Source organism: Panthera onca, chromosome B4 (assembly GCF_046562875.1).
Source record: "Panthera onca isolate mPanOnc1 chromosome B4, mPanOnc1 haplotype 2, whole genome shotgun sequence".
Classification (NCBI taxonomy): Eukaryota; Metazoa; Chordata; class Mammalia; order Carnivora; family Felidae; genus Panthera; species Panthera onca.
Genome location: NC_138345.1, coordinates 96,161,711 through 96,738,426, shown reverse-complemented (window position 1 = coordinate 96,738,426; position 576,716 = coordinate 96,161,711). Strand labels below are relative to the sequence as shown.

The 576,716-nt window shown below is 36.3% G+C and overlaps 2 protein-coding genes across 2 annotated transcripts; one reads left to right on the top strand and one right to left on the bottom strand.

Moving 5' to 3' along the window:
- Nucleotides 1–95,519: 95,519 nt before the first annotated feature.
- Nucleotides 95,520–480,110, bottom strand: TRHDE (thyrotropin releasing hormone degrading enzyme). The gene is made up of 19 exons (XM_078449668.2): nucleotides 479,088–480,110; nucleotides 465,456–465,729; nucleotides 367,245–367,371; nucleotides 278,318–278,472; nucleotides 275,443–275,556; nucleotides 254,171–254,308; nucleotides 210,463–210,528; nucleotides 190,357–190,422; nucleotides 189,526–189,713; nucleotides 184,293–184,381; nucleotides 177,836–177,966; nucleotides 177,671–177,726; nucleotides 133,083–133,230; nucleotides 130,831–130,928; nucleotides 130,253–130,360; nucleotides 109,020–109,187; nucleotides 108,360–108,500; nucleotides 105,670–105,751; nucleotides 95,520–100,171 (listed from the first exon to the last, which is right to left on the bottom strand). Exons 1-19 carry the CDS (start codon nucleotides 479,999–480,001, stop codon nucleotides 100,028–100,030), a joined length of 3,207 nt encoding a protein of 1,068 aa, XP_078305794.1. The 5' UTR covers nucleotides 480,002–480,110; the 3' UTR covers nucleotides 95,520–100,027.
- Nucleotides 480,111–480,135: 25 nt separating this feature from the next.
- On the top strand, nucleotides 480,136–574,049 carry LOC144616889 (uncharacterized). The gene is made up of 2 exons (XM_078449669.2): nucleotides 480,136–480,834; nucleotides 573,374–574,049. Exon 1 carries the CDS (start codon nucleotides 480,332–480,334, stop codon nucleotides 480,707–480,709), a length of 378 nt encoding a protein of 125 aa, XP_078305795.1. The 5' UTR covers nucleotides 480,136–480,331; the 3' UTR covers nucleotides 480,710–480,834; nucleotides 573,374–574,049.
- Nucleotides 574,050–576,716: the final 2,667 nt, after the last annotated feature.

Below are 576,716 nucleotides of genomic sequence, written 5' to 3'. Positions count from 1 at the left end.
CAATATCCAATCATATATTGTTCCAAAGGCTTTTCTGTAGCATCCCTCTGACTTTCAGTTTCTTCACCAAAGAGCAGCATGGCTCCTAGTACATCAATCTCCACTTCCTGCACCATTAGCCATGAGGAACAGGCAGTAGGGGCTCTATTAAGAGTGACATTTTAATCTGATGGGCATCTAGATGCCCTCTGTAGATAAAGTATCTCAGAAAATTCTCTAAGGCCCAGGTGTCAGATACCCCTTAACAATACAGGTTCTTCCCCAAACCAGCTCTGCTTTAAAATACAGCTAGTTTTTAGTTTCTAGAGAATATCTGATCACATCACACATATTGAGATTTTTTTTTTTTTTAGCTCTACTCAAGTTTTGTGGGGACATGTCATTTATCTTAATTTTATCCCTCAGCCCCATTCACTAAACCTCTTCCGTAAACGAAATCTTACCCACACGTGGAGGCTGCACAGGCAGTGTGCTACATACAGCTGGAATTCAGGGAAGTCGTTTAAACTGTAGATAAACATTTGTAGCTTTGAGAGTTTACAGAGTAGAGAAGATTTTGAAGCCTGAGCTCTGGGGCATTCAAGATTTTAAAATTTAGGGAGTTAAGGAGGAACTAACAAAAGCAAAAAGGAATGAGCAGTCACTGAGAAGAAACTGGAAGCATGAAAAAGCCAAGGAAAGAAAATGATTAAACGATGCCATGCCAAATAATGCTGATAGGCGAAATGGAGTGAAGAATGAGAATTAACCTTTGTATTTGACAATAGGGTGGTATGTCCCTGGGTATCCTGACAAGAACAACTCCAGTGGAGAGGAGCAAGGCCTGGTTGAGGTAAGTTCAAGATAAATGAGAGAAGAGAAGCTGGAGACACAAAGAGAAGCAGAGATAGACGTCAACAGAATAAGTAGGATCAATATAATTTTTTAATTGAGAAAAAATAACATACTTTGTAGGCTTATGGGGAGAAAATAAACAGATTTAGGAAATAGGGGGGAGGTTTTCTAGAAGGATGAATTTCAGAAGGTAAGAGAGCATGGGTGAGTGCACCAGTGAAAAAGTTGACCTTTGCTAAGAGCAGAGGTAGCATTCACAGTAATAAGAAAAAGGGCCCAGTGTATGGACTCTGAGGACCATATGAGTAGATTTGGTGATGGGCTGCAGTGGTAATTCTCTTCTGATAGCTTCTTTATTGTCACTAAAATGGGAAGAAAAATCATGAGCTGAGAGTGACTAGGGAGTAGGAAGTTGGACTTTTAGGAAGAAAAATAAATAGGTGTGAAATAATTATCTAAGAAAGTAGAAAGATCAATGAACTGGGAATATGGACTGAAGCCAGGCAGCATTAAAAGCTCACTTGAGATTAGTAATCAAGAATTTAAATTGAGATGGAGCTATGGGATAAAAGTATGGAGTCATCCAGCTTTGTTTAGTTGTATAAAGTCAGGCATGTATTAAGGGGAGAATTTGATTTAATTAGGATCATATTTTGACCCCCCCCCCAAAAAAAAGTTGTAACAAAGTGAGAAAGGAACCAAAAAATTTAAACCTGTTTGCAATAAACTGACAATAATGATCGATGAGGAAATGTAAGCAGACTAAAGTGAGAAGTGAATACATGAGGCAGATAAGAGAAAATGTAACGAGGTAGAATCAGTGAATTGGAGGCTCTGTAAGTATTATGGTTTCTGGATTTGGGATTGCAAAAAAATAAGTCAGACCCAGAAAAGTGTCAATTGTGATGAGAGAGAGAGAGAGAGAGAAAGATGCTTGAAATTGAGATTAAGAACAGGATATGGTTTTCAATAATGAAAAGTTCTAAATGATAACTTAAAGATGGGCAAGAGAGTGTACAACAAGGTCATTGATGGAAAGAAGATCAAGGAACAAAGAAGCCATATAATTGTAGGTCTGCATAGGTCTTGAAATTTTCAAGAATTATGAATCATGTAGGCAAGAAAGTATGTGCTAGGAGCAAAGTGCTTCTGGGCATCAGAGGAAATGACTTAAACATTTACAGGAAAGCTATTCTTTCTGACATTTGCTAAAAAAAATGGATGATTTTTTTCCCTCCATATCAGTTTATATAACAAAAAACGGCAATAAATAAACTCATTCAGAGCAGGATGAGTTGAATATTGTTATTATTGGCTGCCCAACCAGCATTCATTTATCCCTTCCTCCTTCCTATGTAAACCCTGATTTTATTGTGGTATCCACACATTCATACTGAAATCATATGTCAAAGGACTGGTGATATTATCTCCCATCTTCAGATGGTGCTTGATTTTATTAAGGATAATAGTATAACTCTTGCCAATGATCGGTTAAGGAATAACATGTGACCTGACTTGTGCCAATAACATACCAGAAAGATTTTACCAGTGCTTCTAAGTTCCTCTTGGAATTTCTCTCCTTTCCCTGACCCCACCAAAGGACTTTCAGAAATGACAATACTTGTCAACTTGCAGTTGTTATCATGTATGGATATGAAGCTTGTGACCCCCTTGCTATCAACCTGTATTGTGTAAAGCAATACAAGAAAAAGGAAGTCAAGTAACCACAGGTTATACATGTATATACCCTGAACAAGTCTTACCTCAGGATTTCCATTTATATTAGTCTATATAAATTTTCTTATTGTTTAAGGATAAACCCTTGGATGAAGTTTTCTCTCACTTGGTAAAAAGAGGAAACTCAATTTATGCAGGGAATTTCAAAATATTATTTTTTTTGTTTCAAATGCATGGAAATATAAATGGAAACATTGAGGAATCTCATCTTTATGGAGGAAGTCAGATTTTTCATGGATATACTAAGTTACTGGTGATCAGAATTCTTCAGAATACCGACAGGTGTTATATGTACCTTATTTTAGGGAAGTAGAGTCTTTTATTTTTATAAATTAAATTAAGAACATTTTATTGCCTAACATATGAAACAACAACAACAACAACAGCAACAACATCCTGGACTGTAATGGTAATGAATTGATTGGAAGCATGGGAAATTAATGGGAAGCATGGAAGCTGGAGATCAAAAACTTGTCACAAAATGAAACAGTTTCAAGCATACACAATAATCTCATACAAAAGAACAAAGTTCCAATAATAATAAAAACTATCCCTATGATATTTTAATGACTACAACTTGTTCCCTTAAAAATAAGAAATCAGTTAAAAATAGAGTTTTAGCCGTGAAGTTCTCAAAGTTTCAAGAAAAAAACTGAAGATACAGCATTCTAACATAATACTATTATGGTCATGAGTTTGCCATTACACCTAAGTGACCATTAAAATAAGGTAGAAAAACAGCCATACTGAGGAGGAAGCCAAACATGATAGCTTTAATATTAAAGTATACACACTCAACTAAGATGTATGGAAAGGGGAAAATAAGTCTTGGAAATAAAACAGATTTTTTTGTGTGGAGTTAAGGAACACATTGATTATTAGATTACTCATATCAGTTATTCCTTGAAAGTGCAGCAAGACTAATCATCGTTTGCCATATGTCCATACAGATGTCAGATATGTCAATGAAGTTTATTGCAGAAGTTTTAGGAATCATTGTTAGCTTTGGCATCTTTTCCCTTTTGCTCTGTCACAAGAGCAGTAAATCCCCCAAAGGGGCTTATTCTTCAGTCTAGATCTTAGAATGAATATGACATGTGGAATAAAGTCAGAGATAACCCACAACAGACACGTAAATGAGAAATAAGCCTTTTTTTGCTGTAAGCCAAAGAGCTTTGTGGTTGTTTGTTACTACAGCATGACCTTGTACACACTAATACACAGCATTCAAACAACATGTATACATATGGATTTAGACAAGAGATTTTAACTAATTGAAGGAAAATCCAAGTGAGGGTCAAAAGAAGAGACACACATATAAAAGAGCTGGTATTGTGTATATTATCGTAGATTACAGCACATTGGAGAGAAAATTACATTCATATTAATCATCAAAAATAAAAATGTATTTTCTTCTGCCCCCAGCTGCTCTTTATACTCTTGATCTTCATGCACAGATTCTTTCCAGACATTTCCAGAGATACCTTTGGGATATATCAAGGGGGATGCAAGGTTAGTCTTGTTGGTTATCCTGCAGCAACTACCAGTCCCCTCCTTTCTGGCTCAGCTTGCTGCACAGATGTCTTCTGTGTCTGCCAACATAAGGAAGATTATTTCCATAGCTAGTGCACACCAGAGGCCCTGGCATTGCTGTCGATACCTCCTGTAGTTTGTGCTGAGGCCTCTGATGTCAGAGAGCCAGGGAGCTGACGTCTGCAAAACAGCATGGCCTATGTCTCCGCTAAAAGTGTCAATTGTTAACTAAAAGTCTATCACCAATTTTGTTGAGTCCTTATGCTATCAGGTGCCCCAGAAATTTTAGTAAATAGCTCATTTTCTTTATTGCCCCTCCCCCCGTCCCCCACTAATCTTTCTTTCTTTCTATTTCCCTCTTTTGCTTTGGTTTGTGACACTGGGCCAGATGACATTTTCACTAACTTTACTCTGCATTCAAAGTGGTCCCTTCTCTCCCCTGCTAGCCTATTGACTTTAAGCCCATTATCTTTAATTCATACTAGGGTAAGTTCTCTCCCACGTAGGTCCCCAGGACCTCATATTCCTGGATCCCTGCCCCAACAACCCTCCAGTGGAACATGCCTGGAAATTCATTCAACTGATGTGTGTTGAAGGCCCACTCCATATCAGGCATGATGTTAGGTACTGGAGATGGAATGATGAATGAGAACACAGTCTTGGCCCTTCAGAAGATTAAATCTGTGTAATAAACTGAAAAGTAAACAGAAAATTGTTATAAGAGTGACTCTAGAGTGCTACAGGAAACCAATGAGGGGAAATAGACTCATATTTGTGGTTAGGGAAGAATTTCCTGGAGCAAAACATGTCTAATATCAAACCCAAGGCATGAGAGGAATTACACCATCAAGTAGCAGGAAGAAAAGCAGGGAGGCAGAGACAGCAGTATTTGCAAAGGCCTAGAACTGAAAGAGTGTGATCAGTTTGGAGAACTGGAAGTCAGACAACCTAGATGTCTCCATAAAGAGCGTAAGTGCTGTGAGGGCAGGAGAGTGTTGCTACATCCCCTCATGCCTGGTAGTTGCCTGATATACAGTAATTACTCAGTAAGAATGAATGATCTCAGATTGTGAGGATCAGAAAAACTGATGACATATACTCTAGAAAGGTAAGTGGGAACAAGATCATGAGGTGTATGTAAGGCAGCTTAAGTATTGTGGCTCAGAAAGCAATCTATAACTATTGAAAGATTTTAACTATAGTGAAGGACATGATTAACTCTGCACCTCATTGCAGTGTTAGAATGGTTTAGACAAATGACTAAGGGTCAGGAAAGAGGTTCTACTTAGGAGGTCATTGCAGTCATCAGCTAATTCTGGGAATAACTAATATTGATCTTATGTCTATTATGAGCCTAACCCTAATCTAAATGTTTTACTTGCATTATCTCACTTAATCTTGTGAAAAACCTAGTGATATAGGTAACATTATTTCACATCTTTTATGGAGGGGGATCATGAATCACAGAAAGGTTAAGCAACCTGCTGAAGGTCACATGACTAGTAAGGAGGTAACAAACAAAACCAAGATTCAAAACCACTTAGTCCCTTTCTGAACCTATACTCTCAATCTCTTTCTTATATTCTATATCACATGAAAAATGATAGTGATTTATTTAAAAAAGGGAGGGAGGAGTATTGTATTGGAGAAAAGTGTTATAGAAAGAGAGAGGTTAAGGAGGAGAAATTGACAAGATTGGGAACAGGATTAGATGTGTGCTGTGTGGATAAGGAATATAGAATCAAAGTTGACTTCCAAGTGTCGACTTCTAAGTGAGGAAGTACATAAGGAGTTTGAAAATGGGGATAAATTGGTATAAGACATGTTACACTGTAAACGTTTATGAGATCTCAAGTGGAGAGTTTGAATAAGTAGTTGTAACTATTGGTGTGGATGGCAGTGTAGAGTGGAGATTTAGATTTAAGTCTTCAATTTAGGATGATCATTAAAGCCGGGTTGGGCACACTCATTCAAAGACTATGTAGTGAGAAAAGAGAAGAAAAGATGGAAACTTAATGTATGTGAAAATTAAAGGACATCAAAATGGAGAATGTCTCATTAAAAAATAATAATAATAATAAGAGTTGGGATGCCTGGGTGGCTCAGTCAGTTGGGCGTCCGACTTCAGCTCAGGTCATGATCTCATGGTTCATGAGTTCGAGCCCCGCGTCCGGCTCTGTGCTGACAGCTCGGAGCCTGGAGCCTGTTTCAGATTCTGTGTCTCCCTCTCTCTCTACCTCTCCCCTGCTCCCACTCTGTGTCTTTCTGTCTCAAAAAGAAATAATAAAACATTTTTAAAAATTAAAAAAATAAAGAGTTAATCCAGGAGAATGTGATGTCATAGAAACCAGAGGAATCAAGTGTTTTAAGAATGAGGAAGCAGAGATTCAGAAACAAAGACCCGATTGCCCCAAACAGAAGTTGTAGGAAGTCACAAAATGATAGGAATACTAAATGGCAATTTTGATGAATTGCCAGAAACACAAATGGACAAAAATGAGACTGAAAAGTTTGGAGCAAAAGACTTTGGAGAGCCTCAAACTTTTGAGAGCTTTCTCTCAAGGAACCCCACCATGTTCTCATAGTGGGAGTCCAAAAAATATCCCCTTGAGGCTCTGGCAAGGGGAAGGGAAGAGTAACGATATGAAACATCTCAGTTTTTCTCCATAACAAAGAAGGCTCTTGCCAGACTTGCTCAAGGATCTGGGAGCCATCCTTTTAAAATGTAATCATCATAGGGGTGCTGGGGTGGCTCAGTCTGTTAAGCATCTGACTTTGGCTCAGGTCATGATCTCATGGTCTGTGAGTTTGAGCCCCATGTCGGGCTCTGTGCTGACAGCTCTGAGCCTGGAGCCTGCTTTGGATTCTGTGTGCCCCCCCTCCTTGACTCTGCTCTGGCTCTGTCTCTCAAAAATAAATAAAAGTTAAAAAAAATTTTTTAATGTAATCATCAGAGAAAATAATGCCCTTATCTTCCAGTTTCTGTGGGAAGTTAGGAGCCTAACTTTGGTGCTCCAACTTGTACAAGCACCTCCTGTCATGGAGACAGGACAAAGTTTACTTTTCATTTGGATAAGCCAATTGGAAATCAGATTGCTTAAGATCCACTCACCCCAGGTCTTTTAAAAAATTTTTTTAATGTTTTATTATTTATTTTAGAGAGACAGAGCATGAGCAGGGGAGGGGCAGAGAGAGGGGGAGACACAGAATCCAAAGTTGTCAGCACAGAACCTAGTGTGGGGCTTGAACCCACAAACCATGAGATCACGACCTGAGCTGAACTCAGACACTTAACTGACTGAGCCACCCAAGCATCCACACACACACCAGCTCTTTAGGTGTTCTCTTACTTTTTGTCAGAGTGGAGCTGAGTGTCCATAGTTGGTCTGTGCTTTCTCCCGTATCATTGGCAATAGTATCAGAATAAAATCAGTTTCCATCTTTAAATGGACAAACAAATAAAAGAATGCCAGAGCAGTGAACAGTGTCAAATCCTGCAGAAATATCAATTAAAATAGTCTGAATCTATCCAGTAGACTTTAACAGCAAGGTAACTTAGGACTGTGAAAAGAAACTTTTTGGATAGAATGTTCCTGACAATGAGAAAATTCAACCTATCCTGGATGCTCCAAGAAATTCTGACTTAAAAAAAAAATGCAAAGAAATAATAAGAAAAGTCCAGTGTAAAAACAGAGAAGTTGAACTTAAATAACTTTTCTGTTTCAAGCACAGGCAATCAACATTAGCTAACTGAAAAACAAAATGGAAATTCTTAAAAGACTGAAGTGTCTCAGTGTTATCCAGGACAGAAATGTTGCAATACCTCTAAAGGATGGAGTAGGCAAGTGGGTCCCCATGATCCCTGCCTCCCAGTATTCATGTTCTTTTTAATCCTAACCCCTTGAGTGTAGGCTAGACCTAGTGACTCACTTCTAATGAATAAAATATGACAAAAGTGACAGAATGTCATTCCTAATATTAGGTTACAAAAATGCTATGACTTCTGTCTTGATCACTCTCTCTCACCCTCTCTTTCCCTCTCTCCCAGCTATTGCTCAGGGGGATATAAGTAGCTCTAAGTTTGGTATGTGGAGGTAGATGACTTGTTTCTTTCGTTTCACAGATCTATGGATAAAAGGGACTGTATCCAAGGAGTTATACTTACGGAACTATCTGAGGATCCTCATTTGCTCCTGAACTTGATTTATATAAAGTGCTTCCAGGCTTTGAGCTGATGTAATAAGATGAGACTTTTGGAGACCTTAAGAGAGATAGAGTATCTTCTGAATATGTTAGAGATATGGATCATTGGGGTCTGGAGGGTAACTTATAGTGGATACCATTAAAATAAGCTTCATTGATCTTTACCTCCTGGTGTTCATAGCCTTTGGTAATCACCTCTTCATAAATGTGGGCTTGTCCCCTTTTTTTAATGACTGAAATACAGCAAAAGTGATAGGATATAAATTTCAAGATTAAGTAACAAAAAAATTGTGACTTATGCCTGGTTCCCTGCATTTCTTACTCTCCTTCCAAGCCCTAGCACTGGGAAATCAGCTTTAAAGAAAGCGAGTAGCCCTATAGAGAGGTCCATGTGGTGAGGTTGGACCTCAGGCCACAGCCAGAAAGGACCTTGGGCCTGTGGATGGCCCCATGAGCGACCTGGGAGTGGATCTTCTGCCAGTCAAATCTTGAGATGACTATATCCACAGCCCGCACCTCGATAGCCATTTTGTGAGAGAGCCTCAGAGGCAACCAGGTAAGTCCTATTTGGATTCCAAATACACAAAAACCATAAGATGACATATGTCCATTCCATAAAATTGCTGTGTTTGGGAGTAATTCATTACCTTATTATAGATAATTAATATAAAGAAACAACAACCTGGGAGTATAACTCTATCTGAACATCCTCCTCATCTCTATTATCTGCTTCTTTATACCCCGCTCTCTGTGTACATCATGGTAAAAAATACAGATGCCCTTTGGGCCCAAATTCTTGGGGAGCTAACCAGCCACTTTTCAGTCAGTTGTCTCCTCCAATAATATGAAATATGCTCAAAGGGGCAGGATGCCACTGTGCACGTCCATACTCAGCTACCATTGCTTATGGACGGGGAGGCAGGTAAGTAAGGTCCTGAAAACCTAAGCACACACAGCCTGAGCATAGATACTAAAAGAGATTTCATTTCAAGTTTCTTGAAGGCATGTTTTTACAATCAGCATGACAAACATGTCCAAATATACATTATGTTGAAATTTCAATATTTCCCCAACCTAACAACTTCTATCATGAATTTTAAGTCATGTTGGATCATTCAACTATGTGGGTTTTTAATTGCTTTTCACATGCCTGAGGAAACTCTTTTTTGAAGTCAGAAATTATTGTCACTTTTGAAAATATTTAATACAAAGAAATACCAATCATTCCTGATCTGTATTTCAGAGTCAAATACTCCTTAAGGTAGCTTAGGTGGAAGTAATAGTAAAATTAAGGAGGGAATATGGCCTTCTCCACACCACAGGTAACAGATTTGAACTTATTACTTTGAATACCTCAAGATAATAATTGAGAAGCTATCATACTTATTAAAATATTCATTTATAATTATTTGTAATAACATGTAAGAACAGTGAAAAGTTGCTAGATAACTAAATCAAAATGCTCATAAGTTTAAAAGGATAAAATTGTATGATAGCCTAATTTTAAACTTGATCCTGGTAAAGTATTATAAAGTACAGGATACTAAATATAACAAAAATAATTGATAACATAAAAATATGGGTGGAGGCAAGAAAAGGGAAAGATTTGATTGAGGTATAAATTTCTTTCTTCTAAATCATTTGTGATGTGGTACAATAAAAACACAGGTACAATAACATTTAAAATGTGTGGTTAAAAGAAAGAAAATGAAAGGAGATTTAAAAGACCAAGGGGACAATAACAAACATCAAAATGTTAATAAATGATTTTTAAACTTTGAAATCTTTTATTCATTCATGTGTTGTACATTCACTCATTTATTCATCAGGTACACATTCATTAAGACCTATTTTATGCCAAGCCTTTTTGATAAATTCTGAACAAGACAGATGCTGTACTTGCCCTCTCAGAGTATTTTGAAATTTTTTTCTTAAAATAAATGTCTATATTCTGAAAATATGCAAGCCCCAAGTGAAAGAAGGAAAATGAAATTCTGGGCGATATATTTTGTAAATGTTGAAACATGTCTGGAAGTCAGGAGTACTTTTTTTCCTATTGCTATATCATTGATGGCAAGATTTCCAGCACACAGTAGATTAGGGAGTGTGAACGCCGTGACTATTATTGAGTTATTTTTAGGAATTAAGTATGCAGGAAATGCTGCAGCTTATATTTAGACACCTTAGGGATGCTCTTGTGTTGGTAACCTAATTGAGCTGAGTTCTGTTTAAAGAGAGCAGACAAAGCGTAATATGCAACTTCACATTCACAAACAAATTTTAACCCAATCTCTACTTAAAAGATTTCCTATTTGTTTTTAACATAGAAGTGTCCTGACTTTTTAAACATAGCATGTGCTTGCATGCACACACACACACACAGGAAAGAAAAATGAAATCGAATGTTGTTAGCTATTTGTGTGTGATATTATGCCACTCTGTTTCCTTTCTACACAAGGATCACATTTTAATACTTTCAAAGATCAGTGAGAGCAGAAGAGTACATTTTCTGGTGTGAGTTAAGCAAGCAACTGGAAGGCAAACGTGTAAGCCATAAGTGAGACATTCCAGTCATCAACACTAAATCTAAATGTAGGTTATTCGTCTCAAGTGCTTGTGCCACTCATTTATTCATTTATATGTTCCATGAATAGTTATTGGTCACTTAGTATACATCAGACATTAAAGGTAAGGGAATATGGTCATGCCAAGACCAAGCCCTTGCACTCATAGAGTGTATAATCTAATGGAACAGACAGATGCATGCATGCCTGTGTGTGCACACGCACACATGCACAAACTAATGTATGGTTCAGTTAGTGCTAACCACTCTGAAAACAAACAAAACAAGGTGAGGAGATAAATAGTGGTGGGGTGCGGCCATAGCTATTTTAGAGAGGTTATAATGGAAGACTTCTTTGAGGAGATAGTCTTCGAAGATCATCTGCATAAAATGAATGGAAAATCATACAAAAATTGGGGGAAAGAAAATTCTAGTGCACAAACTGTAATAAAAAAATAGGCTTGACATAGTCCTAGAATTGCAGGAAAAATGAAGGTGTATAGGACAGGGAGAAAGGAGGTCAGAGAACGAACTTATAACACAATATACACAGATATAATCCAATTAATACAAGATTTTGTAGGCTACTGAGACAGTTTTAGATTTTACTGTCAATGCGATGAAAAGCCATTGAGCATGACATGGTCATCTTCATTATTATCTTGTGGCAACATTTCAAATTCAGCTTTCCTGAAACTGAGCTCATGATTTTTCCCATCCCTCCCCTCCAAAGCTTTTATACCTCCTAATCTTTCTGTGTCATTTAAAAATCACGATTCTGTCCTTCATGCATATATGAAATATCATGACCACTGTTGATTCCTTCTTCTTCCTCACCTCCCTGACGCTGTGTAAAGAAAGCTAAAATAGACATCCGAGTACCTGAATTCTTGTCCTTACTCTGTAACCTACTTGCTGAATGGCATTTAGCAGGTCACTCAACCTTTCTAAGTCTGTTTTCTCAGCTTAAGACAAAAATAAATAGACGGTTGTTGTCAGGATTATTATTTATGATGCGCCATGTTTCTCACAATCAATTTACAGATAAAGAAACGGAGAAACAGGTTGGCAAATGAATTTGCCTTAAATTAGGCATCTAGTAAGAGGCGGATTGGGGATTCGAAGGCAATTTTCTCACTGCAGAGGTGAGGCATTTAATACATATGCTATCCTTCAAAATGAAGTTGTGTACGAGAGTATGCTTTGAAATAAAAATCAAAGTATTGTCTTCCTCATCCATTACTTGACATTCTTGATAGCTCGTACTTCCTTCAGTTCTTATTCTAACATTCTGATTCATGTCTGTCCTGGGGATGAAGATACGGAAGATCCCAATCTTGCCCTCAACTAGTGTTAAACTTTAAATGAATCTTTACAGTGTTTTGCGAGAGACTTATTTCGATAGGGATGGAGGAGAGCATGAAGGTTGCATATATAAATAGGCATGTAAGTTTTAAGGATAGTGATTTTTATGCTGAAGTTTGCACTTGGTCTTAACATTTCCCTGACCATGGCAATAGTGCAAGTCCTCAATGCCATGAGGAACATGAAAGCTGGAGGGAACCTTAGGAGTCAACAATTTCTGGGCAGTCAGTATCTACTTGCTGGAACCGCACTGCATGTGCTCACTGTTTATGCCATCCCCTTTTATATTTTCTTTTTTTTTTTTAAGTTTATTCATTTATTTTGAAGGAAAGAGAGAATGCTGAAGGAAGAGAGAGAATCCCAAACAGGCTCCGTGCCATCAACATGGAGCACAATGCGGGGCTCAAACCCATGAACCATGAGATTATGACCTGAGCCGGAATCAAGAGTTGGACATTTAACCAACTGAGCCATGCAGGAGCCCCATTTGGGCCTATTTCTTAAACCTCTCCCCTACCTTCCTTATTCAGTTGTTTGTAATACTGAGTAGCTTCCTATGTCTAATTGTATTTTAAATAATATAATGTCATATTTTATTTGACCTTTTAGGTTTTCCCTTAATACTCTTAAGTCTTTTTTGCTGTTTTTCCTTTACCCTAACTTCCATTTCTTCTTTCACTCCATCCATTGAGAGTGTGAGCCACTCCTTCTCTACCTTGACTGTGCCATCTAAAATTATACCCTGTCACTCTCTTTCTTCTTATTCTGTTTTATTTTTCTCCTCAGCACTTATCTCTGCCAAACCTACTCTATTCTTATTTATCATCTAACTCTCTTATTCAAATTTAGTAGGATTCTTTGTCTGTTTTTGTTCACTGCTCTCATACCAAACACTGCTGTGTGCCTGTTACAAATAAGGTGCTCAGTACATTTTTACTGAATTGAATGAATCTAACTTTTAAAAAATTTCCAGAGGTACATGCTCTACTAATGTGAGCACCATGTTTTTCTTTTGCAGGCTATGTTGCTTTCCTTCTCTGTTACAATAGTTTGTTTAATAGATTTTATCTTCAGGTGAATTTATCTTCATTTAAATATCTCTGAATGTGGGCAAAGTCTTAAGTAAATGTGCTATTTACTCTAAATAGAGTCGATATATTCCACTTCCATAGCCTGTTCTACCTCAATATCACTTGTCCCTTCCGCTTCAACTTTTAGTCGGAGGCCTGGCTCTTACGTTTTCGCCTATTCAGTAAACTGAAGGAGGAGTGGCGGAAGCTAAGACCACCAGCAGCCACAGCTGTGGTATTATATATCTGCATTTTTTTTTTGCCCTCTATATTTCTTATAATTCTGCCTGAGTCTTGCTTTGCCTATTGAGTTGCGAACATATGTTATCCATTTAAAGTACCTTATAAAAGTGATTTCCGTCTTGGGACAAACTGATCACTTCAGTGATAAGTTCATTTTGAAAGATGTGGATTCTTTTAATTTGGTATGGATATGCCTTTTGTCCTGGCAGTTTGTCCTGGTCTTTAGCTTTTAAAATAACTTTAGAAAGTTCTTTTTCATTCTCCTGCTTTGTGCCCTTGTAGAGGACCAAATGGTGGCCCAAAAATGAAGAGTTCATGAACCTATGAATGTTATTTTATTTGGAGAGAGAGGATCTTTGCATACATAACTAAGAATCTTGAGACAAAACCATCCTTGAGATGAAATTATCTGGGTGAAGCCTAAATCCAATGACAACTGTCTTTATAAGAGACATAGAGAGAGGGAGGAAAAATGCCATGTGAAGAAGGAGGCAAAGATTGGCTTTTAGGCAACTACAACAGAACACTTGGAGCCACCAGTAGCTAGTAGAGGCAAGGAAGGATTCTACCCTAGAACCTTCAGAGGGAGCATAGCGCTACCTGCCAATACCTTGTTTTCAGATTGCTGGCCTCCCAAACTGTGACAGAATTAAGTTTCTGTTTGTCTTTAGCCATCCGATTTGTGGATATTTGTTGTGGCAGTCCTTGATGCTAAATATCGCCCTTCCATGTAAGGGGGCAATTCTCTCTTTGATTTGAAAGAATGATGTCATTATTAGTGAGTGAAGGCAGAAAGAAATCCAATGGAAAACTCTGGTCACATGTATTCTTTTGAAGTCCTTGCACTGAAATGTCAGCATGGCATGAATATGCCCTCAGGAAAGCAGCTTCCAAACTGAGTATTCCCTACTTTGCTTTGTCTGCCATGCCCCACACCCAATTAATCCTTCATTTGCTGAAACAGCACAGGGCTCTTCTATGCATTCTATGTGTTTTCTGTGTAGGCAGTGGTGTTTGCGGAAAGGTCCCTAATATGTCCTCGATTCTGCCTTCATTTTGTTTCAAATTATAGCATATTTAGCAAGTTGTCCAAGCAATGTAAGTGGAAGAAAAAAAAACAGCTTTCTTTAATTTTGAGGTTGAGGATTTTTTTTACCCCATTTTAAAATCTTCAGTTATGTTTTAGGAAGGAAAAGAGGTATAAACCTGCACTTACAGTTATGTCTTTTTTTGCAGTACTTTATTTTGCTCTTGAAGTCTAAGAAGATAGTTGATATGTTGGTTAATTGCTCTCCCCATTGTCAATGTTGTTCAGCATTTATATGTGTGTATGTGTTATTAGACATAAACATAAGTACCATAAACATAAATTCTTCATTTTATAAAATACCTGTGCAGCTAACATAGCGATTCTAACAGCATACACTTTAGCACTGATAGTTCACTGCTTATTAGGCATGCTTATAACCAGAGCTCCTTCCTGCCTCCCACAGGTTCATGGTAAATATCTCAGACTATTCTATGTTGCATGGAATTGATGTTTTGTAGAATGTTGGGGGTGATATCACTGGCTGCATATTCTATCTACTCTACATGACAACTCGTTGTTTTCTTGCAAAGTATAGATTCCACTGAACCATAGATTACAATTCCTATCAGAGGAGAGATACCTAAAAAATACAACATGACTAAAAACATGTGATCTTATCAAAATATTTCTTTAACATCTCAAGTGCCATATTCCAAATTACATTCCATACTGGATATCGTGGATTTCTCTAAGGCAATGCAAATGAATGGAAACGCTATGGGGGACCTTTTTCCAAAAGGTCTCCCTGAAACTTGAGATGAAGCCTAATCTGATATGATTTAACCTCTTCATTAATGACCTGGAAAATGATGGGAGCCAACAGCCCATTAATTAAATTCACAGCTGTTTCTTAATTGAAAGTTGTAGCACATGCCAGCTGAGGACAGAGACTCTGAGGTTAGAAACAGGAGTATAGAAAATATATGTACCCAGTCTGGAAAATAATCTAAAAGCCAAATCCAATAGTTTGAAGCTACTTGAGATGATGTTCATAGTTCAGTGATTCTCAGGTTGAAGATTGGGAGTACAGGATATGATAATACTACAATCCATCGTAAATGACAAGCACTCCAGCATAGGAGAGAGAGGCACATAGGAGGACACCACACAGCACACAGAGATACAAGTAGTGCTTTAAAAGATACACAAATCTCAAGTTACTCTAAATATAGAGGGTCACATTTTAAAAGTAACAAGAAGAGATGGCTGAAAAAAACAGTGACTTGTAAAAATAAGAACATATGCGTAGCCTCGTAATTAAGTCAAATTTGGAAGAGTGAGATCACATGAACTTTAAAAATGCTCTCAATTTATAGGTGAACAATACAACACCAAGAAAACTCAGGGTCCTAAAGCAAAAATTTGACAGAACCTAAGCTAACATTTAAGTCTCCTGATTACTAATTTCTGTACTGGATCCCTGCACCCACCATTACCAGGTCCAATTTGAACATCAGCATCAGGAGTGTGGAAATAACCTGATCCTAATATAGGGGATTCCTGGTAAGGAAGCTTTGGTAGAAAGTTAGAATTCCCCATTGCTTGGAGAAATAAAGGAAGCAGAGGGAGGATCAACGTAGGATGAATTCAAGAATGGTTGGCTGTGGTATCATTTCTTCTCTGCAGACCATTCAGTGATAGGTTCCAAACTGACTGGGGAAAAGTGGCAAGAGCGTTATACTAGGAATCAGAAGATTTTGTTTGGAAATTTGAACATTTATTTTAATACTGTGATTTTCAGTTTCAAATTTTGCAGTTAAGGTTGATACCTGGCATTAACCACTTAACAAGGTCATGGTTAGGATCAAATTAAAATATTGTAAGAAGGATTCTGTAAGAGAGAAAACTCATGTAAGTTAAGATATAATTTGCCTGAATCCTAACTTAATGACATGTTCTAACCTTCCAAGCAGGGTCTGTTCAATTAAGGTCATGAAACTTCAGTAGCTTGTTTAGAAAGCCCATCCAGTGAAGGAACAGTTAGTCAAGGGAAGTAAACTAAAACAAGGTAAGGGACGGCTTCCCCGGAGTGAAAAGTTCCTGCATCTAACATCACTCAGAAGATAATAGGTTGATATTCTGTATGTATATTCTGTAAGAATACTAAAGATTTCTAAGTATACTGATTAATAAAATGCTCCAGAAAAAAATCAGCCCAGACTCAATGTCGAGGATCTAGCAAGATGTAGAGGGAATGGCAAAATTTTAGAATCAGAACAATCTGTGTTTGCACCCTCACTTCACTGTTCAAGGGCAATGTGACTTGGGAAAGTCATCAAGTTCTAGTTGTTTCACTTATAAAAGGAATGACAATATTATTAATGTCAAAAAGTTGTTCTAGAGATGCGAAGAACGTATGCACATTCTTCAATATTGAGCTGTACCTGTGTCATAATTATTTCTATACCTTACAAAGCAGCTATGGGAAATTTCCTTTCTGATATGGAAACACTCTTAAGGATTACATGCAGGTCAACTTCTAAATTTATTTAAAACCCCAAGATTGAACCGAGCTGTCAACATTAATGAAAATAAAGACAATGGGCGCTGAATGTACCTAGTTATAATTCCACAAATGATACATGATCTTACTGTGAGAAAATCTTGCCCTCACAAAATGACAATATGTTGAGCGATTTCATAAGTCCTTTTTCACTTCTAATTTCTCTCGCTGTGATTTTTCTAAGTAAGTTAGTTAAAGGAACAATTCAAACCAATGTTGAGGTAGCTAGGGAAAAGACTTCAACTAACCTTTTGCTGTGCTATTAGTTCCATTAAAACCAACTTATTAAATATAGGCAGGTCAGGTCCAGGGAACAATGAAAATTAGAAATAATGTGTCAGATCTTTTGAGCCACGAAATAATCACAGCCATGATTTTCCCAAAGCTAACCATTCGTTTGCACCCTAGCACTTATGAATCATTATGTTATTGTTTTTCTCTTAATGTCTGCTATGCATCAATGGTCATAATGGATGGAGATTGATGGGGAATTGAGACTTAGCAGCAACTTAGCAATTAAAATGCTCAACTGGTCTTTGTTCTAGTGTTCCCTGGTGGATATGGCCCTGTTCATTAGTCTGCATGTTGATTATAGCCGGTGTGTGCTATCGATCTGTGTTTCCCAGCCCTGTGATTGTAGGAGTATTAAGCTGCCATAGGCATCTATAACAACTCATACCTCTGAATTTAATGCTGCTGACAATTATGCAATGAAAAAATTATAGTCAGCTTTTTTGCTGACTTAAATATCTACAAAAAATTTCAAAACCTGCCTACTTCAAATTAGTTTAGTAGTATAAATTGAAAGCCTATTTCACATCATATCATTGATGTCATTCTCAAATTGTCCAGATACTAAAAACAAATTTTCTCATTGGCTTACTTTATAAATTTCAGGTGAGGTTTGTTTTTATATTCAATTATTAGTGACTCCATTATATTAGTTCTAAATTTCTTTCTTCTGTTCCCAACCTTTTCCTCTCTGTCAAGTAGTTAATGATGTGTAAACCAGCACTTAAGTGTGCTGAGAGAGCATGTTACTTCAAGGAACGTGATCATGAATCTTTTTATGAAATAGCTTTTTAAAATGTGGACAATTATCCTGAAATATATATATATATATATATATATATATATATATATATATATAAGCTTTCTTAAAGCAAATATATCAAAATAATTGTGATATGAAGAATGAGGATGTTTTAAACTGCCACAAAATGAAGACTTAGTTTAGATCACAGTGATTGAGCATGATTTTGTAAGACTTTTATTTAGTAGACTTTAGTTAACATCACAGGTGTTAAACATGAGTATTTGAAACACTGTTAAACTCATCAGCAGGACCTATAAATACTTTCACTTAGATGTTTGCTTTAATCACTGAGGCATTTTAATAATGTAGTTAATTTCTTGGGGTCCTGTTTTAACACCAGTAGTAACACCTACAACTCTCAAGCAGTTACCTTTCCTGGGGATGTAACATGGCCTTCGAACACGTAACTCTTTTAGAAGGAAGAGAGAGATGAGACAGTACTTAATTATTTTTTCAAAGTAAGGATAATTTTAGATTGAAGTAAAAATTAAGAATCCATATTAATGTGAATCTTATGCCTATATAAATAAGTATACTGAAATGTTGTTCTTCACTAGAATTTTGGAATTGTCAATTTTCACTATCTTGCTTGCCTCTACAAAAGTGAAAATGAATGATACATTAAACTGTTTTTAAAATACTGAAAACAGAGGCTAGAGGAAACAATAAACTACCATTCAAGAAGCAGCAACATTTTCTGAATATCGCATGTGAACTACTGTTAACACAATAGCTTATCCTAATACTTTTAAAAGTCACTCTGTCAAAGTCCAACCCCTAAATCAAACTGCTCTGTTAGATGGAAGGTCACTTCATAAAGTTAAGGTGGCACAAGTCATATTTCACATTATTTAATATTTAGGTTTAGAAAAGAAGTCTTAACTGGTCTAATTCATCCTGTTGAGTCATTTTATATGTTTCTAAAATATGCTGTATATTCCCTAGTTAGTCTTGAATATGCTCTTTGGAGTTATTTTTTATTGGGTTTTAAAAGACATCATAATTATATACTAAATTCAAGATTATCATTTAGTCCTGACATTATCAGGAGTCCACAGACCTCTGTTGTACATCTGAGATAAATTCACACAGAGACATTGTGGAGGCAGTGCCGATCTGGTAGCAGGGCAGCAACTGCTCCAATGAGGTCTAAAATGAGAGACATCTCAAGACCTCACTTTTCAACAACAGCAAAAAATCACTGAGTTGCATGACATTGCTTGAAACCCTCCTTTCCCATCACCAATCTTGCCTTTTTTTTGAGCTACTAAATTCTCTCATTTGAAGACCCTGGCTAAAATTGCAATGTATTCCCTGGGCAGAGAAATAGATGAACTCTTTCCCACCCATTAGGCTAAGAAGGGAAAAGGGAATATGCACAGGTCAAGAATATCCTGCTGCAGGGGAGCCTGAGTGGCTCAGGCTGGTTAGGCATCCAACTGTTGATTTCGGCTCAGGTCATGAGCTCACGGTTTGAGATCGAGCCCCACGTAGGACTCGTGCTGACGGCATGGAACCTGGTTGGGATTTTCTCTGTGTCTCTCTCTTTCTCTCTGACTCTCCCCCTCTCAAAATAAACTTTTTTTTTCAAAAGAATATTCTACTATAGACGAGAAAGAAGTAGGGGAGACTGGAAAGATTCAGGGGCTCCAAGGATCCAGGTATGAAGAAGTGAGTAAGAAGGAGAACGAAGATATAAACAGCTTTGAGGTCAAAAGGAACAAGAACTAGAAAATATAAATTGATGTCCTACCAGAAGCATTTTCATTATTTGTAATTTTTTAGGTCCTCTCAAAGTTGTGCCACTCCTTATTTTCAATTTTTCATGAAGCAATCAAGATGCAGAAGCCCTAATTATCACTTAGAGCACAAAATCTTTATTCCTAATTTTGTTTACTCAGTTTTAGATTACTGTGATGACATTGGCTTCATCTTTTCACTGCTAGTGATAATGTTAAATCTCAGCTCCTCCACTTCAGAGTTATTTTAGTGTGAGAGTTTGAGCAAACACACAATGATTTAAAACATAATGAAAGCCTTCTTTTTGCTTACAAGCCAATACTGATTTTAATAATACTCTCAACTCCGATATCAACAAAAATAATATCTTTATTATTTCCTATCATTTACCCTCTACCTAGAATTTGACCTAAGTTCCTTTTATGAAATAATGATTAAGTTTATTTGCATAAATTTTATTTTAATTAATTTTTTTCATGGAATTTTAACTTACCATTCCTATGTACCGGTAAGCATCAGGTGAGTAGAAGTCACAGATATTGTTCAACTATACTGCTCTCTCAAAATAAATTAACTTTATGTATAATAATTTAATACACAAAAAATGTAAATTTCAAGAGCAATTCCTATCTGAGAATCATGAAGTCCAGTCCAGCAATCATCTACTTCCTTTTACTCTCACCCCTCACCCACTCCCTAGAGTGCAATGAACGCCAGACTTGCAAGATATTTGTTGAGATTCTCATCAGCTTAAAAGAATCAGAACCTCTGTTAGTCATGATCTCTGTAGGGATCTTTCATCCAAAATCCCTACAGTACCTTCCATCATAATGTCCTGGTAATCAGAAGCAAGAGTTATCTCCTCCTCAGCCTTTGAGACCCAAAACTCATGGATATAATTCCTCCTATTGAAGAGATGTTATAATAATTATTCCTAGGATCTCCTTGGAAACTGGAGCCACTCTAATTGTCCCCAGAATCTTTTTTCTTTTCAATATTCTTCTCTAAGTCCCTATACATTTTTAAGCATCCAAACTGTCCTCTTGGGTGTCTAATCTCTTAGCATAGCATTACATGAAGAATTATCTAATTATCCTGTCTCATTTTTCTGGATACTATTAAGATAATAGCTTATGAGTCCTTGGCATTTTTTGGTGTGTGCTGGCTAATAATATGGCTCTTACTGCATCTAATGTTTCCTTCAACAGGGGGAAAATATGAACAAAGTTTAATAGGGAATGACAACATGGACCATTATGCCCCACATACGTTTTTCTACTTTATATTGTATATTATCAATTCCCCAGAGCTCTTTAACACTTATGAACCTGACTCTGCATGTACAAGTTGTAGCTGAGTAACATAGCTTTTTTTGTTTCAGTGATTGATCATGAGCCTTAAAGCAGAGTCATGAAATGTATGGGGAAGTAGAATCCGAGTTATGTAGCTGCAAGTAAGTACTCAGCTAATGCAATTCATACAAAATTCACAAGAGAACTAATATAGCTAAAAGATACAAATCAGATCTCAGGCATTCTGTATAGGATAAATATTTTCATTGAAGACACATTTTTCAAAAAGCATTAGAAAAAGATCTGGTCTCCTAGCAGGCAGATCCAGAGAGAAAGGAATAATGTGTGTTGAAAACATAGGGGAAGGGATCTGGGAAAGGGAAAGACAGAATAGACTTATGATATTACTTACCATGATATCAGCAATGGAAAATAAATAGAAATAAGATGTGAAGTATACAAGACATAAGGCAAGAATTTGAACACATTTTAAAGGCTTAGCAAAGCACAAGTGGCCAAGAGAGGAAGGTGATGATCGTCTTTACAACAGAAAAGAGAGGGATTAAAATCAAAGAGGCAAAACATTCTATTTGCCAGGATGAGAAATTTTATTCTACTGTTGAACAAATGGTTTTAACTGTAGGATAAAAAGTAGAAATAGTTAACAGGATTCTACAATGATTTTTACGAAAACAGAAGGTGATATCAACCCAAAAGTTGTATTCTGAAGTGATAAAAAAAAATAATAAGATTTTAGGAGTAGAAAACATTTGTCAAGATAATATCATAAGGCCTATAGGTAACAATACTGCATTAAACATGTAAAAACTGACTATCAGAGTAGATCTTGTGTTAAGTGCTCTTATCATTAATACTACTAATAATAAAGAGAGCAGGAGAAAATTTTGGACATCACGGTATTTTTATGGCATAGATTGTGATGATAGTTTCACCAATGTGAAACTCCAAACTCATTTATCTCCAAACTCAACAAGCTGAATACATTAAATATGTACAGCTTGTTGCATGTCAATCGTACCTAAATAAAGTGGTTTTTAAAAAAAGACAATATCATTAGTATACAAAAGTTAAATAAAAGATATTTTTAAATGGAACATATACCCTTCAATTAGATAACTCTCAGCACCAGTATGAATTTGACAAGGTATATCAGTTAGCTATTCTGGCATAGCAAACCACTGCAAAATTTAGTAGTTAAAAACAAAAAGTATTCAGGTGCATAGGTGGCTCAATTCGTTAAGTTACTGATTCTTGATTTTGCCTCAGGTGGTGATCTCAGGGCTGTGAGATTGAGCTGCATGTTGGGCTCTGTGCTGGGTGTTGAGCCTGCTTAAGACTGTCTCTTCCCTGCTCGTGCTCTGTCTCTATTTCTCTCTCTCTCTCTCTCAAAAAAAAAAAAAAAAGTATTTGTGTAGTTCAAAACTATCTGATCATTTCTATTGATCTTGGCCAAAATCAGCTGATTAAGGCCCACATGCAGTTGATAACTCAGCTGACCGCCCCAGGAGGGCCTCAATTGAGATTATGTCTGTGTTCTATGTGGCTTCTCATCCTTCCAGCAGGCTAGGCTGAGTTTATTCACAAGTGTTAGCAGTGGTCCAAAAGAAAGCTGAAGCATGCAAGATGTTTCATGGCCTAAGTATAGAAGACAAACCATTACTTCTGTCACATTCCATTGGATAAAGCAAGACACAGTCTATTTTAGATTTAAGGGGAGAGAAAATAAACTCCACCCCTATATGTGATGGGCTGCAAAAATCACATTGGAAGGGGAAAGGGCAGGGAGATATGTGTTAAGTCACGCCAACCTGAAAGAAAGTGACATTCAATGACTGTAACTTAGTCTCTACTGGAATGGCTTAAAGAGTGGGCTGAGTGGGGGAGAGAGAGGAGACTAAAGTGGAATCATTATATCCTATAAGAAACCTAGAATCTCAAGAAAACAGCAGCAGGGGCAAGGCTGAAAATGGAAATGCAAACATATTTATAGGAAGCTATTAAAATAGTTAAGTGAGAGAAAATAGAGAGTAGCAATTAGATTGAAGAGGTATTCAGAAGTAAATGTTTGATATACTGGAGTTTGGCATATATGGATGAAGGCCAGTGAGGGAGGAAGAACTAAAGAATATGGAGGGTGTAAGCATAGACAACTGGGCTGATGTAGCACTACTCACTGAAGAACACTGCAGGATAATTGGTTGCCCTTTTTTTGTGTGTTTGAGGAATCAGAGAGGAGCTGTTGATAATCAGTAAAGTTTTGGAAATAAGTTTTCATGCCTCTGATAATGCTGCATTTCAATGACATAGGAGAAATAGAAGTCAAACTATAAATTGAGTCAAGAATGGGAAATTAAGCAGAGACATCTTGTGCAAATAACTCTTTTATGATGCTTCTCTGAAAACAGATGAAAGTTGCAGGATGGAACCAGAGGAGAATGAAGGACTGAAAAAATGTTTGCTATTTTAGTGTTTTCTTGTTTTTGTCTTTAGGATGAGAAAGGCTTCAGAGTTTTTATAGGTTTGAGGGAAAAGGAGAAACTAAATACACAGGTGGCCAAAAGGTTGGGATAGGATTGGCTTTTGAAAAAGAAGAAAAAACAATTAAAAAAAAATGTACATTAGATACTTTTTTTATGTGACAAGATCAGAAGTTGGGAGTTAAATGCCTTATAAGCTCTTTTCTCTACTCAAATGGTTTGGTTAGCAGAATAGAAGATTTAGGAAAATGAACAAGATATAGAATAGCTCCCTTGGAACATTTGGAGATAAAGCAGACTGGAGACACATAGAAGGACTATGAAAGAAGGCTGAGGGTACTCCTAAAAAGAGGAAGCTTATTTGTGTTGCCAAGAACTACCTTTGGCCTCTCCATAGACGTTACTACACTGAAATCTCTTCCTGGGGCAGGAAATCCCATTCTATACATGGAGAAGTGAAGGTTTCTGGAAGATGCATTAACTGATCACCCTAACACAGAAGGGTTGAAGGAATGAGGATTTCAATCCAGGTCTGTTTGGATCCAAAGCAGATCTTCTTCTTTTAAAATTTTTAATGTTTATTTATTTTTGACAGAGAGAGAAACAGAGCATGAGCGGGGGGGGGGGGGGGAGGGGGTGTCAGAGAGAGAGAGGGAGATACAGAATCTGAAGCAGGCTCCAGGCTCTGAGCTGTCAGCACAGAGCCTGATATGCAGGGCTCAAACTCACAGACTGCGAGATCATGACCTGAGCCGACCGCTCAACCGACTGAGCCACCCAGGCGCCCCCAAAGCAGATCTTCTTACATCACATTTCCCCTAAGTTTCAATTTTCTGTGGTTTTCTCCTGGTACTTGCCCACAATTTATGACTACCCAGCTCCCATCATTGAAGAGAAAGACCTTCTTCTTTTATCACAAGTAGAAGTCAAGGGTTGGTCCCCCATGAGGAACCATTTATAATGAGAGGAGGTTGCTGCCAGGACAGACACTGCTGTCCCAATCATCGTCCACCCATGGTGGGTGCCCACTCAGGCAGCAGACTTGTTGATCTGCTCTCTCTGACAATTTATTAGGAGAAATAAGAATTATAAGAATGCAATATGGGACAGTGGTGAGGTGCCATGCACCCCAGATATAGGGTATTTCCTTTGGGTAAAGGAGTATCTATGGAAGGTAGCAGGGCTTATTCCCCCATTCTAGTAAATGCCCAAGAAATCTTTCATGCAAGATGATCCTAGGGGAAAAAAAAAAAAATGAGCAGATGATGGAGAGTGTCAGAACAGGTTATCCCCGAGTACTCCTAAATCTGGTGTCTGTGCAGCAGAAACACTTCATTCAGGGGGTTCCTAGGGATCCACCCACTCATGTACTCCATGAGACAATAAGCATGGGGCACCCCACAACAGGTAACAACTAAAAAAAAAGATGACAACACCCTCTAGAGTTAGTACAAAAAGAAAAAAGAAACTTTAAAATAAGTTTGAAATCAAAATTGTAGCCTGGACTAAATTGGACTGTGCTTTTCAGAACCCAACAGAGCAAAAGAGCTGGAAGATCCATAGAAAATGATTAATGGCAGGAGCAGGAGGGACAGCAAATTATGATTAAACAAAGTGATTGGAGAAACAACCCAAACCACTTCTTATTTATACCCCAACTAAAAATAGGTTCTTTGACAAACAAGTAACATGGAATCCATAAAAACTTGAATAAATAGGACCTCCAAGATTTAACAGTTGACATAATTTGGAAATAGCTTCAGCGTGAAAGTCAAGACTGAGGACTCATATGCCTAGAGATGGTATATGGCATGCAAAGGACAGAAATCATGATAACATTCATAAATGATATTTTTATTTGTTGCTTATTGCATAAGTTAAAGATGTGTTTTTACCCTCACTATTGTGTCCACTCAAAGATACAGTTCCTGCGTCTCGTTTACTTCTCATATTCTTGGTCGTTCATCTCCATGCCGGGTACAACTCCAATTTCTACTTCATTTAAAAGTAAATCTTCTCCATTTTATTGAAATCTTCTGGGTTTCTTTCATCAAGAAAATATAGCTAATTATTTATGCTCCATTTGAAAAACAAAAACAAAAACAAAAAAAACTTCCTATTCTGGTATTTCTTTTCTGGTCCTAAGTAGTCAGTCGAGGTTGAGAGATTTAAATGCGCTGAAAGAGTCCTCCAGTGGCCTCAAGAACACCCAGGAACAGGCTTAGAGCCACTCTGCCTCTTATGTGATTCTAATTTCTTCCCATCTAGATTAATTCTAAAATGTAAGTGCTTCATAATTCAGTCTTTTTATAATTAAATAAATAAATCCTAACTGAAAATCTGAAGATTATAAGGAGCGTAGTTCTTAACACAGATTGAGTGTCAGGTCCTTTATTGTGTGCAGTGAGATCTATAGCTAGATATCTGGCTTTAGAATGATAAAGAATTCCTCATAGAAAATCCTGGGGCTATAAAAAAGATGGTAAATACTGTAGTACCATGGAAACCAATAGATAGATCTGGGTTCAAATCTATGCCCTGGCACCTTCACTTCCTCAATTATAACACTGAGGCAATAATTCTTACTTCCAGAAAAATAAAGTGACCAATAAGGTATCAAATTTAACGTAAAACCTAGAACTTAATCGGGGCACCTGGTTAGCTCAGTTGGTAAAGTGTGTGACTCCTGATCTCAGGGTTGTGAGTTCAAGTTCTATGTTGGATGTAGAGATTACTTAAAATCTTTAAAAATAAATAAATGAAGGAACTTAATAAGTGTTCACTTTTTTCTAAACATTCATATATGAGGAGTTGTTACATTTATTCCTGTACTATTGTGATATGTTAGGAATATATTTATAAATGTGGAGTGCAATTTTACAAGTGAAATAACTTTACTCTGTGTTTTTGACCAGAACAAGGACAGAAGTCTGGGAAATCTCTTAAATTTATTTTCATCATTTAAATCTCCTTGGGATGCTTTTCTCCATCTGAGTTTCATGCCTTCCCCTGCCTTTGGATGTTGAGATAGATCCTATTTTCCAATCTCCTCCACCTTCTACATGTCTGTACTAATATTTTATACACCTATGAAAACAGCTATACCAATCGATTATCTCTCCTATCCATTTAGATTATAAGCTTTTTTTTTTCATTATCTCTATTTTGGTGCAGGAGTACATATTATATAGCAACTTCCTGTTAAATAAATGTTTAAATAAAAAAAGTACTAGGTGGAGGAATAAATTACCTAAACTTCATGAGTGTTTACTGTGTGTCCAATCTGTGCTAAGTACTTTACATAGATTATCTCATTAAACAAAGCCCATGAGGTCAGAAAAATTATTATTGCTGTTTTACATGTAAGACAACTAAAGCAGAAAAATTAAGCAACATAACGTTACCACAATGGTGTGATGAGGTAAATGTGAAATTCATACACAGGCAGTCCGTCTTTGATATTATTGTATTAATTGCTATTATATTTTCTTTCTCTTTCCTACCCTCACTTCAAATCCTATGAGGGGACACTTAAAGAGAACAATTTATAGAACTAGGTAGACTGGCAGAGGCAAAATCTATGTTAGAGTTTAATACATCATAGAACACATACATGGACTGTTTTAATTGTTTATTATTACCAAAAAGAATTACCCCAGACTTAGAGACTTAAAACAACATGAATTTATGGAGGTAATACATTTGAAATCTGTTTTATTGGGCTGAAATCAAGGTGTCAACATGGCTGTATTCCTTCTGAAGGCTCTAGGGGGAGAATCCATCTCCTTGCATTTTCCAGCTTCTAGAGGCCACCCATATTCCTTGGGTAGGGCCCCTTCCTCTACCTTTAAAGCCAGCAGTGCAACATCTTCTCTGCTGTCTGGCATCTGCTTCTGTTCCTTTGAATAGACTTTTGGTAGATGCTGCAGGTGAGACCTTAGAAGAAAGAGAGATAGTAGAGAAAGCCTCTATTTTCTCAGAGAATAAATCCATAATTGTAAAAACAAAGTTGGTATAATCATAAATGTTAAAGACACTGCTGGTGAGTGCTCAGAAGGAAATGAAGAACAGATTATTGGAAGTTGAAGGAAAAGAAATCCTTGTTATATAATGGCTGAAAACTTAGCTGAATTGTGGCTTTCAGTTGTTTGGAAGGCAGAACTAGAAAACAAGGAACTTGGATATTTAGCTGAGATTTCCAGAATGTTGAAGGTGAGATACGTTTTCTTTTTGCTGCTTACTCCAAAATACTACAAGGAAAAAAAAAAAGGAGAGAGAGAGAGAGACAGAGAAAGAGAGACAGAAAGAGAGAATGAAGACTTGATGATGTAGGAAATTCTCAGCTTATCCAGATTGCAAAAGAAGCTAACATTAGGAAATTCTCTGTCAGGAAAACGTGCTCTGGAGTAAAAACCAAGTGTAGCTGGACAACCTTTTGCTAGCACCTTGGAAATGTCAAGAACTCAGAGTATTAAGTCAAACAGAAGGTTCTTTGAAGTAATTAGTCTTGTGACTCATAGATCCCCTTCACCTCAGCAGAAGCCAAAATAAGAGATGTGATTTTCCAGGAGGCGCCTCTTGTCTAAGAGTGAATTCCTGTGACATAAAGTCGAGACTCATGAGTTTCTGAGAACGTTATACAGCAGAAACACTGACCATTTGGACTGAAAAGGATGGAGGGAGGACAAGATGAAAGCCTACTGAACTCAAAAAAACCTATAGGCAGAAAAGAGGATCATAAAACTACTCACCTATAAACATGTGTTACTCTTCATGCAAAAAGAAGGATCACTCAGGAGATGAACTGTGACCCCAGAGGGTGGAGTCACAAGCCCCAGAAGATCATTCCCAATTCTTGGAACCTAATGGAGTCCATCTGCTGGGATTTCAAAATGGCTTGGAACTAATAACTCTTTTTTTTTTTTTTTTTTAAGATGATTATTGGGGCACCTGAGTGGCTCAGTAGGGTAAGCATCTGACTTCGGCTCAGGTCAAGATCTACTGGCTCATGAATCCGAGTCCCATATTGGGTTCTGCACTAACAGTGTGGAGGCTGCCTGGGATTATTTCTCTACCCCCTTCTCTCTGCCACTTTATCTCTCTCTCAAAATAAATAAACTTAAAAAAAATTAAGATGATGATGATGATGATTAAATCAGGTTTAGTTTTACCTGCTCTAAATGAAAGTACAGATATTTTCTTTTCTTTTCTTTTCTTTCTCCCTCCTTCCTGCCTTCTTTTTTCCTTCTTTCTTTCTTTCCTTCTTTCTTGAATGGGAATGTCTATAACTGTAATCCTATCCTATTCCACCATTGTATCTTGGAAACAGACAACTTGTTTTCTAGTTTCACAGGTCTAAAGATGGAGATGAATTGTGCCCCAGGATGGATTACTCCCAGAATCTCACACATACCTAATTTAGATGATGAGATTTGGAACTTTTGAGCTGATGAGGCTTAGATGAGATTTTTGGACTTGAGTTGATGCTGAATGGGTTGAGACTTCTGAGACCTTGGGATGAGGTGAACATACTTTCATGTGGGATGGATACAAACCTTTGGGGCCCAAAGACCCCAAAAGTGTGAACTGTAGTAGGTTGAAAATAGTTTTTTCAGGATGTCCCCATATTAATCCCTGGGTACTGTGAAAATGATACCTTACATGATAGAAGTGTCTTTGGAGATTTAAGTTAGGATCTTGATATAGAAGGATTACCTGGATTATCTGGGTGGACCCAACATAATCATAAGAGTCTGCTAGAGAGAGGAAAGAGGATCAGAGTCCTTAATAGGAGGTGTAAGGACAGAAGCAAATGTCAGAGAGAAGAAAAGGTGCTATACTGCTGACTTTGAAGTTGAAGGAAGGGGACATGAGCTAAAGAATGCAGACAGCCCCTAGAAAGAAGCTGGAAAAGGCAAGGAAACAAATACTCCCCTAAAGATCTCAGAAAAAATACAGACTTTCCAATGTCTTCATTTTAATTTAGAGAAACTGACTTTGGACTTCTGACCTTTAGAACTATGGGATGAGAAATTTACCTTGTTTTAAGCCACTAAATTTGTGTAACTTATTACAGTAGCAATAGGAAACCAAAACATGGTTAGCGAATTATCAGTTTTATTTGTTGTTTAGCAATATAAACATTTTTTTCCCTGAAGGCTGAAATTAAATCAAAGATAAAAATGAATGTCCATCCCACATGAGCAATAGAGATCTACCATACCAAGTTAAGTATCTTCCCTGCAGTCATGATATCTCTTGTAATTACATGCCACAGCATTAGAACACGGTAGACATGATGAGAAAATACTGGGTGTACAAGTACTTATTCTACTTGTTAAGTACTTTGAGAGATACACTCCCATTAATATATAATAATCTGTAGAAATCAGTTGTTTTTAAAAAATATTTACTTTGCTTCCTAGAAATCTGATAAAAATCACTTTTAAGTTCTAGTAGTTTCTTCATAGATTCCTTAATGATATCCTCTGTGAATAAGGACAGTTTTATTTTGTCCTTTGCATTACATGCATTTATCTTAATTTAATTTAATTTAATTTAATTTAATTTAATTTAATAATTTAATTTAATTTAATGTAAATTGCATTATATTACTGCCTAAGACCTCTAGAAAAAAATGAAAAAGAAATACTGAACTCAGACAGCCATGCTTCATTCTCAATCTTAGAAAAAAATTCATTTCATCTTTTGCCATTAAATATTAAATTACCTTTTCATTGAATGCCTTTTATTAAGGTGAGTGATCTCCCTTCTAAACAGATGTTGAATTTGGCTGTATGCTTTTTGTTTACTGAATTCATCCTATGATTTATTTTTTTTTCTTTTAGTCTGTTAATATGATGAATTGCATGATTGCTTTTCAGTGATAAACCAACTTTGCATTCCTTGATAAACTACATGCGGTCATGATACCTTACTATTTTATATATTGGCAGGATCATATTGCTAATATTTTGTTATATTTTGTCAAGAGTTTTTGTGTCTATGCTCATAAAATATATAGATATGAAGGTTTTCTTTGGTTTGGCATAATAGGATGAATAGGAAAGTGATTACTTATAATCTATTTTCTAGAACATTTTCTGTAGAATTGGTACTATTTATTAAATGTTTAATAAAATTCACCAGTAAAGCCATATGGGCCTGGAATTTTCCTTATGAGAGGAGTCTTATCTGCAACTTCAAGTCCTTTGGTAGAAGTGGAGCTATTTCTTCCTGAACTTTAGCATTATTTTCCCCCCTAGGAAAATTGTTCATTTCATATAATTTTTAAGTTTATAGGCATAAAATTGTTAATAAAGTCTTTTTATTATACTTTTAATGTCATAGTATCTGTAATGGTATCACTTATTTCATGCCTGATATTGATAATTTTTATAATCTCCTTTTCTTGATCAGTTTAGCTAGAGTTTTATCAATTTTATTCTTTTTAAAAACCTGGCTTTTGACTTTATTAGTTTTCTTTATGTTTTTCCATTTCTATTCTTCTGCTTACTTTGGCTTTAATTTCCACTTTATTTTCTAGTTTGTTAAGCTGAAAATTTATATCATTGATTTGCAACCTTTCTTCTTTTCTTATATAAGCATAAAAGGCTATAAATTTTTCTCTAAGCACTGCTTACACTTCAGATTTTTTAAAATTTTTATTTGGTCACAGAGGGATTTTTTTTTACCTATAATTTCTTTTTCTTTTTCTTTTTTTTTTATCCATGGTTATTAAGAAGTCTGTTTGTGAATTTCCAAATTTTTGTTTTTGTTTTTTGTGGTTTTTTTTTTTTACCCAAGTATCTTCCTGTTACCAATTCTAGTTCAATTCTAATGTGGTCAAAAAACATGCTTTATATGATTTCAATTATTTTAAATCTGTTGATACTTGTTTTATGGCCCAGAATATGTTATATTTTGGTGAATGTCCCTTGTACATTTGAAAGAAATACTTTCTACTATAGTTAGATAGAACATTCTATTAATGCTAAGTATGTCAGTTTACTTGATAATGTTGTTTGTCTTCTATAACCTCACTGATATTTTACATCTACTTGTTCTGTCAATTATTATACATACATACTATTGTCATTATGGGTTTTTCCTTATAATCTGGTCAGTGATTGCTTCATGTATTTCAAAGCTGTTATTGGGTGCATTTATGTTGAAGATTGTTTTTGTTTTTTTAATTCAATCAAGGTTCAGATAAAAGAAGCAGAAAATGATGAGACAGAAATGGGACTTTTTTAGCAGAATATTTTTTTTAAGATTTCCTTAAGACAATTTGTAGTTCAATACTCCACCAAACCATACAGACAGAAATGTATTTTAATTGTCAGGATGCACTTCATTTTACAAATAAGCTCCCACTGAGTTATGAATGGTACAGAACAGGGTGCAGAGGGAGCAGCAGTGAAGTTTTTAAAGACATCTTTAGATGATTTCCTTGTTAGGCATTCTTCATTCAGGAAGTCTCCATCCATAAACTGGCTTTAATGTTCACAACCATATACCTGGCTTGGAGGAGATGGCTAGAAACAACACTTGCATAGGGAAAAATTGTAATTATCTTCTCAGATCTGAGACACTAGAAGGCATTGAAGAAGGGAATTGATGAGTAAATTCTGAGTTAATATTACCAACCTTTACAAATAATCTCTCTTATTTTACAGCATATATAGAGATCACTCTCTGCCAAACAGTATTTTATTTATTGTTTGAAAAGCTTCAAAGTCAACCTGGCCAATTTTATTCCCAGGAGGTTGGTTCACCATCTGCTCCAGCAGTAAAACTTCATAGCACTTGGTAAATATCAGTCGCAGGCTATGTCTACAGAGCAGCAAAAAGAAGCAAAGATTTCATAATGCTCTAATTATTTTTGGTTACCAGATAAGAGAATTTGACTTGGAATATGTTCTAATTCACATTTGTTAATTGATAATAATCCTAGTGATTAGACATTAACCAAATTTTGACTTTTAATGATGTTATGTGACAAAAGTAGATTTATAAGAGACCTTGCCCTGAATAAAGTTTATGCAGATAGAATAATCCCATTGTATATTTATATTTATTCATCTAACAAATATGTACTGAACACTCATTATGTATCAGGCACAATTCTGGAAACTGGGATAGAAAATTAAATAAAATTAAATTAAATAATTAAATTAAATTAAATGTGGCTTATTTTACATTCTAATGTAAATATAGTCAATAAGCACATGAAAATGTGTCAGTAATAAGTACTAAAGGGTTAAAGACGACAAAGATATACTTTTGAAAGATGATAAGGAAAAGTTCCTCTGAGGAGGTGACACTTTAATGGAGATATGAATAAAGTAAGGGAGTGAACAGGCAGTTATCTGAGGGGGGAAAATCATCCTAGGCAAATAGAATAGCTGGTACCGAATCCTTGAGGCAAGAGCCAGGCAAGGAGGCCGGTGTGCCTCATGAAAAGAAAGTAAATAAGAGGAGAGCACTAGGAGATGAACTCCAAAGTACCTGGGGGTGAATGGGAGGGTGAGATCACTAGGCGCCTTTCTTGTTCTGTTCCAAGTGTGATGGAGGATCATCGGAGAGCTTGAGCAGGGGAGTTATTTGATCAGGCAATTGTTTGATGTTTTGAAAGGATCCCTTGGGCTGCTGAGTGGAAAAGAAAACAGACTATATGGATATAGGCGCAAAAGTGGAAGCAGAAAGACCAGCTAGGAAGACATGGCATAGAGCCAAGTGAGGGAGGGTGGTGGCTTAGAATAGGCTGTAAGTAAAATAATTGAGAATTAGTAGGATTTGGGATCTTTTTTGAAGAGCTGTTGCTACTAGGTCAGATGTGTGAGAGAAGGAAGGGTCCATGTCTCCAGGGTTACCAGGTCACTGCTGGCTGGGTGAATGGTTAGGCCAATTACTGAAATCAATATATCAAAAATGCTATGCTTACCTAAAAGAGATGTTGATCAGACAATTTGTAGAATTCTGGAATTCCAGAGTAGACTCCAAAGATATTAAAACAAAATTGGGAGTCACCAGCATATAAACAGCATTTAAAACCATGAGGATGGGTAGAAAAGAGCTGAGGTTGGAGTCTTAGATTAGTCCATTTTTGGTACCCTGGAGTACTCTATCAGAGAGATGAAAGAGTGTCTACTGAGGCAGAGTGAAAACAAGAACATGTGATCTCCTGGAAGCCTAAGAACAAATGTGTTTCAGAAGAGAGAAGAAGTGATTAGCTCTGTGCATTTGCTGCCTAATGCTTTTTCTCATTTTATCTCAATACAAATCAATATGAGTAGAAACTAATGATTACATTTTATCGGTGGAAAAGCTAGAAAATTAAGGTAAAGTAAAAGCAGAAAATTCATAAAAAATATAGGGTTATACATCTTATTTCCTTATCATAACACCTGGAATCCACAAAAAAACAAACAAACAAAACCCCACCCAGATTCTTAACTATAAAATCAACAGAGCTTATAAAATAATAGTACCTCAGACGAGCAGCACACGTGTATATATATCTGCATTTTAGTTGCTGTGTTCAATGACAACAACAGAATCATTCTCCTTTATTTTTCCATTTCCAGATTATCAGTTATGTGGGTAATCTAATATATTTAGAAATGAATCATTCTCACTAAGAAGCTACAATAACTGGTTGGACTCCTTTCCAAATGCTCTATTCTTAGCTGATTAAAGGGGAAAAAAAATTTGAACTTTTATCATTACTTATGATTTTGAACACTATCTTCAAGATAAAACTACTCTGTGACAGTAAATTTATAGTGCCTTAGTCTACATAGAGCATAGAAGATATTATATTTCATTTTCTCTGATGTTAAAAGAGCCAAAACTAGTATATTCCCCTGATAAACACACTATCTATCCCCACAGAAGCCAGTCTGTGCAAGTTAATTGCTTGGGCCTGACAGTGCAGAGAACAGCATTAATAAATGGGGTGTACTGGATTGTAGAAAGAACAGATGTGAGTTTTCTGCTCCACTGTACGGTGAATTAATTCTCTATCTCTCCATTTATATACTGCGGTCACCATTGAAGACCTGTGTTTAAAGACTCTATGGTAAAGCACTCTTCATATGGTTTCCACTATTTCAAAAGTCTCCAGTGGCACTTAAAATTTCTCCTTTAAGGTATAGTCCTTTGTTACAGTGTTAGGAAGGGGGAGACTTTAACTTGAAATGCCACTAAATATGGTTTTTGTTTCTAGTTGCTCTAAAAAACTCTTGCTTACAGACCTACTGCCTAGAGAAAGTAGAATGGTGTAATTACCTACAACTTTGTACTAGTGGAAAATGTAGTTGAAATACATTTTGTAATAAATTTTGCCATTTTACTTTTTATCTGACACAAAGGATGCACGTCTTTAAGCTCCTAGGAATATAGCATTAGCTAAGCGTTCAGAAGACTGATCCATGAAAAGAATGCCCATATTTAAATATCACACTAAAGTAAAAGTGGTTTTTTTGGTCATAGATTTCATTATTTGAAGCCAAATGTCATGCAAACCTCATGTGTATTTATTGCTTCTCTGGGCACACACGAAATGCTTGTGAATAAAAAACATTCTGAGAATCTATTAAAAGACAGAGTTAGGGATATGGGAATATGTTGCCAGCTCCTGCTATAGTCCAAGTGTCGTGCTAGGTATTGGTGCTACTCTAGCTCGCTCAATCATTACAACAGTTTAGTGTAATGATAAGCAGCTCTGTTTCTGGAAGGTTGCTTCTCTGATTAAGATTAAGTTTCCTTATTTATACACAACAGAGAACAATTGTACATGACTCCTAAGATTAAGGAAATTATGTCTCTAAATTGCTTGGCATAGTCCTTACGTAGAAAGCTGTCTCTCTCTCTCTCTCTGTTAGGTACATACAACCTATGAATTAACTAGTAACAAATGAAGAAAAAAGTCTCTTCCTGTGTAACATGGCCCAGGTTACATAGACCATAAGAGGAAGATCTAGAATTTAAACCCAAGGCGGTCTGCCTCCAAATACTTATAATCCTCATGTGTATTGACTGCTTAACTGTATGCAAAGCTAGGGATTTACACGCACTATCTTAATTAAAATACAAATACTTGTGGCAAAGGTAGCATCATTCCTACTTTACAGATGAGGACCCTTTACAGATGAGTACAAATCAAATGTACTAAGTAATATTTCTAAAGTTGCCAAAGTTCATAGAAATAAGAATCAAAACCACATCAATTACAATGTAAACTCTTTAGAGGTGGGACCCATGAGCAGATTCTGTAACTAGCACATAAAGAGCATACATTAAATGATTGTGGAATGAATGGACCTGACTCAAAATGTGAAGCTTTTTACTGTTTCATCCCTCCACCATGCTCCAAGAAGATCTTTTCTAAAAGTCATGCTTCACTGAGTATTTCTATATATAGGACTGCAAACCAGTAACCTAGCTGCCAAGCCAAAATGAGATTTCAAGACTGCCACCAGTCCTGCAAGGGTGCAAGACAGATCCTCAATTTCACATTGTATTGTTTATGAAATAACTTGTTTTTAGAAAGAGAAAAGCCACCTGAGCAGAGTCAGAGACACAAATATGTACAGACTCCTAGTTTCCTCATCATGCCACTGAAAGGGCTGGGGCATCTCGAGGACATAACATGGATTCTGATTCAGTAGCACCAAGTAGAGTAGTTTTGAACTATCACCAATTTATAGAAATTGTCTAGAAATGCCAGCTGCCAATTACCTGGAGACTTTGAGACCTGATAAGTATCGTGGCCTTTTTTATCAGCAGAGGAAAGTACTCAAAATGTGTAAAGCTACACTTGCATATAGCTGAACATGAGTCTTCTTGTACAATATCAGCTTGACTAATCATGGAAAATTGACTCCAATCCTAATAACCGTTGAACTTCCACATGATATAATTGGCTTCAATGAATTTAATGTACTACACTTTGCTCACTTATATTTTAGTGATCAACAAATTTAAACATGATGTCAACATAGTGTGAATAAAAATGTACATTTAAACATAATTTTACATATCATCCCATAAGAATTGGAAATTTTAATAAATACAGTATTTAATTTTGTTTATTTTCCTTCTATATGTCATTAGATCCCTCTCCCACCAAGAAAAAAAAATCTTCAGAGAGTTATTTTTAATGTTTTTGAATCCAGACGTAAATAAAATGGTCTCTAGAGTCAGATGTAACTGTAGTTTAGGAAGATTCCCCACACAGTTGCACCAAAATACCCCAGCTCTTTTATTATTCAACTCAGACTCTCACTGATATTTGCCAAATAATACTGAAGCAGAAACAAAGTTAAAATAAGAGAAAATAACAGCACTGTAGAGATAAAATTAGCTTTCCCACACTTACAGGTAGCCAGGAAAAGGCCTGATATTCTTAAGATTCAAATTGTTTAATTCCAAGACACCGGATGGATGAACTAATGCCTCAGTACAATGTACATTGGTCAAGATATGGGCTTTCTGTTTAAAGGTTGACATTTAATATAAAAAGGAAGCTGAAAGCAACAAATTCATTGGCAAGCTCGACCTAAGGAAAATACGAAAACACATCTGCTGAGAAAACATCTCATGTGGAAAATACAGAAGCATTATGAATGCTAAAGAAACACACTTAAAGTTTCAGAGCATTTATACTTTTAATAATACAAGAACATACCTTGCATTTGCATATATCTTGTATTTTATTTCCAATTCACATTTAAGTATGTTTTCATAAAAACTCCATTTTTGCATATGGATACCATCACTGTCATACAAACATATCATGTTCATGCTATTCCCATAACCTCTCTTACTCCATGTCATGTGAAAACCTTGGGCTTGCTAAGCCAGCCCCAGAATAAGAGAGGCAACAGGAGAGGCAGGAGAGGCAGTCATGGGATGGTGACATTGTCAAGACAGAGGCTAGGCTGTAAAATAGACTTGGAGTTGAGAATCAGCTTTATCTTCTGCTGGCAGTGTGTCGTTGAGTAACGGGTTTAATTTCCCTAAACTTTTCCCTCATCAGTAAAATGGAGATAATAATTTCCATCTCAGGGAGATGTGGTGAGTTTTAAATGGGATCACAAATATAAGGAGTTATGCATACAGCCTCATGCATAAAGCCACTTAATAATTTTAGCCAAAAATATGATTGTGGCTGTTATAAATTATCAGGTAGTTCTTAGTAGTCAGCTCTGTGCTAACTACTTTACACATACAAGAAGATGCTGTAAAATATTTTAATTTTAATTAAATCTCCCTTCAACCTGTACTTAATATTAACCCAAGACTTGCCTCAATTTGGGGGTAAGACATGAGACTACTCTTGCTCCAAATGGAGGTTATCAATAGAAGATGTAGAGAACTAATGGTAAGTTATTGCCTTTTAGGCTTTGTAAACTCCCAATCTAGGTAAATGTTGGTAAAAACAAAACAAACAAAAAAGCCACCTTTTTATGTTTTTGTAGCACTTACCCCACACTCAAAACTCCAGTTCTGTCTCTAGTTGGGAAGAAAAAAAAAAAAAAAAGAATTGTGGAAGGGGAGTGGGAGGAAGGTGGTCAGAAGTACAAATTTCCAGTTATAAGATGTTATACAGCATAGTGATGCTAGCCAACACTGCTGTATGGTAGGCAAGTTGTTAAGGGAGTAAAACCCTAAAAATCCTCATTACAAGGATAGGTTTCCTCTTTTCTCTTCTCTTCTTTCTTTTCTACTAATAGTACCTATATGAGAAGATGGATATTAGCTGAACTTACTGTGGTAAACATTTCACCATATATATATCAAACCATCATGTTTGCACAGTGATGTATATCAATTATTTCTCAAACTGGGGGGAAGAGAATAAAAAACTGTAAAGAAATATAGAGCTTGGCTGCCTGGATCTTGATGCACCTCTAAATTTGGCAAAACAAAACCAGAGGATACTTGAGGCCCACTTTCCAGCTGAACTCTAATAGGCCTACAAATGTGCCCCCAGGTCACATGGGTGTAGTTGAATGACAATGACTGCTTGGGATTTCAATGGCAGAGAAGATGAGAACTTTGTTTCCCTTAGTCTCTGCAAGGTTCAGAAAATAATCAAATCTTAGCTGAAGCTAGTAGAATGACATAAAATTAACCAATCTTTAACTCAATGGTGATACACTTTCACAAATAGTAGCTTGTACCAAGTGGCAAGAGGCCATTGAAACAAAGGCCAGTGGAAATAGAAGCCAAACAATTGTGTGTTTCCTTGGATGCCAGCACAGGACAGATCAAGACCAAGAAGTGGAGTCTTTTCTTTACCAATAACACACATTTTTCTTTTTATAAGCCCTGAATCTTAGAAGCAACTCCAGGGATGAAGAGAGTAAGGAGAAACGATTCTATATTTGATTTCTAGCTCAAAATGATTGCAAAATGTCTAAGTTTTGCTAGAATGTATTGCTTGCAGATGTCGATCCTGGATAAAACTGGGAATCAAGATAGAAATTAAGTTCAGTTATGAGAAAATAAAGTTACTTTTTTACACACTTGTCTCTTTTAGCCTGTGAAAATATTGTGTGGTCTACATATGGAGCTCTCACAGACTGTGCAGGTTAGGTTTGACTACCATACAGCAAAATAATAAACCATGTGCTAGAGAAAGTGTGTGTTATTAGTCTAACACACACCCAGACACTGTGACCACAGTTACAGTAACTGTTACAAGGGTCATAGTGGGTCCTAGTTATTTCTACAGTAGTGATGTGGTTCTCAAACATGAAGGTACAAAAGGGGTTTATAAAAACTGCCCTGTACCTCTGAATTTCCAATCCTGTGGATCTTTGGTCGAGTGCACGAATTTGAAGCTGTTACATGTCTAGGTTATTTTGATACTGGTTAAGTCATCTTAGCAAAGCTGGTTCCAAGTAAAAAGGAAAGAGAGACAGACAGACAGACTAAAGTATATGACCAAGCATTGAAAGGATTACATATATACAAAATAGTTATTAGGTAGTAGTATTACAGTTATTCTTTAAGGAAATATATACTCATTGCAATTTTTAGAGAATATAAATCGCTAAGTTTAAACAATTGGATTGCCCTCTAAATATTTCTATTGCTGTCTAGGCAACTACAACCATAAATCACGAAAGTAATACAAAATTTATTAGGACAATTGTAGAAGGCAGGCATTACTTCAACATATAAATCCATTGTAATAGTAATTATTTTACAAGTAAAACACAATAGGAAATATGAGTTGACTAAATGAATGCAGAACAGCTGTTTTAAAACAAATATAAGAACGTAAACTAGCACTTTGGTCGACAAAATAAGGCATTTTACTGACTGAATAAAGCACGGACTGCTGCCTCTAAAAAGTCCATAGAAATTAGCTATTGTGGCATTGACCAGAAAATGGGTAATTCAAGCGTTTATAAATACGAAACAAATTAACTGTGGCCAGACCCAGCCATTCTGTCCCCCTTATCATGTCTTCTCTAATCTCCCACCTCTTGTAGGAAGAGAAGGGATTTTTTAAGCTAAGGAAAGCCACAGAGACTTTTTCAGCATATTAATACAATAATATTATTCTCACAGTTGCTCAATATTTGCAGACTGGGCAGTATGTGTGTGTGTGTGTGCATGTGCGTGCATGCATATTGAGGGGGTGCGTGTGTGGAAAAACTGCCTCCGTTTACCCAGGACTGTCAGTTTTAGCACTGCAAGTCTCACATCTCAGGAAAACTGAGTCTCAAGCAAACCAGAATAGTTGGCCACCCTATTTGTGGGAGTGGGAGCCAACAATACAAAGATAGTTTGTATTGTAAAATATTCTCCTCAGAATAACATGAAGACATTTGTAATAGGAAAGGTATTTTGAATAGTATTCATAAGTTGTCTTTCTTGCCTTTCTGAATGGAAGATTTTCAGTGGTTTACCCGAAGCATTCCTCTACCTGGGATGGAGCAGATGAACAGTTCTTTAAGGGAGAAGGAAAAAGTTTGAGATTTGCAGATGTGATTCTGGGTGAAGAAGCAGTATAATGTTTGACTTCAAATATGTAACTCAGGACTATTGGGACGATAGTTTTGCCACCGTCAATATTATGCCTTGAATTGATTGGTTTTCCAATCAGCCTGTATTCTTGAGAGAGGAACTGCAAGATTGCTTTGTTCCTGTTATACTTCATTGAAATAGAGACTGAAAGATGTGGAATACGGGGTTCGCCTCTAGCATAGAAATGATCTTCCACCAACCTTAAAGAGCCATGTTACTTTTGTGATATAAAGATTGTATGATACTGAGGAAGTGAAAAAATTTCTCCTCTTGCCCTGGGATATTGGCAAGAAAAGTGGGATATAGAAGAGAGACAAAGGTGAATATGTCCTGTCTCTAGGTACCTCTGAAATTGTGTCCCACAGGGTTAATGAGGTGTAATTAGCAGAAAATTTGAAGCTTGTTTTTCAGAGAACTGTTTCTCCCTAATCAGCTATTGTTTCTTTTCAGACTTTACCAACAAATACACTAGCCCTCTGTATAGAAGCCTGTTCCAGCCTATAAACCAGCAAGGTCCTGCATTCCTCAGCCTGAATGGTCTTAGAAGCCAGCCTATACCAGCCTGAGCTCAGCCACTACATCAATGTCTATGCAGATGAGCCAAGAAATGTCTGACAGTTACCTGTACTTCACTATAATGTTAAAGTCTGCACCTTCAGAGGAGCACAAGCTTCATTAACACAACATACAAATGAACAGACATGTTTTCTAAGTACACCTGTATGACCATAAGCCCACCTTTACATGCAATGACAAGTCTTCTCTTTCCAAATATTTATCCTAAACCCTACATATAAAGAACCTGCTTGCTTACCCCTGTTCCAGGAGTCACTGCTTTGGATATTATTCTTTGTGATTTCCTTATTTGCTGCAAAGAAAGATTACTTTGTGTGACGACTCCACCTAGTACAGTCTCTGTTGGTAACTCATCAAAGAGCCTCTTCATGTTAGTCCAGTTACACCACCAAGGAAGAGGGCAGAGTGTCCCCAATCTCTGATTAGAGTTCAAGAAGGAGACTATCTCACCAAATGTCTGTAGCCATCCCAAGTGTTGACAGATCAAGGTAATTGGTGGCACAGAGGGCCCTAGGTTGCAACATTCCCAAACCACCCTTGATTCCCATGTCTCATGGATGTGTTGAGAGTCAATGGATCTGCAAAGATATGTATTATGGACAAGAAAAGTGCCTACTTCCCTGGCCAGAGTCTGAGAGGATCTCCAGGCTGGCATGACAGATAGAGAATCTGGCAGATGCCCAATGTTCTACAATTAGCAGAAATCAAGGTGACAGAGTACCACACGGCATTTTCAGGCTCAAAATAATTATAATAATGAGATCACCAGTTACAGACTTAAGCATCACAGGGTATCAGGGCTCTGATTACCTGACTACACATGAGTTTGCTTCAGCAGTCAGACAACACCAGACTTTGTGTAAAAAGGAACTTGAGCCTCTTCTTCTAACTCAAGTCCACTTAAGCCCCGCTTGCCTCCACTCATACACTAGACCTTGCCTGAAGGGGAGAAGGAGAAGAGGAAGTCTCCAAATCTGAGACACTGAAAAATGTCCAAGAAAGACTAAACTCTACTATAAGGGTCTATTTAAATAATTTGATATGGCCAAGCTCCAAACCAAATTAGATATTTACTTACTTACTTTCTACTCTCCAGAGGGTGGGTGTTCAGAAAGAAGTTCAATCATTCACTCAAAACAGTAGCTACTTTTCTTTTGTTGGTCTTGAACGTTCTTGTTGTAGTATAAGCGAATGAGTCCATGCACTGACCCTTTTTCTTAAATATAGAATCAGTACTCTGGTATGGGAGAGGCTGTTAAATGTTTACCCAACTCTCTTTTCTCTTTTCCCTAGGCAAGCAGCTGAACTATGTTTATAAGGCTACTTTGCAGGTCATGTCAGTAAATTCTAGCTAAATGAATGTGCATGAACTAAGAAATGACATTACCTAGTTGGATGATAATTAAACCTCCTCTACATACATCTTTCTTATTTCCTTTCCATTAGCTAGACACAGAAAACTCTGAATCAGGTGATATAGCCATGGGCTGGCAGCATCCAAGCTTCCTGAATCACAATGTGGAGGAAAGCCACCCAGGTGGCTTTTTTTATTAACCACTTGGAATGGCTGAAACATGAACTTCTCCCAATCTTCTGTGAGCTCAAGAAATTGTTCCACTCACAGCATCTGGTATTTTTTCCCTCATCATATCAAGTTCTCCTAAATATGTGCACAAATCAATCCTTAGCCAAAGACACAAGGGAACCCCAATGCGGATTTCTAAAGATCTTTATATATGTGGCTCCCTTCTCTCTAGTCTCCTGCCCTACAAAATTTAACTATCTTTGCCTCCTTGAGCTCCTATCTCTGATTCCTCAGCTTAATGAGACAGGGCTCTGTATGGATCTCACCTTTCTCCATTGTTGTCTGGAAACCATCTCTTGGAGATAGCCAGAGACATAGTAGGATTCACATTAGTTGTTTCTTTTCTCTTAAAGATCACCAGCTTCCTCTGCTTATTGTCTAGTAAATTAAAATAGCTGTTTCAAGTGTCTTCCCCCACCCCCTACTTTTTGGTTGTTAACAGTAGGAGGCTAAATACCATCTTCTTTCTTTGATAGAAAGAAGTGGGAGTCTTAAAATGTTACATAATTTGAAATGTCTATTTTATCATGGACATCATAGGTTTTGTGCCCAAAAACAATTCATTAGAATTTTGCTAACCTTTTGTGTTTATGTAAAGTGTGCTTTCGTTTCCATTTGAAAAAATGTAAGTTTTCTACATTAGTGCATAAATACATAACTGGTCAATAGTTTGAAGTAACTTAATGTCAAATGCAGCTTTTTACAAATATTTTCATACAATTCTAACAAAGACATGCTATATATTTTAGGGTTATGTTTAGGCTTGTAGTATATAAAAATCCTTTATGAATGTTCATTTGCATTTTTAGTTGTTCTTCACTTCTGGAAGGAAGGAAGGAAGGAAGGAAGAAAGAAAGAAGAAAAAAGAAAGAAAGAAAGAAAGAAAGAAAGAAAGAAAGAAAGAAAAAAGGGAGAAAGAAAGAAAGAAAGAAGAAAAAAAGAAAGAAAGAAAGGGACAAAGAAAGAAAGAAAGAAAGAAAGAAAAGGAAGGGAGGGAGGAAGAAAGCTAACTAAATGGCTATAAAGTTTCACAGAGAAGCTATTAAGACTGTAAATGCATTATCAAAAAGCATTTTCCATTTTATTACATTTATTTTTCTTGACCTCAGAGCCAAGATTGTTGTCTCTTTCGCTGCTAGATTCCTTAGCTCAAAGAGAGCAACTAAGAAATTTCAACATGTCTCTAAGTTACATATGAAAGCCAAAATAATTTTATTAAATGATGGGGCTCATAATAGGCTAGTTCTTACTGGTAAAGCTATTGTGGTAGGCAGAGTTCCAAGATGGCCTCCAAGACTCATACCCTTGGTGTACACGGCCAGTACTGTCCCCTTGAGTATGGATGCGGTTTGTGAATATGGATGATTAATTTACATTATATGCAATGGTGAAGGAGTTTTGCAAATGTAATTAAGTCACTAATCAGTTTGATTTTGAGTTAGGCTAAAGAGATGTTATCCCAGATGGGCCTGACCTAATCAGGTGAGCTCTTTAGAGGCAGGTTTAGGCTTTTCCTGAGATAAGAAAAATTGTCTTATTGTCCTAGAAGTAAACTGCTATGTTGTGGGAAGGCTTATAAAGGACTCACATTATAAGGAACTATGAGAGTCTTCAAGTTGCTGAAGGTGGTGGTTGAAGAAAGAAAATAGGAACCTCAGTCGACACCCAAAAGGAGTGCACATTAGCACAATGATACATTAGCTCCAGAGCAGAATGCAGTCTCACCAAAACCTTTGATTAGATTTAAATTTGCTTTGTGAGACTCTTAGCAGAGGATCCAGTTATGCCAGGCCTAGATGTCTGGCATATGCAATAAGTTTTGGTATTTTGTTATACAGCAATTGATAACTAATATACCTCTATTGGCTAGTAAAATATGAAATACTTCTACCAGTTTGAACTGGTAGAAGTCCTCAAACTCCTAAGAACTCCATCACCACCACTCAGTCATCCAGGCTATCACTGTTCTTAGACCTATGGAGACATTCCCACAATTCAGCAACTCCAGGACCTTGCTTCCTCAATATGGCAGTTTCCCTTCTGATTGGGCAGTGATCAGGCTTACTGACGGTTAAATATTTTTAAAATATCACTTAATACATTATATGGTATTTAATTAAACACTATATCTTGGATATATATTACCACTTTATATATTTAAAAGGTACTTCAAAGAGTTGTAGAAATTGTAGGGTTTAGAACAAAAGAAGTACCTACTTCATGGAGATTGCCTGTGAGCTAGGGAAGATATAGAAAAAAAGAAAATCAAGTTAGCAAATAAGATTTTTGACAATGATAAATACTAGAGGAAATTAGTAGGGTCTATATGACACAAATACCTGTTTCATGCCCACTTTGCCAACTTAGTTTCCTGAACTGCCGTATTTTGTCACCACTGCCTTTTGGGCCTCTTTTCTGATTTGATGATGATAATGACGATGTACTTATATAATTAAATATAATATAATTATATAATTAAAATATAACATAGCGTTATAATATAATAATAATAACCATCACAAGTGTGCACCTAGCATTTTCTCTGTGCCAGGCATGGTGATACATTGTCTTATTGAATCCATCCAACACCTCTGTGACTTAAGTACCCTGTGAAGCGCTTTTCTAATATATATAATACAGCAAGTGTGATATTCAAAATATTTAACAACCAGTATGACATAGTTCTGGCCAAAGTGATGAAGAGTGATTGGCAGGCAGAGAACTTCTCAAAAAGGTAGAATCTGAGCTAAGACCCGAAGATTGAAAATGAGCCAGCCATGAAACAATCTATATAAGATGAGGTCATTGGGGCAGCTGAGTGGCTCTGTCGGTCAAGCGTCCGACCTCAGCGCAGGTCATGATCTCCAAGTCCCCGAGTTCCAGCCCCGTGTGGGTTTCTGTGCTGACAGCTCAGAGACTGGAGCCTGCTTCGGATCCTATGTCTCCCTCTCTCTCTCTGCCCCTCCTCCACTCATGCTCTGTCTCTGTCTCTCAAAAATAAAAAATAAAAATGTTAAAAAAATAAATTAAAATAAATTAAAAATTAAAAAAAAAGATGAGGTCAGAAAGGTAAACCTTGTGAATTTAAGACCATTCAAACCATTGTAAGGATAGAATTTTATTTTTAAGTGAAAGAGGAAGTCTTTGAAGGCTTTGGAGCAGAAAAGTGACATAATTTAATTCACTCTGTTCCCTGTGGCTTTGGTCCATAGCATCTAATAGCCAGCCATGACATATTTCCAGGAGCTGTACCTAGGAAACTCCTTTACCACTCTTTTCTCTGTCTTCCCTACCAATGGTGTGCCCTTATGGCCTCTCAAGTGAACAAAATTTAGTTAACCTGTTGCTACTTATCTTACTCTTGACACCTTACTTTTTAGGAAAGTTTTAGATCAACCCATACAGCTTCAGTACTTGCTACATTTCTGAGCATATTGATGAGGGATCTTCTTAACTCCTCACACCCCTACTTCTTGGGGAAGCTGGACAAGCTGTTTTAGTAAAATAGCAATACAAGAATGTATGTTGGCCACATAGAAACAAAATTAACCACTGCTCTCTCCCCATCATTCTTTCCTCAGATTTCCAATTTAACGCAGTACTTTGATGTCATATTTTGGGCTAGTATCTAAATCACACAAGATTTTCAGACAGAGGTGGTCAGCACATGACCCAAAGGGGTTCATATGTAATGATAGGTTTTAGCCGGCTAGTATGGATGACAATTTTGGACTATGTGTGTTCCCCCAGTACACTTTTAGCCTGGAGCAGTACTTTACAGAAATGTCCTGCTCTGGCAGCTCATGCTGAGGTCTGCATGGCACATGGAAAGACCCACTTCATGCCCAGAGCTTACGAACTTAGTTTCCCAAACTGCACTAATTTATCGCTGCTACACAAATTACCATTCCTCACAAATTCTTTGCTTCTTGGCTTCTCATTCTATAATTATGATGATGATGATGATGAAGTTTACAATGATGATATAATAACCACCACAAGTATGCATCCACTGTGCCAGGCATGGTAAAAGTTGCTTAACACATATTATCTCATGTAATCCATTCAACAACTCTGTGACTTGAATACAATTTTAAGCCCATTTTACTGGAAGAAAACTAAGGCTTACAGCCTAGAATATCTCATAGTTTGTGAGAAGCGAACCCAAGACTTGCACCCAGAATGTTCTGACATTAAAGCCCATAGCCTTGCCCACTCTGGACTGCTGAGTATTCTTGTCCCTCCAAGCCACCAGTGCTTTGACTTAACTTGTGCTTTTAGGCTCTCTTTGGTAATAATGCTTTCAGCTTCTACCTAGTCTTGGGAAAATACTTTCAGTATACTGCCTCTGAGTAACAAAGGCAGATCTCGGGTTTTGTTCTTGTGACTTACCCATAATGCTTCTTACCATTCTTTCTTACTGGAAGCTACCTACAGTGGCTCATAGATCAAATGGAAACAATGATAATGAAAACTTTATAATGTATACAAACTGAGTTATTATTAAATTACTTTGTAAAGGCCAAAAGAATTTTTATAAAAGGCAAGAAGTGTATTGCTTAGTACCCACATTGTTCCCAGAAAAGGATTTAAGGCCATTAGAAATGTAATTTCAACTCAACCTGCTGTTCTTTAACCCCGCCTTAAAAATAGTCAGAGAAAATTAATTGAAAAGAAATTTATGTTATTAAGTAATACTGTTTGGATTTTCACTTGGTCAAAAGTGAATTATATTTAGATTGCATAGCCAAAAAACACTTAATAGTTTTGTAAAAATCTGGTTTTTCTCTAACCATAATGTTGGGAATGGTAAAAAAAAAAAAAAAGTTTTCTTCTTGTACTATCTTCTGGATTCCCCTAGTATTTGTATTTGAATATGAAAAAGTCTTCTCCTCTTCTAAGCTATGGTAAAAAGAATACTCACATTCACTTTCCACAGATGTTTTGAATTTCCTTTATGTTATGTACTCATTTAATCTGCTTTTCATAATTGGTTTATTTTGCCTTTTTTTTTTTTATCTGTCACAGAATAGCATTCAAGGCAATTTATGCTTCTTAACAGCAGGTAGTATGTACTTTGTGGCTAACCTTCTAATGGATGCAGACTTCAATGAACAAGATAGAAATATTTTAAAAAGTACAAATATTCAGATATCTTCTATCTCCTGGCTGACCACAACACCCCAACTGAGCAATTATATTATTCCAAATGGAGATAATTCTTTAAATGATATTGCAGCATCACACAGTAAATGGCCCAATGATATTCAAGACTAACATTTCTTGTTCTTAAGCACATTATCTCTTCATCTTTATATATGCATATACCTAGATAAAGATAGACCTGACATTCTTGTCCTCAGAAATTCCTTTGTGAATTAATAGATGGAACTCTTTTCAGTGGTAAGCCCTAGATTTACAAATAAATTTAAAATAAATTAACAAGCAAAAAATGAAAGTAATTTTAAAGATAATTTTTTCCATTTTAATAGCAATAGTATATTTTGAATGCATTTTTGATAAATCTATTTGAAGTGTTTTCCTTATATTCTCTAAGCTGAATTTATTTTCTGACTGATTTGACCCATCATTTTATATTCTAAGGCGTAAGAATTGCTATAGGGGTGCCTGGGTGGCTCAGTTGGTTAAGCTTCCGACTCTTGATTTCAGCTCATGCTGGAGTCCAGCTCCAGCAGATCCAGGGGTTCCCGAAGGATGGATGGCATCGGCGAAAAAGTGAAAATAAAACAACTCTAAAATAAAACAACTAAAATAAAAAATTGAAATAAAAATGGACACAGACAACAGCAGTGTGTTGAACTGGCCAATTTATTGTAGCAAACGTGCCATTATATTTGCTAGTGATTTCCTTATAGCATACATCGTCTATGTTTTTCTAACATTACCTAATTTTAAAAATGTTCCTATGTGTAATCAACCTTTAAGAAATAACATGGCGATTTTCTCATAATGTTCCCACATACCCTTTGATTATTGATTAATTTCTTACATCATTCCATTATGCATCTGTTTATCTATAATTATCTATAGTCTATGAAGCATTTACTTTGCTGTTCGCATGAAAGGCCCTCCATTTCTCAACACCTCAAGTGGAACAGTTACAGGGACATGAGCTCCTAACCACATGAGGCCAGAAGAACAATGTGTTTGCCTCCATCCGAGGTGCCAGGAAGGGGCCGAAAAAGCCTTAGAAACCCATGCCTCATACATTCTCAGAGATACAATGCACCTAGGAACCAATGAACCATTCTGTACCCTAACTGACTAGGTTCAGTCATCAACTGGAATGCCTCCGAGGGGCCAGGTGGGTCTAGGGGTTGAAGTCACCTGTGCCCAGAGATACACTCCTTAGTTGCCAGAGTAAGGCTTTCAAATCCATATGTCTCTTCTTTACAGGCCCTCTATGCTGGCAAAGGTATGAGGCTATCCTTCCTGTAAGTAGAGGAGTCTCCATAGGGGATGGCAAGGGCTAAACGTAAGGCTGCACAATTTCTTGCGGAACCTTATTTTCTTCCCTAATGGTTCTTTTCCCAGGGGGCTTGCCGAGGGCAATTCCCCAACAGACAACACCCCAGGTAGTTTTAAGGCCCAATTACCTAAAAGCGGGAGTACAAGAAGCTTCACTGTCAGTGGGCCACCTTGCAGTCACCAATCCGTCCACAGCCTGGGCCCTGACACTCAGGCTGGGATAGCTCGGCTTCCAGCAAGCTCAGGTGATGATCTCACCATTCATGAGATTGAGCTCCGCATCAGACTCCCTCCGTGCTGACAGTGTGGAGCCTGCTTGGAATTCTCTCTCTCTCTCTCTCTCTCTCTCTCTCTCTCTCTCTTTCTTCTTCTTCTTCTTCTTCTTCTTCTTCTTCTTCTTCCCTGCTCACACTCTCTCTGCCTCTCTCAAAATAAGTAAATGCACATTTAAAAAAAAGAATTGTTATACGCAAAGAATATTTATTACAAATATATGTTCCCTTCTATTTTCTTTTGGGTATGCATATCCAAGCAATTTTTTAAAGACTTGTTATGGCTTAAAACACATTAGAATAATGGTGACAGTTTATTTATTTATTTTTTAATTGAGGGCATCTTGAAAATACTTGTTAAAGTACAGGACAGGAAGTATAGGTGGCAGTGAGAGGTATAAAAATTTTCTTATTCATATGCATTTATATTGTACTAATCATGTTATCTATTCATGGAATTTATATAAAGCCCAAAAAATGGTCTTTTAGTTTATTCTAAGTGTGCAATTCAACTACAGCTTAATTTTAATTGCATAGACAGGAACATAAAATTTACATGACTTTTCTCCAGAGTGATATAGACTCTTGGATATACAGTGACTTGGATAAGCTTACTTTGCTATTTGTTTCTGTACATACGTGAAAAGGTAGGTTTTACTTTTTTTATTAAAGCGCATTGTATTGGCATTTTCTCATATAACCTTTCAATTCTCCAATAAAGCTGATACACATAAAAAAATAAGTAGGAAAGTATCCCATGATCCCCTTTTAAGAAGATGTTTAAAAAATCCGGTTAAGCAAATTTACAGCTAAAATTAAAAGAAATAATTGTGTGTATTTCCAATTATTTTACGATCTCTTTCTTCTATAATCTTCATAGTTAGAGTGCCAAGATGTTTTGTATCAGTTTTCTTAGTTTTTACTCACTTTATTCTATTTATTTCTATTGAAGTCTCAAATGTTACTATTCATCAAGTTGTTTCCAATTATCTAATTACTCCTCATTTTTACAAGCCAAATTGATAAGGTTATCTACCTTATGTTCTATTGGAAATCTGTCAGATCTTAGTTATTAGTGTTGGTAGCAAAGCCTTCCCTATGGACAGTAGAATATGGTTTAAGGATGATTGGAGTGGCTTCGGGGGACAGGAAACCATTTCTTTGTGGCTCTTGCTGCCATGAATTCATGTTCTTAAATAAAATCAAACTAAAATAAATTCCACGGAGACCTGTGAAGGTAACTCAAATTATTAGAAATGTAGTGGGTGGATTCAGATAGCTGGGTAGAAGTTGGGAGTATCTGTGAATATTCAACATACTTAATGAAATCATGGGCTCCAGACTCAAACTTTCTGGACTTGCGTTCCAGCTCCACCACTTACAAACTGAGCAATGCCCTCAACTTCTTTGAGCCTAATTAGTAAATGAGGGTGATATTATGTACCATGGACCGTTGCTGGTGCTGGAGAATATATCAGTAAAAAAGCGTAATTTATGAGTTCGTAGAACTCACATGGGGGAGAGGATAATAAACAAAGATAAGATTAGGCAAGGTGTGATTAAAAACAGAAATGATATAGGATAAAAGAAGAAAGTAAAAGTACAGGAGTGTGGGGACGCTGTCAATGTTTTAGAAAAGATGGTCAAGGAAGATCTCATTAAGAAGATGGGATCTAAAGGAAGTCTGAGAACAAGCCATGTAGATACTCTGGAAAAAAAAAAAAAGTCATTCTAGGGAAAGATTAGGAAAAGGAAAGACCTAAGCCAAGAACATGTGTGGTGTGTACACATAGTAGCAGGGGAGCCAATGAGCATTCAGCAAAGTGAAACAGAGGGAAATTAACAGAAAGTGAATTTTAAGAGGTAGAAGACAGTGAATGGGATGGTAACAAATTACACAGGGCTTTGAGTCAAGGTTAAGATTTTGATTATTACCTTAAGTGAGATGAGAAGCCACTGGCAGATGTCCTAAAGAGCAGTACAAACTTGTTTGTTTTATAGAACAGCCATGGCTTAAGTGTTGCAAAAGACTATATGAGAGAAAGAGTAGAAACATAAGGGAGACTAAGAAGTGAAATAATTGTAGCTCCAACTAGTTCAGTAGCCCAGTGCACATGCTGAGAAATGATCAGATTCTTGATATAATTGGAAAGTAGATCTAAATGAATTTACTAACATATTGGCTATGGGGTGGGAGAGAAAGAGGAGGGATTTTGTCTTAGCATCTGGAGAGGAGAAATTGCCATCTACTGAAATGGTGACAATTAGAACAAGAGCACTGTTGGTGGAGAAGTTAAGGGACATGATATATTACAGAGGTTAAAGACATGATATTTTAAAGGTGCCCACGGGTAGGTATTTTCTTACAGAAGACTGAAGTTTGTCAGACAGGAATGTAAATCTGGAATCGATCAGTGTATAGCTATATTATCTGAGGTCATGACACCAAATAACATTGTCTGCGTAGTTGTGTTGATAGATAATGGTTCTAAGAACTGAGCTCTAAGGCATTCCAACATCTGAAGTTACAGAAGATCATAGACACCAGCAACTGAGCAATGCCCTTAACTTCTTTGAGCCTAATTAGTCAATGAGGGTGATATTAGGTACCATGGACTGTTGGAGGAGAACTTAAGAGAACTCCAGAGGATTAGGGAATAAGATATTTCAAATGCTATCAGTAGATGAGCAATGGGAAGTGACCACTGAATTTGGTAACAAGGAAATGACTCTTGACCTGTGCAAGAGAAATTGTGGTAAAGTGGTGAGGACAAAAGCCCTATTAGAGTGAGTTCCAGAGAAAGCGGAAAAGGAGGAACAAGAGATGGTAGCTCTTAGCTAACTTTTTCAAGAAATTTTGCTACAAAGGAAACAAGAAAAAAGTAGGTAGAGGAGGATGTGTAGGAGAGTAGGTAGAGGAGGATGTGTGATCAAAAAATATTAAAAAAATTTTTTTAACGTTTGTTTATTTTTGAGAGACAGAGTATGAGCAGGGGAGAGGCAGAGAGAGAGGGAGACACAGAATCCAAAGCAGGCTCCAGGCTCTGAGCTGTCAGCACAGAGCCGGACATGGGGCTCAAACTCATGAACTGCGAGATCATGACCTGAGCAGAAGTCTGACGCTTAATTGACTGAGACACCCAGGCACCCCAAGAAATAATTTTTAATTCAGAGATAGTTGCGAATATTAAATGAAATAATACATGTAAGGAAATAGAATAGAATAGAGCCTGGCATGTGCAAGCTCAGTAAATATTAGCTATTATTATTATTGTTGTTATTAATTATTCACTAAAATTCTTTTCATAATAACAGTATAAAGTTAACTCTGTCCTTTTCCTTTTCAATCTCTGAATAACTAAGCAGTTCCAGAGTCATGGAAATCTTCAGAAGACAGAGAAATTGCCTTGACTTGTCATGACCAAAGTCAGCTGAATCAGGGACAAGGAAATAGAGATAATTCAAAACCATGAGTTATCAGATAATCCAAACTCTATACTTTTGCTATAGATTTCAAACTTTGCTGCATTTGACACTGTTAACCGCCTCCTCCTTCATGAAGCTCTCAGCTCTCTTGATTCTATGACAACTTGTGACTGGTTTTTCTGCCTTACTGAACATTTCTCTAAATTGTCTTCTCCCTCTCTAAGTGTAGATTTTTCTTCAACATTCTGTTTTCACTCCTGGTCATTTCTCTCTCTCCTTCAATGATCTCAACATCCAGAGAGGCTTCATTCTGACTATGTTCAACATGAATGCATTTTCTTAACCCTACATTGGTTCTTCCTTCTTTTTGCATTGTTACAGTTGAAAACATTATCATCTTATCTGGTGGCTACAAAAGATTTTTAATCATTTTTAATATCTTTCCCTTTCACTCACCTTTCAAATCCAGTTATTTGTCTGGCCCTATGGTTGTCATCCTCTTGTCTATTTGTTTAAGCGCCTTCGACTGCTGTTGATTCCCAAATATGTTTCAAGCCTGATCCTCTCACTAGACTGCTAGATTCATGACATCTCCAATTGAATGCCTAATCATCACCTCAAATTGAACATCCCCCAACTTGCCATTCCTCAAGTGTCCCTGTCACAGTAAAAGCACCTCTTTCCATTCATTACACCAGTCTCGAACGTTGTAGTCATCCTTGACTATTCTATTTCTCTAACATCCACCTCCAACTAATCAGCATATCTTTCAATTATACTATCAGAATGCATCCAAAAACATCTCAAATCTAAACATTTCCTGCCACTTCCACTGCCACTATCATTATCTTTCTTCTAGATTACTGAAATACCCTCTGTGGAGAACATGTGTTAACCAATATCTTATTCTGTCCTACTGCGGGTACAAAGAAGTTGTGCTTTCCTCTACCTGCTGTGATTTGCCTTGGAAAGAGAACTATAGGCAGATTATGATTTGTTTCATTTTCAGGTGAAGTCACTTAATTGTAACTGTTGACTCTCTACATCTTGTTTTCCTTTCTTTTTCAATTGTAGAAATACTTGTTGAAGTGGAGGTGTCATAAAATTGAAGGAACCTTTGATACTACATGGAGAGTGTCTTCAAACCACAGCACACCTTGCATGTGTCATCATCTGGCCTGACTAATGCAACTGCCAAATTGGTCTCCTTGATAAGTTCTTGCTTTCATATCCCTATAGACTATTTTTTAACAAAGCTGCCAATTGCTCTCTTAACACATAAAATACCATATCAGTCTTCTATTCCAAACCTTCTAATGGCTTCTCATCATACTTTGAATAAAATCCAAAGCCATTACCAACACCCTCTTGGCCCTGAGTACATAATTTGGTGCCTGCTTATCTTAAGTCTTTCTGTGCTTCTGCTCATTCATTCTTTACTCCATCTATTCTGGCCTTCTTTAATTCTTCAAATATCACTAGTATGTTCCTGCGTGGGCCCAAAACAAAATGTCATCTCTCTTATTTCTGCCATCTACTCTCTGGTCTGTTGCATCCATTGGCAAAACTTAATGAAAGCTCAGCTGTTGAGGAAGTCTGGAAAATGTCGTTTGCAGACTCCTAGTTTTGGTAGTACAGGGAAGAGAATAAATGAACAAATGTGAAGCTAAGAACCAATAAACAACTCTCTAGTGCCCTTGGCATAACATAAATTGCACAATAAATATTTATTGAGAAGGCAAAATGAGTATGTCCTCCTCAAAGTTTCTCCTATTAATCAGCACCTGCTCAGAAGGTTCTGAATAATACAAAGAGGCACAAATAATGGTGATGGAGGTGGTGATCTGAGAATTGTGTACTAAGTAGGTACAATATTCCTGAAAACTCATAAGGAGCAAGCCAACACAATAAAACTCTATTCTTGCCAGTGAAAAGTTGCATTACACAACCTTACTGACTAATACTCATATTCAAACTCCCTTCCTGAAAAAGTGAGCTATGGCACTGGCCTAAAGCTGGAGTCCTAAGATCTAAATCTGGAAGTGATGATGGAGCTGACATGAGAGTCACAGGGCATAAACTGTGGCAGCTCTAAATGTGGCAACCAAGGACAGAGCAGGAGTTAAACCAAACTGGTAATAAAATTCAAGCATCAATGTCATGAAATTAGGTAGTGAGACCGAAAACAAGAGCCAGGGATCAGGACAAAAACTAGTCACCAGGGTTATAGAGAAAAGTCTCAGAATAAAGGACAGGAGGCAGAGTTTCAAAAAATTCCTGTGGATCTGGAGAGTAACTCACAATTGTGTTCTGAAGAGAAGCTGTGTTTCTATATTCTATATGGGGAAGAGCATACATGCTATAAAATTGGGAAAACACATGGCAGATGAAATTTAATTAATTTATTGTGATTCTATTAAGTTCTAGACACTATGATAAGCAGTTTATATGAATGCATTATCTAATTTTCAGTTCACAAAATCCCCCAAAGTTATTCACGATCTCAATTTTACAACTGGGAATAATGATACCCAGAGAGGTTAAGTCACTTTTCCCAAGACACACAATTTAGTAAGGGATACAGACAAAAACAAATAATGATTTAATTTAACAGCTCATAATCTTTCCCAGTAGCTATATCTCCTGCTAAAAGCTACTAACATCAAATATATTACACATATAGGACACACACATACACACACACAGAAGAAAAAAACGTTTTATCAATAATGCAAAATATACTTACAACTGCCTTTGGAACATATATAGTGAACTGATTTATCTTGCTAATTAAGTCTCTTATATTAATATTATAATGTACTTGTTTGCCCAGCAGCACATTCCAAGCAATGAAGGAAGGCAGGAACACAATGATGTTGGCTAGTGGGAACGCATATTTGTGATAATAACTCACAATGTACACAGGGCTAATTAAGAAAAGATTCCATTTTTCTACGTCTGTTTTATCAAAGCAGTATTCAATTTGCGTTAAAGGTATATTGATGTTAAAGTGCCCATTGGAATTTTCTTCATGCTCTTAATCACTCTTATGAGATTTAAAAAAAAACACAAAACATAAATTTGAACTTTTGAATTCTATTGTGAAGATACTACAATCAGGTGCTATCAAACCAGTCTTTGGAAAATTTTTTTTAAAAAAGCTGTAGAAAAACACATCAGTTTACATTCCACCTTTTCACTCCTTTTCACAATGTGTAATGGATTAAAAACAATGGGCTATCTCTGAAAGAAACTGTAAATGTAGCATTTAAATCAGCAACGTCTATTTCCAAGCACATTTTTCTGGCAAAGCCCCAGAGGAAATACAATCAAAAGGCCGAATTTTACACACAATTTAAAGATGTAAATAAAAAAAAAAGGTGACTTAAAGAAATAAGGTATTTTTCTCTTAGATCTTGACAGCAGGTAACATTTTACATGAAAATTGTTTTGTTATAAAAAGCTAATGTATGTAGCAAAGATTTGCAATTGCTTCTGCTCAATTTTCATCTCCTTTGTTGACTCCCACATGGTTTAATGGGCCTACTATCCTTTACTCTTCCTGGAGTGTTGTAACATTTTAAGGGCACTTCCTCACCTCCATTCAACCCACTACAATTTGAATCTGTCAACTGGCACTGTTCTACCAGAATTTCTAGGTGCTACATATTTAAGGAGTGCTTGACAGTTCTTACCTAATTCAACCTCTGAAAAGCATTTGATACTATTGACCATTAACTTGCCTTTGAAAGTTTCCTCCTTTCAGTTCTGTTTTAACATTCATCTCTGGTTTTCTTCCTTTCCCTCTGATTGCTCCTTCACAAAATCTCTTGAAGCTTCCCCTTCTTTCTTTGTCAATGCTCTAAGTGTTGGTGTTCAATGAGATCTACTTCTCAATTCTCCTTTATAATTCTTTTTTGTGATCTTATCCACTCTAAATTACATTTCAAAAATCATATTTCCAATCTTGACTTATCTGGTAAACTCTGGACCTTTTAATCATACTGCACATTCGATAATTCCAGTTTAACCTCCATATAAACAAAACAAGAAGCAGACCTATCATATTGCCGAACAATCTGCTCTCTCCCCTGTGTTCTGTATCTTATCCAATGTCATGACTATTCATGTAGTTTTCTTAGTCCAAAATTTGGCAGTTGTCCTTAACTCTACCCTCACTTCCAACACCCACCATGCTCAAAAAAGAATTTATATAAATCCTGTCATTTTAATATGTGAAAAAGTTTCAATTCCCTCTCTTTACCACCTCTCTTACCTACTTTCACTAGAATTACTTTAATAGCCTCTTTTCTTTTTTCCCCTGATTCTGGTCTTGCTTACCTCCAGTATAGTCTCTGCCCTTTATTAATGAGAATTCTCATCCAGTAGGTTGCCTTTTTGTTTAGTTTCCTTCATTGTGCAAGACTTTTTAGTTTGTTGTAATTCCATTTGTTTATTTTAGCTTTTGTTGCTTGTAATAACTTTGTAAGGTGATGGATGATAACTAGGCTTATCATGGGGATCATCTTGTGATGCATAACTATTGTGAATCACTATGACATACACCTTTAATAGGATGTTGTATGTTAATTATACATCAAAAAATGAAAAGAAAGGGGGGTGGAAATCTTCTCATCATGTCACTGTCCAGCTCTTTAAATATTCTACCAGGACCTTGGGTCTTCTGCCAAACTCTCAGGCATTCAATACAAGGTCTTTCATAATCTGACTCCAGCTAACCTCTGTCAGTATCAACTTCCATCACAATACGCGATCCTAGTATTTTAATAGTAAAAAACCCATCAAAGTACATAGTTTTTTGGGTGCACCATTGTATTCTTTCTTATTTGCTTGACATATGCTGCTTACAAAGAATACTATTTCCAGTATGTCTTCTTATTTGGTTCACTTACCCTACCCTTACTTCTTTTACTCAAGTGTGAAGTTTCCATGATTCACCCTTCCTAACAAGCACACACACGCGTGCATGCACACACACATACACAAACACACAATTTGGGCCAAGTGCTCTATCTCTAGACCAGAATTTTTTGACTTCAGAACTGTTGATATTTTGACAAAGATAATTCTTTGTTAGGAGGCTGTTTTGTACAGTGTAAGATGTTTAGCGACATCCTCAACCCTACACACTTGATTCCAATAGCGCCCTTGGACTCCAGTTGTGACAACCAAAAATTTCTAGAGACATTGGCAAACATTCCTTGGGAAGGGGGTGGCAATTGCGTCTTGTAGAGAACCACTAATCTAGATTTTCACAGCTCCCTGTTCTTACCGTCAACAATGAGTATTTGGTCTCTCCTATTTTGTATGTTTTCTAAAAGCATAAAGAAAACAAATTTCTCATGCAAAATCAGAGTAACCTAAAAATGATAGTATACAGAAGTAAAAATGTACTTTTGTACATGGATGCAAAATGTTTAATAACAAATTGAATTTAGCAATGAATTAAACAAAAATATACCATTATTAAATCAAATTAACTTTATAACTACAAAAATCCTTCAACAAATATCAAGAGATCAAATTAAAAATTCACTGTATTTGCTGGTCAAAGGAAAAAATATGATTATTCCAGTAGATACTGAAAATTTATTCAATTTTTTTCATTTCTCTACTAGTACAGTACCTTGTTTCAAACTAACATTTTCCCCACTCCCAGCCAAGAACAACTGTTAAATTATTCTGAAAGTAAAGCAAAAACTATAACATTGAATAAGAACTCTATGAATGTTTATTTTAGTTGCTTATCAGACATGGTAGAAGAGAGAATTCATGAAATGGAAACGAGATCTGGGAAAAAATATGTATGCATAAGCAAATAAAAAAGGATAGAAAATATGGAAAATTATATGATAGACTCATGGAAATGGTGAAAAAGATTAACAGAAGGAGATGAAAGAGAAAATGAGGAAAAATCAACATTTGGTAAAATAATGGCTACAGGTATCAAGCCAGGTATTCAAAAGTTTTACAATACTAAATATGATATCTTTTAAAAATACACAATACAATGCCTAGGCAAATTGTATTTAAAATTTTAATATTCAGTAAAATAAAACAAGAATATGGAGCAAAAATATATGAATAATGATCATAAGAACAACAATGAGAGTGATAACAAAAACAATGGAAGGCAGAGAATATTGGAAAATATTCAAATTGCTAAAAGACAATGACTGCTGACATTGTATTCTAAATATACACAGACACTCATGACTGGAAAATTAAGACAAAATAAAAGTACTTTTAAGAACAAACACTACAAGAATTCTTTTCCATAGATGTACACCAAAGAAATACCAAAGGGAGATCTTTAGGAAAGGAAACAATCTCGGACAGAAGCATGGAGACGTAGGAAGGAAAGAGCAGTAGAAAAGGTGAATATGAAGATACCTATTAAATATTGACCATATAAAATTATAATGATAATGTTTTATGGGAACTAAAATATAGGCAGAATTAAAATGCATGAAAATAGTAGCATAAAATGTGAGAGAGAAATAATGTAGTTAATGAGTTCTATGATCATCACCTTATCTGGGAAGTCTTCACAGTAATAATTTATATCTTAATAGATAAAGAATTCATGACGTTATCTTCAGGTTACTCACTATAAGAATAGTAAAAGAGTATATAACAATCAAATACAGCTAGAATGTAGAACATTTAAAAAATATTTAACACAGAAAAGCAAGAGACTAGATAGGACAAAAAACAAACAAATTGTATGTTGATAGATTTGGTTACAAATACATCAGCCAATAGTTTCAGTGAATTTGACTAAATAATTAAAAGACAAAGATCCTTAGACTTGATTTTTAAAAACATGCAAACAATATGCCTGTAAGAGTTAAAATTCAAATATAAAAATATATAAAGGTTCAAAGTAAAATGATGGGAAAATTAAGAGAATGAAATCATTACCAGAAGGAAATGAGGGTAACAATATCAGTATCATACAAAGTAGACATAAAGACAAGAAGTATTGATAAATGAAAAGGGGGATTTTTCATAACATTAAAAGGCAATTCATCAGGAAGATATAACAATTTGCAACTAGTAATCTAGTCTGGAAAGTATAGAACAAAAATGGGAAGAAAAAGAGAAAAATTAATAATCAGACTGGAAAATTTTAATAAACCTCTCAGGGGCACCTGTATGGTTCAGTCAATTGAGTGGCCAACTTTGGATCAGGTCATGATCTCACAGTTTTGGAGTTTGAGGCCTGAGTCAGGCTCTGTGCTGACAGCTCAGAGCTTGCAGCCTGCTTCTGATTCTGTGTCTCCCCCTCCTTCTGTCCCTCCCCTTCTTGTGTTCTGTCTCTCTCTGTCACTCAAAAAATAAAATGTTAAAAAAAAAAACCACCTTTCTCAGAAGAGAATAAGCTAATCAACAAAACAAAGCAAAACAAACACAAAAATAAAAATACAATTTAAAAAAAAGTTGAGATATAGATCATTTGAAAAATGCAATTCATAAATTATTTAAGTGTCATATTTGGGTCACTATACCTGCAACTCCACAACTGAAGAAAACACTTTATTTTCTTTCTTTCTTGTTCTTTTTTAATGTTTGTTTATTTTTCAGACAGAGAGAGAAAGAGAGAGTGCATGAGTGGGGAAGGGCAGAGAGAGAGGGAGAGAAGAATTGGAAACAGGCTCCAGACTCTGACCTGTCAGCACAGAGCCCATGGGGCTCTAACTCACAGACCACGAGATCACGACCTGAGCGGAAGTTGGATGCTTAATAGACTGAGCCACCCAGGCGCCATGAAAACACTTTATTTTCAATTGCACATTTACCAAAACTAACTATAAGTTGGACTATATAATGCAAGAATTAAAAGAATTGAAATTATGCAGATTTTGTGGCCAGTACCTAACAAAATTGTTAAAATTCAATTTTAAAAAGATAGCTAGAAGCCAAATATGTAAACATAAAGCAATATACTATACTTCTAAATAAGAATCCATTGGTCAAGGAGGACATCACTAGAGAAATTTTAATCATTTTGAAATGAATGATAATGAAAATATAACATCGAAACTTACAGAAAATAGATAAAATCATGCTCAAAAAATGTTTGCCTTATGGGGCTCCTGGATGGCTCAGTCAGTTGAGTGTCTGACTCTTGGTTGAGTCCAATTCTTGATCTCAACTCAGGTCATGATACCAGGGTCATGATTTCTAGCCCTGTCAAGCCCCATGTAGAGATCCACTCTGAGCATGGAGACTGTTTAAGATTCTCTCTCTCTCTCTCTCTCTCTCTCTCTCTCTCAAAATAATAAAAAAAAATTTTTTTGTCTTAAATTTATATATGAAAAAGAAGGGCTCAAAGGAGTGATTGAGGTATTTTTCTCAAAAAGTTAGAAAAAGGGTAATAGCAAAAATTAATGCAACTAAAGGAGTTGCCTTTAAAAAATGAATATTTACTATGTGAATGGAACTGGAGGGTAGTATGCTAAGTGAAATTAATCAGAGAAAGACAGAAATCACATGACTTCACTCATATGAGGACTTTAAGAGACAAAACAGATGAACATAAGGGAAGGGAAACAAATATAATATAAAAACAGGGAGGGGGACAAAACAGAAGAGACTCATAAATATGGAGAACAAACAGGATTACTGTTGGGTTTGTGGGAGGGCGGATGGGCTAAATGGGTAACGACCACTAAGGAATCTACTCCTGAAATCTTTGTGCATTATATGCCAACTAATTTGGATGTAAATTTTTTAAAAAATAAATAAAAAATCAATTAAAAAATGGACATTCAAAACTTTTATAAAAACTTGTAATATCAATTAAAAATAACTAAAAAATAACAAAATCATGAATTTATAACTGTATCATGACAGACAACACAAATATTAAAAAGATATTATAAAATCATATTACCCAAAATTTGAAAGGTTAGAGAAGATTGACATAATCTTGTAAGATATAATTAATTGCATATAAAGAAATAGAATTTGTAATTAAAAATCACACACACACACACACACACACACACACACACAAAATCTAGGCCAGAGATTTTCTGTAGATATTTAAAGAATAAATAAAACAAATCTTACCCAAAACTTACCGAGTGTAAGAAGAAGGAGTGGGGGAGGAGGAAGGAAGAGTTTATACTTTACAATTGGTTTGATAAGGACAGAATAACTTTGTTAACAGAATCTGATAAAGATATTACAATAGAGGAATGTTACAGGACAATGTCTTTTTCAAAAGCAAGAAATTTTTCTAAACACAGTATTAGCAAATCAAATGTCATTATATGCTAATGGAATACTATATCAAAACCATTTTTTAATTTTTTCCAAAAATATTAGGTTTGCTTAAAGTTCAAAAAGCAAATGAAGGTAATTTACTACATTAACATAATAAAGAAAAAATAATAATAGATGCAAAAAAACCTGATAAAATTGAGTACTCATTAATAATAAAAATATTTAGCAATCTAAGAATAGAAGGGAACTTCTTTAAATGAAAAAGGGCACCTACAAAAAACCATGTCTCAAGCATGGTAAAGTATTAAAACTTTTTGCTAGAAATTCAGACTGAAGTAAGGTTGCCTTTACAAGCTATCCTTACTTCTATTCATCATTCTAGAGGTCCTAGATAATACAATAAGACAGAAAAAGGAAATAAAAGGAATAAGAAATGAAAATAAATAAAATTGACCTTGTTCTCAGATGACATGATCATATGCTTATGAAAATATATACACACATACATACATACATATGTTGGATAGCTAGATGATAGATAGGTAGATAGATAACAAAAAGATAATAGAGATAGATAGATGATAGCATTTGTATACATATAAATGTTAAAAGCATAGAATTAGCAACTTGTGGGGTTCTGGCATCTGAATGTTAATGTGAAGTAAATAAATATGCATACCATTTTAAGTAAATTGATCCAAAGTGAGAAAAGAAAGTAATTCAACTTCCAGCTTTTTCTTTCAGCAGCTTATCACTGGACATGTGGAGAAGAAAATATCATCCATGTAGTTGTGTAGCAAACAATATATAACTAGTCATAATAATGTGAACTCTTTTTAGTGCTCTTCAGCTTAAAAGTCAATCTAAAGACAAAGCCTTTAAGACTGATTATAATGACAAAACAGAATGTAAACTATACAGCAGGAACAAAGGGTTGTGTTTTGTTGGATTTCCCTAGAATGAGAACCCGAGGATATGGATTTGAGTGCAATTCCTTTACTAGGGAAAGAATCCCAGGAAATACCAACAAGAGAATGAGGAAATGAGACGGAAGGAAAGGAAACCAATAGAAGGAACATTATTGATCACATTACTTTCATGGACATCTGAGCCTCAACCCCGGAAAACTCTAAGAGACAGTGTAAAACCAGCCTCAGAGTTATTTTCTACTGAGGGACAGGAACCTGGGGCATTTTTGCTCCAAATTCCGCCTCTATTTGCTAAGGCCTAATACTAATGACCTGCCCTGTGGGAAGCCCAGGTGTTTACAGGAGACACCATCAAGTATGAGGACAGGAGTGCTCACGGGCTATGAGAGTGGTATCAACAGCTTCTGCTAAAGTCCCCACCTTCCATCACTCAGATCCACCCACACCCCAAGATAAGATCCCTATGTGCCACCTCTTCTTCAAGTTAATGGCCAGTCAAAATTTCTTTAGGAAAGAAGACTTCTAAGTTAAAAGGGTTTCTGGGACAAGCTGCTATCCTAGGTGTTCATCTTTTCCCTCCTCTAGCATTCATCCTAGATTCCCCTCCCCTTTGGACAGCTTTCTGCTCTAGGTTTGTTGCTTGGTGGATCTCCCACACCTTCATTAGGAGCTGTCTGAGTCTCTGGTCACCTTGCCCTTGCCAGGTCCTGGTCACTGAAATTGCTCATTCATAATTATTAGTGCCCATAGAAACAGTGAAAGGCAACTTGCTGAATGCCCTGAGTCCTGAAATACTCCTCACTGCCTCAGTGTCTACATAATAATAAGGCCAATTACTCCTGCTAATGTAGTAACTCCTTTATTTGGCTGCTGAACTCCTGGCATGAGGAGCCCAAAATGACTGCGTAGCAGCTTTAGTTTAAAATTTAGTTGAACATTTACTGTGTCCTTCGCTGTAGCTTTCACCCTACTTCACACCCTACTCAGGCACCAAGATATTTAGTCCCTTAAGAACCTAAGTGCAGGTACAGAAAGCACAAATTCTCTGGATAAATAGGAGTAATGAGGAGTTGAAGACTTTCTACTTCCACTGTTTGTTTCGTAGACCCATGTATTTTGGCTATTTATAGTACTGCATCTTGAAGGACAATGTTCTAATATTGTAGAGTGTCTTCCCCAAGCTGACTCCTTATGTGCACTTTTGAGAGGCCCTTCCAACATTCCATAAGATTAGCATTTCCTGGGGCGCCTGGGCAGCTCAGTTGGTTGAGCATCTGACTTTGGCTCAGGTCATGATCTCACGATTTGTGAATTCCAGCCCTGCATCGGGCTTACTGCTGTCAGAGCAGAACCTGCTTCGATCCTCTCTCTCTCTTTCTCTCTCTCTTTCTCTCTCTGCCCCTCTTCCACTTGTGCATGCTCTCTCTCTCTCTCTCTCTCTCAAAAATAAACATTAAAAAAGAAAAGATCAGCAAATCATGACCTGTCAATCCCATGGTCAAATGTCCCTTGTGAAACCTCCTTAATCTCAGAGTGAATCCTTAGTCCTAGGTGATGGTATGTGGGTATCCCTTGACAATAAATCAGACATTCTGTGAGCCCTTGGACAATTCTGCTAGCTATTCTGAGACACTATTGGTAGTGATACATATCAATCTCAGTAAAGATGAACTGCTGTCAATATAATCAACTAGTCAACAAGTGACTGGTTGCATTCCTAAAAACATGATGCCACATGGAGGGTTTAATGTTAAGTTCTGTGGCTGACTGGCCAGATATTCAGTGGTAGATCGCCCTTGCTGAAAGAGAATTCATGCTATTAGGCTCATAGAGAGCCATTATCCCAGCCAACATACCTTCTCTGTTCATGAGCTAGTCATGCAGTACTAACATGGAAAAACAGAGGGTGGCTAACATATACTAGACAAATAATTCTGCCCATGTGGTTTGAGTGCTTCTCTGAAATTGATACTCTGTAGTAAGAATTGTCATAAAACAAAAAAGACCCACAAACATTTGTACCACTCCCACATGTGTCCATCAGCATGCCTCTTCCCCATAGCCTCTGGTCTCCAGCATTCTGCTCTTACACTTTCTGTTCAGGGATAGAACAACCTGCAAAGCTATTCACTTCCAGGAGTTTTTGTGTCTTGACACACTTCCTTCTTCACGTAAAGCTGATGACAAGGGATATTGAATGAAGTTCTGTTCACTAGGACAGTTTTTCCATCACTAATATCTTTCAGGACCACCCCAAGTTATAGTAGTATGGCAGATTTCCTTTCTTCATTTGCACCAACATATCAAGCAATCCATCCATGATTCAGGCCCAATGGTTTTGCAGCTCCAAATGGTTTTATAGCTCCATTTGCTGGCCTTAAGCAGTTCTCAAAGAGGATGTACTCATAAGTTTAGAAAGAGTTCCTGTGGGGTACCTTGGTGACTCAGTTGGTTGAGCATCTGACTCTTGATTTTGGCTCAGGTCATGATGTCACAGTTGTGAGATCAAGCCCTGAGTTGGGCTCTGAACTGGGTGTGGAGTCTACTTAAGTTTCTCTCTCTCCCTCTTCTTCTGCCCCCACCCTGCTCATTCATGATCTCTCTGAAGGAAGAAAAGAAAGAAAGAAGAAAGAAGGAAAGAAAGAAAGAAAGAAAGAAAGAAAGAAAGAAGAGTTACTGCTACAATGGTAGGTGACAGAATCATTGGTCAAGAAACAAATGTGAGGTCCAGGGACCAGAGAAATAACTACACTGCACGTCTGTAAAGTGGACATGGACTGACTTCACTTATAACGTGGTCTCTATATATCCCCTTCTATAAGGTGGCCAGTTGAGGTTTAGGTCTTCTGGTTTGAGTGTCAGCTCAGAACCTGTATCTAAGTGCTCTCCAAAGATCTGAGTATTTCTCCTTTCCCCCATGTATGTCATTCTATTAAAAGGAAAGGAATCAGAGAAAGGCTATTGAATGTGCCTTCTATGTATATTCCTTCTTCCATCTCTTCAGTCAATAACCCAGAGCCTGGAAACTGTCTAGGGTCCAGAAACAAGAATTGTGGTTTTCCATCACTAAGGCTGCCATCAATCTCCTTCTCACTTGCTCGTTCTTGACCTTCTTTGATTATGTAGGTCAGGGTCAGCAAACTTTTTCTGTAAAGTGCTGTGTAGTAAATATTTTAAGGCTTTGCAGACCATGCAGTCTCTATTGCACCTACTTGACTTTGCCACTATAGCACAAAGTAGCCATAAACAATAAGTAAACAAATGGATGCGGTTATGTTCCATAGGCAAATGACTGTCTTTGACCTACAGGTTGCAGTTTGCTGACCATGAGACAGGGTCATTAGTAGCCAACCATCTATCTTATTCATAACAGATCTATGGTCTATAAGCTAATGTACATCTCCCAAAGTAGTCCTCTACATGCCATTCTGACCTTGATGCCCATCATAATTATATCTACTCTTCTGCTGATGGTTAAGTGCTGCCACCATATATCAAATATGCCATAATTTTATTATCTATATTGGCCCCAGAGAGATGAGTTCTATACAAGCATTTTCTATCAACAGAAACCTACATAGACAATCACCATTATATTCCTCATCCACGCTGGTGCCCTTCTTAATAGTGAATTCCTTACCACCTTGGTAAAAAAAAAAATGTGTTCTCTGAGCCCTTCCAGAAAACATAGTCAGATGGTAATTTTTTCAAGACTTACAAAATAAATTCATTCTAACATGTTTGGTTTTCTGAATCTTTTACCACTTGTGCAATAACTTTGCTAAGGCAGTTCTAGCAAGTTTGCTTTGTTTACTCTAATCTATCATTCCAAGCTTCAAAGAGTCATGCCAACAAAATGATAGGACCAGCTCATAACCCTATTTCCATACTGTTAAATCCTGAGTTATGAGAGACTACCTCCATTATCATTGTGTATACTACCCTGTCTTATGTTCCACCTTCTGACCTATACTCCTGGTACAGCATTTTAAGACTCATCCTGAGCCATGTTATCCCATTATCTGGTAGTATAATTTAACCAGATCCTACTGCTCTTTTGGTAAATCACCCCTTTCCTCTCATCAGTTACAGTACAGATGGTCCCAGACTTATGATGGTTCAGCTCACAATTTTTTGACTCTACAATGGTGCAAAAGTAACACACATTCAGTAGAAACTGTATTTCACATTTTGAATTTCAATCTTTTCCCAGGTAAGGATATGCCATAGGATTCTCTCCCAGAGGCAGTGAGCCTCAGCTCCCAGTCAGCTATGCAATCATGCTGGTAAACAACTGATACCGTTACAACACTTCTGTACCATACAACCATTCTGTTTTTCAGTACAATATTAAATCACATGATATGTTCAACATTTTATTATAAAATATGCTTTGTGTTAAATGTTTTGCCCAACTGTAGGCTAATGTAAGTGTTCTGAGCACATTTAAGGTAGGTTAGGCTAAGCTATGATGTTCATCAGTACGTTAGGTGTGTTGAATGTATTTTCAACTTACAGTATCTTCAACTTATAATGGGTTTATTGGGACATAAACACATTGAGGAAGATATATTCTTCACTACTTCAACCAAGCTGAGACAGGTCTATTGATTGGTCTAAAGGGAAGCAGGGAAAGATCCTGAGGAATGTATGCGTGCAAGCAAAGAGAGGCTTTCTCCTTTTGCTAAGAAGGTGTAGAACTACTGCTGACCTAGAGCAACCGTGGAAATATGGGAAATCAAGCATCTCAACTTTGTTTACCCAAATATATTCATCCAGCTCTAAGGGTCCCACTCCTTCCCTCTCAGGTCTTGACTTTGATGTAAGAAGGTGAAATAACAGTGCCACTCTGAAAATCAGGTTTTGGACCTGATTTTTAGCAGATTCTATCCCTTTAGCTTTAAGATTTGAGATTATCTTTATTATAACCCCGGAGACCCTCTGGCATTTGTACAATCCCTTTCTTATATGGTAGCTGACCTGAGCCTTTCATATTCTTCCTTCAGGATTTCTATGGAAGCTAGCCATAGCAAATCAACACCAGGATTCATATAATGATTATTTTCCTCATGTCTCACAAGGGCTAGAGCTATGACATAAGCCAATGCATCCCCTTCCACTTGTGTCTCATCACAATTTGTCACAGGTAAGAGCTTTAGTAATTGTGATGTTAGGCACATTGAGGTATGCATCCATCCACTATCAAGCTATAAAGCAATTCTCAGGAGTTTTCTTACCCCAGGTCACTTTCTTCCCTCCATAAGGTTTATGACAAGGTGGACTGAATGAAGTTCTTCCCATTAGGAGGGTTTTCTCTCACGGCTGTCTTGCAGAGCTACCTCTCAGTGGTAGTAGTGTAGCAACAGTTCTTTTCCCGCTTATGCCAACATATTAAGCACACCATCCCTGACCCAGGCCCAGGTGTTTGCTCCTCCATTAACTAGCCCTAAGAAGCCATCACTGTGAGTTTATGGAGAGTTGGTGATGGCGTTCTTCTGACTAACTGATTAGCTCTTCAATTCCAGAATCTCACATGAAGAGGTAAACTTCTGGTACTACTTCTCAACAAACGTACCCTACGTACCCTAAGGAAAGAATCTGAGGGCAAGCAGCTTATTTGAGAGTTATTCCCAAAAAGCACTGGCAGTGGAAAAAGGAGGTAAGACAAATGAGGAAAGGAAGCCAAATAAAGAGTGTGTTATCGAGTCACTTGGGTGGCTCAGTTGGTTGAACATCTGACTCTTGATTTCAGCTCAGGTCATGATCTCAGGGTTGTGAGATCAAGTTCCGCATTGGGCTCCATGCTGAGCATGGAGCTTGCTTAAGATTCTCTCTCTCTTTCTGCCTCTCGCTCTACCTCTGACCCCCCTCCCCTGCTCTCTCTGTCTCTCTAAAATAATGAGTATGTTATTGATATGGGAATTAAAATGCAATCTTGCTAGAGAACTCTTGGAGACAATGTAAAACATGTCTCTAAATTACTCTTCCCAAAGGGGAGGAAAACTGAAGTATTTATCTTCAAACTTCATTCCATCCTTGGCCAAGGATTGCTCCTGGAGTGGTACCTCCCCCGGTATTTCCAGAAGCCCTGAATGTAAATGGAGAATCCCTGAGACTTACAGTGGCAGGAACCTGAAGTCGGACACTGTGGCATGTACCAGCATGGTGAGTGATAAGGGGATATGGGCATGGCGTTAATTCTATATGCTGCATACAGTATAGCTGATGGGAAGTGAGGAAGTTATGGGCACAGGAGAAATTTTATCTCTTAGAATAAAAAGCTAAGATATTATTACCTAGACACTCCTAAATGCCATGGCTTAAAAGAGATAGCTTGTTTTCCTCTCATGTCACAAAGTTCCTAGTCAATAAATGGTTCTTCTCCATGCAGTCATTCAGAAGCCAAGGATATGACAGTTCTGCAATATTAAATATATAGCATCAAAGGCCATACTGAAAATCACCTTCTCAGCCAGGGAAAGGGGAAGAGAAGAGAAAGCAGAGATTTTCTCATAAGCAACTGTAGCTAACATAAGCAACCTGAAGCTAACAGACATCATTTCCACTTATGTGATATGAGCAAAATCTTTGTCACATGGTAGCACTTAGCAGCAAATCTGTCTGGCAATTGTTCATAGCTGGGAAACCACAAAATCTTTTTTACCATGAAAGAAAAGGAGAATAGATTTTACGGCCGTTTCTCTCTCAGAAGGTAAGAGTACTTGAGGAGATTCTAAATACTGATTGAAGTTCATGAAAATTAGAAAGCGTTATAAATATATAATTCAAAATTACAAAATAATCAATATGACTATCAAAAATGAGGGGAAAAGGAAAATTGTATGTTAGTTCTATTTTTAATTTTTTGAGTAAACTCCATAATGTTTTCCATAGTGGCTGCACCAACTTACATTCCCACCAACAGTGCAGGAAGGATTCCTTTTCTCCATGGCCTCACCAACCCTTGTTTTCTCGTGTCTTTTTGACAAGAGCCATTCTGACATGTCAGGTAATACCTCATTATGATTTTGATTTGCATTTCCCTGATGATTAGTAATGTTGAGCACCTTTTCTTGTCCCAGTTGGCTATTTGTATGTCTTCTCTGAAAAAATTCATTTTCAGTTCCTTTGCCTATTTTTAAATCAGATTATATTTTGTTATTGAGTTATACGAGTTTTTTTTAAATATATTTTGGATATTAACCACTTCTCAGATACATGATTTGCAAATATTTTCTCCCATCCAGAAGTTGTTTTTTCATTTTGTTGATTGTTTTTATTTTCTCCTTCTCCTCCTCCTCCTCCTCCACTTCCTCCTCCTCCTCCTTTTCTTCTTCTTCTTCTTCTTCTTCTTCTTCTTCTTCTTCTTCTTCACAGTCCCACTTCTGGATGTATATCCAAGAAAAATGAAAATAGGATGTCAAAAAGATATCTGCACTCCCATGTTCATAGCGGTGTTATTCATAATAGCCAAGATATGGCAACATCTGTCAACTGATGAATAGATAAAGAAGGTGTGGCGTCTACATACAATGGAATATAACTCAGCCATGAGAAAGAAGGAAATCTTACTGATTGAGGCAACATGGATGAACCTTGAAGGCATCATGCTGAGTGTGATAATTCAGAAAGAAAAATACAAGATGAACAAGATGTATAAGTTCTGGGGATCTAACACACAAAATTGTGATTATAGTTAACAATACCGTATTGTATACTTGAAAATTGCTGAAAGTACATCTTAAATGATATCATCACAAAAAAGAATGGCAATTATGTGATGTGATGGAGTTAACTAACATCATGATAGCAATCATATTGCACTATATATGTTTCAGATCAATATTTTGTACACTTTAAACTTACACAGTGTTATATGTCAATTATATCTCCATAAAGTTAAAAAGATATAAAGTACTTTTCCTGTTGACAGTTAAAAAAAAAAAGAGGAGAAGAAAGAGAATCAGTATAAATAAGCCAAATACTCATGTTTCGTGAAAGGGAGTTGATAGTGATTGCCCAAAGATAATAATAGAAGTTCACTCATATAATTTAGTGGCTTGAAGGAACCACCAAGGGAATTTTTAACAAACAAAAACGTTTTTAAAATAGATGCTTTTAGATAGGAGTATAGGAAAGGGAGGGTAAAATTTAATTTTTACCACTGCTTTAAATACAATTAAAATGCATTTTGAAAATATAGACAATGTAGTAGGTCTTGACTGACTGATCTAAAATAATTTCTAAAATATGTTATTAACTGGTAAAAGCAAAGTACATAATAATTTATTTAATGCAATCCCATTAGTGTAAATAAGAGAGAATTTATACAAACACACACACACATCCAAAATAAACAGAATAGGCTTGCTTAGGCTTACAAATAATTTTAGAAAGCTACATAAAAGATTTTCATAATGGTTATCATCAACAAGTGAAATTGCTGGCCAGAAGTTTGGATTCAAAAAGGAAATATTTCAACTTTTATGATTTTTTTAAAACCACTTCAATTCATTACTTTTGTTTATATAAATTTTAAAAATACTCTTACAGGAAAAAGAAGCCCATGAGGCCAAAGAGTCAAGCACTCTTAACCACATTTTCTAGCCATGTAACTTAAGCTGTGAACTATTTTAAATTCTGTCTCCCATCAGCTGGAATCACTGAGTTATAACACTACAGACTTGCATTAATATGGGCAGAGAAGAGTACTCACCTACCTCACATTTCCCATCAGTGCTGAGTGACTTCTATCCACTGAGAACAAGACAGTTCTAAGTTAACATGCATTCATTCATCCATTTATCAATTCATCCATCTCCTTAAAATTTCAAGTCAGAAGCAGCAACAAAATCATTAGAAGCAGCTGATGAAAACATCACGATGGTGATGGATGGTGGAAAGAGAATTTCTGTAGACAGTAATGTTTCTGCACAGGTATTTGCATTATTTAGGGAGACTCTGCCAGCTCTGGCCAGAGTTGGAAGAGGGTCTTAGTCTTTGTCCAAAAGGTTTGCTCTTTTTTATCACAATACCTTTAGAAATAATAGCGCTCTGGGGATAAATATTACAGAGAAGAGTTTTTATTAATAATAATTCCTTCTCTAAAGCACTTTAATGAATGTGATTATTTAAGTATGGCAGATGTCCTGATGCATCTGCTCACATGTACCCACTTTGCACATACAAAGAGCAATAATGACCACTTTTGGTGTAATATGCATTCATGAGTTATGTTTTGAACATAAGGTAAAATTTCCATTCCCACATAATGAAACTTTTTATGATGTAATTATTTTTACTTTTCAGCTGGCTCGATTCACTTTTTTTCTTCAAAAGTGATCAAATGTGCCATATAGTTGATGCACTTAGGTCCCTGTGGCCATTTAAAACATCACTCGGATTCTACCTTTGCCTGATGCTTCTGATCACGCGGATGCATTTCAGGTTGCTCTTTGAGATATTTATTTAAGTCTTTTAAAAGCCTGGCACTGGCTGAATTCCCACTCTATCCCTAGAGTGATAGGATAGGCTTGCTGCTGAGTAGGGTTGTGCATTCTGTTAAAACAAGACCACAGTTGCAGAGTTCCACTCTTAACTATCAGGGTGATGGAGGACAAAGGAGAACACAGGGGAAAACAAAACAAAACAAAACAAAACACAAAAAAAACAGCAAACGTGCCTAAAATTAAAATGGCAGGAGGTGATTCAGAGGGCCATCCAATCTGAGGCTATCAGAGGCAGACATCAGAGTAGAAGTATGGAGAAAGAAGAGTCTAGAGCTAGCTAAGTACAAGAAAAAGAAAATTGGACAAAAAGGCCAAAAGCGGTCTTAAGCAATTGTCTAAAATAGGTGTCAGTCTGCTATCTGTGACAATATCTACCCAGGTAGAATCACTGTGTGCAGCTCTTCAGCTTGTACAGTGCATGAAAATAGCAGAGGATGCAAGTGGGGACTACCCCTTCAGGTCTCATTTGTGCAAAGGCTCTGTATAGGCTAGTGGGGTTGGGCTCAGGTTAAGCAGCCAAGCATTCACTTAGGTGCATTATGGCTTTTAGACACATCCCCTTCTCTAACCTCTAACAACCTGTCCTCAGTCAAACAGCAAGTGCATAAAAATACACAACACCTTAGACAAACAAGAGCAACATTGAAAGAAATGAGGCAAAAGGTGGAAGACAAATCTAAGGTTGCAGAACAAAGAGTGGATACCACCTTGAATATGACTCAGGATTTTTGGTGGCTACTTTCCCACACAATAAAAAAACATGACCAGGTGCGTAATATTAGAGTCAGAACCCATGCCAATGAAACAATACAACATTTATTCCTGTTTTTTTAATGATGCGATTGCATCATTTAACCTCTACAAATATGTATTGAGTTCCTACTGTATATGTTCCAGGGAGTATTCCAGAAGATGCTATGGCTTTTGCTCTCATGGAGTTTATTATCCAGTAGGCAAAAATTCAGTAATCCCACTGAGATAGGCTTTCCAGTCAAAAAAAAAATTAAAAAGAATGTCTTGGAAACATTTAACAGTGGAAGCCGGCTGGGAAGAAGGGGTGTGCTGGTATAGGCCGCCCAGCTTCTTTGCAGGAGTAGGTGACATTTCATGGAGGGGCATAAAGACATTTCATTATATATAAGATTAGTGCATAGCTCTTAAATTTTAGACAATTTAATAAGATAACCAATGCCCCATGGAAATTTGAAAAGTGTTTGGATACTCCAAATTTCAATTGACGGTAAGAAATCTAATTACAGCCACTAGGGAGGGATCACTTTCTCATGAAAATAGAAAAATGGTTTCATAGAAGGACAAGGAGATACCACACCTGAGCTGAGAGGCAATTCTGCTTCATTACAACTTTCCAATATTTTGTAATAAAGAAGCCCATCTTCTTCCCACCATGTCTGGATTCCAGAAGATGTGGATTTGAATCCCATCACTTTACTGGTTACTGGACTCTTCCTGCAAGAGTCATCATCTGTGAAAAATGGGAACAAATAATACTCATCAACAGTGAAGAATTAGATGAGAAAATAAAAAAAAAATGTGTAGCTCAAAATGCACTATGTGCTCTTAAAAATAAAATGAATTATATCCTTGGTCAGGAGTATTTCTTTTGATATAATTTAGAGGAAAAACTGGCCATAGCCATCACCAGTGCAGAGACAAGAAAACTTGAGGTTCCCTATTGTCTGAGACTTCTACCTAGCCACAGGACCAGTGCTTCCCACTTCTCCCTTTGCCCTGTGGGGCCAGGAGAAATTAATTAATTCTGTTAATGTATAGTTCAAGTCTGAGCTGTCAATTTGTAAGACAAAAGGGAGAGTGGAAATATGACCTGCAGGTTAATATTATATTGCTGCCACAACAAATTACCAAAAGTTTGGCTCTTTCAAACAACACCCATTTGTTATCTAAATTGTCTGTGGGGCAGAAATCCAAGCACAGCGTGGTTCTGGGGGTTCTCTGCTTAGCTTCACAAGGAGGAAATCAAGGTGCTGGGGAGGAGTTTCCATAAGCTCACCCAGGTAATTAGACTATTTTCTTGTGGAAAATATAATTATTTGGTTATTTCCTTGCAGTTGTAAGCATGAGGTATCTGTTTCCTTGCTGACTGCCACCCCAGAGCCTCTCTCAGTTACCTGAGACCATGTGCGTTCCTCCTCACATCATCCTTTCCATCTCCACACCAGCAATGGGGTATTGATTTCTTTTTACCTTTGAAGAGCTCTGACTTCCCCTTCTGCTTCCAGCTGGAGGTAGTTCTGTGCTCCTAAAGCTGATGTGATCAGACTGAGTCCACCTAGATAACCTGTTTAAGGACCCTAAACTTAATTCATCAGGAAAGTAAATAATATAGTCACAGTTTCTGAAGGATTAGGGTATGGACATCTTCGGGAGGCCATTATTCTGTCCAAGTCAGTTTGGTTTCACTATGGGAGCCAAAGAAAATGGTTTAGCTATGAAAGAAGGGGAAGAGGAGACACGTGATTAAAAATGACTGACTCGGGACGCCTGGGTGGCTCCGTCGGTTAAGCGGCCGACTTCGGCTCAGGTCATGATCTCACGGTCCGTGAGTTCGAGCCCCACGTCGGGCTCTGTGCTGACAGCTCAGAGCCTGGAACCTGTTTCAGATTCTGTGTCTCCCTCTCTCTGACCCTCCCCTGTTCATGCCCTGTCTCAAAAATAAATAAACGTTAAAAAAAAATTTAAAAAAAAATGACTGACAGGTCATCTGGGTGGCTCGGTTGGTTGAGCGTCTCTTTATTTTGGCTCAGGTGATCCCAGGGTTGTGGGATCAAGCCCCACATCAGGCTCCATCCTGAGCATGGAGCCTGTCTGCTTAAGATTCTCTCTCTCTCTCTCTCTCTCTCTCTTTCTCTCCAACAGCCCCTCTCCCTGCTTGTGCACTCTCTCTTTCTCTTTCTCTAAAAGAAAAAGAAAGAAAGAAAGAAAGAAAGAAAGAAAGAAAGAAAGAAAGAAATGACTGACAGTGATTGACTGGATATAAAGAAGCAAATCTGTTGGGTTTTTTTTCTGTTTAGCAGGGTGTTTGCAGTTTGTTTTGTTTTTAGCTTGAATTTGAATATCTTTAAGGACATCACACATATACTTATGAGTTCTGTATTTTCCAGCATTCTTCATGGTCTGACTCTGCCCTGCTGCACACGATTATCTTACATCCCTTGCCTCTGAAAGCATCTGTGCCTGTAAAGTCTGAGTAGAGGTCCTGCAGGTGAGGTCCACAGGAGACAAATGAAGAGCATAGAAGCAGGGCATATGGGGGTCAAGCATGTATTTGGTTAGGGGAAGATAGAGCATCATAATTCCAGCCATCCCATCCCATGAGGATCTGAAGGGTGCTAGCAGACTATCCTGTATAGAGTATTCTCCAAAACAGCCAACCAAAAGATGGCCCCTATCTTCAGTGATTCTATCATCAATTCCCCTGATACTGTTCTCCTCTAGAAAGGAATTAGGAGAATACCTAATATATATACCTAGTATATAGCAGAGGCTCAGGAAATGGTGGTTAGCTCCACTAACCTGTCTCTCTTTCCATAAACACCTTCCTTAGTTTCAGTAAAATGTCTACAGAGGAAGATCTGTGTGCTTGGCATCTGTCACACTGACAAATTCATAACATGAATAATTTCACAAGAAGCAGTACAGTGACCCACAGTTAGGGGCACAGGTTCTGGAACCAAGCTGCCGAGATCCACACCTTAGCCCTACCATTTATCAACTGCATCCAACTTGGGGAATTATGTAACTTCTCTGTGTTTCGCTTTCCTCACCCACTAGTGTAATGGAACCCACCAGTGTAATGGGAAAACAAAGGTTTTTATGAGAATCAAATAAGGAGATTATCAGATATATGGTAGTTATTCAATATATACTGAATATTATTACTATTAAAGCATCTTAATAGTTTTTTATATCTGTGATTTTTTTAAAGCCTGGGTAATGTATTTGTGAAACATAAAAATGTTCTAGAATTCTGTGTTTTAGATTGTAAAAATGTACTGGCTTCTCACTAGGGGCTCAGTATTCCTGGCGGATATACAAGTAAACTGATCTTTCAGGAAGTAGTCTCAGTGGGGAGGAGGGAACAGGGGTAGGACAATAGATCTGAATGTGTGTGGAGAGGTGGGGATATATTTGACAGAGATAATACAACTTTGTGGCATTTGTACCTTAGCCAGAGGTAGATTTTCATGAAGCTAATGAAGCTTAAACTCTGGGAAAGTTCACAATACAGTTCTTTCCCAAATGTTGGGAGGGAACTCAGCAATGTGTGAATCCGTTTTGTGCTGGCAATTTTGTAATTATTTTCTTTCTTTTTTCCTCCCAGCTTTACTGAGGTATAACTGACAAAAATGTGAGGTATTTGAAGTGTGCAAACTGATGGTTTGTTATATGTATACATTATGGAAGGACTCCCCCCATCGAGTATTTACCCTTTCTGTGTGTGAGAGAGAACACGTAAGTTCTATTCTCTCAGTAAAATTCGTTGTACAGTAACTCCTTCATAATCATTGCCGCATTATCTTCAAGGGCAGGGACCATTTATTTTCTTTATTGTAACTTCTAAACATACCACATTTCTAGCATATTGTATGTTTCAATAAATTTTTAGTGTAGAAATGATTCACGGAATGAAATAAATGAAGAGAGATTAAAACACCATTGCATAGAGGTTACTCCTTATGCGTAAGCCTTGCCCTCCCAAGAAATATTTCAGTAAGTGTGTCACTGACAAGTGTCATGTCTTTTCTTGCTGTATTAGTCTCTTGAGTACTTATCACAGTACAGAGCACATTGTAAATACCTCTTAATTGATTAAATATTGTCAACAAGGGCAATCTAAAACACACTCCATTTAACTTCTCTGATAGAAAAGCTAGAGAGTGCCACAGAGAAGAAAATAGGGACAAATAAAAACCAGCATCTACCCAGAAGGTAGAGGATTGGCCTCCTTCCTTAATATCTTTAAAAAAAAAAACACTGATTGCCCAGGTTAGGGAAGAGTATGTCTGTGATAAGAAGCCCACAGCTGTTTTTATCTTGTAGCAAAAGCCAGTTGGAGTCATTAGATCCTTTCATAGATTAATCTAATTCAGGATTTTATCTTCCCGTGCCTTGGAAATACATAATTGTTTGCATTTATATTGATTTCAAAGTATATAGTTCTGGGTTCTGCACACAATATATGTTGGTATAACTTATATATTCTAATTGCAGAAAATTGTAAGTAAAACTTTAAGAATAATTTTTAGAATATTAATTTAGAATATTTCTAAGCCCAATGTAAGTTTCAAAAAGTGAGAGTTGGTGTTCTTTATAGCTCTTCTAATACACTCATAATCGATGTTTTTTTCAAAAACTAAAATGCTTTCTCTTAAACACCCATATATTACCACTGAAAGAGCATGGAAGAAAAAGATCAAGCTGAGAAAAATACGATCAGCGTTTATAGAGGTACATGCCAAATATAATCATTGGAAGTATTTAAGTATGTTTCTGTGTAAACATATTCTGAAAGAAATGCATTTTGTCATTTACTTCTCTAAAGCCTGGCACTTAATGAAATCTAAGATTACAAGCATAAAATTAGCATAGCATTATTGTAAATTAGGATAGCAAAGATATGGGCAGCATCACATTATGAGATGCCATTAGAGAAAAATGGGTTTCCACCTCTAGGAAATATTGAGCATTCTCTCTCTTACATTGAAATGAGAAGTAATCATTATCAATATATATTTTTTGGAACCACAAGTATATTATTTGCCAAACTTCCTTTCCTCCAAATGAAGACGGGGCAAATCACCGCAGTGAAAATCACCTTGAACTGATGAGAGATTACATGCCCTCTGTCTGCGGTAGTAATAATCACGGCTACCATTTACCGACTGTTAATTCTATGCCAGTAACTTTGTATACATTATTTTAAAATCCACACTATAGCTCTAACACCCAGGCATTATTATTCCCCTTTCTCCAGTTGATTTAACAGAGGCTAAGAAAGTTTACGTTGTTCAGAGATACAGGGTTGGCTAGGAAGGTTCAGAGTCAGGAATCAATCTGAAGTTCCAGCCTAGCTTCCATCCACTGGGTCATATTTACTCTGGGGAGAAATCTCGAATCCCCTAGGCTTCTATCAACTCTGTCGTCAGGAAGATTTCTTTCCTCATAACTTTCCATTTCCTCTGTAAGTCTATTTCTTCCAATTCTGCCCCCTGAGGAGAACAGCTGGTCAGTGCCCTTCTAATAACATTAACTGATTCACTGAGTAATTGAGTAATTTTTCTTATGAGAGATTTTTAAGCCCTAGAGAACCAAGTATTTACTCACAGAAGGAAAAATACCTACATTGAACTAATCCAAGAAGAATGTTCCTTAGCATCAAGTTTCTCCTATATTTTCAGCATGTGGGGGTTGAAAAAAAAAAGTAGACAATATAAAAAAGCAAAGATATTTTCTTCACTTTTTCCCTCTTAACTATGATCTAGAACTTGCTGACTACAGACAGAAAAGTTGATGGAAACTCAAAAAATATTAAGAAAATACCCACGCAAACATTTTTAGTGTTTACATCCCAAACCAAATTGTCAAAAATTGCTTAAAGTATTATAAAAAATATTCACTATAATATTATCTGGTTTTAGATGAGGCTCCTCTCCTCAAATTTATCATCCAATAATCACTTTGCAATTATTCTTATTTCATGAATATTTTTGCTGGTTCTTTCCGTGAGCTCTCTCATCAGACTCATTTAATGCCTCACTATGGTTTTACTCATTAATCTCTGCCTCTCCTTTGAAAAATAATCTGTGTTTAATGGCCACCTTATGTAATATGCAACAAGGCAGGACTCTCCCATACATTTCAAAAAGGGCAGCACAGAAATGTGTCAAGAGACTTACCTTTGCATCAAAATCCCATTTATTCAATTACCAATCTGGGGGATTTTAGAACCTTATTGTAACTTTTTTTTCTCATAGTGACTCCAGGGATTAGAATTCTGAATCATTCTGCTATTTCTCAAGGTATTACCAACATCAGCAGAAAGATAAATGGCATTATAAATTAAAATAAAATATAAATTTTAAAATACATTTAAATCACTAAATGCATAGAGCAGGACAGTTCTTTGGTTCTCTCAAGGTATTAAGACATGACTGCAGCTTCTAACATTTACCAGACGTGGTAATGAATTCAGAAGGTAAGATTTTTTTTTTTTTTGTATAAGCATCCTTCTGAGTTCTACCTGAACCAGAGTGGCTAGACTGAATAATTCATGATAAATTATCTATAAAATAAAAGTAACCAAAAATTAATATGTTAGAGAGGAGATAAAGAAGAAATTAATCTCTTTGGTGAATGAGTGAATGAATGAATAAATGACTATTGAAGTAATTGGTTTAGTTAGTTATTATTCCAATCTGTACTTTCCTCCCTTGTCCCTTCCCTGAAATTTCCAGAAAATAGTAAGACCACAAATACATAAAGGATAATCCTTCAGAAGTTAATGCACTTTCCTTACTTCTGTTTTTCAGTTCAGTGTATTGATCTTCTATGTATATTGAACTAATGTGAAAATTGGTGCTGATGTCAGGAAAATCTGAGTGTCAACCTTTCTTTTAATATTTCTTGAGTGTACACAAAACATCTATGAATGAAAGTTTCCTACTAGGAAAAAGAGGATAATAGTACTTACTATTCAGGAGTCTTGGGAGGATTAAATGATACAATGTATAGTAAAAGCTTAGTACATAGAATTAATTCAATTATGGATAATGTCCATTACAATGGGCCCCTCTAGGCTTGGTCTCCACTGTAAATTTAGAGTAAAATAATATCCTAGGTATCTGTCATCATAGTTCAGAAATATGACTACCAACCTTTCTTGAGTTCAATTCTTAAGAGTAATAAGATGCATTTGTTCTTGAATTACTCCTCATTCTTCTTTATCAAACCACACATGCATCAGCAAATCCTGCTCATTTAACCTTTTTGAAGTATCCTGGATCCAATACCTCCTTATTGAGACAGGGAAACCAAAGGGACTCAATGAGGGGGAAAGTTATTGCAGTTGTTTTTTCCTTTCCTTCTTATTTGGCTTCTATTCTCAGTAGGACCTGCACCCAGCCCCGCTCTACACATGCCTCAGAATGAAAATAGTGTATGTCCTCCGTGTAAGGGTCACAGTTAATGATTTCTCTAGAATAGATAGTATCTAAAGAAAGACCAGATGACAATGACCAAATGAAGCTATCATACACATATTCCAGACCACCAACACTAGAAATATCAATGCCAAGACCCCTAGCTTTAGGAAATAAGGGACTTGTGATGAACACCTGGACCTTGTCCTTGTTCTGACCAGTTCCTGGATGCCTGAGAGGACATGTGCACGAGACCACATTGTCAATAAAAACTCCAGACCCCAAACAAAAATGAGACGTACTCCTTTCCTTTCTGAGTCTCCTGGAGACTCAGTCTACCTGTATCTGCTCTGTCTTCAATAAATTCTTTCATCTCCTGCAGACTCACATTTGATTTCCATACTGTGTGAATCAATGGACCCTCTTGGCTGGTCCTACAAGACCCCCTCTGGGTCCTTGGACCCAGCCTGCCAGCATCATCATGACCACCACTAATACCAATCTGGCTGTCACCATCATCTCTCACATGAATTGCCATGACCTCCTGTATTCATTTCTTAGGGCTTCCGTAAAAGATAGTGCCACAAGCTGAGTGGTTGAAAACAGCAGAAACTTATTCTCTCATGTTATAGAGGTTTAAATTCCTAAATTAAGGTGCCATCAGGGCCATACTCCATCTTTAGGAGAGGATCTAGATTCTTGCCTCTTCCTACCTTCTGGTGGTTGCTGGTATTCCTTGAATCATGCAACATAAGTCCGATATCTATCTCTGTCATCTTATGGCCTCCTCCCTATGTATGTCCAAATTAGCTTCTTCTTATAAAGACACCAGGCATTATATTAAACCATTCTAATCCAGTATGACTTCATTCTAACTTGATTAAATCTGCAAAGACTCTTTCCAAATTATATCATATTCATAGGTATCAGGGGTAGGGGGTAAGGACTTCAACATATCTTTTGTGGGGACACAATTCAACCCATAAGACTTCCTGCATTGTCTCTTTGCTTTACCTTTGACACCTTTAAACTATTTACCTCATCACAGCCAGGATGTTTCTCATGTCAGATAGAAAGGCAAGTTGCTTTTTTTGGAAATATGGTTGATTTTGACCAGTTTGACATTTTTCATCTAAGAAATTCATATCAGCATTGCTGATGACCTTATATATTTTTAGTTCTTTGAATTCCTTTGAATATCTTATAACATCTTACTAGTTCCCTCATTATTATCTTTTAACAATATCCACATTGATAAGTTTTCTGGAAAGGAATGGGGATGTGAACTGAGTTTGACAGTGTAGATATGTACTGGAAGAGAACGGGGCACAAGACATGTGGGGACTTACAAGTGAAGAAAGCAACATTTATGTGTAGTAATCCCTGTTAACTCATAATTTTCAAAAAGGTAAAATCATGACTCTCATAAAAATCTAAAATGAACAAATCAATAATTTTATTTAGCTCATTAATGAATGTGGAAACTAGCAAAATGAAAAACAAAAACAAAAACAAAACGCGAGTCTTAATTTTCATAAGCCCAACTCTCTGCTGCCACCAAGACTGTTTGCATTGCTATGGACAGGAAATACCATTGATGCATAATTTGAGTTGCATTGTCATCTGCCCTCTAAATGTCCATCTTTATCTCCGTAAAAGTGCAAAATACACCAGCCAAAAACAATCAAAGATATACAATCCATAAAAAAAAAATTCCTGAAGAGTACCCTAGATAACATCCAGCATTCTTTTGAAAGGGCATCTAGTGATCCTTTCAAAAAATCTTTCAGGATTTTTCTAAAATGAGCAAGCAGGTTATGTTAAGTACAGAGGCTCACACGTTTCTGAGAGAGATGAAGATTTGTTTAGTGAAATGAAGGGGTAGTCCGGCTGGTGAAAGATGTTATTACAAGACAAGTTGGGATTTTATGTAACAACTTATGAAAAATTACTCTAAATGAGCAGAGGAGTGACTTGAAAACACTTCGAAAAGAATCATTTTAGCAGAGGTGTGTAGGAGGTGGAGGGGAGGCAGGGAGAAGAAAGGAAGCAAGGAGGTACACTTAGAAATGTTCTGTGGGAATTCATCCCCCACTTAGGCCTGGGCCATGCAAAACAACCCAGGTAAGATTGAAAGATCTCTGGGTTTGGGGATGGAGAAAATAACCAGTTGAATTGTTTAGGGGAGAGAAAGTTTCCTTGGAATTCTTTGGAAGATACATGATTGTGGAAGTCTTTATATTTTTATTTTATTACTATTTTTAATGTTTATTTTTGAGAGAGAGACATAGCTTGAGCGGACAAGGGACAGAGAAAGAGGGAGACAGAATCCAAAGCAGGCTCCAAACTCTGAGCTGTCAGCACAGAGCCCTATGCAGGGCTTGAATTCTCAGATCCTGATTTACTGACCTGAGCTGAAGTTGGACACTTAACCAACTGAGCCACCCAAGGCACACTGATATTTAAAAAATGTGCACATGTTAACATTTGACAGTTGATTTTTCTGCATGTCTATTACTCTCTGACAACATGCTAATAAGTTGACTTTTCTTTTGTATTCAAAATATTGCATTCACCTTTTATTTGAGCCTTGGACTTTGTGGTTTTCTTACCTAACACATTTTCTCCCTAAAATGTTTTCCTTCCCGATCATGTGAGAAAGGCATACATCTATAAAATATTCAAGTGTATCTACTCCACTTCTGTAAAAGTATTTGTGATATCCTTTCCATGATGGATGCAATTTAGATGTCAACTCTAGTGCAATTTATTAATATAATTTCACTAATACTTATTTAATACCTTATTTAAATACAGTATTGAATGATAATTAAAACTCCTACAATATTTACAACAAGCTTAGAGAACTCTATTCTCTTTCTGCAAGATTTTTCCCCCAGCTTTACTGAAATGTAATTGATATACAACATTGTGTAAGTTTAAGGTATACAAAATGATGATTTGATATGTGGATATATTGCAAAATGATTACAATAAGTCTATTTATGTGAGTTTTTTAATCAGTACTTCAATTATATTTTGTGTTTATGTGTTTTACTGGATTTTATCTGGTTTGCAAAAGAGAAGGAAAAGCATCATGTTTTTTCAATATTAGAAAACAAAACAAATCATTTGGGTCATTTAATCTACAGCAACACATGTTTAAAGTAGTTAGGTTACATCCTGACTTAAGGAAAACCAGATACCAGGGAACACCCATCATAACTGCAGGTGAACAACTGAAGTTCAAGCCATGCCTCTGATCTCCAACTTGAGAATGCTTCTTTGTCCACTTGGATTTTATAGAAATTAAACAGTGGTATTTTAAGAAAATGCCCTTTTTGTAGCTTGACATATTCTAAACAAACATACACACTCTAAAAATGCACATCCAAAGTTAACCTTTTGAAAATTCAAACTGTACTGAGGACATCATAAATGATTCACCAGTGACAGACATATAGGTAATTTTTATGACCTGAGCCATGAATCGTTCTTTAGTTCTTGATTCAAGTGACTACTTTTCACTATATTGAGCCATGAGCTTCAAAAATAAACCTTCTGCTGATAAGGAGATTTACAGAGAACAAAAAAGCCTGAGTCAACTATTTATCTGGGACCAAATTCTGTGAACTAAGCTTAGTTCAAGCAAGAGGTTTTCTAAGCAGTTCATTTATTTTAATATGGTACAAGCACTTTGGACTTATACTGTAGCTTATGTTCACAGTGCACTGACAGAAGAGGAGGGGAAAGGCCTGGAGGTAACATTTCATGCATTCTTAGAGATAAGAATTGAGCACCTGCTTGAAGCAAAGCTCCATGCCAGATGCTCCAGAGATACACAGGTCTAGTCTGCAAGAAGCTTATCCCTATTATAGAGGGAATAAAACAAGTGCACAGATCATTATGTTATGACAAATTATAATATAAGACAGAATATTATAAATATTGTAGGAAGGATACAAATGTAAACTTTTTTAGAAATTACAAAGACAGATAAAGTACACCGGTTTTCTAGGGGAATGAAAAAGACTTCATGGTATTTGAATAGAATGGTGTTTCTCAAACACTTGCATGCATGAAGGATGCCTGTGGAGCTTGTTGAAATCTAGATTTCTGGACCATCCCTCGAGTTTCCGATTTATGCAGTTGGTCTGCATTTCTAACCAGCACCCTGGGGGACTGTGATAGAAATGGGCCAAGTAGTGGTTGTAGTAACACATGGTTAGAGCCTTAAAAGATAAATAGCATTGAGAAGGCCATGATGAAAGGAGAAAGTATTCACATTAAAGGAATGATAGAATAAATAAGGAGATAGAAAGGTTTGATGTACTATCTGATCTCTGTGGGGGATCAGAATGCTTTCTCCCACTCCAATTAACCTATTAAAATAACAATGGTTTTTGATGAGCAGTTCTAGAAAATAGAGAGACTTGGAGTTCAGCACTAAAATGGATTTACTATCACCATCCCAAAAGCAACCCTAAATTGCCCAAAAGTTGATGAAGAGTATGCAAAGTATCAGTAAGAGGTCTCCACATGGTTAGGTGAGCTCATTTAAACAGCTACAGAACTCTTAAAGGAAAGGTATTACAAAGCATTCACGAGGGAGGTCAGCAAAGTTATGAACTCTTTTTGGAACAGCAAGCGGATACTGGTTTTCCTTTGGGTGTACTCTGAGTAACTGCTCTATTTTGCTGGTGCCAGGCTGGCTCAACTTGTCCCTACAATCAATGGCCAGTATTCATAAACATGTGCCAACGATTGTCATAGTAGCACAACTGTGCTATTCCCATGGCCAACGGCCAGTGATCGGGAGTTTCCTATGTCCCGTGACTTTGAAGTCTTTTTGTTTGTTTTAGTGTTTATTTATTTTTGAGAGAGAAAGAGAGAAGAGTGTGAGCAGGGGAGGGGCAGAGAAAGGGAGACATAAAATCCAAAGCAGGCTCCAGGCTCTGAGCTGTCAGCAGGGAGCCTGACGTGGGGCTCGAACTCACAAACCAGGAGATCGTGACGTGAGCCAAAGTCAGACGCTTAACCTACCAAGCCGCCCAGACACCCCTATGTCCTGTGTCTTTGGACATAAGCTCAGATTCCTTTATTCACATTTTACTCTCACATTCCTAATTTACATATTGTCTGCCCTCACACAACATTCTGCTGGAGAAAATGTTCACAAAGTGGGGAGTTCCCCAGGTGAAATCTGTAACTGCTCCCCCCACCCCATAGAGGGCAAGGGGAGACTGGAGGAAAAGGCAGGTCACTCCGGAATTAGCTAGGGAACTTACTTCCATGGCTTGTCTTGGGCAACTGGAAGACAAGGAGATTTCCACACCAGCCAGCCAAAATCCTCAAAGTTTATAGAGACCTTCACCAGGTTCAGTACCGTATTCAGTCCAGATGGTCTCAAAAGGCTGCATCCTTGAAACAGCTCCTAGTGTGAGAATGCGACGGGGGCATGCATTCCAAGGACAGAAGAGAAGGTGGGAAGCTTCTGATTGCCTGGGTTCAACTTGCAGGTCAACCAGCAGTCCCGTCCTCTCCATGACCTCCTCCAAAAGAAAAGCAATCTAGTATTCCTTATCTGTATTGGCATATGGCTAAAGCAGTAGAGGTGGGAGCTAGGACTGGAGGAAAAACATTGTATGACTGTTTTTCCTCAAGCTCCAGCCCCACCCTCCACTAGGGTTCCTTTTTTTCAGTGCAATCATGATCTTGCAAGGAATTCCAAAGTTATAAATGGCATCATCTTCTTGGGTAGATTTATGTTTTGTGGTAATAAGGTAATACTGTGAATGTTTTCTATATGAAGATAATTTTAGAAGGCAGCATGCATGCAAAGTCAAGTGTACGTCAAGTTGAGGGAATATTAAATGGAAAATGCTCTTTTTTACCACGGAATCTTCATTAACGGTGGGAACTTCTCTTTACGGAAACAATATGGACACTTCAAAAAAAATTGTACTTCTTGGTTAGTTCAGTTCCTCAACTAAAATTTCTTTTTCCCTTGTGCATTTTGCAACCTTTTGGCAGCTTTATTGTTGAAAATCCAAGGTACATTCATAATTGCACCACAGTAACAGGCATTTATCATTGGCAAAGGTTCCCTACTGTAAATGAATTACTGTAATAGATGTGTCATGAAATAGCATCTTATTATCCCCCTCTTCTTCTACTTTCTCCACCAAGCAGGTCAAAGTCGATAACAAGTGTTACTCTAAAGTGATATTTTTGAGCAAATTAAAGGAATGGAGTGAGCTTTAAAGCTTTAGCTTTGCAATATTTTAAAATGATCAACACTTTTTATTCTAGTTCTGCTTCTAAATCCCCCAAAGCATTTCTTGCTCTGTGCTGTTTTTGCTCATACTGGAAAGCCATTGGTTTCTATACTGGCACTTAGGTTGTTCTCAATCAAGAAAATGTGATTGAAAATTTATTATATTTGAAGTTGCTGTCAAGAAATGGAAAAAGATATTATCTCTACCTTTGCAGAATGTATAATCTAGTTGGGAAATAAAACATATTGATATAAACTATCAAAGAAGTGTGAAATGGATGGTATAATCAGTAAGGACTATACGCACTAAAAAAAGAGAATCTATTCAGAGTAGAGAGATTTCAAATTGACCCCCCCCCAAATTTAACTGTGAATAAATCAATGTCTAATGTAAATTATAAGATTTCTAATTAGTTTTACTTAAGTTAGTTAGAAGACATTGAGAAAGAATAAAATCCACCCTATTTCTCTTCAAAAAACTTTTGTAAGATATGAGAGTAAAAACACTTCTTGGCTATGCAGTATGTTGATAGCTGCCATTTCGATGTATCTAAAGTAAGAAAAGTGAGCCTGGGTGGCTCAGTTGGTTAAGTGTCCAACTTCGGCTCAGGTCATGATCTCACGGTGCATGGGTTCGAGCTCGCGACAGGCTCTGTGCTGACAGCTCAGAGCCTTTAGCCTGCTTGGGATTCTGTGTCTCCCTCTCTCTCTCTGCCCCTCCCCAGCTCACACTCTGTCTCTGTCTCTGTCTCTCTCTCAAAAATAAACATTAAAAAATAAAGTAGGAAAAATGAAGTTATCAGTAACATGGTAACATGATACTTTGTCATCTTTCATGAACCCCTAGAGGAGGTAGTGCATAGTCTATTAGCAGAGAAGTTCTGCCCAAATAAGTCTTACAAAAATATAGACTAACCACTCGATCTACACATCTAATCAAGTGAGATACTGTTAAGTATCAGATCTGCTGGCCCAATGATTTCTGGTGAAAAAAAATTCCCATCTCATGATTTAAAAAGGGATAAAGTTGACATGCTCCTCATATATAGAGAGAAGTTATCCATTGTATTGACAAGGTCAGAATCCCCAATTCTCACACGACAAAGTTTAAGAATAAAAATATTATATTTACATGAGATTTGGCTTACCAGTATTCATACTTTGGGCCATTAATTAACCAAGAGCAATGTAGATCCAGTTATCTTTTCAAGGAAACTGCAAATTCAGGCATGACTAGAAGTATCATACTTGATACATGGCACATGATATTCTGCTTGATACTTGCAATTTGGCCAATCTGTACAAGGTCTATATTACCAAATCAAACTCTCAGGTGATGATCAGTATTACAGTAAGATAAACATCTATAGTCAAAGCAAATGAAATGTTTACACACAAAATACAGACAAAAGCATTTGCCATCACTCAAATTATTCAAGTAACAAGAATGACTAGAAACTTGACACACAGGGACCCTTATTTTATTTTTTTTATATATTTTAAAGTTTATTTATTTATTTTTGAGAAATACAGAGATAGAAACAGAGAGAGAGAGGGAGAGAGATAATCCCAAGTAGGCTCCATACTGTCAGCTCAGAGCTCAACATGGGGCTCAAACTTATGAAACCGTGAGAACATGACCTGAACCAAAACCAAGAGTCAGACACTGAACAGACTGAGCCACCCAGATGCCCCTTCAGAGACTCTTATCTTAAAATGAATTTGTAACAAACACACAGATGCTCATCTATACCTTTAACATTAGAGTTCTTATATTTTGTTACTAACCAGAAAAGTAAATGTGATTTTTTTTTCTGGTTCCATTTATCCAAAGTTAGGTTTCGGTATTTCTTTTTGCCCTCAAGAGAATACCAGTTTCTATGTATCCAGAATCTTATTTGACAGTTCTAGAAACTCATGTCACTTTCTATTGAACCAAAAGTAATAATATCCCATTTCAGTCTAAATCTGTCTTCTAAATCACCAGGTACTTTTTCATATGCAACAAGATGAGAATTTTTAAACTAGCAAATTGAATAAATTGAGTCTAAAAGATTGGAAAATGATTTTAATATGTAATGTGGGACTGTAATTTCAATTTTTTTTTCTATGTGGAAATAAGCTTGGTTAAAGTTTTCTTCCTCTGCTCTTAACTCTCCTCACCTTCCCTCTCCATCTACAACACACACACACACACACACGCACACATACACACACACTTAAAACATCTAAACTGTGGGATGCCTGAGTGGCTCAGTGGTTACATGCCTGACTTCAGCTCAGGTCATGATCTCCTGGTTTGTGAGTTCAAGACCCCCATCAGCCTCCCTGCTGTCAGCATGGAGCCTGCTTTGAATACTGTGTCTCGTTCTCCTTCTGTCCCTTCCCATCTCTCTCTCTTTCTCAAAAAGAAACATCAAAACATCTATACTTGTGTTTCTTACATGAAATATTCCATTTATCTCAATTATTTTCACTCAAATATCAGTGGAAAATGCTGAGGTCATCCAAGCACTGGAACACCATGCTTGTATAATATGTTGGTGCTGCACTTAAACTGCCTGTGGGTCCCTGGATGCTTGCTACATCTTTGTAATACCTCTGTCTCCTGAAGCCCACCACCATCTTAAAGGTAGCAAGACTGCTTTCCAGTCCCTTTTTGTGCTGAATTTTGTGTGTGTCTACCTAGTAATGTTGAATAGAAGCCATTCCTATTAAAATTTTAGCTTTAGGATTTCTACACAGATCTATGCTCATTAACAGTTCCCTCTATTACTTTACTTGGCAGACAGTTGGAATTCTTGGGTAGACCTGAATTTGTCAAAAACTGTCTCAGTGAAGTTAGTCATCATACAAGTTTTGATGACTTAATAAAAAGCTACTAATTTAGAAGGACTTACTCAACACCAAAATTTTCTTTCTGCATGTAAATTGGCTCAATATTAAATCACATTAGGACAATTACATACAGGGTAAACGATGGAGAAGAAAAAAATAACAAAAGTGGAGACACAGGGGATTAGGGTGCTTTTTTGTCAGATATGACTCAAGAGTTCTCCAATTAATTCGGCCTCTACTAGCTTGCTAAAATGTTCCAGAGGTGGCAATGTTTCCAGTTCCCTTTTCAGTGAAAAAATGAATTCTCTAATTAGCCAGAGATTTTAAGAAAGGAAAGCAAAATTTAACAACCCAAGGGAGGCCAAGAACTAAAGAACTGACGAATGAGCACAGAGTCAGGAGCACAACCAAGCAGTTTCAATGTGCCCAGATGCCCTTTGGGCCTTGTTTGACAATCCCAAGAACACATGTCACCTTCTATTATGCACACAGATATGGTAACAGCTCAAAACTTTTACTATTCTTTTTGCAATGTCAAGTGAAAATATAGCGTCTATTTCTGAAGAAGGCTCAGTGCTCAGCTGGCAGGTTGCAAAAAGAGAGAGAAAGAAGGGGGGAGTAAAAGAAACTGGAGAAGAACTAGTAAAGAGAATATTTCAGATGATAACCATTTATAATAATAGTTTATGGTAAGTTTATTTCCCTGATGTAACAATTTTAACCTGGGTGTCAAGCCTTCACTCCAATTTCAGGCACTTACAAAATGAGCAGCAGGAAACAATTGTTCTATTCAGAAGGGCAAAGATACAGTCATTTTATGGAAAGTCCTGCCAATGGGCCCTTTCTTCACTTTAAAGCAAAATAAAAGTTGAGAAATTGTTATTGTAATAGTAGATGTGGGTATAGTCATACTCATTAGGACTATAGAGAAAAGGATGTAAGACAAAGTGGGTGACAGGAGAATGTCAATGTCAGAACACAGGGAAAAAGAGACATCTACGTGGATGGCATGGAACCACTCAGCTTACTGCACCGTGGCAGTGACACCTTATGGCAGTAAAATCAGTTGTTCAGACTTACTATTTGCTTCTGTTAAGCTAATTGAGAACACATCTTTTGACTTAGTATTTGGTGAAGAATGCCAAACAATAAGAAGAACCGCTTAGATTTCTAAAAATAGGTACTTTGGGTAACATCCTATAATTAGTGCTTAAGCAACTTAATGTTGCATTTGGTATCTATCTGCCGCCCAGAGGTTCTTAACCATGACTATGTATTAGAATCATCTGGAGACTTTTAAAAATGCTGACGCAGATACCCCATGCTAGAGATTCTTTTTAATTGGGTTGAAGTATGGCCCAGGCATCAGTATGTTTTAAAAGCTATCCGGGTGACTTTATTATAAAGTCAGGTAGAGAACCACTGTGCCAAGCCAGAGTTTCTTAAGCCATGATCTAGATGAATTGCATCCACTGGAATCACCTACAATCTTTACTCAAAATGTGGATGACTACATTGCACCCAGCACCTACTAAGATAGAATCTCTAAGGTTGGAAGTCCAGGAAGAATAGCTGTTTTCTGGTTTTGGGGGGTGTGTGTTTGTTTTTGTCTACAGTCATACCACCCTGAATGCTTTTGATCTCATCAGAATTCCTTCTTCAGTTTCCTAATGATTCTTAGAGAAAATTCCTGAAGAGTCTGTAGAACTTGATCCATTTGACAGGCTCTTCAGATAAAGATGGCACCCATCTACTACTTCCCCAGTTGATATTTTACAATAACCATTTTCTGATTTATATGATTGTTCTGCAGTACAGTTTTCATTGGGGTAGAGAAATGCACTATATGTGATATGTATGTATGTATGTATGATACAGACATGGAGAGATATCATATATCTCTATCTGTGTGATGCAGGTATATGCATCTATAGACCTCCAGTACAAGTGTATATATATACATGTAGACACTGGCTATAATACAAATAGGAATAGTCTTGATTATGCCTTTAAGGGCCTTCCATTTCTTATTCTCATTCCCATGGCAGAGGAGGATTTCCTATGGCTGTATAAAGTATTATGGATAAGGCTCAAATGGGTGGCTACGCAGAGTCAAATTTCACACTCTCTGCACAACCCATAGAAACAGAAAAACCCAGAGACATTGGAAAAATATTTTTTGAGTACTTCATATGAGCCCTGATTATATATATTTTATAGTCCTGTTGTTATTAAAAACAATTCTTGAAATTCAAGGATCCTGACAGGCTTTCCAATGTGGAAAACCTATTAAAAAGCAATTTGAAATGCATTGCAGGTGAAATCACTTTTACCAAAGTGCAGATCATTTAATTTATTCTAAAGGCATATAATTGGAAAAAAAGACCAAATAGGTATTTTTTTCTTTTTACAATATTGTATAAATACATACTTCTTTATTCTAGCTTGAGTATGTGCATAGTTTTGGAAAAGTCCATGTCAGAAAAGAAAGTGACTTTTTTCTTTTTTCATGGACCTCTACAATATGTATAGTCTGAATTTTAAAAATGGGTTCTTAAGTGAAAACAGAAGAATAAAAAAGCAGAAGGTATTATTTATCTTGGCCTTGCCTACACATGTCAGAAAATTAAGACAGTGATGAATTACACATTACTGTACAAAATTTTATTGTCAGAGGCAAAATTCAAATTTGTTCTGTTTAAAATACAGAAGACAAATTTTCTCATTTAGAAAAATCCATTTTGTTAGTGCTTGGTTGTATCGGAATAAAAACTTCATGTTGAATACATACTGATTCAATTTTTAATGAATAATTTTAAAGTCATACCATATAAAATATTTATCTGCTAAACTAACACAAATTTACTTATTTGGTAAATGCTCTAGTAACTTGTATTTACTAAAGGAACAGTTACTGTTTCATTTCTAAATCATAAAATATTAGAAAGAAAGAAAGAGTTTCCTTTTGGCGTATTTTATATAAGTTTGTCCATTTGGGCAATGGCTTTATGAAAACGAACTTTGTTGCTGAATTAATTCAAGTTTATTAGAAATAGCCCACATACTATTTTTAAAAGATTATCTGGTGAATTCAGTTGTATCCAGTAGCCACTTATGAAAGCTCAAAGGCAGAATGTCTCGTCTTGCTCCAAGTAACTGAACAGTGTGTTTCATAAGCTTCATAGAACTAATGTGTTTCATTTTATAGTCTGAATTTGTTTTCAATGACTATCAAAATGTAAAGGGACTAAAATATAGCAAATGAAAATGGCAAGTATATTCATACGTGACAATGTGCAGGTAGCATTTAAAAAGGTAATTTGAGATTACTATTAAACCATAGTTTAGAAGGTAGAATACATTTGAGGAGGAATTCATTTGAAAAATATTTCGTACTTGAGAAGTGACAGATAATAAACTTATTTTAAATAAAAATGAATAAAGAAAAATTAATAATGAATGTTCTCACCCAGTAGGTCTTAGGTTATGTGAAGGTGGGAACAGAACAGTGTCCAAGAACAAACGTAATATTGTGAACCTAGTAGGGGTTAAAAGGACAGCAACCGAATGATTAAGTTGGAAGACAAATGCACTGCACATTCAAGGCAGATGTTCTTTACCGTAATATCTGCTATAAAACATTTCACTCTCTCATTTACTTACATGACACAATAAAAATGTGTGCGATTAGAAGTAAGTTGACCTGTGCAGAGCTAGGTCAAAGCAGTTATCTTAAAGTGTATCCACGCACAGCAGGCCAATGGAAAAGGTAACTTGAAGTAAATTCAGCAGCTGCAGTCCATCTACACGGTACCAGGCAGAAAGAGAGAAATAGTTCCCTGATCACTAAGCAAAGACTTCTGGCTAGACTAATAGGTCACCTCTACAAGCAGGACAGAGGTTTAACCTTATCTTTGGGTCCACTGGTAAAGAGCTTTTCAATCCATCCTCCCTTTGTACTTATTTTTCAAGGCTCGTTGTTTGCATTATCTAATTATCTGTTATAGCTTAAAACCCTGGGCGCCTCGGTGGGTCATTCGGTTAAGCGTCTGACTCTTGGTTCCAGCTTGGGTCATGATCTCATGGTTCCTGAGATTGAATCCAGGGTCACGTTCTGTACTGACAGCATAAAGCCTGCTTGGGATTTTCTCTCTCTCTGTCTCTGCCCCTACCCAACTCATTCCCCCACCCCTCTCAAAATAAATTTTAAAAAAACTCACTATGCAACACACTAATGTAAAGTGTTTTGATGAAAACTTTTATAGGCCATATGAAGTAACTTTGTTAAGAAACGAGGGTCAACCCAGAATGCATTAACATTTTTTCTCAATTTAGTCAGTGACAATGAAAAAGTAAGCAGTATTCAAATTGTCTATAGAGACTGGTCTGTATGGATAATCATTATGTTTCCATGCATGTAGGAGGCAGATTAATGACTGATTTGAGCCATGTAAGGCTTGGTTTGCAGGGTTTTGAATCCCACCTAATACCTATCACCAGTTATATAAACTGATCCCAACCCTTAACCGTCTCCCCATTGATAAGTTGGAACTAATGATATTTCAGTTTAGATGAGATGATGTCTATAAAGTGCCTGGCATTTCATAGACACTCAAATTTTTGTTTTTTTCCTATATTTTACCTTATTTAACATTAATAACATTAATATAGCACACAAAAAAATTCAGAAAAAATAAAAGATTGGATTTTCCTTTTTTCTTAGTGCATTAGTACATGAACTGGGAATGTGCAAAAGGTAGGCATCTTCAATGTCCTATCCTTAAATTACTAAATATTCAAAATAAAATCCCTTAATGTACTATGTTTCCAAAATCTGAATAAAATCATACTGCCTGCTAATAGGGCCATTTGTGAAAAACTTATCTTAAAAATAAAATGCAGGGGCGCTTGAGTGGCTCAGCCAGTTGAGCATCTGAATCTTGTTTCGGGTCAGGTTGTGGTCCCATGGTTGTGGAATCAAGCCCCGTTTGGGCTCTGTCCTGAGCGTGAAGCCTGCTTGAGATTCTCTCTCTCCCTATGTTCCTCTCCCCTTCCCTTCTATAAATAAATAAATAAATAAATAAATAAATAAATAAAACAAAATGCATATATTTATACATATGCAGTATACTTAAAATTAGAACATATTTTCACCAACTGCTTATTCTTAAGACTTATATAAGACTGCTTATACTTAAGACTCTTTAAAAATTTTTTAAACTTTGAAATAAAATTTTATAAAATCAAATTGAAAATAAAAGCCTCTGGAGTTCCCTTTTGTTAGTATTTTCCTGAATAAAAACTACAATAAATGAAATATTTTAATAAAAATTCCTTATTACTTCAAAGCAATAGAACTAAAGGTTACTCTTATTAAACTAAAATTTAAAATTCTAGAATATTTTATAAGAACATTTCTGTACTCAAAAGTTCCCACATACTAATTTGAACAAATACATTATTGCCTCTGATAAGAATTGTTGAACCTGCTTTCAAGAATATATGATTAACTTAAAATTAACACATTGTGAATATACCAATAGTATGCTAAAAGCATTTTTAAAAACTTGAACTACTTTTCTAGGGTAAACATTCTTCCTGTAACCTACTGATATTATTAAATTGCTCAAATAACTTTTCTTAAAGATAAATTCTATCCCAATTGATATCCTAATTATAAAGTTTAAACCATGTAGTTTTATTATATTTTCTAAACATTACACATTTTCTGTAAAACACAACTAAGTGCTGTAAACCAAACATTGAGAAGTACCCTAAAAGTTTTGAAAACTAGTGTACAAAAATACTTGCATTATCTATATCTAAAAATAATTTAGTTTTTCTTCGATAGAATGTAATTATATTTCATGTTTGCTCTTATTCTGATTGGTTCATGATTTATGTTTGTTTCATTTATTGTAATGTGAATTCTGCTCTTCCCTCCCTTCCCTTCACAAAGTGCTTTGTGAAATAAAATGTGTTCAATAAATATTTAATTAAATTGAATTTTGTCCTATATAATTAGCAGTGTCAAATGATAACAACCTGGCCATGACTTCAAGTAAAAGAAGAAAACAAAACAGGTGTAGGAATCTTAATTTCTCATTCTATAAACTTTTACTACTCCTTTCACATGTATATGTGGTTACCTCATGGTCATCCTGAGAATAATGGAGGTATTTTAGGTCTTCAATTTCTTAGGAAAAAAATCCTTAAAATTCTAATAGCCAGTAGATTTTAATTAAATATATCATTGTAAACTTCTTTAGGAATTCCTTTTCTGCATCTAATCCAGGACTGCAGTGGCACAAACACTATTTTTTCACAATTCAGTCTGCATAGATTTATAAACATTTTACCGAATATTATTTTCACTGATTTAGATGGAAACCATTTTATCTGTGGTCTGACCATCTGTTACTACAGATAGAGCCTTTCAGAGAAATATGTGTAAAAATAAAGCAAATTATCACCATTTTAAAGTCATATTTAAACAGTAGTCACTGAAAGATAATAAAAGGAAACTATAATCAATGAACCATATTTTTGTAACAATATTGGGCTGCTTGTATGGACTAAAGTGAATTGCTGATGAATATATCACCCAGTTGTTTGAATCATGCAAATTAGAAACACAGACTTTGAAAAATAATATAATTATTGTAGACATATTTCGTCACATATTTTAATGCTGCTTCTGGTATTAGGAAAATCTCCAGCTAATGCAACGGATAGAAGTATTTCAAAAATGCCTTTCTAGTTTAGTGGTAGGAAGGTTTCACTGAAAGCCCAAGGTTACTGTGCCTGTTCCCCAAATAACAACTGTATCATTTTAAATGATTCACATTTCTACTCTGAACCTCAGTTTTCTCATCAGACTATCAGGGCTAACATAAGTTATTATGTTTTTGAAAGGAGCCAAATTAAACAGCATGTGTAAAGCTCTTTGAAAATGAAATTCAATTTATAAATACATTCTAATCTGAATAAGCTTGTAAGATATTAAAGTTATATTTGTAAACAGTACTGCCACAAAAAGCCCAGTCCTATAATATAAATTATCTTAGAGATAATATAAACCAAAGTCAGTTTAAACTGCAGTTAAAATCTGGTTATTGAAACTCAGGAATAAGCCTACAATTGTAGATAGTAACCTTAGAGGTTGTGCTTCTCTACTTTTTTTTTTTCATCTTAAAGATTTTAAGAAAATCTTAAGGAAAAATGTGTAAAAATGGGGAAAAGTTTTTATTTACAAGTTAGTTAGTGATATTTAATATTCAGTATGGTAAATAATTTAGTCCTGTCTAATTGGAACCAAATTTTGCTGTGGTACATATATTGGCACAGTAATATGGTAAGCCTAAGTACTGAACACTTTCAACAGTTTGTTATTTCATGCATATATAGGATTTGTAAAGCATACAAAGAAGAGAAAAAAGATAAAAACTCTATGTAGAAAATAGAATTTTATAACTACATTTTACAGAATATTCCAAGAGATATCATTGGTCATTTTATTATTTTGAAAATATTACTTATTTAAACAACTAAAAAACGTTAAAGCCTGATATAATCTTCAACATTGGAAAGGACAAATTATTGAAAAATATGTAGAACAGAAATCCCATCTCAATGCCATTGATACTATTATACCGTTTAACAAACATTCTATGAGGTATTGAACATTGCACATAATTTACACATTTAGGATTTGACATTGTAGCTAAATCAGTTGTTCAAGGCCACTAAAATACTGAAAGAGGATTGAGATTATTAACAGTGGGGAGGAAAAAGAACTATAAAAGCCTTTCTAACTCAAATCTGGAAATATGATTTCGCTCAAAAGAATGTCACAACTAAGAATTTTCAATAATTCATGACACAAAATAAGACATCCACCTCTAATTTTTTATCTATTTATCTCTATTACATGAATCCAATGCTCATACAGTACATGTTTTGGACCCTTACGGCAGTGTGATATTTATTGTTGTCATGTCTCAGAACTTGTCCCTTATGGAGTTTACATATGTGTAAGTACTAGTTAAATTACATGACTTCTGATAGGTGGGACGACTTTTAGATTTAATGCTAAGTATTACTATGTCTCACTAAATCCACATAGTGTATTTAAAATTCACGTGTTTTAATTGAATGAAGTGCTGAAAAATTTAGGTATGAGTAATAGATATTAATTGCTAAAAAGCTAAAATTCAATTTTAGGTGATACTTGCTCAATGGATTAGGAAATTGCTACTTTTTATTAAACTCAAAATAAATCTATGACTCTGGTTTTAAAACACCTATTTTTTTTTTCCCAGTGTTCAGTGACGATTAGAATAGCTCTTTCTCAATAATTTGCAAGGAGACGTGGAAGAGTGGAGAACCTCAGGAAAATAGAAAGCGGTCCACAAACTTTTAGCTTAGGTCCAGTAGTTGTGCTGGTATTTTATAACGGCCAACTTAAAATATGTTCATTTTGGAGCATCTAAGCAACGTTTGGAGAGCTGGCCTACTGGGTGAGAATGCCATGTAAAATAAGCACTTGTGTTACATAACACACAGCCATGAGAAGGGCTACTTAAAATTCCCTGGCGGAAGACAGCTGTCAATGCCAAAGGAAGAGCTTTGCTCAAGGAAAGTGACTTTCATCGGAACGGACGGCACAACTGGCATCAAAAGTCATTAAATGGTATCAGACGTACTTGAGGTGCGGTCACTTAACGGAGGATTAGATCGACACAGACACAAAGACCAACACACACGAGAGAATTTTCAACCCTCTGGACCACCCAACATGAGATGGAAAAACAAACAAGATGGAAAAGAAACACCTTCTCAGCGCTGAGAATTCTTAAGTGTGCACAATTGTTTGATGCAATGGGAAGTTTGACCAAAATGATGACAGAATCCATATTTAGGATACGAGGCTGCCACTTTAAAGAATTAGAAGAGTGTTTATACATAAATTTTGTTTGAATTCATTTTCACGTAGTAGAATAGACCACTGTTCAGGAAGTAGATGAAAAAATCTATAACAGTTGAGAAATTTAGTCAGGAAATTGTCATGAAGAATAGCGTTGAGATAAATTCTTTTAAGCTTTTTCAAAGTTTGCATAAGTTTATAAAAAGAGATAAAGTTTCTTTGAAGAGATCCTTTGCACAAGTGCAGTGTGCAACATACTATATACATACAGGGTTTCCCTATGTACATATACATATGCATACACTATCTATATGCCTTTTTAAACGTACACACAGCTTTAACTCGAAGAAAATGAGTTAGTAACACAGGAATCATTGCAAGACAATCCAAGTGCTGAAATAAGTGACACTGATCACTTCAAGGGCTGTTTTACCTCTCACATCGCCCAGGACTAAGAATATAATTCCTTTTTAGTTTTTCTTTCATCGCAACACTGATTGTCATAGATAATCTTTGTGCTTTTGTATAATGCCCATCCTGGATGTAACAGATATTCACGTACAACATTGGACATTTTAAATAAGCATGCTGAACACAGGCAGGACCACACAACCATGCACAAAATATTCTGAATATGTTTTTCCAAACTGACTGTAACATCAACATGCACCACTATCATATTTGGTCCTGTACAGCAAGGAATGTACAGCTGAAGCAATCATGGCTAGTTTCACTTGCAAGAGTTTCTTTAGAGAAGAACACCCAGTAGAGAAACAAAACAGAATGAATGAAACAAACAAAAAATCCCCCAAAACCAAAAATTAAAAAAAAAAAAAGTCCTCCCACACGTTAACACTGAAAATCTGGCCATTTTCCACATAGCATATTTTCCTCATTCCATATAAAGCAGTTTTCTCCCAAAATTCTGAGTTGAATTGTTATAATAGAGCTATTAGTGTCTCAGAGCTTTTCCCAACCACTGGAAGAGCTCATCCTGATAGAGCATTTTCCAGCGCACATTGGCTTCAACGGTCTCCACAGCTCTCAAGAAAGAGGCAGCAGCTACTCCATCGTAATTCTTCATGAAGTTCTTCAGCTGAAAAGAAACATTTTAGAGTAGTAAACATACATGTCTCAGAGAAACTCATGGCCAACATATATAAACAAGATTGTATGTGGAACAAAGTGCCACCACCCCTACAGAAGGCCTACCTAATACGTGAAGCAATCTTACTAACAAAATGAAATATAAGAAATAGCATCCATTAGGTGTGAGGTAGTTTCTTTTGGAACTGGAAGGAAAAAAGAGTGGACATTACAGTTCAAAGAGCTCTGAATTCGGCTTCTTGTTTCATAGACAAATATTAAAAGAGATGTGTTTATATTTTCATATATGTTGAGGGGATTGTGGCAAAGGCTAGTTTTAATTATGAATCATATCCAAGGTACAAAATAGCCTTAAAAACTGAATATGAGGGTTAAAGTTCACTCTTTGTTGGTAGAGATAAAACTATTCCTTATTTTCCCCCAAATAAACAGTGTAAGGGCTTGACATTATCTTTGGTGGCAAGGGATTACCAGTTATCAGCTAGTGGAAAAAACTAATGATGCTATATGAAAACTGGACGGTTAATGACATTGCAATCACCTGAGTAACTCAACTTAGAAGGAATGAAGCAAGAATGTGGACTCATTTAGCTAGAGACGTTGAGCATTTAATTAAAATGTTATAATTTTAAAATGCATTGTTCTTCTTTTCATGGAAAGATTTTCTCTAGAGAGTTCACATATTCTGGGGATGTTTAGGGATTTTATTTCAAGATTAAATACTAGCAGTTTTTCTTTCTGTTTTATATATCTTAAAAAACTGGCAACCAACCAACAATCGCAATGCTAATAGGCGAATGTGAAAAATCAACTTGCAGCACAGAAACATTATGTGGTGTAATTAGTGTGGGGTGTGATTCATCACATGGTGGGTGCCACATGGAAGATATGCCAGGAGGGAAATGTAGTGCATCAAGATTGACTCAGGGACAGGGAGATATGGGGTGGGGAGGATGCAATTAAAATGGACTTTTTAATATCTTTCTGCGTTAATCTAGAAAGTGGTTCGCTGGTAGTTTGGTTTGTTTATGACAGCATTACTTTGATTACCTGATACGATGGGTTTTCTCAAAGTTTATCCTCTACTTTCCTACAAAGCCTTGTGCCCCTGCAGCATTAGCAGTAGGTAGCCATATCTCAGAGCTATGTCCTTTATAAGACTTCACAATCACTATGCTTTTATAACCAACATGTAAAATATCCAACATATAACAAAGATTTGTTGATGCTACCCTTAAAACTGATTTGACATTTTACCAAATTTACACATACTAAGCAGAAGAAGGGAAGACATTGGAATTCATTGAATATCTTCTATATATATATATATATATATATATATGCCTGTAACATGCTCACACATATCTTCAAAGGAAGTTGAATATAAACATTTGAATCATATTTTTAAACTTTAACTGATTAATCCAATAATTCATTTGTATTGATGTGTTTGGACTCATTCAGTCAATATTTCTAAAGCAACAAATAATACATCATGGTCTGTTTTGAATTATATTTTATTATAAAAATATGTATATTGCCATGCATATTACATATGTATATTACAGTGGTATTATTTACGTAGTATATGTCAATCAGGAAAAAAATTATCTACTCCTCTTGAAATATATTCTGTGCTATTACATACTTTCCTAGGCAGTACTAAATATGCCAGATAATGGTAAATGACCCTTTGGCAACCTTGATTCTGTGGAACATGCTCTTGGCCCCTTGATGAAATAGACGGCAAGACAGCCTGAACACATGAAGTAAAACTCTTAAGTCCTCCTCAAAGACAAACTATGGGTTTGAATATGAATGAGTTATTGACACAAAGAGTAGGTCAGATTACCCTGCAAAAGAACTATCAATAAAAAAATGTTAAGTGGTGGGTCCCCAGGGATTCATTTCCTAAATCACTATTTAAGTGCATTAAATAACTTCCTTCACGAGCTCAGAGAGCCTGAGGTAACTCATCTGAATCTTAGGAGTAGCTTATTCATCAGAACACATAAGGCCCAACTCTCCATAGCTGGCATAAATTGATCTCATACCCATATTCTTCCACAGCCTTTCTGACAAACGCATGGTGAGAACAGCCATCTAACCGGACCTGGGGTGTGATGATAGCACCTTCCAGACTCCTGCCTGACTTTATAGGGCCTGGGGTAGATGGAAGGCACTTGGCATTCCAGTTTGCTTCTTTCTGCAGCTCTTTGGTAGATTTTCTGCTGTTATTAGCTTTTATTGTTGTGTTTCCTAAATATTTATGCCATCTTGTGCTTTTATTTGAAAATGTTGCAAGTTTAGACATTTTTATAAAATAGCATTTAGTAACATGTCAGCATTGTTTGTGCTTCCCGTTCTTAGCCTAAAATTTCTAGACAGGTTTGTTAATTTCTCTATTAGAAAACATTTTAATATTAAAAAACCTCTTATTTTAGGGTAACCTAGACCCTAAGCATCACGAAATAAATTATTTGGAGAGTAAATTACACAACATAATATACTCTCAGTGACTATATAAATGAATTGAAGTAGCTATTGCCCTATTATGAGGTTCATATTTTCAACATTAAAACTGTAAGTGGGGTGTCTGTGATGCACAGGATCTATGTTCTTCCCCAGCCGTGTTGTAGATTAGGTTCAAAAAGGCAGAAAAACGAGTGCTGGAGAGAATTGCTTAACAGACATTAGTATGAAAAACTGTCAAGGGCCTCCGTGGCTCCCTCAGGTTGTACTTCCATTAGTTTAAAATTAAGGAAATAACACACTGTTTCATGGAGAAATATTGTTCAAATTGCTGGAGCCATGTAATTAGAAGGAAATTGCCAGTGTCAGGTACGAGAATGCAGTTTTGGGGAAGGGAGTTCGGGACAATACACATTTCTTTACTGAATGCCCCTAAGGCTGATGGGGATCATTAAAATCTCAACTGAGTTTTCAGAATTCATAAAGATGCTGATTCCCTTTTGATCTAGATACTCTTGAAAATAAGAATATACCCTATCCAAAGGGAGCATATTGGGTTTTCTGTTTCTGAGGCTCATTGGTTATGAGAGGATGAGTCTGGAATTTCCTAACCCCTTTTATTTTAATGAAAGGGGGTTATTAACAATACAAAGTAAACCCCCATACCACTCAACAACAGTGGTCCCCAATCTTAAACACAATGATTAGATAATGAAACTCTGGAAAAGCCTCAGGCAGCAGTTGTCCAACTAGAAAGTCAGCACGAGTAGCTAGATGGTGAAGGGATTCGTTGCTTATGCCATGGACAGTATTGTGAAGTTAGCTGCTTGCTGGATAATGGAATAAAAGCCACAATTTAGTTTCAGTTTTGAAACTGCACCTTTCATTATAGGGGTATCTTGGGACATTTCAAATAGCAATTAAATCAAATGGAAAAATATGAAATCCATGTGTGAAATAAATAAAACAAAGTGGTCGGCATATGATAACATCAAATTAATATCCATTTATTTTTTATTAAATTTTTTAATGTTTTTTATTTTTGAGAGAGAGAGAGAGAGAGAGAGTGAGCACATGAGTGGGGGAGGGTCAGAGAGAGAGGGAGACACAGAATCTGAAGCAGGTTCCAGGCTCTGAGCTGTCAGCACAGAGCCTGATGCGGGGCTCATAATCCCAAACCATGAGATCATGACCTGAGCCAAAGTCAGATGCCCAACCAACTGAGCCACCCAGGAGCCCCAAATTAATATCCATTTAAAAGATGTTTTCTCAGAGTACGTGGGTGGCTCAGTGGGTTAAGTGACTGACCCTTGATTTTTGGCTCAGGTCATGATCTTATGGTTTGTGGGTTCAAGCTTTGTGTCAGGCTCTGTGCTAACAGCATGGAGCCTGCTTGGGATTCTTTCTCTCTCTCTCTCTCTCTCTCTCTCTCTGCCCTTATCCTGCTCTCTCTCTCACTCTCTCTCTCAAAATAAATAAATAAGCTTAAAAAAAAGATATTTTTTCATGGCCTGGGTATTACTGAAGCAAGGGAATTATGAAAGATAGTTTGAGGAAGAAGTGGGAGAGGGAACAGGTGAAAGGCTGCAAGAAAGGGGCAAAGGCAAAGACAGGAGAGAAGACAGGAGAAGGAAGGGAGCAAAAACAGAGAAGGACTAGGGGAAGGAAAGGGTGGAAGAGATTTTTCACTTCTGTGTTTGACTTCTCAGGTTGTGAGTAAATGAATCTTTCACTCACCAATTATTGAATATAAAATCAAGGAATTAAAAGTACTTCCTTTGAATACAGAGAAAATTGGAAGCAATCATTCATTCAATCGTTCTTTCTTTCTGTTTCATATGGGTATGAAAGAAGTCCTTCCCATTTAGCTTCCTTTATTAAAAAAAAATATAGTAAAACATGTGCTACGGCTTTCAAAACCAAATCCTTTAGGGTTGGGAACACATAGCAAGGATAAAAATTGAATTTCAAATCATTACAATCAGAGACTTAGCTTAGCTCCTAGTGTTGCAGGGATCCAAGTGAGTGAATAGGGGACAATCATACAACATTGGGCAATATTAGAAGATGTTACGGATGGTGCCAGGGTTGATGCTTCTGGGGAAATGCTGCTCAATATGATTATCTCTGGGTCATAGCCTCAGGCGTTCTGTCAGTGAGAGCTGAGGAAGCTATGATTCTCAATGCCAAATCTCAGCTATATTTTACAACGGAGTTGCGCAATGGGCGAAAAAGTGAAAAATGGTCGAAGCCCAGCTCATCTGAATAATTTCAAAGTATCTATATTTTTTGCTCCCTCCTACATATTTATTCCTCCCCACTTTCCACCCCTCTGTGTTACAAATGTGAGTTAATGGTCAAAAAAAAAAAAAAATAGCTGATTTAAATTTCCATAGAAATAAACCAGATAAAAAAGGAAGGAAACATTAGATACACTCCAAACTGGACACTAATCCTTTAAAAAATTGTTTATTTTCATCAGTGAAATTCATGTGTAATCATATCAAGCAGAATTTTAAGCTATTAATCTCAAGATATATTGTCAGACACATTCTCTGTCACACATATGAATTCATTTTATTGAACAGACTAGATAGCATGAAGCATTATTATCACATCCAGTTATCTACTTCCTGTATAGGCCTGTCCACAAAGCAGTGAGACCCAAGTTCTGTACCTTAACACCAGCCTTGATCCTTTGTATCTAAATACTGAGTCATTGTGACAGGATAGTTTTGTTATTTCTAAACTGGGTTGTTCCTCAACTGATTGGATCAAAGATTTCTGGAGTAGAGTCCCCCAGTTTGGGAAACATTACATTTAAACATTTCTCGAAGGCATTTAATGTTTAATATAATAGAATTACGTTTGCAAATAATGAATTGAGTAAAGTCTTTAGCATGTATGTGTGTGTGTGTGTTTTAAAGAAATGGATATGAATCTGTTGAAAAAATAAATGTATGCCTTCATATGTTTATAAAAGAAAAGCATTAGAACTCATATTAAAATATTTACCTCTTTGAGTTCACTTTCAGTATTAAGAAATTCTGTAACTCCACTAATGAGTTTAGAATTCATAAATAATGCCTCCCCATACCTGGAAAGATGAAAAAAAAAAGGCTTTATGTTAATATAGGCAGTAATTTAAGAAATATTACTCTAAAGATTTTTTTAGAATACTTTTCAAAGGCTCCATTTGACTAATGTTATCTTATTGCCATTAAGATCTCTAAACATTTCAAAGTCATTTCTCTGGGTAGCAAGGGAGGTGAATAGAGATATGGCTGTGGGGCACCATCAGATGCTCAATCAGATGCTCATCTGATTTGGCTCAAAGTATTTTAGAGAGGTCCAAATTGTAGTAAACAAAAACAAAAACAAAACAAAAAAAAGAACTTAAAATTAGATTTAGTAATTATTATTATATTTTCAATCTAAGGACTAAGGAAGAAATTTTTTAAAACTTTCAACTTAAAGTAACCTAGTTTACTATAAGAAAACAAAAATCCCAAAAAAGGAAACGGGACTGTAAGATAAACTTGGGCATTATTAGTATGTCACACAGATCCTTTGGTCTGGTCAGTTACAACTGACATTGACATTCTCCTTTTTCATGCTTAAAAACTGAGCCAAATTTCTTTGAAATGCTCCCAAAATATTAGCATTTTTTTCATGTAGGCATTAAATTAAAATTTTGAGTTGTTTATTTGGATTGCATAATCCTTGTACCACAGATATAAATTCCTGACTCTTGACCTATAGAAAGGAACAATTTGTGTCAGTGTGTTGGAAGGGTTTCTCATTTTACTGATCTCTATTGTGCTAAGGATACCTATCACAGGTTATCTTTTAGGACTTGTTAAATTGACAATATCTTAAGCCTAATTGTTACAGATGGCAAGGAAAAGTGGGGAGTATATGTAGTTTTCCAAGTGTCTGGCTTGATTAATTGGTGGATTATTTACTGAGGAAATGAAGACAGGAGGAAAATGATGGGTTTAGCTTTGCAGGTACACCTCAGCAGCAGGTCCAAACAGACAACTCTCTTATCATAGGGTGAAGCTTAGGTGAAATGTCTCAGTAAGAGATATAGATTTGGGAGTGACTGAAACCATTAGAGTAGATGGCAACAAAAGCCAGGGAGAATCTTTAGCACAGGAAATAAGGAGCATCTTGGACAGTGCCTCCATGAATTCCAGTGTTCTAGGATCGATAGAAGAGTAGGGATGAAGAAAATCCTATTTTTCAACACTTCCATATCTGTAGGTATGTTGAAATCTCAAAGTTTCTATCTTTAAGTTAGAGATCAGGGACTCTCAGTGAGACAAAATAAACATATCAAGAACCAAATGTTTTTTCGTAGGGACTAAACTATACATCTACCATGCTGAACTCTGATATACAAAACCACTCCCTAAAGAAATTGTGTATTGGCAGATATTTGATACTCCTTAAAGTGAACTGCTTGTATATACTAATTTCGCTTTCTGTCTGATTATTCACTACATTATATGCATGACAGCAAAGCAAGTTCTAATCTTCCAATCATTCCAATTTCTGAGCTGCAAATACAAAAAAGTCAGTGTGTCTTCTAGGAATATTAGTGCTTTCTGACAATGAAATATCTGTAGATAAAAATGTGTTTTAATAGGATACATTCATTCAAATTGAACTATTTATACAAGGGCAACTGATAAAGTTGTTTGTTAAAAACAAAGTTTACACACCAATTTTTAAGAGATAGAAAACAATAGGTCTGCTTACTGTATGAGGACATTTAAGTTTGAAAACATGTGGCATCTACATGCCCTTTAATAAATTAAATTTCAAAATGCCATACAGATTGTCAGAGTAATAAATCAACATTCATTACAATATATTTAAGTACATAATGAAATATTTTCTTAAATTGAGGCTGAAGAATTCTCACCATGAAACAAGATGTCTCAGGAATGAATTCTACTGCACCTAGAACTATACAATGATTCAAATCATGGTTTCATTTCAGGTGTTGATGGTATTTATATTTAAAGGAAACTCAAACAGGGGCGGCTGTCAATTAAGCTTCTTACTCTTGAATTAGGCTCAGGTCATGATCTCTCGGTTGGTGAGATTGAGCCCCACATCAGACTCTGTGCTAACAGTGTGGAGCCTCCTTGGGATTCTCTCTCTCTCTCTCTCTCTCTCTCTCTCTCTCTCTCCCTCTCTCTCTACCCCTTCCCCACTTGTGCACACCTTCGCTTGCTCTCTCTCAAAACAAATAAACAATTAAAAAAAACTTTAAAAAAATAAAGGAAACTTAAAACAATTCTACAGCAGTAAAGTTTTCTTGTTATATAAATAATAATTGTATCTGATTTATAAATCATTTTTTCCATAACACATTCAGAATATAGAAGTTTTATGATATTTCTTCAACCTTAGACAGTTTAACAGAGTTTCCACAAAAACTGTACTGCTAAACCTTTTTAGTCCCACATTTCTATATATAATCGCAGTTTTTAATCTTCAAAACATGAATAATGCTATAGAATTGTTAAAATAATTCTGAGTTTCCCAGAAGTGGCAACACCCATATTAGTTGACTATTTTAAAATCTAATTCTATTATCTAAGCCTTGGTTTTAACACAAAAAGTCGGGTCTTTATGTCTCATATATCACCTCTAATTTACTCACTCAAGTACCAATGAACTCTTATTTCTACCTGGTATTTAATATCTTCCATTTGTCTCTAAAAAACTTCCAGGCAAGGTCTCGGCCATGTGGATTTCGAGCGACATGGATTATCACATCAATTGCATCTTGATCCAACACCACCTCAGAATTTAGTGATAGATTCAGAAGCCTTTAAAGATAGAATTGTAGGAAAACTCTTAGCCCAATAACTTAAGCATTTTTATAAAACTTCAAAAAATTATATGCATTAATTTGTCATATATTTCAAAAGAATAGACCAGTTTAGACTTTACCAACACAATTTATCAATAGAACAACTTTCTGTTTATAGAAGGGGGAAAAGCAAGTTCATAATATTTTAATTAACTTGTTAATTAAATTCTGAAAAAATCTTGCAGGTGGAAAATTACAATTCTCTTTTAATGACCTAAACTTAGTTTTAAAAATCTTTATAGTAAACATTTCCTTTTATAATGAAACACTGTCTTACTGTTTAGGTAGAAACAGAGGTATATCTTTCAATTCAACTAGCTTTAGTCAAGTCAACATGGCCGTTTTCCTTAGCTGTAGAAAGTATATTTTAGAGTAACTACAATATACTCAAGGAAACACAATCAAATTCACAATAGGTTGGTTAATAGAGAGTACTTTTATTACACAAATAGATTTAGAAAATCAATTGACCCACCTGTTTAATAAGTTCCTATCATCACTGCAAGTTAAGGCTTCCAATAATATTTTCTTCTCAGAAACTGCTGTGGTAGAGTGGAATTTCATCCAGATGAATTCCCAGACATCCTCATCTAATAGTGAGACTCCTGTACAGTAGACGATGTCTCTAACATTTAGTGGTATTCTAAAGAAGCAACCCATGGTGGTTTTCTGTTAATGAAAAGCTTCATAGCATTTAAACTAAAGACAGATGTTGCTTTACTACAGTCAATTTTTAAAAAGATGATTTTGCTAATTAGTTTCTACCTGAAAGAGAATGATATTATATAGTAACAGTATTCAAAAATATTGGCAAGTGAGTGAATAAAATAACGTACTTTATGTAATGGTAGTTTTAAATGCAATTTTTGTTTCCACTCTTGATACTCTATTTAAACAAAAACCAGAACACAAATGCTTAAAAAAACAGTGCAAAGAGGATGCTTTGTATTTCCACAAACAGTAATATACTTATCAACCAATGATCGTGCTGTCATAATTGGTAGACCCAAGAATGACAAGAAAGCCCAGGTTGAAGGGACTAATTTGATTAAAACAAACACTTTGTCCTAAATTCTTAGACAAGTCTCTCTAAAATTATTTTTCTCAAAGAGCTCTTCAAGTTTTGGAATCCAGAAGATTATCAATACAGGTAGTAAACAGATATAAGTAGTAAATTTTAAGAAAGTAGAAATTTCTTTTTCCTTACATTTATAAAAGTAACTATAAAAGTAGACTAAATTTTGACTTTGACTTCAAAATAAATATTGCAGTGGGAAACTGAGTGGATTTAATTAGTCTTGGCCATTTATAAACTGTAAATGTTCATGTTTACTTTACCATAGCTATTTTTTACTAAATATTGTTCTTTCAAGTCTCAGAGTATACCTCACATTTTAAAAACCGAATTCTCTGATAGATCACTCCAATATTTACAAAAAGTTAAAAATGCATTTCTGCTTTGTGTCACATTCAGTGATCTATTATTTACATTTCTCACTTATAATTTGAATGTGGCTAATAAGAAGTGTTTTCTCTGGATAGCAAGATAAAACAATCTCTTCTAAAGATTTAGGACCTTTGGTTGCCTGGGTGGCTCAGTCGGTTAAGCATCCAACTTTGGCTCAGGTCATGACCTCACAGTTTGTGAGTTCAGGCCCCATGTCAGGCTCTGTGCTGACAGCTCAGAGCCTAGAGCCTGCTTTGGTATCTGTGTCTCCCTCCCTCTCTGTTCTTTCCCTGCTCATGCTCTGCTTCTGTCCTCTTCAAAAATAAATAAACACACACAAAAAAAATTTTAAATAAATAAATATTTAGGACCTTGATGGTTAAAACACAGCTATGGTTGAAGGAGTATTTGGAAAACAGGAGGAAGTGCCTGAATGACTACCAGTAAGATAAGCTTAATCTTATTCTGTTAAGCAGCTAAGTAGGGCTCCAATCAGAATATTGAAGATTGTGTATCAGGACACCATATGTTTAGATTTGCTAGAAGTATCATACAAAATTAATTGTTCCCAGATAGCTAAAACTATATCATTCTGTCTCTTTCAACACGTAATTTGGAGTGTTTGGAGAAAAGTTATTTTAACCTTGCTGTCTGGAGATTTTTTTCTTTGTGGCATTAGAAGGCAAGCACTTTGTTTGGTTGTTTTGTTTTTAAAGAACCAAAAGGAACACAAACATCAGAAGAAACCAGCAAAGAGCTTCAGAACTCACTGCCACCGCATGTAATCATGATAGATACATTATACCCATCTTTACTAACTATAATAAGAACGTTAAGAAACCTAGTCTTTCTCTAAATCAACCAATAATTCTCTCGGCGCTGAACTAGCCACACTGTCACCTCTAACCTCTTTTTTAATTAATTTTTAAAACACAGTTTGATCAGTCATCTTTGAGAAATACGTTGGCAAGAGTGGATTTCCAACTGTAAGTATCCATTCTGTTAGCCAGCACTGAAGTGATACTTGTTAAAATGCAGCCTCTGGGTGACTATAAAGGCATAGGCTAGTGGGGTACTTAAGGAGCTGCTGTATGGCAATCTGGTCATACACAGAGCAAGGAGGAAAAAAAATCTTAAAAGGGCACTCAGCAATAAAGCGTTGAATATAACGACAGACAGATCACCCTGAAGGAATCTAATGAAAGTTGTCTGTCGCAAAGGAGGTCTTTAAAAGCAAAGCTGCCCAGAATAGGGGCAGGTTCTGTATCTGAAGCTGCAGACGCAAACCAAGAGAAAGACCCCATAATTTGGGTTTGTTCTGCCAGAAGCTGCAGGTCAACTTTCAGGCTTGCCAGCAGCTGTCCTTCCATGCACAGCAGATGTATCAAATTTGATTACTATGAAAATGAGACACACATATGTTTACATATATAATCTAAACCCTGTTGATGGTCCATTGAAAAACAGTGCTCAGTTTCAGCTGCAAATCCCCAACCTCTCAGGAAAAAAAAATGGCTCTATTAGCAGCTGCTAGGCATATGCATTGCTTAAGGTTCACAAGGCTCCTTCCAAGAGGAAGGACAGAGCTGATTAACCACAGAATACCGCTCTGGTTTTTCCAGCATCTCTCCCCACAGCATCGGCTCCCTATCTTCCTTACCCACCCACCAGATAAGGAGTCAAGGTATAGTTCACAAGATTATTGTACTCATCACTGAAGATAAAAACAAGACTGGTGAGACTTGAATTTACTAAGGGCCTTGGTTCCCAATGATTTCCATTGTTAATGAAGCCCCCTTTGTTGCTAAATTTGTAAAGATGTTCTAATAGCATTTTAGCAAAATGATTGCTCTGGGGACAGTTTAAGATCTCTTTGTATAAACCAAAGTCATTAGGAACAAATGGAGAAGCTCATTTGTTTGGAAAGCATAGGCTGAAAACCCCACAGAACCCATAGTTATGAGCAGTACAAATGAGTTTTGTGAGATCCTTCATACCAGGCTTGCAGGGAGACAGGGATCCTTTTCGTGATCATGGAAATTGTCTGTCAGCATGTGAATATCCCACAGTCATTTATTTTTAACTGCTTCCTCAGAAGCAAATATTTTAATGGAATTTTATTATCTGAGAAGGAAAGCTGTGCTTGTTTTTCTGTATGTGTGGTATACATAGAGAGGAGCAGGCCTAGTCTCTCTAGCTGCCTTTGTAAGAGATGAACAGAGTAAGCCTTAGCCAAAAGTGTCTTTATCTTTTCTAGGATATAACATTGCAGAAATTATTACCTAATTAGTATAACTTACACCATATTTTTTTTCTATTCTCATTTTAAACAGGATCATGACGGAGTTCATTTGTACAGTACAAGTTTTGAAAGCATAAAAATTCTAAAAGCCTAAAAAGTATCACCTTGAAATAATCTATTTTGTATTTTGGTGATATGTTTAACCTTTTTTACTTTGCCAAAAGCAAATGCACAGAAACAAAATGCTTTGGGGTAGGAGTTAAAACAATTAAGTAGGTGGAAAAATAGAGGCATGCAACTTTTATAAGATTTTTTTTTTTTTACTGAGTTAAATAATGATGGTGGAATGAGACTGGTATTTTAAATCTTAGTAAATTGGAATTTTAATTATTAAATGGAAAATTGTGAAGTAGGTTGATAAAGTAAGATAAATAATTAGAAAAATTTCCAAAGATTTTGCTCTAAAAGTTTTCTCTGCTACATTGTTTTTTTAAGGTAAGAAATCAGGGGCACCTGGGTGGCTCAGTAGGTTAAGCATCTACGCTTGATTTGGCTCAGGTCATGGTCTCAAGGTTCCTGGGATTGAGACCCACATGTGGCTCTGCGCTGACAGTGCAAAGCCTGCTTGAGATTCTCTCTCTCCCTCTCTCTCTCTGCCACTCCCCAGTTTGCACTCCCGTGTGCTCTCTCTCTCTCTCTCAAATAAATGACTAAACTTAAAAAAAATTAAACATCAGGACATACCTAAAATAACAATAAGGGACTGGTTTAAATTAAGATATAAATAGTTACTAAGAATAATATATTATAGAGTAATATTTAATAATATGGTAAAATACATTATTTAATATAATGAAATATATTATTAAGGATGAGTATAATACATATATAATACCACAACTTTAATTAAAAAAAAATAATGTGTACATTAGATTAAAAAAACTAAAAGAAAATGGGGCGCCTGGGTGGCTCAGTCGGTTGAGCGTCCAATTTCGGCTCAGGTCATGATCTCATGGCTTGTGAATTCGAGCCCCACGTCGGGCTCTGTGCTGACAGCTCAGAGCCTGGAGTCTGCTTCAGATTCTGTGTCTCCCTCTCCTGCTGTGCCCCTCCCTCATTCATGCTCTGTCTCTCTTTCTCTCAAGAATAAATAAAATATTAAAAAAAAAAAAACTAAAAGAAAAATAAAGAGACTATTAATATTTGCTTTTGGGTTGGGGAATTATAGATAACTAGTCTTTCTTTTCTTAATTCATATATTTCAAATTTAACCATTTAAGAAATATTACAATTACTTTGAAAATATGATAAATAAATGTGTAATTACACTTGTAAAGACACAAGTCTGTTACTATTAGAGTAAAACATATTCCAATACTGAAAAATGTTGTTAAATAATATGCAAAAACAATTCTGATAGTACAGTTAAAGATCTCCCAGAGGAAATTATATTTGCCAAAGGGAAAAAAACATATTATTTTAAAATATAATTTTGATGCTTAATCATGATATGGGTCTATTTCTAAGCAGGTTCTCAGTAGACCTAATTGGACCAATAACCGCCTCTAGGACTGGGCAAGTCAAGGTCATTGCTTTGGGCTTCATCTTTCACCCTAATTTGATAAGGCTAGAGTACAAGAGTTCTAAAGTCCCTTCCTGCTCTGTTAGTACAAGATTCTTTTCATTACCGATGTGGATTTATTTTCAAAAACAATGAAAAAAATTTCTGAAATCACTCTAAGAGCCCCTGTTTATTTCAGTGGCACCAAACATGAATATAGAGTGTGGCCTACCATTTAATTTATTTTAATTAATTTGCATTTAATTAATTCATTTGAAAAATCGCTTGCCTAATCTAAAAGTTAAAAGATAGCTGTGGTTGAGGCTTCCTCACCAACATTCTGAATCTTGTTTGACCTTTTAAGTACTAGCACTTTTACTTCTTCCTGAGTAATCCCTGACTTTAAAATATCAGACTGAAAAATAACCTGCGTTTACAAAGGTCTATCCTGTTCACAATAGTCCCTGTTGCTTCTCTCATTCCATCTCCATTCCTTTGTCCCTTGGCTGGTCCTGAGAAAACTATCTTGAATAAAACTTAAAGCTGTTTAGAAAGAATATGTGACTTTTTTGCACCTAAGCATCAGTTTCCTCATTTGGAAAATGGGAAAAATAATTCTTTACAAGGTTATTACAATAATTAAATGCGATAATGTTTATCCAGTGCAGCACAGTGCCTGGTACCTATCAGGGGCTCAGTATGAGTGTTATCTAAATGCTGTGCATAGCCAAGTGCAAGGTACATAGAAAATTGTCTCAATATGTGGTAATGACATCCCCCTCGCCAGTTTTATTACTGTAAGTAGTAGTACGAAGTGGCAACAAATATCTCTCTCCATCTTTCCCGAAAGAGTACAGGACTAAAATGAAAGCAGATATAAAGTTTTTAGACAACCTCTCTACAAGTGAATGAGTAATTATAAAAACATGACTGACAATACATGAAGTTTAAGGCATTACAATAAAATACACTTTTAGAATCCCACCTAACTTGACCGGTATACTTGTCAATCAAACGTGCCACTGAATCCATATAAACACCCTGGCAACCAGAAGCAGTATTGTTTCATAGCATCTCTTCTCTACTAGAATCCTAGCAAAGGGAGAGCAGAACCCAGGTGAAGTATGAGACCATGACGGGTGGGAAGAACACTAGGCAGCAACGCGGTTGGCCAGCACCCTTCCCACAGCAGCGAGGGTTGCTGTTTTAGGGGCTCTGCCCACTTGTGTCTGCACGGTGCAAGTTCATTCCTATTGCAACTTAGGCATAACAAGAGAAATGCTAAACCAGTATTCATGACCTTTTAGTCCTCAAAAGATAGAGTGGATAAACCTGGTGGATAATAGGCCAACCAACGATATTTAAAATTCCTGGGTTCTGAAATGTTCAATACCTATTTATATTTTAATTTTGCATATTTGCAAAGAGGTATATGCTGTTCTTTCCTGAAGAAAGGAAGAATGATTGCTGAAGGGGGCTCATTTTAACTGTTAATATCCTGAATGTATCAAAAGATTATATTTTAAGATAACAGCACTCCTTTAAAATGACTTTTATAACTAAAATAAATGTACTTTAAAAGTGACATTCACTTTACTTAAACTGAAAAAATATATATGAAATTACACTTAAAATTTTTAAGTCCCATATATAAAGTAGCTCTTATTTCTACAGGGTAGGAAGGAAGAGGTTTGGTGAGGGTAAATATTTAGGCTATAAAACCACTTTTTAAAATATAATTGTTAAAGCACAAAACGTAAGAAACTAGGTGGCTCAGACAATATTACAATGAGGATAAAAAGAAGGAGACATCAAAGAAAAGGTAGAAAGAAAAGACACAAGTGAGAAATGTACAGAGAGGCCAGAAAATTCAGCACAATGATGACAAAGACAGGCAGTGACAAAGACCTACAGAAAAGTCAATGGGAAAAAAGCAAATAATTAGAGAATTTGCGACCTGATTTGATTAAACTGTTTCTTTGGCCTGGATTTTAAACACTCTACTGAAAAGCCTAGAACACTGCTATTTAACATTTCATAACTCAGAACCTCATGACATCCAGAATCAATTATACCCATGAGAGCTCAAAAAAAATCAAACTGCTTCCTAACAAAAGTAAAAAAAAATAAGATACCTCTGATGACTCACTCTGAAACAGTGAGCCTGCTAATATAAATAGCTCTAAGAGCATAACATCATTTAAAACTTTAGAGGTATACAATTGTAGTAGAAGTTGTGAAATGGCTGATTAATTGCCCTATTTATAGACGCTTGTGTTAAAGATGAAATAATTGGGGGCGTGTGGGTGGCTCAGTCAGCTAAATGTGAATCTTGATTTCAGCTCAGGTCATGATCCCAGGGTTGTGAGATTGAGCCAGAGTAGGGCTCCCTGCTGGGTGTGGAGCCTGCTTAAGATTCTCCTTCTCTCGCTCTCTTTCTCTCTCTCCAGCTCTCTCTCTGTCTCTCTCTCTCTCTTAAAAAAAAAAAAAAAAAAAAAGGCAAGATTAATGGTTTCCTGATTATCAGGTGCCCATTATCCATGGCTTCTCAAAGAATCTGCTCTGTCTTGAGCTGTGCTCTTTAAGTTTCTTTCATTCAACTATGGTCATAGCACTGTAAACCTGCTGTGATAAGAAGTCTAAATTTACATGTGTAAAATGGTGTTGTCTGAATCATGATGATTAAGAATCAGTACATTAACTAGGAAGACAGGAGATAATGATGGGAATGACACATTAGTAACATCAGCAATCCATAAGCACTGTTCTCATTCAAATCATGACCCATGCCTGAGTGTTTATAAAAACCCCACTGGATGACACTGGGCTCCACCTTGACAAATAACTCCTATTGCCCAGGAATAATTTATAGCAACATTCATTGTCTTTTGTATTCTTCATAGAAAGGTTGGAAATTACATAGATTTATTGTATCCATCAAAATACTACATCTATAAATGTGAGGGCTTGTGCAAATGTGGTTTACTTTCATTTCTAATGCACTATCAAGGTCACTGAAGTTAACAAGGCTGATTCTCCAGCCCGGGGAAGAATCAACTATGACAATTTAGTTAATTTTTTTAGTCATAAGCACTAAGCTGTCATGGGTAGGGAATAAGTAACGTATTTTTCTCACTAGCAACATCCCCAACTAAAAGTAGATTTTTTACTTCGGTCAAAGGTAAAATTTACTATTTGTGTGTGTGTGTGTGTGTGTGTGTGTGTGTGTGTACACTAACCAACATGTAATTCTGTAGGTTTTCAGAGGCTTAACTGGTAGACTCACTAACAACAACAAAAAAATGCTGTACTTTTTAAAAATACAGAAGTATTCTTATTTGTATCAAATCCTAGGTACTCTAGATGTTCTTTAACTTCACTTTGACCTTTCTGTGAAAAGCAGTGAAATCCCTGGTAAACCTCATATATGTGTGTGTGTGTGTGTGCGTGTGTGTGTGTGTAAGTGTGCGTGCACATGCGTTAATGAATAAGGATAAATTTAATTAAATTTGATAATTAAAAATAGTTAAAAAGAATCTATTCCTGTTATATAAGGTAATAGAAAATTATTGGGAAAAAAAACAATAAGCTGGGTCCTGGAAGAAAGGGGAATGGCAAAAGTGAATGATAAAATTACAAAATAAGGCCAAAAGGCATATTTTGCACTGGCAGATGATAAATATAAGAAAAACATACTTTTGAAAAGACACAAACTGGGGCGCTTGGGCGGCTCAGTTGGTTGTGCGTTGGACTTCGGCTCAGGTCATGATCTCACGGTCTGTGAGTTCAAGCCCCGTGCCAGGCTCTGTGCTGACAGCTCAGAGCCTGGAGCCTGTTTCAGATTCTGTGTCTCCCTCACTCTCTGCCCCTCCTCCACTTGCACGCACTCTCTCTCTCTCTCTCTCAAGAAATGAATAACATTAAAAACAATTTTAAAAGACACAAATTTTTTGATTTTCTGAAATAACTGAAATGTATGTATTTACATGTACATGTAACCGGCAGGTACTCTGCATACACAAGGAAGCAGGGTGTATATTGGATGCCTGCCCTCTATATTGCAGAAAAAAATAAGTAACATTTATTTATATATGAAAATAAAATAGAAGTCACTCAATTTTTTTTATATTTGAAATTTCAATTATAAGAAGAATCTCAAGTCATGAAAAAGAAAAAAGAAGAGACTCTTTCAAAATATTTAGAAGGGATCCTAAGAAATGAAGATGGGTTTTTTGCAGTGAATTTTAGAGATATCGCTACATAATTATTCTATTTTCATACCACTGACCATTCCCATGTATTTTACACATTTGCAAAAAGAATTGGATGAAGACTGATGATAGTACTTTTGTCTGAATTTTGTGAGGAGTAAGAAGTGCCTTCTCAGTATCCCGTTCTTGATAAAAACCTGAAGGATGAAGTTAAGGAAAGTTAAAAGTTCAACTGTGTCTCTGTGCCATTCCTTGATTTTCCATCAAAGAAAGAATAACAATGCAAAATGTTGATTACAAACCAAGTTTCAAATATGAGAGGCTGAAGATGTGTGTATGCATTTACTAGAGCTTTCATAATCCCTAACAAATTACCACCAATTTAGTGGCTTAAAACAACAGAAATGTATTCTCTCACATTTCCTATAGCCAGAAGTCTAAGATCAACGTGTCAGCGGGATCGCTTTCTTCTGGAGGCTCCACAGAATCTGTTCTATGCCTTCTTCTAGCTTCCTGTGCCTCCAGCAATCCTAGCCATCCCCAAGCTTGTAAATGAATTACTTCAATTTCTACCTTAGGGCTTACCCTAAATCCATGTGATCTCATTGCAAAATCCTTAATTACATCTGCAAAGACCCTATTTCCAAATAAGGTCATATTGATAGATAGTGTTTAGCATTTAAACCTATCTTTTATTAAACTTTTAAAAATTTATTCTTGAGAGAGAGAGAGAGAGAGAGAGAGAGAGGGCAGGGAAGGGGCAGAGAGAGAGGGAGAGAGAGAATCCCAAGCAGGCTCCACACTGCCAGCACAGAGCCTGATGTGGGGCTCAAACTCATGAACTGTGAGATAGTGACCTTAGCCAAAATCAAGAGTCAGACGCTTAACTGGCTGAGCCATTCAGGTGCCCCTAGACACATCTTTTAGAGGCTACCCTTCAACCCATGACAGTGTGTGCATGTGCTTTTATTTTTCCTGTTATGGCCAAGAAATTACAAGTCATCAAAGTTCTTTCTCACTTTTAGATATTTTAAAATATATATCAAAGAACAATATTTAATGCGTATAAAGCATTTTTCGTCAGCATTATCACAATACTAAGCATTATCACACTATCATTAGAAAGACTAACATGAATTATTTTCATTTTCATTTTGAGATAGAATGAATCATATATATAGAATCTATCCTAAGTCTTAATCACAAGGGGAAAAAATAAAAAGGGAATATTGTTATTGCTGAAGTGTTTCTCAGTGTTTATATTATTTTTGGAAAATGTAGAGGAAATTTCTTCTTTATCGTGGTTGGTAGCAGTTGTAATAAACCCGAACCAGAATCCGTTAGTATAATCTACTCTCAGTGAGTAAGTAAAAATGTTTTGGAAGCTGCAAATATTTCTGTTTGTGCTCCAGCTCTGGCTTAGTAAATAATAATGATCACTACTGTGAGTTAATCAACTTTGCTCCCTGTGTTGTCCATGTAAATCCATACTCACTTAGCACTTGTACTGTGACAAACAGGCAGGTGGTTAAAATAGAGCCATTCTATAAGTGATCAATAAGCATATCTTTTGATAGATGGCACAAAAGTTCAATAGCGTTATGCCCGAAATTGGTATAATATCAGGCAAACAATATGAGCATGATAGGAAGATTACTATTGGCAGAAATGGGGGCGAATACCAATCATACTGGAAAGAAAAACAGTTAAATTAAATCAAGTCACGTTCAAAAGCATGCTTTTGTAAAAATTAAAATACCTTAAAAAATATTATTGACTACTTGCCTCTACGCATGGCTGTAATATATATATATATATATATATATATATGTATATATATATATATACATATATATATATATTTTTTAAATTTAAATGTTAGGAAAAAGTCAAAAGCGTCAGGAAAAAGAAAAGAAGCATAAGATTGTTTCTGAATTTTATATTAGAATATAAAATCGTTAATGTATTTAGATTAGAAACTAAATATGATGATAAGAAAATGAATAGAAATACGCACTTAATGAAGTTATATTAGCTCTTGAGGCAATTAAAGTCCCTGCTACACCAAAAAGTAAATTAAAAAAATACATCTAGATTAGTTAGTCCCTCAAGTAGGTAGGTCATTTAGTCGAATATTTTTCCCATGATGGACTGAACTCAACTAGCATGTACTGAATTCTCCAAATGGCCAGGAGAGGTGGTACTTTCAGTGTGATTCCAGAGAAACTTAGGAAAAGATAGATAATAAGGCCCTTGTTTCTATATAGGTGTAGCCACTACTTAAGTAATATATGACCTCTATTTATACAAATGACAAATCAGATAGGATTGCTGGTTATGAAGAAGATTTCTAGTTTGACAAAGGAATTCACACTTGTATTAATTCAGATAGCAGGCACACTTCCTACATTTCATATATGAGTTTTCTTCTATGTAGCTTTTCCAGAACACTTTTGTTTGGTAACACACTCCAATTTTAGAAGAGAGAATTCCTAAAGTTTTGATGAAGGTGCATAATCAATTAACTGGGATTTTTGCTCTCCTCAGCAAATATAAACACAACAAACATGATTAACTGAAAAAAAATTGCAAGATTTCTAAGGGTGTCCTTGGGTCAGTACATACTCTGCCTAAACAGCTAAACTTTTGGAAAGTACCAAGACTTTAGTCTTGAGAAACAATGTTGAAGAAGGCCATTCTCGTACACTATGTCTTTTGTTTAACATCTCTTTTCTCCCTTTGCCTGAGGAATGTGTGTTTTTCCTGTAGGCGTCAGGTCAGCTGTCACTGCCAGAACGTCAGTCTCACTGACAGGTCAAATTGTCCTTTTCTTATAAATCTCCCTTCCAGCTTCTCAATACAGTTAAAATCTTATAGTGTTTCTTATGACATCCGATTAGTCACACTCTACTCCACTGGGCTATAAGCTCCAGGAAGGCAGAAACCGTTTCCTTTGGTTCATCATTGGATCTCTGGGGTCTTTCAGAATGATGCCTGAGATGCTCAAGATATAAGTGGTACTTGAGTCAAGTACTGTAAGAGTCTGAATTAATACTGATTAAGAATACGTATGACTATGGAAGAACTATGCTATACTACTTTATTTTAGAAATAAAGCTGAAAGTTAAAAACCAAGTCTGCTATCAACCAGATACACCGTTATCCAAATGTGGACCCAGGAACCTGGTCCTGTACCACTGCACCCATCATGATGAGTGACGTAGCATGTTAAATATGTTGTGAAGGATGGTGATGATTTTTATGGTAATTGTGAATTATTCCAGAGATTATGACCTGAGCCGAAGTCGGACGCTTAACTGACTGAGCCACCCAGGTGCCCCTGCTTTGAGTTAAATTTTAAATACACATGAGAAAATCATAAAATCTATTTTGAACTAAACTTATTTTATAAGGCAAAATAGAGTGCAAATAGTTGTATTTTTCAAGGAGAAATGAGTGAAAGTAAAATTAAGAATTATACAGGTTTCTGGGGACATTTATAAGAATAAATTCTACACATATTTTAGACTACCATTTTTACATATTTATATCTACAGATAGATCTCCATCTTTAAATAGATTGTATTTATAGTGAAAAAGATTAATAATAAATTTAAAAATATGAAAATTGGTAGAGGAAATAAAACAATTTTAGAATACACTGGAAATGTTAAGCTTCAAGGGCTATAACTCATGTCTGGATTTTACCCAGCTGGTGTTCAATATTGTGATTTCTCAATTCTTCACCTTGAACTCTTTCCCTACGTTATATTCTCTCCCTAGACAAATTAATATATCTCTCATTCTTGCCATTTCTACCCACATCCTAGTCCCATGGCCTTTAAAATGAGGTGTTCCTGTCTCTGCAGGTAAGACTTCTTAAAGAATATCTTTATTCATTATCCCTTTAAGGCTATAGGTAGTGTTACAGCAATTAAGTTCCACATTCTAAACTTTTCATATAGATACTTCTCTTTTCATAAAAACCCTTCTTCCACTTTCCCTCATTTTCCAGGAGAAAGGCATATTTCTCATTCACTCATCTTGTATCTTCTGAGGATATATTGTACTGCAATATCAAGTAAAAAGTCAAAATACTGATGTTGATATCTAGAAAATGACTTTTCAATTTTTGTTTTAATTCTTTGTTTCCACAAAATCTGAAGAAATGCCCAAGCAAATTGTCAGGTGATAATTTAAAAATTTTGGTGATCAATTCCTATGTAATTTTTGGCACAACACTCGGAAAGACAAAAGAAGTGTTACATTGCTATAATATAACACCTTCCATTCCTATCTATTTAGTTTTCTGTATAAAGTTTCTCGGTAATGGGGTGCCTAGGTGGCTCAGTTGGTTAAGGGTCCGACTTCGGCTCAGATCATGATCTCACAGTTCATGGGTTTGAGCCCCATGTTGGGCTCTGTGCTGACACCCCAGAGCCTGGAGCCTGTTTCAGATTCTGTCTCCCTCTCTCCCTGCCCCTCCCCCACTTGTGTGTGCGCTCTCTCTCTCTCTCTCTGTCTCAAAATAAATAAAACATATAAAAAAAAGTTCTTAAGTTTCTACTTTAACATAAAACATGGTGAAACTTTTCTTATTCTAGCAGTGAGTAATATTTGTCTGTGAATATATAAACTGGGAAATAAAAAGGCCAATCTCAAATTTTACATCTCTAACAATTTTTATTTTTATGTTTGGAGATTATTTATCAAAGTTTGCCATGTGTTTATGTTGATCAATTATATACAAGTAACATTATAATGAAAACTCAATTTAGAAAAAAAAATTAACACAGGATTTTATGACATGAAAAAACTATGTGTATGTGTGTGTCTGTATGTGTGATATGTGTTTCTTGTTGCAGAAAAGCATGATAGGGTGATCCAAAAGGATTTTATAGCAAAAATATCCTATATTAGAATACAATTTGGTGAGAAAAGAATAATATAAAATGTGTGGCTATTAAGTAAGAACATAAATCATATTTTTAAATGGCTAATGGTAGGTATAAAATAGCTAGGGTGTTTCAACTCCATTGGATACATTTAGAGTTTTGAAAGAATTTTGTTGAAAAAGGTCTATTTACACTATACCGAAAGGTAAATCCTTGCAATTACTTTCACATATGGTGGAGAGTTTTTGAGGTAGACTTAAAAATGTTATCTTTGGCAATTCATATGTGTAAACGTTTGAGCTCTATTGGATTATTCTGGTGAATTGTCATGAATGCCTTCCTTTTTCCCCCTTTATATCCAAGCAATCATTAACTCCTCTCAGTCTTCCTTCCTCAGTCAAATATATCCTTGTGGCTTCATTTCCACCACTAGCTCTCAGGGCTGCAAGGTTTCCCTGTCTCTCTGATCTAGTCAAATCCCCTATGACAGTCTCTCAGAACACCACATGTTTCTTGGTTGCGCTTCTCTGAGTTTCATTTTTAGTTTTGTATGATTACTCTGAACAATCCCTGTCTCCCTCCTACACTCTCTCCCTGCCCCCACCACAAACCTTTGGGGTATGTCACGGCATGAACCACATATTCCCAGTGCCAGGTAAGTAATGGGGCCGGCATTAGTTGAATGAAGGAACTTTGCCTTCCCAGTGTCTAGCATCTAGCACAGTTCCAACACAGAGTAGCTGCTCGATAGATACTTACCGAACACATGAATAACTGAAGACATACCCTTTAAGCTTTATAATAATCAAATAACTATATACCAATAATCAAAGGAGAACCAGAAGTTGACAAATCATAAGGAAGATGTATGATTTTATGTTCATGCACAGTAAGTATTAAATTTTGGACTGTTATATCTGATGTAAGCACTGATGATTTGGGGGCACTGCCCTTGCTTTAGAAACAAGGTTGAGACTTGTAGTAAACACTGACTCCTCTAAAGCCACAGCTGTCTAATGACAAACTAGGAGCAAACCTGATTCCTCACCCCTGCCCCCCACCCCCCTGCCCGAGGTTTGGGCAGCCCTGTCCTTTGCATTACTCCATACAGACTCCCTGCTGGGTTCACCTGTCTGCGAAATGCTTGTGCTGGTAACTGAGCACTAAAATGGCAGGTCTGGCTGGTATAACTTTGGCTTCTGAAAACTTATCACAGGACAGTTTATAGTAAGAAGAATACAAAAAGCATCATAAAGAACAAAGGGAATAGGACCATAATAACTTGGGAACATGGACAATAAGTTAGGATCTATATTTTTAGGGGAAGAAAACATGAAGTTTCTGAACCAGACACACAGACCGTAGCAAAAAGAGCCTTTTGTCTGTCCCCCTTTGTGTTCTCACATAAGAAAAGTGAACATTGATGGACAGAGGGAGACACAAAGGAAAGGACCTTAACTGGAGCTCTTTTCCTGTGAGATACAATGAGCTATGCCTGATGGAGGGACATGAGCAGCCAATTAAAGGGAGGGTGTACAAAGAAATATTTACCTAGAGGCCAAGCCAGGCAGTATTTCTTAAAGCAAGAGAAAAACGGCAAACGTACCCATTCTCTTAATTGAAGATCTCTATGGTAATATTTCGTTCCGTATTTTATGTTACAGGTCACATGCTTATAACCCCAAAACTTACAGAGAAGATCTGATATTGAAGCATTCTATACTGCTCTATTCTATACCTATTCCTACCTTCCCCATTGAAAACTAACACCACCAGGTTAGCCACTATGTGGCTCAGTCCGTAGTTAAGCAGCCAACTCAGCTCAGGTCATGATCTCATGGTTGGTGGGATCAAGCCCCATGTCAGGTTCCATGCTGAAGGTTCGGAGCCCGCTTGGGATTCTTTCTCCCTGCCTCTCCCCCACTTGTGCACATGTGCATGTTCTCTCTCTCTCCCTCTCTTTCTCTCTCAAAATAAATAAACTTAAAAAAATAAATAAAACTCATACCATCTATTACACAGGGTATGGTCAAAACAGAGGGCAACTTCAAAGATGATTCATGTTTTATGATTTCCTATAAAAGCTAATTAATAAGCAGACATTCTTTTATATAATTCTCATGACTTGTTTGGTTACTAATATTATTGCCATTTTTCAGATGATGAAACCAAGTGATTTTCCTCAGGTCGTTCCATGGCACAGCTGAAATTTGATCACTGGTGTCTTTGACTTTGAAGACAGTAGCCTTTCCCTATACCTGTAGTTCCCAAAGCATAGTCCCCAGGCCAGCTGATTCAGCATCAGCATCATACTGAAACTTGTTATGGATACAAACGGTTGGGCCCCATTCAACCTACTGAATCAGAACTCTGGGGGTGGGGCCCAGCAAACTGTTTCACAGCTCTTCCCAATGATCCTTATACATGACCAGATTTGAGAACCACAGGCTGATTCCTGAGCACTACCTACATAAAACTGTTGCTTATACTCATTGTAGAGAGTCCTTGCGTTCTGAGAGTCCTTTCTTTGTTTTTTAATCCTTTTTTGAACATATATTACTGATATATGGTAATTTGATATACCACGACAGAATCACATGCAGTCTGGGAGTGGAGACCCAGATCCACTACCTATTGTTATATAATCTTGGCAAGTCACACAGCCTGCGTGAGTTTTAGATTTGTTTTCTATAAATATGAAATAAAAAGGAGATCATGCACAAAAAACAGTTAGTCCAACACCTGAAATGTACTAACCACTCAATACACAACTATACTTTTCATTATAATCATCATCATTAAAGACAATAGTATCAGTAACATAATTAATTGCATGAGTAGTGAAGTTTATGTATGATGTATGTTGCAAAGCACCAGAGAAGTTCCTCTACTTTATAATTTTTATTATGGAATGGCCTTAACTTTTCCATTTCAAAATAAATGTCCAGTTCATTTCAATTCAATATGCATTTTTGATAGCCCATAATATATAAGGTATTCCACAGTTTCAGGATATTTTTAAATTTTTATTTATTTATTTTGAGAGAGAGAGAGACAGAGAGAGAGAGAATACAAGTGGAGCAGGGGCAGAGAGAGAGGAAGAGAGAGGATCCCAGGCAGGCTCCGCACCATTAGCACAGAGCCTGAAGCAGGGATCCATCTCATGAACCGTGAGAAATCAAGCTGAAATCAAGCTGAGTCAGACTTTTAACCCACTGAGTCACCTATGTACTCCCAAGATATTTTTTAAGTAAAGTGATGATACCAGTTATCAATTGAGATGTTAGGGAATGAATATCACTATTTATTGAATACTTTTTAAAATTCAATACTTGGGGCACCTGGGTGACTTAGTGGGTTGAGCGTCTGAGTCTTGATTTTGTCTCAGGTCCTGATCCCAGGATTGTGAGATCGAGCCCTATGTAAGACGCCGTGTTGAGCGTGGATCCTGCTTAGGATTCTCTCTCTCTCTCTCTCTCTCTCTCTCTCTCTCTCTCTCTGTCTCTCTCTTTCTCTCCCTCCCTCTGCCCCTGGCCCTCACCCTACCCCTGAAATGAAATGAAATACTTTAAATCTTTACTCTGTATTGGCTTAAAGCTTTAAATATTACTTTTTGACATTATTCGAAAAATAACACTTTATCACAAAATTAAGAGGCTGTGTTATTGTGGACACACATTTAATTTAAGGTTAAATTTTTTATTAAATAAAACCCCATATTACCATATTGTCATCTCTGTATGGTTAAACTGTACAATCCCAATAGTGTTTTACTACAGAAATTTTAAATAATAATTCACCTGCAGTAATAATATAATCCCTATATTTTACTCAGTGAAGCTTATGCCAACTATTTCTTGTTTATTTGTACCAATCAGTGAAAGAAACCAATTTCTGTCCTTTTTATTATGTTTTTTATACATAAAAAGGCTATCATCTTGTCTTTTTTTTTTTCAGAGTGCAATTTTCAGGTCTCACAACCTCCTCTTGCAGCTCGTGTTTTCAAGATCTTTTTATCATTTGTATTGTTCTCTACTGAATGGTTGGCAATTTGTCTCTTTTCTGAAATGTGGTGTTCTGCTGAACTCAGTGCCCAAATCACAGCCTAACAAGACCTGAATGTAGCTCATCCATTTTTATGCATGACATCACCATTACAATTCAACACACTGGAGCATTTGAATATATTAACAGGGACCAGAATGTCGACTCATTCAATTTATCATTCACTGTAATTCTTGAATTTTTCTCTCTCTCTCTGCTGCTACCATCCTCTAGCTTTTCAATGCACATTTTGGTTCCATTACCTTTCCCTGCACCAACTTTCAAATCCATTCTATTTTCTTAAATCCAATGTCACTGACTTGACCTACCTCCCCAGCATATCAAGATGAGGTCGTAAAGTAGCACAGCACCCCAGATTTGCAATCTCTGCTAATTCCATGACTCAGTGTCCTTTTGGCTTATTAGCATAAATATACAGCATCTCCCAGGGCTTTTTTTAAAGATGGTTTTTAATGTTCCCATTAAACACAAACAAGGAAACAGACAAAACTGCCTGGTGTATTACTTCAGGAACATTTAAAAAGAAACCTTGTCTTCTTCATTGATTCAATTTAAGAAAGTTAAATTCAGCATCAACTACAGGATTACACTATTGTTTTAATATTAAGCTGTCAGCAAAAAAAAATACAGATTAAATCTCTGATCTTCACACACAGGTGAGTACCAGCCAGCCTTACTGCAGGAGGTCACTTATGTATGTAGTGACATGTCATATGGTTGGCTGAGCAAATCTTAGTAAACGCAGAGTTAGTTCCACTTAGTATGTTTACTTACCCAGCTGTAGAAGAAAGCAAAGCAGAGAATATAAAAATGATGAAGGAAATAACAAAAGAACCATAAAGTATTAGACCCCAATTTAATTATTTTACCATAAATAAATGGCATAGTTATCAAAACTGAAATGAGCTGACAACTTCCATGTAAACTTTCATTTATAAGGGAATTTTGGGAGTGATGGATTGTTCAAATTCACAAGTCAAAACGTGCTGCACTCATTAAACTAGGCATCAGTCCATGTGCCTTCCTTCCGCTTGGGATCCCCGTCTACCCACCATAGGGACTCGGGCACTTGCCCCTGCCTCCAGCCTGCCCTTGTCCATCTATCAGGATCCTGCGCGCTCCTCAGGAGGGTGAATGTGATTCTTCCAAGGCAGCAATCCTCCTTTCTTGGTGTTCACACCCTGTCCTAGCTCTTGCTTCAAAGAACAATTATCTGTTTATAGAGCTGTACTTTCTCCTCATTTTAAGCTCTCCCTCTTCTCTTTGCTTTCTGCCACAAGCTGGTATTGAGAGTTGCTCAGTAAAATTTTGCTAAATACATGAACTATTAAAAAAAATAGCATTTTCTCAATAGCTGTAGTTTTAAATGTACTAAGTGGGGTGCCTGGGTGGCTCAGTTAGTTGGACATCCAACTTCAGCTCAGGTCATGATCTCATGGTCCGTGAGTTTGAGCCCCGCATTGGGCTCTGTGCTGTCAGCCTGGAGCCTGGAACTCACTTTGGATTCTGTGTCTCCCTCTCTCTCTGTGCCCCCCAACTTATGCTTGCTCTCTGTCTCTCAGAAATGAATAAATGTTAAAAAAATTGAAAGGTACTAAGTTATAGTAGGCTTAAATACTCTCTATAGAAATGACATTAATGCAATGGTGAATGTGTCATTTTAATAAAATGTTAAGAATACATTTTAACTTGGGTAAATTCATTAAAGGGTTAACAAACAAATATTGGGTCTGAGAAAAGGCATGTGTAGCAAAATGAAACAAATAAACAAATGAATAATCAAAAAATGGAAGAAAATAGAGACCACAATATTTAAACAATATCTTTCAACTTTTCTTCTCATATGTATTTATGATTATGTATCTTATTATGGATGTATTGATTTTGGATAAATTTTTGTGTTTATCATTCAACTATATGCGGTAGAATTAAAGAAGGTAGTAGAAAAAAAGGAAAAAAAGTTTCCACTTTACTATTTTCAAGTTTAATAGTTTTCAGAAGACTTCACAAAAAGGATAATCATTAGTAAAAGTTAATACATGAAAATGTTTTTGTTCTAGAGAAGACTGGTGACAGATTTAATCACTGTCAAGTACATGATAGATCAATTGAAAGATGATAGTGATAAAATATTTTCCTTCTTGGCTCAGGGTAAGACCAGAAACAGTTCACTTAAAGAGCAAAAAGGACCATGATAAAGAAGGTGAGATAGTAGGACAAATTATTCAGTATGCAGTGAAAGATTTCTTGCACAGATTTTTAAAGTAGGATTGCTATGCTCTGATCTGGAGTCAGGTAGATACTACATTTAAACCTAGGTCACTTTCGACAAGACAAAAACCAATTTGTTTCCTAAGCAGGTTATACTCTCTGTGGTTCTCTATGCTCACCTAGACCAAGTCCCTTTCTCTGTTCCCATGGAGTCATCCCAGACACTCAGATCAGGGACAAGCCCATCGTGGCTTGCAAAATAGAACCACCTGAATAAAACTCTCCCCTAGCTTCCACCCCTCTGAGCTCACTCTCCTTAACACAGGGGCCAAAGACTGGGAAAGAGCGATTATAAATTGCCCAAAGTGTAATAAGAAATGGAACATCAACGTCCTTGGAAATATAAAGACACATAAGAAGGGTTAAAAACTGTAGTGAAAAGATCATGATCCTCAATTTTTTTATGCTTAATATTCTTTTCATTAACATTAACAAGTGACATTTAGAATAATATTTTTTTGTATCAAAGGCAGTTCTATCAAACAATTTTAACATCGCATTATGTACTAAAATCCTATATTGTGAAATTCCAAGATAAGATACAGGTTTGAGGTCTCTGTCAAGGGTCACCAAAAGAGTAAAGATCTTTTTTATAACCTTTTTGGTTTTAGTTTTTAATATTAACGTTTGTTATGCTACTTCACTTACATCATATGCTCACAGTGTTTTATGAATAAATACCACAACCTTTGTAAAGAACCTTAGAATTTGGCCTAAATAAAATGATTTTGTTCTCACGGAATAGCAAAGCTATCCAAATTCAAAATAAGCTGACACCTTATCTATGAGAATAAGGGCCTACATTAAGAAAGTTAGTTTAAAACTCTACAAAATGTTCCAAAAATAAGTGTATTGTGGCTTTTGTGCTGTTACCTTGTAAGCTGTGAACCTGAAACACGGCTTTGCAGGGTTTTTCCTTGTCTTGTTTTTCTCCAGTTGATAAAAGCAATGTATCAACCGAGAATCTGAGAGCAGTATTAAATCATATCAGAAATATAGGATTTGGTTCAATTTACCTGTTCCTGTTGCTGGAAATCCAATCTGAAATAAGTGTTGATGCCTGCTGATGACAGTGCTTGTTGCCAAAACTGCACGCCAGCATTATAACTTCTCGACGTAGCTCTCTAGGTACCATCAAAAGGAAAAACAATTAAAATGCAGTGTTATTATCCGGAGAGAAAGGATAACTTATTACATAAACCATAGAGAAGTAAATAATCAGCACAAAAATAATTTTCAGATACAGAAATCCCATTTTGCTAAGGAAGAGATGGTTAGGCAGAGTAGAAGTTATGCGTACTAAAAAGTCTTCTCTGGAAACAATAATACAGTGAGGGGCACGGGTTCGAATCTCCCCTTTACTAATAAAGGATGATCTTATATTAAAACACGACAAAGACATGCTTTTGTTCTCAGTGCCAGGTAGTGGAAACTGTGCACTGATGAGTACATCAGCAGGCCTCCCAGTAAAGGGAAATGAAAGATGCAGAATGAGAGACAGATCATCTCATGCTGCTGAAGTCACCATGGTACTACAAGTATGCTATTGTACAGCTCTGGGGGAAAAGAAGCGAATAAGAAAATAAAACAGTACTCATGTTGGTAGGATGCTTGAACAAGAGATCCATTAAAATTGTTTTTTGGCCATCCAAGCTTGATGTATGTTGCTGCAACTTGCTTTAAAATATATTCCTAAATGGGGGTTAGAGGACATAAAGATAATGTCAGTCTCAAACGTCTCCATGCTGATAATTAAAATTATATAATAAGATTAAAATATTTTCTAAAGAAGCCTTCTTTAAAATATCAGTAAAATAATGGGCATGATAAATGCTCTACTTTTATTTAGCTTAGTATTTCAAATATAGAAAATAAGGATAAAATACAATCGCAATGGTGGAAGACTACTTCTTATTTCCTATTGAATGATTAAGTAATTTGCACTATTAAATATTTTAGATGACAATTTTTATAGCACAACAAGGAAACTGAGGAATATTGATAATGTCATCCATGCACGCACATGCACAAATGTGGGTAGATACAGCTTATGAAAATAAGCACCAAACTTTTATGCATTTCATGTCAACAGAGCACATCGAATGCAAAACAGTTAGGTAAGCACAGCCAATAGCCTGGCATTGTTGAACCTGACATACTCAGAACGCTCTGCAGTAAAAAATATGGCATTTCAAAGTCAACAATCCATTGAGCTAATGATATATTTAAATATTAGAGAGCAATGTAAAATATGCTCTCCTCACTTTAATGTGGTCCTTGAATTTTGTCAAAGGAATGAAAGCACTGAAATTACAGTAAAAGCAATTCTCAACTTTTACTGAAATTGAGGTGTCTGACATGAAATATTATTCCAAAGTACAAATATACACAAAAATGTATTTTACTTTTATAGAAGTTTAACATTGCAGTGTCTCTGTGTTGAGAGCAAAGAGAGGTGTAATAAGTCTTTCTCTAGCAGATAAAAGTTATACCATAGCTGTAAAGACACATTTTGTTTTGCATGTGTGTTGTAAGGGATTAGACAAAACTAATGACAATGAACAGGCAAGCCAGGATTATTTCAATTAAAAAAAATATTAAAACAGAGGCATTTTCATGCAGACTTAGAAGAAGAAAACAAGAAGCAACTCTGATAGCCATCAGACAATTTACAGAGTGCTAATAAATAGATTTCATGCCATGGCAATCTAGTCTCGAGTCATTCCAAACGTGTAGGCTAATCAGCAGAGCCAGTGTGTCATAAAAAATGGGATGATTTGGGGGCGCCTGGGTGGCGCAGTCGGTTAAGCGTCCGACTTCAGCCAGGTCACGATCTCGCGGTCCGTGAGTTCGAGCCCCGCGTCAGGCTCTGGGCTGATGGCTCGGAGCCTGGAGCCTGTTTCCGATTCTGTGTCTCCCTCTCTCTCTGCCCCTCCCCCGTTCATGCTCTGTCTCTCTCTGTCCCAAAAATAAATAAAAAACGTTGAAAAAAAAAATTAAAAAAAAAAAAAATGGGATGATTTTACAAAACACAGGGCAGGCTGCTAAAATAACGGAAGGGAACCAAAGGGTGCTCAAAGATGATAGGAGGCACAGAGACACAGTCTCATATGCAAAGCCTCGCTGTGATAAGAAATTTAGGAACCAAAAACTCATTAGCCATAGTTAATCCTAATCTTATTCAAAATGGTTATTAAATCAGATTAGGCGGTGTCTACAGTGCAGTTTGCGTTTATCAGGCTGCAGTTTAGGAAATCTGGTCAGGTAACATTTTGGAATGTTTGTCATGTCTTCATGTCTATTTGGATTATCTATTGTTTGCTCTCCTGTATCCCCTTGGACCCAATTATGAATGGGCTTTCGCCTCAATGTTGATCTTATCCTTGTTAATTAAGGAAGTGAATTGAATTCACTATGCCCTTTTGGATAAAAATAATGACTAAGAATCTTTACTGAAACTGTCTATATTCTGTTAAGATCTTTGGGATCCCTCTACCCAGGGTAAGTCCTTTGTGAACACAGAGCCCTTTAACTCTTGGAAAGTAAGTTAGAACTTTAAGGATTTGCCATGTATATTTGTTCTTTTTTTTTTTTTTTTTTAATATTTGTTCTTAAATTCTGAGTCATGTAAGCTTAATTGACACTTTTAGGCCAGAATAAAAAGTAGCTTGTATTAAATTTTTTCTTCAAGTAATTATCATCAGTGTTGCACGGAAAATCAGGACAAAAATGGTAACACAAATTCGAAGAAGGAACGCAAATGACTCAGGATCAGTTACATAAAGTAGATAATGAGACAACAGTTCATCATCTGAAAATAAGAAAGAAGAAAATATGTCTTTTTACATTGAAGACATTGTATTTCTCCATGCGGTCCAGTAATTTATCTAGAGGATAGAGAGCTCGGCTGGCAGCATGCCAAGGAAGAAAATCCTTCTCCTCAGACAGGTATCTGATAATCTCCAGGGGGATATGCTGAGGCAAAGAGCCAGCTCTGTACAGTGAAAAAGTTAAAGTTAATTATTTGCAGGAAATATACATGATGATGCAAAACTGAAGATTTCACTTATGCAAATAAAAGGCAGAAAGCAAGATTCATCACAGTATAAAGAAGCCATACCCAGGGCCATAAAAATAAAATTACTCACTTTTTAAATATAGTCCTACTTAGGATGCCATGTACCTTAATATATACAGAGTTAGAGAGTTAAAAATTTACATACACCAAAATATCAGAATGCATATTTTTTAAAAGGAAAGAATTCCGGAATTTAAATAAAATCAACTCTAGGTACTTTCCTTCACAGAAACTCTTCAGAGGCCATATGTAATTGAAAATAATTGATTACTGAAATGCAATTTCAGTTTCTCAATGCATTCTCTTTGCTCTTCATGTAGTTCTGTGTAATGATATTTAACACAGATTGTTTTCAAAAGAATAATCAAACTAAAGTGGCAACTTACAGTCTTGACTATCTCTGTCATATTATGATATGAGCATTTTTCAAAAGAAATGGTTTCCATAACACCTATGAAAACTTCAGTTAGATTTTAATAGAGTCCAAATTCCAAAAAAGTTAAAAGACTCAACTCTCCCATTTATTATTTTTCCTTCAAAATATATTCTTTGTCACCTTGGGGACCAATGTCAGATTCTTCGGAGAATATGAAACTGTAGCTTTTTAAGATGGTCTGAACACATGTTGCCTATATTTAAAGAGGGTATATCCAAAAAAAGGATCCCAAAAGAAGTGTATATCTCTACTCTCCAGGAGGTTGCATATAAAATCCTTGCAAATCAAAGCAATATAAATGACAATCCACAGTACATTAAAAGATGGGCTCTCTTACCCTTGATGTCCCTGATGCATACACATAGTTGCTGGATATTTTTTTTACATTAATAATCAATTGAATGCAAGGGTGCCTGGGTAGCTCAGTCAGTTAAGCCTCTGACTTTTGATGTTGCCTCAGGTCATGATCTCACGGTTTCCTGAGTTTGAGCCCCACATCAGGCTCTGTGCTGACAATGCAGAGCCTGCTTGGGATTCTCTCTCTCGCCCTCTCTCTGTCCCTCCCCCACTTGCGCCATCTCTGTTTCTCTCAAAATAATAAATAAACTTAAAAAAAATAATCAACTGAATGCAGACTTTTACCACATGGACCAGGTAAATATGAAAGCAACCAAAGCCTGGTTATCTCCTTTATCTACATTTCACACCATTGTTCTTTTGTAGAATCACAAAATTAGATGGACCTCTCAAAAATAAACAAACATTAAAAAAAAAAAGGTAAAAAAGAAAAACTAATTCTGAAGACCGTGCTTCAGTTTTCTTTGAATTTAAAAAAAAAAAAAAAGGATGTGTGTCACTCTAATGATTTGGGTTCACTCATGGTATAAGATCATCAACCACAGTTAATGTCTGATATAAACATGAATGGCAATAATAACAAATGCAACAATAACCTCAAATTTCCACATAATTTCAACATTTCCTGATGTTTGCATGATTTAGAGCACAGCTAGACTTGTGCCACTTTCTTTTACAGTTTCCATTTTATACATCCTTGAAGAAAGAGCATGAGATTAGGCTCTGGCAATGACAATTAAATAAGGAACTATCTTTTTTGCTAGGGTGGCGTCTCAATAACACCATTAAATTTTGCTTTTAAGAGTTTGTTACCCACCAAAAAGGCAATATATTTTTTAAAAAATAATGATTTGGCTTTCCTCCTTAAAGGAAACATACCTTCCAATATTTCAGATTTTGTCATTCATTTCCCCTGAACTTTTAATTTAAATATTTATTGGCATGGGGATAATAAATTTATAATCCAAATGTCACGAATTATATAATTTTAGATTTGCAGCAGATTTATCTAGAAGCCATTATTTTTTGTTGAAGAAATAAGAAAAATAATGTAGTAATAAAAAACACCCTTTACTAAGCAGTGAACTTATTATGGATCTTCAAGTGAATTTGGAAAATCTGGAAAGGTGTTGGATTTATTTTATTGCTGATTTAAACATATTAGCCTTATGTCAGTTATAATTTATTGTGTTTTACTTCATCCCTGTAAATGGATGGACATTATTCAATGACTTATGCTTTGTAGAAAATATGACTACAAAGTAAAAAGATGACAAATAATGTTATGGAAGAGATGGGTTTGAGAAAGAGCCAGGAACTGCAAATGCTTCCTGTAGAATTAGACAAACAAATTCATCTTGCCAAGTCTCATGTTCCTTACCTGTGCAATAAGGGTTGAACTAAGACATCTTTTTTTATCACCCAAAGCCTTTTATCCTAACCTACTTGTCTGCAATTTAAACTGCCAAAAAAACATTATAATAATATGGTCATACTTTATTTGTTTAAAATTTTGAAAAAAAATTTTGTGATTTTATATCCCCCCTTCTTCACTTGTCTAATATGTATAAGTCTAAGAGACAGGACTTGGATCTAAGTTTTAGAATATATCTGACATAGTATAAAGGAAATTAAAGCAAAGAAAGCCTGATAGAAGTTCCGAATAATGACAAGCCAAATAAAGTATTCATTATATAGAGAAATAGAGCAAATTCTGATTTGAGTCCTTATGGCAAAAATTGCCAACTTCTCACCATGCTTTCCTTTACTTCCTAGGGTAGATTATAATCCCACTTTCTTGATAGTTAGGTATGGTCATATGGTAACTAGCCAATAGAATATGACTATTCATCACTGCCAGGGTTAGCCCATAGACATCTCCCATTAGCTCCTCAATACTCTTTTCCCCTAAACTAAATCTTTCAGGGTGACCTTGGAACTCTTTGATTGAATGCGTCAGAAACCCACCTGGGTCTCTGGATGATTGCCTGCCCCGCTACCAGTTTTCACACCAGTTCTGCTATGTAAGCAGGAAAAACACTTCTATTGTGTTTGATCCAAATACATGCTTGGGTCTATTTTTTAAAGCAGTTAACCTTCTCTAATGCAGCCCTCAAATAGAATAAGAAACAGATTACATTCAAATTGCTCTCATTTGTGTTGTTACAAACATATGTAAGTAATTACCTGCTACATAATTCAATACACTTACATTTAGCCTACTAGATCAAAATATGTAGCTACACTCAATTGGATAAGATGATCAGCTTCATTACAAAATTAAGACTTGTAAGAGATAATGTTGGTGAATAAGTTACCTAGTTTAGATACGTGTTTGTGTAATTGGCTGGTAATGATATCTGTGATTACTACTACTGATAATGCAATCAATATGGGGGAAGTGTGTGGAATCCAATGAATGGAACACTACATTAGCTCCAAGTAATCAGCCTAGTAGGGAGCACATTTAGGGTCCTCATGCTGAAATGTAGTTGCCCTAGATTTGCATCATCACAGAGAAAGGCTGTTAACAAAATAAGGGGAAAATAGCAAACCTAAAGAATATTTCATGTACAATTAATTTTGTTTTACTAATATTTCAGGAAGAGGTTGTAGATGAAATCTATCTTCTGTACTAGTGGGGTAAAGGTTGGCATAAGAAATAATTTAGAAATCAAAGAAAAGATAATGGGGAAATGAAACAAATGAGGAAAGTTAGAGAAATAGATAAAAATTGTCCATATGCACCTATATAGTTCCTCCACCCATTCCCCCTCCCTAAACCCACACATACCCTCTTCTTCACTTTACTGGAGCTTGTAATGAAATATATCTTCAGGCATATAATAGAATACTTTTTATAAGAAGAAGATTAAAACCAGACTATATTACTAGATGTTGAAATGCACTGATCTTAGCTGGCTTTGTTTTCACCTAAGATCCAAAGCTACTTTTTTTTTTTTAATATTTTTTTTAATGTTTATTTATTTTTGAGAGAAAGACAGGGCACAAGCAGGGGAGGGCAAGCGAGGGGGAGACACAGAATCTGAGGCAAGCTCCACACTCTGGCTGTCAGCACAGAGCCCAATTCAGGGCTTGAACCCACAAACCACGAGATCATGACCTGAGGCAAAGTCAGATGTCCAACCAAGTGAGCCACCCAGGCGCCCTCCAAAACTACTTTTTAAAAACAGCTCTGAATTCTGTGAATGCTAACTCTTAAACCTACTGAGATGGGTGGCCTGTACACAAATAACCTATTTTGTGAGTTTTCTTGAAAAGCACTTGGCTTCTGGGTGCTTGAAACTTGGGAAAAAATTAAAAGCACAAGCAGACTCTAGAGCATCATAGTCCAGATTTCACTAATTGAATACTCCTTTAAAACCAATTAATTGCCTACTCTATATTTCACATTTTTTTTTTCAACGTTTTTTTTTTTTTTATTTATTTTTGGGACAGAGAGAGACAGAGCATGAACGGGGGAGGGGCAGAGAGAGAGGGAGACACAGAATCGGAAACAGGCTCCAGGCTCCGAGCCATCAGCCCAGAGCCTGACGCGGGGCTCGAACTCACGGACCGCGAGATCGTGACCTGGCTGAAGTCGGACGCTTAACCGACTGCGCCGCCCAGGCGCCCCTATATTTCACATTTTGTACAGAAGACACTCTATCTCGCTTTTAGGGCACAGATTTTTTTTTTAAGAGAGAGAGAGAGAACACGGGGTGGTGGGGGCAGGGAGGGGCAGAGGGAGAGACAGAATCCCAAGCAGGCTCCATGCTGACAGCATAGAGACCATGGGATCTTGGGACCCTGGGATCCCAGGACCCTGGGATTATGACCCAAGCTGAAATCAAGAGCCTGATGCCTAACAGACTGAGCCATCCATGCATCCCTAGGGCATAGATTTTTAAAGCAGTTGCTAAAATGCTTAATTAAAACATTTACCATTGTATCTATTATTTTTCATTATTCATTATTAAAGACTTTAATGTGTTCTTTGTGGGAAGATTCCATGATGGAGACTGGAAGCTCCAGCAGTTCTCAGAGTACCATAGAATGAAAAGAGAAATACACAGGGGAGGTATCTCCGTCAACCAACAGTCTATTTGGTCAGTTCACGGAGAAAATAAAGATATGATTCAGATACTGGTGAAATGTTATATGCAGAGATGGAAAGGAAGTTACCTTACGCAGCCCCATAAAATTAGAGCCTCAAAAAGTTGCACAATAGAGTTCTCTTAGCCCCTCCCCCTGTTTCTTCTCTTCCATGAAGCCTTCTTCCACAACTGACTTAGGCACTTATTTCCTGGACTCACATAACATCTCAGTAACACCTCTATTCATAATAATTATCATGATATTAATCATAATTTTATCATAATACTATCTTTCTCACTCACTGGACTTAGCTCTTTAAGGAAATGAAGCATGCTTTGCCTATCTTTGCATCACCAAAGATAGCCTAATGCAGAATTTAGTACAAAATAAGTACTCAATAAATGTTTTTATACTAAATTAAGTTATGGCAATAATGTCATTATTCTTAAAAATAGGATTATTTTACAAGTATATTAAAACTTAAACATGACCATAGATATTTATTAAATTAAGCATTTTCTAAAGTTAAAAGATACCAACATCATGGGAAAATTCTATTGGAGTGAAATTTATAGTATTTTTTGGTCATCTTGTTTATTAATGGCACATATGATAGAAGATAAGAAAGCCAATGCTATCTAGCTAAGTAGCTTTGAATAAGCTAGTCTATATCCAAGTAAAATAGCTTTTAGCCAGAGAGAAAGTGGAAGCATTATATAAACATCTCTGTCCTTTTTTTTTTTTTTTCTGATTAGCAAATTACTTTCCTATTCTCCTAGAAGCAACAGTATTATTTTATACTATGTTTTCAAATAAATTGATGGTGGGAGCTTGGGTTACTCAGTCGGTTAAGCATCCAGCTCAATTTTTGCTCAGGTTATGATCTCACGGTTTCTGAGTTCGAGCTCTGCATTGGGTTCTGCACTGATGGCATGGAGTCTGCTTAGGACTCTCTCTCTCCCTCTCTCTCTGCCCCTCCCCCACTCATGCTCGTTCACTCTCTCTCAAAATAAATAAATAAGCTTTAAAAAGAACTAAAATAAAAGTAAATTGCTGGTGGGTTTGGAAATCTCTTTCTCCTAGGTAGTAATTTGACAAGGATGAACTACGTGATCTCTAGGGTTCCTTCTTCAGTAAAGATATAATGATTAAATCCAGAAATAATTTTTTGCCACCTGCATAGTCCCACTACCACCACCAAACCAAGCTTTCCTATCTACACACACTTGTTTCTTTATTTCCAAGTATAATTTCTCAAGAAACGAGCCATCATCTAAATACAGGAATCCTCTGGACACTTAATAATGTTAGAAAGCAGAGCCAATGTTTAGTTATTAAATGGAAGGTAATGATGTTAGCTATTCACCTGAAAAGAAAAAAAAACCCTAGGTTTATGGCCACAGTTAACTATTTTTTTTTAAAGAAAACTATCAACTTATTTTAAGTCATTGTATATTGAGGATTTACTCTATGGGATGGTATTATGGAAAGATGGTCTAGGAATGTTCATTTCTTCAGATTGCCCAGTTTGTTGGCATGTAATTTTTCATAGTATTTGCTTATAATTGTTTGAATTTCTGTGGTGTTGGTTATGATCTCTCCTCTTTCATTCATGATTGTATCTCTTTGGATCCTTTCTCTTTCCTTTTGGTAAGTCTGGCTAGGGGTTTACCAATTTTGTTTATTCTTTCAAAGAAACAGCATTTAGTTTCATTGATTTGTTCTACTGTTTTTGTTTGTTTCTATGTCATTTGTTTCTGGTCTAATCTTTATTATTTGCCTTTTTCTGCTGGCTGTAGGCTTTATATGCTGCTTATTTTCTAGCCCCTTTATGTGTAAGGTTAGGTAGTATATTTTGGGACCTTTGTTTCCTGAGATAGGCCTGAATCGCAATGTACTCTACTCTTATGTCTGCCGTTGCTGCATTCCAAAGGGTTTGAACTGTCATGTTTTCACTTTCATTTGCTTCCATGTATTTTTTTATTTCTTCTTTAATTTCCTGGTTAACCCATTTAGTCTTCAGTAAGATGTTCCTTAACCTCCTTGTGTTTGAGGGCTTTCCAAATTTTTTCTTGTGGTTGATTTCAAGTTTCATAGAGTTGTGATCTGAAAATATGCATGGTATGATCTCAATCTTTTTGTACCTTTTGAGAGCTGATTTGTGACCCAGTATGTGAGCTATTCTGAAAAATGTTCCATGTTCATGTGAAAAGAACATATATTCTGCTGCTTTAAGATGAAATGTTCTGAATATATCTGTTAAGTCCATTTGGTCCACTGTGTCATTCAAAGCCAAATTCCTAGAAACTCACAAACTACCCAAACTGAAACAGGAAGAAATAGAAAATTTGAACAGTCCCTTATCCCATTCTAACAGATGTTTCCCAAGGGAATTCTAACAGATGTTTAAAGAAGAGTTAGTGTCTATTCTTCTCAAACTGCTCCAAAAAATGGAAATGGAAGGAAAACTTCCAGACTCATTTTATAAAGCCAGGATCACCTTGATTCCAAAAACCAGACAAAGACCCCACTAACAAGGAGAATTATAGGCCAATATTCCTGATGAACTTGGATGCAAAAATTCTCAACAAGATACTAGCAAATCAAATTCAACAGTACATTAAAAGAATTATTCACCGTGATCAAGTAGGATTCATTCCTGGGCTTCAGGGCTGGCTCAAAATTTGCAAGTCAATCAACGTGATACATCACATTAATAGAAGAAAGGATAAGAACCTGTCAATAGATGGAGAAAAAGCATATGACAAAATACAGCATCCTTTCTTAATAACAACCCTCAAGAAAGTTGGGATAGAAGGAACATACTTTCACATCATAAAAGCCATATATGAAATGCCTACACCTAATATCATGCTCAATGGGGAAAAATTGAGAGCTTTACCCCTGAGAACAGGAACATGACAGGGATGTCCACTTTCACCACTGTTATTCAACATAGTGTTGGAAGTCCTAGTCTCAGCAATCAGACAACACAAAGAAATAAAAGGCATGAAAATTGGCAAAGAAGTCAAACTCTCACTCTTCACCAATGACATGATACTCTACATGGAAAACCTGACAGACACCACCAAAAATTGCTAGAGCTGATACAGGAATTCAGCAAAGTCACAGGATATAAAATCAATGTACAGAAATCAGTTACATTTCTATACACCAATAATGAAGCAGCAGAAAGAGAAATAAAGGAATCAATCCCACTTACAATTACACCAAAAACCATAAGATAAATAAGCCTAACCAAAGAGGTAAAAGATCTGTTACCTGAAAAGTATAGAAACCTTATGAAAGAAACTGGAAAAGACACAAAGAAGTGGGAAATCATTCCATGCTCATGGAATGGAAGAACAATATTGTTAAAATGTCAATACTACCCAATGCAATCTACACATTCAATTCAATCCCTTCCAAAACAACACCAGCATTCTTCACAGAGATAGAACAAACAATCCTAAAATTTGCATGGAACCAGAAAAGACCCTGAATAGCCAAAGTAATGTTGATAAAGAAAACCAAAGCTGGAGGCATCACAGTTTCAGTCTTCAAGCTATATTACAAAGCTGCAATCGTCAAACCAGTATGGTACTGGCAGAAAACAGACACATAGATCAATGGAACAGAATAGAGAACTCAGAAATGGACCCACAAACATATGGCCAACTAAATTTCGGCAAAGCAGGAAAGAGAATCCAATGGAAAAAAGACAGTCTCTTCACCAAATGGTGCTGGTAAAACTGGACAGTGATGTGCAAAAGAATGAAACTGGACCACTTTATTACACCACACACAAAAATAAATTCAAAATGGTTGAAAGACCTAAATGTGAGAAAACAAGAGAATCCTACAGGATTCAAAATCCTACAGGAGAAAACAGGCATCAACCTCTTTGACCTCAGCCACAGCAACTTCTCACTAGACCTGTCTCTGGAGTCAAGGGAAACAAAAGCAAAAATGAACTATTGAGACCTCATCACAATAAAAAGCTTCTGCACAGTGAAGTAAAAAAATTAATAAAACTAAAAGCAACTGGGGCACCTCATGGCTCAGTTGGTTGAGTGTCTGACTTTGGCTCAGGTCATGATCTCACAGCTCTGAGTTCAAGCCCCACGTCGGACACTGTGCTTACAGCTCAGAGCCTGGATCCTGCTTCAGATTCTGTGTCTCCCTCTCTCTCTGCCTGTCCCCTGCTCATGCTCTGTCTCTCTCTGTCTCTCAAAAAGAAATAAACTTAAAAAAAAAAAAACTAAAACCAGTTGATGGAATGGGAGAAGATATTTGCAAAAGACATATCAGATAATGGATTAGTATCTAAAATCTAAAAAGAACTTATCAAACTCATCACCCCAAAAACAAGTAACCCAGTGAAGAAATGGGCAGAAGACAGAAATAGATACTTTTCCAAAGAAGACATCCAAACGGGTAACAGACACATGAATAGATAGATGTTCAACATGATTCATCATCAGGGAAATGCAAATCAAAACCACATCAAGATACCACCTCACACCTGTCAGAATGGCTAAAATTAACAACTCAGGAAACAACAGATATTGGTGAAGATGCAGAGAAAGGGGAACCCTCTTGCAATGTTGGTGGGAATGCAAACTAACGCAGCCACTCTGGAAAACAGTATGGAGGTGCCTCAAAAAATTAATACCAGCAATTACACTGTGAGGTATTTATCCAAAGGATACAAAAATGCTGATTTGAAGGGGCGTATACACCCAATGTTTAGAGCAGTGCTATCAATAATAGCCAAATTATGGAAAGAGCCAAAATGTCCACTGACTGATGAATGGGTAAAGAAGATGTATTTACATACAATGGAATATTACTTGGTGATCAAAAATAATGAAATCTTGCCATTTGCAACAACATGGTTGGAACTAGAATGTATTGTCTTAAGCAAAATAAGTCAGTCAGAGAAAGACTTCCAATCCTGAAATCGTATGATTTCACTCATCTGTGGAATTTATGAAACAAAATACATGCACATAGAAAGAGGGAAGGAAAAATAAGATAAAAACAGAGAGGGAGGCAAACCATAAGAGACTGTTAAATACAGAGAACAGACTGAGAGTTGTTGGAGGTGAGGTGGGTTAAATGGGTGATAGGCATTAAGAAGGGCTCATTGTGATGAACTCTGGGTATTATATGCAAGTGATGAGTCACTAAATTCTAATCCTGAAACCAATACCACACCATTTGTTAGCTAACTTGACTTTAAATAAATAAATTTTAAAAATTTTTTTAAAGAAAGATGGTCTAAGTTTATTTTAGTTTACTATCCTTAAAAGCTTCAGGATCAGTACTACTATGAACACCCCTGCCTTTTTTTTATATGAAGAAGCTACAGCTTACAGAAGATAAGCAATTTGCCAAGCTTATTTGGCAAATAAGTGACAGAGCTGGAACTGAAAACCAACACTGACAAGAAAGCTCTCACTGATTCTACCACATGAGACCGCCCCCCCAAATGCCACTCTGAACTATAGTTAAATGCTGTCTTTCTCCCTTCCTTTAACACCTGTTTACACATCACTATCATAGCACTCACCATTTTAAGTCTTGTACAAAAGTAAATAGATAACCCTAGCCCAGGTGCTCAGAAGGTGAAGTAAGTGATATTAGGAACAGGAGGATTATGGGGGAATGACTTTAAGGCATCAGTGAGGACACCTGCCTGTGTGACAGCAGAGAACACACTGAGCAAATCTGGCGGGAAAGGAATTTTGGCCTCCTGGGAAACAGCAAGGCCAAGAGTCTTAAAACAGGGACAAATTCAGGATGTTGGAAGAATAACAAGGAGGCTTTCGAGGCTGGAGTGGAGTGAGTTGGGGAAGAGCAGGCTATGACGAGGTTACAGAGGCTGGTATGCTAGATCATGAAGGCTCTTAAATAAGAAGGGCTTCAGACTGTTTTTCTATGGGTGATGGAAAGCCACTGCAAGTTTTTGACCTGGGAAATGACATGATCTGAATTTATGCTCTAAAAGGGTGACTCTGGCTGCTGTAGAGAGGAAACTCGAATATGTCATGTGGTCCTCCAAGATGAGAACAGAGTGAAATATGATTTCCTAGTTGACCCTCTCCCTCTCTCACTATACAGACTAATCTTATGAGAAAAACATATACCTAGTGAAAGAAGTCAATGACATGAGAACAGACATAATGATTTTTTTTAAGACATGAGATTTGTTTTAGAAAGAGTTTGTTATGCAGGTATCAGGTAAAAAAAATATTCCAAAGGCTGGCTTATCCAGGCATTTTTTACTGCTAATTGCTAACAAACACACACACACACACACACACACACACACACACACACACAAACACACACACACACACACCAAAAACAAAAAACAAAAAACAAAAAAAAAACAACAAAAATCAGATGATATGGGAAAGGTCACTGAGAAATAATTTAGGCAATGAACACATGTTAAAAGAATATATAGCTATATATATGAAGCTGCACATTCCACTTTGGGTTAATTAGCAGAATTATTCCAGAATTTAAATTCAGAAAAATAGCATGAAAGACCACCAAGAAAATAATCCACATAGCTTATGATTTCCATGGAAAATACAATGCTTAAATTTGATACGGAATTCTGCTTTACTGGGCAGTGAAATTGTCCAATGTTCTACACAGCCACTTGGGAGCAAAAAGAATTTAAAAAATCCAGCAGGATTTTGCAGAGTTTGAATTTACTGACATCAAGATATCAAATCATTAACCTAAAGTCCATAAATCAATGGAGCTTCTAACTTCCTATTTGGCTGCTTTTTAGCGAAATGTATGTGAATTATAGGAAAGAAGAAAAAAGAAAAACATGATTGAAACCAAACCAGTTAAAAATAACTGGGGGACGCCTGGCCGGCTCTGTTGGAAGAGCATATGACTCTTTTTTTTTTTTAAATTTTTTTTCAACGTTTTTTATTTATTTTGGGACAGAGAGAGACAGAGCATGAATGGGGGAGGGGCAGAGAGAGAGGGAGACACAGAATCGGAAACAGGCTCCAGGCTCCGAGCCATCAGCCCAGAGCCTGACGCGGGGCTCGAACTCACGGACCGCGAGATCGTGACCTGGCTGAAGTCGGACGCTCAGCCGACTGCGCCACCCAGGCGCCCCAGAGCATATGACTCTTGATCTCAGGGTAATGAGTTCGAGTCCCATGCTGGGTATAGAGATTACTTAAATAAATAAATAAATAAATAAATAAATAAATAAATAAAAGCTTTAAAAAAATCTTTAAAAAATAACCAGGTATATTTCCTCTTGTCTAATATTGTCAAAAGTTTCGCTTTTTGTATAGATTTTATTATACTATGCATAAAAGTTTACTCGTAATTTTACTTGTAATAATTTTCTTGTAATTTTCTTGTAATTGTAAAATTACTTGTAATTTTACTTGCAATAATTTTCCATACTATTAGGAATTCTTCATAATTACTTTTGGATTAGTTCTAGCAACACTCCATTGGAAAGATAAATGTAGTTCACTATTGTTGAGCATTTGGGGCATACATAAGTAACAGAGCTATGAACATCTTTGTGCACAATGCTTTTATATGTTCTGGATAATTTTCTTTGGATGGAACAGCCAAATCGGAATTATCATGCTAAAGTTATGAAATATTGTGGATCTTGGCAAATCTAAGTTCACATTTTCAGGCTTCACCAATCAGCAACTGGTGTATGAAAAAGGGAAAGAGGTAGACAGTCGCTGTAGTGACCAGCACTGATTTAGCATTCCCTGGTGTGTCAGTTCCTGTGCCAAGTGCTACATGTGTATTATGTTATGAAATCCTCATGTCAATCTTCCAAGCTCAGCAATATCACTATCCCCACTTTACAGATCAAAATTGAGGCTCAAAGTGTTACCTAACCTCTCCAGGATCATATTGCAAATTTGAACCTAGTTCTATTGCTGTTTGAACCTAGTCTTCCAGCACCAGTGTTCTTATCACCATTCCAAAAAGTCCTGGCAAGTAATTTTGTATTCCCTCTCCCATCTTCTAGTAAAAGGAAAGAGTGAGAAGAGGAATATAGGGGGCGTCTAGTGGCAGTAATCCTTGGAGGCCTTGTGAAGGAAACATAATATAATAGAACATATGGGGAAGGAGAGAGTAGTTTGGTCTATGGCTGTGACTTTGAAATGGGGGGTTTAGTGGGTTTATTGTTGATATAAGATTTTAGACTTTGGTCATTTGGGACCACTTCCACCAAAACCACTTTTTCACCACTGCCCCCAATTCCCTGGGATCCTTCAGGACCTTGTCTAATCTCGGTTAAACAAGTAACACCCTCAGACTGGACTCTGGCCTGGAAAGACTGACTCAGCATCAATATATCTACCATAAAGAGTATGCATTGCAACAACATTTTCCTTTCAGAAATATTGGTGATGCAGGCAAAACTAATAGAGTGCTAGGATGTGGTCTACAAAAGAAAGGAGGGTAATCATATAAAATTATGATCTTTAATTCAAATAAGAGGAAATATTTCAAACTACAGAAGATTTTCCATCTGCAAGTCTTACAGAAAAGGAATAATTATGGCTATGGGAAGTGTGTGGGTCCTAGACACAGACTGAGAACAAAAGAATGACGACTTGAATAATGGCATATGGAGCATGGGGGAAAATGCTCTCTGGACATAAATGTAGGGCAGACTCCTGGGGCCTAGATGGTGTGCCTCAATTAAAAACCTCAACAAGAACTCTAAAAACCAAGTCAACCCCTCTCCCAATTTTTTCATAGAGGTATGGTTACATAGATGGGCCATTATAATTCTGTACATAATTTTCTAAACATACAGCTAAGGTCTGAATTTTAGATTGACACCAAGGTGAATAATTAAGCAGGAAGATTCAGTCCAAAATGGATGCATTAAAACAAAAACAAAAACAAAAAAAACAAAAACAAAAACAAAAACAAAAACAAAAACAAAAACAAAACACTTTAGAGAGTGTAATCTAGCCATGAAGAAGAGAGAAATGACTCAGGTGCAAAGGGTTTAGAAGAGCCACCAAAAGTGATAAAAGGAACCTAACAAGTGCAAAGTGACAGAAACTCATTAAGTCTGGGCTCCCCAGCCAACTTGAAGAAGTTCCTGGCCAGAGTTAGAACATTCTGAGTATCAGTAAGAATAAAAACTGCAATGGAATTAAACATATCAAATATACTTAAATCCATAGGACAGAATGGTTCTTAACTAAAAACAAAACAAAATAATTGGTCACTATGGAGCATGCTAGAGAACTGGCTCATTATTTTTGAAACTGAAAAATACAGGGAAACATCAAGTATTTATCCTGCCTTTCCTTAAAAACAATATCACTGGGTCACCAAGTAGTAAATGAGAACAAGTTTCCCTTGAGAGAACTATTTTGTTTATGAATGAAAAAAGAATAAATGAATCCCCATTTTGCAACCTCGAGTAAATCAATAGATTTTGGTATTGAAAAGTAAGGTCTGCAAATGTCATAAAAAGACAACTATTTCTTTTATGTGTTCATAAAGAGTCAATTGTGAAGTAAACTGATAAAATGTAAAATTGATAAAAATGTGAACCTGTAATGGATCAAGGCCCTGGATTTGACTACCAATTTATAGGCAATAGAGAGGACAGAAGAACACATAAAGGTACACAGTGGGGATGCAGTCACTGACATGTAGACAAAATCTACACAGTGGGAATCGTGTAGGACAAACAAGCTCATTCCTCCCCAAATAACTTGGAAAGATTTTCACTTTTAAAGGTCGAGGGGAAAATCAATTATTTAAAAGAGATTGAAAAGATACATCAACCGATCATAGAGCAGTAATATCATTTGGCTTCTAATTCAAACAAACTGTAAATATATATACCTATGGCACTTATGAAACAATTGACCATTTAAATAATTAAATGGATTTTGATATTGTTGAGGAAATGTTAACTTTAGGTCACCATGTTTATTAATGTCATTTTTTAAGAGATACATAGTAAAAATTATTTTTATGAAATGATATAATGTCTGGAAGTCATTTCAAAATGGTATGAAAAGTTGGATGGAGATGTGGCTGAAATAAGACTGACCATGAATAATTGCTGATGCAGAGCAATGGATACACTCTTCTACTGGTTTTTGTATATGTGTGAAATTATTCATAATAAATAGTTAAGAAAAAAACAGATGAGGGACTAAGTCTTCTTTTTCTGTGTGCAGTGTGCATCATAAACCCATCACATTGTCTATGTTTAAAAATATTTGCCGAAGGGGTGTCTGGTTGGCTCAGTTGGTAGAGCATGCAACTGTCAATCTCATGGTTTTGAGTTCAAGTACCACATCGGGTATGAAGCCTACTTAAAAAAATAAATAAATATTTGCCAAATAACAAACTCAAGGACGGCAACATTTCTAGTCTTGCTTTTCTCCCTTACAAAATGAGAGAAATGGTATTTACCTCCCAGAGTCACTATGAAAGCTAAAAGACAAGAAATCAAAGAGTATTTTATAAACCAGAGTCACTATGAAAGCTAAAAGACAAGAAATCAAAGAGTATTTTATAAACTGTAAAGTGCCACAGAAACGTGGAGAGCCTTCAGGCTGAAGAACCAGAATGAGAATTCAGCAACCATGTATTCTGCATTTGTATTCTGACCTTGATTTGTTCCTCACACAGAGCTACTAAACTCATGGATAGATCCCAGCGCATTCATTTTCCCCTTAGGGACAAAGTACCAAATGGTAGTGTAATTGCCAAGGGAAAATTATCACTCTGTTCTGAATTATTTCCATCATAAATCCAAAACCAGTCAAACAGGCTCTGTCACAAAAACGACAGGGTTGCTGTACAGTGATGAGAATCCCACATACAAGTGCCCCATAAATCCGTGAGTATCACAACCCTCCAAAGTCATTCTGACTCATGTGTTTAAATCAGAAGTGAGAAGCCAGGCTGGCAGCACGTTGGTCAACACCGGGGAAACAATGAAAATGAGGTGATTTACTCAGCCATCAGTTAGAGAAATATCCCATCATCTGTCTTATGTAGATTGTACAAAATGTGACAAGCATTTTTGTTTGTTTTTCTTTCCACATTTTCTACTCAACCAAAGAAGAAAAAAGTCTTTTTCATTTAGTAATGATAACAATCATCCACATTTCCCTAAATTCAATCACAACTGCTCTTAGCATGTCAAAGAAATGAGTTCCAGCAACAGTAGTGCATGATAGAAAGGGAGAGAAAAGGACACAACTTCTCTGTGTGCCAGACATTGTCCCCTTCTCTCCTCTTAGTAAAATAGTCATCTTTACTTATGCTGAAATGAAATATCTAATCTAATTCTTTATGATTTAAAGTGATATTTTCCTGCCTCTCAGAATATTATACTACATTCCAAATTAGAGTTAAAAGCCACTCAGTGGCATTGTAGATGAAATGTGGAAGGTAAAAATACTTTTTATTACCGGTGAGATAGAGAAAGGACTTCAACTATATAATTCATTATATATATATATATATAAAGGATTCATATCTTGAAAAAGAAGAGAGCTGTACCCACTTGATATCACCTTTGGCGAGGCAGGCATGTTAAACGTTTGGTACTTTGTTCCTGTTCATAAGGGAGCTAAATGATCATCTAAAGAAAGGTGTTTGTTTATCAAGGATAAACAAATTTGCTGAGCCACAGGGGATAAAGTAAACAGTGGCACTGAAACAATATGATTAACTTATTTGACAATTTGTACCCACAAGGAGTTCTGGATTTATTTGAGGAAGTTTTCAATTTTTAGAATTAAAGTATATTAAATTCTTTTAGAAATCAGCTAAGAACTGTACATTATTATAATAGATAATTCTTCTCCTTTGGGACACTGACATGTAGACAAATTATAGAACCTCTGGGAACAGAGGTCAGGGCGATACGTAGCTTCCTCAAATAGCACATAGTTCTCAGTCTCTCCATTTTACCTTCAACTTCCAGGGTCACAAAATTCTGAAGATAATAGTATTTATATAAAAATATTTAATTAATCGTGGATCCTCAGCTCAGAAATACAGGACCTTAACCTTTCCTTGATTTTCTTTAATGCTGATGATGTTCAAATAAAACTTAGGAAAAAAAGTAATGATAATGATGTTCTAACTCCTTAATGATGATTAACAATTAGAGAACATTAACGGTATGGATTTACTGTGTTCTAACGATGACACTCATTAATTTTAATAACAGTCCTATAGTGAAGTCCTTGCTTACTGTCTGAAAATTTACCCATCATTACCACTTGGAGGAAGTAATTTTTTAAAGTTGAAGCATCAATGAAAATACAAAACAATAAAAAAGTGTCAGTTAATTTACATTATTAAAAAAATATGACTATAAAAATAAAATACTATCTCTTTTTAATAAGAATCACGTGTTTAAAATATTTTATATTTTGCTAAAATGATCACAGTTCAAAAATATTATTAAAATTGGTATAAAATTTTCAAAATTAGAAATTTGTCTCAAGTAAGAATACTAATTTCATGAGCAAAAATTCTGAATCTTAAATTAATAAAAGTCATTGTCATTATTATTTAATGTATAATTCTAGTACAACAATAATTTTCATAAGAATCACATATTTAACATTAAAGTGTAGGAATTTAAAAGAAAAATGACAAAGTGATGGGGTCTTTCAAAGAATTTGTAGTTTTAGGAAAATGACAGAAAACTGTCACTCCATGTGACTGAAACACTCTTTAAAACCCTACATCTGCTACTCTGTTTTTTCAAAAGGAACTTCATCTCAATTAAGCTCTCTTAAGATAATTTTTCTTATTGATTTATTCATGGTTAAATCTGCATCAACTATTTCCTGATAAGAAAGATGAGGAAATAATCAGACTTATACTTTCTACTAAACTCTGTGTCTCCTCTGGATTTTCTCTTGCTGAACCATTTCTAAATTTTCTCAGTTTAAAGATTTGCCTTCTACTTTGTAACCTTAATTCTCTTGTTTCTTTATCCTTGTTCCATGTGCAAGGGCACTCAAGCCTCATCACCATTCATTTGTAGGCAAAGGATAACTTGACTATAGAAAAGATTTGTATTCTATCCACTGGAATATTCTTGGCTTATAGAAATCTGAGTCAGTCTGAATTTTCCACTTGCTAGGGAACTTGTTCTGTTTAATTTTTAAAGTTCAGTGTATTTATCAAGATATGCCTCACTGTTAATCCCTCTGTGTTTTTTCTTAAAACACAGGGTACTCTTTCAATCTGCATGGTCAAGTCTTTATTGGAAGAAAGCTACTCTTTGTATGCCTTCAAATTCCTTTTACTTGTGTTCTTTTTAATGAATATTAAATGCATCCATATCCACATACACTAACACACACACACACATTAGATGTGTCTTATTTACATGATGATGGTTACTGTTTTTCCCATTTCATTTATCTCAACTATCTCAGGCTTGTTCTCCATGTCCCCCGACTGTTTTCCCCTGTATCTATGTAATTTTTACTGCTTCTCACATGGCTTTCTTTCCTGCAATGCCAGATCACTTTCATCCTCTTTGTTGCCTCATCTCTTTATGATTCTTCTTCATGTTTTCTTTAAAGTCTTATTTCAAAAAACAAATCCCGCAAAACCCCCACATTTCTTTGTTTTAATTCTTTGAAATCACATAGGTGTGTATATTTGAATTATTTACTTGATGCTCTTCTTCTGTTGTTACTATGATTCTTAACTATCATTCTTATGGTATCTTTCCATACTTCCATGGAGTTAAGTCTGGTTAATGTTCAAACAGCACTCATATTTGAAAAGGAAATTCCCATCCAGTAAAAAGCAGTTGCTGTTAAGTTGTGGCTGAAGAGCAATCATGGTGAATAGGTTGGAGCAGTAGCAGCTTACATTTAGGGTTGTTATTTCATACCTGGTTCTAATCAAATCAGTAGTTCCATCTGCTTAGGGGCATATTTCTGCTCCGTAGTCCCATTTCAGAATATGCCATACAGCTGTGTGATTCATAGTTCGACCTTGTATATTGCAGGTTCTCATTGTGGTGATTTAGCTTTTAATTGTTTCTCTCCAGCTGTCTCAATTAATGGTTGCCAAGCCAACTGCCATATATATTTCTTCCCCACCCCATTTCTGTCCCCTGCTTTCTGAAAAACTGGGGGTTTGCATGTCTGCTCTTTCAGGCCTAAATGTGTTGCTTGTTTCTTCATGTGGAGAAAGATCCAGCAATGTAAACTGTCATGGTTAAATAAAATAACAGATTTTGTTATTCTAAATAATACAGTCCCTCTAAGGAGTTGCCTTCCATTTTTATAGATTTCTGTGTCCCACAGAGGGTCTGCAAATATCTGTAAATACTGTCATCTATTTTCAGAATTATTCTGTATTTGGGCCCATAATTCATTGTATTTGTCAGTCATTTTTCTTCCCTTTGCTTTCCTTCCTTTCCCTTTATTTCTTTATTCTTTCTTTCTTTCTTTCTTTCTTTCTTTTTCTTTCTTTCTTTTTCTTTCTTTCTTTCTTTCTTCCTCTTTCTTTCTTTTCTTTCTTTTGTTTTGTTTTGTTTTCTTTTCTTTTCTTCCTTGTTGCTGGCAGTTGGTGTTGAAGCAGAAATTGATATATATTTCATTTCCTTCAATTATACATTCTTAAAAAACAATTCAGAATAAACAAATAAAAAATGGTCATGGGAATGACCAGGTCCTAGGAATGCTGTGTTGAAACAAGTACTATCATCTATTTCTGGTACCATATTCAATTGATACCTGTGGAGTACTCACCTTGCTCTTGACCAAATCCTTTCTTTTTTCATCCTGAGAACATGACTAGACTTCATTCATCTGATTCCTTAAAAATTAGGTATTACCATGCAATTGATTTCTACAAGGGGAAAGTAGGCAGAAGCGATGTGAGTCTTCCAGACAGGCAACTTAAAGCCCATTGTGTGTTTCTCCATTCCCTGTCCCTTCTGTCTTGCTAGCATGGAGACATCCCAAATTGACCTGGGGCTATTTGTTAAAGAGAACAACCCTGGGTTGGGTCATGAAGGAGTTTTACTTGATAGCAAATCAAGTAAAGATATAACTCAAGAGAAAAGCCAAAGGGGTGTGGTTCTCCTGTTGAAAAGCGATGAACTCAGGATAATCCCCAAGTTGAAATTGCCTGGAATAAAATAGAAAGCCCACTAACTTTTTAAGAGTTCTACCAAAGATGCTACAATCTTGGACTAAAAGATTGTGTAACTGTTTAAGATCTGAAACAATCCTTATGTACTCAAACTTCTATAGGCAGGAAGTGGGATATAAAGCTGCATGGCACCCAAGGAAGGTATATGACCAACACTCACCTCATATATGTCCAGAATGGAAAAGGAAAAGTTTCCCAAAGGGCAGATGCAGAGAATACTAAGAAAACTTGCCCAGGAAGCTGTGCTCAAAAGGCAAAATCAAATTTATTGAAGAAACTTTGCTCATCCAAGGAGTCTTTCACAACAATTCCAATGACTTCCATGTTACCCCATCTTGAATGGCAGGTTTTATTGTATCCTTGTACTATCACTGAGAATTGGTTGTGTGAAAGACACCACCTTATTAATTCATAGGTTTCCAGAGTTGATATAGAGATCTGTGCTTCAGTTGGAGATGCTGAATTTTGGACTTTGGTTTGTATTCAAAAGACAAAATTTCAGAAGGTATCATTTGGTTCCCTAGTTTGCTGATGAAGAATATAAAACAAACTTAAGGAAATTAGCATTTCATTTGTTAAAAAGAAAAAAAATAGATGGCAACCCCATTTACTCCTTGTATTTTATCAGGTGAAGGCAACATTTTCTTTAGGATTTTCTAATACAGAAAAACAGCGTAGGACTTTAGCTGGGCCATTTGGAAATCAAAAGTGCATAAAGACAATGTTGATTCCAAATAAATACAAAAATACAATCACTGATATTAAGCTCTGGTAATTACTAAGTATAAACCAGTGGATTTTTTTTTCCACCTGCTCTGTACATGACACAATCCATTTGTGGAGGACAGAGTTGGTTAAGTATATTTCATTTTGTTTGGGCAATTAAAAAAGTATTACTTAATTTTCTGCAGTAAATGGTGTTTATAAGAATACTGTATTGCAACAAAAAGAAGAGATTGTAACAGGATTTTTTTCTCCTTTTATCTCCTCAATTATGTCATGTAGATTAGGAAAAATAGCACACTAGCAGTTTTAAAGAAGCCAAATATATAATTTCTATTTTATATATATTATATATATAATATATATAATATACAAAACCCTCTGACTTTTCCTAATCAAAGTAGAAGTTGCTATTGACTCATAAATACAATATTAAAAATACCACAAAAATTATTATAGTTAAAAAGGAAATCCATGCACTATAATAATCTAAGCATGAATCCAACATAAGAAACTCCAAAAGATTTCCAGTTCAGTGAGGCTTAATAGAGAGAGGAATCTATATTTCCAGATCATCAGTAAATTGCCATATAGCAATGTAAAACTAGAGACACATTATACTCTCCAGAGTAACAGATTTGTACTTTCTTATAGAGCTCTCTCATTAGTGATTTAATTCAGCAAAATATGGTTTAAAACTGAATCACATAAAAAATGAAACTAGTTAGCCAAGGGAACATTTTAAATGATGTTTCTACTTTGGCAGGCCACTCTCAATAGGTAAAGCCAAAATTTGGACACCCTCTATGTATCCAGAGATTTGAAATCTGAGCATTCTTCTTAATCCAAAACTGGGAGCAGATTTTCATAATTGCAAGGAATTCCTTTTTTAAAACTTAAATTCCAAAAAGATATTATCATTTTAACTTTCTCATTCTGGTCTCTTCATGTCCACTTTCCTCTTCAAAAATGTGTTTGCTTCAGTCACTTTATTTTGAGGTCTCCTTGAAGATTATCCTGAAATACCATTGACTGCTAAAAAGCTTGAGGTCAAGAGCCAAGGAGGACCCTAAGCTCACCTAGTCCTGTGGATATATCTAGATATCACTCACATCAGTGTAAATAACCCAGAAAATGACCTGAAAGCTGGTAGAACAAACTCCACAACTAAAGTTAGAGAAGAGGCCACATCAAAGTGTGTAGGATAGGCAGAGACATGGTGGAGGAGTTAAATAGATCATGGGCTGTCCACAGGAGGGAGGAAGCTGCACACATGGAGAAGAGAAGCAGACTATTACACAGGGAAGTCTACATGGGGAAGAAGAATCCCAATAACATTTGGCTTTGAAAACCAAAGGGGCCAAATTTCATTGGTTCTTAAAACCAGCAGGATCTAAAGCCTGGAATTTTAAGAATCAGCAGGCTCATTTCTAGGAGACCCTAGAGGGCAATAGGAATCTGAGTCTCCACCCTTAAAGAGACTACAGAACAAACAGCCTGAGGAGATACAGCATAAAAGCAGCAGTTTAAAAAATGTCTGGGGCATACTAGAGCAAGAGCTATTTACTAATCACAGATCCTGTCCCAGAGGAGCAGGTTTCCCTGAGGAATTTCTCCCGGAACAAAGGAGCTCGCAGGTGCCATTTCCCTCCCCTACTCTCCAACATAAACACAGGGCCACCTGCAGGAATCAGCAGGGCATGGAAATTCACTATTAAACTTGCTTACACAAAGCCCTGCCCCCACCACTGCTCTTTGGTGGGTCTGCCCTTTCCAGTCATATTTGCCTTAGCCCTGGAGCCACAGGTCCCCTCCCTCAGTAGACCAGCACAAACTTTGCCAAAACCTTGCCTCTTGACTCACACACTTTGTGGAACTTTGGTCTTGGTGATGGTGGCAGCAGTGGGCCCTGTGCCACAAAAGACCAACATGCACCTTGTTAAAACTGGTCTACCAACACTACAGGGACTAAACACTGCCCATAAGAAGCAGAGAGTCACTGTAGATGACTGGACTGAAGGAAAAAGCGCCCAAGACCAGAGAGCAGGGCTCACATAACACACATAGGAGATACCCCTGAGGTGCTAGGTTCTGGTCAATAGGAGACACTGGATTGTGGGGCACTATAGGACCTCTTCTTCATAAGGCCATTACTTTCCAGAGCAGGAGACACAGCTCACCTTCCTAACATACAAAAACTGACAGAGAGAGTGAGACAAAATGAGAATACTGAGGAATATGTCCGAAATGAAAGGATAGGACAAAACGACAGCAAGAAACCTAAGTGAAATGGATATAATATGGTTGGTAGAGAATTTAAAGTAATGATCATAAAGATACTCACTGGGCTTGAGAAAAGAGTGGAGGACATCAGTCAGACCCTAAACAAAGAGATTAAAAAAAAAAAAAAAGAACCAATCTGAGATGAAGAACACAATAAATTAAATTTAAAATATAGTAGATGAAATCAAAAGACTAGAGGAAGAAGAAAAAAAAAAAAAAAAAAAAAAGATTTAGTGACCTGGAGGACAGAATAATGGAAAATAACCAAATTGAAAAGTTGAGAGAGAAATGAATTCTGCAAAGTGAGAATAGACTTGGGGATAGCAATTCCATCAAACATAGTAACATTTGCATTATAGGAATCCCAGAAGAGGAAGAGAGAGAAAGGGGGCAGAAAATTTATTTAAAGAAATAATAGTTGAAAACTTCCCCAATCTGGGAAGGAAATAGATATCCACATCCAGGAGGTAAACAGAACCCCACCCCCAACAAAATCAACCCAAGAAGGTCCACATCAAGACACATAGTAGTGAAAATAGCAAAAAACAGTGATAAAGACAAAATTTCAATGCAGCAAGAGTAGAGAAGACAGCTAAATACAATGGAAACCCCATAAGGCTATTAGCAGATTTTTTTTTTATTTTGGCAGAAACTTTGCATGACAAAAGGGAGGGGCATGATATAATCAAAGGAAAGGAAAAATCTGCAGCCAAGAATACTCTATCCAGCAAGGCTATAATTCAGAATAGAAGGAGTGATAAAGAGTTTCCCAGACAAAAACTAAAAGATCTCATGCCCACTAAACCAGCTCTATAAGAAATGTTAAAGGGGAACTCTGAGTAGAAAGAAAGACCACAAGTAAGAATAAGAAAAGTAGGAAGCACATAAGCAGTAAAAATGAGTATATCTGTAAAAATCAATCAAGGGACTCAAAATAAAAGCTTGTAAGGTATGACGGTACATGCCTAAAATGTAGGAAGGAGAGGAGTAAAAAGTGGGTTCAAACATAAGACTTCATATACATTGCTATATGTAGAATATGTTATTTATGAACCTAATGGTAACCACAAATCAAAAATCAGTAATAGATATGCAAAAAAAAATAAAGAGAAATGAATCCAAGTATATCACTAAAGAAAGCCAGCAAACTGTAAGAGATGAGAGCAAAAGAAAAAAGGATCAGAGAACTACAAAAACAACTACAAAACAAGTAACAAAATGGTGATAGATACATATCTATCAATAATTACTTTGTAGTAAATGGACTAAATGCTCCAATCAAAAGACATAGTGTGACAGAATGGATAAAAAAACACACAAGAGGGGCGCCTGGGTGGCGCAGTTGGTTAAAGCGTCCGACTTCAGCCAGGTCACGATCTCGCTGTCCGTGAGTTCGAGCCCCGCGTCGGGCTCTGGGCTGATGGCTCGGAGCCTGGAGCCTGTTTCCGATTCTGTGTCTCCCTCTCTCTCTGCCCCTCCCCCGTTCATGCTCTGTCTCTCTCTGTCCCAAAAATAAATAAAAAAAAAAAAAAAAAAAAAAAAAACAACACACAAGACCTACTTATATGCTGCCTATAGGATAATCATTTCAGACCTAAAGACACATGCAGATTGAAAGTGAGGGGATAGAGAAACATTTATCCTGCAAATGGATGTGAAAAGAAAGCAGAGTAAGCAATACTTATCAGATAATATATACTTTAAAACAAAGACTGTAACAAGAGACAAAGAAAGACCCTATACACAATCCAACAAGGTGTAATAGTTGTAAATATTTATGCACCCAGCATAGCAGCACCCAAATATATAAAATGGTTAATGACAAACATTAAGAAACTAATTAACAGTAATACAATATCAGTAGGGAACTTTAACACCCCACTCATATCAATGGGCATATCATCCAAATAGAAAATCAGTGAAGAAACAGTGGCTTTGAATGACATATTGGTTAATGCGAAAACATTCCATCCTAAAACAATAGAATACACACTCCTTTCAAGTACTCACAGAACATTCTTCAGAATAGATCACATATTAGGCCACAAAACAGGCCTCAACAATTTCAAAAAGATCAAAGTCATACCATGCATCTTTTCTGACCACAGTGCTATGAAACTTAAAATCAACCACAAGAAAAATCTAGAAACAGCACAAATACATGGAGATTACTGTATAACATGCTACTAAACAATGAATGGGTCAACCAGGAAATAAAAAAAAATAAATAAAAAAGCACATGGAAACAAGTGAAAATGAAAACACAAGTCTAAAACCTTTGAGATTCAGCAAAACCAATTGTAAGAGAGAAGTTAAGAGCAATAATGGCCTATCTAAGCAACCTAATTTTACATATAAAGGAACTAGAAAAAAAAAACAACAAACAAAACCCAACTTCAGAAGGAAATAAATAACAAATATTAGAGCAAAATTAAATGATATAGAAATGAAAAAAAAATCAATAGAATAGATCTATGATACCAGGAGCTGTTTTTTGAAAAGATCAACAAAATTGATAAACCTTTAGCCAGAATCATAAAAAGAAAGAAAGAAAGAAAGATGAAAGAAAGTTGAAAGAAAAGAAAAGAAAAAAGAGAACTCAAATAAACAAAAACAGAAATGAAAGAGGAAAAATAACTACCAAAATCACAGAAATATAAAGGATGGTAAGGAGTATTAAGAAAAATTACATGCCAAGAAATTGGACAACCTAGAAAAAATGGATAAATTCCTAGGAATAATATAACATCCCAAAACTGAAGCAGGAAGAAATAGAAAAATCTGAACAAACCTATTACCAGCAATGAAATTGAATCAGTAAGCAAAAAACTCCCAACAAACAGAAGTCCAGGACCAGACATTTTCACAGGAGAATTCTGCCAAACATTTAAAGAAGAGTTAATATCTATTCTTCTCAAACTTTACCAAAAAAAAGAAGAGGAAAGAAAACTTCCAAATTCATTCTCTGAGGCCAGTATTATCTTGGTACCAAAACCAGATAAAGACACCACCAAAAAAAAAAAAAAAAAAAAGAGAGAGAGAGAGAGAGAGAGAGAGAGAACTACAGGCCATTATCTCTGATGAATGTAGATACAAAAATACTCAACAAAATATTAGCAAACTAAATCGAACAATACAGTAAAAATATCATTAACTATGATCACGTGGGATTTATTCCTGGCATGCAAAGGTGGTTCAATATTCACAAATCGATCAATGTGATACACTGCATCAATAAGAGAAAGGATAAAAACCATATGATCATTTCAATAGATACAAAAATGCATTTGACAAAGTACAGCTCCATTCATGATAAATACCCTCAACAGAGTAGTTTACAGGCAACATACCTCAACATAATAAAGGCCATATATGAAAAACCCACAGCTAATATCATCTTCATAAGGGAAAAATTGACAGCTTTTCTTCTATGGTCAGTAAGAAGACAGGGATGTCCACTCCCACTACGGTTATTTAACATAGTACTAGAAGCGTTAGCCACAGCAATCAGACAACAAAAAGAAATAAATGACATCGAAATCAGTAAGGAAGAAGTAAAACTTTTACTACTTGCAGATGACATGATACTATATATAGAAAACCCTTAAGATTCCACCAAAAAACTACTAGAACTGATAAATGAATTCAGCAGGTTGCAGGATACAAAATCAACGCACAGAAATCTGCTGAATTTCTATACACTAATAATGAGGTAGCAGGAAGATAAATTAAGAACAATCTCATTTACAATTACACAAAAAATAAAATACCTAGGAATAAACTTAACCAAAGAGGTGAAAGACTTGTACTATAAAAATTTATGAAATAAATTAAAAACAACACAAATAAATGAAAAGACATTCCATGTTTATGGATTGGAAGAATAAATATTGTTACACTACCAAAGCAATCTACTCATTTAATACAATCCCTATCAAACTACCAACAGCATTTTTCACAGTACTAGAACAACAATCCTAAAATTTGTATGGAACCACAAAAACCCCAAACAGCCAAAGCAGTCTTGAAAATAAAAGAACAAAGCTAGAGGTACCACAGTTACAGGTTTCAAGTTATATTAAAAAGCTTTAGCAACCAAAACACTATGGTACTGGCACAAAAAGTTACATAGATCACTGGAACAGAATAGAAAGCCCAGAAACAAACCTACAAGTATATGGTCCATTAATCTTTGACAAAGAAGGAAAGGATATGCAATGGGAAAATGACAGCCTATTGAACAAATGGTGTTGGGAAAACTGGATGGCAACATGCACAAGAATGAAACTGGACAACTTTCCTACACCATACAGAAAAATAAACTCAAAATGGATAAAGACCTAAAATGTGAAAATTGAAACCATAAAAATCCTAGAAGAGAGTACAGGCAGTAATTTCTCTGACACTGGCTGTAACATCTTTCTAGACATGTCTCCTGAGGCAAAGGAAACAAAAGCAAAAATGAACTATTGAGACCACATCAAAATAAAAAGCTTCTGCACAGCAAAGGAAACAATCAACAAAACTGAAATGTGTACAATGGGAGAGGATATTTGCAAATGATATATTTGATAAAGGGTTAGTATCCAAAACATATAAAGAACTGATACAACTCAACACCAAAAACCCACAAATAATCCCATTAAAATGGGCAGAAGACATGAACAGACATTTCTTTAAAGAATACATGTAGATGGTCAAGAGACACATGAGAGATGCTCAACATCACTCATCATCAGGCAAATACAAATCAAAACCACAATTAGATATCACCTCCACTTGTCAGAATGGCTAAAAGAAAAAAACTCAAGAAATAATTAGTATTGGTGAGGATGTGGAGAAAAAGGAACTCTTGTGTACTGTTGGTGGTTAGGCAATCTGGTGCAGCTATTGTGGCAGAGAGTATGGAGGTTCTTCAAAAACTTAAAAATATAACTACCATTTGATCCAGTAACTGCACTACTGGATACCTACCCTAAGAATATGAAAACAGTAATTTGAAGGAATATATGCACCCCTATGTTTATTGCAGCATTATTTACAAAAGCCTAATTATGGAAGCAGCCCAAGTGTCTATCAATAGGTGGATGGACAAAGAAGAATATGTTTGTGTGTGTGTGTGTGTGTGTGTGTGTGTGTGTGTGTGTGTGTATAGAGACGCATGTATATAATGGAATATTATTCAGCCATAAAAAGATAATGAAATCTTGTCATTTGCAACAACATGGATGGATCTAGAGAGTATAATGCTAAGCAAAATAAACCAGTCAGAGAGAGACAAATATTATCTGATTTCACTCATGTGGAATTTAAGAAACAAAACAATGGGGAAAAAGAGCAAGACAAGCCAAAAACACAGACTCTTAAATATAGAGAGTGAACAGATGGTTACCAGAAGAAAGTAAGTAGGGTGAAATAGGTGATGGGGATGAGATCACTTATCTTGATGAGCACTGAGTAGTATATGGAATTGTTGAATCACTATACTGTACATCTGACTCATACAGTACTATATGTTAACTACACTGGAATTAAAATTTTTTAAATAAAAAAGTCTTTTTAAAAAAGGCATATATTATACTTTGTTAAAAAAAATGCTTGAGGGGCGCCTGGGTGGCTCAGTCGGTTAAGTGTCCGACTTCGGCTCAGGTCATGATCTCATGATCTGTGAGTTCGAGCCCCGCTTTGGGCTCTGTGCTGACAGCTCAGAGCCTGGAGCCCACTTCAGATTCTGTGTCTCCCTCTCTCTCTGCCCCTTCCCTGTTCATGCTCTGTCTCTCTCTGTCTCAAAAATAAATAAACGTTAAAAAAAAAAATTAAAAAAATGCTTGAGATCTATTACCAGATAACCCTAGATGTACGTGTCATGTCATTATTTGTGTAATGTTACTTGTTTCCTTCTTCCACATGTTTTTCAAAGATCACCCTAACTTCTCAGTTGCTACCTCTTCATGAAGGAGTAGGAGACTGCGAGCATTTCACATAGAAGTGATCACTCCCTCCTTTAAAACTACTTATATGTGCTCTTAAGACACCGAACATTTATATTAGAAAAACATTAACTACTTTAGATCAATGTATTACATTAGATAAAATCTTACATTAGATAATTGTGAGATCATAATCTCTCTAAATTCTAAGGCATTTGAGGATATTCTATTAAATTCTTCAGTTCATATGTTTAATACAATACACTGGTATAGTAGATTCCTCATAAACATTTACTTAATGAAGAAATGAAATATACACATTTCTAACTGAAAAAAAAACGTGTTTTGTATGTGAATGTTGTTTTTAAGAGCTCCTTGCTTTCAACATCATGTATCTGCCTTTATTCAGATGTATTTGCATCTCCTTTATGCATTTAATTATCAAAGTCACTAAATTTAATGTTAACATGAAATCTTCATACTTAAAACTGCATGGTATATATTGGAATGAGTATTCTGGATTACAATGATATTTGCTATCAAAAGAAAGCGAATGGGGCACCTGAGTGGCTCAGTTGTTTAAGCGTCCAACTTCGGCTCAGGTCATGGTCTCACGGTAGGTACATGGATTCGAGCCCCGTGTCGGGCTCTGTAATGATAGCTCAGAGCCTGGAGCCTGCTTCGGATTCTGTGTCTCCCTCTCTCTCTGCCCTCCCCCACTCATGTTCTGTCTCTGTCTCTTCAAAATGAATAAACGTTTAAAAAATTTAATTAACAAAATAAAGCTAAGGAAGATATGTTATAGAGAAAGATAAAGTAGGATGAAAACTGAGAGTCAAAACCTTCATCAGAATAGACTTGGATTAAACTTGGGTATACATTTTTTACTTGAGTATATGGATATACACTTCCAATAAAATCAATCCTGAATAATTTGAGGTAAGACTAGGGAAAAACAGGAATATGTTAGAGTAACTACTTTTCTAGCCCTAAAGTCTCCGTTCAATATTTTATGTCTCCTGAATGTCGTGGTAGATGCTGCTCTATAATGGACTGTCATACAGTAACAGAAAATATTCATTAAGCACTTACCATGTTTATTATATGATCTCATTTAACATTCAAAATAAAAGTGTTGAGGAGGGCACCTTTTGGGATGAGCACTGGGTGTTGTATGGAAACCAATTTGACAGTAAATTTCATATATTAAAAAATAAAAAAAATAAAAATAAAAAAAATAAAAATAAAAATAAAATAAAAAAAATAAAAAATAAAAGTGTGATATAGAAACCCTTTTATCCACACTTTGTAGTTAGGGAAACTAAGGACAGGAGTCAGTAACCTATTCAAGGTTACATTTTTGTTAGAGTTAGGACTAATATTCATATTAAATCTAGAGTCAATGATCTTAACCACTATAATTTCAGAAACTAAAAATTAGAGCAGCCAATTATTTTTATACAATAGTTATTCCTAAAGCTTATTTTGGCCTGAAGAATAGGATAATATGAAAAGTGAAATTTATAACATAAGTTTTAAGATTACCCAAGCTAGAAAACACCCGATTCTTCCTGAAAGAAATGTGCCCATCTTTAGTGGCAACTTGACCATGTGTTTCAGTGATATTAACCATGTTTACATCATGGACTCGATAATCAAACTTCCAAAAATATATCCTAGTAAACAACCAATAAATAATAAAGACTGCATGCACAAAAATTTTCTTTAGAATTATTCATAAGTAAAAGTTTGAAAACATCCTAAATTTCCAATAATATGTTTAAATTAATTATGCCATATACAGCCATACAATCATATAGTAGAGAACATTTCAAAATTATTTTATTAAGATAGGTAAATAAAATGCATAAATGTTGGAAAGGAAGAAGTAATACTATTGTTATTTCCAAAAGACATTACAGTGTTTGCAGAAAACCCTAAGGAAACTATTTAAAAACTGTAAGAAATAATAAGCAAGTTTAGCAAAGTTGCAGGCATAAGGTCAATAGAGAAAACTCAAGTATATTTCTAGGAATGAGGGGTTGACATTCCTTTTCTTAAAGGGCCAGATAATAAATATTTCAGGCTTGTGGTCCACACAGTCTCTGTTGCAAAATTTAATTCCACATTTGTAGCAAGAAAGGAACCATAGACAATATAAAAGTAAATGGGCCTGGCTATGTTCCAATGAAACTTCATTCACCAAAGCTAGTGGCTGGCCTGTGGGCTACAGTTCACGCATCCATGATGTGTGTATGTATATATACAATTACAATGAATTATATATATTTCAATGAAAATTAAAATATATATTCAATTACAATGAAAGGCCTTACATATGATATGTGTGTGTGTGTATATGTGTGTGTGTGTATATATATATATGCAACTAACAAGTCAAGTGCAAAATTTTACAAACAATTTTATTTACAATAACAAAAAGATAAAATATACAGGAATAAATTTATTAAGAGATGTGTAAGATTTGCACACTGAAAACTGTAAAGCACAACAAAAGAAAACTTTAAAAGACCTGAGCAAATGAAGAGCTATGTCACAGACATGGCTATTAAGATAGCAATTCTCTCCAAATTGATTTATATTTTTAAAGTAATCTCAACCAAAATCCTAAGACTTACCATAAAGCTAAAGTAATCAAGACAGTGTGGTGTTGGCATAGCGATGGACATATAAATCAATGGAACAGGCTACAGAATCCAAGAAATAGATTTCTAACTTACATAGTCAATCGATTTTTGACCAAACTGCCATAGACAAAGGAAAAAGAAGCCTTTTTACCAAATGGTTCTGAAACAACTGGATATCTGCATGAAAACAGTGAAACCTAACCCTTAACCTACACCAATCACAAAAATTAACTAAACATGGGTCATACACTTACATAAAAGAACTAAAATTATTAGTCTTCTGGCCAAAAACATAGAAAAAAAGTTTTGTACTATTGGATTTAGCAAAGATATCTAAACCAGGACATGAAAAGCACATATTATGAAAGAAAAAATTAATAAAATTGACCTCTTCAAGATTAATAACTTTCAATTTTGAGAGACAAGTCACAAAAATAAAAAGGCAAACCACAAACTTGGGGAAAATTTTGCAAAATATATATCTGAATAATAGGCTTGTCTCAGACTAAAGAATTTTTATACCTCCATAATAAGACAACCCAAATTTTTAAAAATGGACAAAAGTTCTGAATAGATGTTTCACAAAAGAAGATATACAGATGACAAATAAGTTCATGAAAAGCTTCTCAACATCATCGACCATCAGAAAAGTACAAATTAAATCAATTGCAATGAAAGGCCTCACATGATCAGTACTCTGTTACCTCCCTAAATTCATGCCATCCTGCTTTACCCCTTACTCATTCCATTACAGCCACATCCATCTGACTCTCTCTTGAACACACCAAGCACATTCTACCTTAGGGCCTTTGTACTTGCTGTTCCTCTGTCCAGAATATTCTACTCCTGGATAGCTCTCTTATTTACTTCTTTTAGGTCACTGCTCAAATGCCAACTGAAAAGTGAGAGCTTCCCTCACCACCATGCTTAAACTCCCTGTATGTGCTTCTTCTCCAAACACTCCCATTCTTTGTTTTACTATTTATTTACTGTAAAAATATCACCATCTAACATATATTTGTTTGCATGACAATCTGACCATAATCCCTCTATACTGTAATACAATATCTATGAAAACAGGGATTCTCTCTACATATATTTGTAACCTCCATGCACTTTCAAATGTAAAAAGCTGTTACTATATAACTGGAAGATACTGCTGACCAACTTTGTGTTCAGAGTTTTCCATTTGTGAATTATTATTCTTACTAATGCGCCTCAAAAACTAAGATAAAGAAAGTCACCCCAGTAAATGCATTTTGAAGTGCTTCTCATTCTCTTCATTAGTTTCATTTTGCCTGTTTGCAAAACATGCTCTCATATCACTTATCTATTAAGGATAAGGAGAACTCACAGTTCGTTTTAATATCATGGACATGCACTTTAGAAACTGATTAACTTACCTGCAATGAAAAACAGATAATCAATGCTAACAGCACATACAAATAGGTAAGTAATTATTGTAAGATGTTCCTACTAATTTCTTATGCATTTTTATGATGGAATACAGACTAACAAAGAACATATGTTTCTAACTTTAGAAACATATATTTCTAAATTTGGTGCATCTTTGAAGTATTTAGACATTTCTTCATGAAACATTTGTAACCTTCTATTGTTACAAGTGATAATTATTTCATGTAATCATGTATATAAAGTATTTATCTCAGTAATATCTTCCTTTCACTAAGAAAATCACTTGAATTTATTTGAACTAAACATCAGCTATGATTCTCAAATTTTAAAATTCTATATTACTTTTCTCAAATGAAAATAAGCATGATGAAATCATCTTTCTGAAGCCAAATACAGTGATTCCATCATAGCATGAAATAAGTATCACGGCTCTTTGTTCTCCACACCTTTCAATCCATGTATCTACCAATTATTGATTAGTCAACAAACTCATTAATGTTCATACTGCATATATAATTTATGAAATACCCTACACATTACTTTGGCTTTTATTGAAACACAACTTTTCATAAGCTCTTCATATACTCAGAGAAATAACTGATAGTCTATCAATGTCAAATTTAAGATAATGCAGTAACATTTAAAAAATCGAAAGGAAACATAAGAATCTCCACAAAGATGGAAATTTAAAAATATGGTAATCTTGGAGGCAAGGGGCTTAATTACTCTGCACAGCAACTATATTTATGTAATAATTTTAGTCTCTCTATTGGTAGAAAAGGAGAAGTAACCTTTCCCTCAATCTGGCCATGATCTGCCCCCAGGTTATGAAATTAACTTCCAATACATTTGCACACTGGGAATGCAAAACCAACTAATTTCCACCTGAAGTTCTTTCTATTTTGGCATTTCTGATAGCATTCCCAAGGACTCTTAACTAATTTAGAGTGTTTTTAAGTTAGCATCCACATAAAGCTCTCTGATAATCATTATTCTCTTCAGGGCCTATTAGTTTTACTTGAATTTGTCATATACAGACTGCTAGACTAACATTTTCTTATTACAAACTTTCTTTTCACTCCTATCAGTTAGCATAACCACCTGGTGACCTGGAGGGTTGATACTGAACTTCTGTTTAATCCTTATCCTAATTAGGTAAAGCAGCTAAGCAACCAGAAACCTCTGCCTACCTCCCGTTAGAGGCTTGAATCAACCACACTCCAGGCCATTCCTAGTTTAGGAAGGGAGAACCCAATCGGAGACTCAAATGTGGTCTGACTCCACAGGTCCCAGAACTGCTTTTTAGCTTCCAAGTTGGCCTGAGTTCACATCTTTAAATAACAAACATTAAAGAAGGCTCTGGCACAGCTGTAACAAGCCAGGTTTTCCTAATCTGATGTTTTCTTACATCCAAAATAGTGAAGGCCTCTTCACTGGTACTTCCTTCCACGTAAGGGCATTTGAAGCATCCCACACAGAATAGTTCAAATTGCATGCAATTAAAGGAGAACATCATGTATTTCAAATCATCTCCCAAAGGCTTTAAAGATTTGCCTCATAAGCAAGAGTATGTGTTCATCTGAATCACTCACCTACATTGCACAATATGTTAGAACTAAATTTCTTTTCCTTTCCCCTCTTCCCCAAATTATTGCCTCCTCAAATATAAAGATGGAATCTTCTATATTTTCATGGCAAGTAGGAACTACTGTGAAATACATATTTTCTATTACCTTCATCCTGGTTTCCTTACCAAGGGCACACTGCTATTTAGGTAAATAACTGTTGATCTCAAAAATAGACTGTTTGAGTTCTGGGAGAAACACAGAAGCAGCTCTTACTTTAGCAATCACTGATTAGCATGTTTGTTAAGAAAGATGATTATCAGGCCCCTTTGAATCTCTGTTCTCAGGTGAGAAAGTATCATGACAAGATAACTTTAAGCAGTAAGTAATTACTCTAAAATAAAACCACTATTAATACCTATATTCATACAGTCCTCATTTTAAAGACTTCTTTATAATTTATCATAATAAAAACGAAAGGAGGTTTTTGAGAGCCAGAGTATGCATCTTTGTTAAAATTAGGCCTTTATATTAACAAAACAAATGCCAGAAGGATTAATCTTTTGACAAACTGAGTCTACCTCAAAATTCTCATTTTCTTCTTTCTTATCACATACTCCTTGCTGAAGGAACCTATTTACTTTTCTTTTCTTTTCTTTCCTTCGTCTTTCTAGGTACCCGATTCCCTCAAAGAACATCACAGAATAACCACAAAACCTAAACATACCCTTTTCTCTCAGTTAACGCTTGTTGTAGGTAGCTCTATTGTTCTTGTTTACCGTCACTATCAACAGATTTGCAGATTATTCCCGGTCTAGATGCCGGATTAGTATGCAAGAAAATTCTGCCATGCCTTTCACCAGGGAAAACTACTGAATACATTAGAGCTCAATATGCATATGCATGACTGATATGTGCCAGTAAGCTCATGTGAACATAAAGGTATCTCCTAATTATATGAGAACCCTCCAGTACTTTTCCACGCTTGGAAAAACTTCTGAGATACCCAGATTATGAGTGACATCCAAATTATGAGTTGTGTTTACAGCTGTCAGACGGAATATCTGAAATAGTAACATATTTAATAGTAAGAATAAAAAAGGATTTTTGAATACTTATAACTAATTCTCCGATGCCCTGGTTGTTGAATGGTCATCTCAGGACTCTAGAATCCGAACAAAACCATGCTGCCTGCTGTTAAGGATGCCTACTCTGAGACTTCTTGGCCTCAAAGAAGCAACTGCCTGTCTAACCTGATGCCATAAGTACCCTCTGGGACTCAAAAGCAGTGGTTTTCACATTGTTGTATGTGTTGGAATTACAGGCAGTGCTTCATAGAAATGTAGTTTTCTAGGCAGTCTGGGGAACATGCAATTTTTAATAAAACATTTCAGGTGATTCTGATGCAGGTGGCTTTTCAGAGCATGCTCAAAGGAGTGCTGTACTTGAATATGCAAAAGATTTGCAGCAAGCAGCAGAAGGGATAACTCAAACTCAAGAAAGGAGAAACACTAAGATAAAACTATCTCAGTTCAAGAATCCCAGATCAGAGGAATATTTAGGCCTTTATGTCAAAAGTATGCCTTACAAATAACTATTCAAGGGAAGTTGGTGACTCAAATGGACATTTTGGAGGGACCTCTGCCTAAGTAAATTATTTGTGACAAGGCAAGTATTTATAATTCTTAGGAAGGTCAGAAAGCCTACAGCAAATTCTTATGAAATCTCAGGCTTCGGTTTCAAAATTCTTAGAGAAATAGAAGAATCACAATTGGTGTTAAATATGACAATGCTACTAACTATGGTGAGAATTATAAAAATTATTTTTAATGTGTGAGATACTAAAGATCATAAGTATATACACCTATTCAAACAAATTCGTACTTGCATGTGGCAATTTAGACTCTTTATTCTTTAAAACAATGGAAATCCATATAAACTACAAATATCACCCATAGTTTTGTGACTCACGAGTACAGCCTGCTTGCCATGAAAATGGAGCAAACCTAAAGAATGATGTCAAAATTTCTCTTATGCTCTACTCAACAATCTCAGACATTAGGCACTAATATTAAAACATTTTTGCCTATGGAGGTGAAACGAAAATTTGGTGGTGAAAGGTTGCAAGTCTGCCTTTGATTTAACACAGTACAATTGAAAAGTTTCCAAGAAAGTTTGCCTCCTCAAGAGTCACAAGCTTGCCCTTTAATCTTCAGAAGGTTTATACTTCTCAGAAGTACCTCATATGATAGCTCCCCCTAAGTCCTTATCCTAAGGACAACATCTGTGACTCCACCTTCAACTGATTTCTAAATATAGCTCAACAGAATGTGTTACCTTACTTTTAACCTTGAGCAAACCAGGGTGTGCCTGTAAGAACAATCTACCTTGAAAATTCAGGAATATACTTCAGGCATTTACTGGGTTAGCATCAGAACAAAGCTGAAGATTCTGAGCTCATTATAGTAAAATGTTCTGAAAATGCTCTCAAAGTATTTTTAACATTTATCTGTGGCAAAGCATTGCATAAATGATGACTAATTTAGAGGTCTTCCGGATATGAATTTTAAAATAATTGCATGCAGAAAGGTGTAAAATGAGAAGGGTCCAAGGTGATTTTTTGTGTGTGTGTGTGTATCTCAAGAGGAGCATTAGCTGATGATGACAAATAGATAATTAGAATCCTCAGTCTCGGAGATGTGAAGGATTTTGTGATTTTGCAGGCATGGCCACGAAGCTCTTAAACAGACTCATTGTGAGTCACTACTCATAGTGTGGAAAGATCTGCACTGGTTAGAAAGGCTGAGAAGATAACTATAAGCTAATTTTAAACGCTTTTGGTCAATGGCAGAAGATTGGAAGCATAAAGCCAACAATAAATCTTATTTTGCAATAAACAATTTTATCACTTTCAGAATTTCATAAATATTTAATTGGAATCCTCTTGCACACACATTCTGGTGGCTTAACAGAAGATAAATAAGAATATAATCATACATGGATACTTCTCCCAAATGAGCCTAATACAAACAACTAAAGAATCATCCTTCTCTCCTTGCTCAGTGAGTATAATATAAAATACACTTTAATCAGTATTCTATTATTATTAATAACTCTCATGATTCCATGATAAAACACAAGAAAGAAAAATGTTTATGCTGAGATTTTACAGTACTTTAAAAAAGGGAAAGGGTAGGGATGGAATAAAGAATTCCAAAACTAAACATTCTTCATAAAATCAGAATTTATAAAGCAGAAGACAGTATTGGAAGGACCCAGGATCCTTAACCAGGTTTTGCACAGCAATGTTCAGCAGAAGCGAGGCCGTCCTGTTATCTAACACAGTGGGGAATCAGGACGAAAAGTCCAGCCTGCCACCTATTTCTCACAAAGGACGTCTAAGTCTTTCCTTCTCAATTTTATCTACGAAAGACCAGCATGTTATCTTTAAACAATCAAAGTGTGAAAAGCTGCTCTTCATCTAGTCCAATCAGGATGGAGTTGCTTTTCAGGCATATCATGCTACTATTTTCTGTGTTGAGTGAAGAAATGATCAATGGTGTTTTGCAAGAGTAACTTTAAACAAGGTAGAGGAGGGCCATCCAGAAGACATAGAAGAATTTCTAATAAGAGCCATGATGAAAGAAGTTCCATGAGGAGCAGATTACAACCATTCAGTTTGCAAACATTGCTTAGGTGATTTTAACAATGTTGTTACAAGTCCTGGAACTAGGGCTCAGAAATAAAAACAACATGTAAGAGTAGGTTTGGGATGTTCTCATAATTTGCTTCTTCATGAGCCATTATATTTTCACTGGCTCATGTACTGAATTTCCAGTTTTCCTAACATGTCTCAGATTTATAAATTCTGAAACAAGTGGATAGAAATGTATGCATTAATTTTTTTAACTTATATATGCATCAAACACATATTAAGCACTACACATGACTGCTCACCAATACTTAGAGCACTTCTAAGTGTGACATTCATCATCTCCAGATACAGGCCCTTATATTTGCTATTAATATAACACTAATACTTTAAAAGAAATGACTGCTATCTTATTCCTTAACAAGGTTTGCAAACTAAGTTGTAATAATGTGCCCTTGTTAAGGCTCTTTAAGTGATTGGATCCTTAATCAAATAGCCTATAGTAGAAAATTTTAAAATATGCTATGCAGCCCCCCAAAAAGTTGTAATATTAATAACGCAATAAACTGGCATGGGTTCTGCATGATTGAATTTCCCCAGGAAACTGGTCACTAAATAAATAAATCAGTGCAGTAACTGTCCAGGGCAAAGTTGATGATGATGATGATGATGATGATGATGATGATGGCAATTTATTTCTGGAACTCTTCTGAATATGAACAAATTTTCCAAGCAATTTCCATGTATTTTGAATAGTTTCAAACAAAATACCACGTAAGTCCATAATCCAGTGGTACACCCTTTTAATTTAAAATTGTACTGAGAGCGTATTAACAGCTTTAAATATTCAAATCCAGTGGTCATTATACTTCGCGTTGCAAATCTTCTAAATTTTCAGTTTCTATCACATATTACACTAATAAATGTCTTCAGTAAGAGTTCTACCTTATCTGGCTGCCAATTCCATTCTGCCTTTATCTCTGCTTTACTCAGGCTGCAGCACAAGTCATGACTGTTGTAACAGTTCTTCTGCAGAAATCCGCCCTCCAGTCCACATTCTTCCTGCTCTCATTTCCTACTTTTAAACCTTTCATGGATTTTCATAGTAAACTCAGTCTTCTAATGTTATTTCCCATATGATGTCCTCCATAATCTTCCTCGGCCTCATTAATTCTTTACCTCCCAACGCTTTCATAATATTTTATTCATAGCACTTATGTACTGAATATGATTAATTATCTACTGTGTATCATCACTGCTAGACTGTGAATTCACTGAAAATGAGAAATGCATGTTGTTCATTTTGTGTCACCCAATCTAACAATGCTTTATCAAAACCAAAACCAAAAACAAACAAAAATCTAGACATTTTAGTCACTAATTTCAAAGTTCAAGCTATAACACAATGACATTTGCGAGGCAATTCATTGATTCCTTATACACAAGCAATAAAAATCAGAATACGTATGTGCAGAAGCAGCACCATTTTCTATAGAAGCGCATGCCATAAAAAAAAATTAAAAAACAACAAACAAACAAACAAACAAACAAACAAAAAACAAGGAAATCAGAGCACCCGGGTGGCTGAGGCAGTTAAGAAACCAGCTCTTGGTTTTGACTGAGTTCATGATCTCATGATTTTTTAGTTCAAGCCCTGCCTCGGGCTCTGGGCTGACAGTGCAGAGCCTGCTTGGGATTCTCTCTGTCCCTCTCTTTCTGCCCCTCCCCTGCTCTCTTTCTGTCTCTCTCTCAAAAATAAATAAATAAAAACTTTAAAAAATTTTAAAACAACAACAAAAATGAGGAAATAATATGACATTACCAGAATTTATGTACATGAAATCATAAAGCTTGACTTAGGGACCTGAATAAATGGGGAGAAGTAACATGTCTTGATACTGAAAACTTACATTTGGAATGATGTTAATTCTTTAGAAATTAATTTGTAAATCCCATGCATATCAAGTCATAACTACAGCAGGATTTTTAAATGGGCTTTGTCGGACTGATTCCAAAATTTATACTGAAGAGAAAATATGTAAAATTTTGAACAAGAATGAGAGAAAACTTTTTCAAGCACAACATACTATAAAGGTAAGTAAACTGTTTAGAACAATATGGTATGAGCTCATAAAGGAACAAAAAACCAATTAAACAGAACCGAATTAATTCCCTAAAATATGACCATTTGCATTAAGATAAAACATATCAGCTCAAATGTATGAATAAGGGAGCCTTTTAAAATAATATGGAAATAATTGGTTAAAAATGTTTTAAAGTAAAGAAAATTAGACCTCTACTCCATTCTATACCCAAAAATTAACTAGATGAGGAAGGGTTGAGTAGTTAGATGTAAAAAAAAAAAAAAATAGTGTTTAAAAAGTACAATATTTTCATAATATTCAGAGAAGTCCTTCTAAGTGAGACAGGACCAGAGAACTAGGAACTTATAAAAGGAATGACAAGACATACAAATTAAAAGTCTTTGAATGATGAAATATATCACAAAGTAAAAAAGAAAATTGACATAGTATTAAGAGAAAATACTATAAAAATGTACACTACAAAAAGGATTAATATCCTAATACATCTAAAATAAATAGGAAAACATAGAAGGAATTCACAGAAGAAAAAAAAAATACAAGTACCAAATGTGTATGAAAAGGTGGACAAGTTAATTTAACTAGTACTGTAGCAACTCAATTTGCTACCAGCTTGTCAAAAATTTTACAGATGTTTATTATTCATTATGGAAAATTTGAGGGGACGGGATCCTCTCATACATGGTGGATGGAGGGTTAAAATGGTAAAGCTTTTGGAATACATTTTGTAGTATTTATCAAAGCTTTTAAATTTTTTGAACCAAAAATTTCACTTGTAGGTATCTATCCTATAAAAATGCACATATACACACAACAGAAGACTGTTCAAGGATACTCATGGCAGTCTTGATTTTAATACTGGAAAAAATGGAAACAACGCAATAAAGCTCCCAGACTAATTCCTATAAATGAGTCAGAGAATGGAATGCATTTCTTTCTGTTCACATAAAAAAAAAAAAATCAAACTGTATGAAAATGCAAAGAAAAAATGGCTGGGTTGATACACACCAAATATTAATAATTTTATCTGTGAGGAGGGTAAACATAATGGGAAGGTATGAAACAGAGTAAAAGAAAATTTTCACATTGCATCACTCTTTTGTTTTAATCTTGTGCAGTTACAATGCACTCATGTGGTTTTTATAGATTTAAAAAACAACTATAAAAAGAGTACCTAAGAATATGTTTACCTAATTGCACAAAATAATAGTAGGCATAAAAGCTGACAGTTTGAATAATTAATAATTAATTACCAATTCATGCAACAAATATATACCAGCATAGTCTTGTACTAAAGACAAAGTTGAGCAGTAGGAATATAAGGATAAGACAAAGCCCTATCTTCAAAGTTATGCCATAATCATCAGGGGCCCAGAAAGGGCTTGAACCACAATGTGACAATTTCTACAATACAGGTCCGCAGGATGTCACTTTCCCTTTTTTTTTTTTTTTTTTAGTTAATAGTAATACTCCCAACAGATAATAGGGCACGAGAGTGGGAAGGAATTTCACATAATGGGCAGTCACTCTGACATGAGATCATGGGCTCTGCTGTGCCAGTGTTTGCTATTGATTCTCACCTCCACCCCTCACTTAAAAGCTGTGCAACCTTTAGCTAAGTGACTTAACTCCTCTTCACCTCTACATCTCAGCTATAACATGGCTATAATAACCTACATCCATTCCAAGGGTTTACTGAGAAGATTGAACAACGCCATTCATAAAAGCCTCCATATAGTACCTGGAACATATGTTTAGTAAATATTTGTTACTCTTCTGTTTGTTATCTTTAAAGAAGCCAAAGACAGCATGCTATGCTTAGAAAACTGAAAGAAGGTTGATACAGATTGGTAGCAAAACTATGAAAGTTTACTAGAAAACAGTGAAATAAGATAACCTTTAACTCCAAGTAAGTGCTGGGCATTTGCCTGTAGAAATCTGATTTTATATTTATTCACTTGCATATCAACAGGGAAATTATCTCATTATCAATAAAACAAATTTTAATATATATTCAATGGGAATTGAATATTTTCCTGGTGAATGTGTATAAATGATAATGAAATTATTTACTTCAAACATTTAAGACTTCCAAAATTGGAATTGAAAGCAATGTTCTATCTTAGTCAACAAGGAATTTAATTTTTGAAAAAAAAAATAATTCATCCACCCAAATCAAATAAAGAATTTCATTAAAAAATAATTTAATGCAGCTAAGTCAAAGATCCCTTCCTTTACATTTTCATCTGCCCTCCATCTTAAGGACATCATTACATATTTGCTTCCTCACCATCATTTCAAACCTGTAAGAATTCACATGAACTACCATTTCACACGCCATCAGTCTTTCTATATTGCTTGGATTTTTCATTATAATAAATACTATTACTGCTGATATTATGTATATATATGCATGCATGCATTGGGCTCCGCAGCCAGACTACACAGACAAAACCCTGGTCCTGTCAATTACTAGCTGTGTGACTTTAGGCAAGTTACTTAACCTCGCTAAGCCTCAGTTTCCGTACCTATAAAATGAGACTAATAATAATTAATAATTAATAATAATAATACATATCTACATATCTCACAAGGTTGTTGTGAGAATTAAACAAATTGCTGTATGTAGAACAGTGTCTGGAACCTTTTAAGTGTTTAATTAGCTTAAAACACTTAAAAATTAAGTGCTTAATTAAGTGTTAATTAGGTGGGATTAGTTCTCTTCTTGTTCCCAAACCCTTCCTTGTGGTGTTCTTAACATAATTCTGTTTCCTGCTTCTCTCTCAATGCAAGGTTACATTAAGTACTCTCTCTTATTGTTTTTCTGCCCTTTTTAAACTTTATGTTGGGGCACCTGGGTGGCTCAGTTGGCTAAGCATCCAACTCTTGATTTCAGCTCATGACATCAAGCCCCATGTCAGGCTCTGAGCTGACAGCGTGGAGCTTGCTTGGGATTCTCTCTCCCCCTCTCTCTCTCTCTCCCCCTATCCAATTCAGGTGTGTGTGCTCAAACTCTCTCTCTCTCAAAATGAGTAAATAAATGTCAAGAAAGAAAATATTTAAACTTCTATGTCAAAATAATCTTTATGTCATACTCAATACTTTATTTGAAGTCTTAATATCTTACTGTAGAGTAAAAGCTACATCTCAATCCCTATCTCCACTCATTGCTATCTTGGTGGGCCTTCTTCTAGCACTATTATTTCTCATTTTTTGCCCAATAATGTCAGATTATTAAAATTAAAACTGTACTTGGATGTGAAACAATTCAAATATTAAAAGGACTGAGTTTATTTTCCTATTTAATTTCAACATTGAGTATAGCTTGGGTTTATAATCAACATTATTTTAAGTAAATAAGTATTTAATGACTATTTGAAGGAATAACTCATTTTAACATTATAAATCTAATTATGACACTAATGTAAATATTACTATAACTAGTACAACTAAAGGCTTCTGCTATAAGATTGATATACATTTTGTCCAGAACAGCTTTACTCTGTGGAATATTTATTTCTGTCTTATAGCACAAGCTTTCATAATGAATCACATTCAAAAAACATTAAAAAAAGATATATGAGTATATGTTAGGAAAAAAATTGCTGATGCTTGAAGGTATTTTCCATCAAAAATTAAATATGGCACAATGGTCATTTTGTAGAGTTCATTAATGAAATTGGGAAGGGATTATTAATCTCTAGTGTTAAATTGAACTTACAGTGAAAATTGATCAAGCTTCTCCTGACTCAGAAATACCCTATGGCTACTATTGATCAAAAGTTTGGGACCCTGAATATAATTCATATCCAAATACAAAAATGGGAGATAGAAATTGTTCTTAAAAGGTTTCTTATCAAAACCTATCGCATTTAGCTTACTAGAGGAAGTCTTATGAGCATTAACTTTATTGTGAAGATCCACTGGAAAACATACCTGGCTAGGCTGAAGGCATCGTCAATCAAACCTGCTCTGTTACTGACAGAGAGAACCTAGGAGGTCAACCAGAAAAGGAAAAAAAAAAAAAAGGGAATCACTTAGAATTAAAACAGCAGGTGTTCACATATCAAAACAGATCTTTGATGAATAAATCCAGTTTACCTCATGGTTCCTGATTAATTGATCAATTAATAATCTCCAATTCCTTAAATCATAGTTGACTCTAAAATAGCCAGTTTGATTGATGTTCCCCAGCAACCAGCTTCCTTTGTCCAAAGTTATTCTGTGGTGCTCTGAAAACAGCATTTTGGGGGGTAAAAGAGATTTTAAAATTATGGGTTAAAATGATATGAAGCATATTTTCTAAATAGCAGATACTACATTACCAATAATTAAAAGAGAACACCATCATAAATACTTAATTGAAATCTACTCTTTAATCAATTAATCACTATATCTAGAATTTACTAGAAAACCTTTAGTTGGTTACTCATTATTACCTCAATTAATTGTTTTCTTATAATTATCATTTTTGTTCTTGATAAAACCCCATTACCTATACACAGTGTTCTTCTCAAGATAAATGTAACCAAGAAATCTGCCAATGTACTCATGTGGCTTCTAGGTAGATTGTATATAAATATGTGACTAGAATAAAAGAAAACACTTTAGGTGCATATTCCACTTATTTTATTCAGTAAGAAAGTGATTAAAACAACAGGGCTCATTTATTTTAAAGTCACTATTGTTCCTTGCCTTTTTTCTTGGGCTTTCTTGGAGGTACCAATAAATAAATAACAGACTTTCCAGTATCATCAATAATGTTGGGAAAAGGAACCTCGTTTGTTTAAGAATCTAATATTTCTATACATAATTAGAACAAAGATAATAAATTCTGTTTATTGGAATCACTTTGGAAAATGGTAACTTGTTCATATTCCCCAGCTAATTCAATTAAGGGAAGCCCATGAAAACAATCTTATAACTTAAATATTTAACTCCTTCAAATATGGTACAGATAGTGAACTCTGTTCACTTTGATGTCAGCTTCTATTGACTTCACAGAAGCATAGTTTACAATTCTAATCATTTTGTCAATGTCCTCAGGACTCATGTTTCATAGAAGTTACATAATGTATTAAGTTTACTTAAAATTTGTAATTTGTACGTACACACACACACACACACACACACACACCCCACACACATAATGGTCTATCTAATTTCCACAGTGACTCCAAACCAGAAAATGCATCCCAGAAACCATTTGTGTCTGTTCTGAGTAAGATGCATAATTTCTGATTTTCACTTTGTTATCAAGGTTTTTACACGTCAGCCTACAAAACAGGTTTTCTTTTTCTTTCTTTTTTTTTTTAAACACTGAATTTATATTCTCTCTCAACTAGAATCCACAAAGGAAGAGGTTGTGACCCCAAAATTATTGGCTGAACGTTAATGATTATTAATTGCTCAGGTCTAGAATGGGGTGGGCTCATTAATCTAAAGCATGCTACGTTCTGCCAATTTTTATAAATGTAAAGTAAAACCAAAAATGTATATTGAATAGAAAAATCTAATATTTAATGTTTCAAATAGCACTTCAGCTTTCCTGCCACTTTTATAAATAGCATCTGTTGGAACAGATAAAGAAATGAGTCTCAGACAGGTTAATCGAATTGTCCAAGAAAACCGGAAATGCTCCATCTCAGGTCTTCTGACTTTGGTGTCCTTTTTACTACATCATATTCTATGGATACAAGATGGTATAACACTTTTACTGTAATATGATATATACTTTTCACATTCTTATATTGATTTTAAAAGTAGGGACATAGCATTGGAAACAAGAATTAGAACAGGAGCAAGACAGTTAGATTTTTGTTCCAGTTCTCCTAGACATAAATGTTTGAGCTCAGGCCACTGAAAATAACCTAAGAGCTAAGTAATAGAATTTAAGGTCTCTTCCAATTCTGTGGCTCAATGCAAAAAGGAACTATTTTCCTTAATTTGAAATTTTACCCAGCTTAATCTATGCTATTTTTAAAAAAATTAATCTATCAGCTATTTCTCTAAAATATTAATAGTTCCCCAACCATCTGATACTTTGTTTTTGCATTTTTTCAAAACTTTAATATGCTTATCCACACAATTCCTATGAAGCTTCAGAATGTCACCCCACTTTACAGATATAAAAATAAAAACAAATAATTAACAAAAGATATGGCCTAACCTTATGAAGAGAGATTTCAATTAATCATGTCAGAATTCAGTGAAAAAAATTAAGATTGAAATACTGAGGATATTGTTTCTCTTAAGTAATCATAACTCTGTCTTCAAGAATACTAGGATTGTATAACAACACATATTTAAATTGTGATTAAATTCATGGGTTAAGAGCAAATTTGATCATTAACATCTAAAAAGTCATTACTTTTTGAAGAAATTACAATATTAAAGAAACAAGTTTAAAAAATAATCAAATTTAATACATGAATACATAATTCAGGTTTTGACAATTCTGAATCAATTATGGATTCCTATGATATGAAATCTGTTTTATAAAGTTATCTCTTGTTCACATTTTGGATCGGAATTTAATCTCATGTGATACGCTTGGCTCTAAATGGGTAATGGGTATTAGGAGGGTACATGTTTTGATAAGCACTGGGTATTGTATATAACTCATGAATCACTAAATTCTACTCCTGAAACTAATATTACACTATATGTTAACTAATTGGAATTTAAATAAAAACTTGAAACTACAAAAAATTAAAAATTTTTAAAAATAAACGTATTGAATAAGTTATAAGTAAATAAGCTTATTGAATAAACAACTTACAGGGAGAAGAGAGACAAATTAAAATAGGAAAACAATCCCTACACCTTTTATGTCATCTGATGAGAATAAAAAAGGCAGCATCTATTGTTTTTACGTATGCTATTATTAAATTGATAACTAAAACCTGAAGGTTATTACTGTTCATGAATATTTTTATGCCTTTCTTATAAATGAAATCTTTGGAGAAATGATTCCCTGAAAGATTTTGTAATAGATTTTTAAATGTCTTTTTCATTCTAGTTAATTATATCTTTAAAATGTTCTTCAAATTAACTAATGGCAAGCAATGAATTTTAAAGAGATCTTTCCCAATGGCCTAATGAGGTGTGTATGGTATGTGATGAGTACCAAAATAAAAAGTATGGAAATTATATTTGAATGTTAGTAATAACAATCTAGAATTATATTTAGAATGTATCCAAAATGGCACAAAATTTAGATTATATCAAGGCACAGAGTAGTTGAAATGTTATAGTATTCTGTTTTTATATTCTATACGTTCAGAATAAAAAGAGGAAGATTAAGCTTTTCTACTCAGTTTTGGCTGGTTACAGAAAAATCAGAATTTAAATCTAAGAAAAAGTCAGCCAAAGTAACAAGGGTATTAGTGTAAAACAAACTCAGGTATAGCAAAACATACTGTCTTTTTCACTGGACTTGTGTGAGAATCGAATTAGAAAATACTCTGTAGAACCTATAAAGAACCATGTGTGTGAACACAAAGGCAATGTGTTGAGGATTTGGCACATCAGTTAAGCAATCTATGTGTTTTAAAATCCTGTGTGTGTGTGTGTGTATGTGTGTGTAGTTTAGAGGCAATAATTTAGAAAAGAAAACGAAGGTCCTAAGACAATTTGGGCAAATTATTTCTCAAGCCTTAACTTCCTCTATAAAATGGGGATAAAAATAACTCATTCTAAAGGCTTGCGAATCTTATATAAACCAATGATTAAGGCAAACACTACATCATTATACTATTTTTAATATTTACTTGTAATTTCAGAATCAATTTCCCTTTTATTTTGAATCTTTTCTAACATTTGGCATTAAATTTATTTCCTTCCATTACATATTAATTGTCAATCCATATCCAAGGTGCTACATTTATAAATGTCTATATTCTCAGTATTTCAACATTAAAATCAAAAGACATAAATCCTTTACCTGCTTTCAATTATTTAAAAAATTGGTTTTAAAACTATTCTTAGGCTAAAATGAACTATGCCTTAACTTGGAATCAATTAGGTAATCATCTAAAGGGTTTAAAAAATTGAGGTGTCAAGAATATATATGTTTCAAATCAAATTTATACGTTAATTATTTACCAATGACTGTGCCTTAGTACCTCCTGAGATCAAATCTATGTTACTGACAATGAAAAATATTAAAACATTGATCTTATTGTTATAATTAAAAGGTGGACTTTTAAGATGCATTTTGATAAGAATTGACCAAAATAGTTTTTTAATGTTTTTATGGAAAAACATTATTATTGATACTAGTTGACTATATTTTGAAAAACAAGAGAGAGAAGTCATAACATATAAAAGGACACAAGAGTTAACAATCTGCCCCCCCCCCAATTTGTACATTGTGTCAGTTTTTATTTGTCATCAGAATAAAGGACTTTAAGACAAAACCAAATATAGTCAGAATGAGACTCAACAGGGAAAACAGAATGGTTGTTTTTCTTTTAGGTCCTGCTTGGAAGCTTCTTCCAGATTTATGGATTTATAAAGTTTTCAAGGAACATTTACTTGGGATGGGCATTCCCCACAAAGGCGTGAGCATTTCAATTGGGACAATGTTTCATCAACCTGAAGATTCTGCTGTGATTTAATGAAAACTGACACATTATACTCTGTAGATTGCATACTGTACAACTTTGGGGAGAGGAAGTGTGCCATCAGTATGAGAGTCAATGTAAATATCATCTCCCAGAGTTATGCACTGCGCATACTATATAGTGTGTGTAACAGCCATGTGGATTAATATAGGTGACATTTTAGGCAAATGTACACTTTGAAACATCATGTTATTATTATTCCTGATTAATAATGAAAGACTATAAGTGGAAACAACTTCTCAAATACACCTGTGGTTATTAGTCAAGAAAAGCTGTGACCCTATTCTGGGTACTCTGTACGAAACCAGAGGTTATCATGAATGACGGCATGCAAATAACTGGGGAGTTAGGGGAAATGGACCTTTGAGGAAGTATCCAAGAAGAATCAGACTTGCCCTGAATCCCAACACTGCCTAAAAGTTTTGGTCTGATCCTGACATTTGATCAGTATCTCTGCACTCTTCCAATTGTCCCATTTCCATTGGACCTTCCAATGAGAAATGTTTTACTTGGTTTCTGAAAACTGTTCTATTTCATGTCCCTAGCAATCCTATGTAGGGATGACTTTATTCTAACAGTTAAATTGTTAGGTTAATGACTCACTGTTTTCACTCATCATTTCATCACAAATTATGTAGATAGATAAAACAATCACATGAAAGTAAAAAAGAAGTAAAATGATAAATAATATAGTGTGAATTCAAAATCATGGTATGAATGCTAAGTCTAAGAAATGAGAATAGAATAGAATAAGCAATTTAAAAGTAGAAACACCAAATTTTAAAGTAAGCATTTCAATTCATCACTATATTACTTATGAATCTTTTATACATGATATATATAAATAAAAACACATTATTATAATATGTGATTATGTGTTAAAATATAATAGCACGAAAATTTGAATAAAAATTCAACTGGAAATACAAGGATTTACATTTCTGGTAAGTAGATTAGATTTTTCTGTAAGAACTTTTTCTTGTATATATGGATTTTGAGCACTCACATCTCCCTTATAATAGCAAGACTTAGGGGGCAGAAACAATGTTTACTTTTTATTTATTTATGTATTTGTTTATACCTCACTTATTGCAAAAAAAAAAAAAAAAAGATTTGTGGCTCCTTATACAGTGGTTATGAAATCAATTAGCAGAACACAAAGAAATAAGAAAAACAAAGTGTGGACATACTTGACCATTTAAATCTAAATGAAATGTTGCATAAAAGATAATAATTGCCTTTTTTATTCAATTCAATAGAAAACAGAAATTAAAGAGACCTGTTTCACATCTAGCATGAAAGATTTAGATTGGATTCAAGAAATAGCTTTTTGGCAGTGAATTGAAATAGGTTACTATCTTATTTGAAGATATTTAGAAACAGAATAGAATCTCATCTTTCTCTGCTCCTTGAGAGTTAACCCTAGTTTAGGGGACACTTTGATGACCTATCAAGACCCCTCCTCTCTGTCCCTATAATTATCTGATTTTACGGAGTATATCACCTTGCCCATTCTTTAAAGAGCCAGTAAAGACAAGATAGCAGAAAAATGGAATTTAAAATGTGTCCTGTGTTCCATTATTTGGTATACTGTTCTATTGGGAGTTATGATTCTAATGTAATTACATTTGGGATTATAAAATAATACAGTTTAAGACAGCCAAAATTAGTACTACAAATGCTTGGTTTAAAATTTTCTCTTTACTTTGAATGACATAAATAAATTTAATAATTATATAGGCAGATTAAAATTAGACTATGTACAAACTATACTATATTATACTTAATTTTATAGAGGTAATTATCATTCTTCTATATTTTCTTTTTAATTTGTCTTTATTCACATTTTTACAACAGCTGAAACCAGAGGTTAAGTTGTTAAACAATTATCTGAAACCAAATAGTTCCTGAGGAGAAAAAATATATTTTACCTGTTTTGTTAGACACCCAAATAATTGCTTCTGAAGACACATGGCTTCTATTTCCTACCACAATAGTTAATGGAATCTGCCATAAGTAACTGCAAAATAAAATAGAAACTTTAAGAATAAAAAAAGGTTATAACAAATAAACAAACAACATTTGCTATGCACCTTCTGCATGATTTTTATTACTCTCTAGGGGCACTAAAAAAAATTCCCCAGTCACAAAACTAAGGAAGATGAATTCACTTCTTCAAAGCCATTACACAGACTTAGCCTGTAAGTGTTTGAATTTCAATACAGAAGGGGGACTTTCAACAAAACAATTTATCTTGCAAACAAAACAAAACAAAACAAAACAAAACAAAATGATTTGCATTTTGCATTAGGAATAAAAAGTAGCTAAATCAATAAATCAGAGCCATAACAAATTGATTAAAATCTCAAAACAACTCTTTTCCTTTCATTTCTATATTAAATTAGTACACATTTCAGTGGCTTCATGCATTTACATTTCAACATTATCTTTATTTATTCAGATAACTATCCTAAAAAGTACTATTATTACATTTTACAGAAAGGTTAATTAATACAGCACACTTAAAGTTGCTCAGCAAAGTAGGAATGAAAAAAGAAACTAATCAGATGTCCCTAAAATCTAGATCAATACAAAGAACACATAGGACACACTTAATGTTCTGTTTTGTGAAATGAAATTTCCAAATTGATGTATAAAATCATCAACCAATGTGCAGGGTTCAGTCATGAGTCTCAGCGATTAAGGGAAGAATTTTCTAGGATTTGATGTTTTATGGGATAAAAATTGAAGCCTATTTTTGTACATGAAGTAGTATCAATTTAATCTCAAGTGACTAGCCAGAGATAAGCTGGATGGTCTTAAAATAAGTTCAGTGTTGACCTACCATTGCACCATTAAGAACAGGGGTAGCCAATAATATCTAGTATGTGAAAAATATTTGTGATTTTATGGAAAAGACTATATGAGCTCTGTAATTTAGAGAGTGGACAGAGAATTGAGAATTTTCAGGAACCATATCCAGGGTTATATAATTTAAAAATATAATGAATATGTTTTGGGGGGGATGGGAAAAGAGGACATCTCCTCTCATTCTGTCGTATGGAATTTAATTATGTTATAATTTCATGTTTCCCACTTACAATAAGCAGAATTCAGTAATACTAAAAAAATATAAATGGAAGATTGGCAGAAATTCACAATTTTATACGAATTGCCATCTATAATATGAAAAGTTAAAATAATATGTTTAAAATTCTAAATTTTAAAAGTATATGCTGTATGTAGCCAGAGAAACATTTTTGAATGCCAACTATATGGAGACACTATGTTGTACTACAATGGAATCTACACAGTTGGTCAGGAAATAAACACACCTATAGTAGCCAAAAGTATTGTTTTCAAAGTACAAGTAAATGAACACAACCCATGTAAGCTCTTTATCAAATACCTCCAAGTTCGTAATATAATACTAAGAATATGACAAATATTTAATAACGGTATTACTGTGAGAAAGACAAAGAGAGTTGATATTTATTTATTTAACAGCAGATCTTTAAAAATAATAACTCTTTTGTGATTAATCAAAAGCATTAGTTAAGAGAGAATAGTGCTTGATTGTGCATCTGATTCTCAAAGTAAACTATGAGCCCATATTTGTGTACCAAAGATTTTTAAAAAGCCTAGAAATGGAAGGCATTCCATAAATTGCTGTTGAATTGGATCACATGGGATTAGACCAAAGTAAAATAAAAGGGGCCAAATCATTCTATGGGCAAGACAGAGATTAACTTTATGAACTTGACTTTTTGGTATGCGTCTTCCACATGGAGTTGGGTCAACTAAATTGTGAAGCCAAATAAGTATCAGTTAAAGGGCAAGAAATATGTAAAACTGAAGATGTTTAAAAATCCTTAAGGATAAATATATCTTTTTTAATCATGATCATGGAATGTGAATGAAACACTATTTTCCCTTATATAAAAAAATATAATTCTGCATCTAGTTAGACTCTATTCTTCTAAATAGTGAAGCTAGAAATTATAATAAAATTTCTATGGCATGCTTCAATATTTGAATTTCAGCAAGAGTCTCTAAAGTACAGAAAAAGAGATTCATGCCAATACCCACATGTTGTTTACAGTCAATGGCACATACATATAGGAAACTTCCTAAACGGCACATAGCTGTTCAGATGCAAAAGAGTTAACTATAAGGTACTGGGATACAAACATTCGGGCATTTTGTAAAACTTTTGAAACAGTCTTCTATATTTTTTCTAAGAATGCTTTTGCCTTCTGTGTGTCTGCATGTATGTACGATTGTGCATGCACACAGTGAAAATCTACATATTGTCACAGAAACAAAGTAAGTAAAAATTACAAAATACCAAGCATATCTAAAATTTGTATTCATTTCTGAACTGCTATCCGATGAATCCTATGTGTTATTTTTCATAACTTTCCAAACAACACATATTTGATCTTTTCACAAATTTCATTTCAAAAATCAAAGAAAGCGTGGCAATTAGGTTGCTTTACGGTTATAACTTAAAAGGGTGGAAGACACTAAACACTGTTGAGTGAAGTGTGGTGTGGTATAAAGGAAATCTCACCCTACAGTAGGTTATGTTTGAAAAAAGACTAGAAAAAAGAATTTGTGAAATTAGATTGTGTCCCAGCCACCTAAGTTTTCATTTTAGCCATCTCGTTTTAAGCAGAAAAATAACAAAAACAAAAACATACACAAAATGCATTTCAATAGACCTCAAAGATATTTTTTCTTTAATATTCCCTGGGACTACCTCTCTTCATAGTTCACATTTTTTTAATGAAACAATATTTATCCTAATAACCACATTAAGGTAGACAATAATAGGTACTTATTTTAGTGTGAGAAATCTTTTTTAAAAATGGTACCAATATTAGGAAAGCATTAATGTAGACACCATACACCCTTGAGAGAGTGCTGTCATTGGGTCAATAGCAAAAGAAAATACAAGTGTGGAGGTAAATATAATTCTCTGTAGCACGGGACTCTGAGAAGCTCCATAAGTATATGAGGAGATATTACTTAAGGTTGCAATATATTAACTTCATAAAGAAAAAAATAAACTACACAAATTCAGAACTCCCAAAGTACATAAATTCTAGCAAATATTTAATTCACTTTTATATGCCATCAAACTTTATGCAATTATTAGTGATGTAAAGATCTTTCTGTGCTACAAATATAATTATTATTACACTAAAAATGTTTGGGAATGTTGTAGTGATGTTCTAGTATGCTTTAAAAAATTCAAGACAAACAATTGAGTATACTGGCTCAGAAAATGTCCACAATTTATGGGGTTTCTTGTATCATGGGCACTGTATTTTACTGGATCAACAGCTTGCATTGTTTAATAAAGATGTAGATAGGCTATATACAAAAGACAGATAGAATTGGTTTTGAAGCTCTGACCACAGGTTAGAGTGAATAAAATGATCAATAATATACAATTGAATACTAAATTTTTAACTGCAAGCTCTGTTATTTCAAAATAGATAGAAAATAATTTTCAAGATTAAAGGGACTCCATGCATTATCTTACTCTTAATATTTTACATGCCAAGTTCTCAGGGTTCAAAATTATCCATATGATTTTATAACTCTAGCAAAAGCAAGGCTCTATAGAACTGATGTACTTACACAGCCTGGGAGAAATTCTTCCTTTAAAGAGTCAGACCCATAGCTGATACATCTGATGCATGTTATAGGCTGACAGAGTATTTTTGTTCAAAATTTGTTCTGTCATTTGCGGGTCCTTTATGTTTTTCTGCATCAGTGATGTTTGTGTCAGACTGATCATTCTCAAAGGCATGGCCTAAATCTCTCTAACTTTGCCACAGTCAAGTAGTTTTTATGTACTTCCTGGCAAGGCCAGGGTTGATGCCTAAGCAGGTTTAGCCCAGGGCCAGAGAGGATGGAGGACCGACCAAAAGCAGCATTTGGCAGCTGGGCGGGATCCGGCTGAGTAAAGAGGCGTTGACAGAGTCAGGCCCTGACAGTGTGGCAGGGTACTACTGTACTGAAACAGTTGGGCTGCAAGGGCAGTTTGGTGAAGGCCAAAATATATGCCGACCAGGACATTTAAGACCATGCTTTCCTGAGTGACATTCCACATTTAGTCACCAGAAAACATTCATGAATTTCTTTATCACTCCTACGTATAGCCCATCTTGGAACTAACCTGCCTGGGAATGATTTCTATTCCTTTTGGAAATTAAAACAAAAACAAAAACAAAAAATAATTCATGCCTCACACCTCTTAGGTATTGGTGGATGGTAAAGTCAGGGTTCTAATATCCCAGGGTAATGGGAGTCAGAATGGCCAACCTCATCCAAGCACTTCACTTCATTTATTAATTTTAAACCCCATCCCTTCTGTCTCCCCCCCCTTCAATCTTGTCTCAGGGCACCTTTTAAAAAATGAAATGAACTGATTTAAGTTCTATTATCTTTCCTTGGCTTAGCTTTTAATAAGACACAAAACAATACGAAAATACAAAGTAGAAGAGGAAGAAGCACTGTGTGCTGTTTTCAGTAATTAAATAAGCATTTGAAAAGAAAGTTTAACAACAAATAAAAATTCTATGTATGTTGTGTGTTCAGTGGTTTCAAACACTGAAAATGAGGGAAGAGAACATATTTAGATGCTAAGTAGCATTGATACTTAGACCACTTAAAAATGGATCTAGTTTGAGTTCCTTTGGCTCAGACACTAGTTAGTCTGGTTGTGGTTTTTAGTTTGTTTTAATTAGTCTTTCTGGATAGTTTCTATTCTCATCTATTTTATAAATCTCAGTTTGCTCCATTCCATTTAATTGACTTCGATGCATCTTAACTTTCTTGAATTTAATTCAACAAACATTTACAGGGAAAAGTAAGAAATCACATATCTTTCTAAATCACCATGATAATTTAAACTCTGTCTTCTTAAACAAAATAATTTTGGTATGCTGTCATTTTGATGGTTAAAATATCTGGAAATGAGAGTAAAAGAGGAATCAAAATGAAAACCCCACATGTAAATAAAGAAATGAAAACTATATTTCACTTACATTTTATAATTGTGGTAAGCATTTCTTTTTAAAATGTTAAAAAACCCACAGCGAAACATACTAATAAAAGCAATTGTTTTTTTCATGTAAAGGAGTGTTGTACCTGGTATTCTGAAGTTCAAGTGCTTTAGTTTTAGCACGGATGTCATAAATAAAATGTTGTTGGGTAATTATTATTCTATTTTCTGCTGTTGTATTTCCCAAGATGGTGATAACAGGATAACCCATCTGGAGTGTCCACTGATCCATTACTTCTTGTATATTTACATATTTTCCATTCCTTTTTAAAGCCTTTATAACCAAAATTGCATAAATTAGTTTTATAAACATGAATTATAAACATAATTAACAGTGAGCCATTTTTATTTTTACCTTTATGATTTACTTAAGTTTGAAAACATGTAAAATCAGTGAAGCTAATATAATGTGTTAGTAAAGTTAATCTTCTTGCCTTGAGTTAAGCTTTATACATACAGATAAATGAAAGCTTTATTAACATTAAAGTTTTTACTTAATGGAAAACAAAACATAGTTTATTGTTAAAACAAGTACTTGCAGCATCATTAAGTATCCCAAATATGTCTAGCATCAAACTTAAATATTTGTTATTCACCTATAGAAAAAAAACTACTTTAACATCAATATTTCTCTCAAACATAAGGGCCTGACACCATATTAATGTTGTATTTCAGAAGTACTGTCTTGCTGGAAAGTAGGCAAGGTACTTTTTACTACCATTTATGGTTTAAGTAATTTTAAATCCCATTATTTTTATAATATAATGTATCAAAATTAAAATGATAAAGCAATATGGGGAAAATGGAAATATAAAAAGTAAAACAACTGTCAGTGCCAATAAAAATTATGAATGGTTTATAAACTCAATTCAAATATTCAAGAAGAGGTTTTGGTATTTGAGCTTCCTATACTTTACCTCTGATAGTGTATTCCAGAGATCATTTCTGGCTGCATTGCCATACTTATGAATGGTTAAATAATCCTACAAAGAATATAAAATTGTAATTACAATTCGAAGGCTGAGCAATTTCCCGTAAACACGCTTATTTCTCAATTCAATTAACCATTTCTATTTGTTAGAATTGCATTAGTACAAAGGCAAAGAGAAAGGCATGGGAAATGATGAAGAATCCCATTTTAAAATATCCCAAAGAGATTTAACTATAACATATCTCTGGATCAAGTCACCAAACAATACTGCCATCTTAAAAATTATCTTCATAGCCATAATCACTTCTTATGGATTCCCAGGGTCAAAGGCCTTTCTCTAATCTACCAAATAAACCTCGGGCAATTTTAAAGAAACTATCTCTGCACTGAAATATTTAGAAGACACTTCCCCATCAGGACTTCCTGTTGAAATGTTGGGGGAAAAAAAAAAGAACTGTCTTATGGAAAAGAAAAAATAACAGCAGAAGCCTGACTGATATACGCTGATGTGAAGACAAGTTGCTTTGCTGAAAGAGTGAGTGATGACCGTCTCCAAAACACGTCCAGCTCCCTAGTCTCTCTGCAAAGGGCAGGCTGTCTCATACAAAAAATGATACACACTTATTTCCATGAGTTTGAAACATATATTAATATTTAATAAGAAATAGTCAATCCCACACTTAATATTTTTGAGCGTAGGACTTCTCATTTCCCAGTTTCCATCATTAGTAGTTAAATCTACACATTTTCTATCTACTTCATGCCTGTTCCCTTCTACGAAGCATGGTTTATGTCACTCTGAATACGTTATTTAGTTATGACTAACTGGCGTTATTCTTTTCCTGAATCCAAAGCAGCAAAAATGAATAGAAAATAGTATTTTATATTATAAAACAGAGGGGCCCTGCCATTAGAAATTCCATCATCTCTACAACATGTAGGTAGCAGACAAAATCCTAATTTACATCACAGTACTGAAAATGAGAAAAAAGAACTTGCTGACTCTTTTCAGTACTTTACATAGAGTGGAATACTTCGGGGATAATTAAACTTGGGGAAGAAATTTTTCTGAAATACAAATCGTAGCACCTGTGACAGATTCAGCTTTGTTGGCAACTCACAGCACAGCAAATGGCAACTCCCACTTAATCAGACTAAAGATGCAGTGCCCAACGCGAACTTAGCAACCACAAATCCATCACCGTCATCAGGTGTTATGAATAACTTTATTGAAAAAAATGCAACCCTGAATAACCAATCTGAATTCCACTTTGGCTTTGAATATGCCATATGAGTCATTTTCCATTAGAACTCAGGGACCAGGATTTAAATAAATTATTTGAGATTTAACTGTCACAATTATCTTTTATGCTTTTTTAGTACTTAAATGAATAAATTTTGGAACAATGGGAATTATGAAACATAAATTTGAGTTTTATTTTAGTGATGCAATAATAAAATGTATCAAAATAGAACTATTTATTTCTTGGATTTGGCTTATGGATAGTGTTGTTAGGATAATCCCAAAGAGGAAACAAAGGAATACTCCATGGATCTCGAAAGGTCTAATACATAACTACAAGAATCTCTTCACAGACAGACCAACTGTTCATATTATGAGTTGACCTTGACCCAATAGTGATCCTCAACTCAAGTTCTTGGTTCCTCCCCAATTCAGAATAAAGCTCAAATTTACATTTCAAGCAGGCTAAAATGGCAATTATCCAGGCTTAGGAAGCATCTCTGACTTGCTTGCCTCAGAATTCAGGGCAGAAAGCGTCTTCTTGGATTCTCGGCAGTTCCAATCTTCAGGTGTTACTGGAATGCTACATATGTCAACTCTTTTTTCCAAAAAAATAGAAAACCCCAAGTGTTTTCCTTAGTTGTTTTAACCTTCCTCTTGCATGAAAATAGTCATATTTTAAATTAAGGAAATTTTGTTTTGTCCTTGTCAAATTACAAAGAAAATTACAGAATCGTAAATGTGGTTGTTGTTTTTGTTTTGTTCTTGTTTTTTTTTTTTTTGATGATCAATCATTTCTTTATCAATTCATTCCACAAAACATAAGGTGTACTTCTCAAATGCTGGTAGCTTTCATGTGCTGGGGAAACAGTGGTGGAGAAAAGGTTACTGAATACAATGGCAGATACTCAGATGTGATTTGGGGAAGACAGTTTCTGTGACTGAAACTGTAGGAGTCTTGGTACAAAAACTACCTGACAAGATGAATTCAAACATTTGGTATGCAATTAAATAAGAAGATTTTAAGTTCCTTTCAAATCTACAAGTTGATGAATATGAAGATGGCTGGAGTTACAAATATGAAATGGAAATTGATGTTTATAGGTATGTGTATGAAAGTCAATCTGCAATAGGCTTGACATTATGATACAAAGTAGGAAAGGGTTTTAATATTAACTGTGAAAGGAACTGAGGGTTCTCAGAAATAGTAGAGTTGTTGAAAAGAACAAAGATAACTGCTAGAATATGCTTAGGGGACAAAACTGATTAAAAGGTAAAAGCCCATTTAGCAAAAGTATATTCTGATACATAAAGTGCAAGAATGGAAGTCTGACTATCTTTGTTCAAGTCCACACCCCAACACTCCCTAGCTACATGATTTGGCAAGTTGCTTAACCTCTCGGTGCCTATCTTCACACCTATAAAATGGGGATAATAGAAGCCCTTGTTTCATAGGGTTATTCTAGGAATAAATGTTTTAATATCTGTACAGAATTAGAAAAGAGTGTCTAGAATACAGTTAAGTACTCAGTAGAAATAAGCTGCCATAATCTTTGTAATCATTTCAGCCTACTGGCTGGAAACAGAGTAACTGAAGGAAAAGCATCACTGACGGTAATAACCAAAGAACAGAGCAATGAAAACAATAATATTTGCCTCCTTTTTATAGTGCTGTGTGAATTGCTTTATATTTTATCTCATTCAATCCCATGACATTTATGGGGTAAATATCATCTTCATCATCTAATAAATCAGAACAGTGGAACTCAGAGACTCCAGCCCACGTCCAAACCCCATACCTGTGCACACAACTGCTGACCCAACCCAATATCTGCTAGATGCTCCACAGATGACTAAGAGCTTCTCAAAGCTGAACTCACTGTCCTCCCCTATATCAGCTCCTTTTGGCAGCCCTTCTCCAGTGACGACCCTTCTATCCACCTCAACCAAGTAATCTTCTTGGATGCCTCTCTCTCCCTTTCCACCACATTCAAGTGATGATCCACGTCCCCACTATTCCCTCAAGGTTCCCCCTTCCTTCCTCCTATTTGACAGTCTCTCTGGATGACTAGCACTGCCACCGTTCCTGCTCTGTTCCCTTCATATCACATCTCTGCCATGCAGCCAGAATAGCTTTCACCAAATGCATACATGGAACCCTGCTACATTCAGAATATAGTCCAAACACCCTAATGGGACTTAAAAATATCCCTCGTGGACTGGTCTCTCTGTACTTCTGAAATCCTACCTGTTACTTTGTTGCTCTCTGCCTCAACTTAGCTACTTCCTGCTTTCTGCAGATGCCTATTCATACTCTCTCCCTTTTCTAGGTCATTGCACAAGCCCTTCGCTATGTATGCTTTCTCTTTCGCCTACGTCAAGTCAGCTCAATCTCTGGGACTCAGGCTTGATCCATTTTTCTCAGGAATCCTTTCTTGCCCATTCCCACCCCTTCCTAATTCTGAGTTAAGTACCCCTCTTACATTCTCACCCATTGTACCATATAAGAACATCTATCACACTGTGTTCTAATTGCTTGTTCATTAGTTTGACTGCTCATGTACTCTGTAAACTCCATGAGAGTAAGGCCCCTGTTATTCCTGTCTACCACTGCTTAGCCAGCATCTATGTGCCCAGTTGGGGACCCAGCAAACGCTGACTATATTTGTGTGGTTCCTGACTTTCCTTATTCAATATGCCTCCCTGTGAACAACTGACAGTACTGTAAAGAGACATTTCTTATATTCATCAGGTTCCTCCAAAATGTCATATTTAAACACTAACATAGAACATAAGTTATTATTTCAGTGCATATTTGTCAGATATATAACTCGCATTGATAGATGGAATTGCATATGATGTCATCAAAAGACTGAACTATTGGGTATGAGACCATCTTTATTTTACTTTTTTTGCTAACAGGTGACATGATCCACAATCTGTCATGCACAAAAGCCAATGGGACTAATAAGTAAATAGGAAGAAAAGTAAAAGGTGAGCTGAGGAAGGAAATCACTATTATCTTTTAATATGTTTACATGGAATAATTGTGCACTCCTAGTAATGAGCCCTTTAGCACATGGAAACAGAGGACAAACTGCACAAAGGATTTATTCCTCAGGACACAGAAAGACAGTTTATTAAAAACCAAAGATATATGGACCGGTTTATGTATGTTTAGCTGCAAATTACAAAAAAAAAAAAAATCCACCCTAGAATGACCTTTTTAATGACAAGATTTATTCTTTCCTATTATAAGAGAAGGTACCACAGCTGCAGCTCTTTTCCTCCAGAAATTGGCCCCACCTTTACCTGTGTTTTGCCTTCATCCTCAATTTTGCGGTTAGATTGTACAAGTAATCCCAACCATCACATTCAGACATGACATTGCACAGAGGAAACAGAATTTCTTCCTGAGAATCTCTTTTTAAGAATCAGGAAAACTTCTTGGGGTGCCTGACTGGCTCAGTCGCTTAAGCATCTGACTTCATGTCAGCTCAGGTCCCGATCTCACGATTTGTGAGTTTGAGCCCCACGTCGAATCCCTGCTTGGTGTATTCTCCCTCTCTCTCTCTCTCTCTGTCTCTCTCTCTCTCCCTCCCCAGCTCTCTCTCTCTCTCTCAAAATAAACAAAACCTTAAAAAATAAAATAAATAAAAATAATAATGAAAGCTTCCTCTCCGTTCCTGCATCAAACTCTCTGTGATTCCCATTTGTCAGAATCACATCCTGTGCTCTAGTGGAAATGTGCTAATGAAGCTTTAGGGGATATTGCTCTGGGACTGCACAAGGCAGGACCCAGTCCTGTGTTTTCTCCAATGAGATAAGAGAGGCAAGTCTGGGCCTCAGTGACACTGGGAAGTAGGAGCCCTTGTACTTGGAAGACTAGTCTGGGAAATGCCAGGTAAATTCAGGCATTGATTTTTCTGACTATGTGACAAGAGGGTTGAAGCAAGAGTTTGAAATACTGTTCCTTTCTATTAAGAATAATTGTACCTCAAAAATTTGTAGTGGGCATTTGTCATTCTTTGGGCTTTCCAGCATTTAAACACTACGTTTATATAGGGGCAATAACTCACCATGGAATCCTGCAGGAAGGTGAAGTCTCCACCTCCTACTGGCAGTGGAAGGGACAAAATAGTAAATACTCCCTTCCCCATGCTCCCTGGCAGCTAAAGGATGCATGTGTGCCCTGGCCTCAGGCAAGTAGATACTTCATCCCAGGACTGTGAATCCTGCAGGACCAATGCAAAGAAGCAGGAACAGTTGAAAGATGATCCCCTGGGATGGTGACACTGAGGGTCCAGAGGCAGCCATGCTAATGGTAGCAGCTGAACCAGCCATTCCCCTGGCAGGACCTTGGCGAGGTTTCTTAATTTGAGTCCCCTTTAGTTCCTACCAAACATTTTGTAAGCCTGACGCTCCAGCCTTCCCAATGATTCCAAGGGCTACCCCACACCCTTCCAATAAATTCCTTTTTGCCTAACTTAGCCAGAGTTTGTCTCTGTGGCTTGAAACCCCAAACCCTGACGGATACAACACTAATGGGGGATATAATCAAAACAAATCCAAATATCTTAAATTTTCCTGGCAACCTCAGAAAGAAAAGTAGGAACTCTCTCATACAACTTAGGCAAAATGGAAAGCAAAGAACACCTGGTTTTATTGAATAAATCTTCTAGGCTTTCACTGTGTTATAAACAGTAGGTATGAAGGGAAGGAGGTAGATACTTAGGTTAAAAAAGAAAAAAAAGAGGCAGACGAAAAGATTGGAGAAAAAGTATACAAGTTCCACAGACAAAAGTTCACAAGGGAGTAACAACAAAAAATAAAACTAAGCTAAACCATTGACTTAAACAAAGCTTCTAGAGCAGGAGCTTTTAACCTGAGAACCTAAACCTCAAAAATTAAATATTTGTAAGTCTGTGCATTATTAGAGTAGGGTGATTTCAAAGGGAGCCATGGGCAATAAGAAAGCAGATTAGGGGTGCCTGGGTGGCTTAGTCGGTTAAGTGTCTGACTTCAGCTCTGGTCATGATCTCACAGCTCGTGAGTTCAAGCCCCGTGTCATTTTCTGTGCCGACAGCTCAGAGCCTGGAGCCTGCTTCAGATTCTGTATCTCCCTCTCTCTCTGCCCCTCCTCCAACTGTGGTCTGTCTCTCTGTCTCTGTCTCCATCTCTGTCTCTGTCTCTCTCTCAAAAATAAATAAACATTAGAAGAAAGAGAAAGAAAGAAAGAAAGAAAGAAAGAAAGAAAGAAAGAAAGGAAGGAAGGAGATTAAAAGCTGCCTGATCATAGCAATGTCATACAAGGATTGGATAAAACCCATTTGAAGCCTGGGCCATGCACTTCAGAGGATGTTTCTACATTCCCTGACCTTGAGAAACAGTAGCAAAGACACCAAACCAGGGACAGATGACCAACTAACACACAAGAAAGCTAGACTACAGATCAAAATATTATTTTGGTTCATAACTGAAAACTGGCTGGAGATTGTGATATTAAGTAAAAATGAGTAGCAAAGCACTGGAAAAGCATTATATGCAAAATAAAAGAATGTTTACATTTTATTCTAGTAGATAAGAACCAAGGATGAAAAGATATGCATAATTATTAAACCTTTATTATTAAATTATAACAAGTTTCTAAGAAGGAAACCCAGGAAAAAAGGAACCACCACAAACTTTTCAAGGTACAGGAATATCTGGCCACCAGACACAGTAGAGAACAAGAGGTATTTAGGAAAGAAAGTTATTTGAACAGGTAGAACAAAATGCCTGAAAATAACATATCACTGTTTACATGCCATTTTGATTTTGATTTGTTTAATGTGTGTTTCACCTAGATTTACTTTTTAGAAGTTACTTACTTAGATATAGGAGCATTCATATATTTTTCTAGGAACAAAAAGGCAATTTACATTATTTTAAAAATCCATATGATATAATATAATATAATATGTAATATATAATATAATATATAATATAATGTAATAATATAATATAATAATAATCCGTATAATTATGTAAAAGCAGTATACTTTTTTAAAGCATTGCAGAATGTACCAGAAAATCAGAAAATTTTAAATCAAAACAACTTGCTGGCACATAAAAGACTTGTTTGTTTGTTTCTCTTCAATTATAGACAATGGCATATTCTCACCTCAGTTTTCTTTTCACAGATCTCTTATTTAGTAATTACATATCATGCCATCAATGCCTCAACATGCAAGAGCATCACCAGAGGTGTAATATTGCCATTGCTGAATTTATACATTCCGGAACAAGCTGACAGGGTCCTACACCTGTTAGTGAAATAATGTGAATGTAAGTCTATAGGGGTGTGCTGGGGTACTGAAAAGTATCCCCACCTCTCACTTCTGCTGCTAGCTTGAAATATTATTGAGACACAAAATGAATCTATTGGTAAAACTGAAGTTTGTGAATTGCTTTTCCTGAATGCCCTGGTAAAGGACTTTGACCACAACAAGCTCACAAAATAGATAAACTATATTCTTACTGGTAAAAATACACTGCCTTTTGTAAATCAAGATGCTCACGGACTATAGGGTTCGTACATGGAGTTCCTCACTTCCACTCCTTTACTCATTCAGACCTAGTGCTGGTGACTAGTTGAGAAAAAAAAAATGCAACTCAATTGATAAAGAAGTGTGTGTGTATTTAGAAAACTAAATAGGAATTCACGCTGATCCTTATCAGTCATGTGATCTTGAGTAAGGTATCTATTTTCTCTAAACTTTAATTTCTTCGACTGGAAAGGGTAGATAATATAATACTTGAGAAGACTGTGCACAGAAAATGACATAAAACAAGTAAAGCTCTTAGAAAAAATGCCTGCCACATAAGAACCCAAGAAATGTTAGCTATTTTAAGACCAAGCTCAAGGGGTGGGGGTGGGGGACCTAGAGTCAACATCTTCAGCCTCACCTCCAGAAGTCAAAATGTCCTAGTGACTCAAGGGAGGGAAATTATATGGACAACCTGGAAGGAAGGTAGTGCTTAAAGGGATTATTTTTTAAGTTTATTTATTTATTTTGAGAAAGAGAAAGGGTTAGCAGGGGAGGGGCAGAGAGAGAGAGAGAGAGAGAGAGAGAGAGAGAGAGAATCCCAAGCAGGCTCCACACCACCAGTGCAGAGTCCGATGCGGGGCTCAAACCCACAAAACCATGAGGTCATGACCTGAGCCAAAATCAAATGTCAGATGTTTAACCAACTGAGCAATCCAGCTGCCCTAAGGGATTTTTTTTTTTAAAGTAAAAGTGCATGCTTGCTTCGGCAGCACATATACTAAAAAGTAAAAGTGCAAGAAAAAAATTAAGGCCACAGTTTTTTAGGTTTGAGGAAAGCTTAGAAACCTTTCTCCTCCCAGGTCTGGAAAAAGAAAGAGACCTGGAGGGCTCCTGAGTTGTGCAGTCTAGTGCCCTATTTTTCACTGAGCTCTGCTCAGGTGACAAGCCACTGGTTGCTTGTGACTTGGGGTGGCTCATGAAATAGAAGCACTCATTAGTGTCCCTCGGCACAAAATAGCCATACCTACGTTGGCACTAAAACAGCAAAAACACTAACATTTAGGTGACCACAAAGACAAAGCTTCGGCAAGATATATACCAAACATTCAAGCAACAAATGCTATCTCACTTCTTTCCCATTTACTGATCAACCCACTCCAGGAAACCAGTATGACAGTATATCAGTGTAGAGGAAAACAAAGGGCTCTTCATCATATGCTCTGGACTGAAAAAGTTCCCTGGGATATCCCCATATTAATGGGCATGGCATTAGGAGAATTCAACAAGGACAAATTACATTTCCCATATGCTCCGAAGCACGGGGATTTCTTTTATTCAGTGTTCAGATCATATATACTTGTTAAGACTCTTTATCAATGGCAGGTATTTGTCTATCAGATTCTCTTTTTGTTTCCCCAATTATCCAGCTTATATTTCATAGCTCATCTTAATCATTTTATAGCAAATAGCCTCGTCTCCTTTGCAGCTTTGTCCTTCAAGGACACTAGGTGGTGAAACCCCAATCCTGGATGAATCCAAGTATTTTCCTTCTCCAGGTCTGCATCATGCTGCTAAGCATCATGGGAGAAAATAAGGCAATCAGTTTAGTGTTATTATAAATTCATAATTCCCTAACTCAAATAGGCAATCAATACAACAGCCATGCTGTCCTTCCCTTCCCAATCCTTAATCTTCAAACCTCTCTCTGGCCCACTATTACCTCACTTTCAGCTACTGACCTTGCTGAAAAAACACGGAAAAAATCAAATTCATCAGAATTTCCAAATTCCCAAATTTACTGGAAGTATATCTCCTATCAGACATGAGTTCTTTTACCATCTTAGGGACTCATGTCCCAGTTATCTCTTACTTCTCTAACATTTATCATGCTCTTCTCATCCTGGCTCCTTCTCTACCAGCCCAACTAGTACAACAGTCCCCCATCTTTAAAACAAACAAAAACTTTCCTTAGCCTTATCCCCCTTTAACTACCTACCCTAATTTTCTGATCTCCTTCCTTGGCAAATTTCTTTAAATTTTATTCTACATACACATGTTTCTACTCGGACATTTCCCCTTCACTCTTTAATCCATGCCACGGATATCAATAAATCTGCAAGCTGCCAAAAGAAATACTTTCCAGTCTTTACTCCACCTCTCAGCTGCATTTAACCTCATTGATCATTTTCTGAACCTTGAAATAAGCTTTTTGCTTGACTTGGGGGACACCACACCCTTGGTATTCTGCCTGCCTCTCCGGCTGCTCCATATCAGTCTCTAGCCTGGGCCACTCGTCTTCTCTCAACCTCCAAGGGTTACAGCTCCACAGGGCTTTTTCCCAGGCCTTTAACCCACAAACATTAGGATAATACTTAGGTACCTCTTCTTCCTCACCTCTCATACACATCTTTCATCCAATCTATCCCTTGGTCCACTTATTCTACCTTCAAAAAAACACTTTGGGAGGTGCTTGGGTGGCTCAGTCAGTTAAGTGTCTGACTTTTGATTTCAGCTCAGGTCATGATCTCCTGGTTTGTGAGATTAAGCCCCTCATCAGGCTCTGCACTGACAGCATGGAGCCTGCTTGGTATTCTCTTTCCCCCTCCCTGCTGGCGCTCTCTCTCTCTCTCTCTCTCTCTCTCAAAATAATTAAATAAACATTTAAAAAAACATTTTGAATCCATCCATGTCTCTGTGTATCTACTGGCTATTTAAGTTGCCATTATCTCTCACCTGAATATTCAAATATCTTCCTAATTTTATTACCTGATTCCTCTCTTGGTATGCAGATTGCCCCAAGCCCAGTGTGTTATTACAAGTTTCCAGATAACTGCTTTAAACACAAATGGAATGCTCTGGTTTCTCTTCAAATCGCATAAATCTTTCTCCTTTTAAATACAAACGGAACCACATCACATTCCAGCTTAAAACTGATCCGATCCGTAGCATCCCGCTGCACTGAGAATAAAATCCAACCTCCTCAGCACAGTCTCCTTTGGCACTCTGTGATTAGTTCCTGCCCTCCTCTCCTACCTTCTCTCTCGTCCTTACTAACTCTGCTCGGACACACCAGTTTCTTTCTTTTCCTTGAACTTAGTTCTCTGCTCCAGCCCCTTGCAGGCCCTTCCATATTTCCAAAATGATCTCCTTCCTCCCCAGCCTTTTCTCACCTTCAGACCTCAGTAGACATTCCTTCTTCTGGAGAAAGAGTTCCTGAACACCAAATCTAAAATTGCCTGACCCATCTGCCCATATGTTCTCTCACAGTGTTCTATTTTTTCCTTCCCAGCATTTCTCACATTTAGTAAATATCTATGTATTTGCTTTTTTTTTCCTGCGTAGGGTCAATCTTACCCTGTTATATATGATTCATGAGATCAGGGCCATATCTGCTGTATACAGCATGCTCTGAATTCTTGGTATTTATCGTGGCATCTGACATAGAGTGGGTATATAATAAGTTGGTGTGGAATAAAAGGATAACTGGACACGCCTGATGGGGGAGCAACATGTACAGTGGATATAAAAACTAAGCACAGCTGGAGCAGGAAGTGAAATCACAATTTTGGTTTATTAGCACAAAGCATTAAGAAAAGATTTTAACACTATAATGAGCTATTTCCCTTAAGGGTAAAAAATGATCTGTAAAATAATCGCTGGGAGAGACCTTGAGCAGAAGAGAACAGGTGAATATAAGAGACTGATTGCAAAAGGAAATGAGATTCGGTATGACAAATGAATTCACCATTTCTTTGTGTGCTATATTAGCACACAGCCCTCTCTTCCACAGACAGAAACAAGAGGTAGATCAAATGTTTTTAATGCATTTGAACCTTTTATAACTCATTTTCCAAATATGTAACTTAGGGGAGACCTTTGGCACTCCTCCTAAGCCACTAATTTATAACATGTGCTTTTTCACAATAACATTAAAATATTTAGATATCATGGGGAAAATGAATGTGTAGTAAATATGTTATGGTTCATTATTTTTACTTTATAACCATTTATACAAAATTATGAAAATGAGAGTAAAACTTCAATCTTCAAATGGGTAAAACACATGGATGATTATGTCACCAAAGAATGAAATGCAAGAGAATATATGAAAAGTTTTCAACATCATTTGTGATAAAAATATATACACTGAAATAGCAATTGGGTAATTTTTTACTTAGTAAATTAGTAAGAAAATTATTTTGAAAATAGGATCCAATGCTGTTTGTTCAGTGTATTATAAAAGAGAACTTTCAAACTTTATGCCTACTCCTACATATTAGCTTAACATTTTAGAAGAAAAATTGATAACATGATTCCAGAAATTGATATGAAGAGACAACCAAAATATAATAGGAAGATCTATAATTTAAAGACCATTATGGTGCTGTTTAACAAAAACTGGAAAGTGATCTAGATGGTCCCAAACAAGGAAAAAGCTAAATTTATTAAAATATATTATGGTACACCTAGTATTAAACTATGTAATAGCATCACTAAGCATTTATAAAAATATGAGTAATAAGAAAAACCATCTTCCAAATTTAGGAGGGTTCTTTTCACAACAACATTGACTACATTGCCAAATATGTAGTTCTAGGCTATTACGTGAAGGTTCTGAAAAGGGCCCATAAAAGAAAAAGAAATGATTGAAGGAAAAGAAAGGAAACTGCTCATGCAAGAGTTAAATAGGTTAGAGGAAAAAAAATGCCTCTAAGGTAAGTTTATTGTATCCTGAACTAGCAATCTGATCAAATGTAGAGTCTTCAAGGACTGAGAGGCATTTTGCAGATAGATGTACCCACGGGTGTGTATATTAAAGACTGGTGTGCATTTACACACATAACAGCATATGAATATACATACTCATCAACAAAATGTGTCTAATAGTTTCACAGATACATTTTAAATAAAGTTATCTTAATTTTTTATGTTTATTTCTGAGAGAGAGAGAGAGAGAGAGAAAGCACAAGCAGGGAAGGGGCAGAGAGAGAAGGAGGCACAGAATACAAAGCAGGCTCTGGGATCTCAGCTGTCATCACAGAGCCTGACACAGGGCTCCAACTCCCAAACTGTAAGATCGTGACCTGAGCTGATGTTGATGTTTAGCCAGCTGGGCCACCCAGGTGTCCCATAAATAAAGTTATCTTAAATATCACTTTATAAAACCAACTCTTCTTAGCTAAAATATATCTTAAGCCCTTAAATAACAGGTAAGAGAAAACCAATGAATATAACTTTCTAAAACTTCCTGTTGAGCTTCGTAAATGCCTGCAGGATGACCAAACAGAGGTGTATGTCGTTAATAATAAAGGCTTTTTAGTTCATGCTAGATGGTTACAGTGGTCAGTTAACAACATTTAACTCAGAGGCAAAATGACAAGGATTCAATCAGTAGCTGTACATAAATTAATTGAAACAGATGAATAGAGATTATTTCGTACTGACTGAGAAATATGAATAACTATTGCTACTTAATGTTTAAACTATTTGTTTTTTATTGGAGATAGTATTCTTGATTTTCAAATCCATGGAATATTTCCTTATAATTAATTTTTTTCTATCTAACATTCTCATTAATTTTAGCTTTGTAGTTAGGTCTTTAATAAATTAAATGATAATTAGGTCAAATCCTATGATTAAAACCACCAGCAATGATAACATCATTATCGTATGGTATTGAGTGATCACAAAAAATTATCATGAAGTGTTAACCTTTCTATCTACAGTAATTCTAAAACTGCACAGTGATTTAAGTGAAACATAGAGAAATCTGAGCAAAAACTGTCTGTGGTTATTCATTTTACAATAAGCATGATTCAGCTACCATCTGGATGAAAACACAATACTGTCTCTTCAGAAAGGAAATTATCTTCGACACACTGTCTCTCTTCCTCTATTATTTTATGACTTTCCATTTTTCTGAAAAATCTACATGCAAGGGAGCAGACGCTCTCTCACAAACGCAAGCCGGAAGTTATCGAATAAAAATCCTGTGTACACATGTTAACATATAACTTCTCACTGGAACACAAGTTATTGAGTATGTTGTTGCTACTAACAATCCCTCTGGCTTTGTGCCTGTCATTACCTTCAGGCTGTCAGAGTTTTATGAGCACAAACCAATAATAATGATATTTCCCTTTTGCTTTTTATCCACACCTCATTGCCTTACATTGATTTGCATAAGCAATTTCTACCCTGATAATTGGAGCCAAACATCTTGTTCTGGGTTACCTTATGGAAAAGAGCAGTTAAATACTAATCAAGAGAAATCTTTCTTATTCAACCATATTTTAGATGATATTGAATTACCTTCATTGGTTGAGCAAGAAGGTAACGTATTTTCTGACATGGATTTCAGGGTTTGAGTTTATATCAAGCTTAATGATGTTTCTTCATAATTTGAGTTCCCTGGTGTTGACTCATAATAACATGAAGGATGGGATCGTGAGGTTTAAATCATTAAAACAATACTGCTTTTGTTTAAAAAGAAAAAGCAATAGTACTATGTGCTAATTATTTTTTAATAGCTACTGAGACAATCAATGTTATCTGAGGATTCCATAATTATAGCCTTATTATTTTATTTCCAGAAAAATCATAGAAAAAGAGAAAATTGTAACTAGGATATTAAAACAAGTAAAAATTATATAAGAAATGTCAACATCATGTAAAAAAATTCTATCTAAAAGAATCATTAGCTGAATTACTTCAGAAATAAGTCTATAATACTCATGTAGAATGGGGATGTGATCTATAGGAACTTAAGTTATAAAAAAATAAATAAAAGAAGTAATTCCTAATTTACTGATCATATGCATAAGCATTGCTACATGTGGGTGAAAATTCACAAATATGCACTCAAACAATAATATCCCCAGGAAATGAAAGATGTAAAAACTGACGAATGATTCAGCAATGCTTAAAAAGTATTAGGGGTTGAACATGGAATGAACTATGACTGCACTCAGGAGAATACAGTGTCACCAAAACCAGATGAAGAAAGTCTTTTAAAGCACTTTTGGATAAAGATGGTGGTTGAACAAACCCATCTAATTTTGCTCCTTCCAAAAACCTAATTAGAACTACTCTTAGTGTATGGGTATAAATTCTTTGTGATACCCAAATATCTTGATTTTCTGAAGTATAGCAGTGGGCTTTCCTGACCTTTAGTCCTCTAATCCTTCCAACAGTTTTGGAAAATTTGTATACCCTGTGCTAAATCCTATTCTGCTTGAAATACCTAGAATAGTTCGGTGTCGCTACTATATTAGGCATCAAGAGTGGTATATTCCAGGAAAAGACCCTCAGAGATGGGAAATTTCCATCTGTATTGGATGGTAATCTATGGTTTTCATGGTCAAATTTTCTTAAATAATTATATACAATTGTCTAAATTGAAGAACATACTTTGGGAAAACAGATATTGCTTCAATAAAACATTATCAGAGAATACAGAATTACAAAGTCTTTGGGATCAAAGTCTATTTCTGACTAGACAGGAGAGAATTGGAATGGGGACCTTGAAAGTCTAAATTCCACTGAACCTTCCTTGACATCAAAAGCAGCTCTTCTAGCCTCTGAAAAAGTTAGTTAGTTACCACTAGTTTGATTCCCTTATAATAACACTCATCAAGGGGGATGCCGATTCTCTTTAAGACAAACCTCCAATTCACTTCAGTGCCATCAGACCCACAGGTACAGTTGATTCCAGCCAATTTCAGGAATACAAGCAGAAATTCTGACTTTAGGGGCACCTGGGTGGCTCAGTCAGTTAAGCGCCCAACTCTTGATTTTGGCTCAGATCATGATCTCATGGTTTCTGAGTTCAAGCCCCACATCAGGCTCTGTGCTGACAGTGCAGGGACTGCTTGGGATTCTCTCTCTCTCTCTCTCTCTCTCTCTCTCCCCCCCCCTCTCTCCCCCCCCCCACCCCCACTCACACTTGGGTGTACTCGCTCTCTCTCTCTCAAAATAAATAAATTTTTTTTAAAATTCTGACTTTAGAAAAGATAGCATATACACTAAAAATCGCCAAGAAATTTCAAAAAGTCCTTAGAAAATGTCATCTGAGACAACTGTATGCACATGTAATGTATCCAGAGCAAAATATGAAAATGTAACATAATATGAAAAATAACAAAAAAGCAAGAGAAATATAAGCAGTTTCTTAGTAGTGGGCAAAAAGAAACATCACCAGCAAAAATTCTCTGTCATAGCAAATGCTGGTCTGATTTGACTATAGCTACAGTACTATGTACGTTGAGGGCCATATAGTCTTAATATTCAGATAATAACTAAAGACTCAAGAACAGGGAATCACTCACTTTTGTATATCTAGTTTACAAATTTTCCCATCAAATTAAAATAGATGTCCCAAATTAAAGTATCAAGCCCAAATTGTCTAACTAGTAAAATGCATTAAATAAATCTTACATTTGGACATTCTGAAAGACGAAAAAATCTCAGAGAGTATTTAGTACAACTCTTGCATTTTTACAAATCCAGGAAAGATTTAGTGACTTGTAGAAAGCCCCACCATTGATTAAAAACAGAAATGATAATCATTTCCATTGCCTCATGCTTCCAAAATACACCAGCTATTATTTTGGGAAATGGATTATGTAAAACAGTAGATATGTGGAGTCTGAAAAAACATAAACATTTCTATGTTTTAAAAATATATTATTTATGAGAGCATACATAATCCAACAAGGGTTCATGCTTGGTTTTCTCCACATTTCACTTTCAATTTAAACATCAAAACAGAAGCTGACATATTAATGGTAGCCAGAACTAATTTTTTATACTGTCTATTTACAAAAAGAAGTTTTGAGGCAATTTATTTTAAAATTGTACTAAACTGAACCATTTAAGCATCAAATAAAATTCAAGAAATAGGGGAATTAGACAAAAAAAATCAAGATGACCAAACCAAAGAAAGTCGTGATTATTCTGTATGAAACTATTTATTAGACTTCTTAATAGCTGATCAAATGAATTACATGATTGTTAGAAACAAAACTTTTCTCAAAAAGTCTCTAGAGTCCCTTTCTACTGAGGAATATATATGTGTACTGAAATTGAGAATATATTTCCCAGGGGTGCCTGGGTGGCTCAGTTGGTTGAGCACCCAATTCTTGGATTTTGGTTCAGGGCGTGATCTTGGAGTTGGTGAGATTGAGCCCCACATCGGGCTCCATGCTGACAGCACGGAGCCTGCTTGAGATTCTGTCTCCCTGTATCTCTGCCTCTGTCTCTCTCTCTCTTTCTCTCAAAATAAATAAACTCAAATTCTCAAACTTTTTAAACTAAAAAAAAAAATAAAATATAAGAACACAATATGAAAGGTAGATGAATATAGTTGAATTGATATTCAGATACTTTGCAAGTTAAATATGAACATCTGAACTGATCTAGAAACTTTCCAGAAACCTACTACCTTTCTATATTACTTTTATTATATTTAATCTATAAATATTATATTTATAAATTATGTTATATCTGTATTTGTTATATCTTAATTCATATTAGATTTAACATTTTATATTGTGTATATTATATAATATATACAGTTGACCCTCAAGGGTTTTCAAACCCAACATGGGTTTGAAGTGCACAAGTCCACTTATATGTGGATTCTTTATAGTACAGTATTATGAATATATTTTCTCATCCTTATGATCTTCTTAATAACATTTTTTATCTAGCTTACTTTATTGTAAGAATACAATAAATAATATACGTAACATACAAAAGTGTATCAATTTACCATTTATATTATCGGTAAGTCTTCAGTCAATAGTAAGCCACTAGTAGTTAAGTTTTTGAGAGTCAAAAGTTGTATGTGGATTTTGGACTCTGTGTGTGTCAAGGGGGGGTGGTGAGTGCTCCTAACCCCTGTATTGTTCAAGGGTCAGCTGTATTATATTTTATATATTTGCAGTTGTCTTAGTAAAAAACATTTTCCTTGTTCCCAAAAGCATTTAGGATGGGTCATAAGGATACAAAAATTGTAAGAGAACACAAATTTTAAAAGAAATCACCATTATAACATTGCTCCTATGTGGAACATGAAAGGCACAAACAAATAAATTGAAGGAAAAAAGGAGGAGGGGAAAGGAAAGAAAAAGAGGAGGAAGGAAAAAAAGAAATGAGGGAAAAATATATATGAAAAGCATCCTATTTGCAATTTGGGATTGACCACACCTGTAAATCTAACTCTGGGTCTGTCTGCAATGTAAACCTTCACTTGTCATCATAGAAAAGCCATGGTTAATGTAAAAACAATTAATAGATTTCCCAAGCAGAGGGAAGCATTGAAAGTCCAGATTAGCTCCTATAACATGTCAACCAAGACTCCCCAGAGCCTTGTGGATGGGAAATATATTAATATCAACTCTATGACCACTCAGCACCACGACATGAAGTGTCTGTTCAGGAGGTCATTTCCAAAATGTATCCCATAAATCTTCACGCACAAGAGATGATAATTTATCACCTAGACATAGGGATCTACTGTAAACTAATCCAAACTGCTGATGATACACTAAATCAGTTTGAGTGATGAGTATAAATAAAGCTGCAAGCGAAGTCCTGAAGGATACAGATCCATCTGATCAATGAGATGTCACAAGGTAAATGAAATGCAATGTTGACAAACATAGAGTCCCCTCAGTTGAAAATTAACCAAATCAAGTATCAGAGCATAAAGGCACACATTAATACAAGCTTCAAATAAAAGTTTAATATAATAGGAGTCAGAGGGTACCCTCTGTTTCTGAAAAAAACTAAATAGTCTGGGTCAGTAGAAAAGGGGTTATTAAAAATTGATGTCTTTTGTATACCATCAAAAATATGACAGGGTGAAGAAAAATTTTACAAAAAAATAATCCTTTCCAAATAATATAACTAGAGTTATTCAATCTGCTGAGCAAATCCATACACACAGACGAGGAAAAACAATAAAAATTTTATACAGAAAATGATTTCACATCAACTTGCTACCAGGAAATCAAATTCAATTTGTGTTGCCCTAATGAAAGCTTAGATATTTTCTGGAACTGTCACAGGCTACAACTTCAGTGGGAAAAAAAACATAGGATTGGGGATAAGAAGGACATTCCTCCAGACAGTTGATATTCATGGAGGGCACTCCTTGAGAAAAAAGACTTTCCCAACTATGTGATCAGAATGGAGACTCTATCACCCGGCAAATAGGTTCAATAGAATTCAGCTATTCTGAAGGTGTCCCTAATGGAAAAAGCTGATTAAAGTAAATTTCAACCCCTGCTGAAACAAATCTGTAAGAATATTTTCTAAAGGAAATCGTTCTTCAACAAATTTATATATTTTTTTCTATGTTGTGTTAAGTATATGTAGCTTTGTCGTAACATATTTAACTCTTGCTTTGCATTTTATCTTTTCGTTCATTTTGGGCAAAGATAGAATTATACTAAAATATGACCTAATCCCATATGTAGTTTATTTAAATTTCAAAATGAAAAGCTTTACAAAGAAGAGATAAGACTGATTGCTCTCTCTGTCTTAGCATAATTGTATTTCAGGTGAACATCAATTTACTTTAAAGGACACTTCTAAGTAGCAGAATGCATCATAAATAATTCATCAATCACAGCTGCTAGGAACATGATTTACTCCGACAGATTCAATGGAATAAAAGTTATATTTTTCTATATTTGTGTTTGCATTAAAGAGTTTAAGAATCCTCTTTTTTAAGAATCCACTCTTAGATTCCATACTTCATACTTTAAATGCAGTATGATAACACTGCTTCTTTTTTTTTTTTCCTTTATTTAAAGCATTGTACTTCTAATTTTAAAAACATTTAAACAGCTTTGGAACAAATAACATTTTATCATATCAACAGTAAAACAACAACATAAAAGGCAAATATCTGAAAAATTGCATTAAGATTTTCTCAAATATATGTAAAGCTCACATAATTTATTTTCACTTTAAATAAACTTTCAAATTTAAGGAAAGTGAAGTAGGCTTTTAGAAAATCTTATACCGACTATTTAGAATCTCATATATTTGAAAATTATTTCAACTTAAAAATGCATATTAAACAGATCTAAATTGCACAGTAGTTCAAAGTTTTCCCAGTTGATACAGTGAGAATCCTATCTACCACTTTCATTTGTCATATGGAAGGACATTGTTCACCTTACTCATCTTCAAGTTTTCCATCAAATTTGGCGATTTTGTATTGGCAATTTCCCAAACTGTGAAATATCTTTAAAATAAATATATTGACAAGGAAAATGTAAGACAAAATAGAAAGCATTTTACTCACTTGCAAACCCCTCTGAAATACAGAATGGCCCATAAAATTAGCCAGCATTCTAATTAGAGCAGCACCCTGTAGGAAAGAGTATTAAAAGGAGAGAGAGAGAAAGAAAAAAGAAGAGAAAAAATGTCAATCAAGTAAAATGACTCTAAAATTATCCTATATTAATCAAAAAGTCTATTTCATTCATGCTATTATACTCTTAGAAATAGAAAACAAACGAAAGAATCATGAATACAGTGCCCCACTTACAGATAATAATTAAATATTTTGTTTTGCAGATCTAAAAGTTCTGTGGTTATAAAACCAGTGACTTCTCTTGTACAGTCTTCTGGACAGAGTATCTCAAGGCAATAATAAGCTGTAATTCAGGAGTAATAAAAATTTTATTGAGCACTGTATATGACAAAGTTAATAAAACATAGTTCTTGTTCTTACAAGCTCATAATCTAGTAAGGGAGGGATACCCACATCAATAAATAATCGTATTAAAATATAGCTTTGCAGTAACATAGCTACGTATCTACCCCTGGCTCAACTAAAAGTTGAGCTGTAGAAGTGGAGAGTAGGGAGTACCAAGTATTCAGACTGCTTGGATTCAAATCCTGTCTCTGACTCTCACCACGTTTACTTAGGAAAATTTTTTGACCTCTCTGTTTCTCACTTTTCTCACTTGTAACGTGTAGGCAATAATAGCCCTTATTTAATGTAATTGTTCTGAAGCTTACGTGAATTGATATATGTAAGGCAAACTGAGTCTGAGGAACAGTAACTGTGATATGAGTGTCAGCTACCTGTATTATACCGGGGTAATTGTTTTTATTTCCTGAATGCTTTGTTTAGAGGCTGGATGTAGCCATATGTCCACATAAAACATGTGATCAATATAAATATTTAGAATAATAGAAGAAAATACTGGTTTAAGAGTCTATTTCACCTATAATGTTATCAGTGCAAAAGGGTAGACATATAACCAATATGAAACATTCCAAATGATGATCAAGCCTGGAGAAACACAAATTTGTATATGAAATATAAATAAGCCTTCAAGAAGATATTTCAAACTGCACCAAATTTTTTAACTATGGAGCAATGGATTATAAGCAGCAAAAGTATAAATATAAATAATAGGCTGGTTTTAGGGGGAAAAATCCCTTTATGACTACATATCCCACTTCATACCCATTAGAAATTCACACGCTCTGACAATTCATTTCTTTACTAGTTGCTTCTTTTTTACAAGAGAATCATAAGAATCACACATGGATTTTTATCTTGCCTGGAACTTAACTGTTGCAGCCAGTCCAGAGACATAAAAATGAATTTCTATTGTTTGTTAAAAGTTATTTCCTAGAGTCTGAAATTTTAATGCAATCTGATACTCAGGCTCCATGAATCACCATTAAAGAAATGTCTCAAAAAAAATTTCAGTCATCACCAAAATTGCTCTCAAAATTGGTATTTTATTCACAACTCAACAAATGATAAGCTGGACAAGCCATAGAGTTTTATGCCTCTTCTGATATATTTTCCTCCCACACCTTCTTCTCTTTGCTCTTTCTTCTGCTTTTTCCTCTTTATCTTCTGCACACTTGTGTAAGTCCATAAAATATAAGCATTTATGATTCAATCAGAGGACCAGGTTAGAATTCCCTCTAGAACTTATCAGCTCTGCTCCTTGAATTTCCTTGACAAGCTCCCCTCCTATACATTTCCCAATCTAATCTTCCCACCCAGAGGGTAGAAACTGTCAGTTCGGCAGCAAAACTAACCCTTGCCACCTGGGAAGTGAGAGTTAGAATCTCAAGCAGTCAACTCAAACTCTCCTTCAGAACAGAATAGCCATCCTCAGATGATTTAAGTGTTTCCCTCCAGGTAATGATGACTTGGTCTCTTGTCAGGCTATAAAAACTATCAATTTAGCATGGTCTAATGGCAAAAGAGTTCTTTCTAATCATAAAGAATGTACCCGTTTTCCTGCTGGGTTGAGTGCTAACAGGAGATAAAACCTAGAAATATAATCAATATTTAAAAGTTATATAATACCACCGAACTTCTTTTATTATTATACTGTGTAATTTAGTTAACTTTTAGAAAATGCTCTGTGTTGCCCACTTGAACATTTAAAATTCTCCAGAGTAGCATGCACTCTTCTATATTTAACTAGCCTTTTCTTTCCAAAGCTGAATTTTGAAAATCCCTAAATCATAGAAAACTGCATAGACAGATGGGATCTCCAACTGTTATCATTCAGCCAACATATACCGGGCACCTACTAGGTATGGATTATAACAAAGATCACACCTCTTAATGCAGGCATAACTCACCACAAACCTTTTCTAAAAAAAAGAAAACACCAAACCCCTTTTGGGGTGTCTGTAAACATTGTTTTCACCAAGTAAACACCATTTGAAATATTGTAACTTACATTCACCTGTGATTCAAAATTCTAGACCCAATCAAACAAAATGGATGTTAGACAGCCTAAGTAGCTTTATGGGGAGTAAATACACTATTTCTGCAAGATTTTTATAATTTTGAGACTTGCCTATGAAAACCCATTATTGTATTTGCTATACTAAGTTCCAGAGAGAGAAAAGGACAAAAGCAACTAATTTTTTAAGATTTTATAAAGAATTTTTTTTTTTAAAAAAAAAGCATGCTTATAAACCCATTCCTTAGGTAGTAATTTTTCTATATGGGGTACTTTTTTCATATGAGTTCTCAGCTAAAATTTGTTTCATTTCACATTGTAGTCATCTGTATGCACATCAGTCTAATAGACACTAAACATCTCCAAAGAAAGGACTGTGTCCTCATGATTTGGTATCCCTGTTCCCCGTGCTTGGCTCAGAGAAGGTGTTCTCTTAACATTTTAACTGGATGAGAGAGAAAGAGAAATTAGCAAAAGCATAGCAATTACTTTGTATTCAGCCAGGATACAAAATACTGGATTCAGTATTCAGGATACTGAATTACTTTGTATTCAGCCAGGATAAATAAAGTTTATTACTTTATCAGTGTACTTTAGTGATAAGTAATCGCCTTGGAAGAGAGGGAGATCTTCTCAACTAATGGATTCCTTTAACATATGCTTTATTAAGTAAGGTAGTGTACTCAGTATCCTGCAGAATATAAATAGGAATGCCACAAGTCTCTATGTTCAAGGACCTTAAAGCCTCCTAAGTGAGATGAGAAGATACAACATATTATACAATGAATGACAAAAGAAAATATTTTACTCTGTTTCAGAGGAGGGAAAAATTCTAATATCTAGAGAGATGAAGGACAAAGGGGATCTAAAAAGTGATGCTTGGGGGGTGCCCGGGTGGCTCAGTCGGTTGAATGTCCGACTTCGGCTCAAGTCATGATCTCATGGTCTGTGAGTTCGAGCCCTGCATCGGGCTCTATGCTGATGGCTCAGAGCCTGGGGCCTGCTTCGGATTCTGTGTCTTCCTCTCTCTCTGCCCCTCCTCCACTCATGTTCTGTCTCTCTCTCTGTCAAAAATAAAGAAACATTTAAAAAAATTTAAAAAGTGATGCTTGGGTTGGACCTTGAAGGATGGCTGGGATTCCAGGAGCAAGGTTAAACAGAGAGTATACTATGGTAAGAATGGTCACGTAGGTGTAAAAGTGAGAAGCACAAGTAGGGAAGACGCTACTGAGGAACAAAGGCATAAACCCAGGCAACAGAAGTTTTGATGGGTTATAACATTTAAGCAGTCATTAGAGAATATCAAATACCAAGGCTAAGGAATTGGATTTCTGTTAAAAGATAAGGAAGGATTTTGGAAAGGTGGTTTTAAAAGTTGACCCTTGAACAACATGGTCTTAAACTGTACAGATCTACTTACATGAAGATTGCTTTCAGTAAATACAGTACACTACTCTAAATGTATTTTATCTCCATTATGATTTTAATAACATATTATTCTGTCTAACTTTATTGTAAAAATACAGAATATAATACATACAACATACAAAATATGTACTAATCAACTGTTTATTTTACTGGTAAGGTTTCCAGTCAACAGTAGGCTATTAGTAGTTAAGTTGTGGGGTAGTCAAAGTTACAGGTGGGTTTTTGCATGGGGTGTCAGTGCCCCTAATTCCTACATTGTTCAAGTGTCAACTGACTTAGCTATGATATTCCAAAAAAGAAGTCAAATATCTAGAGGCAGAAGAAGCAAATAATGGTAGCAATGAAGATAAACCAGAGATAGGTTTAAGGACTAAAACAAAGATCATCTTATTTCTTTTTATTTTTTTAAATATTTTTTTATTTAATTTTGAGAGATGAGAGAGAGAAAGAGAGAGAGAGAGAGAGAGACCATGAGTGGGGGAGAGGCAGACAGGGAGAACACAGAATCTGAAGCAGGCTCCGAGTTGTCAGCACAGAGCCCGATGTGGGGCTCGAACTCAAGAACCACAAGATCATGACCTGAGCCAAAGTCAGACGGTTAACCAACTGAACCACCCAGGTTCCCCACAAAGATCACTTTAAACCTTAAAGCCTTAGTGACTATAAGATGTTATTAGCAGATATGTAGAATTTAAAAGAAAGCGTTAGGTGAATATCGTAACATCTGTTTAGAACATGGGGTGTTTGAGGAACAGGTAGGGAACCAGAAGAACAGAAGGCAAATGTGACCGTAGCAATGAAATTCAGTGGCAGATTATGATTGAGGACCTAAATTAGCATTTGTAGTGGGTGAGATTGCTCAGAGAAAAGTCTGAGGTGGTAGTGAAGGAAAGTGAAAACATAATCTTAGATTCTCTCTACAGAGTCCGAACGATCTGCACTTCAGTGCCTGTAACAGGCATCCCATAAATAACTGTTGAGAAAATCAGTAAAGAAATGGAATTAAGAGCAAAGGATGATACATTGTGATAAAAAACAGAAGGAGTATTAAGTATAAGTAGTGTCATGTTTTAAGACATGTTTTAAGAATAAGTGGTTCAGATTTCAAGGAAAAAAAATAGCTAAGAGAAGGCCATAGTATGTCATATTTAAGAGAGAGCTATTTAAGTAGACTTGGTGTGAAAGCCAGATTGAAAAACAATGGAAACAGAAGGAAGAAGGAAAAAGCAGTAAGCATGTTGACATGAGGTTTGCTTATGTTTTTTTTTTTAATTATTGAATATCTTATGCAAAGAAAAAGATTTTATCTCCCTTATCTCCCTTCTGTCTCTGGTAGAGACAGAGACTGGATAGGTCTGGAGACAGGTTGTCAATAAATACTGAATAATTGATGGCTTATCACTTCTCAGGAATGTAGGTGATGTGGTCCAAAGATTATGTGAATTGGAAAGAGTGAAACTAGGTTTGAAGTAACTCTAGTGAAAAGGTAATAGAGAATCAAAATGTGGAAATGTGAAGAAAATGCATAGTTCCAGCTGAAATTATTAATAATGTACTTTTCATTCATTAAACATCTTCTACATGCCATATTACAATACTGTAAGGAAAATATCACTATATTATTTGTCAGATCAGAAAATTGAGGCTTGAAAGGTTGTGTGACTTGTGCAAATTAACACAGGTAGTAAGTAATGGAGCTAGGATTAGAAATCCACTTATATCCAACTCCAAAATCAGTAACCTTAACCAATTTGGTTTACATTATTTTGACCCCAAATCAAAATAGTTACATGATACTCTTCAGAAGCACTAGATACAGCAGGAACTTAGAAAAAGAAAGATAATTCTTAGAGTTATTCATACATTGGAATCAGTTGATATTCCCAAAAGAGGATGAAGGGACATCTAATTCAATGAGACATAGTGAAATAGTTGACCAGTATGCCCAGGATTGGGGATAAATTAGAAGACATAAACTGACTAGCATAACAGAACATGTGGCTAGACTAAAAGTCACAAAGCTAGGTTAGGTTGAGTAAGAAGAAAACACTAGCAGAGTTAAATATAGTGATATCTTTTATCAAAGGCTATACATGGAGGTGGCAGCAGTGAAAATGTACTGCTCAGATTTCCTCCTATTGCTCCTGTGCATTTGCCATCATGAAAGTAGCACTTTCCTTAGTTTACTCCCAGCCAACGACTATGCACAACAGTGGAATTAAGGTGGGCTCATTCCATTGAGATAGGGTACTCCTCTAACAGGAAATTCTGGCTAAGTCCCCATTGGCCTGGATGGACAGGCCATAAAAGAAGGACATAAAAGGGAAAGAAAGTTAATTCAACATAAGAAAGCAGAATTAATACCCTGTTGCTCCAGACCCATGCTTGGAGGCTTTAAATCCTCTCTGATTTACTACTTCCTGAGGCCAATCCTCTATCACTGCACAGATGAATTATTCCACAGCCTCCCAGGACAACCTCAGAAAACTTCTTACTCTCTCAAGTCCATCCTATGGACCACATCAGACTAATTATTTTATTTTTATTTATTTATTTTTTAGAGATTGGGAGACAGAGTGCAAGCAGGGGACTGGCAGAGAGAGAGGGAGACACAGAATCCGAAGCAGGCTCCAGGCTCTCAGCTATCAGCACAGAGCCCGATGTGGGGCTCAAACCCATGGACCGCAAGATCATGACCTGAGCTGAAACTGGACACTTAATTGACTAAGCCAGCCAGGTGCCCCCAGACTAATTTTAATAATTACTCCTTAGGAATCATGTTTGCTAAACGTCCTAGTTCTGTCATCTACTAGATGGAAGAGGTTAGGCATGTTAGATAAGTTCTATCAGTACCTACATTAAAATATAACAATAACAATGACTACCACTACTGATGATGATGATGATGATGATGATGATGATGATGAAGAAGAAGATTACAGTCACCTCAAGATTTTTCTAAGTATTCATTTGAATCATTTATGGGAAGTATGTGAAACAGTGTTTGCCATATAATATGTTTCAACAAAAGTATATAGTTATTGTCCTCACCATTACCGTCATTTTTGTTAGCTCCTTGCCCTCAAACTCTTTTCTTTTTAACAAATTTCTGATAGCGGTGAATCAAGACCATACACAATGAAACTCACCATTACCTACCAACACTTTTTCCCCACATGACCAAATATCCAACTTCTACTCTAGTTAAGCTGATCTTTTCATTATCCTATGACCATATCTTATACCTTTATGTTTTAATCATACTATTTACCTCCATAGCAATAATATTCCTTTTCAATCTTATATTGTAAGCGCTATCCATTATTCAAAAACACAGGGAAAGTCCATACTGTCCTAGAATACTTTCCACAAATGTAAGCCCTCAACTCTTTTCTCTCCATGGCAGTCATAAGCCCTTTAAGCCTAACTACACAATTTATCAAATTATTTTACATCACTCACTGTTTCATATGACTATTTCTTCTTTCTACAACTGGAGGCAGGTCATGTCAGTGAAACTTATTACTGGCACACCTGTTAGCTGTCAATGTCATATCTTTTCCATTGTCAGGAAAGATATTCCTAGCTAAGAGTAGTATCCACCAGCTACTTGCTATTTTCAAATCAGTAATCCAAACCATGAGCTCGTAGCCGATACACAGGTCTCAGTCCTCCCTGTTATGAAATTCGGGATCTCCCCTACACTAAGAACTTTTAATGTTTTGTATTCTCAGGCAATGACATTCAAACAGTGCAATCTATATTTAAGTCAGTAGGAAACCAAAAATGAGGACCACAGATCCAGAGACCAAGAAAACAGGGAGCTTTCAATGGTGTCAGAAATAGCAATTCATTGAAAGCTTTCAATTAAATAAATTTGAAACATAGCAATACTGTAAATTCAAATGAATGTTCACGGAAGGATACAACATAAGAGCAGCAATTAACAAAATAGAAAATAAATAAATGGTTGAAAAGATGAAAAATAAAATGTATCAGATCTATAAAAATACTAATAGTTAAGTTCTGAAAAAATTGATCAGGGGGAAAAAGAAGAAAAAATATCAAATGAACAATATTAGGAAGAAAAATGGACACATAACTACTGAAAAAATTAAAAATTACAAATAGTGAGAGAATACTGTGGTAATTTATGCTAATAAATATGAGAACTTAGATAAAAAGAATTTTCTATGAAACTACAAAGTTGTCAAAAATGACTCAAGAAGTAAAAAATACTAATCACTGGAAAAAAAATAAAAATAAGGAAACTACACCCCCCCCCCCCACACACACACACAAATACATGCCAGGTAGTTTTATAAGCAACATAAATTTAAGGGAAATTTTCCAATATGTTACTCTTGTCTTATACAAATTACTATAAGAAAATAAAAAAGGGTAAAACCTTTGCATTTTTTTATGATGCTTGTGTAGCTGATATGTAAACTGGACAAAGTAAATGATAGTCTAATCTCATTTTTGATCATGTATGGATATATATATATATATACATATATATATATATATATATATATATATATATGTAAATTCTGGGATAAATCCCACTTACATATTACATACAATAATATATAAATGTAACTTATTAATATATATTATTCTATAATACAAAAATTATATATACATATAATGTATATTAAATGAATAAAAAGTTGAGTTTACCCCAGAAATTCAATAATAGTTTAATAACAAAAATTCTGTGAACGTAATTCATCACATTAATGGACTAAAAGAGATAAACTATACAATGATCTCAATATATGTGAGAAAAACATTTGCTATAACTTAGCATTCATTCAAAATAATATACTTTAGTAAACTAGGAAGAAAAGGGAATGCATTAACATGTTAAAAAGCATTTTTAAAAAAATGTACCATAGGCACCTGGGTGGCTCACTTGGTTAAACGTCTGACTCTTGATTTTGGCTCAGGTCATGATCTCACGGTTCCTGGGATTGAACCCCAGGTCCGGCTCTGTACTAACAGTGAGGAGCCTGCTTGGGATTCTCTTTCTCCTTCTCTTTCTGTCCCTCCCCTGGTCACACTTTCTCTCAAAATAAATAAATACACATTTAATAAATATATACTGAATGTTGAAACATTATATGCATTTCCCATAAGATGGCAGTGAGACAAAAATAGCCTCTAATAATAACTGTATGCAACAGTACAATAGAACAAGTAAATAAACAACAGAAATATGAACCAAAGATAGCAGTAAAGCAACAAATTAGTATTATTCAGAGTTGATGTGAAAATCCAAATAAATGCATTAGAATTATTCTATAAAATCAATAAAGAGTGCAGCAAGGTTGCCTGACACAGATCAGTACATAAGGGGAAAGTGGGTGCTGGGCATTGAGGAGGGCACCCGTTGGGATGAGCACTGGGTGTTGTATGGAAACCAATTTGACAATAAATTTTATATTAAAAAAATCAAGATAGTTGATACATATTAGTAAAAACTAATTTAAATAATTAATTATATAGATATTCTCAAAAGCAAAATAAGCAAACACAACAAAACCAAATATTATGTGAAGAAATTAAAACTTACTCAGTGTTTTCATGGGAACAATTATACAACTGACACAAAAAACTAACAATGAAGAACTATAGATCCCTTATAAAGTTAGAAAGAGTCATTATTATAAAAATGTCAAAATTAATCTATAAATTTTCAAAAGATTTTTTCCCCAGAAACTACCTTCATCTGAAAATTCATATGGATTGTCATAGTTAACAGTAGCAATCTTAAAAGAGCTTAAGACAGGGTGAATCATCATACCTGATAGCAAACCTAAAAAGCTCGAATAGTTAGACTGAAGGCAGAGGTGTTGAAGCAGGGATACATGTATAGATCAGGGACCAAATCAAAGGGCTGCAGAGGCACCAGTGTGTATACTGGCGATAGCAGACAGAGCTGGTATTACAGAAGAGTGGAACTAGCACAAGGAATTCATAAATAGCACTGAAAAAACTGATTATCTAAACAAAAATGCAATTACATTTACATCATGACACACAAAGGAAACAACAGAAAATATCCCTATCGATTAAAGAACTTCATGTAAAATGAAAAAAAAAATTTAAAAATTAGGAAAAAATATCAAAGCGTGTCTTCAGGGATTTACATTGAAGAAGGATACTTCAATAAATCAAAAAGCATGGAGCATAATAGAGAAAATGGACAAAGAGACTACAACGGAGTTAAAAACATCAGCATGACAAAAGACATCATACATTAAAAGATAAATTACAGTCTTACTACCAACAAAAAATTAGCATCCAGAATATTAAAAAAAGACTCTCATTAATCAATGATTAAATAAATAAGCAAACAAACTTAGGGGCGCCTGGGTGCCCAGTTGGTTAAGCATCTGACTTCGGTTCAGGTCATGATCTCACAGCTGGTGAGTTTGAGCCCCATGTTGGGCTCTGTGCTGACAGCTCAGAGCCTAGGGCCTGCTTTGGATTCTGTGTCTTCCTCTCTTTCTGCCTCTCCCCCACTCGTGCTCTATCTCTCTCTCTTAAAAATAAATAAACATTTAAAAAATACTTAAACAAACTTAAAAACAAAGACCTCATTGGAAAATGGGCAAAGGATGAACTCCCAACAGTTTATTTTTGCTTTTGTTTCCCTTGCCTCAGGAGACATATCTAGAAATTAGTTGTTATGACCAATGTCAAGGAGGTTACTGCCTGTGTTCTCCTCTAGGATTTTTATGGTTTCAGATCTCACATTTAGGTCCATTTTGAATTTATTTTTGTGTACGGTATAAGAAAGTGGTCCAGTTTTATTCTTTTGTATATTATTATCCACTTGTCCCAACACCATTTGCTATGATCCAGCAATTGCACTACAAAGTATTTACCCATACAAAAATAATAATTCAAAGGTATACATGCACCCTGATGTTTTTAGCAGCATTATTTACAGTAACCAAAGTATGGAAATAGCCAAAATGTCTATCAATTGATAAATGAAGAACATGTGGTGTGTATAAACACACACACACACACACACACACACACACACACACACACACACTGGAATATCACTCAGCCATAAAAAGAATGAAATCTTGCCATTTGCAATGATGTGTATGGAGCTAGAGAGTATTATACTTAGCAAAATAAGAGACTCAGAGAAAGACAAATACCATATGATTTCACTCATATGTAGAATTTAAGAAACAAAACAAGTGAACAAAGGGGAAAAGAGAGAGGGGAGGCAAACCAAGAAACAGACTCTTAACTATAGAGAAGAAACTAATGGTTACCAGAGGGGAGGTGGTTGGGGGGATAGGGGAAATAGGTGATAGGGATTAAGGAGTGCACTTGTAATGAGCACCAGGTAATATATGGAAGTGTGGAATCACTCTATTGTATACCCGAAACTAACATTACACTCTATGCTAAATAACTGGAATTTAAATAAAAACTTAAAAGAAGAAAGAAAGGGGTTGCCTGGGTGGCTCAGTGGGTTGAGCGACAGATTTCGGCTCAGGTCATGATCTCATGGTTTGTGAGTTCAAGCCCCGCGTTGGGCTCTGTGCTGAGAGCTCAAAGCCTGGAGCCTGCTTCGGATCCTGTGTCTCCCTCTCTCTCTGCCCCTCCCCCACTCATGCTCTGTCTCTCTCTGTCTCAGAAATAAACATTTAAAAATAAAGAAAAAGAGGAAGGAAAGAAAGAAAGAAAGAAAGAAAGAAAGAAAGAAAGAAAGAAAAAGAAATTATTAATCAAAGTTAGGAAGGGAGGAAGGAGGGAGAAAGGAAGAAAGGAGGAAGGGAAGGAGGAAGGAAAGGAAAGGAAGAAAGAAAGGAAATGGGCAAAGGATATATACAGAAAATTCAAAATGTAAGAAACACAAAGGGCAGTAAGTACACAAAAGAGATTTAATCTCACTAAAAAACAAAGAAATGAAAATTAAAACAGTAAGATAGCATTTCATAGCCTTAATAAGTCAAGCAAGAAACTGGGGAGTTTAATAATGTCAAGTACAGATAAGGACTTGAGGAAACAGGATCTTTCAAACAGTCTAGTGGGAATATGTATACAAGCACATTGGTGGGGAAAATGACACACTATAGCAAATTTAAAGATTCATTTATTTGGAAATTAACACACAATTATTGAGTGCTTGCTCTGCCAGCCCCTGCTATAAGGACTAAGATAATGCAGAGAACAAACCAAATAAAACTTTCATGGGGTTTACATTCTAGAGAGAAGAAACAGTTAATAAGCAGCTTAATGTAATCATGCCAACTACTGATTATTGCTCTGAAGAAAACTAAAGCGGAGTAAGGGTGTTGGAGAGTGATGGAGGATATGGATTCTCAAATTTTATGTAAGAAAATTAGGGAATATTTCTGTAATAAATTGACATTTGAACAGAGACACGAAGAGAATGAAGAAGTAAGCCATGTTGATAATTGGGGAAGATCATCCCAGGCAGAGAGTACAGAGTTGACTTTTGAAATCTAATATTCAGAAGAGAGATTGGGCCTAGAAGCCCAGGCTCCCACAAGGAGCAAGTAGAGATTAAAAAATATATTTTTATATTATATATGCATTACTTTATATTACATATTTTATATTATATGTGTATATAATTTTATATTTATTATATAGTATGTTTATATTGCATATTTATAATATATAATCATCATTTTTACATTTTATACTATAAAATATTAAAAATAAAATTACTTTAATATAAATATATAACTATGCAATTATATTACATAAATTATAAATCTCTATATATAAATCTATACGTTGCCAAAGAATGGTTCCTAGGGTGTTTCAACATTGAGAGTCTGAGAAAAGTAATTGAGTTCATCAAAAAGGTAAGGGAGAAATGGTCAGTGAGTTAGTAACAAACAAAAAGAAAAAATTTAAAAAGAATGTGGCGTCTAAGAAACAAAATGAAGAAGTGTTTCAAGGGAACAATGATCATCACTATAAAATGTGTTTGAGAAAGCAAGTCAACTAAGTTGAAGGCTAATTGGATTTTTCAATGTGGAGTTAATTTTTGACCTGACAAGAAAAATTCAGCCAAGAAGTAAAAATGAAAGTATAATTAGAGTAGTTTTAAAGGAGACAGAGGACAAGGAATTGAGATTTTGCATTAAAATACTGCAAAGACATAAAGAAATAGTCTGGGGGGATGTAAGTCAAGGGATTTTTATTAAGAATAAAATATAACATTTTATGCAGATAAGAGTAATTGACTAGAGAAGGGAAATTTAATGCATCAGGAGAGAGGAGACAGCACGGCATAAGCAATCTCCTCAGGTAGGCAAGAGAGGATGAGACCCAGTACACAGCCATCCACTGTACCAAGAGCACGGGAAGCAGAGAATTTAGGAATCCACAGGTGAGATGTCTCGGTGTGGAGGTCAGACAACATTGATTTTTTTCCCCTAATATCTCAGTGTAATAAATGCAGTCATCAGATGAGAGTGAGGAGGGATAATAGAATGTGAACACTAAAGAAAAAGAAGAAAGTATTAGCTGTCTGGGAGAAGAGTAAATTGACTGGAGAAATGCAGATGCACACACCCAGCAATTACCCAGTAACTTATCTAGCAGTATGTACACAGTGTGAAACACTAGTACAAAATGCCTCCAGACACATGCAGAAAGGTGTCATTTGCAGCACTGTTTCTCACTTCCAATGCAAAGTCAATAGTTTCTAATGAACAAAACCTACAAACAAAATTGGGTCCGTGAAGGGGGGAATAGATGGAGTGATTGATTGATTTTTGCTTCAGGTTTTTATTTAAATTCCGGTGAGTTGGGGGGCGCCTGGGTGGCTCAGTTGGTTCCAGCTTCAGCTCAGGTCATGATCTCGCAGTTTGTGAGTTCAAGCTCCACGTCGGACTCTGTGCTGACATCTCAGAGCCTGGAGCCTACTTTGGATTCTGTCTCCCTCTCTCTCTGCATCCCCCCTCCCATTCTCTGTCTCTCTGTCTCTCCCTCTCTCAAAAATAAACAAACATTAAAAAAATAAATAAATAAAAATAAATTCCAGTTAGTTAACATATAGTGCAATATCCGTTTCAGGAGTAGAATTTTGTGATTCATCACTTAGGACACCCAGTGCTCATCACAATAAGCTATCCTTCTTAATACCCATCACCTATCTAATCCATCTCCCCACCCACCTACCCCTCAGCAAGTCTCAGTTTGTTTTCTATAGTTAAGAGTCAGCTTTATGGTTTGCCTCACTATTTTTCCCCCTATGTTCATTTGCTTTGTTTCTTAAATTCCACATATGAGTGAAATCATATGGCATTTGTCTTTCTCCAACTGACTTGTTTCGCTTAGCATAATACTCTCTAGTTCCATCCATGTCGTTGCAAATGGCAAGATTTCATGCTTTTTTATGGCTGAGTAATATTCCATTGTGTATATATTCTACCTCTTCTTTATCCATTCATCAGTCAAAAAGTTAAAAATAGAACTACGATCCAGCAATTGCACTACTAAGTATTTATCCAAAGGATACCAAAAATACTTATCCAAAGGGACACATGTACCTCAATGTTTATAGCAGCACTATCAACAATAGCCAAATTATGGAAGGAGTCCACTTGTCCATTGACTGATGAGGGTGCAGATTTAGAAACTCTGCTTTAATAATATTGTACAGCAGTGAAGATACATGGTATAGGTATCTGAGCATAAAAATATCAATGAGATAAAGTTATATCTATTTAATGGTTATCTCTAGGAAGAGAGGAAGGGACATGGTAGAGATAATAATGAAATGATAATATTTGTTAAATTTGGATCTTGAGTACAGGCATATTTATATGATATTATTCTCTGAATATTTTTTTGAGATTTTTACTTAAATATAGAGGTATCTAGGAAAATTACTAACCTGAAACACCTTATAATTAATCTCCATTTAATTCAATTTTCCCTATTTTATATAAGTCTTGAGTTCCTTTTGTCTGGATCATAGCGGTGGAAATCCCCTTATTCCATGGTTTATCTCTGGAGTCTTCTAGGAATATTTTGGTGCTACCATTTATTATTTTATTTATATAAAATGAACTTATCTGACACAGAAAAAAATGAAATGAAATGGCATTTGGAGTAACTCTTTATACAATTCGGATCTATGAATCTTAAAAATAAAATTATTACTGAACATATTGTAATTCCCATTATAGTACAAAGGTATTAGCAAAGCAACGGTTTAAAATAAATTATAAAAATATTATTTTCTATGTCTGAACCAAATGGAAGGCTGAAATGTCCCAAGCCAATAGTAGTGTTGAATGAGAAAACTAATTTAATTTAAGAATTACAAGAAACACCATTTGTTTATAAAACTCTAAATATTTTTTAATCCCAAATTCATTTGGGAGCTTGAAAACAACAGGCTGTGAAGTAATTGCACAAAGATGTCAATATCATTTGTGGGTTTTGAATATCAGCCAACAAATGGTATCCTTGTCACTTATTGTAGAACAATTGTTCCTTGTTGGAGTTAAACTATCACAGCTGGAAACCCATATGAAATTTAGCTTATTAAGAAAAATACAACATAAATTAATGTTAGTGAACAAGGCATATCAAACATGCTACATAAATAAGACTTTGAAAAGACACTCACATAATATTGTGCTGGCAAATGTCGTAAATTAAATACTTAACAGAATCATTATGAATTAGGTTTTACATACAACTTTGAATACAAAATACTTGCCCAATTTCCATCTAATATAAAAAGGACATGGTACTTTTTAAAGAGGCACTGTTGGATTAGATTGAATGCTAATAATTAAAGTAAATATGGTTTATTATGCAGACAACAACATATTTTGGTATAATGAAATTTTAGTGTCAGTAAGATATTTTTTCTGAAAATTAGAGTGTAGCACTAACCATTGATAATAATGTTGTATATTTTATGAGTAGTCTAAATATTCACTTGTTCACCTAATAATCAAAATGCCAAATATTCAGATACTTCAAAGTTATCTATAAATGATTTCATAAGCACATTTAGTTACATGATGAAAATAACTATTCTTTTCAATCTTTCTTTTCTTCCCCAAATTATATTTTATTATACATATTGATAATATATAATAACGAAGTATATAAAATATATACAGCATATGCCAGTTCCTTCATATTTTTATTTGACTTAGAAGAAAATGAATGGACATGTGACTCTTAAGAGAACAGTATTTTCTTAAATATATCTCTTCTTTATTATCCCTCTCCTAGATTCTGGCCTATATTGTCTTTTGAGAAACTAAGTAAAGAGCTGTCTGTCTTGGTCCCCTTGCAATTCCCACTATCCTTGTCTTTAAATGGGATCTTCATGCCTGAAATTTCCCATTGCCCTAAAGTGAATCTTCACTCATGATTTACGTCTTTAATATCACCTTTTTTCCTACGAAACCTTTCCTAATTCGAACCAGAATTAAAATTGTTCTCATAATTCTCCTACAGCCCTTGTTTTTTAATGTCTATTTTTGTATTTATTTTGACAAAAAGCACAGTCTGTCTTATTTTGAGAATTCACTTGTAACAAATGTTTGCCATACCACTAGTAGTCAGGAGGGGAGGAGCCCTGAACTTTACTGCATGACTAGACATTCAGTACATGTCTGGTAAGTGAGATAACTAAGTAAATGTACTAATTCTGTAATGTTAACAGGAAACAAGAGAAGAAAAGAAAGCAGTAAATAAGTATGGTCACAACATTATTTGAGACAAAGAATAACCCTTGGTAAATATTTCTCCTGTGTTTTAGAGACCAATCCAGGGGGGGATGTCAGGAAGAAAACAATTATATAAAACTAGATACAGATTTTATTATTCATCTACAGACTCTTCTCTTTAGGGATTCCCAAATTCACAATTCCCATTTTATAGATTTTCCCTACTATTATCAGTATTTCTGAATACTTTTTCTTAAATAATTTCATCCATTCACCATTAAGTTATAAGCCTTAGTTATAACAGGTGTTTTGGTATTTAATTTAAAGTCATAAAGAGACATTCCTCTATAGCTTAGCTATTCATGTGCAGACACTTCACTAACTCTATGTCAGCTGTAGCCCTATTGCAAGTGATACTTGGAGAAGGGTGAACTTCAGGGGCATCGAGGCACTTCCGTGTAATCCTCATGTCACCAGAGAAAATTTGTTGTAGGTTATAAAGAACTAATTTTAACAGGAATGGGAAAATGTCTCCGCATATTTAAAGAATAATTTTGAACTATTACCTATCATCAGTAGAACATTTATAAAATAAACATTCTAGCAACATAAAATATCAATTACAAGCTTAATAATCAAATCAAAAGAAGCTGGAATCTTAAGGTACTATTTCTAAGTCTTCTGCCAATAGCTGACAGAAAGTAAACAATTGCTGGTGTCTACAGTTGCTTTCAAAAAAAGAAAGCAATAAGTTATCTGAAAAAAGTGTAAAGAAATCAATCCAATGAAAGCACAACAACAGAATGCATGATCCTTTGCTCCTGAGTATCATCTCTGGGTGCTGCTCAGAATGAGCACAATATTAGGATGTAAAATACAATGCAGGAAAAAAAAGCATTATATTGAACATGATTTGAAATAATCATGTGCTGAAAAAAATTTATAGGTAAAAATGTCAGAAGGATATCAGGGAAAATCCAGAGACAGGATAAAGTTTTTAACATAGATATAAAGATTTCTTTTTTCCTCAGAAAAAAGCCATCCAAATATTTAATAATAATTTTCAAATATAGGAAAGTTTCATATAAAATAGATATGGTCGGTTGATTTCAGCTCCACTGGGAATTAAAGAACAACCATATGGAAAAAAAAAAAAAAAGACTAAGAGAGATACCTAAAGGAAGGAAAGTATTTCTTAACCATGAAAGACTTACTATTTGGTATTAATCACCAATGGAACATGTGGATTAGCCTTCAAAATGTGGCTCCAATAAGTTATATATTTTTTAAATTAAGTAATTATGTATTGACGTGCCAGAAGTAGAAGAATATTCTCTAGTAAGACCTGCCATAATCAAACAGCTGCCTGTGGACTCCTGTTTAGCCCATCTCCAAACTGCCACATTCTTTGATCTATTCATTTATCCATCCATCTAACCCAGTTCCCTACCAATAAAGTTGCTGCCCTCAAATCATTCTCTACCATAGTTCACTGGCATTCCTTTTCAGAAAAAGACAATGGCTTAAAAATTGCCAACTTCTCTCCCCCCCCGCCCCGCCTCTCTCTCTCTCTCATACACACACATACTCACACTAATAATTAACAGAAGAAGCCTAGCATAGTATCTTATGGTTCCATATGGTTATATATAATAAAGGAAAACAAATATAAGCCTAAATTCAATAATGTACCCACAAAATATACTTGACAGGACCTTTTTTATTTTGTAATTCATCAGGCTAGTTAATATTTAAATATTTCATTATACTATACTATTATTTAGATTTAAAAGAGTTGATATTTTTAGAAATGAGTAACCTTAGGAAATAATAGAAGTAACTGGGTTTGGACATAAGGATAGAAAACTTTTCAATTTAAAAATAATACACGGCTTTTGAAATTATCATATGGTTCTTTTCTTTTATTAATGTAGTGTAACACGTTGATTGATTTGCGAATACTGAACCACCCCTGCAACCCAGGAATAAATCTACCATTTGAACCATATGATCATTTCAATAGATGCAGGAAAAGCATTTGACAAAGTACCACATCCATTCCTGACAAAAACCCTTAACAATATAGGTATAGAGGGAGCATACCTAAACATAATAAAGGCCATATATGAAAAACCCACAGGTAATATCATCCTCAAAGGGGAAAAATGAGAGCTTTTCTACTAGAGTCAGGAACAAGACAGGGATGTCCAGTGTCACCACCATTATGTAACATAGTACTAGAAGTCCTAGCCACAATAATCATACAACAAAAAGAAGTAAAAGGCATCCAAATCATCAAGAAAGAAGCAAAACTTTCACTATTTGCAGAAGGCAGGTTACTATACACATAGAAATCCCAAAAGGCTCCACCAAAAAACTACTAGAACTAATACATGAATTCAGTAAAGTCACAGGATACAAAATTGTTATACAGAAATCTGTTGCCTTTCTATACACCAATAGTGAAGCAACAGAAAGAAAAATTAAGGAACCAATCCCATTTACAACTGCACCAAAAACAATACCTAGGAATAAACCTAACCAAAGAGGTGAAAGACATGTACTCTGAAAATTATAAAACATCAATGAAATAAATTAAAGATGACACAAAGAAATAGGAAAACATTCCATGCTCATGGATTGGAAGAACAAATATTGTTAAAATGTCTATAACACCCAAAGTAAGCTATACATTTAATGCAATCTTATCAAAATACCAATAGCATTTTTCACAGAGCTGGAGCAAACAACCCTAAAATTTGTATGGAGCCACAAGAGACCCTGAAGAGTCAAAGTAATCTTGGGTGGGGGGGACGGTGGTGGAGAAAGCAAACCTGGAGGCATCACAATTCTGAACTTCAAGTTATTTTCCAAAGCTGTTGTGATCAAAACAGTATGGTTACTGGCACAAAAATAAACAAAAATCAATAGAACAGAATAGAAAATCCAAAAATGAACACACGACTGTATGGTCAATTAATCTTCAACTAAGCAGGAAAGAATATCAAATGGGAAAAAGACAGCCTCTACAACAAATGGTGTTGGGAAAACTGGATAGCAACAGGCAAAAGAATGAAACTGGACCACTTTCTTATACCATACACAAAAATAAATTCAACATGGATTAAAGAATTAAACGTGAGACATGAAACCATAAAAATCCTAGAGGAGGGGCACATGGGTGGCTCAGCTGTTTAAGCATCCAACTTTTGGCTCAGGTCAGGTTCATGAGTATGAGCGTGGCCTCAGGCTCTGTGCTGACAGCTCAGAGCCTGGACCCTGCTTCAGATTCATGTCTCCCTCTCTCTCTGCCCCTCCCCTGCTCTCGCTCTCTCTCAAAAATAAATAAACATTAATTTTTTTTAATCTTAGAGTAGAACACAGGCAGCAACCTCTATGACATCAGCCATAGCAACTTCCTTCTATATATGTCTCTGGATGCAAGGGAAACAAAAGCAAAAATAAACTATTGGGATTTCATCAAAATAAAAAGCTTCTGCACAGAGAAGGAAACAATCAACAAAACTAAAAGGCAGCCTAGAGAATGGGAGAAGATATGTGCAAAAGACATACCTGATAAAGGGTTAGTATCCAAAATATGTAAAGAACTTCTAGAACTTAATACCCAAAAAATGAATAATTCAATTAAAAAGTAGGAAGAAGACACATAGACATTTTTCCAAAGAAGGCATACAGATAACTAACAGACACATGAAAAGATGCTCAACATCACTAATCATCAGGAAAATACAAATCAAAACTACAATGAGATATCATCTCACACCTGCCAAAATGGCTAAAATCAACAACACAGGAAACAACGGGTGTTGGTGAGGATATGTAGAAAAGGGAACCCGCCTGCACTACTGGTGGGAATGCAAACTGGTGCAGCTACTCTGGAAACCAGTATGGAGGTTCCTCAAAAAGTTAAAATAAAACTACCCTACAATTCAGCAACTGCACTACTAGATATTTACCCAAAGAACACAAAAGTACTAATTCAAAGGGACACATGTACCCTGACATTTACAGCAGCATTATCTACAATCCCCAAATTATGGAAACAGCCCAAATGTCCATCAACTGATGAATGGAGGTATATATATACCCGTATATATATACCTATTCAGCCATCAAAAAGAATGAAATCTTGCCACTTGCAATGACATAGACGGAGATACAGAGTGACATGCTAAGCGAAATAATTCAGAGAAAGACAAATACTATTGATTTCATTTAATCATAGAATTTAAGAAACAAAACAAATGAGCAAAGGGGAAAAAAGAAGAGGGAGGCAGACCAAGAAACCTACCCTTACTACAGAGAACAAACCAATGATTACCAGGGGGAGGTGAGTGGGGGGATGGGTGAAATAAGGGATGTGGATTAAGCAGTGTACTTGTGATGAGCCCCAGCTGTTGTATGGAAGTGTTGAATAGCTATATTGTACACCTGAAACTAATATTACACTGTATGTTAACTAACTAGAAAAATAAATTCCACAACTTATATGAATGAATGAATGAATAAATAAATAAATAAATAAATAAAGTAACCTACATATCTAAAGGGTAAAGTTATTTTATTTTTATTTTAAAAGAAGATTCCAGATTTTCGAAACTTTTTTTTCTAAAACATATATACCCTCAAGTGACTTCTTTCTAAACGATTTTAAAATGAGGTAAATTGGGGAGCAACTATATTCCCAGGGTATTTCATGTAAACATCCATAGCTTGTTGGTCTAATTCAGAAATCTAGATTCAAATATGTCTTGGTATAAATTTTGTCTTGGGTGGTATAAATGCATTTTGAAAAGAGGCATTAAAGGAAGCCCCCATGGAAAGTTAAGGAAATTCAAGGCAGGAAGACTTGAGAGTTGGAGGTCAGTTCTCTGGACTTTTAGGCATAATTTTCACAAGAACAAAATTCTCTAGACATGACCATAAATAACTATGTCCTTCAGGTGGGTTCAGGATTGTCTGTTTTCTGTGAAACCCAGGATGCACTAGCTGCTTACTCATCCAGATAAAATGTTACTGGGCCTCCTCTTACAGCAGAAGCTTTATTTAGCAGTTGTGCCGAACATCTCATATGTTCTGACACACTGACAAGGACAAAAGCATAGTATATTTTTTCATTAAGCATCCATATGAGGAACTCTTCAAGGATGGGCTCACATAAGAGGTTGATGAGATTATTTACAGAGATGGGCCATCACAGAGTTCAAGAACAATATTGAATAAAGCTACACTTCTCAAACTCCACTGGGCTATAAAACTGAATTTACCATCCTAGTAGGTCCATAATAAATAAAATACGTATTACCATCAGTGAATACCAGCATAACTAATGTTTTTGATCATCGCAATTAATCCATAATGGAAATGGATCCATTGAAATCTGCACATCATTTTATCACTCAGATATACATAGAAAAGCAAAGAAGAAAAACATCTTGTCTAGGGCATGGGATTGGTAACTGGCTGACACTTTTTAATCTTCATTGTCGAATTCATTCATTCGTGATATGACCGATTCCTGGAAGCTAAGGAAATTATTTTACTGTACTGATATTTGCAAGATAAGGGAAATAAGTGCTAGAGTAAGGCTTTCTCTCTCTCTGTTTCTGCTATTCTGACTTCAGGGTGAGTTTACAGAGAGAATGAAATGCCCAGATTAAAGTTTCATCAAACCACCTTTGGCTGTTCTCAAGAAAAAATAAGTTAGCATCTTCACGTACTTCATTGAGAAATGGATTATTTCTTTCCTTGCTTCTCCCCCAGGAAGGCAGAAGTCATAACTTCAGCTTGGATGTTTGTGGGTAGCAGAGTATTACGGGGAGCACGTTAGTACTGGGGACTTGATGACATCTATAAGCCAGTCTATAACATCCAGAAGTCAGGTGTGTGTTCATCACCTGTCCCTCTTGTAAAATATAAGGAGAGGTTTTGCCTCCAGCTTTTGATTTTTGTTTTTGGTGTGGCAAGGCACGCGTGTATTCTGTCCCTATAGAGTTTCAAAATTCAGAAAGGTATCCTGAAGGGAGCCAAAGCAGCAAGCCATTTATCAGAAACAAACCCTTCTGGCAGTGGTAGATCATAAGCACAAAGAATCAGCCCATTTCTACATATAGACAAGCAAATGCAACCTGGCCAGTGTTCATTCAGCAAGTCCACATAGGAAATTCATTGCTTAAAACTTTCCATTTAAGGTACAGTTTTGCACCGTAAGCCAAATCAATAAAAGATGAAGTTTTAATATCTGGGTAAAGGGTAAAAATAACTGTAAGAGAATATATTGTGGTGTTCCACAGATCACACTTTGGGAAACACCACCTCTGCAGGATAAAACTTCCCACGACAAATGTGTAAAAATATACACCACCCTCTTGCCTGGGAATCTATGAGGAAGCATTTAACACTCTCTAAGCAAACATCTCTATCACAGGTTCTGCTGTTACATTCCCAAACTTTAGCTTTCTGTATATGGCAGCAAATTTCTACATCTAGCTTTCCTTCATTCTTTTTGCCATCAACCAGAAGAAGAAACATTGAGTACTGCCTCCGCCAGAAGTCTAGAAGAAGTAAACCACCCTGACACCTGTGATCTAGTATCCTTTCAGTTTAGAAGCAAGTAAAGGTCCACTTGACTTTCTAATAGTTTAGCACAGAGCAAATGTGGAAGGGAAAAAATAAGTGACTCTTATTTCCTTATTTCTAGGATAAAATAGAGAATGGTTTTTTTTGCTTGTAGAAATTTCTCCTATACTCCACCAGCAACAGCATGGCTTCAGTTGGCAACAAGGTCACTGAAAAGAGACATTAAAATGAGCTGATGAATAACATTTGGTCCCAAAGCTATAAAAATATTTTCTCAAGCAGACGTGGAAAACAGTGAAAGATTTGGCTTTGAAAGTAAACAAGAGTGGAATTAGGAACAAAAATGCCATAAAGGGGCAGATCAATGGTCTGTCTGACTGTGGGCTGTCTCTGACAAAGGCATCAGGGGATGCTGAGAGGCAGGTGTGCTCATTGTTTTCCATGTCCCACAGCTCAGAGGTAAGGGATATGCTCTGAACATTCCTAACTTCTCAGGTGTGTCAAAGGAATCATGGATCTCAGAATAAGGGCGTATCACTTAATGTTTGAGGAAGGTAATTCAGAACAAGCAAAAGAAATTTCACTCTGCACTGTTTTTCAGGAAAAGTGTGAATAATTCAAACTAAAGAACTCTTAAGAAGGTAATACTTGTGTTTAATAAAACATAAATTTGTGCAATAGTACAGAGGCAGCCATTTTTGCTTCCCCTTTTGCATCCCAAATATTTAAAGTGAAAAACAAAAATGTCTCAAAAGATACTGCTGTAAGGAATCTGAAACAAATAGAAATGAAATTTGCATCACCACCTTATCTCTGAGGGTTTTGAGAGTAGAATAAATCACTGTTAAAATTCCTGTAAACTACAAGCATTTATTGTGTGCTTACTATCTGTAAGGCACTGAACTAGGTAGTAACTAGGATATTGCTAAACCTTGATTCTAGAAAGGACTGTGAAGCAGATATATATAAATAATGATAAAATATAGGAGCTCTATTAGAAATGAAATGAGTGCCTTTTCATGTTTTATGCCCAATGTGTTCTCTAAACATAAAAAGAAATTGGAGAATTACTAGTCTAGTGTAGTTGATGAAAGGTACAGACAGAAACATCACTGTATGAATCCTGACTCCAACGTTTAGTAACTTTGAGATGTTGGATAAGTTACTACTTAAGTTTCCCCATCCACAAACTGGGGATGGGAAGAGTGTCTGTTATGTGGTTGTTGTAAGGATTAAATGACTTAATATACATAAAGAACACATAGAAAAGTGACTGGTACATAGCACCATAGAGTATTAGTTGAGGTTATTATTTCAGACATAAATACCTTTAAACATGCTCATTTTCCCCAACACTACCAGTACACTCATTTCAAAGTGGAGAAACCATTTTGGACGTTAGCACTTAAAACTCTTGTTTTCACTCTTAACAAATGTGGCCACTGAATAGTTTCAACTGCTCCAATTTAGTCATGAAGTTCCTGCTGTGACTGATGCCCTTCCAGAAGGAAAATGATGTGGCATTAAATGGTTGCACATTTCATCTTAAAATTGTAGGGCTGGAAAACAGTTTAGGGAATATGTAAGCAAAACACAGGCATTCAACTGCTTGATCATCGCTTTGCTTTGGCTTATAGTACTTACCAGGGGGATACATACCAAAAATTCTCTGCTGTAGGCCAGATATTTTTATGGCACCGAGTTAATTGCATAATGCTGTAAACTTACAGCAGAAAGGCGATGCACAACTGAACGGCACCGGCTGATTTGCTTCTGGATGTGCTCCACTCTACAGAAGCCTAACCATGCCTCTCAGAGTCACCGAGGTCCACACAGCTCCACTCCAGCCAATGTGCATCTCTACTTACTGACTCTTAGCTCCAAGACAATCTTGGCATAGAATGTTTCTGAGGACCCATAGGTTATTGACTCAAATCTACAAGAGGGTAAGTCAAGAAGAGCTAAATAGGGTAAAATAAGGATTGATTAGAAGGGAAGGACAATGAAAATAAAAATACATAATCAAGGTAGACTCTTCAAGAACTCTTAAATAATGATAATGGTTTTCTGAGGCAAGAAACTGTATCTAAAGGTCATGTTTTAAAGAGAGATTAAATAAATGGCTAGATGAAAAGCAGAATTATTTGAATAAATGTGTAACCTTCTCTACTAGGAGAGTCAACACCCATTCGACTATGTGATCAGGCAAAGAGAGGACAGAATTTAAAGTCAGGTAGGCTGGCTTGAAATTTTAATTCTTCTATTCATGAAAACTAAATAGTTCTTCTATTTTATGTAAGCCAAAAAAAAAATATCTGTTCTAGGTTTCAGCTTGATGTAATGTTTAAATGGAATGGTGTATGGTAAAACTCTTGGAACACAGTGAGCATTCAGTAAATAATAACTATCAATATAATAAAGCATACTGTGTTTAATCTTTAAATTAGTATCATTGTTTTATTCAAGGTTTTAAGATGATAATAAAGGAGAATAAAGGTGACAAAACAGTCATTGATGGCTTAAATTTGTTATAAATTTAAGATTTTTTGAAGAAATGTTAATATTTGTTACAAATTTTTTTTTCAAACAGAGCCTAAGAATCTAAGAATGATGCCACTGTTTACAGCAAAAATGTTAATCTCTAAAGGTAAGAAGCAATAACTTGATGAAGAAACAAAAGATGGAAAAAGTAAATGAAGCTTAAGTCTTGAGTCTATGTACTGACCAATCATTATACCTTTTCAATCTCTCCTATCTCCTAACCTCTCTTGTGTATTTCCCATCTCTTTGTCTCTCTGTGCCACAGTCTGGATAGTTTCTTCAGTTCTATGTTCCTGTTTACAATTCTCTCTTCAGCTCTTTCTAATCTGTAATAAACCATCTACTACTATATGATACTTTTAAATGTAGTTATTACAAATTTTGTTTCTAGGAATCCTCATTGGTTGTATTTAAAATCTGCTTGCATTTTGCTTAGAAATTCAAGCATCTTTGTATTTTCTCCAATTTATTCATATGCCATTTTATATTGTATGTCTAACTTACTCAATATTTTAATCAAATGCATGAATGATTCTGCTCTCAATTGTTTGCGCTGTCTCATATTCACAGAAACTTCTTTCCTTGCATGATGAGTGATTTTTTTTTTATTGAGAGATGCTCTTTTTCCTTGGGATTCATCTCTGGAAATCTTTTGAGATGTGATATGAAAGCATGTATTTCTAGAAAGGATTGGTTTTAGCTTCTGCCCAGCATCTGGGGACACTTCTAGTGCAGGAACAAGCATTTTAAATTAAAATCCTGTCTTGAGGTTTACGTGTACCAAGGTCATTTTTATTTGAGCTGCAATGCCATGCAAGTGTTACTTGTGGTCGCAAATTTTCCGGGGAAAGTTTGGAACAGAAAATTTCTCTTCAGTCCCCCAAGGAAGATGAGTTTATTTCTAGTTCATCTGTGTGCTAAGGGTACAGATCTTTAAGGTCCTGGCTTTGTGGGAGGCCTCCCATTAAACCTCTCACCTTAGGCTTTGTCTTCTTTTCCTATCTTTGTGAAACCTTGAAAAGTATGCTCAAATTCTCCTGGTTGGAAAAATGCCCTCAAGACAAAAGCCAGCTTCAGTATTTTTTTAATCTCTGCTTTTTAAAGGTAAGAATGTTGTATGAAATCACAGTCAAGCCTTCTAATATTGATATAAAGACAACTCAAAAAAGCTGTAAGACATTCTATTTTTAAAAAGCAGAAAGACCAAAAACTTGATTCAGTGCTACCAGCAAATATGCAATAGCATGAATGATAAAGGATGTAGAAAACATGTGTCTCTAGATAATTTTCTCAGTAGGTCATCAAATGGCCCTTAGCCTCCACTAAAAGAATCCATAAAAATATCTGTGAAAGTGTGCCCAAAGAAGTATATTCATTATTTCAAAGGAAATAGCATATTTACCTTCAGAAAATCTACATGAGCCAAATAGAAAGGGTTTTTTATTTGTTTGTTTGTCTGTTGTTTGAGTGGTATTGTATCAACCCTGCAGAGTAACAAAATTTGGTCTGTTTGAAACAAAAAGTCTGACTGAGAGTCATATAAGACTTTGATGAATACAGAGGTAAATTGTTTAATACTTGGAAGGTACATTTTTTTAATAATAAAGTTAATCTCTGAATTCACATGTAAAAGGAATCATAATGAAAAGGGTACCTAAAGGTAATTAGGGTAATTGGGGAATTACTCTTTTGAATTTTGCATGCAACATTGGTAACTATATAGGGCTATTAAAGATTTTATATTACATAAATATACCATGTGTGGTTGATTAAAAATGGGTGGTGGTTATGTTGAGCAAAAAGGTGTGAATCCATGAGATGCTAAAACAAAATCCATCCATGGTTATTCTTCAGGAAAATTCGATTCAGTTCAACCTGTTCCAACATATTCCATTGTCATAAGTACACAAACAAAAATTACACTGTGAATGTTTTTGTTCTCTGTTTTCCACATTCTTTTTGTAGAAAGGAAATTTTCGTCCTGTTCTCCTTTTCCCTCTTCTGTACTTCTCATTTGTCAAAATGTCAACCTTTAATTCCAGTTGCCTTGCTTGTTTAGCCTTTAAATCTTAATTTATTCCTAACTTTACTTGTCCTTTTTCTAACCACCATAGAATCCTGTTATTCCAGAAAATCTATTCAAAACATTGCAATCCCCAATGTGCTAGGGGAATATGCATTGGCTGATTCCCAATTCTTTTTAGTTTTTGTCTTCAGTTGCTATTTCTCCCTCAATATCTTGTATAAAACAATTTGAGATTCACAGGCTGAATCGATCTTGTTCTGTTAACAGAAGCCCCATTTCTTTTTGAGATGCATTATAGCCGCCTCCTAGCCTAACGGAATTAAAGTCACATACAGTCACAGGGTGAGCAACTTATAGGAATGGACTACTTACTCTTTCTATACTACCATTTATACTAATTAGAATGGTACTTTTCATTCTTATTTTTGGATATTGATGAAGTCTGGCATGAACAAACCATTGCAAAAGTCATTATAATTAGTCTTTTGCATAAGCAAAACATTAAGAACAAGTAGAGCCGTGAAAGTACTTCAGAAAGCTACAGAAACAGGATCTTGCTATAGACAAGTTCTGTAAGCCAAGACTTCACAGCTCTGACTCTCATACTGTGTGATGACCACTCTGGCTTTCACAAAAAGAGCAAAAAAATAATAAAGCCAAAAACAACACTGTACTAGCATTTCAGCAAAAGACAGAAACTGTGTGCAACAGAAGCATTCAAAAGTAGCATACTACACCATTAGTTAATATCAAAACAATGAGCCACAGAGAGGCAGGAGAGAAAGAGAATGCCCATCCAATAAAATTAATCCATTCCTTACAGTACAGAGTAATCTGCTACTTATTTCCACAAATACATATTGTTTTTTCTTTCAGTTTCATCAAGCAAATCTGAGTCATAAGTGGAACACCTAATGGGGAAGAAGTACAAGTGACTCAAAAGTAAAAGAGCAAGCTGCTTTAAGTATTAAGAGTTGAGAAAGAAAAAAGAGAGAGAGAGAGAAAGAAACCATTCAGTTGGTGATGACTCAAACATGTGCAGAAGAAAACTTGCCTCCATCAGCAAAATGCACAAATTAGTAATTTACCAGTAAGTGGTAAAGGCATTTATCAGAAAAATATCAATAAAATCATCTCCTCCTACCATGTACATTTTCTTTACAAGGGCAAAAAGGTGTTTCCTCTACATGGTGTCTTGAAATTACCCCTGGCCTAAAAAAATGGTAACACAAGGCCAAAGGCAAAGACAAGACTCATGGTAATAAAAGAAAGGAGTTGCTAAAGGATGTCCATCACAGACATTCTCTCCAAGATTTTTTTACAGATATCAACAGATGATTCAGAGATGGATGGGAATTATCTCTAAATTTTCCCATTTACCTCAGAAGCAAGTAGTTTGTTTCTCTTACCATTCACACTTCTACAGTTATAATCAAGAACTTGAGTGATACATAAATATGGGTATACAAAATACACTTCTAGTAAATTATAAATTTTATATTATATTATTTGACTAGGATATACTATGAAATCAAGATCCAGGGGGAATTTTTTGGGTGCTCTTCTTCAATTTAGTTTGCTAATTTGGGAGCAGATTTTTAATTTTATTTTTAAATAATATCAAAGAATGAAGATCTTATAGTCCTTGGTAGTTCACACCGAAATGTTTCATTCTTTTTTATGTCAGGAAGTTCTTTCGTAAATGGAACTGAAATTTATTCCTGTAATTTAAGGCTATTTATCTTACTCTGACCTTGATGTTGACAGAAAAGTAGTGAGTAGCCTTCCTATAATGACCATTCATATATTAGAGCCAATAATTAAGTCACCTCTTAGCTCTCTGTCCTCCAGGGTGAACATATGTAAGTTCTTTAGCTTTTTCTGATAGGATTTATCTCCAATTGTTTCTAAAGCAATCTCCCTCTCTCTCTCTCTCCCTCAATCCCTCTCTCTGTTTCCCTCTTCTCTGCTTAATTTTTCTCAGTCTCCTAAACTTTCATATTTTCTCTGTGAGATGATCATGATCAGTGATTATTACTCCTGGATTGCATACCCTTATTTTTATTTGCACGCCAGTACATTACTTACTTAAAAATATAGCACCTTTTCATTCAGGTAAAATTCCTTCCTTTAGTATGTATAACCCAAATCATACTTCCTACTGAAACAGTGACATAATAGGTGATTAGTTAAAGAAAGTATTCTGGTAGAGTGAAGGGAACATGAGTTAAAAATAAGACGGAAAGCCCAGGTCTGACACCAAAGAGCCTGAGAAGACCATTAAACTCCCTAGGCCTCTGTTTCTTCTTATGAAAATTGAAGATTATTATGCCTACCTTACAGGAATGGGAAAGTAAATAGATGATTAAATGGATGTCCAGTAGCAAACTAGACCCTCAAAGGACAGCTAATACTATTATTCCTACTAATAGTATATTGCCATTATGTCCCTGACCAAAAGCCTGAGGTCCAATTGTTTGAACAGGAATGACCACAAGTGCTATAGTTAATCAATATCTATAATACACCAGATGTGTATCTCTTGTGTAACTGTATATACATACTATGCAGTAAAATATGCACAAATGTGTCATAGAGGACAAAATAGTAATCAGTTGCACTCATTTGATGGTGTATATGTTGCAGTCTGTGAGTGGAGGGGTGCCTGGCTGGCTCAATTGGTTAAGCGTCCAACTTCAGCTCAGGTCATGATCTCACGGTTCGTGGGTTCGAGCCCCACATCAGGCTCTGTGCTGACAGCTCGGAGACTGGAGCCTGCTTCTGATTCAGTGTCTCCCTCTCTCTCTGCCCCTTCCCTGCTCATGCTCTATGTCTCAAAAATAAATAAAACATTAAAACATTTTTATCAGTTAAGCAGTCTGTGAATGGAGAAAGCAAAGGCTATGAAGAAGGACCTGTTTAGAAGAGTAAGAGCTGGAAAAACTTGCAGAGCAGGAGGCTGACTGTGCCTGAGGCAGGAGAACACAGAAACAGCAAAAGAAGAGCTGAGCTGACAGGAAAGGGGTCCCATGAGGTCTAGGGCTCAGGGGTCAGGCCACATGTGACATAACCCATTAGGAAACAGAATGAGTGGGTAACACAATCTTCCTTCCCCCGCTGAAATTCACATGGAATACATCTGAAACTCGTTAATCCTACTTCAAGTGCCAACTCTTTTTCCTAATTCCTATAAACAGATGGGATCTTTCCCTCTGAAACACCATAACATTTTGCTTATATTGCTTTCCTGACATTTACTTTAATTCAATTCAACAAATACTTAGTGAGTGCCTACTCTATGCAGGCAGTATAACGGATACTGGAAAACAATGAAAAGCACAGACATAGAACCGTCCTTTTATGAAGCTCACATTCAACGGTGGGAAGCAGGAAACCAGATAATATAGCAAACATAATATTGAGAAAATTCTATAATATGTTAGAAGGTGATCACTACCCAAACAGCCCAAAACAGTAAGTGGATCAGAATAAGAGAAAGGAATGAAGGAAAAAAAATGAGGGTGTCACTTACCACTTGAAACAAGTGGCCTCTCCAAGAAAGTGACATTTAAGTAAAGGCCTGAAGGAGACAAGTTAGAACCATGATGACAGCTGAAGGAACATCATCCTCTACCGAGGGAACAGCCAGCGCAAACACCCTAGTGTGGGAGGGGGGTTAGTTGGATTTAGGGAAAACAAGAGTTGGTGGAACAGGAATAGCGTGAGTGAAGGGACAGTAGTAATAGATGAAGTTGGGGGATACAAGAAAGAATAAATACTGGAAATACTCTGACAGCAGAGACAAGATTTCCTGACAAATAGGATGAGAAAAAAAGAGGATTGAAGATGACCTGAGAACTGGAAGTTGCCATCCACTGAGATGGATCATATCATAACCTGCCTTCAAATATGTTTATTTGTAAAAAGTTTTATAGGTCTGACTTTAAATCCTTGGCTTGTTCACTTGCTAGATGTCTGGCCCTATGGAAATCACTTCCTTTCTTAAGTTTCAGTTTCATCAGTAAAATGGGTTGAAAATGCCTAAATCCAAGTGTTCTGTTAGGAATAAAGATGATAACACATGCAAAGCATTTCACACAATGCCTCATAGATAGTCAGTGCTCATTAAATGATAGATATGCTTTACTGTTACTCTTAGTATAACTGCTGTCTTAATTTCAGAGGTCTTATGTCTACTACTGGGTTATATTCTTAAAGGAAGAGGCTATCTTTTTTTTTTATTTCTTCTACAGAAATGACCCATTCTGTTTGTAGAGCTGGGATGTGCTCTCTTGGTGTCCTAATCGTGACCTGGTTGACATACTGCTATGAGTGGGAAACCTGTTATCAGAAAAGACAATAGATGCAAATGGCTGGTTGGCTTTTTGTATTCACTTCTAAAAATTACAGAAATTGTATACATTTTCCTCTTTAGCCATACAGGAAATTTTCATAAAATACATCAGCCTTGGTATAATAATTGTTCAAAAGTGTTCTTGTTTGTAAAGGATTCTCTTTAAATTTGCTTAAGTCATTTGGAAATCTCTTCCTCTCTCCCAAGCTTGTAGCAGTTCATTTCAATGTGGCATCATATGTAAATTTAATGAGCATTCGCACACTTTCATCATCCAGGTTATTGGGTCATTGATTCTTATTTCCCTTTGTGCTTTTAGAGCAAAGAGACTATCTCAATCCATCTTTCCCAGTCTTTCTATCTATGGACAGTATTTTCCTGTTTCCATTGTATGTTAGGATAAAAGCATCTTCTTTTTCAATTACACTTAAAATGGAAAATTGTTATTTCACTGGAATGTAATTTTTTAACAGACTAGCTATCACTTTTTTTCTTCCCATCCTAAAAATATGCATGTAATTTTAAGAGTTTTTCTTTTAATCCTGGCCTTGAGACTATCCATATTGAACATCACTCAGTATTTATTCAAAATCACTCAGTTCTTAAATTCAGATCTACACAAATTAGTATTGGGTCTGTTGGTTCCTAACCTTTATTTCTGTATAATCTTCTCTACCCCTATAATACACCACTACATCAAAAAGTTATTTAAAGTATAATGAAATTGCTATGAAGGAAGAATAACAAAAAACAGAAGTGGGAATAATTTCAATAATTATTAAGGAAATAATTATAAGACATGATAAGCCAATGAAGCACTGATGCAATGAGAGGTTGATTGTTGGCAGAGGTTAATGCTGTTTGGTAACAGGGATCTTCAGGGAGGAACACAGAAAAGTAGCAGCAAAACGTTTCTATTAAGTATTACATACTATCACACAAAAAATAAATTCTATATATTACAACTCTAGTCACTACAATCTTTTTTAAAATGTCTCAATCTATCATATTGCTTTTAATATTATTTTAATCTCTTCCACACCTACAGGAATATTCTTTATAAAGTACAATTTTAATTATGTTATTCCTCTGCTTGATATTCTTCATTGGTTTCTCTTGACCTGCTGGATAAAGTTCAAACTTTTTAGTATCACATAAGAGGTCCTCCAAGTTCTTACCTGCTCATCTCCTCAGCCTGCCTATTACCCTAAACCCTCACTATTCTATAACCGTGTTGAACCTGATGTTCCACTCAATCAAGGAACATCAGGGTGCTCCTTTCCTAAACCTCCTCTACAGAATGGTCCTTGTTTGCTTTTTTGTCACTCCCCTCCCCTTTCCCCCTGCAACTATATATTGTACATATGTCTATCATAACACCTAAGACTCTGAGGTTGGCATCCATTACTTTTTCCTACATATCCTTTTTTTTTAATGTGATCTATCTCTCCTGCCAAAGGATGAGCTCATGACCCATGCTAGCTAGTTAGAATATTCATAGGAATTATTCTTCCCTTGGACATAGGGATTGGTCAGTGGTGATCTATTACCTAATCAGAAAAAAATTATAACCCTTTGTGGAAATAGAGATCCCGTTATGATGAAATAAGTTTGCTCTTTCTCTGGGCTTCTTAGGATCACAAAGTTGAGGACCCTATCAGCCTAGATTTCTTTGGGGTCACCCCTCTAGAATAATTCAGAAATTAAGTCAGGTACAGGTGAAGAGCCAAGAAGCTGATGACATTGTTAAAATACGTGGAGCCAACCATTCTTAAAGCTATGACTACATCTCATACTTGACAGATTTTTAGTCAATGAGTTCCTTTTTATCCCTAAATATGGTTTGAGTTAGTTGTCCACATTTAAAATGGATATATTGCTATTAATACTCATATGTTATTGCACTGGCTTATTTATATCCTGTCTCTCCTTTATGTCTTATTGATCATATCCCTAGTACTCAGCACACAGTGCCTGGAGCATAAGCAGAAGCTTATCAAATTACTTTGGAATGAATGTTCTAGCCAAACTTGTTGATAAAAATATGGTAGTGGTTAAGAACAATGGCTCTGGAACTTGAGTTCCTGGGAAACATATCCTTAGATTGCCCACAAGTCAATGTCCTCATCTTTAAAATGAGAATCATGAAAATAACACCCCCCCCCCATAAGGAGATTATGAGAATTCGATGAGTTAATAGATATAAAGACTTTGGCACAGTGCCTGGCCCCAAGTAAGCATGCAACAAATACTAGCAGCTAATCTTATTTATAGCTTGTAAAATTATCTCTGTTACCTGTCATACATCCCCGAATGACATGATTTACCTATTCCATCTATAAAGTTAAATAGGTTATTTCATGTTATCCATCTACAAACTTACCTGATAGGAAGAACCTGAGAAAAGCCAAATCAGAGAACTAGTCTAAGACATGAAGTGTACATCAAGGCCTGATACAGAGATTCTCAAAATGAAGTCGCTGAGATTTCTACCAAATTCTTTTTTTTTTAATTTTTTTTTAACGTTTACTTATTTTTGAGACAGAGAGAGACAGAGCATGAATGGGGGAGGGTCAGAGAGAGGGAGACACAGAATCTGAAACAGGCTCCAGACTCTGAGCTGTCAGCACAGAGCCTGACGCGGGGCTCGAACTCACGGACCGCGAGATCATGACCTGAGCTGAAGTCGGATGCTTAACCGACTGAGCCACCCAGGCGCCCCGATTTCTACCAAATTCTAATCTTTATTTTTCCACATTTACCCTTGAAGATTATTTTTCAGATATGCCACTATTTTTCACTACATTTTTAGAGTTTGATTTTAGCATAATGTGGGTGAATCCAAACAATAAGGGCCCATCAAGAAAGCAAGATGAACAAGTAGACAGAAAATCAATATGGATAGAACAGATTTGAACAACTCTATCAACCAACTTTACCTAACATTTATAAAATATTCCAGTCAACGACAGTGGAATACACATTCTTTTGAAGTGCATATGGTACATTTACCAACAGACACCGAATCCTGGGCCATAAAACAAGCCTTGATAACTAAGAAAAATTCAAGTCATACAGAATATGTTTTACTGATCACAGTAGAATTAAATAAGAAATAAAGAACAGAAACTATTTCTGGAAAATCTTCAAATACATGTAAACTAAATAACACACTTTAAATAACCCATGGGGCAACTAACAAATCAAATAGGAAATTAGAAAGTATCTTAAAGTGAATGAAAATGAAACCTCCACGTATCAAAATCTGAGACATCCATTAGCTAGAGAAAATTTATGGGATAAACATCTGAATTAGAATAGAAAAAAAAGGCCTTCAATTAATGACCTAAACTTGCACCTAAAGAAACCAGAAAAAAGAGGAGTGCCTGGGTGGCTCAGTCAGTCAAACGTCTGACTTCAGCTCAGGTCATGATCTCACGGTTTGTGGGTTCAAGCCCATGTTGGGCTCTGCACTGAAAGTTCAGAGCCAGGAGCCTCTTTCAGATTTTGTGTCTCCCTCTCTCTCGGCCCTTCCCATGCTCGTGCTGTCTCCCTCTCTCTCTCAAAAATAAACATTTTAAAAAAAGGAAGAAAGAAGAAAATAGTAATAATTAGGAAATCTATAACATAGAAAGTAAGAGTAAGAATCAATTAAACCAAAAGCTGAACTTTTGAAAATAAAATGTATAAACTTCTAGCTATACTAATCAAAACAGTAAGAATAAGACAAAAATTAACAATATCTGGAGTTAGAGAGGTGATATTATTAAAGATTCTCTGGTTATTAAAAGGATAATGAGAGAAAATATCATATACAACTTGATGCCAATAAATGAAACTTCTTAGATAAAATGAGCCAAATCCTTGAAAAGATACCAACTACAAAGCTTAGTCAAGAAGCATAAATAGGGGCACCTGGGTGGCTCAGTCAGTTGGGCAGCCTACTTCAGCTCAGTTGTGATCTCACAGCTGGTGAGTTCCAGCCCCATGTCAGGCTCTGTGCTCACAGCTCAGAGCCTGGATCCTGCTTCGAATTCTGTGTCTTCCTCTCTCTCTGCCCCTCCCTCACTCACGCTCTGTCTCTTTCTCAAAAATAAATAAACATTAAAAAAAAATTTTTAAAGAAGCGTAAATAACCCGAATCTGCTAATATTATCAAAATTAAGTTACTAGCTAAAAATCTTCCCATGAAGGAATTCCAGGCCCAGATTGCTGTACTGGTAAATTCTACCACATATTTAACAAACAAAACAAAACAAAACAAAAACAAAACAAAACAAAGCAAAACAAAAAGAATATAATTCTACATAAATTCTCCCAGAAAATTGAAAAGAAGGCAATAGTTTCCTTTTATGAGGCTAGCATTATAGTGATAGCAAAACCAGAAAAAGATGTTACAGGGAAACAAAATTACACACTGATACCTGTCATGAACATAGATGCAAAATTTGTAAACATTTTCTTAGTAAATTGAATTCAACAATATATTTTTAAAAATACATTATGACCAAATGATATTTGTCCCAGGAATGCAATGATAGTCTAACATTAAAACTCACTCAACATAATTCATCATATTAACAAATTAAAAAATAAAATAAGGGGTGCCTGGGTGGCTCAGTCAGTTCAGCGTCTGACTTCGGCTCAGGTCATGATCTCACGGTCCTTGAGTTCAAGCACCGCGTCGGGCTCTGTGCTGACAGCTCAGAGCCTGGAGCCTGCTTCGGATTCTGTGTCCCCCTCTCTCTCTGCCCCTCCCCCACTCAGGCTCTGTCTCTCTCTGTCTCAGAAATAAACATTAAAAATAATTTTAAAAAATTAAACAATAAAATAAAATAAAAATGACCATCTTAATTGATGGGGAAAAGGCATTTGATGCAATCAGCATCAATTTTGGATTAAAACTCTCAGCAATTCAGGAATACAATGCAATTTCTTCAACCTGATAAAGAGTATTTATAAAACTTTAGAGGAAACATCATATCTAATGGTGAAAGACTGAATGCATTGCTCCTAATATCAGGAACAATACAAGGATGTCTGCTCTCATTGCTTCTATTTAACATTGCACAAGGTAAACATACAAAAATCAATTGTATTTCTATATAGAGCAAAAAAAGCAGAAATGGGAATTAAAACGAATATCAATTACAATAGCCTATAGATGTGAAATACTTAGAAATAAATCTGAAAATAGATATAAAAGATCTATTCACTGAAAACTACACTACTGAGAAAAAACAAAGAGAACCTAAATGAATGGAAAGGTATACTGCGTTCATGGGTCACTTAGTATTGCTAAGGTGTCAGTTCTCCCAAATTGCCTTATAAATGCAATGCAATCCCTGCAATTCCCAGAGAGTTTTTATAGAAATTGAAAAACTCATTCTAAAATTCACATGGAAATTCAAAGTATCAAGAATAGTCAAAAGACCTTCAAAAATGTGAAGAAAGTTAGAGGATTAACAACCTTAATTCAAAGTTTATCATAAAACTGCGGTAATCAAGGTTGTATGGTATTGGCACCAACATAGACAAACATATTCTTGAGAGAACAAAATAAATAGTCCAGAAATAGACCCATGCATCTATAGTTCACTGACTTTTAACCAATGTGAAGTGGCAATTCAATGTGAAAACACTAGGGCTTTTAAGAAATATTTCTTCAAAAATTAAGTATCTCTACGCAAAAAAAGAAAAAGAAAAATATTTGATTCAAACTTCACACCAATACAAAAATAAGCTGAAAATAGGTTGTAGATCTAAATATAAACCTAAAACTATACAACTTATAGAGGGAAAAAAAGGAAAAACTTTCCTGACCTTGAGTTGGTCAAAGATCTTTAAAATATTACACTGATGGGGCGCCTGGGTGGCTTAGTTGGTAAGCGTCCAACTTCAACTCAGGTCATGATCTCACGGTTCGTGGGAGAGACCTGCGTCGGGCTCTGTGCTGACAGCTCAGAGCCTGGAGCCTGCTTAGGATTCTGTGTCTCCTTGTCTCTCTGTCCCTCCCCCACTTGCAGTCTGCCTCTCTCTCTCTCTCAAAAATAAATAAATGTAAAATTTAAAAAAATTTAAATATGACACTGATAATACCATCAATTGAAGAAAAACATGATAAAGTATACTTAATCAAAACTAAAATCTTTAGTTTTCAGAAAGATGCTATTATAAACATAAGGGTCAGGTGACAAACTGGGAAAAATAGTATTTGCATATCACATATCTTATATCTGTGTTCAAAGTATATGAAGAATCCCCAAAACTTAATAATAAGAAAACAAACAATCAAATTTAAAAAAAAATGGGCAAAGGATTTGAACTAACCTTTCACTAATGAAGGTATAGGAGGAAAAATATCAAATGAAAAACTTGTCAACATCAATAGCTGTTAGGGAAACATAATTTATAACTACAGTGAGATAACATTACAATATCTAAAATTAAAAGAATTGATTATACCATGTTTGTATTGGTGAAGATGTGGAGAAAGCAGAAGTTTGATACATGTTTGGAGGGAATATACTATGTTTCAATGGTACAACTATATTGGAAAACAGTTCAGCAGTCTTAAAACATTGAACATACCTACCATATCACATGGACATTTCACCTTTAGGTATTTACCCAAGAGAAACAAAAGTGAATATACATACAAGACTGGCACACAAATGTTCATAGCAGCTTTATTTGTAACAGCCCCAAACTATAAACAACCCAAATATTCAAGAGAATGAAGAAATTGTACTATATCCATGTATTCTACAACATGAATATACCTCAAAATCATTATGTTGAATGAAAGAAAGCAGACCAAAAAAGAGTACATACATATTATTTCATCTATATAAAACTCTAGAAATGCAATTTAATCTGTAGCGAAAAAGTTGATCAATGGAGTAGAGAGGAGAGATGGAAAAGTGATTACAAAGAGGCACAAGAAAATATTTGATGGATATGTTCAGTAACTGGGTCGTGGTGATGCTTTCACTGTATACATATGTCAGAACATATCAAATTGTACTTTTTAACATGTACAGTTTATTGTATTTTAATTATACCTTAGTATAGTTGTTAAATTTTTTTCTTGTGAAATCTTCTTTGAAAAACAGCATATCTATCATCACTTAAAAACACACAGGAAAACAGAATTTTCAGTGGTAATAGCACTGAAAGATACATAGCATAAAGATACATAGCATAAAGATACATAGATAGGAAGACAAGCCCCTAGCTAACATCATACTAAGTAGTGAAAGGTTAAAAGCCTTTCCTCCAAGATCAGGAAAAGACAAGGATGCCCACTCTCACCATTTCTATCCAAAATAGAAATGGAAATACTAGCCATTGCCATAGCAACTAAGCAAGAACAAGAAATACAAGATATCCAAATCAGAAAAGAAAGAAGTAAAATTATTTCTCTGTGTAGATGATATCTCATATATAGAAACCCCTAAAGATTCCCCCAAAAGCTGTTGCAACTAATACATTAATTCAGTAAATTTGCAAGATCCAAATTTTACATACACAAATCACTTGTATACACTAACACTGAACTATCTAAAAGAGAAATTTAAAAAGCAATCCTATGCTATTTACAGTAGCATCAAAGGCCATAAAATACTTAGGAATACAGTTAACCAATTAGGTGAAAGACTTGTACACTGAGAACCATAAGACATTGATGAAAGAGATTGAAGACAGAAATAAATGAAAAGATATCCTGTGATCTTGGATTGGAAGAATTAATACTGTGAGAATCTTCATACTAGTCAAAGTGTTGTACAGATGCAGTGTAATCGCTATCAAAGTTCCAATGGCATTTTTCACAGAAAACAAAACAAAACAATCTTATAGACCCCAGATAGCCAAAACAATCCTGAGAGAGAACAAAGCTGAAGGACTCTCACTTTCTGATTCAAGCTATATTACACAAAGCTATAGTGATCAAAACCATATGATAATGGCAAAACAAAAACAAAAACAAAAACAGCTACATAGAACTAGTAGAGCAGAAAGAACAGAGAGTCAAGATATAAATCCAATCACATGTGGTCAACTAATTTGTGACAAGATCACTAAGAACACACAATGAGGAAATGACAGTCTCTTTAACAAATGGTCTTGGGAAAACTGGATATCCCTATGCAAAATAATCAAATTGGACCCCTATCTTATACCACTCACAAAAATCAACTAAAAATGGATCAAGGATTCCAATGTAAGACCTGAAACCATAAAACTCCTAGAAGAAATCATGAGAGAAAAATCCTTAGCATTAATTTTAGCAATGAATTCTTAGATAAGACACCAAAAGCACAGGCAACAGAAACAAAATAAACAAATGAGACTATATCAAACTAAAAGCTTTGGCACAAAAAAGGAAACAATAAATTGAAAAGGCAACCTACAAAATGGAAGAGAATATTTGCAAAATATATAATTATAAAATATAAAAACATACACAAAACTTATAAAGAACTCATACAAAAAAAATCCCAACAGTCTAATTAAAAATGGGCGAAGGACCTGAATAAATATTTTCTCCAAAGATATTCAATTTGGCCAAATGGTCCATATCAAAAGGTGTTCAATATCACCATTTATCAGTGAAATACATATCAAAACCACAATGAGACACTAAATAACTGTTAAAATGGCTACTTTCAAAAAGATACATTTCATTGGGCGTTGGGTGTCTGACTTTGGTTCAGGTCATGATCTTATGGCTTATGGGTCTGAGCTCCATGTTGGGCTCTGTGCTGACAGCTCAGAGCCTAGAGCCTGTTTCAGATTCTGTGTCTCCCTCTCTCTCTGCCCCTCCCACACTCATACTCTGTGTGTGTGTGTGTGTGTGTGTGTGTGTGTGTGTGTGTGTATGTGTGTGTCTCAAAAAATGAATAAATATTTTAAAAATTAAAAAAAAAAGGTAAGACATAGGGGGCACCTGGCTGACTCCTTTGGTGAGCCTGTGAGCAACTCTTGATCTCGGAGTTGTGAGTTCAAGCCCTATGTTGGGCATGGAGGTTACTTTAAAAAAAAAAAAAGATAAGAAATAACAAACGCTAGCAAGGACAAGGAGAAAAGATAACCCTTACACAGTGGTGGTGGGAATGTAAACTGGTATAAACATGATGGAAAACAATATGGAAGTTTCTCAGGAAATTAAAAATAGAATTACCATAAGATCTAGCAATATATCTCTTGGGTATACATCCAAAGGAAATGAAATCAGTATCTCAAAGAGATATCTGCATGTCCATGTTCCTTTCAGCTTTAATTCACAATAGCCAAGATACAGAAATAATATAAATGTCTTCCAACGGATAAATAGATAAAGAAAATGTTACATATTTTAAATGTGATATATATTGTGTATATATACAATGTTTTGTGTATGTGTAATATATATATATGTAATACACACACATGATTCAGCCATTAAAAAAAGAGAGAAATCCTGCCATTTGCAACCACATTGATAAACATGGAGGGCATTATGCTAAGTAAAAAAAGCCAGACAGAATGGTAAATGCTATAAGGTATTACTTATTTGTGAAATCTTAGGGAAAAAAAAAAAAGGCCAATTTCATAGAAACAGAGAATAGAATGGTGGTAGACAAGGGCTCAGGGAAGGAGGAAATGGGGTGATGTGGGTCAAAGGGTACAAATTTTCAGTTATAATAAATTCTCATGATCTAATGTATGGCATCGTTGCTATAGTTAATAACATAATACCATATACTTGAAAGTTGCTGAGAGTATATCTTTGGCATTCTCACCACATACACAAACAGGCAAAAGAGTTAACCATGTGAGGTGGTAGATATGTTCATCATCTTAATCATGGTAATCATTCCATAATGTATATTTATATCAAAACCTCACACCCTGTGCTTTAAATATATACAATTACTTTTGTCAATTATTCCTCAACAAAGTTAAAAAAAAAAAAGATACATGGCTAGAGGCAAGTCAGCCAGTACCCTTTATGATGGTGTTCTTAAACACTGTGCCACAGTCTGCTCATTTCTCACCTTTATAGGTTGGCAAGACTCTGTACCAAACTGTGGAAAGGGTAAAATAATAATCATTATATATATTTTTTCCTACTGTTTTGATTCTTAAACTTCTTAAAAACATTTCAAATTCTCAAATATATGGAATCTGGAATAGATGTTATCTATGTACAAATACATCTAAATGTATTTAACCAAGATAATATTTTCTTGATCGTTATTAATGTGGAGGTAAAATTGGCATTTACACACAGTTTTAGAGAATCGGTAGCAGGTAGAAATTAAGTCCAGACAAGTCTCCAAACTCATCTCAAGCTATCTTAATAATATTTTTCTACGTTTTCTAACTCACAGCCCATTTCCATACGCCAAGAAGAAGGGAAGAATCGTATCTTCTGCACTATATTTTAGGAATAAATACAGTTGAAGAAACTGAATGTACATCCAACAAAATATGGCCCCCAAAACCTCATATATAAAAATTAATATATATTCTAAATTTTGATATTTTACATAAATACATTAATATATATTTTAAAAACGGTTCTATACTTCTGCTTATTTTTCCAAATCATCAAAAAACCCTTTATAGCCAATGAAATGATCAGTGACTTGAAAAAACATTTTCTAACACAATTTTTATCTTTACATATTATAGCATATAATATTAACTAATAATCATTGAGCTAGTAATTTCCTGAGGGCAAAACAGAATATCCAAATTAATGTACAAATCATCTGATTTGATCATCTGATCAATCACTATATGACTTCTAGTTGTAAATAGGAATATTTCAGGAAAAATATTAACAACAGTTTTTAAAAATTTTAAACATTATTGAATCAATAAACTATGTGGAAATCCCAGTAAATGCAATTCAATCTACACCAAAGATGAACTAGACTTTAACACTATCTTAACAATTACTAAGTGGCTACTGAGTATTAAACAGAGATGTACATGCTCAAGTTAAATTAGAACTAAGGGATAGAGATAAAAGGAAAAATTTTAATCCACGTTAACAATGGGAAAAAGTTCAAAGTCTATCTTATTTCTGTGTCGAGTCATAGGTCCAAAATCTTTGTCAGTCATAGTCTAGTCTTTACAATTTCATTTATCATGATTATTATCCAAGAAAGATGTTTAATTCCCTAAATTTCCTTAAATAATGTTTATAAAATGCTTATGTCACTGCCTACACCGATTTGCATCAGCCAACCCAAAATAAGCAACTATTTAAGGAGCACTGATGACAAATAATTTGTCACTATATAGGTCAGCTCTCTTGTTAGTAATAATAAAAACTGACATTTACACACCATTTGTACAGAAATTTCATATTGAGTCTCCAAACATTTATTCATTAATACTTCCAACATTTCTATGCACTATTTGGCAAACATTCATCTCCATTTCACTGATTTATAAAGCAAAACCCTAACTCATAAAATGACATGAACCTAGTTACTCCATTTTCTACCTCAGTCCATTTCTATCTGCCAGGAAGAAGAGAAGAATAAATCTAGCATGAAATAGTTTGGCTACCTCGGGAGATATCCAATTCATGGCATTTGGGTCTCATCTATTCCCACCTTTTTATAGGCGATCCAGTCAAACACCCTGTCAATATCTGTTGCCTGTAGCACTTCCTGTGATACTGGATGGGAACTGGCCAAGCCGTCAAGCAGCATCACTTCATGCAGAACATCCGTCAGAAACCTCTGTTTTTCCTGCAATACAGTAGATGTGGCAATATCATAGGTGATTCATGGTTATGACACAATGTGTGTGACAACATGAACAGAACGTGTGTTACTTAACAGACGATGCTCATCAGCCTACATGGTAAGACTGAACTTCAAAGAGAACCCAGTGAATAAAATGCCTCTTCAATTACTCTAAAATGAGAGTGGTTGATTTGAGCACAACATGAAACAAAATCAATGGGCTACAATGGGCCCTAAATAGATTAAAAAACAATGGACTGTTCCTTAACAGGGGTTAAAGCAAATTCAGACAGTGGACACATAAATGAAATAGACTAAGCTTGTTTATGTGTTCTACAGGATGAAGACTGCAGTTTCAGTCCCAAATAACCTTTTTAGTGAAGTTCAATATAAGAATAATAACTAAATCTCAGGGTTCCAGTGCTATTTTGCTATTTACACCGTTTATTTGTAGAACCATCTGAGCAACACACACTCTCTCTCTCTCATCCTCCCACTTTTCCTTCCCCAAACCTCCCCTCCCATGTAATTTTCGCTCTAACACACTCACCTACACACACACACACACACACACCACCACCACCACCACCACCACATTTATTCTGTGAAAGAATTTCAGGAAACCACAACAAATAACAAAAGGCATATTGACATAAACTATATTCGTAGACATAAATGTGAATTCAGGATAATGAACATAAAGTGGAGATCAATAGGTATTAACAACCCATTACTATAAAGTGGTGAAAACAAAGAAAATCATAAGATTTCTATTCGGTGTGATGTTGAGGCCTTTGTATCTGCTCTGATAAAAGCTGATTTGTTATATTAGAAATAAACTGTAAAGGAAAAGTACTTCTCTGTTGCTTTTGTTTTAAGAAGCTTGCTTTAGAGAAACAGCTTGGGTTTTGTTAACAAAAATGCTGGCAGCTATTAGTTCTCCTGGCCTCCTGCCTTCACTGAGGGAGGAGGGGAAAAAAAAGAAATTGGAAGCGATAACAAGGCTAAATAGCCCCCAGATAGTTGGGACCTGAGGAGTATCATTACAGATATTAAAGACTGCAACACTTAAATTGCTATAGCTAATTCTGAACTCACTCCTGGAGCCTCCTACTTTGAGCCAGCAGATGAACCGCATGTTATTTCTGAGTGAGTTGTAATGTCAAGCTGAGATTACACCAATCTTGGATTTAAAAAAAAAAAATAGAAATGGAGAATAAATATGATTAAAAAAAGGAATAGTTAACTAGGCATATATGTGTGTGCTCTTTAAATCTGCTTCTAAAGAAGCATCTTAGTTCATCATCATTTGTTCAATGATTTAGTATGTTTAATCAATAATTTAATTAATTCTCCAGCCAACTACATACTATAAGGTTTATTTCTAATAGCTTATTTTTATAGTCTGTGGACCATAGATCTAATTTCTTCAGCCCTTTTTTGGTCTGAGATTTTCTCGTCAATGGTCTATACTCCATCAAACTGAATTGGGACTGAACTGCTCCCAGAAGTCTGCTTCAGCCCCCAAGAGCCAATGGTGAGAAGTTCAAACTTACAATGAATTGACAATATGACATAAACTGATACTGTTATTTCTTCTCAAATTAAGTTCCTAATTCAAGACAAAATTAAGGAGAGTGAAGTTGGGCTTTATGATTTACAATTTTAATGGGGTTCCTGGGTAGCTCAGTCAGTTAGGCGTCCCACTTCACTCAGGTCATGATCTCGCGGTGAGTGTGAGCCCCGCGATGGGCTCTGTGCTGACAGCTCAGAGCCTGGAGCCTGCTTCGGATTCTGTGTCCCCCTCTCACTCTGCCCCTCCCTTGTTGACACTCTCTCTCTCTCTCAATAAATTTTTAAAAATTTTAATATAAAATTTTAAAATAAAATGATTGGTAGTTTATTTTAGGACCACTATAAAATAAAGATAAGATCTCAAGACAGAAGGCCTAGATTGAGAGAGTAAGAGAAAATCATGTATTTCCAAAATAAAAATGTTAATGTTACTTTTAAGCAGGTATGCAATCTTGTTACTCTTATTCAATTTAAAAACACACATTAAAACTATTTGATATTGGAATTAACGGGTGGGATCATGGAATATATCACTATACCTCAACTTCACTGATGAACACTTTTATTTATAAGAAATACCAGTTGAAGATATGATTTCCATTCTGAAGAAAAAATATTCAACTCTTTAAATAGTGGTTGCCCACTCCATTATGGAACTCAAACATCTGATCGAAACCATAGCGTAAAATGAACTTAAAATAGTGTTTTATCTGAATCCTAATTTATACTATTTAGCACCAATAAACATATGTTGATCAATATGAAAATTCAGTACACATATCTTCTTTGGCTGGCAATATGATTTTAAATGATATAAAGCAATTAATTACAAATAGTTACAAATTAATTACAAATAATGATATAAAGCAAGTAATTAGTAAAGTGAAACCTAAGGTAAATTTCTAAAATGAAACTCAAGTGAAACCTAAGGTAAATTTCTAAAATGAAACTCTCTTATTTAAGGAAATGCAAGTTATATGTAATATGTTGCTTCATGCTTCTGGAGGAAAACAAAAACAAACCTTTGCCTCCTCAGTAGAATTTCAAGAAACAGTGTTTAAATTTAACAATGTTGAATCGTTAGCAAAAGGTTCATTTTCTACATTGTTGGAGAGAATGATATTGTATAACTGAGGGAAAAAAAAAGACATTAAAGGAGATTAAAAGGGAGGAGAAAAAAATAAAAAAGAAAAGCTTGGCAGACGAACACTCACCAAACTTGGAAGAGAGAACACCTTAAACTGAGGAGGAGAAAAGAAAACTCTAGCCAGAGGCAAATCCAATTTAACAAAACTACAAAGAGTTTCCAGGAGAGATGGTGCTAATTTCTTTATAAAAACTTGTGTCACTTTAAAATTAAAAAATGATCTTAGCTTGTCAGTCCCCTGCTGGGGTGCTCTCCCCCATGCTCAACAACAATAATGATAACAGTAACGATTACAAAGTATTGATTAATTGCCTACTGCCAACCTGAGACCATAAAAATTTCAAAATAAAGTTAAAGAAATCCTGGCTCTAATATGAGATAAGAGATCAAACAAAATAGTTGGATTCTGTGAACAAAATAGTGGTTTTCTCTTACAGACTAGAAATGCCAAAGGAAATTTGAAGGAAAAAAATACTGTAAAATGGAATTATTTATGCAAAGTTTAATGGATGAAGTAGAATTTGTCTGATCCTTGAAGGAGTTTTAAAATTGTGTGTGTGTGTGTGTGTGTGTGTGTGTGTGTGTGTGTGTGTATGTGTGTATGTGTGTGTGGTGTGTGGAGAGAATAGTATATTTATGGTGCGTATTTAACAGATAGCTTTTATTCTAGTTCATATATTAAGGTCACCATGGCAAACTAATTTAGCGCTTTCAAAAAGCAGCACAATAAGGTAAAACATGAAACTATAAAATCTGTGTAAATGAGTTTAATGTTAATAATAAGAATAAATCCTATCAGTCTAATATAGACCCTTCTTGGAGCTTTTACATGTCTACATTTAAACAGTTCAAATAATATTGAATGTATCATTTTCTATTGAACTGTTTTCAAAAACATATTACCTTTGAATTTTTGGAGAACAGTGCAAAGGTTTTTCAGATAGGTAAAGAAAATGTGAATAAACAGAGAATAACATGGGAAAAGAAGAAAACTTCCATTATTTTGCTCATTCATTCATTTAACAAATATGTATTAAATTCCTACTCTATGCCAGATATTATGCTGTGTCTGGGGAAGAAACATATGACTCAAACTTAGTTTCTAACCTTAAAGAACTCAAAAGTGTAACAGAAAGACAGATAAACAGCTAACTGGATTATAATATGATGGATGTTATAAAACACAAAGGATGAAATGATTAATTAGTTCAGAAAAGGCTTCACAGAGGAAGTGACATTAAAGTGGGTAGTTGAAGGATGAAGGGTTACTTAGATGAATGGGGGAAGCAGCTTTTAAAAAAAGGGCAAATCCAGGCAGAGAAAACATGAAAAACAGCTACTCTGTTTGAATCCTGTTACCAGGTGGAAGAGTTTGGTCTTAATAAATAGGCAGTAGCAGGCATAATAACATAATAAAAGTAGTGTCTTCGGAAAATTAACTTATCTGTGGTATACAGGGTGGCTTGAGGTCTGCAGAGACGGGAGGCAGAAAGTGGCTATTGTACTCAGAGCTGATGTGGTGATGATGTATTAGAACAAGGTGCTGCTGAAGGGCTGTGGTATCTGAGAGATATTTTGAATGAAAAATCAACCAACATTGATGCCTTGATGCCCTGGTCCCCTTAGTGGATGATGGAGACGAAGTATTAAGAGATAACTACATAGCTTTTAGACTTGATGGAATTTTTAAAGGGTGGGGGGAAGCTACTGAAAGAAATGGAGTAGTGGAATAAAGTTTGTTTTTGTAGTGCAAGCTAAAAAGATCACTTTGTGACACGTTGCAAGTAATATGAGAGCGAACATCCAAAGAGCAATATGCTACAGGCAACTTGAAGGAAAGGCCTGGGTCTGAGGAGAAAGTGCTAAACATCTTTTGGCAATAAATTATAGTTTGCATGAAAATATAAATAAAATCTCAGAGGGAATCTTCTCTTTTTTTTATTATTTCTTATGATATTAGCATTTCATAGACCAGTATCTAGTAATATATGTAAAGGGAGTTATTAAGAATTTTTATCACAGTGTTAGGTATACTTGACAAATTATATTCCTTAACATCTCAAAAAGGCTTCTGCCCAGACATGCCAAATTCTAAACGGGTAACAATGAATATGCCTGATCTAACCATGGTCCAGCCACCGGCATGGTGATGAGTGGGAAAACAGGAAGTACTATTGAAAGGTAAGGATGACAGCAAGTTTCTACAGAAAGTCTTAGTAATTTCAGTAAAAAGCAATATAAGGCGGACACTTTGACTCTGGCACCAGGAAAGAAAAAAAAATCAGAGAATAATCTGAATCAAGATCAAAAAAAGTCAAACACATCAAACCAGACTAAGATGAGAGTGAAGCCTGAACCAATTCAAGCAGTGGTGAGGTGCTCATAGGCATGAAAAGAGCAGGAAAAACAGTTCTCAGGGCAGAAGTGGGTTATATAAGGGCAGCCACAAGGACTCAATTTTCCAGGAGGATGGATGTAAACCCAAATGGCTCTTTGGCGTTCCTAGGAGAAAAGACAGGCACACTGCTACAAAGTTAATGAAAGTGTCCCACACCAGAAGTAATACATTTGTTATTCGCTAGCTGGGTGACCTTGAGCAAGTTACTCAGTATTTTTAGACTTCAGCACCTTCATTTGTAAACATATGTGGTTGTGAAGATTAAATAAGAGAATTTGTTCTACAAATATTTATTGAGCACCTGCTATATCCCAGATGGTATGCCTGGTTCTGAAGATAAAAAAGATACAAAGGCATGGATTCGACCTTCAACGATTTTCTAGTAGTAAAAAGAGAGACAAAGATGAAAACAAATATTAAAAAACCACTTGCTGTATGTAAAAGTGGAAGTAGGTTCAGGATATGGTGTGCCTATACAAAGAAGGCTGTGATTTGTTCTGCCTGGGGAGAAAGCAGGAAAAGCCTCTGAACTGAAGTCCGTGTTGAGTCCTTAAGGATGATTTGAGTTTTCTAGACGGAGACAACAGAAAAGGGCATTTTGGACAGAAAGGAGTATCTTGGAAAAGTCATGGAGATTTAATGGCTTGTTTGGGAGAGTACAGAGTTTTCTGTGAGAGAAGGCAGGAAGGAAAATGGGGTAAATGACTAGCAATTATCACAGAGGGATTGACAAGAACATATTCATCAAGGATCCTCTATGTCAGGTTAGGAAGCTAAAATTGGAAAGTGACATCATCATATGCACATTGAGAGAGATTATGAATAAATGGTGGAAAGAGGACTAGGGGTGAGGAGCAACCAGAAACAAAAATAGGATGATATTGAATAATTATGCACAAAGGACACATATATGGGGCATTATCTTTGTGATCACAAGATACTGTACCGATTATTTCTCTAAAATCTAGTTCAATTTTGTGACGATCAATGATGATCAACAAGGCATTTATTTGGGAATTCCAAGATGTATGAATTAAATGTAGATTTAGACATCAATACAGACAAACACCTACATAGACATGTATGAGGATGCATGTATAGATAACCAAATAGAAGCAAATATTTCCTTTTTCAGTATTTTCATTTGTTTAAATTAGTGTCTTATTCCAATATCTAATGTTCACAATATTAGTTTGCTTTGTACATGTGACGTCCTTTTAGAGGTTGGGGAGACAAACACAGTTGCGACCCAACTCCTGCCTCCAAGCAATTCCCATTACAATAAGGAAGACAGATAAGTGTACAAATCATTAATATCATCCGATGGGTTGAGTATTGGTTGCATAAATAAAGTACTATGGGAGTAGAGAATAGAAATAAAGTTATGGGTAGAAATGCTTTCAGCGTCTATGACCACATCGATTCAACCTCACTTGATCTACAAATAAGAAGAAATAAGGATACTGTGTCATGTTCTATCCCTCTGGATATATATTCTACCATGAGATGAAGACTTTTAAGAACTCGTAGGTTAAACAAAATGCCAAGTAAAGCATTATTAATCTGAGTTTCTTGCTACACAAGACTAGAACAAACTATATAGCTATGCACAGCATTGCACGGTTTGGTTTTTTCAGTCTTGTTCTTGGTGATTCATTCAAACCATGGCGAAGGTTAAAACCGAAGAATATGATCAGGAATTCAAACAAGAGAAGTAAACATATTGAGAGACAACATTAATCAGGTGTTGTGTAATATACTATCTCTGTAATTTTGCAATTATCATCTTTGTAAACAAATAACACGATGCCATTTTTGTAAAAATTAGAAATTATTTGGGTTCCAAGTTTCCTAAAATTATTATTTTAATAAATAATTTTACTCTGTAATTTTATATTGTCATCCTACTTTTTTAAAGTTATAAAATGTCCAAAAGTATTTCAAGCTTTACTCAGTTGAAAGTTACTTGTGCAATGTACTTGTGCAATATTATGCCATTATCTAGCCAACTGGCTAACATTTCGTAGACACCTAAATCATATAGATAGAGAAAATAAAACTAAAAAGGTATTGAAAATAAATGTTGCTTCCCTTTAGGGATGTACCTTAAAAATTAACATTTTACAATTTCATGTTTAAAATACACATGCCAAAGATGTTAATAATCATTTTCATGTGCAGCTTGTTAAAGTGATTATTTCTATTGAAAATCAAACTTGTGTAAACACACTATATAGTAGGCATTGAAGAATAATTTTTAAAATAATCACTTTAATGCCTACAATGAAATAAGTACTATACTGAAATTTTTACTTCTGTATTTGTTTACATAACCTTAAACAGAAAATGGTACATAAACATAATAATCCAGGCAGCTTTGATATAACATTATTCTGGGATTTCACACAAGCTTTATAATAAGTAACTAAAATGCGTTCTGTATGTTCTTATTTCTTTTACCTATCAACCACATTTCATCCCCACCAAGCCACAAATGCTCTAAGATGCCTAATTCAGTGCATAAACTAAAAAAGCAATCATATTTCTATAAGCCTATCTCCAATGACTTTTTAAGCCTCTCATAACCCCAAATAACCCCCTGCACAGGTTTCCATGAACTGCTATATTCTCAAACGTGACTAACACAGAGAAAGTGGGTTAAATTGTCTCTTCCATGACTATATCCTTCAGCTGCCTTATGTTTTGTTTGTAATGTCCAAGTTGAATGTGTCATGTCTCATATCATCCAAAATGTGGCACAGCTAAGGGAAAATGCTAAGATGAAACACAAAATGTGCTATCGCATTATATACAACTAAATTATGAACCTTCTGCAGAATTACTCAAGAACCTTAAAAGGAGAGCAGTACTGATATGGCAGAAGGTATCATCAATTAGGCACTCATGTTTTCATTAATTATGATAATCCTGGGTCTTATGGAACAATCAAGATGTACTTCAAATAATGTCAATCACAATAATAATTATGAACAGGTTGTCTAATTACATAGCTCATTCCAATTCTAGCAGCCCAAAAAATCACTGTGAATAATAACCATATGCCATATGCTTCATATAACCCTCTTAAAATGTTCATACCGTTTAGCTCCCGTTCACTTTTTTAGGATTTCTTGACACCTTTCCCTCTATTTTCCTTCAAACACTGATCCAATGCAGTTTAATATATTTTACTTTTTTAATGTTTTATTATTTATTTATTGAGAGAGAAAGAGAGAGAGAGAGAGGGAGAGGGGAAAGGGCAGAGAGAGAGGAAGAGAGAGAATCCCAAGCAGGCTCCATGCTGACAGCACAGAGCTGGACAGTAGGTTTGATCCCATGAACCATAATGTGGTGACCTGAACCAAAATCGAGTTGGAAGCTTAAGCCACTAAGCCACCCAGGAGTCCCTCATATATTTTAAATCTCAATATCATTTTTAATTCAATGAATGAGTTCCTAATATAAATATAGAAACTGTTCTAATCTTTCACAATTGGTCTGTTGACCTTCACTTCATAATTTTTTTGTTAAATTTGACCAGACTTTTATTATTGAACACCTCATAGATGCTATACTTGGGGTTAAATCCTGAGAAATGATGGCAAAATAAACAGTCTCTAACCTGATGAAGCATATTGTTTACTAAGGGAGCTTTACTTCCTGTCCTTTGTTAGTTAACATGAACTAATTCCCTGCTCTTTCACATGTCATTTTAGGATCCTTTCCCTAGACTTTAAACTTCTGACAGACAATAGTTTCTTAAACTTTTTCCATAACCTTATCTCTATTTTGGCAGTAAGAATATTTTTCTCTATCTCTATGCCTAATTTTTTTTTGACATGCTGATAAGACATTTCAGTAAAATCAAATTTGCCAATCTTCTCTGATACCCACACATTTGTTTCTCACATCTATCACAAGGACTCTAATATTTTGCAGACACATTAATAATACGCTAATCAAGGCACTATAATATTTGATTGATAAAATGTAATTCAGAATATCTTTTAAATGCACACTGACTAATCATCTTAAACAGAATCACTTTCTGTTTAAATTCTAATGAAAACTTTCTTATACCATTCAGTCTGGAAGAATTCCAAGGATAAACCAATCACTGCCTAAAGTTATTAACATGGTTACCAAGTGGCTAATTCATTTTATGTTATTTTAATTTGTGAACTAAATAATAATTCAAATGACCTTAATTCTGTAATAAAATTCTTATTAACTTGATGAGTGAAATTTATTACACATTTTTGTACTTTAATTTCAACATTTAGTGGTATAAATGGTCAGTTCATCAAATAACCTAGCTTGATAAAACTTTATATTTGATGCCAGATCAAAGAAGTCTGTATTTTAGATGAAAATGAAAAGGATTACTTTTTTTCAAATTTGAAAGATTTAATAACCCATAACAACTCAAGACATATGGTATTTATGGCTCAGAAAGTTAACCAATTCAGAAAATTCCATATTTATTCCCAGATCTCAAAGTAAGCTACTATAATATTTATACTTTGATTGTGATATTTGTAAAAACATTTTCACCATTCAGAATGCAAAATCTGAACTAGTAATTCATTTATAAAGTGCAAAAATATTAAAATATTAGCATTCTAGCATCATTCAGAAATGGAATAGATGTATTCAAAAGTATTTTGTGAAGGCAATTTCTTTTCTCCTACTAATTTTTATGGTATTATTATTCAAAATAACTAATGACTCTATTGTGATCCTCATTTTATAGAAAGTCCACTGGCTTGCCCAAGTTTGCCTAAGAACTGGGTATTGAGGGGTGCCTGGGTGGCTCAGTAGATTGATCATCCGACTTCGGCTCAGGTTACAATCTTGTGGTTAGTGGGTTCCAGCCCCAAGTCGGACTCTGTGCTGACAGCTCAGAGCCTGGAGCCTGCTTCGGATTCTGTGTCTCCCTCTCTCTCTACCTCTCCTCTGCTCATGCTCTGTCTCTGTCTCCATCTCAAAAATAAACATTTTAAAACATTTTTTAATTAAAAAAAAGCACTAGGTACTGAACCTGGCCAATTTGGCTGTAGAGTCCATGCTCTTAGCCAATACACCACATTCGCCAGAATTAGGGGAAATAATAGAGCAACTGTTTGTATGCACTCCACTGGAAACCATGCTCAAACTCAACTAAGACCCAATGGGCATAAAATACTGCTTCTGGTATAACCAGAGAGATAAATTATGGGCATTACTCAGACCTCATTGCTGGACCAACCATCAGCGCTAACCTAGTGATGAGATTCTTACAAAATTAATGGAGACTCTATTTAAGTATATTCAATAAGGACTGAGTTCTGTTCTTGAGTCTAGTTACAGCCAAGAAAATCAGACTTATCATCTTTGCTTAACGGTAGCAAATGTTGATCTGACCTAGAATGTTATTCACCCACTTCCATCAGCCACTAAGGCCAATGCTGAGATTGTGTGGCTAATTTCCACAATAGCCATGGTGTAGACATGCACCAAATCACACATCTACAAATGCACTAGCACACAAGGGTGCACATGTCTACTCGCAGGCTTGCCTATAGCTTTGGTTTGGTTTCTGATTCTACACAGTTTATTTTTTTTCTTTTTTAAAGTTTTAATTTTAATTCCAGCTAGTTAACATACAGTGTAATATTAATTTCAGGTGTACGTTACAGTGATTCAACACTTCCATACATCACCCTGTGCTCATGACGACAAGTGCCCTCTCTCACCCCCATCACCTATTTCATCCATCCCCCTACCCACCTCCCCTCTGGTAATTACTATTTTTTAATATTGGATTCACAATATTCCCCCGAGAAGATAATTTTTGGCCCATAAAGGTATTATCATTACACTTAAGTAGCTAAGAGTAACAATAATATTGGTGAAAATGATAGTAAAAATGACATTTTTTTTATTCTTGGAACTTTCCTGTGACAACAACAGCACAGGTATTTCATACACATTTTGAAGATGAAGAAAGAAACAAGATCACACAACTAGTAAAGCATCAAGAGTCAAAAATTTAATCCATGGAATAGGTAGAAAAAAGGAAGTGAACCTCATTCTAGGAAACTGTAAAGTAACATTACTCTGATGAAAATAACTTAACTAAATTGGTAAAAGACATCTATAAGGATTTGATATTTCACACTCATCAGTGCATTCCCTGTCTCTAGTAGAGAAACTAGAAAAAAAAAAAAGTGAGTATCCAATAAATGTTTGTTAAATAGTGAAACATGAATAAGTCAAGATAGATTAATCCCTTGAAATGTTTTGTCAATGAAGGGCCCAAAAATGTCAGCAAAATGTTTAGCAACAAATAGAAAAATGTTGTTTTGTTGTGAGAAGCCAAATTATTTTCAAGCCTGGGAAATGATATGGCTTATCAGCTCTCAAAAGAAGCCAACAATTCCAAGAAACCTCCTTATTATCTTAAAACTAAGCCAAAGCTTTATTTAAAGAGTTTTTATTTTTAATAAGTCATCTGAAATAGTGTATTATGTTTAAGATTCTTCAAATTGGACCATTCGTGTGGGTAGTTAGGAAGAGAATATAACTAATACCAAATTTTCCCTGATGGAGCACTTGACCTAATCTTATCTTTAATCAGACAACTTGGGAAATAAATAATGTTTACTTATTTATTTTGAAATATTTGTTTATTTTTGTGATAAAGAAGAAAGAGAGAGAGGATCTGACGCAGGCTCTGTGCTGACAGCAGAAAGCCCGATGCGGGGCTTGAACTCACGAACCATGAGATCATGACCTGACCGAAGTCAGACACTTAACCAAATGAGCCACCCAGGCACCCCAGGAAATAAATAATATTTAAATGAAAATACCATACCACCATACCACCACACTACAACCAAAAGAAGAGAATTCTTCTCTATAAAGTACCTGTCTTCCAAGCAAACTCATAAAGCTTACACAAGGAACAGGACTCAAAGAAGAACTTGACTGAACAGAAAGATACTCAAAATCTAAATGAAAATAAATGGCTATCATAATCAGATAAGTCTAATTAACTATTAGAGAACATGTTTGGGCCATGTATATAAAAATAATAATAGGTAGCTAAATGTTCTTATAGTTCCATCATTTAGCTAATCCTCTAAGACTGTGTTAAATTTTATTTTCCAAATGTATCTATGACCATGAACAGTCCCATTGAGGTTACAGAGCTGTGTTTTTGAGCTATTCCATAAACACAGCACTTCTGACAGAAGCATGATTGGTCAACTAAGTGCCAAAAAAAATCCTAAATTTATCCACACCTACTAACTGAAATCATTACACGAAAGATGGCATACTATGTACACAAGAATCTTATAGACAGCAGCACCGTGCTAATAATACCATGAGGCTTGTTCCATAGAAATTAGCAAAACAAAGGCCTCATTTTAAGTGCTTGATAATTCTTTTAATTAATTAATAAACAATATGTATGAAATGTATGACTGAATAATGGCAAACAAGTGGCAGCAATCCATCAAAGTAGTTTATATAAAATTATTGAGCTGGTACATCATTAACAGCACTCAAAAAAGGCATCACTGGACTATAAATAAAATCTGGAGAGTAGAAAATAAAATGATTAAAGGGATTAATTGGACACAGGTGTATCTAAAGTAGGTAAAGAAAGCATTCCACATATCTTAATTTTTAAGATAAATAGAACACTCGGGGCACCTTGGTGGCTCAGTCGGTTAAGCATCCTACTTCAGCTCAGGTCATGCTCTCACTGTTCATGGGTTTGAGCCCTGTGTTGGGCTCTGTGCTGACAGCTCAGAGTCTGGAGCCTGCTTCCAATTCTGTCCTTCCCTCTCTCTCTGCCGCTCCCCCACTTGCAGTCTGCCTCTCTCTCTATCAAAAATAAACATTAAAAAAAGATAAATAAAACACAAATATGATAAAAGATGACACTCCAACCACTGGAAAGAATTCTATTTCATCAATCTGAGGGAAAGATAAAAAGCCAAAGATATAAATAGTTTCAGAAGGGGCTTTCTTCAATTTGTAATGGTAGATCCGTAGAGGCTATTCAGCTCAATGCCAAAACATATTCTATCCCAAATCATGTTTTTGGAGTCACGGTTGAGAGGAACTGTCTGAGTGGTGCACTGCATGATGGTCTATCCGTTACCACACTCTTTAGACTCTTAGGAAAAATGCTAACAAAGATGTATACTCTCAAGACACCTAGCAGAATGTCTTACTCTATTTCACAGTGAATTCTTATGTGTAAAGTATTTAATCCTACACAGTAAATGCTACCTAAGTCTTTATTATTATAAGTGTTAATGGTATAATTGAGGCAAACTCTTCAACAATCTCAAACTATCTTATTACCTTTTTTTATTTTTTGCTTTTTTCTTTACCGGAAGCCCTTTTACCTTTTTTAATTCAGATCACTTGAATTCACTACTTTCATTTCTCATGTTCTTGTCTAGTAACATCTGAACAGTGTTAAAGTAACCTTGATGAAAAGGAAAAAAAAAAGGGTCTCATAAAGTGTTATGGACTGAGACAGTCACTCCTTGCTTAGAAATAAGTCGTGTTCTAATGTCTTTGAAAACATATAGCTGCCTGGTTAAAGATGATTAACAATTAGAAAATTAATAAATTACTTTTTGGTTGCTCTCTTAGTCCCCAGCCTTCACTTTTGGTCACATTTGTGTTAGAGAATTTTGCAAAGCAAATTCTTTTTAACAAATCTGGGAAAAGGCCGCATGATATCAAATGTTGAACAATTCATATATCGTAGGGAGATAAACACTTTTACTATTGGTGGTAAAAAGTACAGATTAAGTGGTATAATCTGCTATAATAAATAATGTATATTTGTGAACAATGATGTCTAACAGAAGAACATTTAATCATTTTGGTATAAATTTTCGGCATTATCAATTTTTTGGTTTATCAAGTGACACCTGACAAGTTTTAGTAAGTGGGAGTATTTTGCTTACAAACTACTCTTACTTGAGAAGAGAATGATTTTCCCTGCAATATTTCTAGATATGAAAAAAGATGGCCTTGTATTATTGTTAGGCTCCAGGTTCAGAAGAATTTTCCTCTTAGAAATTTCTAATCCTATCAATTTATTTGTTGCTTTTGAAATTCCTATGGATATGTAGAAAGATCTGACACCATGCCAACCTGAACATAGTCTTCAGAAGAAATACTTCATTCCAAAGGGAATGCTCATTTATCTTTTATTTCTAAGTTTAAAATATACAAAACCTGAAGCCCTCAGTATCTTTCTGAACAAAATGACTTTGCTTTAAAGAAAATCCATTCTTTAAGAACATACATGAGCTTTCCATTTGCAGCTTTGTTTAAAATTTTTTAAATTCATATGGGAAAAAAATGTGAGGTAATGTGACTAGGAAAACCTCCCAGACTGGGGCACCTGGGTGGCTCAGTCAGTTAAGCATCTGACTTTGGCTCAGGTCATGATCTCACAGTTCATGGGTTTGAGCCCTGTGTCAGGCTCTGTGCTGACAGCTCAGAGTCTGGAGCCTGCTTCAGATTCCGTGTCTCCCTCTCTCTCTCTGCCCCTCCCCTACTTGTGCTCAGTTTCTCTCTCTCTCTCCCTCTCTCTCTGTCTCTCTCTCTCCCTCTCTCTCAAAAATAAACATTAAAAAAAAAACTTAAAAAAAAGGGAAACCTCCCAAATACATACTTGAATATATAGAAGTATATGTGAGTATATATGAAAACGAGGAATTATGGTTGTTTGTTTTCCCTTCCTAAAGATACAGTTCTAAATGAAGTTGGTCTTCTATTAGAAGCAGTAAATGAAGCAGATTTACATTTTCTGAAACGTAACACACCTTGATAGCAAGCTCTTCAAAAGCTTCCATTTCCCTAACAATTGTGTAGCCAAAGTCTAGATTCTTATACAAGAACCACAGGTGTAAATAAAACAAAAGCACGAATGTATTCTCTACTCTTCAGTTGTAGTTTTATCTTCACAAATGCATTTGTGCCATAAAACTTCTAAATCAGTTAATGTATTTTAACAATCAACAAATGGCTGTTCGGTCTTTCATTCTTTTTGTGAAGAGATAACCTTAACGGGGCTACTAGCCCATCATTAAGGTATTTCATAAAAAGCACAGAATTAGTCCTAAAATGAGAGAAAATGTAAACACAATTGGTTATTGTAGTAGCCTTAGTGGGAGCTATTTTACCATGTTAGTATAATAGGTACAGTTCCTGTTTTCACTGTTGTTCCTGCTAGAAATTCTTAGGATCTCTTCAGTCACCACCCAGTTAGAATCCAAATCTCTGGCCCGCTTCTTAACACTGACATCCTCTTATGATAAGCCCAATTTGTACACTAGTTGAGTGTTAGTCTAATCCTCAATGCACTGGGCATATACCCATTAGAACTCCTACATTTACTCAGAGTTCAGATATGGCGTATGAGACCCTTCCCTTCAATGGCATCCACTACTATTCTCATTTCAGCTCTTACCTTCTCTGCATACTTTGTTTCTTCATTATAGGCCTATTTTCCACCAATGCCCTGATCACTAATGCTAAGGAAAAAGCAACCCTTTCTCCCAGAAGAGAAGGCTATAGCTCCCAACTTATACTCAAATTAGAAAAAAGAATAGTTTTTATTCTTTAAAACCAAAAGTCTATGTTTTCAGCAGAGAGATAAATTGCTTGCAGAAAGCGGAAGAATGGAAGAGTAAAAGGAAAGCAGGAGAAGTAGTTCATTTTGAAGGCTGTGGTCCCCCAAGAGACCCAGGTAGACACTACTTTCACTTTCCTTCTAGTCTTTCAATGTAAATGTCACTGTTAAGCTACTGAACAGGATCAAAAAGACCACAACCCCAATGAACTAGCCATAAGAAGCCATTAAATTTTTCACATGCAATATGTGTTAGTCATTTGAAAAAAGATACATCATAGACTAGTTGAAAACAATTGGATCATCTAACTTACTGACTTCGCAGGAGTAGAATATTATATGTGGATTTTGATCATAAGAGATAAACACAACTATATGGAAAATCATGAATATATATGTGTGTGTGTGTGTGCGTGTGTGTGTACATTTATTTGGCATTCAGTATTTATAAAATAAGATTCTAAAATAAATATTTAATTCCCAAGTGATCTATCTCTGAACCCATAGCTCTCCTGGGAAAATATATTTTGATATTGATGAAGTATAGTACTAATATACAAACTACTGTTGAAACATATATTAACTAATTTGAAAAGCATGCAAAAGCATTTTTCCCTACAGACTTGAGAAATGAAGAGCTGAACAAATAAAATGTTAAGCAAAATCAAAATGTTTTCTCTCTGCCTTTCTATTTCCCCTCTCTGAATAGTAGAGTGTATGTTATTGTTTAGAATGATGAAGCAGTATATCTTTACATTTAAACTGAAAAAAAAAGCATTTTCAGTTCATCAGTGATTGTCTCAACATCTTTTTGAGTAAAAATAAAATAATTTAAACAGTGAAGATAATTTTATTGCAATGCCTGTTAACTTTAGCAAGCAATTTTTGTTGGAGCACAGTAAAATGATACTGAGTCTAATGGCAGAATTCATTTTTACTATTTTAGTCCTGCCCATGATAGAGACAATTGAGAACACTTTTGAAGGTTTTGGGCAACACACTTTGAGATATCTTTAGTATTGAGTATAATGAAGTTTAGTTGCATGATTCTCCATTAATAGTTATCTTTATGCCCAGGTATGTGTCCTCATAAAAATTTAGGGAGAATTCCCAGAGTGCAGACTTTATCAGCGTACAAAGTTATTGCTGTGTGAAGCTCCAGAGAATCCCAATTCATTTAATAAAAGAACATAAACTCATGTTTAATAATTCTCATTATAACAGCACATCCTTACAATGTTATATGCAGGAAACTAAAGGACATGCCTACAATATAGATACAAGCTATAATGAAAAATTAAGCAATATGCACAGGAGATACGATTTTGCCTGCATCAGCACCAGGTCTGTAAAATAAGGAGTCTTCATGGTAGCGTTTTACTATGCATCCTTTTCTTGTACTAAAACTCGTTATCAAAGACTTTTTCAAATTAAAGTGATCGAGAATTATTGAAGAACAGTAACTGTGTTACATTGAAAGAGTCTTCCCGTTTCTTCATTTCCAGGAAACATAGTAAAATTTAATGTGACTACCATCAATATCATACTGTAACTTGATCCCTCCAATAATGTTGTCACTAACAGCCAACTTTGATGAAATAGCATCAAGCAAAAAGACTACCTGCTGCCCCTGAAATGTATCCTTAGCCCTGAGCTGAAGAAGTTGCTTCTGATGATCTTGACACTTCTGTTTGATGAATGAAACATTATATAAGGCTTACGTTCCTATAGAATAATCCACGCTGCCAGTATAGATAAGAATTGATTTGGTGAGACTGAGTCCAGATACAAAGATTATAAAAATTATTTCGTAATCTATACATAATTGTTATGAATCTAGGGTGTCAAATAGATGACTGGGATTGGAAATGTTAGGGCATCTATACATAAAATCAATGCACTTTTCTAATGGAGCATTTATTTTCTAGGTACATGATGCCTACTCACATTTGTATAGTGGCTCATACATTTCAAAGACCTTGCAAGATATTTTATCTTCACAAAAATTCTGTGAGCCTGATAAGTCAGAACAATTGCCCCATTTTTCAAATGATAAGAGTCAGAGAAGTGAAACACTTTTCCTGGAATCTGAATTTCCCCTTTCCAATCCATTCCCCTGATCTCACATCAAAGGCCCACATCTATAAAATGGTAAACTTGATTAGTTTGTTGGGAACAAAACTATAATAATAGTTTTTATTCCATGTAGTGTTTCTAATATAAAAACTGATTACTTTTGTATCAGGAACTGGCTCTGAACACTCTCCTCTCTGTCTCTCTCTCTCTTTCTTTCTCTCACTAAGATTCTACTAACAATTAAGCACGCTAATTTAGGTATACTGGCCTAAATCAGAACAAGAACTTCCTTAACAAGATTATGTAATTCTCAGTTTCTTTATTGATATTCCATTGAAGGTATATTGTCATAGCAATCACCCTAGCAAACTGAAATTGTATTTCAGTGCTTGATGAGACCTGGTGTCTAAAAATGATAAAAGCACCGTTTTTGAGATTAGAGACAAAAGAGGTCAGCTTCCTGAATTTCTTTACTCCTAACACTAGCCTGACTTCTGATTTTTCCATTTTAGGCTAAGCTGTAGTAAAGCCCAAGCTTTGCACTCCTAGGTAAGCTTTTGTGCATATCACAATAGTATGAGTTACTGCTGACACAGCCGTCACTCTTTTTCTTTCTAGTATTTCTTCCAATCTTGCTGATGCCATTATGAAAAATAGTGCTGGCACAGCCTTTAAGTCACTTAATATCCTTTTATCTATGGGGCTAATTTATTCTTAAAATTTTGTTTTCAAAGAAGATATTAATGATATATGGAGGAGGAATTTATTTGTAGTTTCTTATAGGCTTTTTGAATTGGGATTTTGAGATACTCTACAAACTAAATAAAGCTACTAAATAGCAAAAGCAATTAAAGATCAGAAAGTATTTATAATCTTTACAATCTGAATAATAAAGAGACATTATAATAAGACCCGTTCCTCCTCCCTTTTGCCCAATTAATTGTAATGGAGTTTATTCTTTCATTTCTTAGTTTAATAAGGTGAGCCTTCTATATCACTGTATTTATGTCATCATTAATACCTGTCTCTTTTTTTAATGTTTTTTAATTTTTTTTAATGTTTATTTATTTTTTGAGAGAGAGAGAGACAGAGCGTGAGCAGGGGAGGGGCAGAGAGAGAGGGAGACACAGAATCTAAAGCAGGCTCTGGGCTCTGAGCTATCAACACACACCCTGATGCGGAGCTCGAACTCAGGAGCTGTGAGATCATGACCTGAGCCAAAGACGGATGTTTAAGCCACTAAGCCACCCATGCGCCCCTAATTCCCGTCTCTTAATTATAAAATATGGATTTATAAGAAATAAAATCTTGTATCTTACCACCCCAAGTTTTTATACTTCTAGTTCATGGTCTATATTCTATTAAGGACAAAGTCCCAGATGGGTTATTTATACCTGATACTCATTTTCAATACCTCTTATAAATATGTTCTCTAGAAGGCCTACATTTATAACTTAACTGATAAAAATGATGAAAGAATACAAAAAAAAAATTACTCAAAGACAAAATCCAGTATAAAGACATTGAAACTTGAGATATATTGCCATGCTAAAGCCATCAAAAGCTGTCAGGTTTCAGCCCATGTATAATTCTGTTGATTACTTTTTAATCCAAGATGCATTTTTCATAGTGATGAATAGAAGGGATTTTATGATAGATAGCTGAATGAATTTTAAAAAAAGAAAGCTTACCTATATGAGTAGCATGTCACTTGTAATGAGGTCATTTTTTAAATATTGAAACATAATGAAATTATAAATCAGTAACAATCCACAGCATAATAAAAATTAAATGAAAATTTTAAACAAAGTTGATTGAAACTCAACTAAAAATCAAGATATTTTAGGGCTATTTTGGGAGTATTTTCAAAATCCTTAAACATTCCAATTTCAAAGTATCACATTTGTTAAAAGAATAAATAATTCTTTTTCTACAAAGTCCTTTAAAAGCATTTTCAATTTTTTCAATGTCATGATAAAACCATTCAAGTAAGATTCTTAAAATTGTATCATATATGCATACATACCTAGATACAGAAGGCTAAGTAAAATTATCTAATTATTTAATCAAATGAACCATGTTGCTTTTATAAAATAAGGTCAAAACTGCATGAACATAATTAAAACATATCGATATGGTATTACTATTATCACATTTCCTCTGGGAGATAATGTGATTTTTTTAACTCGGCAGAAGTTGATTAAATTTATGGTAGAGAAGTTATATAAAGACTTATAGACATCTTCATATTTCATCATGGTTTAAATACTCCTCAAATCATACTTATGGCAGATAATTAGACAATCACTTATTATTAATAATTTAAGCATCAAAAAAGAGCAGTGTCAAATAAATATGTGTTATCACCAATGCTGCGTCACGGGTGAAATATGAGCTTCTGGAAGTTAATGAATGTTAGTCCTTTGCAACTTTTACACAGTATCACCTAAACTAAATTTAAAATTCAAGTTCCAAAACAACATAAACCCTGGGTTTCATTTAAAAATAAGATAGCCACTTACTGATTAATAAAAACATATACAGAATGAAAACCTTATATCAAAATATATATAAAAACCACACCTTCCCTCCACTTTTTCTTTTAGGATGTTCTGGAAACATTACTATTTAAGGGACAACAAATCCTACTTCAGGTTCAGACATATGGGTATATTCTTAGAGTACAGGTGTAATGTGCATAACCCTTCATGAAGTTAATGAAGCAAGTGACTTAGCAAGTCATTTAATCTTAAGTATTATATCTTAAATAACCATAATGTATTTTGTAAATAAGCAAATAAATAAGCAATTATTTTAGCTAAGCTTTTGTCACAATGAAGAAATAGTAAGGTCTCATTTTTCTATGTATTGAAATATTCTATATACTTAAAATACTACATGTTAATTATTGTTACCTTCTTAATATTAAAGGATAATTTTCCTTTGTTATCAAATGCAACTATCTAAAAGATGTCTAATAAGAAAAGCTGTAGGGGCACCCGGGTGGCTCAGTCAGTTGAGCATCCGACTTCGGCTCCGGTCATGATCTCACAGTTCAGTGAGACATAACCAGTCAGACTCTATTCAGTTCTAATAAGTAAAACAGAACTCTTTTGGAATACTTCAAATTTAATTTAAATTTAAATTTAAATTTTGGTCACTTTTTCTTTAGTGGACGTTCGATTTTCAGATGGTATTTTCAATTACCCCTGATAATATAGGCCCAATGTAACAACAGATCAACCTTTCACTAGGAATTCCAAACAACTAAAGAAAAATGCACATACCATGTTCCAGCCAGGGTAGAGGTAGTCCGTACCAACAAATTCAAAGTAGTGAGCAAAACCTTCCTTCAGCCACACATCTTCCCACCACACAGGAGTCACGAGGTCACCAAACCACTGGAATTGAAAAATGAATGAGCATCATATAAAATCAAATTTATCCCAGAATTATTTTACCTAAAATTAAGTGTATTAAACTATGATTACCATAACTGGAATTCATTCCCCGATTGATCTTACGATCTTAAAATGTATTTTGGCAACAGTAGTTATTGATTTATTCAACTGCTTGGGTGACATTAGTTTTTTTATAAATTCATTAATGGAAGAACAAAAAATATAAGGATTAAAGAATACAAAAAGAATATTTAAACTGGAGAAGAAAGAACTCAGGAGAAAAAACTGATGACTGTTATTTTCAAATATTTGAAGGCCTAGCATGTAGAAGAGGAAATGACTTGTATCCTGTGGCCCTACGAGGACATTAGGACTAATGGATGGAAATCCGGGTTGGTAGATGTCTGCTGAAAATACAGGAGACCCTCTAACTGAATGAGATGGCCAAAGACAGAACGTATTGCCTTAAGCAGTGAGTGACTCAGCACAGAAGGTATTGAAGCATTGCCTTCCCGTAGCATAGGCAACTCAGAGAAGACACTGGTTGATTGAAGGAGCTAAGGTCTTTCATGATGCTTCACACTTCGCTCTCCACGATCTTATGATATAAAGGGGTCAGACCAGAAAAATCTCTAAGATCCCGTCATGAAAAATAGTGTTGTCATTTTTAATTGTTGTTTTGGTTACATCGTGATGTGTCAGTCTGAAATCCTTGCTTAGGTCAGCAAAAAGTTAAAGAAATTCTTTTTTTTTTTTTTTTTTTTTTTTTTCCTTAAGAACAGAACCAAAAACGTTACATGCCCAGAACTATCCTAAAGACTCTGGATTGAATGATGAAAAATCAGAAAAGTCCCTTCTCATGCAGCTGGTGCTTTATTGTAGAGGCAGGGGGGATGAGGTAAGACACAAAATAAAAAATATACAAGCAAATGAACAACACAGTTTCAGATCCTAATAAAGTGATAGCAATCAGGGAGAAGCCACTTTAGATTGTAAAAGCAGAAATATTCTCTCCAAGACGGTGACATATGAGCTCAGATTTTAATGATAAGAATGAGCCAGTCTCGAGAAAACCTCGGGAAGAAGCGTAAGCAACACTTAGTATGAAGACCCTAAGTGGGAATGAGATATATAAGAAACGGAAGGAGGAGGCAGACGGTATCAGATCGGGTACAGCTTGAGGAGCTCTAGTAAAGAGCTTCGTGACTGAATGTTTCAATATTATAATAAAGTGTCAGTCACTCAAGAGGATCTCTAATTGAAATACAAATAAGAGATAATATTGAATAAATTGATGACCATAAAGTAATTTTTATTCTTGATCAAAATGCAGATTTCTCCTCTAAATTGAAAGCCTGTTTTAAGAATTGTGACAATACATAGGTGGGGAGAGAGGGTAGTGTAGAAAATAATTTGGTAATGATAGTGGAAATTCTGTGTTTCTCCGGGCTTCTGGTCCATTTCCTCATGTAAATAGCCTGGCGCTACTAAGCTATAACAAGAAAGTAACTCAGAATGTGGAATAAATGAAATCCAATTCTAGGAACAAAGATAACATCATCAATGTGCTCTTATTTCAACAGAACTATATAAGTAATTTTTTCTAGGAATGTGCAAAAAGGAAACCCCTTATGCCTCCAAGAATTATATTTCACTGGAAACCATTCTCTTTAGCACAGTTGAGGAACCCCGATTATCGGTGCAATGGATCCCCTTAAATCTCTGAGGCAAGGAACACATGCCCAACCTGGGCAACGTGACAGGTACAAACATCTTACAGGTTCATTTGCCAAAGGGTGGCATTGAGGTAAATGGTCCTATGGTCTGGACCAATTTATCATGAAGTCATTGTTCACATATTAGCATTTAGAAGTTCACTTTCTTCTGCTGACAGCATTTTCCACATAGTTCCTTCTTAAGTTTTCCAAGCTTTTTGAAAGTATTTTAGGTTATAACAAATTGAAGCCATACAGTATCACAATGAGATTTCTAGTGTTTTAACTTAAAACTATCTATAGTTACCAGGACAGGTATTGCTTTCTATTAGCATGAACATTTATTTCCAATTTGTTTTTTTTTTTTACTAGAATCAAGATTCAAATAAGCATTGCAAAATCCCTGTAATACCTTCCCCTCGTTGTAAGAAAGTGCATAAAATCAAAATGAAATTAATTTTATCTCAGCTCCACTACAAAGTTGGCTAATTTACATATGAATTTCTAAACATGCCAAGACAAAAAAATATCAATCATTCGAGAACAAAGAGTCTATGGCTGAGTTAGTGAAAGACTTCCTAAGTGTCTGTGTGATGGGAAAAAGGGAATAACAAATTGATTTCAGCAAAAGCAAATTTTGACGCGTACACAAAACTCAGCTGCATCTTGCAGCAATGCAATAAATCACTGCCACTACTGCACTTACCATGTATACACACCAATAATCACAAGAAAATAAAGCAAGGTTGACAAGGAATCGTGACTGGGTAGGGTCTCCAAAGAGGCTTCTGGGTGGCAGTGCTATCTCACTCCTCAACTAAACTGAAGGACAGTTGTTTATTCAATACGATCAGTGTGTTTTCTTTGGTTTGTGCTGTCATCTGAGAAAAATGGCATATCACCCAAAAACAACTACACAGTGCTCTCTATATAATTAAAACTTAATTGGGAGGAAAATAATTTAGCTCCTCATCTAAGTATCTGAAAATCGTTCTGCATTCTCAATAGTTTCCAATTATACTTACACCTGATCCTTTTTCTCATACCTGGTGACATATCTCATGAACAATGACCATGGTGACATCCAGTAAATAAGAAATAGATGAAACACTGGGATCCAGCAGTATTCTTTGTTCCACAAAAATACTTAGTCCCCAGTTCTCCATAGCAGCGTACGGGTGCTTAGGCACAGCTAAAAGATCTAGAAATAGAATAAAACAATTCCAAAGGCTTTAACAAACATACTGGATTCTAAATTCATATCCTAAAAAAGTCCAGAAATCCTAACGAAAAGGAATATTTGCTCTTTCTCAGTAATTTTTTTTTCTAAATTAAACTACCTGCCATTTCTACATGACAGCAGAAATATAGGCTATCACCGTAAATGCTGGCCATATCCATTCATCACAGTTCATTTTCAGACCCAGTGCTGGAGGAGGCTGGAAGTATCGGCACCATTATTGATGGGCCCATCCTAATAAGTTTCAGGGAGTCAAGGAAACCAAATGCAGCAGAAATCTACAGAGTCAAAAGGCATCGTGCCTTCCAACGAAAATACATTCAGCTCAATGCAGTGAATACTAGACTCTTACTCTTACCCCAATTTTTTTTTGAGAGAAAACATCTTAGATCAGTTTAAAAATGTGGCCTGTCATTGTTCTAATTGTTGAGATCCTCCTTTATTTTTTGAGTCTGTTAAAAATAAAATCTTACATGCAAATATAGCTTATAGAGAAAACTGTAATAGTGGACGTAGTGGTAAAAGGACTAGTGAGGGAACCCGCAGGCTTTGGTTCTGGCCCTGCCGTGCACCATTAACTAGATCTATGACATCGGTAAATCACTTAATTTCTCGAGACCCCAATTCCCTCACCTATAAAATAAGGTTATTGGCCTTCATTATCTCTAAAATCCCTTCCAGCTCCAAAGATCTATGATCAGATGATTCTAAGATGTGTGCTTGTTTTAAAAGGCTGTAGAGGTATTATCAACTTCTGGTTAAGGTGACACAATAAGTTCATGCTTTGATGTACTCCCTCAGCTCCAAACACACAGCAATGATAAATAAAATATTAAAAGAGAAAACTAAAAAATATCTCCAGGCTTGAAAATAAATCTCTTCATGGATCAGAAATGGTACAGAAATGCAAAGCAGTGATCGCATGTGAAGCCACAGTCCTGCTGGGTTCTGGCTCCAGGGGCAGGCAGTGGCAGCTGGGAATTGGCTCTAGCAGGACCCACCAGAGCCAAAGGGACCTAAGCCAAGCTGACTGCATGATGCCAGGGGTAGAGGTAGGGTATGCATGCTCATAAGGGCTGTAAATAGCTGGTGCTCACTGCTTCTTGGGAAAGCTAGCAAGTGGCAGAGTCAGGATTCGAACCCAGGCAGCCTGACTCCAGGGCCTTGCTTTTAACCACAATGATGCAATATTTTCAGTCTCTGACCCAAAAGTTCTACTTCCCAATAATCTAGAGTAACTCCCTAGGGTGTCAAGAAAAAAAGAATTGGTTCAAGAATGTTTGCTGCAGTATTGTTTTTAAGAGTGAAAAGGGAAAACTAAATGCCTTTCACCAAGATAGTGGACAAAGAAACTGTAAAATAGTTAATATAAAGGAATACTACATAGCAATTGACATGAACGAGCTTACCACTAGATCTTATACTATATATATCAACAAGGATAATCTGAAAAATATAATGTTGAGGGAGCAAGTAGACTTGTTGACAAGTAGACAAGGTGTAGAATGACCCTTACCATAAACTACTTAAAAATAAGCAGAAACGGACACTCCCACATGCACACACATACCCAGACAGATAGTAGTGGTAAAGTGCACATACAATCACAAACATATAGGAATGATAAACACCAAATTCAGAATCATGATTGCTTCAGGAAAGAAAGGGGGAAAAGGGTCTGCAAAATGGTCTTTAGGTTCCTGGACCCCATTTCAACCCGGGGTTGAGGAGGATTCCCACACCACCAAACAATTTTGGACCCCAGGATATATGAGAATTCAACTCGGTTCTGCCACTATCTACCCAGAGATAGCATCAGATTCCACAAATTAAGGGTATAGTCCTACAAGACTGTCCTTTCCTCCCCACTTAAGATGCCAGTCACAAGCCCAGGTTGTCACCTGTACTTCTGACTGAGGTTCCCATGACTTCTTCTTTAGGTCTGATTAATTTGCTAGAGAGGCACACAGAACTCCGAGAAACATTTTTACTTCCCAGATTACTGGTTTATTATAAAAGGATATAACTCAGGAACAACCAGATGGAAGTGACGCATAGGGCAAGATATGAGAAAAGGGTGTGAAGCTTCCATGCCCTCTTAGAGTGCACCATTCTCCTTAAATCTTTACCTGATTACTACCAGGGAGCTATCTGAACTCTAACGCTTGGGGTTTTTACAGAGACTTTGTTACATAGACATAATTGACCAAATCATTGGCCATTGGCAATGGACCTCACCCTCCAGCCCTTCTCCCCTCCCAGGAGGAGGTTAGAGGGTAGGGCTAAACGTTCCACTCCAGCATCCTGGGGTCGGCTCCACTGGAGACCAGCCCCCATCCTTAGGGTTCAAAATTCACCTCACTAACATAACAAAGACACTACCATTAACTTGTATTAACATAACAAAGACTCTCAACCCTTAGGAAATTCCAAGGGTTTTGGAAACTAAACCAAAAATCTTATAGGAAGACTAAATACATTTGAGAAATATATGTCAAATATATATGAGAAAGACATTTTTGATCATTCATATAACCAAATACGTATTTCTTATAAATCACAGTATTGCAGATGGCCACAAAAGGGATTTCAAATATGTTTTTAATATTATTTTTTAAAAGCAAGTGATAGGTACATAGATATTATTTATAATAATATTGTTTATTTTCAGTATGCTTTAAATATTTCATAATAAGAAAAGAATAAAATGGTCAGCAGTCTTATAGTTGATTGTATTTATTCATCATTTCAATGAACATCTCATCATTTGCTGTGTCCTTAAGTCTGAGATGTATATTAAAATAAATCAATATGATCCCTGTATCCACTACATGTTAATCTAAGAATGGAGACATGAAAGCGTAATCCGAGAAACAGAGAATAAAAAGTGCTGTGAAAGAAAGAAAAACGTCTGGTTGGAGAGGTTCTTGAAAGAGCATTTGAGTGGGACATCCAAAGACAAATAGGATTTCAACAGGCAGTTAGAGGTACTCTATGCATTCATTGACACAAGTATTTATTCAACAACTCTTTTGCTCAATACAAGAACTGTTCTGTCCTTCAAGCTCCTTACTCCCTGCTCTAATGGAACTTATGTGGGTGTGTGCAGGGGAGGAGGTCAATTAACAAAGAGTAAATGAACAAAACAAATTCAGTGAATGCTAAGCTCTACAAAGAAAATGCAATAGAGTAAGACAGTGATTGACTGATGGGCTGAGTGTAGCGTGGTCAAGGCCAACCTCCTAAAGTAATCACAGTTCACCTGAGGTGTGAATGAAGGTAGAAGCCAGCTATCCAAAGACTTGTAGAAGTGTGCTCTAAGACACAACAAATGTAAGGGTTCTAAGGAGGGAATGAGATGAATATATTGGATAAACAGAAAGGTCAGTGAGGCTGAAGGACATAAGGGAGAGGAACAAACCGCAAACACATAACAAATAGATCTTCTACTTAAGATTTTAACATGAGACCTTCCCTAAATATGACCAAACTAGGCAAAAAAACAACACTGTGTTGGCTCTGCCACCAGCAATGGCAATAGCAGTAGCACATCTGGTGTCATTTACTTGAAGGAGCATGTGGACTTATGAATGATCCTTTGGAACAACGCCTGTTGAAAACAGAGGCATTTCTATATGCTGGAGTCCTCCAAGAGTTGAGAGTAGTCAGGTGTCCAAAAGTAAGTGAGCATATCAGGCCACAGCCTGGAATTTGGATTGGCTCAAATGGCACAGAAAGAGGACTCCAGACATGAGCCAGATGCAGAGTGTAGGATTTGTGATAAAGAGGAAGGTACGCTTAGGGGGCAGTCATCAGACAGCAAATGCCTAACTAGCAGCGTTAAGAGGGTGCAGTGAGGAGCCAGTGAAAGGTTGGTGCCAAAGATGCCAGCACTGGTGACCCAAACAGGCAACTGGTTCCCACTGGTTTCCAGAGGTCTGAGGGCACAGAAGTCATAATGAGTAATGAGGCTATACAACAGCCGCACAAGAACTCTTAAGCAAATGGAGCTAGACTCAGAAAAAGTGAATGAGGACAGAGTAAGGCACAGAAGGATCCGGAACAGGAGGCAGCTTCTCAGACACAGAAAGGTTTTATAATAGACATAGGGAATTGTGTCTGTGGATAGCAGAAGGGGAGAAAAGCAAATCTAAAAAATTTAGATGATGCTACTATACATATAATAACCTTATAACAAAATACCAAAGAAACTTGGATTTTGTTCTATACCTTTATACCTGCTCTGCTCTATACCTTTATAAGTTAAGGAATCTTAATATTTCTATATTTGTATATAGTTTTATATTGTGAAAGATTTATATTTTAGGAATACCTTCATGAAGCATATATCCATATACACAGTGATACACAAATGCTCTTAACAGTTTTAATTCCAATAGCCAAAAACTAGAAATAAATCAAATGTCTATCAACAGGTGAATGGGTAAAGTGTAGTATATCCATATAACAAAATTCCATTCAGCAATAAAAAGAACTATCATTACATGTAGCAAAGTTGAATCCCAAAATAGTTATACTGAGTAAAAAGGAAGAATATATATATATATATATATATATATATATATATACACACACACACACATATATATATATATATATATATATATATATATATGCAGCATGAATCATACATTTATTTGAAATCCTGGAAAATGACAAACGTATAGTGTCAAAAAGCAGACCAGTGGTCTCCTGGGGAAGAAAACAGGAGATGTTAAGACTACAACAGGAAACTCTTAAAAGTAAAGGATATGTTCATTAGGGTGATGATTTCATGGGTATATACATATCTTAAAACATCAAGCTGTACTCTTTAAATATGTGCAGTTTACTGCATGTCAATAAAACTCAAACTGTTTAAAAGAAAGTACCTTCATGAAGTGAAATATTCTTCTGCTTAACTTTGAAGTTGTTAAGATGTATTCAAAATGAATTACATTATTTCAATTTTTGCAAAAATAAATTTGTCATGAGGCTATAGCCATTAAAATGTGCAACATCCTCTTTAATATGCCTTGAAAACAGAAGAAAATTCAAATGTTTCAGAATCTAATTTACTTGCAAATTCAAAGAAAATCCAGGATAAAATTATGCATAGTACTCTGTTTCCAATTAATTACTACAGTTTTAAAAACTATAGGCAGATAGCAAATATTCATATAATACTAGTGAATGCAATTACATAAATTAACATAAAAATCTGACTTTATCTGCTTGCTCCCTTTAGTGTTCTATAATTTGCCTTCTACCTTTAACACTGCGTTGCAACAGCTCCTGCTAACTAAAATCACAAAATCTCATGGAGACTTCTCAGTTCTTACTTGATATTGTTGAGAATTATCATAGTGTTGATTAGAATCTGTTATAACTGTATATCCATGTTCCTCCTCCACTTCTGAGATTAGCCTATATTCTTGGTTTGTTTTGTCTTTTTATTTTCTGGTCATCCTCTGATTTTGAAAATCAAAGTTCCTAGGATTTCCATCTGTAGGTTTTTTGTTATTGTTGTTTAACCCATTCTACCAGTTTTCTTTGAGTGTTCTCACCTACTCCAATGTCCTCTGTCACCTCCCACATGCCCAGAAGCTTTCTTTGAGCTCCAGAGGAAAATATGGAAGCACCTTTGTGGTAGACTGTTATTTGATAGCCCCTAGTGTACTATTTCTTCTGGAATAGACCCCTCCCATTAATCTGGCTTAAACCTAAAGATAACCTTTCAACTTCCTCTTCTGCTTTCTAAAGGGAAGTCAATAACCATGAAAATGTCCTATGCCCCTGACAATACTATGTTAAGAGGAACACTGAAACTATGTGGAAAGGTCCAACGAATCACCAAACAGGTCTAATAATACATACAAATCAAAATACAGTCTCCAGCATTTAGTGGCAGTGTTCTGATGTATAACTTTGTAAATATCTACACTAATGTACTCTAAATTATTAAATAACCACTAGCAAAAAAAGTGTTCAATATCAGGCCTCTCCTCTATGCCACAGTCAGATTATGGGCTCACAGATCATCATCAGCTGTCATCTAGAATAAGATGTATTGGTCTTAGCTCTGGGCATATCCAAGCCCTGGCTCTAGTCTAGTGTCCTTCAGCTCAGATACTTTCTGCTACAAGATCAAGTTCAAACTCCATGTTCTAAAAGTAAAAGGAGTAGAGGAGATACCATGTGAAACATAACCTCTATATACTTGTCCATTGCCTTGCTCTCTCTTGACACTTTCTCTTTTGCCTAAGCCAGACTCCCTAAAGTCCTGGCTCTCCTCAGCAATATTTCTTCACCAGCCAATTTCTGTCTCTATTGTCCACACCCAAACTTGTCAATTCATTTTGCATTTGCCATCCATTTATTTATCTAAATATTTTGAGAGTAGTAAGAGAGTCCCTGCTAAAGATCAGAACTCAGAATGACCCAGACTTCAAACTTGAGCCCGAAAAAAGATAGAAAATTCTGGAAGATAAGAGATTAAATACCAAAGAAACTCAATGAGCATCACCTGGGTAGCCAATCCCTCCATACCTAAGCAGAGGACACAGCTGCTGCCAAGCCACGGGTATGAGCAGAGGATGTGGCTCCTTCCTTACAGAGCACCACTGGTCCCTGGTTGGTTGTGAGATTTTCTGCTCAGAAAATCTAAAGTGCCAGACATTAATCCTAGAAGTTTTGGTCTCACAATAGGGAGAAAATCCATAAGACTTTCTCATGGGAGTAACTAATCTTTCTTATTTTCCCTGTACCTGCAGTATATTTCCTCCATTCATCCATTCATTCACAAAGTTTGTTGAGTCCTTACTGTGCCTCAGGAGAGGAGTCTAACAGTGACGTGGCTCCCATGGAGCTCATATTCTAGCCTCAGGGCTAAAGGTGGGGTAGGGAGACAAAAATGCTCAGATTAGTAAATAAACAAGCATATGAGATTAGGATTGGCACTGTGATGAAAGTGACACAGAGGATGTTAAAGAATAATGGGGTTCGGGGAGGATACTTCCTGGTCAGAGTGACTGATCAGGAAAAGCCTCTCTGGAAAGATAGCATCTAAGCTGGAACACCATCCCAACTGAACTTTACCTCCATAAAAGCAGGTCATTTTTTATTTCAATTGCTGCATTTCTAGAGCCTAGCCCAGTGCCAAGAACATGGCTGATGTTCTAGAATATATTGCAAGATAAATGAATAGTTTTCCTCATTTTGACAATGCTGAATATATAGCTTACAACTTGTTTTGTTGGTATCACAAACCAGATACATAACCATTACCAATACCCATCCAAAAAGAGAATTAAATTCTGCAGTTCTGGCGAACAGTCCTGTGGTTCTCTGCCACGTGAAGTGCTCTACTGCTCTTTTAAACTCCTCCACCAAGGAGTACTCAGATACCCTCTTTCCAGGTTTGCAGAAGCATTCTGAACTCTGCCCAGGTCCTTCCACCCCAAGTCCCTCTTGCTCTAAAATCCCCAACTTCTGGGGTGGCTCAGTCAGTTAAGTGCCTGACTCTTGATTAAGTTCAGGTCATGATCTCATGGTCATGAGATCCAGCCCCAAGTGGGGCTCCATGCTGAGCGTGGAGCCTGCTTTGGATTCTCTCATTCTCTCCCCTTGCCCCTCCCCATCGCACTTATATGCACATGGTCACTCTCTCACCCGCTCTCTCTCAAAAACAAAAGCAAAAACAAAAACAAAACAAAACAAAAAACACATCACCTTTTAAATTGCTTCACATTACCTTTTAAATTGCACCCCCAATACTGTCTTCCAAGTCTCCCCTAGCAGCATCTCAATCCCAATGCAAGTTATCTGTTCAGCTCTGCTGCCCAGGCCTTCTTGGCAGAAAGCAGTGAACATAATAGTTAAACATCGGACCTGTGGAGTCCACACGGTCTGGAATCCAAATCCAGGTTTAACGCTAACAAACTGTGGGACTTGGATCAAATTGTTTAATCTCTTCCAGTTTCTATTTTCTTATTGATACAATGGGGATATTAATGGTAACTTCCTTTTAGGTTGTTGTGAAGATTCAATGAAATGGTCCATGTAAATCACTTAGTCTTAAGTACAAAACATAATAAATCAATGCTATCACTGGTTGGGATCTTTCCAGTTCATCCCAACCTTGGGGAATTGAATGTATCACAGGATTTAGCTTAGAAGAGGAGGAACCTTTTCTTTGAAAAAGATGAATTGTTGGCTAATAGGTTACATCAGGCATTTTAGTTTCTGATTTGAGATTTTATATTATGATGTAAAGCAATACAGGACCTATCTAAGAATGAGCAAACAAAAGAAAACAAACTGGATCATAGGACATTTCCATATTATCATTCAGGGGTGCTAAATAAGTTTTAAAGATACAGCAGGTAAAAACAAATGTTATATTTTAATTTTGGCCTGACTATAGCACTTGCTCAAGATACTATTTATATATGCATTTATGCTTAAGTAAAAAATATAACTCCTTGTTCTGACAATTACCATATGTGGCTAGTAGAAATATATGCTGCATTCGAAATAGTAATATAAACAAGATAAAATTCATAGAAGGCACCTATTCCTGGTATCATAAAATGAGACCAACTTTTTTTCTTCTTTCCAAGTGCAAATTCTGAAGTTTGTTTGTTTGTTTTTTACTCAAAAACCGGTAAGGTTCCAAATGGCTGTTTTTAAGTTCATCTGACAAAGAAGAGGACAATATATCCCTGGATACATTTACACCAAATTTAAGAGTGAATCAGCCCTTCAAAGCTTAAAACAAAACACACTTTCTCCTGATGGACTTTATTTTTTTTTAATGTTTATTTATTTATCTATTTTGAGAGAGAGAGAGAGAGAGTGCATGTGAGTGGGAGAGGGACAGAGGGAGGGAGAGAGAGAGAATCCTAAGGAGGCTCTGAGCTGAGCTCCACATGGGGCTCGATCTCACAACCATGAGATCATGACCTGGACTGAAATCAAGAGTGGAACGCTCAGCCATCTGAGCCACCCAGGTACCCTTCTCCCAATGGACTTTCTATTGAGTTATCTTTCTATCAAAAAAAGGCTAGTTTCCACTATACATTTTGGCCTATAACAGAATTTTCATCATTACCAGTTGTATTCACAAGCCTAGCATTTAAGTCCTCAAATTCCTAGTTCTCCTGAAGTAGCATTAGGCCATAACATGCAGTTTTGTTGATCCTCCTGCCACATATTCAGAAGATTTTTTTTCATTTCTGCAATCACTTTTTCTTGACACTTACTGATTACTGTCAATTGCAAAGGAGGAACACTTTTCATGTGTTGTCTAATTTCCTTTTCCCTTGAAAAAGAATTTCTATGTCAGAGGACTTATCCTATATGCACAAGGAACATTTGTCATTTTCTCACCTATTTAATTTTTAAAATTAGCTCTACTTTAATTTCCATTGTCATATTTTGCATCTTCTTTCAAGCACTTTCGAAACTCACGGTCTTTGCTTTAATGGACATGATTAGGCATAAACATTGAACACACACGGAATGACTCCTATCTTCACCATTTGGTAATAGGCCAAATTGACTAATGCTTGTTATGTAACAAAGACTTGCTGTTACCTAAGAGAATGTAGGTTGAAAGTAAAGGTTTCTCTCTATTAAGGCTTCATTTATGATGCATTTTCATTTATTCCTATAATACTTATTCATTACCTATTACAGGCCAGACTGATCTGAACACTGGATATATAAACCTTGAACAATAAAGATACAGTCCCATTAAACCTTCATGAGGCTTAAAAACCAATGGGGGATACAATCAAGTTAAAAAGTATATACATTATAGACATACAGGAAGGAAAGAGCAGAACAGTGAATTTGCTAGAATGAATACCTGGTGTAATGGATGCAGCACAGAACAGAGATTAAGAACATGGGCTCTGAAGCTAGCCAGCCTAGGTTCAAACTCAATTCTGCTACTTAATGAGGCATGTTACTTATCATTTCTGTCCCTCATTTTCTTTACCTGTAAAGTGGAGATGATTATAACTGCAACTATTTCACAGGGTTACTGTGAGGGCTATTGTTGGAACACAATTCTCAAGGGTCTCTCACATTTCTGTATGTCTCATGAGCAGAGATACTGACTCTTTTTTGTTCCAGACTATCGTTTTAAGAATACCTGTATAGCAAAAAAAAAAAGAGTCTCCTCTCCATAGCAAAGAACAGACACATACTCCATCATTTATAAAAGAATCAGGTTCCATAGGCTCAAGGTTCCTCACCTGTAACATAATCCACTGCATGTGGGGGTATCATCTGGCCCTCTTTGCATTGTTCTTGGGAATTGGGGCTCAGGGAATGAACACAAAAAATGCTGAATCTCTGACTATTCTATAGCTAGAGCAGTAAAGGTTTTTATCTCCAACCCAGGAATTTCGTGTCTTCTGCAAGCATTCATGAAATAATGTCATGTGACCTGTCAAGCTTGCAGACAGGGTAAGGTAAAATCTCAGACTCTTCACAGTTCTTGACACAGTTCTTGACAATACATGTGAGGTGCTTAGAATAGTACCTAGAAAATTGTAAGTTCTCAATGGCAGTTAGATATTCTGATAGAAAAATGCCTCTCCAAAGATGTCCATGGTCTCATTCCCAGAACCTGTGAATATATTATATTATTTGGCAAAAATAAACTAACATGCAAATAAAATTAAGGTTGCTGGTTAGCTGACCTTAAAATAGAAGAGTGACATAGATGATCCAGACACACCCAATGTAATTGCAAGGATCCCAAAAAGTGAAAGCAGGAGACATAAGAATTCGTGTCAGTGATGCAACGTGAGAAAGACTCTGGAGGCCATTGCTGGCTTTGAAGATGGAAGGGGATTATGAGCCAATGAATGCAGGCAGTCTCTAGTAATTAGAGAAGGTGAGAAAGTTTAGAGATCCCCCACTTCTAAAGCCTTTAGTGAAAACACTTTAATCAATGTAATCAAATTGCCAACCTACAGAACTATTAGATAATAAATTTGTGTTGTTGTCAGCTACTAAAGATGTGGCAATTTATTACACCATCAATAAGAAACTAATATGGTATCACTATCATCATTGCCTTTATCATTTTTATGATATTGATAAATATACTATATTACTATTTATACTATATATTATGTATTAATATTATATATTATAATTTAATTACTATATTATATACCATATTACTATAATATTACTATGTTATTATCATTATTATTATAATATTACTATAATTACTACTACATGAAAGAGGTCCCAAATCTTAACATAAGAATGGGGAAAGGCTATCTGGAAAAAGTCAGTTATGAGATACATTGATTGAATAGGAGTTATCTGGAAGGAAACTATATTTCAAGCTAAGGGAATGTACAAACAAGAGAGAACATGATACTTTCAGTAAACAAAAACTGGATCAATTTGGCTGAAGAAGACTGTGGCAAATCCTGTTTTGGACATGCTGAGTTTGAGATGCCTCTAGAACATCCAAATAGAAATAACTAGTGAGAGAGGCTGAATATAGAGGTTTGATGTGTTGGAAAGAGATCTAGACTGGGGGAGATTTTAAAAGTCATCATCATATATACAGTAGGCTGTGACTGATACAGAACATAAATAAGATGACCAAGAAGATGTCTGAGGAGCATGATTTTAAAAACAGGCAGAGTGGGGGTGCCTGGCTGGCTCAGTCAACTGGGTGTATCAGACTCTTGATTTGGGCTCAGGTCATGATCTCCAGGTTAGTGAGTCAGCCCCTCTCCAAGTCTAGCTCTGTGCTGATAATGCAGAGCCTCCTTGGGATTCTCTCTCTCTCCCCCTCTCTCTCTGCCCCTCCCCCCTTCTCTCTCTCTCTCTCTCTCTCTCTCTCTCTCTCCTCTCTCAAAATAAATAAATAAACTTTAAAAAACAAACAAATAAACAAAAAAACAAAAAAACAGTCAGTGGGGCGCCTGGGTGGCTCAGTTGGTTAAGCGTGGTATTCTTGATTTCAGCTCAGCTCAGGATTTCATGTTCATGAGCTTGAGCCCTGAGTCAGGCTCTGGGCTGAGCAAGGAGCTGCTTGAGATTGTCTCTCCCTTTCCTTCTGCCCCTCCCCCACTTGCTGGCACGCATGCACTCTCTCTCTAAAAATAAAATAAATTTTAAAAATTAAGAAATAAATTTTAAAACTTAAAACAGACAGAGGAAGGGGAAAATGGAACAGGACACATAAAGGGTATTAACGGCACTGTCATAAGAATAGGAGGGAAAACCAGAAGAGTGTGATATCGTTTCATTCCAGCATAGTGAACCACCCAAAAAGGAGGCAAGTATAGACACTCTCCATGAGTATTTTAGATAAATTTAGGTAAATTTATAAAGCGCAGCTATTACATGTTCATATAATTAATATTAATTAAATATTAATGCTTTAAATAATACTAGCTTACCATTCAAAATCATTCTCAGCAGACTGTCAAAATGAATTATACAAGCTTTTACACAAATACAACACAAAGTCTAATGACAGGTGTTAGCATCATCACCTGAAGGGGAAAAAAAATACAATACCAGGTGAAAGGCTCTCATTAACAGTTATTTATCGAGTGTTAGTTGCTGGAGTGGGCCCATCCCACAGCATGCAACTCAGGAGTCTTTCTTGTTTCAAAAGGAAGGTAGCTGGGAGTCATTTCAGAGGTTTGGATAGCTCTTTGACATTCTTTAATTGACAGATTCCCATTTCCAGCAGAAGACAGTATAAAAATAGTACTATTTATAAATGAGCATTCTTAACTCTTGAAACTTGGAGTTGTCAGTAAAATGTATTTCCAAATTCATATGCACTTTAGACAGCATGAATACAAAGTGGTTACCTCTAAAAGAAATTATTTATGTAGGTCTGGTAAAGTAGAAACAAAGATTCATTGTGCCTTAAAGCCAGCTCCCCAGCATAAACTGTACTAGTAGTACATACAATATTCAATGAAAAAAAAAAAAAATACAAACATATAATTCAAAGGAACCAATGTTGGATTCCTAGCTTAAAACTGTCAAGCATTAATTTCAAGCAAAATGAAATACTTGTTGAAGCCCCTGAGAAAAAAGCCATTGAAGCCCCATAGTTGCTGATTTTTTGTCACTTCTTATTGCAGTATAAAGTGTCACTTGATATTAACTAGCATCTAAACAATGGATGCATTTTCAGAGAGCTGGTAGTACAAACAGGAAATACCAAAATTCATTGTGAATTTTAAAGGTTCCTAGGGAAATCTCCTATGCTGCTTGGGGTAACGAAGGCAGAAGAAAAAGGAAGGAAAATACAGTTAAAAAATAGTACAATTATAGAACCGGAAAATGTGGTGACACTATGTTACTTTACTAAATTTTAACACTAACTAGAAGCTAATTTGCCTTTAAGGAACTAAAATAGAACCTTATCAATTTAGTCCTTGGCATATTACTAAAAGACTTTTTTTTAGATAATCCAAACCCACAGATTTACCATTTGAAATAGCATCGAGTCACTGAATGCCATGAAGAAAAATGAATGTCATGTCCCATTCAGGATGAATAATGTCTCAGATAGGAGGTGTTGATCAAAATATGAACCATGTCTTTCATTAGTTAAAGTACCTAATGATTTGCTATAAATATCTTCTTGTGAGTATAAAAACAAACAAAAAAAAACTACCTTTTCCAAATTTTTCTACAGAAGAGTTTCTGAGAGTTTCTATTCAATGATTTTTTTTCAAAACCCATTACTAGTGTTCCAAATATTCCCTAGTTCAATTTACATTAGATCAAGAAATGAGTACGGAAAGAACTAATAATGAGCCAGAGATTGAACTGAACCCTTTACTTCTCCAAGCTCCAGTATCTAATGTGCATCACTAAGTTATACTCCTAAAGTGTATTTTATAGGTAGAAAAACATTTTGTATGCCTAATGGGGAAATGCTGAGAAGAGGGAATTTTTTTTTTGTACCCATCATAAAAATGTTGCTCCTAATGTAAATACGCAGGGAATTGACATGATGGAAAATTGCCAGAAGCCATTTTCCTAACACCATAGTTAATAGAGCATGAGGGTTCTATAGCTCAAAATGACATGTGACTGATCACTGTACACTTTGCGGCAGGGCAGAGAGGCTACCGTGAAGCAAATGGCAACACCTCTCTCATTATTTCTGTTTCTTCGTGTCCTTTTGATACACTATGCAAATTTTTGTCATGTGTCTTGGAACCTGTCTGAAGAGTTATTAAAATCGAAACCGGTATTCTGTGGAGTTCTGCACTAAAACACACAGACTCAAAAACGCTAAAGCTGCTGCTCATGGTTTATAGTAGCATTTGGGACATCCCAGTCCTGGATGCGGGTTGGCACACTTACCACCCGGCCTTACAGCCCACTCAGAAAATGTTGCAAAGTGCTTGGGATGTTCTACAAGCTGATTACCACAGGGAGCTTATGTCCACTGAGATCTCTGGATCTCAGTGCACTGTGTGTGTGTGTGTGTGTGTGTGTGTGTGTGTGTGTGCATATGTGTATATATATTATATAATATTTATACATACATATCACATAAATATACATACTGAGTATATAACATTGTATACATTACATAATATTACATATATACTTAGTATGTATACATAGTATATAACCACATATATGATTAAAATTAGCTGAATTTTGGTGACTTCACTGAATTTTATTGGTCTACCATTCTAAATTCGTGTTGGAAGGAGACTGCTCTCTATCTTGTCCTATGTAACTTCAGGCAGATGAAGGTATTAAAACCAAGCCATAATTGTGAGATTTGTCTCAAGGGGTCTAACTTAATCCAAATAATAGCTAACAACACTTTCCAAAAATCATCCTCAGTGTCTCCAAATTAGCTATTCAAACATAAGACCTCTAACTTCTCAGCTGGTTTTACTTCTCACCTCCTGATCTCTACTATTCTTCAAGTTTCATCAACTATTGACTAGTAGGTAAGTTCTCACATTTAATGAAATTGCCATCAGAATCCCAGGACCAGCTCAGAATATGCCTTTTATCAAGATCCTCAAGTGGTTCACATATACATTAAAGTTTGAGAAGCACTGACCTATGGCGAATCATCCATGGTGGGATGTTTTCCCCCATGAGTTGTGTAAGACTGATCATGGAGGTGTGAAAGTCAGTTAGAACTTTTGTCTGTATTTACTTCTGTCTAATACAAATATCCTCCCCTCCCCTGACCAAATTATCCAGGACCTTGAAGAGACAACAGGTGTTCCATAGACATCATGACTGCACTACTTTTTACACTAGTTCACTTTCAAGGGATCAGGGCATGTGGCATTACAAGAGTGCCCTATTAAATGGATTTGTGCATTATCTAGTTTAACTAAACCAACCCTAACAAAATAGGTGGTTTAAAAAGACTCCTGCAACAAAATAAAAGATCGAACTTAATAAAATAATGCAAGCACACCAGAGAATACCAAAAGCTGGTTTTTTTTTTTTAATTCCAAGTAAGGATAATCTATGTTTTTTGAGCACATACTAAAAGCCAGGCACTTTCTAAGTGGTGTGCGTGCATTAACTCAGTTACTGTTAACAATTCTTTGAGACGGACACTATGCACAGCTCCATTTTGCAGATGACGAACTAAAGCACAGAGACATTAAGTAAATTGTCCAACCAGTGTGGTTATTAGCAGAGATGGATCCAAACTTTGACAGTCTAGTTTAGATCTCACAACGACTATACTCTATTCACTCTACTGCATTTGCATTATAAGGTTAAAAACAAAGATCTATTATTTATTACAAAAAAAGTAAAGAAAACAAATTTATCAATAAGAGTACTTGCACTATTGATTTATATCTTCTAACAATGAGCTTCACTTTAAACACATATTGTGCCTTGAAATTTAGCTAATGTAAGTATCGTGTATTCTTTCAAAATAAATATAGCTAAATAGGTATGAACATGCTAAAAAAAATTTCATGGTAGTAATGCACAATCAAAATAAAACAAAACAAAAACCTTGTTATAATGCAGTGGTTCTCAAATTGGAGCATTAATCAAAATAAAACAAAACGAAAACCTTCTGTTATAATGCGGTGTTTCTCAAATTGGAGCATTCATTGGAATCATCTGAAGAGCTGACTAAAACACATATTTCTGGGCCCCAAGCCCAAAGTCTCTCATCCTGTAGATCCAGGGTTAGAGTGTGAATTTGTATTTCTAACATGGTCCCAGGAGATGTTGATACAACTGGTCAGGCAATTACACTTTGAGAATCATTGTTACAAAGGAATAATTAGAACAGAGGACCTCAAATGTTCTCGGACATTTGAGTCACCTGAGAAACATTTAAAAAACATTAATGTCTGATTCTTCTCCCAGAGATTCCAAATTGATTGTTCTAAGGAGGGACCGAGGCCTCCTCACTCTTTAAATAGTCCTAATGTGCAACAAGGGTTGAAAACTACTGCTTTAGGAAGAGGGAAAATAAAAGGAGAAAGACTAGTTCAAAGTAGTCCAGGGAAGAAATAATAAAATCCTAAAATATAGAGGTGTTTCAGAGATGGAAACAGACAGGACTTTGTAATTAATTAAGTACTGAAGATAAGCAACCCACCCAGGAGGCATAGACCATGCTACCTAGTTGAATGAATGGGTAATGAATAGGATCATGGTGCTTCATTAACCAAGATTGTGAATTCAGGGAACCAGAAGGGGTGGAAGATAAGGAGAAGAGAAAGGGAAAAAATATTTTTATATTACCAATAGAACAAATTATTTCCATAATGCTAACCTCAAAAGTCCATTTTTACTAGTAATGGAAAAGTGATACAAAAAGTTCCTTTCCATTAACAGCATACATGTCTTTAAATCCTTCCAATAGTTAAAATCCAGGCTGTCTGGCTTCAGAGTTCATGTTCTTAATCTCTACTCTATACCGCATCCTGTTCTATTTTTATGTTAATGAGAAGGAAACTCAATTAAAGGCCAAACAATAAGTCAAAAATAGTAGGGATTAGCACCCAGACCTGTAAGATATTAAAATGATCATGCCTACCCTAGTCTATCTTTTATTCCTGATGATGCAGTCTGAACTAAAGTATATTGTTCTAAGAAGTTTTTCAAAGAAATAATAATAATAATAGTAATAATAATAATAATAGAGGCAGTGTGTCTGCAATGCTGGAAAAAAGTGTTGAAATTTCAGACCACATGGACTTCTTCTGGTGTCTAGAAAGACATAAAATAAACAACATTTTCAAGTTTATTATGGACTACCAAGGTTAATTTGTACAAATGTTCAATCTCCTCTTACAGAATTATAAAAGGTAAGACTCTGAGTAAACTGGCTCTAAATTCCTTTGTTTAAGTGCCAAATAGTTCGTGTAAAGATATAGTTAGGTCTCTATTTTAAACATAATTTTGTCGTCAACTGAGAGCCTCAAAAATTCTTCAGTATAACATTTTATCTGATGTTAATGAAAACCATCAAAAGCTGCTCCCCCATCCACATACACAGTGTAACAAGAACTAGTGCATTTTAATCCTTAGGGAAAAGGGGAGACTTGGAATCTGATGCAAACCATGCTCTGTTGACATTCTCAAATTAAGAAAATATATACGGCAAGGTACTGACTGCTAGGATATAAAAATGTTTCATTTCCACTCTGGCTGAATATAACAGCAGGTGGTAAAGTGGCATTACAAGACAGTCACTTTAAGCCCAAAGGCAAAGGATCCATTCTATTTGCCGAGTTAGCTGAAGTCATTCTATTGCCTCTTCTACACACACACACATACACACACACCTAAAAATAAAAACTTTCATTATTTCCAAAGGCAAACAAAATTACTAGTTGATAGCATGTCTCTTTTTATTTTTCTTTTTTTCTTTCCTGGATTGTTCTCTATAATGCTGTCATTCAAATCATTGGGCTAACCTACAATAACACTTTGTTTACTCTAAGATGCTTTACTGACATTAAGTGTCATTTCTTAATAATCCTATAATTCAGAACACAGTACATAATATGTGCAACTTTTAAAAATACTTCTAAAACAGTCAAATGAATTAGGCATTAATATCTGGCTTTCAAATACGTTTTTATTGGAACACTCCCACCCTAAGTTTATAGAAGCTAATTAATTTATTAAATGCCTTACACGAATACTAAACTGAGCCACTAGTCTTTTACCACACGATTGATTACTCAGAATGTTTTTCAGTTGAGGGAAATCAGTTTTATCATGAATTTACAGCGGTCTTACTTGTTAGAGTGAATACAGCCCTACTGCTTACCCAAATGACATCATCATACAATTTAGAGAAAGCAACCCCTTTTCAAGGCATTGTATTGCCATCTGTCAGGAAATGATCTCAATAAATATACAAATCTGTGATGGTTACAAACATAAACAGTGCCCCTCTAGAGTTGTGCACAACCTAACCTATCAGATTGTGTCAACAGAATTAACAAGAAATGATCCCTGATCCATAGAGCTCAGAAGTCTAATGCACTTTGCAAGGAGTCAGTGAGATGGGCTTTCAAGATAACAAATACACTGTGAAGAGATGATTTGTGAAATACAATTCTTGATCAAAGGACCCAGTAATCATTATGAACATGATAGAAAATCAGCTGTCTTTTGCTTTACAGGGTAGATATAGCAAAAACACAAAAGGACTTAAGTTAAAAGTGGTAAGAGTTTTAGAATTTTTTCTGACAAGAGAGCTACTGAACATTCAGGTAAAGTGCCAGGAAAGTCTCTGTACTTAGCATAGCTCTCAGTTCTGCTGTACATTAGAATCAATTGAAGAGCTTTTAGCAATACTGATGCATAGGCCATTCGATTCAAATCTATCTGAATCTCTGGGCGGGCATGGGGGGCAGGCATCAATATTTTTGCAAGTTTTGCAAATCATTTCTAACGTCCAGCCAGGATTTAAAACCTCTGACTTAGGTGATTTTATGAACAATGTTTCCTGCTTGAGATTAGACTAGAACGGTGGTTCTCAAACTTCAGTGTGCATTAGGATCGCCAGGAGGGTTTCATAAAACACATTGCTGGGAACATCTACGCATGATTCAATAGATGCTCATACTTCTAATCGAAAGCCACATCTTGAGGATGACCGGTTTTGAATCTTACTACTCAAAATGTTGTCCTGGGATGGCAATTTTGGCGTCACTTAGAGCCTATTAGAAATGCAGAATTTCAGGCCATACCCATTACTGAATTAATATCTGAATTTTTACAAGATTCCCAAATGATTCATACAGAGATAAAAATTTGAGAAGCACTGATCTAGAGCATAAACCAATTAAAAAGTTTACTAGAATAAGAAAGAACACAAATGGGGATGAAATAGAGTTGGGACTTATAAATAACTAGAGAGCTCCTATTCTAAAAACTTCAGTGCTAACCAACCAGTGTCCATGTGGCAATCCAGACTCAGTTATCAGATAATTTATTTTTTTCAAGAAAGTTAGGAATCTGGGTTTTTATGTGAATTCCCCCAACTATGAAATATCAGCAATTAATATAAAGATTTTATAACACCTTTAAGACCAAATAAAATATGTCTGCGGGACATATTTGGCCCATAACTTGCCTATATGTGACCCCTGGCCTAGAAAGGGTCAATCACTAATTGACTTAGAGTTTGAAATAAATCACTGGAAATCCCCTTAGAACTCTTCCTTTAACAACTGAAGATAAATGATATATGTGACAACAGTTAATTATTTTCCATAGGGCATACTTCTGCCTGACATGAACTCAGCAAAGCAACAGAAATAAATGTTAGACTGGGCAGCTTTGATATATGTGTTATGGAAGACAAAATATGTAGCTATAAGGTAGGATGCAAGAGAGGATGTGGAAATGCCTCAGGAATACCTCTAAAGAACATGAGATGCACGGGCAATCAATCTCAAACTAAGGAAGCTGAGGCATTTGATTGTGTTTACTGATAAATACACAGATGGACACAGCAAAATTTCTAACAATAAGCCTTTGAGAGCAGAAGAAAAATAGTGGTATTATATATGTAGAATTTATTTTCACTTGTAAAGGAAGATGGTAAAAAATACCTTAGCTCCACACTTCCTCTCCATCTTTATTTAATAACATTGAATTGTGTCACTTCCTTTAACTACGAAGCAGTTTGAAAAAGTTTTCCAATGAGGCACACGAGAGTCTTCGTGTATGCCATTTTAATGGTCACTGAGTTTTTTTTTCTTTAAACCTTATACAATCACTTTTTCAGGCCATCTTAGAAGCTATCTAGAGAAAAACAAGAAGGTACCTTTCAGAAAGGTCACATAAGACTAGAAAAACACAAAAGGAGTACCTAAGCAGGTTGAAAAGCATCATGAAAGTCAAATTATATATCTGAAGTGGGAGAAAAGAGAACAGGAAAGTTATGAAAACTGCTTATTACTCCGCTAGAGTAGCAGGAAACAAGAGAAGTTTTAAAAAGGCCATGGGAAAGGTATAGAAAAAAAGGTTAAGAGAAATATCCAATCTCTCCTAACCAGGCTGGCCTTCCTAGCACACCTCTTTGACTAGGTGACCCTTGCACTCTATAACCTCAAAAGGCTTTTTCTCAAGGATCAGTAACACATTTGTTAGCCTGTGATAAAAGGCATTCATAATACAGGTCAGCTTTAATCTCAATAAATTATTAAATATTCTCTCACGCTTCTCTCTAAATCCCTTCAATTAGGCCAGCAATGAAGACAATAGATACTTTTCTGTTCTCTCTACATGAAAATTTTTCAGGTTTTTGCCATCAGAATAATAAAACAAAGGTTAGCAGGATGTCCTTCTTGGCTCAATATTTGAGAGAGCCACCACCCTCTCTTTACTCTCTCATCAGCCTATTTAAGAAAGTCTTGGGTATGTCGATGACATTAAACTAACAAAGGTATATTAGGTGAAATTATTTCTTCAAAAAAACAGTAAGTAGCATCTCAAACTGCATACGGCACCTTAAGTGACAAATATTAGCAGACGAAGGACAGACGTTTACAGCCCTATCAAAATAACAGACTTCGTAGTTGAAACTGCCAAGATTAGAGTTTGCAAAGGTGAGTATATCCTAATATCTCTATTGATAACTTTTCATCTTTGGGAATTTTTTTAAATATGGAAATTAGAACTTTATATTAAAGTTTATTGGAAATCAGAAGCACTTTGTTTTTACCTATGCCTGCAAGAAACCATGTGACCTAAGGCCAAAGCATTTCAGTTTCTTTATTTTAAAGTGACATCACCATTTCATTTTTATTGACTACAAAAGGAGGAAAGAAATTAGCATTTAATCACAGCCGAATATCAGCTAGGCTCCGTGTTTGACCAAAACCACTAGTCAGATGAGAGGATGAACTAGACAATCTTTAAGGCCCCTTTACTTGAAAATTTATCTCATTGTTTAAAATGTTTATTTCTTTATTTTGAGAGAGAGACAGATACCGAGGGAGGGATAGAAAGGGAAGGGGAGAATCCCAAGCAGGCTCCATACTGACAGCCCAGAGCCCAAAACAGGGCTTGATCTTGTGAGCCGTGAGATCATGACCTGAGCCAAAATCTAGAGTCAGACGCTTAACCAACTAAGCCACCCAGGCATCCCTCATTTCTATGGAATATTTCAGTAAATTGATATGTAAATCACATGTAAATCCTGATCACAGTAAGTTACACAAGGACCACTGTTCTCTTGTAATCCATTCTCTTTCTATCACATCCTCACTCCCTCACTCACCTGCAATGAATTACTCCTTTATCTACTTATCAGTAGGAAATCTAGAACTATAGAGATGAGCTACAATAGGAACCAAATAAAATGCCTTGCTTTCCGGCCATGTTGCTGTAGCACATTATGTTAGAGGGAAAAAAAGAAAAAAATATACATGTATATAACTTACTGAAAAATGTTCCATACACTATGTTCTCCATTTTTCCTAGTGGTACTCAAGTTTTCCTTTGTTTCCCCCAGTTCACTTCACTGATATATCTATATTGATGCTGCCCTACTACGTAAATCCTAGAGAAACAAAAAGGAATGGTACTTAGTCCAAGTCCTTGTTTCTTCGGACTCAAAAAATCATAAAACAAATTGTTTAAGTACATAGTAAGTGCAATATGCCTGGTAAGCTAAGAAAACACAAAAGGAGAGCATGTAATTCGATCAAGGAGTCAAAAGAAAGGCTTCCTAGAATCAATGGTGCCTGAATAGGTCCCCTAAACATAAAACAGGGGTGAGGCAAAGAGCAAAAGGGAGCATGGGGCGTCCCAAACAGGGGGAATAGTGAAAAGGAAGACACAAGGGCCAAGTAGCACAGCACACGTGGAAACAAGCTATAAAATATTATTGAAGTACCAAGTGAGTCATAAAGAATATGGGAAGATGAAGCGATAGTGGCCGTCAGTGGTAAATCATGGTGGACCTTGTGTGTCAGGCTGAGAGTTCAGATTTTATTTTAGGGACAATGGGAAGCCAATGGAGGGTGCAGGAGAATAGCATGGCCAGATTTGCCTTTATTGTGTTGGAAAGATGGATCTGAGATACAAATGAGAGAAGGCAAGGAAATCAGTGACAAGTGAGTCCTTATGTTGTGCACTAGTAACAGGACTAGGAAAGAGTGATTAGGATTAAGAAATATTTAAGATTTAAAATTGAAGGAATGATAAGAGGGCAGCAAGGTGGAAGAATTTAAGAACCGTCTCCTTATGTTTATGGCTCTGGGGCAATTCCTTATAGGAGTGCAAACAATTGAGATATGAAATAAATGGGAAACACAGGACTGGTTAGGTGCATAATGGGGATAGGGAGGTTGAATTCTGTTTAGATCTATTGCAAAAATATGAGTCATAATCCACGATGGGAGATTCAGCAAGCATTCATCAAAGTGGTAGAAGGAGGGACAGGAGATAGTGCTATCAGAGGAAATAATGTGCTAAGACTGAAAGAAGAACAGATAATGCCAAATGCAGCAAGCAGATGCAGTTAGATAAGTGCTAAAAACGTGTTTATTGGATTTGGTGATTTTGCCTTTGCCAGGCAGTTTCAAGGCACTACTGGGAATGGGAGCCAGACTGCGTGGGCTGCAGACTGACTCCGTGGTATGAAAGACACAGAGATGCCACACCCATGCAGATGGGTGAGACTTGCCCAAGTATTCCTGCCCTCTCTTTCTGGAGCTGAAATCTCATTTGTGCTTTATCACATATCAATGAAGAGCTCTATCAAGACGGCTTGAAAATAGAATCATTTTCCTCAGACTGAGTAAGAAACCTTAATCACATGTAAAAGTCATTGTGAATAGTAGTTAACCACTTCAATAAGTCTCCTGTGGAGAAGCGGGATGAGGCAGGATGCCAACCACAAATCTCAAATAATCCCAGCATTATTTAGGGACTATGCCTTCTTTGCAAGGTAGAATGTTATCCTAAATACACCCCAAACATTATGAAGAATATCAAGAGACTTGTGGCTTCAGTTTGGCCCCCTCATCTTTTGCTTAGTGTCTATAGGGAATGTTCTAGAGGATACTGCCTCTTACACCCAAGCTTACTCAAGGAAAATGGATAACGGAAAGGGAGAGAAAGAGAGAATGTTCATTCAAATTAGTTTATTTCATATATATATATACATATATATCTCAAGCACTGCCTCTGAATTATGGTTGTTCTTTTCTATTTCTTGCAAGCATTGGCTTTATTGTCTTGTTTATCACTGCCATTTGGTGATTAGATTCAACACGTATATGATGAATTTGGCCTAAGAACATCAACAGGAATGGAATAGCTTCTAGTTTTTTGGAAATAAGAATGCACCTATAACAGCTCTCTTCATTAAACTCAAATCTGGTATTACTTAAATTTTACGATTCTTCTTGTAACAGGAAACCACTTAAAGAGATTTTTAAGAGATTCTTCTCCAGGAGGATTAATAGGAAGCTGTACTTCTCATCAGACTTTTCCCACGCCTCCTGTCACTTTCCCTTTCCTGCCTGTCCAGCTCCATGTCAACCACTCTGTGTGTAGCAATGATGGACTGCCTTAGCCAGAGATACTCATCTCAGGAGGCTTCTGCAGAGGAAGCAAGTCAGTCATTGTGGGAGGAGGGAAGCCAGAGGAGCAAAGGAAAAATTGAAAAATTATCAAGGTTTTTTTTTTCCTTCTGCTTCAGCCAAACAACAAATTACCTTTTTTTCTTGCAAATAACTGCGTAACTTCGATGATAAAAAGGGAAAACTTTATCTGAGAGGAGGAGGGAAAAAGTGTCAATTAAAAACAACAACAACAACAACAACAACAACAACAAAAATGAAATAGGAAGAACCTGTCACAATATAGCCACCGTGAACTGCAAGTAGTTAAAATTTATCTGTTACTTTTTTTTTTCTTTAAGCCTTTCCCACCTACATAGTACTAAAATCTAAAGCAATAACATGGGGCTGAGTAAAATAGCATTTTGATCCTCCCTATTTCATCCTTACTTTCCTCATTTCAGGATGTTATAACAGACATAAATATCCTTCACCTGAAAAATATCACCAAGTGTGTCTTGTTTATTAATTGAGTCATTTAGTTACTAGAACTTTGATTAAAATCTATTTTGCACATGCACACTTCCATCCGTTGCAGTCGTGGTGAGTGTGTGATGTCATCTGAACTCCCAATAATGGAAGTCCTGGGGGTCAAACAAAGACTTATCCGGCATATCTGTGGCCAAGCTGGGTGAGACCTACTGTGCATGTTCTGGGCCCACTGCAACTCTCACTGAGAAAACAGTGGAGAGGTCTGAAGGTTAGATGCCAAACCCAGGCTGCCTTAGAATTGAATCCTGAATCTACCCCCTACTGCCACTGCCTCACCTCTTTGAGCCTCAGTTCTTGTTTTGGTCAAAGTGTCATAATATGTATGTCATAGGATTGTTATGAGGATTAAATAAGTCAGGATATATGTGCTGGCATGTAATATGTGCTTAATATGTCTTAACTAGCATTATTTACATGAATGTAAAGAGGTCAATATATTTTGATCTCTCTAAAAAACAAAAAAGGTCCTGAGGGCAAGACAGTGGGATAACAGGCTTCTTTTAACAGCCTGCCATAATACCTGGACAAATGTTGGACTATCACGTGAGATGCAGCTGAGAAACGGAGTCAGGAGGCCAGAGGAGGGATGATTTAGGGTTGACTGGGGTTCAAAGACAGCACAATAATAATTACTTTCACCTAGTGATCTTTTTTGGCAGGCAATGTTCTAAATGCTTTACTCATATTAACTTCTTTAACCCTCATGACAACCTAAATATCTAGAAAGATACTAGTACCATTCTTATTTTATATGTAAGGAAACAGATTCATTAACTTGCACAATTCATACTATAGCCAGTAAGTAGTATAGACAGGGATTGTGCCCAAACCAATCTAGCTTTTATTCATGAAACTATATTGCCTGCTTCAAAAAAATTTTTTAATGTTTTATTATTTATTTTTGAGAGTGAGAGAGACAGAACACAAGTGGGAAAGGGACAGAGAGAGAGAGGGAGACACAGAACCCAAAGCAGGCTCCAGGCTCTGAGTTGTCAGCACAGAGCCTGACGTGGGGCTCAAACTCACCAACTGTGAGATCATCACCTGAGCCGGTCAGACTCTTAACCGACTGAGCCACCCAGGCACCCCACATTTCACCTATCTAGATCCCTTCTTGATAGTGCCAAATAAAAGAAGATTCTAGAATCAAGAGAGCAAGAAGGGGGTTCAGAGAAATAGCATTCTGTTCTTCAATATCTCAACTTTACTGATCTTTCAAGCATCCTAATTCTGGAGAACATGTTGGGCCAATTGCCTTGGAATACTATTAAAGGAAGCATTAATACTTGTGCCAGGCCATGTCTTATATCACTGGGCCTGACCTCATAGGAACCCTGTGAAGCCCAGCAGATGGTGTATGCTTAAGTAAACAAGACAAAACAGAACATCATTATTTTGTAGTAACACCTCAAAAGTAATCCCAGTGAAGTAATTAGGATAATGTCTTTATATAGAGAACATTTTCAAGTTTTAATGGGTTTGAGTTGTGAACATCAAACCAGACTAAAAGCCAACATGACAAAAAGGAAGGGTAAATGATTAAGTCAAAAAAGCTGGTGAATTGTGAATTATCAGGATTGGAAGTAAGCCTGCCCATACCCCATATCTTTATTAATAACTTGAAAAAAGCCCACAATATGTTAATTAAATCTATAAATGCAACTAAATTGACATGGTATTTCCAAAGGTTAAGCTAGTACAAAAGTTAAAAAGAAGCATCCTCACCTTAAGGAAAAGATTTTTAATAAGTAGAAGTACTGTCATAAACTCACTCAAAGCACCATCAATTATCATCGAACAGAGATGCTCTTTAAATAAAGGTCAAACTTCACATAATAAAACACTTGAGGACAGACACATGGCCCTGGCTTTAAGAGAGGCTTCATCGTTTATATATTCATTTAGTGTAAAAAAAACCTCCCTCTTGTTTTTATTGGTCAGAGGGGAAAATATGTGAACAAGTAAAAAAATTAAATTTTCACCTTTATCATTTATACTTATTTTTTGCCTTTCCTACTTAATGAACCAGAAACTCTCTGTTTGCTAGTAATAGCATAATTATGTCCTTGGGAACTGGTTTTTATATTGTAGCTATTTATTCCTTTACCTATCAGGTCATTAGTTCAGAATTATATGTTTCTCTTGTAACAGCTGATAATAACAAATTCTTACACTGTATCCCAAAAGAACTATGAAAAAATTCCTATTAACTACTTCATTCAGAGCAAACACTGCACCAGTGGACTGGGGAAATTTTGACCAAAAAAAAGTATGCCCGACTTTGGTTCTATCTTCATTCAAGTATTGTATCCACAAAATTAAATGAAGTACATTATGAACAAGAGTGTAAAAAAAAAAAACCCCACAAGACAATGTTATTAATCTCATAAGATTAGGAGGTTTTTAAAATACTATAATCAAACATATAACAACCTGGTTTAGAAGAGATTGAGCTGGGCAGCATTCAGTCCTGAATAATCCCCCCTCACCCCTGTTTGGAGGAATTTGGCCTAATTCTCCAAATCAGGAGGGCTCTCAATCTGAAAGACCACCAATACTAATGAACTGATATCATAAAAATCAATTCCTGCAAGATTAAATGAGCTGCTGTGTTTTAAGGGAACATTTCCATTCATTTGGGAAGACAGATTATTAAAGTGGATAGCCTATGACCCAGCAATAGCACTACTAGGAATTTACCGAAGGGACACAGGAATGCTGATTCATAGGGGCACAGGTACCACAATATTTGCAACAGAACTTTCAACAATAGCCAAATTATGGAAAGACCCTAAATGTCCATAAACTGATGAGTGGATAAAGAAGATGTGGTTTATATACACAATGGAATACTACTTGGCAATCAGAAAGAATGAAATCTTGCCATTTGTAGCAACATGGATGGAACTGGAGGGTATTATACTAAGTGAAATAAGTCAGTCAGAGAAAGACAGATATCATATGTTTTCACTCATATGTGGAACTTGAGAAACTTAACAGAAGACCATGGGGTAAGGGAAGGGGAAAAAAGTAGTTACAGAGATGGAGGCAAGCCATAAGAGACTCTTAAATACAGAGAATAAACTGAGGGTTGATGGGGGGAGGGTGGTTGATGGGCATTGAGGAGGGCACTTGTTGGAATGACCACTGGATGTTGTATGTAAGCAATGAATCACGGGAATCTACCCCCAAAGCCAAGAGCACACTGTACACACTGTATGTTAGCCAACTTGACAATAAATTATATTTAAAAATAAATAAATTAATTAATTAAATAAAGTAGATACTAATTGTTTGTGATTGCCAGATATAGATGACAGTCATGTTTTGCTTGACCTACAGGGTTGTTTTAGTTTTATTTTTAATTAGTTATCAGTAGTTAAAAATTTGGGAGCTTTCAAATATCGAATAAATCTGGGTTTCTGGTTCTTCTTTAATAATGTCAAGATCTCCTGAAGAATGACAAGAATGACATCCATCTGGAAATAATCATATGCTGATGACAAATAGATTTTCCTTTTAAAGGGTGGTACATCTTCTCTGGTTTACCTCAAATTCCAACTCTCTAATTCCTGTTATGCACTTGAACCCTATAGCCATTTTTAAACTATCTAAACTTGCCTTCTTTGTTCTAGAGTCCAAAGACCACATCTTACTGCTCTTCTTCTATTCTGGAGTAGGTCTTACCTTAGAGAGAAAGAAGTGTGAGTACAGAAGGAGAACAAGTGGTAGGATTCATTGCCATAAAAGTGTTAGCATATTGGGGGTGGAGAGTGATTTGTAGACAATTAGTGCTCTGACCACCCACCAGAACCCTTGATTTTGCCCATGATCAATGTAGCCTGGACGTTAAGAAGTATGTGTTTGAGAACCTAATATTAGAAAGAACCTATGAGGTCATTTTGTCCATGGGTCCCCCAAACTGGCCCATCATGAGAATTGTTCAAAAACCTTTATTTTTGACAGGAATTTCAGTAGTGACTAAAAATTTAATCTAGAAATTCAGATTATTTCCAAAATAATGGTGTGGGGAACTCTACAAATGCACTCCTCAACAAAATGGCCATAACTGCTGAGAATTATAGAAACTGCTGAGAAGTATAGAAACATAGTAAATGAAGAAATATTTATCTAAGAAAACCTACTAAGTCTTAGTAGGAAACATGAGAGTCTGTGGCATGTAAGCCATAAACCACTCCCTTGCTCACCCCTCTCTCCAAATCAGCATGGTGGAAGATATGTTACAGACAGTTGTGGCCAAGAAGATGGGGCTCAGGCAACTCTGTGTCACCACCAACCAGCCACCATCTACAGTATCTCTCCTGGAAAGAAAGGCTGCCACATTTCTCTTTACTCCCAGCTCCATGTTTCAGAGGCTAATGTCCAAGCACTTGCAGCAAAAGAAGTCAGGAGTTTCCTGTCTATACCCAGTCCCCACTTGTACAGTAGAGACTCCACTCCAGGTGTGGCAGGTTGAAAGCAATGCAGCCTCAACTGCCTTTGTTTCAGCTTTCTCAAAATTTCCATGCTAGAAGAGGCATGCCAAGTACACTGGATTTACTGCTCCTACCTAGAACCTCTCTTATAAAGCAAGGGTTTTACTCCAAAAGAAACAGGTCACTCTCCCCAGAACCAGTTCTAAAGCAGTGGCTCAGACATTTTTCCCATTGGAAAGGCAGGGTATAAGAACAGAGAATTCAGTAGTTATCCTCATAGGTATCTTTATTTGAAGCAGAACAGGGGCAAATGCAAACCTAAAAGTACTCTCAGAAACCATGAATATTTTTGGAATAAGCAATTAAAAGGAGAGCAGCAAGCTCAACCATAGGCCAGCTGGTTAACCAGAAAGAATTAGAGAAAGAAACAGCTAGGAGAAGCCCTCCTAGGTCAAAACAAACCTCAAAGATTGGCCTCATACATTGCTTCTGCAAAGAAGCCTAAATTTAACTAGACCAGAGTTTAAAGAATTCATACTGATTCATCGCAAACTTTTTCCAAAAAATACTAGAGGAGGAAACATGAAACAATGAAACATGAAACAATGAATTGGGGGATTCATTTTATGACATCAGTATTACCCTGATACCAAAATGAGATAAGACATCAAATTAAAGAAATATACAGGTCAATTTCTCTTATGACTATAGACACAAAAATCATCACCAAGATTCTAGCTAACCAAATCCAGAAATATGTAAAAATGATTAAATCCATGATAAGTGAGATTTATCCCAGGAATGCAAGGTTGGTGTAATATCCAAAAATGAGTAATGTAATACAATGTACCAACAAAATAAAGACCAAAACCCATACATCTCAATAGAAGCATTAAAAGTATTAAAAAAAAAAAACTAACACCACTTCATAATAAATAAATAAATAAATAAATAAATAAATAAATAAATAGGAACTTCCTTAATCTAATAAAGGGTATCTATGAAAAAGCCACACATAACATACTTAATGGTAAAAGACTAAATCGTTCCTCCTCACATCAAGAACAAGACAAGGATCTTTACTCTCCCCACTTCTATTCATCACTGAAGTGGATGTCCTAGCCAGAGCAATCAGGCAACGGTGGGAAAAAAAAAAGGCATCCATATTAGAAAGGATGAAGTAAAACTGCCTCTATTTGTAGATGTCATGATATTTTATAAAGAAAATTCTAAGGAACCCACTAAAAACCAATTAGGCTAATAAATGAGTTCACAAGTTTAGCAGACTAAGTTTAATATGCAAAAATTTGTTGTATATTATATACTAGTAATGAAAAATCCAAAAATGAAATTGAGAAAATAATCCCATTTACAGTGGCATAAAAATGAATAAAATGAATAAATTTAACAAAAGTACAAGTTGTGTACACTAAAAATTACAAAACATTGTTGAGAGGAGTTAAAGACCTAAATAAGTAGAAAGACAACATATGTTCACGGGTCAAAGACTTAATATTATAATACCCCCATATTTATTTAAGGATTGAAAGCATTCTCGAGGTTCCTGGGTGGCTCAGGCCACTAAGCATCTGACTCTTGATGTCTGCTCAGGTCATGATCTCAAGGTTCGTGGGTTTGAGCCCTTCATAGTGCTCTGCACTGACAGTGCAGCACCTGCTTGTGATTCTCCCTGTCTGCCTCTCTCTCTCTCAAAAATAAACAAATAAAATTTTTTTAAAAAATAAATAAATATTGAAAGCATTCTCTATCAAAATCACAATTGGTTCCTGAGCAGAATTTGACAATCTGTTCTAAAAATCTGAAATAGCCAAAATAGCCAAAACAATCTTGAAAAATAAAAGACCAAAGCTAAAATACTAACACTTCAAATTTATTGATATCAAGACACTTGTGGTACTGGCATAAGGATAGACATAGAGATCAATGGGACAGAATGGAGAGTCCAGAAATAAAACCTTAAAACATTTATAATCAATTAGTTTTTGACAAAGGTGCCAAGACAAGTCAACAGGAAATTAGTTTTTTCAACAACTAATGCTGGAACGACTGGGTATCCACATCCAAAAGAATGATGTTGGATCCCTTTCTCACACCATGCACCGAAATTAACTCAAAATGGATCATAGACCTGAATGTAAGAGCTACCTTGTAAAACTCTTAGAAGAAAATACAGAGACCTTGTGTTAGGCAAAGACTTCTTAGATATGACACCAAAAGCAACAAAAGTTAAAAAATAGTCTAATTTTGAACTTCATTAGTTAAAAACATTTATGCTTCAAGACATACCATGAAGAAAGTGAAAAGATAACCCACAGAAAGGAAGAAAATATTTGAAATCTTACATCTTAGAAGGGACTTTGTTCTAGAAGATATAAAATATTCTTACAACTCAGTAATAAAAAAAGAAATAACTCAACTTACAAATGGGCAAATATCTGAATAGGCATTTCTCTGAAGAAGATATACAAATGGCCAATAAATATATAAAAAGATGCTCAACATCCTTAGTTATCAGGGAAATCAGAACCACAATGAGATTCCACTTCATATCCACAAGAATGCCTATGATTAAAAGGACAGATGATAGTAATAAGTACTTATGAGGATATAGAAAATTTAGAACTCTCATACACTGCTTGTTGAAATGTAAAATGATTCAGCTTCTTTGGAAAACCATGACAATTCCTCAAAACAGTAAATATATAGTTACCATATGACCCAGTAATCCTAGTCCTAGATAAAACCCAACCAAGATAAATAAAACTGTACGTCCACAGAAAATTGTGTACATAAATATTCATAGCAGCATTATTATTCATAATAGCTAAAAGATGAAAACAACCAAATGTCCATTACCTGATTACCTGATAAATAAAATGTGATATATCCTTACAATGGAATATCATTCAGGATAAAAAATGAATGACATACTAATTCATGCCGCACGTGGGTGAACTTTGAAAACATGCTAAAAGAAGCCATCCACAAAAACTACATATTATATGATTCTGTTTGTATGAAGAGTCCATAATATGCAAGTCTATGGAGACAGAAAGTAGATTAGAAATTTCTAAGGGTTGGGAGCAGAGTGATAGTATGGGAAACATTGTTTCTTTTTGGGTTAGTGAAAATGTCCTGAGATTAATTGTATTGACAATGGCTGCATGATGTTGTGAATATACTAAAAACCACTTAATCATATGCTTTCAAAGGATGAATAGTAAGGCATGTGAATTGTCTGGATATTTCTCAAATGTCTCTGCAGCATCTACCTCCCTCCTTAATAACAAAATAAGTAAAACATAAACATGTTATATTTGAAAAAATAAAGCTCAGTAAAGCTATTGTATTTTAAAAATCTAATCTGAGCTTTGTCAATTAAGGCAGGATCATTTTTAATACTGTATTAGTAGTTGAAAATGACATTCCAGCAAGTGGATACAAAAATACATCCAAATTATACACATACAGATGAATGTTGACCATCACATTCATCACATTTTTTATAATGGCAAATCATAGAATTCGTTTAATGCACCCAAACCCTACAATATCCTGTGATTGTTCTCAAAAACTATTGTGTAGATACATTGGTTCCTATGTATTGACTTGTAAATGTCTTTCTAATATATTAAGACAAATTTTATAAAGGTTGCAACACAAAATTGATTCAATCTTTGCAAGTTACATATATGTGGAATAATAGAACCCAAAATGTTAATAGCAGTAATACCTAGCTGTTGGGATTACTGTTAACACATATTTTTTAAACTTCCTTAGTTGGCTGAATGTTTAACAATGACATGGAGCTTTAAAAAGGTGGATCACTTGATCCCACCCTAAACCTACAGTATTTCTGGGGGTATGACCTAGGAATGTGAGTTTTCCCGAAGTACTCCAGGTCATTCTGACATTGCCAGTCTGGCATAGCTATGGAGTTTAGAAATCAATAGTCCATCAATTTCTGACCTAATAAAGAATGACCTCCACCACATCTCAAACATAGGCTCATCCAGACTACACATGAACACTTAAACGGAATGTTCCATTTATGTTATCCAACTATGTTAAAATCCATCCATTGATGCTAGGACTGCATCCTCAAAGACTTAAATGTGTTGCAATAATGGTACACAAAGTCAAGTGGGACAGTAAAATATCCTATAGAGAGATATTTTCCCTAATCCTTCTCCCCACGCCCCCATCCACACACATACACAATGAAAACCAGAAGCCAGATGAGGGAAGCTGGTATTGAGATAGAAAGAAGAGTGAAAGCAATGAGTTTTCTAGGATGATATGCTTCATGAGCTATGCTAACAGGAAATCATCCTGTTCCTACACAGTGTGAAATATGGCAGAGTGAAATGACTTACAGCTCTACCCAGAAGCTGAAGAGGAGAGTCTGGCTCCTGGGAAAAGGACACAGTGAGGTTAAAAGGCTGTGGAGACATTCCAAGAAGCGAAGGTAGGGCATATAAACTGGACTCCTTCTATCTCAGGTACCGTGGTACCCATATGCAAAATAGAAAGAATGGGCCTCATCATCTAGGTGGTCCCACCCTCTAGATGAGAGGTTGGCAAACTACAGGCACAGGGCCAAATGTGGCCAAGTCCATTCATTTACATATGGCCTATGGCTACTTTTCAGGCTGCAATAGCAGGCAGAGTTGAGTAGCTGCTACCATCTGTATACAGTCCACAAAGCTATAAATACAGCACTGCCTCGGAGCCTAGACGATACAATTTGCCAGATTTTGTTTTAGACCCTGATTAGCTACAGATTCACTCTAGTTTTCTGGACTATCAGAGGATCAGGACCATATATAGACGATATGTAGCCACTAAATGAAAATGAATAAAAGGAAGACAAATTTCCTTTTCGTGGGGAAAAAGCTTTGACACTGATGAACACATAAGGGAAAAAAGAGCAAAACAACAAATAGAGTAGTAGGAGTAATTTTCTCTGTGGCTTACTAAAGGTTATTTTTGACTTTCCTTTCCCCAGGAAAAAGAGTCCACAAGAACACACATTACAAAAGTGGATTTTTTTTAAAAAATAAATTCTATTGCTGCTATGTCTCCAACACCTTCAATAGTACCTAGCACATAGAGGCCCTTGGTAAATAGCTGCTGATCCCACCTCTACCACTTTTCAGCTGGGCAACCACTGGCAAATAACCTCATGTTTCTGGCCATCAGGTCCCTCATCTGAAAAATGAGGGAAATAGTAGTCCTATCTCCTAGGTTATGGCTATGATTAACTGAGTCGACATATGTAGATTATTTCGAACAGCGTCTGGCACAATGTAAAGTATTTAATGTTGTTGTTATTTTCTGAAAGTCTTCCGTTACAATATACAATTGATTATAACCACTGAGTGTTATTCTTAGAAATTTGGAACTTCTCAGTCTCTTTCACAGAGATTAAAGTTTGCAATTTATAAACCTGTAGAGTAGGAGAGATCAACATATATATTACATATTTCTATGTCAACATTTTACCCATTTGGATACATTAACAGTATTATTATTATATTCAACAATGAGAAAGTAGTGCGTGTCACTGTATGTCTTCAATAAAACATATTTATTCAAGATCTCTCCAATAACACGTCCCTATACACTTTAAAACCAGATATAGCTTAAATTATTGAGAGGTTATACATACTAAATTCACCTGCTGTGTAACTGCATTTACTACACAGTGTAGCAAGTGACTCCTTAATGATGTTAGCTTCATCCCCATCACTAGTTTGATTGAGTCTATCACCATTGCTATTGGCATAAACACCTGGTGTCTCACTTTTCCTTTCTAGATCCTCTGTGATTTTTTTAAAGTTTTTATTTACATTCCAGTCAGCTAACATACAGTGTAATATTAGTTTCAGGTGTACAATATAGTAATTCAACACTTTCATACAACATCTGGTGCTCATCACAACAAGTGCCCTTCTTAATCTCCATCACCTATTTAGCCCATCTCCCCACCTACCTCCCCTCTGTAGTCATCACTTTGTTCTTTATAACTAAGCGTCTGGGGGCACCTGGGTAGCTCAGTCAGGCGTCCAACTCTTGATTTCAGCTCAGGTCATGATCTCATGGTTTGTGGGATTCATGGGGTTGAGCCCCGCATTGGGCCCTATACTGACAGCATGAAGCTTGCTTGGGATTCTTTCTCTCTGCCCATGTCCCATTCACATGCACACACATGCAAACACTCTCTTTTTCTCTCAAAATAAGTAAATAAACTTTCAAAAATTATTTAAAAAAAATAAAAAGAGCCTGTCTCTTGGTTTGCCTCTCTCTTTTACTTTCCCTTTGCTCATTTGTTTCTTAAATTCCACATATGAGTGAAGTCATATGGTATTTGTCTTTCTCTGACTGACTTATTTCACTTAGCAGAATACTCTCTAGCTCTATCCACATTGTGGAAAATGGCAAGATTTCATTCCTTTTTATGGCTGAGTAACATTCCATTATATATATATATGTATGTACATATACATATATATGTGTGTATATATATATATATATATATATATATATATATTCCATTGTATATATGCCACATCTTCTTTATCTGTTCATCAGTTGATCAACACTTGGGTTGTTTCCATAATTTGGCTATTTTAGATAATGCTCCTATAAACATCGAGATGTATGTATCCCTTTGAATTAGTATGCTTGTATTCTTTAAGTAAATACCTAGTAGTGTGATTGCTGGATTGTAGGATAGTTCTATTCTTAACTTTTTGATGATCCATGACTTTATATCTATGAGTTTTAGCAATTCAAATGGTTCCTTGGCTTCTTAATTTCTTTAGCAAAGATTTTTTGCTGTTGCTGTTGTTATTATCCACAACCCTGAATATGGCTTGTCATAGACCCATAGTAAAAAGCAAATAGTTAAATAAATAAGTAAGTAAGTAAGAATATGAGGCAATGTCAGGGTTTTCCTCCTAAAATGGTGTCTTTCAAGTAGGGTTGGAAACAGGAAGATAGCACAGGACCTTCAAAATGTCTAAGACATAGTTGCTTAGAAATGAGATGAGGGAAAAATATTTTTTTCCACTTATTTTCAATGTTGTCTTATAATGAAAATTTCTTTCAAGAGAGTTGCATCTGCTGTCACAAAGTGAGGATCTTAACTGAAGACAAATTATAGAAACTGAATTGATTTGCTAACTTAAAATACAGTTGCTAACTAAATAGAGCCAACATACATAAAATTGACAATCTGGTTAAGGGATTCCTCCAAATTCTCCTATAAGTAAGAATCTTAAAACATTAAAGGTACTATGGAACCATTAGGAACTATAAAATAATGATATTCACTATATATTGTGGGCATATTTCATCAGGAATATACAAGTTGCATTAGCTGCAAAAATTGAACTAAGTAAAACCAAACTGATCCATTCACACTTTTCAAGGGAAAACATCAAGGGTTTTGCTGGCCAACAGAAAGCCAGTATTTTCTTTGTGACACTTGAAAAACACTTTCAAAGTCTAAGCCATACAAACAACAACAACAACAACAACAACAACAACAACAACAACAACAAAATGCATGTGAAGTTGCTCTTTTTTATCATGATATTCTAAACCCACAGTAAAATTCAGTGTAAAATACAAGGCCATGTTGCTTTTGTTTCTCTTACAGGAGTAAAGTTTTTATAGTGATTTTAAAAGTTACTATAAAATGGTTTTATAGAAAATTCTTAAAGGATTTTTTTTCTTTTCTTGGATTTCTTCATGCTTATTTTAGTTTTAAAATAGTTATTCTGAGAGAATCCCTCAACACTGTGACTAGGAATTATGTTCTGGATAAGAATCCACTAGATAATTAATTAATGTCTATTGGATGCTAGTTACTCAAGGACATACAAAGATGAAGAATTAATTGTCTCTTCCCTCAAAAACTTTAGCATTAGAGGGATACTAGCATACTATAATAACAAGGAGATGATTTGTGGTTAATATTTAATTAGAACAGAATAAACAAGTTAATATTAGGAGGAAAGATGGAATTTAGCAAGGGGAGGTAAGGAATTTCAGAGTTGAGACAGCATTTGTGTTAGTTTCCTTGCCTCATAGACCTTTTTCTCTATCTTCGAGGCCAACAAGGGCAGATCTAGTCCTTCTCATATCATACCACTCTGGGCTCTGCTTTCAATTGTAATGTCTTCTCCTCTGAATGGAAAATTCCTCTTCTGCTTTCTTCTCCCACTTTTAAAGACCCCTGTAATTACATCTGACCCTCCCAGATAATTCAGGATAATTTTCCTATTTTAAAGGTATGTTGACTTGTAAGCTTAGTTCTATTTTCTATCTTAATTTCCCATCTATTCATAGGTTCATAATGTATTCATAGGTTCCTGAGATAAGAATGGCTACATCCTGAGGGGACCATTGTTCTGCCTACCACAATCCATAAAGCAGAATTCTTCAAAGTGTGGTGGACAGAGTACCTATATGAGAATCACCTTGGTGTCAGTTGAAAAGGCAGATTCCTAGGCCTTGTTTACTACATGGTGAGTGGGGACCAGAAAACTCACACAACATTAAAAGTAGAGTAAGATTTTTGACTGGTAGTCTTGCGAGAAAAGGTATCTTAAATGGAAGAATACTTTGAATCTATCTATAAAAAGAGGAAAATGAAAACTGTGATCATAGAAATGTAACCAGTGTAGTTGTACCATAGTGAAGGATAACCTAAAGGCGATTCATGAAAAATAAATTTGAAAATGAGGATGGGGCCAGAGTTGAAAGAATTTCAAAGGCCAACAACCTAAATATGTTTAAGAAAGTCAAGAAACCAAAAACATTATAGAGATAGAATCATTTATTTCTTGTATGTGTTTGCTTTCCCTGCTAAATTTATGTCAGGAAAAGGAAAATGAAAACATCCTGTAGAACTTGAAGATACAATTGAAATAATACCATTTTGTATTATTCAGTTATGAGGACTTAAAAAATTACTACTCCTATCTTAATCCATTTCTCTCCAAGCATAAATCATTAGCTAGAATTGGAAAGATAGATTGCTAATCAAAATGTTTCAGACACTTGGCACTCTATAATCAGAAAACAATATCTTGTCTTTCACTGCTAATGAACATAGGCTCAGAGAACTGTATAGGGAATGCAAATACCTAATGGTACAAGTTGTAATAAATGTTAGCCCTTTCCAATTCAACAAGATGTTAATAGCTAGTTAACCAATTTCAAACTCTTTCCATTGTTTTAAGGTGCACTATAAAATTGGCAAGATTTTCATACTCTTGTCACTATTCTGAGGAACCATAAAATCCCAACTGAAAAAGAAACTATTTCTAGAGATAAAAATTTAATATTAGAGATGAACAGCAGCAACCCAAGAACATATTAAAACAATGGTTTCAGAATGAGAGATAATGAATCACTGCAGCTCTGAGAAAGATACAAGACTCTTTAAAACAATAAATCTATGTCAATATTAAGGAATAAAGGTGGACATATATATCTGTTGTCTCTGTACCATAAAATATTTGTCATCCTGGTTTACACATTTCTATTTAATAGGGTATTAGAGTACATACCTATCACAACTTTTACAAAAATGTCTTGAAGCAATGGAGCTTTTAAAACTCATAACTGAACTGCCATTATCACCATAGACAAGTCTTAAAAAGCTTAAGTACCTAGCAAGAAATAACTTAGAGATTTCTCTGTATTTTCTCATTTTACTCATTGTTCAAGAAAAACAAGTTAATCAACCAAACTAACCAAAACAGCACAATGTGGCAGATCATATTTTTTTTTCAAAAATGTCTACAGCAATATCTCCCACCTCATATAATCTTCCATAATGCTATCTTGCAAAATCCCTTCCCCTTTGAATCTGAGCTGGCTTCAGAGGCTCTCATAACCAATAAAATGTACCAAAATAATGCTTTATGATTTCAGATTCCCAGAGCTGCCTTGCTCTCTGGGAATGCTCATCCCCTTGTGCTCCTTCTCAGGCCATTACCTCCAGAACCAGTCACCAAACTACACACAGAAGTCACATGTATGTACTCGTATGTCAGTCACAGTTGAGCCCAGCCTTCAATTCCTCTTGGCCCAGATATCAGATATGTAGGTTAACAAGTTTTCAAATAATAACCCAGCCATGTAAGTGTCACTCTCGGCCTCAGAATTTCCTAGCTGAAGCCCAGACATCATGAAGCAGACACAAGCCACACAATCCATGAGCATAGCAAAATGACTGTTGTGTGATACCACTAAATTTGAGTTGGATTGTTATGCAGTATTAGATAACTGGAATATTCAGCCTAGTTGATATTTTATATATAGGTTATATTAATCTCAAAGTTATTCTATTAAGAAAAGAATCCAATACATAGAATGTATTCTGGCATTTATGAATCATGCTACATGTACTAAAAATCTACCACCTACATGCTCAGACCCAAGCCCAGCACTCAACCAAACTGAGAATTTAGCTTAAACGTATATTAGGAGTTGTCTCCCTACTAAAAAGTGGCAACTGCTTCCCCACATCTGATGTCCCAAAGTTGGAGATAATCTCAATACATGTGAAACTGATCGAGAGTCTCCTTATATATCTTCTATGGCCAGTCTATGTGATTGGCTATATGTGCTAATCTTTGGTAGATTTTGAGCTCAGTCTATTTAGATGGTACCTTAATTCTCTTAGCTTTTTTCAAGGTCTTTTCTCTAGGGCTGAACTCTATTTCTAGGAAGTTATTCAGATTCCCCTTTCCATGGATGAAAGCCACTTATTAATAAGAACCATGGATAATATGTATTCTATCATGCAGCCCAACTGAACATGATGCTGTCTTGGATCAAAAAGGTCTCAAGTCCCTTGAATTCATTTACGTTAACAGTTTGTACCTTCCAAGCACTAAGTCAGTCTTTCTGTCCAAGGTTGTTCCCTTACCCCTCACCTTCATCCTATGAAAATTAAGATATTAGAAGTGGCTGCCAAGATAAGGGATCAAGAACATTAATAAGACAGGACTACAGTTTCCAAAATTAGGGTAGACTTCTGACACTCAGGATTCTAAACTAGAGTTCCATAATTACATTCAACCTAATTTCAAATCTGACCTTAGAGATGTGAGATGGGCCTGAATCTACAGTGAGGGTCAAGTTACTCTAGTGGTAAGATGTAGCAAAATATAAAGTCCAGGAAAAAGGTACTGGTTAATAGAGATGATTACTCCTTTGTATAGTGCATGGTGGCCATCTTTAACATAATGCATTCTGGAATTACATCTATCGTTAATTGATTGATTTGTTGACTGTGGTTTCACTAATTCGTCTTTTTGCTCCTTTGAAAAATGGTGTATTTCTTAATTTCCATTCTTATTTTCCATGATTTTTCAAATATTTGCCCAAGGTAGTTTGGCAGATTCCTCTGTAATTCACTGGGCCACAATTCATCAGGGTCTGGGAAGAAGTGTAAGGCAACTAATATTTATTTAAGTAGCTACCATTCACCAGACCCCTTATTAACATTAGTTATCTCTTCTAGTCTCCTAACTTCTAGGATCTAGGGATGTTTTCCATAATCACCACGTAAGGAAACTAAGGCTCACAGAAGCTAAATACCTTGCCCAATTTCTAAAGCAAGAAAATGGCACAAACCACGATTTGAACCTACACCTGGCTGCCTCCAAAGCCCACGCTCTTCTCACCATCCTTACTGCCATGAAGTTTAAACTCACTTGGGGCAGTTATTTACCCCGCAAAATCTCCTCAATCCTGGATTTTTCCATTCCCTTTATAAATATTTCTCTCACTGGTCTGAGGATTATTTTCCTTCACAAAGAAGAGAAAGAAAGAATCAAAGCTGAGAAATTTATCTTCCTCTTGCCATCTGTCCCAAGGAATAAGCCACTCCCTTTCTTTTTTTGTACCAAATATAATTCGCTCTTTTGATTATTATTAGTACTTTATTTTTTCCTTTTAAAAGGCCTAACCTAAATCTGTGTTTTACCATTCAGGAGGTTCCTACAAATCCATGCCACTCATACTCATTTATGACCTGTAGCAAATTGCTTAACCTCCCAGTACTTGGTTGTCTCATCTCTAAAATGAAATAATGGTATCCAACTTATAGTACATTGTGAGATTTTATTTTTTATTGTTTAAGAGTTTTTAAAATTTTTTTAGTTTTTTTTAAATGTTTATTTTGAGAGAGAGAGAGAGCACGGGAGAGGGGCAGAGAGAGAGGGGGAGACAGAGAATGTAAGCAGGTGTCACACCATCAGTGCAGAGCCCAGTGCAGGGCTCAAACCCACAAACTGTGAGATCATGACCCAAGCCAAAATCAAGAGTCAGACACTAAACCAACTGAGCCACCCAGGGGCCCCATTTTCAAGTTTATTTTTTAAAAGTAAGCTCTACACCCAATGTTAGGCTCAAACTCACAACCCTGAGATCAAGAGTCCCATGCTCCACCGACTGAGCCAGCCAGGTAGGTGCCCCTGTTGTGAGATTTTAAAACACAGTGTGGTTGTAGTGAGTGATCAGCAAATGCCATCTATTATTTCCATTATCATCCTTGGTCATCCACCTCTCCTTCCATCTTTTTGGATGCATCCTTTGTATATTTTCTTTGACATATTGATCCAGGAGCTTCCCAGCTAGACACATCAGTTTCTTTAAACAATGATTATACTGTCAGAAGTTTATTTGGAGTTATTTTTCATTCCTCTTAATCTATCTACTCATTCTTAAGTTTCCATCTAAAGAATTCTGCATAGTTTACCATCTATTAATTTTGAATTGTGATGTGTTCAAATAGTGTAATTAACTCTTGAATGGAGGAGCTGCTTTTTCCTAGAGTTCCTACCTATCCCTTCCCTTTCAGTGTTCAGTGTCTCCCTGGCAAGGTTGAAGTCAAAATAGCAGTACTTCTACTCACTTCCTCTGTCTCCCAATAAAATCATTAACTTCTGCTCATCATGATAATGCTCATGATTCTCTGATAACTTTTGAAAACTACAGGGGCACCTCGGTGGCTCAGTTGGCGACCATCTGACTTTTGATTTCAGCTCTGGCCATGATCTCACAGTTTGTGAATTCATGCCCTGCATTAGGCTGCACTGACAGCAGGGAGCCTGTTGGGGTTCTCTCCCTCTCTCTCTGCCCCTTCCCTGCTGGTGCTCTCTCTCTCTCAAAATAAATGTAGAAACATTAAAAAATAATAATAAAATAATAAAAACCAGAGACTGTTATGAAATTCTTTCTTTTTCTCCAGCATCAAAATGCACAGGAGACAGCAGTGCTGCCTGGAAGCAGAAACAAAAAAAAAAATGAAATTCTATTATAGACTTGATCTCTGAGTCAGCACATTACTTGAAACAATAAGACCTCTTGATACTTTCTATTTCTCACCAAAAATACTGGGCCAATAATGTTTTCCCATTACTGGGATAAGGATTAATGAGACAATGTTTGTAAAGCTCTCGAGTGCCTCCAATGGAAGTTGCTCTACGATCACTCTGATTTCCCCTTAAAAATGGAGGAATCAATTCACCAGTCTCTATGGAAAGTTTTCTAGAAATTCATTTTTCTTACCATTTTCTTACCATTAACAGCTGGAAGAAAATGAAGAAATTCACATAGGAAAAGCTAGAGATTCAATGATTTTGTGCTGCATGTTGTCATTAGAACCAGGAAGTATATTAGACATAAGAAAATTTGCTTGCAGTTGACAGCTTCTAAGTATATTATATATTCTTTTGCCCCCAAAAAGTAAATGGGAATTATTCCAGTAAATATTTTTCAATTATCCACAAAAGTATTTATCTTATGTTCTGCTACTAGAATGGAATACCAAAAGAGAAACATTGAGGTAATAAAAACTTTGAGTCATGACTGAATAAATGTGAGAATTAAAAGTTACTCTGGAGAATCACTATTGCTTCACATCTTCATGCCTCAAAGAAATTTGAGCAACACGCTCTCTCTGCCAGTTATTTTTTATAATAAGAGTTAATAAAGGAGGAATTATAGAGAGGTTTAAACTTCACCATAAGTTCTGAAATACCTTTAAAAATAATGCTTAGGACATCTAAAAACACAAAATACCCTAGCTGAGTTCACAGCGTCTACTTTCAGACTGTTGCTATATATGAAATTTCCATTTTTCTGCTACATTTGGTAAACAATTAGTATGTACAATGAATGTTTCCACGTAATTTAGAAAGACAATGACAATATGAGAAAGGTTATTAAAATGTATCAGTAGACTTAAAAGAAGTAAAATATGAACATATGAGGGGAATAAATTATTTTATGAGGGGCGCCTGAGTGGCTCAGTCGGTTGAGCGTCCGACTTCGGCTCAGGTCATGATCTCACAGTCCGTGAGTTTGAGCCCCACATCGGGCTCTGTGCTGACAGCTCAGAGCCTGGAGCCTGTTTCAGATTCTGTGTCTCCCTCTCTCTCTGAACCTCCCCCATTCATGCTCTCTCTCTCTGTCTCAAAAATCAATAAAGGTTAAAAAAATTATTTAAAAATAAATAAATAATTTTATGATTATCTAGAAATATCTAAGGCTTAGGAGCTCTGTTTCTAGGAAATTCAAGAATCAAACTGGAGAAAAACCTCCAATAACAATACAAATTATATGCACCAAATATAATCTCACAGCCAGATCTTGGAAAACAAAATATAAAAATACATCATAGAGCACAAATGCAAATAAAACCCAGTAAAGAACATTACTAAGCTCCACTCTCCAGCATTATTATTATTTTTTTTTTTTTGAAACAACTTCAAACCCAAAGTCACCAACATTATACTTGGTACAGACAGTATCAGTTGCTCATAGTAACGCCAACATGCAAAACACAGTTGTTTTGCCAAAGACTCACTAATGTCTTGGTTTGCCCCAGACTACACAGGGCAGAAAAGAAAACCAGAGCAATCAAATAAGCCAAAGCTGGTGTGAAATTGCAAGAATAAGAGTCTAATTCTATAATCTTCACCAAGGCTAACCTCCCACTGATTCTAATTATATATCTATTGAGAAAACACAATTGAAATTTAAGACTACTGAAGTCATGTTTCAGCCTCCTTGTGGTTATTACACCTGTCTTATGCAGGTTAGTGGTAGAACCAAAAGAATTAAGAACTAAATGTTAAAGGAATAAAGTATAGCAATGGTTTTTCAAGGGAGGTGTTGAGGGGCTGGCAATGTGAGGCAGCATTACATCACATACAGAGATCTGGTTTGTATAAAGGACTCCACCACTAAGATCCTGAAATACAAATTCATGACGTAACAAATAGGAGATCCTGCCATAGAGGCAACTGCACAAGCCTCAGACTCAGACAACTGCAACTAAATTCAAATCCTTGTTCAGATCCAACTAATTGTGCAATTTTAGATAATTTACTTAAATTTTCTGAGTCTCAGTTTCTTCATTAAAAATAAAAGCATGTTAACACCACCTTCACCAGACTGTTGTAATGATTAAATGTTTTAATGTATGTAAAGGGATCAGCAGAGAGTAGTAAATGAATAAATTATGTCCTCCCCTTCTTCACTCCAGAAGATACTAAGCAGGGATCAATTAATACATCCCCATGTCTCTACCAAAACTAAATGTTTTACATATTAAAGGCTTTGAGGGAAAGCAATTTTACAGCTAGCTGTCTCTTGTAGGTTATCACATTGATTTACAACCTTACTTCAAGATGCTGGTCCTTTCAGCGTACCTAGCTACAAATTAAGTCATGTTTTTCTTGACCTTATTCAATTACCATACTCCATTCTTAATTCTAGGCTCCTAGACCAAGGGTTGTTACTAAGAAACTCTGCTTTTTTTTTTTTTTATTATTCATTGTTTAAAACTAAAATCTATTAATGTATTTTCAACATTTCTTTGTTCTGCTAATTCTGTGTACACGAAAACTTGCATCAAGTAGCTAGTAACTAATACTGGGTTATTGCTACAGCACATAAATTTTATTGTCTCTTTATCTCCATCAGTCTTAAAATTTATCCGAGGTGTCCATGGTCTCTGATTTCCCCCACTACTAATTTATAAAGCAACCAATTTTATTACTTCCTTTAAAAAGCCTAAATCTAAATTAGAGTTTTGCATTGTCATCAATTTGTTATAATCCTAGTCAAAATCATGAAATTATTCACTCCCCGATGTATGAAATATCACAACAAGCAACAGAATCATGGAAGACAATGACAATTCCAAACTACACAGAATGAGTAAGCACAAGAGAATGTGTTCCCCCGAAAGGCCACTGGAGGTAGCCAGGTAATTGCCAAAATTAGTGTCTTCTGTGGTTATAAAAGCACATGTTTTATAAAATATTAACTTTAAAATTTGACCCTGGACACTTAAATATTTTTTTCATATTTTGACACTTTCTTTTAGCATATCTCCCCAGCTATGTCCACAGCAATTTAGAATCCATTTGTAGAAAGCAGTAAAATAAAAAAATAAAAAATAATAGGCCTCAATCCTTAGATAATATATAAGCAAATAGAAACTATGGCAGCAGCAGTCCATATAAACACTAAAGGGACAGAATTTTTTAAAGATTTATTCTGCGATAGCCACCTTGCTAAGAACTGGCATGTAGCTTATCTCATTTTATTGTCGAAATTGCCCAGTGAATGTTACATGATTTTATAGAGGAAAAAAAATCAAGACCTAATTAAATTTAAAAACTTTGTGAATAGCCACTAAGTTGTTCTGCTACATGAACCCAAGTCTGTATGACAACATGGCAACATTCTTTGTATTTTACCACAACCATGTGATAATATAAAAAGTTGTGAAGGACCATGATGCTCACAATCTTTTCCTGACTGCAAAAACCTCAGGAAATTTTAAAGTTGTGATGTATTTTATGTTATAATGATAGGTAAATTTGAGGGCATGTAATTTACTATATTTGAGATGCATTTTCTAATCTGTAAAATGGTTTGTATCAGCAATGTTCATGGGAAATAAAGTGTGAGCCATATGTAATTTTAAATTGTCTGGTAGTCAAGTTTAAAAAAGTAAAATAATACAGGAGAAATTGATTTTTATAATTTTCAACCTAAAATATCCAAATGTCATTCCCACATGTAACCTATATGAAAATTATTAATGAGATATTTACATTACTGTTTTCCTAAATCTTAGAAATCCAATGTGTACTTTAAGACTTATAACACATTTGAGCTGGCTACATTTCAAGTGCCCAATAGTCACACTTATCTAGTGGCTACCATATTGAACAGTAAAGCTGCAGAAAAACTTCAAGTTACTCTCTTACCCTAAAAGTCTAGAAACCTATCATTCTATAGTTTGCAAAACATGCAACATAGTTACTCAAACTCTCTTTGTGAGATTCATATATCTTTTAGATATAGTTTATTCATTTTCATGACTATATTAGTGCATTGTGTGACTATTATCATTCTACTGTTGGTTTACATTCAAGGTCTTTCAAGAGTTTGACTTTATAAACAATTCTGCTTTGAACATTCTTGTCCATGTATCTTAAAGAGGCAAATGTCCAAGAGTATCTCAAAAGGACACTTAGGAGTGTATTTCCTAGGTAGTATGATAGGCCCATATTCAGCTTTATTGGCTAATGTCTAATCTTTCCGATTTGTTAAATTAGTTTACATTTCCATGAGGGGTGAGTTCTGCCACATCTTTGCCAATGACTGGAATACTCAGACTTTATAATTTTTGCCATACAGAAGGCAATATAATGGTATTCCATCATTTGGCTCTTTAAAGTTCCATGTAATTTTGGAACCAGCTTATTGAGCTGAATGAAAGAGCCTGCTAGGACTTGGTTTATTCATTGAATCTGCAGATCAGTTGAGACAGAATTGAGATATTTTACAATGTTGAGTCTTTCACTCTGCTTACTTTTGTTCTAAATTTATTTAGGACATTCTTGATATAAATTTTTAATATTTTTCCACAGAAATCATATATCTTTGCTGAATTTATGCTCAGGTACTTCCTATTTTTTAAGCTAGAGTAAAGTGTGCTATTTTATTTTAACTGATATGTTGCTCAGGTACTTCCTATTTTTTAAGCTAGAGTAAAGTGTGCTATTTTATTTTAACTGATATGTTGTTGTTATATAAAAACACAATTATTGTATGTATATATATATTTTTTTAATGTTTATTTATTTAGTTTTGAGAGAGAGAGAGAGAGAGAGAGAGAGAACACAAGCAGGGGAAGGGTGCAGAGAGATGGAGACAGAATCTGAGGCAGGCTCTGGGCCCTGAGCTGTTAGTGCAGAGACTGACATGGGGCTTGAACTCTTGAACTGTGAAATCATGACCTGAGCTGAAGTTGAACACTTAACTAACTGAGCTGCCCAGGTACCCCTCATTATTGTATATTAATATATATATATATATATATATATATATATATATATATATATATTGCAATTCTATTAAACCTGTAAATCATAATATTTGAATCTTGGTTGTTCCAAATAGAATTCTATCACCTGTAAAGAGTGGCAATTTTGTATTTCATTATTGATCCTCACATCTTTGTTTTCTTGGCCTGCCTTACTTCACTGGCTAAGGCTTCCAGTGTAATACTAAACAGAAGGGGTGGACAACCAGCCAGTATCATTTTCTGGTTCTGAATCCAAAAGAGAAAATATTCAATGTTTCATCATTAAGTTGTATTTTACTATATAATGGGTACAAATGGCCTTTTATTATACTAGGAATGCTGATTTTAATTTGCTAATAATTTTTATCATGAATTAGATATTGACTTTGATTAAATATTTTTATGCATCTATTGAAATGGTCATATATTTTCTTTTTTGTATTCTTTTATTTTACTGGTTTACATTGATTGATTTGCAAATGTTCAACCCATCTCACATTTCCAGAATAAACTCAACTTTGCAATGATTTATTTTATATTTGCTATTTTTTTACTTCGAATTTTTGTATTTATTGTTCATGAATGAGAAACACAAGTAATTTTACCTTTTATAATGTCCATGTCAGGTTCTGATATTAAAGTGATAATGCTCATAGAATAAATAGAATGAATTGGGAGTATTCCTTCTTTCTACTGAATTTAAGAATTTTGTAAATGATGTTATTCCCTCTTTTGACTAATTGATAGAATATGATAGAAATCAATAATAAAGCCAGCTAGACCCAGAGTTTTCTTTGCAGGCAAATTTAAAATATTCAATTTATTTAATAGAATAGAACTATTCATATATTTCTATTTATTCTTTTATCAACACTAGTAAGTTTATTTTTCTAGAAGTTTGTCCATTTTACTTAGCTGTCAACACTATTGGCATAAAATATTAATAAAACCCTAATTATTTTTAACATATATAATATCTGTGGCAATGCCCTATTTTATTCCACACATTGGTTATTCATACAATCTGATTTTTTTATTTACCGGTTAAACTGCTCAGATATTTGTAAATTTTATTATTCTTTTCAGAAAAACCAACCTGTGGCTTTGTTGATCACTCCATTTTTTATTGTTTTATAGTTCTTTAATTTCTGCCCTCTTCCTGGATAATGCAAGGCCCTTAAACACCTTAACTACATTTATTCCCCTTCCATTTTTTGTTATCATTACCAGATACTTTATTTCTATTTTAAATCTAATGATAAACTGTTGTTATACCTCTTTTGTTATTTTAAATAATTAATATTATTTTACTTTTGCCTAGATATTTATCAATTTTTTTGTCATTCCTCTTGCTTTACAGACCTTCCATCTGGGATCATTTTCCTTCAGCCTGACTGACATCTGTATCAGAAATTTAAGCCATCACAAAAACAGACATCCATATCAATGGAACAGAACAGAAAACCCAGAAATGGACCCACAAATGTATAGCCAACTAATCTCTGACAAAGCAGGAAAGAATATCCAATGGAATAAAGACAGTCTCTCCAGCAAGTGGTGTTGGGAAAACTGGACAGCAACCTGCAGAAGAATGAACCTGGACCACTTTCTTACACCATACACAAAAATAAACTCAAAATGGATGTAAGACAGGAAGCCATCAAAATCCTCGAGGAGAAATCAGGCAAAAACCTCTTTGATCTTGGCCACAGCAACTTCTTACTCAACACGTCTCTGGAGGCAAGGGAAACAAAAGCAAAAATGAACTACTGGGACCTCATCAAGATAAAAAGCTTCTGCACAGCAAAGGAAACAATCAGCAAAACCAAAAGGCAACTGACAGAATGGGGGAGGATATTTGCAAATGTCACATCAGAGAATGGGTAACTTTCCAAAATCTATAAAGAACTTACCAAACTCAACACCCAAAAAACAAATGAGTGAAGAAATGGGCAAAAGATGTGAATAGATATTTCTCCAAAGAAGATATCCAGATGGCCAACTGACACATGAAAAAATGCTCAACACTACTCATCATCAGGGAAATACAAATCAAAACCACAATGAGATACCACCTTACACCTGTCAGAATGGCTAACATTAACAACTCAGGCAACAACAGATGTTGGCAAGGATTTAGAGAAAGAGGATCCCTTTTGCACTGCTGGTGAAAATGCAAACTGGTGCAGCCACTCTGGAAAACAGTATGGAGGTTCCTCAAAAAATTGAAAATAGAACTACCCTATGACCCAGCAATTGCACTACTAGGTATTTATCCAAGCAATACAGGTATGCTGTTTCGAAGGGACACATGCACCCCAATGTTTAGAGCAGCACTATCAACAATAGCCAAAGTATGGAAAGAGCCCAAATGTCCATTGATGGATGAATGGATAAAGAAGATGTGGTATATATATACAATGGAGTATTACTCAGCAATCAAAAAGAATGAAATCTTGCCATTTGCAACTATGTGGATGGAACTAGAGGGTATTATGCTAAGCAAAATTAGTCAGAGAAAGACAGATATCCTATGATTTTACTCATATGAGGACTTCAAGACACAGAACAGATTAACACGAGGGAAGGGAAGCAAAAATAATATAAAAACAGGGAGGGGGACAAAATATAAGAGACTCTTAAATATGGAGAACAAACAGAGGGTTACTGCAGGGGTTCTGGGGGGGGTGGGCTAAATGGGTAAGGGGCATTAAGGAATCTACTCCTGAAATCATTGTTCCACTATATGCTAGCTAACTTGGATGTAAATTGAAAAGGAAAAAAAGAAAAAAAATTGGAAAATAGGGAAATATAAAAATAAAAAGAAATTTAAGCAAAATTATGCTGCAATAACAGACAACTCAAAATCTTATTGGCTTGGAACAACAAAGGTTTAATCCTCTTTCACATTATGTCCAACTACAGTTCTGCTCAATGTACTCTTCATTTCAGGATCAAAGCTGAAGGAATAACCTCTATGTAGGACAAAAATTTTAAAACTTCCACTCAGAAGTGTTACATGATACTTCCACTCACACTTCATTGGCTTATGAATTAATATGATCAAATCCGATGTCACTGGGGCATGTGGTCTGTATTAGAAAGAGCCAGAAAACCTTCTGAGATTAATAAGATTTACCTACCAGTTTTTGGAGTTTCCATTTGTTAGAGTCTACTAATGACAAAATCAGTATTTGTTTCCCTAAAAAAAATGTCTTTACTGATGCTCCCTGGGATGCAATTCCCTGGGTATTTTTCCTTTCTGCACAATAATGATATCATTCCACTTTCCTCTGACTTCATTGTTATTATTAAGAAGTTAGCTGTCAATCTAACTGGCACTATTTTAAACATAATCTCTTTTTATCTCTGGCTATTTTTAAGATCTTAACTTGTATTTGATGCACTGCAGTTTCACTATGATATATACAGGTGTGTATTCCTTTCTACCTATCATGCTTGAGATTTGTTGGTCATCTTGAATCCACAGATTACATTGTCTGTCTATTCTGGAAAATTTGTGGCCAGCATCCCCTTGAATATTTCTTCTTTCTCATTCTTTTTCTCCTTTACTTCTAGAAATACAGTTACACATATGTTATACCTCCTATATTAGACTTTCTCTCTCTGTCCTACATTATGTTTAATGCCTCTTTCATTCATACATATACAGTATAATTATATTATATCATTTCATATATATGATCTCTTTGCACTTTCATTCTATACTGTGTATTCTCACAAACCTTCTGCATAATTATTCTGATTCATTGAGTTTTTAAATCTAGTTATTGAATTTCTCATTTCTAAAATTTTTATTTAATTCTCTTTCAAATCTACTACATGGTATTTTTAGAGTGATGTAAATTCAAACATATTTCTATTTCTTTAAATATTGTTAGTATAATTATTTTATAACAAAACTATAATTGCAATATTAAAGTATTTGCACATTTGTTTTGTTTTATGTTTTGTCAGTTGATTCCTGCTCCTGCTCGTGGTGTCTTGTTTCCTTGTCTGATTGGTTATTATTCTAGTGAGTACCACTGAGCCATTTTTCTAAGAAAAATATTTATAAATACTCTTTGAGAATATGATGAAGATATCTCAATTAGCATTGAACTGTCTCACTTCATTCCACCCATCTTGACTAACTTTAGCTTGTTTTGTTCTGGAGTCTGAGGTACTGAATGGGATCACTTCGCTATCCTACTCTACTCTCAATTTCTACCACTCTCTTCTGTTTCTACTTTACTCAATTTCTTTTCCATTTGATCCCTTTGCTACTCTACTATACTCCTCTATATGTAATTTCTTCCCCTTTTCACTAGCTGTTAATTAGCTTCTCTCCAGGATCAGAGTTGTGTGTGGCAGTCATAAGGATGGAAGAGACAAACGTTAAGGGAACAAGAAAGTACTTACACAGGTGGCCCTGGGCTCCATGAATATAGAAAATAATGAAAGCTGACTCTTTAGGGAGCACTTTGTGGGTTCAGTAGATGATCCCTAACAAGGCACATGAGATTCTACTCCTGATAGTCATTTGAAATTCTTTCCGTAAGCCCTGGTTATTTAGAGTACACTTCTAGAGTTTTTTCTCTGAGGATAACCTTTTAATAAGTCCTCTGGTGATTCTATGACAGCTTCCCCCACGGTGATGATATTCAGGCCATGGGAAATTGCTCCATGGCCTCTGTCCTGACAAACTCTGGAAGTACAGGCCAACCAGTACACTTCAGGACTCTCTTAGCTTTGTCACAAAGCATTCTGTAAATTTTTATCACCTTCATACTTTTCAGGGAAGAGTCAGACCTCAGTCTTATGTCTGCTTGGTTTTTTTCACATGTAGATCAGACATGAGTCTTCTATGACTTCCAACTGCAAGAAACACGTATAGAGTTCTAAGTGGTCTCACTGAAGTCTTCCCCAACTGGCTTGAGGAGAAGGAACAGACCATCCCTCTTCCAAAGGCAATGGAATGATAACTCACCCTGGGGCCATAGCTCTCTGAAAATAAACCTCTTTGGCAATCTTTCCCCCAAATACTCTGACCTTTTAGGACCATGATCTTGATGAGGTATCCAAGAGTCATGGAATAGCTTGTATTCATTCTCTATAAATTCTGCATTGGAAATGAACCATCCTACTCTTACTCAGCATCCTTCTATCTATGGTTTTGACACTTCAGTCAAAATGGAACATTCTGTACACGTTGATATCATTTTTCATAACCAAAAGCAAATTGTGAAACTTTAAAAAATTTGTAACCCCATATTAGCCATAATCTGTGTGTTGATTATGGTAAGAAGGCTGATATCTATTTATACCATTTCTCTAATATTTTTTTAAAGATTCAAGTAAAACTACATGATACTGTCAACTGTAGTGGATTGTTAGAATTTTACAATTGCTAACTGTCAAAAAAATCCAAATTCAGTAGTGAAAACAAAGGCAATAAATATGTATCTTACAAAAAGAATGGGGAGGGAGAGTTTTAACATTTTCTAAAAGAGCAAAATATATTTCGATAGTACTTAATAGAAGCAGATATTTTTAAGTCTTTTAAGGAAGCAAAAAATTTACCCTCACCAAAAACATTCATGTATGCTTCTACTCATCTCTTAATTAAGACAACACTTACATTAAAAATCAAATGTTCTTGCAAAGGTAATAGTAATATGAATTAAAGACAGGAACACTGATCATCTCTTTGATATTTACACAGTAAAAACCTGATTTCCTCTAAAGGTTGTGTGCCTTTTAAGTAAGGAGAAGTCTGAATTTCCTGCTCCCGGCTCGGAAGCAGTGATATTATAAGCTGAGATCTTTGCCGGACTTCTACTGGCAGTCTTAGTGGAGCAATAATCTGTTGACATTATATAGAGCACTATACAATGCTCTGGGAAGCTCTAATTCTTATAAATCAAAAGTTCTACTTGAATGCAACTGTTCTATTTTGGGGAAGGCAATCCTACTCAGGATCAGATTTGTCACGGCACATTCTTTAATCCTTAGCAGTATGAGCTCTGTAAACACAGTATTTGAAATAATATAACACATTATTTTATAGAGAAGATTTTAGACTCCTGCATCCCTGAATGCTTTCTAGTAAAGCAGCCAAGTTACTTACTTAATCTTCTTCTTCTTCTTTTTTTTTTTTTTAAGCAGGACAGAAGTAAAATCCTATGGGCCAGTGGGCAAAGAAATGCTTGAATATTGAGAGGAGTTAATGAGACAGAGAAGGAGTTGTTTCAGTTGGCAAGTCCTACAAAGCAAAGGTTAGTGTAAAGGTAATAGTGGTATGAATTAAAGATGGGGACACCGACTATCTTTGATATTTATACCCCAGAATCTTGTCCTCAGTAATGGTTCCATGTACACAAGCCTGCCAACTTGCTTCAAAATATAATCTTCATGAAATGTTATGTTTTCCTTTATACTGACCAAGAATTCACCCTTTTAGAAACATCACAAAGGACTTCATGTGAGGCTTTAAATCAATCTACATAAAAAGTTAAGCAGGTTTTTTTTTGGTTTTTTTTTGGTTGTTTGGTTTGGTTTTAATTTTCCTTTCTGTGGTACATGCACTTGAAAAACAGATGTGGATAGACAAAAAGAAAAATAACAGAAGGTTTCAATGAGACATGGTTAATATAAATGATGACTTTGGAGAAAAGTATAATTAGGAATTAATCAAGTATTAGAGATCAGAGTTACCTATGTACAACTACAGAATTAAATCAAATCATGGAAGAGAATCATTGAAGAAAGTGTAGTCACCTCAAACATAGTGGCTAGAGTAGTGATCTATGTAGAGGTCAATTTAAAGGAACAAAAATAAGCAAGTTATATACAATATTTTATAAGTCAATAGATAAAACATTAAACTACTATCTTCTCCATGAGGCTTTCCATGACCTTCCTCTATATCCACCAACAAATAGAGTTATTACAGTGTCCTGGGATGATATTCTACTATACATATCCATAAATTGTTCTCTTAGTCTCATTTTTCTTTTGTAAAAAGAACTAGTGATACCTTATGGCCTAAATAAAATAACTCCCAAAAGCCCGTAGGCACATGCCTTAAACATACTGGGCGTTCTATAAATAATCCTTAAGACTGTACTTCAGATATTTGTACTTGAATCTGTCTCCCTCATTACAATCTTCTTGAAAAATTTATCATAGCTAATCAAAATGAATACCTACTATTAATTGAGCAATTACTGTATACTAGGCACTGGTCTACATGTTTTATAGGTAGATACCACTACTATCCTTATTTTACAGAAAACAAAACAGGGACTGACAGGATAACTAACTTGCCCATGGCCACATATCTGGGAAATGGCAGAACTAAGACAGGTAATATGACTCATAAGCAGTAAAACACACTGAATATTGATACTATAGAAACACACACACACACACACACACACACACTTGCATGCATTCTACTTAGCTATAAAGAGAACAGATATCAAGTCTCAATCAATTTTATCTCCTTAATAACATTTTCCTTTCTACCCCTATTCAAAATCAGAAATGCCTGCTAAAACTATCTTTAATTAAGACCCACCTCCTTCATTCTACTCCAAACCCCCATTATCTTCTGATAACTCTGGTTTCTGTCTGTTTCTGTTCTGGGTTCTGCTTTTCTGATGATCCTCTTCAAATAGAAGTCTGATTTGAACTTTCAACCTGTACTTCAATGTTGGCTTCATTCCAGAATCTAGATTAACCTTTGGTTTGAAACTGTTGTCTTTGGATATGGCCATCCTACTCCTATGTCCAATCCAGGTCCCTGGGAATCCACTCTAGGCCCTTGTTTTGGAATCCATCTTTCCTCAAAGGCAAGTATGACCATTTGGAGTTAATCTAACTTAGGTTTGAGTCCCAGTGATCCTGAGCAAGTTTTTGAACTTGCTCTCTCTGAACCTGAGTTTCCTCACTGAAAACATGGAAATTATTAGGGCCTGTCTTACCAGGTTGCTGTGTGAATGAAATGGAATAATACTATGTAAAGCACTTTGAATGGTGCTTGCTACATAGGAGGAAATGCAAATGTACTCTGAATGAAAAAAGAGGTTGGAACAGGATAATTCAATCTGCTTTCATTATTTTTGTCTACCTGAATGTGCTTCCTATTCTTCTTACCTTCCCTTCATTCTTTAAGACTCAGCTCAATCATCATCTCTTCAAGGAAGTTCCCCTCTGTGCTACCACAACAATCTAGACTAACTTTTATCTTAGTGTTTGTTGTATTTTATATCATGTGTTTCTTAGTCTATACCACTAGGTTTTTAGCTTCCTGAAAAAGGCTGATGTGTGTGTGTGTGTGTGTGTGTGTGTGTGTGTGCGCGCGCGCGCGCCTGCGTGTGTGTTTGGGGTGATTATATACTACTCACCTTTTACCCCCATCATAAGCACTGACTTTTTCTGGACTTAAATGAACTAAGTATATGACCTTATGCCTCAGCAATGCAATGGGAAGGTGATACCTGGGTAAATAATAAGTCTGGGTAGAGCAGAGGGAGATTAATAAGGAAGCATTCATCAGCCTACAACCCTTCTCAGCTCCAAGACAAAGTGAGGTACTTGGAACCACCACCCTGCCACTGAATCAGGCAGTCTCCCCAGTGTGGATTAATCACCTTTTGCTTTAGGAAATAAAGAATGAAAAGGTGTGTCCTGCTAAAAATAAGCCTGTGGGGCATTTCATAAGAAACATAGCACTATAAAACTAGAATGAGATATTGTTATGGGTTGAATTATGTCCCCCAAAGAGATGCTGAAGTCCTAATCCTCAGTACCTATGAATGTGATCTTATTTGGAAATAAATTCTTTACATATGATCAATTTAAGATGAAACTATTAGGGCAGTCCTAACCCAAAATGACTGGTGTTCTTATAAAAAAAAAAAAAAGAGGAAATTTGTGCACAGAGACAGAAGGAAGACACACACACGTGGAGAATGTCATGTGAAGATGAAGGCAGATATCAGGGTGATTCTTCTCCAAGCCAAGGAATACCAAAGACTGCCATCAAACCACTAGAAGATATGAGAGAGACATAAATAGATTCTCCCTCATAACCCTCAAAAGGAACCAGACTTGCCTATTACACCTTGATCTTGAACATCTAGCTTTCAGACTGCAAACAAGAAAATTTCTGTGGCTTAAGCTACCCAATTGGTGGTATTTTGTTACAGTAGACTTAGTAAACTAATAAAGATTTATTCAGGAAACAATAGGAAAATTTCAGTAAAAGATAAGTATAACAGAATTCAATGAAGAAAATAAGTAAATATAACCATTTTAACCAAAATACTGAAACAAAAAAAGTGTTACCCATCCCAGGCCAATAATTCCACTTAGGAGGTTATCACTCAAATCTGGAAAGCCCCAGTCATTACTATTCTCTTTCCAAATGTTCACGGTCCATTCTTGCTTGTCTGTTTCTGTTCCTCCAACTAAATTGTAGCCTTTGTTAAGCTTATTTTAAGGTGATATATAAAATAGTTCAAGTCAATTTTTAAGTGACACTGAATATAATATTCAAAAATCTCTTATTGATGATATTCCTATGTATTTTATAATATCTGTTGTTAACGTGAACATGATCATACTTCTCATATCTATATTGCCACTTTCTAGTATAAAGGAAAACCTTAACTTCTTTGTGCAATGGTCAACAGCAAGCCCTGGAATACACTGCCTGGGTACAAACATACCTTTACATTGGCTTTGAATGTGAGTAAATAGGTTCTGATATCAATTCCAATGGAGGCTGGGGTTCCCCACACCAAAAAGCTATTCTCTGGGACACCAGCCAGCTATCCTACAATGCAACTTAATTCTGACACTATCTATCTGGAGATAGCCTAAGATTCCACAGGTTAGGGACTCAGTTCTATAAGACTGCCACCTCCTCTTCAGATTCCAGTTGCAAGTCCAAGTTTTCACCTGTGCTCCTGACTGACTGGCTATACTACAAACCGGAGGTTCCAAAGACCGCCTCCAACTCAGGATGCCAATCATCAGTCCAGGTTGTTAACTGTACTTCTGACCAACTAGCTAGGTTCCAATGTCCCCCTCCCTCAGGTTCAATTAGTTAGCTAGAGTGGCTCACAGAACTCAGAGAAACTAGGGCTCCCTAGTCGGCTGAGTGGTAGAGCATGAAACTCTTGACCTCAGGGTTGGGAGTTCAAACCTCACATTGGGTATGGAGATTACTTACAAAAAAAAAAAAAAAAAAAAAAAAACTCAGAGAAACATTTTACTTACTAGATTGCTGGTTTATTATAACATGATACAACTCAGGAACATCCAGATGGAAGAGATGCATAAGGCAAAGTATGGAGAAAGGGCATAGAGATTCCATGCTTTCTTCCATCTGACAACATTCTCCAAATCTCCATATGTTCAGCAACCCAGCAGCTCTCCAAACCCTGTCTTTTAGGATTTCTATAGAGGCGTTTTTACACAGGCGTGGTTGATTTAGTGACTGGCCATTGGCAGTTGATTCAACTTCCAGTCCCTCCCTTCTCCCAGGGGTCAAGGTAGGGACTGAATGTTCCGACTCTCTAACCATGTAGTTGAATCTCCTGACAACCAGCCCCCATCCTTAGGTGAAATTCAAAAGTCACATCATTAAAATAACAAAAGACCCTTTTATCATTCTCATCACTTAGGAAATTCCAAAGGTTTTAGGAGCACTATGCTAGAAACTGGGGTTAAGACCAAATATATCTGTCTTATTATTATTCAATTTAAATATCTTTCTTATTAAGTTCAATATCACAGTGACCCCAGCCACTAAACTTCTTCAAGGCTGTTTTCTCTTCTGTAAAATGAGGGTAGTAGATATACTTACCACATAAGGATTACAAGAATTCAATAAAACAATGGCTGTAAAATGTTTAGCAAATGCCTTGTTGCTGTCATTAGTATTAGTGATGTATTAATTTCCTAACGAGACACTGGACAAATGATAACTGTCATGGTTATTTGTCCTAAGAAAAGATAAATGCCCCACAACAGCTAAAAATCACTTCAAAATAATATAATTTAAAAATTAAAAGGCTAAAATTTATTCTCTGATTGTTACATATTCCCCTAGTACGTATAAGTCATTTACAAAGTGAAGTTGAATAACAGTGTTATGCATGAAGACTTCTGGGGAAGATGGTAGAGTAGGAGGACCCTAAGCTCACCTCCTTTCACAGAGACAGCTAGATAACAGCCACATCAGTGTATATAACCCAGAAAATGACCCAAAGACTGGCAAAACAGACTCTCCACAGCTAAATGTAGAGAAGAGGCCACATTGAAGAAGATAGGGAGGGTGAAGATGCACCTGAGCTAAACAGACCTGCAACTGTCTGCAGGAGTGAAGAGCACTGCAGATGCCAAGAGGGGAAAAACAGACCCTCATATCAGGTACCCCAAGCATGGGGAACCTCCATGAGGAAGACAAATCCCTTTAACATTTGGCTTTGAAAACCAGAGAGGACAAATTTTATGAGATCTTAAAATTAGTTTAAAACCTGGAACTTTAAAACTTTAAAACTCAGCAGAATCCTAGGAGAACCGGAAGAGTGAGAAGAAACTGAGTCCCCACCCTTATAGAGACAACACAACAAAAAGCCCTGTGGACACACAGTATAGAAGTTTGAAAAAAAGTCTGGGGTATACAGGAGTTAAGATTTGTTTACTAATCTCAGAACACACCCCCTCAAGCAAGGTTTCAGCTCTAAGATCCCTTCCAAGACAGATAAACCTTGCTAACACCAGACCCCACCCCCTCCAACCTGTCCTATCTCTGTTCCTAGCAGCTGTGGGTCCCTCTCCTGCCAGCTCAAACCTTGCTAACACCATGCATCTTGTCCTCGGGCTTTCCTGCATTTCAGCATTACTGCATCTCTGGGAAATGCCTGGTCTGACTCAACTCAAGCCCAAACCAGCCCCAGACTGACCCACTAACAACACAGGGGCCAAACCCTGTCCACAGCAGACAAAGAAAGCCATTGCAGACTGGAGTAAAGGCAAAAGTAGCTCAGCCACAACAGTAGAGTGCAGAAAACACACATAGAAATAGACAAAGAGAGCTAGTCAAAATCAGGGGACAGAGGAATATGTCAGGACAAAATCACAGCAAAAGACCTAAATGAAAAAGAGATAAATAATATACCTGATAGAGAATTTACAGTGATGGCTGTAAAAATCCTCATGGGATTTAAGAGTGGAGTACCTCAGTGAAACCCTAAACAAAGAGATAGAAAACATAAAAAAGAACCAATCAGAGATGAAGAACTCAATAATTGAAGTTAAAGATACACTAGATGGAGTAAATAGTAGACAAGAGGAAGCAGAAAAATGGATCAGCAACCTAGAGCACAGAGTCATGGAAAGCAATCAAGCAGAATAGAAAAGGGAAAAAAAAATAATAAAAAATGAAAAGAGACTTAGGGAGCTCAGTTAACACCATCGAGCATAATAACATTTGCATTATAGGGATCCCAGAAAGAGAAGAGAGAGAAAAGGGGCAGAAAATGTATCCTCACAAATCTATTAAAGAAAACAGAAATCTAGGTCCAGGATACACAGTCACCAACAAAATTGACCCAAGGAGGTCCACACCAAGACACATAGAAATTAAAATGGCAAAAAAAAAAAAAAAGTATTGATACAGAGAGGATTTTAAAATCAGCAAGAGAAAAAATAGAGCTCTATACAAGGGAAACCACATAAGATTTTGAGCAGATTTTTCAGCAGAAACTTTGCAGGCCAGAAGGGTATGGCATGATATATATTCAAAGTGCTGAAAGAAAAAAACCTCCAGCCAAAAATATTCCATCCAGCAAGACTGTCATTCAGAATAGAAGGAGAGATAAAGAGTTTCCCAGACAAATGACAGTTAAGGGAATTCATGACCACTAAACCCACCCTACAAAAAACATTAAAGGGGACTCTGAGTGGAAAGGAAAGACCATAAGTAGCAGTAAGAAAAGTAAGAAGCACAAAAGCAATAAAATGAGTAAAAATGACCACAAAAATCAGTCAAGGGATTCACAAATAAAGGATGTAAAGTATGACACCATACACCTAAAACATGAGAGGGAGAGAAGTAAAGAACAGGTTCAAATTTAAGCAACCATCAACTTAATATAGATTGCTATATGCATAAGATGTTATATACAAACCTAATGGTAACCACAAGTAAAAAAATCAGTAATAGATATGCAAAAAATAAAGAGAAAGGAATCCAAGTATATCACTAAAGAAAGCCAGTAAAGTGTGAGAGAAGAGAGCAAAAGAAGAAAGGATCAGAGAATCATAAAAACTACAAAAACAACCATAAAACAAGTGACAAAAGGCAACAAATACATACCTACCAATAATTACTTTGACTGGAAGTGGACTAATGGAAAAAAATGTAACACCCATCTCTCTGCTACCTGAGAAAACTCATTTCAGCCCTAAAGACACATGCAGATTGAAAGCAAAGGGATAAAAAATCATTTCATGCAAATGGAAGTGAAAAGAAAGCTGGGATGGCAATACTTATATTAGACAAAATAGACTTTAAAATAGAGACTTTCCATAATTTGGCTATTGTTGATAATGCTACTGTAAACATTGGGTGCATGTATCCCTTTGACTGATGAATAGATAAAGAGGATGTGGTATATATATATATATACATATGTAATGGAATATTATTCAGCTATAAAAAGAATGCAATTTTGCCATTTGCAATGACATGGATAGAACTAAAGACTATTATGCTAAACGAAATCAGTCAGAGAAAGACAAATACCATATGAATTCACTCATGTGTGTAACTTAAGAAACAAAACAAATGAATCTAGTGGGGGAAAAGAGACAGGCAAACCATAAAACAGACTCTTAATTATAAAGAACAAACTGAAGTTCGCTGGAGGGGAGGCCGGTGGAGGGATAAGTTAAATGGGTAAAGTGTATTAAGGAGGGCACTGGTTGTGACGAGCACTTGGTGTGATACGTAAGTGATGAATCACTAAATTCTATACCTGAAACTAATATTACACTGTATATTAACTAAGTAGAATTTAAATAAAAATTTGAAAATGAAAAAACAAAGACTATAATAAAAGACAAAGAAAGGTAATATACAGTCATAAAGGAAGATAAACAATTGTAACAGGAAGATAAAACGATTGTAAATATGTATGCAACCAACATGGAAGCATCCAAATACATAAAGCAGGTAATAGCAAAGATAAAGGAAGTAGTCAATAGTAATACAAAAATAGCTGGGGACTTTAACACCACACTTACATCAACGGATACATCATCCAAACAGAAATCAACAAGAAAACAGTGGCTTTGAATGATACATTGACCAAATGAATATAACAAATCTATTCAAAATGTTCCATCCTAAAAGAGCAGAGTACACATTATTTTTAAGTGCACGTGGAACATTCTACAGAACAGATCATATATTAGGTCACAAATCAAGTCTCAACTACAAATCAAGTCTCATATATTATATTCAGGTCTCATATACATCATATATTAGGCCACAAATCAAGTCTCAAATTCAAAAAGATCAAAGTCATACCCTCCATCTTTTTAAACTACAATGCTATGAAACTAGAAATCAACCACCAAAAAAAATATCTGGAAAGAATACAAATACATGGAAGTTAAAAAACATGCTACTATACAATGGGTCAATCAAGAAATCAAAGAGGAAATCAAAAATTACATGGAAACAAATGAAAATGAAAACACAATGGCCCAAACTCTTTGGGATGCAGCACAAGTTGTTCTAAGAAAGTTTATACAAGTTTATCTCAAGAAGCAAGAAAAATCTCAAACAACTTACCCTTACACTTAAAAGAGCTAGAAAAAGAAGAACAAACAAAACCCTGAAACAGTATAAGGAAGGAAATAATGAAGATTAGAGTGGAAATAAACAAAATATAAACTTAAAAAATAATAGAACAGATCAATGAAACCAGGAGTCAGTTCTTAGAAAAGATCAACAAAATTGACAAACTTTCAGCTAGACCCATCAAAAACAGAAAGAAAAAGAAAGAACTCAAACAAAATCAGAAATGAAAGAGGAGAAATAACAACAAACACCACAGAAATACAAAGGACTATAAGAGAATATTACGAAAATTTATATGTTAACAAATTGGACAACCTAGAAAAAAATGGATAAATTCCTAGAAACATATAATCTCCTAAAACTGAATCAAGAAGAAATAGATAATTTGAACAGACCTATTACCAGCAATGAAATTGAATCAGTAATCAAAACACTCTCAACAAACAAAAGTCCAGGACTAGATGGCTTCATAGTAGAATTCTACTGAACATTGAAAGAAGATTTAATAGCTATTCTTCTCAAACTATTCCAAAAAATAGAAAAGGAAGCAAAGCGTCCAAATTCATTCTAGGAAGCCAGCATTACCCTGATACCAAAACCAGATAAAGACACTACAAAAAAAGAGAGAACTACAGGCCAATATCTCTGATGAACACAGATGCAAAAATCCTGAACATAATATGAGCAAACCAAACCAACAATACATTAAAAATATCATTCACCATGATCAAATAGGATCTATTCCTGGGATGCAAGGGTGGTTCAATATTTGTGAATCAATCATGATACATCACATCAACAAGAGAAAGAATAAAAACCATATAAATCATTTCAAAAGACGCAGAGAAAGCATTTGACAAAGTACAACATCCATTCATGATAAAAGTCCTCAAGAAAGTAGGTTAATAAGGAACATATCTCAATAATGGCCATATATGAAAAATCCATAGCTAACATCATACTCAATGGGGAAAACTGAGATTTTTTTCCCCAAGACCAGGAACAAGACAGTGATGTCCACACTCATCACTTTTATTCAACAGAGTATTGGAAGTCCTGGCCCCAGCACTCAGACAAGAAAAAGAAATAAAAGGCATCAAAATTTGTAAGGAAGAAATAAAACTTTCACTATTTGTGGATGACATGATACTATATATAGAAACCCTAAAGGTTCCAACAAAAAACTACTAAAACTGGTAAATGAATTCAATAAGATCACAAAATACAAAATTAATGTACAGAAATCCATTGGATTTCTATATACTAATAATGCTATAGCAGAAAGAATTTAAGAAAACAATCCCATTTACAATTATATCAAAAATAATAAAATACCTAGGAATAAACTTAGCCAAGGAGGTGAAAGACCTATACTTTGAAAACTGTAAAACATTGATGGAAGAAATTGAAGATGACACAAAGAAGTGGAAATACATTACATGCTCATACACTGGAAGAACAAATACTGGTAAAATGTGCATACTACCCAAAGCAATCTAAGATTTAATGCAATCCTTATCAAACTACCAACAGCATTTTTCACAGAACTAAAACAAATGATCCTAAAATTTGTATGGGACCACAAAAGACCCTGAATAGCCAGAGCAATCTGGAAAAAGAGAAAAACTAGGGGCATTACAATTCCATATTTAAAGATACACTGCAAAGCTGTGGCCATGAAAACAGTATGGTATTGGTACAAAACAGACATGTAGGTCAATGGAACAGAACAAAGAGCCCAACAATAAACCCTTTGACAAAGGGGGCAAGAATAACCAATGGAAAAAAAAAAGCAGTCTCTTAGACAAGTGGTACTGGGAAAACTGGAGAGCTATACACCAAAGAATGAAACTGGACCACTATCTTACACCATATACAAAAATAAACTAAAAATGGATCAAGGGCCTAAATATGAGAGCAGAAACCATAAAAATCCTAAGAGAGAGAACAGGCAGTAATTTCTCCAGTATTGCAACATTTGTCTAGATATGCCTCCTGAGGCAAGGGGGAAAAAAAACTATGGGTAACTACAGAAAAATAAAAAGCTTCTGGGCACCTGGGTGGCTCAGTCAGTTCAGCATCCGACTTCAGCTTAGGTCATGATCTCAGTGTCTGTGAGATCAAGCCCCACATCAGGCTCTGTGCTGACAGCTCAGGGCCTGGAGCTTGCTTCCGATTCTGTGTCTCCCTCGCTCTCTGCCCCTCCCCCACTCATGCTCTGTCTCTCTTTCTGTCAAAAATAAGTAAACATTAAAAAAATTACCAATAAAAAATAAAAAGCTTCTGCACTGCAAAGGAAACAATCAACAAAACTGAAACAATATACTAAGTGGGAGAAAATATTTGCAAATGACATAATCGGTAAAGGTTAACATCAAAAAATATAGTATATAAAGAAGTTCTGCAACTCACCTGCCAATAAAAACAAGTAATACAATTTAAAAATAGGGAAAAGACATGAATAGTCATTTCTCCAAAGCAGCCATACAGATAGCCAACAAACACGTGAAAAGATGGTCAACATCACTGATCACTGGGGAAATGCAAATCAAAACCATAATGAGATATCACTGCACACCTGTCAAAATCGGTAAAATCAAAAACACAAGAAACAGGTGTTGGCAAAGATGTGGAGAAAAAAGGAACCCTCTTATACTGTTGGTAGGAATGCAAACTTGTACAGTCACTGTGGAAAACAGTTATGGAGGTTCACAAAAAATTAAAACTAAAACTACGATATGATCCAGTAATTCTGGATATTTACCCAAAGAATACGAAAACACTAACTTGAAAAGATATATGCACTGTTTTGTTTAATGTTTGTTTATTTTTGAGAGAGATATGAGAGAGTATGAGCTGGGGAGGGGCAGAGAGAAAGAGAGAGAGAAAAAAAAATTCCAAGCAGCCTCCATGTTGTCAGTGCAGAGCCTACGTGGGGCTCAATCTCATAACCATGAGATCATGACATGAACCTAAAGCATGAGTCATACACTCAACTGACTAAGCCACCAGGTGCCCCAAGATATATGCACTCTTATGTTTATTGCAGCATTAGTTATAATACATAAATTTTGGAAGCAGCCCAAGTGTCCATCGACAGATGAATGGATAAAAAGATGTAAAAGGGGTGCTTGGGTAGCTCAGTTGGTTAAGCATCTGACTCAATTTCAGTTCAGGTCATGATCTCATAGGTTCGTGAGATCAAGCCCTGCATCAGCCTCTGCCCTTAGAGTGCAAAACCTTCTTGGGATTATCTCTTCCTCTCTCTCTGCCCCTACCCTGCTTGTGCTTTCTCTCCGTCTTTCAATCTTTCTCTCTCTCTCTCAAAATAAATAAATAAATATTTTAAAAAAGAGATGTGAGATTCACACACACACACACACACACACACACACACACACACACACACAATGGAATATTAGCCATAAAAAAGAATGAGATCTTGCCACTTGCAACAACATAGTTGGATCTACATAGTATCATGATAAGTGAAATAAGTCAGAGAAAGACAAATGCCATATGATTTCATTCATATGTGGAATTTAAGAAACAAAACAAATGAAGAAAAAAATAGACAAACCAAGAAACAGTCTCTTAACTACAGAGAACAAATTGATGGTTACCAGAAGGGAGATGGTGGAGGGATGGGTGAAATAGGTAAAGAGGATTAAGAGTACACTTACCACAGAGGCACTTGGTGGCTCAGTTGGTTAAGTCTCTGACTTGATTTCAGCTGAGGTCATGGTCTCACGGTTCATGAGATTGAGCTCCATATCGGGCTCTGTGCTGATAGCACGGATCCTGCTTGGGATTCTCTCTCTCCCTCCCTCTCTGCCCCTCCCCTACTCACACTGTTTGTCTCTCAAAGTAAACATTTGAAGGAGAAAGAGTACATTTATCACAAATGGCACTGAGTAATGTATGGAATTGCTAAATCACGATATTGTGCACTTGAAACTAATATAACACTATTTGTTAACTATACTGAAATTAAAATTTTAAAGATAGTGCTATGCATATTTTTTAAAAGGGAAGATAATGGCTGAGTAGGACCCCCAAAATATTTTATCTTAAAAAATTCCCTAAATATTCTCAGCCAAATACCTTAATTGTATTTGAAATATAATAACTCGAGAGATAAACTATTTTAGTCCATTAATATAGTCCCTTTTTAGTTGAAAATTACTTTCTTCAAGCAAAGAATATGTAAGAGAGCATTATTCAACATGCAAAGTATTTCAGTAGTCATATCCTCCCTAATTAAGACAATTTTTTTCTCCTATCTGAATAGGATACTATATAGAGTGAAATCGAATACGTGTATTAACAAAACATATATAATCTATAATTCAATCCTAATATGGCTTATTTAAAATTGTTTCTATAAACTAGGCATGTGATTTACTTAAGTTACTCATAAATAAATGGTAAGATCTTGAAAGACATTTCTGACAGTATCTGTGCAAAGTCCTCACTCTCCCAAGGTTTGAGAATATGCAATACATGCTAAATGAAAGCTCTCTAGGTGCATAGCTGCTAATGTGCATAACAAACAAGTTCACCCTGAGAGTTTTTATTTGTCAGTATGTGAAATCTGATTTTGCTTACAGCTCCATGTTAAATAAATGTATGTGTAGTCTAAGATATATCTCTCTTTTGAGTAAAAGAATTACTCATACCAATAGCAGTTAATACTAATGCCTAGTTTTCTACATTTACAGTGCCATGGAAAATTCTCAAAAACCAGGAAATGATGTTTCTACTAATAAACTTGAATGCTTTACAAAATACTTCCTTCTGCAGTGTCCTATAAGTGAATTTTCACTGTGTAAAATGATTCATTTTAGTAATACATTGAAGACACTTGCTGAATTGAACAGAAGAATTTAACACACTTCCATAGGTATCTAATCTATATTCACCAATTAAGATGGACTCAAAAGGCTTGATACTTATCTGTCAATATCCTAGACAAAATGAAAATGACAAGTAGTAAGATCCCCATTTATTAGATTAAGAAACTGAGGTCCAGAGAGACTTTTGCCCAAGATTAAACAGTGAGTTAGTGGCAGAGTGGGAAATTAAAACTGAAATCATTGCACTCCATTTTCTCCCTTGATAGCCTATTCATCTGCATTTTAAAATAGACCACAGACAATTGAGATACAGAGGCAATAAAGAACCTAGAAATCTGTCACTCATTTATCATTGAAAGTTTACTCTTTAAAAAAAAAAGTAGTCTGTTTCTAAAGACATAAGAATGACTACACTTTAAAAAAGAATAAAAAAGGAATAATTTTAATTAAACTTGTACAAGAGTTATCTAAAACCAAGTGAAAGGGAGTTATTTTTTGCAGCTTATATGTCTCAAGTACAAACTAGGTTTAATTTGAACTTTCTGCGTGTACATTTTCATTTTTGCAAAGAACTACGTATTTTTCATGATAAAAAACTGTTTCTTGGTGGAAAATATGTTACAACATTGAAATGTTATTCTCATGTGAATAATATAATAAATAAATCATCCTTAGTTCCTACACTTTATTAAGCAGCAAATAAGTAGTTTATTAAGTACACAAAAAATTATCAAGTTTCACATCAGATTATTCCAGAAATTGGGAACAGACTCCATTGCGATGGTTTCCCTATTAAGAATTAGGTATTCTTCTCTTGAAAATTCAATCTCATGATCTATAGGTTTAGGAGATTCTTCTAAACTACCCTGAGAAGATTTTTCAAACGCTGGCCTTCCAATAATACTTGGAGTTTAATTTTTCTATTAATTTGGAAACACCTCAAGCTGGGACTAATAAAAATGTTTCTATCACATACATTAAGTATATAATATTTCAATTGGCACATGCTAAAGAAATGGTAGAACAAGGAATACCCCCATCAATCCCCTACTTCCATAAACAAGACAAGCTCTTGCTTATATTTTTGTCTATGTTAGGGCTCCACATAAGATTTAAAATTTTTAAATTGGGTTCTACTGACTTAAAATAATTGAAAAGTTGTCCATATTTACACAAAGAAGAAAAATAGTGAACCTGGGATAATTCAGAATAAAACATTAATATTTTGACAATTTGCTTATCCACTAAATATTTATTAAGCATCTACTATTTGTCAGTCACTGAGAAACCATATATAATTAATAAGATAAATTCCTGCCTTCATGAAACTTCCAACTGAATGACTAGACATTGCTATATAAATGACAAAATATATAACATGGCATACAAGTATTAAAAAGAAAAATGAAAAAGGACAAGGACATGAAGTCTAATGAGTAGTTACTTTTGGTAACATCGTCAAAGAATGTCTCTCTGTATCTCTATAGGAGACAGCATTTGAACATATTCCCAAAATATGTCTCTAGTGAAAAGCACTTCAGACTGAGGGAACAATAATTTGAAGTTTCTGAAGGAGAAATGAGAGTAGCATATTCAAGTAAGCATATAAAATCATATTATTAGGGATGCCTGGGTGTCTCAACTGGTTAAGCATCCAACTTTAGCTCAGGTCATGATCTCACAGTTCGTGAGTTTGAGCCCCTCATCAGGTTCTGTGCTGACAGCTAGCTCAGAGCCTGGAGCCTGCTTCAGATTCTGTGTCTCCCTCTCTCTCTGCCCCTCCCCTGCTCATACTCTATCTCTTTCCCTGTCAAAAATAAACATTAAAAAAAATTAAATCATATTATTAGAGAGGGGTGAGCACAAAGGCAAGGGTGGATTCTGTCAGAAAGGTAACCAGAGGACAGATCATGGAGGGTCTCCTATATAAGAACTTGTTCTAAATTTGGTGGGAAGCAACACAAGGGAGACTGAAATAATGCAGTTTATTTTTAAAAACTCACTTTTGGTTGTTGTTCGGACAGTAGAATTGGGTAACAGGCAAAGTTGCAAGAAAGTTGCAAGAGAATATTTTGAATGCTGTTTCAATAACCCAGGAGAAAGAAGATGGTGATATGGAATAGATTGTAGCAGTGGAATTAGTGAGAACTGGGAAAATAGAGGATATACCTTGAAGGTAGAAGTCTACAGTACTTGCTAGTGGATCACATAAAGGATGTACAAGAGAGAAGAATCAAGGCTGACTGATGTTTTACCTAAACATCCTGGCACTGCTTTTAACAAAATAAAGATGGAAGAAGGAGCAAGTTCAGTGAGGAAAATGAGACTTCTGTGTTTGGGTGTTTATATTTGCCTATTTGGCATCTGAAATGTCAATAAGATGGAACTCACAAAATGTCAGAGATAAAGATATAAATGTGAGTCATCAGCAAACATAAGTCCCCAAAGCCATGGACTGAACACAATCAATAGGGAGACACCAAAGAGGGAAAAAAGAGAGAGCAAGGATTCCATTCTTGGAATAGTAAATATCTAGACATTGAAAAAATTAGAATCTATGAAAGGTTATGAGAATACTAGCCAGTGAAGTAGGGAGAGCTACAGTACCATTCCAGAAACCAAGAAAAGAAATTTTTAAAGGAGTGAGAGATCAGCCCTGTTAAATGCTACTGAGAGGTCAAGTAAAATGAAGTCCCTCAAGTGACCTAATGGTTCAATAGAACCATAGAGTTATTGGTGACACTCAAAGTCTAATTAAAATAGGCTCAAAGGACAAGCAGAGGTAAGGAACAGAAAGTGTATGGAAAATACTCTGAAAGTTTTACTATAAAGGAACAGAGAGACCACAGCTAGAGGAAATCAGTGTCAGGAAATATTGCTTGTTTGCTTGCTTGCTTGCTAGCTTAGGACAGGGTATATTGAAACCTGTTTGTCTAAAGATAACCTAGTTAAGAGGGGAGGGAATCTGATGATGGAAAATTAAGAGGGTAATTTTAAGAGCAAAGTCTTAAAAGCAAATATAGGGTATGGGATTAAGACCATTTGTGGAAGAGCTGGCCTCATATAGGTTCACAGAAAAGTTTATCATACCAGGAGGGAAGGCTAGGTATATGGGTGTGGATGCAGATGACTGAAGAAGGAAATTCACTTCTTTTTTTTTTTTTTCAAGTTTATTTATTTTGAGAGAGAGAGAGAGAGAGAGAGAGAGAGAGAGAACACACTTGTGCATGAGTGGGGGAGAAGCAGAGAGAAAGAAAGGGAGAGAGAATCCCAAGTAGGCCCTAAACTGTCAGCTCAGAGCCTGACATGGGGCTAGATCTCCTGAACTGTGAGATCATGACCTGAACTGAGATCAAGAGTTGGACCCTTAACTGTTTGGGGAAATTCACTTCTGATTGTTTTTTTTAATGAAATAAGCATACAGATCATGGGCTGAGACTGAGGGTGTGCTGCAGATTTGAGGAGAGGGGAGATATGAGATAACTCTCCTGGAGAGGGGGAGAGCAAAAAGATATCAGAAATACAGTATGATTTTTGCACAGAATAAGGGCCCACTTAACTGTGTGGTCGTAAATTTAAAGTGAATGCCATGATCCAACAATGTAGGCACAGGAGAGACATACAGTAGGGCTAAGCCAGGGTGAAGGTTGTGCCCAGGAGAGAATGATGGAGAGAGAGGCAAAGGAGCTGAAGACAGCAGCAAGGGAAGGACTGAATAGTTACAGTGATGCCTCATGTCATCTAACCTGGGTGAAATGGGATCTAGGATGTGAGAGGAGGCATGGCTGTGAAAATGTGTACAATTAATGGGTTGGGGATCCCAGGATGGAGGAGGGTGAAGTATTGTTGGCACAGAAGTTGAAGAACAAGGCTGGAGAGTTAGGATGCTGTAAACAAGAACTGGAATGCTTGAAATGAAGACCTTGCCAGGCGGTATAATCATTGGAAAAGACAATGTCCAGGGTATGACCATGGACTAGATGGATCAAGGGAAAAGATCACTACAACTAAGGAGACCAAGGTTTCTCAAGTGTTTTGAGGATTACCAATATGGACATTGAAACAACCAACAAAAATGGCGGAAGAGTGGTGGAAAGAAAAGCAGTGTTTCAGGATCATCAGTGAGACATCATTTCACGAAGTGCATACCTAAGAGGCAATACCAAATAAATTCAGCCAAAATGAGGACGGGGACAGTATAATTCACTTGCATCAACTCAGGTAGATGGGATTTTTGGAAGGTGGTAGAGAAGCTACTTAACACGTAAATAGCTTTCAACTAGAATGACACCTCCAGGCTTGCATGTTGTGGGATGTGAAGGAAAACTCACCCCCACTTAAGAGAGCCACAGGCAAATAGGTGTCCTTGAAAATACAGTCAAGATTAGTTAGAGCTGAAAAGTAAAGAAAACATTCAAAAAAGAAGTTTAGAACATGGAACTTGCTAATAACACAGAGGGAATTCCAAAAGGTGGAATGGGAGAGTTGGGAGCAGATGTGAATTTGAATGAGATCAGGGAATGCATGCATATAAATGTAGCAAAGACTCAAGATGATGAGAGATGCCCAGGATACTGGCATGAAACATCTATGATGCTTATGATGTCGTGAAATTAAATAGAGTTGGTCATCTATTAAGGAAGGCCAATAATGAAATCTTATTATGACTTTCTTCTTTGTACATTTTTTTCTTAGGCAGTTTGTTGTACCTAAGAAAAGCAAGAGTTGTTTTGGGAGATGAGAGGCATACAATTCCTGTCACAAATACACACTGCTTCATGAATCTCCTCTAAATCTTGTTGAAAGTGGCATCTTCAGAATCTACCTGTTGCCTGGGTAGATTGCCTGGGAGTTTAGAATTTGAGAGCTCAGAAAGTATTGTCTTGCCCCCGTTTATTAGACACTGGTGACTTTAAAAAATTTAAATTAAGTACATTAAGGTAGGCTTAAAAAAAGCTCATCTTAACATTTCCAAGTCTATGCAATTAATTGCCCAAACTACTATTTCTTAAACTTTTACCACCCTCAGTGCACAAAAGGGTAATGTATACCTGAGCATGTTCACGTGAGTCCGGTGAATTACTAATTGCAATTTGTACCTACTCATTCTCTCCCAGTGAAACACTGCAAAAAGCAAAATGATGGGAATTGTACTGATACATTTATCTACATTCTGCTATATTTTTTTTATCCTGCTGTATTTTTGAAGACAAAAAAGGACTTATTAATGTAAGCTTAATACTTTAACGAGCTTTGTGGCAACATCTTTGTGATACTTGTGTCATATTTCACATGGGATCTTAGCATTCTAAGATTCACTTCTAGGCTCAGTACCAAGAAAACAAAAAAACCAGCAACTATAACACAGCAATATATCTATCAAAATAAATCAACCGCCAACTAAGAATGAGGATCAGCGTATTTTCTTCTTTGTGATCATTTATTTGTAGTTTTTTTTTCATCTCGTATCTTCAGTGACTGATATGTTTGACAACAGATACACAAAATCTGACACTGTAGGAACATATCCTCAATTTTACATCTTCTAGGTTTAAAAATGTGACAGATTCTGAAACATGTTATGTGTTCTCTGAGACTATTTCTTATGCACATGTTCCACCCTGCACATCTCAGGAATGACTATTGCAATGTGAGGGCCACCTTCCTGTGGCCCAAGTTCTGAAACAGGGCCACAGTGGTCTAGGCATGAGGTTTAGTGAACTTAGGACTATGAGAAGCATCATATTACTCAAAATAATGTCTCTTATTATTAGATATACAGATCTGAAATGTAAGCCCCATCACCTAATTCAAAAGTCTTTTTCATTGTCCCCACAGAGTCTGTGGTCATACCCTGGACATTGTCTTTTCCAATGATTATACCGCCTGGCAAGGTCTTCATTTTAAGCAATCCAGTTCTTGTTTGCAGCATCCTAACTCCCCAGCCTTGTTCTTCAACTTCTGTGCCAACAATATTTCACCCTCCTCCATCCTGGGATCCCCAACCCATTAATTGTACACATTTTCACAGCCATGCCTCCTCTCACATCCTAGATCCCATTTCACCCAGGTTAGATGACATGAGGCATCACTGTAACTATTCAGTCCTTCCCTTGCTGCTGTCTTCAGCTCCTTTGCCTCTCTCTCCATCATTCTCTCCTGGGCACAACCTCCACCCTGGCTTAGCCCTACTGTATGTCTCTCCTGTGCCTACATTGTTGGATCATGGCTTTCACTTTAAATTTACGACCACACAGTTAAGTGGGCCCTTATTCTGTGCAGAAATCATACTATATTTCTGTTATCATTTGGCTGTCCCCCCCGCTCCAGGACAATTATCTCACACCTTCCCTTTCCTCAAATCTGCAGCATACCCTCCCTTCCTTCCTCAGTCTCAGTCATTACTCTCTACCATCTCCCTTCTTAATTTGAAGCATTATTAGAGGTTGTAGAGAAAAATGGGCATGTTAATCCTGACAAAAAAGATCAAAGTTTCCAAATGTTATTCATTTTAAGTGTGAATGGAAAATAAATTATATAAGGGTATTCAGTATAACAGTCTTTATGTGCATATGGGGTATGAATATGTAATATATAAAATGTGAATATATAATCAGTGTATATAAATTAATTGTATACAAACATATTTTAAAATTTATATATTAATAAATTGATGCATGGTATATAATACATTAATAATTACTCATTAATAAAAATGTATTCTATGAATGTATATATTCTGTATGTACTTATGATCAAATGGAAGCCTTTAAGAAAAACAAAGTATACTAATTATTTTGAATGTACTGATTCAGTTTGATTCTTAAACATCTATAAAAATGTACAAAAAAACCCTAATAAGGGTCTCTTGGTTTAAAGGATTTGTAATTTTTATATTGTTGAACTAAAGAGGTTATCTAGTCATGCAGGATTCAGCAGACTATAGCCTATGGGCCAAATCTGGCCAACCGTCTGTTTCTGTAAATGAAATTTCGTTGGAACATAGCCACATTCATTCATTTATATGTTGTCTATGACTGCTTCCATGCTATAATGGCTGAGTTGAAAAGTTGCTACTGAGATGGTATGATTCACAAAGCTAAAAATGTTTTCTTTCTAACCTTTTACAAAGAAAGTTTGCTGAAAACTATCATATTGATTATGGAGACTTCTTTAAATGATTACTATTCATTTTAATCATGAATTTTTTTCAGTACAGATGAGAGGGAAGGGTGAAGCAAAGTAACAGGTATTTAAGGAGGTAAATCAATAAGTTCTCTCTAAATAATCAAATTCAGACAAAATAGAATTGTTATTCAAAGGCCTGAATAACTCAAGTGATTTCTATGATCTTTATTTTAGCCATGTCTTCACTGGCACCCCACCACAAACCTAAACAAACAGTATTGAAAATTACCTATTGGATTATTAGGCAGTTTGGGCTGCCCCACAAAATACCATAGACTGGGTGGCTTAAGCAACAGAAATTAATTTTATCATAGTCTGGGAAGCTAGAAATTCAAAGTCATGTTGCAGCCTGGTTAGGTTCTGGTGGGAGCTCTCTTTCTGGATTGTAGACAGCTGTTGTGACCTCACATGAATGATGGAAAGAGAGAGAGATCTCTTTTTCCTTTTCTTTTAAAGCTATCAGTCCTATCAGATTTGGACTCTACTCTTATGACCTCCAAATTACCTCTTAATTATCTCCTATGTCCAAATATGGCACTTGAGGGTTAGAGCTTCAGCATATGAATTTGAAGGAGATACAATTTGGTTCATAGCAATAGATGTAAGAAATTATGATTTGGGGTATACCCAAATTTCTGCTACAGACATGAAGCCTTGGTTTTGTCCACTAGAGAAATTTGGTTCATCAAGTTTCATACCATTTACCAGCTGGCTTTATTAATATTAATAAAAATTGGCAGGATATATCTCAATGTACTTAAGAAGCTAAATTGTCCTACACATTATCAATCTACCAATTATTTTACAGCTTAGTGAATATTTTTCACTCTGTACAATAAAAATAACTGCTAAACAATTTAAAAGCTTAAAAACATTTTATTCTATACTATTGAAGACACACTCTAGATCATTCATAAATTATTTCCCATACAAAGACAGAATCCATAAGGGAAAAAAAAATAAAGCCAATAAAGAATAAATCTAAGTTACAAACCATTAAAATTCCTCCAACTGAAAAAATGGCATATGGGACTCACCCTTTCTTTCAAAATTACCCTTTAAAAGGTTTCAGAAATGCCCTAAAGCCTTCATTTACAACTACCATATTGGATTCACTCTGTTTGTGTATTGCAACCTCCCTTACAGGCTAAGGTTTGTTTTACACTTCAGTCTGTTTTACATTTCAAAGTCCATAAGCAGCAGCAGCAAAATTCTCACAGGCGGTAATGAAAAGATTTTAACACTGAAAGGTGGACCAGTAGCAATTTTCCATCTGAAATCTCAACAACTTTCAGTCTCAATCCTGGATCCCCCAATGTCATAATGAATACAGTCATAATTTTAAAGCTTTAAAAAATAGCTGATTTTGTAATAATTCATGATTAAAATTTGATGAGGACCCATCTCCTACATTAGACAAGAGAGTAAATAAAGCACACCTTCCTCAGGTTACAACAGAACATCTGCTTTCCACCCTATGAAATTATAAGTAGATATTCCTTGACTTACAGCAAGGATTTTTATTAGCCTTCATTATCTGATAAGATCAAAAGACCTTAATGCCAAAGGTAAAAGGATGCCCTGATCAGGATTACCACTTGGTTTGTAAACCTTCAAAATGAAAGGATAATCTATTAGGAAGTAATCACTCCTATCTTTACAATGGAAACATTTGAAAAATTCTAAATTGGATAAAGAACACTGTCACAAATACACTGAAACAAAGAAAAGAAAAAAATGCATTTTGACTCTTTCTCTCTTATAGAGCATCTTGCCTTAATTGACTTTTAGACACTTAACCTTAATTTACATAACTATCCCTCAGTCTCAGTTTCTTGAAGCTATTCCGAAAAACCTTCTGATCTGAATATAAGCTATCTTAGCTCTAAAGTTTATGGAAATGGTCACCTTTCTTTTAAAATTGCCTGATTGTCAGTGCTTCTGTCAGCAGTAATCCCCAGCCCAGACTTTAATGAAATGTTCCTCCCTTTCTCTAGGGCTTTGGATTGCTATTTGGCTATAATTAACTCCAGACTGACCAATGGCCAGTGAAGGAAGCAACTCACTCCCAGAAAAGGATTATTACAGCCATTATTTTGTTCTAAATACAGCTGCTCTGTCTAGAAAATACAGAAAATACAAATTATTTATCTTGCTATGTTAATTTCAAATAACCAAGAAAGAGAAAGAGGCATAGAAAGATTGTTCCCTTTCACTGTAGCTACATACAAGTGTAAGCCACAGGGGGAATAAAGGAAAACTCATAGTTTTTCAAGCCTGTCTAAACTCTAGTTGAGAGGAACTGACATCAAACCTTCATTTGAAGTCCTATTGTAATTCAGCAAATCCTGTTGAACCTCCTTTCAAAATACATCAAAATTTGCCCACTTCTCTCCATCTCCACTGTCACCACTCTGGTCTGATACAACATTATTTCTCAGATTAATGCAGTAGCCTCTCTCTGCTTTGGGCTTGGACCCAGCCCTTCCCCCAACGTTCTACATGATGCAGACAATGCAATCCCTTAAAAATGTAAGCCATGTTGGACCATGCCTGCTATGGACTGAATTGTATCCCCTCCAAATTCATATGTTGAAGCCTTAACTCCCCATGTGATGGTATTTGGAGATGAGGCCTCTGGAAGGAAGATAATTCCATTTAGATGAGGTCATGAGAGTGGGGCTTTCATGATAGGGCAGTGCCTTTTAATAGAAGAAACACCAGAGAGCTTGTTGTTTCCCTCTGCTGTGTGAAAAAACAGCAAGAAGGTGCCCATCTGCAAGCGAGGAGGAGAGTTCTCACCAGAATTGACTGGACAGGTACCTGATCTCAGATTTCTAGCCTGCAGAACTGTGAGAAAATAAATTTGGGTTGTTTCAACCCAACTAGTCTATGGGTTTTGTTATGGCAGCCTAAGCAGACTAAAGTAATGCCTCTGCTCAGAATAAAAGTACGTACCTTTCAGTGGCCAAAAAACAAGTTCCTTCACAACCTGGCCCCATTTCCTTGTAGACTTCATCTTCCCCCACCCTCAATCTCAATCACTTTGCTCCAGGCACACCGATCTCCTTGCTATTCTTTTTAAGTTTATTTATTTATTTGAGAGAGAGAAAGAATACACATGTGCAAGTGGGGGAGGGGCACAGAGGGAAGAAGAGAGAATCCCAAGCAGGCCCCACACTGTCAGCATGGAGACCAACATAGGTCGTGAACTCATGAACTATGAAATCATGACCTGAACCAAAATCAGGAGTCAGATGCTTAACCAACTGAGCCACCTAGGCACCCCTCTTTACTATTTCTTCAACAAGCTAGACACCCTTCTCCTCAGGATACCCTCACTCTTTCAAATTTTGAATCAGGTATCCCCATTTCAGCAAGGCATCCCCTGACCATCTACCTTATTTAAAACTACAACCCACCATTTCTGATACTCTTCTCTGCCTTATTTTCCCTATAGCAGTTATCACTTAAATTTTTTTTATTTACTTTTGAGAGAGAGAGAGACAGACAGACAGACAGACAGAAAGTGAGCAGAGGAGGGGCAGAGAGAGGGGAAGAAGAGATCTGAAGGGGGCTCTGTGCTGATAGCAGACAGCCCTGTGCAGGGCTCAAACTCACAAACTGTGAGATCATGACCTGAGCTGAGGTCAGACACTTAACCAACTGAGCCACCAAGGTGCTCCTAGCAGTTATCACTTTTTAACACTATATATTTATCTACTGTCTACCTCTCTTCTTTACTAAAATATAAGCTCAATGAGGACAGGGATTGATGTCTCTTCTTAACTGCTGATTCTCTAGTACCTAATAAAACAATGTCTAATATATAGTAGATAGGCAACAATGTTGTCAAATTCCTGAATAAATGTTATTTTCATCTCAGCCAACAACAAGAGGGAAAGAGCTGGTAGACAACTAAATAGTTATTTCATTTTTAGATTGCAGAATCCTTCCAGGTGCAAAGTATAGCTTCTTAATAGCCTCCTTGCTTTAGGATTGCTACGATAATAAACCAAAAGTTCAATACTTCTAGATATCAACTCACCCATTTTTCACCAACAACTTCCTTTACATGAATCCTTAATGAGAAAATGGCTGCAGCTTCAGTTAACTCATCTTTCACCCCTTCCACTTATATTTACAAAAAAAGAACTTCCTTAGAAGTTTATAAGATATATTACCATTATTTCTTGGTTTACTCTACTAAAAAATAAATTATATTTTATTTAATTCACAAAGCAGCCAAAGCTTTCCCTTCTCTCCTTCTCCAATGTGGTGAAGAAGGTTAAAACAGGAAGAAACTAGAGATTACTTATTCACTCAACAAGAATTTATTAAGTGCCTACCTTGGGCCACACACTGCTCTAGGCAGAGAGAATAGAGCTGTGAACAGACAAAAATGTCTGCTCTCATAGAGCTTACATTTGGGGCAGTGGCAGGGGATACCTGGAGACAGATAAGAAATAAGACATAAATATATGCCAAGGGAAATAATACAAAGTGCTATGGAGAAAAGTAAATTAGGGAAGAGAGATAGGAAATAATTAGCAAGGCTGCATTTTAAATAGAAGGGTCAAAGAAGACCTCACTGGGAAAGGTGGTATTTGGGCTGTGTATGTATCTGAAGGAAAAGTGTTCCAGGCTTAGGAAGGAATGAGTGCAGAGGCCTAAGGCTGATGCATGCTTGGTACATTGGAGAAACAGCAAGGAAGGTGCTGCAGCTGAAACAGAGAGAATGAGTAAGAGAGAAGTAGGAGATGAGTCAGAGTAGTAGCAATGGGCCTGATCCTCATGGGTCTTGCAGGACAAAGCAAAAGTTCTGGATTCTACTCTATAATTAATGAGAAGCCATTGGAATATTTGAGTAGGAGCGCAACATCATCAGACAAGCCCAATCCTTCATAAGAACCTGGTAGATTCAAATATGTCATGTTCTCACACCCCTCGACCCAGATAAGAAAGCATCGTGGCTGGAATGAGAGTAGCTGTGGACATGATGACAAGTGATCAGATTCTGAATACATGTAGAATATGGAACCAGAAAACCATTTATTGATGGTTTGGACATGTAACATGAGAAAAAAAGATTATAATCCCAGTCATTTTTTTACATAACCAACTTTTGAAGGAATAAAATTGCCCTCTCCTAAGATAGGAAAGACGATGAAAGGAACAAGATAGTGGTATAAGATCTGCAGCTCCAATTTGAACATATTAAGTTCAGATCCTCATTAGGCATCCAAATGTAGATGTCAGACAGCCAGTAGAATGATGAAATTTGGAGCGGAGAAGAGAACCAGGCTGGATCTGTAAATTTGGAAATCATCGCCATCAAACTGTAGTATTTAAACCTATGAGGCTGGATGAGGTCACCAGCAACATAGATAGCAAAGATAAAAGGTCCAAAATCTGAGTCCTGAGACACTCCAATATGAATCAGCTGGAGAGGGGGATAGAGAGAAAAAACGGACTTGGAAAGAATGGCCAGTGATTTGGTAAAAAAAAAAAAAAAAAAAAAAAAAAAAGAAAACAGGAAAATGTGTTATCCTAAAAGACAAGAGAAAACTGTTTCAAGACATTGGAGAGAACAACTGTCAGATACTGCCGACAGCTCAAGAGGAGGACTTAGAATTGGCCCCTGGGTTTAGCAATGTGGAGGCATTTTGAATCTGACAGGAGCAGTTTTAGTACAGTGTTAGGGCAAAAGCCCGATGGAGAGGGTATCCAAGAGACAAGGGAAAGACAGAAATCAGAGTCAGTGTAGATGGACAACACTTTCAAGCAGTTCAGCTGTAAAAGGGAAGAGAGAATGGTGTAGTAGCTGGAGTGAGGGTGTGTGGCGTGTGATTAAGTTGAGGGAAATAGCACCATATTTTTAATGCTGATGGGGGGAGATCCAATAGAGAAAACTGAAGATTCAGGAGTGGGAAGGGAAGACTGCTGAAGTGATGTCCTTGAGCAGGTGAGGGAGGATGCACAAAGGAGGAGGTGTCCAATGCCGGAACACCACTTGACCCATACTAATAGAAAAGAATGCAGAGTGTATGGCACAAGGCCCAGGCAATGACTACATATGAAAACACTGGAAGGAGCTATTTCCTAACTTAATGGCCAAGCTTTAAGAGCCAACTACCTCTGTCAGAAAATGTACAACAATGTCTTGGAGGTCTCTTTGTAAATACGCCCTGATCAAATTAAGCACTTTCTAAAATTGCATCTATTTTCAGGATAAGCAATCTTTCACAATCCCTGAAAATCAGTGAGAATATACTTAGGACTAAATCCAAAGTTGTGAAGGTTTGAAATTCTTAAAACTGGAAATGTAAGAAGGAGGGTAGTAAGCAAATAGAGCAAAGAACAAGCTAGCAAAATAATTAAAAAAAACATCTCTTCAACTAGATTTTAAGCTTCTAGTGGAAGAAGGCATTTATTGTCATTGCTGAATACAGTGTACATAGTAACTACTCAATAAATGCTTGTCAAATTAATTAGTTAATTCAGTTTTATAGTCGGTTTGTGTCGCATTAAATTCTCCACTCAGCGTACCGTGGTTTGCTAGTTTACAGCAGTAATAATCTCATGCATCATTCCCACTAAAATGCACTGTTTTCATTGATTTCTTTCTTCTTTACTGTTCTGTTTCTTTCTCTCTTTTTTTGCACTAGTTATTAAATATCACAAACATTGAGTATCTATATATGTTTTGTTTGTTAGTACAGTCTTGGAAGTATATAGCATCTAATAGCAGCAAAATAGCTTAACAAGAACAATTAAGTGGCCATATTATGGAATAATTAATGAAGGGGAAAATGCTTGTTAAACTGTGTTAAAATAACTGTAATATATTGAAGTAACTGTGTCCATTTTAATAGGATTTGGTGTTGTTTTACTACACATGGCTGTCAGAGTGAGGATTAGGAATATATGAAAAATATTTTCCTTTGAAAGAAACGATAACTGCTCTTTCGGTTTATGAACAAATCATCATATGAAGAGTTTTTCAGAAATAAATTAGTTTTATAAAAATAGGGAGAGACTATTTGATTCTAAATGGGGGGGGGGGAGGATAGCCATTTGAGGAAATTCATTTCTCTATACTACCTGGTAAATCAGAAGGCAAAGTACTGTCTCATCTGATCCCTTAACAATGTACTAGAATGTTAATCCACAGGGACAGCCTTACATTAGTTTCCATCAAGAAACCATAATATTAAATAGATCCAGCATAACTTCAAATATTTTTAGGAATTCTGGTTGAAAAAAGCATCTTGGGAGTAAATTGACATTATGCATAATTATACCAGACTATACATAGAGACCCCAGTATTAAAAGCAGTATTACTTGAACCAACAAGACATATGTATAGTATTCAATGCCTACCTAAGCAAAAGCAAGATTAGAAAAAAAGTCATACTTTAAAAAAAATGAAGTCTCAAATAATAACTGAAGTGTGAGATGCAAAACTAAGATGGGGAACAGTATTATATAATTATCACTTCAAGTTAGAAACAACAAACATATCACAACTTAAAGAAAAAAGACGCATAACCACAGAGAGTGAAATACTTAGTGGTCAGTGCAAACATTTTATGAATGAAAAATCTCCCAAGCTTCACTACTTGCAAATAGCCCATCATCATCATCACCACCACCACCAACAACAACACCACTATAATAAAAAAGGGAATACATCTCTGATAGCTTAAACAAAACTCAATCATTCAAGCTAGCTGCTTCTATTCATGAACTTCAATAGGGCAATTTATCCCATAAGTTATCCCATAACTTATCTCATTATAGAAAAAAAAATAGACTCTATCAACACGATACATAAAGCCCATGGGATCCAAGGGCTTTCCCTACTACACATTTCTCAAAATGATATCTCCCCTTTCTTCTCCACCTCCGATTAAATGTGTTTCTTTTTTCAGGACTCAGGTAAATATAAAGCTTCTTTTTATGTGCATTTCATGCCTACAGCATTGTGCAATGATCCCACATTCTTAACTTAACATGGTACTATATTTTTGTCCTACAAAATTTCGGTGTTTGATTATATTCTGTATTGTGTGAGTCTCTAATCCATTAATTTCAGTAAATATTGTATTATCTCCTCAACAAAACCACAATCTCCTTGAGGCCAGAAATTCTTGTTACAAAATACCTGTGGCTCCTTCTACAATCACAGCAGGTAATGAATTCTTCATAAAAGCACAGTGTACTGAAAAGAAGCAATCAAGCAAACTCCCTTACAAAACTTATTGATTTACAAATTACAAAGTAGCAGCAAAAGGAAACTAAAAACTATCTGCCATAATTAATTGAAATATAAATAGGATGAATAACAAAATACTGTAATACAAATCTGAGTCACTTTATCTGCTACCTAATTAACTTATAAAGCAGCTATGATGAAAAACTATTTAAAATATTCAAATACAGAGTGGGGGGATGGGTGAAATATAAGACGGGGATTAATGCACTTGAAGTGATGAGCACTGGGTGATGTATGAAAGTGCTGAATCACTATATTGTATACCAGAAACTAATATAACCACTCTATGTTAATTACACTAGAATTAAAAGAAAATGATAAAGTATTCAAATAGATCTTCTAGTTGATGAAATTATGAGTTATAAAACATGTACTTCTTCAATTTTTTTAAGTCTCCAAATTTTCTACAAGGACCATATATTACTTTTAATATCAATATGAAATTAATAAAAATATGTATTACATTATCCCTCTAGTAATCAGATTATCTAGTTTATTAAGGTGACCCATATTTAATTCTCTGGATCTTCAACATTTCTAGAATCTGTTTGAGCAGAATTTCAAGATTCTGGAGACAGACAGCCTGGACTTGAATTATAAATCCTCTAATTCCTGCTGTGTGAACTGAGTACATTACTTAGTCACTTAGTGCCTAAATTTCCTCACCTGGAAAATGAGAAAATAACAGATACTACCTCAAAGGCTGTGGAAAAGATTAAATGGGTTAGAATGTACAAAGTCCTTAAGAATGGCCCATAGTTTATAAATATAAATCCATTTGGTTTTGTAGCTGTGGTCAATGTTCTTGAGATTAGAGGACAGATAGCTTAATTCTTTATATGTCTACAAAAATCTTGTTGTAAAGTAAACCTCTATGCCTTTGAGAGTGTTAGGGAAAACAGGACACACAGTTATAGAAAGGCTTCTGGTATTGTATCCTCTGCTTACAACCCAATACCAAGCAAGAGGAAATCTCTACAAACTTCATACAATTAAGGTTTCATTATCTAACTTAGAGATTTTAAAAACAAATCATCATACAGTATACACTGGCTGCCTATTTTGGCTCAAAATGTTAAAGGAATATCTTTGTGCAACAAGGAGAATAAATTACTGTCCTAACAACAAGCATCAGAATTCCTCTTAGGGAGCCATTCTGATAAACTACTTGGAGTGGAAACTCAAATCCTTGGAGAGGATCTAGCATGAGATGATGCCACAGTGGAGAAAGTGAAACTATTCAGCACTAAGAATGAAAAAGAACTTGGGTAGAGAGAAGATATCGCAGGTTTATGAGAACAGCAAAGTGACTTTTAAGAAAAGATACAATATTATACTTTACGGGTTTGTTGCATTTCATTTTGCTTCTTGCGGTGTAATGGCCTACCATGCACACATGTGCACATCACCTCCAAAGCTTCAGTAGTGTCAGGTTACCTGGAGGAGAGTTTTGTTACTTGTTTTGATTTTCAGTTTTCTAATGCAAATCAAAGAGAGGCAAGTTCCATGTCTCCCTTGATACGGTTTGGGACAGGGTCAGATCTGCAAGGTAAGGGGCTACCAGTTCACATAAACAGCTCTTATCCAGAGGTGAGCAGTACTAGATAGAACACAAACAGTTCTCCCTTCTCCTCTATTCCCAGAACACTCCCCACTGGGAATTTTCAGAAGTACCAATCTGTGGTCTAAACTCACTGTCTCTAGTCACTGTATCCCCTCCCAGTTCCACCCCCATTTGTTCTTGAACACACTTCTCTGGCCTTTGCCCTGAAACTGCTCTTGTCAAGATCACTATGACCTTCACATGGCGAGCACCAATAAATGGTCAATTCTCAGTGCCCATCCAACTTGAGTTACCACAATTTAACATCTGCTCACTTTTGAAATTCTTCATTAGATGGTCAGAAATACTACAGATACATGTTTTCTTAGTTTCTCAACCAGTTGCTCCTTCTCTGAAGTCTTTACTGGATCCTAATGTCCCTATCCTCTGAACACTGCATCAGCCCCTCCTTGTTCCTATTCTCTTTTCTATCTGCTCTCACAGCCCTGGTAAGTCCATATAGCCTCACCACTTTCTACATCATCATATGCTGGCAAATGGATATCTGTAGCCAGATTACTCACCCAAACATCATATTGATAAGTTCAACTGCCTATTTGAGTTCCTTTCAAGACATCAAGGTGCCACCTGAATGGTTAATAGACATATCAGTCTCAAAAATTATCCCCTTCCACAATTGTTCTGTCTCAGCAAAAGGCAATTCCATCCTTATTCTCAGGCCAAAAAAAAAAAAAACCTTGGAGCTGTCCTTGGTACCTCTCTCTCACATCCCACATTTTCTTCATCTGCAAATATTTCTGTCTATGTTTTCAATATATATCCAGAATTGTACCACTTCCAACTACCTCACTGTTAGCATCTTAGTCCAAGCCATAATCATTTTTTTCCTGAATTTTTCTGGAGCCTCTTAACTGTTTTTCATGCTCCACATTTTGCCACTAATCAGGGTCTCAGTTTCAGCACTATTGACATTTGGAGCTAGTATTATTGTGGAGGCTCCTGAGTGCATGATAGGATTTTTAGCAGTACTACCCACTAAACACAAGTAGCACACACTCCCCCACCACCCACCTTGAGTTGTAACAAACAAAATGTCTCCAGATGTTGCTAAGTGCCTCAATTAACCCCTGATTAAGAACAATTGCCCTATAGTGTATTTTCTTTTTTTTAATGTTTATTTATTTATTTATTTTGAGAGAGAGAGAGAGAGAGAGAGAGAGGGAGAATCTTAAGCAGGCTCTGCACTGTCAGCACAGAGCCCGACTCAGGGCTTGATCTCACGAATTATGAAATCATGACCTGAGCTGAAATCAAGAGTCTGATGCTTAATCAACTGTACCACCCGGGCATCCTGCCCTACAGTGTATTTTCAAACTAGGTGCATAGCTCACCCTTTTTTGACAGAAGCCAGATTATGTAATACGTCTGCTCAAAACTGACCAATAGATTTCCATCTCACCCAGGAAAAAAAGAAGACGAAAAGAAGAAAAGAAAAGAAAAGAAAAGAAAAGAAAAGAAAAGAAAAGAAAAGAAAAGAAAAAGCCAGAATCCTTACCATGACCTGCTGGCTATACATCATCTTTTCCACATCCATTACTCCTTCCTTGACCTCATCTCCTATTTCACACCCATTTACTCACTCTGTTTCAGTCATACTTGCCTTTTGCCTATTCCTGAAATATACCACCAAGCTCCCCTCTCAAGATCTGGGCAATTTGTTTCCTCTGCCTCTATGCCTATATATCCTTGTCCCACAATATCATTTGGCTTGTTTCTTTACTCCCTTAAGTGATTTGCTCCAAAGTCAATTTCCCAATGAAGCCTTCTGTATTTACTCATTTTAAAATTTCAGCCACCTTCCCATGCCTCATCTTCCTCCCACTCTTCTTTTCCCTCCATTCTAGCATTATTTTTAATGGCATTTATCTCCATCTGATATGGTATATGTGTTAATAATTGCTTTAATGTCTGTCTTTACCCAACAGGATGTAAGCCTGAAGGAAGGACTTCAGGAGGAAAGGGATTTTTGCCTTTTTCATTCACTGCTGTATCCCTATAACATAGAAAAGTGTGGGTGGGAGGCACTCAATAAGTGCTTATTAAACAAATAAGGAAAGGAAGAAAGGAGGGAGGGAAAGAATTAAGGACAGAAGATGGAAGGAAAGATAGAAGTGGGGAGGGAGAGAGAAAACCATCTTCGATAGATCTGAAGGGTCAAGGCAGACACAGTTCATCTCTAGGACACATCCACATGTACCATTAACAAAGACTGAGTTGGTTTCCATAGAATTTATTTAATCATTATATACAATGGGAACTAAGGATCTGTCAAAATGCTTCTGTGCTTAGAAATTTTATATAGGGAGTATTTAGAAAGCAGACATATAAATCCATTAATACACAGCTCTAAATATCTATAGATACATAAATAAGTAGAATTTTAAAAGGAATTTTATAAAGTGCCATAGACCATGGTAACTCCCCTAGATACATAAAAAGGAGTGTGCTGGGGTAAGTCAAATAATTCAATTATATACACCATAAGGAGCTTAACAAGTAATAGTAACAGTGAACAAAGCTCTTTTCTACCAGATGAAAGCCTGCATGGTTCAATTGTGAGTGAAAGAGAGGAACAGAAATGCTTCCTGCTGCAAGCTGACAGTTACATGGAACCCCCTGAAGTTATAAATTGAGTTCCTCTACTAATTACTGGTCTGAAGGGGACAAAGATCCACATTTTATTTCTCTTGCTGAACTTGCAACATAAGCACTTGTGAATTTTACATTAGGGTCAAGCTGGGAGGTTCCCAGCCGGTTTTACCTGGAGTAGAGAACAGTGTCACCTCCCATGTAAATGAGGTCAGATAGTCCTTCCTGCATTGGGTGCCTACCAGGGAGATTCAGTGTAACAGATGCTAATAGGAAGTTGATATAGAGGAGGGGAGAGGGAAAGAAGGAAAAAAAAACTAAACTAAACTAAATATAGATCCTATTTGAAATAAAATTTTGTTTAGAAATTTGAAATAAAATCTTATAGATTCTAAGAGCACATCTTTCAGAAAGAACTCCGAATTTTGTAATATCATTCCTTAAAATTGTATGCCACACCAATTTAGTAACAATATCAACTATTTCATCTACTTCCTAAACAACTCATTGTAAGGCCAATAAAGCTACGCAGCAGGCAGGTACTTTAATAAAATAAACCCAGTTCTCCATAGAGAGGAACCTGTGGTTCAAATGCTAACACTTTTGATCAGGTAAGCACTTTATTCTTACCAATGAGCAATCACTTTTATGTGGATGCTGATCAAAATGTTCTTGAGAAGGAAAATAAAATGGGCAGGGGCTGGGGCGGGGGGACAAAATACTGCTATGATGTAACATTTCAAAACAGGTTTTCTGAGAAGGAAAAATAACTACAGCATTTCTAATGGGTATACATACCCTTTCTAACTTCCTGGAAAGTCACAGTTCACTCCCCTGAAAAAGTGGTAGCTTCATTCGAATTTGGATAACAAAATTCACTCATTTATTCACTCAACAAATGATTACTGAACATATTATCTTTGTAAAAGGAAGTAAGAATATTGGTGGTGAACACAATCTCCATTATACAGTTTCCCTTCTCTTCCATTATACAGTTTTTATTCTACCTAGTATACCTGTACTGACATATGACTAGACAAAAATAATGTGAGGGACAATTAATACATTGAGATCCAACATCTGAGAATTAGGAAAAAGAAAATAATGAGTGTCTTCTCAGTGTAAAATATTGAAGAGTTCTGGGAGTCATCAAGATTTAACTTGAAATCCCAGCTCCTCCACTTATTGGCTGCCTGGATGAATGAAATATTCCCTGGATGTCAAGTCCCTTGGGTGGAAAATGTTCTAACAGTACCTACCCATCCAGTAGCTGTGAGGATTAAATGAGATGCTGGCAAGCACCTCTCCACAGTACATATTCAACAAATTATAGCTACGTGGTTATCTTTTGGAAACCTAAACTTACACAATGCCTTTCTTTTTTTTAAATTTTTTTCAACGTTTTTTATTTATTTTTGGGACAGAGAGAGACAGAGCATGAAGGGGGGAGGGGCAGAGAGAGAGGGAGACACAGAATCGGAAACAGGCTCCAGGCTCCGAGCCATCAGCCCAGAGCCTGACGCGGGGCTCGAACTCACGGACCGAGAGATCGTGACCTGGCTGAAGTCGGACGCTTAACCGACTGCGCCACCCAGGCGCCCCCCACAATGCCTTTCTTAATTCCTATGAAAACTTCTTGGCAAGACCTAAGAAACACTAGGTTTTATTTTACCTCTTCAGAAGAAATTAGTTTTCTCATGCTCATCTTCTCTAACATATACTCTTGGAATTTTCACATCTGAAATAAATGCACGAAGAAAAATTTCCACCTTCAAGGATCCCTTCCAATAAAATAACCATGAAAATACTTACCTAGTTTTGGCAAGGAATAGGGCACTTTAAAGTAGTCTTCATAAAATTCTATTAATCTCTTTGTTATATGGAGAGCATAGTCCCCAGATCCTCTTCTGATAGCATCAGGTCTTGCATATAATCGTACCTAATTAAAAATATATATAAAAGCTACATTAGCCTTTTGGTATTCAAGTTTTATCTTCCCTGCATATATGAATCTGCACAAATCACTCTGAATACTACAAAAATTAAACAGTATTCTTATTCATATATCAAAGCACGCTGTAGCTGAAAGAACCAAACTTGAACAATTAAAGTAACCAAGTTGAGCAAGTCACAATTTCCTTGCTTTACAAGATGACATAGAGAAGATTTATACACCTTGCATCAAAATAAATATTCGAGTTATCACTTACATGTGCTTGCTGGAGATATGAAGGTACGGTGGATTAGTATAATGGTTCCCTGACAATGCTGTAAGTAGGCAGGATATGGTAGCTCCGCAGGAAAGAAAATTCATGGTTTGTTAAAGACACATTGCATCAAGCTTTGGAAGTATCACCAGGCTGAACAAAATATAATTTGTGCTTCCTTCTTTTCTTTGGAACCAACTGTCCTTATCCCCAGTATGCAAAGTAGGAATCGCAAACTTTTCATGTACATAAATAATCGCCATGCTGGAAGGCCGTCTGCAACGGCTCCCAGCTTCAAAACCAGCTGAAGTGTTTCCTATCTCTAACACAATTCGGATACTTAATATTGATTTTTAAATCAAGCATTGTATATTATCTAGTCCTCGGCCAAAAAGAAGCCTGAGGCAAATAACATAAAACTGAACAAAACTAACAATTGTACAGAAAAGGTTAAAATGAGATTAGTTTTCATAAAGATTTCATAAAGCTATCCAGCATCTTTCTTTCCAAAGGCTAAATCTGTTTTTCACAGATGTGGCCCCTAATCCTCATATCAATTCTGTGAATAAGATATATGTGTATTTGTGGAGCAGTAGAGAAGACAGCAGGCTGGGAGTTGGGTGTTAGTCCTGCTCTGCCACTAAGCAAGCTGGGGGATATTGAACAAATTACTTAAGCTCTTTGGGCCTCAAGTGTTCTCACTTATAAAATGAAGGTGTTGACTAAAGTGCTTTTAAGTTCTAAAACACATTACTTCCAATCCTATTTTATAGATAGAGGAGTTTGTGTTCTTCTCAAATTACTAAAAAAAAAAAAAAGATAAATAAATGGTTTGCTGAGTATGTGGAAATGGATATTTATATTCAACAGGAAGACAAAAGAAAGTGACACTCAATCATATAAAAATTGATTATACAATTAACTGTCATCCTCACTTAAGGAGAGAACAGAGATGTATATAAACAAAAAGAGTAGAAAGTTAAGAAAAATGCATCCTGACTTGATATTAGAAAGACCTGTAATTCAATAAGATATTTACTAAATTCAATGACAATTATTTACTGAAATAGTGAATCTACTTCTCAACCCAACAATGAAATCAAATATCAAACTTGGTTCACAGTCACCTACAGTTTTGGTTGGCAGTAATATAAAACCAAAAACTCTCAGGAGGAACTGACTACAACAGCACAACTTAAGACTCTTAGAGAGATAGTGAATATGATTCCCTGACCCTGACTCAACTCACTATAAACATGCACTGCCTTAAGTAAAGTTCCCAATAAGCAGACTCTAAGGAAAGAGGGAGCATACAAGTCATCCGCTAAGGAAGTGTTCTTAGGAGAAACCTATGAGAGAACAAGGAAGTGAGATAAGGGAGGCTAATAAGCCAAGCAAATGTGTGTGCAATTTGAGGTAAAGTCTTGGCCTCAGCCTGATCCCACAGGGAGCTCTAGAGTATAAATTGCGATTGCAAGTTTGCACTGCATTGAGGTATGATAGTTAGACCTCCATACTCTTATATTCAGTCATCAGATACTGGTTAGCAAGGAGAAGGCATAAAATCCCAAGAACTTATTCTTGGAGCATCTATGTGATGCAGCTCCAGTGGCCCAAAGATAGTCCTTCAGAAAAGATTTTAGGTGTCAACTACTAGGAGCAGAGCAATGAAAAGCTGGGGGGTAGACATATCAAACAGGAAAGGAGATCTGGTCTGTGCATCATAAGCATACATCACAGACAGTAATCATTCATTCACGCAGTCATTCACTCCACAAATATTTATTTGGCATCTAATTCGCACCAGGGCCTGGACAAAGGATTTTTAACTTAGTGATGAAGAAGACATGTTTTCTAACCAGAGATGGTACAAAGCATTTTGAGAAAAAAACCAATGAAGATGAAATGCCCATCTTCAAAGAGCTTCCCATGTATTAGGTAGGTTAGATAATAACAACAGATAATGATAAATGCCATATGAATGGAAAACTAAAATAACAAAGTATTCTGGGGAAGAGTAGATAGCTTTAAGAAGGTTCAAGGTGAAATAAATAGTAATCCATGTTGAAACCATAACCAGGACCACTGCAAAATGATGCAGCAAAAGGTCACTGATTTTACTCCCAGGAAGCATCGATTTTGGTAGAAACACAGGCATTCCTGTCAATCAACTCTACCAGTTAGTCAAGCTATCTGTAGGCCCAGACAGGAGAAACACAATTAAATCAATCTGGTTGTCAAGAGTTGATGGAAATAATCCAATCTGAGTGAGAAGATAAAACATATGCAGGCTGCGCATGGTGACTACAGTTGCTCATTCAAACATTTATTGCACACCTGCTGTGTTCCAGGTATTATACTAAGGAATAGAAATAGAATAATAAAAACTCTTACCACAAAATGAACAAGACATTTACACTTACTACCCTTAGGAGGTTTATAATATGTGGAAAACAAACAAATCCACAACAAAAATATAATGTAAGCAATGGAACAGTGTACTCTGCCCTACATAAGGCTAAAACCCCCACATTCTGTCTCTTCTCGCCTTTTCAAAGGCATCATGCCCAAACTTCTCTTTATTCCCACATGACCAATTTATGCCTGCATATTGGATCATTTTCATTAGCAAATACTCTGTATCACTTACTGTGTTTTCAAACAAAAAATCTTTATTGAGCACAGTTCCTACAGTTATGGTTTCCAGCAATGCCCATTGAAAATTTTCCATATAGTTAGTATGAACACATAAGTTAATATCCAAACTGGAACACTTTTGAGAATGAAAACAGCCCTGAGATAATAAGTGTAAGTAGGGTGGTTGCCTAGCTATGCTATCCGCTTCTAGTCTTTCTTGAACTTACTGCCATAAAGCTTTCATTTCTGCTATACAGCAACAGGATTCATCCCCACTATATACAACAAGCGTTCTCATCAAAATCAGTAACAGTTTCAGAATGCCAAACTCAACAGACCGATTCTAGTCTTCAACATACTTAACTTATCACCGGCACTTGACACAATCATTTCCCCTCCTTGAACCATTTTCTTTCCTTGGCTTCCATCTTATTTTTCCTTCTATCTTGTTAACCACTCCTTCTCAGTCTCCTCACTGATTCCACTGCAGCCTCATACCTCTCATTACTTAATTTTGATAAGTCCAGGTGTCAATCCACAGACATCTTCACTTTTCTGTCTATGTTCAGTATCTCGGTGGTAACACTTATCTCATGGTTATAAATATCAACTAGATGATAAAGACCTACCCCATAATTCCAGAATTCCAGACTCGTTAATCCAGCTGTCCATTGGCCATCTGCACTTGGATATCTAATAGGCATCTCAAACTTAACATGTTTCAAAATGGATACCAGAGTTCTCTCCTCTCTTCTCTCCTCCTCAGCCTCCTCCTTCTTCTCCCTCCTTTCTGTCACCCTACCCCCCCAACAACACACTGTTCCCCTTAAAGATTTTCCATCCAGCTACTTAAGTCCAATACCTCAGTATTATCCTTGTTTCCCTCTTTCTCTTACATTCCATGTTCAATCTGTTATCATATCCTTTGGCTCTACCTTAAAAACATATCCAGACTCCAACCACTTCTCACAACTCTACCACTACCAACCTGCTTCAAGCTTCCTTCATTTCTTAGGTAGATGAGTGCTCTAGTTTCCTACTGATGTCTCATCCCCACTCCCTTCAGTCTGTTCTCTACACAGCAACCAAATATTCCTTTCAAATGAATATCACTCTTCTGCCTTTCCTCCTCCAGTGACCTGCCATCTCATTCAGAGTAACAGCCCAAGTTTTTATAAGGGCCTCAAAATTCCTATAAAAATCTAGCCCTCTGAACCTCTTCGGCTGATTTTCTACTACTTTGCTCCACATTAACTTTATTCAACTCATACACTAGCTTCCTTGGCATTCTTCACATATTCCAGAGATTCTTCCATAAAGGTTTTTGAATTTTCCCTTAGATATCTATCTCCAGGGCTTATTCCCTCTTCTCCTTTAGATACTTGTCCAAATATCTCTTCTTTCTGATTGTCTATTATTTGAGTCTCCTGCTCCAGGACTCTCTATCCTCCTTCCTTACTTTATTGTTTCCTATAAAACTTACCACCATTTAACAAAATATATGTTTTACGTATTCATTTTGTTTCTTGCTGCTTTTTTTCCAAGAATGTAAGTTGCTTGAGAACAAAGATTTTTATCTATTAGTTCTAACTGCATAAAAGTGCCATTATTTTAGGTAAAAATATTTTGTTTAATTTACTTGTCAAAGGCCTTGTACATAGTAGACATTCAATAAAACTTTGATGAATGAATGAATTTCACAGGTATATGCATGTCCTAAGGGAGTATACAATAGGAATCCTTTAATAACACTGTGAGATTCTCAGGGGAGGGGATGTTTCACCTACATCTTGAAAGATAAGTTGGATGTAGTAAGCTACCAAGTGGAGAGTGACATCCCAGACCAAAGTAACATTATGTGCTAAGGCAACAATGTTGACCAAATGATAAATGATTTTAAAATTGATAATAAATATTGGCACTTTATTATAATAATTATGGTATTTAATTGGTGAATATTAAGCCAGAAAATGGTAAAATTACTTTTGCATTTCAGAAAGACCACATCAGTGACCTACGCCAGGTGGAATAATCGGGAGCTGCTTGTTAAGCCTGCCCAGACAAAATGAGAAATGTGAGGAGACATATAGTAACAGATGACACTAAAGAAGTAAAAAGAAACTTTAAACCACATTAAAGAAAGGCCTATAAACCAAACTGTAGGATATTAATTTAATACTATGGGCACAGGCAAGATTTTAAGCCACAAAATGACATGTTCAGAACTAGATTTTAACAAATTACATCACTGCAAAGAGAAGTTAAGGAATCAATCCCATTTATAATTGCACCAAAAATAATAAGATACCTAGGAATAAACCAAATCAGGGATGAAAGACCTACACTCTGAAAACTATAAAACACTGATGAAAGAAATTGAAGATGACACATACAAAAAGTGAACAAACATTCTGTGTTCATAGATTGGAAGAACAAATATTGTTAAAATGTCTATACTACCCAAAACAATCTACAAATTTAATGCAATCCCTATCAAAACACCAACATCATTTGTCACAAAGCTATAACAATCCTAAAATTTGTACTAAACCACAAAAGATCCTGAATAACCAAAGCAACTTTGAAAAAGAAAAGCAAAGCTGGAGGCATCACAATTTTGGACTTTTTAATGCAATCCCTATCAAAATAAGACCAGAATTTTTTTTCAGAGCTAGAACAAACAATTCTAAAATTTATATGGAACCAGAAAAGACCCTGGATAGCCAAAGTAATACTGAAAAAGAAAACCGAAGCTGGAGGCATCACAATTCTGGACCTCAAATTATATTACAAACCTGTAGTGATCAAAACAGTATGGTACTGGCACAAAAATAAACATGTGGATCAACAGAACAGTATAGAAAACCCCAAACTGAACCTACAAGTATAAAAGACTACGCTGGACAGCAACATGCAAAAGAATAAAAGTGGACCACTTTCTTATACTATACACAAAAATAAATTCAACATGGATTAAAGAATAAATGTGAGATTTGAAACCATAAAAATCCTAGAGGATAACACAGGTAGTAACCTCTTTAACATCATCCATGGCAACTCCCTTCTAGATATGTCTCTGGATACAAGGGAAATAAAAGCAAAAATAAACTATTGGGATCTCATCAAAATAGAAAGCTTCTGCCCAAAGAAGGAAACAATCAACAAAACTAAAAGGCAACCAATGGAATGGGAGAAAATATGTGCAAATGACATATCTGACAGATCTGATAAAGGGTTAATATCCAAAATATGTAAAGAACATATAAAACACAATATCCAAAAAAATGAATAATCTAATTTAAACGTAGGCAGAAGACACAGACATTTTTCCAAAGAAGACATACAGATGGCTAACAGACACATGAAAGATGTTCAACATCACTCATCATCAAGGAAATACTAACCAAAACTATGAGACATCACCTGATACCTGTCAGAATGGATAAAATCAACAACACAAGAAATAATAGGTGTTGGCGAGGTTGTGGAGAAAGGGTAACCCTTTTACAATGTTGATGGGAATGCAAACTAATGCACCCACTCTGGAAAACAGTATGTTTTCCTCAAAAAGTGAAAAATAGAACTATCCTACTATCCAGCAATTGCACCACTAGGTATTTATCCAAAGAATACAAAAATACTAATTCAAGGGATACATGTACCCTGATATTTATAGCATTATCTACAATATAGATACACATATAGATAGATGACATAGATATAGATAGATGATATAGATATATAGATAATATATATCATATATATCATATGTATATAATGGAAAATTACTCAGCCATCAAAAAGAATCAGATCTTGCCATTTGCAATGACATGGATGGCACTAGAGAGTATAATGCTAAGCAAAATAAGTCAGTCAGAGAAAGACAAATACCATATAATTTCACTCATACGTGCTTTTAAGAATCAAAATGAATAAGCAAAGGGAAAGAGAGAGAGAGAGAGAGAGAGACAGAGAGGCAAACCAAGAAACAGACTTAACTACAGAGAACAGACTGATGGTTACCAGAGGGGAGGTGGGTGGTGGGATGTGTTAAATAGATGATATCATCCCAGTGCCCTCCAGCCAACCTGGGGTTGATGTAAGCCAAGAACTCTTAACTGGAAGAAATTGTATTGTTTTGTACAATCTGAATCCAAACACACTGAGGCCACACACTCAGGTACTGACTACTCTAACCTGTGCTAACATATGGGCACAACCTGTTGGACAGTTTTAGCTTCCTGTGAACATTTGTAACCACTACTTTAATTACTTCCCACCTCTTGCCACATGTGGCTGCTATCTGTCTTCACTTGTGAACTTCATAGTGTGCCAAGAACTGGAATTTTTAAATCTACTTTGATATTTTTTATAATTGAGAGTTCATTTCAAAGGCAGAAAAAGACAAAACATATTACAGCAAGGAAAAGTGTCACTGAAACATAAAGCAAAGAAAAAAAAAAAAAACCAGATTCCATCACTGCAGTATAGGTGATGGGTTAGAAGGGACTAGGAACAAATACAAGGAAATGAGTTAGACTATTATAGAAGTCCTAATAAAAGATAATTATGGTTTGGACTGGAGAGATGGTAGTAGGGATGCAGAGAAATGGATGGATTTATTCAACTAGTCCTAACATTCTATCTAACAAGTCCTTTAGTTACCAAGTTAATCCAGTTATAGTCACATTCTCACATAAGGACAGTCATTCACCTTGTCTGTACCCATCTCACACCAGTGCTCTGTTGGAACAAATGAGACCCAGCTGGAGGATAGGGGGGACTAGTTCAAAATATTTCACCAACTGGGGTGCCTGGGTGCCTCAGTCAGTTAAGCATATGACTTTGGCTCAGGTCATGATCTCACAGTTTGTGAGTTTGAGCCCCACATCAGGATCTGTGCTTTGGATTCTGTGGCTCCCTCTTTCTCTCCTTCTCCCCCACTTGTGTTCTGTCACTCTCTCACTCTCAAAAATAAATAAACATTAAAAAAATATTTCACCAACTGGATAATTCTTGTGTGGTTAGTCAGAAGTTTGCTGTACAATAATTCATTTTATGGCGCAAAAAAAAAAAAATCAGTTGTTTTCTTATGTTAGAGTAACAAAGTTCTACTTAATTGTAACATAGAAACTAAGTCTTCATAAATATAGTTACCACTCAAAAGCAATGAAATGTAATTTTATTACACCTGCTTATTTGCATTTTCTGACATTCCAGGATAAGAGCCCAGCTCTAAAAATGTAAATCGCTTCCTAGGGTTTCTCTTTCCCTCTGCAGAACTTCGTCCAACAACCAGTATAAACCAAACTGCCCATTTAATCCAATGGAAGGGATACTATGCTAGGAATACACAGGGATGTGAAACACAGCTTTCTCCCTAACTACTTCTGTCAACTTGTAAAAGTCAGTTAACTTTTCCAGGTCTTGGCTCAAAGTTCCTTCTGAAGGTAATAGTTTATCATTATATATATATATATATATATATATATATATATATATATATATATATATATATATATATATATATTACACCTGAGAGATTGGTATACCTCAATTCTTCTCATCTAGTCCCCTTATTTTGAGAATAAAATAATGAAAGGTTTTCTTTAATATTCTCAGGGCTTTAATCCTTTGTATCTTTCACTTCCGATGGAAATACATACATAACACCTGCTCAGCTAACATCTGCTACTCTTGAGAGTTCCTTGTTTCTTCCTATATAACTGTCTATGAGCTTGGTAGTGATTAGACAGAAATAACTTTAGTAGCCAAAATGGAATATAAGAGGTTGGCGTTTGAAAAATATTCAAAATTTTGTTACCACCTGTGTAATAATACATCACAGCAATGAACTAAGATACAGGAGTTACATATTTTTGATCTCTTAGAACACTTGAATGCCCAAAATAGGTGTCCAAGGGTGGTGTCTTTTGTACTCACTGGCCTTTACCTTGGAGTTTCATGGACTCAGTATATTTAAAGTATATTTGTTTCATCTTTTTATAGGATTTTAGGTATTTTAATCAATGAAGGGGGAAAATGAAGGGGATAAAGGCAGTTATCTCAAATTCCTTTGTCACAAAAGTAGGGACGTCAATGACTTTTCAACTCTCCTAACAACTGAGAGTGTCTGCTTAGAGGACACATAGGGATGAACTCTGAGACCACATCTGCACCTGGAAGGAGAAAGTGCCATGATCTGTGAAATGCCATCTGTGCTCTTAAGGATAGGAAAAGTGGCACTGGTATCAGATATTTGCCATCATTGGGATAGAATATCCTTTGAAAGGGACTCACAATGGAAGGGTACTTTGGGTAAATTTAAACTGACTTTGTCTCTGATAGCTGTGCAATTTATAATAAGAACATCAAAGACTGATTAAGGATTTCATCAATGGGGCATTTATTTATTCAGTTAATATTTAATGAGCATCTATTAGCAGTCAAGCCACTGTTCACATGCTGAGTGTCCACAGGTAAGCAAAAGGGACATAATCTCTTTTCAAAGAGCTTTCAGTCCAGTGGGGAAATGCAGCAACAAAGTCTTATGGTTGAAAATAATAAAGTGGATCTAATTTACACTGGCTCTTCAGAGAAATCCTCTTCACAGAGATGGTGACTGATCAGAACAGGGACAGAGCAGCATGGAAGTATAGGAAAGCAAGCAATTATTCAAATTCTTACATGTAACATTTATCTTTCATTGTATTAAACTTTCAAAGGGAAGGTAAAAATACATTTATAGTTGTAATATAATGCAAACCCTGTAAGCAAACATATGCAATTGTCAGAAATGTTTTAAAATCATACACTAAAAAATCCTGGAGACATTCTTCTAATAATTTGAAATAATTCATAGATTTTCTCATTTATCTTCACAAAATATCTGTAGAATAACTATGAAGTTAGCTGTATCTTCTGATTTTATAGATGAAAAATTTGAAGAGGTTTTTTACAGTCATTGAGTCACTTTAAAGGACAATGAGACTAAATTTCTCTGTGTATAAGCCTTTATTCTAGGTTGTTTTAATTATTTGCTGTGTTAAAAGTGAATTGTAGTAGCTGCTATATAATTATGTGAAACAGTGTGTAGTTATACCAAACAGCAAAGAAGAAAAAAAGAAAACATTTACAATAGCGGTGCACCTGTTCAATAACGAACCGAGTAACATTTTCTCTGATTTGACATTTGTAATTTAGTGTATTAAAGTCAAACAAACCTTCTGGTTTGCCAGAGTCCTTCCCTGAGAAAATTTCACACTGCAGGAGTACATTAGGAACTTTGGAAGACACAGTGATTATTGTATGGCTGTAAAATATCACTACCATAACAGTAATAAATTCACTTTTCCTTTTGCCTATCTGAAAACTCAGTCCCTTTCTTTACCAACTGCAAAACGACAATGTGGTTGTCACTAAATTCTCCGCCAATAAAGCTGAATTAATTCACCTATGTGAATATAATTTTCTTTGGGTGTTCACCATACAAATCAATAAAACAGAACAAGCCAGAGAGAAGGGAGCAGGCGCTTTCAGCACTATGTAGAAGACAAATATATTGATACAAAGAGGAAAGGATGTTGTAAACAAGAAACTAAAAGCCCAAGAGTATTAGCCTTATTTACAATTCAGACAGTAACTTTTTTCTTTTTTTTTTTGGCAAAGCAAAAGGGAAATAAATACACACAAAATTCTGACAGAAGCAAGGAACCAGTGCTCAGACATACATGTCAATAAACATAAAGAGGAGGCCAGGAGGGGCCGGGGGCAGGAGCTGGCCTGGCTAAGGCAGGTGGTCCAGGCCCAGGGGACGGGCACTGGTAAAGCCTGGACATCTTGAGTGAGGAGTCTTGGCTGTGGCTCTGAGAAACTGAGAGCCACTTCAGGGTCTGTGGCAGAGTACTATGACTGGAAAAGACAAAGGGAGATTATTTAGGCAATGGAACTTAAGACTTGTTGAGAAAGGAAGACTAATGAGTAGAAAAGCATATTACAGGTGAAAAGTTTGTTCTGTAGCTTCTATAGCAAGAACAGCCTAATAGGCAGTCTCTATCACCATAGTCAAAGAACTCATTCTGGGAAGGAGCAGAATTTAGAATTGGGGATGGATAGGTAGTAAAATCCCAGTACTCTGTGAAGCATGAGGTACATGGTAATAGCAAAACCACAACTACTTCAAAACGTACCATTTGAACAGAACACACCACGAAAACAAATATTAGAGCCTCTCTGGGAGTCTTACCATGGAATCCATGCCACAGATCCATAAGACAGATATTCCGAGAACAATGACTAAAACACCTTTAAAGAGGCCGAAGACCAGCCTTATACTCCATTCCACTTGGTATCAGACACTGTCGGAAGGAGACTCCAGAATACCGTCACTGATAAAGTTGCTCTGATGGCCTTTCCTTGCTTGTATTTTGCTCCCTCCACCTTCACAGAGTTTGCCTAAGGATTCTGAGACAGGTCTGCTACATATACAGGGTTCCTTTTGGACTAGTGGCCTTTATTCTATAGGGTCATAGACTCTCTATATTTGAAGAGCTTGTCTCATCTCTCAGCAGGACAAGTCTTTAAGTATTGTGTCCATCTTTCCAATCTCTCCTTTCACCTTACCATGTCTGATACAGTGCCATTCACCCAGTAGGGACTAACAACATGTTGCTGACTCCCATAAAATGGCAATAAACTTTGAAGGTCCTTGTCCGTTCCAGCACTAAAACGCTGTTATAATAGATTGATTACACCTTCCAACTACATTTTCCTTCAGGCAAGGAAATTAGCACTGTGGAAACCTGTATAGTCTCTTCTTGTAAATCACTTCACATTTATATACTAAGCACAGTATTTACTAGTTCACTATGGAGCTTACAAGTTCCATTTACTTACAGAGACTTCAGAGAAAGGACACAGCTTTGCTATATTCAGGCAGCTGTTGTCACATGTTTCTAATACACCTGCGGTAGGCTGAATAATGGCCCCCAGGACACCACGTCTTAATCCTTAGAACCTGTGAATGTTACCTAAAGGGACTTCACAGTTGTGATTAAATCAAAAACTCTGAGATGAGACGATTATCCTGGATTATTTGGGTGGGTCCTAAATGTAATCACAAATGTCCTTGTAAGAGGGAGGCAGAGGGGGTTTTGACTACAGAAAAGGAGAATGCAATAGGATGGCAGAAATGGAGAGAAACCTCAGGATGCCATGAACCCCAGAACATAAGGAAGACAGTTTTAGAAGCTGGAAAGGCAAGGACTATGTCATCGTCTAGAGCCTCCAGAAGGAACCAGCTCTGCTAACATTTCAGTTTCAGTCCCATAAGACTCATTTTGAATTTCTAACCTCTGGGACAATAAGAAAATAAATTTGTGTTAAGTCACTAAGTTTACAGTAATTCCTTACAATAGTAATAGGAAATTAATACTTCATACCTTTTTAAATTTTCCCACCAGTAAATATGCCTTTTTGTGTAGATTTTCAGCTTCTTGTAGGAACACACCTTGTATTTATTTGTGTGCTGCTCTTTCCGTTGCAGGCATATTATTTACAGCTTTCAAACTGCTGATGTTGGCACACTTATTCTGCTCACACATTATTACCAAGCACCAACACATTACTGCATATATCTGGTACACACCACACAAAAGCAAGATACTTGAGTAAAAGTTAGAATCATCTACAGCAATTTTCTTCCAACTGTTGTTGCATTCTGCTTTGCATCAGAATCACCTGGGGGTAACCGTTTAAAATTCATATTCCTGGGCCCACACACTCCCAGAAACTCTGAATCACCTCTCTCCGGTAGGAGTCCTAAAATCTCCATTTTGATAAACTTGCCAATTGAATCACGTGTATACTAAAGTTGAGGAACAATTGGCCTAGAGTCACCTGAACAACCTTTTGTTCATTCGGCTCCACAGCAAGCAAACCTCAAGCCTTGAGAGAAATATTTAGCAAAAGCCTCACACATAGGAAGACATATATATCTTTATTCCTTAAATCTCTTTCAGCATCAGAATCTTCAATGAATATACATTCAACATGGCTGGTATTATTTTTAACTCTAACAACTAATCTTTCTTTCTTCCCTGCACAATAAATGATAAACAATAGATGAGTCAAGTCCAATGTTTGGAAACCAGTAAAAGTTATTTAATACCGTCACAGACTATAGATAAAACAGTAGCTTTTAATCCCTCTCTGAGATAGAGTACTTCTTTTGTAGTTAATTGAATTGCAGTTATCTTTCTTAAATGACATAGAATAAATATAGAGAATTTCCTTATTAAGCTATCTATTTTATGACTGGTCAAATTTCTTCAGCAAGACTGATAGCCAAGTACATCTATTTGTACATACAGGAGCTCAGTGCTTAGTTGGATTCAGTTCCAATTTGGTTTGGCTCATCTGTCCTTTCATTCCCTGATTTCCAAGTGCCTGCTGACCTCACTTTTACATATGCCACCTTCCTCTCCAAATCAACTATCCAGTTCAAACACACTCCTGCCTGCCCCCTCTGCTCACCTGTATCTTTCAATGATTCAAGTAGCTTTCTCCCATCTAGGACCAGAACCCAGAATTCATTTGTTCATTCACTCATTTAACAGATATTTATTTGGTGCCAGACCCTCATCTAGGCACTGTGGATATAGAAGTGAACCAAACAGATAGAAATCCCCACCCTGGAGAGCTAAGTAAGTGAGATAAATACAAATATATAGCATGTATGTTAAATAATAGTAAGAGCTCAACACACACACACACACACACACACACACACACACACACACACACACCAGAGAAAGGAGTAAGGAAATGTCAAAGGCCAGAGAGAACCTCACTGAGAAGGTGATATTTGAGTTAAAATATGAAGTAGGTGAGGATGTGAGCAATGTGGATACAGATTTCTGGGGGGAAAGAGAAGAGCCACTTATCAGTGTCCTGAAAACCACTGATTCAGTCCTCAAACATCTCAACTCTTTCTCTAAGGAAACTGCAAAATATTCCAATCATATGGAAAAGTACGGTACGAAAATACATTATCCTAGTACCCCAAACAGATTTAAATAATGCTGGTGTGCTTTTTTCACATTTTCTTTGGACATTTTTCAACAAGTAAAACATTACAATTCCCTTGAAGTAACACACCCCCTTTTCCCATTCTGGAATTAACCACATCATGACATACTTCAGTATATTTCCAATTCATGTTATATTTGTCCTTTAGTTCTGTTTTACTTCTATTCAAAAGAGTGCCAATTTACATCCCACCAGCAATGTGTGACAGTTTGCTTCCCCACGTCTTCACCAAATTTTGCATTTTGAAATGTTTGTTAATCAACGGGTATGAAATGGTGTCTCATTATTAGTTGTAATTTGCATCTTCCTGATAATGGTAATGTCGAACATCACTTTATATGTTTCCTGGCTATTATATTTTCTTCTGCGAACTGCCCTGTTCCTTTGCCCATTGTTCTAATGGATTGTTTATTTTTTTCTCATGATCTGAATCATCCTTTGCATATTCTGGACAGTAATCATTTGCCAGTATAGGATTTGCACAAATCTTCTCCGAGTCTGTGCTAGCCTTGTACACTATGTCTCTGATCAAATAGAATGCTTTACTTTTAATGTAGTCAAATATAAAATGTTCCCTTTAGGGTTTTTCTTTTCTGGGTCTCTTTAAAGAAGTCTTTCACTGCTCTCAAGGTCAAAAAGATATTTTTCTTATATTTTCTTCTAAAGTTTTTAAACTTCTGCTATTCAAAGGCAGAGCTTTAATTCAGGTGGAATATATTTGTGTGAATGATGTGAAATACAGATCTCATTTTTTTCCTATGTGGATAATCAATTGTCTCAGTAATATTAGTTGAAGAGCCTTGTCTTTCCCACTGATTTATAATGCCCCTCTGCATACACCAAGTCACATATACTTGGATCTCTACCATTTCTGTTATTGGTCAGTATGCCAATTATCATGCCAATAGCACATTGTGTAATCACTAAAACTAAATGTGAGGCCTAATAAGACACTGATCTTATTCTTCTCCAAAACTTCCTTATTATTCTATATGAATTTTAGGATGATTTTCCACACTTATACACAAAATCCTGTTGGGGATTTTGCTAAAATTGCACTAGATTTGCATGTTAATTTGACATCTTCAAACATTACATCTTAACATCCATGCCCATGGAATATCTCTTGATTATTTCAGTCTTTACCCCACTTTTAAGTTTCATGGTAAAAGCCTTGCACATCTTCTATTAGATTTTATTTCTAGATACCTTATGGTTTGTTGTCACTGTGAATAGTATTTGAAAAATCATATTTCTGATCTATTATTTTGATATCAGCCACTTACTGATTTTTGTAAAATGGCTTGGAAACAAGCCAAGTTTCTGAGTTAATTTTAATAGTTTTACTGTATTGTTTTGCATTGGCTTGTCTCAGTCAGGATTCCTAGAACAATGCCAAAGAGGAGAGTGAAAGAAGGCATCCTTATCTTATTTTTTACTGTATTTGGAATGCTTCTATTGTTTCACTACCAACTGTAATTCTTGCTGCAATATAAGGAAATTCCCTTCTATTCATTGTTTGCCAAGAATTGTAACATGAATAGTGTTGGATTTTTCTAATGCTTTCATCACATCTATTCAGATAACATGTTTCTTCTTTCCTGTGTTCTGTTAAGGCAGTGAATTATAGTAATAAATTTTCTAGTGTTAAACTGTTTGCTTTCCTGGGCAGAGGGAGAGGGAGAAGACAATCTACTTAGACAAGCTGGGAACTTTTCCTCTTTGTTTAAGATAAGATGTAACTTAAAAAGCAGAAACAGACCTATAAATCCAGAGAACAAACTGGTGGTTGCCAGAGAGGCACTTGGGAGAATAGGCAGAATGGGTGAAGGGAAGTTAGAGATACAGTCTTCAGTTTTGGAATGAATAAGTCATGGGAATAAAAGGCATAGCATAGGGAATATAGGCTATGGTATTGTAATAGTGTTGTATGGTTACAGATGGTAGCTACACTTGTGAGCATAGCATAATGTATAGAGTTGCTGAATCACCATGTTGTACATCTGAAACTAATGTAAAATTGTGTATCAACTATACTTAGATAGAAAGATAGATAGATAGACAGACAGAGAGAAAGATCTAACTTTTCCCAAATAGTTGGTGGAACATACCTATAAAACTGTATAAACCTGGTAGTTTTCTGTTTAGAGAATAGATTTTTGATTAGTGATTCAATATCACTATGGCTATTGATAATTTATATTTTTCTTAAAACTATGCATATCATCTAAGATTTAAAAAGCATAAGCATGAAATTCTTCATAACATTGTTTTTAAAATCCCTCCCTTATCTATAGTCATTTCCATTCTAATAATGTTTATATATTCCCTTTCTCTTAATTAAGACTGTCAGATAATTTCTTTCATTATACTCTTATTTCTCTGAACTCTTCAATTCATGTTTTAAATATGACCTTATATACAACATCCTTCAAGGCTGTTCTAAGTATAGTTCTATTGCATCCCATGAAGTTGAATAAGCGGTATTTTCATTTTTCATTAATTTCTAAATTTAATAACTTCCTATTTGACCCATAAGTTATTTAGAAATATGTATTTAACTTCCTAATGTACATGATTTTTAGGTTATCTTTTTATTTTCACAACCTAACTTTATTGCCAAAAGCACGGCCTGTTTGATACTGATTCTCGGTATTGCTTCAGATATTGTGTAGACTAGTAATTGGTGAATTTTGTACATAACTGATATGGATGCTTGAAAACAATGTTTAACCTCTAAACTGTAGGTATATGATTCTAAATATACTAGTTAGATTAATTTTGTATTGTCTAAATCTTCTAAATCTGTTAGGTTTTTGCTTCATGTTTCTGAGAAAGCTGTTAAAATCTTCCACAAGTCCATTAACTTGGACTTGGTCCATCTGTAGTTCTGCCCATTTATTTGCCTCATATATTTTAAGCCAATATTATTTGTTGCATATAGGTTTGTGTCTTCCAGGTTAAATCCTTCTATAATTTTAGCCTCAATAATGCTAATGCCTTAAAATCTATTTTACTAAATAACATTACTCTCTTCCTTCTATGTGGAGAATTTGGGGCTTTATATTTAAGATGAATTTTCTTAAGCATAGCATCAGATTTTATTTCTTTTCTGAATTTTACTCACCCATATTTTAATAAGCAAATTCAGTGTAAATATATGTGTGTGTGTGTGTGAGTGTATACATATATATATATACATATATATATGTATATATATATATATATATATATATATATATATACACACACATATACAAATATATATATTTGGATTCTGTGCTTCTTTTTCTTCATTCCTGCTTTCTATTAGATCAGGTTTTCTTTATTCCATGTTTATCCTTTAATGCATTTAGAAATTGTATATTCTATTTATATCTACTCATTCAGTGGTTGCACTTAAATGTTAATGTATAATGACTTTACAGAGTCTAATGTTAATTCATATCTCTACATGCCTTCAAAACAAGGACCTGATACACTATACATTCAGTACAGTGTGTTGTCACGTGAATAGGTAGGTCTAAAGCTAGACGACCTGGATCTGGGTCCTTGCTCCACCTCTTAGTAATATTTAATGGGCAAGTTACTGATTATGTGTCCGCAGCAGTTCTCTCATCTGAGAAATAAAGTTAACAATAAAAATTTTTAAAATAATTGCTTGAGAATTATGAGAATTAAAGTAGTCATATAAGGAAAGGGCTTAGAGAAGTACCTAGTACATATATTAGCTGTTACAAATGTTCATTCTCCTATTACACTATAGTTACAACTCATTTTTAAAAGCAACAAAGTTAACAAGATCCATCTATATGCTGTTTAAAGAGACCCACTTTAGACCTAAAGACACCTTCAGATTGAAAATAAGGGGATGGAGAACCATTTATCATGCTAATAGTCAACAAAAGAAAGCCGGAGTAGCCATACTTACATCAGACAATCTAAACTTTAAAATAAAGACTGTATCAAGAGATGCAGAAGGGCATTACATCATAATCAAGAGGTCTATAGACCAAGAAGACCTAACAATTGTAAACATTTATGCACCAAATGTGAGAGAACCCAAATATATAAATCAATTAATCACAAACATAAAGAAACTCATTGATAGTAATACCATAATAGTAGGAGATTTCAACAACCCACTCACAGCAATGGACAGATCATCTAATCAAAAAATCAACAAGGAAACAATGGCTTTGAATGACACACTGGACCAGATGGACTTAACAGATATATTCAGAACATTTCATCCTAAAGAGCAGAATATACATTCTTCTCCAGTGCACATGGAACGTTCTCCAGAACAGACCATATACTGGCACACAAATCAGTCCTAAGTAAGTACAAAAAGAATGAGATCATACCGTGCATATTTTCAGACCACAACACCATGAAACTCGAAATCAACCACAAGAACAAATTTGGAAAGGTAACAAATACTTGGAGACTGAAGAACATCCTACTAAAGAATGAATGGGCTTACCAAGCAGTTAAAGAGGAAATTAAAAAGTATATAGAAGTCAATGAAAATGATAACACCACAACCCAAAACCTCTGGGACACAGCATAGGCAGTCATAAGAAGAAAGTATATAGCAATCCAGGCCTTCCTAAGAAGGAAGAAAGATCTCAGATATACAACCTAACCTTACACCTTAAGGAGCTGGAAAAAGAACAGCAAATAAAACCCAAAACCAGCAGAAGACAGGAAATAATAAAGATTAGAGCAGAAATTAATGCTACCGAAACCAAAAACAAAACAAAACAAAACAAAACAAAACAAAAAACAGTAGAATAGATCAATGAAACCAGAAGCTGGTTCTTTGAAAGAATTAACAAAATTGATAAACCTGTAGCCAGTTTGATCAAAAAGAAAAAGGAAAGGACCCAAATAAATACAATCAAAAATGGAAGAGGAGAGATCACAACCAACACAGCATAAATAAAAACAATAATAAGAGAATATTATGAGCAATTATATGCCAACAAAATGGGCAATCTGGAACAAATGGACAAATTCCTAGAAACATATACACTACCAAAACTGAAACAGGAAGAAATACAAAATTTGAACAGACCCATAACCAGTAAGGAAATCGGACCAGTAATCAAAAATCTGCCAAAAAACAAGAGTCCAGGGCCAGATGGCTTTCCAGGGGAATTCTACCAAACATTTAAGGAAGAGTTAACACCTATTCTCTTGAAGCTCTTCCAAAAAATAGAAATGGAAGGAAAACTTCCAAACTCTTTCTATAAAGCCACATTACCTTGATTCCAAACCAGACAGAGACCCCACTAAAAAAGGAGAACTATAGACCAATTTTCTTGATGAACATGGATGAAAAAATTCTTAACAAGATATTAGCCAACCGGATCCAACAACACATTAAAAAAATTATTAACCACAACCAAGCGGGATTCATACCTGGGATGCAGGGCTTGTTCAAAATCTGCAAAACAATTAACGTGATTCATCACATCAATAAAAGAAAGGACAAGAACCACATGATCCTCTCAATAGTTCAGAGAAAGCATTTCACAAAATACACCATCCTTTCTTGATAAAAGCCCTCAAGAAAGTAGGGATAGAAGGAGCATACCTCGAGCTCACAAAAACCAAGTATGAACGACACAATGCTAATATCATCCTCAATGGAGAAAAACTGAGAGCTTTCCCCCTAAGGTCAGGAACAAGACCGGGATGTCCACTCTCACTGCCGTTATTCAACATAGTTTTGGAAGTCTTAGCCTCTGCAATCAGACAACACAAAGAAATAAAAGGCATCCAAATCGGCCAGGAGGAGGTCAAACTTTCACTCTTTGCAGATGACATGATACTCTATATGGAAAACCCTAAAGATTCCACCAAAAAAACCTGCTAGAATTGATTCATGAATTCAGCAAAGTTGCAGGATATAAAATCAATGCACAGAAATCGGTTGCATTCCTATACACCAACAATGAAGCAACAGGAAGAGAAATCAAGGAATCGATCCCATTTACAATTGCACCAAAAACCATAAAATACATAGGAATAAATCTAACCAAAGAGGTGAAAAACCTATACACTGAAAACTATAGAAAGCTTATGAAAGAAATTGAAGAAGACACAAAAAAATGGAAAAAGATTCCAGGCTCCCGGATAGGAAGAACAAATATTGTAACCCTATCAAAGTAACACCAGCATTCTTCACAGAACTAGAACAAATAATCCTAAAATTTGTATGGAACCAGAAAAGACCCCGAATAGCCAAAGCAATCTTGAAAAAGAAAACCAAAGCAGAAGGCATCATAATCCCAGACTTCAAGCTATACTACAAAGCTGTAATCATCAATACAGTATGGTACCGGCACAAGAACAGACACTCAGATCAATGGAACAGAATAGAGAACCCAGAAATGAACCCACAAACGTATGGCCAATAATCTTTGACAAAGAGGAAAGAATATCCAATGGAATGAAGACAGTCTCTTCAGCAAGTGGTGCTGGGAAAACTGAACAGCGACATACAGAAAAATGAACCTGGACCACTTTCTTACACCATACACAAAAATAAACTCAAAATGGATTAAAGACCTCAATGTAAGACAGGAAGGCATCAAAATCCTCAAGGAGAAAGCAGGCAAAAACCTCTTTGATCTTGGCCGCAGCAACTTCTTACTCAACACGTCTCTGGAGGCAAGGGAAGCAAAAGCAAAAGTGAACTACTAGGACCTCATCAAAATAAAAAGCTTCTGCACAGCGAAGGAAACAATAAGCAAAACTAAAAGGCAACCGATGGAATGGGAGAAGATATTTGCAAATGACATATCAGATAAAGAGTTAGTATCCAAAATCCATAATGAACTTATCAAACACCCAAAAGCAAATAATCCAGTGAAGAAATGGGCAAAAGACACGAATAGACAATTCTCCAAGGAAGACATCCAGATGGCCAACCGACACATGAAAAAATTCTCTACATCACTCAATATCAGGGAAATACAAATGAAAATCACAATGAGATACCACATTACACCTGTCAGAATGGCTAACATTAACAACTCAGGCAACAACAGATGTTGGTGAGGATGCAGAGAAAGAGGATCCCTTTTGCACTGCTGGTGAGAATGCAAAATGGTGCAGCCACTCTGGAAAACAGTATGAAGGTTCCTCAAAAAATTAAAAATAGAACTACCCTACAACCCAGCAATTGCATACTAGGAATTTATCCACAGGATACAGGTGTGCTGTTTCGAAGGGACATATGCATCCCCATGTTTATAGCAGCACTATCAACAATAGCCAAAGTATGGAAAGAGCCCAAATGTCCATTGATGGATGAATGGATAAAGAAAATGTGGTATGTATATATATATATATATATATATATATATATATATATATACACACACACACACAATGGAGTATTACTCAGCGATCAAAAAGAATGAAATCTTGCTATTTGCAACTATGTGGATGGAACCGGAGGGTATTATGCTAAGTGAAATTAGTCAGAGAAAGACAAAAATCATATGACTTCACTCATATGAGGACTTTAAGAGACAAAACAGATGAACATAAGGGAAGGGAAGCAAAAATAATATAAAAACTGGGAGGGGGACAAAACAGAAGAGACTCATAAATATGGAGAACAATCTGAGGGTTGCTGGAGGGGTCGTGGGAGGGGGGATGGGCTAAATGGGTAAGCGGAACTAAGGAATCTACTCCTGAAATCATTGTTTCACTATATGCTAATTTGGATGTAAATTTTAAAAAATAAAAAATAAAAAATAAAATTAAAAACATAATAAAATAAAATAAAACCAACAAAGTTAGTCATTATTATTATTTTACAGGTGACGCTTATTTAAATTTACCAACAGGTTTACCAATTCCTTGCTTCACCATTGCTTTTTTTTTTTCTAAGTTAAATTTCCTTCTTTCTAGGGTATATCCTGTGGTCAGTCTTTTCACACTGGTCTTTAAATAGAAAATGACCAGTCCTTTTTGTCTGAAAATGTCTATATTTTGCCTTTACTCATAATTAATAATTTGTGAGACTAGAAGTAGACCATGACTTTAACTTTCAACACTTTGAAAGTATATGTTACACTATGTAGGGAACTCTATTTTCACTGATGAGAAGTCCATGTGTCATTCCATTCTTAATAGGTGATATTTCTTTTCTCTCTGGTTGCTCTATTAACCATGAAAAGTTTTAAATTTTCGGAAAGTGGAGAGAAGACTATAATGCACTCCTGTATAACCATCTCCTAGGCTCAATAATTATCAAGAATTTGCTTCATCTTTCTTTTTTTTTCCCTTCACTGAAATGTTTTAAAGGAAATCACAGATATTATGCCACTTCACCCATACCATATGCACCTCTAAAATTATGGCTTTCTTTTATGTAACAATAATGTCATTATATATCTGACAAAATCAAGTGCAACTTCTTTTAAATATTTTCCTTGGGTTTAGTATTTCATAGTTTTACCATGATGTTTCCAATATGGCTTTGTTTGTACTTATCCTGCTCAAGCCATTTTCACCTCTCCTTTACCTCACCACATTATCCCAAATCCAATCCATCACTGAGCTCTCTTAACTTTCTTTTAAAGTTTATTTATTTATTTATTTGAGGGATGGGGAGAGGCAGAGAGAGAGAGAGAGAGAGAGAGAGACAGACAGAGGGAGAGAGGGAGAGAGAGAGAGAGAGAGAGAGAGAGAGAGAGAGAGAGAGAGAGAGAGAATACCAACACAGAGCCTGACACGGGGGCTCAAACTCACGGAACTGTGAGATCATGACCTGAGCTGATATATATCAAGAGTCAAATGCTTAACCAATTGACCACCTAGGTACCCTTGAGCCCTATTAACCTTACTTCTTTAATAGATGTTCTATCCATCACTTCTTTCCCTATCCACTGCCACTTAAGTTAAGTGAACCCATCTCTAGCCTGCACTACTATAATTTCACAACTTCTCACATCCCTTCCTTCCTCTCTACAATTCAATCTTCATAATGTAGCCAGAAGCCTCTTTTCAGAATGCAAAATCAGTAATGTAATCTCCATCTTAAAATCTTCATTTTCTCTGAAGAAAAGGGCTATAAGGTTTCTGTGGTCAGTCTCTCAACAGCTATGCATAAACTATTCACTTAATCTGGAACACCTTCCCCAACCTCTACTCTACACCATACCTCCAATGACTCCCTAATTAAACTTTACTGATCCTTCAAATTTCCCATACTTCTTCATGGAAATCATCCTTGGAATCCAAATTTAGATCAAAGTTTTGTTTCATTCTTTTTTATAAGTTTTCAGAGAGAACACTTGGCACAATAGCAATTTTGTACCTTCCACTTTTGTTTGGGATTATTTGATTAATGTCAGCCTCCCCTGGAGACTGAGTTCCATGAAAGTTCCTCATTGTATCCCCCACACCTAGAAAAGAAATTGGCATAAAGCAGGAACTCAATCAGTATGTCTCAAATGAATGAATGAATGAATGAATGAATGAATATCCAGGCATTTCTCCTCCATGCTTCCACCTTAATCTGTAAATTCCTATCTCATAGTACTTATCATACTAGACATTACCAATAGTTTTACACTCAGTCTTCCCAAATAGATTATGTGCCTCTAGAAGGCAAAAGTAAATACAATACATTCATTTTTGTTTCTCTAACAACCAGCCTACTGTCTATATGTAATATGTATTTACTTATAAAATATGAAATTGGGGGAAGAGCAATAGTTTTGATGGATTCCCAGGTATATGTAACTGAATTGGTCATTCTTCTTAATTTATACATCCAGTCTTCATTCCTATTTCACTTATCTTAGCACCTGCTATATCCCAAGTACTGATTCAGGCAAAAGGGATACAGCAATAAAAACTAACTAAATTTCTGCCTGCATTGAGTTTATGTCAGTTTATGTCATATCACACTTTCATTAGTGGTCTGTGAATATTTCCTATTCTGTTTTATATTTGGTTTTTATTTTTGTTTCCCCAATTTCCCCTATTTATATTTGTATTCCCTATTCTCAAGGCCATTCTTTTCTCCTTACTGATAACTACTCATATGTGCTTTCCATCCACCCAATCGTACCTGTTTTTACATATGAGAATATCCAGGAATACATAAAGTAGTGTGTGTATATGTTTAATTTTTTATATATGGTATTATCACCTCATTCTCTTTTTTTACGTGTTATTGTTTGTTCATTCAACTAATTTGAGAACCATCCATGTTTCTAACTATAAAGTCTAGTTAATTTCTTCTGAGCATTCCATATTATACCATCCTATAAACATTTCAGGGTATCAATTTCCGCCCCCCCAAAAAAACCCTATTATATGTAAGTCATGAGTCGCTAAATTCTACACCTGAAACTAATATTACACCATATGTTAACTAATTAATAAAAACTTGAAACTAAAAAAAAAAAAAAAAAGCTACCATGGTTCTTTCAACTCCCCACATCCCCAACATCAAGGCAAGAAGCATCCCAGTGCATTTCTCCACATGCATTGACTTGATACTTTCTCTCTGGCACATGCCCAAGAGTGCAACTGCCCGAACATCAAGGTTAGCATACCCAATTTCCCTCAGAGCTGTAAGCTGCCCTCTAAAAGGCCACACCAGCCTATGCCCCCACCAGTAGAAGAGGGCTCCTTCATGTTCCCATCCTCACCAGAATTTGATATTATCTGATTTTCACATTTCTGAAAATCTGATTGTTATAAGTTATTGTTTGATTATTATTTTAACACATATTTCTCTGCTAACCAGTGATATTGAGTATCCATAAACATATGAGAGATCTGAAGCCAGATTTCCATTTAGTATCTAAGTAGTCCTAACTATATCATTAATTGATGACTCAGTTGCTTCTTCTGTAAACTAAGGATAATACTTTCTCTTATGAGGAATTAAATGATTAAAAAAATTAAGCACCAAGAAAAAATCTGGCATCAAGAAGTGTTCAATAAATGTTGGCGATTATAATCACTTACTATAATTATTTACTATTATTTTTCATTCAAGTTTCCTCTTCTATAAATTGTTATTTATACCCTTTAACATTTTCCCCCTATATTTTCTATATATTCCTTTATGGTTTACATGGGCTTCTTGTATATTCTGGATATCAATCCCCTGCAAATGTGTTTAAATGAATAAGTGAGTGAGTGATCAGAGATTAAACATGCCAGTTCTGTCTTACAGAACTCTAACTGTTTGCTTTTCTGCTCACTGCATTGCTGGGTCATTTTTGTGAACAAAATGTTGAATCTCAATGTATTTTTAATCTGGTCAATAAATTTTAAATAAAATTTAATTTATATTCATTTTTCTAAGTCAACAGCACACAACCCACAATCACAGGGGGGAAAATACCTTGCTTCACAGTGAAAAATTTAAACAGTCCTATTTGTGGTTTTTATTGGTCAATTTTTTAGAAGAGTAGAAAGACAGTAGAAAGAGTTATGGATTTTGTCAAATCCTATCAAAGACAAGTACTTTGTCTTGATTTCAAACTCATTATTCAACTAGAACAATCCCTACAATGGGGTGCCAAAACAATATAATTATCTGCAAGATTACCCAGGAAACTATTTATCACAATTAAAAGACCACTTTTAATAAAATTCTTAGCAATCATTTATAAAAACACACAGAAAAATCAGGAAATTTCAAAATAGGACACTAACAAAGATTTGATATAATTAGCATTTAAGGGAAATCTTTGTGAAGAACCCCAAAATTTGTGACCATTTTCCTAGCAACTCAAGACATAACACAAACTGATAACACAGTGACAAGTAAACTGCTCAATTCAGATATATATAGGAAGTTTATGATCTGATCATATTTTCAAGCAGAGATTTAAAAGTATCAGTGAAGAAAAAATAATTGTCTACATCTCAAAAGAGTGTAGCTTATATAAAAATGGGGGTGGGGTATCACAGCTAAATAAGAAGTAGAAAGGATGACCAATCACCATCACTTCTACCTGCCACCCAGATAGTTTTCTAATACCTGATGTTGCTGTATGCTTTTTATTTTTAATGGAAACATTAGGTGATGTAGATAAGAATTCACACATTCACAGAGAAGACATTGCGGTGAGCAATAAAATATTTCTTTCTGCATTAGTAATATTCTTAGTAGGGAAAATGGACACAACTATAATAAGGTTGGCCAAATCTCTTCTTTTCCAACAAATTCCAAAGCTGATATGCAGATTCATTCAGTTTATGTTTAATGAACATTCTGGAGTTAGAACTATGAGTGAGAACTGAATATCCCTAGTGGTTTTGACTTAGCAGGGAAGAACGTTAATTTTAAAATCACACCAAGGTGAAATTATTCTGAAGGACAGGATCATGGTCAATGTTACTATGAGAATCTATAAAACAAGAATCTTACCTAGTATGGAAGATTAGAGAAAGTTTCCCTGAGCCAAAATCTGTAGGGAGAAGATGACTTAAGCTGATCAAGGGAATAGCATGTTCAAAATTCTATTGTGTAAGAGAATGTGGTGAGTCCACAATTGGCAAAACTGGAGGGTCTAAAGGAGATGCAACGTAAAGCCGGGAGAAAAGTGGAGTCCAGGATGTGCCTGGCTACTCAGTTATCTTAAGTGTTTTCTCTGTAAGTGCAATGGAAAGCCAGTGATGGGCTTTAAAAAAGAAGGCTCTAATTTGGGGAATGAATTGGGGGAGCAGCAAGAGTAAAAACCAATTGTGAAAAGGCTTCCATAGTCCCAGTGAGATAGTAGTAACTTTAACTGAGGTGGTAGTGATGGAGATGAAGAGAAATACAGCGACTCTAGAGATATTGAAGAGGCAAAATCAATAGGATGAGATAGGTAAGAATAGAATAGGCAACAAAGTCTCTTTTATAATTTCTCCAAGAATCTTTAGGCATTGTACTGCTTTCTCTATTATGCCTGCCAGTCAGTCACATCCTGCAGATGAAAAAGAAACTACACTCTTGCAACTGCTTGGATACTCAGGCAGAATTTTTCATGCATCCATTAGAGAAATAGTTTCAGTGCCATTTACAATAAAAAAGAGTTTTAGTTGTAGATATTCTATAACCTACACTTCTATAACATGGCAGAACTGATTTTCCAGATGAATGTATGATCCTATTAAACTCTGTGGGACGGAAGTTCTTTTCATTGTTAATTTTGCTTGCTTCTTCAGTATGTCTGATTATCACACATAGGATGCTTACTTCCCAGGGCTTCATTCTTTTCTAAGGATTTGTTCCAGTTTATAAAACATTTTATCTGCAAAACCTGTAGAAATTTAGAAAAATTTCTAATGTTTTCCTCTGGATCTTCTATTAGTTGAATAAGGTGTATATGACAAATAAAAACACGTTCAAAATTTCAATTTTTCATTCAAGTTTGCAGTTAATTGTCTGCAAATGGATAGTTTTATTTGGCTAAGTTTGGATTCTTTCATTATAAATTCTCATAGTAAACACTGACCATGATCCCATCCTCAGAGTACTTTCACTTTTGTGTGATTTTCAAATTAACATTTGTCTCTCTTGCTAAGCCATAACCACTTATGGATGTTGTGTGTTTTTGCCACTTTCTCTCCAAAACAGACTACTAGATTTATTTGTTAACATCCATTCATATACTCTGAAAACACGCCCAGTTTCAACTTTTAGGATACATCTATACTCCCATTTTTCTATCCAACCTCATTTCTCATGAGCAATTTCAATAAGGTAGCTTGATACCTAGAAGATCTAAACCTAGCCAGTAGAACTAGCATATAACCATCTGCTGGAATTCTGGGCCCATACATCAGCGCAGGCAGGCATTGGTTAAAAACACAGATTTTGGTATTAATCCGATATTCTACCAACTACCAGATATGGTTTCGGCAAGTTATTCCACCTACACAAGCCTTAGTTTCCTATAAAAAATTAAAATCAAATAGGTTATGTTCTATGTTATATTACACAGTACATAATACGTTGGGATATATAAAGTGCATGAGACAAAGAGATGTGTGTGAGAGCTATCATCACCATCAGTGCTGTCACCATTGTTATGTTTCCCACTTTCCTCCAGGCATGGCCATCCATCCAAAAGGAGGGGCGCTCAAGAGGGAAAAGTTGTGCCAATGATCTTCTATCTCCTAGCATACTGAAAGATGAAAGACTACTCATAAAGCAGTTAACTGCACATTTAAAGAACTGGGTACGTTCAGCAAGAACATGGAGGGAGAAAGCATGCAATGATGTTTACATACATGTTTGTCGAGTAGGTTAAACAATAGAGTAAGTCGTACATGGTGTATGGAAAATAGTATATTCCACCAACTGAAGAAAAAGGATGACAGGACAGACTTGAATCCAGTATCTCTATTTTTTTGTATTGCCTTTTAGATTTGTATAAAAACAAGCATGTTCTGGTTTATAACCAACAACCATGCATGAGAAATGAGGTAATGAGCTATTCCCATTTTACAGAGGGGGAAAGTAAGCCTCAAAGAAATGATCACTTATAGTCATACATTTAGAAAATCATAGGCCAAAATCTAAACGAGGTTTTCTCACTTCAAAATCCATGGACTTTTCTTTTTCTACACCAAAGTCAACTCCAAAGCCACACAGGAAGGCCTTTTTTGACCAGAGCTGCACAGGCAAATAGCTATAATCACAAATTATCATCCTCAACAATTAGGCCTCAGTGTCAAGTAAACAGGGTCTTATTGCTCAGGACACTGTAAGGGGATTTATCTGTGTACAAGCCAAAATAATAAAAAAAATAATAATAATCCTCTTACTAAAACCGAGGAAAGAAAAAATGAACCATGTTTGCATTCATTGTTCCCAGGCATCAAATAAAGTCACTCTAATAACAGCATCGCTGGTATATTCCTTTCAAGATTGCCATAAAATGCTTAGAAATTTCAGAGGCATAAAGAACACCTATTTGTCTAATAACGGCAATAAAACAAAATAAAGTCAGGCAGATTAGAAATAAAACTATGTATTTCCATGATGATTGCAGAATATTTGTATGAGCAAATGAATTTCTGATATATATGGTTAGCATTTTTAGGAATGCAAAGATATTCATAGGAAAAAATGGTAACAATGCATGCTTAGCTAAACTCAACTTTATGTATGAGAAGTCATAACTATGGTATAAAATCCATAGTAGAAATGAAACAGGATTACATCACTGACGGTTGCTAATATTAATGGACCAGAGGGGACTACGTTCCCTGAAGCTAGAAACATGTCAGAGGGGAAAGACATACAATTCAGCTTGAAAAAGCAAAATCCATTAACCATGAAATGGGGAAACAAAAAATCAAACTTTCCATATACCATATCCTACTGGAAAAAATCTATTAGCAAAAAAGACCTCTACTAAACAAAATGTTTTCCACTAAAAACAAATATAGAAATAAATGATTTAAAGTCACGAAAAATTCCAGAAACTTTATACAGTTGATATTATGCTGGCAATACAGATCCATCAAAGTACCAACATGCTTCTCTGAGTATACAGATCTCAAAAGAATGCATGTCAATTGAAGTGTACTAAAATGCTTTTTTCTTTTCTTAGTTTAAGAAAGTATCATATCAGCTACCACAAATTTGATGTGAAGTGTTCCAAGTTTTTGTTTCCATTGTGAAATTACTCCAAACAACATCTAATCTGGAAAAGAATCCTAGTCTCTCCACTAGGAAGAGTGGAAGAAATAAGAGAAATTTGACCCCAACATACTTAAATATGTTAAGACTTAAAATGGCTCCTTGAACAATCTCTTTAAAGTATTACACACCACGGGTGCCTGGCTGGCTCAGTTGGTAGAGCATGCAACTTGATCTGAGGGTCTTGAGTTCAAGCCCCACATTGGTTGTGGAGCCTACTTAAAAAATTAAGAAACAAAGAAAGAAAGTATCACACACCAAAAAAGAGAAACATAACCTGAGTCACATAGCAGCTCTCCTACATGGAAAAGATCAGGGCCCGTGTCAGGGACCACGGTGATTGACTGCTTTACCAATGGCCCAGAGTGATGCAGAAGAGGGGGACATAGCAGACACACACTGAGAATTAAAGCAGAAAACAAAGGCTTTCTCCTACTTCCATGGGATTAAAGTAATAAATTCCAAGATGACTGGAACATATAAACTTTTAAAAAGTTGACCAACTACTTCAAGTGTAAATCTTTACTCACACAAACAAAGCCTATGTGTAGATAGAGTCTCTAAGACAGTCCCCAGAGATCTTTGCCTGCTGGTATTTATGCCCTTGTGTAATTTCTTCCCCTTGAGTGACCTGGTAACATGCTGCTAATGCACAGGATATGGCAAAAATAATGGGCTATCAATTCTGAGAGTGGGTTACAGAAGACTATGATTTCTGTCTTGTATCTACCCAGCTCTTCTAATTTACTCACTGTCATGAAGCCAGCTTTTATGTTGTGAGATGCCCTATGATCAGACCCACCTGACAAAAAACTGAGGGTGAGGGAAGCCTCCTGCCAGTGCCAGCAACCCCTAAGGAACTGAATCCTGCCAATAACAATGGGAGTAACTTGGAGGTGGCTCTTACCCCAGTCGAGCCTTGAGATGACTGTAGCCCCTACCAACACCTTGATGGCAGCCTCATGGGGTACTCTGAGCCAAAGGCCCCAGCTAAACTGTGAGATAATAAATGCTGTTGTTTTCAGGACACTAAAATTTTGAGATAATTAGTTATATAGTGAATACAATATTCAATAAAAATCTTAATGGCCTCATCTTTGAATAAGTATACTACTGATTTGAGAATGGAAGATCCGTGTCTCCACCTCAACTCATATCACTCAATTCTTGGACTTCAGTATCTCACTTAGACTTTTCTGTTTGCTTCTAGTTTTGTCCCCTCTGAATCTATCTATTCTGGATTTATGTCCCTCAAAAACTCATATGCTACAATCATAACCCTCAAAGTGTGATCTTACTTGGAAATAAGGTTGTTGCAGATGTAATTAATTAACATGAAGTCATGCTGGAACAGGTGGACTCCTAATCCAATGTTACTGGTGTCCTGGTAGAAAGGGGGAATTTGGACACAGATGCACACACAGGGAGAATGACACATGAGACTGGGGCTATGCTGGCACAAGCCAAGGAACTACCAGAGGCTAAGGGAGAAGCTTGGAACAGATCCTTCCCGAGTACCACAAAGGATGCACTTCCCTACTCCTTGATCTCAGACTTCTAGCCTCCAGAACCATAAGACAATAAATTTCTGTTGTTTAAATTTCTTCCTACTCAGTTTGTGCTATTTTGTTACAGCAGTTCTAGAAAACTAATACATCATCTTCTACACACTTGCTGAAAGGCAAGTGATCTATCTGAAATATGAATCTTACATGGCACCTCATCATTCATTTACTCAACAAGTATTTACTCAGTGCTTCCTACATGCCAGGCTCTAAGTTAGGTACTGGACATTCGATGGTAAACAAGGGATACAGCTGCAATATACATTAGCACACCAGCACAAGGAATATCCTGTGCTTGAGAAAAGAGAGGCCACCTCCAGGGAGACAAATTGCAAAATGGTGTTCCCTTGTGGAGGATGAATTAACATACAGATGTTCCCCTAAAAGGAATAATTAGAACTACAACACATGGGCAGACAACTCCATTTGTTCTTTTGGGGCAGAGGAATTACACTCGGTAAGGGCACACCAGTTGGACTTTAGCTTGCATTTCCACCCTCTTGGCTGAATGTTTTTGTGAGGAGACGATTTCCACAGCCATTAATGGCAGACCTGAGTAAAGGTCTCTACCTCTCTACCCTCACAGATTTTTCAAAACTTAACATTTCATAGTTCCCCATCAATTCTTTGTTGGGGATATCCAAGAACCGAGTATCCCATGCTCAAACAGCCCAGACAGTGGTTTTCTGGAGCTGGCTCCTACAACAGATCTCAATGTCCACTGAATGGCCCATAATAGCAGAAGGGAATGATAGAATCTTCTAGAGGTATATAGAAACAGCCCACCTCAAGCATAATATTTGTTCTGTGTGGCATCTGCTTTGAAAAATAAATGCAAATTTACATACATCTTCCTGATATATTCATTCTTACTTTAATAGAAAATAATGTTTTTTTCTCTCAAACATCTGAGTGAAATTGATGCTGTATCAAGATGTGTTATGCTTATTCTATAGATTCACTCAACTAAGGAACACTTGTCACTGAGAAGTAGCAAAGGCAGGCTGAAAGGCACTCTATGATCTGGCCTCAGAATTGTCCTTTGATGAGGGACCACGGCCCTCACACTGGTCCCGAGCTTTGAAGGACCTCTCTCTTTTTCTTCTCCACCCAAGGGCCAAGAAAAGATACCCCCCAAAAGCTCACCCATTTCCCCACTCCATTAGGCAATGCATTAGATACCCAAGAACCCAGAATTCCATACCCAAACAGCACAGTGGTGTTCTGGATCTGGCTTCTACTCATTCATAAAAGACCATTGTTAAATTTCCAAAATTTTGTAAGCTGGATACTAAACATGCTCATAATTAAAAATAAATTACATAAACTTAAATAAGTTATATTGAAAACAAACATCATGAACATTAAATATTCATTTCCTAATCATTTTGCTATTATTTATGAATTTGAAATTATTTACGTCTATTGTATCTGTATGGTAGATTCTATTCTACTATGGTGGGTTATTCTGAGTCTCTTCCCAAATCATAGTGAGAGTGTTTATCTCACAGAAATCAGAAAATGCTATAAATCAGGAGTGGGTATATTGTTTTCTTGATTCTTTAAGAAAGTAAAGGAGAAAATGCTAACAATGCAGAGTAAACTTAAACATGTATTCTGTCTCTAGCCATCACACATAGACACAAAACAATCACATATCTACTGCTCAAAAACTATTATATAACTTAGGATCATCTGGGTGGCTCAGTTGGTTGAGTGACTGACCCTTGATACAGACTCAGGTCGTGATCCTGCAGTCGTGATCTCGTGGTTGTGAGATCAAGCCTCCATGCTGAGCATGGAGCCAGCTTGGGATTCTCTTTCCCTCTCTCTCTCTGTCCCTCTTCTCTCTCTCTCTCTTCCAAAATAAATAAATAACATTTTTTAAAAGGCAAGCTATTATATAATTTAGCAAAGAAATCACTCATGTCACTGAGGAGCAAGTGAAGTTCTACTTCATTATTTAACCTTCATCTTACTCATTTACATAAAGTAAATTGCCAACTACCATGGATGCAGGAACTACACTCAGAAAGCTAGTTGTTAAATGCTTCATTACTAGGGCCAGCACTGGCCCTCTTCTTTGGTCCTTCCTCCAAGGGTGGATCATGCTACCTGGGGTGTGCACCCTTAGGGGACAGACATGCAGGCAGGGGTGTTCACCCATAAGCAAAGTGCCTCTATGATGTTTGACCAAGCCAGGAGTGGGAAGACAAAAGAACTGCAGATTGTCAGAGCTCAGGGGTAGGATTTGGGGCATGGCTTCAGCTTGTACCTTGACACAGTTTTGCAGGTATTAGGAGCAGTCCAGACCCCATACCACTTTCTGTAATGGTCTTGGCCTTTTACATGCCGGCTGTAACCAGACTGCCTGCAATTCTCACACCTCTCACAACATGTTGTTTTCACCAACAAGCCCTTGCTCATATTATTCACTTGCATGGGATGCTCTTTTATTTCCATCATCTTACCACCAGAACCCAACCCAGGGCCTGGCACACAGTAGGACTCGAAAATATGATTTGAATTAATGAATAAATGAATCATATGGGCACCAGTGCTTGGTCCATTACCTATCAGCTATGTGGCGTTAGATGAGACACTTAAGCTCCTCAGACTTCCATTTCCTAGTAGGGAGAATAAATAAATCTCACCTTGTTGTAAAGACTAAATAAGATACTATATGTGATAATTATTGTAGCAATGTCTACTAAGCACTTACATGCTAGGCACTGTGCTTAGTGCTTTGCAGAGTCTATCTCATTTTAATCCCCTCACACTTTAACTCTAGGAGATAGATACCATTATTATAACCATTTTAGAAAGGAAAAAACTGAGGCTCTAAAAGTTTATGCTCACAGAATGGAATTCAAGTAATATCTCTTTACTCCTACGAAAACAATAATGTATTTCAATCGGTGTTTAACTTGTAATAAATTCCAATAAAATGATTATTGAAATATTAATAAAGCAGCCCATCTAATCCAGCCATATGCTCAGTAAATCTTGTACTGAAAAGCAAATATTAGTGAGTCCAATGACAACAAATTATAAGAAAAGTAATCAATATAGTCCAAGGAAATTAAATATGATTCTATCGTAAAGCCGGTTTCGACAAACAAGAATAACAACCACCAGGTAAGTTTTCAATGAAAGCAATACAATATGAATGATCTATTCCAAGATATAAATTAGTAATCAACTCCCCAGCCCTGAGAAGGGCTCTCTCCTTTTAGAATCAATGAGCTAAAAGATTATTTTAGGAAGCTTAACCCTTTCTTTAGATTCCTTAAGTCTCTCTATACCATATCCCTAGTCATACTAATCATGCTACTTTTTTTTGCTTCAAAAACTACAAAAAAGTACATCCATTGAAAACAGTACCCATCAATCATCAGTTACAAACTCTCAAACAACTGACACTGACAACATAAACTCTTGGCACAGTTAGCAAAAAGGCACATAAAATTAAAAATAAACTAACAAATAATAAGTTTGTTAATTTACACCTGGCCGAAGACAAGAAAATATGGACTGTTATGAACTATAGTAAGAATAATATAAATATTAACATTTAACCTTACAAAGCAACATTTATACAGAGAAGTCACTTTCTCTGATTTCTTCTCTGGGCTACTTGACATCCTCAGGGTACGTTATTTAAAGAGCATCGTGACTAAGACCATAGATTGTGGAGACTGACTTCTTGGATTAGAATCCTGATTCTGGCAGTTTTTAGCTGTGTTATGTAACCTCTCTGTTCCTCACTTTCCTGATCAACAAAATGGAGATAGTAATAGGACCTACCTTGTGGGATATTGGGAATATTCTATGTAAAGCACTTGGAATAGTGTCTGGCACATAATAAATAAATACATTGGCTGTGATTATTAGCATTATTGTAGAAATTAAATACTATCTTGTTATGGACTGCATGTTTGTATCCCTCTCCAAATTCATATGTTGAAATATTAACCCCCAAAATGACGATACTGGAGGTAGAGCTTAGGAAGGTAACTAGGTTTAGATGAGGTATAGTCCTGATAGGATTAGTGCCTTTAGAAAGAGACTAGAGAGCTAGCTCTATCTCTCCACAATATGAGAATATAGCAAGAAGGCTGCCATCTCTAACCCAGGAAGAGGGCCCTCACCAATCTGCCAATACCTTGATCTTGGATTTCCCCACCTCCAGAACTATAAGAAATAAATGTTTGTTTTTTAAGCCACCCAGTCTACAGTATTCTTTTATAGCAGCCCAAACTGACTAAGACATATCCCAAAGCCTAGTTGCTATAATGGCTGAGTTCCAAAAAATAAAAGAAAAATCTTTATCTGAGAATCATGTTCATACCACTATATTAAATGCCACTATAATGAAGAAAGAAAAGCAATGAATATGTTCTAATTCCTATATGTTCAGCTTCATCTTCCTCTAATATTAAGAAAGACAATAGAACTAACTCTTCCTCAGAGGTTTTAGCTAAATCTACTCATATAATACATAAATTGTGCTCAAATGGTGCTCTTTTTATTCATAATTGCTTACCTCACCAGTTAATGAAAATAAAAAAGATTGATTCTTCTAATTCCACATCTCAATCACCTATACTAAGCATATTGTCTTCACTATTTCTTTCTTTAAGAAATAGAATATACTAAAAGGTGCATTCCTAGATTTTTGGTAGATACAGGAAACTTCTCTCTTCTTGAAAACCTATAGTGTTCTCCAAGAGTACAAAACACAAAAATTAGTTTAGAGTACACATCTAAAAAGAAACGATTAGTTGAAAACTAAGACAAGTCTGGAGTACTGGTAGATTTAACTTTATTTACACCACACTTCTAGAGTACTTGCCAATTTAAGAAAAAGGTTACATCCACAGCTTACTTTAAGTTATTGTACAATGATGCAAATAAATGAATAGAATCAAAATATAACAATAAAACTAACAATTCAGAAATACAAATACCAAATATTGGCAACTCTTTCTCTAAATGAGCTTTCATTTTATTGCAGATAGCTCTACATTCACAAAACTTTGGAAGTTTTTAAAGTCTTCCTCTTTCTATCAGATATATAACTTGAGTACTGATTCTGAGTTTTATTTCAATCCTTTCTACCACTGATCTATTCCCTGCTGTTTTGTAGCTTTTGCCATTTCTATAGACTAGTACCTCTGAAACCTTTTTCAAATATTTTCTCCTGCTGAATATATACCCATAAGTTACAAGCCCAGGATTTTAAATAAATATTGTATTTCATTTGTTTTCAGAAGATTCTTTTAGAACTGTCTTTGTAAACACCAAGTTCAACATTAATGAACATTATTGGCCCATAAATATGTAGTTTTTAAATCCTGTGGCCTCTACCTCCCAAATATCTTTTTTTTTTTAATTTTTACTTATTTTTAAGAGAGAGAGAGAGCGCAAGCAAGGGAGGGGCAGAGGGAGAGGGGGACAGAAGATTTAAAGTGGGCTCTGTGCTGACAGCAGAGAGCCTGATGTGGGGCTCATGAGGGGCTCAGGTCATGACCTGAGCCTAAGTCAGATGTTTCACCGACTGAGCCACCCAGGCACCCCCAAATATCTTTTAAATACTGCATCTTGGCCCCATCTTCATTGGTATCTCTAAGCTCAACTCCTCACCACTTCTCATCTAGATTACTGCACTATTTTTAGAACTCTCTCTGTTTCCAATCTTAACTTCTTCCAATTCATCCAATTCTGAAGGTTTTAAAAAACGTTTCCAAGGCAAAAATCTGATAACACCCTATCCTGTTTAAAATTCATCAATGTACTCTTTCATCTATAGAATTATGTCTAAATCCTTTAATGTAGTTAATATGGTATACTAGTTGGAAAATTTTTGCAAGTAACAGAAACAACTTTGAAGTAAGGAAGACACAGGGGGGCTCACAAAATCAAAGGAAAGACTGATTAAATAGGCTGAGAAAAGGAGATACTGGGGCACCTTGGTGGCTCAGTCGGTTGAGTGTCCGACTTCAGCTCAGGTCATGATCCACAGTTAGTGGGTTCAAGCCCCACATCAGGCTCTGTGCTGACAGCTCAGAGCCTGGAGCCTGCTTCAGATTCTCTGTCTTCCTGTCTCTCTGCCCCTCCCCCACTCACACTCTGCCTCTCTCTCTCTCTCTCTCTCTCTCTCTCTCTCTAAAATAAATAAATAGAAAGAAAGAAAGAAAGAAAGAAAGAAAGAAAGAAAGAAAGAAAGAAAGAAAAGAAAGAAAGTTCCAGTTGCAGGAACTCATAGATAATCTCTTCAGAATACCAAACACATCAGCCTTTGGGTCACTCAGATGATACTCAAATATCATGGACAGAGCATATTACCAGCAGATTTAAGTCATCTGCCCACCTCTTCGTATCTAACAAGACTGTACCCAATGGGAGGTGATAGTTTTCATGGCAGAGAGTGCTAATTATTCACAATATTCTATCTATTCATCATATATATATATATATATATATATATATATATAAATATATATATATATATATATAAACTTCATATATATTTACTTCATATATATTTACTTCATATATATTTACTTCATATATATATATATGAATTACTTCAAATATATATATATATATTTACTTCGTACATAGTCTTTTATAATAAATATCACATTTTTATCCTCCCAAACATAGTGTGACCATGTGACTAAGTTCTGGCCAATGGAGCATAAGTGGAAGTTGTATGCAACTTCTGGGAAGTATCCTTAAAAATGGAGGCATGCTTTTTTCTCCCCTTCCTTCCTTTTGCTGGCTGGAATGCTAAAGGGATAAGATAGGTTCAGCAGCCATCTTGGGCATCAAGTGGCTTTGGGAATGGAAGCCATCTTTGGTGGAATAATAGCAGAAACTGGAGTTCTTGCTGCTGTGAAGCACCTTAGCATTACTAGATTGACTACCCTTCTATTCTTTATATGTGCGAGAGAAACACACACATTTCTAGTTTAACCCCACTATTATCTGTGGGGTTTCCATTACTTGCAGCTAAATCTAAACTGAACTAAAATAATTCCTCACAGCAACTCAAAGTGTTAATACTGGAAGAAATAATAATGGATGCTGGACAAGAACAAAACAATAGATGCCCACTGCACACAGCCATTCGTGATTTTCACTCCCTCCATTTACCTTTTCCCTCATTTGACGCAGAGCTCATTTCTATTTAAGGTTTCCCAAATATATCACGCTCTCCTAGAAAAAACGTTCAGCTGCCTGGATTGCTTTTATCCCCTTCATCTAAATGGCTAACTTCTACAGGTCATCAATCCTTAATTCCTTATTGTTTTCTGGGTACCAATATTGCAAGATGTCTTTTATCCTTCCTGCAAATTCTTATACAACTCTGCAGTTTCACCACTGTGCTTACCATATTTACTTTTAATGATTAATTTTCTTATCAATCTCTTATACTAACTAATGTATGGACCCTTGAAAGGCAGCATCTTAGATTGGTTTCTCTAAAACCCAACTCTCAGAGGGATAACTGCATACAGAAAGTCTCTTGGTATGCATTCTCAGAAGACATATCTGTAAGGAAGCAGGAAAGGCAGGACTGGGCAGAGGGAGAGGCTGACCTGCAATACAGTTGGACCAATTGGACCTGAATCTTCAATCCATCCAAAGAGGCAGGATGCTCTCAGGGGGCTGAGGTGGCTCTTCAGAGTTGTCACAAATTGAGGCAAGGGGAAAGACCTTGCTTTCTTTACATGAACAAGTTATTTATTTTTCCCCTTCTCCTACTGCCATTCTGTCTTCAGCTTCCAGGGAGATAAACCTCGAGTGAGAAAGATACCTGTGGCCAAGGGAAATTCCCAGTGAGGGGGTCAACTATGATCCTTTAGCAGCTGGAATCCTCAGCAACTAGGGGATGGGCAAGCAGCACAGTATCCATTACAGTAACAGACAATGTCTTGTTCATTAGGAAATATTCAATGCTTAAAATACTGAAAAAAAATTAGTTTTGAAGCGCTGGATGGATAGGTGGAGGGATGGATGGATGGATGGATGACCAAACCAATGAATAATGATGTCTGTTTCCAGGCAGAGGGGATAAAATCAATAAAGGAGAAATAGAAGAGTGTCATGAAAATGGTAACTATGGAAGCAAAGTCCTGCCAGAGAGAGGAAGACAAAGTTGTAATAACACATCAGCTCTAGGCTGACATTCTTCAGATATGAGGTAAATGAGATCGCAAAAAGGTTAAATGACCTTACCAAGGAGCACCCCTAGTGTGAGATAACTTACATAGTATGAGTGACAAAGCATATGTAGAGCAAAATGGTCTTAAAGATAAGGAATGATATTTCATTTGTTATGATAACAATAAAAGAAGCTAGTATTGAATCGAAGAAGAAAAAAAATACTGAGGCAATTTGAGGAGGTAATTTGAAGGTAAAAGCTTCAATAATTTCAGCAAAATGGGAGGTAAAAATAATTAGTGAAAATTGAATAAAAGTATGTACAAACGTCAGAAGGGTGAAAGTTTGTAAAAATGTTACAGGAGTGTCTCAGGAAATGAGGAGATATGCAGAAGGTGGACATCTAGACCAGAGATTGTTCAACCACATCAGAAGTCCAGTTAAAGTGTGATGGTAGGTATTTGTCGTACACCAGATCACAATACTCAATGCTCAAAAGAGAAAAGTTACTTGTAGAATTTTCTTTTCAAAAATATTCTACTGAAAACAGAGATAGACTGAATTCATTCAATTTAATATCATCCTTTCTCTCTCTATAAAGCTAAATTTTTTTCACCTAATGCCATAGTTTACCCTAGAGTTCATTCCTGGTGTGCATTCTATGGATTTGGACAAATGTATAATGATATACATGCATCACTATAATAGCATAGATTATTTCCAGTGCCCTAAAAGTCCTCTCTGCTTTGCCTATTTAGCTCTCTTTACCACCCCCACCCCCTAATCCCTGGCAGCCACTGATCTTTTTATTTTCTCCATAGTTTTTCTTTTCCAGAATGCCATATAATTGGTATCATACAGTCTATAGTCTTTTCAGATTGGCTTCTTTCACTTAGCAATATGCATTGAAAATTCCTCCATGTCTTTTCATGGCTAGATAACTCATTTCTTTTCAACACCAAATAATATTGCATTGTCTGGAGGTATTCATCTATTCATCTACTGAAGGACATCTTGACTGATTTCAGGTTTTAGATATTATGAATAAGTGTAAGGCCAATTTTAAAAGAAAAAAAATGTTTAAACTTTGTTTCCTCTTTAAAGAACTCAAATTATGTTGATTATTAAATCCTGTAATTCTTGGAGAGAAAAAAGTCGTATATTCATAGTCTCCTTTTGTTAGTATCTCTTTCTCAAGATATGTTGTATGTTCACCAAATTCATTTAGAATATGTCTTCCTCACGGGACATAAGTTTCATTACCGTAAACAAAAACAGCATCTTCATCATCTGCTACTTGATATGTTTATGGCACATCATCGTTTGCCAAAGGCTTTACATACATCAACCACTCAATCCTCCTTAAAGTATTATGAAGCAGAAATTTACCCTCCGTATAAACAAGTGACTTGGCCAAGGTCCTATGACTAGCACATGGCAGATCCAAAGCTAGAACCTATACCTCACTCCTGACCCAGTACTTCTGTTACCTTCATACATTGATGCTCAAATATACTTTCCGCTACTTTCAATAGTTCCAAACTCAGAAGGCCAATTTAGCTATTAAGCATCTATTTCTTCACCATCCTTGAATCATTCAAAATTCACCAGGTAAGTGTTACTACAAGTAGGAAATACCCAGTTGGAGAAGTCACATTCTATCTACACAATAAACTGTGATCTTTGGTGTAACAACTGCCACGCAGAAAAGCAATCACCACCATCCTTAGTTAGAAAACAATAGGATTTTTGCCTGAGGTGGGATGGTGGAATAAAGCCCCAAACTGGCAATAAAAAGCTTCAGAGGAAAAGCTTGGCATCAATCTAATAAATAAGTTTAGCCAAGAAAGAGAAAACACATTCCTTTCCAATACTCTGTGTGAAAACATAAGCAGCACAGTGACATTTGTTTAAAAAGTCATCTGAAACATATTTACAAGTTCCAATTAGCAGACAATTCCTACCAATCTGAAATTTCTACAAGTTTTTTTTCCAGGATCTGTTTGAGGATTTATTTGATATTGTTGATATGTTTTCACAGATCTCAAGTTCCTACCTAAAAGAGCTGTTAGCACCATGCTTAAGTACAGCCAAGTCCATGCAGTAGTATTTATCCACTCTACTACGTTGAAATGTTTGCACCGGGCTGACAATAAAAAAAAATAATAATAATCCCAGTGCAACTCTCAGCTATGCATATTAGGAACAGCATGTGAAACCAGGGAGGCAGCGGTGAATCTAAACCAGCCAAAGACCATAAGCAGGAAGTCTTCTAACTCCAGCAGTTTAGGAATAATGCAGATAAATCACAGAGTAAGCAAAGGGGAATAGAATGCATTTCAGGCTTGGCTCAGAGGAAAAGACATATGAGACACACTCGGGGAGACTAAATTTATACAGTCTAGAGAATGAGCTTCAAGGAGGGAACCTGATCATAATCTATAAATAGCACCAAGGTAACACCATAAATAATTAAGGAGAACTATCCGTTGTCTCTGAAGGAATTCTAAAAATGAAGTTTTAGATTTACTTTTCCCTTCCTTTCTTTTGGCATCAAAACATGGTACTGAGAGTCGTTTGCTTTTGCCTGGGATATATTGGGCAGAGCATCTAGACAGGTAGGTGCCTGTAGCTAGTCTATCCTGCATGAGGAGCCTGATTCTTTCTCTTTCCCTCCAGCCATACAGCCTGCCAATAAAGAGCAGGTGCAGCAGCAAAAGGATAGGACCTCTCTCAGCACACACTTCTACACTCCAGTAAGTCTGAGCATCCACACTCGTTTAAAACTCAAGCACAGAACTGAGCTACATGCATTTTAAACATCACTTATTGTTGCATCTATTTGCTCAAATAATGAATGCTCACCATGTTCTAGGAGAGTGCTTCTCAATCCAAGGGCAAACAAATCATTTGGGGGTTTCCTTAAAAGCAGATTCTGATTTAATAGGTCTGGAGTGGAGCCTGAGAGTCTGCATTATTATCATGCTTACAGGCAATGTTGGTGCTGCTGGTCTACAGGCTACACTCTGAGTAGCAAGGGGCTAGGAGCTCAGAGACTCTTGGTGTAGCAGACACACACAGAGATAACTAAAACACAATATGGCAACATGCCATAGGCACCTAACCTAGCCCGGGGGTTCCAGCATAGCCAAGCTTCCTAAAAAGGCCAATCTTTTGATCTGAGTCTGAAAGGACATTAGTACAACTAAACATCTGAAAAGAGTACCCAGGAAATTCCCAAGACAGTCATTTATAGATAATTAATATGGATATTGTGAGGATTAAGAGAGATCCTATGAGCTGCTGACTTTCTTGGGGTGGTCTGTGAGATTTTACAGTGCTTCAACACAAGAAAGTGTGGAGTAGAAACAGCACGGACTTTGGGGTCAAATAGCCTCTTCTGAGCTTCAGTTTCCCAGTAGTAAAACAAGCATAGTAAGACAATAGACCACAATTAACTCCACATAAATCAAAGACCAGAATGTTAAGAGTTAAACTATAAACCTCTTCGAAGAAGACATAGGGGCAAAGTTTCATGATGTTGGATTTGGCAATGATTTCTTGAATGGGAGTGCCAAAAGACAATAAAAGAAAAAAATAGATAAATGGGACTATATCCAAAACAGAAACAAACAAAAAAACCTTCCGTACATCAAAGGATACTATCAAATGTCCTTTGAATGAAAGAATGAAAAAACAACCCACTCTTTGGAAATCATATATCTGATAAGAGATTAGTATCCAGAATATATAAAGAGCTTCTACAACTATACAACAATAAAGAACACACAGCCCTATTCAAAAATAGGCAAAGGACTTAAATAGTCTTTTGAATTTCTCCAAAGAAGATACATCAATGGCCAATAAGAACTTGAAAAGATACTCAAGATCACTGGTCTTTAGGGAAATGCAAATCAAAGCCACAATGAGATACCTTCTCACACTTGTCAGGATGGCTATTAAAAACAGCAATAACAACAAAACAGGGGGGAGAAAGTATTAGCGAGGATGTGGAAAAATTGGAACCCTTGTGCACTGGTGGTGGGACTATAAAACGGAGCCACTGTGGGAAACAGTATGGAGGTTCCTCAAGAAATTAAAAATACAATTACGATATGATCGAGCAATTCATCCCTGGGTATATACCCAAAAGAACTGAAAGCAGGGACTTGAACAGGTATTTGAACACCCATCTTCATAGCATCGTTATGCTCAATAGCCAAAAGAGGAAGGCAATCCAAATGTCCATTCATGGAGAAATGGAGAAATAAGGTATGGCATATCTACACAATGGAATATTCTTTAGCCTTAGGAAATTCTCACACATGCTACATTATGGATGGAAACGTTATGTTAAGTGAAATAATCCAGTCACAAAATAACAAATACAGCATGATTCCACTTGTATGAGGTACTTAGAGTCGTCAAATTCAGAGAAAGATGTATAATGGTAGTTGCCAGGGACTGAGGGGAGGGAGAAATGGGAGTTACTGTCTAATGGGTACAAAGGTTCAGTTTTGCAAGATGATAAAAGTTCTGGAGACAGATGGTGGGAATGGTTACAAAACAACATGAATGTGCTTAATGCCACTGAGTTGTACACTTAAAACTGATTAAGATGATAAAGCTTATGTTATGTGTGTTGTAGCGCAATTAAACATAATAATAGTAAAAATTAGAAAATACCAAAAAAAACCACCCAAATACCCTTGGTAATCATTCCACAATATATATGTATATCAAATCATCGCATTAGACACTTTAAATATACAAATTAATATTTGTTGATAATTTCCAAATAAAGTTCAGGGGAAAAAAACCTGCCTACAGGGTTTTAGAAGAGATAACAAATGTAAATTCTTAATAAATGCCAGAATTCTTTTTCCCTGTTACTAGCACCTAAAATAAACTCCATCTCCAGCTTCACCATAAATGCTTGTCCTCCCACCCCACATAAATGCTCCACTCCTGACTACTCTAGATGTGCTTATGTCTAAGGAATATCACATTGAATTTACACATTTTACTTTTTTTAAATATTTTAAAAGTATTATCCCACTTGCTCACTAAGCATTTTTGAAATAATTGCTCATGAACCTATTCTTTAACAGAAATACAGATATGGCAATCATACACCCTAGGTTTTTCAAGGCAGATCTGATTTCAAATATTCTGCCCACTCATCAAAGAACTGTCTCCAATTTTTGGCTTAAAAATATTACCACAGGAAATATAAAACAGAATATTCTGAATTGCTGGCACAGTCTCCAGGAAATGTTTTACTACATTTTTTATTCAATAAGCCCAATTTGAAAGATGTTTATCTTACAATTCCTATACATGAAGCACTATGGGACAAGCCTACATGATTCTGGCACCGTCCCTGCCTTCTGGTTGTTCATACTCCGGTAGGTGTGGTCTGTGTACAGGGAGGTGGTTGGCAGAAGACAGGGGAAGCATACCCCAGCATAGTCTAGTCTTTGGTGCCAAGTCACTTGTTTTTATTCCTGTCTTCTTTATTTCTCTGGCCCACCAAAGAAAAGACTGAAATAAAGGATGCTTATGTGCCAAAGTAATTTCTAAGATTACATATGTGTGCCCACTGGTTCATTTGAACTTCACTTCCATGGCTCAAAGAATGAGTCTCCCTAAAATGGATACAAAATGGCATTTAAGGGCCAAGCAGCAGTAACAGGGTCTACTTCCTTAAATCTCTTGACAGAACATGGAATTCGCCCCCAAGAGAACATAAAGAAAATGCTCTATGATTGGCAAGCTCCTGAGGAATGTGCAATCACAATAAACTGAATTCAAGTGAAAGCAGATTTGGAAAATACACTGTTCTTGTCCCTGATCTATCATGAAGGATAGGATTGAACCCTATAGCTACTCTTTAAATCATTTTTACTGAAGAAAATTTCTGGCGAGAAAGGAAAAATCTACAAATGAGCAAAGTGTCGAGTATGGCAATTATGATGATGAATGATTTGCTGAACAATATATTACACAGAGATTTTTGCTCTCTGTGAGCACTATAATGTTATTATTTTACACCGTGCCCCTTGAAATACAATTCTAACAGTAGAAGCCACTGGTGCTCTTCTCTTTCCACTTTAAAAGAATTAAAAGAAGAGAGGGTAATTAGAAAAGTCATTCAGAGGACTCTCAATAAACTTAAAATTATACCATGTCACTAGCTATAGAAAATCAAAGGTTGACCTTAATCCCCAAATATCTGGACCATAAAACATCACTTCTCTCCATGCACCGTCACTTAAATTTGAATTATCCAGTGTAATAATGTTTTTTTTAATAACCTATGTTTCTTGAGGAATAAGATTTCCAATAAAAAGTCTATCCACTCCCAGGAAAAAATATACCGATGACCAAGGTTCAAAGTAACACTTCACCTTGGCCTCAAATGCAAATCACTGACTAGTCTGGTGGTTTTTTGATATTTTTGTCCCCAGTTCTATCTTCAGAAGTTGATCCAGGCTACATAGCCAAGAGGATCAGATAAGATTTACTAATGACAGAGGCATGCATTCCTGATCTAATCCATACCTAATCATTGAGGTTTGTGAATTTCCACCTACTGGGTCCCTTCAGCCCATGTCCATCCATTTTTAATGCACAAAACAAGAAATCTTCAGTAGTGCAGAACTATTATTTTAATCCCATTACTGTCACAAATTCATCACAATATCTCCCTAAACCACCTTCTTTTCTAAAACTAGACCTCAATTATTTTCACCTGGATTACCTCACTCTCCTATTCCAAATGCCAAATTTTTAGCATTTCTCAATTCAGACAACTTTCAAACTGCTAAAAGTAGCTTTCCTTACAATTTTTATCCTAGCTTTAGATCTCGTAGTAAGACACTAATACATATTGGTAAATACTCAGAAATAACCTATATTTTCTTATTTAATTTTGATTCATTTCTCACCATTTGAACAGTCCATCAGTCCTCACTGGGTACCACCAAAGTGCTTGGCCCTGAGGCAGAAGTTGAAGAAGCGATAAAAAGGTAATGAACATCCTCCCTATTACCAGAGACATTTAATCAAGCACCTGATGACCACTAGTCAGGGACTTCATATTTTTATATGTTCCTATTTACTTTGTTCATTCTAGGAAATGTATCCATCTTCTCCTAGTTCAGACTGTCTTTCATGGACAATAATTTCAGTGAATGAGAATAGAAAAGAAAGTGTGAAAAGCTGAGTTGTTTAGTGCCTCTCAAACATTAATGTATGTATAAATTTCTGGGCAATTATACAGATTCTGACTCAATACAGATTCTTAAATACAGATTCTAACTCAATAGGTCCAGGCTGGGGCTGAGTCCCTGTATTTCTAACAAGCTCCCAGATGAAGCCTAATGCTGATGCTGCCAGAGCATTGAGTAGCAAGGGGCTATACCGGAAGGTCTCCCAGTGCAGTGTCTCTGTCAGTCTTTTATGCCTCACTCTGGCCCAGTGGTTGGCCTGCTCTCCAGCACATAGTAAATGCTCAAAAAAAATATCTTTGGAATGAATAATTAGCCACGGAAGAGGCATAATTAAAGAAGAAGAAAAGAATATAGAGGAGTGCATTCATCTCAACTCAGTTTTTCTCTTATATAGTCAAATAATTTTTTAAGTTGTTTTTTTATTATTATTTTTGAAAGAGAGAGAGAGAGAGAGAGCATGAGTTGAGGGAGAGGGGCAAAGGGAGAGAACCTTAAGCAGGCTCCATGCTGAGCATGGAGCCTAAAGTGGAGCTCGAACCCACAACCCTGGAATCATGACCTGAGTCGAAATCAAGAGTCAGACGTTTAACTGACTGAGCCACCCAGGTGCCCCCTAACCCCCTGTAAATGGTCGGCATTGGGCTCCCACAAGCCAGACAACTGGCCAAAGCCATAGACATAACTAGTGATGTCATAACTCTCTCAGCCGTCCCATGCTCGCTCGCTCTCTCTCTCTCTCTCTCTTTCTCTCTCTCTATTAAAATAAATAAACTTTAGGGGCGCCTGGGTGGCTCAGTCGGTAAGCATCCGACTTCAGCTCGGGTCATGGTCTCACGGTTCGTGAGTTCGAGCCCCGCGTCGGACTCTGTGCTGACAGCTCAGAGCCTGGAGCCTGCTTTGGATTCTGTGTCTCCCTCTCTCTCTGCTCCTCTCCTGCTCACACTCTGTCTCTCTCTCAAAAATAAATAAACACTAAAAAAAATAAAATAAAATAAAGTAAAATAAATAAACTTTAGGGGCGCCTGGGTGGCTCAGTCGGTAAGCATCTGACTTCAGCTCAGGTCATGATCTCACGGTTCGTGGGTTCGGGCCCAGCTCTGTGCTGACAGCTCAGGGCCTGGAGCCTGTTTCAGATTCTGTGTCTCCCTCTCTCTCTGCTACTCCCCTGCTCACACTCTGTCTCTCTCTCAAAAATAAAGATTAAAAATTTTTTTAAAAAATTCCTCAATCAAAAGTAAATAAACTTTAAAAAAGATAAAAAAATAAGGGGGGATAAATGATATCCTATAAACTTTTTGTAAAAGTGAAATGAGATAACAGATGTAAACTGCTGAGCAAAGCACCTGGCACATAGTAGGTGCTCAAAGTTTGCCATTGTGACCATTACCACGGAGGGTTTTACATAGGCAGTGGTTCTCAGCACCAGCAGCAATATCACCTGGGAACTTGTTACAAATGCAAACAAATTCAAGTCCCACCCTAGACTTCTGAATTTGAACTCCTGGAGTGGGGCCCAGCAATCAGTTTTTAACAAGCCCTGGGGAATCAGATGCTAAGTTTGAGAAGCGCTATTCTAAAGGTTAAAAAAACTGGAGATGTAAACGACCTGAGCTTAGTGTCAGGGACAGGAAGAGATTCTCACTAGATGGCCCCTATTATTTTTGCTACAAAAGTGCCTTTACTCTACTTCCAAACGCTAACTGCCCTGCCCCGTGTGTCCCACTGCCTAGTTGCGTCAGTTAGGGAGCTGCCTAATTGCCAGCCTTTGAGAGTGCCCCAAACGGCTGCTCACAAACTATTTAATTGCTTTTCCAATTGCCTACCCAGAAACACCCCTGGTCCTAATTACCAGCGCTGACCCCCCGCTGCAGGGGCATGACTGCGAGCTCTCCCATCGCAGGAAAGCAGGAGAGCAGCCATGGAGGCCAAGCACTTTGCGCGAAGCTCCGGTGGGGGACGTTCGGCCTTGCACAGTTCCTGTCGCGGTAGCCACAGGAACCAACTACGTGCATGACTCCCAGTTGCTTTGGCTTTCTTGAGCGTTGATTTTGGAGTTCTATTTTTCTTTGCTTTTATTTTATTTATTTATTTATTTATTTTTAGAGCTGGGGGCGGGGGTTGGGGCGAGTTGCTTTTGTTTCCTTAACAGCGAACAGTAAAACTTTTCCATAAAAACTGTGTATTGCTCAAGGCCAGACCGTTAAGCAGCTGGGGCATTTTGGGCACTGCCTGTTACTGATTTTATTTCCTTTTCACTGCACTTGCAAGCAAGTCATTTATCTTTAAGTTAGCAAGCAAGAAATGGGAAATAAAAGAAATATGTTTTATTTAAAGCAGTGTTTGGGGCTAGGCATGATGTGGGAAATGGGCGCTGCCTACACTGATTTCGTTTTCATTACACTGCACTGACAGCAAAACCATTTATCTTTTCTGGAGTCCTACTTTCATCTCTCTGCTTCCCTTATGTTTCCCATGCTTCTGCCCCCGCCCCCCTCCTGTCATACCAGTGTTCTTGAATATTGATGAGAACAAACTGGTAGAATCCGGGACGAGCGAGTCCTTCGGGGACCAATCCCCAAGACATCCTTATCCTCTCTGAAGGAGCTGACATAGGATAAAATAAGTCATTTTACAGTGCAAACCAGAGAAAAAAAACCCACCTTTTTTTTCCATCTAAATGGGATGAACAATAATCAAAGAAAATGTTCTACTTTCACCACTTATTCTTCTTTAAAATGAAGATACATGATTCTACCATCTACCAATGCAACCTGTAATACAGCAGTAAAACAAAATTGGAACAAGCTAGAAATATCCTTAAAAACCAAAGGAATCAATGTTCTTTGATAAGTTCCATTTTCTTCCTTTTAAAACATTACATGACACCCACTTCAAAGAGGTCTGCATCATCAACATGGAGAAGAAAAATGGGTTCAATGCATCTCAGTATCTTTTTTAGTAATTCTCTGATTTCTTTGATTTGCACTAGATATGTCCAATTCACATTTCCAAATCAAATTGGATTTTCTGTAGCCTAAATCTTGCTTTCAAACTGCTGAGTTTACTGTCAACTATAAAATATAAAGGCTTATTTATCTGAAGTGGATGAACTCTACCAATACTATGCTCTATTTATTATCAGAAAGTAAGTATATACCTTGAGCAGTCCCATAATGCCCTCTGCTTGGTTTATCATAATAGACAATGTACGATAATTACTGATTTTCTCATCTTCTTCTAATCAGTTGACTGTGGGCTGGGAAGCATGCACTATAACCCAAGTCTAGCAAAAGACGAGAATATGGTGAACTCTCCATAAATGTGTTCATGATGAGATGAATACGAACTTTACAAAATTTACAAGAAACTATTTTTCATATCTTAATACAGACAGTTTTGATAACATCAGAGAAATGGGACCAACTAAAATGGGGATGCCAGAAGGATAAGTTATTACTCAGAAGCTTATATGATTTAACTGTTAAATAAACTAGATATTACAGTATTAGCTGAAACAAATAATAAATTTACTCATATAGAATTATGTCAATTAAGAGATTCCCTTGAAATTAACAGTATGATGAGGCAAACAAAGCTAGCAGCAAACAAACTTTTCCTCACTGTAAAATTCCTTCACTCCATGTAAAGTTAAATCTTGTCATGTTAAACCATTTCAGCAAATTTCTTCCTGGCTCAGTCCGCTTATGATGCATATGCAGCATAGTTTCTCTCTAAAATATAACATGGTGGAAATGTACTAAAACCTCAGAAATATCTAGAATAAAGATGATCTGTATGCTCCCACCCAAGGCCCCCGAATCATAAAAACACAAATTGCTTCCCTATTTTATCTTCCTAAGATCATGATGAACTAAGTCATCAATAATTCAGAGGTACGTGTAAGATTATCTCTTTTATCTTTAGACATATGCGCAAGCATTTAAAAAGAACACCAATAGAAAATGTGAGTCCTATTTATGAAAAGAATATACATCAAATTTAAATTTGAACCATTAAATTGTAGAAGGTGACCTACCATAAAAAAGAAATTCCAAATTAGGCAATTACTTATCATGTGTGGGTAATACCCAGCTTCTGCCTTTACTATCCCTGAACACCTAATCCATCCTATAATGCCAGCCTTTGTAGAAATGTAATGTTAGTGTGTGTCAGTACACAGAAAAATGAAAATACACCCATACTAACTAGCTTTAAACTCAAAATGGGGTTTTGGAGTCTCAGATTTCAATATTTTGGCTTTGGTTGATGTAATTTATAACCTGACATTGCTTAAACCTGGTAAGCCAGGTTTTTCCCTCTGATACTCCTGGGCCATTTACAATGCACGTCAGTATGCAAAAACCAGAGTGACTGGTGTTGATTAGGCAAGAGCCAGGCAAGGACAATTACTGAAACTGGGCCGCTTGCCCTGTACACACTCCCAGTGAGAAAATTGAGGGGGAAATGTGTAAGTGAGAGACAAGTGGCAAAAAGAAGTCTGAGTAGAAAAAACTCCCAAAACAATCTTCTGAAAGTCAGAGCTAGTTCTTTTATATTTATGGTCTGATATGTAATCAAATAGCTTAGGTGTTAATTTTATGTTACATCTTTTTATTTTCTTTTAAAACTAATCCCATAAAAGGGAACAACTGCTAAGAGCTAGTTTCATCTGGGATTTAAGAAGCTTCAAAAGAAAAAAAAAGTGTTTAAGTCTGCAAGCAGAAAAAAATCATCCCTAAAATGATGTACATCATCTCTTAATTCTGGGATCAGAGTAGTTTTCTCTATTGGCAATGTCACTATGAATATTTTGTGGAAATCTGAAAAGAAATCTCTATGGTCAGTTTGGTGATTCAATGTGTTCTACTAGATAATCCATTAAGTTGTAATGATTTCCCAAATAAAAATAGTTTTAGAACATCATGAATCTACCCTAAGTACTTTAATCAGGAGGACTTAATGATGTGAGAAAAAACATTTATTCATTCATTTGTTCTCCCAACAAATACTTATCAACTTGGGAAACCTCCACCAGACTTCTACGACTGCCCAACCCACAAATCTCACCACTATGCCCCATTTTCTCTGTATCCCCTAATATTAATTAAGGGATTAAAAAAAAAGGCTCTCCCACTCAGATTCCATTCTCACTAATTAGAGCTCCTGCTCAGTGTCTTTAACCTCTGTACCCCTCCTTCTCACCGGACACATCAGCTCAAACCATTTTCTGTTGGTAGAAGGTATGAATAAGATAAAAGTCCTTACAAAGAGTATCCAAAAAATCAAAATCTGGTAATAGACTACCTTTTTCTCCAGCTTATAAATGTATGCTTAAACAAAACAGAATCGTAAAATCAAACAACTATAGAGCTTATAGGGATAGAGGCAAAGATGGTGAGAGAGAGAGAGAGAGAGAGAGAGATAATAACCTAGCCCAGAAGTTTCCAAATAGGGGTCACAAGGTCGCTGCCACTCCTTCCCAATATATTCACCATCCAAGTCAAAATGAGAAAGAGTAATGTAATGTAGAGTAATGCAACAAGTTTTCACAAAGCTTAACTTGTCAAATATGAAGGATTATCTGTTATTCTCAGAGTGTAGTTCCACTTGTGTGGACGCCAAAACAAACTCTCTTTGATGGGATGATAGCAAGAATGATGGAGGTGTGCTGGGGGAAGAGTTACCTGTGCTTACCTGGCAGACTAAAAGTGGGCAAACCAGTGTTGATCTATAATATTTGTTCCTTAATTTTTCTGTTCTCTGAATTCCCTAAGCTTATATTTTATTTAATCCAAACAGTATTATTTTATAGAGAAAGCACAGTAAGATAAACTAGAACAAAGTCACATGGCCTAGTAAATACCATGATGGGACATAGAATTAGTCTCTTTTGACAAAAAATCAGTACCTTTTGTTTTTGACCTTATAGGTGTCCTTTAAAAATAAGAACAATAAAAAAGACTATTTTCCTTGTGAACATGGAAGAGTTGGTGATTATAAAGAAAGCCGAGACCCTTTCAAATGTTCTTGCTGTTCGATTGTCTCTATATTCTAATTGTTAAGAGTGCCAACTACTTGGAGGACTAGATTGATGATTGTTTTGAGTGGTCTACAAGAATAAGACTTTCCCCCACCCCAACTACCTGACAACTTCCTTGATTGAATATGCTACATCAAGTGCTTGGTTTGTAGTCTCATAAACCAAGAATCAAATTTTGTGTAGAAGTAAAGTAAACTGCACAACACATAGTTATCTAGTTAATTCAGGCAAAAAGCCCCAAACCTACTATTAAAAAAAGAACTGGCTGGCTGTATTGTCAATTTCACTAAATACTTCTTCATTTTAAAGTAATTAAAATCATCCTTACCATAGAAAGGTTTCACTGTGGTGCTTAAACATAGACAGAGACTTGGCTTCATAATCATTGATTAAAATCCTCAAAAGGCTGAGAACAATGGAGATCTACAGGTACCAGAAATGGTAACTATATATACCATATATATATATGTACATATATATATATATATATATATATATATATATATATATGTGTGTGTGTGTGTGTGTGTGTGTATGTAAAACACTTCTGATAAAAGAATAGTACTCACTTTTTTCCTAGATTTTTCCCCCTAGTTAAAAAATCCCTGATTTTGTTGTTGGTGTTGCTATTTGTTATATTTATATGGTTCCTTCACTCCCAAAGCATCAAGTTCTGAATACAACAGCAAAATCGCCATTGTGGTTTTTCTTTACAAAATGCTGTTTAGTAAACAGAAGGATTCGTTTATTTTACTGGCTTTCTTCTCTAGATTTTTCCTTTCTGGGATTTGAATAAACATGTAAAAAATACATAAATCTCTGAAGATGAGAGATCAAAATCTCTTTGGCATACAATGCTTTAAAACACATGAAGAACTGGGGCGCCTGGGTGGCTCAGTCAGTTGAGGGTCCGACTTCAGCTCAGGTCATGATCTCATGGTTTGCGGGTTCAAGTCCCGTGTCAGGCTCTGTGCTGACAGCTCAGAGCCTGGAGCCTGCTTCGGATTCTGTGTCTCCTACTCTCTTTGCCCCTCCCCCACTTGTGCTCTGTCTCTCTCTGTCTCTCAAAAATAAATAAATATAAAAAAATAAATTATAATAAAATAAAATACACAAACAATTGTTAAGAGAGGAAAGGTGTGAGAATAAAACTGGAGGGTGCAGGCTTACACTTAAAAAGCTAGGATTTAATTTAGAATTAAATATTTTCTACCCGTAACTATGTTACATCTACAGAACAAATAATAAGAGGGTTTTTTTTTCTTTTTTCAGGTTAAAAATACGGAGCAAATGACTGTGGGCAATGTTTTATGCCAAAAGAGTTCCACTGAGTTTTGTTTTGTTTTTCTCTTCTAATTCTTTTTTCATTTTGTTTCGAACAATTTGCTGCTTTTTTGTGCTACCCCTGAGAGGAATATTTTAGCTCAAAAGCTCCCAAATGATGATCGATACCTCAGAAGCACAATTCACCAAACATTTACCATTATTATCACTAGTGTTTTCTGAAATGTCAAGTCATACCCAAGGTCTTCAAAGATGTTGATGGGAGAAAGATGAAAGAATATCACTTACATATAGTTACTCACTAAGGAGTTTCATAAAATAATACTAAAGGTGGGGGCCCCTGGACAGCTCAGTCAGTTGAGCATCCGACTCTTGATTTCAGCTCAGGTCATGATCTCACTGTTCCTGAGACAGCTCTGCATCAAGCTCTGCGCTCACCGTGCAGAACCTGCTTGGGATCTCCTCTTTCCCTCTCTCTCTGCCCCTCCCCTGCTTGTATACATGCTTTCTCTCTCTCAAGATAAAGAAATAAACATTTAAAAAATAATAATAATTCTAAAGGTGGTGTAAGAGGCCTTCTTCTGATACACCTAGAGATTTAAATGAAGGTCTGCAAAGAGCCAAAGGGGGAAAAATATTCTACTCTTTCAGGAGGAAGTCATTCTCAATACAAAATTGTTATTTCTGCTGTTACATACTACCCCCTACCCTGACTCTGATTTTTTGGCAGATCTACTCCACATTTAACCATGTCAAAAGTGGGGCATGGCTCCCTCACAGACCCTGAACTTCCCTGCCTAATTCTGGAGCCTTTCTGTGATGACCAATCTGCACATAATTTAACAATAGAAATATTTAGCTCATGTCTGACTTTTCACCCAATTTTTTTTCTCACACTTACTTCCACTGTATAGTTCTTATGATGTATTTACTTCTATGTGTGTTAGGAAAGGCAGTCTCATGCATGCAGTCTTTTGACCCCACTCAGCTGCATAAGAATGGGCCTTGAGCCTGGGCCTTACCAAAACAAAAAGAACCCTCATGGCTTGTACTGAGCTTATCACCTTGCCTGGGAATATCTTTCCCTGTTTCAGTCTCAATGCATGCTCACTCCTCCATTCTGCTTAAGGATGTGCTTCATACGGCACCTGTCCAACACCACTGCTACAGGTGTCCTCTATGGGCAGGAGACAGAGTCTTTCTATGGCAGCACAAAAGGGGTCAATTACCCTGTGGTGGCTGCTGCTGGGAAGCACCCACTGGCTAGTGGGGGCTGATGGCCACTACTGGAGTTGGTCTTGCTCTGTCTCCTCTATGTGAGTAAAGCATTGTTCTAATCAGCGCCTGACTGTGTTGTGCTTTCCTTGGCAACTCCCACACTAAGATGCAGTTGACTGAAGTGCCGACTACCAGGAAGTCAGACTTCTAGTCCTGGTAACAGGCAACAGATAACAGATGCCATTTGATCAACAATGTGGCCAGCATGACCTTGATTCCAAAACCAAAGACCTCACTGAGAAGGAGAACTACAGACCGACTTCCCTGATGAACCTGGATGCAAAAGTTCTCAAGAAGATACTAGCCAACGAAATCCAACAATACATTACAAGAATCATTTACCACAATCAAATGGGATTTATTCCTGGGCTGCAGGGCTGGTTCAATATCCTCAAATCAATCAATGTGATATATCACATTAATAAAGAAAGGATAAGAACCCATGATCCTCTCAAAAGATGCAGAAAAAGCATTTGACAAAATACAGCATCCTTTCTTGATAAAAACCCTCAAGAAAGTAGGGATAGAAGGAACATATCTCAACATTATAGAGGCCATATACAAAAGACCCACAGCTAATATCACCCCTCAATGGGGAAAAACTGAGAGCTTTCCCCCTAAGGTAAGGCACACAACAATGATGGCCATGCTCACCACTGTTGTTCAACATAGTAATCAGACACAAAAAGAAATAAAAGGCATTCAAATAGGCAAGGAAGAAGTCAAACTTTCACTCTTCACAGATGACATGATATTCTTGATGGAAAACCCAAAAGTCTCCACCAAAATAGCACAAACTGATGCATGAATTCAGCAAAGTCTCAGGATATAAAATCAACATACAGAAATCTGTGGCATTTCTATGAAGAAGTAGAAAGAAGTAGAAATCAAGAAATCAATCTCATTTACAATTGCACCAAAAATCATAAAATACCTTGGAATAAATTAACCAAAGATGCAAAAGATCTATACACTGAAAACTATAGAAAGCTTATGAAAGAAATTGAAGGGGCACCTGGTGGCTCAGTTGGTTAAACTTATGACTTCAGCTCAGATCATGATCTTGCAGTTCATAAGTTTGAGCACTGGTTCCTGAATTTGTGCCCTGTGTCAGGCTCCATGCTGACAGCTCAGAGCCTGGAGCCTGTTTCAGATTCTGTGTCTCCCTGTCTCTCTGCCCTTCCCCTTCTTGCACTCTGTCTCTCTCACTCTCTCTCTCAAAAATAAGTAAACATTAAAAAAATTGAAGGAGCGCCTGGGTGGTTCAGTCGGTTAAGTGTCCGACTTCAGCTCAGGTCATGATCTCGCGGTCCGTGAGTGCGAGCCCCACATCGGGCTCTGTGCTGACAGCTCAGAGCCTGGAGCCTGCTTTGGATTCTGTCTCCTTCTCTCTCTGCCCTTCCCCACTTATGCCCTGTCTCTCTCTCAAAAATAAATAAATGTAAAAAAAAATTTTTTTAAGTTTAAAAAAAATTGAAGAAGACACAAGGAAATGGAAAAATATTCCATGTTCATGGATTAGAAAAATAAATATTGTTAAAATATGGATACTACCCATAGCAACCTACATATTCAATGCAATTCCTATCAAATTAATACCAGCATTCTTCACAGAATAGAACAAACAATTCTAAAATTTGTATGGAACCAGAAAAGACCCCAAATAGCCAAAGGAATGTTGAAAAAGAAAACCAAAGCTGAAGGCATCACAATTCCGGACTTTAAGCTATATTACAAAGCTGTAATCATCAAGACAGTATGGTACTGGCAAAAAAAAAAAAACAGACACTCAGATCAATGTAACAGAATACAGAACCCAGAAATGGACCCACAAACGTATGGCCAACTCATCTTTGACAAAGCAGGAAAGAATATCCAATGGAAAAAAGACAGTCTCTCCAGCAAGTGGTGTTGGGAAAACTGGACAGCGACCTGCAGAAGAATGAACCTGGACCACTTTCTTACACCATACACAAAAATAAACTCAAAATGGATGAAAGACCTCATGTAAGACAGGAAACCACCAGAATCTTAGAGGAGAAAACAGGCAAAAACCTCTTTGACCTCAGCCGCAGCAACTTCTTACTAGGCATGTCTCTGGAGGCAAGGGAAACAAAAGCAAAAATGAACAATTGGGACCTCATTAAGATAAAAATCTTCAGCACTACAAAGGAAACAATCAACAAAACTAAAAGGCAACTGACAGAATGGGAGAAGATATTTGCAAATGACATATCAGGTAAAGGGCCAGTATCCAAAATCTATAAAGAACTCATCAAACTCAACACCCAAAAAACAAATAATCCAGTGAAGAAATGGTCAAAAGACATGAATAGACACTTTTCCAAAGACATCCAGATGACCAACCGACACATGAAAAAATGCTCCATATCACTCATCATCATGGAAATACAAATCGAAACCACAATGAGATAATACCTCACATCTGTCAGAATGGCTAAAATTAACAGCTCAGGCAACACGAGTATTGGTGAGGATGCATAGAAAGAGGATCTCTTTTGCATTGTTGGTGGGAACACAAACTGGTGTAGCCACTCTAGAAAACAGTATGGAGGTTCATCAAAAAATTAAAAATAGAGCTACCCTATCACCCAGCAATTGCACTGCTAGGTATTTATCCAAAGGATACAGAAATGCTGATTTGAAGGGGCAAATGAACCCCAATGTTTATAGCAGCACTATTGACAATAGCCAAAGTTTGGAAAGAGCTCAAATTTCCATCAACTGATGAATGGATAAAGAAGGTTGGTGTGTGTGTGTGTGTGTGTGTGTGTGTGTGTGTGTGTGTATACATATATATATATATATATATATATATATATATGTATGTGTATATATATACATATATATATACACATACATATATATATATATGTATACACATACATATATATATATATATGTATATATAGTGGAATATTACTCAGAAACCAAAAAGAATGAAATCTTGCCATTTGCAATAACATGGATGGAACTAGAGTGTATTATGCTAAGCAAAATAAGTCAGTCAGAGAAAGATAAATATCCTATGATTTCACTCATCTGTAGAATTTAAGAAACAAAACAGATGAACATAGGGGAAATGATGCAAAAATAAGATAAAAACAGAGAGGGAGGCAAACCATAAGAGAGTTTTAAATATAGAGAACAAAATGAGAGTTTCTGAAGGGGTGTTGGGTGGGTGGGGGATAAATGGGTGATGGGCATTAAGGAGAGCACTTGGGATGAGCACTAGATGTTGTATGTAACTGATGAATCACTAAATTCTATTCCATTATTACACTATATATTAACTAACTTGGATTGAAATAAAATTTTAAAAAAAATTTTAAGGTAATGTGAAAGACCCATCTCTCCTTTTGCTATAAATCCTCCCCATCACCAGCACCCCTACCTCCTTCATGGAGCCTTTTCTACATTCTTAGGGACAATCGGTAAAAAAAAAACAAAAAAAAAAAAAACAAAAAAAAACAAGGACTATAGCACCAGGGAGACCTAGGTTCTAGTCATGGCTTTGGAAAATTTACTTATTTGTCTGTCATTTAACCCCTATGAGCCTCAGGTGTCTCTAAGGTTCTAACTGGTTTTAAACTGATAAAACAAGTATTCAGTACGTATTCACTAAACATGAATCAGTTTGATTACTCCAGGTTCAATGCCCAATTCTGTTATACACTTTGGTTTCAAGGAAGAGAAACATGGCATAGGAAACACTGAATAACCTGGTTGCAGGAAGGGCAGGAATAAAAAAAAGTAACCCTTTTAGAGGTGTGACCATGTAAGTGAAGCTTTGGGAAGGACAAATCCTGAGAATGACAGCAAGTAGACCATGGTCCTTTTCTCGAAACTCATATAACACTCATTTCCAAATCTTATTTTGTGAGAACACATTCTTACTTTTTTAGGACAGTATAAAGTGGAGAAGGGGTGATATGCAGTTAATCTGAAAAATTCTGCTGTGATTCTAACAAGCTAAATCTAACGACATCTCTACTGTCCACATCCAGATTGAAAACCACTGCCCAATAGGACCTCATTTATGTGCTTAATTATACATCATTTCATATGTGCTTACGGTTTCAATTTTAGTGTGTAATCCCAAATTGGTTATGACCTTCTTAATTATAAGCACTCTTCTCATTATTTTAATGATGAGAAAACCAAGTCCAAAGAGAGTAAAAATAGCTTGTCCAAGATCTTATAGCTAATCAGTAACAGGGCTAGGACAAGAACCCAGGTGGGCTAGGGTCCCAGCCAGTGCTTGTGTACCCCTTCTATCTATCATTATATGATGCCCAAACAAGGATATCTCTACTAAAAACTCACTTATAATTTATTATGTAGCTACTACTGAATTTGTCAGATACTTCTTTCAATACTAAAGTAGTATTTACAAGTGTATGTACCATTTGAAAGAATAGTCAATTATCTCAATATTTTCATACATAGTCTATTCACAGTAGTTATTTTCAGTAGGTGTGTTCTGTGAAGTTGCTGCTAACACTGATTTAATGAATACTGAATCATTGCTCCTAGAGAAAAGACAGGGTTAGGTTCCTGAAAGCCTCTGGTCACATTTTCATCAACCAATCAATACATAACTTTGTCTTATATCTGCTTCTGTTGAAAGACAACTTATTTAATATATATTATCTATTCATTAACATTGAGCAGCACGGTCATGTTATAACTCACGCCTGCAAAAGTTTATCAAACATATGTATTTTCTCCATAAGGCACATCACAGCCTTCCTGCACTTAGGAACACTAGACAGCATTTCAGCACTAGGCATAGGAGCCATTTTAAACAGTGAAATCACCAACAAAAGAGCCTAGAAATGCAGCAAAAGAAAAGAAATGACACTAAAATAACCATGAAAAGGACATTTGTCTACATTATGAGAGCTGAAACAAATAGGCAAAATGTTGCCTTATTTCACCTCAGCTGGGAACATTCATATCAGGTGACCTAAATTTTTCACCATTCTGCACATGTCTGAGCATGACCATGAAAGTGCCATTTGAGATTACAAATAAATTTCAGCAAGTGGGGGCAAATTCGCAAACATGAAATCTGCAAGTAATGAGGACTGATTGCATTTATATATAATCTAGGTAATTAAATTGCATCCTATTTTCTTCCTGATATTTTGTGACCTCCTATCCATAGAGAATACAATAATAAAGTGAACAGTCAACAACAGTTCCTTTGATGTTAGTAGCACACAGCCTCCAGGACTACCATATATATAACATGTTATCAACAACTAGGCAGAGAACATCAACACTAAGCAAAATTGTACATTATTTACAAATACTCATTTTAAATATTGCTACCTTGGTACTTCACAACTATATTAGCCTTGCATTTTAATGTATGCCTCTATAATGCATTCACACTAAAGAGTGCCTTTTAGAAACAAGACAATATATTTAGAACATAATGTATAGGTTTTAATGAATATTCACTAGGGAAAAATCTTTGTAACACGTGGTAAAATGGATGCACACTTACTTTCTAAAAACAACTTACAAATGTATCCTTTCTTGAGTCTATGTGGCCTCAAACCCAAGGTGAATTTTGAAAATTCTTTCCAGAGCAAAGATCATGAACTAGTAGCCCAAAGACTGAATATCATGTTTGGTTTTCCCTGAACAAGGCTACACAGTATAATTTTTTAGAATTTGAATTATTGTTAAAATTATAAATCAGGAGAACTTACACAAAATCTAATTTTCTATATTCTCTTGAAAAAAGTCATCTGTGAACACCATCTCCCACTCCTGCTGGAAACCACTAGAAAGCACTAAATAGTAGCTGCCTCCTGCTCAGGGCACATTCCCTCCCCTGCTGGCCTGTTTCTGCCACATCCTGTTAGGTACCCCTCACACCAGGGCTGGGTGTCAGTTGCATTTTCCTATTGTAAACTTAAGATATAGGTTAAATATGTCTTACTAATGGATCTTTCAAAAATGAGACAAAAAACTATTGAGAATCACAAACTTCTTTTTCTCTCACCTTGTTCATTCATATTGGTATTTGAGTTGGTGACTTGTTCTAAAGCTAAGGTAGATACCCTTTCGACTAGGTTAAAATATACTCTATGTAGAATTAAAGCCTAAATAACAATCATACCTATACCTCTATACAGTTTATAGAGGCTCATGCCTTTCCCAATTTAACCTTTGCTGTAAAAGCAACATAGGTTGGGGTGCCTGGGTTGCTCAGTAGATTGAACATCCAATTCTTGATTTCAGCTCAGGTCATGATCTCACAGTTTTGAGACTGAGCCCCACATTGGGCTCTGTGCTGGGCATGGGGCCTGCTTGAGATTCTCTCTCTCCCTCTGCCCCTCACCTGCTCACACATACTTGTTCTCTTTATCTCAAAAAAAAGGTAAGTAGAAAAAGATTTTTCATGCTCTCCCCAAGAAATACAAAATCCATAGAGATTAAACAGCTTGTCCAAGACCTCACAGCTAGTAACAGACCAAGAAAGGTGAAATCCAATCTTCTGATTTTAAATGCAGAGCTTTTTCTAATACACTATGCATATGAGCAAAAGGGCTGGCCCATATTTTATCACATATTGTACTTTTTTTAATATCTCTTTGCCATCAAGGTAAAGCTCCAGGATGATCGAAATTAAGGCATTGCTTTATATTTCACATAGAAGAGCCAACTTCACTTGAATAAGAATACACTTGTCCAGATCACTCCATTAACGCTACTAAAAAATATATGATTCTCTGTATGTGTGTGCATGCTCCAGTACACATATATACTCCTCATTCCAAACAAGAACTGAAGCAATGTGCCATTACGAGACTAGAGCGATTGAAAAAAAATTGTTTTTCAGGGAAAATAAAAATAGGAGAGAGAAAATAAAACTAGAGGTATGGTTAGTACATGAGTACACACCACAATAATCAGATGCTTCATTGAGGACCATATATTTTACTCTGAGCTTCCCAGTGATCAGTGCACAGAAGGAAACATCATCAGCTACCCAATTCACCATGTCAAGAAAGGAAATATGTTATTGATGTTTGAGAGGGATTTTTTTCCCAAGAGTCCTTATAAATTCCCTTTGGTGCAATATAAAGACTCTGATTCTCCAGTATATTAAAACAGTGAATAAAAGAGTAAACCAGAGTTCCCTTGGTTGTTAACAATATTTCTCAATGCAGGGTGATGGCATAATGCCAAATCACAGGCCAGTAAACGCAATCCTATTAAGAGCCAATATGAAACAATCCAGTTACCCAGCAAATCTTATGGCCAGATTAATAAAAACAAATAGATGATAGATGATAGATTTATAGGTGGATAGATGGGTGCATAGGTGATACATAAAACATCTAATAAACTATCTATAAGCTGTACACCTTTTCAGGCATCCCATACATACTATTTTTCCCATCCAAGCTTTTCATGAAGTATTGTGCTGAAAAGAGTTCAAGGTTAAAAATCTCTGACAAGATCTTGGCACAGAAAAATTTCATGTTGTTGATTAAAGACAAATCCATAACTTTTGACAGTCTGTTGAGGTGGGTCTAGGTTTGATACTGCATACAAAATAACTGAAGCCATTTCCCACAGTCCTACAGAAGGGAGCCAAGGGAGGCACTGGGGGTGAGGTCAGTGACACTTCTTTTCTCACCTAGACAGCTGGCCTCTCTATGAGAGATTAGAAAGTGCAAAAGCCTCTGGTACTTGACCCTTCCCCTGAGCCTCGGTCCTGTATCACCGGCAGCCTGCTGAACACTTCCATCTGGCTGTAATGTCTGCTTTTCAATGTGCTTTTCTATTCTTGTATTCCCGATCTCTAGTGGTGACCTCACTTGCTACCCATTCATCCAAACCAGAACCAAATGGAGACTGTCTCGTTTCCTCTCCTCGCCTTCAACCCACCATTAGTGAACAAGTCCTTCCAGTGTTAGCTCTCACTGTCTGTGCCCTCTCTCCACACCTGCTTCCACTGCACAGGTTCAAGAGAGAACCAGCTATCTTGTGTGTTTTTGGACAATGCTTCTAATGAATTTCTCTCTCCTTCACACCTACTGTCCCCTCTAATGGAATTATCTTGCCAAAACACTCCTCCTCCTCCTCCTCCTCCTCCTCCTCCTCCTCCTCCTCCTCGTCCTCCTCCTCCTCTCCTCCTCTCTTCCTCTTACTACAACTACTAATAGCATTTATTGAGACTTTACCACATGCCCGGCACTTTCCTAAGTATTTTACATATATCTCCGCATATATTCTTTTTATAGTTTCAGTTTTATTGATACATAATTGATACACAAAATTGTGATTTGACGTTTGTACACTTTGTAAAAGGATTCCTCTGTCTAGTTAATTAACACATCCATGTCCTCACACATTTATCTTTTTTTTTTTTTTTTTTTTGGTAGGAACATTTAAGTTCTACTCTGTTAGCAAATTTCAATTAGACAATACAGCGTACAGTGTTATCAACTACAATCACCATGTTTTACATTAGCTCCTCAGACCTCACTCATCTTATTGCTGAAAGTTTGTACCCTTTTACCAACCTCTCCCTATTTGCCCCACCCCCTAGCCCCCTGGAAACTTTTACTTTCTGTGTCTATGAGTTTAACTTTTTTTTAAGAGTCCACATATAAGTAATATTGTGCAGTATTTGTCTTTCTCTGGTTTATTTCTCTTAGAATACAGCCCTCAAGGTCCATCCTGTTGTTTCAAATGGCAGGATTTCCTTCTTTCTCATGGCTGAACAGTATTCCACTACATAGATGTACCACATCTCATTTATCTATTCATCTGTTGATGGACACTTAGGCTGTTTCCATATCTTGGCTTTTGTTAATAATGTTGCAATGAACATGGCAGTGTATATATCTCTCTGATATACTGTTTTCATTTCCTTTGTATATATACCCAGAAGTGGAATGACTGGATCATATGGTAGTACTATTTTTAATTTTTGAGGAACCTCCATATTGTTTTCCATAGTGGCTACACAAATTTACATTCCCACCAATATTATACAGGGTTCTCTTTTCTCCACATACTCACCAACACTTGTTTTCTCTGATCTTTTTCATCAAAGCCATTTTAATAGGTGTGAGGTGAGATCTCATTGTGCTTTTGATTTGCATTTCCCTGATGGTTAGTGATGATGACCATCTTTTCAGGTGCCTATGGGCTATCTGCATGCCTTCTTTGGGAAAATGTCTATTCAGTTCCTCTGAGCATTTTTTTAATTAGATTTTTTGGTGTTTTGCTATTGAGTTGAATGATTTCTTTTTATATTTTGGATATTAACCTCTTACCAAATACATGGTTTGCAAATGTTTTCTCCCATTAGGTAGATTGCCTTTTCATTTTGTTGACAATTTCCTTTGCCGTGCAGAAGCTTTTTTATTTGATGTAGTCCCATTTGTTTATTTTTATTTTTGTTACATTCCCTTTTGGTGCCAAATCTAAAGTCATTGCCAAGACTGGTGTTAAACAGCTTTTCCCCCATGTTTTCTTCTAGAAGTGTTATGTTTCAGGTCTTACATTCAAGTCTTTAATCTATTTTGAATTTATTTTTGGTATGGTGTGAGAGAGGAATCCAACTTCATTCTTTTTCATGGGACTGTCCAGTTTTACCAACACCACTGATTAAAGACACTGCCCTTTCCCCATTTTATTCTCCTGGCTCCTCCAACATAAATTAATTGACCATATATATATGTATGGGTTTATTTCTTGACTCTCTGTTCTGTTCCATTTATCTACCATGTCTGTTTTTATGCTGACACCATATTGTTTTGAATACCATAGCTTTGTTACATAGTTTGAAATAAGGAAAGGTGATGCCTCCAGCTCTGTTCTTCTTTCTCAAGAGATCTTTGGCTATTCAGGGTCTTCTATGTTTCCATACAAATGTTAGGATGTTCTATATGTGTAAAAAATGTTATTGGAATTTTAAAGGGATTGCACTGACTTTTTACATTGCTTTGGGAATGTTAACTATATTTTAACTATATTAATTCTTTTAATCCATGAGCAGGGATTATCTTTCCATGATTTGTGTCTTCTTCAATTTCTTTTGACATCTTTCACTTTTAAGTGCATAGATCTTTTACCACCTAGTTTCATACCACTGGGGTCAGAAAAGATGCTTGATGTGACTTCAATCTTTTTAAATATATTAAGACTTGTTTTATAACATATGATCTCTCCTGGAAAATGTTCCATGCACCCTTGAGAAGAATGTATACCTGCTGCTGTTGGAAGGGATGTTCTGTAAATGTTTCTTAAGACCGGCTGGTCTAATGTGTACTTTAAATCCAGTGTTTCCTTATTGATTTTCTGTCCAGATGATCTATCTGTTGTGGAAAGTGGGGAAGTGAAATCCCCTATTTCTACTGCATTGCAGCCTATTCTTCCCTTTAAGTATGTTAACATTTGCTTTACATATTTAGAAGTTCCTATGTTGGGTACATATCTCATATATTATTCATAACTCTTCAAAATAGCCCCATTTTCAGATAGGGAAATTGAGGCCCAAGGAAAGTAAATATCTTTCAACAGTTACTCAGCTGGGACATAATGGAGACAGGATATGAGAAGGGTCAGGCTGAGTTTACACACTGCATTCCTAACCACTGAGAAATGGAAAAGCAGCCCCCGACATCCAGAGATTCGCCTGAATCTCACAGCTAGGCCATGGAACTCTTCTGTTGGTATAAATAATCTCAAACAACACCAACATCAGCCAAGGTCACTATGATGAAATGAGACCAAAACCAAGACCCCTTCATAATCTTTTCTAAGCGCACACAAAGAAGTTCATTTTACAAATGACAAAAATACCAAACATCCCCCTCCAATTAATATGAGGGACTTCTGCACCTTTGCCAAATACAGTTTTAAACCCCTCTTTTCTGTCCCTCTTTTATTTTTTTTTCAAATTTTTTAACATGGAAATATTGTTGAGAGACAGAGACAGAGAGAGAGAGCATGAGCAGGGGAGGGGCAGAGAGAGAGAGGGAGACACAGAATCCAAAGCAGGCTCCAGGCTCTGAGCTGTCAGCAAAGAGCCCGGCGCAGGGCTTGAACTCACAAACCATAAGATCATAACCTGAGCCAAAGTCAGATGCTTAACCCACTGAGCCACCCAGCTGTCCCTGTCCTTCTTTTAGATATGATTTATTATTGGACCAAATCATAGTATTACCCCTATTTCCTGATGGACCCCAATCCAGAATGAGCCTCCACTTTTTCAGACCCTCCCAAAAATCACCCAACCATAACCCAGATTCAGCAAGCCCTTTATAACACCTTCTTATTGAAATACCCACCTATTGCCCATAGCACAGATGTGCCCTCATTGCAATGAGCAACAAATTCAGTTTTCCTATTACAGATGTGTCTTTGGCTAAAGAACATTGACACCAGCATGTGCTACTACCTATAATCATGATTTTTCCATTATGAAAAGCCTTTGGATGGCTATACTTTCCTTACATGGAAAAACCCAAGCTCATTAGGAGGAACACCCAGTCCTCCGTGCTTTTATCCATGCCTCCTTCTTCAGCCCCACCCTTACCACATCCTTCCTCCTGCCACCCCACCCCTGCCATCCACCTTGATGTCTTACTACAGCAACATTCCCAAATATTCCATACTTTTACACATTTCATTGTTCTGCCTTGAATGTTCCCAACCCCTCCACCCTACCACTCCCTCCCTTTTGGCACCCACGTACTTGCTCTGTAGGCTGCCATTGGCATTCCCCCTGCATATGCTGACAGCTCCCATGTCGCTATTACAGTTTATCTCTACCATATTGAAATTCTCATGTAATCTGTCTGCTTTGCCCACTTGCAGCCTCAGCCTTCACCAGAATACACACTCCAAGCATGAAAGTATCACGCTTAAGTCATTCGTAAGAAGATAACAGTAGAAGAAGCTTGATGATGTAGCCTACATTCCCACTTCCACTACTTAGAAGCTGTGTAAAAACAGACAACTAACTTAAACTTGCTCATACTCAGTCTTCTCATCTACAAAAAGAATTGGAATGATAATACTCCATAGACTTGCTGTAAGAATTAAAAGTATGTGTCTGATACTCAATATACACTTAATGAATTTAACAGTACAGAGCATGACAAAATATACATAACCTTTTTTTTTTATATGCTCTATGTCCAAACATCTATATTTTTTAAAGTTGCTATATCCTGGGGCCCCCCGGGTGGATCATTCAGTTAAGCATCTGACTCCTGATATCAGCTCAGGTCATGATCTCATGGTTTGTGAGTTCAACCCCCACATCAGGCTCTGTACTGACAGCACGGGGCCTGCTTGGGATTCTCTCTACCTCTCCCCCACTTTCTGTCTCTCTCTCTCTCTCTCTCTCTCTCTCTCTCAAAATAAATAAATATATTTTTAAAAAATAAATAAGAATAAACTTGCTGTATCCTACTTTCTCAGGGATTTGAGTTTGCGTCAAATGCTCCCTTATGTGAGCCACCACAAAACAACCATGTAACTTACACATCAGAACACGCCACTCTGGTTGATCATTAAGATATAATCTCTCCTCTCCGACTTCAGCTCAGGTCATGATCTCACGGTCCGTGAGTTCGAGCCCCGCGTCGAGCTCTGGGCTGATGGCTCAGAGCCTGGAGCCTGCTTCCGATTCTGTGTCTCCCTCTCTCTCTGCCCCTCCCCCGTTCATGTTCTGTCTCTCTCTGTCTCAAAAATAAATAAAACTTTAAAAAAAAATTAAAAAAAAAAGATATAATCTCTCCTTCAAGCCAAAGACAAACTACAGAGTTATTTAACCCCAAATCCTCTTATTTTTAAGATAGGTAAACAAATTTTGGGATATTCATATGATAGAATTTTGCCACATGCATCAACATGAATGAATTTGACAGACATATCAGTGAATGAAAAGTCAGAAATAAAGAGCAAAAAAGGATGATGTCATTTACACAAGGTTTAAAAAGACACAAAAACTAATTTGTGGTGTTAGAAGTCAGGATAGTTTTTTTCCTTTGGGAAAGGGGGTGGAATTAGTTGCTGAGAGGAAGCCTTAGAGGGCCTTTATGGGTGTTGGTAATAATGTTCCATCTCTTGATCTGGGTAGTGGTTAGATGGGTGTTTTTACCACGTAAAATTGCATCAAGACATAAGCACATGACTTGACCACTTTTCTGTATGTTTGTTATACTTCAACAAAAATGCTTATTATTTTTTTTAAATTTTTTTTTTTTTTCAACGTTTATTTATTTTTGGGACAGAGAGAGACAGAGCATGAACGGGGGAGGGACAGAGAGAGAGGGAGACACAGAATCGGAAACAGGCTCCAGGCTCTGAGCCATCAGCCCAGAGCCTGACGCGGGGCCTGAACTCACGGACCGTGAGATCGTGACCTGGCTGAAGTCGGACGCTTAACCGACTGCGCCACCCAGGCGCCCCAGAAATGCTTATTATTTTTTTTAAAAAGCAGCCCCCAGTATTAGCCATATTCCATGGTAGCTGCCAGACTCCCCATGATACCTGTTCTATAGGCAATGCCCTTATTTTTAAATTGAGAAGGGTGCAGCAGCGTAAGTGACTATCCCAAAGTCATATAACAAATCCATGACTCAGAACTAAAACCTGCAAGTACTGATTTTCTTGCCAGGCCTCTTGATTTATGTGTGTATAATGCTATTCCAAGTAAATATATCAGTGTCTTCTCAAGGAAAAGTTCCTTGGATCTGTGCATTCGGAAGTTGGAATAGAATATATTCAATGAAAAGCTGCTCTTTGGCCATATCCCAGCTATTACGCTGGCTGCTGGCAGAACATCCTCTGAATCTGTGAAAATTTGCAAATCAAGGCCAGGCCTCAATCTGCAGCTGGTGCAACACATTTCTGTTTGAAATGAAATTTAGTTGCGTTCTTTTTTTTTTTCCCAGCTAAATTACACATAAAGGAGGAAAAAAATCCTTATGTATCCATTTAAAGTAACCATAATTCCAAGGCCACACAATGCAATTAAAATGCTACTAAAAAATCACGCTACATGGTAATAATGCTGCATGGCCAGTTTGCCTCTTCTGTCAGTGCTGAGAAGCTGGTCAGAATAAGCCAGGAGTGAGAGGGCACCAGTCCAACCTCCCAAACTGGAGGACCCAAGGCCGAACCGCAAGAAGGCCAGGCCCCCTGGCAGCCTCAGATGCCAGTCCTGGCTCCTGTCGCCAGCCACACTCTCCAGCAGCTCGGCAGATGTGTCTCTGAGAGGCCTTGATTTGCAGATCATCGGCTCAGGTACAGAAAGAAAGTGCACACCTTAATTTTACAGCTACAATTCATAATATCCTGCGGCATTGTACTCTTTTAAGCATTTAGACAGCAATAAGGCTAGAGCTGCACATAACTAGATGCTGATGAAAAGCGCACAAGAAATCATGAGCTATGGCACGGAGGGCTGCTGGAAGAAAAACCTAAAGTATACATGGACTTTATAAAATCAAAACTACTTGTTCCATAAAATATTGCCACCTTGAGGAACTTGTGTAAGACTTATCAGTGTGTTCATTTTTTATCTTACAAAATTAGTAGAAAGCAACCCATAAGTATCACTTGGAAATACTTCCTAATCTCACCAAAGACTAAAGTAAAAGTTTATCTTCCTCACATACAAAAAGATCTTGGGACAAGTAGCTGAGAAAAACAAGTCAACTTAAAAACTAAAATGAAATAGGGGTGCCTGGGTGGCTCAGTCAGTTGATCTGACTCTTGGTTTCAGCTCAGGTCGTGATCTCATAGTTCGCAGGTTCGAGCCCCACATCAGGCTCTGCGCTGACAGTGCGGCACCTGCTTGGGATTCTTTCTATCCCTCTCTCTCTCTCTGCCCCTCCCCACTTTCTCTTTCTCTCACAATAAATAAATAAACATTTAAAAAATAAATAAAAATAAAATAAAAACACAATTTTTCTTTAAATAGAACAAAAAGTCTTCTTTGTAAAAGCTAAGGTTAAAAATACTCTAAATATACTTTAAGACACCATCTTAATATACATTATACAGATACACCTGCTTAACTATTTTTAACCAGGTAACACAAAGTTAATCTGGTCAATTTGCAACAAAAACATGAGTTGTATTAGCAGATATCTGTGGTTCAGTGAGTACAAACCTGTCATCTAACTATGTAACACTGGTTCTAAATGTAATGTTTAAAAACTTTTTTTTTTTAATGTAACCACATAATAAATCTCAATTCCTAATTCCAGCGTGTAGTCAGTGGGGCTGGGGCTGGGAAAAAAAAAAAAGGCACCATATCAGAAGCAAAACAAGATCACAGTCACCAGGCATCTTTACTTTTTAAAACTCTGAAGTGTTTTTATGGAGTTGCTACATTTCAGATATAAACTTCACCTGCAACTCTGTAGGGCCAAAGGGCTGAACTCCACAGAACTACCACTTTTCTTTCAGTGACATTCATTTGAAATAGTAGCAGTTTTATGCAAATAAAATTAATTTCATATTCATGTATTGTGTCTACCACAAATTCTGCCATGGCGGATTATGTTTTATAAGGCAAATATTATACATGAACGATTCATTCCCAGTGCATTTAATTTGCAAAATCAACCAAAAAGCAGGAGTAGCAGATTGCAAGTTTGCAATTTATAAGATACTTTTGTTCCCTTTTTTTATACATATATATATATATATATATATATATATACACACACACACACATATATATGTATATATATATATATATATATATATATATATATATATACATATGTTTTGGTTTTTTTTACAAAAAGTCCTGCTGCTCTGGTCTTTCACATTCAGCTCACATGTGATAGAACAGGTTTTTGTCAAGAATCACGAAGGGTCTGAAATTTTATCTTGCTTGCAGGGAAGGAGAAAGGGAGGAAGGAGCCTCCTCCTTCAAGAGAAAAAAAAATATTAAGGAAAGTTTTGCTTCAAAAACTTCAAAATCTAGAGATTTCTTCGCATATGTCCACAGAGATAAAGAAAGAATGAGGAAAGGGCATTAATAGTGGATGTATGGGCCACTATAACTTAATAAAATCCCTGGACCAAATGTTTTCTCATTAGCCTAAGAAGGTGGTGTTTATTTCATATTATTTTAAGTGGCACAACCTTAAAAAGTGTGCACAATTAGAACCTTCATGAAATTTTACTAAGGTTTGAAAAGATAACATGGCCCAAAGAAATCTGGTAAATTCATGGCCTCCCGGAAAATGTGTTCATCTACTCTGTAAGTGGAGTGATGGGAAATAGTCATAGGCTACCACGATTACCTTTTTAACACCCACCACATTGTTACATAATAACCAAAGTATCATTTGTTGTGTTATTTATTTTTTTATTATTTTTAAAACAATGGCTGAGTGCTCTTGGATCATAATTAATAGCAGGCTAGAGAAGGTCTGGTCATTACTTTACAGGAAATGTCTGACCTAAAGGTCATCATATTTATTACAAGTTGCTCTAACCTCCTAAATATAGAAAATAAAAAGCAATTCCTGTTATTTGTTGAACAATTGTACATAATCATAAAGTTGATGCACTGTGAACAGTATCAATACATTTAGCCAGTAGATAAATGGAGCATAAGGGATAACACTGAAAAGTCATCATGCAACATAAAAAGCAGCAATATGAGAAACAGCAAGGTGAGGTACATGGACTATGGCCTTTGAAGCCAGACTTGGTTTTACTGCTGTGTGAGCCTGGCCAAGCTCCCTTCCCACTTAGTTATCAGTAAGATGGTGATAATAATACCTACTTCACAGGGGTTTTGTGAGGATTAAGTGAGATACATTGTTGCACATGTAGCAGAAATTCAACAAATGTGGGTTCATTTTGCGCCCCCATCCACCCTCACCTGTGCTAATGCTGCAATCCAAACTCTGAAATCTATATAATAGTCCTACTGAAGAAAATAGAAGAAAAAAGAATTATAAGAAACAAAGACCTTCTCCCAGGAATGGACTAAATGATTTGAACCTATCACAGCAGATAGTTAAGGAATGGGCTTCTCTCTCCCCCAAAACGTTATGGGAAGGATTTATATTGCCACTCAATTGACCATTTTGCAGTCAGTTTCGTTTTCTCTAACTGGGCCACTAGACATCTACCAAAATGCATTGACTCAACTATGGTACTCCAAATTGGGCAGTGTAATGGACAAAATAGGATTATTATCATTATTAGCAAACAGATTAACTGAGTTTCTCCCTGGAAATAGGTACAGCAATTTAGTTAGTGTTCCATTAAAGTATCACTCATTTGATGAACAGTCAACAATATTTACTGAGTGGCAAGTGAAAAAGATAATCTCTTCCTTTGCCTGGATTATCAACAATGTTAACGTGCTGACCCCACCTGTGACAATCACACCTAAGTGCTGTTCGTCATAAATGAAGCCCGCATCTGTGCACTCATTAGCCCATCTTCATTCAACTACCACAGCCAACCGTATAGACACATAACATTCATACACTCACACATGCACGGGTGATGAATAAATAAGGGCATAATCAGTAATGAAGTTCAGCAAGAGGTTTCCAGAACCTGTTTTAAAATACCTAATCGACTTAAACAACATTTTGAAAAAGACAAAACAATTGGAAAAGAAAAAAGGTCAATGGCTGCCAGGGCCTAGAGGTTGGGGAAAGGGAACTAACCACAAAGAAGCATAAAAAGAACTTTCCGGAGTGATAGAAATGTTCTATATCTTGATCGTGGTAGTGGTTACATGACTGCATGCATTTGTCAAAATCCATAGAATTATACACCTAAAAAGGGTGAATATTACTGCTTATAACTTACAGCCCAATAAACCTGACTTTAATAAGAGCCAGCTAATTGGAAAAGGGAAAAGAAAAGTCGAGGAGCCCTTAGTGACAACAAATGCTATAATTTAGCCTCCAATAATGCTCCATGAAGCTAAAATGCAGAGTTGTCACAAATCTTTAAAAGAACTTGCAACATTCTGTACGTGAATAAATTCTTGGACTCAATACCATTAAAGGTCAGAATCAACTGAAATTGGTATTGATTAAGTACTGTCAAATTTCAACTCCACATGCTAAGGCAAAGGAAGGAAATGAGATCCATGAGGAAAGCAAAAACTTTATTTTAATTGGGAATTAAAATGGTTGCCTTCTCTCTAATTTATTTTCTTCAGAGCTACAAGTTAAAAATAGAATCATATTAACACATAATTAAATTATAATAAAAATCCACAAAACATTTCCAATTCCCAATGCTGCTTTACATTTATATAAATACCTCATTTCTGAAATTTTCACATTCATTACTTTGTATAATTCCTGTGTAACTGGACACACAATTAATGCAATATATTCTATGGGAATAATAAGACTTCTTTATTTTGATTAGTATTTCAGAGTTATAGAGTACTGCCCCATATATTATCTCTTTCAATTGTCACTAGAGCATATTCAGTAAAGGTTGTTAAACCTGTTTTACAAATGGGGTAAGTGAAAAGCAACCAGCAATGGTGGGACAGGTTGCCCACAGTCTCAGACTTAAGGCTCTGAATTCAGACACGCGATTTGAACTCAGGTTTTCTGACTCCTCTTAGTAATAGCTAGACTTACCAGTGAGCACATATGAAAGTACTTAATTTGCACAAAACACTATCAATTGAGTACTATCATGGTCTCCCATTACAAGTCTCCCATTATTGAGATCTAGAGAGGTTAAGTAACTTGTTAATGTCACACAGCAGGACAATTGAGGAACCAGAATTTAAACACAGACACTAGGTCTCCAGATTCCACGGTGCAACCCATGGAATATGGTGTGTCATAGCATCTTCTACTGTTCCTGCAACTGAGCAAAACCCCCATTGTACCCAACGTACGTTTTCCTTGTGCTCGTTTTCATGGAAACTGAATTAAATTAACAAGTTACAAAGTAGAATGATCAGTGTTTCACTTCTTCTTTTTATTTTTTAATTTTTTTTAACGTTTTATTTATTTTTGAGACAGAGAGAGACAGAGCATGAACGGGGGAGGGGCAGAGAGAGAGGGAGACACAGAATCGGAAGCAGGCTCCAGGCTCTGAGCCATCAGCCCAGAGCCTGACGCGGGGCTCGAACTCACGGACCTCGAGATCGTGACCTGAGCTGAAGTCGGCCGCTTAACCGACTGAGCCACCCAGGCGCCCCATCACTTCTTCTTTTTACATGGCTTTATATCTAACAGAGAGAGTGAAGTGCTTTTCACCCTATCCTGACTCCTGACTCTGACTGGTTTCCCGAAACGTTTAAACACCACAGTGTGTAGCCTCAACCACTCTACTGTAAGCATTCAGCTTCCTGATTTTCCTGTCCTTCCATGACACACTCTGGAACTTCTCCCCAGCTTTGAAAAACCCCATCTTCTACTTCCCTTGCTGCTATATGCCAGCCACAAAGCACAACTGAAAAAAAAAAAAAATCATGAGATTGGTTCCACCTTGAAGTCCTGACTTCCGAGGTCAAGTAGAGCATTGGCACCACTTGATAATCTTTGTTGAACAGAACAATCCCCCTCCCATTCTCTCACAGCTGCTATTCCAAAGCCTCATTATTTTCCTCAGACACCCTCTCACTTCTATCCCCCTTAACTCTCAACACACGAACTTTTCTGGCACCCGATAAAAGAAATTGAACCATCAGATAGGAGATCTTCATCCCTGTCTTGAAGTACAAATAATATACCTGTTCTCTGCTTTCTCTCATACCCTCTCACATCCACTTTTTGAGAAAAAGATCTTTTTCCTCTTATTTCCAATGATTCCCCCAAATTACGCTTTGCCCCAGCCCCCTTCATCTCCTTTGGGACCTTTTCCATCATTATCTCCTGTCTCTTCAGTAGTTTTAAAATCTCCCTCTCCACTGCTTTTTCTACTCAGCATATAAACATGCTAATTTTTTTTTAATTCCTCCCTCAATTTGTGTCTAACTTACTCTCTTCAGCTTTGTCCTCACAATCAAATTTTTTGAAAGAGTAGATGTTTGCTGCCTCTTCTTCTCCGCCTCTTTGCTTCTCAAACCAGTGTCAAATGTTTTCTTCCTCAAAAACACTTTCACAAAGTCTTGTAGAACTAAATGCAGATAGCTAACTGGGGCTGGGGATGAAGGGAGAGACATGAGAAAACTTTTGGTGGTGACAGAAATGATCTGTATCTTCATTGTTCACAGTTTCTCATCTGTCAAAACCCAATGAATTGTACACTTTCATTAAAAGGGTGCCCTTTATCACACACAAATCATGTTGATTAAAGTTGATTAAAAAATAAACTCTGTATGACAAGAGTTCTAATGTTAAAAAGAGAACAAAGAAATGAACTAAAAGTGGACTAACATTATCAAAAAGTAATATAAGATAAATTATGCAACCAAACCCTAAATTAAAACATGTTTCCTCTCAAACAAGTTAGGAAGGGAATAATATTAGCTTAGAGAAATTTTTTTCATGGTACTAGAATTCGATGAGGAAGGTATCACCAAGACTTTATAGATGATATTTCAGTTAACATAACAGCTTTAAAAAATACAGAAATAACATTTAATTGAACATTATATATACATATATATATCACCTCCAATTTTTAAAAAAAATTAAGGCACAACATTAAATGATTACCCAATGAAAGCATTTCTACAGTTACTGATATAACCTGGGCCTGTTACTTTCTGACAATATAATACACTGCAGGAATAGATAAGGATGGAAGAAAAATCATCTTCCCCAGGTCAGGTACTTTGTATATGTGATCTCATTTCATCTAACATGTATAATAAAAGCTCGCTGGATGAAATGACATTACTTCTTTAAAGTACTTAAATAACACAGCTAATATGTAGTAGAACCAGAATCAGTTCCACTCCAGAATCCACAACCTTTAAAATCCTCCCTCTATGCTGTACACATCCACTCATCTAAAGGAGTGGATCGTCAACATGTCCATTAAACGATCTCTCTGCTATCAATTGCCTAAAGAAATCATTGGCAAATGCTGGGTCACAGGCAATTTGTCCTCACATTCGCTCCTGTGTGCACAGAGTACTAATAGTCTATGGGATAGGAGAAATAAATGTGGTTTAGCCACCAAGAGTTGCCCCGCTTGGGGAGCCAACTTGTATTGTCTCTCAGTCCTCTCAAACGACATAAACCAGAGAAGAATCTTCAAGAAAGCAAAAAGTGTATGATCAGCCTTGATTCTATTGAAGCCTTTAGGAAGTTATTCGTTGAATCCCAAGAGTTCCACACCATATAATAGGGAAGAGGCAGGCAAGACAAAAAGGGGTCTTCCCCATAAAGTATTTGATTTTTAATAAAAACTACATTTTTCTAGATGCACATAACATGCATTAGCTACAAAATTCCATTCTCAAAAGTTCCATGAATTACCTTATTGGGTGGAATTATTGAGTATTATCTATTTGGAAAATGGAAAGATTTCAATTTTAGCTTTAGTTGAGCAGATCCAGAACTGTTCTCTCTGATGACAATGAGCAACGAACTCAGCTGATCCCTGTGTAACACAGAAACCATAGGTACCTTCTCAGCATAAAACAAACTAAAAGTATTCATTGAATTCTCTCATTTTCTCACAACCCATATCCAATATATCATGAATCCTAGAAGCTCCACCTTTAAAATACAGCCTAAGTTCCACTACTTTTCTACACTCCACTACCTTACATACTGCAGTCACCATTTAGATGATCCCTCTGCTTCCACCCTTTACCCCTCCCCCCCCCCCCACACACACACAGTATAGTCCCACACTGCAGCAGAGGGACTCTTTTAAAATAGAAGTCTGACATGTCATTCCTCTGCGTGAAATTTTGCCAAGGCTTCCCATCACACTCAGACTGAAAACAAACGTCCCCAAGATCACCTATATTACCTACATGCACATACACACACTCACACACACAACTGACCATCTTCCTCTTCACCCCAATGCTCTTCTTGGAGCATCTAGGACACTCCAGACATCCCCCCACCTCAATGCATCAGCACTGTCTTTTCCCTCTACCTAGAATTCTCTTTCCCGAGGTATCCCCATGCTCACTCCTTCAGTGCAGTTAAGTCTTTACTCAAACACCCATTTTCACAGAGGTCTTTCCTAATCGTCCCCTTTTAAATTATACCACTTTCTTTCCTTGCTTTGTCTTTCTTTTTAGGGCACATCACCATCTCACATGTTATGTGTTCTATTTTCTTATCAATCTCTCCCCCACTGAAATAGAATGTAAGCTCTGTGAAGCTTTGTCCATTTTATTCACTGTGGTGTTCCCCTCCCAGTGCCTAAAACAGTGCCAGAATATGTGAAAATTCAAGTTAATATTTGTTGAGTGAACATTATTGGATGGCTGAATGAATGAAATCAAGACATCTATACAGAGAAGAGGGTTATCTTCTTGTTTGCTACAGCTGAAATATGTACATCTACTTCCTCTAATGCTGTTGCCAAGTTGTTTAATGTAAATTTACAAAAAATGAGGGGCGCCTGGGTGGCTGAGTTGCTTAAGTGTCTGACTCTTGATTTCAGCTCAGGTCATGATCTCATGGTTCATGAGACTGAGCCCCGTGCCAGGCTCTGTGCTGACAGCACAGATCCTGCTTGTGATTCTCTCTCTCCCTCTCTCTCTGCCCCTCCCCTGCTCACATGTGAGTGCGCTCTCTCTCTCTCTCTCTCTCTCTCTCTCAGAAATAGATAAACATTTAAAATAAATGAGAAATTAGGGCAAAAGTCTGCTTTATGTGATTGAGTACTGGAATTGTATGTATCATAAAATGCTTCCTACCTTCCTTGATTTCACAGTGTTAGTATTATGTAGATTTTCCAAAAGCCTAGCATTTACTAGGCTGTGATTTACAGAAATAATATGCTTAGTCCATCATTACTTTCTTACATGGAATCAAAAGCTAATGAGGGAATTAATGAATACTGTCCTCTAGCATGTTTTTGGCAAATACTATAGACACGGGAAACATTCAGAAGAAATAGACATGAATAAATCCTACTTGTTTGTCCTGTAAAATATTAGATCATCATCTAATGTCAAAAGTTTTTTTAGAAGAAAACCAAAACCATTTCAATCGGATACCCACCAGCAGAACAAACTCTCATGAGGCAGGTGGATGGGAAAAGAGGAAGCCAGAAGAACCCACACTGCACAGAACCTGTCTTAGGACAGGAGTAGCATCTCTCACTAGGAGTAACCTTGGAAGATGGAGTTGTTCATATGACTGAGTTGTACATCCACATGGGCTAAAAAGTAATAATAGCCAAGGCAAAGAGAAGTATCACACAAAGACAGAAATCTAGGAGAGTCCTCTAAGGTTTGGAGCATGAGGAGGGGTAGCATAACTATGTTTCAAGAGAAAGGAATTTTAGGCACAGAGTCAGTAGAATCAGTAAAATTATTGAAGAAAATGATCTACACTTGTCACATACTACCTATTCATTTAGGAAAACCTTGTATCTTCAGTAATAAAATCTCATCACTGCTGGGGGGTTTTGCCTGGATTGAGATTCCTCCTATATATTAAACCAGAAAGAAATTCCCTTTCTCTAGTCACAGACACATCCTGATACAACTATCCTTATCTAGTTAGAAGGTGTCCTACTAAAAAAATTAGGACCTATGACTGAGGAGGCAAATGATTCTGCAGCTAATATCTTCCTGGGTGCTTGGTCACCTTTGGGTGATGAATTGGCTTGTCATCATGACAATTTATGCCTCTCTGATTTCATTTGCAAAAGTCAAACCATGAGCACCAACAATGTTCTAGCATCTTTCTCAGTAATTGTCCGTGATGACTGAGCCTGGAATCTTTCAATGAGATTTAGAACAGATAAATTATTAAAAATGATTTAACCTAGTTTGTGGGAAAATCTTTATTTTTTCTAATGAGAATGTCATGTTACCTTTAGAACTTTGTCACAATTGTTCTGTTGTCATTTTGGGAGCTCAGGCACTTTTGAATTAAAAAAAAAAAAAAAAGAAAAAACATTCAATGATATAATATTCATGAAACTATCTCCCAGAATTAAGGGCTTTTATTGTTTTTGAAGTTTTATTAGCATCTTTTTTGGTGGAATATTCTAGGGAAAAAAATCAATCTCAATCTCTCACTTTCTTTTTCTCTCTCTCAGAATATTCATCTAACCACAGGATGACAGACACATGATACAGTGAGACTGATTTCTGCTCATCTACAACCCTATACAATTACTTATAGAGGAAATACCTCCTTAAAGAGACCAGCATGCTATGAATTACTTACTATTTAAAAGCTCAGTCTCATAGACTCAAAGAAATATATTCCCTATATTAACAATTTTGCTAGAATATCCCTGGTTCAGTTATGTGTATAATCTAGCTCAGTGAGAGTGGGAGTCAAAAGAAATTTAAGGAAAGACTGTAGAGGAGAAAAACCATTTCAGGGATGGACCTAGCTATGAGGAGCTCATTATCAACCTCTTGATTAGAAACACTGCTCAAAGACTTCTAATAAGCTGTTGTTTGTGTCATCCTGAGATGATAAAAAGCTTAACTAGGTATTTTTCTATTTAATTCATAAACTAGCTATCATGCAGAAAGAGGTACCTATATTTATATAAATCCAAACCAAATTTTCTATGAATCATACTGCAACTCCAAAATTTTCTAATATTTATGTATAATCCCCTTGATTATTGAGCACTATATACTGTAAATGTTGCCAAACGTACTAAGCAAAGTCAGGTTCTCTCTGCAGCCACCCCATCCTATGGTGATATTTCCCTTCCCCATTTAGAATAAAAACAACAAAGTAAACATTAAGTTTAAAATACACAGTAGAGGGGCACTTGGGTGGCTCAGTCAGTTAAGCGTCCAACTTCAGCTCAAGTCATGATCTCATGGTTCATGGCTTCGAGCCCCACGTTAGGCTCTGTGCTCACAGCTCAGTCTGGAGCCTGCTTCAGATTCTGTGTCTCCTTCTCTTCCTGCCCCTCCCCTACCCATTCTCTCATTCTCTCATTCTCTCTCTCTCTCTCAAAAATAAATAAACATTAAAAAATAATTTTAAAAATACACAGAAGTAAAATTCCAACAAAATCTGAAGGATTAAGGAATATTGACATTCCCATCACCAATAAGGGCCAAATATGGTTTATATCCAAATCTGAAGAATCTGAAAACTATAATTAGTAGGTTTATTGGAGGCAATAGAGGTAGTATATTAGACTATGTAATGGAAAATGTTTGTAGAACTAGACAGGACTTATTTAAAATTTTAGCTCTAGCATCCACGAACTATGTAATGATGATCAAGTTTTTAAGCCCTTTGAGATTCCATTTCCTCACCTTAAAAATAGGGGAAATGATAGCAGCAAATCACACAGTTGGTTTTCACTGCTCCTGACACACGTTTTGGTGTTCAATAGGGTCCAACGTTGTTACTGTATTTTAATGAAAATATTCTGTGGCAAGAACTTCTAGTTGTCTACCAATGTCCAATCTCTTTGTTTTTTTACTTTTAGAACCCCACATTTTCATTTCAACACATGGCTATATAGAATAGACTATATTTCCCAACATCCTTTGCACCTATGTGTAGCATGTAAGAAAGTTACGGTCAATGAAAATATTTTTTAATGCTTTATGTGTGACAGAATAACAAAAGATAATCCACATAGAGAACAAAGGAAGAAAACCTTTACTCCACGATCCTCATTCGGGAATATACATCAGAGCATTTCAATATAGTCTCAGTGCTGAGACCCTATGTCTGAAGGTTTAGATTCAGTGAGTCTAAAGTAGTGCCCAGAAATGTGAATCTGAAAAACAGTCACCGGGTGATTCAGATATGCGCCTATACTTTAAGAACCTCTGCTGTAGAACCTCCACAAAGTACCATACATCTAGAATATGAAAAGTAAATGAACGTCAGTCAAATAATACATTGGAAACTCTTCAAACTGAACAACATTCATACTATTCTAAAACAGCCAAACGATACCTGACTATAGAACACAGTATAAAAAGTTCCTTCTCATTTATCCTTTCTACATGATGAGTTTATTTTCTTTAATTATGAAAACTTTTGTTTCTTAATCCTTCTGTTTCCCACCCAGAACTTCAAAGTCTCTAATGGCATATTCTAGATTTCTTCCCATTGTGTTTGTGTGCACATTTGCCTGCAGAAGTGGATATCAGTAAGTGAAATGAGTCTTGACGAACCCTCTGTCACCTCTTGACAATGTCCAGGTTGGCTGCACACTTCCAGATGGAGTCACCTCCATAACTTCTATATAGTGTCATCAACCACCAAGTCATTCTTCTAAAGCAGTGATTCTCAAACAGTGGTAATTTGCCAGGGTATATTTGACAATATCTGGAGACATTTTGGGTTGTCACAACCAGGGAGGCTACTGGCATCTAGCAGGTAGAGTCCAGGCTGCTAAACATCTCATGATGCACAGGACAGACCCTCACAACTAGGAGCTATCCAGTCCAAAATCAACAATGTCAAGGTTGAGAAATTGTTCCAAAGGGTGTTGAAGGAACCCCTTCCCCTATAGATCTGTGCTTAGAATACCCAAAATACATTCTCTAAGAAGCATCTCACACCTAACTAGAAAATAATCTTCATGAATATAGAAACCATGTTTCTTGCACACATCCGTGTCTTCCCTGTAGAGTTCAATCTTAACATCTGTGAGATAGGACAGTGGAACAGTGAGGAACACAGGCTCTGTAGTCAGACCACCTGAGCCTGGATCCCCTGCTCAAGCATTTAATACTGTATTACAATGGACAAATTATGCCATCTCACTGATCCACTTATCTCCTAATCTGTAGATTATAAAAAAATGTTGTGATGGAAACTTCCTAATTGCATTGTTATAAAGATTAAATTAGATAATCCATGCAAAATTCTTAAATCAGTATCTGAAAAATAATATAGGATTAATAAAATAGTGAATGAATGATTTTTATGATGGTCCAACAGTGCAGAAAATCTCCTCTCTTCCATATTTTAACCTACATACCCTTTCTTCCACCCCTCTTTAACCATAGCCTGATAACTAATAGAATATAACTTCACTTTTTATACGTAGACATAGATGATAGACATAGACACTTCTTCATTACTGGCTTAATTCTCCATGTCTTCAAATAACTTTCTCTCTCTGAGTTTTTCCTGAGAGCAATTCTTCCATAAACCTAAGAAGAGTCCGTCTTCCCACAAATGACAGAACCACAGAAAAACATCCTTCACACACATCTCACCTCCTCTAATAATGAAGTTCTAAGTCACTTGCATGATGCTGGTAAGCACAAGAAAAATAAACGTTACAAATTTTGCAACACTTTTCACAATGGCATTATGAGGGGGTGTTGAGATAAAATGACAACGCTTCTTGTCTTCCCCTATAAACAATCCTCCTTTGCAAACTATCTTTTTTTAAGGTGTGCCCACAAAGGTTCCCAATTTAACCTTCTGTGCTCTTTCTCTCATCACCCCATCCAGCCTTCTCACTAGTGGGACACCAACTTACTCTCATCTATATAGATGTCCATGCACCGAGTGCCCTTCTGTGCCCGGCACTCTGATGCATACCTCGCTTCCATTATTTCTTTAAGCTTCTCAACAGCAGTAGAAAGCGTGTGTTGTTATTCCCATTCTACATAAGAAACTACAGTTCCGGTTAAGAAACCTGCCCTAGTAAATGGAGGAAATCCAAAATCCAACCCTAATAGCTAAATACCAATGCTATATCCACTACCCTTTTTGCCCAGCCTTCACTTGACTCCTCTATGGTCTCCTAGAAAACACACGTCATGTAGCAGAATCCTTTCACTCTCAGGTGATTCTTTTACACGGGACTATTTCACTCACTTGTTCTTCACGTGGCCTCTCCCTACGAGAAGGGAAGGTAAAAGGACTGCCTCGACCAGGAACATCTCTAATATTTCCACAGAGGCCCTTCTATTGGAATCTCTCATTTTGTAATGAATTACTGTGAAAAAAAAAAAAAAAAGCACTCTCCCATTCAGACAAAGCGATCCTGTTTCAAATGATTATTCTTCCCCATCTGAAATGCTAAGACACACTTCTGCATTAATTCTAGGCATGTGTGGAGATAACCTAACTTTCAGCCTGGCTTGCCATTTAAAAGATTTACATTTCATCAGAGAGACATGTATAATAAATTTGCCATATTAAAAAAAAACTCCGTATTTCTTCATTTTCTTTCACTGGCACAAGAGGAATGTGCAGTGTTAAGTTGGAGGGGAAGAAAGAATGAAATGCTTCACTCCGGCCAATCTTTAATCTGCAACCAGAACTCTACAGAAAAGAGTTAGAGAAGGTAAGAGAGTAAGGGAAAGAAAATAGAGAAAAACTACCAGAAATGAGGGCATGGGACTGATGCACCTTCCCTCAGTCAAACCACCTAAAACTCTGAGGTTCTTTGATTCACTTTTATTTATTCCTTTGTCACCCAAACCAAGACACTCATTAAGACTGTTGGTTTTTCCTCCGGAAACATCTCATATCATCCATGCTTCAAATATTTACTGAGTGACTGCTATGAGCACAGAATTGTGCTATATACCATGGATTATATATATATATATATATATATATATATATATATATATATACACACACACACACACACACACACACACATACTATATATATGCTATACATATCATTTCTCCAAGTTGCTCCAGAATGTATGTCTATGTGTGTATGTGATTATAGGTATAACATAGTATAAGAGTGTGGTTTTCACCGACAACAGTTCTTCTCACAGATCTTGCAATCTAGTGAGAAAAGATGTGCAGAAAACAACAAAATGAATTCATTAGGACAATGATCCAAAGAGAATTACAATTGAAGGGCAATTACAGTTCAAAGAAGGGAAGGAATCTAGCTGGGCAATGCTTCATGAAGGAAATAAAACCTAAAACTGCCTAGAAGGACAGTTAAACTCTTGTGCTAGAAGAATTCTTTCCTGTTATACCAGTATTCTTGAAAATTATAATTCAGGAATTGAAGCACAGCATTTCATAGAGTGATGTTTAAGAAAAGTTTCATTGTCATGTAAAAAAGACATACGGACAGTCACTGTAGTTGCCTTTACCAGGTCTAAATCTTCATCACCCATGCTCAGTCATGGCCTTCTGGTAAGCATTCAAAACTACAGGCTTTCCCACCCTCTAAAATTTTGGGCACCTTCAAAGATGAAGATTTCTTTTTTTCTTTAATTAATTTATTTATTTTGAGAGAGACAGAGCATAAGTGGGGGAGGGTCAGAGAGAGGGAGAGAGAAAGGGTCCCAAGCAGGCTCTGTGCTACCAGCGCAGAGACCAATTCAGGGCTTGAACTCAAGAAACTGTGAGATCATGACCTGAGTAGGAACCAAGAATTGGATGCTTAACTGACGGAGCCACCCAGGGGCCCCAGAGATGAATATTTCTTAAACTTCATTGTAATCATACCATTTCCCTACCTTTTAGGGGGTCCTTATTTCTTCCCATTTCCAATCTAAACTGGTCTTTCTGGCCCCACTCTACCTATTTAATTTCACATCCTGCAATGCTACTTTGCATCTTCCTTGGGATCCATCCTACTTGAAGACAAGTTTGGGAGCTCAACTGACTGGGTCTGAATGCTGGCTCTGCTACCATGAGCCACATAACCATGGGCAAGTTCAGCATTCCACCTCTTAGTGCCATACTTTCTTCATCTAGAAAATGGGAATAGTAATTAAATTAAATGATACTTAGAACAGTGCCCAGCAGCTGGTCAGTACTCCGTATGGGATACCTGTATTTATCTAATGTTTTTGCTTAAGGATATACTTTCCCCCTTCTTGATAATGTCATACATTTTTCCTTTGAAAAACTACCACTCTAGGGTGGTTCAATGGTTAAGCGTATGACTCTTGGTTTCAGCTCAGGTCATGATCTCACAGTTCACAGGTTCAAGCCGCACATTAGGCTGTGGGGTGACAGTGTAGGACCTACTTGGGATTCTTTCTCTGCCTCTCTATCTCTGCCCCTCTCCTGCTTTCTTTCTCACTCTCTCTCTCTCTCTCTCTCTCTCTCTCTCTCAAAATAAATAAATAAAAACAAAAAAATTTTTTAAATAAAAGAAAAACTACCACTCCCCAGATTCCATCTGCCCCTGATAGGTGTGTTGATGAAGGAACCCCAGTATTTACATCATCCCTGAAGGTGTGCACTCTAATCAGGAAAAAGAAATTGATCTCTTTCCTGAGAATTTGAGGACTATAGCTAAAACAATCCAATAAAAGTTCCCCCAAGAAGATTCTTAATTGGTATGCCATCTAGTTCCTCAAAGCTATCTTTCCCAAGACCTAATTATTTAATTCTTCATTTCTCTGAGCTGTCCAGAATCTTACCATTGATTTTCTCTTTTGCCTAAGTTTTCCTGAGTGGCTTTCAGATATTTGCAACCAACTACCTAATATATTAATCTTCTCACTCTGAAGAAAACCCCATGGTCATTCCTTCTTTGAACACTCCCTTCATCTCACAAGGAAGGCTCTCTAATTTGCTTTCCACCTACCCATATCCACCCATCCCTCAAGACCCAGTACTTTTCAATAATTATCTATGCCCTCATTGATATCCTATTCTATTCTTCTTCAACATCTACTCTGTTCTTCTTCTACATCTAACATGCCACTGAATTTGCGTTTCCTTTATAAAATACTGCCTTGTGCCATCCATTGTATGGTAGTGTACTTACCTTGTCTCATCATTTGGCTTCTAAACCTTTTATAAATAAAATCTATATCTTATGCCTCGGTTTATATGTAGTATTTAACATGATGCTAAGTCCAAAGAAGACATTGAGTATCTATTAGCTTACTAATTAAAGTTAATCCAAAAAATTTAGAATTTTTCCTCTCCTTGTCACTCAAAACCCTACATCTAAAGTGAACTTATGAATTCAGCTCAGTACATTCTCTTTGATCTCAATATGCCATAATTTTCCAAATATCAATAAATCATTATTGAACACAATTGCTCAATATAGATTTGCGAATGGATGAAAAAATGCTTTTCCATGATTTTAAGAAATATAGCAAGAAATAAATCATTTTCAGTACCATGTGAACAGTACATATGGGTAGGGATTGGTTTTAGGTATTTACCAGTTTCTCCCCAAATCAAACCTAATCAGAAAGCAGCATCTCATAGACTCAGTGAATTTCCTTTCTGCCATCTGGTCTGAAAAGGAAGTCAAGAAACATTAAGTAGGTGGCAGTGGCTAAGGACAGACAGTACAATTAGCACTTTTGATGTCGTCTTCTACTCTGAATATTCAGTTTTATCTATCAAACTGAATACAAAGGCCTTACAGGCCTTCCTTTGATTCTTTAGCAAAGAATATTTCTCTTTATTTCTTGCAAGTTCCACCTCCAGAAATATTAGTATGTCTTAACCAAATATCTCATTTAATCTTCCTGAAATTTGATTTTAAGTCCTATAAAGATCACTTGAATCTAAGTAACATCAACTTTTAGAATATGATTTTGTTTCATCATTTGTTTTGGACCATGGCTACCCAGAGATTCTTCTCTAGACTACAGCATATTTTGTGTCTGAAACTAGATGCAGAAGTTTGGCTATTTTTTCATGTCAGACACAATCTAAGTGATGGTACCTGTTTGCCCTACGTCCAATTACTGCCTGCTCCTTGATCCTTAGGAAAGTTGATCTAAACTGGCATGGCAACCTTGATCAAACAGGAAAACAGATCTTGGTCAGGTTAATAATGGAAAAAAGGAACTGAGAGTCTTTTAGTAATGATGATAAGACATTTTATATTATCCCCATGCTTTTACGGAAAGCTCCTGATATGATCTGAAGCCCTCCCAAGCTCAAATCCTTTAATGGCTTCCTCTGCTTAAAGGATAAAATCAAAACTCCTTAACATGACATACAAATCTCTTCACCTGCATAAATCTCCAAACTCATCTCTTACCACTTCCCTCCTCAATATTACACAATATTCTGCCTACCTCTCTCAGATTATAAAGGCTGGGCCAAAACAGTCCTTTAAAGTAAAAGTCCTAAAGAACTAGAAGGAAAAAGAAGAGGGAAGATAAAAATAATGATAATAACAGTAATTAATCTGAAGTTAGAAGGAAAGTAGACAGCAAAGAAAAGAAAAACTCTTATATTATTAGATTATATGGTATTACTTGAATACATGGAGACCATATCTAAGAGATAATGGAATTGGTGGCCTCTGCCGTGAAAATCCCAGCAGGAAGACTGGGGCAAGGAAGATCACGGCCAAATCACCGCCCTCCTCTCTACCAAAGACAGAAGTGGACCTCGCTATGTACCATGCAGTCCATCACACACATTATCAAGAATAAACATACTACAACCATGGATACTCTACACTGACTATTCTGCTTTGTATGTTTGGTTTTTACTTCAAGCTCTTCCTTTAGCTTCTATTAGCCTCTTCACTATGTAGACTCTTAAACCTCAGGATAGTTGATAAATTGTGGATTGAATAACAAAACCCATTATCATCCATCACTGAATTTACCATCAGCCCAGGCCAGCCACCAGGGGATGGATATTTGCTGAGGCACACTCCACTACACCAACATCCCAATGGAAACTTTGGGGCAAGAGAGTTCTATAAGCTCCTCCATTAACTAAATTCTGCCTACTCAGTTCACTCCCTCTTCTGTTAACATGTCCCTTCAGTCTACCATTCCACCCTCTATGTAAGTAATTCTTATTATCAACAGCTCTTTTCCTTTACACAAACCCCAGACACCCACCGCTTCTGCCCACATTCTTATCCTTATTTAGATCTGTTCTCATCAGAGCCTCAGAGCCTCAGAGCTAGAGAGAGACATGAGTACTTTCCTAGCTCCTCCACACACATATTTACACACTATTCTTCCACTTCCATAAAAAAAAAACTTCTCTTCTTTTGGAGTTCATGGCTTTCACTAATCCTTGTCCACACCTAGGCATCCAGGTGTTACTCACACTTTGAGAGTCTGAAACCCGGCATACAGTTTTCTTGCCTACATTCTCCAGGATTACCGTCAGTGTTCCTGATATTTGTTCCAATATGGCCTCACTGTTACCTAATCCCTGTTCCCTCAAGTGACTGTATCTTCAAATCCTCTTCATCCATCCAACTTTGCAATAGCAGGCTTAAAACCCCTCCAACTCATCCTGAAATCTGAAACACTTCTTTCTATCACAGATCATCTTTCTGTCTTACCCACTTTATCATTCCAGTCCTACTTTTCATTCTCATGGTGATCTCTATTTTTCAACTGTCCCAGTCCATTTTCCATGAATATCACTCCCATTGTGGGTTCTCTTGCCTTTCTGTATCTCTGGACACCATGGCCTGTGATCTCAACAATGCTTTTATTATCAACACCTTATTGTTACCCTCTTGACTGCTGGCTATGTGTGCCTCATCAGTCTCCCAGGCTGAATCTCCTCACATCTGCTTTCTCTATTCCTGTTCCTGGGTTTATAAACTTGCAGAAAGGTACAAAACAGTATTGGCTATTTCCTCTACAAAGACAAGCCATTCAACATCAAGTAGCCATTGGCGACTGTATGGAAACATTTTTGTTCTCTTCCTCTAGATTCAGCAATCCTGTACCCAAAAATTAACTGCAGTAGGCTCTGCATAGATGTATTGTGTTATCCATTCCTTAACTAGCACTATTAAAAACAGTCTACAATCACTGCATGCATTTCTTTATTCTACAGAACTTACCAGCTCTGTTCCTACCACACTAATGAAATTTAAGAGGTTCATCAATTAAATTATTTTCCTTTTTAAGTTCTCAAACTCCTTGGCTCTAATAAACTCCTGACCTAGCCACATAGCTTGCTGACAAGACTGCAGACCGAACTGGAATGACCCAAACTTGGCTCAAACATATCTCTCATGCAGCAGAGGTGAGCTGGGTGCTATAATCCCAAGACAGGCACCCATAAGGCAGCCAGCCTACATCCACCCAGCTGGCAAGCCCAGCTATCATCAGACACTCAACAGCAATCAGAGACTTTGCTTTCCTGATAGAGGACAGAGACAATCCCTGGTCTTTCAGTGTATAAGAGCCACCTCATTTCTCCTCCCCTGCACTAGATTCCCCAGAGCCTAGACTGCACTGGATTCAGTTCCCTGCTTGGCAGTAAATCTTTGCCCTCAGTACTCAACTCTCTTTATCAACACTTTTCACCTACATATTTCTACAGAGTTCCTAAAAACTAATGATATCTGCATTGTAAACTTTGCTGTTTATATTTCAATTTTAGTAAAAATTACTTTTCACAAATTTTCATGTCTTACATATTAACCAGAAGATTTTGGAAAAACCTGACATTGTGACTTCTCTGAAGGGAGTTTACTCGTTTAGATGTTCAATGGACTTTCACTAAGTACCTATCATTTTCTACATACAATAGGAAGTGCTGAATCTTACAAAGATGAGTAAGATATGGCACCAGCCTTCAAAAAGTTCACAGTCTAGGGGCACCTGGGTGGCTCAGTCATTTAAGTGCCTGACTCTTGATTTCAGCTCAGGTCACGATCTCATGGTTCGTGAGTTTGAGCCCCACCTTGGGCTCTGTGCTGGCAGTGTGGGAGCCTGCTTGTTCTCTTTCTCTCTCTCTCTCAAAATAAATAAATAAACATTAAAAAAGGTTCATAGTCTAGAGGAGCAAAGAGGCTGGCAAAAAAAATGACTATGAACAATGAGATAATGACTATAAGAGATGAGTTTACAAAATATTCCAGGAGTAGAGAAGGGAAGATGACTATCTCTTGTTGCAGTCATCAGGAAGCCTCTATATATATCCCTAAATTTACTGTAATCCAACTCTTTTGTTGTTACTATTTCTTTTTCTTTCTCTATGGACACTTATTACATAATATTCATAATGCAATCTAAACAGAATGTTTAATGACAAAATGACTCCTACTATTTATATGAATTTTTTTAACTGGAATATATGCTTACAGCATATTAACTTACACTTGCACTTTTCTTGTTAAAATGAGACATAAGTTTTACTTTCTTCCTTTTTTTTTTTTTTATTTACATAGGCTTCACACCCAGCATGGAACCCAATGTGGGGCTTGAACACATGATCCTGGGATCAAGAGTTGGATGCTTAACCAACTAAGTCACTGAGGTGCCCCAAGCTTTATTTTTCAGTAGGAAACTACACAGAATGATTCCATGTTTTAAGTGTGTATATACAATATAATCCCTAGAATTCTAGAATCAGAAACGTCCATATGTATGTATGTGTATACTTTCCTGGGTGTAGATATTTATAATATACATCACTACTGTAAATTTTGTGTATCCTTCCTGCTGTAGTCAGTCCACACAATAATACTAAAAAATATGTTTGTGGCACTTGTAGATTTTTCCCAGCATCTGTTCTCTACAAACTCTTTTTTGCAAGATGCCCTCCCATTCATGAGGTGAAGCAGAAGATGCCATGTTCCTATGATATGACTCCACATGTCCACTCTCTAGACACAGTTATCACATATGATCACATGACTCAAACAGGGGCAATTAATAACAGTCCCTATGAGTTTGGGAATTTGTAAAGTTCACTTTCCCTCTTGGGTCCTCCATAGCAATATGCGAAACTTGGGAACTTTTGGCTGCAATATTACACCACAGTAATCAAAGAACAGAAGAAGTCTGTCCACAGAGAGTAAAGCAAAGCAGAAGAAGCGCTGATGAGGACCTGCCATAGGATCCCCAAGATTCCCACAGTGCTCCAATCCCAGGTCTATTCCCTGGGATGCCTTCAGATATCCTAATACCCTTCTAATACATGTTACTTTTTTCTTAAGCTCAAATTGAGTTTTTATAACTTGATAATTAAAGAATTCTGACAAATAAAAATTTATATATCCAGTTATAATATGATGAACACATCATTTGGGCAGTGTAAATTGTGCATCTAAGAGACTGGCCAACAAAAATGAAAACTCTCATTAGTTGTCATAGCCAATTCAGAATACATTGAGAATCTGGAGGACAGAAACTATGGAGTTTTTATTACCTTAAACCTTAAAGTCATTCTTGAGTCTTTGCTCTCCTGGTTCCCCAGTGTTTCCTTTTTCCTATCTTTTGTCCCTCACCAAATCCTATCAATTCTTCCTTCAAACTGCCTTTCATATCTACACTATCCTATCCATTTATAACTACTCTAGCCCAGAGTTTCTTAGGGAAATGGGCCCCCAACCCCAGTCTCTTTGCGTCCACATATTTTGCATGTTTTCCTCAGGCAGATTATAAAAATTATACATGTCATGACTCCAGCTTTTAAATTTTCAGTAGCTCTTTAAAAAAATTATTTGTTTTGAGAGAGACATGAGCAGAGGGGGGAGGTTCAGAGAAAGAAGGGGACAAAGGATCCAAAGCAGGCTCTGCACTGATGGCAGAGAGACCGATGTGGGGCTCAAACTCACGAACTGCAAATCATGACCTGAGCCAGTCAGATGCTCAACCGACTAAGCCACCTAGGCCCCCCTTAAATTTTCAGCAGCTCTTATTGTTAACTGAACAAATCTTAAAACTTAGCCAGGCATCAAGCTCTTTCACAGTCTAGTTTCCATCTACCTCTCAAATTTATATATCCCTACTCCCTTCTAGGACTTCTGAATATATCATCAATTTAATTGTCATCATCAGAGTAAAATGTGTCAGGCACTGTGCTTATGATTTTATAAACATAATCTTCTGAAATACATATAACAACTGTGATGGTTTCAAATTAGCCTGCAAATTCTCTGGCACTACTCCCATTGAAAGATGGAGTCTATATTCTCCTTGCTAGAATCTGAGCCAACTTAAGTTTGTCACTAAGTCAGTGCACTAAAAGTAACACTGTTTAACTTCTTAGGCTGGGTAAGATAGCTTCCGCCTTGTTAAAAGGAAGAGGAAAAAAAAAAAAAAGATGGTGACTAATACAATCTATGTAACCACTTACAATGAGGTGAACAGGCAGTGCAAATCTCTTGGTACATTCACCTTTGGAGGCCTGAATCACCAGTAACAAGTTTGACAACATTAGGCCACCATGCTGCTAGGTGGCTCAGATCACATGGAGAGACCACTCACAGATGCTCCAGAGGAGAGCCCCCACTGAGGGCCCAGAAACAGTGAACATCAAGTAAATAGACACTCAGTAAAGATGCCCCCCGATGATTCTGGCCCACGGCTGCCAAGTCACTCCTGCCATCAAGCCCTTCCAGCTGAGACCCTGCAGAGTAGAGAGGAGTCCTTTACTGCTCTGTACTGTCCATACTTAAGACCCCAAGAATCCATGGCCATAAGAACTGGTTATTTTTTCATTGCTATGTTTCAAAGTGATTTCTAATTTAGCTATATCAGTTGGGACCAATTTTAGTACCTGAAAGTAGGGCACTGCCATAGCAAAAGACTTAAAACATGTGGCACTGGCTGTGGGACTGGGCTGTGAATAAAAGTGAAAGACCCTTGAGAGTATCCTGCCACAGAAGCTTTATGACTTTTAAGGAAGGTGTTGGTGACAGCTTGAAGGATGTTAAGGCAAATGGTATTGGAAGCTAAAGGAAAGGGGGCCTCTGTTATGCAGTAGAAGAAACTCTGGCAACACTGCTACCTGTGATGCTAAAGAAAATAAGAAATATAACTATTGAACTATATTTTCTAGCTAAGAAGACTTTCAACCAAAAAGTTCCACCAGCTTCTTCTCCCTGGCCATAAAAAATCCAAACCTGGAGAGATGAGCTTAAGAACAGTCTAGTTTCCACGTAAAATGTGGAATAGGAAAGAGCTAGGACTTACTGAGCTTGAAATTAGAACTCTTTCTCCTTCTCGGCTTCTCCAGATGGTGAAAGATTCTCAAAGTAAGAAATGGACTCGGGGTGGGGCGGGGCCGGGGGGGGGGGGGGGTGACGGAAATACAGGTCACTTTTAGCAAAATGTGATCTAAAGATGAAGCCAAGGATGCAACTTCAGGAACTGTTAAGATGTCAGATACTTTTAAAGTGATGCTCCTCAGACCTCTTCAAAAAGACAAAAGTCTTAAACTTTTTTTTAAGTTTATTTATTTATTTTGAGAATGAGAGAGAGCACACACGCACACATGTGCACACAGACACACACACGCACTCAGCTCAGTGTGGAGCCTGATGCAGGGCTCCATTCCATGACCATGAGATCATGACCTGAGTCGAAATCAAGAGTTGATCACTCAACCGACTGAGACACCCAGCTGCTCCAAAACAAATGTTTTATAAGGACCTTAAGTGTGTTCCTTATAAACCTCTGTTCAGTAATAGAGCATCCAAGAATGTTATGAGAATTATTCTGCAAAGCCTCACAGTAAACAAAGGCTCATATTAAAGAGACCTGTGGTATAGTTTTGTCTAACGGAATAGATATAACTTGATACACAATAAGTCAAGTTTTAAAAAAATAATTATACCTTTTTTGACTTTTTGACTTTCTTTTGACAAAAGAAAAATAGGCCTTTGGACCCCCAGCTTTTTACCGATAGGAAGCAAGCTGAGAAAGCTATTCAATTTCGAACACAAACTAATTTTTCATTTAAAAAGAAAAGATGCCTTAAAAAGCAAAACTGAGAGTCCAAATGATGGGCCAACTTCCAAGAAGGACAATTCAGCATTGAGTCATAATTTTAAAATTGCCAACATGTTCCCAATTGGATTTCAGAACTGCTATGGACCAGCAACTGCTATGTCCTCCCATTTTCTCCATTCTTGAATGTAAAGTTCTATTGAAATAATAATATTCCCATCTTACCATTGTCTGTTGGGGGAGAGAAGATAGATAACATGTCTCTTTAGTAAACAGATCTTCAGAGCAAGAGGAACCATGCACAAGAAACCAAACCCCAATAGTCTAATCTACACCTAGACCTAAATTAGCTGTTGAGATCCTGGACCTCAGACTTTAGACTAATAATGTAATGCAATGAGTGATTGCATTTTGTATGTGGGATGAATATAAATAATTTGTGGTCAGAGAGAAGACTTCACTGATTTTAAACTATGTCTACAAATGCTCTGACATTCCCTATCAAGAAGTGGGATATATGCCCTCTTCTAGCAAATCAGAGCCATCCTTAGTGGCTTACCTGTAACCATTAGAATGCAGCAGAAGTTCTGATGTTTATGACCTTAATAACCATACACTATTTCCCATAGATATCCTGTACATATCCCTACCTCTTTGTCTTTTCTTAGTTAACATTTCCTACCAAGGATTATATGCACACATCATCTGCTTCTCTAAGACCAAACCTTTATTCAGAGTCATATTAAATCCTATCTCCTCTATGAAGTACATCATTAGACTCCAACCTTAGCAATTTCTCCCTCTTCTAAATGGTCTTGAACTTATTTTCTGCAACTTTCCTTTCACAGTTAGTGAATGCCAGTATCACTAGTTCACAATTAGTTGATTTATTGCTTTTCTGACACATATTCCTTGGCTAGTCTCTTGAATTATGCCCCTAGACAAGGGTTGAAACTCCAAATGCCTACAGAATGAAAGCAGGTAATCTATGATAGTGAAATTGACACAATGCAAAAGAACAAAAGTGGTCTGGATTAGGTTACACTGGAAAGCAAATGTGCCATGTAAATGAGTCAGCCACCATCCAGGTACAGCACATTGATTTTCTTCAAAACAAATATTACTACCTGACACACATTTATTTGTTTATTGTCACTCTCTCCATATTAGGATGCAAGTTCCCTGAGAGTAGGAACTTTGTTGCTTTGTTTGCTGCTATATCACCAAAGCCTAGAACACTGAGTCTAGACTACCTGACAATCAGTAAATATTTGCTGAAGGAATAAATGAGTGAACCATTATTGCCAAGTGGGAAGGGAGCCCAATGTCACAAGATCTTGCCATTGTTCAAAAGAAGCCAGAAGCAATTTTATGTGCAATCTCTCTACTTCTAAATTTCAACAATTAATTACAGAAATACTAAGCCATTTTGGAGATGGGTAAGCAAAGTACGTCCACCAGTTTGGATTCCATCTGAAAGATGCACATGTGACCATTGTACTAGAAGGATCTTAAGAGTCCTTTACCCTTCTAATTACTTAGGATAGTGCCTTGCAAAATGCAGACAACTTGAGAAGCAAATGATGATGCTTCAAATATCACACTTCAGGCACTGTTACGATTCAGCTGTAAATTATTAAGATGCTACTCAAATTACTCTTTCATATCTCAAAGAAAACTGCATCAGCTTCTGATCCAAAATGACCACGTGGACTTCACATGACTATTCCACACTCAAGATCTTAAGGCTAAACTTCACTCCTTCCAGCTGTTAAGAGTTCAGAAATGTGATGTGCTTATTTTCCTTCATGCAGTGAAGATAAAATAAACTGGATATCCAAGGGGTGACAGGAAAAAAAGAAGCAGGTTTTAAACTGTATTTCCACAGTTGATAAATAAGGGTTCCCAGGGGCAATTTTGTTTTCCTTTTTATTATCCTTAGTATTTTTAGATTATACAATCTAAAATTTTATTTCAGTTGACCTTTTCATGCTCTCTGGTAGCATGTTTTATCTTTTCTACATAAAATTATTAAGTAGGAATTTTAAAATGTTTACTAATTACTTGGATTCTTAACTCTAATAAAAGTCACATCTAAATAATTAGAGTGTGTCTGGTTTTAAATATGGGTCACTTAGCAACAAGCTTAATTGTGTAGGGCTGAGAATACTTTTAAGATGCTTTAAAGAAAACATACTGGAAAAAAAACAGTTCCAGTATGCCCTGTGCTGCAAGCTGATGCACAGCAAGCCAATCATCAACTTTTGAAGACGTCAAAGTAAACGAGATGTCTTGGTGTTCCTTTTCTGTGTGTGGTCCAACACGAACAGCCTTGAAGGAGTCATCAACAAACATCAGAGGAACTCAACATAACAAATGAGTATAAATCCAAAAGAGTAAAATGTCTTCTGGCCCTCCAGAGCCAGCATTTAGGACCTAATTTTAATGATTATGTAGATTAATTCACCATATGCAGATCTTCAATAATGGCATTAATTTTTTATGCAGGCTGACTTTATTTTTAAATAGGTTCCACAGTGATGTATATTTAAAATAACCCTGAGAAAAATTTATTTATATAAACCCATTTTTCAAAGTTTAGGTTGTTATAGACCTATGAACTTCTTACAGAATAAGAGTATAGATTTCTATTCACCTCTTTTGTTACATTTAAGCAACACTGAATACAATGGCCAGTGGATGGGGAGAATCATTGCTTGGATTCTTTCACAGACATACAGCTGAAATGATGAAACAGAGTTCCTAAGGCACAAGGAGGGAAAGCCCAAAATTTGGGATCAGACCAACAAAAGTTTGTCTTACAGCTCTACCACTTGTTTAATTTTTGACTCTGGGTAAGCTACTTAATCTCTTTAAACCCCAATTTACTTTATTCATCCAGAAAAAGAGAATCATAATACCTTGCTTTAGGGGTGACATAAAAATTAAAACAGATGCATATTTATTGTGTAAGCCATTGAAATGAGGAGGAAGTTTTTAACTCAGCATGGCCTGACCTGGCCTGACTAGTGCAACACAATAGTATGCAAAACACTTAGAACACCATGCTATCACAAATGATAGTTATCACACAGAGTCCAATTGATTCCTTTTATAAATTAAATGCAGAGCATGAATTTTCTAGGTTTCCTATATATCATGCTCCCCTAAGAATGTATTTCTATACACTTGGGTGTTACAGGCTAAGAGAAGCTTTATACCCTACAGAAATTCTAGCACATTGGCAGAAGAATTCATGTACAAAATATTCACTGAGCATTGTTGTTAATATTTGAAAACCAGAAACATTAAAATGTTTATCTACAGGAGGATGACAAATTTTGATATCCTCATTCAAACAATCTATTCAGATAAACCACAAAAACATAACTTTAGGTAAAAACTAAAATGAAATAAAAATAAGTTGCAGAACTATGTATAATATAAACCACTTATATGAAATTGTAAAGCATTGCATCCATATATAGAGAAATATATATACATACTTGATAATCGTATGGTAACATGCACAGAAATGGCAAACATCAAACTCAGGGCAGTAGATATCTCTAAGGGAGGAGGCAAGGCAATGAGATCAGGCAGGTGTACACAGAGGACTTCAACTCTATCCAAAGTGTTTTACTTTCTCAAAAACTAAATAAGACTAGAGCAAAGATGGTAAAATGTTCAGATACTCTAGAGCCAGCAAGTAGGCATGTGGAGTTTATTATATTATTATTTCCATTTTCTGGATATTTGAAATATTTCACAATAAAAGGCAGCAGGATTCCCAGTCATATAAGTAAAGACAAGGAACTTCCCCAAAACAAATAACAGATGTTTCAGAAATACTCAGAAGATGAAGAGGGACAGGGATGGTGGAGGTGGGAGAGGTGGTAAACGGAATAAAAAGGGCTGGGTATGGAAGAGACAGTCCTCTCTGACTCTTTGAAAGCAGGAAGATAATTTACCCCTAACGGTTAACGAAAGAATTCAGCTACATAAGATTTAAAGAGGATAAAAATGATTAACTGTTAATCCAGAAATCAGATTACTATACAGTGTATACAGTATCTAAAAACATATTTAAGTTTAAAATACTTACTGCAACCCCACTCTTGGTGGTAGTTTCTTTGTATGTGAAGTTGCAAATTGCCCAGGCTAAATAATATGTAGACATGAGAGGGGTCTGTGAAAAGTGATCCGTAACCCATCCATCTTCCTCAAACACGGAAGTTTCCACTGGCATATTGGATAAAGATAAATAGGTTGCTTGATGCTTGATGCTAATTTTGAAAGTAGCCTTGTATATTGGCTCATCAAAACAAGGAAATGCCTTTCTGGCATGTGTAGGCGAAAACTGAGTAACACCAAGGAACCTGGAAAAAAGAAAATGACATTCTCAATTACATTTATGGCTTGAGTTAAGTTATGCCCATTTTACATTGGCATACATTGAGATACATTCTCAATACATTGGCATACATTGAGATCATTGAGATACATTCTCCAAACCCAGACCAGTGCTTACTAGACAAAATATGACACTTTACAGAAAAACAACTTGTTGCCATCACATTGAAAAATACTTGGAACTAATGGTTCTTCTTTTTAGTATGCCCCCCATTTTCTCTTCTAAAGCTGTATAAGTAAAGACAGTAAAACCAAAATCTGATGTCATCAGATACATGTAGAACAGACCATCAGTGGGAAACATCTGTGCCCTCAAACTTCAGCAAGACACGATCTGATTTTGTAAGAACTTTGAAACCTGACAAAAGTTGGTTGAAATTCTGGCCTCACAACATTCTCAGCTGTATCATCCTGGATGATTACTAAATTTCCCTAAGGTATAGGTGTTCATCGCTTGAAAGGAAATAATCAAACATAACTTTTAAAAAATATTGTAAAGTGTGCAATATTTTTTACAGGAGAAGCGTGTAAAGCATCTATCACTGTAAAAGATGAAGAGCAACCATCAGATAGCTAATAAATGGCAGCCAGCCAATAAGTGATATTGATTCACAATATCTTTAACTTTACTTGAGCCTTTTGACACGTGTTTATATTGAATGACCCAGAGAATATTAGTTTTTACTACCCATATATTTATTACATAAATTATAACTTTGATATTATTATGTTAATATAATACAAATTAATATAATAAATATAAACATGTCAATGTGTGCTCATGTGTATATATCTATATAAATGTATATAAATCTTTAAGTTTTCAGATCAAGCTGCAAAGTTGCATCTCATTAAAACTCTAGCTAGAAGCACCCTCTACATTCTTTCAGTTATAGTTACAAACTAAGAACCTTAAGGAAACCTTTTTTTTTAAAAAAGGAGACCATTATTTATGAAAACATTCATGACACGAGTCAATTAAACTTTTCTGATAATACTAGTTATAAAACTCGATATAAGGCAATTAAATATCAGACTTCATAAAATGTTACTAAGTGGAAAATGGAAAAAAGAGTCTCTTTAACAAATGGTACTGGGACGGGCTCTGTGCTGGCAGCTCAGAGCCTGGAGCCTGCTTCAAACTGTGTCTCCCTCTCTCTCTGCTCCTCCCCGGCTCAGGCTCCGTCTCTCTCTCCTTCAAAAATAAACAAAAACATTAAAAAAAAAATGGTACTGGGAGAACTGGACAGCAACACGCAGAAGAATGAAACTAGACCACTTTCTTACACTATTTACAAAAATAAACTCAAAATGGATGAAGGACCTGAATGTGAGACAGGAAACCATCAAAACCCTAGAGGAGAAAGCAGGAAAAAACCTCTTTGACCTCAGCCACAGCAATTTCTTACTCGACACATCTCCAAAGGCAAGGGAATTAAAATCAAAAATGAACTATTGGGACCTCATCAAGATAAAAGGCTTCTGCACTGCAAAGGAAACAATCAACAAAACTAAAAGGTAACTGATGGAACAGGAAAAGATATTTGCAAATGACATATCAGATACAGGGATAGTATCCAAAACCTATAAAGAACTCAACAAACTCCATACCCAAAAAACAAATAATCCAGTGAAGAAATGGGCAGAAGGCATGAATAGACACTCTTCCAAAGAAGACATCCAGAAGGCCAACAGACACACGAAACGATGTTCAACATCACTCCTCATCAAGGAAATACAAATCAAAACCAAACTGAGATATCACCTCATACCATCAGAGTGGCTGAAATGAACAAATCAGAAGATTATAGATGCTGGCGAGAATGTGGGGAAATGGGAACCTTCCTGCACTGTTAGTGGGAATGCAAACTGGTACTGCAGAGGTTCCTCAAAAAATTAAAAATATAACTACCCTATGACCCAGCAATACCACTGCTAGGAATTTACCCAAGGGATACAGCAGTGCTGATACATAGGGGCACATGAACCCCAATGTTTATAGCAGCACTAATAGCCAAATTATGGAAAAGACTTCAATGTCCATCAACTGATGAATGGATAAAGAAGATGTGGTTTATATACACAATGGAACACTACTTGGCAGTGAGAAAGAATGACATCTGGCCATTTGCAGTAATGTGGATGGAACTGGAAGGTATTATGTGAAGTGACATAAGTCAGGAAGAGAAAGAAAGATACCTTATGTTTTCACTCATATGTTGATCTTGAGAAACTTAACAGAAGACCATGGGGGAAAGGAAGGGGAAAAAAATTTACAGAGAGGGAGAGAGGCAAACCATAAGAGACTCTTGGATACTGAGAATGAACTGAGGGTTGATGGAGGTGAGGGGAGAGGGGAAAGTGGGTGATGGACATTGAGGAGGGCACTTGTTGGGATGAGCACTTGGTGTTGTATGGAAACCAATTTGACAATAAATTATATTAAAAAAATAAAAAATAAATAAAAATAAAAGGCTCTTTCCTGAGGTGACTGGGTGGCTCAGTCAATTAAGCATCCAACTTCAGCTCAGGTCATGATCTCACAGTTCATGAGTTCAAGCCTCACATTGGGATCTCTGCTGACAGCTCAGAGCCTGGAGCCTGCTTTGAATTCTGTGTGTCCCTCTCTTTCTCTGCCCCTCTCCTGCTCATGCTCTCTCTCTTGCTCTCGCTCTCTCTCTCTGTCTCTCTTTCTCTCTCTCTCTCTCTCTCTCAAATAAATAAATAAACATTAAAAATATATATAAAAGGCCCTTTCCCCTACAAGTAATTCTGCCACCACTCCTCTCTCCATCATCCACAGTGTTCATGGTTAATCTAACATGGCTCACTTTCCCACTGAACCCAAACTTGGCCTCAGAATTATTCTTAGCATAGCACTTGAGGCAGCTACTACCAATTAATAGGAGTTGATATGTGCATTGAATCTTATTGGCTATCTCTAGCTCAACCATCAGATGTAAAAGTTCATACCATTTTAACATTATGAAGCTTACATTTATCATTGAGAGCCTACTTTTTTAAAACTTAGTTTTGAAATGGAGAAAAATAAGACATTTTCAAGATTAATTGTATACTTACTCTCAGAGAGAGGATTCTTGGGAGTTAGTTTGGGAGCAGTACTGGGCTACTACATAGCAGGTTTGGGTAATGCCTGAGCCTATTTTTTTCATTAGTAGAAGGAAAATAATAATGCTTTCTAGGCCTTCCTTCCAAAGCTGTCGAGATGATAAAATGATATAATATATGGGAAAGTCTTAACTACAAATCTTCAGATGAATATAAGGTTAAAGTTGGAAGCAATCTTAGAAACAAATTGTCCAGCTCTCATAAATTTCTAAAATAAAAAAGTAGTTCCAATAGGGTTAAGTGATTTGTCCACAGTTTATACTGGCAATTAGTACAAAGCTGTGTCTAGCAGTCACATTTTCTGCATCTCAGTAAGAAGTAATTGTATTTCAAGAAGAGTAAAATGAATCATTAGCCGTAATTTATAAACAATGTTTTAATTCGACTTTTGGTAACAAAGGTTCTTCTTTCCAAATTTGCCGGTACCATGGTAGTATTTTTCCTTATGATTTTCTTTTGACAGTAATAGTTTTGTTTAATGAAATGTTGCTACCTTTTAGTTAACATGTACCCATTTACAATTTCTCTCCACATGCTTTTGTCTTACCTAATGTTCTTGTATCTCATCTTTCCATCTTATTAATTGAAATATCCACTGAGCTTGATATTTCTCTCCTGAGCTGTTTAAAATTTACCTACAGGATTTCATATACAAGGAAAAAGTGTTCCTTTTTAACTTTCAAGTACTGAGGACTCCAATTCCACCACCGAACAAATAGATGTGGTCTGCTGTGTATGAGCTTTTCACTATATTAAGTACGTGGTAGGATTTTTAAAAAAATATAACCATTTTTGTCCTTAAGGTCTTTTCAATCTAACTGAAAAGAAAAAAATATATACATATACATAAAAACACAAGTAACAACATTGGGGGTAAAGTTCTACAAGAGTTCAACAGAGGGGATGCTATTAGAATGTATTAGTCATTAAGTAAAAATCAAAGGTGTGTTTGGCATTAAGCAATTAATGGGTAGGGATTTATTAGATGTAGAAGATTAAATACTCTGGGTTAATGAGAAATTAATAAACCAAATATTTATACAGAAGAATCATGTTGTGCAGCCTCTTTTTGCCTTACGTAGTATGTAAATATGTTAGTAAAGCCAGCAATTTAAATCACTGATTCTCAGGGTTGAAAGGGATATAAAGATCATCTAGTGACTTTTTCTGCAATTAATATTCTTAATGAATTCACACACACAGTATATATCTATGCACAGAGGGCCACCATGTATTCTGATAATGTCTAAATGAGGAAATACCAATTTCACAGTCTGGCAACTGAGGACGATTGCAATGGAATTTCAATTCAGTATTTAGGAAATCAAAAGTCCCTTGATGAAGAAGAACAGTTGGATGAGATTACTTTTAGGTCTTTTCCAAGCTCAAGATCCTATAACTGTACAATATTCAGAAATAAAATATTCTCTCTATTTGATGAGATTTTTTAATAGTAAATTACACTACCACTAAATAGCTTTTTACTGCAAGCTCTATAATGCATTTGCTTCTCTTAATCATCATTCTTGACTATTCAATACTGAAGAGAAAAAGATAAATATATATGCATCATTCCCTCAGGGAGTTTATACTCTAATAAAAGAAATTAAACAAATACCTAAACTGGTATTCTACAAAAAGCCATGACAAAGAAGGAAAACGTACGAAGAACTTACATTCTCCTGAAGCAAGGCTTCTCAATCTTGGAACTACTGACATTTAAGGTTGGATAATTATTCTTTGTGGGGGGCTGTCCTCTGCACTTTAAGATGTTGAACAGCATCCAGGGCCTCTACCACTAGATGCCAGTGGCATTTCCCACCCAGCTGTGACAACCAAAACATATCCAGGCACAGCAACTGTATTGTACCCTGGCGTTGGGGCGGGGGTGGGGGGGGGCACAAAATTTACCCAGTTGAGAACTACTGGCCTTAAGAATTGAAGAGGCTTTATGGAGGAAGAAGCCTAAGAATTGATCTTAAAGCCTGGGTAGTGTTTTAAAGGTCAGAAGCAGATGACGAAGTCAGCAAGTCGACTGTAAGTAGCACAGAAATAAGCCTTTAAAAAAGTATCGATTCACTTATTAAGTTAGTGCGCTGTCTGTTCTCTCACAGATTCTCATTTTATCAGGACTCAGTATTTCTGGTCCATCTCTAACACCCCTCTCACCCTTGATATTCTCCTGTCTAACAAAGAGACCTAGTTCAAGGCTCAGTACCCTCAACAGGCAACAGGTTCTGCTGGATTTCAAAAAAAATAGAATTCTGTCTTCATTGTATGTATTTTAGGGTTGCCTTCGACTGGTGGAAGGGGCACTTCTCTTCTGCTTACTGACATTAAAAACAGCAGAGAGGCCTCTAAAGAAGGTGACTGGAGTAGAAAATAATGAATTTGGGTTTTGAGTAAATTCGAAGTAAGTTTGAGTTGGTAGCAGGACACCAGATAGAAGAAGTACAAAAAATTAATTAAAAATAGAAAAAATTGTAATATACAGTATGGATCCAAAATACATATGCAAATGCAGCAAGAAGTAATATAAAACAGCAGGAGGCAGAAGGTAATAGGGACAAGTAGTTCGTTTTCGGTTTTTCTCCTGCTTCTTTAAACAAAATCATTTCATCTTTTAATGAATCTCTCTATTACCATGAAAAATTCCACTTCCAAAAGTGACATCTAGAAGTGTCATTCCAAGAATGCCACTTTAGCATAATGAGAAAAACGTAAATAATATACATGTATTTTAATTCTCTTCTATCTAAAATAAATTACTTTATTTCTTAACAACTTGTCTATTTGACATTTCGGTTGAGCTGAGGAGGGCATAGAGCTCTGTGTTGCTTCTGAATGATACAGAGAATTGATTTTTTCTTATTTCTGCGGAAGTTCACTAGGCAAGCTACTTGTGTCAAGTCATTATGATAAGATTCAGCAGAAGTAATGCATTAACGTTGGCTGATATTGCCAACAAATTACTGTATGTGATACAAAACAATTTCTGTTCCATTATTTTCAGTTTGCCTTTTCATAAAGTTAAAATATGCAGAGGAAACCGACATTTGCATGACACTGTTAGCATGCAGATTGATTCATGGCTTTTCTCTGTGGAGCCCACCAAAACCAGGAGAACCTCACAAAGGGCATGCCCCATTGGAGAGGTTTCCATTAGGACCACATTTATGCATACCACACATACAGCAGTGAAAAATGATCTTTGAACTTGCTTCCATTGCAATAGCAATCTGCCTGGTGTTGCAAGAGTTTCAGATTGATAATAAAAACTCCCAAGATCTAACGAAAAGTTCTAATGGAACATCTAGTTACTATTCAACTGTTTGCAGTAAATGGACTCAGTTGACAAGGTCATGGAAGTTACACGTGTCCCATTTAAAGTTAAGGTTGTTAATCAAAATGCAAATTATTACTCAATGACAAAACATTTTAAGCCAAAATGGGTCGTTGTTTAGACTGTGTGTTTTTATGTACTTCAATGAGTCATTAAACCTCTGCCATTTCAGAAAAGTACTCCTGCTGAATATTCAGTGCTATAAGCAAGCGTGTAATCTATTTTTTTAAATAACCATTCTAGTAAACTAAAAACATAATGCAATAATGCCAGCAATATGTATGTAGGAAGTGGTGCATATGTGAATAATCGTGTTATAAAAACAGAGCACAATATTCATAATTGTTTTCCTATTTATGTACTAAATACTCTTATCAAAAATGAGTCCTGAGTGCTTGATCACCATTGATGAAGAATATTACGAATGCACTAAAATTACTTTTGCAAGCCATAATATTAGGTTCTCATAGGCATAAATAAACTAGTGTCTGAGATTCGTTTGTTTAATATTGGAAGCAGGAAAAGCATTGTGTAAGTATTATAAAATACTGCTACCGTCAGAACTCAAAGTCTTGGGAACAATAGCTAATGACTGGTGTACCTCTCCCTTGGTCCTCGGGGTTTTACAATTTGATGCACCGACTTCCAGTGACAAGGAGGGCACCCCCCCACCCCCTGACCTCTGCTATTCTCACTGCTGATAGAGAGCAGTACCATAATCAGAGAGGTGTCTGTTCCCTTTGTTTCCTTATTCTCTTCCTGCTCTCTCAGCCCTCTCCATCTCATCATGTCTGGCTCAAGCATGGCGTTTCTCTAGCTGGGCAATACCATAGCACTTCTCTTCGCTCTCTTCCTCATGGTGGAAAGGCTCTGCTTTCTCCTCTGTCTTTTGAATTTTGCTTGTGGGGCAAAACAAAGAGCAGTGGAAGCAATGGCTACAAGGACAATTCCCACCCCGGCCTTGCTAGTAGGAGAAACCCCAAGGTAAAAATATTGACCCTCTATGACCCTGTACCAGTGCAAAGAGTAGATCTCCAGCCATAGAATAATATTATAATATTAATACCCACAAAAGTGTTTACCATTTGTCAGACACTGCTCTAAATGTTTTATTACTTAACTCATGTGATCCTCACAATAACCGTATCATCATCCCCATTTTCCAGATGAAGACACCAGACACAGAACAGTTAGGAAATGCAGCCAGGGTCATAAAGCTAGCTTTGCTAGTAAGAAGCAGAGTCAGGACATGAACCCAGGAAGCCTGGTTTCAGAGTCCCTGAACACACTAAACACACACACACACATCTTTTCCATCCACCAACATAACCAAAAGTGGCTTGAAACTGTTCTTAAAAGAGATAAAAAGTAACCAAGAGTGGTAACTTTAAAACTTCATTCTTTTTCTACCCATTCCTCTGATTTTTTTTTTTCAGCTGTGTGGTCACAGGGAAAGATCTGAATAATTAAAGTAAAACTTCACCCTGCAAGTGAACGTAGGTCTAAACTAGGAAGGATCAGCTCATCCCATCTCTGAAAAAACAGTGCTAGAGCTCCTTAAACCACCCAGTCACTCATTTATTCAGTAACTGAGCAGGGAAGTCAGGAGGGGTGAGCATGGGGCCCCTCACCCCAATTCAGCCCCACCTTATCTTGCCAATCTTATTCCCAACACCACCATCCATTGTGGCCACATGAGTCATTCCAGATTGGCCAGGAAACTGAGAAGAGTGGGGAGTATCTTTTATCTTTATATTCACCCACATTCAACATAGTGACAGTCGACTTGCTACTGTCTACTCTCTAATGGCAAAAAGCAGGATGACATGGGACTTTGAAAAACTCTGGAGGACCCCAGCCACTGTTGCAAATCTGAAAGCACACAGGGGACAGACAAAACAATTAAAAGGAAGTTGACCACTTTGACAGTGATGATGATTATCCTTGCTGGCCGGTGGGATAATGAACATGGGGTGATGAGGAACACCCTTCCTTACAGACTGTAAAACATTTATGTATTAAACCTTAATCATTTCTTCCTTGCTCCTTTTATACCATCCTTTGCAGATTTGCTTAAAGGAGTCCCATTCTTTCTTGTCATCACATGGACAAATGTCCCCATCCTCAGCAAACCTAAACCATCACCCTGGACTACTGCCTGAAGCCCATTCCCATCCCCATTGGTGAGAATTGGTTTGAGGAAATAAACATGCTTTGCAAACCAAACACCAGAAAACCAGTCACAGATCCATCTTGTTCAAAAGAGATCCAGAGCAGACAGCCCCTGTTTAGGCTTCAGAGTACTTTGAATAAATAAAAACTACTTTAACTCTTTCAGAGAAAGTGTATATTTTATTACTATCCAGGGTAATCAAATAAGATGGCATCATGAAAAACACAGCAAGATAAACACCAACTGTATGGATTTTCCCACCCAACTGCGTTATTAACTGAACAAACATTTGTAAAACGATTTTTGTAGATTAGGTTTATTGGTGGCATTCTAAATTGTGACCAAAATCTAGCACTGGACTCAGTTTGGCCATATGGTTACATGTGTCTGACAGAAAGGCAATGAGTTAAGTCCATAAAGGAACCATATTAAAAAAGTTTTCACAGACACAAATGGTTTTTTACAAGTTTTTCAGTTCAGAGCCTTCTACAGAGGAGCAAAAAGACATGAATTCCAGCTTGCTCATGTAACAATATCTCCTCACCAGAGTGAATGGGAGAAATGAGGCTGCTTTCAGTATAAAAGCAATGTGGTGGTTTTCTTGTTTTTATTAAATATCATGATTATTAATTCAGTCCAGAAAACTACAAGGCATCAAACCATCTACACTAATACCACAAAAGATCAAATGCCTATCCATAAAATCCTCTAGCCTCTCCACAAGATTCCTGCAAAAGAGTTTTTTGCAATTCTCTTTGAGAACCACAGTGTTATTTTCCAATTTTACTTGGAGATCATGGTTTCTCTTTAAATATCCTTTATAGAAAAAGACCACTTATTTTTATTTTGTCTTCTGTAACTGTGGCATATTATAGACCCAATCAAAGTTTGTCAAAGAAAAATAGTCTCCCTTTTGAAAGTGAATAAAATATTCATTTACTTTGAGTAAATTTCTTCTTTGAGTCCAACCATCTGGTTCTAAATAAGGTACCCTACTTTGAACATGGATATGCTTGCCATCTGGCTACCCGATAGCGGCAATTACTTCAGGTAAATGAACATACACCTAATTCTAAGCAAGTATATTCTACTATAGGATCCTGTGGCATAAATACACACCCTTTTTATCTGCCTACCATGCACCAACTTGAGGCAAAAATGAGTGTGTGTTCTGCCTAATGGAGATAACTTACTGCCATGTGCAAACATTTCAAATCTGAGAGAAACTTATTTGCAATATTCAACAAGTGGTGAATTTTCCCTTTAGCCAAATGCTCAACAGAAAGTAGAGGAGCCTTGGGCTTTAAGAAGGAGTGGGTCCCTCTACCATCGTCCAGTGCAGGATGGGAACTAGGGATGTTGAGTGTTCCCTGTAGGACAAAACCAGGTCCCATTCAACACCTAGTGGGGGATATAACCTTCCAGGGGTCATAAGTATATAACAGTAGTGAAATCTAATTTTCCTGGCCTCATCTGACTTCTTCCTCTCAGACCTCTAAGGAGTAAACCAAAGAATCAGATTGACTGGGTATTAATGTGTTGTTTCCATATAAGCTAAGTAAGGTGGACCGAATTGTAGTACTGTTCTTTAAATATTTCCAGTTGTTCACTTTGACTCATTAGGCAGCATAAGTATTTATTTTTATTACAAAAATTATCCAACAATTAAATTGGCAAAAATTATGACTAACTAAAGATCAAGCTATTTAATCATTAATCAAATGAAAATTTAGAATTTGCATCTATGTCCTCTTGGAAAGTGTGTTTTTAAATGCCAGATTACAGAGCATTTGGGGAACAAAATCATCACCAACTGAAGTCCAAACCTGGCTGAGTTCCTGACATTAGTATGTTTAAAAAGTGTTCCAGAAAAAAAAAAAAAAAAAAAAAAGAGGTTAGAGTGGGAGAGAGCCAAAGCATAAGAGACTCTTAAAAACTGAGAACAAACTGAGGGTTGATGGGGGTTGGGAGGGAGGGGAGGGTGGGTGATGGGTATTGAGGAGGGCACCTTTTGGGATGAGCACTGGGTGTTGTATGGAAACCAATTTGACAATAAATTTCATATATTTAAATAAATAAATAAATAAATAAATAAATAAAGTGTTCCAAGTACCCATAGTAACAACAGCAATCAAAAAATCAAAAAACTTTTAATATATGTAATATTAACATAATCGTGAAATGGCTCATTAGATTGTCTTTGCCATATCAACTCCAGCTAGAAACATTCAAGAAATTATCATATTCACTCTGGTATTGAAGGAAAAAAAATATGAAGAAGAATAAGGACTTTCTCTAAGATGCTATTTAGAAACAAAACCATCCTGAGATGCCCAGAAATACTGAATCCTGATATTCTATTGGGATGCAGAGTTTAGCCACATGTACACTAGGTTAAACTTTCAACCAAGTTATTTACATCTTTGGGAGAAAATCGGGAGGGAGTTTGAACACAAACATGCACTAGGGGTACAAGAAATCAGTTATGGGTCAAGCAGAAACATCTGGTCTTTTTAAGAGTCCTGTTAATTTGAAAGCGCTGACCAAAACAAGCTCAGTTCCACCAAATACATTTTGGCATGGCTTAAAAAAAAAAAAAAAGCAGGATTTGTTGGAAGTATTTATTTCACTAGAGCAAGATTTATCAGTAATGATATGCAACTCCCACTATTGACATTTCAACATAAGCTTGTTTCCAAACACAACATGCAAATTTGCCTTATATGCCTTTTCTCCCATATCTGATATGATCATGGGTTTTTAAAAAATATATTTAATCTGTATTGTTCAGAATATGTTGAAGGAAGTGGTAGAAGAGGCTTAAATTATCCACTTCTGATTGTAGGAGCTTGAAAGTGAATAATTTATACATTCACTTATAGGAGGCTTTAGCTATCACACAGCTACTAAACCATTGGAAAATTTATCTGAGGTTACCTCATAGCACACTATAAAAGAATAAAACTTTTGTGTCTTCCCACAACACAGTGAAATTTCCCAGTCTCCTATACAATAACAAACTTCTTCTGTGAGTTCGCAGAGACCACAAGCCCTGGCCCATCAGAAAACCAAAGTTCAAGTCCTACCTCTCCACTGACAAGCCTGCTGATCTCAGGCACCCAGGGCTGCTTTGAGCCTCAGTTTTCTGCTGTTGTGAAAATCATTTGAGAACTGGGGAGGCTCTGCCAGGGGCATCACTGCTAATCTCCAGCCTGCCTCTACTTCTAAGGTTGTCGATTTCTTTTTTAAGTTCATTTTGGTTGTTTGCGGGCCCTCTACTCATTTCATTAATGAATCAAGGTTATTTCAAATGCAATGGATTAGGGCAAAAAGCAAGAATCACTTGTTTATTCATACAATAATATGCTTGAATGCTAACTACCATAGGATACTCATAATAGCCAATATTTATAGTGGACACTCTATATGCCAGGTATAGGTTAAGTGCTTTTCAATGCATTTGTTCATGGACACCTGCAACAATCCTGTGAGAATATTACTATTATCATCAAATTAAAACTAAAAGTCCGGGCTCTGGAGTCAAACTGCTTGGGTCTAAATCCCTGCTTTGTCAGCTCACTATGTGACAAATGACTTGACCTCTTGCCTCCATTTCCCTATCTATAAGATAGGAAGTGTCCTGGACAACACCTTCCACACAGGGTTCTTGTAGGAGTGAGTTAACATACGTCGCTGGATAAGCACTAAAGGCGGTCATTGTCAGCAACTGGTGACTTATATTCGTCAGCTTCTTCGAGCCTTCACCACAGCCACAGTTGTATCTGGGATTCGAACCCACTTTTGTTTGACTGCAAAGTCTGAGCTCTAAACAAGTGGTGGAAAGCCCCACAGCCTCTCCAAAAAATAAAGAATAAAAGACGGTCCAAATCTAAAAAGCATCAAAGGCACTCGTTAACAAGGCATTTGAGACTGGCGCTAGCTTTCCCTCTTTTCACCACTGGAGTCATTTCCAGAGGCAGTAACTCAAGAACAACAAAAAACTGGAGTCACTCTGCGTTAAGAGACAGCTGGCAGCACTTGCAAGGAAATTTCTCGCTGGCATTGACCATGGGAGCCTCCCCGGACCCCTGTCAGCCTCCCCCTTAGTCTGTCACCTGGACCCGCTCTTACTGCTCTGAATCTCAAGTTCCAGTTTTGGAAAACTTGAAGCAGCCAAAGTCATCCTCTACTCTGCGCCTGCCAGATAATAGGCGAGGTGGGCACGTTGAGGGGGAGGGAACGATTTGCCCTGCACTGACTTCTTACTTGGATGTGCCCCGGCCTTTGGCCCTCACGTATTTTCCCTGGACCGTATCTTGGCAGGCTTTTGATGCCACCCTGGTATCGCTCAGATTTCACACTACACTTTAAAAAGACCTGTGCTAGACCACGCTAGCTAAGGAACTTTGACGGGTGGGGGTTCCAGACTAGAGGAGGGGGTGGCATTCATTGTTCGGCACTGATGAGTGAGTCTGTGGAGTTGGCAGCAGTGAAAGCCCGGGCACGTGGGAGATCCCAAGGGGTCTGGGTAATGGTCCTACCCCCACCTTACGCTTCCTTCCCCCACCACTCGCTTTTCGGGTCTCAGAAGCCAGCCCGGTCCCTGGGGTCGCCGGCCGCCCAGCCGTTTGAGCAGCCTGGCTGGGTGGGGCGGCGCCGGGCACCGCCTCCCTCCCTACCTTCTCTCCCCGTGGAGCACGTAGGAGCTGCGGAAGAAGCCCAAGAGCTCGTTCTCGATCAGGGCGTTGTAGATGATCTTCAGGTTGTAATTCCTCTGCGCATCCAAGGTCCTATTCAGCACCACCACCAAGACCTGGGTTTGCGGGTAGAGGAAAAAGCCGGCCACCGGAACAGCCCCCGCCACCCGGTCCTCGGCCACCTGCACCTTCTCGACCGCCACCCGGGAGGCGTGCAGCACGACGTAGCGGGTGGCGTTCCGGCACGCGATCTCCACGTTGACCTCCCCGGAGAAGGTGAAGTTCTCCATGAAGGCGGTGAGCATCAGATTGTAGTGCAGCGGCTTGAGGTGGCCCGACAGGCGCAGCTGCGTCCACGGCTGCCACTGCTCCCGCTCCTCCTCCGACGGCGGCTGGGCTGACGGGGTCCCAGGGGTGGCCTCCCCGCCTACCTCGGGCTGCGAGGAGTCTCCGCCGGCATGGTGGTTGCGCCGGGCCGAACCCGGAAGGCTGGCGTTGCCGCCGCGCGCGGGGAAGCCGGCGGGGCCGCCGTCGGCGCCCTGCGCTGCGCTAGCTCCGCACTCGTCGAAGCGCAAGCTGAGCAGCACCGCGAGCATGGTGACCGCGAGCAGCGCCACGATGGACACGGCGAAGGCCAGCACGAGCCGCTTGTGCACCGTGATGTGGCGCTCGGTGGTGCGGGGTCGCACCCCCACGGAGTCCGTCCAGGGGTCCGAGAGCCCCCTGCCGCCGGCCCGGAGCGCGGCGTCGTTCTCCCCCATAGTGGCAGCGAAGGGTGAGCTGCTCTTCTCAGCCCCCTCCTCCTCCTCCTCCTCCTTCTTCTTCTTCCTCTTCTTTTTCTTCTTCTTCTTTTTCTTCTCCTCCTCTTGCTCCCCCCGCTCGCCGTCCAGGGCCATCACACTGCCTCCTCCTCCTCCTCCCCCGCCCCCTCCGGCACCCCCCGCGAGCGGGCCACCCGGGCCACCGCCAGCGCAGGCATCAGAGAGCGCACGCGGGACGAGGGCGCGACGCCAGCTGGGACCCTGAAGACGCCGGCCCGGGTTCTTTTAAGACGGGTTCTGGCCGCAGGCGACAGCAACCTGGGCGCCCCCCATCAGCCCCGCCTCTCTCCGGACCCCGGCGGCCGAGGCGCGGGGCTGCGAGCTCTGGGACGCGCCCAACTTAAGGAGCGTCTCGCTCGCCCCACCGCGCGCTACTTCTCCGGCCGGCGCGGGGCGCCGGGGCACATGCTGCCTCCGCCCCTGTGCGCCTGCGGCTCCCGGCTTGCCCTCCCCTGCGCCCAGCTCTCGCCCGCCTTTCTGCGGGAGCCTTCCAACGGGTCCTCCGCTAGAAAGGACTGGGAGCGGTGGAGAGGGAAGTTAGGGCTTCCGCTTTCTCTCCCCACTCCAGCGGCGGCGTTCAGTCCTCTGGGTGGGATGTGCTCGTGGCAGCAGCAGCGGCGGCAGCAGCGGAGGCGCCCGAGCCATGCACTCCGCAGCCGGGGGCGAGAGGATGGCCGGGGAAGAAGAGAGCGGGGTGAACCAGGCGGGCGAAGTCCCAGGGCCGCAGAGCCGCGCCGGGAATCTGCCCTGAAGAAGGCTTCTCCTCCACCCTGGACACTTTAAGCAGCGGTGGCGGCAAACGGCGTGAGGTTGCAGACCGGACAGCGAGCCTCCCTCGTTCCGACGTTGCTCTGACCTCCGGAGATGACAAGTGAGCAAGAAGTGTCCGATCGGGCCATCCCCTTCAGGTAGATGAAGCTCCGGGTTTGCTCTGTGTCCCCGTGGGGAGAGCCGGAGTGCGTGTGTGCGAGTGCGTGTGCATGTGTGTGCGCGTGTGTGCCTGTGTGTGTGTGTGTGTGTGTGTATACACAGTCTCCAGGTCCAGATTGCCAAGGCTACTCCGGCTGCATTCGGGGACTGAAACTCCCGGAGAAAGGCAAAGGAGAGAGCGAGAGAGTGCGAGGAGGCAGGGAAGGCGGGAGGGAGGGGAGCGGCTGAGCGGCAGAGGCAGGCACTGGGAGATTAGAGAGCTTTTCTCCGCTCTGTCACACCAGACACCCACAGCCACAGAGGGGGTTGCTGAGCCGCCTGCAAGAAGTACATTGTAAATCTTCAGCGCAGCCAGCCCCGCAGTCTCCCCTTTTTGCTTAGCCCCATCGCGCCTCCCGGGGAGGGGGGGGGGGGGGGGCGGGAATCCTTGAAGCCTCTGGCTATTAACACCGACAGCGAAGGAAGATCCTGCTGGGGAGCCGTGGCAGGATCAGATTTCACATCTAGCTCGCCTGAGGATTTGGAGGATTGTATGTAAATTGAAACAAATTCTCCAAAGCCTGACTACGGATATTATACAGTGTGATGTGTCCAGGTGTGCAGTACTAAAATAAAGGCTAGCAATGAAGCATTAGAAGCCTCCAGAAGTCGAGGCGAAACAAAAGAAATATTTTTCCCAATGAATAATTCCTATTTTTAGACTGGGAAAATGATTAAAATATAATGCCAACAGTGTAACATCCAAGACCAAAAACTTCAGACTGAGAAAAACTGGGGATCTGAGCCCCATCACTGGAGACTTACCAAAGCAGTGAACAAATACATTCCGCGACTGATTAGTGTTTCACTTCATTCAGCCACAATTACTTTTTTGCAGTTTTTAGTGTTATCAGGAAGATAGTGTAAACTTTTTTGGAAGAGTTATCAATAGGAAGTTTTCCTTGACGGCAGGAGCATCAAAACAGGGTCATAGACAATTGGCTGCTTATGGACTCCTGTCTGTCTAAGTTTATAGAAGTTTTAAATTATGGTGCAGAGTGTGTAGGAGTACATGGGATATCCAACCCTTAGAATTTGTGCAAAAAAACTCGAATTGGAACAATATTCAGAAAAGAGCCACCCCAAAGGTAACAACTTGGTTGTTAGAGACAGATGTCTCTAGTTTTTAATAAAACAAAGTGTGATGGAGTTCAGAATCAGTAAAAAATAAATAAATAAATAAATAAATAGAAAATAAAGAATAAAAAGAGTGCTAGCCAACTAGAATTTAAATAAAAATCTGGAGGAAAAAAAAACAATAAAAAGAGGTAATTCCTTTTTACATGTTTCTTTCGCATCTTCAAATCCTTAAGGCATTCTAAAAATCATGTCCATAATTATTTTTCTTGCAAAAGGGAACGTTAAATGCTACTGGCTTTGTAGTCCTGAAAATATACAACTAAAATGTTGTGTTTGGCTTTCAAAGCATGACCAACAAGAAGAGACAGAATACACATCAACTGTAGCCTGACAACCACTGAAAACACAGCCTTGCTCAGTGAAGCTCTTTTCCATTTATCCCCAGATGGGCTACATGCCCAAAGCCATACATCCTAAAGGTCCATTTGAATCATTTTTAAATGATGATGAAAAGAAGTACCGGGTGGGATTTTTTTTTTTTTAAGCATGTTGTATGTGGGCCGCTAGCAACAGACCAAGGGAAATGCCACATTCTGTTCAAGTTACTTTTTTCTGCTCTGTTTTTAAATCTCCATGCTCTTGCTGTCCATATGTATCTGGCTGTATGCATTTTAAGAGTTGAGGAGTTGGGATTTGTTAGTTTGTTTTCACAGAATCAGGAAATAGAGTACAGACAGGCAAAAAGCACTGTGTGACTCTTAGCAGGTCACCAGACTTCTCTGACCTCAGGGTACTAATCTGACATTTCAGGATTATCGATGAAACATCCATGGATTCAACTCACTGGGACTATCAGAGGGATCTGGAACATCTAGAAGTCTTAGAATCACTACCTAAATAAAGAGTTCACCCACTATGGGTTCTTTAAGACCTTTCTCTAAAATGATATTAGTTTAGAAAAGATTCAAAGAAGACTTCTTTTAATCTTTTTGCATTTTATTGATGTGTTTATGTACTTCTGAAAATTACTACAAGGCAACTCTCAAATAGTTGAGAATTTAAGTATATGTTTACCAATTAGTAAAGTCGCTGCTGACTGTGATTAAATTAGTGGATGCATTATTTCTGAAACCCAAGTGGAGCAGACACAACCTTATTAATACAGAGTGGACACAACTTATTAAAATATTGATTCTCTTAAAATGTAACTTCATCCAATAAACTCAATATCAAGGTCAAGTGGGTAAATATTTCTTCGTCTCATATCAGTGTTACGAAAGGGTCCCAGTAAGCTTTTCCTTTTTTTTTTTAATTTCTGAAAGTGTGTAGCACCCTTCCTCTGAGAAGCACTTTGTAAATAATTTTTTAATATTGTTTCTCTAGAGAATGTGTATTCTACCCTCAAACCACGAAAAAAATAAGAGGCAAAATTTCAGATCGTGTACCTAACCAAAATATTAAAGAGATGACTCACTAATATTCCTATTAAGAAGTTGCCTTCAGTGTTGTCAATCACTAAATTGAAGACAGCTTGCACTTTGCTAATGCTAGAGCCCTGTAGCAGGATAAGACTTTCCAGAGTGCTTGACGCTTCTCTCCAAAACACATTTATTGTTGGGAGAATTTTATAACCATTTTCTTAACCAACAAATGTCTTTAAAGACCTTTTGTAGCCAGAGTTGATTTAAGAGACTTGTAAAAGTGCAAACAGTGCGAACACTTAATATACATGAGACCGACAGAAGTTATTTTTAATTAAATCTCCACCTTGGTCCTGTGAATAATCAACATGAACTATCTCTGAGCGAATGCACCAGCTTCAGTCTTTATTCTGTTGACACCAGAGCTGCTTTTTTTTCCCTTCACTCTGGTTTGTATGTAGAGGCACAGCTTAAGTGTCCTTAAGGACTCAGTCCTTCAAGTGTGATGAGCACTTCACATCATCCAGAAGTAGCTTGTCTCAGAAGAAAGAACTAAATCCCAGTCTGCTCTCACCCCCTTACATTATCTTAACATAGGTACTCAGTTTCTTGATGTGTTCGTGCTCAGGGGTCTCTCCTGGTTTTTTTCATTCTGTGAAAAAAGATTCCAAAGCTAACATACTAGTCTCTTTATGCTCTCCCATGATTTTTAATTAAGTTTCTCTATTGAGAAGAAAAAAATTTTTCAATTAAAAAATCAAAGTTTCATGGGTAAAGAAACTTCATAAAAATATACCGCACTAACACAAACATGGGGAGTTGGGGAGAAAACAACCACGGCCACTCTGGCAGTGAACAGGACTGATATGTTTTGAGTGGGATGTGTTCCTGAAGGCCCCACACAATTAGAGACTAATGCTGACAATGAATGACAGAAGTCTGTTTACTAGCTAAAGTGGTGCCGCCATGTGGCAATTATAAAAAGGCAGTTTGAAATTTGAGACTGTGAGATTATATATATATATATATATATATATATATATATATATATATATATGTTTGTTTGTTTTTTTTTTTTTTTTTTTTTAGGTAAGCTCTATGCCCAACATAGGGCTTGAACTCACAACACGAAGATCAAGAGTTGCATGCTCTTCTGACTGAGCCAGCCAGGTGCCCGGAGACTGTGATAATTTGATGAAATTTTTAATTTGAGAAAACCCACCTTATTGCCAACTTTATTAATATTTTTATATTGCATGATTTCAAAAGTTCATACCATTTAACCACTGCACCTCCTGACATTGTTGAGGGGTTTCATTTAAGAAACACTCTTCTAGATAGAATAGTCTTCAAGATCTTAAAGAGGGAATGAGGAGAGTTGTTTAAAATTAGCCATAATTGAGACAGTGCAATTTCATGATGTCTATAGTTTGCAAACTGTAATTAACACCCTGATTTAACTGTTAGTTGTCTGACTTCTATTTATTTAAAAATATTAATCTGAAAGGAAATTATATCTAATTTGACTATGTCTCTTTTTCTCACATAAAATCTGTAAAACTGTAAAGTTTTTTTTTTTTAAGAAAACATTCCCTAAGCATTAATATATTACTATATGTTATTAGTCTTAGGAAAGTCTCATAATTACACTTTCACCAAAACAGAACAAGTCTTACAACACAAAAGGTCCCCTCTAGATGGCCAATATAAAAGCATAATCAAATATCTACAGTGTCATTACCAGTTCCAACATTAAACGTTATATCCAGAGAGGAGAGAATTATGATCTTGAGAAAGTTGTGTTGTTATTTGTGGGTTCTAACACCAGGTTAAAACTCTTCAGTGTTCACTGTAGGCTTTTTGGTTATGATCTCTGTCAGAAAGTTCCATAAAAAGGCAAAAACTGTGTCATGGAAATGTTTACAGTTTATTCATGAAAACCGAAAACATAGTATGCACCACATTCTACAAACAAAATAGAAATTAGGTAAGTCTCTGGAGATGTGTCTGTTAAACTAGTCAATTTGTCTAGTAGCTCAAGAAGTGGAAATAGTAAATATGGTTTTTACCATCACTTTTAGCTGTTCAAACCCATGTTTCTAGATAAATATGGCAGAAAGAATTAATGGAAATAATAGCTAAGATTTTTCAAGGGCTCATCTTGCACCAGGTATTTATCTAAGCACTTTATGTTATCTTTTTTAATCATGAAAATAAACCTATGAGGTCAATGCTGTTACTTCCCCCATTTGACAGATGAAAACTGAGGCTTTAGCAAGACGAAGTACCTTGCCCAAAGTCATTTACTTTGTAGGTGGCAGAGCTGGAATTCCAAATTAGGCAATGTTACTTCATCACCTGCATGTACACTTAACCATTATACCATACTACTTGCTGAAAGATAAGCCAGATGTAAACTATCCAGCTGCATAATTGGTATTTGCTGCACAAACTGTGAAGTCAGTGCTGGGCAGAGGGCTAGAGGTATAGCTTTGAACCAAATAGCCATGGTCTCCACCCTCTTTGGACAGTGCAGTGCCTGGCACACGAGGAGTGCCAGGTGAGTGTTTGTTAAATGAAATGAATAAACAGAGAAAAGGTAGTATGACCCTGAGCAGAATAATAATTATAATTTTATAAAATAATGACAGAAAGAAAAAAGGAGAGCATTATTCATTCTGGATTGAGAACTAAGTAGTTGAAAGAGTTGACTATGGCTTATTTTCATACTGCAGAACAAGCAATTTATATGCCTTAGAAATCTTACTTCCTGAATGCATTAAAAAATGTATCTTTGACCCAGGCTTATTTGACAACTCAAATTTACATGATTTGAAGGGTGCCTCACCTCTTTGAAACCACGAAAAGTATCTGCTTCAAAGGCACACATATCAATATTAATGTAAGTCACATGAAGACATAAAATATCCAGTTTTATTTCTTCTTCCATATGTATCTCCTGATCCATGTTTTTCTCTCTTTTCCAATCATTTATCTACTCTTCTTCCATTTAACAGTAAAATATATTATTTATCTAGTAAAACCTGTGCTTACTACACTTTACTGTACCTATCTCTCTTTGTACCTCCACTTTACTGATATATAAATGTTTATCACTGTAGCTCTTTAAAAGGGGTTAATTACAGTATTTTCTTAAATTTGAGTAGCAAAGTGGGTTATAAGTGGGTTGATTTCTAAGAAATTAGAAGAAATATGGTGAGGTTTTTTCTTTTAGATAATGACATATCACCAATCCTGAAGTCATATAGTTGTGAGTTTTTGAAAGCTGGTTTTAAACTGTAGTTTTTTATTGTTAATAATAGAATATAAAATACATAATATATACTTTTGCTGAGTCAGTATTCTAGTCAAAGACACAGTTATTTCAGGCTAAAAACACATCTTCTGTTAGGAAAATATTTCACAAGATATATGTGTGTGTGTGTGTGTGTATACATATATATATTGTACACACATATATATTGCATATACACACAATAGTAAAAATTAAAATTGCATTATTTTTCAACTCATTGAATTCCTACTTTGAAACTAAGAAAAAGGATGAATCATAATATCCCCCTTCAAGTTTTAGTCTTGTGTATGAATAACCTGTCTCTTAATCATGAACTGAACAAAAGCCTCTTTTTTTTTGGTCTATACCTTCTCCTTGCTCATAATCAGAGCTGTTTTCCTTCCACCACATGCACAATAACTAAGGCTCCCCCATGCATCTTTGTTTTTAGAGTTATATATGAAGGCTATGTCAACGTCGTATCCTTTTTTCTTTCTCTATACATGGTTCTCTGAGAACATTTCCCCATTCCCATCCTGGGAATATGCTCCAGGTGCCTTGAAAGTTAGGTGACGTTTTGTATTTTTGGACCCAGGAATTATTCTAGGAATTTAAACAATTAGACTTTAGCTAAAATGCCTTTTCCTTGGTGGTTTAAAAATATTTTTAAGCTATTACTACAAATACTAAAAATCTAAATAAATCATTATATTATTATTATAATGTTAAATAGGTGATTTTTTTACATTTATATTAAGTGTATTAAGTACTAGGCACTGTATAAAACATAAAAAATAATTGTTCATAATTGTTCATGTCCATAACTGGTCATGGAATCTGTATATGAGAAAAAAAAAAACTTCCCTACAAAAGAACTACAAAGAAATACTCAGACTACTAACTCTTTTGAAAATAACCCACTGCTTGATAAGATGAAACTTCCTTACTCCAAAAAGTCTGTAGGGAAAAAAAAACAATGAGCCTGGATATCAATGTTTTGAGTTACTAGCATATTAAAATTTGGATGATCATTTCATGAAATAGGTTGAATGTTTATAATAGAATTGATTTAGTATAAAAGTTGCCTGTGATCTTCACTTTTGTCACTTTTCTCTTTAGTGCCACCTTGTGGGTTAGCCAATAACAAAAAAATATATAGGGTTTTGAGTTTGGGTTTGGTTTTTTTTGTTTTGTTTTGCTTTTTCTCTGCTGTGTTAAAGTTCATCTTAAAAAGTATTGCAGTAAAACTCGGATGTGAAGTGACTTCTGTGTTTTCTCAGAGAAGCAAACACTTCACTAGAAGATATTTTCCACAATTCGGCAATTGGCCATTTCGGACACCAGAAGAGTTGGAAATATTGGAGTCTACACAAAAATCAATATTCATTTACAGGATAATCACCAAACTTATGTTGGATAACATAAGTGGCAAGCTGTGACTTGTGATTTTTCCATAAGAAAAATGTTTTCTAAACTCCATATCGTCATTTCTACAACAGTGTCCCATGAGAATTGATTCTAAGTGAGTCGAAACACTGCTTAATCCTGTTTTAGAAGAAGCTCCCGTACCTGATTTAGACTTGTAGGCAGCTTACTTCTAGCATCAGATTTAATTTACACTAAGTTACCTTACTCAGTTTATTTTTTAATTATGCTGAAGTTATAAGGAAATAAGGAATAAGGAAAAAGTACAATACGTTGAAATGTCATTTTTATTGCCAATACACAGGACATGTGTCCTATGTTTTCTAACATTTTCCATATGCTAGAGATGCTACAATAATCTTTTGAATAACCAAACAAGAAAGAAATAGTTTCTCCTCTTTGAAATACCTAAACATATTAGAATTTATTGCTAAGTTTTCTGTGGTATGATGAAGAAGTAAATTTTAAAATTGCATTTATGGAGTCATTTCAGAGCAAGTGAAAATCATGTATTCGGGCCACTCTGAAAGTACAAATGTCCATATGTCAATTCTTCCTGCCCTATTAGGAGTTGAAGGTTGTACTAGGTGTTATTCAAAAAGTAATTTCCCCTAGATGTACAATAAAGCCTCAGGTTTGACCTATAACCTGAATATCGTAAGCTATCAGTTATCTATGCTGGAAGCACACCAACAACAAAAAAAAATTAAGTATTATTATAGCCTTGCTAACATCTTATTATAGAACCAAAGTAGCCAGTATCAATAAGGCTGCAAGAACATTGGGATTTAATTCCTTAGTCATTTTTAGTTTGAACAAGTATTATGCTTTGTTTCTAAAAGTAGTATATTGTGCTTTCCAATTCAGGAAATGCATTTGAATTGTTAAATCTTACACCCTTTGATATTTGAATTTTTCCAGGACGTCATGATACACAATCACTTTCCCATGGGTTTGGTACAAGAGCAAATTAAAAGGTGCCGTAGAATGGCAACGTTCACTCTATCATCCTCTATTTATCCTTTACATGACTATCATTGAACAAGTCCTTGTTCTTAGAATTTATCCTAAAAAAAAACAAAAACAAAAAACTAGGGCAAGGGCTTTCTTCCCTGGGGATCATGAAGAGTTGTGACCGTTTTTCCATTTATGCTGCCGCTTTAACTTTAGTTAACTGTCATGCGGTGTCATTCAGAAGATCCTCAGACATGTGTGTTGGCAGTGGTGGGGCTAAATGATATTCAAATAAGCGAGACCTTTATTCGAGTACAGCTTAACTCTAGGAATGAATTTTAGCCTCTTCTCATTCTTATTATATTCATGTTCAGCATATGGGTTTTTTTAAACAAGTTACAAAAAGCAACAAAACACATCCGTATCTACTCTGTTACAGATTCCAAATTAAGCAGATCCTGATTAATTGCGTTATGTTATACACCAACAGCCTTCCACTTTAATGTCAAAAGGCTTTTATGATCTTTATTCAGTTCCTCTTAAAGTGAGATGGAACACAATATTTCCTTGACATTTCTGAGAATTTCAGTTTCAAAGGATCATTTATTCCTTTAATCTTCCAATGTGGAAGAGTAATGAACATCGACTCGTTTTTAGAAGCGCTAACATTCAACTAGGTAAACTTAGTAAGTGATAGCTATTAATGTTCTCTTTTGTCTTCTAGACAGGAAATCAAAGCTATTTAAAGTAAAGGATGTGTTTAAAATCAATGTATGTCCAGAAGTTAACATTAATGTTTACAAACACTTTCTGGGACCATTATGTCTTATTTGGGCGTGTGTGCATGTGTGTGTCTTTATTCATCTGTATCTATCTATAAAGATATAGAGATAGATATAAATAGATGAGAAAACTATATATGTTCCTATATGGTCTGAATAAGTGTTTTATTTGTCACTGTGCTAACCTGCAATGTTATACAGTGCACAAATAGTTCTCTGTGCCTCTCCTTCATTTTCAGTGTTTGCCACGAGAGCCAAATCGAACTGCTGGTGTGATAGTCATCCAAATATCTAATTCTAAAACCATGCTTATAGGATCATCTCTTTATTTCTATGAGATTTGCCTATAGTAATTATCTGTTTAATGTTCAGAGCTCTATAGCAGTTCTCTTTTAAATGTTCAGAGCAAGAGCTATACCTTCTAGGATGTGCAAATAATCAAGTCCTAGCAACATTATGAAATATAATCCACATTCTGAATTGGACAGAATGAGCCCTCAGATCTGATTGCCGAAAGCTCAAAATGTTAATGCCCATGACACACCTCATACGTTTTAGCGAGTTGAAATTGCGTTGAAACAAGAGGATGAGTTATGATCTTGACCTTTACCTGTGTCACCAGCCTTTCTGCTCCTGCTCACCTGAGAGGGGAGCTTCTGCTCTGCAGAGAGAGGGCTGGCTGCAGATCTTCACCTCCTATCTGTTTCTACAATTCCAGAAAGGATTGGCCTGAGGAATTTTATCTTGTGGCGTTCCACTGTGAACTGACTTAATTAAATTTTTCCCAAAGTACAACATTCCCCGGTTCTTTCTCAGGAAAGCAAATTGAGGAGACACAGAAACAGGTCTAAATGAAGTGCATTTTTTTTTAATTAATTCAAACAATAACGCCATGAAAAAGCACTTTGAATTTTTCAATTCCCAGGCAATTGGTTCTAAAAAGAAAACCATTCTAAATTATCCACATGCTCTCATTTATTAGTCTAGAGCTCTTGCCAAGGAATTATTTGCAAAGGTAATATATAGAACATCATGGTGATTTACTTACTTTTCTAATACCTTTTGCCCAAAAACTCTGTAGAACTGAAAGTATGCCAGCAAAGAGAAGTGTCTATAAGAAAAGACTCACTAATAAACAAGAAGTATCTGAAAATAAAAGTAAAAGAGCTGAATCCCATTTTTAAAAATCAAATTTCATGGGGGTAAATGCCATAGATGTCATTGTTTATTTATTGATAACCACTTAAGAATAATCTGTAATTTCTTCCTAATCCTCAAAATAGGTAGGTTTCTGCCAGTCATGTTATCTCTTGAGGAAAAGTGTCTTATGAAATTGCCACCTGATTTTATAAAGCCCAGACAACTTTAAACAAAACTGAGTACCCTTCATTTGCCCAATAAGCATTCACAAATGTTAAGATAAAGAACAGTAAACTAACAAGTTAACTGTGCTTTAACTGAAAGATAAGTTCTGCACCCTTGGGAATCCTGTCCAGTACCACTGAGATCTAGAAATATACAACCAGGAGAGGCACTGGTTGGTTGGTTTTTTCCCCAGAAAGCCACTACCTACTTTCTTGGTACTTATCTGACAACTCAAGAAGGGGGGAAAAATATCCTAGGTAGGTCTAAAATTCTTATCTAAATCCTTCTTAAATTGTGCCTTTCAAATATGTGAGATATTATGTGAAATGGGTTTTTAAAGAAGTATTTAGAAATGACTTCCAACTCTTATTAACCTTATGGAAAGCAGTTTAGCAACAGCTGTCAACATTCACAAATCTAAAATCTATAGCAAGATTTCTGAGATATCTTGTATTATAACTGTTGGTATGACTCTCTTCTACTAGAATAAAAGCTTCTTCAGGGCAGGAACACATATATTCATTTATGTATTTGTAAAGCAAGCAAAATCTTTGGTATATACTGAAAACTTAGTAAGTATATGTTTAATGAATGAATACTCCATTGTCATCAGCTTCTTGGCCCCTTTTTTCTCTGATTTAAGGCTTCTCTCCTCCTCCCTCTCTTTGGAGCACTCTTTGGCCTCCATGCCTGGTGTGGGTGCCCTTCAGCTTGGCCTCTTATAAGTTGTCCCAGTGAGCCACCCTCTTGGGGTTGTCCCATAGCCAAGACCCTGCTCTTTCCTAGCTCTGGCCTAGAGATATGGCATCACAGTATTTATTGAAAGCATTTTTTAACTACATTTTTGAGGATAGGAACTAGCAAACAAAAACGATATCATTTTCTCTGAATAAGTCAGTAGTAAGTACAATCTAGAATCAGTATCTGTCTGCTCAGCTTCAATTTTGGAATCCAAAGTGATGTGTTCTCCTGCAAGGAGAATTTGAGACAATATAGGCCACATAGTGGAGTCATACTTTACACAGGAGCTAGATTCTGAAATTGTCATATAAAGTAAGAAGCCCCTATAGCCAAATTTGCCCTTGAAAATCCCCTAAAACTGGGGTCAGAAGGCAGTGAAGCATAGCTCTGTATATTCATTCTATATAGCAATATATACATGTAGATATAAGTGTAAAGTATATACACCAATACAATATTTTCATAAATACCAATATGTTGTGACTCCACTGTTTTAATAACACTGCTACCAAGTCACTCTTATGTTTCTGTGATACCAAAATAACCAGCCAATGCAAAAAAGTCCAGTTAAAAATAATGGTAATGCCTTCCTTCCTTTGCAACAGGAAGGAGTCAAGGCTTATACAGGGTGAGCTTCTGAGCAGATCAGAGGCCCAGCAGGATTGGATGATTAGCTACATACACAAAGAGTTGGGTTTTTTAGTGCTGGAGAAAGGAGATTACAATGTGGAAAGGGCAAAGAGTACAGATGACCCCTGTGGGGTTGGATCATTGGATTAGAATTGGAAGAGTAGATAGAAACATATGGTTTTATAGATTTATACAGAGATAAAGATATTTCACTGTGTGTGTGTGTGTGTGTGTGTGTGTGTGTGTGTGTGTGTATGCATTAAGTCATTAAGAGGACCTGAGAGCATAACACCTAAGTAGCAAAGAGCAAACTTAATGTCTAAGTCTTGGTTTCTAAATACATTTTTCCAGGGCTCACTACAGATTCTAAGGGAGGATCAGGGAAAGAATAAGATACACTTTGAACATATTAATCTGCCATATAATAAGGAAGTTCTCAAAAGAATGATGGGGACATTAACCAAATAACATAGGAGCCACCTTGAAGAAACTCCCACTGACTAAATTTGGAACAATTTGAGCATTAAAATAAAAAATAACAGTAATGGATTATAACCCACAGAATAAAATAGGAATCCATGAATCCACACTGCTATAATACTAGATAAGCAGGAAGAAACCTTTTTTAGACTGGAGTTCCAACTAATGAATACAGAAGGAATTCAGGCAAGACACATCAATGAATGCTAAAATTACTGAATGAAAGTAAGGTGAGGAATAGACTCTTACACAGTCTCAATGTATCTCTCTACAAGAAGTTTTTTAACTACAAAAGAAAAGAAAAATTAACTTTACAGTGGAGAAACTTAACAGATACCATCCGAATCAAGTATTCAATGTCACCACTACCAGTAATGGGACAAATCAATATCACATGCCACCTGATAGGATACAATGAGAAGAACACATAACTTCTTCAGTATTCCAGCAAAGAAAAAAATTCATAACCTGGTTATAATCAAGAAGAAATATCAGACAGGGGCGCCTGGGTGGCTCAGTTGGTTAAGCGTCTGTCTAACTTCGGCTCAGGTCATGATCTCACGACTCGTGGGTTCGAGCCCCATGCTGGGCTCTGTGCTAACAGCTCAGAGCCTGGAGCCTGTTTCAGATTCTGTGTCTCCCTCTCTCTCTGCCTTTTCCCCACTCATGATCTGTCTCTCTCTCTCTCAAAAATAAGTAAACATTAAAAAAAATTTTAAATAAATATCAAACAGAATGTTAGAAAACTTCTATAAAATAACTGACTTTCAAAAATGTCAGAGTCATGAAAGTCCAGTAGACACAGAGGAAGTCTTCCAGAGTGAAGGAGGCTGGAGACACATGATAGTTGAACACAATGTGTAGTCCTGAACTGGACCTTTTGCTCTAGGGACATTATTAGAACAATTGACATAATTTGAATCACGGATCTGGAAGAAGGTATTAAGTTTGCCATGTTATTCCTGCAACTCTTCTCAGTTTGAAATTACTTGAAAGTAAAAAGTTAAAAAAAAAAAAAAGAAGAAGTCCAAGCTTATTAGTACTTTATTTTTTTAAAAAAAAAAATTTAATGTTTATTTTTGAAAGAGAGAGAGAAAGAGAGCAAGTGGGGAAAGTTCAGAGAAAGAGGGAGACACAGAATCTGAAGCAGGCTCCAGGCTCTGAGCTGTCAGAGCTCAATGCAAAACTCAAACTCACAAACCATGAGATCATGACCTGAGCTGAAGTCAGACGCTTAACCGACTGAGCCACCTAAGTGCCCCTCATTAGTACTTTTTTTAAATTCCCAGTGTGCAGCTCCAAAGTTACCGAAGCCGGGAAAGGAACATTGGTTGAAAAACAGTAATAACAGCATCAATAAAGTGTCAGAGAAGATGAACTAATCATATGATGTCAACCAACCAATTGTTTCCCCATACTTTTTGGATTTTATCTACTCTCTGCGCATCCCAAAAGGCATCAGTTTTGCTTATTCACATGTTTCCTTTCACATATCCCGTGCACCCATTTAAGACAGCAAAAGATATTTTGAGAATACCGTTCGCAACTACTTTTATCTTTTTCTTTCCTTTCCTTTTCTGCGTCCCTTCCTTCCTTCATTTATTTATTTTGGAAGCAGCATTCATCCTACTGGGAGAACTCACCCTAAACATGGAATACCTTGGTCACCCCTTGACACAAAGTCGCAGCTGATACGACAAAAGACAGAAGAGCCACTACACACCTGCCCTTCTTCAGGCCTCTTCATCCAGCCAACAGTCTCTCACACCTGTTCTTCTTTACCACTACTTTCCTCCTTTCTTCTCCAGATCTGGAATGTAAAATTGTCCTTCAAATTAATTAACAAAAGTAGGCCTCTGGCAACTGTTCCGGCCCTACAATCTCAAAGCCCTCACTTGAGATATAAAAAGAAAGGAAATCAGGACTGTGTGCTGCGTATTCTTTTTTAACTCTTTTTTTTCTTTTTCTTTTTTTAACCATCTAACCCATCTTCCCCTGCGTTAAGTCTGGGTTAATGCACCCCTGCCACTCTAAACAGCACTTGTCAGAAATATGGGAAATTGTTAAAAGAGACGAAACCTCACTGGCTCTGTACTGAGCCTGGAGCCTGGAGCCTGCTTTGGATTCTGTGTCTCCCTCTCTCTCTCTGCCCCTCCCCCGCTCATGCTCTGTCCCTCAAAAATAAAGAAACATTTTAAAATTTTTTCAAAAAGAGAGAAGAAACCTCAGAAGATCAAAATTCAAATTACCTTGACTACAATTAAAATAGCCACCATTCTGTAGTTATGACAGGAGAGGTAGAAAAAGGACTACGACAAAGAGATAGTCCAAGATACCAAGCAACGTTCATGTAACACAGACGCATCTGAGAAACAATGGCCTCAAGTTCTATTAGGAGAGATAGTTTAGTTCTCTTGCCAAAACCTACCTCACAGAAACTTAGGAAATACACTGCTAAATAGCCTAGTGCTTTCCTCCTTATAGTCACTCTGATCTGATGATGATGATGAGAATGATGATAAAAACTAAGCAACTAGGCAGCACTATTTGTGGCATCATAAAAACCATTGCTAATATCTTCATTCCCTCTGAGATCTTTTTAGTCAAGAAGTATTGCAACTTAAACTGCATATCACGTTTATTGCTTATTTCCTGTGATGCGATGCTCATACACTGCTGGTGGGAGAGTGCAGTTGCTTGATTTCATCCAATAGCCCCTCTCATTAAGCTGCATCTCTGGGCTGAAGAGAATCCCGGGTCTATGTTCTTCTGGCCCAGGATCTGCCCCACCCCTCTGAAAATACTACAGCTTTCCTTAAATACTATGGGTACCACAAGGAGGGAGTTGGGATGTGTTCCACAACTTTCATCAATCTCTTTTCAGGATGGCCACTAAATCAAGTATTAGATTGTAAGGTTTCTTTTCTGAAACTTGTCCCAAGGTTACCATCCCTGCAATTTATTTACTTATTTATTAATTCATTTACTCAGCTAATATTTGTGAAGAAACCAGTGTGCACCAGACATTGTTCTTGGCATAGTGAACAAAATGGATTAAAATTCCTGATCTCATGGAGCTTGCATTCTAATATTGGACACAGACAAGGAAAAAAAATTTAAGATAAATGGGAATAAGAGAAGGGACATAGAGAGTGATAGGTCCAGGAAGAGGGATTACGATATTAAACATGACAGGGAAATCCTCACGTTTAAACAAAGACTTAGAGGAAGTGAGGTGTGTGTATCACTGAGGGAATGGGAATAGCAGGAGCAAAGGCCCTGAGACAGGAATGTGGCTGGTGTGTTTGAGACATGGCAAGGAGACCTGCGTGGCTAGAGTAGAGTAAGTTAGACAGAAAAAGGAGGTGAAATCAGAAGGATAGTGGGGAGCCAATATTGTATAAGGTTTGGCAGGCTTTTTATGAGGACTTTGCCTTTATTCTGAGAGTGATGAAAAGTCCTTGGAAATTTTTGAGTTGAGGAATGACATAATCTGTTGTGAGTTCTAGAGAAATCCTGGTGGTGGATTTGATGAGAATTCACATAAAGATAAAAAAGGAAAAAGAACAGTTGTGAGGCCATTGAAATAGTCCATGCAAGGGATGGCTCTGGCCTGGACTAGACTGGTAGCAGTAGAAGTGGTGAGAAGTGATTTGGTTTTGCTAATTGTACTTGGGGTATGAGTGAGAAACCTCAAGGTTGATTCCAGATTTTGAGCTGAGCAACTGGAAGGAAGGGGTTGACATTTATTGAGATGGCAAAGGCTTAGAGAGAGTCAGGTGTGAAAGGAAAGTTAAGATTTTTGTGTTTATACTGCTGACAGTTAAGAATATGTGGTAGGGCACCTGGGTGACTCCATTGGTTAGGTGTCCAACTTTTGACTTCTGCTCAGATCATGATCTCGCAATCTGTGAGATTGAGCCCCACTTCAGGCTCTGTGCTGACAGCGTAAGATATTCTCTCTCTCTCTGCCCCTCTTCTGCTCATGCTTGCTCTTTCTCAAAAATAAATGTAAGTAAACTTTAAAAATAAAAAAGGAATATGTGGTCAAAGAATTGATCATTATATGTGGCAATGTGGAGGCCCTTAGTTACCCTCAGATGAACACACTCAGTAGATAGTTGGAGGCAAAAGCCTAATTGGAGAGAGTTCAAGAATGAGTGGGAAGAGAGCAGTGGTGACTGAAGAATACAGGCAAATGTGTGTAGTGTTTTTTCTGTAAAGGGTGGTTGAGAAATGGGTATTATCCAGAAGAGGATATAGGATTAAGAGATAGTTTGGGGGTGAGGGGATGGGAGTCAATTTTAACATGCTTATATGCTGATGGGAATGATCCAGTCAGGGAGGAAATCTTGATGTATGAAAGAATGGAGAGAGTTGCTGGAATTATGTTCTAGAATAAATGTGAGGGGATGGGTTCTAGAAGTAAAGGAGTGGGCCTTGCTTTGAGGACAAACAATTCATTTGTAGGAACCAGGAGGAAGACGGTTAAGTGGGAAAATGTGGTAGTGGGTGCTTATGAATGTTCTCTCCCAATTGTTTTTATTTTCTCAGTGAAGATAGGAAGAAAGTCATCAATTAAGTGGGTAAAAAGGTGTTGAAGGTTTGAAGAAAAAGGTAAAATATAATCTATACTAATCTAAAAGGATAAATAAATAGAAAATGGAAACATTGGGTTTTAAGATAATTGGACCTAAGTACCCACATGATATTAGTACACACAAATTTAAAGTTTTTCTGGAGACACTCTATGCCATGTGGGTGCAGGTCCAGAGTAGCTGGAGAGTTGGATTTAATAGGAGAAGAATCAGGCACCTGCAACAGAGGGAGAGTGGGGAAGGGGAGACTAAGGGTATCAACAAGGAAGCAATTGTAAATATATACCATGGAATAAAGACTGAATAAGCAGGAAAATAAGGATATGAGGGTTAAAGATAGGGAAAATGAGGTAGATTTCACAGATCATAGGTGCCTGCTAAGTTGAAGGGGTAATTGTTTAATATGAGTTATTGAAATGAAGGTATTACCTTCTTGAGGCACAGTGAATCCCAGAAAATAGTGGCTATTGTATCTCAGTAGATAATACATTCCTCTTTGCTCCAGAACTCAAATACACACACATATACACACACACACACACACACACACATATATATATATATACATACATATGTATGTGTATATATATATATATATATGTGTGTGTGTGTGTGTGTGTGTGTGTGTGTGTATATGTATATACTGTCACTTACTAAGAATTTACATTTACATTTGGGGTGCCTGAGTGGCTCAGTCGGTTAAGCTTCCGACTTCAGCTCAGGTCATCATCGCACAGTTCGTGGGTTCGAGCTCTACGTTGGGCTCTGTGCTGACAGCTCAGAGCCTGGAGCCTGATTTGGATTGTGTCTCCCTCCCTCTCTCTCTGCCCCTCCCCTGCTCACACTCTGTCTCTCTCTCTCTTTCTCTCTCTCTCAAAATGAATAAACATTTAAAAAAAAAAGAATTTACATTTAATTCCACTGACCCTCTTCAAGTTTAATGTATAGTACGAAATTCCTATCCTATTATGAATCCATTCTTTGAACTTTATTTTCTCCCAATCCTCCTTCTAATTTTTCCTAGCCATGACTGACCCCAGGCTTTCCACCAAGACTCCATTTTCAAAGCAAACATCATCACCATAAGCCCTCAACTTACAGAATGAGGTGCAGGACTTGCCATGATTGTATCAATTAATACAGAAAAAACATTTGACAAAACCCAGTATTCATTCATAATCTAAAAACTCTAAGAAAGTTAGGAATAGACAATGACTACCTCAACTTGATAAAGAACATCTAAAACAAACCTATTGAAATCATTCTTAATGGTAAAGATAAATACTTTTCCCTAAGATAGGAAATAAAGCAAGGATTCAGTTCTCACCACTCCTATTCAACATAGTACTAGAAGTTCTAGCCACTGTAATAAGTCAAGAAAAGGAGATAAAAGGCATATATATGGGAAAGGAATAAATAAAACTATCCCTGTTTGCACATGACACAATTGTCTATTTTAAAAATCTCAGGGCATCTGGGTGGCTCAGTCAATTAAGCGTTCGACTTTGGCTCAGGTCATGATCTTGTGATTTGTGGGTTTGAGCCCTGTGTGGGGCTCTGTGCTGACAACTCAGAGCCTGGAGCCTGCTTCAGATCCTGTGTCTCCCTCTCTCTTTGCCCATCCCCTGCTCACACTGTTTCTATTTCAAAAATAAATAAACCATAAAAAAACTTTAATAAAAAAATAAAAATCTCAGGGATTCCACAAAAATAAAACTCCTAGAACCTAAAAAATTTTAGGGGCACCTGGGTGGCTCAGTTGGTTAAGCATCCAATTTCGGCTCAGGTCATGATCTTATGGTTCATGGGTTCGAGCTCGACATCAGACTCTGTGCTGACAGTATGGAGTCTGGAGCCTGCTTCAGATTCTGTGTCTCACTCTCTCTGCCCCTTCTCCACTCCTCTCTCTCTCTCTCTCTCTCTCTAAAATAAATAAACACTAATTTTTTTTTAATTTTAGCAAGGTCACAGGATAAAAGATCTACACAAAAAAATCAATGTTATTTCTATATAGTAACAATGAACAAATGAAAACTAAAATTAAAACACATTTATAATCACTCAAAAGAAAATGAAATATTTACATGTAAATTTTACAATACACATACACTGCCTGTATGCTGGAAAATGCAAATGCTGAGAAAAGAAGTCGATAACCTAAATAGAGAGACATACCATGTTCATAGGTTGGAAGACTCAACATAGTAAAGATGTCAGTTGTCTCCAAATCTATCTGCAGGCTTAATGAAATTCCATTAAGGAAATGTGAATTAAAGCACAATTAGCTATCACTACATACGTATCAGAATGGCTAAAATAAAAAAAAATACTGACAACACCAAATGCTTGCAAAGATGTAAACAAATTGGATCATTCATGACATAGCTGATGGGAATATAAAATTATTGTGCTATACTGGAAAACACTGCGGCAGTTTCAAAAAAATGAAACATGTGGTTTACTATACACAGTAATTTTACTCTCCAGCATTTATCCCCGAGAAATAGAAATTTACATTTTCACAAAAACTTGTATATGAGCATTCATAACAGTGTTATTCATAGTAGCCAAAAGTTGGAAATGATCCAATTGTCCTACAGTGAGTGAATAGGCAAACAAAGTGGTCATCCCTACTATGGACAAGAACTCAGCAATAAAAAGAATAAACTATTGATACATGCAATAGCTAGGATGAATCTCCAGGGAATTATGCTGAGTGAATTAAATTATTCCCAAGAGGTTGCATACTATATGATTCCATTTCTATAACATTCATTAAGTGATAAAAGTATACAAATGAAGAACTTAGAGGTTTCTAGGAGTTATATACAACAATAAGGGTGAGTGGGAGGGAAGTGCGTATAGCTATACAAGGTATCTTTGTGGTGATGCAACTGTTTCATATCCTGATTCCTGGTGGTCACATGAATCTACACACGTGACAAAATTGCATAGAATTAAGTACGCATACACCACACATAACACACAGACACACTCCCAAATGGGTGCATATAAAACTGGTGAAATCTCAGTAAGGTCAATGGTTTGTATTCAGTGTCAATTTTCCAGTTCTGTTATTATACTACGGTTAACATTGGGGGAAGCTGGGTGATGAATATACAGGATCTTTCTGAATTGTTTCTGTATGACTGCATCTGAATCTCAGTTATCTCAAACTACAAAGGTAAATAAATAAATTATAGTAACTCAGGGAGAGAGAAAGAGAGAGAAGGCTTTTCCTGTGAAGAACAGGTAATTCAAACAACCTTATGCTTTTGAAAAGGAAAGAAGAAATCAAAATCAAACAATTTTATATCTATAACATATTAAAAGTTACACACCATTTGGGGCATATGTGAAAAGTAAAAACAGGAGCATACATTGTTGGTTTTAACATTAATCTTTATGACTATCTCTGGCCTTTTCTCTGTCCAAAAGAAAAATAATAATCTTCAGATCTACTCTGAAGCCTTTCTTAGTATGAGAAGCCTCTGATACCTTTCAAAACAGCTTAGTGTCAGACATTCTTTGAGTATCCTGAGTCTGTAACTTATTAGAAAAATAATTAAGTTGCTTTCTGACCACAACCCAATGAATTCTCATTTTATTCAGTTCCTGATTACTCTCTGATCTTTAGCGTAGCAGAGAAACACCTTTCAGCGCCTTACAATCTATAAAAACACAGTTTGGATGAGAGGAAGCATCCTCAAAGCTGGATTGTCAGACTCCCAGCATGACCTTACTACCCACCATCTTCAACTTCCTTTTTCATAGAGTTTAGCCAGGCCTGAGATTTCTACATTCTAAACTGCCAGCATCTAATGATCTCTCTCATCTCTAACACTTATTACCTATACTAATGTGTTTATTTTCAAATAAGTTGTGGAACACATCCCAGCTCCCTCCTTGTGGTACCCATAATATCTAAGGAAAGCTGTAGTACTTTGAGAGGTGTGGGGCAGATCCTGGGCCCGAAGAACATAGACCCAGGATTCTCCTCAGCACAGAGATGCAGCTTAATGAGAGGGGCTATTGGATGAAATCAAGTGTAAGTTGATGCTTGTTGAAAAATTAATTCACCTCTGTGTAACCATAATAATTAAATTATGGAACATTTCCAACACGCCAAGAAGTTCCCTTGGCCTTTTCTCCATCTCTCAGCCCCAGGCAACCATTATTTTGTGTTCTGTCACTGTGGATTAGTTTTGCCTATTCCAGAATTTTACTTAAATGGAAGCAAAAAGTGTATATTCTTTTGTATCTGGCTTATTTAACTCAACATAATGTTTCTGATGCTTGTCTATATGATTGTATGTATTACCCATTCACCTGTTGATAGCCATTCAGATTGTTTTTAGCTCCAACTATGACAAATACAGCTGCCATGATAGTCATGTACATGTCTTTGTATGGGGTCACATGCTTTTTCTTCTCTTGGGTAAATGCCTATGATTAGAATGGCTCCTAGGATCAAATGCTAGGTATAGATTTAACTTTATAAGGAACTGCCAGACTACTTCGTATCCCTGCCAACAACATACGAGAATTATAGTTGTTCAACATTCTTGCCTAAACTTGCTCAGTCTTTTGAATTTTAGCTCTTTTAGTAGGCATGTAGTGAAATATCATGTGGGTCTAAGTTGGATTTTCCTGATGATGAATAGTGTTGAAAATATTTCTATGTGCTTATTAACCTTCACATATCTTCTTTTATGAATTACCTGCTCAAGTCTTTTGCTCATTTTTTAAATTAAGTTGTTTGTCTTATTGAGTTTATGTATACTGGATAAAAATCCTTTGTCGGGTACACAAATTGTGAATATAACCTCCCAATACATGGCTTAGTATTTCATGTTTTCTTAAGAATGTCTTTTGAAGATCAGAAGTTTCAATTTTAATAAGATACAATTTATCATTTTCAAAATTTTATGATTCGTTCTTTTAGTATCTTGTCTATGAAATTTTTGCCTGCCCTAAGGCCATGGAGATTTTTTTCCTATGTTTTTGTCTAGAGGTTTTATGGTTTTATCGTTTACGTTTAGCTCAATAATATATTCTGATTCTCTTTTGATTTAAAAATCACAATAAAGCCAGAACTAGACTCCCTTTGTCTTCATTAATATTAAACTTATTTAAATTGAATTTACTAGTGATTTGGTGTTTTATTTTAAAACCCCAAGAATTACTATCACTCTAATAAATCAGAAGAGTAATATCTATTAATGAGGACTCCAAATATATAAACTGCTTAGTTTCTTAGCAAAAATATCACACTTCACATGTACCAAGGTAAAAGCACTAACCATAAAAATTTCCACCTTAATCGCGTTCTTCTCAAGTTCTGTCCCCACTTCTCCCTTTATTCTTGGAAAGATCTCAATAGATCTTATAAGTACAAGTGACCAAAGGAAAGCTCAGCAAAAATTCCACCTCCTTTCATACTCGAGAGTTGGGAAAACGACTACACAACCAGTATATTCTAAACTAGCTCTTGCTCTCTATCTTCTTCCCTCATGACCTAATATATTTCTAATGATCTATGCTCTGAAATGGATTGGCCTCAGGAGACGTCAGAGGGGGTTTCATAATGACTTAGGAAAAGCTCTTTCTAATATTAATTCATTTTGTATGTAAGTAATGTGAAAACATATATGAATAAGCATTTTACTCTTTGATTTAAATATCTAATTCCATTAGTTTTATACATACATATGTGTGAATATATACACACACAAACATATACATGTACAAATATACATAGATAGAGAACCCGTGGTCTGTACCGAATTAAAATGAGGTTCCAGACACCATTCCGCTGTCTGTAATTCTGAAGGAGTGATTCTTGAAACTGCTCTGGCTCATTCTCCAAAATAACCCTGGTCTACACAATATGGCCTAATATTGTGTTACATAATTTTGTCTTTTAAATTCTTTTGTATTTATAGGTTCTTAAATATTTTTTATGTTTATTTTTATTTTTGAGAGCGATGGAGCACACGTGGGGGAGGGGCAGACAGTGAGGGAGACACAGAATCCAAAGCAGGCTCCAGGCTCTGAGCTGTCAGCGCAGAGCCCGACGCGGGGCTGGAACCCACAGAATATGAGATCATGACCTGAGCCAAAGTCGGATGCTCAACCAACTGAGCCACCCAGGCTTCCCTGTACTTACAGGTTTTTAAATATAATCCCAAAATAGATTCTGAGTGTCTACAATGAGAAGGACACCATGCTATGTTCTACAGCATTGATCTTAAACTCTGGCTGCATGTTAAAATAACCTAGAAAGTTTTGACAAAATATCAATGGCCAGGCCTACCCTAAGTAATTGAATCAGAATCTCTAGAGCTGAGATTCAGGGTATCCAAATGATTCCCAAGTTCACACAGATGGAGAGCCATTGTTCTAGATTAAAGTTTTCAAATTGAAGTCCCTGAGACCCTTTCAGGGGGTCTACAAAGTCAAATGTCAAAACTTTCCCCAAATTCCTATATAATTACTGAAGAGAACTTTCACCATTTGATATATACATTTTGGTAAAATTGGATTGAATTCAGTCAATCATGATTTTGATCTTCATCCTACTTAATACGGTGCTTTTAAAACAGGATATTCTTTGTCAGAGAATAGAAGAACTGACAATGAAACAACAAATGTTCCAGTACTTTCCATTTTACTCAGAGGTTTGGAGTAAGAAATCATTATTTTCAAGTTCATTCTTCTATGCTTATAGAAGCAATTTGGTGGAAAAGTTTCAAAAGCACCACCTTAATATAAAGAAGAAAATAACTTTTCTAACACTTAATACAAAGTGTTTGAAACTAACCAAAAGCAAGAGGAATGGAATGGAAGGTGAGGTGATTATTCCTTTGGCCCTTCAGGGAGTGTCCTGGGTTTGTGTTCTTGCCAGAAGCAATATCTAGCTATTTATGTTAAGCAAGTCAGCTGCTTGAGGTGAAAGCAAGCAGGCTTGAGGAAGACTGCTCTATACACCTTCTCAAAAAAGATGAAGACAAAAACAGAAAAGAGGAAATGATCCAAAAAAGAAAACTGGAAAATATGTTTTTTAGGAGTCATAGGGGAATCAAAAGCCATATCCAAATAATACTGAGCAGATAAATATGGCCTAAAGGAAAAAGAACAGCAAGTTAGTATTACTGGAACTCAAATTAAGTGCATGCCACTTCTCACAAAGTAATGCACCAGATGTCTCTGACTTGTGAAATTTAAATATTCACAAGAAATCATTCTTTGCTATTTAATTGGAAAAACATTATAAAAGTTGATTATGTGCATTTTGGGGAAGGCATAAGGAAACTCATATTTCTTCCATTGTCATTTGAATGTAAAAATGACACAGTTTTTGGAGGATAATATCCATTCAAAGCTAACATTACTTTGACCAAGTAATTTCACTTACAAGAATATATTCTTGATAATCACACATGAGCACAAAGATATAGTCACAAGCACGCTCTTTGCAACACTGTGAGAATAAGCACTGAAAACCTCTTACATAAGGCCATCCAAATGGACAGGGTTAAACATAGCATGGTACTTTGTATTTTGTTGTAGTTAAGAACAATGAGGTAGATCAACAAAATATATGCTATGCCCCCAATTGTGTAAAAATACCTCAACTAAATGTGTGTGTGTGTGCGCGCGCGCGCGCGCGCGCACGTGTATATGGACGTAATATATAGAAAATTTTTTTAATAATTTCCTACATTGGGGCATGTAATGTAGGAAAAGGTATTAAATATATAAATACATAAATAGATATAAGGATATATGGATGTATGCCTAATACGTGAATATACCCAAATTAGTAAAGGTGAAATTTTTTTTAAGTTGGTTTATTTACTTGGGGGAGGGTAGGGGCAGAGAGAAGAGAGAGAATCTCAAGCAGTCTCCATGCTGTTAGTACAGAGCCCCGGCAGGGCTCAAACTCACAAAACCATGAGGTTATGACCTGAGCTGAAATCAAGAGTTGGATGCTTAACCAACTGAGCCACCCAGGTGCCCCAGTGAAAGGTGGACCTTTTGAAGACAAAGCAACCCTGCTGCTTTTTGTAAGGGAAAATTCCCACAAAAGACACTTGAGAAACTTCCAGAAAGACTATAAAATCTTGGAGAGAAAACAACGGTTTGTAGCATTTAGGATTATGGGATAGTGAAGTGCTTTTGTTGTGTTTTCTCTCTGAAGGTTGGAGTGTGGGAGGAAAAAGTAGTATGCAGGAAGTGAAGAACTGGAGATGGATAGAGATATAGATATAAAATCAAAGAATAAGATTAGGATTTCTAAATATAGTGAGTTAGGAATGTATTCATATCACACAATTGGTGAGATATTGATCCACACACTATCTGACTTTTTCTGGAGTAATTTATATTGAATACGATGAGTTGGAGAAAAATATCCAAATACAATTTGACAATTTTCACTCTAGAGCATCAGTTTTTCCTACACTCAATGAAATATTTTTTTTTAAATATTTATTTATTAATTTTGAGAGAGAGTGGGGGAGGGGCAGAAAGAGAGGGAGAGGACAGAATCCCAAGCAGGCTCTGTGCTTTCATTGCAGAGCCCAATGAGGGGCTTGAATTCAGGAACTGTGAGATCGTGACCTGAGCTGAAACCAAGAGTCAGATGCTTAACCAACTGAGCCACCTAGGAGCCCCTGTGAAATACTTTTTTTAGTTGTTATTATCCCTTTCACATTTGGGGGTCAAGGTCTAAAAATGTTATCATATGTATAAATGGTTGCAAAGGATATAATTTCTTGTTCATTTTATTTCTTTAAGTGTTTATTTATTTTAGAGAGAGACAGACAGAACATGAGCAGGGGAGGGGCAGAGAGAGAGGGAGACACAGAATCTGAAGCAAGCTCCAGGCTCTGAGCTGTCATCGCAGAGCCTGACGCAGGGCTCAAACTCACAAACTGCACGATCATGACCTGAGCTGAAGTTGGATGCTTAACTGAGCCACCCAAGTGCCCCTCTTGTGTATTTTAAATAATGACATTTTTAAACAGAATTGTTCTTTCATGTTTAATGTGAGTCAGATGAATCTAAATACCATAGTAATTCAAAGAATACATGAACAAGCTCTCCTTTGTCAGTCTTATTCCTTTTTCTCTCTGAATGTATACTTTCATTTCCCAGTCCGCAAAGAATTGATCTTAATGCATATATTGCTATGCTTGAAAGTATTTTATTGATCAATTTGTCATATTCTCTTTAATAAAATATGTATATAAATTAAATTTTTAATTTTCAAAAATTTATGGGACCATTAAGTATGACGACCTTTCTTCTGGACTAAATTATCATTAAAATAGCTTTTAGTACATAATCAAAATTTAAATATATTTAAAATCATTAGAATTAGTAAATATAAAAGTAAAATTTTATTGAGAACTCATTCCTTAGTGAAATTATGGTGCTCTTTATTTTTCAATGAGCTCATGTATCCATGGATCATTACTACTTTTATCGAAAATGAGGCATCAGTGGAAATTAACAGCCAAAAGAAGAGACATATTAGACCACCGTTAGGAGGTGAACTTATAAATAGTGTTGTTAAATGCATCATTTACAATAGCGTCCACAATGTGTTTCTTACCCAACTGGATTACCATATCCCCCTTTGGAAAAGCTCATTTACCTCCAGGGTTTGTGTGCCCCAGTTTGAAAATCACTGTTACAGAATGTATCAGGATGACATAAAATGATGGCAAAGTTCCAACAGGTCACATGAGAAAGTCACTAAGAAAAAGATCAATAATATCATAGTCTCACCTTTATATACTAATGCGAAAACAATAAGTAATAAGTAAATCTAATAACATAGATGGTAAATAGAGCCTCATCCTGAACACTGCAGCTAAGTAAATGATGTGAGATGATGGAAAACTATAATGTATTCCAAATAAACAGAAATATTTGAAGGAAGGCAGAGTAGGACTGTATGCCATATGTCCCTTATATACCTGACTGTGGTAGCATACTGAGATGCAGTTAGAAAAATATCCTAGAAGTCATGACTGAAATGGTACTCTTATTAAAATATACCACAGACAACAAGGCCAGTTAGAAGAATTTGATGATGACTTTTTATGCAGATTGTGAATCTTAAAGAAGCCCCATTAAACAGCATTTCTCTTTCCCACCAGTGCTTCTAATAGGAAGATGAAACCAGCTATTCACACACAATGATGGTTTTAAGGAGGCTTACATCAGCTTACAACAAGGATGAGCTAAGGAAAACTTAGCCTTTCCTTGGGCATGCTCACTCTTAAGTGAAATAAGAAAAAACTGAGACAAACATTCCAATTTGCTGCTGACAAATTTACCAGTTCAAAACCTCTCAGGGACAAAGTGAGTAAAGAGAGGCCCATAGTTTAACTACTTTAGCTCCCAAATAAGAAAGATCAGGAGTAGGAAATAAATATTCCCCATTAATATAGATTATAAAACTGGCAAATAGACAGGAGAGGATATTAATTATGAAATTAACTACCTGGACACTTGGCCAGAAGTGTTTCTTTCCTCTTAAATAAACTGTCAGTGAGGTTTTTAATTGCACTTGCTAATACTTTCAACTCTGAGAAAGAAAATGAAATAGTAGATGAAACTACCCTGAAGTTATTACTTATTCCTCTTTTTTTTAATTTAAAATTTGAGTATGGAATAAAAGGATACCAAAATTCAGAAGATAACAGAGTATGCTGTGAAAAGTAAGTCTGGATGATCTTTAACGAGAGAGGAAGGAATGATAGCCATGGAGTACCTTCCATGGGCCAGCCACTGTTCCAGATGCTGAAGACTCGGGAGTGAATCTGATAGACAAAATCTCTGCCCTAATGGGCAGAGAAGGACAGGAGAAGGTATAAGATAAGATAGGTATAAGATAAACAATGAATGATGGTAATAAGTACTATGGAGAAAAATGAAGACACATAAGGCACACAGGGTACACTGGAGGTGGATGGTAAAATCTCACACGTGTTTGGGTAGAGACCCAAAGGAAGTAAGAGCAAGCCCTATGGGTATCTGGAAGAACAGCACTCTAGGTAGATAGATTATTAAGTACAAAGACCCTTTAGGAGCTCACTGAACAAGTCTGAGATCAGCATGAAGGCCACATGGTTGGAGTGAAATGAATGAGGGAGAGAGCTGGAGGTGATAAGTTCAGAGGGGCGGCAGAGCCCTGATTTGAACTTCCACTCTGAGTGAGAAGGCACATCATTGGAGGATTGTGAACAGAAGAGTGACATAATCTTGCTTTTTAAAAAGGTCATTCTGGTTTCTATTTAAAATAGAGGCAGTTGCAACAATACAGGCAATAGATGACGGCAGCATGAATTTAAGTAGGAATATAGAAGACAGTGTTATGGGTGGGTTAGGATTATGAATAGTTTTTGAATGTAGGAACAACAGATGTGAGATGTGAAAGAAGGAATCAAAAATGAATTCAAACTTTGGACCCATACAACTTGAAGGAACAAGTTGTCATTTACTAAGATGAGAAAGACTACAGAATACGCATATCTGAAGAGAAATTTACGAATTTGATTTTAAACATACCAAGTTTGAGATGCCTATTAGATTTCCATGTAGAACTGTTGAATAGTGGTTGGATATATGAATCTGGGATTCACTGCTCTTCAAGAGAAATATAATGCAAGTCACCTATGTCATTTTAAATTTTCTAGTAGCCACATTTTAAATAGTTAAAAGAAGTGAAGTTTATATTAGTAGCATATTTATTTTTTAAGTCTCCAAAATATTATCCTTTCCAGTATGTAATTACTATAAAAATTAACAAGACACTTTACCTTCTAAAAAAAAAAAAAACTAAGTCTTCAAAATCTAGGGTGTATTTTGCACTTCATAGCACATTCTCAATAAAAATAGCCGCATTTTAACTATTCAATAGCTGCATGTGACTTGTGACTGTCTTGTTAGACAGCACAGGTTTTAAAAAAAATCAGTGATTACAGAGGAAATAGAAAAGTGTATATATATATATATATATATATATATGTATGTATATATATACATATATGTGCATATATATGTATATATATATACATATATATATATATGTATGTATATATATACATATATGTGCATATATATGTATATATATATACATACATATATATATATATTGAATTATAGAAAGAATAATAATGTACTTTAAGATACTTTTGGCAACAAGTAAAAACCTCACACCCCAAACCTCAAACAAGCTTAAAGGAAAGTATGTATCAGCCATTAGAGGAGGTTCTGAAGTGGGGCAAACTCAATCATGTCATCAAAGCCCAGATTCTTTCCAAGTTTTTACACTATCATCTGTGTGTTGCCTTTATCCCAAGGCTGGTAGAAAATGGCAGCAATAGTCCCAGATGCCACATCCTGATACAACAACATTGAGAAGTAAAATGAAGCATTTCTTCTAGTAAGTGAGAAAACTTTGCCAAGAGACCCACACCACCCTCCTCATAGGATTCATTTCATATCTCCTTGGCTGAATTGAGCTAAATGCTATTCTTTAACCAATCACTGTCAAGAAGTAGATATGGGAAGTTCCAGTTGTGAATATGATGAAGTAGGCACTTTCCAACCTGTCTGTAGTAATAAAACCAGAAAAATATAAATAGCACAGATAGCTGAGGACTCTTAAAGATGAACATCTGCATACAGATTTGGGAAGAGATAGGGATTCAAATCACCCCTGAACCAACAGTGAGTTTATCTCCTTTTTCCTCCAGTATCCCACAGCCTGGTTTCAAGGTAGGTGAAAAAACACCATACATTGGTGTGGATAGAGAGATCTCAAGAAGAAGCCTTCCAGTTCAATCCCACGAAGCACAGAAGTCTACTAGCAGCAACATTCATATCAGCAGGAGCCCATGTGCACCTAAAACTCCAAGGAAGAGAAACTTTCCTTTCTGACCAAAGGAGGTGTGTTCCCAAGAATGTGGCAAGAACTTCTGTTGCTTTTTTTTTTCTCTCTCTCTCTTTCCTGATGAAAACATATGACTACAGAGGGAACTCTGAAAAGTTGTTGCATGTTTCAGTATGGTCCTGAAGTTGGGTACAGTTGCAAGAACTATGTGGCAGATCAGGGATAAATAATACCCCAGATTTTCAACCAGTGGACCAAAAAGGGAGCCACAGGAACTGTAAACTCCTAAGTAGCTAGTAGAGAGGGAGGAGCTTAACAAAGCAACACTATAAGGTTATTTGTGAATTCCTGGGCTCATCCTGGAGCTGCATATACATGGATCTGATCCTAAACAGTATATCAAAGACTTTGATAAATTAACTGAGACACAAAATGACCCGACCAGGTCCCAGACTGGCCACTGGATATGGGACAGATTTTCATAGTTCAGCAAAGGTTTTGAAATAAACTGGTATTAAAACCTTAACTCATAGAAAGCTGAATGGAATTAATGGCTTGAACCCTAATAGGACCATTGGCTGCTCAACAAAAATATTAACAATGTCCATAATATTTAAATAAGACCCAAAGTCTCATAACCTCATATTCAAAATGGCTTAGTTAAAATCCAAAATTACTCAACATATAAAGAACCAGGAAAATCTCAACCCACATGGAAAAAAGGCAATCAACAGATGCCAATACAGAGATTACACAAATTTTGAAATTATCTTACAAAGACTTTAAGGTAACTACAACAAAAATTTTCAACACATAATGAATGAATGGAAAGGTAGTAAGTCTCAGCAAAGAAAAAGAAAATGTAAAGAAGACCAAATAGAATCCTTAGAACTAAAAAAATACAATGACTAAATTGTACAACTCATTGGATATTCTCAATAGCTGAATGCATATGACAGAGGCAAGTCAGTGAACTTAAGGACAGACTAATAGAATCATCCAATCTGAGCAACAGAGAGAAGAAAGTTTGAAAACCTGAACAGGGCCTCAGAGATCTGAGAGACAATACCAAAAGGTTAATATTAATTTCATTAAAATCCCAGAAGAAAAAAAAGAATATAGTACAGAACACAATATTTGAAAAACTAATGGCTGAAAACTTCCAAAGTTTGGTAAAAGGTATAAACTTACAGATTCCAGAAACTTGGTGAATCTCAAACAGTAGAAAAGCCATTAGTATCTTTATATCCATGCTCATACACAACACACTGATTCTACAGAAAACTAAAGAGGAGATCCTTGAAAGCAGCCAGAGAAAAATGACACATTATTTGTAGTAGAACAATAATTAGAATGACTTTGGCTTTCTCATCAAAAACCATAAAAACTAAAAGGAAATCAAACAACATTTTTAAAGTGCTAGAAGAAATATCTGTCAACCCAGAATTCTATATTCAATGAAAATATCTTTCAGGAATGAAGATGAAACAAAGACATTCTCAGGTGAAGAAAAATTAAGAAAATTCATTGCCATTAGAGCTGCTATAAAAGATTTGCTAAAGTAGGTTACTCAGACAGAAGAGAAATGATAACTGAAGTAAATTTGGAATATAATTGATAAAGAAAAAGCATCAGAAATATTAAATATATTGGTAAATATAATATACTGTTTGCCTCCTGAGTTCTTTAAAATATGATTGGTAGTTGAAAATAAATATTATAACATTATAGGTTTGCAATAATGAGGTATACATGACAATTATACCACAAATGGATAAAATAAAGCCACCTATACTGTGGTGAGATGTACACATTCTGCTTGAAGTACTTAAATATTGATTTTAAATAAACTGAAAAACATAAGTATGCATATTATAATGCCTAGACCGTCCATTAAAAAAGTAAATGTAAATGAGGATATATATTTTAAAACATAATAGACAAATTAAAATGGTATCCTAAAACAATGTTCAGATAACCCAAAGAGAGGCAGGAAAGGAGAAACAAAGGAATGGAAAACAGAGAAAACCAACAGAAAAAAATGGTATATACCTGAAACCAAATTAATCAATAATTATATTAAATTTTAATGGTCTAAATATGCAGACTAAAAGGCTGAGATTGTTAGATGGATTTAAAAATTATCTGATTCAGCTATGTGCTGTCCATAAGACTTCACATCAAATATAATGCTATAGATACCTTTAAAATTTTTAAAAGGACAGAAACATAAAATATACTATGTAAACACTAGTCAAAAAAAGCTGGTAAAACTATGTTAATATCAGACAAATTAAATCTCAGAGTACAGAAAATTAACAAGGTAAAAGAGAAACATAACACAATGATAAAAGAGTAGAATGAACTCATCAGAATATAATAAACCAAAAACTGTGTGTATATAATAAGAGAGATTCAAAAATACATGAAGAAAAAAAACTGACAGAATTGAAAGGAAAATAGATAAATCCACAATTACGGATGAAAAGCTCAACACTCATCTCTCATAAATTGATAAAATTAGTAGACTGAAAATCAAAAAGTACATGGAAGAACTGAAAAATACCATCAACAAACTAGATTAGTCAGCACTTAGAGAATATTCTACCCAATGACATCAGAACACATTATTTTCCATTAGACATGGAATATCTCTAAGATAGACCATATCCAGGATAACAACAACAAAATCTTAGCAAATGATAAAGAATTAAAATCATACAAAGTACTTTTCTGGTCATAACAGAATAAAAGTAGAAATCAATAAAAGATGATTGGAAAACCCACAAACACTTAGAAATTAAACAACATACTTTTAAGTAATTCATGGTTCAAAGAGAAATTCTCAGTTGAAATTAGAAAATATTTTGACCTTAATGAAAAAAATTAACATATCAAAAAATTGGGGATGCTACTAAAGCAGTATTTGGAGAGAAATTTATAGCATCAAATTCTCATATTAGAAAAGCAGAAAGGCTTTAAATCAATAATCTACCTTCTAGGGGAGCCTGGGTAGATCAGTGGGTGAGTTGGTGAATTCATGCCCCAGGTTGGGCCCTGTGCTAACAGTGCAAAGCGTGCTTAGGATTGATTCTCTCTCTCCTCTCTCTCTGCCCCTCTCCTACTCATGCTTGCTCACTCTCTCTCAAAATAAATAAACCTAAATAAAAAATAATCTAGCTTCTAATTCACTAAAAGAAAAAAAAATTTTTTTAATCAATCAGTGCAAGCAGAAGGAAGGAAATAATAAGAGCAAATATCAATGACATTGAGAACAAAAAAAACCAATGGAGATAAGCAAATCAAAAGCTCTTTCTTTGAAAAGATTAATACAATTGATAGAAGTCTACAAAGACTGACAAAAAAGAGAGAGAAGGCATTATCGGGAATGAAAAAAATCAGGAATGATATCTCAGGAATATTAGGAATGATAAAGCAAATAACATTCCAGACATGGAAAATATGAGGGAATACTATAACATTTTTATGTATAATAACAACTTAAATTGTCCTGTAACTATTTAAGAAATTGAATTCATAGTTAAATACCTTATGAGAAAACAGTCTTTAGCCTATGTGGTTTCATCAGTATATTATACCAAACATTTTAAAAAGAAATAATACCACCAATTCTATACAAACTCTTCTAGAAAATAGTAGAGGAAGTAATATTTCCAAACTCATTTTATGATGCCAGCATTACCCTGATACCAAAACTAGAAAACACAATTCAAAAAAACTATAGACCAATATTCTTCCTGAATAAAAATCCTCAAGAAAATATCAGTAAATCAATTATAACAATACACAAAACAAATAATAGAACACAGCCAAGTGGAATTTATCTCAGGAATGTAAGCCTAGCACAACGCTCAAAAATCAACCATCATATTAACAATATAAAAAGAAAAAGCATATGATTGTTTCAATTTATGCAGAAAAAGCATTGGAAAAAATTCAACATCTATTCATGATAAAGCTCCATAGCAAACTAGGATTAACAGATAAGAAATCCCTCAACCTGGTAAAAAGTATCTACAAAAACCCTATCAATATCATACTCACATGATGAAAAAACTGAATTTTTTCTCCCTGAGTTTGGGAATAAGGCAAGGATATCCACTTTTATCACTACTAGGAAGGAAGGAAGGAAGGAAGGAAGGAAGGAAGGAAGGAAGGATAGAAGGAAGGAAGGAATGGGGTGCCTGGGTGGCTCAGTCGGTTAAGCCGACTTCGGCTCAGGTCATGATCTCGCGGTCCGTGAGTTCGAGCCCCGCGTTGGGCTCTGTGCTGACAGCTCAGAGCCTGGAACCTGTTTCAGATTCTGTGTCTCCCTCTCTCTGACCCTCCCCCATTCATGCTCGCTCTCTCTCTGTCCCAAAAATAAATAAACGTTAAAAAAAATTAAAAAAAAAAAAAAGAAGGAAGGAAGGATAGAAGGAAGGAAGAGGAAGGAAGGGAGGGAGGAAGAAAGAAGGGGGTAGGGAAAAAAGAAAGGCATACAAATGGGAAACAAAGGTATAAGATTGGCCCTATTTACAAATGACATAATTGCTTCTGTAGAAAAATCCCAAGAAACCTAAAAACCTTTTTTGTTTAGCAAGATCATAGGATATAAGGTTAGCACAAAAATATATACACTTATTTCTATACACTAGCAATGACCAGTGAGAATCAAAATTTCAAAAGTGATGCCATTTAAAATATCTCCAAAAGAAGAAATGATGAGGTATAAATTTAACAAAATGTATACTTGATCTGCATCCTGAAAGCTATGAAACACTAATTAAAGAAATCAAAGAAAACCTGAATTAATAATGAGACATTCAATGTTTTTCAGTGGAAGACTTAAGATAGTAAAGATGTCAATTCTCCCCAAATCAATCTATAGATTCGAAGCAAGCATTCCAATCAAAATCCCAGCAGAATGTTTACTGGATGTAGACAAGCTGATTCTAAGCTTCATATATATGGAAATATGGAAAGGCCAAAGGAACTAGAATATCCCGAACAATTTTGAAAAAGAAGAATAAAGTACGAAAAATCACACTATTCAATTTTAATACTTACTATAAAACTGTAGTGATCAAGACAATGTGATATTGGCAAAGGGAAAGTTACATAGACCCAATAGAACAGAATAGAGTACAGAAATAGAACCAACAAATATGGCCAATTGATTTTTTACAAGGTAGAAAGCCAGTTCAATGGAGAAGGGGTAGACTTTCCCAAAAATGGTATTGGAATAATTGAACGTCCATCCAAAAAAAAAAAGAAAGAAAAAAAAAAGAACTTTGACCTAAATTTCACATTTATAACAAAAGTTAACTCAAAATGGATCACAGGTGTAAATATAAAATGCAGAACTATATCACTTTCAGAATAAAGCATAGGAGAAATTCTGCACAACCTGAGATTAAGCAAAATGGTCTTACATATAACACATAGGTATAAATCCATAAAAAATAAAAATTGATAACTTAAAACATTAACATTTTTAAAAATTGCTCTACAAAAGACATTAAAATAATGAAAAGGCAAGCTACAGACTGAGAGAAAATATTTTTAAATTATATATTTAACAAAGGATTTGCATCCAATATATATAAAGAACTATCAAAACTCAACAGTGAAATGACCCAATTAATAAATGGGCAAAGGACTTGGAAAGTCACTTCACCAGAGAGGACATATTTAAGTTATATGAACATTGGAGAAATGGAAGTTAGAACCACAATGAGATACCAGTACATACCTAAAATACTAGCTAAAATTAAAAAGATTAACAGACAATACTGTGAGCAGACAACGATGCAGAGTGAGGAGGAATCATAAATTGCTGATGGCAGTGCATGATTCAGTCACTCTGGAAAATGGTTTGGCATTTCTTATGTTAAATATACACTTACCATATGACTATCAATCCTACTCCTTAGTATTTGCCCTAGGGAAATGAAAACTATGTTCACAAAAATACTTGCAGGCTAATGTTTACTACAGCTCTATTCATGATCATCAAAAATTGGAAACAATCCAGATGTCCTTCAACAGGTGAATGAGTAAACAAATTGTGGTTCATAATTATAATAAATACTAGTCCCCACAAAAAGAAACAAAATATTGACACACACACACAATTTGGATGAATTTCAAGAGCATTGTGCTGAATGAAAGAAGCCAGTCTCAAAAGGTTGCACACTGAAGGATTACATTTATAAGACACTCTCAAAAAGATAAAATGATAGTAATAGAGACTAGATCAGGGGTTGCCAGGGTGTATGGGTAAGGGTGAGGCTGTCACTACAAAGAGATAGCACAATGAAGTTTTCGAGGGTGATGGAACCATTCTGTATCTTGACTGTAGTGGTGGTACCATCTATCCATGTATGTGTTAAAATCTTTGGTATTGTGTGGACACACACACACACGCACACACACACACACACATAGAGTGAATTGTACATTAATTTACAAAATAAAAAGCAAGTAAAATGGATTAGGCACATGATTGCATGTAAAGGGGAGCGCTGGGTAAGGATTGGGATAATTCAACCACACAGGAATCCTTTTAGGAAGAATAAAGGGAAAAACTTGTGTTCAATATACACAACCAGCAGTGATTAATAAAAGCATGCAGTGAAGGACAAATGTAAGAGAGTGGCTTAGATCTTTTAGAAATTGTGGTAATGGATAAATTCCAGATGGAATTGAGATGTATGAAAAATAATGCAAAAATAAACTTGAATTTTTTTTTTTTTTTAGTTATTTGCAGTAAAAATAAGGAAGCAATAAACCCTCTGCTAAGGGCAGATGGTATAAGGTTAACAGATGTCAGAGGGAACATGGGACTATCTAATTGTCATTATGCCTCCATTTTATCTATCAAGGAGAGGACCTTACATACTCCAAAACAGAATGTACATCATAATTCCACTTAAGACAGACAAATAGATGAACAGACAGATAGATACAAAGACACACATACGTGTATGTACATGGAATAACATGAGAGGATATACACTGAAATGTTAGTCATTATTTCTAGGTTGTAAGAGTTTCATTTTCTTTTTGCTGTTCACATGTATTTTCTGAATATTCTTCAATGCACATTTATTAACTTTAAAAGAAATCAGAACAAATAAGTGATTTTAAAATGAAAAACAGGGTGAAACTAGGGTAACTTTAAGAAAACAGAAGCTCCAAGTGAGAAGGTTTTAAAAGAACATGCAGGTTTTATTAGAGTTACAATTAAGTACTCCCCAAAGCACCACAAGAACTTTTGGCGAATAGAACACATGTGAAAGTAATTCTAATCTTAAAAAAAAAAAAATGTCAGCTTCTGAAAACTATAGCAAGATCCTACACCTAATTACTGAAGGAGAGGATTTGGAGAATTTAGAAAAGAAATACCACTAGGATCCCAGCTTAGGCTCACTAAAAATAAGCCATGAAAGACTATTTCTTTTCAGACAGTTAATACAAGAAGTCCTCAAACCTGACCTATTCAACATGTTTTTCTCTCTTTCTGAAGATAGTATCTTGATTTTACTTTGGGAAATTATTTCGGTTATTTGGTAGACTTCTAAAACTTACCATGTCTGATAGTTAATCCATCTTTTCCCCTAAACCTCATCCTTCTTGTGTCTTTCTCATCTGAGGACACAGCAACTGCAACCTTCTGTTACTCAAGCTACCAGCCTTGGAATCATCCCTGACGCATCTTTCTTTCTCACACAGCACCTTCAACGTTTTTTTTTTTTTTTTTTTTTTTTATTTATTTTTTTTGGGACAGAGAGAGACAGAGCATGAACGGGGGAAGGGCAGAGAGAGAGGGAGACACAGAATCGGAAACAGGCTCCAGGCTCCGAGCCATCAGCCCAGAGCCCGACGCGGGGCTCGAACTCACGGACCGCGAGATCGTGACCTGGCTGAAGTCGGACGCTTAACCGACTGCGCCACCCAGGCGCCCTCTCACACAGCACCTTCAAAACCATCTGCAAATATTTTGGTTTTACCTTTAAAATACACCAAAGATCCAACCACTTTCTTACCATTGCTACTACTACTGCCCACACCCAGTACCATCTTTTCTCATCTGGGTTGTTACAGTAGCCTCCAAGTGAAATCCCTACTTCTCTTCTTGGCCACCTACACACCCTACTATCCTTTTAAAACACAAATTAGGTCATGTCATTCCTGTTAGAAAATTCTCAGATGACTCTTCATTACTCAGAGTGAATGCCAAGGTCCTTACCATGGCCTTCAAGGCCACCAATGAAATGCTTGGTTTTCTTTTCTCCCTTCTCTCTTTCTTGTTTATCTGGCTCTAGCCAGGGTGCCTCCTTGCTAGGCCTTGAACCAGCCATGCACATTCCTGCCTCAGGGCCCTTGCACTTGCTCTTTCCTCTACCTGGGAGTCTCTGCCTCCAGATCCCCACATAGCTAGGATGACCATAGGTCATGGTTTGCCTAAGAGAGTCCCCATTTGTGCCTGCTATCCCAGAATGACAAGCACAATCTTAAAAATATCCCTATTTGGATGATAAGTTATATGATCACACTATTCATGGCTCACTGCTTCATCTTTTTCAAGTCTGCTCAATCTCAACTTCTTGAAGACTCTCTGACACCCAATTTAAAATTGTAGCCCCACCCCAGCATATTTAGCCTCTCCTTGTTTTAGGGTTTTTTTTCCTTTATGGCTCTTTTCACATCTTGCTTTACTATATTACTTTCTTATTTATTGTATTACTCTCACATGGAGCTGTAAAGCTCCATGAAAGCAGACGTCTTGCCTATATTATTTTCAGTATCGTGTCCCCAACACCTAAGACAGTGCCTAGTATAAAGCAGTTCTCAATAAATGTTTATTAATAAATGAATACACAAATGAGTGCCTAGAAACTTGTTTTCTCACCAGATATCAAGGGAAAAAAGTACAAATTTATCTTTGGGAAACTTGAGGAAAAATAAATATTCTATAAAACATTTCTCGAAGCCACATTATCCAACATGCCTTATTATCTAAATAAAATTCATTGTTCTAGTCATAAAAGATGTTGGAGTTTCTACTTTAGTATTTTCCTGTTTCAAATAAACATACATAATTATATTGAATAAATATGTGCCAGGATTCATTTATTCCTTTAGTTTAAAGTGATAGGAATTTAACCTGAATGTCTGAAGTAAGAAAAAAAGCAGGGGAGGCTTTGATTGGAAAGATACCATGGAGCCTCCCAGAAATGAAGGACAAAAACTTAGCACACAGCTTCTGAGATTTTTAGAGCCTAGACACAAGAATTCAAACATAGACAAAATTCTCTCCTCTCTTCTCTGTTCTTGCTGTATTTTGGGCTTAGTCTTTCACTATTGTAGACTGACTGTGGAAGTATATTTTTCTCCCAGCTCTCAGCTGCAGTTAAAAAAAAAAAATCCCCGGGAAAGACTGACTTCTCTTGGTCCAAGCTTGAATCACATCCACTTTGGAAAGAGCAAGAAATACTATGTTGCCCCTGTCCCCCATCCCACACACTAGCAGTCACTGTGGTCAAAACTGCAGGTTCCTACCACACAATGACAACTCCTCTCATGTAAACAAATGAAGGACAAGTACTTCCTCAGAAGAAACTGAGTCCTTTTCCCAAAGGAAATGAGAGATGAGAAAACAAAATATAAAAGTCCACCTCAATATCTTTTTATATTTTTTAATGCTGCATAATGCTATAACCTATTCCAGAGATTAATAAACACAATATATTGTTCACTTCTAAATGCGTAAGATTTTTTTTTTCTATACATGGAATCTCTGATTCAGCACTTTGATAAGCTCTTTGCAGTTGTACCATCCAATAGCCAATTTACTTTCCTTTAATAAGACACATTACCAAAATACAGTCATTGGTAGTCTCTCTTTCTCACTATGTTAAATAGTGATACATACTTTCAATTTATCTATGGTGAATGTTAGAATATGACAGCTGTATTTGTTTTTCACGATGTAAAGTGAATGATAATATCTCACAAGCTGATTTATTTCCTTCTTTTCTATCCACAATGATCTCACTCTGCTATTTCAGCTCAAAAATATGAATATTGAGGCACCAGCTGCTTTAACACTAGAGAATAGTTCTTTCCCAGGAACCAACAATTTTCCTTAAAAGAGGAAAGAGAAAATAAAGGAGCATTTCTCAGGGCCATCTAAACTAAATAAACACCAACCTAAACACACACACACACACACACACAAACACACATAAGTTTTGACAACACTGCAAGATTTCTTTTGTTAAGGTACAAGATATAAAAATTCCCAAGAAAATAGCAAAACCAGGAAAACCATGACTTTTCATAATTAAAGTTGTCATCATTATTATGTTGTTGACACAGAAAGGCCTCATCCACATTCCCAGTTAAATACACCATAAGACTCACGGAAAGCAAATGTTATAAATTGAAACTAAAAGGTTGTGGATGATGCGTAGCAAACTATTTTTTTTTCATTTTGTTTTGTTTTATGGGTTTTTCACTTTAAAGGAATCTAACAGATTTTATCTCCTTTTAGAAAATCATGCATGCAGAGGCTGCAGCAGTGATTTATGCTGTGACATAATATGTTTTTGACACAAAAAGTACTTGTCACAAATGCAGGTTACAAAAACAACTATTCTAAGTGTTTTAAAGGGAGCAAGGAAAACCTGGCTTTTATCAGTCAATAATACATCTCACATAAATAGTGATTGAAAACTGACAGCTACGAGATGTGATTTTAGATGCTTCAAATCCCTGAATATGAAAAGGTAAGAAATATCGGTTTTATATTTTACACTAATTTTGCTGTAATGCAATTGAACTGCTTGTTGCAAAAAGTGTTATAATAATTGCATTAGTAATTGGTGAGTCATATCATGAACAACATCTTTAATTGAATACTTGTTTTCATAGTATAGCTACAGCTCTGCCTCAAAATTGAGTTCGATTTGGCACCATAGAAAAATAGATTTAATCTGTCCTCTGCCACCTGTCTTTTATGAGTAATTTTATTGTTAAAAATACACAGAAAGGAGAGAAAAATCATGAGGTTAAGTAATGATGTAGGGGTTTAACTGGCCATGGTCCTTAAAAACAGTGAAGATTAATTGGGAAGATGTGAGTTTCCTGAAATCCTGCAAAACTGCAGTATGCTTTCATAAAACCAAAGAGAAATGTCTGTTCTAAATGGCTTCAGGGAAATCATGCCATCACAAAATATTTTCCTCAAAAGACTCATACTCTGCTTTGGGACTTCACAACTTCCCATTTGTACATATTGGCTGCTTCATTCTGGCGTAAACTCTGGGCTTTCACACTCCAAGCTCATTTTTACAGGACAAGATATAGGTAAGAATCAGTAGAGGTCGCTTCCTTTCACATGACCACTCTGCCCATTCGGTACCCCCAAATGCCAAGACTTCCTCAGTCTCATTATCATAAAGCTATGATTCTATACCAAGATCTTATCTTCACTTTAGAAAGAGACTAAATATATCCAAGTCTTCCTGCTTTGGGCTATACTGTGGTAACATGAAGCACAAGCTCAAATGCCCATGCTTTGTTATACATCCACATGAATGCCTTTTTTCTAACTATTTTTTTAATGTGTATTTACATTTGAGAGAGAGAGAGAAAGAGCATAAGCTGGGTAGGGGCAGAGAAGGGGACCGAGACAAAGAATCCAAAGCGGGCTCTGGACTGACAGAAGAGAGCCCGATGCGGGGCTTGAACTCATGAGCCATGAGATCATGACCTGAATCAAAGTCAGATGCTTAACCAACTGAGTTGCCCAGTCACCCCTCACATGAATGTGTTTGCTTACAAAAGTACGTTGCCATCCATGACAAAGACTGGCTAGACTCTCGCTAAATCCATTTCTCCTTTCTGAGTTCACAATTCTATTTCATTTCCAGAATTTCTTGGAGTTGTAGCCAACAGAATGTGGAAAAGTAATGAATATGACTTCCAGATTTGGTCCCTAACATGCTGTCACGCTCAATCCACCATTCTTCTTCTGTGTCTGCTGGCTGAATGAAGAGGTCTCCAAGATCATAGAGGAAGACAGAGGCAGCATACTAGGTTAGGACCTAGTTGACCTCAAAAATGAACAAGTGACACACTGCCCAAATGCCATGTGCATGAGAAATAACCTATTATTATGTTAAGCCATTGACATTTGGGGATTTATCTAATTTAGTAGCTAAATCTTAACTAATACACACCCCTACTCCTAAACCTGGTTGAATGGTAACCAGGGTAGAGAGAGAGAATTTGGATTGCTGTTCAGAAAACATTCACTACCCTCTTCCTCCCACTGTGGGAAGGATATACTCGCTTTAGTACTGATGTTGTGCTTTGGCCAATGGCCTGTTTGCAGATGTGATGTGAGTAGAGGCCTTAAATATGCTTGTGTAGTTTTAGGCTTGGCTGTGATACTCTGCTGAACTGCCTGAGAAAGGTGTGCCCTAGATAGCTAATCCCCTTCAGCCAAAGGCCCTAATAACCACACAGACTGAAACCTGACCCACAGTCTGGGGCAAAGACCATCTGACCCACAGTTGGAAGTGGAGTCATCCAGCTGAGCCCTTGGTAGATCAGCCAAACCATGGTTAGTTTACCTGATGATCTATGAGCAAGAAAAGTATATGCTTGTAAGCCACTGAGTTTGGAGGTAGTTTGTTAAAGCAATAGTTCATGATACACACAGGTAGTATTAGTGTAGTGCAGGTAAGGGTGTAGACTATTAGGCCAAATTCTTTATGTCAAATCTATATAATTTATTAGCTATGTTTCCTTGTGAAATTTACTTAAAAACGATGACTTGGGTTTCTCATTTATAAAATAGGATAAGAGTGCCCATTTTACAATAGTACTTAGTAATAATAATAGTATCTATTTCATAAACTTAATATTTATAAAGTGCTACAGTCCCTGGCACATAGTAGCCACTGCAATCGTGTACCTGAGATGAACAAAACAAACCTCATTAACCCATAAATGTATCAGCAAAATAACCCTATCAAGAACATGAAGATTTCTCTATCGGTTGCTGCTTTGAGGATGTTTGAATTCTCCAGCAAGATTCTTCCCTTGTAATCAGGAGTCTCTGTTACATAATGTTAAGAGTTCCATCTGTTGAGACTTCCTTCTGGTGAGTCAAATGGCCTGGATTTAAATTCTTATTCCACAATCTAAGACCTTGTTCCCAACCCAATTCCCTCATCAGTAAACAGAGATGGTAACAGTATTTAGCTCTGCAGTTATCAGAATTGTAGTAGGTGCTCTATAGAAAACATTTAACACAACAAACAATGCCTAGTTGCATAACAAATGTTAGTTATTTTTAATTTGAGCAAACAATTTTAGGAACTACAAGGTCACTTTTAGCTTGTTAAGAAGTGGATTGTAACTTCTAAGTATTGTTTACCAAAATTCACAAAACGTAACCACCGATCTATTTGAGGCAAAGTCGATTTTTTTAAAGAACACCTAAAACCAACAAAAGTAAGACTAGCATTTCTCTCTTCTACTAACATAAATCTCTTTAGCTTTTATTTTCATTTTGTTCAGATACATCAGTGTAATACAAATCATGAAAATCATAAAAAGGATCCCTGTTATTATGTCTGTATTATCTTCTCTTTATTTTTATGTAAATAATGTTGTCTCTACCTTCTATTTACTAACAATATTTCTGGTATTAATCAAAAAAGAGCCCTCGGATCACATTCAATTCAACAGCAATTTAATTTAAAAGGTAAGAGATGTGGATTATGTGCAATACTAAGCCACAATGTGTGTATCTTTTACATGAAAATAACCTTAATTTCCCTGCTTGACTGAGAAAAGAAATAAAAAGAATGATTGCTATAAATCAGGAAAAATTCATAACTTGCTGGAGGTGTAACAGCTGTTGATTTAAGGTTTGCATCTTTGATAACACAATGCTGCTGAGAAGATAACATCTTTTTGACAAAGCTGTGAACATAAAAATTACATGGCTTTATTCAACATTTAAATATTTTCTCTGTATCACTTACAGAAAAAAAATTGTCTTTTATTCATTTATACTAAAATGTGTTTGAAGTACACTGTATCTCATCAGCAAGCTTTATAACAAAGTTTAGTGTTTTCTGGTTCCATAGGTATACAGTAGACTTGTCACATCACAAATAAAAATCACTTAAATTATCCTCACTTTAGAGAAATGGTCTACTATTATTATATACAAGGAGCTCCTGCCATTGGTAATACAAACACAGAATAGAGCGTACGCTCAGGATATTATTCATTTCTTTTATTATCAGCTAGAAGTAGGTGATTGAAAAATTAGGTGACAAAACAAAGCAAGTATTGCATTGACTGGGAAAAAATATCTGCAAAGTGGAATCTTGAAAATGTGTAAAAGAGAATAACTTTGCCAAGCACTTCGAAGCAATAGCAGTGTTTTTATTTATCTAAAGGCTGCCGCGTTATTGTACGTGTCCTTGCACTGTTAACTCACAGACTATGAAATTTTATGCTGAGGTTTTGTGTTTCTTATATATCAGTGAAATGCACTGAGATCATCAAGGAAGTACCAAGAATGACACTGGTATTGGCCTTGTCTCCTCACTGTTCAACAAAACTGTGTGTGCTTTCTTCTTCTACGAATTGCACTTACCTCAGAAAGTCAGATCTGCTTCTCGTTATTAAATATGTCTTTCTTTAAATGTTCTTTTACCTAAGACTTTCTTCCAATGTCATTGTAATGCATAGGTACCCCAGCACTCCTGGCATTAGAGTCATTTTATTTGTTGAATATTCAGATAAAATGATTTGCTTGCCCGTGCCACATACTTAGGGAAATCCAACCCTTTCTTTCCCCTCCTGAGAATTGGGGCAGAGTTGCTTACAATTCGTCTGGATACCCCTCACTCTTCAGCTTTACTCTAAATTCCTACTCTTGCCTATTTCTTGATTCCTACCCATTACCATCTTCTCTCTGTACCCCTTTCCCCCCAAGTTGGACACTACTCCCGGTGCATTGTCCGAAGCACCATGACCCAAGGTTGCACATATAACAGGGTGATATTGGAAGTTTCAGGAGAACATAAAGAAGATATAAGTTGAATATTGAACATCACTGCCCGTTCGTTAGTTCATTCATTCAGCTAATATTTATTAAGTACCTACTAGGCACAGGCATTGTTCAAGATAATAGAGATATAGCAGGGAACAAAATATTTTTTTAACCCAGCTTTTATAGAGCTTGTATTCAGTTATGAGAAAGAGACAATAAGAAAACAGTAAGTTGTATGTTATAGAGTGGTGTGACCAAGAAGAATAAAGCAGGGAAGGCAGAGGAACTGTTGCAAAGGGTACAATTTTAGGTAGAGTGGTGAGGGAAAGATTTCCCTCACAGTGTTTTTAAAGCAAAGATATGAAGGAAATAAGGGAGGAAGCCATGGAGAGAAGCTTGGAAAGAGAGCTTTAGGTAAAAGGAATAGCAAATGCAAAGGCCCTGAGGTGGAAGGTTCACTAGTATGTTAGAGTAATAGAAAAGAGGATACTGTGGCTAAGGTCTGAAATTTTTCACTATGTAGACTCTTCTCATTCCAGAGTCCTGTATTAACTATATTTCCTTATTTTTGGTATTCTCGAAGCTCTGGCATCTGGGGAAAGACAATTCTTAGGGATAATAAATTAGTCTCCAAGAGGAACACCTCTCACATGTAAATTAACCAGTCCAGAACCCAAACTCAGAACTTTCTCTGCTCTCTGGCTTTTACACACCAGGAGGCAATATGCCTCTGCCCTAATCACCCCATGGCCAGGTACTAGACAACTAGGGACCATACCTACAGCCCAGAGTCCACTAAATTACTCAGACTATCTCATCCCAAACAAACCTCCTCAGCTGCTTATCCTGCCCTACCATCCCTTCCTTGGAAACCAACAATAAAGGCTTTTGCCCATGCTCTCCCCCTTCTTCTTCTGCCTTCTCATTGGCGCTGGTGCTTACTCATGTGGCCTTGTTCAGCAAGGCATCCCTTTCCCTCTTGGGAACTCCACTAAGGGCAATCATCTCCTTATCTGTTGGCCTCACCATACCTGAATAAAACCAAAATCCCAGGTACACTCTAAGATAAGCCCCTACCAGGCAGCCCACCACAGCTCACAAGTTCTTTTTATTCCTCAATAGAGGAAGAGAGATTCTTCCTTTCCAGTAAGGAAGCAGTACCTTGGCATTACTAACAAACACATTAATTAGCTTACCTTCACAAAATAAAGTTCTTCTATGGCACTAAAATTCGACTCTATGTCTGATTACATGATCATAACTCCCTGCCATCCCTCCATAGCCTCATTCCAATGTCCATACCGTTTAACTCTTTAGTATAAGAGGTGCATCCTAAGTCAGATGTAATCTACTGCCTTAATTTTGAGCAGTGTGTCCACTAAGGAAGTGACCAAATCCAAGCTAAACATTTCCTAGATATAAGGTCTTGTGGTCCAAGAAAACTTGCAGGTTTTTCAGAGGTAACCATCTACAGACAAGAACAAGTTGGTTTCCCTCAACATTCTATGTTCTGCATTGTCTGTCTGGACTTTAAGAAAACCACCCATCTGGTTTGATAAGACAAAAGTGTCTAAGGCAGGAATGGCATCATGGGCCACCCTTAGCTCTGATTGACAGCATAATGACTTGGGTTTCCAGACTGTTGTACAACAGAACTCTCTTCATATCTCATGTTCCTCCAAAAGGAAATCTTTCTTTGGGCAAGTAAATATTATAAATACTGAATAATGCATTTCACCCCTACGACCTTGGAAGTTGACTATGCACATTAGACTGTTAAAACTGTCTTACTTGAGTGAGAAAAAAGTAAATAAATGTTAGAGACATTAACAACCTGATCTCACAGATTGTGGGCATCTCGATGACTAGTGAAACATGAAATATTTTGTTTTGTTTTACTTTGTATTTTCATGTTTTTCCTTTTAATTTTCATGCTTGTTCTTGGTTGTCAAATAGACATACATTTTTATGGGCTTTCATTTTTTTTTTCTCAAAAGACAGTTAAAACTTTTAATCTGCTAAATATTGCCTTGTATGTGAATTAATTCTTTGGGAACAACAGAGTTCTGACTTCTAAGTGTTGATAAATGTCCAAATTCCAAAAATGACAATATCATTTCTGTTACTCATTTTCTTTTCACAATTTATGTTAATTCTTAGTCCTAAAATAACCCCAGTGTGTTATTTTTCAATTACATTTCTATAGAGAGATGAAAACAGAATCATGATTCATAGTAACAGTATGTTTGCCTTAAAAAGAATTTTGTGCTACTGGAGGGGAAAGACTACATATCTGTTTAACACATTACCATATTTTCTGGTTTATAAGCTTTGGCAGTTTATAAAGCACAGCCAACTTTTATAAGCATATGTTGGGGATAGGGGGGAATTTTATAGCAAGGAGAGTAGAGGGAAATTCATCTCCCTGCCCTGACAAGGTCAGCGGGTCTTTCTGCTAAGGTGCTCTGAGACCTTCGGCAATCAGACACTCCAGGGAAAGCTTGGGGCTCTGAGTGTAGAGCTCTGGAATTTGTTCGAATGTCATTATACTGCAGTGTCATAGGATTTCACCATCTAGTGGCAGTTACTGAAAATGATAGCCAGTTACCCTGAATGACATGCATTTTGGGTGTGTTGTTAAACAATTTACTTCTATATACAATTTTTATTTGACAGGGTGAATTTCCATTTTCTGAATTGGATTTGATGTGATTGATAAATTGCAAAACATGTTTTGCAAAACACAGATTATCTGTTATAGCAGGATCATGTCTGGGTGCCAACGCATTCGTAGAAGAAAAAGAATTGAAGCAACTGTTACAACAGCTGCTTTCTTTATCATAATAGGGGTAATAAGGATGATATGAATGTATGGAAGCACTGTGCTAATGGTAGGGTTAATGATAATGAGAATACAAAGACCATTATTAATGACTAAAACCTAGATAGGACCTAAGGCAATATTTATTGCAACTCCGAGAGGAAATATGATTTTATTATTGCAGCTGGCAAGCTCTTTAGGACCTGAGGCCCCTGCAGTTTGCAAAGTCTTTAGGACCTGAGGCCCTTTTTGTCACCGACACAACAGTTTTTACAAAACAACTTTTGAGAACTAAGGTTTTCGAGGAACCCAACTCTCAGGTGGTGGCAGATACGAGGATCCTCTTGCTAGCACGTCCACAAACTGACAATATCTGTGTCATTTCTTATATTGTAAAAATGCTCATTTTTTTCCAGATCTCACAAAATGGACATTGAGTTATACTTCTTGAGAAGTCTATTCCATTCTGTAACACCATATTAGCATCTCACCTCTCTGCTCTTGTAATAGTTCTCACTGTCTTTAGGGACCAGTTGTTCCTCTGGTGACCATTCTGGAGCTTTTCATTTCCCTCTTTCTCAATTCATAGATCACTGCTAAATCTGATCTCTTTTTTTATTTATGAGTTTATTTTAGGTAATATGTCATTGTAACTAGTTAAGCTAATTTTAATTAAAATTTGAAGTAAAGCTTTCATAAGGCATAGAACAAATGATTTAGTGAAGTCCAGATATATTATATCTGCTGAATTCCCTTCATCCACTTTGTAATTTGATCAAAGGAATGAAATTGAATATGTCTGGTGTAATGTGCTCTGTATAAGCCCATGCTGTTTATCACCCAGGCTTTCACCACTCTCTTCATACATATATAATACTTTTTTTTCTTAATATCCACTCTGTTATTCTACTAAGAATTTAAGATAATAATGGCCAGAAGGCTCCCTTCTCTCTCTTTCTTTCTTTCTGAAGTATTTTTAACTTGGTTATTGTTCCTATTGTTTTTGAAATGCTTTGGTTGCCCCGATCCCAAGAAATATTTCCCAATGGAAACATAAACACAGTGGGTAATCTTCCTGGCAAGTAAGGGTGCTTTATTTAAACCAAATGTGCTTAATTGCTGTGTTCCATGTGTTCATTTTTAGCCTATTGAGTTCAAATAGCTTATTGATGTTACCATTAATCTTAGGCACCCATTCTCATCCTTTCAGCTAATTATTCCCTGATAGAATCATAAGAAAAATCTGCGGTTTCTGAATCACGTGCCAATTCAATCAGAAGTTATGTCTGTCATCCATTTAGAGTACTTTTAAATAGCTTATACCAACTTCATGACATATTCAATTATGCCAGGCTCAGCCTACTTAAATGATAATTCTATTTGTCACTTGGGTACATTCTTTACAACAGTGAGTCAAACAATTACTAGTTGGTCCCTGGAAATTCGCAAATCAGCATTGAGGTTTGCAGTCTATTTATTTTACATGATAAGTTAAAGATTGTAACTTGAATTTCTACTAATTAGAAGTAGTTTCTATTTTATTCAAATAAAATGTTTATTAATTTAACTGTCAGTTCAAATACACTGCAGTTAAAAATCAGTTGGACCATTTTGAAGAGTTTCCATGAAATAAAAAGACTGTTTTCACAATTTTGTATGTATAGGGGTTTAAAGGAAATAAGGATCTGAACAGTAAGGAATAACTCTAATCCCTTTAGAAACTCTCTGGAGTGCACAGGGGAAGGTGTGCATGCTAATGTAACCAATGCTCCCCATAGCCAAAGTGTGAGGAAATATCACCTTTCCTTATTACATCAACTCAAATCTACCTCTGGACAAATCTAATCTACCTCCTAAGGGAGGATTGCAGAATCCTGAGCTCCCCTGAGCTTACAGAATCCTGAGGAAATAAAGAAGGAGATATTTTGGTCACAGTTGAGATGCTCATCATGTTCATCCACATGCAAAGGTGGACCACTCTGCAGGTAGCATCCACATCATCACTACCCCCCTCAGCTGTGGTCTTCCGTATGACAACCCTTAGTGCTCAGCCGTCATTTAGGAGTTATGGTACCTCCCAGACTCTGCTTTCTGGTGAGACCCTCATTTCCACCACCCAAAGGAGTGGTTCCTTCTCCTCTAAGGAATTCTCCTACCTTCTGCAAAGCTAAACTTTCATTTCTCTACTCCACAAAACAATAAAAAACAGAACAACAACAACAAAAACCCAGCCTTTCCTTTTCTGATCCTTTTATTGTGGTGCATCATGAAGAACTGGCAATCAGACAGCCAAGCTCCAAACTCAAAGACCACAAAAGTAACTATTAATGTTCCTGGTTTCTATAGGGAGACAATAACTTATCTCCCACCTACCAAGGAGAAATGGCATGCTTCTTATAAACAGAAGAAAAGAAACAATACAGTTGTGTTTTCAAATATCATCACATTAAATGCTTAATAACTCACCTTTTATACAAGGAAACCAACACAACCACTTCTTTAAGCCAGGATGAAAATCTTTTGAATGAATTGCACTGCCTATATTTAAAGCTAATTTATACTTTATCCCGTTACCCATTCCTGTTTCCTGGCTTACTTCTCCCTCTCCACTGGCTCTTCCCCAACTCCCAAGACAGTTGAAGGGAAATTAACACTATGCAGAAAGCAGTTGGCATTAGGCTTTTTATAAACAGCCATTACATATAACAGTAACAAATATTATTTAAGCAACTCACTTGGTTAGAGGGTATGATGCTTATGGGGCTAAAGATGCACATTTATTCCTACCTGAGCCAATTAACTTCATAGAGAGCAAATTCTTTCTACAACAAGGCTGCATCCCTAACTACAGCCAGCAGAGTAATTCAGCATGATCACTAGAAAAGATTTCAGAGAACATTTCCTGACAGTTGGTCAATTGCATCATTTTAGTATATGACAGACAGCATACTATTATACTATTATTCACTAGGAAGAGGTGTATTTCTCTGCAGAACTTCTTGCAGAATCAGGACTTACCAATGCTTCTAGAATAGGAAAGTTGACTTAAGCTCAGTACAAATTATTAATATCAAAGTAAACCTAAAATTACTTATACTCAGTACTAATAAATAAAACAGAATAAACATTAAAATTAAATGATGAAATGCTGAGTGAGCTAATAAGGATTTTAAAAAGAAGAGGAGGATGATTAAAATGTAACCATGATATGTAGTTGCGTTAGTGGAGAGATATGACTAATAATCACACCATTGAGATTGTTTATAACCCACTTTAATATTTTAAGCTGGCTTATAGGATACATATGCTGCAAAATACTAATTAGTATGAAGCTGTATCCCAGAAGTTAATTTCATTGTTGCTGAAGTATAGCTTATTGATTTCTACCTTTGAGCAAGCCATGATGGCAATTCAGGGGAAGCATCAGCATGATGAAAACATACAGAAAACACACTCTTTCCTTGGAACACAGAACTTATTGCCACATCTAAACAGTAATCCCTCTGCACAACCCTCCATTGGGGAACCATGTGACCTTGATGCTTCAATACTAAGTTCCAAGCAAAAATAGTATTTTTCATTCACCAAAGTCCAATTGGCAACATGGAGCAAATTGGTATGGAATATGATATGATATTGAAAGATCAATCTGAGCAGCTGCCCTTCCCATAGCACCACGCCCCTTAACCCTGGGTTCTACATCCTATGGTGCTTTCTTGGGTAGATATCACCTACAGAGGCCCCAGGCTTTTTAATGGCTTTCTATCCTCACAGGTCCTAGTCCCCCACAGGAACCCTTCTTATTTGCGACCACAGTTATGGACAGTATATAGTTTTATATATTTATTTTTGATGCAAGGGTTTGTGGTGGAAGCCGAGCTATCCCAGCCTGAGTGGCAGGGCCCGGGCTGTGGACGGATTGGTGACTGCAAGGCGGCCCACTGACAGTGAAGCTTCTTGTACTCCCGCTTTTAGGTAATTGGGCCTTAAAACTACCTGGGGTGTTGTCTGTTGGGGAATTGCCCTCGGCAGGCCCCCTGGGAAAAGAACCATTAGGGAAGAAAATAAGGTTCCGCAAGAAATTGTGCAGCCTTAGTTTAGCCCTTGCCATCCCCTATGGAGACTCCTCTACTTACAGGAAGGATAGCCTCATACCTTTACCAGCAAAGAGGGCCTGTAAAGAAGAGACATAAGGATTTGAAAGCCTCACTCTGGCAACTAAGGAGTGTATCTCTGGGCACAGGTGACTTCAACCCCTAGGCCCACCTGGCCCCTCGGAGGCATTCCAGATGATGACTGAACCTAGTCGGTTAAGGTACAGAATGGTTCATTGGTTCCTAGATGCGTTGTCTCTCTGAGAATGTGTGAGGCATGGGTTTCTAAGGCTTTTTCAGCCCCTTCCCGGCACCTCGGACGGAGGCAAACACATTGTTCTTCTGGCCCCGTGTGGTTAGGAGGTCATGTCCCTGTAACTGTTCCACTTGAGGTGTTGAGAAATGGAGAGCCTTTCAGGAGAACAGCAAAGCAAATGCTTTGTAGATTATAGATAAACTCAGATGCATAATGGAATAACGTAAGAAATCAATCTATAATCAAAGGGTATGCAGGAAAGTTAGGGGAAAATCACCATGTTATTTCTTAAAGGTCGTTTATACATAGGAACATTTTCAAAATTAGGTAATGTTAGAAAAACATAGATGACGTATGCTACAAGGAAATCACTAGCATATATAATGCCATGTTTACTGCAATAAATCTGCCAGTTCAACACATTGCTGTTGTCTGTGTCCATTTTTATCTTTTGTTTTTATTTTAGTTTTTTATTTTAGTTTTGTTTTATTTTCACTTTTTCGCCAACGCCGTTCATCCTTCGGGAACCCCTGGACCTGCTGGAGCTGGACTCCAGCAGGTTTGGTGCACGGAAGTGAAGATTATAGCATGTTTTCAGTCTGCAATCTTAAAACTGGCAGTTTTTAGCTATTTTGCCCCAACAGGGAAAAATTTTTGAAAAATATAAACACATGAAATGACAAAGCCAAAAGGGGAAAGAAGGCAGAAAATAAAGTAGAAATCCAGAATGGAGTTAGTACATACAAGGCATTCTGCACCCTTCTGTCAACTTGCTGGACACAGGTCAGAAATCTAAACTTTCATTTATTTGCCCAACACAAAGACAGAAACATGGTTAGATATGTGACTCAAAGTGAATAGTACTCAGGAGAAGCTGGACTATTCTAATATTGGATCAGAAATAAACATATCCCTAGTCTGCATAGAAGACCCCGTGTAATATGAATAGCATCCTCAATACTACATTTGTAGAAAACGCATTGTTGAGCCTGAACTCCAGGCTCGACAAAGCTTAATTTGGCAAAAAGCAGTTTATACAGGGATGAGACAGTCTGGCTTAATTTTTTTTAAAGAAATGTTTTTATTTGTTTCCCACAAGGAAGGAACTATCCTCTGGGGAGCATTTTGGAAATTTGAGGGGTTTGGATTTTGGTTTTGTAATTCACATGTTTATGGGGGCACTATAGGCATTTGAAAAGAAAGAGCCAGAAGCGCCCAGATATCCTTCATGCCCAGGAGAATCCCACCCAATGACGATCTGTTTCCCACCTTTATACCTTTCACAGGTCTTGCCTGACATTAAGCTACTGAATACATGCTTGGACATGTGGTGGTATTTCTTTTTTTTTTTTTTTTTTTTTTTTTTTAACGTTTATTTATTTTTGGGACAGAGAGAGACAGAGCACGAACGGGGGAGGGGCAGAGAGAGAGGGAGACACAGAATTGGAAGCAGGCTCCAGGCTCTGAGCCATCAGCCCAGAGCCTGACGCGGGGCTCGAACTCACAGACCGCGAGATCGTGACCTGAGCTGAAGTCGGATGCTTAACCGACTGAGCCACCCAGGCGCCCCTGTGGTGGTATTTCAAGTTGGTGGTATTCATGTTTTTTGTGTTATTTCATCATTTGCTAATTCTTAATTTTCTCCATTTGACAGTTTGTAATTTGCCACAGCGTTGCTATCCCTGCCTTAGTTAAGGTTCTTTCCCTCTTTTCTTATCATTTACATATAAGCCAGGTTATTTTTACTTATCATTCCATGAGCTTTAATTAGGGTCCACCTGCTCTCTGCCCTTTAATTTTCTTTCCCATAGACAGGATGACTTCTGGCTTCTTTATCTTAAATCCAAGTATTCATCCTAAGTAGCTGCAAGCATCTGACTGCTTCATTATGTTTTCTAGTACAATCATGCCGGAGCACTTACCATTAATATGTATTGCCTATTATTTTATTATAAATTACATCCTTTTTCCTTTATTTTTCAGTGTTAAATTATTCTTCTTAAATTATGCTCTTTTAAAAGTTAAAATATTTTCTTTTGTGATATTTTATTATCTCTAAATTTCATTTCATGATTAAAAAAGGAGGATATACAAAGTATTTATTATCAAAAGGGGCTTTGAGTATGAGAGAGATGAAGGCCACTTGTAGGGATGGGAGGTGCTTGCAAAGAAAATAGACTATCATCTCAATTCTTGATTGGATATCCACTTATGTAGCATATGAGTTGCCTATGTGAACAGGGGGAAGGAATTAGAGTAGAATTAAAGTAAAATAGCATGAAGTGGGGAGAGGGGTCAGTGGACTAACCTGCACACTACCATTTGAAGTGGCAAGGATTTAAGAATCCTTGAGTTTGAGTTGGGAAGGAACACCACAGAAGATAACTAATGGGGTGTCTGACAGACAAGGGAGCCCAAACAATGCAAGGGACTAGGGTGCCCCACTGGGGTCCAAGGCTGATGGGGCTTGGAAGAGGTCTTGCAGGAGCCCATCTCTCATGTCACAGATGATGCAGTGGAGACTCTCCCATAGGGCTTCTGAGGAACACACAAATACATCCTATAGAGAAGCCAGGCTTTGGATTCCTGTCATACAGAAGCCATCAACTATAAAAGAAGGATAATAGTGGTACTATTGAGTGGTGCTATTTAATTTCCTCTTCTGTCATTTTTTCTTGCCAGACATCAACACCATAAAGGATACATAGTTGCCCCCAAAGAGAGGAGGAAGCAAAGGATAGGCTCCTCCCATTCCCTAGCAAGGCTCCCTCCTTGATCAAGAGTGAGTTAGAAGATAGTGCTTTGAGCTAGATGTAAGATAGAACGTTTATTTTTTTCTAAGTTTATTTATTTATTTGGGGAGAGAGAGTGCACGAGAGAGAGAGAGAGAGAGAGAGAGAGAGAGAGAGAAAGCAGTGGAGGAGCAGAGAGAGGGGGGAGAGAGAATCCCAGACAGGCTCTGCACTGTCAGCTTGGAGCCTAACTCCAGGCTTGAACTCAGGAACCTGAGATCATGACCTGAGCCAAAATCAAGAGTCCACTGCTCGATTGACCGAGCCACCCAGGAGCCCCAAGGTAGAGCCTTTACACTACACTGAACTTTGTATACCTGGAATAGACTAGAAAATAATAGAATTTGTCTAACTGTAGGTAATAGATGAAAAAGGACAAGGATCAGAGCCCAGTATTTAAAGTTGCCCTTGAACGGTATTGGAAAAAGATGCTCCTCTCTATCTGCTTTATTTGCTTTGAGCATTTAGTCAACTGTGAATAAGCTTTACCAGCCAGAGTATCCCAGTTTCCACAAAATTCAGAGTTGTTAAACTTGAGTTGCAAAAGCAGGAAAAATAAACCTCCAGATGTCCTCTGAATGCTGAGATTCCATGACATCATCACCAAATTCAGGAGACTATATTGTACAATCTGGCCTCTTTTGTGATTTTACAGCTAAACTCAGGTCCTCCCACATGGATTAATTATATTTGAAATTGTTCTGCCATAAAAGGAGATTATAAGAATATTCAATTTGAGGAGATCCCACATTGCCTCTTCCAGTTTGTTTCTCGTGTCACTACACTGACTTGGTGAGGATTTTGGGGCAGTAGAGAAACCCTACAAAGGTGAGTTGCCTTCACTGTATGGACGGAACTTGTCTTGGGTTTTCAGTAGTCCCTTGAAGGAAGAAGGAAACTTCACCATTGGCACCTGAGGCAGAATTTGTTTTTAATGGTCAGGAAGCGACAAATTATCTCCTGTGGTATTCCCTCCCACCAACAACTCAAGTACCCTTGCCACTTCAAATAGGCATCTATGTCAGCTTTTCAACAGGAAGATGACATGACCAAAGTAAACTTCAAGAAGAATAACTTGATGACAACTTTCAGGATTGAAAAGAGGAGAATCTGGAGGCTGCAAAGACATTTAAGAGGCTTGCTGAAAGACACAATCCAAGTCATACAAAATTTCCACTCTGAAGCCTCTGGCCAGATTTTGCACTCTCCCCATCACACACCCTTTTCCTAACCACCCTAAACTAATCTGCAGACATGTGGTGCCCTTTGAAACGCCCATGCCTTTTTACATGCCATTTATTATCTATGCCTAGAAGGCCCACTCCATGTTTCTTTCCTTTGTGAATCTTAACCTATTCTAGAGTTGGTTAGTTATTTCTTCATCTCTGCAAGTGGCACTTTTCCCATACCCTGGAGAGGGTAGTTAACCATGTTGTATTTTAATTAAATATTTAAACTCATTCTTGCCCAGAAGTTATTTATGAGAAGAGCCTGTGTACTATTTATCTTTATTTCCCCAGCATCAAACACAACATCTCAACAGGTTGCCAGTGAATAAATATACAAAATCAGCACCAAGATGGACTAAAGGACCATAGATGATCAGGAAAGACCTGAAACTGAATGTCATGAATTTGTAGTGTACGAAAACAGTTTTACGATTTCCTCTAGCAATGTTCAGTGTCCCAGTAGCAGAAGGTCATAAATATCTTTTGATTTTGTTTATACAGATTCTATTCCCTGTTGCTAGCAAAAGGCCTATCATGTAGACCTCAGCACTGGGCCTGTGACCCAAGCTGGGCTGATCACAGTACCTCACTCGCAGTAACAGTCATTGGTTCAAGGGTGGGCAAGACACATAACCCAGGCTGAGCAATTGGGGTCCTTCTCTGAAAATGATTCACTGTAGCTGATGGGAAGGATTCTTACCTCTGGTTGGCCAGGTTAAATAAATGTGGGTCATGACAATGTGAGCTTCATGAGAACATGGGCATTTAATATCTTTTTTATAGCTGGACAGCAATAGGTACAAAATAAATACTCAAAAAATGTATGTTGTGGGTGCCTGGTTGGCTAAGCCAATTAAGTATCTGACTTTGGCTTAGGTCATGATCTCACAGTTTGTGAGTTTGAGCACCATGACGGGCTCTGTGCTGACAGCTCAGAGCCTGGAGCCTGCTTTGGATTCTGTGTCTCCCTCCCTCTCCACCCTCCTCCTCTTGTGCTCTGCTCTGTCTCTCTCTCTGTCTCTCTCTCTCTAAAAATTAAATAAGCATTAAAAAAAAATTTTTTAATGTATGTTGGATGAATGACTCCAGAGCACCCAACAGCTGTATTTTCAGACACAGTTGGAATTTTGGCTACTGGCAAGTAAGAGTCCTAACAGAGAAATCAGGTTAGGAACTTTATCACATTAGTATGGTCTTTACCAAAATGTGCCCTCCTCTTCTCCCTCCCCCCCAAAAAAAACATTTTTTATTATTATCTATTATTATCATCACATTTGAATAAGAAAAAACTAGGAAGGAGTAATCTTGGAACCAAAGACCACTATTTATATTTAATTTATTGACTTTATGAAGAATTAACTTCATTATCACTGATTCTCTTATTTCTCTGCCATCTGGGAAACTTAGGTCAGATTTGAACCAATTCTTGGAACTAGGGTACTAGGGAGTACAGTAGGTTGAATAGGATCTCTCGAAAAGAGTATGTCCAAGTCCCAGCTCGTAGTACCTGTGACTGTCACCTTATTTGGAAAGAGGGTCTTTGCAGATATAATTACATTAAGGGTCTCAGGAGGAGGTCATCCTAGACCCTAAATCCAATGATGAGAATACTTACAAGAAAAATGCAGAGGGGGATTTGAGGCACACAGATACAAATGGAAAGGCCATGTAAAGACTGAGCAAGAGATCAGAATTATGCATCTGTAAACCAAGAAGCACCAAGGATTGCAGGAGCCACCAGAAGGTAGGAGAGAGGCATGGAATGGGTTCTCCCTAAGAGCCTCCAGAAGGAATAAATCCTGCTGACACCTTGATTTCAGATTTATTCTCTGACAGTTCTGGCTTCCAGAACTGTCAGAGAATAAATCTCTGCCATCTTGAGCCCCCCATCCCTCCTACCCCCTTAGTTAGTGGTAATCTGTTACAGCAACCCTAGGAAGCTAATAAAGGGAGCTATTCAACTGGAGATTGACAAACAGGGAATTATGGGAATGTAAGAAAAAGGAGGAATCTGTTTTCTGAGAAAGGCCTTTGTGTTTAGTATTTTATGCCAGAAGAAGAGTATCAAAGTGATAGCACTCCCAACTTTGCATTTCCTTTGGTTGAGAACTGATAACTGTATGTAACCATAAAAGCTATATTTTAATCAAATTTGTTTGACCAAATTTATACCCGATCCAGAAACCATAGTGTAAAACTTTCCATTGTTTGCTTTTAAAATCTCATTGACCTAAAATCATGATCAGAACAGAAAGTAACTTCACATTTTTTCCCTCCACCTATATTGCTTATGGCTCCCCTTGGAATCTTTATTTGAATAGATATATAATATCATTTGATTACTTATCTATGAAAGAAATTAAAAATCAGGGTTACTGTGGTAGGTAGGTTACTTTTCTTGCCATTGCTAAATCATGAACTGAGCTATATCATGACTCCTAATCATATACATATTCTTTGCTGTAGACAAAGGAAATTAAAATTTAAAACGGATTTTAAATTTTATTTTAGTAATATGGAGAAACAAATGAGGAATGAGTATATCTGGTTCTGGGTCTCTGCAAGATAAGTCCAATATTTTGTTCTAACATTTTCCCATCAAACATAGTAAAAAAAGTTGAGTTTTTGTTCTGCAACCTGACATTTAGGCTTATGTTTTTAAAATTTTTATGTTTCTCATGTTTCTGATTCATTATATTGTGCAACGAAAGCATCTCTGTTTCACTTAGCATTCTGTTGAATCTGCAGAGATCTTGCTACTTTAAATGTATATGCACTCTTCTTCCAGCATAAAAATCAGCCCTTAAGCTGGAATGATGGAACAGCGATTTCTGGTTTTCATAGTGATTAACAAGGCTTACTTCCCTCTACAGAGACCATCTAACTGACAGGCCGTACACTGATGACCAAATAAGAGATTGACAAATGCAAGTTCCTCTTATGTCCTGTCAGACATGAACTGAATTTTTCCAAATACAGTAAATGATCTTTGGCTTTTCAAGTAGCTGTTGAAGAACGCTACCATCCATTAATTACTAAAGGCACTAGGGAAAGTCCTTGCCCAAGATGTGGATGGATAGTTATGTAGGAGACCAAAGGCTAGAAAGAGAGCTATTTAGTATTAATGAGGTTATAGAGTAATTTGATTCATTATGGCTACTAGCTGAAATTGAATGGAACAATCAAAGTTCATCACCAGGCCTGCTTTCCTGAGCAGGGAAAGAGTGGAAATACTGTGTATATAGCTGTCTTCTCTACTACTGCATTTGAGCTTTTTGTTTGTTTGTTTCTTATCAGTAAAAATTATCCTCTTCCTGTTTCCTTTACTGAAGGTAGCAATGCATACTAACAGACATTCCAAAAGAAATCCCTTATGGTATGTATAATGAAATCAGAAAACTATAATTGCTCATCTGAACAATTCCCTTAATACAAACTTACTTTAAAAAGCAAACAAACAACTGACATTACCTTAAAATCTTTTCAATGACAAAATGAAGGAAAAAAAAAACATATCAAGTTAGGTTGCTGTTTACTTTCCATGGCCAATACCATTAAAATGAAATGCCAAGAACTCGATTTATGTAAATTTTTTCAGTTAAATTATTTATAATAGGAAATTCTCTCACCTTTCTGAAGTGAAATAAATGCAAATTTAATTCATTAGATGACTAGACTGGTATAAAACCTTAGAGGAAATGCAAATGGTAATTGAAAATATAGAAATGATACTTGTTTTGGTGACACAACAAATCAATCAGCATAAATTGTCAAGCTTACAAAAATACCACTAAAATGTACTCTATGTTGCTCATTGAAAGGTATGCTTTTCTACTTAAGTCACATGCTTCAGAGTGGAACAAGAGAAGCAGGAATTGTGGGTTCAAGTTGATCTGAATACCATAAACTTTACAGCGTGGCCATGTCCCCACCTCCCAGGAGAGACCCCAGTGGAGACACTGATGAAGACAGACCTGGCTTTTATCTAGCTTCTCTCCCTGAGAATTCTATGATTTTACCTAAGTCATGTGACCTCTCTGAGCATTAGTCCCCTCATCTGTATTAAATGGAGTTTAAATCATAGATATATAAATTGCTCATCATGTCCCTACCACAAAGATTTTTATAAGAATCAAGTGCAGTAATGAAAGAACGCTTGGTACATTATAAAGTACTACAGACCTGGCATGCGTTAGTAGCTGCAAATGAGTCCCAAGCTGCCAGCTTAGAAGTCTCATAGAATCAAGTACAAAATCTATCCAAGCAGGGCTTCCTTGGCTGTCCTTATTCACTGGGTTTCTAGGAAGTCTGAGTTCTACTGCTATTTGTAAAGTGCCTACGACCTAGTCCTTTGTATAACCTAATTTTATCCCCATGACAATTCAGAGAGCTAAGTTTTGCTATCCACATTTTATAAATGAGGAAAGAGACTCATATTGACTAACTTGCCTAATTTCATTTGGAAATAATAGCAGAGATGAGATGCAAACTCAGCTAGGTCTTGCTGCAATGCCCAACCTTTTTTTTTTTTTTTTTTTTTTTTTTTTTTCCCTAAATCTGTAGCCCATCCAGATTTCTCCTTCTGGCTAAAGTGCAATGGGAGGGGAAGATTCACAAGTGAACTGTAAGCACAGCCACAATCCTCTTCTATGTTCAAAAGGAATTGCTCAGCTTCCAGACTGTCAGTGTCCAACCATCCCTGAGGCCCCCAGGGAATCCAGGTGTCCCTGCAGCCATCCAAATGAATTCCAGGGCACTGCTGTGCCACACGTTCATTTCCACCTGTCCTTTTAAACACTTGATGAAGACACAAAACCAAGCTGCCTGATGAGCCTACATTAATCTAAATCTTCACGGGCCCTGAGAATGCAGCTGTGGGATCCCAGACTATACCATTACCATGACAAATTGATAAGGATAGTTGAGGATGGACAAAGAGTTGTTGAATAGGGCAATAGGGCAGTGGAAAAGTACACAATGAATTTAGGAACCACGGCTGCCTCCAATGCTTCCCATCACTAGCTCTGTGACTTCTAGCCGTTATCAGACCTCTGTGAGGCTCATTTTTCTCATATAAAGATGAAAATAGCACCTCAAAGTGTTGGGAGATAAGTGAGGTCATGTAGGGGAAGCTCAGAATACAAAGAAGGCACTCAACAAATGAGAGTTTGGTGGGATTAGAAAGTGACAAAAATTTGTCAAAAGTCAAATTATCCCAGAATAGGGTCAATGTAACAATGGCTGTAACAATGGCTGCGCAGCTTTCAGAGATTAGGACAATTGCTGCCATGAATTAACAGCACAGGAGAGTATGCATGAAGAAAGGAAAAAAGAGTTTGTTTCTTTGACCAGGGGTAGGATGAAGAGAAATTGTGTGAGAGGAAGGAAAGTACAGTTAAATACAACTTCAATCACAATTTAAAATTTGTCTAGATAGGGTCTCTGTCTTTTACTTCAAGAAAATGACAGCTCATTCAAGAATAGGTAAACACTATTTGTCATGGATTTGTTTTTATTGTTTTATATTATAGTCATGGAATAATTTTGTTTAAAATGTTTCATAAAAACCCAGTTCAAATATAAAGCACGGAACATGGTATTACAAAGTCATAGAAACCGTACCATTAGCTTTGCTTGTTACCCAGCAATTGAGTGAGGCAGCACTTTAAAACATCTAGAAAACCAAATTCCTGACCTCAGAAAAAAGCAGTAATTGTTTTGTAAATTAAAATCCTCTTCCCCACTCCAGTCAGTAACTTAATCTTTGAATGTAAATGTGGTCTGCAACGTGAGTAACCTGAAGGAGGAATCACATATCATTTTGCCTGAGTGCCAGCAAAATATCTCCAGTTGACAGTTATTAATTTCGAGTCAAATTATCCCAGAATAGGGTCAAAGAGAACTAATGGTTTTATTTTACATTCCAGGAAGTGTTGTGTTTCAGTATTCAGAATGCAGTGCTCTGTAGAGAGAGCTGCAGCAGTAAGCGGAGACCTGTGTGCCCTCTCCAAAAAAATATTAGTGAGATTATTAAGTGTATTAACCCTTCCCCATGTCTCAGGCACTTTTCCACAAACCATATTAAAAGTATCAAAGCTGATTTTTCATTCTTCATCAGCTTTGAGGGAAATGTACAAAGTTTCAACTTATCCAAAAATATAAATGTCTGGTAATGCATGAGTGACCAAGGATTAAAAGAGCTGTTATTGTTTTCATTTACTTTTCAATGTGTCTTTGACTTTGGAATTTTAGCACAGTAAATATGCATATGAAAGTGAAGGAGATTTGAAGAGTATTAGTTATATACATTTTTTTCTCCTCAGTTCCTTGCTAGGTGGTCTGTATAATGTGGGCTATATCATGACAAAATCAATTGTTTTATTCAACTCCTCTGTAATCCTTTCAACTGGCTCACGGAAGTTTAAACACATTCAGTTTTATGGTGTCACATTCAAATAATGCCAAACAATCCCGTTCGGGATTTTACAAAATTGTGGTGCCCATTCAGGTATACCTTTTGGATAACTATAAAAACCATGTTGGAATTTGATAGCTGTCTGAGAGGAGAAGATAGGATTCAGTTTTTCCCCTGAGTGGGGAAAACACCTATTTTGGAACAATGCTGGGTGTGTCTGACCACAGCAAGCCCCCTCAGGCATAAGGTTCCTCTTAAGAATGTAACAGATCCCACCTACTCCCCCTCAGGTTTGCCCTCTGGAATTTGACAAAAGACCTAAGTATGGCCATAGACCACCCCTCATACAATGGAAACAAACCAATCAGAAATGGACATCCCAGCACCTAGAACCATCAAGCCAATAAGAGTAGAATCTGAGAAGGAACAAGGGGGAAGAAGAGGGGAGGGCTGACCAGAACCTTATAAAACAAGGACCTTAGCCTAGAGTTCTTGAGCATTCACTTTTGAATGTCCTCTCTCAGCAAAGGGAGTTTTCCTACTATTCTTGCTTTCCAATCTTATATTCTAATAAAACTTTTGCCTGCTGCTTATTTTGTGTCCGCCTCTTCATTCTTTGAAGTGGCAAGACAACGAATCCCAGGCATTGTGGTACAAAATCCAGGAACAGTTGCAGGTGTAATATAGCCAGTAGCATGATAAGTGGAAAGAGCAGGAGATTTAGATCCACGTCCTAGCTCTGCTAACTTGGCCCTTGTGCAAGTCCCCTCCTTGAACCTCACTTCCCTCTCTTCAAAACCTCATTGAAGATAATACCTTAAAAATTATTAAGAAATAGCAACAAAGGGGACGCCTGGGTGACTCAGTCAGTTAAGCATCAGACTTCAGCTCAGGCCATGATCTCACAGATCGTGGGTTTGAGCCCCGCATTGGGGCTCTGTGCTGACAGCTCAGAGCCTGGAGCCTGCTTCAGATTCTGTATCTCCTTCTCTCTCTGTCCCTCCCCAGCTCACACTCTGTCTCTGTCTCTCAAAAATAAACACACATTAAACGAAAGAAAGAAAGAAAGAAAGAAAGAAAGAAAGAGAAAGAAAGAAAGAAAGAAAGAAAGAAAGAAAGAAAGAAAAGAAAGAAAAAAGAAAAGAAAGAAAGAAACAGCAACAAAGATTCCTGTGATGTTTAAGAGAAATGTCTAGGAAAGTATCTTTGCTAACTATAATGCACTCTAAAGATACAGTATTTTTAAAACAAATTTATTTAGTTAAGAAACAGTGCAATATTGGTTTCTTGAGTAGAATTCAGTGATTCATCACTTATTTACAATGCTCAGTGCTCATCACAAGTGCCCTCCTTAATACCCATCACCCATCTAGCCCACCCACCCCCAACCACCACACTCCATATCCTCAGTTTGTTCTGTATCATCAAGAATCTCTTGTGGTATGTTTCCCTCTCTTCTCTCCCCCTCCACCTTCCCATATGTTCATCTGTACTTTTTGTAGCCTGATTGAAGTATAATTCACATACCATATAATTGTACCCATTTCAGGTGTACAATTCAATGCTTTTTTAGTATATTTACAGGACTTAGCTCCCCTAAAAGTAACCTTATACCCATTTACAGTCATTCTCAATGTTCCCTGCTCCTTCTGCCCCCATCTCCAGGCATCCAAAAATCTACCTGCTGTCTCTACAGATTTCCTATTCTGTACATTTCACATAATTGGACTCATAATACATATTCTTTTGTGACTGGTTTCTTTCACTTGGCAATTTTTACAAAGTCTATCCACATTGTACATGTATCAGTACTTCATTCCTTTCTATTGCCAGATAACTTTCCATTGTATGGATATGCCACCTTTTATCCATTCATCAGGTAATAGACATTCAAGTTATTTACATTTTTGGGCTATTATGAATAACACTGCTATGAATAGTCATGTACAAGTTTTTATGTGGGCGTGTGTTTTCATTTCTCATGGGTACACATCTAGGAGTGCAACTGCAGGATTCTATAACTCTGTTTAACATTTTGAAGAATCTGCCAAACTGTTTTCAAAAGCAGCTGTATTTTACATTCACCAGCAATGTAGAAGAATATCAATTTTTCCACATCTTCACCAACACTTGTTATTGCTTGACTTTTTTATTATAACTATTCTGGTGGGTGTGTAGTGGCATGACATTATGGTTTTGATTTGCATTTCCTTAATGACCAATGGGTTCAATACCTTTCATGTGCTTATTGACTATTTGTATAGCTTCCTGGGAGAAATGTCTTAACTCTTTGCCCATTAAATAATGGGGTTATTTTTTTTTATTATTGAGTTGTAAGAGATCTTTACATATTCTAGTTGCAAGTGCTTTATCACACATATGGTTTGCTACTATTTTCTTCCAATGTGTAGGTTGTGTTTTCACTTTCTTATTGTTATTTGTACCACAGTGTTTTCATTTTGATGAAGTTCAATCTATTTTTTCTCTTGTTTCTTTTGCTTTTGTTTTTGGCATTGTATAAAAAAGGCTTTGCCTAACCTAAGGTCATAAAGATTTACTCCTAAGTCTTCTAAGAGTTATATAGTTTTAGTTCTTACAATTAAGTCTATGATCCATTTTGAGTAAACTCTTGTTTATAGTCTTAAAGGTTCAGCTGTGTTTTGTCAACCTAATATGCCCAAAGCAATACGTGTTCATTGGAGAAAAAATCAGAAAATATATACAAGTAAAAGGAATAAAATAAAAAATACTAACAATCCTATGTATTCTAGAATAGCTACTTTTAGCACCCTGTTTTATATGTGTCCCAAACCTATTCTCTATATGTGTACTTTATTTAATTTTTATTGGATCATATAATGCACACAGTTCTGTAGACAACTTTTTTCCTTTGATATTTGTAAAGATATTTACATATCGGTTTTTTGGACTTAATTTTTGTGAACTTCAAGTTCTTCAGCTGTGTAAAACCTAGTAGTTATGATGATCAAATAATATAATGGTATAAAAGCATTATGTAAGACTTTATTCCTGGAGTGAATTTTGTTTTTATTATTGTGCTAAATTAGTTGTTTTTACCGAAATACTATCTTCAAATACTCTGTAAGAACCCTCATCATGTTACATTAACATATTAGTAATTTTTTAAATGCCAGTGTCCTCTAAATTCTTCAAGATTAGCGGTCTATATCTTTGGATCCCCAAAGCCTGTCACAATTCCTGTCCTATATTAGTGCTCAACAATTGTTGGGATTAATGTTTTCTGTCAAACCTCTGAACCTTAGAAGTGTTGTTCTTTGATCATAAAGCTAACATTATCGAAAGTTTGCTGAACGTATGTTTATAATTGTTACATCTCCCCGATGGATTGACCCTTTTATCATTGTAAAATGTCCCTATTTATCTATAGAAACATCTTTTAACGTCCACTTTGTGTAACATTAGCAGAACCATTTCAGCCTTCTTATGGTTCCTGTCTTCATGATACATATTCTTCCATCTGTTACCTGTAAACTAAGTCCCCTCAACTGGAGCTCTTCTTCCTAATAGTCTGCCTTCCTCCCTAAGACAGAACCCCAGCATCACTGCAGAGGAATGGCTGCCTCTGGTCTTCTCCGGTTGCCACTGCGGGTGGGGAACCTGTATGGGATGAGGCAGCTGGGGAGGGCAAGATTATGCACCAGTATTCAAGGCCTGCCACGCCTGAGATAGAGTTTCCACCCTAAATGAGGGTGGGATGGGGTAAAGTCAACCTGGTCCTCTTGACATTGCCAAACTGGAATTGAGGCTGGTGGAGAGGGAAGGGTGAGAAATGCTGGCAGCCTGCCCCTCCCTGGGACACAATTAGCCCCAGGATGGGAGCTGGGGAGAAAGAGAGCTCCCATTTCCTTCACTACGCCTGCCCAGATTAGAACACACCAGGTGGATTTTCATAACACAGGGGAGGTGGAGCAGGCTGTGGCTGAAATACCATAGACTCTGGTGTTCTTACCAAGATTTAGAAGATTTTCCTGAATGTATGCTTCTGTATTTGCTGTATACACTCAGGGCAATTTCCCAAGACTTCAAATAATTTTTTTATAATTTTTACCAATTAAATTGCTTAGGGTCTACTGATCTCCTTACTCTGCCATCCCCATTATGATGACTTTTAAAGTGTTACTGAAATTTCTATCAGTGGAAACTTTCTGGGCAAAAAGCATTATTGGCTCAGAAACATCCCCTTAGAAGATTTCAAATTTCTTGTTTTATAAGAAAGGAGTTGAAAAGAAAAGAAAGGAGCCTAGAGGCAAAGGCCTAAGGATGCTGATGCCTTGAGGCAGGTACCAAAAGAGATGTGAAGTCTTTAAGAATAACAATAAAAATGGACCTAGAGGGCATTATGCTGCGTGATAGTGATACAGCAGGTAGAGAAAGATAAATACTGCATGATTTCACTTACCTGTGGAATCTAAAAAAACAAAATAAATGAACAAAGAAGACATAATAGAAACAGACTCATAGATACAGGAAATAAACTGTTGGTTACCAGAGTGGGGGAGGGGATGAGGTTGGGCAAAATAGGTGAAAGGGACTAAGAGGTACAAACTTCCATTTATAATATAAGTCATGGGGATGAAATATACAGCATAAGGAATATAGTCAGTAATATTGTAATAACTTTGTATGGTGACAGATGGTAACTAGATCGATTATGGGGACCATTTTGTAGTGTATAAAAATATTGAATCACTATGATGTACACCTGAAACTAATAGAATATGGTATGTCAATTATACTTCAATTTGAAAAACAAATAACAATAAGAGTTTGAGATTGTGCTGATAGTCTTCAGGACAGCTATGATTGGAAGTTGCCTGGGGGTAGGGCTGTTCTCAGATCTGTTTCAGAAGTGAAACAGAACCTGCAAGATTCACTGGCTAGTGAATAGCAGCTAACAAAATTGTGTTTGCTTTTTTTTTTTTAACAGAAACCAAATGAAAATAAAATCCATTACAATTCAGTATTGTGATATAACCTATAAGCCTTGGTGCCTGTCCTCTGCCTCATCCCTGGAGCTTAAAGGATAAGTTTTTAGACAGAGGAGGAGTTGGGAGATGAGTTAGGGAGAAATGGGTGGAGCAAAAGAGGAGGGTGCGGGGCTGGCAGACAAAACTGTCTCCAAGCAGCATGGAGAGAGGCTTCCAGCTTCTGTGGTATTCACCTGACATTCACAATCCTTTTTAAGAGAGGGAGACAAATGCCATAGAAGTGAGAGCTAGCAGGGAGATGGAACCAATGGATAGGCATCACTTTTCTGGTCAGCCAGCTGCTCAATTTTCATAATTTCATTAATTTTGGAATAAAACAATACTCCCTTTGAAATGTTTCCTTTACGTGTATTCTAGTAGGATTCAGAAATTGTATTCATTTTCTATGGTTGTCATAACAAAATACCACAGACTGGGTGGCTAAAACAACAAAAATGTATTTTCTCATGGTTCTGGAAGGTAGAAGTCCAAGATCAAGGTGTTGGCAGGTTTACTGTCCCCTGGGACCTCTTTCCTTGGCTTGCAGATGGCCAGTCAGCTGTGTCTTCACGTGGCCTTTTTTGTTTATGCGAGAAAACCTGGTGTCTCTTCCTCTTCTTATAGGGATACTGGTCATACTGGATTAGGAACCCATCCTTAATGATCTCATTTAACTTAAATTACCCCTTTAAAGGCCTTATCTCAAAATATAATCACAGTGGGGGTTAGGACTTTCACAACATACGAATTTGGGACAACACAATTCAGTTCATTAGTATTATACATACAAACATCAGGAAAAATTGTGAATGACTTCAAAATGGTTAAAAAAAAAGAAGAAAGAAAGAAATTGGAGTTCTGCCTAGCTCAATCATTAGGGTTATCTCCGCCTTTGACTAACCTATTTAGAAAACTGATAGTAATGAAAGGGTTCCTCGTCCATAGTTATGCAAATGTGTCCTCTTCATACAAATGCAAATAGATTTGTCCAACAAAGAATGTAAGTTAAATTCCCCTTTTAACCAGTTGTAACATCTTACTGGTTTCCTCATTAACCAATGAATTAAATGAAATCTTTGACACTGTTCATTTTATATGTGTATGAAAATCATGATTTTTATCTTTTTAAAACTATGATCCTCAAAAATACAGAAAATTATGTGAACAGTATTATTTTGGTGCTCTGATTTCTCTGCCCTTCATTAGTTTTCCTCTCTTTCCTAACTTTTCTTTCCTGTTCACTGAACTTAATCTCCAGGGTTAGAAATGGAAAATAGCAGGCACATGCAACACTGATGATAGACAAGGAAACAATAAATTCCGTCATGTTTCAATCAGGAGCCATGTTACTGAGAAGAATGTTACCAAAGCTTTTCATGTCGTAGATTAATGGACACAGATTAATGTCAAAATGTCATAGATTAACGTACATCTATGAAATAGGTATGTTACTCTATCAAAATACGTATATATATTTGAATTTATCTTTTAGAACTTAGAATCCCTGTGGTTCTAGATATTCTAAAGTTCATGTTTAAATATTAAGATTAAAATTTTAAATAGTCAATATTTTTAAATTAACTGAGAAAAGTCCATAAACTATTTCCTTCACAGTTATTATAAATTTCTCAACCAATCTTAAATAATACCATACTATTTTTATTCTTTTTAAACCTCAAAAATGTCTATGCCATGGTCTGAGAATGCTTTTTCTTGATTTCCTTAACCAACAATTCCATGATCATAAGCATTCAAGCAACATGAAGGATTTAATCAACACTTGCATAAATGCATCAGAAAACACTGGATAAGCAGAGATAACTTTAAGCAAATATGTGTTCTTCTAAGCCGTAATTTGTTTGAAAGTAGGTTAGTTCTAAAATATAGTGTAAAGTAACTTTAACCTCAAGTGAAAGCAACTTGCCTCCATCTCTTACCAAGGTGAACCTGTACCCAATATATCATAAGATATGTTTGCCATTATTTTAATGTGGCAAGAATAGTTACAAAGGAAAACCAGACAGACAAAGTAAGTAACCTAATACCTTAGATTATCCAAAGTCATCTTTATTCTTCTCCAAAGGTAAAAACAAATTAATTTGCTTTCTTGCCTTGGCATTTATGAATGCTAATTTGATCACGTAAATTTAGACTTCCTGTGACAGAATTTGAAACCACATTGTGAACATGACTTTCACATAAGGCTTGTTCCTTTTTCCTGAATTAGAAAGTAAAATTTAAAAAAACTCTATGCTTGTATTAGACCCTAGGCAAAATCAGCATAACCCTGCCATCTCCCGTTAAGTTGATTCAGGACTCTGGGGAACCATGTCACCATCTGGACTGGAGTGCATATGGTCAGAGGCAGGCCTGGGAGAGTGTCCTCAAAAAGACCCCAGCTGGCTGAGCAGCCACCTGTTGCCAAGATGAGAGAGGGCACAATATATCGTGTCCATCATGATCCATCTGTTTCTAGTCTCTGAATATCTGAAACTGTCATGGCAGGGTACGAATGACATCAGGAGAGGGCTGACTCAGAGAGGCCAAGACTACAAGTCCAGCTAAGCAAAAGATGCCTAGAAGTTACTCAGGATGACAGAGACAGAAGGCCGATTTGGTTAAGAAGGCAGAGGTAGTAGGCTTGGAGAAGCAGAAAGGCAGGAAGTATCTGGAGCCCAGGAGCTCAGAGAAGCCGTAAGAACAGCATTAGTGAGCGGGTCAGGGATTTATATCCTAGGCAGAGTGAGTTGTTTTAATGGTCTGCTGAACACAAGTGTCTCTGGATCCAGAGACATTGATTGTAACTTCAGAACAGAGAGATACATGTAGATTAATTCAACTCCTGACTAAGGCAAAGATACAGAATCTAGGATTAATTTATAGGCGAAGGGGCAAATAATAATAATAAAATAATAATTAACAGTAGCCAATATTTATATAGCACTTAGTAGTACTTTGCATATGTTAACTAATGCAATCTTCACCATAACCCTGTGAGGTAGTACTATGATTATTCTCAATTTGGAGATGAGAAAAATTAGGTGCAGACCATTTTAGTAACTGGCCCCAAGTCACATAAGTGGTAGGGCTGGATCTGACACCCAGCAGTCTGTACTCTTCACCAATACTGTATGCTGCTTTTACTTCCTTGCACCATCCAAGAAACTCCAAAAGCTGATCTCTTCTTATTTTCTTACTTTATGCTCCTCTTTCCCTATTCAGCCCCTTTCTATCCCATAACAAAAGTGACTTCCCCTTTCTATCCCATCACAAGCATCGTGTTGGATATTCATAGTAGAACCTGAGCAAATGATTACAATACAGCAGCATGCCCTCTTCTTCCTCCTCCAAACCCGTTTGCTTGAGTTGAAATGAGGAAGGACTTTAGTTTTTTGGCTAGAGAAGTTTAGCTTTTGAGTGCCTGAACTCTGTGAAGGACATGAGGGGTGGGTATGGGCGCGTGCGCACGCACACACACACACACACACACACACACACACACACACACACGCTCGCGCGCACGTTCCCCTAAAGGGCAGTGGGTAGGATATAGGAGGTGGAGATTGAAGAACAGCTAAAGGTTGAAGATGGGAGCAGGAGCGGCTGTGTTTCGGAGGAACTCGCTGAAACTTGTGACTTGCACAGGCTGAGTGAAGCCCAAGTGATAAAACGTGGAGCAGTTGGGGAAAGGGCAACAGAAGGGACTGAGACACTCAGCACAGCACCAGCAAGTGACAGCGGGTGACTCACAACCAGCAGACTTCAAAAAGACAAAATCAGATTAATGGCCTTGTTCTTCAGATCTCAGGGGATCTCTCCCAGAGAACCCTATAAATAAATAGGAGACATTTTGAATGGGAGCAGGGAAAAGTTGAGTTGCACCCATGAGCACCACCAAGCAGCAAAATGCAGGTATTTATGTTAATGTAGTAGTTATGTTATGTCATTTTTGCGGAGACTAGCAAGGCCTGGAGATGTCTGAACTGGCTGGATACTCAGGATAGGAAGAATAAGAACAAGGCAATTATAAGCCAACCCCTTGCATCAAGTGGAGCACAATTATCAACATACTCTATTCAACAAAGGTTAAGAATAGCTTATAATCTATGGAGGCCGTTTTTGTTGAGGTTTTATTTTTGTAGTCATTTTTATAAATATTGAATTTTAATCATACATTAAAATGGTTGTCCTTTTTGCTATGGAATTCTGTCTCACAACGTGCAAATTTTTGTGCATTTCTCCCACTAGTAGTGAAACTTGGTACTCAAACTTGTCCCTCCAGATGTGATTCCATTTAAGTCCCAAGAAATTTAACTGTGACCTTTTAACTATCCACTGAACTTGTGCTTTCTCAGTCTGCCTGAAGTCAGATTCCAAGGACCAGGTGACAGAAAAGGTAAAAAAAAAAAAAAAAAAAAAAAAAATCAGAATAAGCACTTTTGATCTAAGCTACTGTGACTGGACCATATGTAATAGCCCTACTGTCCTTCTCCTGTTTTTTATTTTGTACATATCTTTTCAGTCATCAGCTGAGCAGGCAATCTTAAGAGGGAAACAGCCTTTTAAAAATTCTCAAAAGGATGAAGTATGAGTGTATGCCAAAAGAAAGATAAAATAACATCACAAATAAAATGTAGAGATTTATTGGCACACTTTAGCAAACCGTAATAGAAAATGTTGAGGACCTTAGAGTACAATACTAAAAGAGAAAAGGTAAAAAGTCTTATTTTCATCCCATTGTGTTCAATAAATCATGTAGCTACAATTGTTTTCAAGTTTATTCATTTACTATGAGTTGTCACTAGTTGTTAGGTCCAATTTATCATATGCAAAACACTTTCTCCTATATATGTTATTACAGATAGATAAACATAGTACATATAAGTAAACATTTAGATATTAATTTATAGCATATAAAACTTTTCTTAAAGCTATTACTTACAAAACAACATAATTATAGTTATTTCTTTTTTAAAAAAATCTTTATTTTGGAATAAGAATAGAATAACTACACCAATGAGTTAATTAAATTCCATGAGAAAAGGAACAATATTGAAACAAAGTTCACATTCTTCTCTTTTAAAGAATAGAGAAGGTCACGATCTCGCGGTCCGTGAGTTCGAGCCCCGCGTCAGGCTCTGGGCTGATGGCTCGGAGCCTGGAGCCTGTTTCTGATTCTGTGTCTCCCTCTCTCTCTGCCCCTCCCCGGTTCATGCTCTGTCTCTCTCTGTCCCAAAAAAATAAATAAAAAAAAAAAAAAAGTTGAAAAAGAATAGAGGTTATAGCTGGTGTTAGATCAATCCTTTCTAAACATACTGGCAGAGATATAAGCAATAAGAAGTAGAATATTATTTACCTACTAACAGGAATTAAATTACTTAAGTATGCCTTGAGCACCTATTATGAATGAGGCACTATGAGGTTACTATTAGTAGGCAGTGCTTACTCTATGGTTAGTGAAGAAACAGACGTGTAAACAACTAACCAAAGTGCAAGACAGAATTAAATAAGAATTGGTATCTTTGCACAATGAGATATTATCTCACACCCATTAGAATGACAACTATATATACATGGATATGGATATGGATATGTACTGGCAAGGATGGGGGAAAATTGTCAACCTTCTATGCTTTTGGTAGGATTGTAAAATGATGCAGCCCCTGTGGAAAAAAACAGTACGGAGTTTCCTCAAAAAAGTAAAAATAGAACTGTCATATGATCCAGCAATCCCACTCCTGGGTATTTATCCAAAACAGTTAAAAACAAAATCTCAAAGAGATATTTGCACACCCATGTTCATTGCAACATTATCCACAACAGCCAAGATATGTAAGCAACCTAAATGTCATCAATGGATGAATGGATAAAGAAAATGTGGTATATAATGTATATTATTCATCCTTAAAAAGAAGAAAATCCTGTCGTATGCAAAAGCTGAATGATCTTAGAGGACATTATGCTAAGGGAAATAAGCCAATCATATAAAGATATACACTGCATGATTCTACTTACATGAATTATCTAAAGTAATCAAATTCATAGAAACAGAAGATATCATGGTGGTTGCCAAGGACTAGGAGGAGAGGGAAATAGGGAGTCATTCAATGAGCATAGAAAGTCAATCATGCAAAATAAAAAAGCTCTAGAGATCTTTGTACAATAAGCATACAGTTAATACTGTAATGTACACTCATTGTTAAGAGGGTAAATTTATGTTATGTGTTTTTTGCCACAGTAAAAGGAGTCCTCAAAAAAAATCAGTGCTTTGGTAGCATAAAGAAAGGAATAATTATAGCTTCCAAGTGGTGGCAACATTTGACCTGAATTTTGAAGACTGAGTAAAATTGTGATGTACAAGAAGATATGGGAAAGCATTAACAAAGACCCAGATAAGTGAAAGTTCACAGATTGTTTGAGGGACCAGTAATCTGGGTGGTTATATTATAGGCCATGTAGGATCAGCTCAGAGCACTTATCAAACAACTTCCTTTAAAGGACAATAAGATCTTTTCTGTTATCTATAACAATTTACAGCTATTTACCAGGATAGAATGTTATTTTATATCCTCATTGTAAAAGACTTATACATCATAGCTTATTTCACACTCCTCCTAGAAAGTGTGAAAAGAACTAAAGATTGTGATTCTACTAAGTCTTGAAATTTTTGCCTTTAAATTTTGAAAAGTTATTTATTATGACTTGACATAAGACAAAGCAACTTAACTCAAGAAGTATGGACACTAAAAATACTGTTGAGAGAAAATACATATACAAAGCTCATTATTTAGTTTGTAATTCTGATATATATAAGAATATATTTTGGTGTTGTTAAGGTCTCTTATTCTAAGAGAGTTATCAACCTTAATGGGCAAAACTTATTGCTGTCTAATTTGACAAAAATATTGATAATTAAATTAGAAAGAAGGAAATAGGTAAGAGTAATGAATTTAGATTTGAACATATTTGAGATACATTCAGCATTCAGAAAATGCTGAATAATCAATTATAACAGGAGACTGGAACTTAGAAGAGAGGTTGACTAGAATGAAACCCACGCATAACACTCAACTAATTTTTGACAAGGGCACCAAGAACAAACAATTGGGAAAGGATAGTCTTTTCAACGAACGATGCTAGGAAATCTGGATATCCACAGGCAAAATAATGAAACAGGAGTCCTATCTTACACCACTCACAAAAATTAACTTCAAATGGATCAAAGACTTAAATATACAATCTGAAACCATAAAATTCCAAAAAAAAAAAAAAAAAATGTAGGGAAACAAGTCCTTAACATTACTCTTGGCAATGATTTATTGGATAAGATGCCAAAAGCACAGGCAAGAGAAGCTAAAAGAAATAAGTGGGACTAGATCGATTTGAAGAGCTTCTTCACAACAAAGACAACAGTCAATAAATTGAAAAGGCAACCTACAGAATGGGAGAAAATATTTGCACACCAAAAGCTGATAAGCGATTAATATTTAAATTATATAAAAGACTCATACAGCTCAATAGCAAAAAAGCAAATAATTGATACAATTAATACAATTAAAAAATGGACTAAGAACCTGAATAGACGTTTTTACAAAGAAAACATACAAATGACCAATAGGTATTTGAAATGATCAACATCACTAATCATCAGAGAAATGCCAATCAAAATCATAATGAGCTCATCTCACACCTCTCAGCATAGCTATTATCAAAAAGAGTAGAGATAACAAGTATTCATGAGGATGTGGAGAAAAGGGAACCCTTTTGCACTGGTGGTAGGAATGTAAACTGGTATAGCTATTATGGAAAACAGTATGGAGGTTCCTCAAAATATTAAAAATTTAACTACTATATGAACTAGCAATCTCACTCCTGGATGGATTGACATCATCCAATATTTGTCTTTCTCTGTTTGGCTTATTTTACTTAGCATAATGTCCTCCAGTTTCATCCATATCATTGCAAGTGGCTGGACTTCCTTCTTTTTTTTTTTTATGGCTTAATAATGTATACACATATACAATGGACTATTATTTTATATACTATGTAGTATGTAAGTCACATTTTCTTTATTTATTCATCTATCAAAGGACATTAGGTTGCCTCCATATCTTGGCTATTGTGACTAATGCTGAAATAACAATGGTGTGTAGGTATCTCCTATATATACATATACATATACATATACATATACATATACATATACATATACATATACATATACATGTATATACATATACATCTATATACATATACATGTATATACATATACATCCCTATATGTATATATGTATATATATGTATAAAAAATATACATATACATATATATATAAGAGAATTGAAATCAGTATCTCTAAGAGATACCTACACACCATTGTTATTTCAGCATTAGTCACAATAGCCAAGATATGGAGGCAACCTAATGTCCTTTGATAGATGAATAAAGAAAATGTGACTTACATACTACATAGTATATAAAATAATAGTCCATTGTATATGTGTATCCATTATTAAGCCATAAAAAAAAAAAAAAAGAAGGAAGTCCAGCCACTTGCAATGATATGGATGAAACTGGAGGACATTATGCTAAGTAAAATAAGCCAAACAGAGAAAGACAAATATTGGATGATGTCAATTATACACAGAATCTAAAAAAACAATAAATAAGGCCAATGTCATAAAACCAGTGGATGAGGAATGGGGAAAATGGGTGATGTAGGTCAAAGGGTCCAAATTTTCAGTTTTAAGTTCTGAAAATCTAATGTAGAGCATGGTGACAATGGTTAATAATACAGTATTGTATACTTGAAAGTTGCTGAGAGTACATCTTAAGCATTATTACCCTCACATGCAAGAAAGAATTAACTATGCAAGGGGAAGGATATGTTAATTATCTTGACCTACATAATCATTCCACAATGTATATGTATATCTAATAACCACATTGCACACACTTTAAACATATACAATTATACTTATCAAAAAAAACTTTAATAAAAGGAATTTTTTAATTAATAAAATATTAAAAAATAAAAAATCTTACTAAACTAGTTTAGGATAGACACACATGAGCAAGGAGAAAAGAATGCATCTGGCCTATGTGATGGAAATAATGAAACTTGTCTTACTCTTCCTGAGTTCTAAGTGAACAACCAAGAAATTTCTTTTAAGGTACCAAAACAAAGGGCCTATCTGGTGTTCAGACCCCCAAGGCCAAAAAATTAATATAAAATAAATTCTGACTTTCTGTATTTCTTGGGCTCCTGGCAGAAACAACTGCTTTTCAGAGCTCTCCAACAATGTGCAATACAAAACTATTCTCTCTCTCTCTCCCTCCTGCCTATGTAGAAATTAGATAATTATCAAAATGTACCATGTGCTAAGCTACAAGGTGAATCTCAACAAAAATAAGGGGTGCCTGGGTGGCTCAGTCAGTTGAGGGTCCGACTTCCGCTCAGGTCATGATCTTACGGTTTGTGAGTTCGAGCCCCACGTCGGGCTCTGTGCTGACAGCTCAGAGCCTGGAGCCTGCTTCGGATTCTGTGTCTCTCCCTCTCTCTTCCCCTCCCATGCTCACGCTGTCTCTCAACAATAAATAAGCATTTGCAAAATTTTTTTAATAAATAATAAATAAATAAATAAAACTTGGATATCATAAAGACCACCTTCTCAATAAATGCAATAAAATTAGAAGTAAATAACAAAAATGTAATTCTGAAAGACTCACATTTGAAATATTCAAAATATACTTCTATACAATTCTTGGATCCAAAAGAATTCATAAAGGAAATTTAAAAATATTTAGAAGAGAAAATTATGAATCATTATTTAACATTTATAAATTTTGTTATAGTAAGAAATATTACAGCCTTTAAGGTACACAATAAAAAAGGAGAAAGGCTTAAATTAAATTAAGGGGGGTGGCAAATAAAGAGTTCTATTTTTGGACTTGTTAAGTTTGAAATAAGTATGAAATATCTAAGCAGAGATGCCAAATGGCAAATTAAGTATAGGTGTCTAGAGTTCAAGGAAGGGCTCAAGTGTCAGGAGATCAATGTGGCAATTTTCTCCAAGAGATACTATTTACAGTTAAAACAATGGGTGAAATTACCCAGAGGAAGAGTATATATAAAAAAGATAGGTAAGGACAGCGCTTTGGAGTACTCCGATATTTGGAAGAAAGGAAGATGAGAAGACATCAAAAGAGACTAGAAAAAATCAGGCTATGAAGGAGGAAGGAAACCAGTAAGCATACTAAAAAGGAAGGTAAGAAATAAAAGTGTTTCAAGAAGGAAGAATTAATCAACTGACTCACATTCATCTAGGAGATAAAGTGAGATGGGTGCAGAGTTAACCACTGATTGCATTTTGCAACATGGAAGTTATTTCAAATGATCGGGGGGAGAGAAGAACCTGAACCAACTACTTAAGTAAAAGGGGTTGCTTTGCTTAAGAGTAGGGCTCTAGCTCCTCCTGTGACTGGGGAAAGACAAGGACATGTGAAGTTACAGGTAAAGTTTTAACTGAAAAAGAGTTAAATAGAAGATATAAATGGAAGCTAAATTGATGGTAGTGGATTGTGCAAAATATTTAGAAGGGAAGTGGTATATTCAGAACTACATGTTAACTTGGCTTTTCCTGAAGTGGGACTGGAGACAGGCAGTAGTCTAAGCAAGAGACGGCAATGGCTTCAAGTACTGAACAGTCCGGGTTCCAATAGGAACTGGATGGCATGCTCACATTAAGATAATTCTAGGAGGGTTCATTTAAAAAGAAATTCAGTATCATGATCTGAGTGGGGATAGGGAACCTCAAGGGATAGTGCAGAAGTCAGGAACTGGAAGCAGTAAAGCTGAAATCAACCTCTCCCCTTAGACTTAAAGAAAGATGGGAAGGATAGAGAGCAAAATTCAAAAAGAGGGTTAAGGAAAGTGGATTGCCTTAAAAAGACCCACTTCCCGCAGGAGGAGAGACAGGGAAATATTATTTGACTTCTTAAACTTTAATAATCATTCTTATAAAGAAAACCAAAAGAAGTATTGTTGAGAGCTTACATGGTCCAGGGACTGTACTAAATTGGCATTATTTAAATTCTCAACAACTGTATGATATAGATAATTCCTGGGAAACCAAGGGAATAAATACTGTGATCCTACTCCTCTTCTTCCTTCAGAACTCCTGTCTAGGCTCCCCATTGGCCAGACCCAACAGTTAATCAGAGGACAAGAGATCACACTGACAGAAAGAGAAGAGTCTCAGCAGCAAAGAAACAAGCAGAGCACCCAAGGCCTAGGCCTACCATGGAGGTGGAGACAAATTAAAATCCAAATCTGATTTCAGCCATCTCACCAAGCAACCATCATGATTAATGTGGGAAACATAGGTCGCTTGCAGAAAGAGGCAGCACTGTTGAAGTCAATGCAAATATCTGTTCCACTTAACCTTTTATATTCTCAACTCAAAATTAATAAAACAGTATTCTGGAGTTATTAAAAAATAGAGGCTTTATCAACTATTAACTAAGAGCTTACATGGTTTTAAGATTTTAACACAAATGATAGGAGGTAGTTGTGATATAAGCAAAGGCAAAGACCAGAGGAAATTTTAATTAGTTGTCAATACTTTACAAAACAGATGTGGCAATACCAGGGCATGGTTGCTGCATAGCAACAACTCCCTTTAAAGGTGCATGCTGATCCCAGTTTGTTCTCATCCCAGCATGCTTCACTCCATTAGATTAACAACCTCCCCTCTACTTGAGACCTGAAAATCATCTTAGAAGATCTGGAGCTTAAAGGGGTCCCAGATTCATCTCTTGTGTTTCCAAATCTTCTACTGCTAGAGATAGTACATGGAACTAACAAGGAGCTTAACAGAGCTAGGCTAAACTGGGGGAGACTCTAACTTCAAAAGCTTGGCCAAATATACTGATTTCTCCTTATTCTGCTTTTTTACTTTATCTTTTTTACCTTTTTCTGCTCCCCTAAAATCATTTTCTAAAAACACTTGTAAGTACAAGTTACCAGATTTGGATTTTACAACTCTTTTCATTGTTGTTTACAGCTGTAGCACTTTCTTTTCCTCCTTTAATTGTTTCCATTTCACAAACTACGATCCCTAAGCCTGGTTTTATGAAGCTTTGTGATCTGGACCCTGCTTATTTCTCCAGCTGCATGTCCTTACATTTTTCCCTAGTTCCCACTTCTACATTGACCTTCTCTGCAATACATTAGAGAGAGAGAGAGAGAGAGAGAGAGAGAGAGAGAATCTCCAGGAATACTAAACGAATACACTTAATGGCATATCATTCTCCACAATTTTACCCCTCAATGTTTGGGTATGCTATGAAGGGAAGTCTTCCCTTGCCACTGTCCTTCTCCAAACTCCCTACTAATACTCAGTGTAGCTCACAGCCACTTCCAAGTGCTTCCCTGATGCCCACACTCACAAAGTTGGATTAGATGCCCTTCTTTTGTGAGGTCCTAAACAGCTTGTATAATTAGCCCTATCTGTTTTACAGGCATTTGTTTATGTTTCTGTCTTCTCCACTAGACACCCAGAATCTTGCAAGCAGGACAAGCCACACAGGGGCTGGATGAATCAATGCCTAAAGCTAAATCTAGGCTGCCAACTTGCAGCATCTTCACTGTTGTACTAGACATACAACACAACCTGGACCCTAAAAGTGATTTCTCCGTTTTATCTCCTTTTCACTCCCTGCACTTACCAATCCCAATTGACAAAGCAAACTTTCTAATTATCTAATGTTTTTGTCTGATTTTTTTCCAATAGTCAATACCCTCCACCTAGGCCCAGGGAATGTGTTTTCTGATTTCATAATCAATGATATAAACCATTATCACAAATGATACTTCTGTGGGAAATATAACTCCAAATGAGACACTAATTTGCTCAGGCAACAAGCGCTGGTTCTAACACATATCTCTGTGACAGCTTACTAAATAGATCCCTCTTACGATAGAGTTCGAGCTCCTTAAATATCCTGAGGTTTCAACTTTATAGTCTTCCCTCCTCACTTTCTTTTCTACCCCATTTTCCCACTTTACAACACATGCACCAATCCACAAGCAATCTCAACTACACAAACATGTTTGGCTTTCTATTACAAAAGATGTCAGCCTAATGGATTGGGGGTGTCACTGTTCCTATTCTAGTCAAGGAACACAGTCAATAGGAAACAAATCTCCATCCATCAATTTGCTAGAAATCAGAGGGCCTCTTGGGTCACTCTGTTATTCACCTCAAAATACCTTGGAACTCAGTGAAACTATTCACTGGCACCCTATATTCAGCTGAGAGACACGTGTCTCTCCCTACCAGAAACGATTCAACATGTGCAGATAACCACTGAAGGGATTTTAAGGAGTTCAGGCTTAATTTCACCACAACCAACCACATTTAGCACAAAGAAGAAGAGACCTCAAACAGGCTAGTCCTTTAGAATTGAAATTCATACAAGGATCTAAACACAAAAATCACATGAGCTCCTTAATCAGGATGCACGGGTGCACAGAGACCAGGAGAATCTTCACATAATCCAAGAATTAAGTGGCAAGCCCCCAAATCACTGAATGAATAATGAACAAAGTAATTTAATCAAATTACCTGCTTCTTGAAGGCTTACTTCAGTTCCTGGAGTGGCCTGCTAGTGTGCTATGTCTTTATTTTCCTAAAAGCCATTTTTACCACGTTACCTGTTTAAACCACCGTAGTGGCTCTTTACTATCTGCAGGAGTTAGTGGGCACAAACATCTCTCAGCATCAAAGGGCTTCCACAATTTAACCTCCATCTATAGCATATTCTCATCCCCCTTGTGGCCTTTAGTTTGCCCCTCCAACATGCAGCTACAACTTGACACATGTATTTGCACACCGTTTTGTCAACCTAACAGGCCCATACAAATTTATTATATGTGAATTATAATCAATTATAAAAGAAAATGTATAAAAGAAAAGATGTGATCATCATTAATCAGAGATATGAATAAAACAAGGTGGGTACAGTGGTAGGGAATAATAGAGGAAAACCTAGAACACATGATGGTCAGGGAAAGCCATTCTGAGAGGTAGTAGCTAATCTCATACCTTAAGTATAAGCAGGATCCAGATACACAAAGAAAGAGGGAACAGTATTCCTGGAAGAAGGGACACCGTCAAGAACTTGAAGCAGAAAGAATCTTGGTGTGTTCAAGGAATTCAGGGCAGGAATGAGAAAGGGACACAGGAAGTTAGAGAGGAAGAAATGGGAAGATCATGCAGGGTTTTAGGCCATGGTAAACGTTTGGATTTTATCTTAGGTAAAAAAAAAAAAAAAAAAAAAGCCATTGAAAACTCTTAGGCAAGGGAGTGGCACTTGTTCAACTCATCCAACAAGATCACCATCTACTATGTGCCAAACACTGTTGTGGAATAGAAGGTACAACCATAAACAATCAAACAATCCTTTGCCCTCATGGAACTACCATTCCAGTGGAAGGAATAGTCATCCAGTCAGTAAATTAATGAAGCAGAGCATATGTAGATGGTGATGGGTGCTATGGAGATAAGAAAATCAGGGAAAGGGATAGAGTGTGCCAATGTGGGTTACTATTTTAAATATGGTAGTGTGATAGTTAACTTAATGTGTCAGCTTGACTGGGACAAGAGATGCTCAGGCATTTGACCAAACATTATTCTGGGTGTGTGTGCTTCTGGATGATGAGATTAACATTTGTATCTGTAGATTGAGCAAAGCAGATTGCCCTTCTTAATGTAGATGGGCCTCAATCAATTGAAAATCTGAATATTAAAAAAAAAAAAAAAAAAAAAGGGGAGGGGGGAGACCTGAATCAGAGGGAAGTCAATCTGCCTAAAATCCATCTTTGCTTGAGCTGGGGCATTGGTCTTCTCCTGCTCTTGGGTTGGACCATACACCATCTCTTGGTTCTCAGATCTTCCAACTCATACTGGAACTATACAACCATCCCTCCTTCATCTCCAGCTTGCCATCTGCAGATCTTAGGACTTAACCTCCATGATTTCATGAGCCAATCCTTATGATAAATATCTCTCTCCCTTCTCTCTCTCTTATGAATATATATATCCTATTGATTCTGTTTCTGTGGAGAATCCCAATACAGGCAGAATAGGAAGACCTCACTGTGATGTGATATATGACCAAAGACTTGAAAGAAGTAAAGAAGCAGGACATGAGTGTTCATGGGGAAAGGAGCTGCCAGTGAAAGAAACTGGAAATTGTGATGGCCCAGAAGCCTGCTAAAGGTAGTGTTTCAAGGAGTGCAGAACAATCAGTTGTGCCAAATGCTAGCTATAGCTTAGTTAAGAGAGGGCTAAGAATTGTCTATTGGGTGAACTTTACAATGTGGAGGTCAATGGAAAACTTTGATAAAATAGTTTTAATAAAGTAATGGTGGGTATTGGCGTGATTGGAAGGGGTACAGACAGAATGGGAGAATTGGAGGAAACGAGTAGAAGTTACAATTTAGAGGAATTTTTTCTGTAAATGGGAGCAAAGAAATAGGGCAATAACAAGAGGGAGGTTTGGGTAGATATGCTCATAAAAATGATCCTATGTGGAACTGGAGGGTATTATGCTAAGCGAAATTAGTCAGAGAAAGACAGATATCATATGACTTCACTCATATGAGAACTTTAAGATACAAAACAGATGAGCATAAGGGAAGGGAAGCAAAAATAATATAAAAACAGGGAGCGGGACAAAACATAAGAGACTCTTAAATATGGAGAACAAACAGAGGGTTACTGGGGGGGTTGTGGGAGGGGGGATGGGCTAAATGGGTAAGGGGCATTAAGGAATCTACTCCTGAAATCATCGCTGCACTATAGGCTAACTAACTTGGATGTAAATTTAAAAAATAAATTAAAAAAAATAAAATAAAATAAAACAAACAAAAAATGATACTATGGAAAGGGAAAAATGATGAGGCTGGAGACAGCAGGGAGGATACCTGGAGTAGCTTTTTTTTCAGTAAGTGAAAGAAGATGCCACCTCATCCAGAAGTGGAAGATTGTCTTTAGATGGTCCAAAATAATAGGAGGAAAAGGAGGTGGGGATGGCACAGATACTGGTAAGTGGATAGGCACAGTGTTGAGAGTCTGTGCATGTAACTAAGTTAAGTTTGAAATGCTAATTCTAACTGTTCTGTGGGCCATAGGACAAGTGTGAAAGCAGGGAGCCCAGAAAGAAAGCCGGTGCAATTATACAGACAAGCAATTTTGGTGGCTTGGACCAAGGTAGTAGCAATGACTGTGAAGTTTTGTGTTACGATTAAACAAACATATCTATTATCTCATTTCTGTGTATCATCGACAGTAATCTTTCTAATAAGTATTTATTTATGCATTTATTTTGCAAATAAACTGAAACCACCAAATCATATCTCCAAATAATTAAAGACATAGAGAAAATGTTAAGCTCCTATAACAAATATGGCTAGAGAATAGCTTTCCTGTAAGTTTTTATGTTCCACCAGGTATTACCAAGTTCTTTTTTTTTTTTTTTAATTTTCTTTTTTAACGTTTTATTTATTTTTGAGACAGGGAGAAACAGAGCATGAACAGGGGAGGGTCAGAGAGAGGGAGACAGAGAATCTGAAACAGGCTCCAGGCTCTGAGCTGTCAGCACAGAGCCCAATGCGGGGCTGGAACTCACAGACCCAGAGATCATGACCTTAGCCAAAATCGGCCACTTAACCGACTGAGACATCAAGGCGCCCCACCAAGTTCTTTAATCTTATTTCAATATGATGTTCTGTAATCAGAAAAGAAACATGTGAATAGATGACAATATTTCTGGTTACTCTTGTCTCCCTCAAACTTCCACCAATTTCCAGAATAATAGGTATGTTACAGAAATAGTCCCTGTGGTTTTTAAGAGATGTTACTACATATTGTTGAAATTAAAAGCTAGATGATAGGAGGGGAGGTGTGTGCCTCCTGTTCGTAGCTCTGAAAGGATTATTATCCAAAGCAGAAAATTCCCATAGAATTGAAACTGAGAAAATATACATCATATTTCTATTTTCTACATATTCTTGATCATTTTTGACTCCACCATAATGTGCATTTATTCTTTATGTGTCTTTTAAAGCTTCAACAACAAATGTATTTGTAACCATTTTGCTCTTTTATTTAGTCACCTGATGTGAAACCATCTAATATGCACAAAGTATAAGATTCAACCCCACACTTCCCAGTGAGATTTGAAACATGCCTAGACTCTCTGGTAGAAAATAGGTAATTCCCAGGAAGGGAAAATGTTACACTGTAAATAGCTGCCTCTTGTATTAATCCACAGCCTTTACTATTTGCTCCATTTTCTTTCATAAGATTAACATTTAAAAGCCTCTTTGTCACAGACTGAAATTGAATTGTGAAATGTGCTCCTGAATAAATAATTTCTTCCTGAATGTTAATTACATAGGCAATTATACTGAAGTATAATTTTACATAAATACAGTGTTAGAAGTTCCACAGATATGAACAATTGCACAAATGCCTCCTCAATGGAAAAAAAAAAAAAGTTTCTGAGGTTGAAAGTATCTAACATGCTGGATAAATATGGAACATTTGATGTACTGAATATTAATCTGTATGTTTACAGAATTCATTACAAAGCTTTTGGGCAACTACACAGCTACATATTCAAAAAGGGAAAATGTACATACTTTTTAATTTTCCTTATATATTCAAAACAATAACAAAAATAAGTATACTGACATTTATTTATTTATTTTTAGGGTTTTAATTTTTTTTAGTGTTTGTTTTTGAGAGACAAAGAGAGACAGCACGAGTGGGGGAGCAGAGAGAGAGAGAGGGAGGGAGAGAGGAATTTGAAGCAGGCTCCAGCCTCTGAACTGTCAGCATAGCACCCAACCAACACAGGGCTCAAACCCATGAGATCATGACCTGAGCCAAAGTCTGACGCTGACTGACTAAGCTGCCCAGGTCCCCCATTTTTATTTTTAGATTTTAAGTTTTTATTTGAATTCCAGTTAGTTAACATATAGTATAATATTAATTTCAGGCGCACAATGCAGTGATTCAACACCTCTACACAATTCCTGGTACTCAACCCAACAAGTGTACTCTCTGATCCTTGCTACCTATTTAACCCGCCCCCTCCCCATGTCCACCTCCCCTCTGGTAACCATCAGTTTGTTCTCTATAGTTAAGAGTCTGTTTCTTGGTTTGCCTTTCTGTCTTTTTCTTCCCTATGCTCCTTTTTTTTTGTTTCTTAAATTCCACATGTGCATGAAATCATATGGTATTTGTCTTTCTCTGACTGACTTATTTCGTTTATCATAATACTCTCTAGCTCCATCCACATAAGTATACTGATATTTAAAGGTCTAAGCCAAAAGTTATAAATGAGACAAGATTCAATTATAAGTGATCTGAAAATAAAATGTATCCAATTTGATATTCACAGTATTTTTTTTCCAGGTGAAGTGCTTTATATGCAATCATCAGCTTCTTATTTGATAACAATATTATGATACGATGATGATGGTGTGGACTAGTTTTCACAAAACAACCTCATTAGTTATAGCCAATAGACTTTCAGTGGAGAATTTCTACTCCAATAAGAATCACAATCAACTTGGAGCAAGACTGCTCATTGGAGATAATAACTAATGAAGCAAGTAATCTTTATTGAGCACTTCCTACATGCAAGCACACTGCTAAGCATTACTTGTATTATCCCTTTTAACCTCCCCACGGCTCCATGACCTGACAACCACATGGGGAACCACATGGGGAGCTTGGGAATTTTTTAAACTTGCCCAAGTTCACACAACACTAAAGATAAATCTTATCCAAATCCAGGTCTTTCTTAACTCAAGTCCACACTATTTAGTAGACTCTGTTTTATAACATAGAAAGAAAAGCCTTATTGAAAATCTGCCAGTATTTTAAATCACTGCCTTAACTTCTCTGCCTTTTTCTTCTTTATAAATATTTATCCTAAGTTGACATTGGGACTGGGTTAAGTGCAATATCCAAATAAGCCGTTGAAATTAGAAGAAGGAATCAAATTATTTGCCATTAATTTTTAAAAGAAACAAATTGACAATGATTTTAAATTTTAGTTTCTAAATCCTTCGTACTCAAAGTGTGGTCTGCAGATTAGAAGCATCAATGCCATCTGGGACTTTGTTAGAAACGCAGAAATTCAGGTCTCTTGCTGACCTGCCAAATAAGTCCCCAGTTTAAGAAGCACTGCTATAAATAACAGGCCATCCAGGTTTACACAGTTCCAACATTAATATCCTTTAAAATTACATAAAAGCATAGTGAAGTTTTAAAAATGTCATTTGCAAGGAGACACCATAAACTTCTAGTACTTGATGCTAATGATTGGAAAAGGAGGTCAGCAGAGGCACTGGATAAGTTTCAGGAAGTACCTTCATTGAGTTCTCAAATTTCCCCCAATTTTCCAATCTATAAAGCTAACCCAGAAAAGCTTCTATTTAGAGAACTTTAAGCAGACAGTTTTTACTACTGCTCAACTTCAGTGGGAGGATTCTGTTTCCAAAAAGTATTTCAGTCACTGATTTTTTAAAAAATAATGAATAGATATTATTTTCACATCACATTAAAGCTTGTTTTTACTTTTCTTCTGTAGCACATTGTTATGAATCACAAAATACCCCATTAACATCTCCAATAGTTTTATGACATGTTTAGGAGAACATGTTGTTATTCTAAATTTACAAATATTCAATGACTTGTCTACAAGGTAACATATTATTGCTAGTTTAACCTCACATTTTTTAACTTAAACTCCCCCCAAATTCATACCAATACTGTTTTTTTCCCTTTCTCAAATCTGCTTAGCATTAAGACAGCAATGAAACATTTTGAGGGTACATATAATCTGCTGTTATTGAAGCTTTTCCAAAATGTACCTGTTAAAAGTCACAGGTTAAAACTACCTTTACCCATGCATGGAGTCAGTTTTCCGCCTGCTTTTGAATTGGGGAAAAGACTTTCCTGCCTGTATCAGTCAGGGCTCAGTTGCAGAACACAGAATCCATTCTAGCCAACTAAAGTGGTGTGGAAATTTTTACAGGATATTAAATGACTTCAACTTTAGGAGTGCTATAGAAACTGAATGTAGGCTGGGATTCATGGACTCCCAAAGTCACATCACAGAACTTGGTTACTAGAGGAGCTACTGCTTCTGACAAAAATCAGGAGATTGTAGAATGAAGAAGCTGCCTGTTGAGTCAGGAAGCCACTGCAACAGTGACCAGCTCCAAAATCACATCACTTCTGCTATGATCAGCACAAACCAGTCTTCAGTAGAGGCCATCAAACATTCTATAAACCACTGTTGGATAGATCAAGAAAATGTGGTACATCTATGTACAATGGAATATTATTCCACCTTAAAAAGGACATCCTGTCATTGGGTCAACATAGATGAACCTGGTGGACATTATGCTAAGTGAAATAAGCCAGAAGGAGAAAGACAAATAGTGCATGGTGTCACTTATATGCGGTAGTTAAAAAAAAAAAAAAGTCAAATTCATAGAAACAGTAGAAAAGTAGTTGAAGAGTGGTTGCTAGGGGAACAAGAAAGAGGTTGGTGAAAGGGTGCAAACTTTAGTTAAAAGATGAATAAAGCTTGAGGATATAATGTATAACATGGTGACTGTAGTTGATAACACTGTATTGCATAATTGAAATTTGATGAGTAGAACCTAAATGCTCTCACCAAGAAAAAAAAAAAAGGTAAATAGATAAAGTGATAGATGTGTTAATTAACTCGATGGAGGAAATCCTTTCACAAGGTATACATATATCAAATAATCACATTGTATACTTTAAATATCTTACAATTTTATTTGTCAGTTATACCTCAGTAAAGCTGGGGGAGGGGAAAGCTATCTATGAATTACAGAGTATATGTTAAGACTGGTATATTCCATGAAAAGGCACCTCCTTTTAGTTTCTATGTAAAATTAGTTACTTGGTCAAACTTATGACCAAGGTTAAAGCTTTCAGAAAGTACATAAATTAAATGCTTACAGAAAGATGGCAACAGGAGACAAAATGAAATCTAGAACAAATAAGTATTCTAGTGAGAACAAGTTGCCACCCCTTCTGTAACAGTCTGATCTAATTGACCTGCCACTAGGTGGCTCCCAGATTTCCATTAAGTATGGTGCTGGACCCTGAACACGGGAGCCAGATCAGATTAAGTGAGGGGAATTCTATACTTTGTAGTTCATGTATTACTTCCATCCCTGCCACCATAGTCACTTGTGTATTAGCCCATTGATCAAACACTGGGACAGCTCGTGACAGATACTTAATGAAATCTACAGGAAAATTTATCTACCTGGGTACTGAATGTTTTGTTTTGTTTGTCTCTATAGAGGGGGCCCTTTGGTGAATAATCACATGAGATATGAACAATCTTATATGCTAGGCCCATTCTTAGAGGCCTATCTACATATCTCTTCTCCAAACCTATTTTGTCACCAATCCTCCAATCATGATCTTTGCAAATCTCTGAATATCTAACCAGACCATTAGCTTCTGTCCATGAATTGGTATAGATCCATGGTTATGACCATCTCTCCTTTCAGGCAAACAACATGGAAATTCAGCTACATCACCCAGATTTCTGCCCACTAGAAGGATTTTGTCTTCCTTGTTGTCCTTCAAGTCCATCCCTTTTTACGTTATATTGCTGCAGCAGGTCATTTGTGCACAGCTGTATTATGAGGCCAGAACTGAACTTCTCCCTCAGTTAGCTAGCTATAGAAATCTTTACATGAGGCCATGGATGGGTTGATGGAAAGGTGACATTGCAAGAGGTGTTAAGTACATTGGGAATGTGAGCCACCTGCTCTTGAAACTTATTAGTGCTTATAGAACACGAGTAGGTCTGATCTCATGAATGCAATTTCTACCTGATGGTGGAGTACTGCTGGATAGACCTACCATTAGTGCCTGGTGGAGCAGAACACAGCCAGGCCATTATCAGAGGCTCAGTTCCCACGCTCAGACTTTCAATGTCTAGCAGAGCCCATTAGCAAGCCAAGAGCAGCTTCTCAACAGTAGACTATTTATTTCCAAACATGACAAATTTGTTTTGTGTATTATGCCTCTATAGGGGTCTGCTAGAAGCTACATAGGGCATCCCAAACTGCCACAGACATTTTAAGCACCATTGGACCTGCTGGCTCATAAGGACTAAACGGCAGAGCTTTGCTCTGAGGCTTGGTTCAGCTGCAGTGGCTTCTCTTACTCTTGGCCTCATTCAAACCTAGGAACTTTATGGATTCTCACAGTAAATGGATTCCAAATGTGGGATATGTTGTCTCCAAAATCCAAAGTCCACAATGCATTGTACCTCATTCTCTGAAGTACTTTGGAGGGGATATTCCTTCACACCCCAGATCACTATTCTCCCAGAGATTTATCAAAGTGACTGGCCCTAAATTCTCTTTGGATTTTTTTCATGCTTTCAAATCATGTATTTCCTACCAGGACTTCTAGAGTACTTGTACTGCCTGTTTGCCAGGTCCTGCCATTATAAGGCAATAAAGGAAATAGATCAGCATGTTGTTTTCATTGTTGTTTATTGTTTTTGAGATGGTGGAATAATCAAGACCCTATGTAATAAAGGTAGTTACCATGAAGACAAGTTTTGTAACCCCCAGTTTAGATAGGAGAAAAAATGACTTGGAATATAAGCAAGCTCCAATGACAGGTCTGTCTCCCAAGGTTTTTCTCTTGACCTTTATGTCATGAGCTTCTGGATGGGGAAGAGATTTTCAGCTTGTCACACACCCAAAGGAAAGTGAATCTGGGTGATGCTGAGGGCACAGGTAATGCCCAACAGTCTCTGTTTGCACTTGGTCCATTTCCCTTATTTAAGCAGCCTACAGCACTCTTATAGGCACTTAAATTTATAATTACCACCTTGCTCTACTAGGTACAGAGTTGGCGGAGTGGGAAAAAGTGGGGCATAAATAATTTGGTCTAAAGTAGGTCTTGACAGCTGATACAGAAAAACTATCTTCTTACTTGGTGCCAGTTGTTTTCAAGATCCATTTTCACAATGGGCTTTAACTATTTAAACAAACTGAAACTTGTCTAGTTTGATTCCAAATGTCAGTGCAATTGAGTGAGTTTACTTAAACTATAATGAATTCCATCTTTCTCAAGACATTACACTAGAGACTACTGTTCCTCTGTCACCAAAATCATACTATTAATTAATTTCATTAGTCTCCACATTTGATTAGCAATTCCTCTGAATATTGTACTCAACAATATATGTCATTGTTGCATAAATTCTGCATATTCTTATTTCATGCAAGAATAATAATATTGGGAGGTATCACTGTTAACTACATGATCAAAGATCACAACATCTGTTCTTTTAGTCATAGTTTTCTATTCTCCTATTATTAGATTATTTCTTATCATTTCCTTGGTTTTATGTGTATGATACAGCCCTGAACTGTTTGTTAGTTTAAACTTGAGAACTGTTAATATACATTCTTAGCTTATTTAATCTGGCAATTTATTCCTCAGTAGTCAAAGACAGTATGTATCTTTTAATCACAATGTGAATTCCAGGTCTGCCTCTCAAAAGCCAGGTGAACTTGGCCAAATTATTTCAGCTTTCTAAGCTCTATTCATCTGAACAATGGAATAACAACATCTATCTCACATCGAATTCGAAGGGTCAAATGAAATAATAAAAGTAGAAATACTTGCAAACTATTATAAACTAATCCTGTGTGACTTCACAGTTGCCTTAAAGTATCAAGAATGTCCTATATTGAACACCTAAATTCTGTTTCTTGGCTTGTATACTACTTAGCACAAGATTATATAAATGTTTGTAATCTAAATTCCATCCAGACTATGAGCTTTTAAAAAACTGGTCCTAGGGACACCTGGGTGGCTCAGTCAGTTGAGCTTCTGACTTCGACTCAGGTCATGATCCCCCAGTTCGTGGGTTCCAGCCACGCGTCCGGCTCTGTGCTGACAGCTCAGGGCCTGGAGATGCTTCAGATTCTGTGTCTCCCTCTCTCTCTGCCCCTCTCCTGCTCGCACTGTCTCTCTCTCTCAAAAATAAACACACACACACACACACACACACACACAAAAGCTGGTCCTATACCTTATTCTTCTCTGTATCACCATACCAAATATAGTTCCTATCACATAAGTGGTAGGATAAACTACTAACAGAAGCTGTCTGTTCCATTTCTATCAGCCAGGAGATTTAGAATTTAATGGAATCTAACGAACTGGTTTCACCCCTCCAGAGGTAAAGGAGAACCATTTGCAGTTGTAATAATTATGTATGTGGCTTCTTTTTTTTTTGAATCCAAATCCAAAAAAAGAGTCAAATCTTTGTTCTGAAAATCTTATTTGTTGATATTGTTATTCAGTAATGAACAAGGTCATATCATGCTCAAATGCTAATTGAAGAAATATACTTTATTCATTTGAGATAATACTTGTCTATGAAAAAAAATAATTCTTACCTTGTTTCTTATGGAAAATTACTTTGGAAATCAAAGAGAACACTAAACCAAAATTAGATTTTACTCCCCCCCCCCCAACACACATGGAGCAAAAGGCCATCTCTTCCATCTCCAGATTGGATACAGTCTAGCCTGAAACTCTCAAGATACTGGAAGGAATGGGAATGGTGGTGGGCATGGAAACTCCAGTCTATGAGGGAAGGAGTAGAGAAACATGGGAAACTTAGAAAAGTGGATTATAAAATATCAAGGAAAGAGAAGTCAGTCAAGAGAGAAGGAGGCTTTTGAAGGTTTCATTAAACGAAGGTTCTTCTTTCTGTAGTGCAAGAGGGAAAGAAAGTAAGACAGTCTTCACCTCAATTCTTTCTTTACAGTTCTGGAGTTTTGAGACCTATAAGACACCTCATTAGAGGACTTGAGAAATCTCTACAATAATCAGATATGCACTTGTGCTGGGGAAGAAGGGAGAGTGGGAGTTACCAGGGGTAGAATGATAATTTCTCTCTAATCACCTTGCTTAGGCTTCAGGAGGAAAGGAGCTGCAAGGACAATGGCCCTGACAGTGGATTACAAGGTAGAGCTATTCCTGTTTATCAACCAAAGAGGAGATCCAGGGAATAGCATCAGAGAAGATCCCAGGCACTGAAGACCTTCCTCCTCTAAGGGTAGTATAAGGAAATAGCTTTTGGTTACTCACAAGTTATTGCATGAATATAAGAAAGAAATAAAGAATCCATGATGAATGAATGGCCTACTCAGCCTTCAATTTTCCTTACTTGCCTACATCTGTGTCATCTATTTCTGGTTATTTTGTGTGCCCATGAGCAGTTCCTCAACATTTGGATATTACAGAACAGTAAAATATCAAGAACATTTTGAAGGCTGATATGCACTTGCCATTATTATTTCCATGCAAGTAGATTCTAAAAGTACTATAGCAAAAAAAAGCTACTATAACAATAAAAAAAGCTACTTATTTTACAAAAGAAAAGCTACTTTAACCCTCCAAATCCTCTAATCTCAGACATTCAAAATTAAAGAATTTTAACTTTTTTGAAAGAAAAATCTTTACACTGTTATTATTTTTCTCATTTTGCTCAGACAGTTTTCAACTTCGTCATGAAGTGGGATTTGTGAACCACTTCCTTGGGCTTTAGTCTAGACTAGAACCTAGGCAATTCTTTGCAGGAAGAAACCCTTCATCTCTCAACACAAAAGCATTAACGCTATTATGGTGCAAAATGAGGTCTACTCATAGGAAATTGCCTATATTTGCCCATTTTTGACCTACCAAAAAAATAAAAAGAAAGAAAATTTCATGTGGTTCAAACTAGTATCATGATCTTTTTGTCTGAACTTGACCATTTTCTAATGTCAAATAAATGTTAGAACTATTACCAATGTATTCACAGCAGTTCTGTGGAATTACATCTTTTATTTAATAATTCAAAATTTTGTGAATTTAATAATTATTTAATAATTCTTCACAAATGAAGTAGTTGTTGTTTTTTGGGTTTTTTTAAAAAGGGTAGATTTTTTTAAGTGTTACTTACCATATTCTGCACAGTTGCTGGGAGTGTTTTTTAGTATGAAAGGGGCTACAAAAATGCTAAATCTTTTAAATCTCAAATCTTTAATTACTAAGTTTTTACTTATGTTCATTATAACGAATCAGGGCTTCACTAAATTAACTAAAGATTATCGGATACATACCGGAGTGTTCAGTACAAAATATACTTTCTAAAACCACTAAAGGCTAGTTAGTGTCTTAAGGATGATTTGCTTTAAAAGAGAGACGCTCATAAGCCAAATTAAGTAACAAAGTTGTGTTACAAGGATCTGGAGGACCAGGACACCTGGCTGGCTCAGTCAGTAGAACATGCTTGGTAGAGTACATGACTCTTGATCTTGGAATTGTAAATTGGAGCCTACATTGGATATAGAGATTATTTAAAAAATCAGATTTTGGGGGGACACTAGGGTGACTCAGTCAGTTAAGTGTCCAACTTCAGCTCAAGTCATGATCTCATGGTTCCTGACTTTGAGCCCACATGTTGAGCTCTGCGCTGACAGTGCAGAACCTGCTTCCAATTCTCTCTCTCCCTCTCTCTCTCTCTCTGCTCCCCCCCCCCCCGCTTGCTTGCATGATCTCTCTCAAAATAAATAAATAAATAAGTAAATAAACATTTTTAAAAGAAAAAATAAGAATAAATAAATAAATAAATAAATAAATAAATAAATAAATAAATGGAGTTGGAGGACCCTCATAGAACCCATAGCAAGAAGGGGCTGACCTCATGGGAATAGCGATGCCAGACAATTATTTTCTCCACTTGTTTTCAGCTGTATCATCTCTCCCCTCTCCTGTTCTTATTATTTCTCTCCCCACACACTCCTAATCCCTGTTCCAATACAACATTGGCTTACAATGTGGTCCTAAGTCCATATGGGAGAAATGAGTCTCTCCCTTCCCAGATTCCTGCCTGGCCCATAAAACTTGAAGTGTTCCCTGTTTAGAGAGTATTGGGCAGGAAGTACACCTTCTCTCACTTTCCCTGGGAGTGGCTTATCTGATCAGCAGGACTGAGAAGAAGATCTTTGTGTGTGTGGAGCCCAGGATCCTCTTGATTATCTTTCTTTTGGGACCTAGTTTGCCCAAAAGTTTTGGGTGCTCTCTGTCTGTGACCTCTGTGAGAGTGCTCATCCAGTCAGGCCTTAACCCTGAGGATGGAGGATATAGAATTCTGCTTTCCGCTACTGGAAGGAAACTTCAACTACAAGGAGTAAGGGTAAGAAACCAGCCATTTTGGTCTTGCGTCCTGATGTATTTTCCAACTCAGACTTACTAGCAACAAAACCAACATTCTGGCACATATTTAAGTTCCGTGTCTCTCTGTTAGCATAGTTACTTGACCCATTCATTCCCTAACAGAAAACAGGGACTGTTTTCTATCCTGACTGTGGACAGTTATTTTTGTTATGGCTAAAGAAGTAAGGTTAGTTGAACCCACTTCAGCAGAAACCATGGGAAAATTTCCAAATAAAAGAGTAGTGAGTTGGGGAGACCCACCAAGAATCAAAGGTGTCTTTGAGCTCTAACATTCCAGGACTCTAAAATAGCATTCACTGCTAAAGCTGTTATTATTTCATGAGTTCTACATAATGAACTCAGTGACAGATATAAGATCTTTCTTTCTAAACTCCACATTAAAAGATTTCAGGTATTCTCCATTTTTATTACAGTGTGTTCCTGAAAATTGTCACAAAGTGGATTGCCATTAAGCAAACTATGGAAACAAAATACAAGTAGGGGTTTTGTGCCATCAAGTACATTACTGCCGTATGCAATGCAACAAAGGTCAAAATGGATTGGCCTCCTTGTTTTTATCCCCAAAGTTACCTGCACAGTGCCAAGCAGAACAGCTAGAAATCTCCAGTTCTTTCCCCACAGAGGCCTTCTCTGATTAATATTTCAAAGGCAATAATTATAGAAACCAGTCTCTGGTCAATTAAAATTATGTTTCAACTATTATAATGGGTGTGATGTTCTCTACACAATGATTATGCTAGGATCAATGCATTATTAGCATATAAATACATAATTCTGTCATGCTGTATGTAAATAATTAATTCAATAGCCTCAAAATTTGACCTAAAACTAATATGCAAACTATAACAAACATCAAATACTTGATCTAAATTAATTTTGCTTGAAACCTAGTCATTCAGAAAGATGTAAGTGAAAAGTCTTGGCTAGCCCAGGGCTCTCAAGGAGGCTGCACACGTAAGTTGAAACTGAGGGTTTTTTTTGCTCTCAAAAAATTTCAATAGAGCTATCAGAAAAAATCAAAATCATTCTACTGC

Bases quoted from the DNA above. Each gene is read 5' to 3' on its own strand.
- TRHDE (XM_078449668.2), bottom strand. From the start codon at position 480,001: ATGGCCCTGGACGGCGAGCGGGGGGAGCAAGAGGAGGAGAAGAAAAAG. The intron at 275,557-278,317 runs GTATGAGAAAAA...TTTCAATTCCAG, and splicing joins TTCATGAGATATGTCACCAG to TGGTTTGGTGACCTCGTGAC. The intron at 189,714-190,356 runs GTAAAGTATAGG...TTGGTTATAAAG, and splicing joins TCTGGAATACACTATCAGAG to GCTTTAAAAAGGAATGGAAA.
- LOC144616889 (XM_078449669.2), top strand. From the start codon at position 480,332: ATGCTGCCTCCGCCCCTGTGCGCCTGCGGCTCCCGGCTTGCCCTCCCC.